We start from the raw sequence: 532,600 nt of genomic DNA on the forward strand, positions 1-532,600 counted from the left end.
ATTGTAAATAGTTGAGACCCCAGTACTGAACCCCATGGCACTGCTCCAGTTAGTTCGCCAGTCTGAAAATGACCCATTTGTCCTGGCTCTGTTTCCTGTTATTTAGCCAATCCTCTATTCGTGCTAATCTATCACCCCAACGCCATGAGCTCTCACCTTGTTGAATGCCTTTTAGAAATACAAATACATGGGATTTATTAACTTTCAGTCCATTAACAACTTTGTGACTTGTCCAGTTGCCAATTCAATAAGGAGACCCTACCTCCCTGAGTTGTTGATGCATTACAAACCGACAGAAAATCCAAATTAACATCCACTTGATTCTGAATTGTCTGGGTTGCTTATCTCCATGTGTTGTTCCCATGTCTCTGCTGCCCTTCTAGTTGGTAAAGGCTGTGAATTTGGAAGGTACTGTCTTGGTAAACTGCCACTGGTGGAGGGGATGAATTTTGTGGAAGGGGTACCAGTCAAGTGGGCTGCTTGGTCCTCGATGCTGTGAAGCTTCTTCGCTTTTGTTGAAGCTGTACTCATCCAGACAAGCGCAGAGTATTCCATCACATTCCTGAGTGTTCCCTGTGGATGCTGGACAGGCTTTGGGCAGTCAGAAGGTGAATTAGTCAGAGGAATTACCAGAGAAATCCTCACCTCTGACCTGCTCTTGTAGTCATGGTATTTATAAAAGCAGAAATTAGAAGCAGGCGTAGTCTATTTGACCCCTCAAGCCTGCTCTGCCATTCAGTGTCGTCATGGCTGATCCTCTATCTCCACGCCACGCTCCTGCTCTTTCCCCGTATCTCTTGACACCTTTTAGTGTTTAGAAATCTGTCCATTCTTTCTTCAAAACATTCAGTGTCTTCTCTACCATAGCTTTCTGTAGTAGAGAATTCCACAGGTTCACCACCCTCTGAGTGAAGAAATTTCTCCTCGTCTCAATCCTAAATGGCTGCCCTGTATCCTGAGACTGTGACCCTTATTATTTTTGAGCACCCCCCCCCCCCCCCCCCCCCCCCACACACACACACACACACACACACACACACACACAAAGGGAAACATCATCCCTGTATCCAGTCTGTCCAGCCTTGTCAGAATTTTATACATTTCCATGAGATCCCTTATTCTTCCAAACTCCAGAAAATGCATCACAAGCCAGCCCAATCTCTTAAAATACAATCCTGCCATCACAGGAATCAGTCTGGTTCCTGCACACAATAGTCCACTTCAGTTTCTGGTCAGCGGTAACCCCCAGAATTTTGATAGTGGGGAAGTCAGTGATGATAAAGCCACTGAATGTCACGGAGAGGTGGTTTGATCCTATCTTGCTGGGCATGATCATTGCCTGGCATTTGTGTGGCACGAATGTCACTGGTTATTGTCAGCCCAAGCTTGGATATTGCCCAGGTCTTGCTGCATTTGAACGTGGACTGCTTCAGTATCTGAGGAATGGTATTGAACATCTGCAAACATCCCCACTTCTGACCTTATGATGGACGGAAGGTCATTGATGAAGCAGTTGAAAATGGTTGGGCCGAGGACACTACCCTGAGGGACTCCTGCAGTGATGTCCCGGAGCTGAGATGACTGACCTCCAACCACCACAGCCATCTTCCATTGTGCCAAGCGTGACTCTGACCAGCGGAGGATCTTCCCCCGATTCCCATTGACAGTTTTCTTAGGGCTCCTTGATGCCGCACTTCTAGATCCGAAACATTAACTTTGCTTCTCTTTCCACAGATGCTGCTAGACCTGCTGAGTTTATCCAACGTTTTCTGTTTTTATTTTGGTCAAATGCTACCTTGATATCGAGGGCAGTCACTTGCACTGCACTGGAATTCCACTCTTTTGTCCCTGCTTGAAACAAGGCTCTAATGGGATCTGAAACTGAGTAATCCCAATGTCCAAATCCCTCAACAATTCTGACATGTTAACTATGTTTTCTCTGCCTGACCCGGGTTTTGTGTTCTGTTATTTCTATATACACAGTGCAGTATGTTTGCTTGTATAGCATCAAAACTGCCTTGTGGCACTTGCTTAGTCTTGTAATTCCTGTGTTATATATTTTTGTTTTCCTTGGGTGTATAGGAGGCAAGAAGAAACCATTGAAACAGCCTAAAAAAATGAACAAGGAAACGGATGAGGTCTGTGTATATTTCTACATCATAATGTCTGGTCTCTGGGTCTAAATTTGCAAGAAATTTAAAAAGTACCATTGTAATTTTTAATGCTTTACACAGCCTTGCTGTGCACTGCACAGTCCGTTTCCAACAGTTAACCACTTACCGCTGATTGCATTCCAGTTAGAGAGAATAATTTGATGCGAGTGAGGGCGTATCGTTACTGGGCAAGAATAACCATTGCAGCATCAATTTAATCAAGGAAAGAGCATGCTGGGAAATTCAGCAGATCTGGCAGCATCTGTGCAGAGAGAAAATGGAGTTAGCATTTTTCATCCCATTATTTAAGAAAGGTTGTAGAGACAAGCCAGGAAACTACAGACCAGTGAGTCTCTCGTCTGTGATTGGGGAAACTTCTGGAGAAGATTCTGAAGGAGAGAATCTATCTCCATTTGGAGAGGCAAGGTTTGATCAGGGATAGTCAGCGTGGTTTTGTCAGAGGGAGGTCATGCCTAACAAATTTGATTTAATTTTTTGAGCATGTGACCAAGTGTGTGGATGAGGGTAGTGCGGTTGGTGTAATTTACATGGATTTCAGCAAAGCCTTTGACAAAGTCCCACATGGGAGACTTATTAAGAAGGCTAATGCACATGGGGTATAGGGTTATCTGACCAGGTGGATTTATAATTGGCTTAGCGGTAGGAGACGGAGGGTGGTGACAGATGGCTGCTTTAGTGACTGGAGGCCAGTGACCAGTGGTGTGCCACAGGGATCCGTGCTGGGCCCCCTATTGTTTGTCATTTATATAAATGACACATGACTATGTGGGGGGTAGGATCAGTAAGTTTGTCGATGACACAAAGATTGGCCGGGTGGTTAATAGTGAGGTTGAATATCTTGGGTTACAGGAAGATATAGACGAGATGGTCAAATGGGCGGATAAGTGGCAGGTGGAATTTAACCCTGAAAAGTGAGGTGATGCACTTTGGAAGGAGTAATTTGACGAGGAAGTATACTATGAAAGGTCTAACACGGGGAAGTTCCAAAGAACAAAGGGACCATGGCATGTTTGTCCATGGATCTATGAAGGCGGAAAGGCAGGTAAAAAGGGTGGTGAAAAAGGCATGGTGCACTTGCCTTTATCAATCGGGGTACAGATTACAAAAGCAGAGAGGTCATGAAGGAGTTGTATAGAACTTTGGTGAGGCCACTGCTGGAGCACTGTGTGCAGTTCTGGTCACCACATTATAGGAAGGATGTGAACGCACTGGAGGGGGTGTGGAGGAGATTTACCAGGATGCTGCCTGGGATGGAACATTTAAGTTATGAAGAGGTTGGATTGGCTTGGGTTGTTTTCTCCGAAGCAGAGAAGACTGAGGGGCGATTTGATTTAGGTGTTCAAGATTAAGGGGCATGGACAAGGTGGATGGGGAGCAGCTGTTCCCCTTAGTTGGAGAGCCAGTTACGAGGGGACACGAGTTAAAAGTGAGGGGTGAGAGATTTGGGGGGAAAACCTTTTTATCCAGAGGGTGGTGACGGTCTGGAATGCGCTGCCTGGGAGGGTGGTGGAGGTGGGATATGTCTCATCCTTTAAAAAGTACCTGGATGAGTACTTGACCCATAGCCTTGAATGTTATGGCATGCCAAGTGCTGGAAAATGGGATTAGGTGGGCAGGTCAGGGCATTTCATGCATTAGTGCAGATTCAATGGGCCGAAGGGCCTCTTCTGCATTGCAGTAATCTGTGATTGAGTCCATAATGACTCTTCAGAGTTAGAGAAAGAGACGTGGATTATATATTGTATAAGAGGGGGTGGGACAGGAGTAAAATAGAAGGTCAGTAATCGGTGGGAGCTCGGAGAGATTGTAACAAAGATGTATAGGTCATGAGTCAAAGGAAGCTTTAGAAAGAGAAAGTGCTAATAGTTGCATGAAAGTAAGATGTCAGAATGTGTAATAGATGAATAAAGGTCAGTGCTTAGGGAAAGCAGAACTTAAGAACAAGTGACAGGTGGCCTGGTTGGGGGGCGGGGGTAGGGAGTTTTGTCTTAGGACAGAAAGTGTTTTGGGTATGTTTTTTGAGAAGGGTTACAGTCTAAAGTTGCTAAACTCAATGTCGGGTCCAGAAGGCTGTAACGGTAATCGGAAGATGTGATGCTTCTCCTCCAGTTTGCATTGGGCTTCACTGGAACATTGCCAAGGATGGACATGTGGACATAAGAGCAAGGTGCTGAGTTGAAATCGCAAGCGACAGGAAGGTTGGGATCAAAGGCTCCTTAATGTACAATAGGCCATTGTCAAACGGGACAGTTGGCAGGGGGGTTTTAATAAAGATTGCTGAGACAGGTTAGAGCAAGGTCATGGATTTATAGAGGAAGTCGAGGATTGTAAATGTGGGTGCACTGGAAGAGCAGGAGACGTTGTGCAGGTCACTGAGGCTGAGTGGAGAGAATATGTGGTTAGCGTCATGGGAAAGTCAGTTTATAGAGAATGGGTTACCAACAAGGTGATCATTTTAAAGTCTGGAGCTGAAAGTATGAATAAGCATTTGCACAAATAACTAGCTGCCAATTTGGCTGAAATCCATTGTTTCGCCAGCATGTCCTGTGTTTGGTAAAGAAATGAGTAACTTGAGTGACTACCTCTATCCTTGCAGGATGATCTTGCTTTCAAACAGAAAAAGAAGGAAGAGCAGAAAAAGCTTGACGAGTTGAAAGCAAAAGCTGCAGGCAAAGGGCCACTCAGTGAGTAACGTGATTGCTATGAGTTTGTGAAAACTTCACAGTAAATGAAAGCAGATATCTAGTACATCATCTTTAGCCTCAACAACAGCTCGAAGGGCCAAATGGCCTCCTCCTGTTCCTGTCTTCTATGTAACACATGACTCCGATTGAGAGTGCAAGGCAGTGACCTCCGAGTGCCTGAACACTGCCATGTGTAAAGAATTGGAGTCTTTTGGACAGAGATGTGTTTAATTCAGAGTTGTCATTCTTTGTGCTAGCAGCACAGGATTTAGCCATAAATATTTTATTCTGCTTTGTGGTAATTAAAATCTTTTAAAGCAATAGGTTTGTTCCTCAGGCCTCCCTGTTCTTGTTTGCGTTTGTCTTCCATTTCCCCCTCTCAATTGGGAGTCTTTCCCTGTGTAGAATATCTAAATTTTTGCTGGACTTTCATCTGACCATTCCTAAGAGGGTTTGTAAGTTACTAACTGCAAGCTACCAGCTGATAATGTGCTTCCTAGGCTTAGCTGAGACCAGTCATTTGTCTCATGAATTCTTTTCTCTGTTCTTGGAGTGCATGGCAGAACCAGCATTTATTACCCAGCCTTCATCGCCCTTGAGAAGATAGAGGTGAGCTGGCATCTTGGACTGCTACAGTTCATCTGGCGTAGATATATCTACAGTGTTGTTAGGGAGAAATCTCCAGAGTTTTGACCCAGTGATAATGAGGACAGCCTTACAGTTCCAAGGCGGGTGGCTGAGTTCCCCATGCATCTGCTGTCTTTGATCTTCTAAATGGTAGAGGTCACAGGCATGGAAGGTGCTGTGAAGGAGCCTTGGCAAGTGGCATCTTGTGGTGGGAGGATTTAATGTTTAAAATTGTGTACGAGGTGCTGATCAAACAGGATGCTTTTTCCTGGGTGGTGTCAAGCTTCTTGTTGGTGCTGCACTCATCCAAGCAAGTTTGAGACAATTCCATCACTCTCCTGACTTGTGCCCTGTAGATGGCGAACAGGCTTTGGGGAGATAGAAGGTGGGTTACTTTAGGCAGAATTCATAACCTCTGACCTACTCTTGCAACCACAGTACTTGTATAGTTTGTCCAGTTAAGTTTCTGACCAATGGTGTCCCCCACACCCACCGGTGCTGGTAATACTGTTGAATGTCAGGGAGAGATGGTAAATTTCTCTTGCTGGAGGTGGTCATTGCCTGTGTAGTGTGAATGTTACTGCAGCAAGTGCCCATTGCCTTGTATCCAGTGCCTTCAGCCATTTCTTGGTAGCAAATGGAATCAGTTGAATTGGCTGATGACTGGCATCTGTGACCCTGGGGACCTTGGGAGGAGGTGGAGGCAGCAGATCATGCACTGGGCACCTCCAACTGAAGGTGGATGCAGATGCTTCAGCCTCGCCCTTTGTGCTGATGTGCTGGGTCATTGGGAGTGGTGCTGCTCTTGATGCTGCCTTTCCTGTTGTTTAATTGTCGACCGCCATTCATAATGCATGTGGCAAGACTGTGGAGCTTGGATCTGACCTGTTTGTGGAATCACTTGGCTGTATCTCCTATGCATTTGTTGTAGCTTCAGGTTGGCATCTCATTTCTAGATTTACCTTGTGTTATTTTGCAAAACTCTCCTGCACTCCTCATTGAACCAGGGTTGGGCCTGTGGCGTGACGGTAATGGTAGAGTGAGGACTATCCCGGGCCATGAGATTACAGACTGTGGTTGAATACATTTCTGTTGCCGATAGTGCCTCATGGATATGCAGTTTTGAGCTTCTAGATCAGTTCTGAATCTATCCCATTTAGCATGCTGATAGTGCCACACAACACGATGGAGGGATGTCATCAGTCTGAAGTGGGACTTGGTCTCCACAAACTGTGCAGTGATTACTACTCCCTATACTGTCATGAGCAGATGCACCTCTGATGGATAGATTTGTGAGGGTGAGGTCAAGCAGGGTGCCCCTCTTGGTTCTCATACCACTTTCTGTAGGCCTGGTTTAGCAGATATGTCCCTCAGGACTCTATCAGTAGTGGTGTTATTGAGACGTACCTGATGGGCATTAAACTCCTCCGTCTAGGGCATGTTCTGTGCTCTTGCGACCCTCGGTGCTTCCACATGGAGGAGCACTCGTTCAGGGAGGAGTAGTTGGGAATCAACAGGAGGTTTCCTTGCACATGTTTTACCTGATGCCATGAGCTTTCACTGTGTCCAGAGTTAGTTTTAAATCTGTGTCAATCTCTCCCAACTCCATACCTCTCCAACCTCTGGTCTACCCTGTTGGCAGGACAGGACATAACCAGGAATGGTTTTGGAGGTCTCTGAGGCAAAGGTTCAAGTTGACTGGTCTGTGGGATAGCTGTCCCAATTTTGACACCGATATTAAGTGAGGAGGATTCTGCAAAGTTGACTCAACAGGGTATATTATTCCTTTGTCCTTTCCTGTGCCTAGGTCGATGACGAGTGGTTCGTCCCGTTTTATTCTTTAGATTTTCCTATAGTGGTTTTGATATAGTTGAGTAGCTTATGAGGCCATTTCAGCAAGCAGTTAAGAGTCAGCCACAAAGCTGTTGGCCTGGAATCATAGTCCAGCCCTTTTGGGAAAGAGTGGAGAAGTGTTGGAAGGATTAGTAAGGTGATTATCTGCCTGTTGAAATATCAGGTACGCTCCTTCTGTAACCAACCAGTCCTGCAGTGGGACTTCTTTCTCAGGGAGGGGCACTACCCGCGGGGCCACAGATGTCGCCTGGTAGCTGTTCACACCTGGAGGGTGGTGTTTGCAATTCTACAATTGACCTCCGTTGGATGTGTGGGAAAGATTGGGTTCACTTGCAATGCTCCAATGGTCAAACAGCTTCCAACATTGAAATCTGTGCTCGACATGTGAAGAATAGTCCTGGTGAGCTATTAGTGGACAATTAATTGCTTTGGCGAGTACTCCAGCAAGGAGTGAGTGCGTTCAGAGAAGCGCAAGCAAAGGAAATGTTCAAAAAGGAGGATGAACTGCACCAATTCTTGAGTTTATACAGATGGTGGTCTTTCTCTGCAGGTACTGGAGGCATCAAAAAATCAGGCAAGAAGTAACGAGCACGGGAATGTCCAAAATGAACTATGTCGACACGTCACATTTGTCTATCTTCAGAGGGCAAAGGACTACATTTGCAACCTGCTTTTGCTATTTTCTGTTTAAGCTTTCTATCTTTTCCCTGTAAATTGTATATTTGTTTAAAACATCAATAAAGTTTTTTTTTCCTGTTTTTAAGTGTCAGTCAAATTTCAATCAAATGTAATTTTGTTTTTGTGTTTTCAGTTGCACTATTTAAGAAACAAAGTGGCCAGCAATACAGATACAAATTTGCACTCAAATCTGGGTTAAGTCCAGAGCATATTTTGAGCTGTTAAACATTAGGGAGCAATGTGATTACTTCAAGGTAACTAGCATATGTGAAAGCTTTTTTGCAGTGTTATACTTTAGTGATATCATCAGTCTCTTTGTCAAATGTTTCTTTACCTCTCAAGAGATTTGTGCAACTGATTGGAATTACATCCAGTCCAGTTTATAGGGTTATACAAATCAAACCGGGCGGCACGGTAGCACAGTGGTTAGCACTGCTGCTTCACAGCTCCAGGGTCCCGGGTTCGATTCCCGGCTCGGGTCACTGTCTGTGTGGAGTTTGCACATTCTCCTCGTGTCTGCGTGGGTTTCCTCCGGGTGCTCCGGTTTCCTCCCACAGTCCAAAGATGTGCGGGTTAGGTTGATTGGCCAGGTTAAAAAATTGCCCCTTAGAGTCCTGGGATGTGTAGGTTAGAGGGATTAGCGGGTAAATATGTGGGGGTAGGGCCTGGGTGGGATTGTGGTCGGTGCAGACTCGATGGGCCGAATGGCCTCCTTCTGCACTGTAGGGTTTCTATGATTTCTATGATTGTTTCTTTCATGCCATTTGGAAAGGAGTTGATGGTGTTTAATATGCATCAGTGCCAGTTATCCATTTCAGGAGGGACCAGCAGGTGACGTGGGAAAAAAGTAAAGAGTGGGACAAAAAATAGGAATACTGAATGCTTAAGTCAAATTATGCTTTTGTTAATTAGGATTCTTGGATTTCAGTTGGTATATTTTATTGGAAATAAAGAACAGGTCAGTGTACGCACAGTGGTACAGTGTTGAGCACTGCTATTTCACAGTACCAGGGACCCGTGTTCGATTCCCAGCTTGGCTCACTGTCTGTGCAGAGCCCACGTCTGCGTGGGTTTTATCCAGTAAGAAGTTTAACAACACCAGGTTAAAGCCCAACAGGTTTATTTGGTAGCAAAAGCCACACAAGCTTTCGGAGCCCCAAGCCCCTTCACCTGAAGAAGGGGCTTGGGGCTCCGAAAGCTTGTGTGGCTTTTGCTACCAAATAAACCTGTCGGGCTTTAACCTGGTGTTGTTAAACTTCTTACTGTGTTTACCCCAGTCCAACGCTGGCATCTCCACATCATGGGTTTTATCCTACAGTCCGAAAGATGTGCTCAGTGCATTGGCAGTGCTAAATTCTCCCTCGGTGTACCCGAGTAGGTGCCAAAGTGCGGCGACCATGGGATTTTCACAGTAACTTCGTTGTGGTGTTAATGTAAGCCTACTTGTGACGCTAATAAACTTAAACCTTTTACTTCCTGATATTTGCACAACCTGCATTAAGGGTTAGTGCATTTTTCAGCTTCCAATATGTGAAAGGGGGTTAGAAATATGTCTCCAAATTCAGTAAGAAACCGAGCAGAAACCTAAATGGTTAGACTGCAGAGCCTGACCACACGTGGTGTAGTTCAGCATAGATGCCTTCAAGCGGAAGGTATATGAATATAAAGGGGAAAAAGTAACAGACTATAATGCAAATGGGGTTGGATGATGTCGGGTGGGAGGACTTTCCTGTGGAGCAAAACACCAGGGGCTGAATGATCTATTTTTGTGATGTAAATTCTATGCATGTGAATCAGATTTACACTTCCCCATATAATCAATTGTACTACTGTCTGTCCTCCAGTAGGTGGTAATGTTTCACCATCTGAAAGTCGATGTGTCAGGCAGTAGCATATCCTGGTGGATAATTGCACTCTTTTTGCCAGATAACATTAAGACTTATAACTAAAGAGCACTTTTGCTGTCCTCAATATCTCAAGTGCTTCAGGGGTAATGAATAACTGAAGTACAGTGACTCATTCTAATGGTCTTGCAGCTTTTACTAAGTAAATTTAGCATTCATTTGATACAAACGCCATTAAAATTACTTATACGGAGGCTGCTTTCTTAAAGCATACTTATAAGAAAAGTTAAATGATTTACATAATTAGAACATCTGATAGTCGGTATCATAGTACTTTATATATTGGAATATGGGTAACACTGGCATATCCAACATTTATTGCCACATTGCACTTGTGAAAGTGGTGGAGGACACATTTGAACTATTACAACTGTGGTGAAAATACTCCTACCTATCAGCATTATATTCTTAAATGAATACCCAGAGGCAACTGAAGTATAGCAATATGTGTCTGGGGTGTGTGACTTGGCGATGCTTCTTCGGTTGTGGCTTTGTGAGATGCTGCCAAAGAGGCCCTGGTGACTTGCACCAGTGTATCTTTTAAATAGAGCACATCAAAGCCTTAGTTACTGGCAGTGGCGCTTAGTTTTTTTCCTTTCATGTTTTGTGGGTATTGCTGGCTAGGCCAGCATTTCTTGTCCGCCTCTAATTGCCTTCTAGAAGGTGGTGAGCCATCTTGATCCCCGACAGTCCATGTGGTTGGTGTAGGTACACCCACAGTGCTGTTAGGCACTGTTAAGTCATGAAGAGAGGTTGCATAAGCTTGGGTTATTTTCGTTGGAGCAGAGAAGACTGAGGGACGACCTGGTCGAGGTGTACAAGATTGAGAGATATGGACAGAGCGGATAAGGAGCAGCTGTTCCCCTTAGTTGAAGGGTCAGTCATATTGGACATACCTGGGCAATTTTCAACACTGGATAGATGTCAATGTTGTAGCTGTACTGGAACAGCTTGGCTCGGTAAGTGGCTAGTTCGGGAGGACAAATCTTCTGTACTATCGCTGGAATGTTGTCAGAACCCATAACCGTTGTAGTATACAATGCCTTCAGTTCGTTTTTGATATCACATGGGATAAATTGATATCGCACAGATTGAATCAGCTGAAGACTTGCATTTGTGACGCTGGAGACTTCAGGAGGAGTTCACATTGGTATTAGTGTGCTGATCTAATGGACCTCTTTACTCTGACCTTTATCAAGCTTCTTGAATGTTGTAGGTGCACCAGTATGGTCAAGTGGGGAGAGTAGCCCATTACACTCGTGACCAGTGCCTTGAGGTGGTTGGGGGATTCAGCAATGAGGATGTTGTTTAAATGCCAATGAAGGGGTTAAGATTTCTTGTTGGAAACTGGTGCTGTGTTCTCACTTTAGTTGCATGTGGGCATGGGGACATCTCAGCAGCTGAGGAATTGTGAATGGAATTGAACATTGCCATTGTGATAGAAAACAGCTTGTGCTCATGCTGAGGGTGGCCATTGATGAAGCAGCTGAAATTGTTGGGGCTAAAATCATCCAGTGGAATTCCTACATTCATACCAATGTTGGAATGAAGGAACAAAAAACATCTGTAGATGCCTTCTAGTCCAAACCTGCACATTCTTCCTGTCAAGATATATGAAAATAATCTCTTGCCTTGATTGGTTTGTCTTGGCCCAAGTTCATTTTCCTTTGTAGAATTTTTTGTTTACTTAATTTTGTGCACAAACTTAAAAATGTAACTGATATTAGAAAGACTAGTTTTATTGTGCATTACTTGTTGCCTTGAGGGCAATGGCATATCTTCGTCTCCAAGTACTGCAGCTCTTAAAGTGATGATGAAACCAGGATATTGACTCAAAGATATAGTAATATATCTCAAGTGTGGATGATGTTGACTTTGAGATGATTTTCCCCACGTCATTGTCCTTATCAATCTCGTTGATACAAGTCGCAAGGGCTGGAGTTGCTGTTGATGGAATGTAATGGGATTCACTCAGGTATGTCTGCGTGATAATCTGGAACAGTTGCGGGCAACCTGGGGCCTGGAGGCCACATGCCTGGTCTAATGGGGACCCAAAAGACATTTTGTTGACTGTTGGCCACAACTCGGGGTTGCCACATTCCACTGATTTCCATTCACGTAGTTTATTTCCCACCAGTATGACTGAAGTGATACACTCATAAAACAAGGGCAAATGAGGTGTGTGCTTATTGCTCACAACATTGACTGAGAGCTGTGCGCTCCTCTGTGTCCAAAGTGTAAATATTTCTTTTGTTTTTCCCATTTGAAGTTGATAGAACTATTAATATGATTCTATAACACAATGAAATAGCGTGTATTAAATGTATTTAATCTTATTCATGGAGTCATGATTAGTGATTTTTGATTTTGATTTATTATTGTCACAGGTATTGGTATACAGTGGAAATATTGTTTCTTGCATGCTGAAAAGACAAAGCATACTGTACATAGAGAAGGAAAGGAGAGCGTGCAGAATGTAGTGTTATAGTCATAGCCCGGGTGTAGAGAAAGATCAACTTAATGCGAAGTAGGTCCATTCAAGAGTCTGATGGCAGCAGAGAAGAAGCTGTTCTTGAGTCGATTGGTACGTGTCCTCAGACTTTTGTACCTTTTCTCGACAGAGGAAGGTGGAAGAGAGTATGTCTGGAGTGCATGTGTTCTTGATTATGGTGGCTGCTTTTCCGAGGCAGCGGGAAGGGTCAATGGGTGGGAGACTGGTTTGCGTGATGGACTGGGCTTTGTTCATGACTCTTTGCGGTCTTGGACAGAGCAGGAGCCATACCAAGCTGATACATCTGGAAAGGATGTTTTCTATGGTACATCTGTAAACGTTGGTGAGAGTTGTGGATATGCCAAATTTCCTTTGTCTTCTGAGAAAGTAGAGGCATTGGTGGGCTTAACTATTGTGGTGATAGTGTACCTCTAAGAAATGTTTTTTCAAATCATGTTCTCTGCAACTCTCCCAGCCTCAGCTTATGCCATTGTTGCTGAGTTAGAACATAGAACATAGAAAGCCACAGCACAAACAGGCCCTTCGGCCCACAAGTTGCGCCGATCACATCCCCACCTCTAGGCCTATCTATAGCCCTCAATCCCATTAAATCCCATGTACTCATCCAGAAGTCTCTTAAAAGACCCCAATGAGTTTGCCTCCACCACCACCGACGTCAGCCGATTCCACTCACCCACCACCCTCTGAGTGAAAAACTTACCCCTGACATCTCCTCTGTACCTACCCCCCAGCACCTTAAACCTGTGTCCTCTCGTAGCAACCATTTCAGCCCTTGGAAATAGCCTCTGAGAGTCTACCCTATCCAGACCTCTCAACATCTTGTAAACCTCTATCAGGTCACCTCTCATCCTTCGTCTCTCCAGGGAGAAGAGACCAAGCTCCCTCAACCTATCCTCATAAGGCATGCCCCCCAATCCAGGCAACATCCTTGTAAATCTCCTCTGCACCCTTTCAATGGCTTCAACATCTTTCCTGTAATGAGGTGACCAGAACTGCGCGCAGTACTCCAAGTGGGGTCTAACCAGGGTCCTATAAAGCTGCAGCATTATCTCCCGACTCCTAAACTCAATCCCTCGATTAATGAAGGCCAGTACGCCGTACGCCTTCTTGACCGCATCCTCCACCTGCGAGGCCGATTTAAGAGTCCTATGGACCCGGACCCCAAGGTCCTTCTGATCCTCTACACTGCTAAGAATGGTACCCTTCATATTATACTGCTGCTTCATCCCATTGGATCTGCCAAAATGGATCACCACACACTTATCCGGGTTGAAGTCCATCTGCCACTTCTCCGCCCAGTCTTGCATTCTATCTATGTCTCGCTGCAACTTCTGACATCCCTCCAAACTATCCACAACACCACCTACCTTGGTGTCGTCAGCAAACTTACCAACCCATCCCTCCACTTCCTCATCCAGGTCATTTATGAAAATGACAAACAGCAAGGGTCCCAGAACAGATCCCTGGGGCACTCCACTGGTCACTGACCTCCATGCAGAGAAAGACCCCTCCACAGCCACTCTCTGCCTTCTGCAGGCAAGCCAGTTCTGGATCCACAAGGCAACAGCCCCTTGGATCCCATGCCCTCTCACTTTCTCAAGAAGTCTTGCATGGGGGACCATGAGTTGTCTGTGTATGTCCTTCTATTGTTCCATCAGTCGTTTAAATGGTGGTTGTTTGTTTTTATTTTGGGATGTTTTATGACCCTGCATTGTTAGGACGAAGGTCATGTGTTTTGGACAGTTTTTTTTCCTTCCTAATGAATTTAAGGTTTTATTTTCTGTTTTGGCTGGCAGCAGTTTAAGTTTTAGAAGGGACGTCAAGCTGAAAAGAAGTGCTTCCCCCTCTCCCTGATTTTGTAAATTCTGTTGGCTAGCTGAAAGCAAAGCTTCTTGCCTTCTTGGAGTAGAACATCTGCTGTTGGTGGCTTGACCAGAGTCTTCCTGGGAAGCTGTTCTGATTTCAAAGTGTGTCCAGAGGGCTGCTAGAAGTTACAAGGCTGGGAAGTCAGGATTTTCAATGCTCCAACCAAAGGACTGAATTCCAGTATCAGTTGAGCATTAGTCTTTGCTGTGTTTAAACCCGTGGAAAGGGTTCTTTTTAATCTAAAGGAAGTTTTATTTGATTGAAACATTTTAGATATATTTGTTAAAGGTTATGCATTATCATGGTTGTTTTGTTTTTTTGTTTGTAATTGGTAAAAGTTAATGCTAATTTACATACTATACATGTTAACCATATTCTTAATTAAACTTTGTTTGATAAAAGCTCCCAAGTGGGTCATTTGAATCATACCTGAAGTGAAACATCTCATGCTTACCCTATCCAATTCAAAGTGCAAAACTTATGATCCATGCGGGCTTCATAAAACACTTTGGAATTTCTGACCTGAATTGTAATACTGTACTGTCAGCATAGAGGGACCAGGATAGGTTGTTGGTGATCTGGACACCTAAAAACCTGAAGCTGTCGACCATTTCTACATCATCATCCCTATTGATGTAGACGGGCATATCTTCCACTACGCTTCCTGAAGTCGAGAACTATCTCCTTCCATTTAAGATTTAGAATCCTACAGCGCAGAAGGAGGCCATTCGGCCCATCGAATCTGCACCTACCACAATCCCACCCAGGCCCTTTCCCCACAACCCAATGCATTTACCCATGCCAGTCCTCCTGACATTAAGGGGCAATTAAATTCACCAGCCAGTTCACCAGATTCCTTATCTTTTTTCTGCACTCCGTCTCGTTTGAGATCTGACCCACTTTGGTGGTGTCATCAGCAAACTTGAAAATTGAGTTGGAGGGGAAATTGGCCACACGGTCATAGTTGCATAAGGAATATAGTAGGGGGCTAAGAACATAACCTTGTGGGGCATCGGTGTTGAGGATGATTGTGACGGAGGTGTTGTTGCCTATCCTTACTGATTGCAGTCTGGTTAGGAAGTTCAGGATCCAGTTGCAGAGGGAGGAGCCGAGCCCCAGGTCACGAAGCTTGGGGATGCGTTTCGTAGGAATAATGGTGTTGAAGGCTGAGCTGTAGTCTATGAATAGGAGTCTGACATAAGTGTCTTTGTTATCTAGGTGTTCCAGGATTGAGTGTAGGCCTAGGGAGATGGCGTCTGCTGTGGACTTGTTGCATCGATAGGCGAACTGTAACGATCCAGGCAGTCTGGGAGGCTGGAATTGATTTGTGCCATGACTAACCTTTCGAAGCACTTCATAATGATGGATGTCAGAGCCACTGGGCGATAATCATTAAGGCACGCTGCTTGGTTTTTCTTTGGTACGGGACGATGGTCATCTTCTTGAAGCAGGTAGGGACCTCAGATTGGTGTAACGAGAGGTTGAGGATGTCTGCGAATACCCCCGCCAGCTGATCCACACAGGATCTGAGTGCTTGTCCGGGTACCCCATCCGGGCCAGTCGCTTTCCATGGGTTGATCTTCGAGAAGGTTGCTCTGACATTGACAATGGTGACCTCGGATACTGGTTTGAACAAGCCTGATTTCAATCTTGTGGCCCACTGAGATGAAAGAGGGCCATTCATACAGCTCACTCACTAGCCTAGGTTGCCTATCACTGTTTGGAATATGTTAGTTTGGTTATTTGTATTTATGGTAAGACAATGAACAAAGAGACCAAAGAAAAGTACAGCACAGGAACAGGCCCTTCGACCCTCCAAGCCTGTGCCGATCATGATGCCCTAACTAAACTACAAAAAAACCTTTTTTGTCCTCACTCAGTCCGTATCCCTCCATTCCCTTCCTTTTCACGAACCCATCCAGATGCCTCTTAAATTTTGCTAATGTGCCTGCTTCCACCACCACCTCTGGCAGTGCATTCCAGGCACCCACCACTCTCTGCGTGAAACACTTTCCCCCGCACATCTCCCATAACCTTTCCCCCTCTCACCTTCAACCTGTGCCCCCTTGTAATTGACACTTCCACCCTGGGAAAAAACCTCTGACTATCCACCCTGTCTATGCCTCTCATAATTTTGTAGACCTCTATCAGGTCTCCCCTCAGCCTCCGTCTTTCCAGTGGAAACAATCCTAGTTTATTCAATCTCTCCTCACAACCAACACCCTCGAGACTAGGCAACATCCTGGTGAACCTTCTTTGCACTCTCCACGTCCTTCTGGTAGTGCAGCAACCCAAAATGCACGCAATACTCCAAATGCAGCCTAACTAATGATCAGGACTAAGATCATAAAATGATTACAAGAGGCTGCAAGTGCATTTTTAGTGGGTTTATGTTAACCTGTTGTGATTTTGTATGTATTTTAATGCAATAATTTATTGGCACTTTGCATGAATGTACAGATCAAAGGTAAAAATGGTATAAGAATGAACCATTATATCAGAACACTCATAATGAAATTGTGAAGCAGGTGTCTCAATAAAGACCCGATCATTCGTTGCTACAACTGGGTGTGTGTACAATTGTATTTAAGTTAGTGAGACAAAGATGAACAAGAAATCCAACAACTTCCTACTCTGTATCAAAATGAATGAAGGTTTCTTCTATACACTGTATTGACTTCATAAATGTGTTGTTAAAGAATGTCATTGATTTCACTACATATGATCCACAAAGGAAAATTCTCCCATTATAGTTTCTAACCAAAGTCATGAAAGACGTTCTACTTGATTGACCATGATAAATTACCCCTCCTCGTCCCTTTGACCTGTCCACAAGCCTTTTATCCAGTTGATAACACCATCCTCCCCCAAATCCTGTCCACTACTTTCCAGCTGAGTGGAGCTGCATCGGCTTCTGGTTAAGCAACATCTTGATTTAAAAAATTCTCACCCTTGTTTTCAGATCACTTATCCCTCTCCACTTCTGATTTCAACCCGACAGCCCTCAGTTATCTGCGGTCCCTTCATTTTGGCCTCTTCAGCAGTCATATTAATACTAATAATATCAGCGATAATCTTACTGAATAGCAGAGCAGGCTAGAAGGCTGAATGGCCGACTGCTGCTTCAAACTCCATAGAACCTACAGTGCAGAATGAGGAGATTCGGCCTATCGGGTCTGTATCGACTCTCGGAAAGAGCATCTTACTCAGGCTCACCGCTCTCCCCCGTCCCCCCCAAATCTCTGAAATCCCACACATTTACCATGCTTAATCTACACACATTGTATTCCTATAAACAATGCATCCTTGGCTTTCTTCCGCCTTAAGTTCTGAAATTCCCTCCCTGAACCTTTCTTCTTTGAAGGTGCTCCCCAAAACCTACCTTTTGGCCAGATGTTAGGTCACCTACCCTAATATTAAAGGTTTAAAGTTTATTTTATTGGTCACAAGTAAGGCTTACATTAACACTGCAATGAAGTTGCTGTGAAATTCCCCTAGTTGCCATATTCTGATGCCTGTTTGGGTCAATGCACCTAACCAGCACGTCTTTCAGTCTTTCAGTATTTCCGTGTGTGGCATGGCGTCAGATTTTGTTTGATAATTTGTTCTAGTAAAGTTCTCCTAGGATTTTTTACCATGTTTTTTTTAAGACAGGCAAGTTGTTGTTTAACCCAATCACATTGGACAAGTCTTGCATACTGAAAAGTACTCCCCACCGACTAAGTGGAATTTTAACTCCATGTCAGCTATGACCTCACGGAATTGTAAATTGGTAATTTGGAGTTATTGGGTCATGTGTGCTGGAGAATAGGTTGACATTTCTCTAAGTAATCTCAGACGTAGCCCTTAGAAATACGTTTGATTTCACTCATTGGGCTGGGTTTGAACTCATTCTGAGAGGTGAACTGATAGTGCCCATTTCCCCAGAAGTATAAAGTAGTTACTCATTCAATACACGTGTCCAAGGCCATTGAGAACAGATTTAGTTCACGGTGCTTGTCTTTTTAGCTCAGTAACGTATTATCTCAAACCATTATTTTTTTTAAAAAAACGATTTCCAATATCTGTCTTTCCTTATGGGTGAATAAACCAGACGCACTGCTCAAAAATGGTTTCAGCAATCTCGTACAGACCCAGCACAAACCCCTTCTGCGCAGTAATTGTACATGGTTCTACCTTTGAATCTGATTCTCTGATAATAGTGTGGGGGCAATGAACTTTACCCTTTTAGATCTTTTACAAGGCTGATAATACCTTATTTCTTTAGCCATCACGGTCAGTCTCTGAGAACAATTCTCGTACGTCAATCACTACCCGCTTTCTTGTGCTATATTAACTAATATATTCAGTTAATGGCTAGCTATTTTATGATGTTACAAATTTCATTTAATAAATATAATTTTCCCTTAGTCTGTTCAGCTGTTATGTTATTGATCCGGTATATATTTCCTCAGGATAGTAATTTTGCCTTCACAAAAAAACTATTACCGGCAGCTTTCCACATGGATAAAAATGCTGCCAATTCTATAACGCTACTCTCCCTCGCTCAGTACTGTACTGTTATTCGTATTGTGACGATACTGTGCCTTTAAGAAATGTATTTGGGTCATGTTTCTTGTGCAGGATTTGTTTTAGCAGTTTATTATTGGTGCCACTTTGTCTGTATCCAGAATTCCATATTGTTACTGCAGCAGCATAATTTATCTTGATTGCTGGAATGTTTGTTTTAATCTGGACTAAGGCAGGGTTGCTATTTAGTGTTTCCCCTTGGGGTTTTTCAGAGTGGGCCTTGATTTAAGTTGATCGACAAGTAAGGTCACTTGACTGGGCAGGGCGGGGCGAGGCTCACAGATAGAAACCCAGTTCAGATGCTGTTTGGGAGCTGTAGAGAGAAGAAATAGCTCTGAGTCTCTGGAGATTAGTGACTGGGATCTGCCAGACGCTAGGTCTTTTTCTCTGAAATTCTGCTGCTTGAAGGTAGATCTTTTCTGGTAACTGTTGTTTGGGAGTCAGAAGGCATCTTTCTGGTGTCAGAAGTCGTCTTTCAGGTGTCTTTCTGTATCTGTCCAGAAGGATTAAAAGGCTGGAAATCTAGCATCCAAGTGAGCCTATCTGTTTTTTGGTGCTAATTCGTTCTGAAAAAGGATGTATGTCTATGGGGATATTGCTTAAATTGGAACTATAGAGATAGATAGCTGTTCAGAATTACACTTTGTCATGTTTAAGTATTTTAATTAGTAAAAGTTATGCTAATTTATATTGTTCTTTCTAACTGTGTTCTTAAACAAAGTTTGTTTTAATACAAGTTATTTAGTGGGTCAATAGACTCACACCTGGAGTGAAACACCTTATGCTCGCACTAGTGCCAAATTCAAATAAAGTTGGGGTCTAGGCTAACTTCATAAAATACCTTGGGGTTTCTGAATCTGGTCCCTAACAGGATGTTGAATGGTCACCTAAACTCTGGAACTGATGGTGCACTGATCTCCATTAAGAATTTTCTGTGCATTCCTCTCTGTCATTGAAAGAAGGACAGAAAACCACCCGACTTCCCAAAGCCCATGACAACAGTCAAAGCGCAGTCACGGTTATAATGCAGGAAATGTGGCACCCAACCTGCACACTGCGAACCCCCATGTACAGCAATGTGATAGTGGCCAGATTATTTTCTGCATGCTGTTGAATGAGGGGTAAACATTGGCCAGGACACCGGGGAGAATTTAAAAGCCAAAGCAGAATATGGCAGATGCTGGAAATCTGAAACCAAACCAGAAAATGCTGGAAAGGTTCAGCAGGTCAAGTAGCAAACTGAGTTAATGTTTCCAGTCGATGGCCTGCACTGCTGCCTCACAGCACTTGGGAGCCGGGTTCGATTCCGGCCTTGGGTCACTGTCTGTGTGGAGTTTGCACATTCTCCCTGTGTCCGCTTGGGTTTCCTCCGGATGATCCGGTTTCCTCCCACGCACCAAAGTTGTGCAGTTTAGGTGGAATGGCCGTGCTAAATTGATCCTCAGTGTCCAAAGATGTGTAAGTTTGGGGAATTAACCATGGTAAATGTGCAGGATTACGAGGATTGGGCAGGTGGGGGGGGGGTCTGGGTAGGATGCTGAATCGGTGCAGACTCGGTGGCCCCCTTCTGCATCGTAGATATTCTATAATCTTTCATTTTTTAACTTTAGAACCCAAGCATTGTTAAATATGTGTAAAAATGACAAACATATCATCCCAACACAGCAGCAACAAGGTATAGGAATTCTTGCTAGGACTCATTGGACAGTCGCCAGCCTCTGCATTTGCTAAGTGGCCCCTAGGGCAACGGTGCTCAAGTAATTTTCGTATTTCTCCCGCACGGTGGCGCTGTGGTTAGCACTGCTGCTTTACAGCACCAGGGATCCAGGTTCGATTCCCTGCTGGGGTCACTGTCTGTGCAGAGTCTGCACATTCTCCCCGTGTCTGTGGGTTTCCTCTAAGTGCTCTGGTTTCTTCCCACAGCCCGAAAGATGTGCAGGTTAGGTGGATTGGCCATGCTAAATTCTCCCTCAGTGTACCCGAACAGGTGCCGGAGTGTGGCGACTGGGGGATTTTCACAGTGACTTCATTGCAGTGTTAATGTAAGCCTACTTGTAACACTAATAAATAAACTTTGAAACCAATTGTACTTGCTGTCATAGTTTCCTACCAACAAGTCGAGACCCAAGATTTTCATTACTAAAAGTGAAGACATCTGTCTCTGTGCTTTTATTCCCAATGACTAGAAACAGAGGGTTTTTGTGATTAAAAATAAACAAGGCATTAATATTTAACACTGTAGCTGATGGCAAAAGTATGGATTTTTAATCTGCTAAAATATAACAGGCATATTATTAAAATGACATCAAATTTATTCAACATTGGTGCTGTTTGCAAGTGTTGTCCAGTTTCCGTTCAGTGGTTTGGTGGTCACTGATTCTATCCAGGTTGGATTTATTTGTCTCCTGCACAATTACTTTCAGTTGTATCCGTCTCCTGCTCAATTAATTTGAGTTCCACTTCAATGGGATAATGGTCACTCACGTCCAAAGCCTGCAAAGGAAAGCTTTTTTTCATTATTAGGGTACTTCATGGATTATTGTTTTAAAATAAAAATATCAGAATGTGGGTTACTGTCTGACCTACCTGCTCCTCAGTCAGCCCCAGTGCTTCCTGGAAGTTGAAGGGCTTTGCGGAATTTGGAACAATCCCCTGATAAAACGTATCTCCATAAACAACAATCCTGTCAACAACAGCAGTAGTCATAAATCTGCCACAGCGCTAGCAACAGTGTAAACAGAGAAGTCACTGTAGACTTGCATGCATCAAGAGAATTATACTGCATTGTAACAAGACACTTCATACAGGGAAACAAAAAAAATAATGTGAATGGATGCAATCTTATCCAAGCCTGACACATTTAGAGCGAGAAGCAGTCATTTAGATTTAAAACTGACACTGTATCTCATCCTTCAAACCAAACACCACAACTTCTTTTAAATGGATTTGTGAGCCGTGTTATTCGTTGTCATCTCCTTTCTTACGTTTCGACAGTTTCAGGAATAAAATAGTTCATGTTAATATTTTGGAAGTAATGTTTTGAGTTTTTGGGATTGCAGTGTAGCCGAAGAATGTGGGATAAATGCAATTAAAGGAAGCTTGGAGTATGTTACGCTTAAAAGGTGGGGAACAAGTTGCCGTAAGAGGTTAACAGCTATAGAGGTAGAGCTATGAAACAGGAAGCGGGCTTAATTAGCTAAAGAACTGGATACGTAGGCTGCGATTCTGCCTCTGCATTGCACCCGGCGCAGATTGTGTTGGGACGGTGCAAGGTTGGAGATTTGCGGGCAAGGGGTCTAATGTGTATAACCCTGGCGCGAACCCCATTAAGAGTCTCCCAGCCACTGAGCCCTGATGTAATCTGGTTCCCACCCAGTGACAGCAGGGAACAGATTAGCATATTTAAATAGGCTGAGTCTGTTTGAGGCCGGATTCTCCCAGCTCCCAGGATTCTCCGACCCTCGGGCACAGCTGGAACCTGGCGGGAATCACTACCGAGCTCCACAAACTGAGACAAAGCGTGATAGCCATTGGGGGGGGGGGGCTCGAAGGCCATTGAAGCCCCCGGGGGCATGGCTCGGCAGTGCAACTGGCCAGGCGGCCAGGTTGGCAGTGTGAAGGGGATGAGGTCTGAGGGGGGGCATGAAGTGGGTATTGAAGGGGGTGAGGCGTGATGGGGATCATGAAAGGGGGCATGAAGGAGGATCCACTGAGAGGGCCCCAATGCCAGCAATCTATGTCGGGAGGGGAGGGGTGTGAGAAAAAGCCTTCAACGAGGGGGCAGGGTCTCGATGTATGTGGGTGAGGTGGGGGGAGGTAGGGGGCCTTCAATTTCATTTTAAGTTTGGGTTGCCCTTTAAAAACAGTGCCCGATCTCTGTGAGGCTGGTCTTGCCAGCGTGTTTAGGAGCCACCCTTTCAGGGGCGGTAAATGGCACAGTGGTTAGCACAGCTGCCTCACAGCGTCAGGGACCCGGGTTCGATTCCCGGCTTGGGTCACTGTCTGTGTGGAGTTTGCACATTCTCCCCATGTCTGCGTGGGTTCCCTCCGGGTGCTCCGGTTTCCTCCCACAGTCCACAGGTGTGTGAGTTTGGTGGATTGGCCATGCTAAATTGCCCTTTAGAGTCAGGGGGACTAGCCAGGGTAAATGTATGGGGATAGGGCCTGGGTGGGCCAGTGCAGACTTGATGTGGCCTCCTTCTGCACTGCAGAGATTCTGTGGCAGAACCAGTGCAAAACTCACCCTTCTCCCAAAAAATGACTAAGGGCAGGACTTTCTATGCCTTTTAGCTTTGACAAAGCTTTGTCTGGACTTGAAACGTCAGCTCTTTTCTCTCCTTACAGATGCTGCCCGACCTGCTGAGATTTTCCAGCATTTTTCTCTTTTGGTGGCAGAATTTTCTGGGTGTGTTCACCCCAAAACTGAAAAACGGATCTTTGCATGGTCCATGTCCCGCCCACTACGATTCCCGTGACAGGCAAGATGGGAAAATCCCCCCCCAAGTGTGGAAAAATTGTGATCTGATTCAAACTGGTTCATTTTATTGGAAAATTCTGCCCGTGATGTCTGCGATCCTTGCAGTAATGGCATTCCGGAGAGAGAGTTTTTTCCTCAGGCTTTTGAACTGACTGAGTTTATAAGCATTCAGAAAATGCTGAAAGGTTGTCAAACTTGTTTACTTCATCAGATCAAAGAAGGAATTGTATATGAGAGATAATTAATCTAAAGGTCGGTTTGCGAACATTCCAGAGCAAGCTCCATTGTTAAACAGATGGGTGGAGCTTCGCAAGATTCTCTGGTTCCAATTTACCTGAGTGCTTTGTGCTGAGGTTTTAGTTGCAGTTTGGACTTTGTGTGGTTTGCAGCTCACTAAGAGACAATAATCTAAGTCAATGATTGTGAAATAAATCTGCACTGTAAACAGAGTAAAAATTCTCATTCCTATATTTCCACAGTGTCATCTCTTGTGTCCTCTGTCATTCTCTTTCCTGTATTTCCTCTGTCAATCTCTTGTGTAGTAAGAAGTTTAACAACACCAGGTTAAAGCCCAACAGGTTTATTTGGTAGCAAAAGCCACACAAGCTTTCGGAGCTCCAAGCCCCACAATCTCTTGTGTCCCAGGGCAAATTCAAAGTTTTCCCACTTGAGGATGCCTTTGGAAATCTTTTCCCTCTGAGTGGATTGGTGACCAGCTCCTCTGGTTTGCACCCTCTCCCCTTGTATAATGGAGGCAGTCAGGACTTTTGTCATACCATTTGACTTAGGTGATATCTTGGTGCAAAGATCTTGGCAGGGTGAGCATTGCTGTCCGAGTGGAAGGAGGATTCACAGGAGCGAGAGAAATTTAGTGAGCTGCTCTTGCACATCTAGCAACTGGTTGAAGAATGGAAATGTCACATGTCTAGGGAAGGTGAATGGGGAGAGATGTCGACTGCATTGTACAATGTAAGCTTGCCTTCTCACCTTAGTGAGAAGATTGAAGCTTCAAGTCCATTTCGGGCATAAACACTAGGCTTTAAATGAAACTTCAGTGCGGTACTGAGAGAGTGTTGCACCATTGGAGATTCTGTCTTTTAGACAAGAAGGTTAAACTCTCTCCGGGTGGATGTAACAAGAAATCTCATGGCACAGTTCAGAGAACAGGGAGCCGTAGGTGACTGTGTGGCGTTTGCACATTCTCTCTATTCTACATGAGTTTCCTCCGGCTGCTCCGGTTTTCTCCTACAGTCCAAAGATGTGCGGGTTAGCTGGATTGACCATGCTAAATTGCTCCCGAGTGTCCAAAGATATGTATGTTAGGGGGGGATTAGTGGGGTAAATATGTGGCATGATGGGGATAGGGCCTGGGTGGGATGCTCTGTCGGAGAGTCAGTGCAGACTCGATGGGTCGAATAGCCTCCTTCTGCACTGTAGGGATTCTATGATTCTCCCAGTATCTCTTAGCAGAAACAGTAGTGGAAGAAAAATACACAGTAGCTCATAGCACAGAAGTGGAAGAACAGAAGGTGGAATCTGATTCTGCAACAGAAGTGGAATCTGAAAGACGAGAAATGTAATGGCTTTGGCTAAAAATGGGGAGACGGGACTAAGTAGAAAGCGCCTTCTGGTCCAAAGGGGTTACATGGTTTCCTGCTGTATGTACAAAATGTTATGATTCAGTGAGTTACTTTAATTAAGGATTAATATTGCATACAGCATAACAGATGGCCAGCAGTGAGTTAGGTAAAGAATATCGCATGCTGGCAGTAGGTTTTATTAAAGGTGCCTTTGGGAACGGGAGTCTGAATGAAGGTAATAATATTGCAGTGTTCTTGCCCTGGAATTCTTTTTTAAAACAATCCATGGAGAAAAGGTGGCATCAATAATTCATCAACTTGTTGCTGGCAGTAACCCTTCAATCATCTTTTAATCAGATGGTGATATTCAAGCATACAAAGCGACTGGGAAACAGGGTGAAGGAGTGACTGAAGGTGTGTCCATTCACTCCTGCTTCAGGCAGGTTCTCAGAAAGAGGTAGTGAATGAAATCCAGGCCATTTTGGGTGGGTCACTGGGATGTAGGTGGAGCACGAGTCACCCAGAGCCACTTTCGCACCTCTCGATGGGCAGCCCGAAATCCCACTTACCTTCTCTGCTGAAAAGGAATGTGTTGTGAAGGGGAGGAGTCCCTTTAAAGAAAGGGGGTTTGGGGGGGGGGGGGGGGGGTGCGAGCAAGTTGGCAGGGGAGAAAAGTATTATTAATGTCACAACTCGGCTTACATTAACACTGCAATGAAGTTACTGTGAAAATCCCTTAGTCGCCACACTCTGGCGCCAGTTTGGGTACACTAAGGGAGAATTTAGCCCCTAACCAGCACATCTTTCAGACTGTGGGAGGAAACCGGAGCACCCAGAGGAAACCCATGCTGACACGGGGAGTACGTGCAGATTCTGCACAGACAGGGATCGAAGCTGGGAATCGAACTTGGGTCCCTGGCATTGTGAGGCAGCAGTGCTAACCACCGTGCCACCATGCTGCCGTGGCATGGAAGGTTAGGGGTGAGAAGGGAACCAAGCAATTCAGCAAAGATTTTGAACTGACTCTATTCCGTTCCCAGGCTGGTGATGCCAGGCTTTACCTGTCATAGGCCTGGTCTGTCTTCATCCTTGCGGTAGTGTCCTCGTCATCCCCAATAAGCCAGTGGAATTTTTTATCCTTTCTGAGTTGGATCGTTTCCATCTTCTTCTTTGAGACGTACCTTCCATCTGCGTTAAAGTCCCCAAGTATCATGATGTTCTGTGGAAAGGGCAATCTGTCAGGCGAGGTGTGACATAATCAAGATAAACGCAAAATACTGCAGGTGCTGGAATCTGAAACAAAAACAGAAAATGCTGGAAAATCTCAGCAGGTCTAACGGCATCTGTGGAGACAGAATAGAGCCAATGTTTCAAGTCTGGATGACCCTTCATCAGAGCTCTGACGAAGGGTCATTTAGACTCAAAATGTTGGCTCTACTCTCTTTCCACAGATGCTTATCGCTTCTCGGCCTTTTGGCTAAGATCAAGTGTAGTACCTGTTCTTATCTACTCTTTTGTTCTATGCTGTCAGACCTACTGAGAATTTCCAGCACTTTTCTTTTTTGTGACCTGATTTAACCCACTCCTGTGTGGCATCTGATTGAATTAAGCCAGCTGAACCTCGAAATAACTTGCAGGTGATATTAACGGATGTGCCACCTATAACATACCTCTGTTCACTATTTAATATGATGTGGAGATACCGGCGTTGGACTGGGGTAAGCACAGTAAGACGTCTCACAACACCAGGTTAAAGTCCAACAGGTTTATTTGGTAGCACAAGCTTTCGGAGTGTCGCTCCTTCTTCAGGTGAGTAGGAGTTGTGTTCACAAATAAGGCATATATAGACACAAACTCAATTTACAAGATAATGGCTGGAATGCGAGTCTTTACAGGTAATCAAGCCTTAAAGGTACAGACAATGTGAGTAGAGAGAGGGTTAAGCACAGGTTAAAGAGGTGTGTATTGTCTCCAGCCAGGACAGTTAGTGAGATTTTGCAAGCCCAGGCAAGTCATGGGGGTTACAGATAGTGTGACATGAACCCAAGATCCCAGTTGAAGCCGTCCTCATGTGTGCGGAACTTGGCTATCAGTTTCTGCTCAGCGATTCTGCATTGTCGTGTGTCATGAAGAATCGCCAACAATGCCAACAGCACGGGTTCAATTCCCGTACCGGCTGAGGTTATTCATGAAGGCCCCGCCTTCTCAATCTTGCCCCTTGCCGGAGGTGTGGTGAGTGAGGTGGTTAAATCACCACCAGTCAGCCCTCCCCCTCAAAGGGCAGAGCACCCTATGGTCCTCTGGGACTATGGTGACTTTACCTTTATGTCCTGCCACCTTAAAAATCTATGCACATTCATTCCCAGGTCCGGCTGCCCCGTACACTCTTTAGAACCATTATGTTTATATTGTCTTTCCCTATCCTTTCTGCTGAAATGCATCATCTCACATCTCTCTGTGTTAGATTCCATCGGCCACCTGTCTGCCCGTTCAGCTAACCTCTCTATGTCCTGTTGCAAGCCATTGGTATCATCCTCCAAGTTTAGCATCATTGGCAAATTTTGACATTTTTCTCTGTACTCTGATATCCAAGAGATTTATTGATGTCAAAAAAGTGCATTGATCCTGGCACTGATCCTTGGGAACACTATTGCCTACTATCCTCCAGCCTGAAAAATATCATAGAATCCCTACAATGCAGAAGGAGACCATTCGGCCCATCGATCCAGCACTGACCACAATTCCACCCAGTCCCTATCCCCGTAGCCCCACATATTTACTCTGCTAATCCCCTGTTGCTAAGTGGCAATTTAGCATGGCCAATCAACCTAACCTGCACATCTTTGGACTGCAGGAGGAAACCCACGCTGACACGAGGAGAATGTGCAAACTCCACACAGTCAGTGACCCGAGGCCAGAATCGAACCCGGGTCCTGGCGAAATGAACAGCAGTGCTAACCACGTGCCACTCATGAGTTTGTCATTCTCAGCTTGAGGAAGTATTTGAGCTTCGCTGCCTCTGATTTCGGCAGGGGCTATTCAAGCCAGGGTTCGTTTCATCTGATCGTCAACCCATGATGTCTCTTGGGAAATGCACATTTATAGCTCTCATCACTGATGGCCCCTTCAAACCTTCGTGGAACCCTGTTGGCTTTTATTCCTTGCACTCATACGTGAAGACTAGTATTGGATGAGATCCTGGAAGGTATCCGTTGCAGGCATGACTCCATTTGGAAAAGAGTTGGAACATATGAATGGAGGTGGGATCATCTTTCGTGGTGACCCTTTAGGATATCAAGTGAATTACTCTTGAGATTCACTTAATTGGTTTACTAATTGTATGATTGCTCTAATTTTATTGCTAGCAGTGCCAATTCGGGGATTAAACGTATTCTATAGAATTTTCACCTGCCATTAATATAAGGTAGCCACCAGTTTTTACGTTTAAGCTTAAAGTTTATTTATTAGTGCCACAAGTAGGCTTACATTGACACTGCAATGAAGTTAATGTGAAAATCTCCTAATCGCCACATTCCGGTGCCTGTTCGGGTACACTGAGGGAGAATTTAGCATAGCCAATGCACCCTAACCAGCACGTCTTTCAAATTGTGGGAGGAAACCGGAGCACCCGGAGGAAACCCAGGCAGACACGAGGAGAACGTGCAGACTCCACACAGACAGTGACCCAAGCCGGGAATTGAACCTTGGTCCCTGTTGCTGTGAGGCAGCAGTGCTAACCACCATGCCACAATCAAATCGGGAATTCAGAAGAAACTTCTGAAAGAGTGGTGAGAATATGGAACTTGCTACTACAGAGTTGAAGCATTGTCACTGTTCCACAGTAGTTTGATTTGATTTGATTTATTATTGTCACATGTATTAGTATACAGTGAAAAGTATTGTTTCTTGCGTGCTACACAGACAAAACATACCGTTCATAGAGAAGGGAAGGAGAGGGTGCAGAATGTAGTGTTACAACCATAGCTAGGGTGCAGAGAAAGATCAACTTAATGCAAGGTAAGTCTATTCAAAGGTCTGACAGTAGTTGTAGCAAATATTATAGATGCATTGAAGGAGAAGTTAGAAAAGCCTATGACAGGGAAGGTAATAGAGGGGTATGTTGATACAGTTAGACGAGGAACAATGGAAGTACTCTTGAATGGACGGGCTCAGTGGAATGGCTGTTTCTGTGCTATATATTCCACACAATTTTATGTAAAAGGAGATGAGAGTAGATATAAGATTTTGGGTCCCTATTTTCAAATAAAACCACCTTCACTTGTGAATTCTCAATCAACAGCGATATCAGCGAGTGCTGCCTCAGGTGTAATTCTCACATTAGGAACAATTCTGATGGGTATAGAGAGATATGAGTGAAACACGGACAATTGGGACTAGCACAAGTTGGGCTGAAGGGACTCTTTCCATGCTGTAAACCTCTATGACCCTAGGACTCTACGTGAATTTCATCACCCACCTGACACCAAAACTTTTGGTTACCCCCTCCCATTCCCAGATTTCCATGCCAATCTGCAGTCTCCACCCTTCCTATCTTTCATATTCTCTTACTGATTTCCCTGATCTTAGCCTGCACCTTCTGCCACCATCCATCATTTCTACTCCAGTCTCATTTTCCCTTCCACTAACTTTCCCCTTGCCATTTTCCTCGTTCCACCTTCTCATTATTCCCAATCTGCCCCTGGCTGTGTCCACTCGTGCATTTTGTGTGATCGGATTGGTGAATCAACCCAAATTTTCTTCCACCTCCTGGGCCTGATTTATTTCTTTGACAGAACTGTTGATCAGTGAATGGGGGTCAGAAGAGAGCTGGGGCCCTTCACAACAATATCTGATGATCATCCGTAAGTACGTCTCTATCCTGTAGGTGCTTATTCTAAGTAGGATAGTCTGGGGATTGAAAGCCATGTTCTGATCAGCCCAGCCCTTGAGTATTGTGTCCACCGCTGAGGACCCAGGTGCTAATGGTTGAATGTGAGACGTACCAGGCCATGAGGTTGCTGATTGGGGTTGGATATAAGGGAAACACTCAAGCACTGAAGGCAGAGAACACCAAAGCTCTTTTCCCTAGTATCAAAGAGCTCAACTGTGAAGAAACACTTGAACGAGTTTTCAGCTCAGAAGGAAGGCATCCGAGAGGTTTATAGGATAGTTAATGATATGGAAAGGCTAAATCTGGAAATTAAACTAATAAAGGGTAACTTCCAGGCTAATCAGGAATGTTTTCTTGGCTCCAACAGGGAACAGTGGTAATGTGCTTTGGGATGCATGAACCAATAAAAGCTCACTGGGTTCCTGAATCATGTCTGCCTTGTGGTCTCCTAATTGGAACCAGATTTCACAACTTGCTAATTAACAGAGAGTTTGAAAAGAGACAACATTAACAAGACCGGGGCAAAGGAGCGAAAGCTCAGAGGAAGGCACTTCCATAAGGGGGAGTTATTGAGAGATTGGGAAAGTGAGTAGGATGTTTACACATCATATCTAAATGAAGAAAATGTGCAGATACTGGAATTTGAAACAAGAACAATTTTGGTAAGGTGTTTCTTTCTTAAATTTCTATGACCTGTACAAGGGATGATTGTAGTTTTTAGTCTATCATTAGATGGTATCCTAATTTTCTATCTTCATTCTAAGGACATTCTACTGTTACCATGTTATTGTCCTGAACTTCTCCACTTTACAGAGAGGTGACCTCCACCCTTCAGAGTGGGCTAGATTCAAACTCAGGATCTGAAAATCAAAAGACCATCTAGGTTCTGGTCCACTTTGCCAAATACTACACAGAAACGTGAACAGCAGGGGTGGCACAGTGGTTACTACTGCTGCTTCACAGCGCCAGGGACCCGGGTTCAATTCCGGGCTCGGGTCACTGTCTGTGGGGAGTTTGCACATTCTCTCTGTGTCGGCATGGGTTTCCTCCGGGTGCTCCAGTTTCCTCCCATAGTCCAAAGATGAGTGGGTTAGTTTGACTGGCCATGTTAAATTGACCCTAGTGTCAGGGGCATTAGTAGGGTAAATGTGTGGGGTTACGGGCAAAGGACCTGGATGGGATTGTGATCAGTACAGACTCCCTGGGCCAAATGGCCTCCGTCTGTACTGTACTTCTGTGATGATGATTTAGTTCCAGAGGCAAAATGTCATTCTGACATAGGGGCTAAATTGGACACTAGGTTAAATTGAGTTTATTTTTCAGAATACCTGTTAGTAAAATAAAGGTTAACATATTCACCATATTAAATAAAGTGAACATGTGACTACTGTGTAAGTGCTGCTGACTTTTGGAGTGGCTGTTTCTAGGTTTATAAGAACAGGGCAGGGTAAAGTTACAGATTTGTGGCAAGTGATTTCATGCAATCCCACAGCGCAGAAGGAGGCCATTTGGCCCATCGAGTCTGCACTGACCACAATCCCACCCAGGCCCTATCCCCATAACCTCATGCATTTCCCCTAGCTAGTCCCCCTGATACCTAAGGGGACAATTTAGCATGGCCAATCCACCTAACCTGCACATCTTTGGACTGTGGGAGGAAACCGGAGCACCCGGAGGAAACCCACGCAGACACGGGGAGAACGTGCAGACTACACACCCAAGCTGGGAATCGAACTCGGATTTGATCCTATGACCTACGCTGTAAAATGTGGCATCATCCTGCATAGTTTTGCTTTCACAAAATATCAATATGAATAAATGTAAAAACACACCTCAGTGTTCCAGTCCTTCTTGATTTTCAGGAAGACATCATAAAGTTCATCAATTTCCTTGACTGAATCCTCAGGGCATGTGTGCTGAGGGATGAGCACAAAGTCCTGTACAACTAGAGTATGCAAAAGCCCAAACTAAAGTCAGTCATGTAGCTGTTATCCAGTGCTTAATACAACTCTCAGCTTCAGCTGCAGATCCCATAGACCTTAAGATACAACTGCCCATTCCCTTTTCCATCACCCTTTCACCTGCTTTACACTATACCCAATATGCCCAGCACATTCTCTCAGACAATGGCACGCAAGCTGTTTAAATACGGGACGGAGGTGAGGAGACATTTCTTCACCCAAAGAGTGGTGAGCCTGTGGATTTCATCACCACAGGAGGTAGTTGATGCCAAAACGTTGAATGTATTCAAGAGGTGGCTGGATACAGCACTTGGGGCAAACGGGATCAAAGGTGATGGGGAGAAAGCAGGATTAGGCTATTGAGTTGGACGATCAGCCATGATCATGATGAATGGCGGAGCAGGCTCGAAGGGCCGAATGGCCTCCTCCTGCTCCTATCGTCTATGGCTCTTCTATCGTTTTATACTACACACAGCAATCCAGGGAAATGTGCTACTGAATTCCAATCTCCAGTGTGAAGAATAATCTAACTTTACAGCCATTGTTTATGTTTAGTTTTTCTGCTGAGTAGCAAACACAGAAACGTTTAATATGGAGACCCGATTGTCAAGCCTGCATAACTGGGCAGTAATGCTTTGGGCCTAGCTACAACACTGCCAATTTACTGCAAGTAGGGCCATTTTTATATGGATGTGTATATATAATCAATGGTGAGAAGGCTGCGAATTTGTTGTCAGCTGTACTCGTATAAAAATGCTTTGGCACCTGAAACACTGAATTTATAGTGTATAATTTGACACACAAATGACACCTCAGACGGTAATGATATAAATGTGAATTATACATTTTAAAGGTCTCACTGCACTGAGTCCATTGTTGGGCATAAGAACATAAATAGGAGCAGGAGTAAGCCATCTAGCCCCTCAAGCCTGCCCCACCATTCAATAAGATCATGGCTGATCTGATAGTGGTTTAGTTCCAATTACCCGCCCGCTCCCCATAACCCTTAATTCCCTTATTGATCAGAAATCTATCTACCTGCGACTTAAACATATTTAACGAGGTAGCCTCCACTGCTTCAATGGGCAGAGAATTCCAGAGATTCACTACCCTCTGAGAGAAGAAGTTCCTCCTCAACTCTGTCCTAAACTGACTCCCCCTTATTTTGAGGCTGTGTCCTCTAGTTCTTGTTTCCTTTCTAACGTACCAGAGAGTATTCCAGTGGCTGTCTCTCATAATAGGAAGGGCTCAGCGACAGGTGTGAGAGAGGAGGGGAGTGAGCAATTAGTGGTGGGGTCACCTGTGGTTGTCCCCCTCCAAAACAAGTATATTGTTTTGGATAGTGTGGAGGAGGATGACTCTCCAGGGGTAAGCCACAGTGACCAGTTCACTGGCACAGAGTCAGGCTCTGTGGCCCGGAAAGGAAAGAGAGGGGTTAGGAGAGCAATAGTGGTGGGGGTTGTGTCGGTTAGAGGCACAGATAGGCGATTCTGTGGGTGCGAACAGGACTCCAGGATGGTAGTCTGCCTACCTGGTGCTGGGGTACTGGATGTCTCCGAGCAGATAGGAGGCATGTTAAAAGGGGAGGATAAAGAAACGGATGTCATTGTACACATTGGTGCAAATGACGTACATAGGAAGAGCAGGGGGATCCTACGAGATAAATTCAGGGAGTTGGGAAATAGGCTAAAAAGTAGGGCCTCCAGGGTGGCAATCTCTGGGCTACTCCCAACGCGTAGGGCCAGTAAGGCTAGGAATAGGGAGATAGTACAATTGAACACTTGGCTAAAGGACTGGTCCAGGAGGGAGGGCTTCATATTCCTGGATCCTGGGAAGTTTTCAAGAGAGGAGGGCACCTGTACAAGAAGGACGGGTTACAACTAAATTGGAAGGGCACGAATATCCTGGCTGGGAGTTTTGCTAGTGCAGTTCGGGTGGGTTTGAACTAATATGGCAGGGGGGTGGGGATCAAAAAGTTATGTCTACAAGTGTAGAGGCTGGGGACGAGCTTGGGGCCAGGACAAGGCTAGCAAAGAAGAGCACTCTGGGGGAGGATGACCTCACTGGGCCTGGAGGTCTGGAGTCCATCTACTTCAATGCAAGGAGCGTAGTAGGTAAGACAGACGAACTTAGGGTCTTAATGCTTACGAGGAATTTGGATGTGGTTGCGGTGACAGAGACTTGGTTGAAAGAGGGACAGGACTGGCAGCTGAATATCCCGGGGTACAAGTGTTTTAGGCGAGACAGAGGAGGGGCCAAAAGAGGTGGGGGAGTAGCAGTATTAGTTAGAGAGCATATTACAGCCATGCAGAGGGAGGACAATTCAGAGGGGTCGTGTAACGAGTCACTGTGGGTGGAGAGGGATGTGTTGACTGGGAGTGTCTCGGAGGGGAGTGTTGACCCGTTAGAGAAAACCTCCATTACAAGGGAGGAAGTGTTAGGTTTTTTAGGGAATATAAAGACTGACAAATCCCCAGGACCTGATGGAATCTATCCAAGGCTGCTCAGGGAGACAAGAGATGAAATTGCTGGGCCTCTGACGCAAATCTTTGTCTCGTCACTGGACACAGGTGAGGTCATGATGTGGAGATGCTGGCATTGGACTGGGGTGAACACAGTAAGAGTTTTAACAACACCAGGTTAAAGTCCAACAGGTTTATTTGGTAGCAAATACCATTAGCTTTCGGAGCGCTGCTCCTTTGTCAGATGGAGTGGATATGTGCTCTCAAACAGGGCACAGAGACATAAAATCAAGTTACAGAATACTGATTAGAATGCGAATCCCTACAGCCAACCAGATCTTAAAGATACAGACAATGTGGGTGGAGGGAGCATTAAGCACAGGTTAAAGAGATGTGTATTGTCTCCAGACAGGATAGCCCGCAAGTCCAGGAGGCAAGCTGTGGGGGTTACTGATAGTGTGACATAAATCTAACATCCTGGTTTAGGTCGTCCTCATGTGTGCGGAACTTCGCTATCAGTTTCTGCTCAGCGACTCTGCACTGTCGTGTGTCATGAACCTACTCTTGCAACTCGGCCAACGTTGTCTACCTGATACGCTGCAGGAAAGGATGTCCCGAGGCATGGTACATTGGGGAAACCATGCAGACGCTACGACAACGGATGAATGAACACCGCTCGACAATCACCAGGCAAAACTGTTCTCTTCCTGTGGGGGAGCACTTCAGCAGTCACGGGCATTCAGCCTCTGATCTTCAGGTAAGCGTTCTCCGAGGCGGCCTTCACGACACATGACAGCGCAGAGTCGCTGAGCAGAAACTGATAGCCAAGTTCCGCACACATGAGGACGGCCTAAACCGAGATGTTGGATTTATGTCACATTATCAGTAACCCCCACAGCTTGCCTCCTGGACTTGCGGGCTATCCTGTCTGGAGACAATACACATCTCTTTAACCTGTGCTTAATGCTCCCTCCACCCACATTGTCTGTATCTTTAAGATCTGGTTGGCTGTAGGGATTCGCATTCTAATCAGTATTCTGTAACTTGATTTTGTGTCTCTGTGCCCTGTTTGAGAGCACATTTCCACTCCATCTGACGAAGGAGCAGCACTCCGAAAGCTAATGGTATTTGCTACCAAATAAACCTGTTGGACTTTAACCTGGTGTTGTTAAAACTCTTACAGGTGAGGTCCCAGAGGATTGGAGGATAGCTAATGTGGTCCCGTTATTTAAGAAGGGTAGGAAGGATAACCCAGGAAATTATAGGCCGGTGAGCTTGACATCCGTGGTAGGGAAGTTGTTGGAGAGGATTCTTAGAGATAGGATGTATGCGCATTTAGAAAGGAATAAACTCATTAACGATAGTCAGCATGGTTTTGTGAGAGGGAGGTCATGCCTTACTAACCTGGTGGAATTTTTTGAAGAAGTGACTAGAATGGTTGACGAAGGAAGGGCCGTGGATGTCGTCCATATGGACTTTAGTAAAGCATTTGACAAAGTCCCTCATGGTAGGTTGGTGCAAAAGGTTGGATCTCATGGGATAAAGGGGGATGTGGCTAGATGGGTGGAGAACTGGCTTGGTCACAGAAGATAGAGGGTGGTAGTGGAAGGGTCTTTTTCCGGCTGGATGCCTGTGACTAGTGGTGTTCCGCAGGGCTCTGTATTGGGACCTCTGCTGTTTGTGATTTATATAAACGATCTGGAAGAAGGTGTAACGGGTGATCAGCAAGTTTGCGGACGACACGAAAATGGCTGGACTTGCAGAGAGTGAGGAGCACTGTCAGAAGCTACAGAAGGATATAGATAGGTTGGAAATTTGGGCAAAGAAATGGCAGATGGAGTTCAATCCAGATAAATGCGAAGTGATGCATTTTGGTAGAACTAACGTAGGGGGGAGCTATACGATAAATGGCAGAATCATAAAGGGTGTAGATACGCAGAGGGGCCTGGGTGTGCAAGTCCACAGATCCTTGAAGGTGACGTCACAGGTGGAGAAGGTAGTGAAGAAGGCATATGGCATGCTTGCCTTTATAGGACAGGCATAGAGTATAAAAGTTGGGGTCTGATGTTGCAGTTGTATAGAACGTTGGTTCGGCCACATTTGGAATACTGCGCCCAGTTCTGGTCGCCACACTAACAGAAGGACGTGGAGGCTTTAGAGAGAGTGCAGAGGAGGTTTACCAGGATGTTGCCTGGTATGGAAGGGCTTAGTTATGAGGAGAGATTGGGTAAACTGGGGTTGATCTCACTGGAAAGACGGAGGATGAGGGGTGACCTAATAGAGGTGTATAAAATTATGAAAGGCATAGATAGGGTGAACGGTGGGAAGCTTTTTCCCAGGTCGGTGGTGATGTTCACGAGGGGTCATAGGTTCAAGGTGAGGTGGGGGGGGAGGTTTAACATGGATATCAGAAGTTCGTATTTTACACAGAGGGTGGTGGGGGCCTGGAATGTGCTGCCGGGCAAGGTGGTGGAGGCGGACACACTGGGAACGTTTAAGACTTATCTAGATAGCCACATGAACGGAGTGGGAATGGAGGGATACAAAAGAATGGTCTAGTTTGGACCAGGGAGCGGCGCGGGCTTGGAGGGCCGAAGGGCCTGTTCCTGTGCTGTATTCTTCGTTCTTGTTCTTGTTCTAAGTGGAAAGAATCTCTCTGCCTCTACCCTGTCGAGCCCCTTCATTATCTTATATGTCCCTGTAAGATCTCCCCTCAGCCTTCTAAACTCCAACGAGTACAGGCCCAATCTACTCAATCTCTCCTCATAAGCTAACCCCCTCATCTCCGGTATCAACCTGGTGAACTTTCTCTGCACTCCCTCCAAGGTCAATACATCCTTCCGCAAATAAGGGGACCAAAATTGCACACAGTACTCCAGTTGCGGCCTCACCAGTACCTTGTACAATTGCAGCAAGAGCTCCCTGCTTTTATACTCCATCCCCTTCGCGATGAAGGCCAAAATTCCATTTGCCTTCTTGATCACCTGCTGCATCTGAAAACTGAGTTTTTGCGATTCATGCACAAGGACCCCCAGGTCCCTCTGCACAGTAGCATGATGTAATTTTTCACCATTTAAATAATAGTCCATTTTACTATTATTCCTTCCAAAGTGGATAACCTCACACTTGTCAACGTTATACTCCATCTGCCAGATCCTCGCCCACTCACTTAGCCTATCCAAATCTCTCTGCAGACTTTCCGCATCCTCCACGCAATTCGCTTTCCCATTCATCTTTGTTTCATCCGCAAACTTTGTTACCCTACACTCGGTCCCCTCCTCCAGATCGTCTATGTATATGGTAAACAATTGAGGCCCCAACACCGATCCCTGCGGCACGCCACTAGTCACCAACTGCCAACCAGAAAAGCACCCATTTATTCCAACTCTCTGCTTCCTGTTAGATAACCAATCCTCAATCCACGCTAACACTTTACCCCCAACTCCGTGTACCCTAATCTTCTGCAGCAACCTTTTGTGAGGCACCTTATCGAACGCCTTCTGGAAATCCAAAAACACCACATCCACCGGTTCCCCTCTGTCAACCGCACTCGTTACATCTTCATAAAAATCCAGTAAATTCGTCAAAAACGACTTTCCCTTCATGAATCCATGCTGCGTCTGCTTGATCGAACCATTTTTTTCCAGGTGTCCTGCTATTTCTTCTTTAATGATGGATTCCAGCAATTTCCCAACTACAGAAGTTAAGCTAACCGGCCTGTAGTTACCCGCCTTTTGTCTACCTCCTTTTTTAAACAGTGGCGTCACATTAACTGTTTTCCAATCAGCCGGCACTTCCCCAGAGTCCAGCGAATTTTGATAAATTACAACCAATGCATCCGCTATTACTTCTGCCATTTCTTTCAGTACCCTGGGATGCATTCCATCCGGGCCCGGGGACTTGTCTCTTAGTCTCATTAGCCGACCAAGCACTACCTCTTTAGTCATAGTAATCATTTTAAGGACCTCACCCCCTACAGTCCCACGACCATCAATTTTCGGTAAGCTATTTGTGTCCTCTACCGTGAAGACCGACACAAAAAACTTGTTTAAGGCCTCGGCCATTTCCTCGTTTCCCATTATTAAATCCCCCTTCTCGTCTTCTAAGGGTCCAACATTTACTTTAGCTACTCTTTTCCTTTTTATATATTTGTAAAAACTTTTACTATCAGTTTTTATATTTTGTGCTAGTTTAGTTTCATAATCTATCTTTCCTTTCTTTATCGCTTTCTTAGTAGTTCTTTGTTGTTTTTTTAAAGCTTTCCCAATCTTCTAATTCCCCACTAGTTTTGGCCACTCTGTACGCATCGGTTTTTAATTTAATACTCTCCTTTATTTCCTTAGTTATCCACGGCTGGTTATCCCTTTCCTTGCATTTCTTTCTTACATTCCTTGGGCATGTAGCAGTGTAGATGGCTACATAGACTGCTGTTCCTCCCCCACCCATCTCTCCAATGTGATAACATCTGAAAGTTTAGCTTATCAATCAAGCAGAAGATCCAGACCCTCAGCACAAAGATAACTGTGGATAATATTGCTCAGTGTAATTCTCAGCAGTTGAAAATTAACTAGGATTTCAGATCAGAATGTCAAGCTCATCTCTCTCTCTCTCGGCACCCCTATCTTGGTATCCACTTGTCCATTCAACATTCCCAGTGTTTGTGTGGGCACAGCCCTGTACATAGATTTTGTATGGAAAGGAATTTGAGAGACTATAAAACCTCATTGTCTGGATGTTCACAGTGGTATGCCTTGCCTATATAATTCAGAGAATCATAGAATCCCTACAGTGCAGAAGGAGGCCATTCAGCCTATCAAGCCTGCATCGTCAACAATCCTACCCAGGACTTATCCCTATATCCCCAAGTATTTACCCTGCTAATCTTCCTGACACTAAGAGGCAATTTAGCATGGCCAACCCCACTTACCCGTACATCTTTGGAGTGTGGGAGGAAACCGGAGCACCCAGAGGAAACCCATGCAGAAACGGGGCGAATGTGCAAACTCCACACTGACAGTAACCTGAGGTTGGGACCAAACCCAGGTCCCTGGCGCTAACCACTGCTAACCACTGTGCCATTGTGCCGCCCTAAGAGAAATGTCAGTTAAGAGCCACAGGTGAACATTGTTTTCTGTGCACAATGGGACTTGTGCAGTGGAACATTGGGCTGGATCACCTAACATTTTAAAAGAGAAACATTTTCTGAACTCTCTGTTTTTGGAGGCAGTGACGCAGGTTTTTATGTTCTTGGATACGATCGAGGAGCAAGTTGATGTCACCATCTACACCTTCCCTCACTATTCAACCCAATCCACCAACCTGGTTGGGTTCTGATTGACTCACCCACTGTTTTGAGACAGCTCTGGTCCATAAGACCATAAGATATAAGAGCAGAATTAGGCCATTCGGCCCATCGAGTCTGCTCCGCCATTCAATCATGGCTGATGTGATTCTCATCCCCATTCTCCTGCCTTCTCCCTGAAGAGGAAGCACTTTGCAACACCTGATCTGTTTGAGAAAATCTTGGGCAAATTTATTAATTTCAAATAAATCACTCAAACTTTCAGGTCGCTCTTACAGCTTGTTCTCTCTCCCATTCCCCCTGGAGTGTGACTTTCATTTCACTCCCAATACTGCTGTTAATATAAATGCAAGAAGAAATTGGAAGATACTGAAGGGCAGACAACCTTCTTTATTAATTTGCTTTCTCCACATTTCATTTTAGTGAACCTCTCGGATTATAACGCTGAGATCACTTACTTACACGTGGAGAGTCACAGGAGTGGTTTAACTGTGACTGTCTCCCATCTCTGGCTGTGGGACAAATGAAGAACTGTACCTGTGGTTTGAGATTTGAACTGAATCACGAATGGTTCCCTGGCGAAAGCATCCTCATCACCAGGCTGCTCGTCTTTATACTGAAGGAACCTTTGCATTTGCACGATATCGTCGCTAAATGGGGAATATATAAGTTGGTTAGGTGCACTGCAAAGTGAGGTGGTTGAGGCAGACACATTAGCAACATTTAAGACTTACCTGAATAGACACATGAACAGACGGGGAATAGAGGGATACAAGCGATTTGTCTAGACAGGACAACGTGATTGGCGCAGACTTGGAGGGCCAAAGGGCCTGTTCCTGTGCTGTACTATTCTTTGTTCTTTGGATCAAGGAGCACAGAACCAAGCCAGACAGACTGGGAAGATCCCAGTTTTGATCACTGTGTTAGGGGCTCTCGGCTGATGCAGTGGTCGGTGTGCTACAACCCCTTGTTAGGGATGTGTCTTTACAAACACTGATGTATCCACTTGTAGGAATAGTCCTTGGTTGTTACAGTGATACAATTACCAGATTACAGCTTCCAGTTTCCCCACCTGTGCCTGGAAGTCAGGTCATTTGTTTTGAAACAAATAACTGGATTTCTAGCACACACCATACAAGTTTTTTAAAGAGCATATCAGAGCGGGGAGGCATCCTCCTTCTGCTGCAGGGGACATATCCGAACTGCATAATCCTGAATTGCTACATCATCTTGTTTATATCCACCGACATCAAGATTGTAGTTGGTGTCAGAAATGTATTTGCGCAGTTACACTGAGTCTCTGAAACTCAATTCAGACGAGTGGCTTGAATTAAGGTATGAGTTTTCCCTGCTCATTTATTTTACTCTGGGATGTGCCCATCGACATTGATTTTATTAGGATTGGGCTCGACATTTGCAATTGGCATGCTCCTTTATGGCTGCCTTAGCATTCTTGTCTTCCTTCACAATTCTGATTATTCTGTTTGACGGTGATAATGCAGGGCACTGCGACGGAATAAATGAGCATTGCTTCACCCACCCGCACTGGTGCGATGCGTCAAAGAGCAGCGATCGTCACTGTTCTTGTTGTCGAAATAACCCAAACACTGCTGCCTCACAGCGCCAGGGACCCGGGTTCGATTCCCGGCTTGGGTCACTGTCTGTGTGCAGTTTGCACATTCTCCCCGTGTCTGCGTGGGTTTCCTCCGGGTGCTCAGGTTTCCTCTCACTGTGTCTGAAAGACTTGCTGGTTAGGGTGCATTGACCTTGAACAGGCGCCGGAGTGTGGCGACTTGGGAAATTTCACAGTAACTTCATTGCAGTGTTAATGTAAGTCTTACTTGTGACTAATAAATAAACTTTAACTTAACTTTAACAATGAGCAGAGGCTTTTCAGTCTCAGAATTTGTGCTTGGCCATTTTGAACTTGGGAATTGACTGATCTTATCATAGAATCTATATAGTGCAGAAAGAGGCCATTCGGCCCATCGAGCCTGCACCGACCCTCCGAACACTGCCCCCATGCTTACCCAGTCGCACTCACTATGCCTGTAATCCCGCGCATTTACCATGACTAATCCACTTAACTGCATATCTTTGGACACTAAGGGGCAATTTAGCACGGCCAATCCACCTAACATCTTTGTCCTGTGGGAGGAAACTGGAGCACCTGGAGGAAACCCATGCAGACATGGGGAGAACGTGCAAACTCCGCACAGACAGTGACCCGAGGCTGGATGTCCGATTATACCATTTTGATTCTAAATGCTGGGTGGACTTGAATCTGGGAGTGTTTCAGATCTGACTTTTAGACCCGTTCTCCGGCGCCCCCATACTCACTCTGCCTGAAAAAATATCAGTGATTCCGAATCGCACTGCAGAAACCTGTGGGTGGGGCTTATCGTGCCAGAAACCCTGCAGCTCCGATCGGAGCCTTCAACTGCGCCTGCACAGTTTAAAAAAAATAGAAAAACGCTCCCCTGCCACATCACTCCCGGGCTGGATAAAACCTCCCCCCGGCTCCCATAGACATTGCCCACCCCCACAACATAACTGACCCCCTTATCCCACCCCCCCCCCGCGACCCATTCCGGTTGCATGCAGAGTGGCAGCAGACCATCCCCCCACCGATTGCACGCAAAGTGGCAGCGGACCCCCCACCAGAGAGCGATCTGACCTGCCTACCTCTCCTCTGACCAGAGAGCCATTTGACCCGCCTCCCTCCCCTCCCCCCACCTCCTCTCCCCCCCCCCCCACCAGAGAGCGATTTGACCCAGCCCTTCTCCTTCCCCCCCTCCCCCACTCCCTCGGCGTCCCACCACCAGAGAGCCATCTGACCCACCTCCCCCCGCCCCCCACCAGAGAGCGATTTGACCCAGCCCTTCTCCTTCCCCTCCTCCCCCCTCCCCCACTCCCTCGGCGTCCCACCACCAGAGAGCCATCTGACCCACTATGCCACCATTCCGTCTAAGAAATGTCATGTACTTCAAAAATCACGACGAGGTGTGAAATAGTGACTGTAGACTTGGTTAAGGGAACTACAAAAAATTGGTAGAAATGATCGGCTAAGGGGCAATATGGCATGGGGATAATTTTTGGATTTGGCACCACAGGAGCACGAGTGTGAGCAGATCAACTGAACAATTTATACCTTGTCTGGATTTATTTTCTCTTAGTCAATGCAAAGGAAAACCAAAGGTTTCTAGCAGAGGATGTGCAGTCCAGGTTTAGTGCCATTGCTGAATCTCAAACCCCCCCCAAAAAAAACTCCTGAGGCTGCATTAAAATCAATGGCTGGGATTCTCCCAGAAATATTCTCAGTCCCCAATTCGTGTGAAAACAGAGTAACTCTCATCGATTTTTAAGCATGATTTTCAGAATGAATCTCTGACACTCTGAGCTCTGCAGAAGGCCCTTGTATGATTCACTCTGAAAATCGGGGAAGCGGGGGGCAAAGTCTATTCCCACTGGAGAGGCCGGCAGCATAGCGCCGAGCAGGCCACTGTGCATGCGCTGATCTGTCAGCACCGAGATCAGCACATGCACAGTGGCCCTGTATTGCCGGCCTCCAGATCACTGGCCTCCCTGAGCCAGCCCCTATGTCTCTGCCCCACTCCCCCCACCCAGATGACCAGCCCTAATTGCTGTCCACGCCGTCTCTGCCTGCAATGCAGAATGGCAGTGGGACCCCTTGCCCCCACTGGCCCCCAATAAGCCCTACCTACCCAATAGGCCCTGCCCCTCTGGCCCCACCCCTTGGCACTGCCCAATGCCCAGTGGGCAGTGCCAAGGTGCCCCTTGAGCATTGCCATTTTACACCTTAGAGCCAGGGTGTCAGGCTGGCACTGCCCATGGGGCACCCCCCTTACCCCTTTATGGTGCTTTATATTCCAGAAGTCATAATTCCTGTCAATATTAGTGAGCTCTCAAATTTCACTTTCCTTCTGCCAATGCTTTTGGCAAAGTATTTGTAAAGGGGCGGCACAGCAGCAAGTAGCATTGCTGCTTCACAGCATCAGGGACCCGGGTTCGATTCCTGGCTTGGGTTACTGTGTGGAGTTTGCATGTCCTCTCCATGTCTGCGTGGGTTTTCTCCGGGTGCTCCAGTTTCCTCCCACAGTTCAAAGACATGTAGGTTAGATGGATTAGGGTGGTAAATGCACAGGGTAACGGGGAGGGGAGGGTTTGGGTAAGATGCTCTTTCGGAGAGTTGGTGCAGACTTGATGGGCCGAATGGCCTCTTTCTGCACTGTAGGGATTCAAAAGTAAAATATGTGCCTGTTATAGGATTTGACAGTGAGCAATTGCAAGGTAATTTTGGGAACAAGTCTTTATTTTCTAAGTATCGTTCTGTCTCAGGGCTACAGAGGGGATTGAGTTCGTCATTTCATTTTCAGCTGCTGATGGTATAAAAACAAACCCAAAAAACTGGAAATGATTTTCGGGGGTAAACCTCAATGTATAGTGAATAGTGCAGAAATATGCAGTGAGGGTGTGATTGGACTACATTAGAGACTGTGGACGGGGTTTTCCAGCCATGCTCTCCCTGCACTGGAAAATTCCACCCGAGGTCAATGGACCTCTCCATGCTCCGCCCCTCGCCCGCTCCGATCCCCGTGGCAGGCGGGATGGTAAGATTCACCCCTGTGTTTTGCACACAAGGAAAGGGAAATCTTAACTATTTCTGAACGGAGAAGTGGGTGTGAGGAAGTGTTAGGAAATTATAGAATAGAATCACTATAGTACAGAAGGAAGCCATTTGGCCCATCCAGCCTGCACTGACAACAATCCCACCCAGGCCCTATCCCCCTAACCCCACGCATTTACCCTGATAACCCCCAAGGCCCCCCCCCCCAAGGGTCATTTAGCATGGCCGATCCACCTAACCCGCACATCTTTGGACTGTGGGAGGAAACCGGAGCACCCAAAGGAAACCCACGCAGACACGTGGAGAATGTGCAAACTCCACATAGACATCGCCCGAGGCCGGAATTGAACCCCGGTCCTTGGAGCTCCGAGGCAGCAGCGCTAACAACTGTGCTCCCCTAACATAAACATTTTTAAAAGGAAGGTTAAAGGGAGGACAAGGTATCAAAGTTGATCTTTCTCTACACCCTAGTTATGACTGTAACACTACATTCTGCACTTCCTTGTTTCCTTCTCTATGAACGGTATGCTTTGTCTGTATAGCGCGCAAGAAACAATACTTTTCACTGTATACTAATACATGTGACAATAATAAATCAAAAGCTTTCTAAATTTTGACTATATTAAATATTCTGCATTTGTATGCATTCTCTAATCAAAGTGTTCTAATATAAATTCTTAACCTCCCTTTTATAATGGAAATGGCCAATGTTAAATGTGTTATACTGTAATTACACACTACTTACCAGTGGAAGTGCCACATAAATTAAGAATGGAAATTAAAGAATAATGACAATCTACAAGTTTAAATTAGGAGCCAATTAGCTTTCCCTCCCCACTCCGCTTCACCTGAAGACGACATAGAGTTTGATTTCCCCATGTGTACTGCTACGAGAGTTCAACTGATATAATTTTTAAAAGGCAGTAATTAATGTTTCATGTACAATTACCACTATCGGTGTACTGTACATAAAAAAAACCATTAATCACATTTCAAGCTTTCTCAACAATGTCTCCAGTTGTGGCTAGTAAGACTGTGCGATGAATAAATTAAGATTTCCAGATAGGACAAGTCACTCAGGAAACGCCTCCTTGCCTTTTGAAGGCAGTGGGAACACCAGCTTTCTAATGATGTTTACAGCATGTATTCACAAAGACTTGCCACAGGAGAAGGTAACTGATCCTTTCAGCTGTATTTTGCAAGCAAAGTTCCCAAGAACAGCAGGCACACCTGCGACAAGTAAGCTGGAATGAGATTAGAGCCTTAAGTAGGTAAGTCTGCAAAGAGATGGAATGATAACGTTTGTCTGATTTGTTTCCGGACACATCTTTTATGATCCTGTTTTAATTAATTTAGTGACGTGGTTATTGATGCGTGCAATTGGCGGGGTTCACTTTTTGTGGGCGTAGAGGGGTTCGGAGGGGCGAGGGCACAGGACACATGCATGCTCGGAAGTAGTTCGAACAGTTTCGTGAAATCCGTAAACACATTGTTACAACTACTACGCACGGCAGAAATCAGGTGTCCAACCCGCTGCCCCAGGGCTACATGAGACTCTTGGCAATTTGGCCCTTAAAGGAAAGAACTTGCATTATATATATACATTCACAATGTCTCAAAACCCTTTACAACCAATTCATTATTTTTTTGAACTGTTGTGATGCAGGGACTGTGGCAGCCAGTCCGCTCACAAGATCTGGCAAACAGCAATCATCTGTTTTAGTGATGTCGATTAAGGGAACCAGAGAGAACTCCCCTGCTTCTCTTTGGAATACTGCTGTGTATCTTTTACATCCATCTGAACCAGCAAATGGGGCCTCTGTTTAACAGGTCACCTGAAAGGTGCCGCCTCCAACAGTGTAGTGTTTCCACAATGCTACATTGGTGTGCCAACTAGGTTATGTGCTCAAGTCTCTGGATTGGGACTTGAACCTATAATGTTCCATCTTGGAGATTCAAGTGATACCAACTGAGCCATGCCCAAGTAACCTATTCCAATTTGTGCCTTTATCTTTTATTCAGTAGTTTTCCTGTATTTTGTGGGCCGGCAGCTTTGGCAACAACAATGTTGGTTATATCGAGATCATAGCACCAATATCTGTCACAAAGGCACTTGGTAGTACAGAACTGGAGTATTGCTGAAAAAAGAGACACGCTGTTGAAATTTTCCACCTTGCACTCAGCAGGACAGATGCAAGAATACCAGATCTCAAAGGGAACAATTTAGACTGCATGAGAAGAGGGTGTTGATTGGTTGGCAGTGGACTCTGGTAGAGGCATTGCCATGGAGAATGCGCCCGGTAATAGTGATTAACACAAATCAGATTGGACAACACTTACTGAATGATCCTGATTGTGTTAAGAATTACATTAATAACCAATTTAAGATGATCAGTCACAGTGTGGCTAATTTAAGCATGCTGCGAACTACACATATTCACTTACAGTGCAAACAAAAATAACATGTCCAAGCATTGTGCCTTTTTCAATTAAATAAAAGCTTGGGTAACAGCCATTCCCTGGTTCATTCCCTACGGCAATGCCTTGACAAATCAGAGTCTGGCTTGTCCAGTTTGAATTTAAGCATATGCTTGGCAGTTAACTGTTTCATGGTGTATACTCCATGACAACACCTTCTACCAATCAGAATTCACTTGCCAAACAATCAGCACCCTCTTACATTGCAGTATAAATTGTTGTTCCCTTTGAGAGTTGGTATTCTTATGTCAGTCCTGATGAGTGCAAGACGAAAAGCTTTGACAGCACGTCTCTTTTGTAAGCAACACCAAATATCTGTTGAAGATAAGAATTTGAGTTATATGCAGATTAGTGGCAATGTAAATTTAGACTGTTATTACTGAAAAGGTCCATGCACAGCCAAAAACAAAACCCTGGGCTAAACCATGAGTATACATTCCACTGTTAGCATTGAGGTCAGCATAATGTTACATCTACACCAATTCTAATTCTTCATGAGTCCACGTAGTATTGTAATGCAGGCAATTGAACCCAATTGGGATATCTTGATGATGTATTCTCAATAAAATCCCATCCATCTGTCTGTGAGTCATAACCTTGGTGATTACATGTAAATTTCTCTGCTGAGTCTGGTAACTATTCTCATCCGTTTGGAACCTGCTCCAAGTGATTGATTTTCAACTGGCAATGTGAATCATTGAGTTCTAAATGAAGTAGCTGAAGAGATTGAATTCTTGATAATATAGCATCTTCAGCGTGCAGAGATCATCTGCTCCAGCAGTGGGGGCTATGATAGGGGGTTCCTGTTTGAAAAGTTCCTCTGGCTCCACCAAAGATGCAGTCTTTGTCAGAGAAACCCCAGTGGTTCCAACAGTTGAGTGTTTTGAGTTCCTTCACAAGCAATAAAGAGACGTAATCCTGGACAGGAGCAGTTCCAGCAGGAAAGAAACACATTCCTGATAAGAATTTGGACTAGGATTCCAGGATTTGCACATCTCCTTTTATAATACACTGGAACCTCTTCATCTTGGGATTTCTAAATTTTCAAGATTATAAGTGATGTTCGAATGCCTAACCACAAGGAAATGAGCTGGAAAACACTGTAGATATAATTACTGAGCTCAAACATCTAGCATTTCAATGCTGTACTTGATAATTGCTCTGTTTGGTCCTCCAAAAATATTGTGCCCCGCAGTAAGAAGTTAAAACTTCATTATCCATACTTAGCCCGTGCCTTCTCGATTAGTTGGAACACCTAAACGGTCGCGCAGCAAATCCATGAGTTCCTTGGGTCTGGAGAACTGGTGTTTTCTGAACAATAGATTTCTGGGCTGAAGGGCTTCCAGTAAAATCATAGAATCCCTACAGTGCAGAAGAGGCCATTCGGCCCATCAAATCTACACCAATTCTCTGACAAAGTATCTTACCCAGGCCTTCACCCCGCCCTATCCCTGTAACCCTACACATTTACTATGGCCCAATCCTCCTAACTTACGCATCTTTGGACTGTGGGAGGAAACTGGAGCACCTGGAGGAAACCCACGCAGCCAAGGGGAGAACGTGCAAACGCCACAGAGACAGTCACCCGAGGCCGGAATTGAACCTGGTTCAATCAGTTATCTTTTTCTGAGCTACCATGAGAATATAGGACTTTAGTTTCTTCTGACATTGCAACCCAGGCTCAAAAGAACAAACTTATTGAGATGCTACCAGGAACAGAGAGCAGCTGGTGTTCCTGTGGGGTCCAGTGTTCCATGTACAGAGCTGGCCAGTGCATTTCCAACCAGCTTATCAGCACAGATTAATGATGTCAGTGCTGTCATGTTGCGACGGAGATGACAGAAAATTATGTATGTGATGATATTAGAACACAACTTTTGTGGCATCGCCAATGAAATGCATTCGCAGCACCCCGAATGTGTTTACCTGTCCTCATAACCCCAGTGACAGCCAGGAAGGTTAACTTAATAATGTGTCTTGTACATTGACCTGGTTGCAACAAGACCCATGCAATGAGCAAGCGTCCGAGGAGCAACGTGGAAGCAGTTGCTGATGGGCTTTCTAAACTCCGACAAAATATCTCACCCATTCCATCCTATTGGGACAGGACATGTTGCATTCCAAAATAAAATGCCTGTGAAGCACGATAACTTCCTCATATTTCCAGGCCACTTGCCTCGATTCAGTCTCCAGCAAACATAGAAGATAGGAGCAGGAGGAGGCCATTCGGCCCTTCAAGCCTGCTCCGCCATTCATCACGATCATGGCTGATCGTCCAACTCAATAGCCTAATCCTGCTTTCTCCCCATAACCTTTGATCCCATTCACCCCAAGTGCTATATCCATCCCCCTCTTTAATATATTCAATGTTTTGGCATCAACTACTTCCTGTGGTAATGAATTCCACAGCTCACCACTCTTTGGGTGAAGAAATGTTCTCCTCATCTCCGTCCTAAATGGTCTACCCCAAATCCTCAGACTGTGACCCCTGGTTCTGGACTCCCCCACAATCGGGAACATCCTCCCAGTCTAGTCCTGTTAGAATTTTATAAGTTCCGATGCAATTTCCTCCTTCATTCGTCTGAACTCCAGCGAAAACAATCCTAACCTAGTCAAACTCTCCTCCTACATCAGTCCCGCCATCCCTGGAATCAGCCTGGTAAATCTTCGCTGCACTCCCTCGAGAGCAAGAACAACCTTCCTCAGAAAAGGAGACCAAAACTGCACACAATATTCAAGGTGTGCAAAAGGTGCCATTTGAAGGCAGTTCGCCTTAGTCCTCCAAAAAGAACTCCATATTCTGCTTTTCAATTAATGTCCTTTCTTTCTTTGTGTTATTGCAAGCAGGAGGGAATCAAGGCAATGGCCTTGATTACAGAATCTCAGCCCCAGGGCTGTGACCTCTTTAGACTTCTCAACCTAATAAATATTTTACAAGCTCAAGACCTGGGTCATGTTAAGGAAACTCTCTAAGAATACAAAGGTTTCTTTAGACCTCAGGAGTTTTGTCAGTCACTTGATTTATCTATTTGAAACATAATTTGATTTATTATTGTCACATGTATTGGTATAGTGAAAAGGATTGTTTTTTTGTGCACTATACAGACAAGGCATACCGTTCATAAAGAAGGAAAGGAGAGAGTGGAGAATGTAGTGTTTGTTACAGTCATAGCTAGGGTGTAGAGAAAGATCAACCTACTGCGAGGTAGATCCATTCAAGAGTCTGATGGAGCAGGGAAGAAGCTGCTCTTGAGTCGGTTGGTACGTGACCTCAGACATTTGTATCTTTTTCCCGACGGAAGAAGGTGGAAGAGAGTACATCCGGGCTGCTTAATTATGTTGGCTGCTTTTCCGAGGCAGTGGGCAGTTAAGCACAATACCTAAAGTTAACTTTGTAAATTGTGAAATACTGATAACTGGTCAGAATTTGGGGTGTGTTACCTTATTCAATAGACACCATGGTAGGGAAAGGATAGTTGAGGATGCAGGCAAGATTTTCTTTCTTACTCAACATGTTGGGAAGTAATGGGTTTAATCAGTAGCAGGATTCCTGAGATGATATCAGGTTTCCATGTGAGAACCTTAGAAATTCACAGCACAGAAGGAAGCTACTTGGCCCATCATTGTAACCGAACAACTCTCAGAAAGACCTATCAATGTCATCCTATTTCCCCTACTTCTCTATTTTTTTAAATTTTAGGTATAACATGTTTGCTGGATTCCATTCCTGCCACTGTTTCTGATGGGAACATTTCTGTATCCCAACAACAATAGTCATTGTATCATATTTCATTGGTTGATAAAACTATTGCCGCAGACAACTTGCTGTACCTGCTCTGAGAATGGGTTCAATTTTCAGGTATAAAGGAAGGTTTCAAAAATGATATTGGGATCTGCTGGTTGACGGAAGTAAGTTATAGAGAAGAAAAATAAAGTTATTTACATAAATAGTCAGAAAATAACCTCAAATATTTCACAAATATGAAACTTTGGCAAGATGGCACAGTGAGGAATCAGATACAGCTGAAGGTAACTAAAACCGCAATTGAATGCCAAAATGCATTATTTTTTAATGATCAGATGGCTTTACCATGGTAAAGCTTTATAAGTTCTGTTAGTAGCCAGAAAGGTCACATATCTCCTTTTGAAAGATTTAGCATGGTTAGGATTGAGGAGTATGATACAGCTGAAATGTAAATATATATGTTCTGTACTCATTTTCACAATTGAAGATTACACAGCAGTAGATCCGAATGCTTTGGTTATTGACCCCTTGAATGTAAATGCATGAATGGCCTTAGCTTGGTTTGGGGCACTGAAGATTGATCAGGTTGCTGGACCTGATAACCTTTAACCTTGAATGTTGGAGCAAATCAGAGAGGGACTCTGTGAGCCACTGATTTAGCTGACTAACAGTTTTTTGAAATCTGGACCAGTTTGAATTGATGGAGAAAGGATTTGATGCATGAATGCTTTCACACATGTGCCATGGCCCATTCATTGATATCTAGATAGGTACAACAGTAGGCTATTCAGCCCCTTGAGCTTGTTCTGCTATCATAGCTGATCTGTTTCTTAACTCTATTTACTTGGTTTTGTTCTATATATTTTCAGTAAAGCTCTGTAATTCATGTTTTAAGAGGCTTGAATTACATAATTAAATTGATGCATAATTTTCTAGTTATGCCAAAGACAAATAATTTAATGATTGATGGTTCAAAATAAAATGCCAACTGGCACTCATATCTTTAATTTAAAAAGCATAATTTTACTGATGTTTGGGGACTCAAATGATGCTACATAGGAAAACAATGTCATAGAAAGGGAAGCTCTGATGAAGGCTCATTCTGACTTGAAACAGTTCCTCTATTCTCTCTCCACAGATGCTGTCAGACCTACTGAGATTTTCCAGCATTTTCTGTTTTTGGATAGGCTTGGATTGTTTCCTCTAGAGCAGAGAAGGCTAAGGAGACACATGATTGAGGTGTGTAAGATTGTGAGGGGTATGGGCAGGGTGAATAGGAAGCAATCATGAGGGGGCATATTTTTAGGGTAAGGGGCAGGAGATTCAGAGTGGATTTGAGATTTTTTTCACTCAGAGGGTGGTGGGAATCTGGAATGCACTACCTGTGAAAGTAGTGGAGGCAGGAAACTTTACAACCTTTGAGACATATTTGGACGGGCACTTAAAACATACCATTCAAGGATATGGGACAAGTGCTGGAAAATGGGATTAGCGTGCCTTTAGTAGTAGTGCAGACTCAATGGGCTGAAGGGCTTTTTCAGCATTGCATGACTCTTTGACTCCATTTACAGACAGATAGCAAGGAAATAAGGGAGTTCAGTTTTGCCTCCTTTGGCTGTCCATAACACTTGGCTTGCTGGTGGGAGTGAATCAGTATAAAAGAAGTCATGACTTGAGTTTGGCCTCACTAACCTAATTGTTCTGATGTGAAGATGCCGGCATTGGACTGGGGTGGGCACAGTAAGAAGTCTCACAACACCAGGTTAAAGTCCAACAGGTTTATTTGGAATCATGAGCTTTCGGAGCGCTGCTCCTTCATCAGGTGAGTGACTCTGAAAGCTCGTGATTCCAAATAAACTTATTGGACTTTAACCTGGTGTTGTGAGACCTCTTACTAATTGTTCTGGACACATCTGACCATGATGGGCATGCAATTTGATCAAAAAGGTTAATTAATTTGGCCAATTAACACCAATCGAGCACCTCGCACTTACCAATAAAGTCACTGAAGGAGTCATTGATAGTTCCATCAAATGAAAACTACTCACCAACAACCCACTCACCAATGCACACTTACAGTTTCACCAGAAAAACTTGGCCAAGACTTGTCTCAACCTTGATGCAGACTTGGCAGCCTTTCCCACACCCTAAGAGCAAATCTATAAAAAGCAATGGCTTTGTTTCTTTTTAACTGTTCTACATTACGAAATGTATTGTGGCAATGGTGAAACTGCCAACAAAACAGATCAGTTTACTGTACCTGAAGATGCAAGATTAGCAAACTTGTTATAACAAGCAAACTGAAAATGTGAGAACTAAATAGGTAATTATTTTAACACGACACTTTCAAATGCCAGTGAAGCAAACCAAACTCAGCTCTTCACCTGAGGTTGTCTAACCCTGCCTTTGACAATCTTAATATTCCCTCATCTTTGCTTTTCCTTATCCTGACTGAATATCGAAAGGATTTGTATTTTTAGAACATTACAGCGCAGTACAGGCCCTTCGGCCCTCGATGTTGCACCGACCTGTGAAACCAATCTAAAGCCCATCTAACCTACACTATTCCAATATCATCCATATGTTTATCCAATGACCATTTAAATGCCCTTAACGTTGGCGAGTCCACTACTGTTGCAGGCAGGGCATTCCATGCCCTTACTACTCTCTGAGTAAAGAACCTACCTCTGACATCTGTCCTATATCTATCACCCCTCAATTTAAAGCTATGTCCCCTCGTGCTAGCCATCACCATCCGAGGAAAAAGGCTCTCACTGTCCACCCTATCTAATCCTCTGATCATCTTGTATGCCTCTATTAAGTCACCTCTTAACCTTCTTCTCTCTAACGAAAACAGCCTCAAGTCCCTCAGCCTTTCCTCATAAGACCTTCCCACCATACCAACCAACATCCTGGTAAATCTCCTCTGCACCCTTTCCAATGCTTCCACATCCTTCCTATAATGCGGCGACCAGAACTGTACACAATACTCCAAGTGTGGCCGCACCAGAGTTTTGTACAGCTGCAACATGACCTCATGGCTCCGAAACTCAATCCCTCGACCAATAAAAACACCGTATGCCTTCTTAACAACCCTATCAACCTGGGTGCCAACTTTCAGGGATCTATGCACATGGACACCGAGATCTCTCTGTTCATCCACACTACCAAGTATCTTACCATTAGCCCAGTACTCTGTATTCCTGTTACTCCTTCCGCATTAAACTCCATTTGCCACCTCTCAGCCCAGCTCTGCAGCTTATCTATGTCCTTCTGTAACCTGTAACATCCTTCCGCACTGTCCACAACTCCACCGACTTTAGTGTCATCTGCAAATTTACTAACCCATCCTTCTACGCCCTCATCCAGGTCATTTATGAAAATGACAAACAGCAGTGGCCCCAAAACAGATCCTTGCGGTACACCACTAGTAACTGAACTCCAGGATGAACATTTCCCATCAACCACCACCCTCTGTCTTCTTACAGCTAGACAATTTCTGATCCAAACCATTAAATCACCCTCAATCCCATGCCTCCGTATCTTATGCAATAGCTTACCATGGGGAACCTTATCAAACGCTTTACTGAAATCCATATACACCACATCAACTGCTTTACCCTTATCCACCTCTTTGGTCACCTTCTCAAAGAACTCAATAAGGTTTGTGAGGCACGACCTACTCTTCACAAAACCAATCCAGTAGAGCAAGACAGGACTCAGCAAGTCATAGGAGCAACATTTCAACCTAACTCACTGAACCCCTCCCCCTCACTCTCTTCCCTTACGATGCTCTGTAAAATCCACCTCTTTGTACAAACATTTGGTCCTCGTCCTATCTCCTTTTGTGGCTAAATGTCAAAAATGGGATTATTTTAGATTGTTCTTGTTAAGTGTCTCAAAATGTATTGTTACATTAAAGTAAGTAAAGTTTATTTATTTGTCACAAGTAGGCTTACATTAACACTGCAATGAAGTTACTGTGAAAATCCCCTAGTCGCCACACTCCGGTGACTGTTCGGGTACACTGAGGGAGAACTTAGCGTGGCCAATGCACCTACCCAGCACGTCTTTGGACTGTGGGAGGAAACCGGAGCACCCGGAGGAAACCCACGCAGACACGGGGAGAACGTGCAGACTCTGCACGGACAGTGACTCAAGCCGGGAATCGAACCCGGGTCCCTGGCGCTGTGAGGCAGCAGTGCTAACCACTGTGCAACCGCCCAAAACAGAATAAAAATGCAAGTTGTGGTTGAGCGTGAAACCCAAGGCATCAAGTACAAAATTGGTTTCAAACGCCTTTGATTTTATTCTCCATTGAAGTTCCACCAGATCCCAGGGGTTTCCTGTTTGTCAGATACGGTTCAAATCCCCCACTGCATATGATCTATTTATAAGCAATATTTGCAAGCATTTCAATTAGTTTTAGTGTATCAGACATTTGGGTGCTTTCTTTTTCAGTGTTACTTCACTCACCGGTAAATAAAGAGGTACCGTTCTTTATAAGTCCTTCGTCCCAGGGGATCGCTTAGTTTATATGCGTAGTGGCTTTCAGCTTGTCTGCAGGTGTAGAAAAATAGAAAATTAATTGCAGATGTATCAGGAAATAACAGTCAGATCCCTCCCAATCTATACATTCAAACCCTTGAGTTGGTAACAATACTGTCTGCACATCATAATCAATAAATCATTCTGTAACAATTAGATATATTATTCTCACTCAGTCTACAGTAGGAATTGCAGCATTCCCACATTTCAAAAGTACTTAAATGGCTGTAAAGTACTTTGGAATGTTTAAAAGATGTAAAAAATCTCCATATAGACACACTTTTTTACAGGTGGTGGTGTAACTCCTCTCAGCCTGTTGCAAGAACACAGCTAAATTACTTGATTTGATTTATTGTTGTCACATGTACTGGAATACTGTGAAAAGTATTATTTCTTGCGCGCTATACAGACAAAGCAGACCGTTCATAGAGTACATAGGGGAGAAGGAAAGGAGAGGGTGGAGAATATAGTGTTGCAGTTACAGATAGGGTGCAGGGAAAAATTAGCTTAATAGGCACAATGGTTAGCACTGCTGTCTCACAGTGCCTGGGACCCGGGTTTGATTCCCAGCTTGTGTCACTGATTGTGCGGAGTCTGCACGTTCTCCCCGTGTCTGCGTGGGTTTCATCCCGGGTGCTCCGGTTTCCTCCCACAGGCTGAAAGACATGCTGGTTGGATGCATTAGCCATGCTAAATTCTCCATCAGTGTACCCGAACGGGTGCCAGAGTGTGGCGACTTGGGGATTTTCACAGTAACTTCATTGCAGTGTTAATGTAAGCCTACTTGTGACACTAATAAACTTAAACTGCAGCTCTCACAAAGATGCTCACCCCATACAATGCCACCAAACTTTAAGCGGGAGATAAAAGATGTCATTGTACAATCGCTGGAGTAATACAGCATCTGCAACATGCTTGTAAACTTTAAAATAAGGTAGAACCATTTAAAAGTCTGATGGCAGCAGGGAAGAAGCTATTCTTGAGTCGGTTAGTACGTGATATCAGACTTTTGTATCTTTTTCCTGATGGAAGAAGGTGAAAGAGAGATTGTCTGGGGCGCGTGATTATGCTGGCTGCTTTGCCGAGGCAGCGGGAAATGTCGACGGAGTCAATGGATGGGAGGTTGGTTTGCGTGATGGACTCTCTATGATTCTGTCTATGATCGTGCTCAAAATTGGCGCAAGATCGCAGAGAAGAATGACAGAAAATTCCTGCGGTGAAGCCAACTTCTGCCTGACTGCACCAACCCGAATTTTACTCCCAGTATGCTACAGATTTACTGGACATTTCTCTGTGCGAACAACGGCAAATTTAGGGCAGGGTTTTGGTGAATTTTCCTTATTTCCATCTGTGTTAACATACCTCCCCCCGTGAATGCTCTGATAAGTGCTGGGAATCTGGTAGTTGGCCTCAAATATCCTCACAAAGATAGAATATCTTGTACAGGCTTCCTTCCATCTCCCATCAATCCCAATGTCCTATCATCGGTCAGCTTCGGTTTCAGCCAAGCCCTACGAGTTCCTGCCACCTTTGGGGCATTCCCAGCACTTTAATGCCACCTCCCCCAGGTGGAAGGACAGGAGATATTCAGTAGTTTGTATCATTTAAAAATAAACACGTTGAAACAGGCTGGATGAGACACGTGACAGAACATTGTCCTTTATCCTCACACCTGAACATGAATAAAACACAGTGAGGGAATGGTAAGAACCCGCATTTCTACATCTCAGGATGTTGCAAAGCACTTCATGGCCAATAATTTATATTTGAAGTATAGTTGTTGCTGCGATATATGCAAATTATACAGCTGATTTTTATATAGCTAAGTCCCACAAGCAGCAATTAAGTAACTGAGCAGATAACCTATTTTGGGGGTGATGGTTGAGTCTTAGATATTGGCCACGACATTGAAAGAATGTTGCTGTTTTTTCTTCAAATAGTGCCACACTATCTCACAAATTGGTAGCTTGGGAAGTAACCAGGAAAGATACACAGCATGAGGAGGTTTAGAGAATGGAAAGAGATAGAGGTAAAGATGAAAGCCTTTTAAAAAAAGAAATGACCTACTATTTTGTTGTAAGATTATTGCTGTTGGAATCACCATCAACACTTAGAACTTTGCCTAGCCTGGTGTTTGTCCACCTTTTGGTTTTGCTTGCCATAGTAGACAACACTCTTCCCTGTCAGTGGGTTTAAGCCTCCTTCCAAGACTTAAATACGTTATCTAGATGTTACACTGATGTCCAATACCGAGGGGGTATTGCACTGTTGAATTTCCTTTTATGAGGCACTAAACTAAAGCCCTACCTGCAAGTCGGGTGAACATTACAAATCCTATGAGACGATCAAGACATTCTCCTGGTAACCAGGTTTTGGTATCGAGGGTTAATAATCTTTATGCTAATCGCTGATGTACACATGACCCTAAAACTCAAATGCCTCTGGAAGGATCCTCATGTTTATCTATTCCTGCACGTGGTTATGTATAGTTAATAAATCTTTGGAAATTCCTGGATGTCCAGTATTTATTCTCTGTTAAATACACCCGGGGCCCACTTCTGATTTTCCTTTGCAAGCCAACATTCCTGCAACAAGCAACATCACTGAAAGCAAGTTAATGGGCTCTTTATCTCATTGATGATTGTGGGTCTAAGTATGCAGAAGAATGGCTGCTACATTTGCCCAAATGATAACAATGGTTGCAGAACTTTAAGGTATTTCTGAGACATTATAAGTGCTATACCAATGCAGGCATTTAGTTGGTGCACTTTCTTTTACATAAGAACATAAGAAATAGGAGCAGGAGTAGGCCATCCAGCCCCTCGAGCCTGCCCCGCCATTCAATAAGATCATGGCTGATCTGACGAGGATCAGTACCACTTACCCGCCTGATCCCCATAACCCTTAATTCCCTTACCGATCAGGGATCCATCCATCCGCGCTTTAAACATATTCAGCGAGGTAGCCTCCACCGCCTCAGTGGGCAGAGAAATCCAGAGATTCACCACCCTCTGGGAGAAGAAGTTCCTCCTCAATTCTGTCTTAAACCGACCCCCCTTTATTTTGAGGCTGTGTCCTCTAGTTTTAACTTCCTTACTAAGTGGAAAGAATCTCTCCGCCTCCACCCTATCCAGCCCCCGCATTATCTTATAAGTCTCCATAAGATCCCCCCTCATCCTTCTAAACTCCAACGAGTACAAACCCAATCTCCTCAGCCTCTCCTCATAATCCAAATCCCTCATCTCCGGTATCAACCTTCTTTTGCTCTGAGGATGTGAATAATGTCAGGAAGGATGTGGTTATTACTTATCACTAGTTGCACTTGAAGACTAACTAGCTTGCCAGACCACTTCAGCGGACAATTAAAACAGATAACCTAAACTAGGGATCAATGTGAACTGGACTTGTTGGAGGTGACGGACTTTCTTCACTGAAGGACATAGGAACCAATTGTGCTTTTAGTTTCACCATCTGTCATAATGATCTCTGTACCACCACACCATCATGTTACTCTGCTAATCACCCTGACACTGAGGGGCAATTTACCATGGCCTATCAACCTGACCCGCCCGCCCACCTTTGGACCGTGGGAGGAAACCGGTGCATCCAGAGGACACGCATGCAAACACGGGGAGAAGGTGCAAACTCCACACAGACAGTGACCCGATGCCGGAATTGAACCCGGGTCCCTGGCGCTGTGAGGCAGCAGTGCTAACCACTGTGCCACCGTGCTGCCCAATGTGTTGTAAGAGTTTTGGTAAGCAACTGTACTTACTTATTCAGCTCCTCCAGCAGCGTTTCAGTGGCTTTGCCTGTCTTGTCAGTGACTTCCATTATCAGGGTGATGTCATAACGCAACAGAACCTAAGCAAATGTAACAATTACACGATATTTTCATGTAGCACAACCTAACACATTAAAATAAATCTTCAGATCTATTCTTTTTCAAAACGGTTTGGCCAAAAGGAACATCCCAGGATAGGGAATTTCAATGGGGGCTCTCGGAGTTTCCGATCAAATATATTCCAAATCTAAAAATCTTTCCATTTCTTGCCTGTAATCAAGCTCTATCTCTCTATCACTTTGTGTTGTAAGCTGCCTCGTCTCTCAATACATGCAAATGATTTTTTTGTCTACGTGAAGATATTTTGATGTTTGCTCATGAGAATACAAGGAGACATAACTTCCACAAATAGATAGGCACACTTGTAAATACCTGCACAAGAGAGACAATAGTGTTAAGAACCCCACTGATATTGCATGCGAGGATGCCCCAAAACCCAGAAAGGTAACTTGGAACACTGGTTCTTGGTGATGTATGGGTTTTTTTTTGGTATAATGTGAGGAACAATGTACAACTCGGTGAGGAACAGTCCAGTTCTTGTGTAAGCAATTAATAAAGAATATTTATTAACTTAAAAGAAAAACAAAAAAAACACACATGACAAGGAGGACAAAATACATAGCAACCCTTAGGTACACTGACCATATGCACATAATTTACATGAAATTAACCTGTGATCCCCGAACTACCTATGTTACCGGAACTCAGAGGCACTCCTGATTCTAAACAACATCCAATATCAAGGAACTCAGCTAAATCCAGCAAAATAATTACCACAACCAGGTTAAGGTGGCCATGTCTAGGAAACCGTGAAGGTGGAAAGTGGTTGCTTCTCTCAGGAGATTATATCTACAACAGCTGCAGTCCTGGTGTTAGCTGTTTCTCCCCTTTCCCCCTGAGTTAGTGTTTTACAGTTATACTATCTCTTTCCCTTTGATGTTTCCACCTTGTGGAGTCGGCTTTTGGCAGGTACATGTCAATTTCCTTATCTCTCCACTTCAAAGCTCCATAGCCCCATTGTTTCTCTAGTCACATATGTAAACACAATTCACATATCGTGATTTCTCCAGATCTGCCTCTAATCAACTCCTTGGTCTATTATCTTGTATTCTTTGTTTAATTTTATTTTTAATCCTAGTTTTCTCCAATTCTTAACAATAGCACATCAGCGTACAAATGGTGCAAAAGTCATATGCGCAAATTTAAAAACACTGATATATGTACATCTAGCTCCTGTATATATTATCTGACATGGAGAGAAGGAAAAGGAAAGAACAGATGTGCGCAGACATGGACATGGACCTAGACACATGCACAGAACAAGATTCAGGGAGAAACAAGGAGATAAAAAGGGTGGCACTTAATACCCTCCACAATGGCGGGTTTGGTGGCGGGTAGGAGGGTGGCAGGTGGGGACAATGCTATCTTCCCACCTCTGCCCCAGTCCACGGTGGTAAGACTCATGCATGGTCTCACGCCCAGCACAGATTGAGGTCCTTAAGTAGGAAATGCCCGCTTTAGGGCCTCATTCCACCACTGATGGTATTGACTCAACTGCAGGCAATGCACTCATTACCAAGTGAAGCCTAGAAAACAAACCTTGTTGGGTTGCTTGTAGGATTCCAGGGGGTCCCTTGTCCAAAGGCATGCCTGATTGAGGGACCTGGCACTGGGAAAGGGTGAGCCAGCTCATAGCCATTTCCCTGTCTTTGGTGCTAACTCCCTTCTACCTTCCGCTGTTATTTCTGTCCAGCTATCACTCGCCCGGGCCTGGATAGGTGCAATAAGACTGGCCAACATAAAGGGCAATCCCAAAGTTTTCTATAGGCATATAAATAGAAAGAGAGTGATAAAAGGAGGAGTATGGCTGATTAGGGACAATAAAGGGAATTTACACATGGAGACGGGGGCATGACTGAGGTATTAAATGAATACTCAAGGAGATAGATGCTACCCTGGACATGGTGACAGATGGGGAAATTCTGTCCCTAGAAGGGTTCAAAATTGATAAAGGGCGAGTGTTAAATAGACTGTTGGTACTGAAGGCTAACAAGGCACTGGGACCAGATGCAATGCATTCAAAGATATTGAAGGAAGTAAGAGTAGAAATTTCAGGGCACTGGCCACAATCTTCCAGCCTGCTCTAGATTCAGAAGAAGTGCCAAAGGACTGCAGAATTGCAAATCATAGAATCCTACAGTGCAGAAGGCTGTAGAACTTCAAAAGGACATTGACAAGTGAGTGGAGTGAGCAGATAGGTGGCAGATGATAGGGCGGCACGGTAGCACAGTGGTTAGCACTGCTGCTTCACAGCTCCAGGGTCCTGGGTTCGATTCCCAGCTTGGGTCACTGTCTGTGTGGAGTTTGCACATTCTCCTCGTGTCTGCGTGGGTTTCCTCCGGGTGCGCCGGTTTCCTCCCACAGTCCAAAGATGTGCGGGTTAGGTTGATTGGCCATGCTAAAAATTGCCATTAGTGTCCTGAGATGCATAGGTTAGAGGAATTAGTCGGTAAATATGTAGGGATATGGGAGTAGGCCCTGGGTGGGATTGTGGTCGGTGCAGACTCGATGGGCCGAATGGCCTCTTTCTGTACTGTAGGGTTTCTATGACTTCTATGATGAAGTTCAATGCAGAGAAGTGTGAGGTGATGCATTTTGGTAGGAAGAACATGGAGAGACAATATAAAATAAGGGATAAGGAGAGGGACCTGGGTGAATATGTACATGGGTCATTGAAGGTGGCAAGACAGATGGAGAGAGCAGTTAAGAAAGCATCTAGTATCCTGGGCTTTATTATTAGGGCACAGAGTATAGGAGCAAGGAGGTTGTGCTGGAATTGCCCACATCTGCCATTGCCCATGAGACTGGCTTCATTACCAGCTGTGGAAGAGGTCGTGATGACCCTCAATTTTTTGAACACCTTGCCGGTGACTGCAAGGTGAATCAAGGCCTGGACACAAAAAGATGCAGAAAATAATAATTAAAGGAAGAAAGTCTTCTCAATACCAAAATAAAGGAAAATTATTGTGGATGCTGGAATCTGAAATAGAAACAGAAAATGTTGTAGAAATTCAGCAGATCTGACAGCATCTGTGGAGAGAGAATAGAACCAACGTATTGAGTCTGGATGACCCTTCCTCAGAGCTCAGTGCCATCCCTGCTCAATGAACATTCTCTGCTGTGTTCATTTTTTAAAAAGATTAGTTTGTTGGGATTTGGTCATAGTATTTTGAAGCGTGTGGCGGGGTTAGGGTTCTTTTGAATTGTTAGCTTATCTGTGTTATTAGATGGCTTGAAATCTTGAGTGTAGATTAATGCACAATTTACACCATTAAAATGACGATGATACCCACCTTGACAATTGTTGCGAGAACTTCAGGCTTGGAGATTTTAGTTATCCCAAACCGCTGAATGTTAAACGCAGCAATCTTCATTTTCGCTCACAAGTCTTTGATTCAGGATCCTAGTGAAAGGAAAAATTATACAAGCCATATTAACAGACGGAACTCTCATTGACATAAAATGAAATTCACTGTCTGATTCTAACAGGAACTTAGTTTTCACACACTAATTCCATGTGTTCTGTCCCTCCCTCAGCTTTGCAAACCGTATCACCTGGTTTTTGTGAAGCCCAAGAATATTGGTGGTCATAATGCATAACAACTTAAACAAAGACATAACCGTTATTCTTCATTTCACTGTTAAACAGAGCTCAGATACATCCTCAGCGGTACTTTTCCATGGAAAGGGGACACCTAGCTAATTCTGGGTTGGTAATGTGTTATTTAAGCTTTCTGGTGTTATGAGACCATATGATGCAGGAACAGAAGTAGGCCATTCAGCCCATTGTGCCTGCTCCGCCATTCAATGAGATCATGACTGATTTGATTTGATAATCCTCAACTCCACTGCAATGGCAGATTTAGGCAAGTTCAGCATAAACTCCTTGCTCCTGAGGATTTGATAATCCTCAACTCCACTTTCCCACCTTATTTCCATAATCCTTGATTCTGATTAAGGATCTGTCTATCTTAGCCTTGAATGACCCAACCTCTACAACCCTCTGCGGTATAGAATTCCAGATTCACTACCCTCTGAGACAATAAATTCCTCCCCATCTGTCTTAAATGGGTGACCCCTTACCTGAGATTATGTCCTCTGGTCCTAGACTCTCCAACAAGGGGAAACAATCTCTCAGCATCTACCCTGTCCAGCCCCTGAGAATCCTAATGTCTCAATTGTTGCAGTGAGTACAGAGCTTCATAGACCAAGCAAGTCTTAGATTCGAACTGTTAACCTAAGCAGACATAGTTTCAGCGAGGGTGATAGTTGGGACATTATAGCTGTCTCTAGGATGATGCAAGAGAAAGATCAGCCATGATTCTTGTTTCTGTTCAATGTCCAGTCATCAATCTGGAACATTTTTAATTTTTACTCTCTTTTTCAAGTTACAAAGCCAATGTGCAGAGTGGACGGAGCAAGCCCTTAATCCATCTCCTTGCTTGCTCCAAAAACCAATTCATATTGAATCCAATTCATGGTCCCCACAAGAGAGGCAAACAAGATCCAAGCCTATAAGATAAGGCATTGCACCCCATCTTGGACTCGATCTGATGCTTGATCTTAGCCAAAAGGCCAAGAAGCTTCTGGAAACTTCACATTTGTGAACACCAGTCTGAAGTGAGGAGCATCCTGATGCTGTGAGGCTCTTCCCTCAGGTGAGGTCCTTTTTAAATAAATGGCACTGGAGGCCAGCTTGGCAGGATACAACTTTGACAGAAGGAATTTGATGAGTGAGAGAATTCAGTGCGGTGAGGGAACAAGTGTTGTTCCGGACTATTACAAGACAAAGAGTGGTCCGAGAGATGCAGAGAGAGACATTAAGAGCTGAGGTCCAGATGCATTCGTTAGGTGAGTAGTTGATGATTGAGTTTTATGCTTTTGCCCCTTTTTCTCTCTAAAGTAGGGCTGTAGTTTAAACCAGTACTGGGGAGGTATGGGTACTGTATTAAATCTGTAGGTTAACTAGTTCAACTACTTAATACAGCTAAAATTAATTGTCGAGCAATATTTAAAAATTTAAACTTGAATTAGTTAGATTAAATGCAACAAAGATGCCAGGGCAGCTGTCGCATGTGGGTGCTGGTGAACACCAATGTCTTCAGCTCAAAGAATTTTGGCTCAGAGTTAATGAGTCCAAGTTTTGAATGCTGCGATGCATCAGGGAGCGAGAAAGGTACCAGAGCACTGGTTCCTGGGGGCAGTCACACCCCACTAGTTTAAGAACTTCAAGGCTGAAATCGACAGCTTTTTGATCTACAAGAATGTCAAGACTTATGGGGTAGAGTGGAAAATGAGGTTGAGATTACGATCAGGTCAGTCACCGCGTTACTGAATGGTGGAGTGGCTCGAGAGATCCAATGGCCTAAACTCATTCCTATTTCTTAGTTCTTCAGAATGTCATTGCCTTCAAAAGTAGATGGGAGAAAATAAGGCCTCTCCTTCCCTGGTCTCCAGAATCTCTTTTTATTCATTCAAGGGACGTGGCGATTTATTGCCGATCTCTAATTGTCCTTGAGAAGGTGGTGGTGAGCTGCCTTTTGATCTGCTGCAGTCCATGTGGTGTCGATACACTCTCAGTGCTGTTAGGGTGGGGATTTCATGGGTCTGACCCAGCGATAATGATGGAACAGCAATATATTTCCAAGTCAGGTGATGAGTGACTTGGAGAGGAACATGCTAGTGGTGATGTTCCCAGGTATCTGCTGCCCTTGTTCTTCTGGATAGTAGTGGTTGTGGGTTTGGAAGGTGTTGCCTAAGGAGTTTTGGTGAGTTCCTGCAGTGCATCTTGTAGGTGGTACACACTGCTGCCATTGTCCGTTGGTGGTGGATGGGAGAATCACCCTTGACATATTTACTACAATATAAAATTACCATGGCATAAAACAAGAAAAAATTGGCTGAAGATGTGAAATAACAAACAGAAAATGCCGGAAATAGTTAGCAGTGGAGTAAGGAAGACAGAGTTAACATGTCAAGTTGATATTTTGTCAAGAATTTAATTCCCTCACTCCAGAGATGCTGAATGTTTACAGAATTTTCTGTTCCTACAGTGTAAATTGCATTATATCCAGCCATCAACATGACGTCTGATAGACAAGGTGTTGGAGAATGAGTTATTTTGCAGGGTTGATTGTGTAAGGCGCAGGGAGTGGGATGAGGAACAAATTATTGCTTGCATGAAATATTTTGTACTATTTTTCCCATAAGAGTCGAAGACCTGAATTGACTCCAGACCAGTTTGTTTAATGATCCTTGTTTACCTCCTTGGGGAGGCGGTGGCATAGTGGTATTGTCACTAGACTAGTAATCCAAAGACCCAGGGCAAGAACTGGGGACCCATGGTTCAAATCCCACCATGGCAGATGGTGAAATTTGAATTTGGGTTAAAAAGAAACCTGGAATTATAAGTCTAATGATGACCATGAATCGATTGTCATAAAACCCCATTTCGTTCACTAATGTCCTTTACATCTTTACTTGGTCTGGCCTACATGTGACTCAAGATCCACAGCAATATGGTTGCCCTCTGAAAATGGAGAGCAGTTAGGGACGGGCAATAAATGTTGGCCCAGCCAACAACACCCAAATCCTGTAAATGAACTAAAAAAAACCTTTGTTCTTACTACAATGTAAGAATATCGTCATGATGTGGAGATGCCGGCGTTGGACTGGGGTAAGCACAGTAAGAAGTCTCACAACACCAGGTAAAGTCCAACAGGTTTATTTGGTAGCAAATACCCAATATCCCCAGGCCCAGTAGACATAGAATCGTAGAATCCCTACAGTGCAGAAAGATGATATTTGGCCCATAAAGCCTGCACCAACAACAATTTAATGAGCTAATAAGATTCATAGGCAGCATGCAATCTTTCAGAGAACAAGGAATCAATAAAAAGTTAAATGATTATTGGGCAAGTTAACACAAACAGCTTACACATATGTGGATGCAGTAAATGGGTCAAAACAAATAGTTATGATTTTAAACATATATGCTGATATTTTAAATGTATTTCAATGTATTGTACACTTTGGCCAAGCTAAAGTTACCAAAAGGCATGATGGTAACAGTCATTAGTTTAAAACCAAAGGTCTGGGAACAGGTCAGTCAGCAAGTCTTATCGGGTGGCATTCCGAAGCAGGAACACATTATGCAACATTATGAATAAATGTATTCAATGCCCAGACACAAAATAGATATGAACCTGGACACAGGAACACATGTCTATTCAACTTGGCAGTGAGCCGATGGGAATGTTCATTTGAGCTCACGGTAGCGTCTGCCATTACCTAGCGACAAGGAGTTAGTAAGTGCCAATAGGGGAGAATATGTCCAGAATTAGTTGGACAAAGATATCACCATGCTATTAAGTATCTTATGATTGGCCAAGGTATTTGACAGAGATTTGTATTGATGTATAGCTATTAAATGGAATTGATTCTAAGCTAATGGAAGGCGGAATTATTGATTATGAAAAAGTATAATTGATCTGTATTTGACTCAATAACTCAGTTCTTCCGGAAAGGTTCTGTAGCTCTGTCCGTGGAGCTCTTTAACCCTTCATGAGACTCCGGTCGGCTGTACATTTGTATTGTATTGTGTTTTCATGTTAAATAAATTGGTTATGTCTTTACACAGAAATATTTGCCTTGTGAGTTTTGAATTGTCTTCGTTTAAGACTCAATTGGCCACCTCTTGAAATTTCCCCAATCCATAACCCCACGTATTTACCCTGCCAATTCCCCTGACACTAAGGAACAATTTAGCATGGCCAATCGACCTAACTCGCACATCTTTGGAGTGTGGGAGGAAACCAGAGCACCCGGAGGAAACCCACGCAGACACGGGGAGAATGTGCAAACTCCACATAGACAGTGACCCAAGGCTGGAATTGAACCCAGGTCCCTGGCACTGTGAGGCAGCAGTGCTAACCACCTGTGCCACCGTGCCGCCCTGTTTTCCTTCATCCTCTGTATAGGAGAGTGAGATAAGAGCAGGTTGGGTATTTAATTGTCACATTCCATTTCCGACCACGCAACATGTAGTAATTAAATATACCAGCAAAGGCGAGGAGACTTTAATTTAAGTCCAATATGATTTTCTAAAGGAAGATTAAAGGAAAATTATTTATTTGAAATGCCTTATAATTTTTTTAATGTAGAGATATAGAAATATTTACTTGGAATGAGGAAAAAAAACCCATCTGGCTCACTAACACTTGCTTCTTGTATCATGAATATATTCCTCCAAATAAGGTGGGGTAAGAATTCATCTGGATCCTTTCCTGGATCTGCCTGAGAAACTAATTAAACTTACACCCACCCATCCCCGTGTCCCAATAAGGTCGAGATCTATCACCTGCTCCTTTGGACAAATTTGACCTTTTGTCAGTGTGAAAGTCAGCAACCTGCAACATTAACTCTTGTTCACAGATGCTGCTCGACCTGCTGAGTATCTTCAGCGCTTTAGTCTGAATATGTCAGCATTCCAAAATGTGAATCTGGGGTCCTTAATTTCTCCTAAGTAGCATTGTTGGACTTTTTCCTGGTGTGGATAGGGGAAAGGAAGCATAATGATAATGGTATCGTTGCTGGACTAGCAATCCAATAGCTTGAGCTAATGCTCTGGAGATATGTGTTCAAATCTCACCTTCGCATTTGGTGGAATTTAAATTCAATTAATTAATAAATCCAGAATAAAATTCTAGTTTGTGGACAGTATGGTGGCACAGTGGTTAACACTGCTGCCTCACAATGCCACAGACTGGGGTTCGATTCTGGCTTTAGGTCACTGTCTGTGTGGAGTTTGCACGTTCTCCCGGTGTGGAGTTTGCACGTGTCTACATGGGGTTTCCTCTGGTCCAAAGATGTGCAGGTTAGTTGAATTGGCCATGCTAAATTGCCTCTTAGTGTCCAAAGATTTGTCGCTTAGGTGGATTAGCATGGTAATTGCATAGGGAGAGCATGGAGAGAAGGGCCTCTGTTGTTCTTTTGGAGAGTTGGTGCAGACTTGTTGGGCTGAATGGCCTCTTTCTGCACTGTAGGAATTCTATGGCTCTGTGGATCTAAAATGGCAGAAGACATCAAAACAACCATTGTAGTCAACTGCACTGAATTGGGGATGGCCGAAAGGTCCACCAGTGCTGATGATCTGGACTGGGACTTCAATTTGGAACTGTCCTCACTCTTTGTAGTTATTCCAGCTGCATAACAGACAGCAGAAAATAGACTCCACCCATCAGACCGGCTAAACCTCCAGATGAGCACCAACATACATAAAACAGAAGATATAGAGGAGAAGGAGCAGCAGTTTGAGTCTGAATTTCTAACAGTCACAGAATCAGGAAAAGCTACAGCAGCAAAGCTGGTTCTGGCTTCGGAGGGCAGGGCCTTATCAATTGGCCTTTTGTCCTTGAAAGTAATCTAATCAGAAACTTTAATAGCCATGTCTTTACATGGCTATCGCTTTTTTGTTCTTGAAAGTAATCTAATCAAAATGTAACAATACAGCTATGCCCTTATTGGCTAACAGAAGTATGTGGATGTATCTCTGTTGGGTATAACTGAAAACTGTTTTGTAAGCCAGACAGAGACTCACGAACCCATGCTGGATGTGCATGGTCTTGCGATCTCTCCTCCGATGCAATAAAGAAGGCTTTCGGAGAAACCTGTGTCTCTTCAGTTTTTGATCTGACTTCCGAAAAATGAACTCTACAAATCCTTGAGCAGGAGAGAAGCGACCACCAACTCACCCAGACAAAACTCCAGCGAGGGACAAGTACCCATGAAGAAACAGACAGCAGCATTAGAAACCACACAACAGGGTAAGCTCAAGGATGAGGAACATACAGACATAAGGGAGGTAAACCTTCAGCTTCCAGGAAGAACGTGGCGGAGGCCGAGAAAGAATCCCGGGTCTGCTCCATGACTGAATGGAGTGAACATTCCATCCGGAAGGTGATGGAAAAGCCCATGGTATTTGACCAAGGAAGACAGATAGGCACGGTGGCACAGTGGTTAGCACTGCTGCCTCACAGCACCAGGGACCCAGGTTCGATTCCTGGCTTGGGTCACCGTCTGTGTGGAGTTTGCACGTTCTCCCCGTGTCTGCGTGGGTTTCCTCCGGGTGCTCCGGTTTCTTCCCAGAGTCTGAAAGACGTGCTGATTAGGTGCATTGGCCATGCTAAATTCTCCCTCAGTGTACCCAAACAGGCACCAGAGTACGGCAACTGGGGGATTTTTACAGTAACTTCATTGCAGTGTTAATGCAAGTATACTTGCAACATTAAAAATAAACTTAATCTTAAACAAGTCTTACAACTTCAACTCCAGACCAACAATGTCAGCCGAAAGCAATGGACACTGCCCCTCCTCCAAACCTCAAAAGGACGATTGTAAACCCTCCAGAATGCCTGAATCTGTAAAGTCAGAGATTTGAGGGAGAATGAATAGCATGTGGATATTTTTTAAAATACACATGAATGAGTAAAGACTTGGGGGGGGGGGGGTGCATTGTTACGGTATTTGGAACTGTAAGGGTTAATGTGGGGGAACAGTATTACCCACATTATAACAGAGTCTCTTGGCAATAGCAGAGGTAGTGGTAAGTCTGATATAAGTCAGCATGAAGATTGTACCTAGTCAGGACTGTATGCTGTATATATGTATACGGTGATGTGTTATTAATAAATAGATATTGTTCAACCATAGAAGCTGCTAGACCTCTTCGAGACAATATAAAACCGTACTAAATAAAAGCAAATTGCTGCGGATGCTGGAATCTGAAACCAAAAGAGAAAATGCTGGAAAATCTCAGCGGGTCTGGCAGCATCTGTAAGGAGTGAAAAGAGCTGATGTTTCAAGTCCAGATGACCCTTTGTCAAAGCTTTGACAAAGGGTCATCTGGACTCGAAACGTCAGCTCTTTCCTCTCCTTACAGATGCTGCCAGACCTGCTGAGATTTTCCAGCAGCTTCTCTTTTGGATACAATCTTGCATTGCAACCTTTACATTGCAATGTAAAGAACTCAGCAAATAACCCCCCCTCCCCCCTCCCCCCCACTAACAGCAGTGTGATAATGAGTGTGATTTTTGCTTCACTTTTTCATGGGATGTGGTCACATTCCACCGCGGTTAAGTATTTATGTGTGCTTCCCTCTTCCTGGCCCCATCGCACACTGCAAGCTTAGCTTTACTTCTGTCAGTGTTAACATTGCTTTGTTTTTAACCTCACAAAGGTTTTTTTTAAATAAGTCGCAAGTCACGGAATACAGTCCGGAGTATTTTTGCTTACCGCACTTTGAACAAGTGCGCGTTTAGCAGAATGAGGACAAAGATCACCAGGCGAAGCAAAGTCCCCTCAGCGAGACTTTGTACGTTCCTTAAACTCTGGAGAATCCAACTGACTGAGATTTTACCAAGAAATCGTGCCTTAATTATCACCAACCCGTGGGCACAAGCTGATCCCTCCTTATTAAAACTTTCCACAGTTCTGTAAATTACCAGCCAAACCGGCTTTTTGAAAGGTTGTTTATTTTCTACCAGTTCCCAAATCTAGCGTTAAGAAACTCAGGCTTTTGTCATACCGGCTCATAAATTCCCCCCACCGTCTTTTGACTGAAACGTCCACAAAAATCGGAGATCCATATCTTTCAAAAGGGGAAGTGGCTTCAAGCTGAACCCACTTTTTAATAGCTTAGCGTTGTTGCTTTTCTCTATGACACTGTTAACCGATGTTTCACATTCTTTCAGTAGACTCATTTCCAGCTGATTTACAAATAGCAACAAAATTGTAGCGTTAACAAGAACTATGAGAGTGACTTGTCAACATATCGCTGCAAAGGTTGTACCCTCAGCAATTCTCTGCACCCTCAAAAATAGCTAGCCCTGGAGAGAAAATGGGCAATGCCCCATTTTCCAGTTAAAGATCATGTTTGAACCTCCCTTCTCGTACTGATGCGAATAAATGAATGAAACAGTTCCTTACCTTTCACCAGCTGGCTCTGCTCTGTGTATCTTTGGATATGCCGGCGTTGGACTGGGGTAAACACAGTAAAAAGTTTAACAACACCAGGTTAAAGTCCAACAGGTTTATTTGGTAGCAAAAGCCACGCTTGGCTTTTGCTACCAAATAAACATGTTGGACTTTAACCTGGTGTTGTTAAACTTCTTACTGTATCTTTGGATAAGCAATTTTACCCTGTGGTGGTTTTGAACGCAGTTGGAAAGTGGTAGAACCTGATGGATGAGCCGTGAAAGTGAAAGAAAGCAGCCTAGCTTTACAACAGGTTCCGAGTCAAAGTTCCCAGTTTGCCTATTACTCACAAGTAGGCTTACATTAACACTGTAATGAAGTTACTGTGAACATCCCCAGCCTGTGTTTGAATTAAATATGATTTATGCCTCAGAAATTTGCGTGCGTCCCAATTTATTTTCTGCACTAACCATTTCCTCTCGACCTAAGACAAGAAGCCCAGCCACACATTGTTCAAAGAATCTTCTGTATGCTCTTAATGGAGGCAAAGAACATCTTTGCCTGTGTTTGTAGACGGAGATATCCACTCACTCATTCATTGTGATTTAAATCGACTGTGCCGCAGGCTAAAGCGTCCTGGAATTGTATGAATCTCCAAGATAAGAAGTGAGATTTCAGATGCAACATGCGTAAAGTTTTATGGGTACACTCCTTCTTCTGTTAGGTAGGATTGATTCAGAAAGAATGTTCCCAACGGTGGGGGAGTCCAGAACTAGGGGTCATAGTCTGAGAATAAGGGGTAAACATTTTAGAACTGAGGTGAGGAGAAATTTCTTCACCTTCTCTGTTTTAAATGGGCAACCCTTTTATTTTAAAAAAATGATCCCGGGATTCTCCCACAAGTGGAAGTATCCTCTTCACATGCACCGCTCAGGATTTTAAAACTTTCAATTAATTCACCCCTTGTTTTTGAGCATACTATCTGTAAAATTATAGAATCTCAAATACACCGTTTTTTAAAGTTTATTTATTAGTGTCACAAGTAGGCTTACATTAACACTGCAATGAAGTTATTGTGAAAATCTCCTGGTCCCACACTCCAGCGCCTGTTTAGATGCACTGAGGGAGAATTTAACATGGCCAATACGTCTTTAGGACTGTGGGAGGAAACCGGAGCACCCAGAGGAAGTAAAGTTGCTCTCATGCAATTCCAAAAAAAAAGGAAAGTCTAAATTTTGGAAAGTGTGTTTGAGAACAGAAGTAAATCCAATTTGAGAAAGTGACCAAGGAGGTGGATGGGGGCAAGGCAGTGGACGTGGTATATATGGATTTTAGTAAGGCGTTTGATAAGGTTCACCATGGTAGGCTTCTGCAGAAAATGCAGATGTATGGGATTGGGGGTGATCTAGGAAATTGGATCAGGAATTGGCTAGCGGATAGGAAACAGAGGGTGGTGGTTGATAGTAAATATTCATCATGGAGTGCGGTTACAAGTGGTGTACCTCAGGGATCTGTTTTGGGGCCACTGCTGTTTGTAATATTTATTAATGATCTGGATGAGGGTATAGTTGGGTGGATTAGCAAATTTGCTGATGACACCAAAGTCGGTGGTGTGGTAGACAGTGAGGAAGGGTGTCGTAGTTTGCAGGAAGACTTAGACAGGTTGCAAAGTTGGGCCGAGAGGTGGCGGATGGAGTTTAATGCGGAGAAGTGTGAGGTAATTCACTTTGGTAGGAATAACAGATGTGTTGAGTATAGGGCTAACGGGAGGACTTTGAATAGTGTGGAGGAGCAGAGGGATCTAGGTGTATGTGTGCATAGATCCCTGAAAGTTGGGAATCAAGTAGATAAGGTTGTTAAGAAGGCATATGGTGTCTTGGCGTTTATTGGTAGGGGGATTGAATTTAGGAGTCGTAGCGTTATGTTGCAACTGTACACAACTCTGGTGCGGCCGCACTTGGAGTACTGTGTGCAGTTCTGGTCCCCACATTACAGGAAGGATGTGGAGGCTTTGGAGAGGGTGCAGAGGAGGTTTACCAGGATGTTGCCTGGTATGGAGGGGAGATCCTATGAGGAGAGGCTGAGGGATTTGGGATTGTTTTCGCTGGAAAGGCGGCGGCTAAGAGGGGATCTTATTGAAACATATAAGATGATTAGAGGTTTAGATAGGGTGGATAGTGATAGCCTTTTTCCTCTGATGGAGAAATCCAGCACGAGGGGGCATGGCTTTAAATTGAGGGGGGGTAGTTATAGAACCGATGTCAGGGGTAGGTTCTTTACCCAGAGGGTGGTGAGGGATTGGAATGCCCTGCCAGCATCAGTAGTAAATGCGCCTAGTTTGGGGGCGTTTAAGAGATCCGTAGATAGGTTCATGGACGAAAAGAAATTGGTTTAGGTTGGAGGGTCACAGTTTTTTTTTTAACTGGTCGGTGCAACATCGTGGGCCGAAGGGCCTGTTCTGCGCTGTAATGTTCTATGTTCTATGTTCTAATTCAATGTAATCTTAATAAATTACAATTATGGACATCTGTCTAATCTCCCCGAGTGGTTCAGTTGTGCAATACTGAACATAACCACAGTGGTTAGCACTGCTGCTTCACAGCTCCAGGGACCTGGGTTCGATTCCCAGCTTGGGTCACTGTCTGTGTGGAGTTTGCACATTCTCCTCGTGTTTGCGTGGGTTTCCTCCGGGTGCTCCGGTTTCCTCCCACAGTCCAAAAATGTGTGGGTTAGGTTGATTGGCCATGCTAAAAATTGCCCTTAGTGTCCTGAAATGCGTAGGTTAGAGGGGTTAGTGGGTAAATATGTAGGGATATGGGGGTAGGGTCTGGGTGGGATTGTGGTTGGTGCAGACTCGATGGGCCAAATGGCCTCTTTCTGTATTGTAGGGTTTCTATGTTTCTAAATGTGTGATTTCTGTGTCTGCCCTGTTTGAGAACAGAGACCACTCCATCTGACGAAGGAGCATTGCTCCGAAAGCTTATGGTATTTGCTACCAAATAAACCTGTTGGACTTTAACCTGGTGTTGTGAGACTTCTTTCTATGTTTCTATACATGTTTAATTTCCTAATCTTTCCTGAGACAAGACTGGTTTGAGTATCAGTGTTGATGGCAAGCCCATCATTTATTGTTGAACAGATTAGAGCGAGTTTATCAGCCCAAGCTTGAATGTTGTCCGGGTCTTGCTGCATCCAGGCATGGACTGCTTCAGTGAGGAACTGAGAATGAAGCTGAATGTTGTGCAATCATCAGTGAACATCCCCACTTCTGATCTTATGATGGAGGGATCGTCATTGATGAAGCAGCTGAAGATGGTTGGGCCTAGGACACTGCCCTGAAAAATATCCTGCAGTGATGTCCCAGGCGCTGATGTCTCCAACAAACACAACTCTTTTCCTGATAACTGCATCCAGAGGAGAACTGTTCTATTGTCGGTTCAATAACTGGTCTTGTTTGGACTTGGTTTAAGAAGTGTTTGTGTTAACACATGATTGTGCATTCAACCCTAACTAGTTTGTTCTTAGTTATGCTTCTGATGTAAATCCAGAACTACACCTTAATTAATCTTATGCGTCATATATCACATATAGCATGTTACCTCAGTATCAAAACAATAATTATCTTCACCCCGAGGGCATCATAATTAAGCTGTTGAATTTAACCAAATGTTCTAAGAAGTGAAAATTCATTCCTACTTTTCCAAACTCTGAAGATGGCAGATAATCGGGGAGGCAGAGCAGCTCTGACGAAGGGTCATCCAGGTTCAAAACGTTGGCTCTATTCTCTCTCCACAGATGCTGTCAGACCTGCTGAGTTTCTCCAGCATTTTCTGTTCTCAATACCAAGCTGGTTTCTGTGTGACTGCGCCAAGTCATCTGACTAAATGTGTGGTCTGCAGAGGAACGGAACTCATTTTCTGTGGTATTTTGGAGACATCAGCTGCTAACAGTGAAAATTCCGTGGTATTAATTTCATTGCTGCATTTTGAATGTCAACTCGCTGGAAGCTATTTGTCCCTGTACTCCAGTAGGTGCAACTCAGTGTAGTCCATAGCAGCTCCTAAAAGTCATGGTTAGGCCATTGTCTTCCTACTACACTACATCTTAGTCTTTTTCAGTCCGAATGCTCCATCTGTAACACACAATACATATAAATGAGGAAATAACATTCAGCCCCTCTGGCTCACTCTAATTGATTACACTCTGTATGTGTGCATCAGGCAGTGTAATAACAGGATGCTTTGAGAAACAATGGTTAAAGGACAGAGATCTAATAGAATTGACTGCAGTCATTACACTATTCCATTTCCATTCTCTTTCAGTTTTGTTCTGTCGCAGGCACAAGTTTTCTTCTTATTCCTCTCTGAATCACCTTTCTCAAACCAGTGCATCATCCTTCGAATATCTTTCCCTGACATCTGTCCCCCACCAACGCCCGCCATTCATGCCTAACTCCTACCCAGCTATACCCCGATAAGCTGAGTGCTGCTATTTCTAATGGGGTTAGCGACTGAGCCATTAAGCTGGTGGAAGCTTGCTGTTGAACTTTGGGACTTAGATTTTCAGGGTATCAATTCCTATGGGTGGAATTCTCCCAAAGTGTCGTAACAGCGAGAGGACAGGAGCGCTCCGTGCCAATCTCTCAGGCGTGCTCCACACCGCCCTCCTCCCACGCTCAGTCACTTTTTTGGGAGAGTTGAGAGTTGTGCGCTGGTACTGGGTGGGCAGGGTCTAAACGGCTGGCGAGCGCGGTTTCAGAGCGCTCGGGCACCATTTTACAAGGGTGCCCCGATCTCACAATGCACTGGGAGATCCCTTCCCTCCCTCCATGGGCATCAGGACACCCCTCACTCCCCCCTGCCCCTTTCGGCAGCATATTCCACCACCCCCTCCCTGACACAGGCTGGTGGCATTGGGGCATCGGTGCCCTCCCAATGGGTCCTCGGGCCTGACCCCTGATAAGCACCCCCCCATCATGCCTCCTGACATGACCCCTCATCATGACCACCTTCATGATCCAAAGAGCTGACACAGCTCGCAAGCCACAGGGACAATCAGGCTTATTGATGATCAGTACTCCTCGCACTCCAGCCCTCAGCTGCCTGTAGGGGCGGATTCCCAGGCGGGTCACCCCTCGCTCTGGGTGACCTGACCCATCCTCTTAAAGGGCCTATGCCCTACATACATAACAGAGATCAGTAGTGACCTCCTGCCAGAGAGGTGGGAACATTCTGGGAGTGGGGAGGATTGAGTGCCAAACTCGCTAATGAGATTGAAATCCTGTCAATCTCATGCTAATCTGCCTCGTGCCCTTTCTGAGCGCGGTCCAGTCCATGCCATTAGAAGGGGGCTGGGAGAATCACCCACAGTTTGACCCTGGGTGTGAACCCAATTTTTAAGCCCAAATCCAGGACCTGTAGCTAAGAACTGGAGCGTGTCTTACATAACCACAATTTTGAAAACAGCAATCAGATACTAATCAACAAATTAAAAACCAATTGAACCATCATCATCAGAAGTGAATGTTCATCAGACAATAGATGATCTCTCTCAAGAAACTTGCTTCTGTCTCACAGGTAATTGATATTCTTTGAGGAGGTCACTAGTGATAGCTCCAGAATTCTTGTGATAAAAAGCATATCTGATGAAGAAGGAGTTCTTACTTAAATTGTTTTAGCCCTGTGCAATATGCTTCAAATTGACTGATTTTTGATTGATTTGATTTATTATTGTCACATGTATGAGTATACAGTGAAAAGTATTGTTTCTTGCGTGCTATACAGACAAAGCATATCATTCATAGAGAAGGAAAGGAGAGAATGCAGAATATAGTGTTACAGTCATAGCTACGGTGTAGAGAAAGATCAACTAAAGTCTATTCAAAAGTCAGATGGCAGCAGGGAAGAAGCTGTTCTTGAGTCAGTTGGTACATGTTCTCAGACTCTTCTATCTTTTTCATGATGGAAGAAGGTGGAAGAGAAAATGTCTGGGGTGCGTGGGGTCCTTGATTATGCTGGCTGCTTTTCCGAGGCAGCGGGAAGTGTAGACAGAGTCAATGGATGGGAGGCTGGTTTGCGTGATGGACTGGGCTACGTTGACATCCTTTGTAGTTCCTTGAGATCTTGAGCAGAGCAAGAGCAATACCAAGCTGTGATACAACCAGAAAGAATGCTTTCTATGGTGCATCTGTAAAAGTTGGTGAGAGTCTAACCGGACATGCCAAATTTCCTTAGTCTTCTGAGAAAGTAGAGGCGTTGATAAAGTCAATTTCTGGAACCTGGCTCCCTTGGGAGCAAAATTAGTAAAGGACCATCCTGGTCAAATGTTTCTCGGTGGCCTTTGCATGACCTGATACAAACACTTCCGCACAGGACATTTGGAACCTACATTGATATTTTCCTTCCATTGGGCACCATGTCTCAATGGGCCCGATTTGTGGTGGTTGTTGCCTCTTGTATGCTCAGCATAAGATAGACTACCTGTCACTTGCATTCATTTTGCTCCTATGCCTTGTGCTTCATTGAATCTTATTTGCAGATTACCTGTGCAGCAGACAGTCCCTTTTACTTCAGGACTCATGCTATCTACGTTTTGCCTTGGGAACGCCACATGAATATCAGCCGACAAATAAAAACAAGCATGTAAGAGCAATCAATTATTTTCATTCACATGCTCCCTGTCAAATTTTTCTGGCATGTATCATTGATAGGATTTTTAAAAAAATCATTCATGGGATGTGAACGTCACTCGCAAGGCCAGAATTTACTGCCTGTCCCTAATTGTCCCTGAAAAAGTGGTGGAAGGCCAGATTCTTTAACCCCTGCAGTCCTGGTGATGAAAGTTTCCTCTCACAGTTAAAAGTAAAATTTATTTATTAGTCACAAGTAAGGCTTGGATTAAGACTGCAATGAAATCCCCCTAGTCACCACACTCCGACACTTGTTTGGGTAAATGCACCTAACCAGCACATCTTTCAGACTGTGGGAGGAAACCAGAGCACCCGGAGGAAACCCACGCAGACACGGGGAGAACGTGCAAACTCCATTTAGACAGTGAGCCAAGCTGGAAATTGAACCCGGGGCCCTGGTGCTGTGAGGCAGCAGTGCTAACCACTGTGCCACCGTGCCACCGGTAGTTACAGGAATTTGAACCAATGTTGTGATAACCCTCAGGACCTACATGGCCAATCCCTAATTGACCTCCCGGTGGGACTCATGGAATACAAGTTCTTGTGGTAATAGGCAATTGCCGAACCCGGTTGAACTCATATCCCAAGTCCTTGATCAGTAGACACCAGAGCGGGTCGGGTATTCCATCGTCCTGGATGGGTCTTGTGTACAATAACCACAGGATTGTGGTTTAACTATTGCTTTGACAAATAAAACATCATTCCTTTCCAGTTAGTTCCTGAGTTGTTACAAACACCAATGAAGAAATGGTGATTATAGAGCCAAGTCAGCGACTTGGAGGGAATATTGCACATGATGGCAACCTGATTTTGTGATTCTTGGTCGATTAGTAGGTGAATAGTGTCCATAAATAAAGCAATTACTTGAGGGAAGCTTCTGGAATTAGTTTTACACCTTCAATTTTGGCTGTAACATTGCTTCGCTTGCAATCCACCTTATCACTGCTCCCTCTCATCCTTTTCCTCCTTCTGTGCCGTAGATTAATTGTGATGAATAAATTATGTTCCCCTCAACTTCCAATTTAATAAATTGGTAACAACTAATAATTAAGTTCCTCTGAGCCCCCGACTAAATAGATTAATAGCAACCTGCAAATTAAGTTCCACAATAAATTATTTCTTAAGCACTGATAATTAATAAGGACTGTTAGTTAAGGCTACATCCCAAATTAATCTGCCTGATACCCTATCTGTAATGGCTTAGTGAGCTTGCAAATGCATCATGCATGAAAAATGAAATATTTCAGAAATATTAAACTTGCAGAATGTTCAGATTCACTCCTTAGTGAAAGGATTGTGCAACGCTTTCCTCGAAAAGATTGACTGTATGTCTCCACACCCGTTTTGTAAGAATTCATTCTTGGGACGTGGGCTTTGCTGGGCCAGCATTTACTGCCCATCCCTAATTACCTGGATTGCTAGGCCATTTTTAAGTGTCAATCACATAGAATCATAGGTGCAGAAAGAGGCCATTTGGCCCATCGAGTCTGCACCGACCACAATCCCACCCAGGCCCTACCCCCATATCCCTACATATTTACCCGCTAACCCCTCTAACCTACGCATCTCAGGACACTAAGGGGCAATTTTAGCATGGCCAATCAACCTAACCCGTACATCTTTGGACTGTGGGAGGAAACCGGAGCACCCAGAGGAAACCCACGCAGACACGAGGAGAATGTGCAAACTCCACACAGACAGTGACCCAAGCCGGGAATCGAACACAGGTCCCTGGAGCTGTGAAGCAGCAGTGCTAACCACTGTGCTACCGTGCCGCCCTAACATTGCTGTGGCTCTGGAGTCACATGTCGGTCAGACCGGGTAAGGATGGCAGATTTCCTTCCCTAAAGGACATTAGTGAACCAGATGGGTTTTTAATGACAATCAACGAGGGTTTCATGGTCTTCGCTAGATTTCTAATTCCAGATTTTTATTGAATTCAAATTTTACCATCTGCTGTGGGGAGTGGGGGGAGGGGGGTGGTGGGTTCGAACCCAGGTCCCCAGAGCAGTACCCCGGTTCACTGGATTATTAGCTACTACTAGTGACAATGCTACTACGTCACCACACCACCTCCCTCCAATTAATCAAAGGAGAAAACCAGAGCCTGAAACAGGTGGTCAAGGAAGTCATTGAGTCCTCTTGCACAGAATTGTGTTTGTTCTTGGTTGTTTCTTAGTGCATCAGGAATCCAGCCATATTAATAAAGAAATCGCACAGAGGCCCCAAGTTATGGACATTGTGCCTTTTACTATATATTCTGCACTGGCTTTCCCTTGTCTGGTCTGGTTGTGTACTTAAGCCAAGCTTGTGCATTATTTTTTCTTGCATTTATGTAGCAACTGTCACAATCACAGAACCTCCCAAAGTGGTTCACGGCCAATGAAGTACCATTGAAGTGTTGGAATGTAGGAAACACATCAGCCATTTTGTACATAGCAAGCTGCACAAACAACAAGGTGGCAAAGGCCACGTAATCTGCTTGAATGGTGTTGATTGAGAGATAAATAATGGCCAGGGCACTCAGGATAATTCCACTGCTCTTCTTTGAATAATCCACAGGATCTTTTGTATCCACAGTAAGAAGTCTAACAACACCAGGTTAAAGTCCAACAGGTTTATTTGGTAGCAAACACCACTAGCTTTTGGAGCATGCTGCTCCTTCATCAGGTGGAGTGGGAGATCTGTCCTATCTGGAGACAATACACATCTCTTTAACCTGTGCTTAATGCTCTCTCCACTCACATTGTCTGTACCTTTAAGACTTGATTAGCTGTAAAGAATCGCATTCCAATCATTATTCTGTAAATTGAGTTTGTGCCTCTGTACGCCCTGTTTGTGAGCAGATCTCCCATTCCACCTGATGAAGGAGCAGCACCCTCCAAAAGCTAGTGGTGTTTGCTACCAAATGAACCTGTTGAACTTTAACCTGGTGTTGTTAGACTTCTTACTGTGTTTACCCCAGTCCAACGTCGGCATCTCCACATCTTTTGTATCCAGCAGAGAGAGCAGACAGGGCTTTGATTAAATCAAAGGTTAGATAGGAGGGAAATATTCCCAAACATTTTTAAAGCGAGAAATGTCAATATATTAGACATTAGACTGATCCTGGGAAGGACTCATCATCAACCTCATTTGTGGGACTCATTAACTATGAAAAGTAAGGTCCACTCTGCTTCCAGAAACCCAAGTGTTGTTGAAGTTAAAATTTCCTTCCTACTTTCTCCTGCTGAACTTGGATACTCGGTTTAGGGTATGCAGCAGCTTATTGAAGTGGTTGTTCTTTATTTATGTTGCTGAACAGAGTTAATCAAAGGGAGCAATATAATCATTGCTTTATCTACCATTCATAGATTGTGACCACGCTGTGCCTTTAAGAAATGTGTTTGTGTCACGTTTCTTGTGCAGGATTATTTTTAGCAGTCAGTTCTATTATCGCTGCCACTTTGTCTATAACTGGCAGCCTACATGCTGATACTGCAGAAGCATGGTTGATCTTAATTGCTGGAATGTTTGTTTAAATATAGGCTAATGCAGTGTTGTTGTTTCAGTGTTTTCCCTGGGGTTTTCCAGAGTGGGGCTTGATGAGGTTGATTGACAGGAAATGTCCTGTGACTGGGAGGGGCTAGGCTTACAGAGAGAAAGCATGCTTGGGAGCTGAAGAGAGAAGTTGCTTTTTCTCTTTCTGAAGATTGGAGACTGGGATCTACCAAAAAATAGGTCCCTTTCTCTGAAGTTCTGCTGCTTGAAGTTATATATTTATCTGGAGACTGCTGTATGGGAGTCAGAAGACAGGTGTCTTTATGTATCTCTGTCCAAGGTTGTTAAAAGGTTGGAAATCTAGCATCTCCGTGAGCATATCTGTTGTTGGTGCTAACTGGTTCTGAAGAAGGATGCATGTCCATGGGAATATTGCTTAAATTGTATCTATAGAGGTAGCTGGCTGTTAAGAATTATACCTTGTAATTTTTAGTATTTCAATTGGTAAATTCTTTTTGTTATATTTTCACTATGTTGTTAAATAAAGTTAGTTTTAATAAAAGCTTCCTAGTGGGTCAATAGAATCATACCTGAAGCGAAACACCTTATTCTCGCACTAGTGCCAAAATCAAAAACAGTTGGGTTCTAGGCTAACTTCATACTATACCTTGGAGTTTCTGATTTGGTCGCTAACAGGATGTACCCTTCCATCAAGGGGTTATTGGATAGCAACTGGGAGAGAGGACTCTGGCCAATCTTTCTGCTCTCTGACCAAAGTGTACTGCTGAGAGTTGCAGAGCCGTCATTACTCTCCTGACCAACGGCACAGCACAGTAGCACAGTGGCACAGTGGTTAGCACTTCTGCCTCACAGCGCCAGGGACCCGAGTTTGATTCCCAGCTTGGGTCACTGTCTGTGTGGAGTTTGCACATTCTCCCTGTATCTGCGTGGGTTTCCTCCGGGTGCTCCGGTTTCCTCCCACAGTCTGAAAGACGTGCTGGTTAGGGTGCATTGACCCGAACAGGCACCAGAGTGTGGTGACTAGGGGAATTTCACAGTAACTTCATTGCAGTGTTAATGTAAGCCTTACTTATGACTAATAAATAAACTTTACTTTACTTTAACTAAGCACAAACTGGAGACCAACCGGGAGACTCAGCAATATAACTGCCACAAAACCATTGAGCGAATCTGAGGGTACAGTTTCAGCAGCCCACCAAGCTAAAGCTGGGATGGTGAATAAGAATTGCTGTAAATAAGGAAACAGATGATTATCATCCTAGTCTTTGTGGTATGTGTATGGATCCCAATCTGACAGCAATGGAAATTGCTTTGTGTTGGTAAGACTGTTGTTATTATGATGGCTGGAATTCTCCAATGTCCTACCGCTGCCAGCGAGAATGGAGAATCTGGCACTCAACCAAATCTCATTCACAGCAGCAGGAGTGGAAAATCCCAGCCGGGGGCGAGATTGGAGAATCTGGCTTATGTCTCTGGCTTTGCACATTAAGTGAGTGATCAGTTCCTTCCATGAGCCAAGATAGAAGAGTATGAACAAATATAAATTTGATTTGATTTATTATTGTCACATATATTAGCAGACAGTGAAAAGTATTGTTTCTTGCGCACTATACAGACAGAGCATATCGTTCATAGAGAAGGAAACGAGAGATTGCAGAATGTAGTGTTCTGGTCATAGCTAGGGTGTAGAGAAAAATCAACTTACTGCGAGGTAAGTCCATTCAAAAGTCTGACAGCAGCAGGGAAGAAGCTGTTCTTGAGTTGGTTGGTACGTGACCTCAGACTTTTGTATCTTTTTCCAGGCAGAAGAAGGTGGAAGAGTGAATGTCCGGGGTGCGTGGGGTCCTTAATTATGCTGGCTACTGGAAGCCTATGATGAAAATACAGAGGGTGCATTCCCGAACTGGGAATTATCCACAGTTTAATTCTTAAAAGCGCATTCACTAAAATGCAGTCAAACTTTGAAGAGTATGATCGAGGTGATGTGCACCATGTGGGTATGGTATCACAATGCTGACCAGCGTCTCATACCACACAACCCACATATTTACCTTGGTGTCTTATTGATTCGATTTGTATTCAGTTAAGTTCAGCACTCCATCTGAACTTCTCACCAAGAAGGGACTGAGCCGTTGCTGGCTTGAGCTGTACGGGGGTGGGGGGAGGGGGGGGGGTAGTGTAGACTGACTGCAAATAGATTATGATGTGGAGATGCTGGCATTGGACTGGGGTAAGCACAGTAAGAAGTTTAACAAAACCAGGTTAAAGTCCAACAGGTTTATTTGGTAGCTTTTGGTAGCTTGGTGGCTTTTGCTACCAAATAAACCTGTTGGGCTTTAACCTGGTGTTGTTAAACTTCTTACTGCAAATAGATTAAACAGACTTAGGCTGCAGAATTCAGATCTACACTATCACTGAAGGCTACGGAAGGCCTGAACTCATACGAACTTTGGCCAGAATGCTTCAGGCCTACTAGTGTCCTGGAGGGAAGGAAATCTGCCGTCATTACCTGGTCTGGCCTACATGTGACTCCAGACCCACAGCAATGTGGTTGACTCTGAACTGCCCTCGGGCAACTAGGGATGGGCAATAAATGATGGCCAGCCAGCGACACCCATGTCCCACGAATGAATATAAAAAAAGCCTGCCGTCCTGTTGTGTGTGCTATAGCATGCAAGGAGGGTAGATTGTGATATCCATTTGAAACTCGATTTGCTCCTTTGGACTGTTCACCCCTACTTAATGCACTCTGAAATTCAGAGTTTAAAATGCATTCAGCTCCACGAGGCCACCCACCGCGTTCTCTAAAGGTTCAACCATCCAACTTCAGAATGAGGTGTTTTTGACTTCCTGCTGGTACAAGTACCTATGGTGAAAGTGGAAGTACTGTGTCTGTGTTACTGGAAGAGTTGTCAAGGGAAAGTACTTGTCAAGGGAAAGTAATGGGTGCTATATTTGCGCTCTCAGGCTGCAGCAAGTTTTGGAATTGTAGCCCAGGCGACAGAGAGGGGAAGCAATGTACAGAGAGGGCGAGACGAGGGTCTCAACAGAAGGCTACCCAACAGGGCTCTTAAGGGATCATTTCAACCCCACCTCAGCCAGGAGTCATGTCCGAGTTGTCTGTAATTCACCAAGGGGTTGCTCACTGAACTATGCCACCTTTTTCAATCTTCATAAGCAAATTTGGCATGTCAGCCAAGACTCTCACCAACTTTTACAGATGCACCATTGAAAGCATTCTTTCTGGTGTATCACAGCTTGGTTTGGCTCCTGCTCTGCCCAAGACTGCAAGGAACTACAAAAGGTCGTGAATGTAGCCCAATCCATCACACAAACCAGCCTCCCATCCATTGACTCTGTCTATACTTCCCGCTGTCTCGGCAACGCAGCCAACATAATTAAGGACCCCACGCACCTCAGACATTCTCTCTTCCACCTTCTTCCTTTGGGAAAAAGATACAAAAGTCTGAGGTCACGTACCAACTGACTCAAGAACGGCTTCTTCACTGCTGTTGTCAGACTTTTGAATGGACTCACCTTGCATTAAGTTGATCTTTCTCTATATCCTGGCTATGACTGTAACACTACATTCTGCACTCTCTCTTTTCCTTCTCTATGAACGGTATGTTTTGTCTGTATAGTGCGCAAGAAACAACACTTTTCACTGTATGTTAATACATGTGACAATAATAAATCAAATCAAATCAAATCGGAGCAAAATTAGGCCATTCGGCCCATCAAGTCTGCTCCGGCATTCGATCATAGCTGATCTGCTCCTCATCGCCATTTTCCTGCCTCTCTGCATAACCTTTCAACCCATTACCAATTAAAAATCTGTCTAACTCCCCCTTAAATCTACTCACTGTCCCAGCATCCACCGCACTTTGGGGTAGCGAGTTCCACAGATTCACAACCCTTTGGGAGAAGTAGTTTCTCCTCAGCTCTGTTTTAAATTTGCTACCCCTTATCCTAAGACTGTGACCTCTCATCCTAGAATGCCCCACAAGAGGAAGCATCCGCTCCATGTTAGTCTGACTTCGGTGGTTGGTAAATTGATGGAAAAGGTCCTTAGGGATGGGATTTACGACCATTTAGAAAGATGCGGATTAATCCGGGATAGTCAGCACGGATTTGTGAAGGGCAAATCGTGCCTCACAAATTTGATAGAATTTTTTGAGGAGGTAACTAGGTGTGTTGATGAAGGTAGGGCGGTTGATGTCATATACATGGATTTTAGTAAGGCGTTTGATAAGGTCCCCCATGGTCGGCTTATGATGAAAGTAAGGAGGTGTGGGATAGAGGGAAAGTTGGCCGATTGGATAGGTAACTGGCTATCTGATCGAAGACAGAGGGTGGTGGTGGATGGAAAATTTTCGGACTGGAGGCAGGTTGCTAGCGGAGTGCCGCAGGGATCGGTGCTTGGTCCTCTGCTCTTTGTGATTTTTATTAATGACTTAGAGGAGGGGGCTGAAGGGTGGATCAATAAATTTGCTGATGACACCAAGATTGGTGGAGTAGTGGATGAGGTGGAGGGCTGTTGTAGGCTGCAAAGAGACATAGATAGGATGCAAAGCTGGGCTGAAAAATGGCAAATGGAGTTTAACCCCGATAAATGTGAGGTGATTCATTTTGGTAGGACAAATTTAAATGTGGATTACAGGGTCAAAGGTAGGGTTCTGAAGACTGTGGAGGAACAGAGAGATCTTGGGGTCCATATCCACAGATCTCTAAAGGTTGCCACTCAAGTGGATAGAGCTGTGAAGAAGGCATATAGTGTGTTAGCTTTTATTAACAGGGGGTTGGAGTTTAAGAGCCGTGGGGTTATGCTGCAACTGTACAGGACCTTGGTGAGACCGCATTTGGAATATTGCGTGCAGTTCTGGTCACCTCACTATAAGAAGGATGTGGAAGCGCTGGAAAGAGTGCAGAGGAGATTTACCAGGATGCTGCCTGGTTTGGAGTGTCGGTCTTATGAGGAAAGGTTGAGGGAGCTGGGGCTGTTCTCTCTGGAGCGGAGGAGATTGAGGGGAGACTTAATAGAGGTTTATAAAATGATGAAGGGGATAGATCGAGTGAACGTTCAAAGACTATTTCCTCGGGTGGATGGAGCTATTACAAGGGGGCATAACTATAGGGTTCATGGTGGGAGATATAGGAAGGATATCAGAGGTAGGTTCTTCACGCAGAGAGTGGTTGGGGTGTGGAATGGACTGCCTGCAGTGATAGTGGAGTCAGACACTTTAGGAACATTTAAGCGGTTATTGGATAGGCACATGGAGCACACCAGGATGGTAGGGAGTGGGATAGCTTGATCTTGGTTTCAGATGAAGGTCGGCACAACATCGTGGGCCGAAGGGCCTGTTCTGTGCTGTACTGTTCTATGTTCTATGTCTTTATCCACACCTTTTATCATCTTGTATACCTCAATTTGATCTCCCCTCATTCTTCTAAATTCCAGAGAGTATCGGCCTAGACTGTTCAATCTCTCTTCATACGACAAACTCCTCATCTCTGGAATCAATCTAGTGAACCTCCTCTGAACTGCCTCCAATGCCACTACAACTTTCCTCAAATAAGGGGACCAAAGCTGTGAACAGTACTTCAGGAACCTGGCCCACACAATGAATGTGGTGTTGCCTTTGGCTGTCAAGGTGGGCATTGCCCTTTGTGCCAGGCAGAAGCAAGCAGCATTGGTAACATCCCACAGTTTGTTGCCTATTACTGCATCAGAAAGATCACAGAGACCCTGTATAAAGGTGAAGGAACACCATTGTCTTCTCCCTGACTGGAGAGAAGCGGGATGTGAATTCACAAAGGGTTTGCCGGACTGCTGGGATTCTCGATGGCCCAGAATGCAATTGTCTTGGAAGACTACTTTGAGCAAAGCCTGAGTCTGGTGGGTCTAGCTTCGCACTGCATCACCTCACCACAGGCATTTGCAATCTTGGCAAGCTGGCTGAGAGGCAACAGCAAAGGCACTAGCAGAGTGGCAATGATGAGAGTGCGAATGCTGTCACCCTGAGTGGGGATGACAGGCTGGTGCTCCTTCCATTGGGTGGTGCCTCAGCAATCCCAATGATCTCCCAGAACGGATTGCTGGAATTCTGAGAGAGGCTGTACCAGTACCTGCCACTTGATGGCAGCAGTCCCAGCCTGCACAGCAATGAGCCGACTGCTCTTCAGAAGTACTGCACCCAACGGCCGGAATTTTACCGGCACGCCAATCCCGCCTTGGGCGGGATTTTACGAGCCTCGCCCGAGCGATGTTGTAAAATACCAGCCAACAACTTCACCAAGGGCACCCTGCTTGGGAAGTAACCAGATACAGAGCCATGGAAAGGAAAATCTCCAGATGTGCACTGTGCAATGCACTCCAGCCGCATTGAGCAAAACAACCGCTGCATTTACATGAAGTCCCAAACCTCCCATGCTCAATCACAGCAACTGATGGATAGGAAACTGGTTGGCAGAGAGGAAACAAAGAGTGGGAATTAATGGGTGCTTTTCAAATTGGCAGGCAGTAACTAGTGGGGTGCCACAGGGGTCGGTGCTGGGACCCCAGCCATTCATGATATATATTAATGATTTGGATGAAGGAACAAAATGTAACATCTCAAAGTTTGCAGATGCTGTTGGATGGGAGGGTGAACTGTGACGAGGATGCAGAAATCCTTCAGAATGATCTGGACAGGTTGGGTGAGTGGGCAAATCAATGGCAGATGCAGTATAATTTGGATAAATGTGAGGTTATTCACTTTGGAAGCAAAAACAAGAAGGCAGATTACTACCTGAATGGCTGTAAATTGGGAGAGGGGAGTGTGCAGCTGGACCTGGGTGTCCTTATGCACCAGTCACTGAAGGTAAGCATGCAGGTGTTAAAGAAAGCAAATGGTATGTTGGCCTTCATTGCGAGAGGTTTCGAGTACAGGAGCAGGGATGTGTTGCTGCAATTATACAGGGCCTTGGTGAGGCCACACCTAGAGTATTGTGTACAGTTTTGGTCTCCTTTTCTGAGGAAGGATGTTCTTGCTCTCAAGGGAGTGCAGCAAAGGTTTATCAGGCTGAAACATAGAAGATTCAGGTTTACCAGGCTGATTCCGGGGATGGCGGGACTGATGTATGAGGAGAGATTGACTAGGTTAGGATTGTTTTCGCTTGAGTTCAGACGAATGAGGGGGGATCTCATAGAGGCTCATAAAATTCTAACAGGACTAGACAGGGTAGATGCAGAGAGGAGTCCAGAACCAGTCTGAGGATTCAGGGTAGACCATTTAAGATGGAAGTGAGGAGACATTTTTTCACCCAAAGAGTGGTGAACCTGTGGAATTCATTACCACAGGAAGTAGTTGATGCCAAAACATTGAATGTATTCAAGAGGCAGCTGGATATAGCACTTGGGTCGAACAGAATCAAAGGTTATGGGGAGAAAGCAGGATTAGGCTATTAAGTTGGACGATCAACCATGATCGTAATGAATGGAAGAGCAGACTCGAAGGGCCAAATGGCCTCTTCCTGCTCCTATCTTCTATGTTTCTATAACAGCAGCTGGTAAACACCAGGATCCAGACCACATGTGGCCGTGACCTGTTGGTGATGGTACACAGTTATACCCTGCAACCAGTTACATGGCAGCCTCAGACATTGCCCACTATGTACAAACCGCCAGCACCTTCTACAGGTATCAGAACCAGCTCCAACAAGATGACACAGCACCTTGGCCATCAGGTCTATGGCACAGGCCCCCTACACTAGTGTATGTGCAGACTACTCCAGAGGCCAACACTGTGAGCCCTGTACCCACAGAACACACTGACAGAACATCCCACATCACCCACACTAAGGGCACTGGCTAGAGTAAGATTACAAAACCACCAAACGGCATAAACCACTCGTTTGGGGCACCTGAGAAACTGAACACCGGGTTCCTGGACTTTATTACCACTTAGTCTAAAAATGACTCGAATTTCAGCTGTCTACTGTAAAAGAAGAGAGGGGGAATAAGGGAACATTGGAGACATGATGGGCTATGCACCAGCTCGATCCGTGTCTCAATGTATATAGTGATGCATTGTTTGCCCGTTTAACTTGTATGTTACACAGCGGACTGTACATAGTTTCCTATCGCACAAAATGTCACAGTTCATGCCACCGGGTTTCCAACTAAACAGGGAAAATGTCAACCAAGTGGTCACGTGAGAACGTGATGATGCAGCTACATTGGAGGCTATGTGGCAGGAGTGTGGGAGTCATCCCTGGGAGCACAGGTGTTGACGTAGCTGTTAAGCTAAGCGAATAAACTGTTCTCTGTCAAGTTCTTGCTGTCAGTTATTCAGGTGTCTACAACATCTCCGAAGATGTGCGGGTAAGATTAATTGGACATGTTAAATTGCCCCTTAGTGTTAGGGGGACTAGCAGGGTAAACATGTGGGCTAACTGGGATAGGGCCTGGGTGGGATTATTGTCGGTGCAGACTCAATGGACCTAATGGCCTCCTTCTGCACTGTAGGGATTCTATGAGGATCTCCACAAGCCATCGTTTCCCATTACCTTCTCAGGTGGTGCTTTGAGGACCTAATGGCTGAGTGGTTTGTTGGGCCAATTCAGAGAGCATTCTAAGAGTCAACCACATTGCTGTGGGTCTGGAATCACATGTAGGCCTGACAGGGTAAGGATGGCAGATTTTCTTCCCTGAGGATATCAGTAAACTGGATGGGATTTTTATGACAATTGCTGATGGTTACATTACTGAGGCTAGTTTTAAATTTTAGGTTTATTAATTAATTGAATTTAAATTCCATCAGTTACCCTGGTGGGATTGGAACTCCTCTCCCCAGAGCGTTTTGCCTGGGACTCTGGGTTGCTAGTCCCGTGACATTGCCACTTTGCCACAGTCTCCCGGCTCACTCACTGTTTCCTTTTGCGTCCTCCTGCACCTTATCTTGCTTTCACGCTGTGTTTTTCCCTATGCGGCTTTAAGGTTTTTCAATCTTCTGCCCAATGGCAGCACGGTGGCACAGTGGTTAGCACTGCTGCCTCACAGCGCCAGGGACCCGGGTTCGATTCCCGGCTTGGGCCACTGTCTGTATGGAGTCTGCACGTTCTCCCCGTGTCTACATGGGTTTCCTCCGGGTGCTCCGGTTTCCTCCCACAGTCCAAAGATGTGCGTATTAGGTGGATTGGCCATGCTAAATTGCCCCTTAGTGTCAGGGGGACGAGCTAGGGTAAATGCATGGGGTTAGGGGGGTAGGGCCTGGGTGGAATTGTGGTTGGTGCAGACTCGATGGGCTGAATGGCCTCCTTCTGCACTGTGGGATTCTATGATTCTATGATTTAAAGCAATTCTTAGCCTCAACCCTAATTACAACCCACCCACCTCCACCCCGCACTTTACCACATAATTACTAGTGTAAGGATATTACTCATGAGGCATGTTGAATAAGTTTTATGACTGAGTTCCTGCTGTAAATAATGTTCCTTGCCAAAGCACTTACCCCATGGCTTCACTCTGTGTGTTGTAAATACAGCAACAGCTTTAACTCCTGTTCTGTCTTTAACTAACTGCCTTGCATTAATCAATAATTTCCAGACGCAATGTTTCACCATTCAGCCATCAGCTGGTGGGATTAGCAAACACAGCGGATCTTGTCGCAATTTATAAGTTTGATTAATGGATTCTTTAATTGCATGAGAAAAAAATACTATTTTTTTATCCCTTTAGTAATACGCATTCTGTTTTCAGACATAACTAGATTTTTTGTTTCCTTTCCTGTAAATTAATTAAACCTCCCTTGGTGATATCCCTGGCCATTCAGCCCATCGAGTCTGCACCAACCACAATTCCACCCAGGTACAGGTTGCACTGAGGGAGCTTGATCTCTCATTGTCGTGTTGAGCCCTGCGAGGGGAAGGTGTAGCCTCGTATTCTGCAGTGCTCAATTAAAGAAAATCAATCTCACGCAGGCAGACCCTGATGTTAGTGGCTGAGAATGAACAGATCCCCTCTTCCACTGAACCCCGGAAAGAGAAAGTAGTCTTGGAGTGGTGGGGTGGTTCAGGTGTTTGATCAAGTTCGGGAGTCCAGGAATGGAGTGGACAGTTTTTGAAAAGAAATGACAGCAGGAGATAAGCCCAACGAGATGAAGTAAAAGCCCCAGAAGCAAAGAAATCATGGAAGGAGATAGAAAACACTGGAAATACTCAACAGGTCAGTCAGTGCCTGTGGAGAGAACAGATTAATTAAAGTTTCAGTTGTGCTCCCTTTGTCACAACTGGAAGATATTCATAGAATCCCTGCAGCGCAGAAGGAGGCCATTCAGCATCGACCACAATCCCACCCAGGTCCTATCCCCATAACCCCATGTATTTACCCTAGCTGGTCGCCCTGACACTAAGGGGCAATTTAGCACGGTCAATCCACCTAACCCGCACATTTTTGGACTGTGGGTGGAAACCGGAGCACCCAGAGCAAACCCACGCAGACACGGGGAGAATGTGCAGACTCATAGAATCCTAGAAAACAGAAGGAGGCCATTCGGCCCATTGAGTCTACACCGACCACAATCCCATCCAGGCCCTACCCCCATAACCCCATGCATTTTACCCTAGATAGTCCCCCTGACACTAAGGGGCAATTTAGCACAGACTCAGACACAGACTAGATTCCGCACAGTGACCCAAACTGGGAATTGAACCCGGGTCCCTGGCACCATGAGGCAGCAGTGCTAACCACTGTGCCACTGTGCTACCTATCAAAACTGGGCCCAAAATTGCTCATGATGGTCCAAGTACAGTACCAACAGATATCATGTCGGTACGATCAGGGTTCAGAGTCGGAGAAATTGGTGAGAGCTTGTAGGGTTTTACATGGCAAGAGCTTAATGGAAGCAATTAGCTGAACATAGTTGAGTCAGATTACAGTCTGAACGATTCACGCTGTCTCAGCACTTCATTTGCTATGGTCAATTGCTGAAGTATTTGCGTGAATTAATTAATTCAATTATTTCATTCAGATTTTATGGTGATTTTAAATTGGATATTGATAATGATTGCCGTAGTTCAGTTAGCATTTCATTATTCCTTGTGTTGGGTCAAACAACTCAAATCGATTAAGCTGTCTACTGTAATTTATTGGCAACTAGTCAGTATGTATTAATTACACCCTACACTGACTTACAAACAATTGGATGGTGTTAATTACTTTATATATTTGTCTATTAGCTAGTTGGATATTGATTCACTCAGCAACATGCATCAGTTAATAATCCATCCATAGCAACTCTATTGATTAAATTGTGATCAGAAACCTTCCCTTCTCCCACCCCCATAGCCCCCACTTGATGAATCTGTTAGTAAATGTATGTCAGGGTGATGTGCTGAGCCACACAAGACTAGGAAACCCTTGGGTTCTGATCTGTGTTAGTTTGTCACTCTTAGCGATAGGAGCTGCAGTTAGCTTCGATACCACTGGAACAAGGAGGGATGAAAAGCTGCTGGGTTCTATTTCTGGGGAAGTGTCTGTGTGGCTGGATGGCTGGTAACCAGGGCGATGGTGATGGTTAAACTCACTTGTATTCCCGTATGTGTCGGCGGTGGAAGAAACTAAGAAAGGGAACAGGAACGGTATCAATACAGTTGCACTGTTAAACTTTAGATTGGAACCACAGCTTCAATAGTACTGGAGTTGAGTTAAGGTGTGACCAGGACAAATACTCGAGAGATTTGTAAGAACCCAAATAGTAACTGAAAAATTGAATTAGATGTTGTTAATGAAGAAGCCCGTGCTGACTTTGGTTAGGGAGCTGGTATCAAGGATGCTGTCTTCACAGAGACTGGGAAAGGAAGATTCATTATTGAGACCACTGGCTGATTTGGGACTGAGACAGAGGGTGGCATTTAATGCTGATCCTTCCCCGAGGTGAGTTCGGAGGCAGGGGGGGTGGGGGGGGGGGGGGGGGGGGGGGAAGTGGAAGGTGTGGGGTGGGTCTCTGTTGCCTTCCCAACTCCCCCTGATCAAACACTGAGCGGGGAAGGGTGGAGGATGGCCTTTTTGATTTGCTTTAATTTATTATTGTCACATGTATTAGTATACAGTGAAAAGTATTTTTTCTTGCACACTATACAGACAAAGCATACTGTTCATAGAGAAGGAAAGGAGGGAGCAGAATGTACTATTACAGTCATAGCTTGGGTGCAGAGCAAGATCAACTTATTACAAGGTCAGTCCATTCAAAAGTCTGATGTTAACAGGGAAGAAGCTGTTCTTGAGTCGGTTGGTACGTGTCCTCAGACTTTTGTATCTTTTTCCCAACGGAAGAAGATGGAGAGAGTATGTCCGGGGTACGTGGGGTCCTTAATTCTGCTGGCTGCTTTTCCGAGGCAGCGGGAAGTATAGACAGAGTCAATGGATGGGAGGCTGATTTGAGTGATGGACTGGGCTTCGTTCACGACCCTTTGTAGTTTCCTGCTGTCTTGGACAAAGCAGGAGCCATACCAAACTGTGATTCAACCAGAAAGAATGCTTTCTATGGTGCATCTCACCAGTTGGTGAGAGCCTTCTTGCCAGTGGCCACTTAAGGACTTTAATCTTGTAGCCATTGGTTTTCAGTTGATGGCAGATGAGTTTAATTTTTTAAAAGTTTATTTATTAGTGTCACAAGTAAGCTTACATGAACACTGCAATGAAGTTACTGTGAAAATCCCCGAGTCGCCACACTCCAGCGCCTGTTCGGGTACACTGAGGGAGAATTTAGCATGGCCAATGCACCTAATCAGCGCGTCTTTCAGACTCTGGGAGGAAACTGGAGCATCCGGAGGAAACCCATGCAGACACAGGGAATGTCCACTCAGACAGTGACCCAAGTTGGGATCAAACCCGGGTCCCTGGCGCTGTGAGGCAGCAGTGCTAACCATTGTGCCACCGTGCTGCTCATCACTGAGCTGCTCATCATCTTCCACGCATTGGAGGGCAAATCATGATGAGGTTTTGTGATGGAGGTTTCTACTTGGCATATACTTGCTGAAGCAGAAATATTACTTCACAATATGGAGTTGGATTGGAAAAGAAGATACAACCAAAGTGGGAAAACCAAAACAACATGCACGCTGGTATACCGGATGCAGGTTACAAAGATCACTAAAAGAAACTGGGAACGGCAGACCACAAAATTGGCTTTGGACAGTTGCGATAGTGCCCAACTCACAGTGACAGTGAAATGTACTCAGAGAAATCGTTCTCTTTCTGCATTTATCGGGCCAGAATTAGCTGGAAAAAGTCAGATAGGTGTGTGAACAGCACACCAACCAGATTATTAAAGTGTAAATCGACTAGATTTTTGCAGTGAGGACTACTTAGTGTCTACTTAGGTTTGATCCCAACTTGGGTCACAGTCTGAGATGCTTCCTGAATTGCAGATGTTGTAGGATGATTTGCACCAATCTGTAGTCATGACCTTTCCCTCCATCTCCCCATGAGTTTTAAAAGGTAGATGTATTTACACATGAATTGCCTAGTAACCTCACCACAGAAAGCCAAGTCTGGTAATTAATCATGTAAGTACCCTATTAAAGATGTGATAAATGTTAATGACTCTCTGGCCCAGAAAATGTACAATTTAAACTGAATTCTCACCCCAGGAAGTTAACTTAAACTGGGAAGTCTTATTCCTTAAGAAAATGCTATTAGGCAGGAAATTAGAGGCATAAGTTGGAAGGAGGTTTTCTCAGGGAAATGTACGGAAGAAATGTGGCAAATTTTCAAGGAAAATTTGTCTGGAGCTCTGCACGGCAATGTTCCGGTGCAACAGGGGAGTTATGGTAGGTGACAGGAACCGTGGTGCACGAAAGCTGTAACGGATTTAGTCAAGAAGAAAAGAAAAGCCTACAAAAGGTTCAGGGAGCTAGGTAATGTTAGAAATCTAGAAGAGTATACGACTAGTAGGAAGGAACTAAAGAGGGAAATTAGAAGAGCCAGGAGGGGACATGAGAAGGCCTTGGCAGACAGGGTAAAGGAAAACCCCAAGGCATTCTACAAGTATGTGAAGAGCAAGAGGATAAGATGTGAAGGAGTAGGACCTATCAAATGTGACGGTGGGAAAGTCTGTATTGAACCGGTTGAAATAGCAGAGGTACTCAATGAATACTTTGCTTCAGTATTCACAGTGGAAAAGGATCTTGGTAGTTGCAGTGCAGACTTGCAGTGGACTGAGAAAATTGAACATGTGGGCATTAGGAAAGAGGATGTGTTGGGGCTGTTGAAAAGCATCAAGTTAGATAAATCGCCGGGACCGGATGGGATGTACCCCAGGTTACTGTGGGAGGCGAGGGAAGAGATTGCTGATCCTCTGGCGATGATCTTTGCGTCGTCAATGGAGATGGGAGAGGTTCCAGAGGATTGGAGGATGGCGGATGTGGTTCCGTTATTCAAGAAAGGGAGAAGAGATAGCCCAGGAAATTATAGACCGGTGAGTCTAACCTCAGTGGTAGGTAAGTTGATGGAGAAGATCCTGAGAGGCAGGATTTATGAACATTTGGAAAGGAATAGTATGATCAGAAGTAGCCAGCATGGCTTTGTCCGAGGCAGATCATGCCTTATGAGTCTGATTGAGTTTTTTGAAGATGTGACTAGACACTTAGACGGGGGAAGAGCGGTAGATGTGGTTCATATGGATTTCAGTAAGGCGTTTGATAAGGTGCCCCATGCAAGGCTTATGGAGAAAGTGAAGGGGCATGGGATACAAGGGGACGTTGCTTTGTGGATTCAGAACTGGCTTGCCCACAGAAGGCAAAGAGTGGTTGTAGATGGGTCTTTTTCAGAGTGGAGGTCAGTCACCAGTGGAGTGCCCCAGGGATCTGTTCTGGGACCCTTGCTCTTTGTGATTTTTATAAATGACCTGGATGAAGAAGTGGAAGGATGGGTTGGCAAGTTTGCTGATGACACAAAGGTTGGAGGTGTTGTGGATAGTGTAGAGGGATGTCAGCAGTTGCAACGAGACATAGATAAGATGCAAGACTGGGCGGAGAAGTGGCAGAAGGACTTCAACCCAGTTAAGTGTGTGGTGTTTCATTTTGGCAGGTCGAATAGGATGGAAGAATATAATATTAAGGGTAAGATGCTTGGCAGTGTGGAAGAACAGAGGGATCTTGGGGTCCGGGTTCATAGGACGCTCAAAGCGGCGTCGCAGGTAGAGGCTGTGGTTAAGAAGGCATATGGAATACTGGCCTTCATCAATAGAGGAATTGAGTTTAGAAATCGGGAGATAATGCTGCAGCTGTATAGGACCCTGGTCAGACCCCACCTGGAGTACTGTGCCCAGTTCTGGTTGCCTCATTACAGAAAGGATGTGGAAGCCATAGAACGGGTGCAGAGGAGATTTACGAGGATGTTACCGGGATTAAGTGGTATGCCTTATGAGGATAGGTTGAGAGAGCTAGGTCTATTCTCCTTGGAGAGGCGAAGGATGAGAGGTGACTTGATAGAGATGTATAAGATGTTGAGAGGTATTGATAGAGTGGATTCTCAGAGGCTTTTACCCAGTGCTGAAATGGTTGTCACGAGAGGCCACAGGTTTAGGGTGCTGGGGAGTAGGTATAGAGGTATAGAGGTAAGTTTTTCACTCAGAGGGTGGTGGGTGCGTGGAATCGGCCGCCGGTAGTGGTGGTGGAAGCGGATTCGATTGAGTCTTTTAAGAGACTTTTGGATAGGTTCATGGAGATTAGTAAGATAGAGGGTTATAGATGAGCCGAGAAGGTAAGGAAATTGTTCGGCGCAACTTGTGGGCCGAAGGGCCTGTTTGTGCTGTAGCTTTTCTATGTTCTATGTTGGAGATTTTGAAAATATCGAATTTAAAATTTTACATTTTTTTCTTCCTTTTCCATTTTTTTTTCTCTCTCGTAAATCACTCTTTCCATTCCTTTATTTATACCATTTCTCTTTCTGTAGATAACTTGTCATTGAATTACCTATTCTCATTCAACTTCCTGTTCTCCCTCTCTTTCTCTATTTATTTCTCAATCCTTAAATCTCAATCATTAAGGAGAGATACACTTGAGAGATACACTATACCGTGGGCAACATGGTAGCATAGTGGTTAGCACTGCTGCTTCACAGCTCCGGGGACCTGAGTTCAATTCCCGGCTCGGGTCACTGTCTGTGCGGAGTTTGCACATTCTCCCCGTGTCTGCGTGGGTTTCCTCCGGGTGCTCCGGTTTCCTCCCACTGTCCAAAGATGTGTGGGTTAGGTTGATTGGCCAAGCTAAATTGCCACTTAGTGTCCCGGGATGCATGGATTAGCGGGTAAATATGTAGGGATATGGGGATAGGGCCTGGGTGGGATTGTTGTCGGTGCAGACTCGATGGGCCAAGTGGCCTCGTTCTGCACTGTAGGGTTCTATGATTCTATGATGATTTTATGACTTTTCTCCTGCCAGGTAAAGTAATGTTTATTTATTAGTCACAAGTAAGGCTTGCATTAACACTGCAATGAGGTTACTGTGAAATTCCCCTAGTCGCCATACTCCAGCGCCTGTTTGGGTCAATGCACCCAACCAGCACGTCTTTCAGACTGCGGGAGGAAACCGGAGCACCCGGAGGAAACCCACGCAGACAACGTGCAAACTCCACGCAGTGACCCAAGCCGGGAATCGAACCTAGGTCCCTGGCGCTGTGAGGCAGCAGTGCTAACCACTGTGCCACTGTGCTGCCCAGATGCCCAGGTCCCAGATGCCTTGTTGCCTCGCCACTCCAGATTCCACTCACATTTCCAACAACTTACAGGGTTTGGCCTGAAAGATCCAGGAAAACATCTAACAAATTCTGGCCAATTATTTGGCAGCTTTTTGATAACATTTGCAGGAGATAGTTGTAAGTCGTGAACATTGAGCACTCAATTTTCTTTATTGAGGTCATAAAAACATAGAAACTAGAAGCAGGAATAGGCCATTCGGCCCTTCGAGCCTGCTCCCCCATTCATTTTGTTAATGGCCGATCATCAAATTCTGATCACACTTTCCCCTCCATATCCTTTGATCCCTTCAGCCCCAAGAGCTATATCTAATTTCTTCTTGAAATCACACAATGTTTTGGCCTCAACTACTTTCTGTGATAGCGAATTCCACAAATTCACCACCTTCTGCGTGAAGAAATTTCTCCTCACCTCTGTCCTAAAAGCTTTATCCTCAAACTACGACCCCTAGTTCTGGATTCCCCCACCATCACAGTCTTTCTGAATTCACCCTGTTTAATCCTGTTAGAATTTTATAAGTTTCTATGAGATCCCCTCTCACCCCATAAAGGTCCATAAAGCAATACATTTTCTCAAGAGATAAGTCATCGTTGTGTAGCAAAGGTCGTAGAAGTAATCAAGAACAGAATGTGCAAATAAATAAAGTTGTTCATCTATCAAGTTAAAGGAGCTTGGCTAATATTGATCTTGCTTGGAGAATGGGCAAATCAATCTGTTTTGTAATTTGGTTATGATTTGAAGAGTAAAAGTGGAAGCAAGTAATGGCATGGTTAATTAAGCTTGGCAATGCCAACAGAGGTTCTGATATCGTAAATTCTGCCCAACTGATATTTGAAGGAAGTTAGAGAGAGGTTTTCTGTCCATTCCCACCAGCGGGATCTACTGGTCCCACCAAAGTTGTGCCACGGGGCGGGGGAGGTGGGGGGCGGTGGGGGGGGGGGGGGGGTGGAATTGAAGGTTGGGGTAGGGACTAAAATATTCCAGCAGATTTGTTAATGTGTTCGCAATAGTAACTGCACTTCTAAAAGTATTTTACTTCTGTGAAGTGTGAAAGGTGCTATATAAATGCAAGTTCTCATGTCCCCATTCATTTTCTCTCCATGGTTTGATCCATTCCACAGTTACCCAAAATTCAAATTGGTAGGTTTTTCAACAGTCCCTTTCAGTCCTTTTCAAAGGCTTGCTGCTCCCTAATCTACCTACTTTCCATTGATCCAGCGAATGTGATTTACATTGTTTAAAGTGTTTTTTTAGTTTATTTATTAGTGTCACAAGTAGGCTTGCATTAACACTGCAATGAAGTTACTGTGAAAATCCCCTAGTCGCCACACTCCGGCACCTGTTCGGGTACACGGAGGGAGAATTCAGCACGGCCAATGCACCAAACCAGCACGTCTTTCAGACTCTGGGCGGAAACCGGAGCACCCGGAGGAAACCCACGCAGACACGGGGAGAGCATGCAGACTCCGCACAGACAGTGACCAGGAATTGAACCCGGGTCCCTGGCACTGAGGCAGCAGTGCTAACCATTGCCCTTAAGTGATTACATCTTCAAAGGCCACTCAGTTAAAAAAAACTGACTCATGAATTTATTCCCTAATGAGTGAATACATTCTGCCCGATATGTAAAACGTCAGTATAATAAATTGCTTCCTTTAAGTGCTTCTTTACAATTGACCAATAAATAACTTTCTGATCCATGTAGTATTAATATGAACTGATTGTGAGCATTCTCTCTATCCATCCTCCTTTCAATTCTCTCAGATACTGTGTTTCTGTTTATAGAACATAGAACAGTACAGCACAGAACAGGCCCCTACGGCCCACGATGTTGTGCCTTGAACATTACACACCTCTCTGTCGCCTATCTACGGACAGCACGGTGGCGGCACTGCTGCCTCACAGTGCCAGTATCCGGGTTCAATTCCGGCCTTGGGTGACTGTCTGTGCAGAGTCTGCACGTTCTCCTCGTGTCTGCGTGGGTTTCCTCTGGGTACTTCAGTTTCCTCCCACAGTCCAAAAGATGTGCGGGTTAGGTTGATTGGCCGTGCTAAATTGACCCTTAGTAGGGGGACGAGCAGGGTAAATACATGAGGTCATGGGAATAGGGCCTGGGTGGGATTGTTGTCGGTGCAGACCCGATGGGCTGAATGGCCTCCTTCTCCAATGTAGGCATGATGTCTTGTTATTTTGCCACTTTTCTCTGAATCACTTTCTCTGAGCTCAACAACTCATCCCTCCTTAATTCCATTGAATATCTTGTGTGTTTTTAAGATCTTTCCACCTTCTTCTGTTCATTCAATGTGCTTAGTTACCTCTGCCTTTTCTCCAGGCTCATTTTAAAGTTTGAAGTTTATTTGTTAGTCACAAGTAGGCTTATATTAACACTGCAATGAAGTTACTGTGAAGATCCCCATGTCGCTCCAGCCTGTTCGGGTACACTGAGGGAGAATTTATCATGGCCAATCCACCTAACCAGCATGTCTTTTGGATTGTGGGAGGAAACCGGAGCACCCGGAGGAAACCCACGCAGACACGGGGAGAATGTGCAAACTCCACACAGACAGTGACCCAAGCTGGGAGTTGAACCTGGGTCCCTGGCGCTGTGAGGCAGCAGTGCTAACCACTGTGCCACCGTGCTGCCTGCTTCCTTGCATCATTGAGACTGTCGATCACAACTGGATGGTGGCAAAACCAATTCTTCTACTCTTCCTGTTCCAAGTTATGCATCCCCTATCAATCAAAATTATCTCACTCTACATTTTCACTCTTATCACGCCAGACTCCACAGTTTTGTACAGTTTGGCTACTGACTGGCTTGATGCAGCTCAACTGTTTGCTGAGTTCCTGCAGACCCCTCCCTGAAGATGTTCATTTAACCCATCTCTTTGTAACGCTCGTATAGCCTAGCTCTTCAGCACAGTCCTGCAGCCCAGCCCCAAAAAAGAGACTGCATATGTGCAGGAAATCTGCTCAGGGTCCGAGAACTGCCATTTTGGGGAGAGGGGTCAGTTTCAGGCCTTATCTTCCCTTCCCTTCCTTTACCAAACCCCTTGCTTTAAAGAGGTTGTGAGGACTGGTTTGCAGGCAGCGCTTCCCATGTCCTCCTTCCTGGGTTCCTGGCCATATCACAGCTGAGGGAATGCCCTTCCTTATTGGGGGCTGGCCAGAGGTGGGAGGGCTTGAAAACAAGAGGTTAAACACTGGGGGCGATCCAGGTGGGATCCCACAAGAGGCCGGGCTGACAGGGCAGAGTGGGGGGATTCAGGAATGGGCTGCGTCTCCCATAGAACCATAGAACATTACAGCACAGAAACAGGCCCTTTGGCCCTTCTTGTCTGTGCCGAACCATTTTTCTGCCTAGTCCCACTGACCTGCACTTGGACCATATCCCTCCACACCCCTCTCATCCATGTACCTGTCCAAGTTTTTCTTAAATGTTAAAAGTGAGCCCGCATTCACCACTTCATCTGGCAGCTCATTCCACACTCCCACCACTCTCTGTGTGAAGAAGCCCCCCCTAATATTCCCTTTAAACTTTTCCCCCTTCACCCTTAACCCATGTCCTCTAGTTTTTTTCTCCCCTAGCCTCAGTGGAAAAAGCCTGCTTGCATTCACTCTATCTATATCCATCATAATTTTATACACCTCTATCAAATCTCCCCTCATTCTTCTACGCTCCAGGGAATAAAGTCCTAACCTAATCAACCTTTCTCTGTAACTCAGTTTCTCAAGTCCCGGCAACATCCTTGTAAACCTTCTCTGCACTCTTTCAACCTTATTAATATCCTTCCTGTAATTAGGTGACCAAAACTGCACACAATACTCTAAATTCGGCCTCACCAATGTCTTATACAATCTCATCATAACATTCCAACTCTTATACTCAATACTTTGATTTATAAAGGCCAATGTACCAAAAGCACTCTTTACGACCCTATCTACCTGTGACACCACTTTTAGGGAATTATGTATCTGTATTCCCAGATCCCTCTGTTCTACTGCACTCTTCAGTGTCCTACTATTTACTTTGTATGTTCTACCTTGGTTTGTCCTTCCAAAGTGCAATACCTCACACTTGTCTGCATTAAACTCCATCTGCCATTTTTCAGCCCATTTTTCTAGCTGGTCCAAATCCCTCTGCAAGCTTTGAAAACCTTCCTCACTGTCTACTACACCTCCAATCTTTGTATCATCAGCAAATTTGCTGATCCAATTTACCACATTATCATCCAGATCATTGATATAGATGACAAACAACAATGGACCCAGCACTGATCCCTGTGGCACACCACTAGTCACAGGCCTCCACTCAGAGAAGCAATCTTCCACTACCACTCTCTGGCTTCTTCCATCGAAAAGATCTTCTTGATCAGATTCTTCCATTGAGCCAATGTCTAATCCAATTTACTACCTCTCCATGTATACCTAGCGACTGAACCTTCCTAACTAACCTCCCATGCGGGACCTTGTCAAAGGCCTTACTGAAGTCCATGTAGACAACATCCACTGCCTTCCCTTCATCCACTTTTCTGGTAATCTCCTCGAAAAACTCTAATAGATTGGTTAAATATGACCTACCACGCACAAAGCCATGTTGACTCTCCCTAATAAGTCCCTGTCTATCCAAGTATTTGTAGATCCTATCTCTTAGTACTCCTCCAATAATTTACCTACTACTGACGTCAAACTTACCGGCCTATAATTTCCCGCATTACTTTATGAGCCTTTTTTAAACTACGGAACAACATGAGCTATCCTCCAATCATCCGGCACCTCACCCGTGGATACCGACATTTTAAATATATCTGCCAGGGCCCCTGCAATTTCAACACTAGTCTCCTTCAAGGTCCGAGGGAATACCCTGTCCGGTCCTGGGGATTTATCTACTCTGATTTGCCTCAAGACAGCAAGCACCTCCTTCCCTTTAATCTGTATAGGTTCCATGATCTCCCTACTTGTTTGCCTTATTTCCATAGACTTCCATAGCCAGTTTTCTTAGTAAATACGGATGCAAAAAACCCATTTAATATCTCCCCCATTTCTTTTGGTTCCATACATAGCCGACCACTCTGATCTTCAAGAGGACCAATTTTATCCCTTACTATCCTTTTGCTCTTAATATACCTGTAGAAGCTCTTAGGATTATCCTTCACCTTGTCTGCCAAAGCAACCTCATGACTTCTTTTAGCCCTCCTGATTTCTTTCTTCAGTAGTTTCTTGCACTTTTTATACTCCTCAAGCATCTTATTTGCTCCCTGTTGCCTATAATGTCATACATCTCTTCTCTCTTCTTCTTTATCAGAGTTCCAATATCCCTCGAGAACCAATGTTCCTTATTCTTATTCACTTTGCCTTTAATCCTGACAGGAACATACAAACTCTGCATTCTCAAAATTTCTCCTTTGAAGGCCTCCCACTTACCAATCACATCCTTGCCAGAGAACAGCCTGTCCCAATCCACGCTTTTTCGATCCTTTCTCATTTCTTCAAATTTGGCCTTTTTCCAGTTTAGAACCTCAACCCGAGGACCAGGTCTATCTTTATCCATGATCAAGTTGAAACTAAGGGCGTTATGATCACTGGAACCAAAGTTCCGTCACTTGCCCTAACTCATTTCCTAATAGGAGATCTAATATTGCATCCTCTCTTGGTTGGTACCTCTATATATTGTACCCCGCACCCTGAAGGGCCTCGCACTCGGGGGAGGATGACTGCAGTGTGATTGGAACCCACACTCCGGCAGCAATGTGAGGGCAAAGGAGAGGAGCTACCCAGCAGTCCAACACCAATTGTCAGGGGCCGTCTCCTGGATCGAGGATACAGTGTGTCTCACCTGCTCCACTCCATCCAGCAGTCTGCTCAGAGACTGCTCAGAAAAGAGAGATGCGAGTTTCTTGGCTGTCATCCCCTGCAATCTTTGTGGAACAAGTGGTGGGGAGCCATTTCTATGGGTCTCCCCAGTGCTTGCAGTGATTAAATTGTTCCGGTGCGGGAGAATCAGAGGGAACATGCCAGTGGAGCAGTGTGATACTCATGCACATAAAACATTTCACTAATGTGGCAAAAGGTTTGGTCTGAAATCACACCAGCGCCATCGGCGAGAATCACTCCGTTTCTCGCGCCGGAACCAACAATCTTAAATTTTTTTTGTTAAAATTTTGGAGACTGTCTATCGAGTTATGCTTTTGCTGATATTAATAAGTGTTTTGGAGTGCAGGAGGATGGGCACTGTAACGTCTCATGTCCCGCTAACAGTGATGGTTAGATTTTGCAATCATATTTAAAGATCTTTATTTGGATTATTTATTATTTGTGATGATGAAGGACATGGCAACAGCAAGAAAACTCAAGCTTGCAACAAGGAGAGAAGTCATTCAATCCACTTTTCTGTGTGCCTCAGAAAATTGGACAATTAGTAAAGATTTGTGGAAGAAAATGGAGGCTTTTGAAAATGCAGAAAATTCCACGTACAGATGACACGGTGGCGCAGTGGTTAGTACCGCTGCCTCACTGCACCAGAGACCCGGGTTTGATTCCCGGCTTGGGTCACTGTCTGGGTGGAGTTTGCACATTCTCCCTGTGTTTCCTTCAGGTGCTCCGGTTTCCTCCCACAGCCCAAAGATGTGCGGGTTAGGTTGATTGGCCGTGCTCAATTGCCCCTTAGTGTCCCAGGATGTGTGAGGTAAATATGTGGGATAGGGCCTGGGTGGGATTATTGTTGGCGCAGACTCAATGGGCCGAATGGCCTCCCTCGGATTCTGACAATAAGACAAATGCAGAGATGCTGTACATTGTCAGAGCCAACAGAACTCTTGAAAAGTGACACCCAGAAAAGAAAATGTCCATATTTCGGGCATTTGGTCAGAGCTGAAAGGCTGCAGAGATCTCTCCGAGAGGTCAAAGTGGAGGGAAACAGAAATAGGGTCAACCTCGGCTTAGTTGGATGATAGATGTCCCTGGGTGGTTACAGATGGGTTACAGTGGATGTGTGTTGATGGCACAAGACAAATAAGTGTGATATTCCAAGACAGTGGATCTCCTGGCAGCAGCTGTAAGAATATATGGGATAAAACAGGCAACAAATCTTCAAATTAAAAAGTCGCTGCAAACTCTGGAATCCATAGTAAGTCCATTAACATTTACAGGAGAAAATGTTGATCAATATTTTGTGTCTTGGCCCATCGCTGAGAATTGGTGTTCTGAGATTGAGTCTGCACCCAACTATTGACTTTTACTTTCCCAGATGATGAACGCTGATATTAACAAGTGCGGTTTGAAAAATATATATAATTATATGTGTGTCTGTTTTAACATGCTCAGAAACAGCCTTGGAGGATAAAAAGAGATTTAGAAAGGAAAAAAAAAATCAATTGCTGTGAATCTAACCAGAAGTACTCAGCACTAACCAACTGACTCAAGAACAGCTTCTTCCCTGCTGCTGTCAGACTGTTGAATGGACCTACCTCGTATTAAGTTGATCTTTCTCTACACCCTAGCTATGACTGTAACTCTATGGGCGGAATTATCCCAAAAACATTTGAAGCGTTGAATTCGCGGGAAAACTGGAGTAATTCGCGTTGGTTTTTTCAGTGGGAGTTCAGACTAGAATATTCCAAACTCTAACACCCGCTAATCACAAGGAAAGACATTAAAATAAGATGTAAAGTATTTACCTCTCTTTCCGCCGGTTTCCAGCGTAAATCAGATGGTGCCGGAAATCCGGCGCTGGGAGATGCGCACGCGGCAGGGACACATGCGCAAATCCCGCACATGCCCAGACGTGAGATTCCCCTACTCAGCTGCGCTAGAAAATTAGTACTGCAGGGTGGGAGAATCACCCCCTACATTCTGTACTATCTTCTTCTCTATGAACGGTATGCTTTGTCTGTATAGTGTGCAAGAAATAATACTTTTCACTATATACTAATACATGTGACAATAATAAATCAAATCAAATCAGATGCATCTCTCCATGACAGTATCAGGAGGAGTAACCAGTGCACAGTCCTTGTGGAGACAATGTCCCATCTTCACATTGACGATACCCTCCATCATGTTATAAAGAACAAAGAACAAAGAACAGTACAGCACAGGAAACAGGCCCTTCAGCCCTCCAAGCCTGTGTCGCTCCTTGGTCCAACTAGACCAATCGTTTGTATCCCTCCATTCCCAGGCTGCTCATGTGACTATCCAGGTAAGTCTTAAACGATGTCAGCGTGCCTGCCTCCACCACCCTACTTGGCAGCGCATTCCAGGTCCCCACCACCCTCTGTGTAAAAAACGTCCCTCTGATATCTGAGTTATACTTCGCCCCTCTCAGCTTGAGCCCGTGACCCCTCGTGATCGTCACCTCCGACCTGGGAAAAAGCTTCCCACTGTTCACCCTATCTATCCCCTTCATGTAGCAATACCACCGTGTTATATGGGACAGACTTCGTACAGATTTAGCAACTCAAAACTGGGCACCCATGAGACACTGTGGGCCATCAGCAGCACAATTATACTCAACCACAATTTGTAATCTCATAGCCTGGCATATCCACCACTCTATATTATCACCAAGCCAGGGCATCAACCCTGCTTTAATGAAGAGTGCAGGAAGACATACAAAGGAGCAGCACCAAGCATACCTAAAAATGAGGGGAGCAATCTTATGAAAAAAGTTTGAAGTCCAGGAGCGTGAGAACAGGAGAGTTTCTGATCCATTTTTGGGCGAGGTCAAATCTTATCCACTTAGACAAAAAAAACTCAGAAACAGTTTCTTGCCTGTTGGGAGTAGGGTTTAAACCACCTGGACGCTGGCTGAGAGCAGCAGAGGGTGCAATTGCACATGTGCAGGTCTCTAGTAGCAGAGGCCAGTTGCTCAGCCTCTGCCGCTGTCAGCCAGCCTCACCACAGCAATCCCCCCACCCGCCCAGATTAATCTACCCCCGCAACCCACACCGCCACCCCTTCTGATCGCCAGCCTGACCCGCCCTGAGCACTGGCTCGACCCTCCTCTCCCCTCCATGGTCTTCCCGATTGTCACCCCATGGCCAGCCCCGATTGTCCCCCTCCCTCCCCCCACTGATCCCTAATGCAGAGTGGCAGTCTACTGGGGGGGGGGGGGGGGGGGGGGTGGTGGGGGGCCCCCACCACCACCCCCCCACCACCCCCCCCCCCCTCGTCTGCACCCCCCCCAGTAGACTCTGGCCCTCCCCCTTGCCACTGCCCAGTGTCTGGGGGTGCCCAGTGGGCAGTACCAGGGCACCTGAATAAAATGCTGCTTTTCTATCCATCCTACTAAAGTGGACAACCTCACATTTTCCCACATTTTTCTCCAACTGTCACATTATTGCCCACTCACTTAACTTATCTGTATCCCCTTCCCAGTCTTTGTATCCTCCTCACAACGTGCTTTCCTACCTATCTTTGCATCACCATCAAATTTGGCTACAATACACTCAGTCTCTTCATCCAAGTCATTCATATAGATCATAAATTATTGAGGAGTGTGTCTTTGTGACTCATTAAAGAGGATGATGGGTGTTAGAATATCATAAAGATATCACAGAAATAAATTTACAGACCGTGCATGTACTTTGCCATGATGACCCACAACACCGATGGTCTTGAGACTGTCACACAGGCTGCTCCAACATCTATTACCTCTTCCTTCTTGTTATCTCTGATAAATGTTCTCCTTTCAATCAAACTAGTAAATTTTGCCACAACTTCTTGAATTAGCTGCAAAATGAATTATAAATGACTGTAGAAAGCAAATACCAGTTCTCACTTACAGTACTGTGTTGCCTTTGTATATTGGCACAGTTTAATTGGTCTGCTACTGTGGCAGTTTGTAATGGACTGTTTAGTACATGAATAGACTTGAATTACTCCTGTGTTACCGGAGAGAGAGAGAGAGGTGGGGCTGACAAGAGTTGTGCAAATTACTTGACGAAAGACTGAACATTTCCACTCAGTGAGGTGTATTGTGTTTGTTGTGCTGACTGAGAGATCTGCCAGAATGCCACCCTGTGGAAAATGGGCTGATCTATAACAGAGAAATGGCCTAGTGGCATTATCATTAGACTATTAGTCCAGAAATTCAGCTAATATTCTGGGTTCAAATCCCGTCACAGCAGTTGGTGGAATTTAAATTCAATTTAAAAAAATCTGGAATTAAGAATCTACTGATGACCATGAAACCATTGTTGATTGTCGGAAAAAACCCATCTGATTCACCGGGTCCTTGAGGGAAGGAAATCTGCCATCCTTACCCGATCTGGCCTACATGTGACTTCAGAGCCACAGCGATGTGGTTGACTCTCAACTGACCTGGGGCAACTAGGGATGGGCAATAAATGCTGGCCAGTCAGCGACGCCCATGTCCCACGAATGAATAAAAATAAATGCTGGGTTCGAGTGTGTTTGGTGTCTTGGACACTGACTGAAAATAGCAAGGTGCTTGTTCATCTGAATGACAGTGAGAATGAAGAAGTATGCTTAGCCAGCCGCATGGAGGTGAAATGTGGCTCATCATTAAGAGGGGAGACGTCAGCTTCATTTGAACATTTATGGTCCAATAGAGAAATCAGATAAGGGTGAAATAATGTTTTAAAGCAGCATGGAAAATGACTTTAAATGAAGAATGGAATTAAGGTAAATACTGAGTACCAGACACTGATTTGGTTTCATTCCATTACTGTGAGCAGATCGAAGATTAACCAGGGCCAGAATTTTCCGGCTGTTCACACGAGTGGAATTCTCTGGTCCCGCTGCAGTGAGCGGGGATTTGGCTGAGCGCCGAATTCTCCATCCTCGCTGGAGGGGGGCATGAACGGCCAGAAAATTCCAGCCCAGATTTTCTGCCTCACTTTCATTTCAGCATCAGCTGTGATTCAGAGAGACAAGTTGTTCAAAGAACAAAGAAAATTACAGCACAGGAACAGGCCCTTCGGCCCTCCAAACCTGCACCGACCATGCTGCTGACTGAACTAAAACCCCCTACCCTTCTGTTAACCATATCCCTCCATTCCCATCCTATTCACGTATTTGTCAAGACGCCCCTAAAAAGTCACTATCGTATCTGCTTCCACTACCTCCCCCAGCAGCGAGTTCCAGGCACCCACCACTGTCTGTGTAAAAAAAACTTACCTCGTACATCTCCTTTAAACCTTGCCCCTCGCATCTTAAACCTATGACTCTTCCACCCTGGGAAAATGCTTCTGACTATCCACTCTGTCCATGCCCCTCATAATCTTGTAGACTTCTATCAGGACTTTGTTGTTGCCTCTGAGTCAGAAGGCTGTCCATCCAAGTCCCACTCCAGGACCCCAGCATAATAACAATCAAGGCTGACACTCCAAAGCAGTGTTTGGGTGAGTGCTGCACTGTTGGAGATGCCACCTTTCGGATGAGACATTAAACCCCAAATGGACAAAAGAAATGCCCTGACACTATTTTGAAGAATAGGGGGTGTTATCCTTGGCATTCTGACTAATAGTCACCTTTCAAACAACATCACTGCAAACAGATTTATCTGGTCATTATTACGTTGCTGTTTGTGGGAGCTTGCTGTGAATAAATTGGTTGTTGCTTTCCGACGTTACAACAGTGAGTGCGTTTCAAAGGTATTTTGTTAGCTTGAAAGTTCTTTGGGATGTCCTGAGATCATAAAAGTTGCTTTATAAATGCAAGCAGATATAAAAGCAAAATGATACGGATGCTAGAAATCGGAACTAAAAACAGAAAGTGCTGGAAAAACTCAGCAGGTCTGGCAGCATCTGTGGGAAGAGAAACAAGAGTTAAAGTTTTGAGTCTGTATGACTCTAACTCTGTAGAAGAGTCACACGGCCTCAAAATGTTAACTGTGATTCTCTCTCCACAGATGCTGCCAGATCTGTTGAATTTAACCAGCATTCTCTGTTTTAATTTTACATTACATACTATATAAATGCAAGTATTTTTCATTTGCATAATTATTCACCAATATAGGTGTAGACATGGGTACATAATTGGAGCGTGTATGATGTGGGTAGATAATTGTGGGTCAGTGGAACAGGCGACAGTTAATAGGACATGCCATAATATGTCTGAAAAGCTTCAGAAAGACTCATGAGGTGAATCAGTTGATTAGCAGTTTCCAACAAGGTTGACAAAGCAGGGAACGGAGAAGTCTCAGACAAAAATTAGGTCTGGAGGCAAGTGACATCACTGATGCCTCCCTGACAGTGACTGATGAGCACCGTGAGATGGCGGCAAAGAGAGTCACCCTCTTGTGCCACACCAAAGCATCATTGCCATTAGTATGCATTGCAGCATGTCTGAAAACAGGCAGCTTGACAGTTAACCAGTGCTGTCATTATAGCTCTGTCAGGGTGATGTTAGCCGAAGATGCCATTACACAACCCGGTGCCTATTCCTTTTCAGACAATGATCCTGTAACGCCTGTTTGCCCCAATAATGATGAGGGGCAACACGGTGGCACAGTGGTTAGCGCTGCTGCCTCACAGCACCAGGGACCTGGGTTCGATTCCTGGCTTGGGTCACTGTCTGTGCGGAGGCGGCACATTCTCCCCGTGTCTGCGTGGGTTTCCTCCGCGTGCTCCGGTTTCCTCCCACAGTCCGAGAGACGTGCTGGGTAGGTGCATTAGCCATGCCAAATTCTTCCTCAGTGTACCCGAACAGGCGCCGGAGTGTGGCGACTGGGGGATTTTTACAGTAACTTCATTGCAGTGTTAATGTAAGCCTACTTGTGACTAATCAATAAACTTCTGCAAGTCAAATGGTTAGCACCCTGACAGTTGTTGCCAATTCAGCTCCGGGTGTTCAGGTTTCCTCCCACAGTCCAAAGATGTGCGGATTAGGTTGTTTGGCCGTGCTAAATTGTCCCTTAGTGTCAGGGGGACTTGCTGGGGTAAATGTATGGGGTTGTGGGGATAGGGCCTGGGTGGGATTGTGGTCGGTGCAGACTCGATAGGCCGAATGGCCTTCTTCTGCACTGTAGGATTCTATTATTCTGGGCTGCCCTCTTTCAAACGGGTGCCACTGAAAGCATTTCATATTTCTGACGGACTTTCTGGCATTCATGCTGCTGGATGTTCTCATAAAACCAATGTTTAAAGTTGCAACACCTTGTCGACATGAGGTCTGGCCACCTCTGTCCGCAAATGTGATTGTATAGATGGGTGTAGTGCATCCCTCAGCTCAACCTGCCCAGGATCAATCTGATGCTGAGATTCTTCTCCCAAACATCTCACACAAGGGAATTTTCACTGGGCGATCTAATATGCCAATTATTGTGCTTTGGGAAGTTTTTTGAAAGAAAAAACATTAATACAAAGTTTTGAGTGTGAGTTAAAACCAGAATAGGAAAAACTAGTTTAAGTTTATTTATTGATTCGTGTCACAAGTAAGCTTACATTAACACTGCAATGAAGTTACTGTGAAAATCCCCTAGTCACCACATCCCGGCGCCTGTTCGGGTACACTGGGGGAGAATTTAGCATAGCCAATGCACCTAACCAGCACATCTTTCAGACTAGCCTCAAAACTGCCGAATGGATCTTTTCCTGGGAGCTTTAAACGCGCTTCTGGATGGAGCTGTGTGCCTGCCGATCCTCTTGTCTTTTGATGTGGTATAGTTTCCAGTGTAACACATGCAGAAGCCATCATAATAGCTCTCCTACCCTTCCTTTGTGAAGGGTAGGTCGTGCCTCACAAACCTTATTGAATTCTTTGAGAAGGTGACCAAAGAGGTGGATAAGGGTAAAGCAGTTGATGTGGTGTATATGGATTTCAGTAAAGCATTTGATAAGGTTCCCCACGGTAAGCTATTGCAGAAGATACGGAGGCATGGGATTGAGGGTGATTTAGCGGTTTGGATCAGAAATTGGCTAGCTGTAAGAAGACAGAGGGTGGTGGTTGATGGGAAATGTTCATCCTGGAGTTCAGTTACTAGTGGTGTACCGCAAGGATCTGTTTTGGGGCCACTGCTGTTTGTCATTTTTATAAATGACCTGGATGAGGGCGTAGAAGGATGGGTTAGTAAATTTGCGGATGACACTAAAGTCGGTGGAGTTGTGGACAGTGCGGAAGGATGTTGCAGGTTACAGAGGGACATAGATAAGTTGCAGAGCTGGGCTGAGAGGTGGCAAATGGAGTTTAATGCGGAAAAGTGTGAGGTGATTCACTTTGGAAGGAGTAACAGGAATACAGAGTACTGGGCTAATGGTAAGATACTTGATAGCGTGGATGAACAGAGAGATCTCGGTGTCCATGTGCATAGATCCCTGAAAGTTGACACCCAGGTTGATGAGGGTTGTTAAGAAGGCGTACGGTGTGTTAGCTTTTATTGGTTGAGGGATTGAGTTTCGGAGCCATGAGGTCATGGTGCAGCTGTACAAAACTCTGGTGTGGTCGCACTTGGAGTGTTGCGTACAGTTCTGGTCGCCGCATTATAGGAAGGATGTGGAAGCATTGGAAATGGTGCAGAGGAGATTTACCAGGATGTTGCCTGGTATGGTGGGAAGGTCTTATGAGGAAAGGCTGAGGGACCTGAGACTGTTTTCATTAGAGAGAAGAAGGTTAAGAGGTGACTTAATAGAGGCATATACGGTAGCACAGTGGTTAGCACTGCTGCTTCACAGCTCCAGGGTCCTGGGTTCGATTCCCTGCTCGGGTCACTGTCTGTGTGGAGTTTGCACATTCTCCTCGTGTCTGCGTGGGTTTCCTCCGGGTGCTCCGGTTTCCTCCCACAGTCCAAAGATGTGCGGGTTAGGTTGATTGGCCAGGTTAAAAAGAAATTGCCCCTTAGAGTCCTGAGATGCATAGGTTAGAGGGATTAGTGGGTAAATATGTGGGGTAGGGCCTGGGTGGGATTGTGGTCGGTGCAGACTCGATGGGCCGAATGGCCTCCTTCTGCACTGTAGGGTTTCTATGATTTCTATGATCAGAGGATTAGATAGGGTGGACAGTGAGGGCCTTTTTACTCGGATGGGGATGGCTAGCATGAGGGGACATAGCTTTAAATTGAGGGGTGATAGATATAGGACAGATGTCAGAGGTAGGTTCTTTACTCAGAGAGTAGTAGGGGCCCTGCCTGCAACAGTAATGGACTCGCCAACATTAAGGGCATTTAAATGGTCATTGGATAAACATATGGATGATATTGGAATAGTGTAGGTTAGATGGACTTTAGATTGGTTTCACAGGTCGGCGCAACATCGAGGGCCGAAGGGCCTGTACTGCGCTGTAATGTTCTATGTTCTATGTTCCTCTGTTGGTTACATATTACAAATATGTTATTACAAATGCTAATGAGCTTCCAGAGGAGATGGGCAAATTTAATTGGAAAAAGTGGGCTGACAAGTGGCAAGTAACATTCGCGCCACACAAGTGCCAGGCAGTGACCATCTCCAACAAGAGAGGATCAAACCATCACCCCTTGATATTCAGTGGCATTACCATCACTGAATCCCCCACTAACAACATCCTGGGGATTACCATTGACCAGAAACTGAACTGGACCAGCCATATAAACACTGTAGCTACCAGAGCAGATCAGCGGCTGGGAATTCTGTGGTGTGTAACTCACTTCCTGACTAAGCAAAGCTGATCTATCATCGACAAGGCACAAGTCAGGAGTGTAATGGAATACTCTCCATTTGCCTGGATGAGTGCAGCTCCAACAACAGTAAAGAAGCTTGACACCAGCACAAAACAGCCCGCTTGATTGGCACCACATCCACAAACATTCACTCCCTCCACCATTGACGCACAGGGGCAACCGTGTTTACCATTTACAAGATGCACTGGAAGAACTCACCAAGGCTCCTTAGGCAGCACCTTCCAAAACCATGACCACTTCCATCTAGAAGGACAAGGGCAGCAGATACATGGGAAGACCACCTCCAAGTTCCCCTCCAAGCCACTCACCATCCTGACTTGGAAATATATAATCAATTCTTCATTGTCACTGAGTCAAAATCCTGGCGCTCCCTCCCTAACAGCACTGTGGGTGTATCTACACCTCAGGGCCTGCAGCGGTTCAAGAAGGCAGCTGACATTCACCTTTTCAAGGGCAACTTGGGGTGGGCAATAAACGCAGGCCAGCCAGCGATGGTAGAATCCTGTAAATGATTTTTTTTTAAAAGCAGGCCTGTTGGGGCATGTGGTCTATTCCTGTTCTGATTTCTTATGTACACAATATACGGGTACTGTTGTGTAATGCCCAATATGAAGGGACATTGTACACTGAATGAAGTAAACACAGGGAGTCATTGCATGCCTAGAAAAATACAATCCAGATAGTTATAGTGTTGTGAAAGGAGCAGAAATAGTGAGATCCTATGTGCTGTAAAAGGCAAGAGAGAGAGTCACTTATACTGAATAAACAGCAACACTGTACAATAAGAAAAGCACAATACCAAATGATTGGAAATTGAAAAATCTTTTGTGTTTTTAATGCAATTTTCATGATGCTGAGATTATTGGGGAAATCGGACTGAGTGTTACGAGCAGGAAGATCAAATCACGCCACAAAGACATTTAAACATACTTAATAAGCTTATCAAATTATCTTTTTAAATTATCTTTTCGCAAATTAGGTGATATTTTCTATCAAAAAACTGCACATACTTCATGACAGAAATTGAGAGATTTTTGATGACAATATATCGTATATTTTAATTTCTAAAAAGGAAATGAATTCTGCAGTATATTCAGAGGTAGTTGATATGTTTTATGACAACATTTGAGTTCCTCTTTGGAAAATAACTTCAAAAAGAGGGGAATCTCATTCAGCATCTGTGTGTAAAGCCATTACATTTTGAGGAGATGGAGTTTGAAAACAACTTTGATTTCTGTCGTGCTTCTTGTGGACAAAGGAACGTTCAGATGGATCTTTAAGTCTTATGTTTATTTATTAGTGCCACAAGTCGGCTTACATTAACACTGCAATGAAGTTACTGTGAAAATCCCCTAGTCTCCACACTCCAGTGCCTGTTCGGGTACACGGAGGGAGAATTTAGCACAGCCAATGCACCTAACTAGCACGTCTTTCAGACTGTGAGAGGAAACTGGAGCACCCGGAGGAAACCCATGCAGACACGGGGAGAACATGCAGACTCCGCACAGACAGTGACGCAAGCCAGGAATCGAACCCGGGTCCCTGACGCTGTGAGGCAGCAGTGCTAACCACTGTGCCACCGTGGCAAAGGTGGAGGGAGGCTGAAGGTCAAAGAGAGAAATATTTAGCATGTTAGAAAGACACAATCAAAGGAGATTTCCTTTAGATGAGGAAGGAATAGACATGGTGATACCTAGCTTGTGTTATATTCAACTGTATTTTCCCTTGCCTTGTCACTTTAACTAGTGGGTGTGGATTCAATCTGAGGGAAAGGTTAAGGACTATCAAAGAAGGAACTTTCACACTTCACAATCTCAGGATGTTCCCAGATGTTTTACAAACACTCTTGAAGTGTTACAATCTAAGAAACATGGCAACCAATTTCTGCAGAGCAATTTCCCACAAAGAGCAGACCGATCGATGACCAGATGAATTGTTTTGTGATGTTGATTGAAGGATAAATATTGTCCAGAACACCAGGGAGAAGTAATACGATGGGATCTTTTATGTCTACCTCAGAGGGCAAACAGAGCCTCGGGTTAACATCATGTGAAATAGGGCACGACTGACAGTACACTCATTCAGCACTGTAACGGCCTATTGCATTGTAATGGCCTTGAATTCTGTGCTAGTCTGTGCAGCAGGACTTGAACCCACAACCTTCTGGGTTAGAGGCAAGAGCGCTATCACCGAGCCAAGACTAGCAGTCAGATGATTTGTCACTACTGTAGTGACAAAGTCATGCATAAATGACATAAAGCTTTTTGTTACCTGGTCGGAATCATTTCAACTGCATACACCTGCTATTCACAATGCTGGTTCCTATTGTAATCCTTGCTGTATTAACCAAGGCTTCAATGAATGCCTTCTGTTGTCTCACTCGACAAATTTCCCAGAGCACTGAATGTATGTGTCGCAGCTGTTTTTTTTCTCTTTTATGTGCTTGAATTGCATAGTAAATGACAGATATGATTTACAGACACAAAGTAAGACCAGAGAAATGGAGCCAAAAGGGGCTTTCATGCAGCCAAGGCATTTTATATAGGGGCTGTAAGAAAAACCAGGACCTGGACAATTTGGGTGATCAATAACAGGTAAACATCTGTATCACATTGTGCCAGACCGATGACTATTTTCAGAAGGAAAAGACCCAATTACTACTTCTCACCTTCAATGGCTCCACTATTGCTGTATCCCCCATTATCGACATCCTGACTAGAAGCTGAACTGAATCAGCCACTACATTGCTGACAAGAGCAAGGCGGCAGCTCATTACTTTATAATGAGTGGCTCATATCACCTCACCTTCAAGGCCTCTCCATCATCTGACTTCCAGATGGCACACATGTGGCACAGATGTTGTGTGCTATTCGTCACCCATGTTGTCCAGGTCCTGCTGTGGGTTATTACAGATGACTTCCATAATAAAGGAGCAGTGAATTGAGTTGAATATTATCTTTGCCAGCAACTGGCCTCCATTCCTGACCTTATGAAAGAGGAAAGGACACTGATGAGCTCCTGCAGTGATGGACTGGGACTGAGGTGAATACAAACTATGATCATATCCTCTGCCCATCAGCTGCTAAAGGACTTTCCTGTTGACCATCTGAGATGTCAGTTTTGCTGGCGGCCATAGTTGGTCAAATGCTCCTTGATGTCAGGGACAATTTCTCTCATTTCTTCTCCTACTGTTTCTTCATGTTTCGTGCCTGGATTTTTACCATATTTTGCAACAAAAATCTCATGGAATTGCATCATCAGAATCTTTACATGAAAAATTAACTGCTCCCCATAAAACAAAATTTAAAAACTCCCACTAGTGGGTAGTTCACTGCATACTCGATCTTAAGTCCAAAGATGTGCGGGTTGGGTTGATTGGCCATGTTAAAATTAACCTTAATGTCAGAGGGATTAGCAGGGTAAATATGTGGGGTTACGGGAACAGGGCCTGGGTGGGATTGTGGTCGGTGCAGACTCAATGGGCCGAATGGCACTGTAGGGATTCTATTCTAAGTGGGAGATAAGTCAACAGGGATTAGGAGGAAAAGAGATGGCTACAACATTGTAGCCTCCAATTCTATAATCAGTGTATATATGTGTGTGTGTGTGTGTGTGTTCGTATGTGTGCGGTCCCCACTGGAGTCAAGGGATTGTGGAATTATCCCATTTTGCCCAACAGTATTCTCAGTAGGAAGAGGCTTTAGTTGTTTCTGGAGCTCTGACAGAAAAGTAATTAATCACTGGAAAATATCCCAGTGATTGGAAGGGATTCCGTTTTGTGATGGTTTGTAAGCATCACTAAAGGCTCACCTGTTAGATAGAATCATAGAATCCCTACAGTGCAGAAGGAAGCCATTCGGCCCATCGAGTCTGCACCGACCACAATCCCACCCAGGCCCTATCCCCATATATTCACCCTTGCTCGTCCCCCTGACACTAAGGGTCAATTGAGCACGGCCAATCCACCTAACTCGCACATCTTTGTACTGTGGGAGGAAACCGGAGCACCCGGAGGAAAGCCACGCAGACACAGGGAGAATGTGCAAACTCCACACAAGCCAGGAATCGAAACTGTGTCCCTGATGCTGTGAGGCAGCAGTCCTAACCACTGTGCCACCGTGCCGCCCCTGGAGTAATGCACAATTATCTCCCACTCCACCCTCAACATGTTGAACTCACCAACTTGCCGAGAGAAATGTCTCATCTAAAATTACCCTGTCATTTTCTCGAGGCTTGGGCACCTCACATATTGAGGAAGCAGCTGAATCTGTAATGGGAAGGCAATTCAGTCGACCATTCTGACAGGGTTTTTTTATTCGTTCATGGAATGTGGCTGTTGCTGGCTGGTCAACATTTATTGCCCATTACTGAGGGTATTTTAGAGTCAACCACATTGCTGTGGCTCTGGAGTCACATGTAGGCCAGACCAGGTAAGGATGGCAGATTTCCTTCCCTAAAGGACACTAGTGAACTAGATGGGTTTTTATGACAATCGACAATGATTTAATGGGCATTTTAAATTATTTTAATTAGTTTTAATGCCAGATTTTTATAGAGTTAAAATTTCGCTATCTGCCATGGTGGGATTCAAACCCAGGTCTCTAGAGCATTTCCCAGGGTCTCTGTGTTACGGGTCCAGCGACAATACCACTACACTACTTCCTCCCCAAATGACCAGAAAGGCCGCGTATCCTTGGAGTTGGTCTCGAGTCAAGCAGAAGCAAACAGCCCTTTCCCTCTATTACTGTGGCAAAATGCTTCTCGTATAGGAATGATTTTGATGAGAGTTTGAGGGCAGCAGATACATGGGAACACCACCACCTGCAAGTTCCCCTCCAAGCCATTCACAGTCCTGACTTAGAAATATATCGCTGTTCCTTCGCAGTCGCTGGATCAAAACCCTGAAATTCCCTCCCTAATGGCATTGTGGGTCAACCCACAGAACATGGACTGCAGCGATTCAAGAAGGCAGCTCACCACCACCTTCTCAAGGGGCAACTAGGGATGGGCAATAAATGCCAGCCAGCGATGCCCATGTCCCACGAATGAATTAAAAAAAAGTAATCCAGCATGCAGTAAATTCTGAGCACCAGACAGCTACTTTCAGCATTTTTGTTGTGTGCTTTTAGGTCAATTTGATGTTGTTCATCCAGCTAGTTTCCCCAGCAACGAAGGGGTAAAACTCCACCTCCAGCTTCTGGCCGCCTCTAAGAATACCCTTCATTGTAATCAGAGCAACACTGACATCTCATATTGTTCTCTCACTCCACCACAGTAATTAATCTGGTCATTGTTCGAGTCTTGACGCTGATGCTCCTGGGCACAAGCCTGTGGTGCTTGTTTGCATATTTATTTTCCAAGAGAGAGGGAAATAATTTGTCCAGACCTAGACACCACCACAGCCGTTGCTGGGGTAGAAGCTATCCCACACAAGTGGGAGGCTTTAATCTCCAGGCAACCTCAGCAGCCTGAGGCTAGACTTGGCTGTGGCACATGCCCAGTACAGGGTTTTAGAGGCCGTCAATAATTTTCATCCTTTTAGCTACAGGACCAGCAATGTTCCCTCGGCTTCCTTTCTCCCAGGGAGGATTTGCTGCAAGTGATCAGACATGGTAATTGTTCTCTCTGTTTAAAAAAAACACTTAAAATAGCAAATCATTCACACCAAAGTAGTTTGCACTGTAACAAAAACTGAGAATTACGGATGGTCTCTTAACTTTAATTGCTGAATATGTGAGGTATGTTTGTGGTAATATTATTAAGTTGTTGCTTGGATTTAATGCGACTTAATGAACTACAGGCAGGTAGAATTCACATTTGATTTAATTGTTGACTGATGCTTGTTATTTGTGCATATGTTTCCAGACTTAAATTTCTGTTCTATCACAACTTTATTTATTTATATATTTTTTAAAAATCAAGAATGCAAAGCTTCTAGACTGGATAACAAGTGTGGAAGAAATCTTTTCCTATTTGCAGCAAAAATTTGATTTGATTTATTGTTGTCACATATATTGGGATACAATGAAAAGCATTGCTTCTTGCGCTCTATACAGTCAAAGCATACCATTCATAGAGTACATCGCGGAGAAGGAAAGGAGAGGGTGAAGAATGTAGTGTTACAGTCATAACTAGGGTATAGAGAAAGATCAGCTTAATGTATGGTAAGTCCATTCAAAAGTCTGACAGCAGCAGAGAAGAAGCTGTTCTTTAGTCGGCTGGTACGTGACCTCAGACTTTTGTATCTTTTTCCTGATGGAAGAAGGTGGAAGAGAGAATGTCCGGGGTGCGTGGGGTCCTTAATTATGCTGGCTGCTTTGCTGAGGCAGCGGGAAGTGTAGACAGAGTCAATGGATGGGAGGCTGGTTTGCGTGATGGATTGGGCTACATTCACGACCTTTTGTAGTTCCTTGTGGTCTTGGGCAGAGCAGGATATGTGGTCTAACTATTTCTTGAATGAAATGTAGGAATAACTCTATGAATCCTTCTCCACTGAAATGTGTCTGGCCTGAGTAAAGGAGCTAGGAACACCCAGAAAATCATTGACTGGTACAAAGAAAGGATTGTAGGATGGATCCTTGTGTCCAGAACAAAGCCAAGGAGAAGCAGAAGTAATTGTGGATGCTGCGATTCAGGAAGTTGGGAATGAGAAGGAAGAAATTCCTGTGTTAGGGATAGAGCAGTGTATGGACAGCACCAGGAAAGGCAAAAGGAGAGTTGGAGGGAAATATAGGCATTATGGCTTAGAAATTTGATTGGTCAGTTATGAGCATTAAATGCAGCAATAATAATGGTAAATTAAATGTCCTTGGACTGTTTGGGCACAAAGTGCATACTTTATCTACACAATCCACAATATTCATAGAATGATAGAATCCCTACAGCGCAGAAGGAGACCACTCAGCCTCCAACAACAATCCCACCCAGGCCCTATCCCAAAATCCCATATATTTGCCCCCTAAGGGTCAACTTAGCATGTCCAATCAACCTTACCCTCATATTTCATCTTCTCCCCCCTTATTTCTTTTTTAGTTGTCCACTGATGGTTTTTAAAGGCTTCCCAATCCCCTGGTTTCCCTCTAATCTTGGCCACATTGTATGCTTTTTCTTTTGCTTTTGTGCTGTGTCTGACTTCCCTCGTCAGCCATAGTTGCCTCGTCCTCCCCGATCTTTCTCCGCACCCTATCTGTAACTGCAACATGACATTCTGCACCCACTCCTTTCCTTCTCCCCAATGTACTCTATGAACGGTATGCTTTGTCTGTATAGCACACAAGAAACAATACTTTTCACTGGATCCCAACACATGTGACAAATAATAAATCAAATCAAATTACCAAGGAAGGTGTCACTACAAGCAAGCAATCATGCTCAAGTAATACTTCCCCCAGCTGGACCCATTCTGGGTGAGCTCCGCGGCACAGCTCTGAGCGGGTATGCAGGTTTCTGGTCAGCTACTGGGTGCCTCCTCTGCCACCCTCTTCACCCAGTTGGCAATAAGGAGGGGAGGAGGAGTGTAGGCTTTAATGCCCAGCTGGCAGAACTCCATTATCGCTGCCATTTCACAATCCTTACCACCACCCTCAATGTCCACCATCCCATTGCTTTCCTGCAGCTGAACCTTATGGGTCTTGGCCCGACTTCAGCACAGAGATTACCAGCCACAAATCCAGAATTCTATCGGTAAGTAAGAGCAGAAATGATTATGAATCACCCTTAAGTGAGCCCTTTGTGCAAGGCTTGCAGTTCCTTTCCCTACCCTAGTGTTTATAAAATGTTCTTCCGCAGGAGTTATATATCCTTCCATTGAGGATGCTTCAGGTGCCTGTTGGTGGGGGGATGCTGTGTCGTCGAGTAGCTGTGGGTCTAGAGGGTTGGACTGTAAACTCCAACATCTTGGCGTGAGTGGGGTCAGCCAGCTGGCTGTGACACTAACACAGGGCACTGGAAGGAATATTGGCAGAGGAGCAGGCATAATGTCAACCTGAGAGAAGATGGCCTCTCCCTCCCTTGGGGCCAAGACACTGTACACTGTCCTGGCACACCGACGGGCCTGACAGCACAGAGTGCAAGACTCTTGTGACACTTCCTGAAGGCTGCTTGCCCCTTGTAACATTGCTTCCCCCAACCCCCAGGGCCTAGATGACAGAAGTGTGAGCTGTCAAACCTGTCCATCATGTTGAGACCCACGCTGATGGAGGTGACCGTTGTTGGAGCAGAATGATCTCCCTGCTTTGCTGATACGGGGGGGGTATCTGGACTCCACCATGCTATATGACATTGTACACACAACCTCTTTTTTTGACCTTCTGCCTGAACTAAATGATGTTCCCATCCTTTAGTGAGCCGCCATTGTGGCCTCCGACTGGATTTTGAAGTTTATTTATTCGTCACAAGTAGGCTTACATTAACCCCGCAATGAAGTTATTGTGAAAATCCCCCAGTCGCCACACTCCGGCGCCTGTTCGGGTACACTGAGGGAGAATTTAGCATGGCCAATGCACCTAACCAGCATGTCTTTCGGACTGTGGGAGGAAACCGGAGCACCCGGAGGAAACCCACGCAGGCACGGAGAGAACGTGCAGACTCCGCACAGACAGTGGCCCAAGCCTGAAATCGAACCCGGGTCGCTGGCGCTGTGAAGCAGCAGTGCTAACCACTGGGCCACCTATTTATACCCCTTCTTCTCAGTTATTACTTTTCCCATTCTGGCTGTCTGATACCACTGATGCCGTCCTTGGCTGCTTCCATCTTATGCTTTGTGACCTGTTTTTTTTTCCATGTGGAATTCCTTATGCTGCTTATATCAATAATTGATATATTTTCAGCACATTTGTGATGAACTCACTGTGAAGTTTAACCTGGGGCAATCAGCCAGGCAGTAAGTGAGATTACACATTCCCAATATGCTTTTCAAAAACTGTAAAGAGAAACAAACAGCATTTTGTTCATGAACTCCTCCCATTGCGACAGAAAGCTGCTGCCACACTCTCATTTCACTGCTACTATTTCATTGCTCTCTGGTCTATCCAACCATACTTTCTTGTTCCCTTAACAGTATTCCCACCAAATTGCTAACCACTCAATTTCCCTTCCTGGCCCTCATATTAGCTGATATTGTTCACTGTTCCCTCTCATCAGTATCTGCCCCACTATCTCACCTCCTTCATACCTGCCATCATTACCCTATCCTCAAAAAATACACATCTTTGACCCCTTTGTCCTTGCAAGCTACTGCCCCACCTCAAGCATCCCTTTCATTCCTTGAATTTGTGGTTGCCTCTCAAATTGGTGCTGACTTTTCACACGGCTCAGGTACGAGCCCTTTCAATTCTGTTTCTTCCCCTGCAACAGCACTCAAACGGCCTTCAACAGAGTTATAAATAACATCCATTGTGAATGTGATGGTGGTAAATGATCCCTCCTCATCCTTCTCAACCTGTCTGCAACTTTTGACTATACCATCTTTCTCCAATGTCAAACAGCTGGGTGGGACTGCACTGACTTGGCTCCATTCCTATCTATCCAGCCTGAGAATCACTTGCAATGGTTTCACTTCTCCCTTCAGACCTTTGGAGTCTCCCAAGGACAGCGGGCAGCACAGTGGCACAATGGTTAGCATTGCGCCAGGGACCTGGGTTCAATTCCAGCCTTGGGTGACTGTCTGAGTGAAGTTTGCACATTCTCCTCGTGCCTGCGTGGGTTTCCTCTGGGTGCTCCGGGTTCCTCCCACATTCCAAAGATGTGCAGGTTAGGTGAATTGGCCATGCTAAATTGCCCCTTAGTGTCAGGGGGATTTGCAGGGTAAATACATGGGGTTACAGGGATAGAGCCTGGGTGGGATTGTCTTCGATGCAGGCTCGATGGGCCGAATGGCCTCCTTCTGCAATGTAGCGATTCTACGATGACCTATCCACGGCAGCCTCCTGTTTCTCATCAATATACTTCCTCTTTGCCACATCATCCAAAAACATGTCGCATTCCATATGATCACTGACAGAACCCAGCTCTACATCATCATCCCCTCTCTCAACCTCGCCGCTACATCTGATTCATTGGGCTGCTTAACTAATATTCCTCATTGGATGAGCAGTAATTCCCTTTAGCTAGATATTGGGAAGACCAAAGCCATTGTCTTCTATCTTCACCACAGACTCTGTCCACTAACTACCAACTGGATGCCTGTCCCTGGTCACTATCTGAAGTTGAACCAGACCATTTGCAACTTTGATGTCCCATTTGACTCTGAGATGAGCTTCTGACCTTATATCCCTTCCATCATTAAGAATGCCAACTTCCATAACATCACCAATTTCCTCCCTTGCTTCAGCTCACCTGCTGCTGCAGCCCTCATCTAGTCCTTGCTCCCTCTAGACTTGACTATTCCATTGCTCTCCTAGCTGGTCTCCAAATCTTGCACCCTCTGTAACACTGAGCTAACACAAAATTCTGCTGCCTAACATAACTCATAATAAGTCTCAGTCAACCATCACCTGGGATCTTATTGACCTTAAGAAGTCTCACAACACCAGGTTAAAGTCCAACAGGTTTATTTGGTAGCAAAAGCCACTAGCTTTCGGAGCGCTGCTCCTTTGTCAGGTTGACTTACCTGATGAAGGAGCAGCGCTCCGAAAGCTAGTGGCTTTTGCTACCAAATAAACCTGTTGGACTTTAACCTGGTGTTGTGAGACTTCTTACTGTGTTTACCCCAGTCCAATGCCGGCATCTCCACATCATCTTATTGACCGATAGTGGCTCTTGGTCCAGCAATGTCTTCATTTTAAAATCTCAATCTTGTTCTCAAATCCATCCATGACCTTGCCCTGAGTTTAGTGCTGCCTCGCAGCGCCAGAGACTTGGGTTCGATTCCCGGCTTGGGTCACTGCCTGTGCGGAGTCTGCATGTTCTCCCCGTGTCTGCGTGGGTTTCCTCCGGGTGCTTCGGTTTCCTTCCCACACTCCGAGAGACGTGCTGGTTAGGTGCATTGACCATGTTAAATTCTCCCTCCGTGTACCAGTGTGTCAGAACAGGGTGCCAGAGAGTGGCGACTGGGGGATTTTCACAGTAACTTCATTGCAGTGTTAATGTAAGCCTAATAAATAAACTAAAATAATGACGTGCTGTCACTTGCTCCATTGGCCCATTAACATTGGATCAGACCATGCAGATCATCAGCCACGTTGTCAATGATATATGCAATGGCTATCTTAATGTGGTTAATCAGCAATAGACATCCAAAGTACTTAAAACTTTTTTATTTGGCATTTGTTCATTTTTTCTGCTCAATTTAGAGGGTGGTTTGCATTGGACATACCAGAGCAGTCCTTTAGTTCCTTAACCCTGATATCAAAACTGGCTGTGATTGAGAATTCCCTCCAGTCTTTTTTTCTCTATCTATCTCCTTTTTATCCATTTGTATGTCTCATTTTGTCTGTGTTCTTGGCTTTGAAATCATTCTCGACTTATCTCTCTTCTGCCTTGTGTGCATGAATGTCTCTCTCTCTGAATTCACTCATGTTCCTTGCTCCTGGGTTAAACAAAAAAATACGTAAAGATCCATTGCATTCGACAATGCACGCAGCTATTTGCCTTTGTGTGAATAATTAAGTTTCTTTATGGCACGGTGACTTTATTTGAATTGAATTCACTTATTTCTGGAAGGATGTGGATTGGTGGAGATTGTTGCAGCTGCCTGTCACTGGCATGTTTGCACAGGCTCTCTTTCGCAGGAAAATCTGGTTTGGCAGCGGTGCTGTTAACAGAGGATTCCATTTACACATGGAAAGAAAGGATTGTACCTGCGACAAGAAGAGCTACTATTCCAAACTCGCGTAGTCGGATGGAAGACAGTTCAAGAGAGAGAGGTGTGCAAAGATAAGAACAGAAAGAGATAAAGACCGAGAGGCAGACACTCACATGCACTGCAAAACCGAAAAAGGAAGGCAGACACAGACAAAAAGGGATACACGCACACACGCATGTGCACACACACATGCACACACACATGCAACAAACAGGCAGCACGGTGGCACAACGGTTAGCACTACGGCCTCATAGCATCAGGGACCTGGATTCAATTCCCGGCTTGGGTCACTGTCTGTGCGGAGTCTGCACGTTCTCCCCGTGTTTGCGTGGGATTCCTAGACGTGCTGGTTAGGTGCATTGGCCGTGCTAAATTCTCCCTCAGTGTACCCAGACAGGCGCCAGAGTGTGGTGACTAGGGGATTTTACAGTAACTTCATTGCAGTGTTAATGTAAGCCTACTTGCGATTAATAAATTTTTAGAAATAAACTTTAACACACACACGCACACACAGACAGGAAAGTACATAGCTGTCTTGAAAAGACAAATGAAGCAAAATGGCCAGAACAAGACAGAGACAAGGCAAGAGTGATAGACACAGGTGAACAAACAGATTGGAAATCAAGAACAAAGAGCCATGGCAACATGAGGTTAGAAAAGCTGGAGGGTTTTGGAGAGATACATGTATATGTAACGATTGAAGTGAGGAAGTCGAGGGAGAGGTATTAAAGTTTATTTATTAGTCACAAGTAAGGCTTACATTAACACTGCAATGAAGTTACTGTGAAATTCCCCAAATCGCCACAGTCTGGCGCCTGTTCGGGTCAATGCACCCTAACCAATATTGTTATTATTAACCAATCTAACCTAATATTAGCTCAAAGAGACAAAGGCTGAAAGTGTTCTGACCAGGTAGGGAGGAATGAGCTGGCTCCTCTTTATTCCTCAGTTGGTTGTAATAAAGGTTTGTTTACAATTCTTTCCCCATGGATACCGTTTCCCAATCCAAATGTATTTGCTTTTTATAAGGAGTCAGTTTATCCAGGCTTTCTCGGGTCAAACAGCACGTTTATGGGTGGAATTTTCCAGCTGTTCACACTGGTGGGATTTTCTTGTCCCGCTGCAGTGATGATGTGGAGATGCCGGCGTTGGACTGGGGTAAACACAGTAAGAAGTCTCACAACACCAGGTTAAAGTCCAACAGGTTTATTTGATAGCATAAGCTTTCGGAGTGTCGCTCACCTGAAGAAGGAGCAGTGCTCCGAAAGCTCATGCTACCTATTAGTTACTAAAATCTGAGGAAAAATAATAGATGGCACACACGTGCACATACACACACTTGAACACAGAATATACAAGTCATCCATGGCTTGTCCGTGAGGCATTAATGGTGGTACATTGTGGCCATTAAGTTTGATGACTCTGTTGGAACTTTGGAGCCGTTCTTGTCAGTTTTGCAATGTGTTGGGGACACTTGCAACTTGTCTCCAGATGACTTGGTCATCTCTGCAGGCCTAACTGAACCGGTTGCCCTGTTTCTTCCTGCTTGCTGCCTGCCTCTGCTAAAACACAGCTGCATCCAGCAAGAGAGAGGGATGTCCTTTTTGCTTCTTTGTTCTTCTGCTCTTTCCAAAATACTGGTCTCCAGCCATTTTTAACACATTTTCCCTGTGTATTCCCAGATGGGCGGCATGGTGGCACAGTGGTTAGCACTGCTGCCTCACAGCATCAGGGACCTGAGTTTGATTCCCAGCTTGGGTCACTGTCTGTGTGGAGTCTGCACGTTCTCCCTGCGTCTGTGTGGGTTTCCTCCGGGTGCTCCGGTTTCCTCCTACAGTCTGAACGATGTGCTGGTTAGGGGTATTGGCCGTGCTAAATTCTCCCTCAGTGTACCCGAACAGGCGCCGGAGTGTGGCAACTGGGGGATTTTCACAGTAACGTCATTGCAGTGTTAATGTAAGCCTACTTGTGACTCTAATAAATAAGCTTTCCTTTAAGCCAGGGGGCTGGGAGTGAAATCGATATGTCTTGCATCCACAATCCTTTTGGATTTTATCTCAGAACGTTTTATGACACATTCTGAGCTATAAATCAATGGGAGATTTATTTTTGGATTTCTGATGAGATGTAGGAAACAGTCCATTGTCTCCACAAAGACAGGAGATTAAAATCCAGCCTTTTCCATTTTCCATTCCTGTCTTTCAAATGTCTCTGTTTGACGTGGGCTGTGATGTCTCTTCAGCTGTGAGATTCCATGATCTCAGGACAGATCTGTCAGTGTAATCCACAAAGGAAATTTCCAGAAAGTGGTCCCTTTACAGTATCAGCCATCTTTTGATCAGTGACTTCAATTCATTAAAAACACAGGACTTCCTTAAAAAGTTCGATATGCCCATAGGTAGTTGGTGAAGCTGGAGTCCACTTTCGTGACAAAAGTAAATGTGGGAGACAGAGGAAAGTGGAAATTATTGGGCACTAACTGTTGAACGAGGACTAGGGACAAAAAAATTATCGTTGGATCCTTTGCAGTAAACTGTGTCACAATGAGCGTTGTTTGCAGTTTTGGACCAGGCTTTGGTATTTGTTATTATATATTTAAAAAATGGATTATTCACCCACAGGAGTCAAATTAGATTTGAAAATTTACAGAGAGTGGTAAATGCATACATGTAGTCCCGTGTTGCAGCTTCACCAAGTAGGCACCTCATTTTAGGTATGCATGATGCTGCTCCTGACATGTTTTAGCAGAGTACTCATTGTTACATATGTTGGGGCATGCCCCTTTAAGAGAACGGGTCAGGTAACTCAAGACTCAAGCTCCCACCCTGGGTGGAGCTTACCTAGTCAGTCTTGTGCTGACTGTGCCAGGATAAAGACATGTTAATAAACAGTTCCTGTAGTTTACTACCACTGACCTCGTGGTCTTTTATTAGTCTCAATATCAGACCTCACACATAATACTTATATAACCATGGTTGGTCCTCTGGGTTGGTGGTACTGGCAGAGTAAGGAATATGCGAGGTCATGAGGTTGCTGGTGGTTTGCAGCTTTTCATGGGTGCCTAGTTAGAGCTGCAGGATCTGTTCTGAATCTATCCCATTTAGAATGTTGGAGGTGTCACTCCACACAATGCAGTGTGTCCTCATTGTGGAGTGGAGGCTTTGTCTCTCCCAGGGCTGTGCAGTTGTCACTCCTGCCAATATGGACATGGACAGTTATGAATATTGGTAAGGACGAGATCAAGCAGGTCATTCCCTCTTGGTTATTTCACCATCCGCTGCAGCATCAGTCTGGCAACTATGTCCTCTATGGCCAGATCGGTGGGTGTCGGTGCTACTGAGCTTTTCTTGCTGATGGTCATTTAAGACCCCATCCAGAATACACTCCATGTCCTTTCTACTCTCAGTACTTTATCCAATCAGTGGTCAGCACAGAGAAGCACTTTTGTCATCAGCTGAGCGAGGGTGGTAGGACCGAGAGAAGAAACTTTCCTTGTCCACATCTGACCTGATGCTATGGGGAAATGGGGATGTACAGGTAATGTCACAGGATGAATATTCCAGAGACCCAAGCTAATGCCCTTGGGGCATGGGTTCAAATCCCATCATGGCAGCGAGTGGAATTTAAATTCAATTAATAATTCTTGAATATGAAGCTAGTCTCAATAATGATGACCACAACTGTTATTGTTTGGTGTAATGGAATTCATTAATGTCCTTCAGGGAGGGAAATCTGCCACACTTACCTGGTCTGGTCTACATTTGACTCCTGACCCTCAGCACTGTTAAGAGCTCTTAACTGCCCACTGAAGTGACCTCACAAGCCACTCAGTTCAAAGGCAATTAGGGGCAGGCGTCAAATGCTGGACTTGTCAGTGATCCCATGGAAGAATTTTTAAAAACCCGATGCAATGGGACATCATGGCATCCAGAGAATTCCCAGAGCCACTCCTAACTCATTGTATAACACTGTGCTGCCGTCTCTGCTGGGTCTGTCCTGCTGGTGGGATAAATTCCAGCCGGTGGAATAGGACATATTCCTGCCGTGGGATAGGACATATTCAAGGATGGTGATGGGGGATTCTGGGAAGTTGCATGTAAGGTTTGATTTGGTGACAGTGGCCGGGATTTTTCGCTCCTGTTTGCACTGGGCAGGTTCAGCGATGGGAGTGGAAAATATCGCCAGGAGGTCAAAGTTGTGTTTCACGTTGACATAAAGGCGGGAAGCGATTGCCCCTCCCCCGGTCAGTGGTGGGGGGGCATTTCCTGATGTTCAGCGTCAGGAACCTCACTGTAATAAATTAACATATCATTATCAGGCCAGAACACTGGAATCGTACTCTCATGTCAAACAGTGCGCACGACAATGTAATGTCAGAACGGTGTGAAGCACAACACCTGGTGAGCAATACTCACAGGGGAGCTCAGAGGTGAGCACAGCGCTCAGGGGGAAGAGGGTTCTGCCAGGGGTGTCAACTTGATGCCAGGGGCTGCACCCTGGTGAAGATTGTTTCCTGGTTTGCTGGCCGAGCTCTGGGGTGGCCTTTAGAAATGGCACCTGGATCATCGTGTGGCATGACGGACAAATCAGAGTCCGCCCTGCCAGCGACACATCGTGAAACTCCTGCCTCCAATTTGCTTTCCTCTAAGTGCTGCACTATATGTGGAAAAAAGCCATCATTGCCAGCGGCGGGCTCAATGCCACTTTCCCCGCCCGACGTCAGCCTTTGCCGAAACTGGGGACAATCTCGCCCTGTCACTCTGTTAAGCTCTTGCTTGACTATTCTGTGGGACAACTCTGCCAAACGTTGCACAAGTCTCCAGATTTTAGTGAGGAGGACATCACAGGGTCGACTGTGCCTTTACTGTTTCTGGTACCCAGGTCAATGCCGGATGACTTGTTAGTTTTATTATTCTTCAACCTCTCTGTAACACCTTTTTACAACTGAGTGGCTTGATAGCCCATTTCAGCAGGTGGTTAAAAGGCGACCATTTTGCTCTGGGCCTGAAGTCACATGTAGGCCATTCTGGCTAAGGACGGCAGATTTCCTTCCCTAAAGGGTATTAGTGAACCAGATGGGTTGTTGTGACATCCCAGGAGTTTCATAATCACCATTATTGAAACTAAATTTTTACTGGTGCATTTGTAGACTCCTTTTGAACTGAGTAGATTATATATTTTAGATGAAAATATCACAATGGGCATATGATGTGCCAGTATCCAGCTATCGGTATAATACACAAATTGAAAAATCTATCTTGGATAGTAAGGGTCCTGGGATTTTACAAGACCAATTACATTGGTTTTGTGCTCCTGAATTGGGACTGGGACTTTGACAATTCTCTACAATACTGGTCCCATCAGAATTTCAATCACAGTGGTCTCTAGAGCAGATCTTGTGTAAAATACAAATACTGTTCTGGGGACGCTTGGAGTTAGAATACATCATTTCAGTGAGGCTGGCTTCCAAACCCACCTGGGTGAGACTGGGCAAAGGAAAGAGAGTGTGCTAGCTCGCCATTGCAGAGAAACTTGAAGAAGGTATGTTGTGCCTGTTATACAGAGAGGGAGTGATGCCACAACTACAGAAAGGAGTTGTGAGTGGTTCAATAATCTGACAAAAACAGTCAAGGTAACGCATGAGCCAATCTTCCCTTTCTCCGACACACTCCGCAGAGTCTAAAATGAATGGCTCAACAAATAACTCACACTATAGGAGAGAACTAATGGGATCTTGGCAAATGTGTCGTTATCTCTGCCATGTGTAATTATTTACACACACAACATTTCACCCTCTTGCTTTACTTTAACAGGGTGAAGCAAGCAGATCACTTATATCCACTATCCATGCTATTTGCGGGACATTTCTTAATTGCTTAACTTCACCTGCTTTGTTTAGTCTTGTCGCAGAAGAAACTTATTGTGTACCAGGGAAAGCCCTGAGATTCAAGAGCTTGCCCTCTGAGGAGCCAACCATGGAGTTGCTGAGATAACACTCTGCTCCAACCACGAGAGGTGGCAAGGCTGATGACGCAGTACTGTGGTGCCAGGCAAATGAACCCGTGCTGTCGGTGTCACCTTGCATCGAGAACCAGCCAACTGAGCTAACCGACTCCATACCGGACGTTCCTGTATCAGCTGAGGTTACTCATGAAGACTTCACCTTCTCAACCTTGTCCCTCGCTTGAGGTGTGGTGCCCCTCAGGTTAAATCACCACTAGTCAGCTCTCCCCCCCCTTAAAGGGGAGAGCAGCCTATGGTCATCAGGGACTAGGGCGACTTTACCTTTACCTGTCAGGCAAATGGGACATAAAATGAGCAAAAGTGGCTTTCACCCCATGTGTCAAGCCACAAGAAATAAAGTGAACACAGTTTAGCCCCAGAAACGAGGTGAATAACTTCGAATTTCAGGGCGGAGGTATCTAACTCTGGGTAGCCCTATTCTTTTCCAATCCTGATGATCATTCTTATCTTCCTCTGATTTCACCTCTTGCCCACTCAAGACACTCACTGGTCCTGATCTCTAGAGGCTGACTTCAGTATGCCAAAAACAGAGAGGGGGAAAAGCATCAAAGTGGGCCAGTCCATTGATGCTGATACCCTGGCAACTTGCACATTGAGTCTGTAAAGTCTGAGCCTGAGTGGTCTGAGTCTGCTGACCACTTGGGCAATGGCCACGACATTTTTAAACACTTGTATCTTTCCCAATCCTCCATGTTACACAAAAATATTACTAGTGTCTGCCAGCCCAGGCGTGCACCCACCCTCCTCAGCCTTGCACTACCCACCCCCATCCGAAAGCCCTATCTGCAGCTACGGCCACCATCCTGTCTGGCTGGACACCCCTGTGGGCAAAATACTGACCCCACAAAAGTTAATATCTAAACAGTAATTTCTTTGCACGACGGGTCTCTGTGGTTTCCCGGCTGTACGTGGCCATTCTCAGTCTTGTGGCGCAGTGGGCAGCATCCCTGCCTCTGAGCCAGAAGCTCAGGGTTCAAGTCCCACCCCAGGACTTGATGGCCAAGGAAGGTGCATTCATAATGTGGCCAAAACAGTTGAAAGTCCACCTGCAAATCCTTCTCAATGTACCCGTAGCTGGCGGTGAAAGCAAGAGGGATTCCTGGTCAGCCACGCTTGACGTGGAGTGGTGCGCCTCAAGCTATAAGTCCTTGGCAACAGACTAGCAACCTGTTCCAGGAATAACTAGCTGTGGAAACAGACAAAAGTCTGCTTTAATGCACCACTAGGTGCAGGAAGAGAATTGGGATTGGAATGATTGAGCTTAGACAGTGAATATCAGGGTGCCACAGTGGTTAGCACTGCTGCCTCACAGCGCCAGGGACCCAGGTTCGATTCCCGGCTTGGGTCACTGTCTGTGTGGAGTCTGCACGTTTTCCCCGTGTCTGCGTGGGTTTCCTCCGGGTGCTCCGATTTCCTCTCACAGTCCGAAAGACGTGCTGGTTAGGTGCTATGCTAAATTCTCCCTCAGTGACCCCGAACAGGGGCCGGAGTGTGGTGACGAGGAGATTTTCACAGTAACTTATCATAGAATCTCTACAATGCAGGAGGAGGCCATTCGGCCCATCGAGTCCGCACCGACAACAATCCCACCCAGGCCCTATCCCCGTAACCCCACATATTTACCCTGCTCATCCCCCTCACACTGAGGGGCAATTTAGCATGGCAAGTCCACCTAACCTGCACATCTTTGGACTGTGGGAGGAAACCCACGCAGACGCGGGGAGAATGTGCAAACTCCACACAGACAGTGCCCCAAGCTGGGAATCAAACCAGGGTCCCTGGCGCTGTGAGGCAACAGTGCTAACCACAGTGCCACCGTGCCTTCACCGTAACTTCTTTGCATGTTAATGTAAACCTACTTGTGACACTAATAAACTTACTTGTGGGCTATTTGACTGATAAGTAGCACAAATATCCTTTATTCTCCTCTCTCCCTTTCATCTCTAACCTTCCCCTCTCCATATGCCTGATTCCAGTGGGAAAATCCTACTTGATTTTGTTTTTCCCTCAGATAAAGTAATTGGGCTAAATTTATATAAAAAAATAACAGATTAGCGGCCTGGTGGCCAAAGCCAGGACTTTGCCCATGTGTTTGGGCTGAGAGTGGAATGGATAGAGTGGGTTAATATTTATTCCCCTGGGATTACAGAGTGTGTGAGTTACTGGGAACATTCCCCACTCTGAGAGGCTGCGAACAGTGTGAACTCGGCGCTGAGCCAAAGTACACATTATTTGTCCAGCTACTCCAGAGGCTCTGCCTCCCTAAACCCTGCCCATCCCTCTCCCAATTGTCCCCCTCTGAACACCTTCGCCTAAGATTGCGGATCAGTCTGCTTCTCTGAATGACCTGACCTGTCACGGGAGCGAAGTTCAAAAGTTAAAAGGCGAGTGCTGATTTGCATAAACTAACCTGTTCTTGGGAGTGTTCTCCCACCCCACCAAATGCGCAACCGGTTTTGAATGTGGACTGAGTGTGGGAAAGTTTCCCCCCTCCCAAAAAGAGAGCCTCTCCCTCTTTGTGTTCTGATGTTCGGTATTTGGTCATTCCGACTTTAAGGACCGCGCAGCAGCCACAGAACATTTCTGCTGGGGATTAGTTTGCAGAACCGATCCACATCCAGAACTGTACTGAGCAACAAAACAGGTATGGACTCGTCCAGGAGGCTGGGTGAAGACAATGCCCCCATTCCGGTTTCTTTACACACAGAGTCTTTAAAGGGAATTCGGGCCACCGTCGACAATATTGGCCAGTGTATAGTAGTTGTTCTGAAGAAGGATCGTTCAGACTCCAAACGTTAACTCTGTTTTTTCACAGACGTTGCCGGAGTTGATCCAGCATTTTCTGTTTATTTTTTTGAATTTCGGATTCCCACAGTATGTTGCTTGGTGCACACTTGTATCCACTGGCTTGTGAAAGGGAGATTCATTATAATCTGTAAAATCACCAGTGGCTATCTATCTCCCTCTTTCACCGTGTATTTTGTTTATTATCTTGTATTCAACAAGATAATAAGAAAGGAGGGTATTAGCTATGCCATGATGTAGAGATGCCGGCGTTGGACTGGGGTGGGCACAGTAAGAAGTCTCACAACACCCGGTTAAAGTCCAACAGGTTTATTTGGAATCATGAGCTTTTGGAGCACATTTTTGGACTGTGGGAGAAAACCCACGCAGACATGGGGAGAAAGTGCAAACTCCACACAGACAGTGACCTGAGGCCAGAATTGAACCTGGGTCCCTGGCACTATGAGGCAGTAGTGCTAAGCACTGTGCCACCCAGAGATCAGGGGAAGCTTGGATAAGGTCACAAATGTGCAGTATTGGCTCTCGGGTATGCTCTCTTAGTTTCCTTGTATATTGCCATGGTTACTGTGGGAAGGTTAGAGGCACTGACATTACAGGTAGATAGTAGCCACACACCTGCATTTATGACTTGTAAACCTGTATCGATGGTAGTGCAGATCTGAACAAGAACACACAATAGGGGGTAAGTGATGGTATGGTGGCATTGTCACTGGACTCGTAATCCAGAGACCCAAGGAAATCTAGGGACCCAAGTTCGAATCCCACCATGGCAGATGGTGAAATTTGAATTCAATAAAAATCTGGAATTAAAATTAATGATGTATATTGTTGTAAAAACCCTCCATGTGATTCCAGATCCACAGAAATATGGTTGACACTTAAATGCCTAGAAAGCCACTCAAGTGTTTGATTCCTGGATTGGGTCACTGTCTGTGTGGAGTCTGCATGTTCTCCCCATGTCTGCATGGGTTTCCTCCGGGTGCTCCAGTTTCCTCCCACAGTCTGAAAGACATGCTGGTTAGGTACATTGGCCATACTAAATTCTCCCTCAGTGTACCCGAACAGGCGCCTGAGTGTAGCGACAAGGGGATTTTCACAATAACTTCATTGCAGTGTTAATGTAAACCTACTTGTGACACTAATAATAAATAAACAAACAGTTCAAGGGCAATTAGGGATGAGCAACGTGGTCTAGCCGGCCATGTCCACATCCCATTGTAAAATGTATCGTGATTGTGGGCCACCTTAAAGCTCGGTGGGTTTTTTGGTAAGGAAATTTTAGACTTGTATCTACTGATTCAGTTCTCTATAACAGTCTGCGTTATTCTAGGCGGGTTGTAAGGCACATTGTCAATGTTGTTTAATTGTGCGGTTTGACACATGATTTGGGTAAACAGCTTGGGCTTAATATTTTAATTTTGCATCTCCTTCCCTATTCCCTGTTAAAAGAACTTGTCACATTTTCTTCTGATCCATTTAACTAAGGCAACGTTTTTAAATATCTCAACAAATGTAAAGATGGCACAAACAATTTCTACTTTCTTTTCTCTATTTTTAGAGTCCCATTGTGCAGAAATATAACAATCTTTCCTTTAACCCCATCCCTACCACCAAGTTTACAAATCATCCCCAAAATAATTGAAGTATTATACCTTATTTGATACATCCCATCAGCATTTGGAGAGTCAATTAACAATTGATTTGATTTATTATTGTCACATGCATTGGGATACAGTATAGTATTGTATTGGGATGCAGTATTGTTTCTTGCATGCTATGCAGATAAAACATACCGTTCATCGAGAAGGAAAGGAGAGAGTGCTGAATGTAAAAGTTAAAGTTTATTTATTAGTTACAAGTAGGCTTATATTCACAGTCACTGTGAAAATCCTCTAGTCACCACACTCTGGCGCCTGTTCAGGTACACTGGGGGAGAATTTAGCATGGCCAATTTACTTAACCTGCATATCTTTGGAGTGTGGGAGGAAACCGGAGCATCCAGAGGAAACCCACGCAGACACAGGGAGAATGTGCAAAGTCCACACAGACAATGACCCTGGGAAGCGAACCCAGGTCCCTGGCACTGTGAGGCAACAGTGCTAACCACTGTGCCACCTGCAAATGTTACAGTCATAGCTAGGGTGTAGAGAATTATCAACTTAATACGAGGTAACAGCCATTGTGTACAGTTTAGCAACATGTTAATTGTAACTGTTCAGGTATCTGACAGTGAGACTGAAGTGGAACGCAATCCAGATTCTCAAAACCTTCCTTTTCCACAAGAAGGTAGACTGATAATGGAATATTTAATCCATCCAACTTGAATTGTCACTTGGGTCTGGCGGCTGGGATCCTACTGAACCAGTACAATTCTCTCTGTTTTGACACTGTACCGCTCCATTCCCTATTGCATGATGAATCTGTAGTTTCCATTATAAATCAAATCCATAGTCCTGGGTGGTAGTCTATTCCATGAATTAATAGCCGTCTAATCCTATGGCTCAGTGGTAGGGGGAATTGGAGTTGTGATTACAATCAGATCAGCCATGATCTTATTGAATGGCAGAGAAGGCTTGAGGGGCCGAGAGGCTTACTCTTGTTCCTAATTAGTATGTATGTGTGTGTATGTTTATATGTACAGTATAGTGTACAGTTCTGGTCATCACATTACAGGAAGGACATAATTGCTCTGGAGAGAGTGCAGAGGATATTTACAAGAATGTTGCCAGGGCTTCAAAATTGCAGCTGTGAGGAGAGATTGGACAGGCTCGGGCTGTTTTCATTGGAACACAAGAGGGTGAGGGATGACCTAATTGAGGTGTACGAAATTATGAGCGGTCTAGATAGAGTAGGCAGGAAAGACTTGTTTCCCCCAGGTTGAGGGATCAATTACCAAAAAGCATAGATCAAAGGTGATGGGTAGAAGGATTCTGCTTGGAGAGAAGGAGGCTAAGAGGAGATGTTCAAGATCATGAGGGGGCTGGTCAGGGTCGATAGGGAGAAACTGCTCCCTCTCGTTAAAGGATCAAGAACAAAAGGGCACAGATTTAAAGTGATTTGCAAAAGAAGCAAATGTGATGTGAGAAAAAAACACTTTTTCAACAGTGAGTGTCTGGAATGCACTGCCTGGAAGTGTGGTGGAGGCAGGTTCAATTGAGACATTCAAGAGTGCGTTAGATGATTATTTGAATAGAAACAATGTGCAAGGGTGCGGGGAAAAGGCAGGGGAATGACACTAAGTCATGATGCTGATTTGGAGAGCCGGCACAGACACAATGGGCCAAATGGCCTCCTTCTGCACCGTAACGATTTTGTGATTGGAGGGTACATGAGGAAAAACCGTTTCACCCAGAGGATAGTAGGAATCTGGAATTCATTGCCCAAGTTAGTTATTGAGGCTGAAATTCTCAACTCGTTTAAAAGGTACCTGGATCTGCACGACGGTGCTGTAAATTGCAAGGCTATGGACCGGATGCTGGAAAGTGGGATTAAAATGAGCGGCGAGTTTCTTTTTTGGCCACTGCATGGCCTCTTTCTGCACCGTAACATTTATGGTTCTATTGCTTGTAGGTGGGGAGTGAGGAGGAATGTCTTTCCAGAGAGATTGGTTGAAGTTTTGCTACATGGCTGATGCTAAGGCCATTGCAACTGTAATGTCCTCTGGCGCGACAAACAAGCCTCTGTGATCTCTGCACTCCTTCAATTCTGGCCTCTAAATTTTAACTGGTCGGGACGGCACGGTAGCACAGTGGTTAGCACTGCTGCTTCACAGCTCCAGGGACCTGGGTTCGATTCCCGGCTCGGGTCACTGTCTGTGTGGAGTTTGCACATTCTCCTCGTGTCTGCGTGGGTTTCCTCCGGGTGCTCCGGTTTCCTCCCACAGTCCAAAGATGTGCGGGTTAGGTTGATTGGCCATGCTAAAAATTGCCCTTAGTGTCCTGAGATGCCTAGGTTGGAGTGATTCGTGGGTGGATATGGGGGTAGGGCCTGGGTGGGATTGTGGTCGGTGCAGACTCGATGGGCCAAATGGCCTCTTTCTGTACTGTAGGGTTTCTATGATTTCTATGATTTCTATGGTCCACCATTGACAGCCATGCCTTCAGCAGTATAGGTAGTAAGCACTGGAAAGTTTTCCTTAAACCAGCTACCACTCTCTCTCTCTTTATTCCTTCAAGAGAGATCTAAAAACCTACCTCTTTGACCATGTTTTTAATCATCTGTTCTCATATTTCCTTGGGTGACTCAGTGTGAAACTTTGATAGCACTCTTGCACAGTGCCTTGGAATAATTTATTTAAATAAAGGCACAATATAAATGTAACTGTTTTTGTTGAGGAAAAAGTTGGCTAAATATTTGAAACATAAGAATGTTCAGAACCATGGATAATGCAAGGCAGTGTGTTTTAGTTTATGATTGTTCCAGCAAAGATCTGGTACTAATGAAATACAGTAAGAAGTCTCACAACACCAGGTTAAAGTCCAACAGGTTTATTTGGTAGCACAAGCCACAAGCTTTCGGAGCACTGCCCCTTCATCAGGGAGTTGTGTTCACAAACAGGGCATATAAAGACACAAACTCAATTTACAAGATAATAGTTGGAATGCGAGTCTTTGGCATACCAACCATTATCTTCTAAATTGAGTCTGTATGTGCCATGTTTGTGAACACAACTCCCACTCACCTGATGAAGGGGCAGTGTTCCAAAAGCTTGTGGTTTGTGCTACCAAATAAACCTGTTGGACTTTAACCTGGTGTTGTGAGACTTCTTACTGTGTTTACCCCAGTCCAACGTCGGCATCTCCACATCATGACTAATAAAATGGTCAGAACAGCCTTGACTTGGCTGAAAATCTCTGATTTAAACTTTAGAACCATAGAATCCCTACAGTGCAGAAAGAATCTGCACCAACTATCTGGAAGAGCATCCCACCCAGACCCTCATCTCAGAACAAAGAACAAAGAAAATTACAGCACAGGAACAGGCCCTTCAGCCCTCCAAGCCTGCACCGACCATGCTGCCCGACTTAACTAAAACCGCCTACTCTTCCGGGGACCATATCCCTCTATTCCCATCTCATTCATGTACTTGTCAAGACACCCCTTAAAAGTCACTACCATATCCGCTTCCACTACCTCCCCCGGCAACGAGTTCCAGGCACCCGCCACTCTCTGTGTAAAAAATCTGCCTTGTACATCTCTTTACAATCTTGCCCCTCACACCTCAAGCCTATGCCTCCTAGTAATTGACTCTTGCACCCTGGGAAAAAGCTTCTGACTATCCACTCTGTCCATACCTCTCATAATCTTGTAGACTTCTATCAGGTCTCCCCTCAACCTCCGTCGCTCCAGTGAGAACAAACCAAGTTTCTCCAACCTCTCCTCATAGCTAATGCCCTCCATAACAGGCAACATCCTGGTAAATCTTTTCTGTACCCTCTCCAAAGCCTCCACATCCTTCTGGTAGTGTGGTGACCAGAATTGAACACTATATTCCAAGTGCGGCCTAACTAAGGTTCTATAAAGCTGCAACATGACTTACAATTTTTAAACTCAATACCCCGGCCAATGAAAGTAAGCATGCTGTATGCCTTCTTGACTACCTTCTCCACCTGCATTGCCACTTTCAGTGACCTGTGTACCTGTACACCCAGATCCCTTTGCCTATCAATACTCTTAAGGTTTCTGCCTCCTCCCTATTCCCGTAACCCCATGCATTTACCATGGCTAATCCACCTAATCTACACATCTTTGGACACTAAGGGGAAATTTAGCATGGCCAATCCGCCTAACCTGCTCATCTTTGAACTGTGTGAGGAAACCAGAGCACCCGGAGAAAACCCATGCAGGCACGGGGAGAGTGTGCAGATTCCACACAGTCACCCAAGAGGCAACAGTGCTAACCAATGTGCCACAGTGGTTCAGTGCAGTGGGGGTACTCCTCTAAGTAAGTTGACAAATGCCAAATATAAGGAACCTTATCTTCTATTTGACACATTGGCGAGAATTCTCTCATCCTATCCGCCACAGGAATTGTAGCGGGCGGGTGGCGGACCATATAAAGGTCCATTGACCTTGGGTGGGATTCTCTGGTTTTGCGGTCGGAGAATCCTACTCATTATATCTGATTGGAATTGCTTGATGTTGAACTGGACCCTGATGGTGGAAGTATATTTATTTGAGAACCAAAAACTATTTTTGTGAACTTGTGTGTTTCTTGTTCTAAGGTTCGGAAGAAAAATTCCTCTGAAAAGCATTCAGTGGTGTTGGCGTTTACAGAATAAGCCAGCGCTTATCGAAGAAGGATATATCCATGGACCCACAAGTTAACTTAGCTCAGGAAGGTGGAAGATTTAACACTGAAGGAGAGGCAGCTACATTGAGCAAGGTAAATCAAAGGATCTGTTATTTGGGAAGATTTTGCCTGTCTTTGCTTGGTTACACTTGAACAAACTCAGCACAATCAAACCCAAACTGAGCTGGATGCGAGATGTTTATTTCAGAACAGCTCAAAAAAGTACTTTGTCACTTTGGAAGAAAAATCAAATGATATCTAGGTGCACATGAATCTTCAGATAAATCTAATATATGTTTCACCAAGTTCAATGAGCTGTATAATCTTTACACTTGGCTTGTATTTGATGAATTTCTGAATGTACAAGTTTGTGTTTTGGGATTGGTCATTCTGCCCCCATGTAACAATTTGAACAGTTCCTTTTAATCCTATGGTTCCAGCTACAATAGACATAATTGCAAAGTTTTCTTCTGATCTGGAGTGAGCCGGGCCAGAAATGATTTTATAAACCTTCTCTATCACATTGCTGGCTTCTGCAGTTTCCTTTCCTGCTTTCATGTCCCAAGTTACAAAAGAATACCTGATGTTTACGCATAGGGCCAAGCCTTCTAGGTCCTTGCTCATGTTTAGGGGGTGCAGAGGAGATTCACTAAGTGAATTTCACTAAGAGGAGATTCCGGAGTTGAGAGGGTTGGCTTATGAGGAGAGACTGAGTAGACTGGGACTATGCTCATTGGAATTCAGAAGAATGAGGAGAGATCTTATAGAAACATATAAGATTATGAAGGGAATAGATAAGATAGAAGCAGAGAAGTTGTTTCCAATGGCGGGTGAAATTAGAACTAGAGAGCGTGGCCTCAAAATAAGGAGGAGCAGATTTAGGACTGAGTTGAGGAGGAACTTCTTCACACAAAGGGTTGTGAATCTGTGGAATTCCCTGCCCAGTGAAGCAGTTGAGGCTACCTCATTGAATGTTTTTAAGGCAAGGATGGATACATTTTTGAACAGTAAAGGAATTAAGGGTTATGGTGAGTGGGGCAGGTAAGTGGAGCTGAGTCCACAAAACGATCAGCCATGATCTTATTGAATGGCGGAGCAGGCTCAAGGGGCCAGATGTTTTTATGTTTATACGAACCCCCTTTCACTCCTCTTTGGCTAACCCCATCAACATATCCTTGGGGGCAGCACGGTGGCATAGTGGTTAGCACTGCTCCTTCACAGCAAGAAGTCTCACAGCGCCAGGGACGCAGGTTCGATTCCCAACTTGGGTCACTGGCAGTGTGGAGTTTGCACATTCTCCCCGTGTCTGTGTGGGTTTCCTTCGGGTGCTCCGGTTTCTCCCACAGTCCAAAAGAAGCACTGGTTGGCTATGCTAAATTCTCCTCAGTGTACCCAAATGGGTGCTGGAGTGTGGCGACTAGGGAATTTTCACAGTAACTTCATTGCAGTGTTAATGTGAGCCTACTTGTGACACTAATAAATAAACTTAAACTTCTATTCCTTTTCCCTTATGTGCTTATTTCAATTTCCTTGTGAATGCAGCTGTGCTATTTGTCTCCCCCTCTTTTCTAGAGAAAAGAGCTTCACGTCGTTCAATCTTTCCCGATGTGTATGAATTTTCAGTTCTGGTATCATTCTGTTAAATCTTTTTTTTCCAATTCTTGAGTGCCTCTATATCCATATGGAAATGTACAGGCTAGAACTGTTCACAGGGATTCCAAACAAGGCAACATTAACATTGCCTTTGAAATGTGATGTGAGAAAAAACTTTTTCACACAGCGAGTGGTTGGGGTCTGGAATGCACTGCCTGGAAATGTGGTGGAGACAGGTTCAATTGAGGCATTCAAGAGGGCAATGGGTGAGTCCTTGAAACAATGTGCAGAGGTACGTGGAAAAGGCAGGGGGATGGCACTAAGTCATGGTATTCGATTGGAGAGCCTGTGCAGACCCAGTGGGCCAAATGGCCTCCTCGACTGTAACAATTCTGTGATTCTCTGCTCTTTAATTCTAACCCTCCAGAAATGGACCCAATGCTTTGTTTGTTTTTTCACATTACTTTGTGATCTGTGTATCTGTACCCCAGACCTCCATATTCTTCTACCCTATTGAGTCACTTATTTTCCATATGGCGTGTGGCCTCCTTGTCCTTCCTCCCAAAGTATACAACCTCACACTCAGCTATATGCAGTTTATTTGCTAATTATATACCGATTTTACAAGTTATTTAATGTCTTTCTGTATTCTGTTGTAGTCCGCCCCCCCACCCATTTGTTATAATTTGCAATTGTGCTGTCGATTCCATATTCCAGAGTCCAAACATTTATGTTGTGAACAGTTCCTGCACCAATCCTTGTGAAACCCTACTTTCCACCATTTGCCCATCTGAGGAGTTACCTTTAATCTCTAATCTCTCTTTCCTGTTTTACAGCCAACGTTCTATCCATTCTGCTACTTGTCTTCTGACTCTACATGTTCTGACCTTTCTTCTAAGTCTACTTATCGAAGGTACCTTATCGAAGGCGTTTTGGAAATCCAATTATATGTCTGCTGCATTATCTTTATCTTCCCATCTGTCATTTCTTCAAAGAATTCAATAAGGTTGGTCAGGCATGGCCTTTCCTTTTGAAATCTATGCTGACTACTCTTTTATTATCATTTCAGTTTCTAGGTGATTTTCTGTCATGTCTTTGAGTCAGGATTCTGATACCTTTCCTACCACCAGCTATAGTTCCCTTGTTTGATCTCCTCCTTTTATTTATAGGAATCACGTTAGCTGTCTCCCAGTCCTCTGGCGATGTTCGCTTTCCGAATGAGTTTTATATATATGTAAAAGTGCACACACTGCCTCTACCCTAACTCTTAACATGCACAGATGTAATCCATCCAGATGAGATTTGTTTTTCTATTTAAATTTGATTAGTTTATCAATTATCTTCCCCTTTCTATCGTAAACAATGTTTAATCCTTTTTTGAGCTCTTCCAATATAGGGTGAAATTTTTCAGCCTTGCTTGCCCAAGACCGGAAAATCCAGCCCGAGGTTGCCAATGCAAATCTTTACATTGTCCGTATCCTGCCCGCTACAATTCCCATGGTGGGCAGGATGGTAAAATTCCACCCTTAATACCCCTAATTCCACCCCTGGGCGGCACGGTGGTCAGCGCTGCTGTCTCACAGCTCCAGGAACCTGGGTTCGATTCCCGGCTTGGGGTCACTGTGTGGAGTCTGCGCATTCTCCCCGTGTCTGTGTGGGTTTCGTCCAGGTGTTCCAGTTGCCTCCCACAATCCAAAGATGTGCGGGTTAGGTTGATTGGCCATGCTAAATCGCCCCTTAATGTCTCGGGATGTGTAGGTTAGAGGGGTGAGTGGGGTAAATGTGTGGGGTTGTGGGGAAAGGGCCTGGGGTGGGATTGTTGTCTGAGTCAATGGGTTGAATGGCCTACTTCTGACTGTACGGTTTCTATGATTTTTATGATTAATGTCCACCTTGTTAGTTTGTCTGGTAAATATTGAGGCGAAGTCTTTATTCAATATTACTGATACTTTGCTGTCATTACCTATGAATTTATTTTATGTATCCTTCCGTGGTCATAACGCTACCCTGATTGTCGTTATTTATGGGTCTGTAGAATGCTTTAATATTTTTTTTTATATTCCTGCTAATTTAATTATGTAGTTTTGTTTTGTATACTAATTTTTGTTTACTTTTGTCATCTCCTCCTTTGAAGAATGAACACATATTGAGATAAATTAATACATTTCCAGCACGAGTCACTGGAGTAAGTGGCTGATTACCCTCCCTCAACCCCACATCTCAACATTCCTAGCATGGAATACCAAGGAATGTGGGGCGGGATTTTCCGGCCGCGCTCACCCCGAAACCGGAAAATCCCACCCACGGTCAACGGACCTTTCCATGGTCTGCCCCTCGCCCGCTACGATTCCCATGGTGGGCAGCAGGGGAAAATTTGCCCTGTGATGTCCAATGTGTAGCCCTGATCAAAATTAGATGATACAACACAGACCAAAGAATATCCATCGCAGCATCACGCATTAATCATTGGACAATCGGCGAGCAGTGTAAGCATGCAAATATATGCTCTTCCCATTTTGGTCCCTGCGGGAATGTTTAGCATACGCTGCATTTAACTGCATTCCATTCTTATAACGGTGAGCTGAATTGAGAAATGTTAATGATGAATGCGCAGACACCACAGTCTGAATGTATAGTTAACAGTCATTTCTAGTAAAGGAAAATGCATCCTTTGTAAATAGGTTATCTCCCCAAAGGTTTGGTTGGGGAATGTATTGTAGGGGAGGTAAAAACAAAGGAGGACAGAGTAAGGGAGCTGAAATCAAGAGATTAAAATAAAAATAGAACAACTCTGCTGTATACAATTACAAACACAGTGTGAACATACAAACATTAAAAATCAAACAGGCAAAGACCAGCTGACCCGGCAGGGTGGCACAGTGGTTAGCACTGCTGCCTCACAGCGCCAGGGACCCGGGTTTGATTCCCAACTTGGGTCTCTGTCTGTGCGGAGTTTGCAGGTTCTTCCTGTGTCTGTGTGAGTTTCTTCCAGATGCTCCAGTTTCCTCCCACAGTCTGAAAGACGTCCTGATTAGGTGCATTGACCTGAACAGGTGCCGGAGTGTGGCGACTAGGGGAATTTCACAGTAACTTCATTGCAGTGTTAATGTAAGCCTTACTTGTGACTAATAAATAAACTTTACTTTACTTTACCCATCTAGCCTGTGTCAGACATGTTTTGTATGTTGTGCCAAGACTCTCTCTACTCCTCACATGCCATGTGATCTCCGCGGAGAAACGAGAAAGCAGATTTGTGGGAGGGAAGAAAATCTGGAAAATTCCTTGCCGATCCCTCTATGTAATCAAAACTAGTCTAGGAGACTAAAATGAAACAAGTGAGTTGGATTCTCCCATCCGAGGCTAAATCCCGTGGCGGGGGTAGGAACATGGAGTGTTTCCCATTGTGAAGGCAAGGGGGAAAATATGCAAGATTTTCCAGCCCCGACCACATTAATCCTGCATCCAGATGTTTTGCCCCATATTCCGGCAGTGGTGAGACAGGCCTGATGGAGCATAGTTTGTCATCCTATCCGGGCGCCATATTGAAAAGGTGCCGAACGTCACTGACCTGCTACTGAGGAAAGAAGGGGGACCTCCTGAGAATGATGATGAATCTCTGGGAGCATTCTGAGGCTGGGAGATGGTTACCTTCAGAACACTGAATCTGGAAGGTCCACCTGTAGATGCTCCCCCCCCCCCATGTACTGCTGTGGTGTTCCGGGGACCAGGGTTGCCAACGACCTCCATCCTGCACTCTGCGGGCAGCCCCAGGCATCACTCAGGTAAGTCCTGCCATCTGCACATCACGTTGTTCCAAACATGTTTCACATTAGCATGTTTTCCCGCTGGCCCTGCGGAGAGTCGGGCGTGGGTGGTTGCACCTTCATTTGCATTACATTAGCGGGAAGCAAATGAGTTCTCTTCCCCCCCCACCGCAACCCTGCGCGCGCCCCCCCCCCCCGCCCCCAGGGGCTATTGCTCCTGCTAGTGGGAACTTGGGAGAATTTTGCCCCATGACCTCCAGTAATTGGTATCTTTTATAGGATGCAGTCTCTGCCACAGACAACAACATGCTTCAGCCGTTTTGAGGTGACATAATGACGCAGTACCCGCTGCACAAGCTAGCGGCCTATTCCATAGGTCTGTTATTCTCTGGGAAAAGAAGAATTGGCTAACATCAAATCTGCATTTTTCCTTGTATTACTTACATGCAACACCCCATGTACTCATCAACACATTGAGTTGAAGTAATAGCCTGGATTTTTGCAGTCAATGATGAAGCGATGGTGCTCAGAGCTGACCTCTAAGGTAGCTGCCCACAAAGATCGAGCATTATTTGTGGCATAGATGTCCTCTTTCCTGACATCAGTTTGACTCAGTTGCCAAGTCAACAAGATCACCCAGCATCCAGCAACAGTGATGTTGTCAGGCAGAGTGAGTGACCAATGACATTCAACTATTCTCACAGACAGCAAACCAGGAAATTAACTGCACTGATTATTTTTCACTTAAATTCTACAGAGAGCAAATAAATGACTTGGATATTCCCAGGGAAGCTGAAAATAATTAAGAAAAATTATTTCAAAAATACGTAGAAATCCTTATCGTGAGAGAAATTTGAAATTCTATAAATAAAGTAGGGGGGAGCCTGTGGATGTGGTTTATTTGGACTTTTGTGTTAGGGTCCTGAACCAGAACTGTAAGGTATATCATGAAGCCAGACTACACCCTAACAATTTTTCTATTTTTGGCATAAAACTCTAACGAAACAACGTAACTATTAACAGTTGAACAGTATTTAAAAATGAAAGGAGACGACTTTAATTTCTAACTATCGCTGTTTCGGTTCCAAATAAGCAACATTCCTCTTACGGACTTAAATGCCACTTTAAATATATTATGTTTAGAGAGTTGTGAACTATGATTGCACAGTATCTAGTTCTATTCCTTCTAAAGTGTAAGTGCGCTTAGCATTGGTCCTGCCCACACACATAAAACTGAACCTCTATTAGTCTAACACCATTTGTGAAAGGGTGTCCATTCTCTCAGCACTTTCCAGCTCTGTTTGGAATTGTTTTAGTGTCTTCCACAGTCCTATTACCTGCACAAATCTGGGGTGGCACGATGGCACAATGGTTAGCACTGCTGTCTCACAGCGCCAGGGACCTGGGTTCGATTCCTGGCTTGGATCACTGTCTGTGCAGAGTCTGCATGTTCTCCCCATGAATGCATATGGGTTTCCTCCAGGTGTCCCGGTTTCCTTTCACAGTCTGAAAGACAAGCTGGCTAGGTGCATTGGCCATGCTAAATTCTCCCTCAGTGTACCCGAACAGGTGTTGGAGTGTGGTGACTAGGGGATTTTCACAGTAACTTCATTGTAGTGTTAATATAAGCCTACTTGTGACACTAATAAATAAACATTATCATCTGCCGGAAACTGCCGGAGCAGTCCCCCAACATCTTCATCTGGGTCATTGAGACAGAGAATATAGAGCAATGGTCCAAATTTTGATCCCTACAGGACACCACAGAGAATCAGGCTCCACAACCATTGATAACAACTTCCTGTTTACGGGCACGCAGCCAATTGTTAATCCACTGCAGCAGTTTTCCATTAACCTTGCGGAGTGGTCTATTGTAAGATGTGGAAATTTCTTCATTTTCTAATTATGCCTGATGACAGAGAGGAACATGGAAAATTATTTGAAGACAAAATTTAATTTAAAACACTGGCTTTAACCTAGTGATGGTTCAGGTTGCACACCTGTCTGCTGTACATCTTGTGTCACTGTTACACTGAGAGTGTCTCATTTTCCACGGCTGGGAATACAGATCACCTGCAGACTGACCTACATACATTTCATTTGGGCTTTCAGTTCAACTAATAAATAATCCTGCTCTCATCTGTTTGTGCCAGCAATGTCACTCTGTATCTGCGGTTAGACTTTCTGGCCTCATTCATTTGTTAGAGTCAAGAGTGTTACAGCACAGCAAGAGGCCCTTCGGCCCATCATGTCTCTTTGTTTGTTTTCCATGTTCCCGACGCCTATAATGTAGATCCAACACCTCAGTAATCTCTGCAAAGGTTCAGTTTCTTTGATATCAACAGTTTCTTTGATGTCGTTCTTGTGGGTTTCCTCTGGGAGCTCCCACAGTCCAAAGATGTGCGGGTTAGGTGCATTGGCCATGTTAAATTGCCCCATAGCGTCCTGGGATGCGTAGGTTAAAGGGATTTGTGGGGTAAATATGTGTGATTACGGGGATAGGGCCTGGGTGGGATTGTTGTCGGCACAGGTTCAATGGGCAGAATGGCCTCCTTCTGCACTGTAGGGATCCTATGAAACATGCCCGTGGTTTTGACAAAAGTGGTCCTGGCTTTCTTAATTCTCCTTCAGATCTCACTATCAGATTTCTTATTGTCAGTAATAACCTGCCCAAGGTATGTCCTTGTTTCACGTGTTCCAGGACTTGTTCATGTGTTCAGTTTTCATCTTCAGAATTATCACCATTGTCTTGGTCTCCCCCCCCCCAGTTATTCCTAATCCATGTTCCACCATGCTCTCATTCATGTTATTTGTAATTTCCTGTAATGCCTCCTCTGACTCTGCAAGCAGTGCTGCATCATCTGCCATTCTCAGGTTGTGGACATTCAACTCCCCAAAATTACAACCTGGTAGATTTTCTATGTCTCTAAAGGTAGACCAATGCTTGGTAGTATTCTCATCATCACACATGGACCTGTGTCTGCGTTGGTTTCCTACAGGTGCTCAGGTTACCTCCCACAGTCCAAAGATGTGCAGGTTAGGTGGATTGGCCATGTAAAATTGCCCTTTAGTGTCCCAAGGTGTGTAGATTAGTGGGTTAAATACGTGGGGTTACGGGATAGGACCTGGGTTGGAGGGTGCAGATTTGATGAACCAAGTGGCCTCCTGCACTGTAGGGATTCCATGTATCAAGTTCGAAGAGACATACTGTATCCGGTCTTGGAGATTTGGGTCAGTTTTATACCCTGATTGCTGGTCTTGCGTTGTCTTAACCTCAGTGGTTGTTGAGAAGGGCTGGAGGTGGCAGGATGCAGTGGGTCCTCGCCACCTGCTCGGGCCTGGCTCTTTCTCTCTCTGCCGGGGCTTCTGAGTGACGGCACAATGGAGGTGCGGAGACCTTGGTGAAATTATGGATGGATTCTTAATGTTCCTCAACAATCCTGCAAATGCTTTGACCTTCACAAACTCTGTGGATGGCTACATTATCCTGTAGTTCATCATTAATACTGAACTACTCCCCTTGTGACTATAATCGTGATTTTGTTATTTGGTCTTTTATCCTGACAAGGGTGTTTGATATATGAACACTGGGATGTATGCTGCCTGTTATCCTGTTATTCACTGAAAGCCAGGGATATCCATTTATTTTTCACGGAATTCATCTACCAGTATGGTGGAATGAGGTAGATCTTAGTTTAATGTGTATTACTGTTTACACTCAATCTAGGTCATTCAATGTGGTATCAGGGTGCGTAAAGGAGGGGAGGGGGGGGTTGTGTCAGATTCAAACTCCTGGGGTCCAGTGTTTGTAATATGGAGATATTTCCTTTGCTTGTGAACTATAATGGGTCTCCATCATTCTAGTGGGGAGCATGCTAGGATGCTTATCTGGATTGTGCGATATTTATCTGTTTTTTTAATTGTAGTCCTGGCATTTATAATTGAGGATCGCATGATATCCTTTACTTTAATTATGGATAATATATGTAATGCCATAGCAGGATGGTGGGCAAGCAGTTTTATATAGAGGTGGTGGGTATGGCCTTGTAAGTCTTCATAGTGGGTGAGGAAACCCCCCCTTTAGAACTAATGGTGTCGTGTTTTATTTTGTATTTTAGTTATTTTGGGGTTAAAGAATCCTTGTTGATCTCCTGTGAAGATACAGACAGATTCTGTATCCTGGAAAAGACTGGGGGCGGGATTTTCCAACCACGTTTGCCCAAAACCTGAAAATCACACCCGAGGTCAACAGACCTCTGCATTGTCCACCCCATGCCCACTACGATTCCCATAGCAGGAAAATCCCCCCCTGGGTATTATTGTCATTGGCGCCTCTGGTGTAACTGGAGTTGGGGAAAATATTTACTGGTGCATAACCGAGCGTGGTCAGGGAATCCTCAGTTGTCTAGCCTTTCTTGGGTTGGTTTCCAATATTTCCCTTGGCTGCACGGGTTGTGCTTGGTAGTTTGGCTTCTGGAATGTATGGTGAGTGCATCATCCTATTGGGAGGAGGAGGTTCTTGTCTTTCCCTGAGGTACCAACCGACTCAAGAACATAGAACATAGAACATTACAGCGCAGTACAGGCCCTTCGGCCCTCGATGTTGCGCCGACCAGTGGTACCAATCTAAAGCCCCTCTAATCTACACTATTCCAATAACATCCATATGTTTATCCAATAACCACTTGAACGCTCTCAACGTTGACGAGTCCACCACTGCTGCAGGCAGGGCATTCCACGCCCTTACTATTCTCTGAGTAAAGAACCTACCTCTGACATCTGTCCTATATCTATCACCCCTCAATTTAAAGCTATGTCCCCTCGTGCTAGCCATCACCATCCGAGGAAAATGATTCTCACTGTCCACCCTATCTAATCCTCTGATCATCTTGTATGCCTCTATTAAGTCACCTCTTAACCTTCTTCTCTCTAACGAAAACAACCTCAAGCCCCTCAGCCTTTCCTCATACGATTTTCCCACCATACCAGGCAACATCCTGGTAAATCTCCTCTGCACCGTTTCCAACACTTCCACATCTTTCCTATAATACGGCGACCAGAACTGTACGCAAAACTCCAAATGCGGCCGCACCAGAGTTTTGTACAGTTGCAGCATGACCTCCTGGCTCCGAAACTCAATCCCTCTACCAATAAAAGCTAACACACCGTACGCCTTCTTAACAACCCTATCAACCTGGGTGCCAACTTTCAGGGATCTATGCACATGGACACCCAGATCCCTCTGTTCATCCACACTACCAAGTATCTTACCATTAGCCCAGTACTCTGTATTCCTGTTACTCCTTCCAAAGAACAGCTTCTTCCCTGCTGCTATCAGACTTCTGAGTGGACCTACCTCGCACTTAGCTGATCTTTCTCTACACCCCTAGGTATGACTGTAACACTACATTCTGCACTCTCTCCTTTCCTTCTCCATGAACAGTATCCTTTGTCTGTATAGCCCACAAAAAGTAATACTTTTCACTGTATACCAGTACATGTGACAGTAATAAATAAAATCAAAATATCTCAACACTGGATGTCTAGATGACTACTCCTCCTGTTGCTAGAGTTTCCTTGATTGGGGGAGGGGGGGGGGGGAGAGAGAGGGGAAGAGGGGGGAAATAAGTGGAATCCTGTTGATGGTGGGGGGGAATGGGTGGAATCCTGTTGGTGGCGGAGCCTCAGTGGCACATCAGGTGTGACTGGAGATGGGAGAAGTTTGCTTTGTTTGAAGCCCAAGGATGGCATGAGTAATCCTGGCCTGTTGGCCTGTCTTCTAACTGTGTTGTTGTTCTATGCTTCTCTTGTCTGGGTAGGCTAGGGCAGTTCCCGGATCCTGTAGAGAATATATTATACGAGGGAGTAGGTTGTCCTCCTTCGAGACATCCCCTTTTGGGGACTTCTGAACAACTCTTCTTCATGAACAGGAGGTAAGAGAGGAGGGGGAGTTGCACTTTTGATTAGGGAAAGCATCATGGCTGTACTGAGAGGAGATATATCCAAGGGTTCGGCCACTGAGTTTATATGGGTAGAACTGAGAAATAAGAAGGGGGAAATCACTTTGATAGGGTTATACTATAGGCCCCAAATAGTCGGCGGGAAATAGAGGAGCAAATATGTAAGGGGATTACTGATAGCTCCAAGAAAAATAGAGTGGTAATAGTCAGAGATTTTAACTTTCCCAACATTGACTGGGACAGCTATAGTATTAGAGGGTTGGATGAGAAATTTGTTGAGTGTATTCAGGAGGAATTTCTCATTCAGTATGTGGATGGCCCGACTAGAGAGGGGGCAAAACTTGACCTCCTCTTGGGAAATAAGGAAGGACAGGTGACAGAAGTGTTAGTGAGGAATCACTTTGGGACCAGTGACCATAATTCTATTGGTTTTAAGATAGCTATGGAGAATGATGGGTCTGGCCCAAAAGTTAAAATTTTAAATTGGGGCAAGGCCAATTTTGATGGTATCAGGCAGGAACTTTCAAAAGTTAATTGGGGGAGTCTGTGGAAAGGAAAAGGGACGTCTGGTAAGTGGGAGGCTTTCAAAAATGTGTTAACCAGGGTTCAGGGTAAACACATTCCTCTTAGAGTGAAGGGCAAGGCTGGCAGAAGTAGGGAACCCTGGATGACTTGGGATATTGAGGCCCTGGTCAAGAAAACAAAAGAGGCACATGACATGCATAGGCAGCTGGGATCAAGTGAATCCCTTGAAGAGTATAGGGGGTGTAGGAGTAGAGTTAAGAGAGAAATCAGGAGGGCAAAAAGAGGACACGAGATTGTTTTGGCAGATAAGGCAAAGAAGAATCCAAAGAGCTTCTACAAATACATAAAGGGCAAAAGAGTAACAAGGGAGAGAGTAGATCTTAAGGATCAACAAGGTCATCTATGTGCGGATCCACAAGAAATGGGTGAGATCCTAAATGAATATTTCTCATCAGTATTTACTGTTGAGAAAAACATGGATGTTAGGGAACTTGGGAAATAAATAGTGATGTCTTGAGGAGTGTACATATTACAGAGAAGGAGGTGCTGGAAGTCTTAAAGTGCATCAAGGTAGATAAATCCCCGGGACCTGATGAAGTATATCCCAGGACATTGTGGGAGGCTAGGGAGGAAATTGCGTGTCCCCTAGCCGAGATATTTGAACCATCGATAGTCACGGGTGAGGTGCCTGAAGATTGGAGAGTGGCAAATGTTGTGCCTTTGTTTAAAAAGGGCTGCAGGGAAAAGCCTGGGAACTACAGGCCAGTGAGCCTCACATCTGTGGTGGGTAAATTGTTGGAAGGTATTTTGAGAGACAGGATGTACAGGCATTTAGAGACGCAAGGACTGATTAGGAACAGTCAGCATGGCTTTGTGAGTGGAAAATCATGTCTCACAAATTTGATTGAGTTTTTTGAAGGGGTAACCAAGAAGGTAGATGAGGATAGTGCAGTTGATGTTGTCCACATGGACTTTAGCAAGGCCTTAGACGAGGTACTGCATGGTAGGTTGTTGTATAAGGTTAAATCTCACGGGATCCAGGGTGAGGTATCTAAATGGATGCAAAATTGGCTTCTTGACAGAAGCCAGAGGGTGGTTGTTGGGAATTGTTTTTCAAACTGGAGTCCTGTGACCAGCGGTGTGCCTCAGGGATCAGTGCTGGGTCCACTGTTATTTCTAATTTATATTAATGATTTGGATGAGAATATAGGAGGCATGCTTAGTAAGTTTGCAGATGACACTAAGATTGGTGGCATAGTGGAAAGTGAAGAAAGTTATCTCCAAGTGCAACGGGATCTTGATCAATTGGGCCAATGGGCTTCTTTTGTTGAGGTTAGGATTTCCCTAGTGGAAGGTATTCTGTTATCTGCGGGTCCTGGGGGTACGTTTAGATACCTGGACTCTGTCTTATCCACACTTATCTTATCCCTTATCACTGAATCTTATCTCGTGAGGCTGTGTAGCTGTGCTCCTGTTATCCTGTATGTGAGAGAGTACATTGTTATGCCACGCCTTGGGTTTGGGATTGTATCCTGATGTTCCCCCTCTTTCTGGGGTATCCTTTCATTCTTTGGAGGTTTTGGGGTGCTGTTTTAGGCACTGATTGGTTGTATTTCATGGCACTGAGGCTCCTTTATGCTGTGTAGTTTAGTCTTTGTTATCCTGTGTGGGAGGGTGTGTGCCTTTGTGCATGTCTTTATCCTGTTATTCCCCACTGATTGTGATTTCCTTTCATTATCCATGCGAAAGAGGCACCGATTACAATGAATTATAATTGATAAAGCGAAGCAGCTGTAATGATATTTGTGGGTCATTTTTGTATGTATATTTGGAGTGATGATTATTCTGTGCTGTACTCGATTTTGGGGGGTTCTTGCGTTATTTGGTCAAATGGAAAATCTTCAATAAAAACCCTTCTTAAAGCTTGGTTTTTAAGGTGTAGGTTGCTGGGTTTCAAGAATGTTTTGTGGGAATTGGATAATATCACAACACCTAAACCGTATTGCGTATGATGCTGTCTCCAACAGCGCACAGGAGAAATCTGCTGTAACTCATTGTGACATTTACTCCCTGCCTGTCTGAGCAACTTTTCTGATCACAAGAAAATACCGCTTACATCTCCCTCCGTAGCTGTGCATCTGTGTAATTGAACACAACAGGGGTCTTTCTCACTGTCAAGCTCAGTAAGTCATCCCAACCATTTCTTCCCATAACGCGTTATAACTACTCATGTTTAAACAAATATTCACAGAATTTGTCAGAGGAAGGAGAAAAAAGGAAAAGGCTATAACTTCATTAAAACAGTTGGATTCCAAGAATGATAAAATGTCTAAACCTGTCATATATCTGCATGATCTCTAAGGTCAACTATTTCCACCTCTGTAATATTGCATGACTCTGCTCCTTTCGCAACTCCATCTACCGCTGAAATCCCCTCCAAGGCTCTGTTACCTCCTACAATTGATTATTCCGCTTATTCCTGGCTAGCCTTCCATGCTCTACCAACCATTAGATTAAGGTCATCCCAGATTCTGCTGCCTGTATCCCTATTCGCACCAATTTCTGTTAATCTATCGCCCCCAGCGCTCACTGACTTACATTAGTTTAAAGTTTATTTATTAGTGTCACAAGTAAGCTTACATTAACACTGCAATGAAGTTACTGTGAAAATCCCCTAGTCACTACACTCCAGCGTCTGTTTGGGTACACTGAGGGAGAATTTAGCTTGGCCAATGCACTTAACCAGCACGTCTTTCGGACTGTGGGATGAGACCCATGCAGACACGGAGAGAACGTGCAAACTCTGCACAGACAGTGACCCGAGCCGGGAATCGAACTCGGGTCCCTGGCGCTGTGAGACAGCAGTGCTAACCACTGTGCCACCATGCCACCCTGATTAAACAAATTTGTGATTTAAAAATTTTCACCCTTGCCTTCAAATTTCTCCATGGCCTCCTCCCTTTCCCTATCTCTCTGAGTCTCACAACACTCCAATTATCTGTGCTGTTCTACATCTGTCTTCTTTAGCCTGCCTGATTTTAATCTCTTCACCATTGTTGGGAGAACCTTTAGCTGCCTAAACCCCACTGCCTATCTCCGTCACTTTCCCCCTTGATGTGCTCTTTTAAAGCCTACCTCTTTGGCCATCTTGTCCTGATGGCTGAAATTTCCTGGGCCATTTGGCAACGGGTTGGGAGGCAGAAACACTGGAAAAATGGTGTGGGAAGGTGTTTGGAGTGGTGCCCAATGTCTTCCTGCCACCATGCCATTTCCCAGCAAGGGCAGCTTGATTACCAACTGGGAATTGAGCCACTTAAGTGGCCAATTAAGGGCCATTTTCTACCTCCGTGGGTATATTGCCCAAGTCTGAAGTGCCTGCCACCACATGGCAAATCTACCAGGTGAAACCTGGTGGCCTGTCATCAGGTTCCAGGGCAGGGACTGGATCCTTCTTATGGTTACTTCACGGCCCATGAAGAACAAGGTGGCAATATCTGGCCTCACAGCAAGGTGCCATTAATTCCCCCGAACCCTGGAAATTCCATTGTCTTGCCTGGCTGGCCTTGGCATGTCAATCCCATTGACTTGTATTTGAGGGCATCTAGCCACTGAGGCACCTTTTCCCTTCAGCTGCCACCTCAGCAGTGGCCACCGCTAGTGGTGGCGCTGTTGACCCTCTGATTGGACTGGCAGCCGCTGAGGGTGGGCCACCATCCTGAATTGGATGGCTGTGTACTGTCGGCAGCGGCCTTTTAATTGGCTGTCGCCAGGAACATGCCACTCCGGGTCCCACTGCCAATGGGGTCACCTTCAGTTTTTGGCCCCAATGATGGGACTTCCCCAAAACAAACAGAACCCAGGCCAGTGTTTCCCTATGTGGCTCCGTGCCAAAAATTTTGCTTTACAACAACCCTGTGAAGCCGCTTGGGATAATTTCTCACAGTAAAGGCTGTTGTTGTTCCAGCAAATGGAGGATAATGTTGAGTCACACCAAGGTTCAAGTGTCAAAAAAAATACCAGAACACAATCCCGGCAGGATCATGCCCACCAAGGCTGATCGGCCAGAGTTTGCCAGCTCTGTGGGAAGGCATCTCGCTTACCTGCACTCATACGGGCACATCATTTACCACACCTCACCCTGCAAGAAGCTCTCAACTCTCCACGAGCTCTTGCGGTGCCAATATAAGGGGTTCCCTCAAAGCTGTGTGTACACACAGTCACTCAGTGACCCCAAGGCACCACACATGCCACTTACAGGTATTGTGCATTTAAATGTATAGGCTGTATGCAACGAAACAGATTTAGAAGGGACATTACCTTGGGTCCCAGCAGCTGGCAATTTTAAAAACTTTCATATTTGGGCTTGCTTACACAGCTGTCAAAGGGGGAATAGAGTCTCTGGGAGAAGAATATTTAATACTATTTAGATGGTTCCCATTGTGGCCATTTTGCTGGCAGCAGCTTACTGCACCGACTGATGTAATAAGTACTGTACATTTGAAATGCTGTGGGAATTGATGATAAAGTATTACAAAGAGAAAGATGTGAGGTTTTTAAGGCACTTTAAAAATAGAAAGGAAAATTCTGCTGGGGGTTGTAGGGGAGAAAAAGCAAATTGTTTTGAAGTCGGACTGGTACAAGGGGGAATTAAGCTTTTGGATTTGTTAGAGAGAGTAAGAGTGAGTGAGTAGTACGGCTGCTTTGTCTGAATAATAGAAGAGCAACATTTTTAAAAACGCATAATTTTTAAATGGTGGTGTTCAAAGAGACTTGGGTTTGCTGTACGCATACATGGAACACAGAAAGTTGGCATGCAGGAAGAGCAAGCAAGGGAAATGGCATGTTGGCCTTTATTACAATGTGATTGCAGTACAATATCACGGAAATCTTGCTACAGTTTACTGGGCTTAGGTGTGACCACACCGGGAATACTGTGTGCAATTTTGGTCTTCATCTCAGGAAGGATGTATCTGGCTAGTGCATCAAAGGTTCGTTGTGTTTATTCCTTGGATGAGAGTTGTCCAATGATGAGGGGCTGATTAAGCTGGGCCTGGACTCTCTGGAGTTTAGAAGAGTTTAGAAGATGCTCCTTAAAATGTATAAGATTTTGAAGAGAGTTTCAAGGGTGGACACTGAGCACTGAGAGGTTGTTCCCATTGGCTGGAGAGTGTAGAACGTGGGGACACAGTCTCATGATAAGGGGTTGATAATTTAGGATTGTGATGAGGAGAAATTTCTTCACTGAGGGTTGTGAATCTTCTGAATTGTTTGCCCAGAGAGTTGTGGATGCCCCATTGCTAAGTATATGCAAGACTGAGATTGATAGATTTTTGATTTCTCAATGAATCAAGGGATATGGGGAAAGTTGAGTTCAGGTAGAAGATCAGCCATGATCACAGTAAACGACAGAGCAGGTCTGAGGAGCCCTATGGTCTACTCCCACATGTTTTCATCTTTATGTTCTTAAATGGAATATAACAGCACCACCTAATGTTGGGAGGACTGAAAAGTAAGCATAATGCTATGAATGGGTAATACTGAAACAGGTGTAAGAAAATGTGAGATGAGTGTGACAAAAGTTGTCATCCAGAAAGCAAGCATAACAACAGAGGGTAAGTGTTGTCTTTGGAAGTGTATGTTGTATGCAGTACCTTGTAATATACATTCATTTAAGAGGCATAACCTTATTAAATATACAAGCTGTGTATAGATACAGCCTTTGAAAAGTGCCCCCAATACACCATGGCTGTAGTGTGTCCTATTTAAAACTCATTGAAGCTTCTGCCAAAACATCTTCCAAACATATGTCCTGCTGCACTGTATGTATTACACTGAGGAAAACTCACCATGTGGATTCACAGCAAGCAGCCATTATTGAACTATCTTTACTTACACCTTCCCAGCAGGGAGAGCAATATAACAAATTGCTTAGATCTTGCAATATACCTCAAAGATCAAGAACAGTGGGTGCTTAGGAACATCGTCACTTTCTGAGATCCCCCTCCAGGTCACATGCATTTCCTGACATGGAAATGTTTCACTGTTCCTTCATCATGATGATGTCAAAATTCTGAAATTCCCTCCCTAACATTATTAGTGCAGAACCTTCACTGGCTGCAGTGGTTGAAGAAGACCCAATACCATTTTCTCAGGGCTTCCAAGGATGGGCAGGAACACTGCCACGAATGAATAGATTAACAAGTCCTCTGTCTATTAATAACTAAGATGTCTCTGCATTTAGCCCTTGACTACTGGAAGAGGCTATATGTGCTTTGTTTTCCAGAGGGTTATCAATAGATTGGAAACTGAAGATTGTGCAACTTTTTCTGCTCCTTCTGCAGGAAGATGAGTTCTTACGCCATTTGTCTCAAGAGGAGAAGGAATGCCTTAGTTTTTTGATTGAAACCATTGACTCGTTAGAGGTGGAATTGGAGGAAGATGACGAAGAGGGGGTGACAAAGGGAGAAAGCACTATTAGCGATGGCTTCTACGAGTTTCTCGGAATGGTATGCAGCACTCGACAAACAGAAGATACAGCAGACACAGGCGAGTTTTCATTGTGGAGTGGATCCATGGGCATCAATGTGATTTTGATAATGTTTTGGTCAAAATGCTCAGCTTGTTCCAAGAAAAGGTGGATGTAAAACCTATCGCTCTTATGGTGCTTTCATTCTCCTAATGTCTGTTGTTGGGTAGCACATCCATTCATCTGGGTTTCTTTAAAAGAGGAATTGTCTTTACAGAAGGATCTTGTTCCTGGATAGACTTTGGAAAGGAGGTCTCATTATTAGGGTGTCCAAAACCTGATCAGGTGTTGCGTTTGGGAAAGAGAAAGATTAAAAACGATTGTGAATTATGTTTACCTTCCAGCTGCCAATGAAACATTTAACTTATTAGGTTGCCTACATTAAGACAAATTTGATCAGTGACGTAAGATTGATGCATGAAAAATGTTTCCATGAATGAATGAATTCATTCGCCATGCTTCCTGTTGCTATTTAGAAGGAATTAAAGAAATTGATTGTGGCGGGGGATTATTTACATCTTGTATATAATTTACTGAGGGCTCCCTTCTGTTGGTACAGACACTATCTTAATGCAGGAAGTTGGACCAAACTGTGTGAGTGTGAGTACATGTGTGCTAGAAATTAGCAGTCTTTCTGGGAGAGGTACCTCGAGCAATGGCTGGTACATTTCCATTTTCTTGTGCCTCCTCTCAGATTATTGCTGTCATGTGCTTACTAATGCTCCTGCGTTGGTTGAATGCGTGCTGACAGGCAGGATAGATGCTGCAGCGTGATCAGCCTGACCATAGATGCACACATGCGTACACAAAGAAACAAAACTTTCACTGGCTAGCCTATGTTTTTTTGAAACCATCTATTTTTTTTGAAACTAACTATTTAGCTGCAAACAGGAAAGCCCACAAACCCATACTCCCCACCACCCAAGGAAATTGAAATAACCCCTCCGAGGCCGGTGCCCCTTCACCAGATTCCCTTTATTGATAAACTTGTCTCCACTCCTAAGTGTGTTTCAGGTACAAAGTCAGAATCTGGAATGTCAATAGACCTGACACTCCTCACTATATTCACAGGCAAGCAGGTATTACCTCAATCAGGGAGCTCACACTCTATGGGCCTCATTGAAGTCGTTACAGAAATTATGGCCAAAATTTGCATGGCAACAGAAATTGAATGATCTCGTCGAAAAGATTTACTAGGATGCTACCGGGACTTGATCGATTGAGTTATAAGGAGAGACTGAATAGACTGGGACTTTTTTCTCTGGAGCGTAGGAGGCTGAGGGGTGATCTTATAGAGGTCTATAAAATAATGAGGGGCATAGACAAGGTAGATAGTCAACATCTTTTCCCAAAGGTAGGGGAGTCTAAAACTAGAGGGCATAGGTTTAAGGTGAGAGGGGAGAGATACAAAAGTGTCCAGAGGGGCAATTTTTTCACATAGAGGGTGGTGAGTGTCTGGAACAAGCTGCCAGAGGTAGTAGTAGAGGCGGGTACAATTTTATCTTTTAAAAAGCATTTAGATCGTTATATGGGTATAGAGGGATATGGGCCAAATGCAGGCAATTGGGATTAGCTTAGGGTTTAAAAAAAAGGGCGGCATGGACAAGTTGGGCCGAAGGGCCTGTTTCCATGCTGTAAACCTCTATGACTCTATGAATGACAGTGCAACTGGAAGGGCTGAATGGCCTACTCCTGCTCCTAAGTTCTATGTTCTCATAAATTGAATCTACATCCGCAGCAAATCAAAAGCAATTGACATCCACACAAACTTGGAGTTGATGTTTAAAGATGTTTTTTTTTAATTTGGCTCTCACTTTTAGTAATTCCTTTTAGACTTGTTCATGTCGTCCTTCACCAGGTATTGTTCCGCAGCTGAGACTACTGTAAAGCCAGGTGACTTGATCCTACAAGGCCCATCAAATTTTCTCTTGAAAAAAAGTCACTAGAACTATGTAATGAAAAGGTTGAGGACAGGTAATGTTTCCCTGGCTGGAAGTATCTTCTGTGAAAGTGGGTGGCAGTGAAAGTGTTGAGAGGCTGGCTGCAGAGAGGTAGAGTTGGACAACATGTGGCCCAATACAGGTCAACAGCTGGGCATGCTTGGGATTCCACGGGGCAAAGCTTGAAGAGACTCCCAAGGAAACTCCGATTTACTGAAAGTAAGTTCTTGGCAAACATGAGACCCATGTCGCTTAGAAAAACAGACAAAAACTAGGCCAAATATTCAAAGAGACATTGCCTGCTATTTAATAATGCAAACAATTAAATTTAAAAATTTGATTTTATTATTGTCACATGTATTAGTATCCAATGAAAAGTATAGTTTCTTGCCCACTATACAGACAAAGCATACCATTCATAGAGAAGGAAACGGGAGAGTGCAGAATGTAGTGAAGTTTTAGAAGCATAGAATGAAAGTAAAAGATAGAATTAGAAGGTACACTGGGCACAGCTAGCAAGAATTCGCCACGCTCTGGCACCATCTTGACTATCTTCAATCAAAAAATTGAAGAGTTCGCATTTGCAATGAGAACCCCTTTTTAAACAATTATAGACAATAAAATGTTGGCCATGAATTTGAGAAAGTTTGTTCCCGGAATTTTACCACCTCACCCGCCCGAGGCTCGCAAGATCCCGCCCAAGGCCAACGGAGAATGCCATCCTGTGAGCCTCGTCCACCCCAATTCCAGGGAGGGCATGCCAGTAAAATTCCAGCCTGTATTTTGTTGCTAGAAATTCAACAAAGGTATACTTGTGTTTATCTATCTTATACATGAATATCCAGAACTCATTGCAATCCTGACCACTGAGTGAAGAACAAGTTGCCATTGGCTGCTTGTGAACACTCCTAGGAATGGATTGAAGAACAATGTAGTGAGGAATGTTGAACTTTCCTTCTTTTCATCTCAGCCGAGGAAGGATGTGTGATGTGAGGAATTTTAAACTGATTTTAAAAAGTGAGGGTTCAAGTGGGAGAGAAATCGTTATGTACATATCTGCTGAAAAGGATTGTCAATGAGCAAGCTTTGAGAATTGAACTGATGTATAAATCCGGAGGTAATTCCGTAAGGATTACTGATTGATAAATTTGCTCTGATTGCCCCTTACCAGGACTTGACATGTTAAAAGCAAGTCCTGCCTTCAATGGCCTGCTTGCAAGCTTCTACCATTGCCAGTCTGTAACTTGTCACTCGTAGCTGCCAGGCTCCTTTTAAATTTTACATTCTGCAGGCCCGTCAATATGAAGACAAATTGCTTTTCTCTGCCATTGCAATTAGAAACCCACGCCATGTTTTACCACACAAAAAAATGCACATTAATGCCATTTTCTTCCAATCTTATTTCCTCCTCGTGTACAGGAAACACACTACCTTTCCCTGGCGTGTTTGCAAGTGAGAAAGATTAAACTTTATTGGAGAAATGCCAAGTTTCAGAAAACATTTAGTTTGAAAATGAACCATCAAGTGGGAAAAGATGACGTGGTCAGATATTTAGGCTTAAATTTAGTTCTAAATCTTGGAAGTAATTCTGTACTTTCAAAACCTGTGATATCAAAATAAGTCTTATTCTATTGACCAAACGTGGACAATATGTTGCATACTTAATGTTCTCTGTATATTTAACCAAGTGTTGATTGTTTGTATTTTTAATATTCCTAGATGATGTAGGTAGCTGTGACAGTGGTGGGATTATTGGAAATGTGGATGTCGTAACCAGTAGCCCATCTGCTCAATGGATCAATAACCAAGGTACGGAATTAGTTCCTGTGGTTGATACAACACCAGATCAAACAGCGGCATTTGAAGAGGGCAAAAAGGAGGAGTCAGCAAAACATCAAGGATCTGAAACTATGATCGCATTAGAATCCAATGCCTCAAACCAGTACAAAGAAATCGCATCTGATGAACATAGTTCATCCAGAACACTCACTTTGCTTCCTGCTCATGCTAAGAAGTTTGACACCATCTTGAGGTCAGGGGTTAGTGTACAGGAGCTCCGAGCCCAGGTTCTAGCCCGCCTCGGGGGGTCTGGCCAGAAGAAGCCAAGCAGTCAGGTGGAGGGTTTGGCTGCCCAGTCCAACTCACTTCGATTGCTTGGAAGGCCTGAGCAGAAAGCAGCAAGGCAAGATGCTCTTCAAAGACTAGGACTGTTGAAATTCACTGGAGGCTTGTCTAACAGCAACAACTCCTCCTCTTCCTCCTCTCAACCTCTTGGGACAGAGGGGACTCAACAGTTAAAATCTCCACCAGCAGAAAAGGATCATAAAGAAGCTTTGAAAAAGCTGGGCCTCTTAAACTTGGAATCTTGAAAAATTGTTACAGAAATCTACATAATGAGGACCATAAATAACTGTTATTTTTCTTAACATTCTGTGGTTGGGTGGCCACTGGTTGTCCAGAGCTAGTTGCCAGTTGGCCTTCTCAGTGAGGTTCCCCTGCCCCCAACAAGGCCAATAAGATGTGTCAAGCGTGCAGCCTTTCAGTATACCCAGCAGGGCTTGCTAATGAAACCGCACTCTATAAATACACGTTTCCCTCTTTCTGCTGTTGGGCATTAATAATTCATTGAGTTATTCCTAAAATACTTTATGACGGTAAACAAGAACATTTGATCAGCGAAGCATGTTTAGCAAGGATGCAGGATTGAACCCATAGCTTCTGAGTGGAAGCAGGGAGTCTGAACCTCAGTCTCGAGATTTAAGGAAGAAGCTGCTCGTTGACTCCTTGGAGCTTTTAATCAAGACTGGAAACACACCGAATACAGAACTGTGGGTTTAAGCCCAATACGCTGGCACTGCATTGCGCAGGTCGTGGTGGCTGCTGTACACTGCAGCATTATGTTTCTTCCCTCTGGCAAATTGAAATTACACAGAGCTCGTGTGTCAAATGATCAAATATTTGTTACATTTCCATTAATCATTGTGCCTTTAGAATCTTGTATCTACTTACTGCTTTATAGAGCATTCCATTGTTTATCTAACACGCTCTTTTATATCACGTATTGTATATACTATATAATAGTACAGATGTGTGCATGTATGTAATAATAAATAGCACTTTGAAGCAATAAACAGTTCTTTCAAATTGCAATTCTTCTTCTGTCCGATGTGCTTTTGCCAGGGCATGAAGGAGTAAGAAAGAAAAACTGATATTCATATTTTCCTATCTTGGCTTCAATGAAAGAAAATTGGGCACATTGGAACACGACTGCCTATTCGCTGCTGCTCATGACCAATTTCAGACTGAAGTTCTTTGTGCCTCCTAAATTAGAAATTCCAGAAACAACGTCCGATTCCTATTTTCTGCTCATGCATTCTGCATGCTTTTATATTTGTTTTTTTATATTTATTCATCCATTCGTGTCACATTCCTAAATCAGAGAAAATACTGGGTTGTGATGAACATAGAACATTACAGCGCAGTACAGGCCCTTCGGCCCTCGATGTTGCACCGACCAGTGAAACCAATCTAAAGCCCATCTAACCTACGCTATTCCAATATCATCCAATGAAGGATTTATACACCAAAACATGTCATAGAATCTCTATAGCACAGAAGGAGGCCATTCGGCTCATCGGGTCTGCACCGACCACAATCCGACCCAGGCCCTATTCCTGTAACCCCACACATTTACCCTGCTAATCCCCCCGACACTAAGGGTCAATTTAGCATGGCCAATCAACCTAACCCGCACATCTTTGGATGTCGCCTAGCTTTCTCTCTCTCTTTCTGATGCTGACTGACCTCCTGTACTTCACAGAATCCCTATCGTGTAGAAGAAGGCCCATCGAGCCTGCACTGACAACAATCCCACCCATACCCTATCCTCATAACACTCGTAACCCCATGTATTTACCCTGCTGAGGCAACTAAGGGGCAATTTAGCACGGCCAATCAACCCAGCCTGCACATCTTTGGACTGTGGGAGAAAACTGGAGCACCCGGAGGGAAACCAACGCAGACACAGGGAGAATGTGCAGACTCTGCACAATCACCCAAGGCCGGAATTGAACCTGGGTCCCTGATGCTGCGAGGCAGCAGTGCTAACCACTGTGCCACCGCACCACTCATTACCTTCTCAAGCATTTTCCATTTTTTTCTCACATTTCCAGAATTTGCAGTTTTCCTGAAAGAAAAAAATGTTGTACTTTTATCAAATCCATAAGAATGATCATTTCTGACTGGAAAGTGATGTGCATGCTCCCGATTCATCTTCCCTTCCATCAGTTCTGATCAATGGGGAACATCGGCCTTGGTTTCATCCTCAAGGCAGATGGTGGGAGTTGGGAAAATTCCCGGCCTGGCTTTCCCACCAATGGGAGGAGGAATTGCATTGTAAGAGGCAGGTGCAGGCTGGGGTTGGGCTAGCTGACCCGGGAAAAAGGCCAGAGGTACCAACAATGGCTGCCGGGTGCCGAGGCAGACTGTTTTAAGAAGTCCTGCCTCAGTGCTGTAGGTCTGTGTCCCAATCAAAATAGAAACAGGCCCTCCAGCCCTCAAACCCCACACACATCCCATTCATGCCCCCAATGCCAAGGTATGTTCACCCCCCTCTCCTGCCAAACACCTTCTATGGCCCTCTACCCAGCCCCCCTGGCCACTCATGCCCCCTATGTCAAGCTGTAGTACTTCATGTCCGTTGGCCCACTCTACACAGTATAGACTCAATGAACCCTATAATAACAATGAGATGTGATTTAAAAGAACATTCATTCATAACTTTCCACAATATTAAAAAGTGTAAATAGCTGAAGCAGCAACAACTTGAAACCTCTTGACCTTATGTTAATGAACATTGGTGCAATTGACAGTAGAGATGAGAGACCAGAGCTGTCGAGAAATATTATGGTGCATAGTGAGTGAGTCAATGGGCATAGAAGTGCCACTGCTTGGCAAAGGGAGCATGAGAGGTGATCAGAGATGGATGGAGGGGCATAGCTTGGCATTGGGGACATTGATCCATGGGATTGGTGGAGGGGCATACCTTGGCATGGAGAACATGAGGAGAACCTTTGGAACTTGCATTTTAAAAGGTTCCCTCATACCAACAATGTTCATGACATCTCTGCGGTGCTATGAACCACGACTCATTGAAAACCTGGCCTGAGTCCATCAAAGCTGCGGAGGACTGGGACATACTTATCTCCGTAATGGAGACAGCCAGTTTGGGAATGCCGGGTGCGGGCATCTGACCCAAAGCAGCTCACTCCCATAAAAATAAAAGATTGGAAACCCCAAATCATGAAGGGGGATAGATAAGGTGAATAGTCAAGGTCTTTTCTCCAGGGTAGGGGAGTCCAAAACTAGAGGGCATAGGTTTAATGTGAAAGGGGAAAGATTTAAAAGGGATCTGAGGGGCAACTTCTTCACACAGAGGGTTGTGCGTATATGGAATGAGCTGCCAGAGGAGGTGGCAGAGGCGGGTACAATTACAACATTTAAAAGACATTTGAACAGGTACATGGATGGGAAAAGATTTAGAGGGATATGGACCAAACACAGGGAATTGGGACTAGTTCAGTTTAGGAAATCTGGTCGGCATAGCCGAGTTAGGCCGAAGGGCCTGTTTTCGTGCTGTATATCTGTATGACTATGATTCTCATAATCTGGTCCTGTGTGCCATTTGGTGAAAATCTGGCGCATTAACTCTGTTTCTCTCTCTCTCTCCACAGATGCTGCCTGACTACTGAGTATTTCCAGCATTTTACATCTTTAATTTATGTTGCATTAAGAACTGTGGTAACGGAGCAGACAGAGAGAGTAGAAGAGACTCTTTTGAGGAACCCAGAAAATGTGAAGTCGCGAGTACAAATTATGGCTATTAATTAGACTTTAGCAAAAAAAACACTGAATATCAAAGGTATTTTATTCTGAATGATTCACAAAAATTGCAAGCTCATCTTGCGTCATCTTTTAGCTTTTCTCTTCCTCTTTTGTCTGCGATTACCGTCTTCTTTCTTCTGGTTTCTATTCTTATCTTTGTTGATCTTTCATTTTCAATTCTCTTGCCTCTCTGTATTTCTTTTCTTTTTCTTTTAAACAGAAACATGCACCTCCCCCCAGCATTCTTCTCCAATTCCTTGTTGTTGTTGTCGCCGTGTTATTGTATTTCTCCTGTTTCGAAATGAAAAGACAGCAAAGGAGTTGAGGAAGCAGACTGCTCTTTAGCTTGCCGGTGGGAGGTGGCTCCTGTGTATTCTGCTAGCGGTGACAATAACACTGACTGTAATTCTTTTACTGGCACATTTCCTATTTAATCACTGAATCATTCTGCTATTTCCCAGCTAGGGCTGGTCCTTACCATCTGCCGGGGAGGGCAAGATGGGTTGGTGGGGGCGGGGAGGGGTGGGGGCGGGGAGGGGTGGGGGGGAGGGAGCAGGGTGGAAATTGCAGATACAGGGAAGGCTGCTGCCATGATTGAAACTGGCACGGATAATAAAAGGAGCTGAAGGTTAACTCTTGCTATGCTGGATGCAAGGGAGATGTCTCTTTATTTAAAGAGGCTGTGCAGTCAGACGCAGATGAACTCCTAACTCGTTCAGGTCAGGGTTTTCTTGAAACTGCGGCAATTTGTAAGTCTTTGTTCAAGCTCCGATTTTTGGACATGAAGTTGGCCATCAAATAGGTATAACGCCAAACACTGCAAAGTTATAAACTTTATGCAGCAAAAATTGGAATCCAAGTATCTGTTGCTGTTTTTCAGTAATGTGGGCATAGATTTTAGGGCCCTCGGGTGTTGGTGGGGGCAGTGGCTAAACAGAGATGGATGGGATCCAAAAATACTAGTGCCAGCCGTTTAATGGAAGTGCGATTGGGACTGGGAGGATAACCTGCTCCCACACGTGGGGTAGCCTTTTAGGCTTGTTAAAGTCCTTGTCAAGTGCAACTGATGATCTAAATGTCTCTGGCTCAATCCCAGGTTCTGGCACGAGCCCACTTGCTGGCTTTCTTTGCCATCTGATAATTGGCACTGCATTTGGGTAGCATGGTGGCACAGTGGTTAGCACTGCTGCGTCACAGCGCCAGGGACCCGGGTTCAATTCCTGGTTTGGGTCACTGTCTGTGCAGAGTTTGCACATTCTCCCCATGTCTGCGTGGGTTTCCTCCGAGCGTTCCGGTTTTCCCCCACACTCCAAAGGTGTGTAGGTTAGGTGCATTGGTCATGCTAAATTGCCCCTTAGTGTCCTGGGATATGTAGGTTAGAGTGAATAGTGGGGTAAGTATGTGGGTTACGGCCTAGGTGGGATTGTTGTCGGTGCAGACTCAATGGGCTGAATGGCCTCCTTCCGCACTGTAGGGATCCTATGTTAAAGGCGGCTGAAAAGAATTTTGCAGGCAGCCTCCAGTTTTCCACACCCGTGTAGGCCAGTTCAGGTGTCTGATCGCAGGCCGGGAGTCACTGCTCCAGGCAGGTCTGGAGGCCTACTCTGCCTGCCTGGGTGTGAGAGTATTTACGTGCTGTCCCATGAAGGGAATTTCCCCCACCCACCCTACGCCCCCCCTGCTCCCTGCACACCCACCACGCTGACCCCCACGGCAGTGTGGTCAGATGACCCAGGACCTCCAGGATTGTTACAGAAATATTAATATTTATTCAAGAGCATGGAGAAAAACGCAATGTGGAAGCCAAGTTTAAACACAGCCAGACTCCGTAATTTGCAAACTGCAGAGCTGGAACAGACAGTTTTCATGCAGCAGGGCCTTGGACAATCAACTTCCTGCTGAACCCAGACAGTCCTAGAACTACCTAGCCAGGTGTTAATGGCCACATTGATTCAGAATGAACCGTTGTTTAAACCTCCAATGTTCAACGAATGCTATGATGTGGAGATGCCGGCGTTGGACTGGGGTAAACACAGTAAGAAGTTTAACAACACCAGGTTAAAGTCCAACAGGTTTATTTGGTAGCAAAAGCCACAAGCTTTCAGAGCCTTAAGCTCCTTCTTCAGGTGAAAGGGGCACACAACAGCACTCACCTGAAGAGGGAGCTTAAGGCTCCGAAAGCTTGTGGCTTTTGCTACCAAATAAACCTGTTGGACTTTAACCTGGTGTTGTTAAACTTCTTACAAAGAATGCTACGCAGACTTGATGGCACCCAGCTCAGTGGAAGGTCAGAGGCATAGCACAACAAGGACTGCACTTGGCAGTTAAAGGTTCAAAACCATGTTCTGCGACTTCCAAATATGGAAAGCAGTCACCTCATTGGATCGCCCTACCGTCACCCAATGCTAATATTGGACACAGGCCACAAAAGGGCGCAAAGAGGGGATCAAAGGAACAACCTGGAGTCCCAGCTCTCTCTGCTTTTTCGCACCTTCTTCAATGGCGTCTCCAGAGAGCATCTTCAACTGGCAGCCGAGCAGCACCTTGTACTTCGTGGTGAGAATCATCAGACTGACCAGATGCGGTAGCCCACCCTGGTGAGACGACCTGAAGACTAGAACCAGCCCTGGATGAGGGGGAAGCCCAAATCGACAACTGCAGATCCTGAAGCACCAGCCAATCTCAAAGACTGAGGAACAGTCTGTCCCAACCTTATGGAAGAGGAATTACCAGTCTTCAGATATTACCAGTTTCAGATAAAGAGGTCAAATACAGCGAAGAGGAAATGTGGATAGGGTGTAGCGAATCCTCGGGAGCATGTGTCAGGAGTAGAAACCTAGTGTAGATTTGAGACTGTTTACTTAGAGATTTAATACTGTCCACTGAAGAGTCCTGTGAAGAGATTGAATATTGTTTTTCCATGAGAAAGTGTTCAATAAAGTTGTGTTGGACCTTCACCTGACTTTTGTCCCCTTTGTCTATCTCACTGCGTATTATTTCCAGCTTAAAATGACAGTTAAGGTTATGGAACTCCAGCTATAATTAGTGAAATGGAGCTACCACTGGAAACGGATGTTTTGGACACCCTGTTGTGTGCCCCTTTCAAACAGAGCTACACGTGGTATTTTCTTACATTTTCTCATTGAAATCTCTCCACACTTCACACCAGTCCCCAGTTGAGAGTACCTGGGCATCTCCATTATCCACCTCTGGGAGACTTGCACGAGTGACTGTAGACCACATTTCCACCGCTCATTATGCAGAAGCCATTGGGGCCTTGCTCAGTGTCTCATTATATGGGGATGTGTGAGTCTCTGAAAACTCTGTACAAGAGCAAAATGCTGCAGATCCTGGAAATCCGAAATAAAACTCGTACAGTATCGGCAAAGGCAGAAAGAAAATTAATGGCTGAAAATCTCCGTCCTCGATCGCGTCTGGGATTCTCCGGTGCCGTTGAAAGTGAATGGGGTTTTGGCTGAAACGACAAATTCTCTGTTCCCACTTGCAGTGGGTTGGCCACGGACAAGAGCGGAGAATCCCACTCAATGTTTCAGGGTGATGATCTGATATTGGTCCGAAACTTTGGACTGAATTTGTCGATAAAGCAGCCATCCTGCAGGCACCCAAAATGGGAGGCGAACCTGCTTTGGCGGGTGGCAGGACACAGTGTGGCCGATTAAGCATGAGCCACCAGTGCCACCATCCAATTAAGGACAATGGCCTGCCCCCCCCAAGAGATCCTGGTCCAATCAGAGGCTTTGCGGCCTTAGCAGTGCCACCACCAATGGCGGTGATTGCTGATGCTGCAAGTGCAGGGAGATGCCCACTCAGTGACTGGCACCCTCAGAGAGAGTTTGGGAGAAGCTGGAGCCAGGCTGGCGGGGTCTCTGTGATCAAGGATGGGGTGGCTGCGGAGCATTTGGCGGTGGATATCATTGCCACAGGGGACAGGCATTGCTGCTGAGGGGACCACCCCTCCCTCCATGTATGGGCCATGGAGTATGCATAAAATCCTAGTGGAAGGCTTTACCAGGTTTCATTGTGCGGTCTCCCCACTCAGCAGCTGGCCCTCTCGCCAAAGAGAAAATGTCCGCTGAGCTGGGTGGTGGGCGGCCTGTAATTGGCTACGTAAATAACTCGGTTGGCCACCCAGCACCCCAGCTGATCCAACAGATCTTCTGGATTCTTTCCCTCACCGCTTTTCCAACCCTCCTGCCTTTCTTTTAGGTGTCCTCATCACCAACAACCTGTCCTGGTACCCCCAAGCCGACACTGTAGTTAGGAAAGCCCATCAACACCTCTACTTTCTCAGAAGACTCAGGAAATTTGGCATGTCCGCTACGACTCTCACCAACTTTTACAGATGCACCATAGAAAGCATTCTTTCTGGTGTATCACAGCTTGGTATGGCTCCTGCTCTGCCCAAGACCGCAAGGAACTACAAAAGGTTGTAAATGTAGCCCAATCCATCATGCAAACCAGCCTCCCATCCATTGACTCTGTCTACACTTCCCGCTGCCTCGGCAAAACAGCCAGCATAATTAAGGACCCCATGCACCCCAAATATTCTCTCTTCCACCTTCTTCCATCAGGAAAAAGGTACAAAAGTCTGAGGTCACGTACTGATCGACTCAAGAACAGCTTCTTCCCTGCTGCTGTCAGACTTTTGAATGGACTTATCTTGCATTAAGTTGATCTTTCTCTATACCCTAGCTATGATTGTAACACTACATTCTGCAATCTCTTGTTTCCTTCTCTATGAACGGTATGCTTTGTCTGTATAGCATGCAAGAAACAATACTTTTCACTGCCGATACATGTGACAATAATAAATCAAATCAAATCAAATCAAAATCAAAATCCCAGCCCTTCGACAAAGGCCACAGACAATTCCGGCTGTTTACTCTGTTTTTCTCTCTCTACAGCCGCTGCCTGATCTGCCGAGCATTTCTGTTCATAGAACATAGAACATTACAGCACAGTACAAGCCCTTCAGCCCTTGATGTTGCGCCGACCAGTGAAACCAATCTAAAGCCCATCTAACCTACACTATTCCAATATCATCCATATGTTTAGCCAATAACCATTTGAATGCTCTTAATGTTGACGAGTCCACTACTGCTGCAGGCAGGGCATTCCACGCCCTTACTACTCTCTGAGTAAAGAACCTACCTCTAACATCTGTCCTATATCTCTCACCCCTCAATTTAAAGCTATGTCCCCTCGCATAATTCTGAGAATTCCGCTGCGTGGAAGCACCAACATTTTATCTTTCATCATTTTTACTGATGACTGGTGTTGTGACATTCATGTAGACAGGGGAGGCCCCAAGTGGTGATTCAGGGATTTGCACAGGAGTAGATTGCAGAGAGGTCATCCCGAGCTACCATCACATATGTTACTAATCACAAAGCAGTAGGTTTCTTGCAAGTACTTTTAATCAGAAATTGTGTGGTGTAAGGAACAAAACCTTGTGTGTGCGCTGGGCACCACAGGGGAGCAGAACAACAACATGAATGGACAGCTGTGTGTGTTTCTTAAAAATAAGATACAAATTTGTTCTTATATCACAGCTCATCCCCTCCAACCAATATTGGCAAAATGTTTTTAAGGTTATGGGGCATTTAGAAACATAGAAACTAGAAGCAGGAGTAGGCCATTCGGCCCTTTGAGCTTGCTCTGCCATTCATTTTAATCAAAGTTGATCATCGAATTCAATATTCTGATTCCCCCCTCCCCCCCATATCCCTTGATCCCTTTAAGCCCCAAGAGCTATATCTAATTTCTTCTTGAAATCAAACAACGTGTGTCTGCGTGGGTTTTCCTCTAGGTGCGCTGGTTTCCTCCCATTGTTCGGGGATGTGCGGGTTGGGTTGGTTGGCCATGCTAGATTGCCCCTTAGTGTCAGGGGGGCCAGCGGGGTGGATGCGTGGGGCTGCGGGGATGGGGGCTGGGTGGAGTTGTGGTCGGTGCAGACTCGGTGGGCCGGATGGCCTCCTTCTGCGATGTGGGGATTCTATGATTCTATGAAAGGGATGCTTATTGATTCTGGAGTGATCCTTATTGTTGTGGAAGCATTGTCCAGGAAGTACAAACCCTAAATCAACAGGTCAGAAGTTACATCTGGGAGAAAATAATGAGACAGTAATAATAACCGTTTCCTCCCACAGTCCAAAGATTAGATGAGTTGGATTAGCCATGGAAAATGTGTGGGGTTATAGGGATAGGGCTGAAAGAGGGCCTGGGTAAGATACTCTGTCAGAGAGTTGGTGCAGACTCTATTGGCTAAATGGCCTGCTTCTGCACTGTAGGGATTCTATGATTCTATAATGAGACAGTTGAACATCATCTGTGAGCACCAGTAGAGTTGACAAAAATTCAAAGTTTTAATGATGTCAAGAAGACAAATTAAAAAATAAAACTTACCTTGAACCCACCAGGGAAACTATCAGGAAACGACCACAGCAATTAAGAGTGCTCCAAGAGAGACAGAATACCTGTTCACCCCGGTTCAGACACTATTAGAAATGGCAAACCAGTATCCACAGCACCTAAAGGAGATTGTAAAGTGAAAAAAAAAGCCCTGAAAATAAGATATTAAAATCTGCCGCTCACAGCTCCCCACCACCACAAATAAACATTGAGAAACTTTAAAAGGATATTGTTGTTCTGCTGGACATTTTGTAACTGTTTGATTTTTACGGCGGCTTTTTTCTTAAATAGCATCTGCTTTACTCATTCATCACTCACAGCATGTCACAAAGATGATAGATTTTATTAGGTTTCACTGGACAACAGTGAAAGTGTCAAAGGAAACATTAGGAAGGTAGTATGGCATCCTGGGGGCATTTGTCCAACATATTTATAGATTTCTGTTGTTGAATTTATTTCAGTCTCTTAAGACAGAATGAAGCTTAATTGTAGATCCAACTATCTTTCTTCCCTCCTTTTTTCTTTCCCTTTTCTCTTCTCTTTCCCTGAAAGACGGCAAGTGGTCTTCCTTCTGGAATAAGTTGAGGGTGGATGTTGACAGGTTATTTTACCTCGGGGAGTCAGAACAGCTGAGACTGCTCCTTGTTTAACATCCATACACATGAACTTTCGAGCTAGAGGGGCGGCACGGTAGCACAGTGGTTAGCACTGCTGCTTCACAGCTCCAGGGTCCTGGGTTCGATTCCCGGCTCGGGTCACTGTCTGTGTGGAGTTTGCACATTCTCCTCGTGTCTGCGTGGGTTTCCTCCGGGTGCTCCGGTTTCCTCCCACAGTCCAAAGATGTGCAGGTTAGGTTGATTGGCCAGGTTAAAAATTGCCCCTTAGAGTCCTGTGATGCGTAGGTTAGAGGGATTAGCGGGTAAATATGTGGGTGTAGGGCCTGGGTGGGATTGTGATCGGTGCAGACTCGATGGGCCGAATGGCCTCCTTCTGCACTGTAGGGTTTCTATGATTCTATGAATAACAATAAGGAAAAGAACTTTGGCTGATTTCCTCCTTCCTAGTCAAGGGCACAGTGAGCTTATTGTACCATCCACACCAGTCTGTCTGATATCACGCAATTCAGTACAGAGGAGAGAACAGATTTGAGGTTATCTTTGTCTGTATGGCACAGTGACTGTGCACCAAAGCACTGGAGCATCAGAATTTTCTTTTAAAATGTGTCCTGTTATTTTAAAAATAAATAAGGGCAATTTGTGAGGGAATGAAAGCAGAGCTAGCTGAAGTGAACTGGCAAATGAACTTAAGGCATAGGTCAATGGAGGTTCAGTGGAAGGAGGCAGTGGCATAGTGATGTTGTCACTGGACTAATCCAGAGACCCAGGATAATGCTCAGGAAGAAATCCCACCGTGGCAAATGAAATTGGTCCTGCAGAAAGTGAGTCTGGGGAATTAATAATGGAAAATAAAGAGTTGGCATTGGTTTTCACTATAGCAGATACAAGTAACATCCCAGAAATAGCTGTAAATCAGGGAGGAACGCAGGAAAATTACAATCACTAGTGGTACTTAGCAAATTGTTGAAGCTGCAGGTCGACAAATCCCCAGGTCATGATGGACTTCATCCCTAGGGTCTTAAAATAAGTTGCCAGTGAGAGATTAATGCATTGGTTTTAATTTTCCAAAATTCCCTCGATTCAGGGGAGGTGCCATTGGATTGGAAAATAGTAAACTCCTTTATTGAAAAAAGGAAGGAACATCTGTCACAGGGTAAATGTTGGGAGTTATTATTAAAGATGTTATGGCAGGGCTCTTAGGAAAAAATCATGGTAATCAGGCAGAGTCAACATGGTTTTGTGAAAGGGAAATCATGTTTAACCAATTTATCGTAGTTCTTTGAAGGGGTCACACGTGCTGTGGATCAAAAGGGAACTGTTGGAGGTATTGTACTTAGATTTTCAAAATGCATTTAATGAAATTTAATAATTGAGTGGCATGCCTTATGAGGATAGGCTGAGGGAGCTCGGTCTTTTCTCCTTGGAGAGACGTAGGATGAGAGGAGACCTAATAGAGGTATATAAGATGTTGAGAGGCATAGATCAGGTGGACTCTCAGAGGCTTTTTCCCAGGGTGGAAATGGCTGCTACGAGAGGACACAGGTTTAAGGTGCTGGGGGGTAGTTACAGGGGAAATGTTAGGGGGAAGTTTTTCACACAGAGGGTGGTGGGCGAGTGGAATCGGCTGCCGTCAGTGGTGGTGGAGGCAAACTCAATAGGAATTTTAAGAGATTCCTGGATGAGTACATGGGACTTAATAGGATGGAGGGTTATAGGTAGGCCTAGAAGGTAGGGATATGTTCGGCACAACTTGTGGGGCCGAAGGGCCTGTTTTGTGCTGTAGTTTTTCTATGTTTCTATGTTTCTAACGTTTTGGCCTCAACTGCTTTCTGTATTAGTGAATTCCATACATTCTCCACCCTCTGGGCGAAGAAATTTCTCCTCACCTCAGTTCTAAAAGGTTTACCCCTAATCCTCAAACTATGACGCCTAGTTCTGGATTCCTCTACCATTGGGAACATTCTTTCTGAATCTATCCTGTCTAACCCTATTAGAATTTTATAAGTTTCTATGAGATTCCCTCTCACTCTTCTAAACTGCAGTGAATATAATCCTAACCGACTTAGTCTCTCCTCATATGACAGACCTGCCATCCCAGGAATCAGCCTGGTAAATCTTTGCTGTACTCCGTCTATAGCAAGGACATCCTTCCTCAGATAAGGACACCAAAACCGCACACAATACTCCAGGTATGGCCTCACTAACGCCCTATGCAATTGCAGCAAAATATCCCTATTCCTGTACTCAAATCCTCTTGCTATGAAGGCCAACATACCATTTGCCTGCTGTACCTGAGTGCTTACTTTCAGCGACTGATACACGAAAACTCCCAGGTCCCGCTGAGTGTCCACTCTCCCAATTTACACCCATTCAAGTAATAATCTGTCTTCCTATTATTGCTACCAAAGTGGATAACCTCAAATTTATCCACATGCAGATGCCCACACACTCAGCCTGGCCAAATCACTCTGAAGCATCTCTGCATCCTCCTCACAGCTCACCCTCCCACCCAACTTTGTATCATCTGCAAATTTGGAGATAATACATTCAGTTCCCTCTTCCAAATCATTAATATATAATGTGAACATTATAATGTGAACCCCACTAGTCACGGACTGCCAATCAGAAAAAGATCCATTTATGCCAATACTTTGCTTCCTATCTGCTAACCCGCTTTCTATTCATCTCAAGACATTACCTACAATCCCATGTGCTTTACCTTTACATAGTAGTCTATTGCATGAAACCTTGTCGAAAGCCTTCTGAAAGTCTAAATAAACCACATCCACTAGTTCTCCTTGGTCAACTCTACTAGTTACATCCTCAAAAAATTCCAATAGATTCGTCAAGCATGGTTTGTAAATCTATGCTGGCTTTATTTGATTATGGCGCTGCCTTCCAAATGCCGAGTTATGAAATCCTTGATAATAGACTCCAGCAACTTCCTCAGTACCGATGTTAGGCTCACTGGTCTATAGTTCCCTGTTTTCTCGCTACTTCCTTTTTTGAATAGCTACCCTCCAATCTGTAGGAACCATTCCAGAGTCCAAAGAATTTTGGAGAATAACCACCAATGGATTTACTATTTCCAGGGCCAGTTCCTTAAGTTCTCAAGGATGAAGATTATCAGGACCTAGAGATTTATCCATCTTCAATCCCATCAATTTCCCCAAAACCATTTCTCTACTGATGCTGATTTCCTTCAGCTCCTCATTAAAACACGTTTCTCCCAGTACATCTGGTACATTATTCATGGTAAGCAGGGTTTAATTAATATTAATTACATTTATATTTTGCTTGATAAATTTCACAGTTAAGAATGGTAATCTTAAAAAAAAATCCACCACAGGGAAGAAGGAGGGGACAATGAGTGAGGTGGAGAACAGCAACAGGCAATGAAGTGTCGGGAAGGGTAAAGAAATCGGAAAAGATAAGGAAATAGTGGAAGCAACGAGGTTGTATCAGAAATAGGGTCAAAATATGTTAATATCACAGGAAAAACCCTCTCCATTGCCTTTTGTCCAACCCAAACCAGAAAAGATCTTCCCCTACCAGAAAAATTGGATTTCCCCCATTTCCTGCTGATATCTTAAAATCCAATGCGGATATTATTGGAACTCTTTGAAGTGCAGCAAGTGCATAAATATGTGATGAACATGTTGAGGAGAAATGTTTTTTATCAGTTCACTTCATATTCAGTGTAGCTAATAGATATCTAGGAGTGGTTACAAGGCAGTAATATAATCACAAACTTATGATCATTTACATGTAAAATCAGAGGAGACCAGTTGATATTAATTGGTCCAGACAGTTGCATATTCCTCCACATCTTCATCTTGCCTGTCTTTTTCACTAGACACTCTCAGGTTCATTAGCTTTGCTTCACAAATACATTTTTTGTGTTTCTTTTTTTATTTTTCTTAGCATAACCTGGCACTTAGGAGTAATCTATCATTTTTCACAATTTTAAAACTGATTTGAATTCACAAGGAGTTTCCCCCTCACTTGCCTTCCAATTCAATTCCCTTCATTATTCCATCCATCTGCTTGTAAGATATTCCTCCTGCAATCTATTTCCTGTACCTCGGAGAACCTTTCTCACACATTTAAGATCGTCCTATTTCACATGTTGGCAAGGTCTCTCCGTCATTTACATGTCTGTGGTGCATTTGGAGAATGACACTCAGGAACACACTTGATAAACAAAAGTAACTTTATTGTGGTGGGTCCTCTCTCATACTTGCTGCTTCCGTGTTTCCTGCTCTACATAGCATTGCATCACTTCCTTGCATACATTACAATGGCAGGGCTCTACAGTGAGCTCTAGGGGGGGGCACGGTGGCACAGTGGTTAGCACTGCTGTCTCACAGCAATTGGGATCTAGGTTCAATTCCGGCCTCGGGTCACTGTGTGGAATTTGCATTTTCTCCCCATGTCTGAGTGGGTTTCCTCTGGATGCTCCCGTTTCCTCCCACAGTCCAAAGATGGGCGAGTTAGATTGATTGGCCATGCTAAATTGACCCTAGTGTCAGGGGAATTCACAGAGTAAATATGTGGGGTAGAGGAATAGGGCCTGGGTGGGATTGTGGTCGGTGCAGACTCGATGAGCTGAATGGCCTCCTTCTGCACTGTAGGGATTCTATGAACCAAAAGGGACAAATATATAACATTTCCTCCTCCCTTAATTTGAATGTTCCCAAGACAAGTTCACCATCAACAATAGTCAACGGGTTAGTTACTACTATAAATTCAGGCATCCTGGAGGTTGGCGCTCTCGGAACCACTGGCGTTTTTATCTTCACACTGACATCAGTGGTGGTTGTCCCTGCACCTGAGCAGAGGGTGAGGTGTTGACTTCCTCATTTGGTGGTGTAGGGCTTACAGGAAAGTCCTGACTTGGTAAAGCTGAACCCAAATTCTCAACAGGCTCCAATCTTAGCAGATCTGTTTTTCCAGCCAATAACCTGTCTGCATGCCTGCGCCAGATGATGTCATCTGAGGCCTGGATAGTGTAAGAGACAGGCCCAGTCTGCACAAGGACTGTGGCAGGAGCCCATTCTCCCCTGGGGAGTAATTCTGAGCCAAGACTCATCGTCCCTGGTTAAAAACTCTGTGCTTTGCATTTCTTTCATTCTGTTCCACTTGTGCTTGTTGTTGTTGTTGTCACACAATCCCCTTGGTTTTTGGAAGTTTTAGAAGATAGAATACAGAATGCAGTCATTATGAGTAATGTAGGAGAGGTCTTGGTTGTGGCATGCATGGTCTTCTGATAGATCAGTAAGAATTTGTTGAGGCATTGGATAAGTGAATCTTGTTCTTTGGTTGTTTTCAAAGCATGATTCATGGTTTGGATGAAGCGCTCTGCTAATCCATTAGTGGCAGGGTGATATGGCACAGATGTAGTGTGTTGAATGCATTTTCTTTGTCGGAAGTTCTCAAATTCCTGCAAGACAAATTGAGGTCCATTGTCGCTCACCAGCACTTCTGGAAATTCAAACTTCTTCCAGCTTCTCAATGATCTTCTCAGATGAGGTAGATGTCATCACAGCGACCTCTGGTAATTTGGTGTGAGTGTCAACAGTTACTAAGTACATGTGTTCTCTGAAAGGTCCTGCAAAATCCATATGTATATGTTGCTGAGCCTCTTCAGGTCACGCCCATGGATGCAGGGATGCTAAGGGTGGCAGGTTCCTCGCCTTTGCACAGGAAGAACATGTTCCAGCTTTTTCTTTGATCTCAGCATCAAGTTCATGCCACCAGAAATAATGTCTTGCAATTTCCTTCATGCGTACAACTCTGCAATGGTCCCCATGTAGCTTCTCTAACACCCGTTTCCTCAATGGTGGCAGAATAATCACTCGGAACCCCAATAGAAGACATGCTGACTGTACTGACAGCTCCATTCTCCTGAAGTAGTAAAGTGTCAGGCTATGTGTCAGTCCTGAAGTCTTTCCTTGTAAAACCATGTCCATCAGTTCTGAGAGTTCAGGGTCATTCCAGATGTGCTTTCTCACTTGCATAGAAGTGACTGGTTTGTTGTCAATGTGTTTAAAGTAGAAAATATTCCCCTTCGAGCAGTCTGAAGAACTGATGGGTATTGGCAACTTTGAACGTCCATCTGCATTACACATTAAGTAGACTGGTGGTATTTAATTATGTAGGTATGTGCAGACAGGAGCAATGTCCATCCTACTTTCAGCGAGTGACGAAATTCCTGTGTGTGGTCCAAAATTGATAGTGAGTGGACAATGGTCTACTGTCAGCGATACAAACTTTCTCCCATATAGGAACTGATGGAATTTCTTGATAAAAGCAAATTACTGCAGATGCTGGAATCTGACAAATGGTCATCTGGACTTGAAACGTCAGCTCTTTTTTCTCTCCTTATAGATGCTACCTGCTGAGATTTTCTAGCATTTTCTCTTTTGATGGAATTTCTTGATGCCGGAGATGATCCCCAGTGCATCCCATTCAATCTGGATAGAATTGCACTCAGCTTTGCTTAAGGTTTGAGAAGTAAAAGCAATGGGTCTTTCTTCACCCGCTGGCACGATAGGGGAGACCACCGCTCCTACACCATAAGCAGATGCATCACAGGCTAACTGTATGGGTAATGTAGGATCAAAGTGCTGAGAGCTTCAGATTTAAGTGCCTCTTCTTTGGCTTGCATGAAGGGTTAATTGCATTGATTTGGCAACTTTCACATCTTGTTCTGGCACAAGAGGTTGTGTAATGGTTTCAGAATTGTTGCCAAGTTTGGGTCAAATCTTCCATAATAATTCAACAATTCCAGGAAGGAACGTAACTGGCTAATATTCTGAGGTGCAGGCGCCTCTGTAGTGGCCTTAACCTTAGAAGGAGATTTGTGAAAGCCGGGGATGTCAAACACATGTCCCGTTACTCAACAGAGGACTGGAACAACTCACACTTGTCCTTATAGACCCTCAGACCAAGGTCTTCCAATCTTTGGAGAGTGGCATCCAAGTTTCAAAGGTCTTTCTCTTCATCTCTTCCAGTGACTAGGATGTTGTCCAAATGGCACTGGACTCCGCTCAGTCTGCTCAGGATCTGATCCATTGCCATTTGAAACAATGCAGGAGCATTGGCAAATGGCAATCTTCAGTACCGGAACAAGCCTTTGTGTGTCACAATTGTCAGGAGTTCCTGTGACTTCAGTACGCCTGGCTCAGGTCAATTCTGCAGAAATTCTGGCCTCCTGCCAACCCTGCAAACAGGTCCCAGGTGTACGGTAATGGGTAATGTTCAGCGCATAACACTGGAATTATGGTGATCTTGAAGTCCCCACGAATCCTCACAGAGCCATCTTTTGTAATGATTGGAACAATAGACATGGCCCATTCGCTGATACTGACAGGTTCCAAAACTCAAGTCTTCAAAGCCACTCCAAGTCAGCCTCCACCTTCAATCTAATATCATATGGTACAAGCCATACCTTCAAACATCTTGCTTGGCTTCTGTATTTTATTTTTAATTTGACTGTAATGTCCTTCTTGCTCCAAAATTCTCCGTTGAAAACAACTGTGTGCTTTTTAAAAATTTTCATGAGGCCTGATTCTCCATTAGCCATCATGTGGACTTCAGCCCAATTCAGTCAAGTCTTTTCCAGCCCTGTCATGATGCATCAATGCGGGGTAGTTTCCCTTCACTTCGTGTAGAGGCAAATCTGCTGTTTGTTCATTAAGCGGCACAGCCACTTCAATGCGGCCCTTCAGGGGAACCATTTCTCCTGCATACAACTATCCTTGATGGCTTTAAGAGAATGTGCTGGAATTTCTCATTGTAGATAGTCTCTGGCACCAGGGAGATTGCTGCCCCAGTGTCAGATTCCATCCTTACTTACTGCCCTTCCCGCAGTGGAGTGACCTGGTATCAAATCCCACTCACCTGATGAAGGAGCAGCGCTTCGAAAGCTAGTGGCTTTTGCTACCAAATAAACCTGTTGGACTTCTTTCAGTGTGTAGTGCCAGCAAAGGCTAACACATGTAGTGATAGCTTCTCCTCTAACTGTGAGACACATTTTCCCGTCCCACCCGCCATGGGAATTGTAGCGGGCAAGGTGCAGACCATGGAAAGATCCGTTGACTTCAGGTGGAATTTTACAGTTTCAGGACAAGCGCAGCCATAAAATCCCACCCATGAGTCACTTCGCACTTCTCGATCCTGTTGTATAGCTTTTTATTTTTATTTATTGTTTGCTTGTCCTGAAAATGGAAAATCCCACTCGAGGTCAACGGGCCTTTCCATAGCCCATCCCTTACCTGCTCCGATTCCCATGGTGGGCGGGCTGAGAAAATTCGCCCCCATCTGTCCTTTTCTTCCCACAGTGCGACATTCCACGTCTTTACGTCAGCATTCAGCAGATTTGGCTGAGCGCTGAATTCTCCCTTCTCGCTGGCAACGGCGGTGAGGTGTGAACATCCGGAGAATTAGAAACATAGAAACCCTACAGTGCAAAAGGAGGCCATTCGGCCCATCGAGTCTACACCGACCACAATCCCACCTAGGCCCTACCCCCACATATTTACCCGCTAATCCCTCTAATCTACGCATCTCAGGACTCTAAGAGGCAATTTTTAACCTGGCCAATCAACCTAACCTGCACATCTTTGGACTGTGGGAAGAAACCGGAGCACCCGGAGGAAACCCACGCAGACGCGAGGAGAATGTGCAAACTCCACACAGACAGTGACCCGAGCCGGGAATCGAACCCAGGACCCTGGAGCTGTAAAGCAGCAGTGCTAACCACTGTGCTACCGTGCCGGCACAGATCTTTAAAAAGCTCCTCTCTCAATGTTATCATGTTTGCAGTTATCTGCTAAGAGATTGTGGTAGCGTGGCCCCTTTAAGGAGGCATTCCCTGAGGGCCACGTGATTGGGCTGGACAATATGGAGTGTTGAGCCGGGAAGCTAAGCCAATCAAGTGAAAGGGCGCGTATCCCGGGTCAGGGAGAATCCTCAGTTGGAGCCAGGGGGGCAGGTTGTACAGGGTGGCATGGTGGCACAACGGTTAGCACTGCTGCCTCACAGTGCCAGGGACCCGGGTTCGATTCTGGCCTCGGGTCCCTGTCTGTGTGGAGTTTGCACGTTCTTCCCATGTCTGCGTGGGTTTCCTCCGGTTTCCTCCCACAGTCCAAAGATGTGCGGGTTAGGTTAATTGGCTATGCTAAATTGACCCTGGTGTCAGGGAGAATAGCAGGGTAAATATGTGCGGTTGTGGAAATAGGTCATAGAGTCATAGCGGTTTACAGCACGGAAACAGGCCCTTCGGCCCAACTTGTCCATGCCTTTTTTAAAAAACCCTTAAGCTAAGGCCCTGGGTCAGATTGTGGTCAGTGCAGACCTGATGGGCCGAATGGCCTCCTTCTGCACTGTGGGGATTCTATGGATTCTATGTCCAGTTGCAGAATTATTCTGTTTCACCCTATTAATGTAAATGCTTATTTATTTGTTGGCAATAAAGTCTTTTGTTATTTAAGTGTTATCAAGTCACGCTCAATTTATTGGCGATACAGGTCATTTATTTAAAAAAACAATATTCTCCACAAGTTCTTGGCTGTGCCTGTTGAACTCTGCCAGTCTGTTAAAGTATTGTGCCATAGGCTAAAGTAGGAATTAAAGATCTTAATGACCACTTTGTATTTGGCAGTTTCTTCATCAGCCTCTGTTTTATTAAAATGTTTGCCAATTGCATAAAGGCGAACAATGACTTGATACTTATTTGGTTTCTGTGCGAGTCCGGAGGCATTGGCTGGATCGGCGACACCAGTTTCTGCAGTGCTCAGCTAGGTTGAGGTCCTCCACGAGGCCCAGGGGCTTGGGCAGAGTTCAGACATTCTCCATAACTCCGTGCACTTTTAGTCGACCGTCGGAGGACTCCAGTGTCAATTAATTGCTCTGATTTTTGCTCGGGCTGTTTCTCGTGTGTGCTCTGCTGGGCCAACAGCCTGGCCTCTCACACCTTTATCAACGTCAACTGGGATCCTTAGTAAATGGTTCTCGGACCCGCTGCCACTCTGTATTATTGTTAATGACTATTTACAGAGATGGACTTTGGCAGGACTCCATTAGAACCTTCTTCCCTTAGGTTCCAGTTACATGTGATCTGACACCATCTGACATCACTGATAATGCACTGTTAGGATACTAGCTATTAACCCCTTCTACGACAAAACTTTACTTAAAATACTTCCACTTAGTAATCAACCAGGTTGTCTCCTAACTTAGTAGCTTTATCATTCTAAATTTCAATGTTGGAAGTAATAAGAGAAAATGGGATTTTTCAAGTATTTAAAAACATTTGAACAACATGAGTAATCACATTTGAACAAACCAGGAGTCAGAAAATGTGCAGATTAGGTGGATTGTCCATGCTAAACTGCCCCTTAGTGTCCAAAGAGGTATAGGTTAGGTGGATTAGTCATCATAAATGCACAGGGTTACAGGGATAAGGACTGGGTTGAAGCTTTTTCGGAGAGTCAGTGCAGATTTGATGGACCGAATGGCCTCCTTCTGCACTATCGGGACTCTATGGTTCTATGGCTAAGCCTATTCTGTACATCGAATCATACAATCCCTACTGTGCTGAAGGAGGCCATTCGGCCCATCGAGTCTGTACCGACCACAATCCCATCCAGGCCCCTGACACTAAGGGGCAATTTAGCTTGGCCAATCCACCTAACCTGTACATCTTTGGACTGTGGGAGGAAACCGGAGCACCCGGAGGAAATCCACTCACATGTAGTGAGGAAAATGTATGTCTTTTGTCTAAGACAACATCTGTCCTACATTTTATAAATTATTGGGCTTTCATTATAAAATGATTCAGAAATTCAATATTTGAAAGAATGGTAGCAAGGATTTACAGTAAGTACTATAGAGCATGCAGGAAGGGCGGCACGGTAGCACAGTGGTTAGCACTGCTACTTCACAGCTCCAGGGACCTGGGTTCAATTCCCGGCTTGGGTCACTGTCTGTGTGGAGTTTGCACATTCTCCTCGTGTCTGCGTGGGTTTCCTCCGGGTGCTCCGGTTTCCTCCCACAGTCCAAAGATGTGCGGGTTAGGTTGATTGGCCATGCTAAAAAATTGCCCTTCGTGTCCTGGGATGCGTAGGTTAGAGGGATTAGTGGGTAAATATGTAGGGATATGGGGGTAGGGCCTGGGTGGGATTGTGGTCGGTACAGACTCGATGGGCCGAATGGCCTCTTTCTGTGCTGTAGGGTTTCTAAGATTTCTAAGAATAGTTGTAAGTATTACAAGGGAAACATATTGCATATAGTTTACTGTCGTAAATTTGGATAATTTAACTCTTAAAGAGGTTTCTGCTTTGTTTGATGCAGCTCCCGAACACCCCTCCTTCCTGATGTTATTTCATATTTGTCACTACACTTTGTGCTATGGTTTTTCTGTGCCCAACAGGATACTTCTAAAGAAAAATACATCAAGAAAAATGGTCTGACGTGGTCCATTTCCATTTTGATTTTTCTATTCAAAGGAATGTAATAACCTTTATAGTGCTTGCGACACGATTGTTTCATTATGTTATTTTATTACGGGTATACTTCAATTTTAACAAGTTTTGTTAAACTATCATTTCATTTTAACGTTTTATTATACATTGTTTTCAGTAAAAGGGGGCTTTCTTTATATGATATTTTAAAGAGAGTTTCATTATAGTGTTTCATTATAAGTTTTCATTCTAACAGGGCTTTATTCAGAATGAATTTTGATTTTAAAAAATGGTTTATTGTAAACATTTTCATTATGAGAGCAGTTTTTTTCACAACAGCATGCCGTGATAATTATCTGTGCTATGTTCCACTGCATGCCATTTTAGTTTGGCTTGGTTCAAGAAAATTCCCTTTAGAATTAAGTCAGGCATTTGCCAACTGTCAGAGGTTGGTTCAGGTGTAAAGGCAATGACTCCGATGGAAATGAGTTTATATGCAGAAATTTGACCACAATAACTACCACAATAAATTCACCGAAAATATGAAGGAAAGTTAATTCTGCAAAATTCATATGGGAGCAAGTAAAAACCATTGTTGGAAATGTGATTAATTGGTGAAAACAAAAATCTAAATGCAGATATAGCATGGGGCACAGTGGTTAACACTGCTCTCTCACAGTGCTAGGGATCCTGGTTCAATTCCCGCCTTGAGTCTGTGCAGAGTCTGCACGTTCTCCCCGTGTCTGCGTGGGTTTCCTCTAGGTGCTCCAGTTTCCTCCCACAGTCCAAAAGACGTGCTGTTTAGGTGCATTGGCCATGCTAAATTCTCCCTCAGTGTACCCAAACAGGTGCCAGAGTGTGGCGACCAGGGGATTTTCACAGTAACTTCATTGCAGTGTTAATGTAAGCCTACTTCTGACACTAACAAATAAACTTTCAGCTTTAAAACATATACCCAGCTCATTAAAGGCTTCTTAATCTAAAGCATAAGCTACATTTGCACACAAAACTGATCCATGCTTACAAATGCGATCCTGTTGTAAAAAATGATTCTGAGAACAGGTGCCAGAACTGAACTGAAATTAATGCATTTATAACATTGCAAGTAAATGATATTTAAACCTATATGTAGACAGAATTAGGAAACTATTTTGGAAATACATATTCTACAGTTATGGAACAAACAATTGAACAATTGGTTATTGGTAGGGTTTTCAGTGTAAAAAAAAGTAATAATTTAATTATTGTGCAAGGAGAAGTGTTATTTAATTACAACATGTTGCAATGCCTGAGTCATGCATTTGGAGGTAGAATTCTATCAAAATTCATCATCGGCAATGTTCATTATAGTGAGTTCAGTGCAAGATGACTTCACTCTGACTCATAAGAACATAGAATCTTACAGCATTGAAAGAGGTTGTTTGGCCCATCATGCCTGTGCCGAGCTATCCAATTAGTCCCACTCCCATGCTTTCTCCCCATTGCCCTGCAATTTTCTTCCCCTCAAGTATTTATCTAATTATCTACTGAAAGTTTCCATTGAACCTGCTTCAATCAATCTCTCAGACAGTGCATTACAGATCATAACAACAGTTTCTCAACAATTACTCTATCAAAACCCGTCCTGATCTTAAATACCTATTTCAATACCTTTAGGCTTGGATTTCATGGTCAGCAGTGAAGTGTAGGTGTTTGCCACTGGCCTCAAATGAAGTTGGCCACAAAGCTCTAGCGATCTCTGTGGCATGGATTTCCCCTTTCCCCAAGACATTTTGAATCTGCCTCAAGATCCAGAAACAGTTAAGCAGAGTAAACAGGCAAATACGTTGACGTATTCTCACAGACAGCAAAGCAGGGAGTGATATTCTCTGATTGTCTTTCACTTCTAATTAAATTCTACAGACTGTGAGATAAATGATTAGGACATCATCATGTCCAAAGATGTGCGGATTAGGTGGATTGGCCTTGCTAAATTGCTCCTTAGTCCCCCTGACACTAAGGGGCAATTTAGCAAGGCCTGCAGTTATGGGGATAGGGCTGGGTGGGATTGTGGTCGGTGCAGACTCGATGGCCTCCTTCTGCACTGTAGGATTCTATGATTCTAAGGGCCTGAGGTTTTCCCGATGGGCCTTCGAAGGGCCTGGAAGTGGGTACAAAACATGCTTTTGGCCCCAGAACGCAACTTCACACTGAATAGCCTTCGTGAAATGTGCGCTTGGAAAGGCTCAGCCCCTGCCAGGGGGGGGGTGTGAAGAGAACGGGCGCTGAGAACAGCAAAGGTGCAGGCTGGTGCTTCTAATGAGCACCATCAGAGGGGGCAGAGCTGTCTCAGGGACTGCAGATCTGTAAATAATAAATTGCAATGGAAAAATCATACAAGGAGTGTCTAGGCAGCACATTCAAACACAAACTTCAGTCCCCAGATACTTTTAAAAAACTTTTATTTCTGCCCGGACAGATAATCTTGCCCTGAATAGAGAATGAAGCTAAAATGTAAAGGCCTCCTGGCTGTTTGGTCCACCCACCAACCATAAACCATCGATAGGCCATGCAGAATTGTGTTCAATTGGTCTCGTGATGGGATAAATTGCCTGCTTGATTGTCAGCGACTGCATTTCCAATTCTTCTGCATGCGCATGCCAACCAAGTGCGTAATGGCATTTCTTTGCACAATTTCACATGCTTGTGGATCGGGCACACACCCAGCCGGGCAACATAAAAACCTGGCCACGAAATTAAAGTAGAAGCTGAAATATCATAAAACAAACTTTTCAACAAAATGCTTTTTAAAAATTATAATTGAAGAATTCGACATTTTACAAACGTATAATTAATTTTCAAGGGCCAGAAAAGTTTCTCAGCAATAATTATCACATAGTGCACTGTTAGGAACCCTGGGCAAAAAGGCGAGGGCATTTAAATTTGACGTGATGGGAAACGTCAGTTTCCTGCTGGTGAGAAATTAGTTTGTTCTCCTGACTCTGTTGGTGGGTTAAAAGCGGGTCAAGTTTCCCACTGATCTATGTAGGGCACCACACTTGCATTCCTTGCAGGCTTACGAGGAAAGGGTGGGGGGAGTGTCCAGGGATGGGGGGGTGGGGGAGAGTGTTTTAGAGTTCAGAGTCAGTGATGTTGACAGTGGATTCCTGGGGGGAGAACTTTGGGTGCCGGTGATGGAGGGGAACCGTCACAGTCAGATGGGAAAGTAGGAAGTGGTGGTGAGTTCAGCGTGGGGGTCTGCTAGGTGAAGGGCTTATTGGGTAGGTCAGGAGAGGGAAATGATAGATGGCTTACATAACAGGAGGGGGGGGGGAGCAGTGTCAGGGTGGGCAGAGAATCATAGAATCTCACAATCCATACAGGGCCATTCGGCCCATCAAGCCTTCACTGACAACAATCCCACCCAGGCCCTATCCCCATAGCCCCAAGTATTTACCCTGCTAGTCCCCTGGGCAATTCTGAATGGGCAATCAGCCTAATCCGCACCTCTGGTGCTTTCTCCATGGCAATGCCTTGGCCAATCAAAGTCGACTTGTCAACCAACCAGCATCCTTTTACCTTGCAGTATAAATTGTTGTGATTGTTTGAAAATTGACACTCTCATCCTGAAGTGCGCAAGATGAAAAGCTTTGGCAAGATGTTTCTCTTTTTCCAGCAACATTCAATATCACGTTTGGACATCTGGTTGAATATCCTTTTAGTCATTGCTCTTTCACATCACCACATTAAGATTTGAACCCCCAGATGCCCAAACCGTCCTCAGAATATGGAGGTTATTACAACGTTATTAAAAAGCACTTGCTGCTGTATTGTTTCTTAGTTGGCAAGGATCAATCATTATTGGGTCAATATGCAGCAACATCTTAAATGCAACCCAAGAGACAGCCTGATTACAGTATTACCACAAGCTGTGACATTTTCCTTCAAGCGAATAGAAATGTGAATGCCTTACAATGAAGTAAGTAATATTTAACCTTTCCTAGGTAGTTTTTTATTGTTTTTCCCTGTATCCTCAGCAAAACCGATACAGTCCAGCATCAAAACATAAATGAAGGTTAAATGTGCAGTGTGCTTTTTTTAAAAGTGTGTTTAAAAGAAAATGTACAGAGGAGGAAATCCTGTACTTGCAATTGGAAGTCATTGGGGTACATAGCTAGAGAGAACTATTTTTCCAAATAGTCATTGGTTTCTGATGTTGGTTTTGCAGAAGGGATTTTCTTTAATTCACACGCAAAAAAAAAAATACCACAATATATGATTAACTGTCACACTTAATTAAATTGTTCTAGTATATAATATGACCATAGCTAGAATTTCAACTATTGCCTCACTATGGCCACTTAATTCATGGTGTTTCATTGTTTCATTGGATTTCCTGAACACTATAGTAGCAAATTCCTATATAAAAAGGGCCATCTACCTATCCCACTGCATTAAGATTCACGAGCCAGTGCTGAAAGTGGCATTTCCATAAGACCATAAGACATAGGAGCAGAACTAGGCCACTCGGCCCATCGAGTCTGCTCCGCCATTCAATCATGGCTGATAAAGTGCAAGACCTTGTAAATAGGGAGGCTCGGGAGTGAAGTGAATAGGTAGTTAAACCTGTAGCTAATGGGTACAGTATTCTGTGCCATTAATTAATGTAAGTTGCAAAGTAAGCTAATTATCAGACACAATTCAAAGAAAGCATTTTCACGTCAATCCATTCTGAGCATTTTCAAAGCTCCGGCAGGAATCAGCAGCCTGTATGTTCATGCTGCAGTCCCCTACCAGCCCACCACATAGTCAGAGTTCAGAGGGATGGGAGTAGGGCGGTTATAAAAGAAGAGGTCAGTGATACGTGCGTACAGAAAATGAATATTTGGCCTACTACAAAGAGAAGTGCTGAAGGAAAGGTTGTCGTTGCAATAAATGTTGAATCCATTACATCACATCAACAATCACAGGAACTTTCATGGTCCTCACTGCTCCAAGAACAAAGACAAACTGGTCCGGCACCCCAGCATGTTATCAATGTTTTCTTCATTGAGGAGTATTCTAATTTATCAATATGAAAATTGTACTAGTCTGCACACAAATAAATTCATCAGCCGAGCTACTGGACCGTGTCCTGCACTGTTGAGGAGAAACCTTATATTAGCATCTCGTATTTCTTAATGATAATTATATGTGGGAAATCTTTGATTATCTGTTTGAAGGATAGCTCTGGTCGCTATATGAAACATCATTTCAAACATATCCACGGAGATTCCTTTTTTGTTCAAACAGAATGTGTTTATAATTTTGCTAAAAGTAACGAGCAGAGCAATTAATCCCCCTCCTCATTCCAGGATAGTATCAGTGTCTTTAAACATTGTTAAACCTAACATGGATATTCTCATGTATTGGGGAGTTTGCCGTATCACATCCTTTTTTCTCCTCATCCACTGCTTCTCAGCTCTCCCTGTATCATACTTATAATTTCTCCCTTCACATCAAAGCACCAGTTCTTCACTGACTTTGAATTCTCTACAACCTGGGAGCCTCAGCACAAAATATTTGCTATCTGCAATGTATTCTGGTAAGATAATACCATTGTAATCAGCTTCATAGAAAGAATCATAGAAACCCTACAGTGCAGAAGGAGGCCATTCGGCCCATCGAGTCTGCACCGACCACAATCCCACCCAGGCCCCACCCCCACATATTTTACCCACTAACCCCTCTAACCTACGCATCCCAGGACTCTAAGGGGCAATTTTTTTTTTTTTAACCTGGCCAATCAACCTAACCCACACATCTTTGGACTGTGGGAGGAAACCGGAGCACCCGGAGGAAACCCACGCAGACACGAGGAGAATGTGCAAACTCCACACAGACAGTGACCCGAGCCGGGAATCGAACCCGGGACCCTGGAGCTGTGAAGCAGCAGTGCTAACCACTGTGCTACCATGCCGCTGGGATACAGAATATTTCCAGATAACATGGGCTCTTGCAAATGTGTGGAAAATGTTATGATGAAGATGTAAAATCATGTAGTACAACTATAGTGTATGTCAACCACAGTGAGATTAATGTTCCAGAAAGCCAGGTGTGAGAAATAGGACTCTTCATAATTTAGTCGCAGGCGATATGCAGTTAAAATAATCTCATGATTTCCAGAATATACTATAGCAAGGAGAAAAATAGCACCCTTAAAATGCAATGTTCCAGACTAGTTTTCTCCACCATAAGGTAACTAGCAGTTCAAAACAATGTAATAAAGATTTCTTTTTCGTCATATCCTCCTTGTCAAATTTATTTCCTGCCCTCCTCTCCCGAAGGGATTGATGGCTTGCTGGGATACAGTTTCATAGGTACAACTTACCCCCAGCACTGTACCCAAGTGTCCATTAAGCATGTGTGGGTCATAACAGTGAGTGTCAGAGGGCGGGATTCTCTGATTTTGTTCACCCTGCCAGCGAGAACGGAGAATTTGATGCTCAGCCAAAACTCCATTCACTGCAGCGGGACTGGAGAATCCCAGCCGTGGGCGAGGTCAGAGAATTCCGGCCAAAATGTTATTCAATAGCTGAGAGAACAAACATGTCTCATCAACCAACACTCATACATGTCAAGTGGGGGTTGTTAGTGGTCAGAAGGAGAAACACTGTCCAATTTCTTTCTACCTAAAACAGGGAAGTTAAAGCTAATTGTGCCATCTCTCAGGTTGCCATCACCACAGATCATAGAATCATAGAATCATACAGCGCAGAAGAGGCCCTTTGGCCCATTGACTTTGCATCGACACGTGAGAAACACCTGGGGGACGGGACTTTACGGCCTCGCTCATCCCAAAACCCGTAAAATCCCACCCGAGGTCAACGGACCTTCCCATTGTCCACCCTTGCCCACTCCGATTCCCGTGACGGGTGAGGCAGTACAATTCCAGTGCTGAACTCCCACCTAATCCCATCTACCAACACTTGGTCCACCACCTTGAATGTTATTATGTGCCAGTGCTCATCCAGGTGCTTTTTAAAGAATGTGAGGCAAACCACCTCGACCACTGTCCCAGGCAGCGCATTCCAGACCGTCACCACCCTCTAGGTAATAAAGGTTTATCCTCACATCCTTCCTAAACCTCCTGTCCCTCACCTTGAACCTATGTCCCCTCATGACTGACCCTTCAACTAAGGGCAACAGCTGCTCCCTATCCACTCTGTCCATGTCCCTCATCTGGGAACAAACTTGGGATCTTCCTGGTCGGGGGGTGGGAGGGCTTGCTTAAGCTACACAATAGGTAAAGCTTGCAAAGCCATATTGGGGTTGAGGGGGTGCATAAGGAAGAGAGAGAAGAAATTGAAAGGGTTCATGAATTAATTATTTGATTTTACATTAGATCTAACCGGTTTCAAAATCTGAAATAAATAATGGGTAAAAGCAGCAGACTGTGGTGTATTGGATTGACAAGCTATCTGAGAGAAGTGCTGAGTAGAGTGTCAAACTCTCCCCCACAGAGGAAAGGAAAGAGGTAGAATCAGCAGGACAACCCCTGTGAGTAGCTCTCGCATATTTCCCAGTGACCCAATACACTGGTGTGTCTAGCACACTGCATCACCGAGCGGGAAGATACAGGTTTATTGTGCCAATCTGCACTTAATGTATTCATGACCTTAGCTGGGAAATTTAAAAGATGATTTCATGCTGAGGTGAGGCAATTTCTCAGAAGGGGGAGAGAATAATTGAAGGAAGAGTAGTTCTAGTTTGCTTCCCAGTTCCACAGCACTGCTGACAGTGGTCTGGGAGTAGGTTGTTTGCCGTCCTATTTATTATGGGATGCTATATGAGACAAGAAGACGTACACAGGAGAAAAGCATAAATGAAAGAAAAAATGGAAAATAATTATTTTTGCCGACTGGAATATTTTACAGTATCTTATGATGTATTGTACAGTACATCATTCTACAGTAAATATTTGGTCTCTCTTTCTCTGGAATGACAGCTTGATGGTTAAGTTGCCTTTCCCTTGCAGCAGTTGGGAGATAGATTGTGATAAAATAAAATAATGGTATTCAGTATAAAAGCCTGGGGCAAAACCGTACAAGCTGTTTTGCCCATGGACACGTGATTGATCCAGCTCTTATTATCTAATTCATTTAGACAATAATGCATGAGAAAGTGTGCATGTTGAAGATTTTAAATCATACCTAAATTTGTTTAGGCATGAGGCAAACACAAGTAGACTCTTGTTGTACGCCCACCTTGAGTTCACTAATGCCATAAAATAATGGTGGTGTATTTCTCTTTAATAGCATGTTTGAATGTACTTTTCATCACTAGCAGTGATTCTCTTGATTCCAAGCAGTGAGAAGCTCTCGAGTGAGCACAAGTGCATTCGAAACCATACAAAAATCCCCTCACCCAGTAAAATCACCCTTTTATCTTCGCCTATAATCTAATTAAGCATTAATCTATGAATGCTTATTCTGTACCAGGGAATTGAGGTACAGGTCAGCTGATTGAAGAATAAGGACATAGATCAAGCCCTTCAATCGACTGGCCTATTTTCAATTCCTCGCTATAATATGTACTCTTGAACATTATCCCTGTTCAACCATGCTTTTAAAGTGTGGAAGGAAATGATTTATGTTACAGAGAAGTTGATCATGATTGCACATTTAATAGCAACGCCTGTGTCAAAACAGCCTGGTAGCAGCAGTGTTGAAGGTGCGACGGTAAGCTGCCTTAAAAATGTTTTGTTAATCAAGCTTGACAGGAGGGGGGTGGTGGGGTGAGGGGTGGGTGCGGGCATGGGTGATGCTTGGGGTCAGAATGGGGCTTGTCATTGATGTGGTTGAATGCTTTGTAATACTTATTCCTAAATTATAAAATTACAGATTTCTTTTTGTCTGAAGTGCATGGAAAACAAAATTACCCCGAGTACTCAAAAAGGCAAAAATAAAACATTATTCCATGGTCTGATTTACTGAGACACCCATCGGTTTACTTGTTTAATTGGTATTTCATTGATGTCATAATTTTTCGATGCAGTGACATTTTATCTTCCGAATTGTTTAATATTTTATGCAGAGCTTAGGTAAAGTTCAGAAGATGTGCAATTGCAAACCGCTGTTAGTAAAGACAAAATAATCGGTGTTGTTAGTTGAGAGAAAGGCAACCTCTGAGAATCAATGATTTGAAGCAATTAGAAGCCCTCTCAATAATCACATTTCCAATTTGCCTGTGCCTCAGATTCCCATGTTCTTCTGCATCGTTGCTGCTGTAGTGAAGACCAAATAATAAAAATGAGCAGCTGTAAAAACTAATTGAATATATGTTAACACTTGTGCTCATCTAGGTTTGATTTAAATGTCAGAGCTGGTTTAATGAAACAAATGCACTTTGTTTTATGCAGAAGCAGTCTCTCATCAGATAAAATTAACAAAAATGCACAAAAATATACATCTTACTTGTGAACGCTAATTCCACATCAACACACTCTGCTCCAACAAGAAATCAGGAAAAGTAGTTTGTAGAGTCCATTATGAATAGACTGATGTGTATGCTGTGTCCTCCAAATAAAGCAATATACTGCCTTTCATCAACTCAGGGTATTCTACAGCCAGTGAAGTTCTTTTGAAGCATAGTCACCATTATAATGTAGGAAACACAACAGTCAATTTGCACACAGCAAACCCTTACAGACAGCAATAGAGTCTGGCACGGTGGCATAGTGGTTAGCCAGGTTCAATTTCGGCCTTGGGTCACTGTCTGTGTGGAATTTGCACATTCTCCCCATGTCTGCATGGGTTTCCTCTGCGTGCTCCGGTTTCCTCCCACAGTCCAAAAATGTGCAGGTTAGGTTGATTCGCTTATCTGAATTTTCTGATTGCATGAAATCCAAAACAAGGATCAAATTTTTTTCCACTGACTTCCTGTTTCATTTTATGATCTTCATCCTGCCTTGCCCTACCTAAGCAATCTCTTCTCCCGATGCATACCCTATACTTCTTCATCACCACCTTATCACTTGTTTCTCATTGGTGACTACATATTCACCATGATGTCCTTGCCCTCTGGCACGGTAGCACAGTGGGTAGCATCACAGCACCAGGCATCCAGGTTCGATTTCTGGCTTGGGTCACTGTCTGTGTGGAGTTTGCACGTTCTCCCCGTATCTGCATGGGTTTCCTCTGGGTGCCCTGGTTTCCTCCCACAGTCCAAAGATGTGCAAGTTAGATGGATTGGCTATGCTACATTGCCCCTTAGTGTCAGGGAGAATAGCTAGGGTAATGCATGGGGTTATGGGGACAAGGCCTGGGTGAGATTGTGGTTGGTGCAGACTTGATGGGCCAAATGGCCTCCTTCTGCACTGTAGGATTCTATGATTCTATTACGTTCTCCCTCCTAATATCTGTCTTGTTCCCTTTCTCTCCATCTTGAAAAACCTCCTTACAATATTTTTGAACAATTTCCAAGGAGTTAGAATATGCTTCAGAAACTTTTCATTTGTCACTTTTTATTTGGTACACTTTTCCAGTCATTTGGGGTAGGCTATTATATATGTTAATTCATGATATGCAAAAAACACATCATTTAAAACATGCAAATATTTTTGGGAAGTGAGTATGTCCTGTCTAATTCATGATGTGGAGATGCCGGCGTTGGACTGGGGTAAACACAGTAAGAAGTTTAACAACACCAGGTTAAAGTCCAACAGGTTTATTTGGTAGCAAAAGCCACACAAGCTTTCGAGGCTCTGAGCCCCTTCTTCAGGTGAGTGGGAATTCTGTTCACAAACAGAACTTATAAGACACAGACTCAATTTACATGAATAATGGTTGGAATGCGAATACTTACAACTAATCCAGTCTTTAAGAAACAAAACAATGGGAGTGGAGAGAGCATCAAGACAGGCTAAAAAGATGTGTATTGTCTCCAGACAAGACAGCCAGTGAAACTCTGCAGAAAGGATGTCCCGAGGCATGGTACATTGGGGAAACTATGCAGACGCTGCGACAACGGATGAATGAACACCGCTCGACAATCACCAGGCAAGACTGTTCTCTTCCTGTTGGGGAGCACTTCAGCGGTCACGGGCATTCGGCCTCTGATATTCGGGTAAGCGTTCTCCAAGGCGGACTTCGCGACACACGACAGCGCAGAGTCGCGGAGCAGAAACTGATAGCCAGGTTCCGCACACACAAGGACGGCCTCAACCGGGATATTGGGTTTATGTCACACTATTTCACATAAATATTTCTGCTTTTTTCCTCCTGAGTCTTTATCATGCGATCCTAGAATCAGAATTTATGTCACACTATTTGTAACTCCCACAGTTGCGTGGACCTGCAGAGTTTCACTGGCTGTCTTGTCTGGAGACAATACACATCTTTTTAGCCTGTCTTGATGCTCTCTCCACTCCCATTGTTTTGTTTCTTAAAGACTGGATTAGTTGTAAGTATTCGCATTCCAACCATTATTCATGTAAATTGAGTCTGTGTCTTATAAGTTCTGTTTGTGAACAGAATTCCCACTCACCTGAAGAAGGGGCTCAGAGCCTCGAAAGCTTGTGTGGCTTTTGCTACCAAATAAACCGGTTGGACTTTAACCTGGTGTTGTTAAACTTCTTACTCTGTCTAATTCAGACAGCCCAGCAATGTCAGTCAAGTTACCTAGATGTAGCAAGCCATGCATGACCAGGGGAGACAAGTAGATCACAGGAGCGAGAGAAGGGGAGTTGCAGGAAGAGGAATGGGAACAGCAGAAACAAGAACATTAAAGTCACCAGAAGCCTGAGAAAAAATTGGCAGTACAACAACCAGCAGGAGTGAGAAGGCTAACAGAAGGAGGGGAAGGAGCATTAGAATCTGCAGTTAACAGCCAGAAGGAGCAACAGATGCTGTGGCAGAATCCACAACCTGGAGCCAGCAAGTGCCGGTCAGCTCATACAAGTGGAGCAAGAGACTCAAAAGGTCATAAGTTTGAGAACAGTGCAGTTGAGATGCAGACTCCCACATAAACTAAGAACGTTATACCACAACCAGAGCAAAATAATGCAGATGCTGGAAATCTGAAATAAAAATACAAAGTGCAGAAGGTATTTGATAAGGTGCCACATGTGGAAAATAAAAGTTTATGGATTAACGAGTAACATATTGGTATGGATTGGAGACGGGCTAGCTAACAAGGAACAGAGAGTTGGCATCTTTTTCTGGTGGGTAGGATGTGATGGGTGGTGTACCACAAGGATAAATTCTGGAGCCTCGACCTTTTACAATTTATATCAATTATTTGAATGAAGGGACTGAATGTATAGTTGCTAAATTTGCTGATGACACAAAGATAGATAGGAAAATAAATTGTGAAGAAGACATACAGAGGCTACAAAGGAATACAGGTTAGTTAAGTAAGTGGGTGAAAACCTGGCAAATGGAATACAATGTGGGTAAATGTGAAATTGTGCATTTTGGCAAGAAAAATAAAAAAATAAGCTTATTATCGAAACGGTGACAGATTGCAGAGGGATCTGGTTGTCCTTGTGCATGCATTACAAAATGCTAGAATACGAGTACAGCAAGTCATTAGGAAAACGAATAGAATGTTCTTGTTTATTGAGAGGGGAATTGATTACAAAAGTGGGGAGGTTATGCCTTAGTTGTACAGTGCATTGGTGACACCACATCTGGAGTATTGTGTACAGTATTGGTCTCCTTATTTTAGGAAAGATGTAAATGCATTGGAAGCAGTTCAGAGAATGTCCACTACACTAATACCAGAAATGGGTGGGTTGTCTTATGAGGAAATGTTAGACAGGTTAGTTTTGGATCCACTGGAGTTTAGAAGAGTAAGATGCAACTAGATTGAAACCTTTAAGATCCTGAGTGGTCTTGACAGTGTGTTTTGGAGAGGCTGTTTCCTCATGTGGGGTCACTGTTTAAAGATAAAGGGTTGCTCACTTAAGATAGAGATGAGGATTTTTTTCTTTTAAAGCATTGCGAGTCTCTGGGACTCTCTTCCTCAAAAGGTGGTGGAAGCAGAATCTTTGAATATTTTTAAGGCAGAACTGGATAGATTCTTAATTGACAAGTGGGTGCAAGTTTATCAGGGGTAGGCAGGAATCTGGGGTTGAGGTTACAGTCAGATCAGCCATGATTTTATTGACTGGAGCTGGCTCGAGGGGGTCATAGAAATCATAGAATCCTTACAGTACAGAAAGAGGCCATTCGGCCCATCGAGTCTGCACCGACCACAAACCCACCCAGGTCCTACCCCCATATCCCTACATATTTACCCACTAATCCCTCTAACCTACGCATCTCAGAACACTAACGGCAATTTTTTTTTCAGCATGGCCAATCAACCTAACCCGCACATCTTTGGACTGTGGGAGGAAACCGGAGCACCCGGAGGAAACCCACGCAGACACAAGGAGAATGTGCAAACTCCACACAGACAGTGACCCAAGCCGGGAATCGAACCCAGGTCCCTGGAGCTGTGAAGCAGCAGTGCTAACCACTGTGCTACCGTGCCGCCTCGTGTCGTGTGGCTTACTTCTGCTTTTAATTTATATATTCATATGTTCGTATGAAACATGCATTGCCATTGACCATCAGGTCATTAGACTGAAATGTCAACTTGGTTTCTTGGATACTGCCTGGCCTGCTAAGTATTTACAGTGTTACAGTAAAAAACTGACAGCACTGCATCTTTTGCTTGCACTCTGAATATTTGAGTGTCTGTTGTTGTTGCTGATGCTCTAGCTGCGATGCTCTACCTCACCTGCAGTAGAGGAAAAAAGTCAACTGGAAACTGAGGCTAACAAATGTTGTCATTTACATCAAACATAAAACATTTTGATGAAAAGATGTTCATTGTAGAAATTGTTTTCACACAGTGTGGCTTGCCTTGGTCATGATATCTTACTGTCATCCATAATTTATCTTTCCTTTTGTCCTCCTAGCCCTCCTTTCCTCCCCCACTATTCTGGGATGTCTCTGAGAGATGTTAGATGGAAAGGCAAGTTGTTATTTGTTGTGGAGATTACTGTGAACTGAAGCACACAGCATTGTAACATGTTAACTGCTAAATACTTAGAAAGTAACTTTTCCTGTAAAAGGACCTTCAAGTGAAAGCATCCTCAGAGGGGGTTAAAATGTGCCAGTCTCATGGGTTGCAGAGGGGGGAGGGGGGTGTGGGGGCGAGGGGGGGAGGTGGTGGTACAGAGAGGTGCAAATCTAAAGTAATTGGGAAAAGAAGCAAAACCTGTAAGAAAAAAATCACTTTTCAGGTTGCCGGTGGTTAGAGTGTATCTAAGAGTGTTGTGGAGGAAGTTCAATCGAGGCATTGAAAAGGGACAAAGGCAAAATACTGCAGATGCTGCAATCTGAAACAAAAACAGAAAATGCAGGAAATTCTCAGCATGTCTGATGGCATCTGTGGGGAGAGAGTCTGGATGACCCTTGTCACTCTGACGAAGAGTTCGTAACGTTGGCTCTATTCTCTCTCCACAGTTGCTGTCAGACCTGCTGAGATTTTCCAGCATTTTCTGTTTTTGAAAAAGGAGTGTTATTTGAAAAGGAAGAATGTGCAAGGGTGGGGTAGGGGTGGGGGTGGGGGAGAGAATGCCATGAGGTGGATGGCTCATCCGGAGAGTCAGTGAGTCAGTGCAGACACGTTGGACCGAATGGCCTCCTGCTGCACTGTGACATGGGGCGACACGGTGCCACAGCGGTTGGCACTGCTGCCTCACAGCGCAGGGACCCGGGTTCGATTCCCGGCTTGGGTCACTGTCTCTATAGAGTCTGCGTGTTCTCCCCATGTCTGCGTGGGTTTTCTCCGGGTGCTCCGCTTTTCTCCCACAAGTCTGAAAGACATCTTGGTTAGGTGCAGTGGCCATGATAAATTCTCCCTCAGTGTACCCAAACAGACACAAGGCAGAATGTGGCAACTAGGGGATTTTCACAGTAACTTCATTGCAGTCTTAATATAAGCCTACTCGTGACACTAGTAAAATTAGCTTGAAACTCAATTCTGAAGTTCCCAGCACATTTGCCAGTATCAATGATGCCTGCTGCACTGTGACAATTCTGAAGCTGCCAGCACATCTTGCCAGTATCATAGAAATATAGAAACATAGAAGATAGGAGCCAGAGGAGGCCATTTAGCCCTTTGAGCCTGCTCCGCCATTCATTATGATCATGGCTGATCGTCCAACTCAGTAGCCTAATCCTGCTTTCTCCTCATAACCTTTGATCCCGTTCGCACCAAGTGCTATATCCAGCCACCTCTTGAATACATTCAATGTTTTGGCATCAACTACTTCCTGTGGTAATGAATTCCACAGGTTCACCACTCTTTGGGTGAAGAGTGGTAGCAATGATGCCTTCTGCGCAATGGTAACTCTGAAGCGCAGTAAGAAGTCTCACAACACCAGGTTAAAGTCCAACAGGTTTATGTGGTAGCACAAGCTTTCGGAATATTGCTCCTCCTTCAGGTGAGTGAGGAGTTGTGTTCACAAACAGGGCATATATAGACACAAACTCAATGTACAAGATAATGGTTGGAATGCGAGTCTTTACAGGTAATCAAGTCTTAAAGGTACAGACAATGTGAGTGGAGAGAGGGTTAAGCACAGGTTAAAGAGGTGTGTATTGTCTCCAGTCTCAACCGGGATCTTGGGTTCATGTCACACTATCTGTAACCCCCATGATTTGCCTGGGCTTGCAAAATCTCACTAACTGTCCTGGCTGGAGACAATACACATCTCTTTAACCTGTGCTTAACCCTCTCTCCACTCACGCTGTCTGTGCCTTTAAGACTTGATTACCTGTAAAGACTCGCATTCCAACCATTATCTTGTAAATTGAGTTTGTGTCTATATATGCCCTCTTTGCGAACACTACTCCTACTCACGACATAAAGGGGCAGTGTTCGGAAAGTTTGTGGCTTGTGCTACCAAATAAACCTGTTGGACTTTAATCTGGTGTTGTGAGACTTCTTACTGTGTTTACCCCCACATCTCCACATCGCATATTGTCTCCAGCCAGGAGACTCTGAACTCTGACTCCAACTCACTGGCTGTCCTGGCTGGAGACAATACACATCTCTTTAACCTGTGCTTAATGCTCTCTCCACTCACATTGTTTGTACCTTTAAGACTTGATTATCTGTAAATACTGCATTCCAATCATTATTCTGTAAATTGAGTTTGTGTCTCTGTATGCTCTGTTTGTGAGCAGATCTCCCACTCCACCTGACGAAGGGGCAGCGCTCCGAAAGCTAGTGGCATTTGCTCCCAAATAAACCTGTTGGACTTTAACCTGGTGTTGTTAAACTTCTTACTGGTGTCCAACTCCAACTCTGAAGCAGCCAGCGCATCTTGCCAGTATCAATGATGGAGGCGTCTCTAATAGTCACAGCGGCCGGCTGGCGGGAGTTGGGATGTACGATTGAGGATGGGGGGGGGGGGGGGGGGGGTGTGGGGGGGGGGGGGCGGGGGGTGGGAGGGGGAGGTGCGGAGGTGGAGCAGACCAGTGGCGGGCGCCGGCTGCCATGTTGGGAGCGAGCGGAGTGAGGATGAGGAGATGCGTCCCGGAGCGGGGAGGAAAGCCTGAGAGAGAGGAAGGGGGACGGCGCTGAGGGCGAAGCGGGGAGGGAGGGAGAAGGAGCTGGGGGAGACTGGGGTGGATGTTGAGTGGGGACTGCGGGAGGGCGGTGTCGGGCCCCGGGGCGGCTGAGGGTGCGAGGGCCGCCGAGCAGCGGAGAGCGGCGGCGGGGAAGACGGGGCTGACTGATGGCGGCGCTGCTGATGGGCCGCCTCCACCAACACCACCTCCTCCTGCTGCTGCTGCTGCCCGTCCTCCTGCTCCCCCTCCCCGGCCCTTTGTTCGCGTTCAGGGCGGGGAGGCCGGTGCCTGAGGCCGGGCCGGAGCTGCTGGGGCCCCGGCCGCCTCTCCTCCTGCTCCTGCTGCCCCGGGCCAGCGGCCGAGCACCTTGCCCCGGGGATGCCCGGCCGCCGGGCGGCAGGGGAGGAGGAGGAGGCGGGGGGCACGGCGGCTGGGCAGCGGCGCTCGGCCAGCGAGGCTGCAGCGGCGGGCAGACCGAGAGGGACGGCGGCCACAAGACAACTGAAAGAAAGCGAGGAGCACCGGGCGGCGCACAATGGGACGCCGGAGAGGATTCAGCCCGCCCGTTTGGCAGCGAAGCCCCTCGGAACTGGGCAGCCGGGGGCTTCAGAAGCCTCCCAGCCAGGAAACTCCTGCACAGCCTGCGCCGGTGGGGTTGGAGCTGTGCCTGCTCCCGGAGCCGGGGTCGGCGCGTTGCATTGTCCTGTGCCGCCAGCAGCCCCGGGGGCTGCGAAGCTCGCCTCCCCGTCCACCAGCCTCTCCTCATCCCCTCGCTGCTGTGCCCGGGGCCGGACAATAGGAAACGGTGTGGGGGCCAGCGTCCAAGCCATCAGAGCCGGCCGGCGGGCCACGGGAGATTGTGGCGGGACTGTGCCCCAGCTCAGCTTGCCTTAAAGAGCCGCGATGTTCAGGGAGGCTGCCAGCACCTGCTGAGAGATGGAGAAGTGGAATTGGAAGTCTGTCTGAAACACCGTGTGTCTCATCTCTGTGAGTGCCACGCTTTAAGCACCAATAAAACATGGTCTGAATGTTGCACAAAGCAGGAGAAGAATCTGAGCCTGAACCACACTTCGCTACACCGACACACGAATCAATGTGCTAACCCATGTTTGAGTCGATGCACGATCTACGCTTCGTTTAGAAACAGGACAGGCTGCTGTGAAGCGCGTCTCAGTGAAAGTAGACTCAGTTACCGTTTGCTAAGTCCACCGGACTGCGATCTGTGTCTAAAAGCCTGCCTGCTCCCTGTGTGTGGGAAGCCGGGACCGCATTGTTTGCAGGAGGAGCTTTCAGCACCACCCGCGGTGTGGACAGCTCCCGCTTCTCCGAGGCAAGCAGCTTCCGTCCACAGACTCTGCAATCCGGACAACAGAACAAAGAGCTCCGGGCCACCCGCACCAACCCTCTGCCCCTCTCCCGGCTGCCAAGTCTGTCTCAGGCTGCGATTTTTAACAACCACCAAAGGTTGTTTTAAAACTCTGCTCTCTGGACCCCGGCCAAGCAGCCGGTCAAAAAGCGACCTGCGTATCCTCTTCCAATTAAACTCCAGCAAAGCTATGCAATTTGATACCTTCAATCCCCGATTTGGCAGACGGGGGAAGAGAGCCCTCTTTCCTCTGGCATTAGCCAGGGCTGGTAGATCGGTCAATCGTCGCCCTCATTTCCCGCAGTATAATTACCAGGTTCAGGTGGCGGAGAACCAGCCTCCAGGGACCCCTGTAATCTCCATCACTGCAGTGGACCCAGACTCTGGAGAGGCTGGGAGGCTGTTTTACTCCATGGCTTCATTAATGGACAGCAGGTCCATGGATTATTTCACAATTGACATGGAAAGGGGAGTGCTTTCAACCAGTAAAGTCCTGGACAGGGAAAACATGGACCTGCACTATTTCCGAGTCACGGCTGTAGACCATGGCAACCCCCGCCTCTCTGCTACCACCATGATTTCGGTTACGGTGAGCGACACCAATGACCACGACCCAGTGTTCGAACAAACCGAATACCGGGAAACCATCCGGGAGAACGTCGAGGAAGGTTATCCCATCTTGCAGCTCCGAGCCACAGATATTGACTCTCCTTCCAATGCCAATATCAGGTATCGATTCATGAATCAGCAGGCAGCACGCACCGTTTTCGATATCGACCCCAGGTCGGGGTTAATTACCACCCGTGGATCAGTAGATCGAGAGACCATGGAGAAATATTCCCTAATTGTAGAAGCTAATGACCAAGGTAAAGACCCTGGTCCCAAAAGTGCCACAGTAAAAGTTTACATAACCGTCCTGGATGAAAATGACAACGTGCCACAGTTTAGTGAGAAACGCTACATTGTTCAGGTGAGGGAAGATATTAGGCCGCACACACAGATCCTGCGCGTTACTGCCACAGACCTGGACAAAGACAATAATGCATTGGTCCATTATAATATAATTAGTGGGAACAGTAGGGGGCAGTTCTCCATTGATAGCATCACTGGTGCCATTGAAGTGGTGACACCTTTAGATTATGAGGTGGAGCGTGAATATGCCTTGCGTGTTCGTGCTCAAGATGCAGGACGTCCACCCCTGTCCAACAATACAGGAATGGTCAGTATTCAGTTGGTGGATGTCAATGACCATGTTCCTATTTTTGTGAGTACCCCATTTCAGGTATCGGTTCTTGAAAATGCCCCTCTTGGACACTCTGTGATCCATATCCAAGCTGTGGATGCCGATTATGGTGAAAATGCCCGGCTGGAGTACAGGCTGACAGACACAGCCCAAGACACACCTTTTGTGATCAACAGTGGAACTGGCTGGATCACTGTGAGTGCACAACTGGACCGTGAATCTGTTGAATATTATTCCTTTGGAGTAGAAGCTAGGGATCATGGCTCTCCATCTCTGTCTGCTTCAGCGAGTGTCACTATTACAGTGTTGGATGTTAACGATAATCGACCAGAATTTACCCAGGAAGAGTACTTTATCCGCTTAAATGAAGATGCTGCAGTGGGTACTAGTGTACTGACAGTAACTGCAGTGGATCGAGATGTGAATGGAGTGGTCACATATCAGATTACAGGTGGGAATACAAGGAACCGTTTCAGTATCAGCACCCAGGGTGGCATGGGCCTCATTACACTGGCATTGCCCTTGGATTACAAGCAAGAGCGACGTTATGTCCTAACAATCACAGCCTCTGATCGCACACTTCATGATACATGCCATGTACATGTCAATATCACAGATGCAAACACACACCGGCCAGTGTTTCAAAGTGCACATTATTCAGTAAATGTCAATGAAGATCGTCCAGTGGGGAGCACTGTAGTGGTAATTAGTGCTACAGATGATGATGTTGGGGAGAATGCTAGGATTACGTACTACTTGGAGGATAACATTCCTCAGTTTCGAATTGATCCTGATTCAGGTGCTATCACCCTACAGACAGAACTTGACTATGAAGATCAAATGACATACACCCTAGCTATCACTGCCAAAGACAATGGGATTCCACAGAAATCTGACACTACCTATGTTGAAATCATGGTTAAGGATGTCAATGACAATTCACCAGTGTTTGTAAATGTTCAATACCAGGGCTCAGTCTCTGAAGATGCACCGCCTTTTACCAGTGTCTTGCAGATATCGGCTACCGATCGCGATGCCCATGCTAATGGAAGGGTTCAGTACACTTTCCAGAATGGAGAGGATGGGGATGGGGATTTCACCATTGAACCAACATCCGGGATTGTCCGAACTGTCCGAAGGCTTGATCGTGAGAGTGTTCCAATATATGACCTCACTGCCTATGCAGTAGATCGGGGGATCCCTGTGCGTAGGACTCCAGTTCACATTCACGTCAATATTTTGGATGTTAATGATAATGCACCCGTGTTTCCTGCTGATGAATTTGAGGTATTTGTGAAAGAAAACAGCATTGTTGGTTCGGTGGTGGGGCAGATCACAGCAACTGATCCAGATGAGGGGACAAATGCTCAGATCATGTACCAAATTGTGGAAGGCAACATTCCTGAGATCTTCCAGATGGATATCTTTTCTGGAGAACTCACAGCCCTTACTGACCTGGACTATGAAGTAAAATCTGAGTATGTAATTGTAGTGCAAGCGACCTCTGCACCTCTTGTCAGCCGAGCTACTGCGCACATTCGTCTGATTGATCAGAACGACAATAGTCCTGTCCTAAAGAATTTCCAAATAATCTTTAATAACTACATATCCAACAAGTCAAATACCTTCCCTTCAGGGATCATTGGCAAGATCCCAGCCTATGATCCTGATGTTTCAGATCGACTGTTCTACACATTTGAGCGAGGGAATGAGCTGAGTTTAATGAACCTCAACCAGACAAGTGGTGAACTGCGGCTGAGTCGAAAGCTCGACAATAATCGTCCCTTAGTAGCATCCATGTTGGTGACAGTCACAGGTAAGTTTGTGAAGTGTTTAATGTGATGTTTACTTGTAGGAGGATTGTCAGGTTGCTTTGTCTTGTTACCAATGACTGTGTCTGGTTGTATGATGGTTATAATATTGGATTAGAAGCCTAAAATGTCACGTTCAAATTCCATTGTGGCACATAAGTCTGTGAGAAAGTTCAGAACAAAATTGTCATAAAAGATGCTGGATTAGCATAAAAACGCAACAGAGAAAGTAACCTGCCACCTCTTACCTGGTCTTGCCTAATGCGATTCTAATCCACATTGCATGGACTAATTTCTGCTTTCTGAAGTGAACTGGCAAGTCACTCCGTTGTTCACTCACTACGACTCAAGAGGGCCCACCACCTATTGAGGATAACTAGTGTTGTACAAATTCTGGGAAATTATGAAGAAGTATCATCACCATTGAAGCAGTTGACTTGTTTTCTTGTAATAAAATATATTCCTGATTTTTAAGAGAGCCGCATTAGAACTTGTAACATTGCTTGCTAACGAGGTTGTAACGACTAATTTTAAGTTTAGGAAAAATGTACAAAGTTCTTCTTAGTTATTATCAAATATAAAAGCAGAAAGCGCTGGAAATATTCAGCAAGGTTTGGCAACAGAGTTAACGTTTCAGGTCGATGACCATTGTCGCTACAGATGCTGCCACACCTGCTGAGTATTTACAACGTTTTCTGTTTTTATTTCAGGTTTGAAGCATCCGTGATATTTTGCTTTCAATTGTCACAATTGTCATCTAAGTTAAAAAGTTCTGCTCTGGTTGAGATTGAAAATTTATTTTGTCTAATAGCTGATCTGGCTTTATGTACTCCTAAAATGCAGATCATTAGTTATCAGTGTTTTAAATCTTAATGCAAGTGTTTCAGGGGAGTGCGATTCAAAGCTAGTAACAAGCAGCACTTTGTAAAAAGTGTTTAAATGATGAAAGATATATTGAATAAACTGCGTTCATGTGCATTGTGTTTGCTTCCTTTAACTAATGGTTGCATTACACACGGAACAACTTATGTATATTTGCTGAACGTTTAGTCTACAGTACATTAAGAGAAATTTTACAGCAGTGCTTATTTTGCATGTAGACATTGAATTTGCATTTAATTCCTAGCAAGCGTCTCTTATAGTCTGCATTGAAACAGAGATTTTCATTATAGTGAGAAGTTACAGACAGTTTGAAAAAAGTCAAACCTGACTTGTGATGTGAGTTTCTAATCTTTGTGTCCCACCTAGATTCAATATTCACTTCAGCTCAGGCCTTCTGCTAATGTCATCAACTGTTATTGACAGTAAACATAGGGTTTATGTAGTTGCTTCCATGAGTAGCTTGTGCTCTTGTTTTGGCCACACTGGTTGTCAGTTTTATTGAGAAACATAGATCAAGCACCAAGGGCCAAATTGCAAACACCACAAAGGTTTAAGAATAGGGATGAAGATTTTTTAAAAAATATTCGCGGTACATGGGCGTCACTGGCTGGCTAGCATTTATTACCTATGTGTAGTTGCCCTTGAAAAGGTGGTTGTGAGCTGTCTCCTTGAAACAGTGCAGTCCACATGCTGTGGGTTGACCCACAATGCAGTTAGGGAGGGAATTACAGAATTTTGACCCAGCAACTGCGAAGGAACGGCGATATATTTCCAAATCAGGATGGTGAGTGCCTTGGAGGGAAACTTCCAGGTGGTGCTTTTCCCATGTATCTGCTGCCCTTGCACCTTCCAGATGAGGAAAATCAAGATGCACTGATAAATAACAACAAGCTTGGATTTTTAGTGCCTACATTGCAGGTGGGGTGAAGATTTGAGGAAATAGATGGAAATGTTTTGATTCGACATCCTTGGGAAAATGTTGGAAGAAAGTGACTGTATGATAAATCTTTAAGCATAGGAAAGCTGTAAGGAAAAGGAATTTGTTGGATGGTACATTTGGAGTTTTTATGTGAGTAAGAAAATTCAGTCACCTCAGTAAAATAGTGAAAGCCAAAGACGGCTGCGGCAGAAGTAGTGAAGTTGGAGCCCAGAATGATTCAAAAATTGACCATTAAACAAGTTCTTTCTTGAATCCTGTCCAGAAATGAGTTTTGAAATTTTAGAACCTGAAACTGTATTCCACCAAACATATATGATTTGACAAAATGTCATGTATGAATACAAAACCCAGACAAAAATGCCTTCTGAAACAGATAAAATGTTAAACCTATATTTAGAATCCCTATACATGTTCTCCCAGTGTCCATGTGAGTTTCCTCCCACAGTCCAAAATGTACAGGTTAGGTGAATTGGCCATGTTAAATTGCCAAAGATGTGAAGGTTCAGTGGATTAGTCATGTAAATGTGCAGAGTTACGGGGGTGGGCCTGGGTAAGATGCTTTCAGAGAGTTGGCACAGACTTGATGGGCCAAACGGCCTCTTTTTGCACTGCAGGGATTCTATGATTCTATATCTAGGTATGCTAACTCGATAAAAGGAAAAACAAATTGAATTCTGTCTGGAAAAGATATGAGGTAATGCACTGGGGAGGGCAAGCAAAACAAAGGAATACTCAATAATGGGAGGATATTGAGAAGGATTAAGGAAGTGAGAGTGCAAATCCAAAGGTTCTTAAAGGTGGCAGGACAGATGGGCAAGGTAGTCGAGAAAGCGTATGGTATGCTTTCCTTTATTGGATGAGGTATTGAATATGTAATGATGGAACTGTATGAAATGCTGGTTAGGATAGAGCTGGAATTTTATGTACAATTTTGCCCACCACATTATAGGAAGGACATAATTGCTCCAGAGAGAGTGTAGAGGAGATTTACAAGAATGCTGCCAGGGTTTGAAAATTGCAGCTATGAGGAGAGATTGAACAGGCCACGGTTGTTTTCCTTAGAACAGAGGAGGCTGAGGGTGATATAATTGATGTGTACAAAACTGAGGGTCTAGGTAGAGCAGACAGGAAAGACTTGTTTCACTTAGACTTGTTAGCACTCCTGCCTCACGACACCAGGGACCTGGATTCGATTTCCAGCTTGGGTCACTGTCTCTGTGGAGTTTGCACGTTCTCCCCATGTTTCCTCCGGGTGCTCTGGTTTCCTCCCACAGTCCAAAGATGTGAAGGTTAGCCTGATTGGCCATGCTAAATTGCCCTTAGTGTCAGGGAAATTAGCAGGATAAATACATGGGGTTATGGGGATAGGGCCTGGGCGGCATTGTGGTCGGTGCAGACTCGATGGGCCGAATTGTCTCTTTCTGCACTGTAGGGATTCTATGATTAGCTGAGGGGCAAATTACCAGGGCTCATAGATTTAAGAAGGTGATTGGTAGAAGGATTAGAGGGGACATGAGGAAAATCATTTTCACCCAGTGGATGGTGGGCACCTGCAATTCACTGCATAAATTGGTGGTTGAGGCTGAAATATTCAACTCATTGAAAAGGTACCTGGGTCTGCCTCTGAACTCCTGCAACCTGCAAGTCAATGGATCAGGTGCTGAAAGTGAGATTAAAATAAGCAGCCAGTTTCATCTTTCTCTTTTCCTTGGCTGGGCACAGACATGATGGGCTGATTGGCCTCCCTCTGCACTTATTCTTTCTGCACTGTAACTTTCCTCTGGCTCTATGGAAAGGAATATTTTAAACCTTCCTGTGTGCCAGCCCTCATCCAAGGCTGTGTACACAAGTAGGTGATCTAATTCACCTGTTAACCAATACTGTACAAGGGAATGCACAGCTTAACTTACTGCCTTGTTCATTTTTGGTCCTTTTACTCGATTTTGTCGATTTGACTCTCGTGGCGTGTGTACAGAATCACAGGTGACGGCTCAATTGGAAACTTTTTTCCTGTTTGTTCTCCAAATCCCAAACTTCTATCCTAAATCCTATAGTTTTTTAATACCTTGTGCTATTCTCTCTTCTTCCAATAGGCGGTATGTAATTGTCTGGTTTTCCACTAGCTTTTGATATTTTGAAGTAAAATTGATCATTCTTAATAGCTGCCAGTGCACATGAGAGATGGTGACCTTGCTGCAGACAAAACATGGGTGTAACCATTGAGAATATTACTGAGGGCTGAGCTCATTGAAGTGAAAGGGGTTAATGCTAGACTGGAGCATTTTCTGATTTTTTAAAATCCAGTGCCAATATTATTGGCTACTTGGTCAGCATGGTCAGATCCAAAGCAACAGTTTCCCTGCTTTGTGTTGGCAATATGCCTTAATCATAAAATCAAAGAACAAAGGACAATACAGCACAGGAACAGGCCCTTTGGCCCTCCAAGCTTGCGCCGCTCATGTGCCCACTAGACCATTCTTTTGTATCCCTCTATTCCCAGTCTGTTCATGTGGTTATCTAGATAAGTCTTAAACGATCCCAGCGTGTCCGCCTCAACCACCTTGCCCGGCAGTGCATTCCAGGTCCCCACCACCCTCTGTGTAAAATACATCCCCCTGACATCTGTGTTGAACCTTGCCCCCCTCACCTTGAACCCATGACCCCTTGTGTTCGTCACCTCCGACCTGGGAAAAAGCTTCCCACTGTTCACCCTATCTATGCCCCTCACAATTTTATACACCTCCATCAGGTCGCCCCTCATCCTCCGTCTTTCCAGGGAGAACATCCCCAGTTTACCCAATCTCTCCTCACAGCTAAGACCCTCCATAACAGGCAACATCCTGGTAAACCTTCTCTGTACTCTGTCCAAAGCCTCCACGTCCTTCTGGTAGTGTGGCGACCAGAAGTGGGCGCAGTATTCCAAATGTGGCCTAACCATCGTTCTATACAGCTGCAACATCATATGCCAACTTTTATATTCTATGCCCCGTCCAATAAAGGCAAACATGCCATATCAAAAGAGTTGACTGGGCAAGCTTAACATTTTTCATTTCACCCCAACCATTCTCAGTAATAATGTTAGCTTTGCGCTGGGGGCTCATAAGTGCTAAGAATTAGGTTGAAATTACCCAAGCTCGTTTCACAAACGAAACAAGTTGGGAGGCAGTTATTTGCTATTCTGGACTGAATATAAAACTGCATTGTAGAGGTGAGAGGCTAGTGCCCAGTAAATCATACTAGGGTACTAACTCCAGTAGAAGAGAGAGCAGGTGTTAAGTTCATCAAACCCCCCATTCCCCTCTGGTAAATTATACTAGGGTACTAGCCCCTCTGAAGTGAGTTTCTGAGGTATGTGTTTTTAGTTCTGAGGTGCACATTGAAGGCCTCATAGCCTGCAATGGCTTACTGACCCCAAATCCTTGGAGCTTTAAAGCACATAATATTGAGCTGGGATTGTGGCCAAGCAAGTCTGTCTTTCAATCAGTAAGCTTGCTAAGGTTGATATCAATTCCAAGCAGGTGGAGCAGATAAACACTTTGCAATGCTGGTAAATAACTGCCAGTGCAGTAAAACTGTATAGAGTCATAGAAGCACAATGAAGTATACATATAGAAGATAATTGCACTCAATCACTTCTATCCGCTATCAGGATTTTATGATCAAATGTTTACTTTGGTACATTTTCCACTGATTTGCAAATAATACGGTTAGTATTGTTTAAAAAAAATGATTTTAAAAGTGTTTTTATTTATTTTAAATGGCTGTCCCCTTTTTGTGAGTTGTCTTCTGTGAAGAGAGAAATTAAGCAGTCTTTTGAAATGGGAGTCAGGCGAATACATGATTCAAAGCGTGTGAAATAGCGTAACGTGCTAATCTGAATCTTTGCATGTATTGTAACGGTTGAAAATATTTTATACAAAAATATTCAAGAGCGACCAGGTATTGTACTTAGTGGGTGCAAAAACATTTCAGTCAGTAGAATATGATTAGGCAGCCATCTTGCGTGTGATCACACTGAGATATTTGACAACCAAGATGACAACCTCAAAAATTTCCACTTGGAATTAAAACAGCATTTGGAGACCTGAAGGACTGCTATAAATATTTTAATTCAGTTACCTAGAATATTATATATATTTTTAAAAATGTTTAAAATTATAAATGCAATTCGCATTAGCTCTTAAAAGGTCCAATTTCTTATCCCAGGAGAGGGAGATGATTTATTCTAGGGATTCATTACTATTTAGTTTCAGGAGAAGATTTATTCCAAGGATTCATTACTATTTAGTTTACTTGTGAATGGGCTGAGTCTGAAGGTTATTAGAGTGTCGATTCTATACATGCATCACTGCATTGATAGCATCTTGTTGGCTGTGGAGCCTTGCTCCTGTTTGGTCAACTTAATACGATTAGAATACATTTTCAGATTTTGAATTGGTGTCTGCTTAATTGGAATCACTGAACTCATTTGAATTTTCTGTTGGATTTATTTACATTTGTAAAGACCCTGGAGCCCAGCTGCTAGCTGGCTGACCTGATCTGCTCCTAAAAGATAACTCAGAGCACTAACACTGGTTCCATAGACTGCTGCAGGCTTGCGAATGTTTAGTGTTCCTAAAACCTTGCTTACGCTTTAGGGACTGGCCTGCTTTTGTTACACTTCTTAGCTCTGCCTGATGGCTATGGATCCATGCCCCTGTACAGCCCGCTACAAAGAATATACACAATCTTAATGTAAATTGACAGCATTATAATTCAAAGGTCAGAATTTATCAAACCTTTTTAAGTTGCAATTTGTTTTGAACTCTTTTCCAAATTACGGCCACTTTTATCAGGTTCTCATGATGACCATTCTGTTGTGATGTGCTCTATAATTACAGGTTCACGATAAGGCCTGTGCTTTCACAAGGATGTTGCATACTCATACAAGTGCAGTTATAGAGGAAGTTAGTTCCCGCTTATGATATTTGCCTCATTTTAGGATTTCTTCAGCCAGACATGCATGCCAAAGGACAGACGGGTAAACTTCAGCAAGGCCTTTGCTTGCATCTGATATTTTATGATGGACAGGAGAATTGTGAGAGGATGTTTGGTGTGACTCAACATCTCAGTCATTGTTTTTGTCATTTTTTTGTGCAATGTGTACAGATTTTGCTAGACACCTTTCCCAAATAAGCTTAGTATGGGGAAGAATAGTGGGGCAAATTAATATTATACTGATCCATGACATAGTACCGTTTAGCCCATCTGCTTGCTTATAGACAGGTGGGAGAGGCGGAGACACAGGCTTTACTGTGACTTACATCATTACTAGTGTGTGGTTGATCAACTGGAAATGGTCATTTTTTTGACACCTAAGATTCTTTCCTTTTTGTTCTAGTGCTTTGTGCTAACTTCTAAAAGCCCTTCTAAAAGGAGCTGATGGTCAGTGACATTTACCCTTGTAAGGACAGGTAAATGCAAATGCTTGGTTTTGAGCTCTTGGCCGCCTAGTTCAGGATTGCCTGCTATGCTGCGAGAGCTTCTTGGCTTGCAGGTAGAAACACTATCATCTGAATCAAAGGATTTATTTATGCTCATTCCGAATTAGCTCTTGCTAGAAAGGGGATCTTGTCACTTAATGGTTTGAGCTCAAGTTTCCAGATGCTTAATGCTTCCTCATTGATGTTTATCATTAAAACTGTATGAATTCCAGCTGCAGTCTTCTTGCGTGAAAGAGTAAAGAGAATGTATTGTTAGGTTTTCTTTTCGATAAACCATAACAGCCTATCACTTGACGTTGACCTACACTGATGACAGTGATTAAAAATTTTTCAGCACAGGTGAGACTGGATATATTACAATATCTGAACAGTAGTTTACAACCTATAATCAAGCGTTATATTACCCTATTTATGTCTTGGGTAAGAGGACTAACAAGTACATCCCATGCCTGAAACTCTGGCTCATCCTCCCAAGTGTCTTGGCAGCTATCCCTATCTTCAATCTCCAGCTCAATCTCTGAGCGTTTCTTGAACTCTTCTACGTCTTCTGTCTGTTTGGACTTTTTAAAAAAAAAACAATTTCTATTATACAAAATCCAGGAAACTAATGCAATTCTTTACAAATACACATGTTTACAAATAATTAAAATATATCTTTCTTATGGAACTGGCTGACAAGCGTTTTTGAACATTTTTTTGTTGTTGAGATTGCAACAACCATCTCCACTAAAACTACATGATCTCCTGAGCTGCAGTTTTGTTCTGCAGGCTCCCTCCCTATCTGTAGGTGGAAATTATTATAAGAAGCCTGTAGTTAAAAATTGCAAAACTTTTCAGAAACCTGTTTTCCCAGTTTCCTCGCCTCAAAACAGCAGCCATTATCCCCTGCGCAGAAATCACAATCGTACCAAGATCTGAACCTTGGATTCTAGTTGGTAATGAATGAAAATAGGTAGGTTGTTCTGTCAGCTTTGGTTAGGTCAGATAATTTATAGGAGTAGAATCCCTCCTGGAAATCATAATGTGATTGATACGGATCCTGTATGTTTACACCGTCCTTTGTGTCCTTTGCGTTATTGGCAACACTCCTTTCAAGACCCGCTATGCATTCACGTTGCTACACTAAGCCCCCAGGAGTAGCTTAGTAAAACAAAAGAAAAGCTTTCTAATACATCAATTCAAAGAAATAATGGAAAATGGAAAGGCGGCGAATTCCTGACATTGAAGAGTTGTTATGTGTCATAACAGTATTTTTAACAGCGCCATGACTGACGAGATTAAGGGTACACTTATCAACAACAAATCTAAAGAAAATACAGATTTCAGTTTACGTTTTCAGAAGCAGCTTGTGTCTTTTATATTTTCTCAAACAACTAAAAATACCTTTGAGATGTTCAGAACCTGCTTGTTGGCTCCTTTGAAATTGGCATCGAACCAACTAATTAGCTCTTCAGTTTTATTTTCACGTTTACTGATTGCCTCTACCATGCTGCAGTCCCAGAGCCCAATGTGCTCAGCGTTCTACCAAGTTCTATGTGTTTCCCCCTCTCTCCAGATTTTTTTCATTTTATTTTTTTACTCCATTCTTAAAGTTATAAAGCCAAAGCTCAAGAATAGACTGGGCAAACCCAAAATCCATTCCTTGTTCCAAAACCAAATTCCAAATGCAGTTGAATCCAACTCATGGTCCTTGTGAGAGAGAGAGAGACAAACAAGATCCGAGCTGACAAGATGAAGCATTGCATCCCATCTTGTGCTTGATCTGAAGATTATGAGGGGCATGGACAAAGTGGATAGTCAGAAGCTTTTTCCCAGGGTGGAAGAGTCAATTATTTGGGGACATAGGTTTAAGATGCAAGGGGCAAGGTTCAAAGAAGACGTACAAGGCAAGTTGTTTACACAGAGGGTGGTGGGTGCCTGGAACTCTTTGCCGGGGGAGGCAGTGGAAGCAGATACGATAGTGACTTGTAAGGGGCCTCTTGGCACATAGACATAGAAGATAGGAGCAGGAGGAGGCCATTTGACCCTTCGAGCCTGCTCCGCCATTTATTATGATCATGGCTGATCATCCAACTCAAAAGCCTAATCCTGCTTTGCGCCCCATAGCCTTTGATCCCGTTTGCCCCAAGTGCTATATCCAGCCGCCTCTTGAATACATTCAACGTTTTGGCATCAACTACTTCCTGTGGTAATGAATTCCACAGACTCACCACTCTTTGGGTGAAGAAATGTCTCCTCACCTCCGTCCTAAATGGCCTACCCTGAATCCTCAGACTGTGACCCCTGGTTCTGGACTCCCCCACCATCGGGAACATCCTCCCTGCATCAAGCCATGGATAGGATGACAATAGAGGGATATGGTTCCTGGAAGGGTAGGAGGTTTGAGTTCAGATGGGCAGCATGGTCGGTGCAGGCTTGGAGGACCAAAGGCCCTGTTCCTGTGCTGTAATTTTCTTTGTTCTTTACTTGATCTTGGCCAAAAGGCCGAAAAGCCCATTTTGCACTTACCAATGTTATCCAGGAGGGTAACTAAGCTAGGTCCACATTCCCTTCCAGTTTTTCCACATCACTTCACTGTGGAGAGTGGTGCCAGACTCAATGCAGAAGATTATTGCCAAAGAAATTCCTCCTCACTCATTGGAACATTTTGTGAGGCATTAATGAACTATCCTTTAATTCAGCTGCATGCACTTTGGTGCTTAGCAGCTTCTTAACCTCAACTCTTCAAAGCAACAGTATTTAAAAACTCTACGACATGTCTCTTCCAAAGCAGTAAAAGCAGTGGGGTGCATTTCCTCATCTTCTAGTTAATGGCTGTGCCTGCAGTCAGTTGGGATTTTAGAATGTAAATCAGCTCCCTAATAATGGATAATCTGAAAGCAGAAGGAAAAGGCAATCACAGTTGTGTATATGGAATGGGTTATTTGACTCCATCTCATCTCCATATTTCTTACTAGAGTTGGCTGGTATTGCTGTGCTAATGTCAGCACTACTCAAAATCTGGTCAGTATTTGTTCTAATCTCTTTCTTTACGCATCCCATCAAATTTCTTGCATTACCCTTTAACTGGTTGGCTGTGATGTAAAATCTTTCACTTTGGCCAATTATCTAATTTATATTACGGAGATACTTCATGTAGACTCTTGGCGCTTATTATTACTGCAGGAGAACTAAGAGGGAACTATGTGAAAAGGAGTAACATTAAGGCAGGGAAATTTTGAAAGTTGAAAAGTTGACATGGCAGCATGACGGACTAAAACATATTTTAAATAGCAGCTTTGATAGCTCTATGAATTGATTCATTATGTGATAAATTTGCTTTGTTTAAGGGTGAGACAAATTCAGGGATAGGCAGTAGAGGTGGAATGACTATGCATGCCCATGATTTGCTGAGAAGATAAGAATGTATCTTTTGCACTGGTAGCATTTTGCAAAGGCTAAATTTGCATCTATAAGTTCACTATTCTGGCAGTGTGCCTTCTCCAGTGCCCCAGCAAGACCCAGGCTTGCAGTGTGTTTTCATGAGCTTATCCTAATCCCAGCTGCACAATTAAAAAAACAAATGACCCTCACAGCAGCTATTAACCTTTGCAAAGCTAGTACTTCACCCTCCGAGGCATGTACAGTGTCCCATTTAGATGGCAATATTGTAGTAATGACAATGGTGTATAACTTGTGGCTGCTGTGAAGTGATCGTGTTCAAAGTTTTTCTTCCTGTTAATCACTAATGATATTGTAGTACATTTTTGCTCAGGCTTTAGTTGTATTTCACCCCTATAACCATTGAGTTTCATCTGACTGAAATGTTTAAACCAGAAAAATAGTAGTGCAAACATGAAATCTAGCTTAATAGCATCTTTAGCGCAGTTTCTTCAAACATAACTATAGGTTTGTGTCAGTGAGAAGGACTGCACCCTCTAATTAAATTCACTCAGCCTTAAGTCATTTGACATTCAGGGTCTGGTTGAACAATCTGTGTCAAAATATATTTAGCAGTTCTTTTTGAAGGAAATTGTTATTGTTCTGATCAGATCCTGCCCTAACATTGTCAGAACCACCCCCCTTTTTGGAAGTAGCTCTCTGAACAGTGAGGAACATCATAAATTTGTTATAGCTTCTCAAGTCATCGTGCTTTGGTTTTATTGTTCACTTGTTAAATGCTTAGTTTTTGGAAATCTTAAAATTTGATTTGATTATTAGGTTATTGTGCTAGAATTTTTGCAGCAACCATCAAAAGGCAGTGATTTCTCCCAATTAACACCTTTGATTTAGTTTTGAATGTGCTTACCGGACTGGTGTTTTATGTTAATCACTAGTGACATACTTGTGGGAGTTGAGTTTTGTGTTGGTTAAAATCTTAAGAAATTATTCATAAGTGTATTAATAAAGTGCAGGGAATGGTATTTGACATTTAATCTTCTGCAATTTTAGTCAGTTTAGCTCAGTTGGCTGGACAGCTGGTTAGTGATGCAGAGCAACGCCAACAGCGCGGGTTCAATTCCCGTACCCGCTGAGGTTACTCATGAAGGCTCCGCCTTCTCAATCTTGCCCCTCACCTGAGGGGGAGTGACCCGCGGGTTAAACCACCACCAGATAGCTCTCCCCTCAAAGGAGAAAATGGCCTGTGGTCATCTGGGACAATGGATATTTTACCTAGTAGACAGAGTACAGCAGAGTACAATCAAATACTTGAAATAAATTTGACGCTTTACTGCAGAGCATTTTAGGCTCAATGGATACTGCATGAAAGTATTCATTTAATTCTTCAAGATAGGTATGGAAATTGGTCTTGATGGATTTGTATTGAGCAAATGGAGGTGAAGCACTTCCTTCACAGAGGGAAAGAAACAATTGGGTGGTCATTCTATAGTGTGTCGCTATATACCACCTTAAAGTTTTATTAGTGTCACAATTAGGCTTACATTAGAGTCATAGAGGTTTACAGCATGGAAACAAACCCTTCGGCCCAACTTGTCCATGCTGCCCTTTTTCTTTTAAACCCCTGGGCTAATCGCAATTCCCCACATTTATCACTGCAATGAAGTTACTGTGAAAATCCCCTGGATGCGAACTCCGCCGCTTGTTCGGGTGCATTGAGGGAGAATTTAGCACGGCTAATGCACCTAACCAGCACGTCTTTCAGACTGGGAGGAAATCGGAGCACCCAGAGGAAACCCAGGCAGACATATTATAGAAGGGATATTATTAAGCTAGAAAGAGTGTAGAAAAGATTTATTAGGATGCTACAGGACTTAATGGTTTGAGTTATAAGGAGGGGCTGGATAGATTGGGACTTTTTTCTCTGGAGCATAGAAAGCTGAGGGGTGATCTTATAGACGTCTATAAAATAATGAGGGGCATAGATCAGCTCGATGGTCAATATTTTTCCCCAAAGGTAGGGGAGTCTAAAACTAGAGGACATAGGTTTAAGGGGAGAGATACGAAAGTGTCCAGAGGGGCAATTTTTTCACACAGAGGGTGATGAGTGTCTGGAACAAGTTGCCAGAGGTAGTAGTAGAGGTGGATACAATTTTGTCTTTTAAAAAGCATTTAGACAGTTACGTGGGTAAGAGGTATAGAGGGATATGGGCCAAATGCGGGCAATTGGGACTAGTTTAGGGGTTTTTTAAAAAGGGTGGCATGGACAAGTTGGGCAAGGGCCTGTTTCCATGCTGTAAACCTCTATAATTGCTGCTTCACAGCTCCAGGGTCCCGGGTTCGATTCCCGGCTCGGGTCACTGTCTGTGTGGAGTTTGCACATTCTCCTCGTGTTTGCGTGGGTTTCCTCCGGGTGCTCCGGTTTCCTCCCACAGTCCAAAGATGTGCGGGTTAGGTTGATTGGCCAGGTTAAAATTGCCCCTGAGATGCGTAGGTTAGAGGGATTAGCGGGTAAATATGTGGGGGTAGGGCCTGGGTGGGATTGTGGTCGGTGCAGACTCGATGGGCTGAATGGCCTCCTTCTGCGCTGTAGGGTTTCTATGATAACTCTATGACAGTGGTTCCCAAACTTTTTTCACTGGGCTGCACTTTCGGAATAAAAATTTGCTCACGCCACACCGAATTTTTTATTGATAAGAAATACATTCAAAAACAAAAAAAAACAACTCCTAGCAGTGCTTGATTCATAACATAGAACACAACTACTTTATAATATGATCATGGGACATCCAGAAAGTATAAAACAATGCTTGTTTAAACCATGTTTAAATGTTTGATTGTCCTTGAATCTTCCCGCCACACTTGCCATCCTCTCTCGCCGCACCAGTGTGGCGCACCGCACGCTTTGGGAACCACTGCTCTATGACACGGGGAGAACATGCAGACTCCACACAGACAGTGACCCAAGCCAGGAATCAAACCCGGATCCCTGGCGCTGAGAGGCAGAAATGCTAACCACTGTCCACCCTAGCTTTAGCCTAGACTGGAGAGAAAGATGCCAGCCAATTATCAGTTATGATGATGAGTCTTGTGGCAGGTGGTGTGTGTCATATATTTAAGTGTCGCAGGTTACTTTAAGAACTGATCACATGATATGACGGTGATGTCATTAGGGTGTTGCCACAGGTTGCTGTTTTGCTTTCAGTTTGTATTCTGTGTAGTGTAGAGAATATCTCTTTCAATAAACCTTGTTACTTTGAATTCACGTGTGCAAACCACAATCTTTTCTTTCTGTTAAAACCCACAACCCCTAATGTAGGACATTACAAATAGAAAATTGGAGGTGAGGATGGGATCTTGTTTCATCGAGCACATTGAGAAAAGATCCTAAAGTAGAAGAGGAAATCCTTGTGGGTCCTCACATTTTGAATATTAGAAGGCTAGGGAGAATCATCACAGGATTAAAGATTGGAGTGCCAGTGCAAGGAGGCCTAATAAGAAAACAGCTCTGTGTGATTCCAGGCAGTATCAGGCATATTTGAAAAGAATGAATGCGTTGCTGTACAGCTGAGGTCATTTGAGAAACAAAATATATCAAGTCAATGGTCTCCAGGGTAAAAAGGGGAGTACTGGGAAGACAAAAAATTATTACTGAGCAGTCTTGAGTTGCTTGTGCCTGCAAGAGAAATGGCGGATCAATTAGGATCCATGGGGACTTTGAATAAAGAAAATGAATCATGGTGTTCCGATGGAGATGGTTTTCAGTACTTTGTGCAAGTGAATAAAATTGCAAACGAGTTGCTCGTACCAGTATTTCGCAGTGCAATAGGATGTAAAACCTTTAATTTGCTCCAGAACTTGGTTAATCCAGTAAAGCCAGGAGCCAAAGCTTATGATGACTTAACAACGAAGAGCATTACACCAATGATCATTGCAGAACGGTTCCGGTTCCACCAAAGGAATCAAGTGGAAGGCGAAAGCATTGCTCAGTTTGTGGCAACCTTTAAAAGACATGAGTGACTGCTGGAGCAAAGATAGTCAATGCAAGAAGTGTGGCAAAATGGGTCATGTTGCAAAAGCTTGTTGAGCTTTCCGTGAGGAGAATATTCAGAAGAAGAATCTGGGTGCCTTCAAGAAGAAGAACAAGTTGCATTGTACAAAAATAATTTTACAACATGGAAGAAAAGAATTGCAACTGCGAAGAAGAGAGTGTGACGCAATAGAAATGTCCTTTCTAGGATTAGTAAATTATTATGGCAAATTTGTTCCTAACCTAGCTACATTATTGAGGCCATTGTATAATTTACTGTGTGTGAAACAGTCCCGGGACTGGACAACAGATGTTTTGGCTCATTATAATCCGAAAATGCCATTAGTGTTTGCATGCGATGCTTCCCCTTATAGAGCAAGGGCAGTAGTTTCACATATTAGGCCTTCGGGAGAAGAACAACCAAAATAGCGTTTGCTTTATATACTTTGACTAGTGCTGAATCTAACTATGCTCAGCTAGCAAAAGAAGAATTGAGTATAATAATTGGCATACAAAGGTTTAATCATTATTTATAAGGTTGTCATTTCACATTATTGACCATTTGGGCCATATAAAGATATACTGTCGTTAGCTGCGAGCTGATTACAAAAGTGGTCTTATCTGCTACAATATAAACTGTGGTCAATTTAGAGTGCCATGCTAATGTTGATGCGTTATCACACTTGCATCTACCTATTGAGCAGACACCATCAACTAGCTTTGTTAATATTCTTTATTTTTCGCGAGTACATCATTTGCCTGTGACAGCTTCTCAAGTTCAGAGACATACCAGAAATGATCCAGAGATGGGGAAGATGATGGTTATGGTAGTGAAAGGAATGACAGCTGAAACAAATCGTCCGCATCCTAATTTGAAACATTGTGTCAAGAAAGCTTGAGTTGACCGTCCAAGGTGGGGAATCTGAGTGATCATTTCTCCAAGTCTGCATGGAAGAGTTCTTGAACAACTATACTAAGGATATTCTGGTATAATTCAGCTAAAGGAATGAGCACGTAGTTATTTTTGGTGACTGGGTCTGGATACTCAGATTGAAGACAAAGAGAAAGTATCAATCCTGTGCACGAATAAGACATACACCACAATTGTCTCCTTTATACCCTTGAGAGTAGGCTAAACATTTGCATGTAAATTTTGCTGATCTGTTTGAGTGTTACATATTCCTAATCATAATTGATGCACACTCAAAGTGGCCAGCAGTTGTTACATGAGATTTATTAAATTTGAACAAACCATTGAAAAACATGACAAAATATTTGCAAGATTTGGTAAATAGTTCACAGTTTACTTCACAAGAGTTTTTGAGGATTTTCTCAAAGTAAATGGTATTCAGCATATGAAATCTGCACCTTATCATTCATCAGCCAATAGATTAGCTAAAAGATTTGTACAATTTTTGAAACATTCTTCAAAAGTTTCAAGAAAGCAAGGTTTGTTTATCATTTCGTGTAAATAAATTTTTGGCATCTTATAGAAACGCTACTCATACAACTGCCCAAAGTTCATTCTCATTCGTACTCTTAAAGAGAAAGTTGAGAACTATGATTGATTTATTATCTCCAGAAACTGCAGAGATAGTAGAACATAAACAATCTCAAGTTGCTGGATGAAAAATGAGGGCAAAACAACTTTCATTTCAACAAGGAGATCGAGTGTTAGTGTGTAATTATTTCATGAGTGAGAAATGGGCACCAGCCATTATTTTAGCAAAAACAGGTCCAATTTCTCAGATGAACTAGTTTGGCAACACTATACTGACCAATTGTTATCATCTTGAAAGGATTTCTCGGAATCTTCTCTGAAAATACCAACTTCTTTATTTGCTTGTATTGTGAATACAACTAGGCCCTCCATAGTAGAATCCGAGTTGCCTGATTGTGTCTTCGCTACTATACCATGTGAGAATGATTCAGAATTAGTTCCAAGAGAAGAAGTTCCAAATTATACTTTGAGGATCAAGGACACCAATTCCAGAATGTTGTATACACCCAAAGAGAAAAAGGTGTCAGTTCTGATGAAGGGTCATCCAGACTTGAAACATTGGCTCTATTCGCTCTCCACAGATACTGTGAGACCTGCTGAGATTTTCCCGCATTTTTGTTGTGAGGAAAAGGTGTCCTCCTGATCGACTTTCTTATTGACAATACTATGCACCATTAATCATTATATGGTGTCCAGAGTATTATTTATTCCATGTATAACATTGTAGTCATTTGTCATGATCACAGAAGTAAAGGGGAAAGGGATGTTATATTTTTAAGATAATTGTGCATTTCCTTGAGAGCTGATCGCATGATTTAAGGGTGATGTCATTAGCATGTTGCCACAGGCTGCTGTTTTACTTTGTTTGTACTCTGTGTAGTGCAGAGAACATCTCTTTCAATAAACCTTGTTGTTACTTTGAATCCACGTGTGCAAACCACGTTTTGTTTTCTTTCTGTTCAAACCCCAGAACCCCTAACATGGGACATTACAGTATGGAAGGAAATTAAGAATGTAACTTTGGTAGCAGGAAATACGTGATACATTAATTAGAACACAATCCTTTTACCTTTTGGGAATTTGTTTTTAAGTATAACCCAACCCGGTGAAAGTCTGAATCAAATTCTGAATCGGCATGTGCCAAATTATGACCATATTTATTCATGTAGGTTGTTGCACAAGGTTAAATCTCACGGGATCTTGAGTGAGGTATCTACATGGATACAAAATTGGCTTCTTGACAGAAGCCAGAGGGTGCTTGTAGAGGGTTTTTCAAACTGGAGGCCTGTGACCAGCGGTGTGCCTCAGGGATCAGTGCTGGGTCCACTGTTGTTTGTCATTTATATTAATGATTTGGATGAGAATATAAGAGGCATGGTTAGTAAGTTTGCAGATGACACCAAGATTGATGGCGTAGTGGATAGTGAAGAAAGTTATCTCTGATTGCAACAGGATCTTGATCAATTGGGCCAGTGGGCTGACGAATGGCAGATAGAGTTTAATTTAGATAAATGCGGGGTGATGCATTTTGGTAGATTGAACCAAGGCAGGACTTACTCAGTTAATGGTAGGGCATTGGGTAGAGTTACAGTACAAAGAGATCTCTGGGTACATGTTCATAGCTCCTTGAAAGTGGAGTCACAGGTGGACAGAGTGGTGAGGAAGGCATTCAGCATGCTTGGTTTCATTGGTCAGAACATTGAATACAGGAGTTGGGACATCTTGTTGAAGTTGTACAAGACATTAGTAAGGCCACACTTGCAATACTGTGTGCAGTTCTGGTCACCTTATTATAGAAAGGATATTATTAAACTAGAAAGAGTGCAGAAAAGATTTACTAGGATGCTACTGTGACTTGATGGTTTGAGTTATAAGGAGAGGCTGGATAGACTGGGACTTTTTTTCTCTGGAGCGTAGGAGGCTGAGGGGTGATCTTATAGAGGTCTATAAAATAATGAGGGGCATAGATCAGCTAGATAGTCAATATCTTTTCCCAAAGGTAGGGGAGTCTAAAACTAGAGGGCATAGGTTTAAGGTGAGACATACAAAAGTGTCCAGAGGGGCAATTTATTCATGCAGAGGGTGGTGAGTGTCTGGAGCAAGCTGCCAGAGGTGGTAATAGAGGCGGGTACAATTTTGTCTTTTAAAAAGCATTTAGACAGTTACATGGGTAAGATTGGTATAGAGGGATATGGGCCAAATGTGGGCAATTGGGATTAGCTTAGGGATTTTAAAACAACGGCGGCATGGACAAGTTGGGCCAAAGGGCCTGTTTCCATGCTGTAAACCTCTATGACTCTATGTGCTCATGCCTTTGAAGTACTGAAGTGAAACTCGTCAAATTAATTTAGAGTCAAATTCTTGCAGCTAGCATAAAGATTTTAGGAGGTTCAGAAGTGTGACGGCATCTGGTCACTTTTGCTCCTTTGTAGTCTGTGTTGTAAACCACTTGGCTCAATTTTCAAAATATTCTACTTTAATTCAGTTTTAATTTGGATGAAAAACTGAACAGATCCTACGATGTGTCTTAACTTTTACATTTAAAGATACAAGTCTTAAAATCATGTACAAGAACTGTGAATATGTAAATAAAGAATTTTTCACTATGTAATTCTGGAGAATTGCGTGCTTCATGATTTTCACTCAAATACTTTAATAGAATTTTGATCTGGTTGTGTAGAGAGTAATTTGATTAGTTTGGATTTTATTGGAAAGAATTGAGACTTTTCTGCATCCTGATGGTGCACACTTTCAGGATTAAATCTTACAAAGTGCAATCAAAATATAACACGATTAATCCCGTTGAGTGGGAAGTGTAAAATCCAAATGGAAGCATTCGGGGTTGCCTTATTCTCCAATTCGCCTGGCTCTTGGCACAGAAGTCTTGGCTTGCAAGACAAATTCCAATTTGGGGATATTGCTCAGAAATTTCAGATCAGGTTGAAACTCATGTGCAAAATGGAATCAAATAAAGTATGAATTTTAGATGACTTTCAATCACAATTTCACCCTGTTGCAGCGATGTGCTCATAACCTGCAGCTGGAAACGAGCAGAACAGAATAAGTACCAGGTGTGCTGGTAGTGCTATAGTGAGCTATTATGATCGTTAGTAAAGGGTACAGATGGACACTCCCCTGTTGACTGACTGAATTTATATAATGGCTATTTGAATAATTAAAACCAGCAAGGTTCCCAATTTGATCCACAGTCTGTGCTGAGTTAGCTGATCTCAACTGGGCTGCAGTTGGCCTGGCTCAGGTTGAGAGAATTTGCCAGAGTTCCCGCTCTTGATTGCTAGCCAGTGATATCTGCTGTAATTGTGCGTGTGTTTATTTAAATAATCAGCGGGGACAGAATCTGGTTCAACTGGGAAGCCACCAATGATGAAGTGGATGGCTGATCTTTGCAGTTGAGGCTCAGTTGTGAATAACGTACCTTGGGAAGAGTAGCCAAGAGCTCCTAACAGGCAAGAGACTGCAGCCTAACAAGGAGCACAAGTGGAGAAACTCTTTGTGACAATTTTTTATTTCAGCAGAATAGCATGAATGTCATAGTGAGGAATGGAGCCTAAAATGTGATAAGGAATAAAAGCAATTAAAAAGCCTATTCTCTGCGGGAATTACAATTGCAAATAGATTGAAGGAACCTTATGAAAATGTAGCAAGAAGAATCCCACATAATCCATTTAAGGATGCTATGTTGGACCTTGTCAGAACTAAAATAATTTAATATGACATCAGCTCCTAGTCACCAGTACAATTGCAGTAAGGTGAAATCTTTGTTGTTATGCTTTCCTGGCAAGTTGATGAGAAAGGACTGCATAATTTTGCACTGATAGTTTACAGTGAAGGAATAATTTGAGGTCCACGCAGGCAGGCACAGAAGAAAATAACAAGTGTGTTTCAGGTTACAATTAATTCTTAATTATGTTATAACTAGGCTTTACTGCCTTTGGGAGTCTCGAGAAGGAGAATCTGAGTGTAACTATGATTGTAGCTGGGAATTTGCTCCAATGCTGTGTGATGCGCTGGAAGCTCCTTTTTAGATGTGCAAATGGGGTTTCCCCGGCGCTTCGGATAAAGCCATGGTGGCAAAATAAGAGCAGGTCCCAGGCATTTTCCCAGGCCGTGGGCTGGATTGTCACCGAATCATGAGCTCTCCATGGTCTTTTAAAAGTAGCGAGAAGGGCCCAATTTCTGACATCCCATTTTCATTGGTAAGGGAAAGAGGAGAGGGCGTGATTCACATGAATGGTGGCACTGTGGTTAGCACTACTGCCTCACAGCTCCAGGGACCCAGGTTCGATTCCTGGCTTGGGTCACTGGCTGTGTTGAGTTTGCACGTTCTCCCCGTGTCTGCATGGGTTTCCTCTGGGTGCTCCGTTTCCTCCCACAGTCCAAAGATGTGCAGGTTAGGTACATTGGACATGCTAAATTATCCCTTAATGTCCTGGAATCTGTATGTTATATTAGCACGGTACATCTGTGGGGTTACGGGGATAGAGCCTAGGTGGGAGATTGTTGTCAGTGCAGACTTGATAGGCCAAATGGCCTCAAAGAACAAAAAACAATACAGCACAGGAACAGGCCCTTCGGCCCTCCAAGCCCGCGCCGCTCCCCGGTCCAGGATTGAATCCTGAATCCAGGATCCCCGCCCAATTTTCCAGCCTATCTACATACTAATATCCTATCCCCGAGCTGTCCCTCACAGCTATGATGCTTTGTTCATCACAACCTATTGACTCACCCCTACCCCCCCCATTCCAGACCATGTGATCTCCAGGGAGAGGCGAAAACCCAGAGTGAAAAACCCCAGGGCCAATATGGGGAAAAAAAAATCTGGGAAATTCCTCTCCGACCCCCTGAGGCGATCGAAACGAGTCCAGGAGATCACACTGGCCCTGATCGGAAAATGCTTCCCAACCCTATTCATTTCCACTCCACGAACACCATATGAATTCCCTGCCCCCGAGACAGGTTCCCAACTATCCGCAGTCTCGCTCTGTACTGGCACCAGCAAGATGATCATAGAATGAAGCCTTGAAACGAGAAACAAAGAACAATTAGCCTGCGCCGCTCCCTGGTCCAAACTAGACCACTCTTTTGTATCCCTCCATTCCCACTCCGTTCATATAGCTGTCTAGATAAGTCTTAAATGTTCCCAGTGTGTCCGCCTCCACCACCTTGCCCGGCAACCCATTCCAGGCCCCCACGACCCTCTGTGTAAAATATGTCCTTCTGATATCTGTGTTAAACCTCCCCCCCTTCACCTTGAACCTATGACCCCTCGTGAACGTCACCACCGACCCGGGGAAAAGCTTCCCACCGTTCACCCTATCTATGCCTTTCATAATTTTATACACCTCTATTAAGTCTCCCCTCATCCTCCGTCTTTCCAAGGAGAACAACCCCAGTTTCCCCAATCTCTCCTCATAACCAAGCCCCTCCATACCAGGCAACATCCTGGTAAACCTCCTCTGTACTCTCTCCAAAGCCTCCACGTCCTTCTGGTAGTGTGGCGACCAGAACTGGACGCAGTATTCCAAATGCGGCCGAACCAACGTTCTATACATCTGCAACATCAGACCCCAACTTTTATACTCTATGCCCCGTCCTATAAAGGCAAGCATGCCATATGCCTTCTTCACCACCTTCTCCACCTGTGACGTCACCTTCAAAGATCTGTGGACTTGCACCCCCAGGTCCCTCTGCGTCTCTACACCCTTATGGGTGCCTCCTTCTGCACTGTAGGGTTTCTATGATTCGATGAACTCAGCAGGGCCATTTGAACTTAGTGCTGAGTTCAAACAGAACCCATTTTTGCTGTAGCAAGGGTATTAACCCTCAGTATGGGAGTCACAGATTTTTAGAGTGGATGTAAATGCTTGTGATGGGTGGTTAAGGAGCATAAAACTGTCAAGCTGTGAAGTTATTTAAACCCCCAGCCCTTTTTAAAAAAAAAATGGCTGCCTGTGTCAGTGGAAGTTAAGATGGTCTGTTCTGGGAGTTATAATAGCTGTTTGTTGACATTTCCCTAAGGATTCACTGTCATTATTAATGCTTGGCTGCTTTCCACAACCTACAATTATCTCAGCAGAGAATCTTAAATTGACAGTTCAAAATGGTTATGAAAGGATTAGCTGCTTTGGTCTGATGTTATGAATAGAAGTCTGTTTTTATGGGGCATGAAGTACTTAGAGGATTTAAAAGTTTTGAGTTTTCATGAATGGGAGTTTTTTTTAATGTAGTGAAGTTTGTAATAGATATTTGGACTTTTATTTCATCTCAACATGGCTCCCAAGGTCTGCCCATGGCAGTTACAGGGTGAGTTGGCATGGACTGTGTAAGGACAATGGGTGTTGGCTGGGTTGGCATGAGTTGATACCTTCTCCTCTTTGGCAATCCCTCGTGTCAAGGATGATTGTTCCTTGTGGATGGTTGGCTGGAAGTGAGATATCGATGTTGGCTTTGGGTGGCCTCTGAGCCCTATCTTAATCTTGTAATATACAAATGCAAATTGGTATATTTAGACTCATGTTTTCATTTTTATCCCTGCTTTCCTCATCTGAACTCTCTTGATTTTTTTGGCACTTTCAGTGTGATTATATGCTCAGTTGATACCATTGATAGGTTTGCAGTTCAGACCACTTATGTTGTAATACACCCCAGCTGATGTTACTCCTCGTTGCCATATTGAGAATGAATATTAAAGCTGTGGTAAAGCCCCGATCATGCAGGGACCCTCTGTTGTAAATATGACTATAAGTAAGATTAATAATAATATATAAGCATAAAGATTTTATTCTGTTGAAGTATAAAATGCAAACAACAGTTTTGGGTTGGTTGAAGCAGTTCCTTTGAGGTCTTGCAGAGAATTTGTATAAGTGTAGAATATGTCTCATGACTGATGCCTTGTGAATTATCAAGACATTAAGACAAAAGCTTTATTTTTAATGGGCTAGACTGAGAGGCACTTTTCACTGTGTAGTAGCTCTGCTGTCAAATCATCATTGGAAATTAATAGTCTATTTCTGCTGGTTGGTGACTGAAAGATCGTCACTTCCCACTGACGAAGGATTATTCAAGGAGGGGAGTGCTGACATTCTCCTGCAAAGCCTGTGTCTTAATGGAAGAAGTCATTCATGTTGTTTTCCACAAGTATGCGGTATCATACGTATAGTTATCCAATGAGAGCGGGTTTCTGCAGCATATGTTCTTTCATTCGATCAGTTTTGTAGTCTTATAGTCTCCATACAACTGTCTCTTGGCACAAAAGGTAACTGCTTTGGCCCTTGTTTTCTGTACAATTTCTGGTTCTATGGATATTGCTTTCAGAATGATCCAACACTCTGCAGATACAGTTAATGAATGCTGGAAGGAGCACAGCAAAAATCTCTGGGAATCTAACTGTCAAGAAATAGGTTTTCAGTGTTCTAAATGAGAGTGAACTGCAAACCTATCTTTGTGATTATGCGTCCTTCCAGCTCTCTTTGGACTGTTCCAGTAATCAATAACTGCATTGCTAGATTTGCCAAGCCTTCTTAATAGAGTTTGAATTCTCCCATTGTTACACCTTCCACATAGTTTAATTGGCAGCCCAATGCTCGCCTACAAGTTGCTCTTGACTGTTCTAGTGCTTTGCTGATTGAGTTTTGTGGCCCTCTAAATAGAATAAGAAGTCTCACAACACCAGGCTAAAGTCCAACAGGTTTATTTGGTAGCAAAAGCCACTCGCTTTCGGAGCACTGCTCCTCTGTCAGGTAAGTGGGAGTTCTGTTCACAAACAGGGCATATAAAGACACAAACTCAATTTACAAAATAATGGTAGGAATGCAGGTCTTTACAGGTAATCAAGTCTTAAAGGTACAGACAATGTGAGTGGAGAGAGCATTAATCACAGGTTAAAGAGATGTGTATTGTCTCCAGACAGGACAGCCAGTGAGATTTTGCAAGCCCAGGCAAGTCTTGGGGCTTACAGATAGTTGACATGAACCCAAGATCCCGGTTGAGGCCGTCCTCATGTGTGCGGAACTTGGCTATCAGTCTCTGCTCAGCGACTCTGCGTTGTCGTGTGTCATGAAGGCCGCCTTGGAGAACGCTTACCCGAAGATCAGAGGCCGAATGCCCGTGACCGCTGAAGTGTTCCCCAACAGGAAGAGAACAGTCTTGCCTGGTGATTGTCGAGCGGTGTTCATTCATCCGTTGTCGTAGCGTCTGCATGGTCTCCCAATGTACCATGCCTTGGGACATCCTTTCCTGCAGCGTATCAGGTAGACAACGTTGGCCGAGTTGCAAGAGTATGTACTGTGACATGGTACATACTCTTGCAACTCGGCCAATGTTGTCTACCTGATACGCTGCAGGAAAGGATATCCCGAGGCATGGTACATTGGGAGACCATGCAGACGCTACGACAATGGATGAATGAACACCACTCGACAATCACCAGGCAAGAGTGTTCTCTTCCTGTTGGGGAACACTTCAGCGGTCACGGGCATTCGGCCTCTGATCTTCGGGTAAGCGTTCTCCAAGGCGGCCTTCACGACACACGAGAACGCAGAGTTGCTGAGCAGAGACTCATAGCCAAGTTCCGCACACATGAGGACGGCCTCAACCAGGATCTTAGGTTCATGTCACACTATCTGTAACACCCACGACTTGCCTGGGCTTGCAAAATCTCACTAACTGTCCTGTCTGGAGACAATCTCTTTAACCTGTGCTTAATGCTCTCTCCACTCACATTGTCTGTACCTTTAAGACTTGATTACCTGTAAAGACTCTCATTCCAACTATTATTTTGTAAATAGAGTTTGTGTCTTTATATGCCCTGTTTGTGAACAGAACTCCCACTTACCTGACGAAGGAGCAGCGCTCCGAAAGCTAGTGGCTTTTGCTACCAAATAAACCTGTTGGACTTTAACCTGGTGTTGTGAGACTTATTACTGTGTTTACCCCAGTCCAACGCCGGCATCTCCACATCACCTCTAAATAGAGACATGGTACTGTACTATTGGAACAGCAAAGATCTGGACTTTAGCTGAGCATTGGTTTAGGTGTACATGAGTGAACTCTGCTTTATAAATAATGAATACTTATCCTCCCCAACCTGCCAGACGCAGATTCATCCGTCCATGACAGTATCGGTTGGAGTGACCATCTCATAGTCCTTGTGGAGAGAAAGACTAGTCTTCACGTTCAGGACACCATTTATCATGTGTGGCACTACAACTGTGCCTAATAAGATAGATTGCGAACAGATTTTGCAACTCAAGACTGGGCACCCACGAGGCGCTGTGAGCCATCAGCTGCAGCAGAATTGTACTTGACCAAAATCTGCAACCTCATGGCCTGACATATCCCCCACGCTACCATTACCACCAAGCCAGGGGATCTCCCCTGAACAAAGAACAAAGAAAATTACAGCACAAGAACAGGCCCTTCAGCCCTCCAAGCCTGCACCGACCATGCTGTCCGACTGAACTAAAACCCTCTATCCCTCTATTCCATCCTATTCATGTATTTGTCAAGACACCCCTTAAAAGTCACTACCGTATCCGCTTCCACTATCGCCCCCGGCAACGAGTTCCAGGCACCCACTACTCTCTGTGTAAAAAATCTGTCTCGTACATGGGCGGCACGGTAGCACAATGGTTAGCACTGCTGCTTCACAGCTCCAGGGTCCCAGGTTCGATTCCCGGCTCGGGTCACTGTCTGTGTGGAGTTTGCACATTCTCCTCGTGTTTGCGTGGGTTTCCTCCGGGTGCTCCGGTTTCCTCCCACAGTCCAAAGATGTGCGGGTTAGGTTGATTGGCCAGGTTAAAATTGCCCCTGAGATGCGTAGGTTAGAGGGATTAGCGGGTAAATATGTGGGGGGTAGGGCCTGGGTGGGATTGTGGTCGGTGCAGACTCGATGGGCCGAATGGCCTCCTTCTGCACTGTAGGGTTTCTATGATATGATTCTATGATTCTATGATCTCCTTTAAACCTTGCCCCGCGCACCTTAAACCTGTGCCCCCTAGTAATTGACTCTTCCACCCTGGAAAAAAGCTTCTGACTATCCACTCTGTCCATACCTCTCATAATCTTGTAGACTTCTATCAGGTTGCCCCTCAACCTCCGTTGTTCCAGTGAGAACAAACCAAGTTTTTCCCAACCTCTCCTCATAGCTAATGCCCTCCGTACCAGGCAACATCCTGGTAAATCTTTTCTGTAGCCTCTCCAAAGCCTCCACATCCTTCTGGTAGTGTGGCGACCAGAATTGAACACTATATTCCAAGTGCGGCCTAACTAAGGTTCTATAAAGCTGCAACATTACTTGCCAATTTATAAACTCAATGTCCCGGCCGATGAAGGCAAGCATGCCGTATGCCTTCTTGACTACCTTCTCCACCTGCTTTGCCACTTGCAGTGACCTGTGTACCTGTACACCCAGATCCCTTTGCCTATCAATACTCTTAAGGGTTCTGCCATTTACTGTATATTTCCTATCTGTATTAGACCTTCCAAAATGCATTACCTCACATTTATCCGGATTAAACTCCATCTGCCATCTCTCCGCCCAAGTCTCCAACCGATCTATATCCTGCTGTATCCTCTGATGGTCCTCACCGCTGTCTGCAAATCCACCAACCTTTGTGTTGTCCGCAAACTTATGAATCAAACCAGTTACAGTTTCTTCCAAATCATTTATATATATCACAAATGCCTGGTTCAGTGCAGGAGGGCATGCCAGCAGCAACACCAGGCAGACCTAAAAATGAGGTGTCAATTGGTGAAGCTACAACACAGGACTACTTGTGTGCCAAACAGCAAGTAGTATACAGAGTTAAGCAACCACACACCCAACGGATCAGATTTGAGCTCTGGCGTGAATGGTGCTGGGTAATTAAATAACTCACTGGAGGAGGAGGCTCCACAAGTATTCTCATCATCAATGATGGAGTGGCCAAGCACATAGAACATAGAACATTACAGCGCAGTACAGGCCCTTCGGCCCTCGATGTTGTGCCGACCAGTGAAACCAATCTAAAGCCCATCTAACCTATACTATTCCAAATCATCTATATGTTTATCCAGTAACCATTTGAATGCCCTTAATGTTGACGAGTCCACTACCGCTGCAGGCAGGGCATTCCACGCCCTTACTACTCTTTGAGTAAAGAACCTACCACTAACATCTGTCCTATATCTCTCATCCCTCAATTTAAAGCTATGTCCCCTCGTGTTAGTCATCACCATCCGAGGAAACAGGCTCTCACTATCCACCCTATCTAATCCTCTGATCATCTTCTATGCCTCTATTAAGTCACCTCTTAACCTTCTTCTCTCTAACGAAAACAATCTGTGCAAAAGAAAAGGCTGAAGCATTTGCAACAATCTTCAGCTAGAAGTGCCGAGTGGATGATCTACCTTAGCCTGCTTCAGAGGTCCTCAGCATCACAAATGTCAGTCTTCAGCCAATTCGATTCACTTCTCGTGGCAGCATGGTGGCACAGTGGTCAGCACTGCTGCCTTACAGCACCAGGGTCCCGGTTTGGGTCACTGTCTGTGTGGAGTCTGCACGTTCTCCCCATGTCTGCCTGGGTTTCCTCCGGGTGCTCCGGTTTCCTCCCACAATCCGAAAGACCTGCTGATTAGGTGCATTGGCCATGCTAAATTCTCCCTCAATGTACCCGAACAGGCGCCAGAGTGTGGCGACTAGGGGATTTTCACAACTTTATTGCAGTGTTAATATAAGCCTACTTATGACACCAATAAATAAACTTTAAAAAAATCAAGAAACAGCTGAAGGCACTGGGCTCTGACAATATTCCAACAATAGAATTCAAGACTTGTGCTCCAGCACTGGCTGTCCCCCCAGCTAAACTGTTCCACTCCAGCTACAACACTGGCATCTACCCAGCAATGTGGAAAATTGTCCAGGTATATCCTGTGCCTAAGAAACTCTTGATCATTAGTAAAGTGATGGAAGGGGTCATCAACAGCGTTATCAAGTGGCACTTTCTTAGCAATAACCTGCTCACGGACACTCAGTTTGGGTTCCGCAAGGTCTCTAAGCTCCTGACCTCATTACAGTCTTGGTTTAAGCATGAACAAAAGAGCTAAACGCCAAAGGTGAGGTGTGAGTGATTGCCCTTGACATCAAAGCAGCATTTGACCGTGTATGGCATCAAGGGGCCCTAATAAAACTTGAGTCAATGGGAATCGGGAAAAACCTTCTGGTTGGAATCTTACCTGGTACAAAGGAAGATTTTTATGGTTGGAGGTCAATCATATCAGCTTCAGGACATCACTGCAAGAGTTCCTCGGTATTGTACTCGGTCCAATCACCTTCAAGTGCTTCATCAATGACCTTCCTCCCATCATAAAGGCAGAAGTGGGATGTTCACTAATGACTGCACTGCACAATGTTCAGTAGCCTTCAACTCCTCATACTGAAGCAGTCCATGTCCAAATGCAGCAAGACCTGGACAACATTCAGGCTTGGGTTGACAAGTGGCAAGTAACATTCGTGCCACACAAATGCCAGGCAATGACCATCTCCAACTAGAGATAATCTAACCAATTCTAACATTGCATGTTAATTGATATTCAATGGCCTTAACATCGCAGAATCCCCACTATCAAACTCCTGGGGGTTAAAATTGACCAGAAACTGAATTGGATTAGCCATATAAATACCATGGCTACCAGAGCAGGTCAAAGTTTAGGAATTCTGCAGCGAGTAATTCACCACCTGACTCTCCAAAGCCTGTCCACCATCTACAAGACACAAGTCAGGAGTGTAATAGAATACTCTCCACTTTCCTGGATAAGTGCAACTCCAACAACACTCAAGAAGCTCAACACCACCCAGGACAAAGCTTGATTGCTACCCCTTCCACAAAAGATTCACTCTCTCCACCACCAATGAACAGTGGCAACCGCGTGTATCACCTGCATTTTGATTTGATTTGATTTATTATTGTTACATGTATTAGTATACCGTGAAAAGTGTTGTTTGTTACAAGATGTAGTGCAGGCACTCACCAAGGTTACTTAGGCAGCACCTTTCAATCCCAAAACCGCTACAATCTAGAATGACGAGAGTAGCAGATACCTTGGAACATCATCACATGAAAGCTTCCCCCCCCCAAGCGACTCACCATCCTGACTTGGAAATATATCGCCATTCTTTCACTGTTTCTGGGTCATGTTTTGGAACTTCCTCCCTGTCAGCACTGTGTATGCACCTACAGCGGTTCAAGAAGGCAGCTCATCACCACCTTCTCAAGGTCAACAAGGGATGGGCAATAAAAATGCTGGCCAGCCAGCAATGTCCACAACCCATAAAATTAATTTTAAAAATCCATATTTTATGCACACTCACATTGTAAAATTTCCATTAACATATCTTATGTTTCACTCTTTTTGGAATTTTTTGTTAAAACTGAAATTGTTCAAGACATCTATCAGAGAAACTGGCAGGAATGAATTACCTAAGACAGAGAGGATGCTTTATTTTTAACAGTGGTGCATCTGTCACATTCTATTGAATGTAGTAGCTTAGCCAAGTGTTCATTATTCATGTGTGAGACTTAACAATGAATGCCAACCAGCTGTTCAATCACAGGGGCATCATGTCTAAACCCAGTCAGTCCTGCCTTGACTGAACATCCACTGGTCCTCAATCCATAACACGCAGTAGTAGACTCATGATTATCACTACAAGAATGAAAACAGAAGATGGAAATTGTTTTCTTTTCAATCCTACAATTATTAGAAAATTGGATACTTGACCACAAATGGTTACTTCGGTAGAGACTGTATCATTTAAAAGTAAACTCAGTAGTTGAAAAGGAAAATGTACAAGATTAAAGGAAAAGGGGACTAGAGAATATTGCACCAGTTGAAGAAGAGGACTGTTACAATAGAATGTCTGCCTCTAATGTTGTGAATTCCACAATTTCTGCTATTTGACACTGCATGATATGTAGTTCCAGTATAATGCCACACCTAACGAGTAATGAGGCTATCTGTAAGCTGAACTCGGGTTATTCTATTCTTTTGGCCCTTTTTGCATTTGTATGAAAGCTGAGGCAGAGGAATATATAGATGAGTGATTCCTGTCTACAACCGATGCTGCAGCTTAACCCTGTACCTGCAGTATTAATGCATGCTCAGTTTTTATAGGTTTCTTTCATATTTGATTGTGGAGGTTCTTGACTGTCTCCTCCGCCCTTTCTTGTGTCCTGCTCTGTAGCATCTTATTAGCTGAAATTTGATGTTTTCACTGCATTTGCTCCTGATTTGGTTGTGTAAGAATATAAGAAATAGGAACAAGCGTAGGCCATTCAGTCCTTAACACCATTAACAAAGATCATAGGCGATCTTCTACCTATACTGCACCATCCTGCACTATCCCTGAATCCCTTTTGTTTTGGAGGTGGTGGTGGCGGGTGCAGGGGCATGGGTTGCTGGGTGAATCGGAGGCAGCCCTGCCAGCAATATGTTGTGGGACTCGTCCCTTGATGCTTTATTTCCAAGTTCTGCATTATACAGTGGATAAAATCACTGTTGCTGTCGGCAGCTTCAATGCTGCTTTTCCCGCTGGTTATCAGCCTTTGCCGATTTCCAGGAATATCTCACCCACTGTTACATCTTAATACACATTGCTATCTCATCACCATAACTATTAACCCGTTATGCTGCGTTAAGTTTTCAGGTCAAGAACCACCCCCCCCATTGCCCCCAAGGTCCAGTGGCTTCCCAATCTCTGCCCCCTCCGAAGACTCCGATTGTCCCCTTTGCGTCTCACCCAGGCCTTCCCTACCCTGTGACCCTGTGAACTTAATTTTGCCTCTGGTGATTGGACTTAGTCTCGGGTGCCCTCATGCAATTCTTCTTCTATACACTGCAGCTCTTCACACTGTGGGTGCTGGAGAGCTGCCGTCCAAAGTGCAACTCCGCATGACGGGTGGAAGTCCAGCCTACAGTCACCTAATGCTCATTCGAGCGTAAGGTTGTTGTGGGAGCACTAGGGGTCGACTCTTCGGGTGGCAGGGAGCGAGACTCCACCATCTGACGAATGGCAAATGGAGTTTCATTTTGGCAAATGCAAGGTGATGCATTTTGGTACATTGAACCAGGGCAGGACTTACTCAGTTAATGGTAGGGCGTTGGGGAGACTTACAGAACAAAGAGATCTTGGGGTACATGTTCATAGCTTCCTGCAAGTGGAGTCACAGGTGGACAGAGTGGTGAATAAGGCATTCGGCATGCTTGGTTTCATCGGTCAGAACATTGAACACAGGAGTTGGGACGTCTTGTTGAAGTTGTACAAGACATTGGTAAGGCCACACTTGGAATACTGTGTGCAGTTCTGGTCACCCTATTATAGAAAGGATATTATTAAACTAGAAAGAGTGCAGAAAAGATTTACTAGGATACTACTGGGACTTGATGGATTGAGTTATAAGGAGAGGCTAGATAGACTGGGGCTTTTTTCTCTGGAACGTAGGAGGCTGAGGGGTGACCTTATAGAGATCTATAAAATAATGAGGGGCACAGATCAGCTAGATAGTCAATATCTTTTCCCAAAGATAGGGGAGTCTAAAACTAGAGAGCATAGGTATAAGGTGAGAGGGGAGAGATACAAAAGTGTCCAGAGGGGCAATTTTTTCACACAAAGGGTAGTGAGTGTCTGAAACAAGGTGCCAGAGGTGGTAGTAGAGGCGGGTACAATTTTGTCTTTTAAAAAGCATTTAGATAGTTACATGGGTAGGATGGATATAGAGGGATATGGGCCTAATGCGGGCAATTAGGATTAGTTTAGGGGCTTAAAAAAAGGGCAGCATGGACAAGTTGGGCCGAAGGGCCTGTTTCCATGCTGTAAACCTTTATGACTCTATCTGCAAAATTGAGGCCCCTAGCTCTATTTCTCTCTCCACAGGTGCTGCCAGATCTGCTGAGTATTTCCAGAATTTTCTCTTTTTATTCCTGTGAGGTGGTGGCACCAGATGTTCTGTCCTCCTTGAACCCACTACTTATCTGCATGACTTACTTTCTGTTTTTTTCAGGTGAATCCAGGAGAAATAGTCCCGTGCAATATACATGGGCAACTGATTTGTCACACTGTGACAACCTGTGACAAATCCTGTTGCTTTTAAGCAGGAATTGAAAAATTTCCCCACGCGTAGTGTGAAATCAGCAAGACCAGTGATAATTGGCTGACTTTTGTCAGAAGTGGAGATTGGCTGACTCTTTCTAAGCAGCTTTTGCTTTCTTTTTCTTAATTGAGGAAAATCAGTCTTGCATGGTATGATTGCATTGTAAACACAAAGGGGCAGATTCTGGATGATTCTATCATGTGTAACAGCACAGTAGACAGGGGTACAGTTGATTCACTGCTGAAACTTGACCAGTACAGGCCTATTACTGGTCCAGTTATAGTGGATGAAATGCAATGGTACAGAGTCAGGATAATGTGAGGCTGATCCTGTTTATAGTCCGTACCTTTCATAGAGTTGTTGCAGACATCTTTCTATTTCCTTAATTCTCTGCACTTGTCCATAATTTTCCCCTCAACTGCTCAGTGACTCTTGTCACAGCAATGGCTTTCTTTCGTTAAACCACAATGTTTAGGTGGAATGGAAATGAATAATGAATTTTTAAATATTTAAAAATAAATGGAGACTCCAAGTGCTTGTGAATGTATGAGGATATTTCTGTGTCAGCTGTTGTAATATTCTGCTTGGTGAGCTGAGTATAGCCCGCCATCATAAATCAACAGATATATTTTCTGACATATTTTAAGTTACTTTTTATTGTCTTTCTTGGAGGCAGCATACATCAAGTAGACCTTCCACGTGAATCAAAAATAAATTATCAGAACATTTTGGGGCAGATCTTTCTTGCCTGCCAGTTGCTCCCTAGCCACATGAGTGTTGTGTCCTTTGGACGCTTTGATGTGATTCCCTACCTGGCTGCTGCTCTGGGTTGGGCAAATTAGCACATTATAGGCATGTGCCAGATGGGATTTCCGTCTTTGATTCACTGCTTCTCCAAAACTGCGGGCAGGAAATTCTGTAAATTGTTGGGAGTATAATGGAACCCGTTTTTGGCAGCTATTTCTGAGCAGCTGAAACCATCTTCATTCACAAACTTCAGCCCCGGTTCCCTTAATTTCATTAAAAGAAAACCTGTTCAAGCTAAGTAGAATTTGCAGATCTGCCAATTGGAAGGCACGGATTCCGCAATTGCCTAGTGCCAAGTTTAAATTTCTCCACAGACATCTGTCCGGTATTATCTCTGCAAAATGTTGTGGAAGGCTTTGCAACATCGTTCTGTCTTATTTAAATGTCTTTGCTTTGTTTCACCAGAAACTTCCCATCCACAATCTGTTGCCCCCTCAGGAATTCATTTATTGTAAAAGCAGTGGAATCCTAATGTGCCATCCTTTCCCTTTGAGGGGGGGGTGGGGAGCTGACAGGTGGTGATTTTAACCTGGGGATCACCACACCTCAGGCGAGGGGCAAGGTTGAGAAGGCAGGGCCTTCATGAATAACTTCATCTGTTACAGGAATTGAACCCACGCTGTTGGCATCATGTCTGCATCGTGAAACAGCCGTCCAGCTAACTGAGCTAACCGACGCTTGAAAAATACAGCTGAATTGTCAAAAACAGTAGAAAAGAAACCATGTGAAGTCATGCTCAATCTATGTAGTGCTCTGTCTCCATCTTGAGTACCACATTCCGTTTTGGTCCCCAAGACATTTAAATCCTTTCGGTGTGGGTGTTGTATTTCTCCTTCATTTTGCAACATGTAGTTATTTTACGATCGAGCAGTTAATATTTGGGAAACCTGAAACTTGAGTCCAATCGTAATGCATCATAAGTTGAGTGACATAGTTGCAGTTTTATTCCATTTGATCTGATTGTAGGTAGCACCATCTGTTTTCAGTAATCGGTTTGGACAGTGATGAAATTTGAGAACTATGTTTATTCAAAAATGTCAATCTGTGTGTTCTTTTGTCAGATTTAGATTGAACACAAGAATACAGGGTTTCCAACATATAATGGCATAGCGTGAACATTTATCGACAGTCCCTTAATAATCAACATCGGTATCAATTAAGCAGAGCCAACAAGAGCATGACTGCAGTTTGTTAGATATAGTTTGTAGGTAGAGATTTAGAGGTGTTAATCTGTTTTAAATCATCAACTCTTTTCATTCAGGATTGGGTTTTAATGAAATGTAAAACAAGCCATGAACATGATAGATAGATAGTAAATATCAACTCCATCAAGCCTGTCACATACCGTCATGGTGAAACTCAACACCATGAATCACATTAGGCCCTCACTAGCCAGGGAATCTCTTGCGAGAGTCAAAGAAAGAAAAACTCTAGGCCAATTCAGAATCTGGGAAACACTGAAGGTGATCAAAAAGGTTTCAGGAGGTCACAATGCCACTAGCACACATTGCTAAATACCCCACCTACATTTTGTGCACTGTGATGTCAGCCGCATAGGAATTTGCTTTGAACATTTGCAGTAAATCTTCCTTCACTGCAGAAACCAGCAACTTGTTTAAAATTTTGATGAGCAACCCTATGAAGAAAATGAACCTCCTGATGCCTAACCTAGTTCAGTGCTTACTGGTTGCCCCTGGTCTTCAGTGATCTATATAACTGAGAGCTAAATCTAAACCTTTCATAAGGGCTATCCATAATGGTTATCTTTGCTATCCATAGTTTGATGAAAGATTTCACTTTCAGCTCACTACATGGTGTCAATTACTGGGCTAAATTTGTGTGCCAAGATCTGGTTCTCTGAATAAAAGAACTTGTATTTGCAGTGGTGCCTTATGTACCTGGGATTACCTTTGAGGTGCTATCAGACAATTGATTGACAGCAGAGAGTAACATCATGAAACGAACAAATGATCATGGCATTGATCATTTGTTAGATCAATACACTGGGCTTCCCAAATCCAGAAACCTTTTCATTCATCTCTCCCTCTCATACGTCTCAAGGGGAGATGATGGTGTGGTGGTAATATCATTGGATGAGTAGTAATCGAGAGGTCCAGGCTAATGTTCAAGTCCCACCATGACAGCCAGTGGAATTCAAATTCAATTAATAAATCTGGAACTGAAAGCTAGCCTAGATAATGGTGACCATAATCTACCATAAATTGTTGTAAAAACCAATCTGGTTCTTGAGGGAAGGAAAGCTGCCATCCTTTACCAGTCTAACCTACAGGTGACTCCAGATCCACAGCAATATGGTTGACTCTGAAATGGCTTAGCAAGCCACTCAGTTCAAGGATGATAAGGGATGGGCAACAAATGCTGACCGCACCTGCGATGATCACATTCCATGAAAGAATAAAGAAGAATCTTTAGGATTCAATAACACAGGCTTGTGGTGGCAGCCAAAATGCAGAAGTTCAAAGTATTGTATGTTTTAAATGGGCAAATACATGAGGTGGCCATTATTGTAATGGAAACAGCTCTGCCCTTCGTATTGCATAGAATTTAGAGCTTAGAAACCGGTTACTTGACCCAACTGGTCCAGTCTTGTGCTCCTCCCTTGCCTTTTTATTTATCCTCATTAGCAGAGGTTTCTATTCCATTCTATATTGTGTGTATCTAGCATCCCCGTTTAAGCTGTCCTGAGTTCATGATTCAGCAAATCTAGACCAACATTCCAGTGCAGTACTGAGGGAGTTCTGTACTGTCTGTCATACTGTTGTTCAGATGTGATGTTAAACTGAGGCCACCCCATCTGGATATGGGCATTTCTTTTGCCCATCTCAAATTGTCCTTGAGAAGGTGTTGGAGATCTACCACCTTGAACCCCCACAGTCTATATGGTGTAGGTACACCTGCAGTGCTGTAAGGAAGGGAGTCTCTCAATTTTGACCCAATGGCAGAACCATATTGCCATTCCGTCAGGAAGGTGACTGGCAGGGAACTTGCTGATGGTGGTGTTCCCATGCATCTGCTGCCCTGGTCCTTCTAGGTGGCAGAGGTTGTGGGTTTGGTAGGTGCTTTCGAAGGAGCCTTGGTAAGTTGCTGCAGTTCATCCTGTAGATGGTGTAAGCTGCTACCACCCTGCGTCAATGTGGAGGCTGTGAATGTTTAAGGTAGTGGATGAGGTGCCATTCAAGCAGGCTGCTTTGTCTTGGATGGTGTTGAGATTATTGATTGTCGTTGGAGTGGCACTAATCCAGGCAAGAGCAGATTGTTCCATCACACTCCTGATTTATGCCTTGTAGATGGTGGACAGACTTTGGGGAGACAGCAAATGAGATGCTCTAACCTCTGACCTGCTCTTGCAGCCATGGTATTTATATATGGCTGACTCAGTTCAATTTCTGATCAAAGGAAACCCCAGGATTTTGATTGGGATTCAGCGATGGCAATGCCACTGAATGTCAAGGGAGATGGTTGCATTCTGTTGTTGGAGATGGTTAGTACCTGACACTTGTATGGCACAAATGTTATTTGTTATTTATTAGCCCAAGCCTGAATGTTGTCCACGTTTTACTGCATATGGACATGGACTTCAGTATCTGAGGAGTCCCAATGCTGAGCATTACACAATCACCAGCGAATATCCCCACTTTTGACCTCATGATGGAAGGAAGGTCATTGATAAAGCAGCTGAAGATGATTGGTCCTGGACACTCCCCTGAGGAAATCCTGCAATGATTTCCTGGGACTGAGATGATTGGTCTCCAACAACCACAACCATCTTCCATTGTGCTAAGTTTGAATCCAACCTGGTTGATGAAAAAGATCCTATGGCCCCAGTTGAAGAACAACTGAATTCAATAAGCGTCCAGACCAATATTTATCCCTGAACCAAACCACCATAAAACATATCATTATCTGATTGCTGTTTGTGGAATCCTGCTATGCACATTGGCTGCTGTGTTGCCCTACATTTTCAAGAACGACTGCATTATACTGTGCTTGGGATGTCTTGAAGTTGCGAAAGGCATTATGTAAAAACAAAATCTTGACTTTATTTTTCAATTTCAGGATGTTGTTTGAAGTAAAACCCTTTTCTGTAGTGCTCCCTCCTTGTTGAATAATAACTGAAAAGGAATTGGTGCACATTATGCACGATGTGCAAATAGTTTGGTTGAGAAAAATGTATTAAATTATCTATTTAATTTACTCTTCTAATTAGCACAATACGTTTGCTGTACAAACCTTTCTGTTCTGAAAGTAGATGTTATACGTGACCAATGGAAGCTGAAACAATAATCCCACTTGTTCATTCCATGTTTTTGATTGAGTTATTTTGATCTTTTTCCTTTTTTCAGATGGGATTCACAGCGTGACAGCACAGTGTGTGCTGAGAGTAATTGTCATTACAGAGGAGATGCTGTCCAACAGTATCACGGTGCGTCTGGAGAACATGTCACAGGAACGTTTCCTGTCTCCTTTGCTGAATCGCTTTGTGGAGGGTCTGGCGGAAGTCTTGTCTGCCTCCAAGGAGGACATCTTCGTTTTCAACATACAGAATGACACTGATGTCAGCGGCAGCATTCTGAACGTGAGTTTTTCTGCTCTGGTTCCAGGTGGGAGCCAGAGCCAGTTCTTCTCCTCCAAGGAGCTCCAGGAACAGCTGTATATGAGCCGGATGCTGCTAACCTCAGTTTCCATGCTAGAGGTCCTCCCATTTGATGATAACGTCTGCCTGCGGGAGCCTTGTGAAAACTACATGAAATGTATCTCGGTGTTGAAGTTTGACAGCTCTTCCGCATTCATCGCTTCAGAGTCCATGCTCTTCCGGCCCATCCATCCCATCACAGGCCTCCGCTGCCGCTGCCCACCAGGGTTCACTGGAGATTACTGTGAAACGGAGATCAACCTTTGCTATTCAAATCCCTGCCAGAATTCTGGAGTGTGCAGTCGCAGAGAGGGCGGGTACACGTGTGTGTGCCGTGAGGAGTTCACAGGTTTGTAAAATTAGATTTTTTTTGCCTATAGTGAAGGAGTTTAATTTTTTATTTGGCATCTAACCAGATGGAGGCTTGTGTTGCTTTTAAAATCGATTTATTAACAACACTACAAAAACAGAACATGCTGGAAAATTCCGGCAGGTCTGACAGCACCTGTGGAAAGAGAACAGAGCCAATGTTTTGAGTCTGGATGACTCCTCATCAGAGCGTCTCTGACGAAGGGTCATTCAGACTTGAAATGTTAGCTCTGTTCTCTCTCCACAGGTGCTGTCAGAACTGCTGAGATTTTCCAGCATTTTCTGTTTTATGTTTCCGATTCCAGCATCCGCAGTAACTTGCTTTTATTAACAACGCACTGTGCGCAAGTTTTAATTTCTTTGGAAAGTTCCAGAACATATTCCTTTTTAAGTCACCAGGCCTTTAAAGAGGAATTGGCAGTCCTACAAAATGACAGTAGCTTCTCAGCACACAGAAAATAGATCTATAAATTGGCTGTTTCACCACTCTTTGCATTGCCATTAACGCTGCTTTATCTTGGCTGCAAGAATTGTGTTCTGTTCTTGGTCAATGCATCACAATTCTGATTCTTATGGTTTGTTGTCATTGAATCACGTGAGCAAATGCAACTTCTTAACATCAGAGTGCCCTCCCACCTCTGTCTTAGTTTCTATTGCTGGTGTGTAGTTGGTACTAAATTGAAGGAGTGACTGGCTATCTTGACTGCCCCTTGAGGACCATGTGCCCCCTAGCTGTTCCTTGTATTTATATCCAGAATCATCCACTGGCTTGAGAAGTATGTTGTCTACCCAGGTGAATAATGCTTGACCCATATCAATAGATGCACAATTAAGGTTTTTATCTGTTGGTATTTGGGTGTCTGTTACGTTTGAGGGCTGTAGTGGACCAGAATGATCTTAAAATAAGCATTCTCATATATCAAACATTGATGTTCCGTTGTATGTGACATTTCACCAGCATTCATTGGTCTTCGCCAGTTTTCGTTTCACTTTAACCATTCTTACGTCAAGATGGCTTGTGTAACTTATGTATTAGTTTGATTTTAGCTCCTTAAAGGGAGAAAAAAGGACAAATTCCCCATTGCATCCTTTTCTATTGTTCTAATTTTATTTGTATGCAAATGTCCCTGTTCCACACCTTATATCCTTGGATTTTAATTTATTTTTGAACTAGGTGTTTTGAGATTCTAATGTTCCAGGCATTTGTTTTTCTGGAGCTGAAATAACTGCAATAGTATTTGCAATTTGTGTGTTTATTGAATGGCTGAATTGCCAATTCCTGCAGCATTCTTGAGATTAAATTCTTTGCTTAATTTGTATGTGTGCAAAGGAAACAAAACACCTCGGGGTCACCTCGATCTTTACCATTGCTGCCTCCTTCCTTTTGTTTGGCTGGAAAGGTCTATTATAGATTGGTTCCGGATTACCTGTATTTCATAATGAGGCCTCGAGAGAAATCAACAATTCCACCTCCATCTTAGGCATTTCTTAATTAAATTCTTGGTCTGGCATAATACAGAATTTCTCTGTTGGAAGTAAGAATTGGAGCTTAGGGCAGTTACCAAAGGAAGCAAATGACGGAGCTGCAGGAACCATAATTAGGCATTGCCTCAGTTTAGGTACAAGCTAAAGAAGCCTAGGTGCTAGAAAACTAGAGTTAGTGTCGCTTCTTTTTTAAAAATAATTAATTTCATTATCTGCCCTTTGGATCCCCTCTGTGCTAGAACTCACTCACAAGCCAGGAGGATGGATATGCCATCTGTTCCCAAATGCCTATTAGGATTTATGAGAGACATTCACTATCGCTGTTTGAGCAGAGTGACATTTGGAGTTATATAAGGTCTATTCTGGGACCCTTGCTCTTCACTAATCATAAGTGGTGTAGATGGATGGTAAATCTTGTAACACTTTTTAATGATACCAAATCATGTGGGAACTTGACAAATAGGGAATTACGCAGCATTTAAAGGTATCTAGTTCAACTAAGAAAATGGGCTATTGAATGGCACGTGGATCTTGGCACAGTGGTTAGCACTGCTGCCTCACAGCACCAGGGACCCGGGTTCAATTCCGGCTTGGGTCACTGTCTGTGACGAGTTGGCACAATCTTTCCATGTCTGCGTGGGTTTCCTCCAAGTGCTCCGGTTTCCTCCCACAGTCCAAAGACATGCTGGTTAGGTGCATTGGCCATGCTAAATTCTCCCTCAGTGTACTCAAACAGGCGCCGAAATGTGGCAACTAGGGGATTTTCACAGTAACTTCATTGCAGTGTTAATGTAAGCCTACTTGTGACACTCATAAACTTTAAACTTTAACGGAGGTAGAGGTGACGTAATGTATATGATGGGGATTAGCAGCCATGTGTGCATGTTAACGTGGCTTTATTTTCAAATGGTGTTAGTTAGACAAACCCAGTCACCTAGGGATGCATCATCAGATGTTTCTCTTCACAGGGAGGGAGACTGCTACACATTGTGGATCTGACATCAGCAAAGCTATAAACTAACTACAACTGTAAACTTTGGAGAAATCAAAGCAAAGGTTACAGGTGATGCTCGCTGCTCTGAGGAGACATCAGAAGGGTCACCAGATGTTAAGTACCGTATAGATGTCGTGATGAATTTTGTGGTGGGGTTTGGTAATGGGATAAAACCAACACACTAGGCTATATTAAGTGCCTCTCCTCAAACTGGTTTTAAACAAAACTTAGGAAAGTAACGAGTTAAAACAAAATGATAAAAAAGCTGTTGAAGCCAAGGTAAAAATTCTGTGTGGTGTTGAGTGGTCAAGCAAGACCTTCAGTGATCACAAAGAATCCTGTTTTGTTGTAGATCAGTAGCACTAGGGATGAATTAGTGTTTTCAAGACCCAATCAAACTGATAGTAAGAAACAAGCAGACCAAGTAATTGACTGGCACAACTTTCTAAACCCATTAGGTGGCTGGCAAAATGGAAGTGCTGCAGATTGAGGCATTAGCAAGGAATTGTCCCAGTTGTCTTCAGACACCATCCACACCCATAGTAAGGCATGGCTGACAGGAGGTGAAGGGACTGGCCAAAATGTTTCAGTTGACCATCAGTCAGCTGCAAGCATACTTTTAACAGATGGCACAGCTATGTACTTTGTTCAATGTTAACCCGGAGGCTGTGTAGTCAATTGTGCGCGACCATTGCCAGGACAATGTACCTTTTGCTGTAAGTATGGGTGGGTAGATCCGCAAGACTGAGCAAAGTTTGCCTTTGGTGTCATCTCACTTCCCCTTTATTGCTTGTCATCTTTCTCACACTGAAAATGGGAACTCTAAGTTTGATAGACCCGTAGTTTCTGTGCAGAAGCAGACCGGGAGTAGGCTGCGCATGCACAGTTCTGCATTTTTTAAGTTCTTTGGGCGGATGACTAGCATAGCACACCAGTGCATGAAGGAAAACAGAGCAAAAAAACGGGGATAGGGAGAGGCCCCAAAACATTCCCAGACTAAGGACAGGAACAGGAAAAATACACAGTTAATTTAAAAGCAGGAAAAGGGCTGAGGATAGCAGTGAAGAGGGCTCAGGAGAAGACCTGGTGATCAAAACTGTCTCAGGAGAAAATCCGAGGAGGCAGCAGAAGGTTGGCAACTGTGCTGTGGGCTGTTGGGCAAAGGTATCCTTTTGGAGCAGTACTGTTCTGCTCAGTGTGGCCAAAGAGCTGAAGTTCTGCTTGTGAGTTGGTGCTCGAGTTCATCCAGAGGAACGGAATCCTGGGAGACAGGATTGAAACCCTGAAAGATGGGCTGTGGTTGATGTCAACTCAGCTGGAGTGATATTTGGAGAGAATATCAAGGCAAGGGAAGATGAAGACTAGAATCCCTCATGAGAGCGACAAGAGTTTCAGTGAGATTGGTTGACCCACACTCTGCTAATGTTTGAGTAGGTTGTTTAGAAGTCCATGGACTTGATCTTTGTCGCATCTACCATTCGTTGTGCATTGAGGTGTGTTTCACCACAATTTTGCCTATTAAATCAGATGTACCTCACATTTACCCTGAATGTTGGAGCATAAGATAGATATTATAAATTCTTTTATCTTTCTGACCTTGTATAATGTAGTAAGTCTTTGGAGGCTGAAGTTCCTTCAACAAAATCCCTTTATTTACAATTCCAACAACAGTACACTGAGAGCTAGCAGTCTACCTTTGGGAGTGCCAGAGGAACTGACATTCCCAGTTAAATACAAGGAAAAGACTCCCTGATTGGCCCATCAATTGACTCCTTAATCAGGGAATTCATATTCCTATAGACTAACCTCAATAGCCTGATTGAAGTCATTGCATATAGTAAAGCTTATTTTTGTTTGTCCAAAACCCGCAGAATCTTGTGGCTTTGTTCACTGTGCAAGTCTGTTGAATCTCACACTTTGTCTACTGAAAACAAAATGTTAATGGGTCCCTAACTAAACCTTACCAAAAACTTGGGGGTCTGATCAAAGATCAGAACAACTGTGATAACAATCTACCAATCATATAGAATAATTGAGTGTTGAGGGTTGCTCGATAATGACTGTTCAAGGACATCAATTCAAAAAGCCCTATAGTAACAATGGAATACACTTGTATAAAAAGATTCTCAGAAGATCTTTGTTCTCTGAGTTCATCTGAGGTGCATTTTATATGTGTATGCTATTGCTACAACAGAACTTTTAAAATGCACTTATGTAGACAGCATTCCTGGACAACCAAATGCGTAGATGGATAGAAGACTAATGTTACATCAGCGTAATTGAGAAATTACATGGGTGGCTGAATGAAGCCATTGGGACCTAAATCTGGTTTAATTCATTGCAGACTGAAGGGAGATTGTAATACCAGAATAAGATTTGATTGAAAAAAGGATAGAAATCTGCTGTATTTGATTTCTCAGACCAAACAGTTTGGAAAATCTACCATTGCATTTTATTACCAAAGGCCGATACTTGAAAGTGATCCAAATTAGAGTAATTGGATTTGTGAAAGGAGCAAATCTGGGGAGCAAAATGGCCTCTTCTCATTCTATGGTTCTTTATGTTTCTTGGTTTAAAAAAAATAGTGTCAAAGTAACCAGGTCACTTTTTATAATTGTCTGTTGGAGGAAAGGCTAATCAAAACAGTGTCCTGGAATGCACGCTGGTCATGGAAAGTATCCAGTGGCTGGTAGAAGCCATGGTCCGAATTTCCCCCAGGCCTGGGGAGACAGGTTAAGAGATGGTGCCAGGAGCAAAGTTGCAAAATAACACATTGGGGTCGCCACCTCCCAATGATCTTCCAGGAAGTAGGGTCAACATTGTAAAAGCTGCCCTCCAGACAGTGGCAGATTGCCATTTAGGTCCTTTTTGAGCCAATTGAGGAGATGTTGGGATCTTCTGAATGGCGGACAGACTCGTCACTGAGCCCAGAGTGTGGCAGGTAGCTGCAGGTGGCCTCCTATTGACAGGCAGAAGTTGGGGGGGGGGAGGCACCATTGACAACTCTCAATCCTCCTGAGCACATATATAGTAGGATGCAAGAAGGCCACATCCACAGCTATTGTGGAGGCGTTCGCCCTCTGAACTGATGGCCTGGTGTGTGACCGTGCATGATTTTTAATTGTTCCTTATGTTGAGGTACAGCTGTATCCCTGCGACAGAGGCAGCTGCTCAGGATGGGGGAATGGTTGGTGAATAAATAAAACAAGCCTTACTGGTCCCTTGGCCTGCTGCCTCCAGTGCCCTTCAGGGCTTCAATGCGCAGTGTGGGGCCAATCAACCACTGGTAAGATCCCAATGGCATCCCCAATTTCCCCCCTAGTGGCCAGTTACTTGCCTCTAATTGACTGTTGAGTGGGTAGCTACTTCTGTTGCTTACCCACTCAGCAAGATTGCCTGGAGAGGCAGGAATGTATCAGGTGGCTGAACCGACGCACTAATCTCCAAAGTTCCCCGCCTCCCCGCCTGCCTCAGAGCCGCCTCTCTCAACAATTAAAAAATGCAGCAAGGCAAACGTGATGTTTATGTAAGCAGGTAATTCGATTAACCTGTGAAGATGAATTTTAAAATTAACAAGCCTCAAGCAAGATTAGGGATTGAAAGACTTTTATTTCCCTCTTGCAGAAAAGTGATTATTTGGACCAGACTCTCTCAGCGGTTGTCAATTAATGTTTTAGAAAGGTGCTTGGTAGATAATCTGGTTGGGGACAGGTCGAGATTGATGATCAAAAAAAGCCACAATGGTTTCACTGGTGCATAAGGCAGACTCGCTGTTCAGGTCAATCAGCCAGTCCTGAGTAATAGGATATTAGGGGTGGTGTCTATGTTGGAGCTTTCCTCGATTGTAGGAAACATTTGTAGTCAATTTCCAGAGGCATATTTAGGATCATGATTTCTTCCCTTTGACGGAGCAGATCATAAAGCTGTCCTTTATTCACAGGTTTTGACTTGGTCGACTCTTATTGACCATTTAGGCATCAAGTGGACTTATGTAAAATGTTATTTGTTGTCCAGTTATTTTCAAGTAACAATTTCCATTAGAATGGCAGCTTTTTTTGAGTGTGCCCTTACATCACTGGTCTTCACAGAGAGCAGAAATCAGTGGCAAGGGATAGAGGCTAGCCTTGTAAATACACAAAATGCTAATCCCCGCTGGATAAAAAATAATTCCTTTACAAAACAAATCCTTTGAAGTGCGCTCTGTGAATTTTGACTGCAGCTGTGTTCTTTATGAAAATGTATTTCTGAACTTGCAGCCCAGAGACCGTCCCCCTCCTACTCTCTTTTACTGGAGTCCCATGGGGAAGCCAATCCATTTAATTCCCCACCAAAACCACAACAAATGTTTCCTTAAAACCCGGCAACTTTAACAAATGCAGCACCTTTAATCATACCAAAAAATTGGAAACTCATTTGATTTTTATGACAATGTTATTTCAGTGCATCTTATTCAAGCTGTGGGTCGGAGACCAAGTAAAGCTCCGAAGTGTAGGCAAAACATGATAATTTAGTTAAATGCAGGTTCACTTCAAATGAATAATCATGTTCATTAGCAGTGATTCACTTTAAAATGAATACTGTCAACTGAATTTGTCTGGAGCTGGACCTTTAATATGCCTGAATGTATTGAAAAGAGATTGGTGGGGAGTCTGGCTGTTGATAGGCATCTGTCTGTCTGTCACAAAATGCTGGCAGGTAATTTCACATTTTGGCTTTGGTTTTTAAGTCTGTGTGTTATTGTGGTATCTGACAAATTGCCATTTAATATAGGTCTGTTTTTGGGGTCATTTATGATTATCTTTTCAGTATGTGGTGTGTGTTGCAGTATTTTCTGCCTTATTCATTTTTCTTTGACTTCATGCCTTCTATTTGTATTGTGCTCACTCCTTGGAGTGAATAATCAGGTTGGAGTTATGCTACAGACAGTGAGGCTTATCCATTCTCCTCAGCATCATAGAATCATAAAATCATACAGTGCAGAGAGGCCAATCGGGCCGTCGAGCCTACACCGACAATAGCATGACCAGTCCACCTAATCTGCACATCTTTGGAGTGAGAGAGGAAACCCACGCAGACACGGGGAGAACGTGCAAATTCCAAACAGACAGTCACCCAAGGCCAGAATTGAATTCGGGTCTCTGGCGCTGTGAGTGAGGCTGCAGTGCTAACTGCTGTGCTACCATGCCGCCCTTATTGCAGTTGCAATTGCTGTATCTATTTAGCAAGCTGTGCAGAGGACTCTAAAAAATTGAATGTGTTGTTTTACTGTTTTAGACATATATGTGTACATATTCAAACTTAATGTGTTAGTGTTTAAGCTTTCAGTATCACAATAAAAGTGTGGTATAAATATACATTGCTCCTGTATCAGTGGTTACAAATTGTTAAGATCATTGAGTTTGTGACTTATGTTCTACAGAGCCCCCAGTCACACTAGCCATATGCATTTGGGTTAGAAATTGGAAATTTATCACTAATACTAAGGAAGACTGCAGCAAAATACAATTAAGTATTGTTAAACTTAAAGAATTAGTGTGTTAATGCCAAATGCATATCAATATAGGTAAATGTGCTGCATTTTGGTTAGGAGGTCACACATCCTTTGGAAAATATGAGCTTGAATAGTGTGGAGGAACGAAGGAATCTAGGGGGACAAAATCAGAAATCGTTGAAAGTAGCAATGCAAGACATAAAAATGAAAATAAAACACTGGGGTTCATTTCAAAAGGAATAGAGTTGAAAAGAGATATGTTAAACTTGTGTGGAACCTTGGTTAGAAAATATTTTGGAGTACTGTGTACACTTCTGGTCTCCATGTCACAGGAAAGATATAGGACACAAAAAGAGAAGCAAAAATAATTTGCAGGGATGATACCAGAACTAATATAACTATAAAGCTCTTTTTCTAGAAAAGAGAAGAGGTGACCAGAAAGAGCTGTGATGAAATAGACATAAAGATGATGTTTCCATTAGTGGTGGGGAACAAATGTAGAGGCTGTAAATATCAGGTAGTTGTGAATTAACACATTAAAACATTCAGGAGTTTTTTTTTACGCAGAGAATGGTTATATTGTGGAAATTTGTTGTGGAAATTTGTGGAACAAATTAGCCAAACTTTGTGTCTTTATATCCCCCCCAAGTTCGATTTTAATTATATAAATCATGTTGTGACAAAAGTGATGAATAGCATCTCTCATTCCAAAATAGATGTTTTTCATGGTGTTAATGCCATTTGTAGATTTGGTGAATTGTTTTGCTCATCACAGAATAGACCATTTTATCAAAATTGTGTAACGCTTCAATATAGAGCACAGCTCCGAGGGTTGCCCTAAATCGTGCAAATTTCAGCAATTACTCCTTATTTCACAAGCAGCAACCTTATAGTTTTTCAATTAAAATGGCTGGCGAATGGACCCACAGCTATTGGGGACTGTGCATTAAGACTGCACAAACTAATTCACATCAAACTTTTACAGTGTACCTCATTTGCCTGGACTGGATTGAGATTTCGATCCAAAAGTAAAAGGAATACATTCTGATTTACTGCACCACTCGGTGTCTCAGCTTCTCTGCAGAGTATATTTCTTTGTTCCTCATCGCAGTGCTTGCTTTCTCAAATGATCTCATTTCTAAAATTGATAATGCAGGGTATTAGTGAGATAAAGTTGTATTTGAGAATGCATTGAATGCTACTCAGCAACAGCAGACTCTAAAATCTGGAAAAGGCACTCTTGCTGCTGGTCACCAGCTTGGCAGATCAATACTGGTGAATACAGCTAACGTTAGTGCCTCCTCAGCTGCATGCTTGCCACATGACTCTTTGTATTGTCATTGTTAGAGATACCGTACCTCTAGGTTTTGCAAGGACCAATAACAGTACAGGCTACTGTTTTTAAGGATTGGACAGCTAGTGTGGTCGAATTGCTCATTGAGTTTTACATGGATCAGTTTAGTTCAATAGGAATTCAACTGGAGAACAGTTTTAATCTCCCGTAAGCACATTTATAAGAGAGTTCAAGTCTGTGTTTCTAAGTTGGGACTTCACAGTGTTTATAATTTCAAGCCTGTTTATATGGGCATCCTTTTAATGAAATTGTTTCTTTAAAGAAATCTCCCATAGTTAGATAAAGGGAATGATTTCCTTGCCTCAGGCAGTTCCCCTTTAAGGAGCTATGGGTTTCAGAAAAGGAAAGTATGGCAGATGCTGAAGGGCTGAAATAAAAATGGAAAATGTTGGATAGTTTCAACTCACAGTAAATATTGAGAACTGCTCAAGGAAATACATGGCAGCACCGGGCTCTTCTGGTGGCTCGGTGTTTAAATGAACACTTTGTTGTAAGGCTGAATCATGCCAACTGATCCATGTTATCTAATCTTGGTCTGGCTGACTGTAGAATTAGGCTGATCTGTAAAGGCTTCAATTTTCCTTTCTTGTCAGTTAGCCAAGTGCCCTTGGAGCAAGGAATTGGCTCCTGCTTTCTGATCTCTTTTGGAAAATGTGAATTGTCTGGGTGTGAATATTACAGACAAATTTATACTTGGTGCTGTTGCGTCCGCAAACCAATAACCTGGCAAAACATTTATGTTTTATAAGTTTATGCTCACACAGGAAGATTGACTTGACAAAGTAACAGAGGCTTCTAAAAAACATAATCTGTTCCTTTCAGAAGACCAGGAGAAAAAAAATGTCTTTGGCAAAATGTATATTTTATGCTTAATCACTTCCAGATATTTAAATGTGTTTCACCCTTGGATTATGGATAACTGGGAATGGTTACACAATGAGTGGATTTTCACTGCCCGAAGTGGACAGTTTGAGTTAGGAAATTTCTTAACTTGACAGTCTGCTTTATTTTAAAGGACCTCGTTAGATGTAATTTTCATTCTGGGGCAGCACTGCTGGGATAGAGTTGGGCCTACTCCGACCCTGGAAGCAGGTACTAGTGGCCATGGGGGTGGGCGAGTGTCATGGCTGGCTGGTTAGAAAGCCCACCAAGCTTCTCTGGGACTTCATCCAAGTTGTTTTAAACAACGTTACTCCTCACAACCCTCACCCTTCGCATCCCAACCCACTTATTAACCTCGCACATTGTGGTTAGCCCTTTTAACATTAAAAATGGGATCTGTTTGAAGTAGCACTAAGTTCAAATGGCCTCGCTAAGTTCAGCTTTCTGCCTTTCCTCATCTGCTGCTGGCAAAAATTGGATATGTCAGAAGCAGGGGAGGGGAGGGGTGGGGGACACTTACATATCCGGATCCCACCCACTATTTTTCAAGAATCATCGTGACTCTCCAGAAACCTGATCCTAGGTGTCAGTTTATTCATTCAGTAACACTATCATCTGTGTGTCTTAAGCACATGATCTAGGGTAGGCTGATATGTGAGTGCAGTACTGGGGGAGTGCTACATTGTTGTTGGTCATTTTGAATGAAATGTTAAATCTGCTGTTCAGGGGATGGCCCAAGATCCCATTGAATATTTTAAAGACGAGCAGGGAATTCTTCTGGGCATCAGGTCGGCATGCTACTCTCAACCAGGGCAGATTAACTGGCTGTTTAATGTTATGGAAACTTGCTGTGTGCAACTTGGCTGCAACTTAAGCAACAACTGTGATTACATGTCAAAAGATAACTAATTATCCACGAACTGCTCTGGAACATCCTGTGGATTTGATATGATTTCAAGTAATTTTTTGTCATTGCCATGTGACAATGTGATTTCATGTTGCATTGAAGCTTTACGGCATAACTCTGAATTTGGTAACTTCTATTGCCAGTTCATTTCTAATGGCTGTGATTGTGAAATAGATAAGAACTGGAAACAAATTTGGGAGTGCACTCTGCCTCCTCCACCCTGAATATCAACACCATATTGCTGCTGTGCTAAATGTCATTCATTAACTTTCAAAAAACAGCTCTTAGCATGATGGATTGTATTTGCATGTGACAGCACGGCTTCCAAGACAGCTGCGACAGACTGACAGCCTTATCAAATCGTCGACAGACCTCCATCCTTCATTCAGGATGAAGGGTCCTGGTTCTAAAGGGTTAAGGGTTTAACAGAAGAAATCTGACTATTTCAAAGGTAGAGCTTTGTTTGAAACCCTAAACATCTTTAAACTCTATAATTGTATGTTAGAGATGAGCTTGACAGGCATTAACCTGCAGCATTTGGGGTGCAGAGCATCTCTGGAATTGTATGGAAAATGCGTGTCGAACATTGTGTTTTTCGATGAATAAAACATACATAGCCAGTTCATCCCCTGCAGTGATGGCTTCAGAGAATAAATTAATAACTGTATCAAAGAGAAGCCAACTCAGATGTTAATGAAGAGGAAACCCCCAGATTCCTTGGGGAGGAACTGAAGAAAAAGGAAAACTCTGAACAAAGCACATGGCTCTCAGCTAAAGATTAAAGAGTTTTTGGGAGGTTATAAGGGAGCTTTAAGCCCCGCCTGTGGCGATACAATATTCTGTCTGTGTCATTACAGTAGGGAACTCATCTTTGAACAGGTTGGGAGACAGATTGTATTTGCTTCTGTTATCAGATTTTATTAATGAACTGGAGAAAAATTAATCCAAGGAGATTGGTCTGAAGAATTTAAATATTCAGTATTGATTTTAAATTCTTCCATAATAAAAATATATTTTATCAGCATTTTCTGAGCCATATGCTGCCCTTCAGCTAGGAGGCCGATAACAGTCTTGGATATTATTGCCACCCACCGCTCCATAATGAGTACACTAAGCAAGCTCGGATGGTCATCCCTATAGATATGTCTTCTCTTGAACTGAATTTTTCCAACATGGTGTACTGATCCATCCATGCACCTCATTCTCCTCCCACAAGGGAAATCAAATGTTAAGGGTAAGTATACAGTTAATGGCAGGACCCTGAACAGCACTGATGTACAGAGGGATCTTGAGGTTCAAGTCCGTAACTCCCTGAAAGTGGCCATGCAAGTAAATAGGGTGGTAAAGAAGGCGTATGGCATGTTTGCCTTTATTGGTCGGGGCATTGAGTACAAGAGTCAGGATGTCATGTTGCAGCTTTGTAAAACTTTGATTAGGCTGTACATGCAGTTGCGCTCAATTCTGGTTGCCACATTATAGGGAAGGATGTAGAGGCTTTGGAGAGGGTGCAGAAGTGGTTCACCAGAATGGCTGTCTGGATTAGAGGTTATGAGCTATAAGGAGAGGCAAACTAGGGTCGTTTTCTCTGGAGCGGCTGAGGGGAGACCTGATAGAAGTCTCTAAAATTATGAGAGACATCGATAGGATTGACAGTGAGAATCTTTTTCCCAGAGTTCAAATATTTAATACAGTGGGCTTCACTTAAGGAGAGAGGGGAAAAGTTCAGAGGAGATGTGAGAGACAAGATTTTTTCACAATGTGGTAGGTGTCTGGAACGTATTTGCCAGGGGTGGTGGTGGAGGCAGATAGGGGCATTTAAGGGGCTTTTAGATAAGTACATGAATATGCAAGGAATAGAAGGACCTGGACCAAGGGCAGGCAAAAGGGATTAGTTTAATTTTGTGTCATGTTCGGCACAACATTGTGGGCTGAAGGGCCTATTCCTTTGCTGTGCTGTTCTATCGTCTAAGTGTACAGACAGAATAACATAGTATTGACAGTTAGGAATGAGACTGTAATTTATTTTTTATGTTTAGGCAAGGTCCCCTCATGAATCACAAAAGAAAAGTTTGTGCAGTGTACCGGATATTTTGAACCCTGACATTACATCAGAACTTCTTAGTCTTCCTCCCTGCTGGCTATTATTTTCATAATACACACTTTAATCTCAATAACGTGAAAACTGTGCTAATAACTGTTTAAAGTAGCGGAAATAATTGTATGAAGATTGCAAGAGGTACGAGTGTTGTCATCGCAACAGAATAATAATCGTCCAAATCACAGGAGCGTGTAATGTAGAGAAAAATAGATGGTCAAAAACAAATAACAAGGTTTTAATTTAATTTATAAATCATTCCACCTTTCCTGAACATTAGGAACAGCATCTCAGCCTCAGAAAACAGTCTTGTTGCACAGAGCAATTCCTGAATTGTACATGTTCAGTCAGAGAATGTCTGTTTCCATGCCAACATCCACCGGCAAGCATTTAGGATTGGATTCGAGAGCTGATTTTTTTTCTCTTTTACGTATATTAATTTTGCATGTGGGTTTTTCATTTTGTTTAAAGTAATGGAGCTATTTGTGCTCCCCACTGGCTTGATGAGGTAAAGATTTGATTCCAGATTTGTGGCGAGGTAACAGGGCACATTTATTTGGGGCGTAGCAATTAGACTCAGCACTCTGGGCTAACTATGATTTTAAAAATAAGTCTATTTCAAATTGCGTGCTGTGGAGTTGCAGCGTTGGACTGGGGTAGGCACTGTAAGTAGCCTCACAACACCAAGTTAAAGTCCAGCAGGTTTAATTGGTAGCATGAGCTTTCAGATCGGTGCTTCTTCATCAGGTGAGCGCCTAGGCATTTTGACTGAGGCGAACAAATAAATTAGAAATATACTTAATATGTTAAAATGTATTAATATGCAAATATGTAGATACTCAACATCAAAAATAAAACCTCATTTATTTAATTCTGTTATCGCATCCACATATGAGCAAACTGTTAACATTATCTTGTTAGGTAATGATGCGCGACAATCAAGCACGTGGAACAAGGCTTCAGTTATTGAAGGCTTTTATTATCAAACAATGGAACTAACTAACACGAGTACACCAGTTCAGACTGGAGGGGTCCTGCCGGAGCAGAGGGTCTTATACCTCTCCTCCGGAGGCGGGGCCCCACCGGGATGTGCCATAATAACATTTACCACAGGTAAACACCCTAACCCAACAACATTATACAACCCCCACAGTGACAACACCCTAACCCAACAGTAACATAAGAACAACCCCCAGTGGTAACCAACGATGGTTCACCACAGGTAAAAATCATCTTAACCCTTTCCCTCCAAGCTATTACTAAAAACTAAAAATCTGCCTGTGGATCTGCTAGCTAACTCAAAACCCCCTTCCACAGAGCCAGAAGGCAGAACCATACTTGGCATCTTTGGGGTGGGATACAAGGATGCACAAACTGGCAAATTCGATATTATGCATGATTTGAAACCTCTTTATAACTATATGAGAACAATAGGGATAACTGAAGTATTGTCAGGGACTTATCTCCAGATTATCACATCAGAATCCCTGAGCCACTTCTTTGCAATTTAGAGAGTGTCTTGATGCGCCACCCAGCAGCTGTTTGAGCTGGTTAAGTAACTGCATCGTTCCAATATGCACCTGATACCAAAACGTCTGCAGAATTTGTGGAACGAGTAAAAGGGCATTACTACCCTAAGCCCTCAGTAATATTGCAAAGGTACAAATTTAACTCAACCCAGGAGAAACCATTGCAACCTTTGTAGTAAGGCTGCCTTTTTCAGCGGGACTTTCAAAATGAATCTCCCGAATTCTGTGCATCACAGAATGCCCTAGCATGAATCACACTAAAAATCAGTGGACGGGGCCTATTCCTGCTGGAGAGGCCGGCAGCATAGCGGTGAGTGGGCCACTACATGTGCTGATCTGTTAGCATGAGATCGGCGCATGCACAGTACCACACACTGCCGGCCTCCTGATCGGTGGCCAGCCCCGCAACCTCGTATCGCTGCCCCTCTGACCCTCCCGGATCTCTCTGGACCAGCCCCCTCCCCCAGCAGTCCTGATCTCCTGAACCCCCCACCCCCTTGCCCAGCCCCGATCGCTGGCCTCACTCTCTCTGTCACTGATCCCAGTGCAGAGTGGCAGCGGGACTCCCCCAAGATGTCCTGCCCCCTCGGCACTGTCTGCAGCCTGGCGGGCAGTGCCAAGGTGCTCCCTGGGCATTGCCATCCCCTTACCCCCGGTCCCCTGGGAAGCCTCCAAGGCCCGCCCCCCCGCCCCCAATCTCTCCAGCAGGGTCGGGCTGCCAGCTCTTTGCTACTGGGGAGCTGTTGTAAACCTTGGAAGGGTGGGTGGGGAGGGAGACGCTAGTCGGCCTGGAAACTTCAGTCCCGGGCCCACTAATGATATTTAAATGAAGATTAACATAATTTATTCAGCTGCACGCCGATTTCTGGCACGGAGCTGACGCCGCCGGAAATCCAGCAGCCGGAGACACGTGGAGGTCGTGGCGCCCAGCAGGGAGGCCTACTAAATGGCCTCTGCTTAAGTCTTCTGGCCCGCTGTGCTGCTAGAGCAGTGCAGTGGGCTGGAAGAATCACCCTGTTGGTCTTTGAAGATCTGAAGACCAGAAGATCTGGGCCAGCATTACTTTGAGGAATGGTGACTATAAGAGTGATTTATTTTGGATGCTGAAACAGAAAAAGATTAGTGTAACAAACTCTTCATTCACATGAGCTTTATTATCTGTGACTGCTTTATTAATAGCAAAGCCATTGGAAGAAAAGGGGCCTAAATAATTAAACCTCTCAGCATACTGTTCTATTATACCAGATCCCACCTTATTATAATACTTCTTGACTTATCTCAAGGGGAGGCAGTGGCGCAGTCGTATTCTTGTTAGACTAGTAATCCAGAGACCCAGAATAATGCTTTGGGTACTCTGGTTCAAATCCCACCATTCAGTGAAAGTCTAATGATGACCATGAAATTATTGTTCACTAATGTGCTTTAGGGAAGGAAATCGGTCATCTTTACCTGGTCTGGTCTGTGTCTTACTGTGTTGACCCCAGATCCACAGCAATGTGGTTGACTCTTGCTGAGATATCACTTGAAATTAATGTCTCCGATATGAATGTAGAAACCAGGAGAGCGGCTACTAACAAGTTTTTTGCCTCTCCCTTGGTTGGTTTTAGATGCTTCCAAGCAGACACAGTCTACTGACTGAGTTAACCATGTTAGTGAGATTTCAGCTGTACTGTTCCCTGAAGGCAGTGTATTCGGAAATCATTCAATCCCAACTCAAGATTTTGTGCCCACAAATGCAAAATTGCAGGCTGGGAATGTGCAAATGTTGATGATTGTTCTTTCAGCATATTCCAGGAATGGTGCAGTGGAACTTTTATTCTTTGGTGATATCCAAGTAGTTTTAACACTGGTTTATTCTGTAGGTTTGTACCTATTCACAAATGGGTTTAATCCACTCTATTATTTTACCTCGAGCTCGCGAGACCTCCATCCCACTAATGTGAATATGATTTGAGACCAGATTCAAAGTTAACCTCATTGTTCCACTGCCCTTTCCCAATAAAGCTACCTGATATAATGCACTGTTTCTGATTTCATTAAATATTAATAAGCCTCATTGCGCTTCCACTAATACAATCTATTATAGAATAATATTAGTTAATGCCCCCTTGCTAATAGAAGAAACCAAGTAAAAGTTCCACTGTCTATAACAGTCACTGATGTACTATAATCTGAGGTATCATACATTATTTACAGCTTACATAGTGCAAGAGAACATGCTTTCTGAACAATAAGATGTTATTGTGCTCAGCCTCCAACTTAACGCTTCATTTATAGCGCTCTCTGTTAAAACACTCTGTATAAGATGGATCTCACAAGAAAAATCTTAATTGACTCCCAAAGACCATGGACGAAATTTAATTCCCTGACCAGGAGATGGTGGGTGACTGTAGAATTGGGAGACAAGATCACGGATGGAATGCTTGTCACCTTCCTGACTCCTGATTAAATCGGGAATTGCGGCCAATTGAGACCCTTTAGTGGCTACTTAATGACAGCCCAGGTCCTCATCCAGTTGCTGCTCGGGTCATTGCACCTAACCAGCACGTCTGTGGGGCAGCCCTCCTGATCAGCTACCCAGTGGCCCCACTGAGAACCCGCTGGCGGTCTACTCTCCACAACAATGCCCTCGCTGCCTACCAGAAGGTGCCTGACTACCCTGACAGGCCCAACCAGCCTATGTGTACTTTGAAGCCAGTTAAATCCAAACTCTTTTCTTTCCTTGATACAATTTGCTCATAGGGAATAAACTCACTAATTAATATGTTAGTACAATATTCATATTTGATGTGTTCCATTCATGTGTTTGCTGTGCTGCTTCATTTTTTTTCATTCTAGTTTTAAGTATCCCAAAGTTGATTATTTTGAAAACTTGGCGCTATTATTTGAGGAAGATTCTTCACTTCTTCAGAAGAGTTAAAAAGTTAGTTACATTTAAATATGACAGTTTAACTCAGTTAGCAGTGCTGTAATCCATAGGCCAAAAGGCTTTGAATTTTGAGGCCCATGCTGTGGATTCATAGGATCCTGGAATCCCTCTTTCTCTCTGATGGTAGACGTAGAACAATATTACGTTAGATGGTTAAAGCAGATAATAGGGGGTCAACATCGGGACAAGTGGAGTCTAGTGCTGCGATGCCTCCTTCACATTTGCAAAGCGGACATTGAATTGTTACATGTCCCCTGGTCCCTGGTCTGTTCTGGCTGACCAAGTCTCACACTGGAAAGTTATTAATTTTCCATCTGGTTATTAGCATCTTCCATGGTTGGATGTTTGCAGTTTCATGAAAGATCAAAGTCAGTGATTTTCTGCATCAGCTCTCAGGAGGTGGTCGTTTGTTACTTCTTACCAACTTCATTTAGCTTCCCAAGCTTTGCCAGATTGGAAGTTGCATTGTTGGAGGCGACACATGTAGGCTAGCACAACTTCAAGCTGTATTGAGTCACGCTGCTGAGTTCCTCATTGATGGGGAGGTGTTCACTAAGCTTGATCCGTTGGACTGATTGGAGGGCAGTATTCAGTTGGACTTCAGCCTATTGAGTATGACTATTTTTGGTCCATACCAGCGCACACTCCCTGGCTACAGAGTACATAGGAGTCATTGCTGATGCCCAATGTTCCGATGCTCCCAGTTTGTGCTTGCCAGTTTCTGCAACAGTTTAATCCTTGTTGTCATCTTGGCAGCTACCTCCAAGTGGAAGATTAACTTGGGGTCCGGCTTAACTCCAAGATAGCTCAGATGGGGCCATGCTGCACAGTGTTGTCATAGAAGATCATTTTCAGGAGGTGTACTTAGCATTTGTTACCAAGATGGGATTGTGTTGTTTTAGTGGGTGTTTTGTTTGGCCTTCTATTTCCAAAAATATTCCGTTCTGATGTTTGGGTCTCCATTCGGGATGGACTTGATGTAGTTGGTGTCACGTCACTCCTGTAGACATCAGTGCGAGTATTGAGCCATGTGGCAATCCGTTGATGAGAAACCAGGGTGAACTAACTTTTCCCAAGTGGATGTGTAGCCACCTATTGCTGATCATCATCCGTAGCCGGTTCTGGGACAGGGATGATCCTTGTGATACGTGGAGAAACAATCTGATTTGGAGTCAATCTGAGAAGAAGGGATCTTACAGGTTCGGTGTGAGGAGAAATTTTACTGGGCGTTGATGCGTGGGGAAGGAATCTTTCTTGAGATGGTGTATTGGGATGGTGTGTGGGGACCATCAAGAGCAGAGCAGGAGAAGAACTGAAATCCCTGTTTTAAAGGAAAACTTAAAATATGCTGGTATGTTTACTGGTATCACAATGTATATTTACTGACAGCATATAAATTAGGAATTAACCGTCCTATACAGGGCATGTTTCTGTTAAATTTAAATTATCTAAGATTAAAATGTTATTTAGAGGCAATTATTTTTTGTTGCTAATGATTATTCCTGTATTTCATCCATGGGAATAAATTGATTTTTAAATTACACATTTTTTTAAGTGGAGAAACAAAAAAATGCTAACACTGTAAATTAGGTTACTATCAGCCATTGCTTGTCTCGCTCTGGATTTTTCTTCTAAATCTTCAGCAACAATTTGCATACAAGATTAACAGTTCACTTGGTTTTAGAATTTATTCTGATTTTAATTGAATCGAGTAAAGGGAAACTTCATTGAGAAAAGCCACTCAAAAGTGAGCTTCCATCAGATTTGACCTTGTTGGAATTGGAAACTGCTGGGGTCAGTGACTAATGATGGTTAATGTAATGTACTTAGCCTCAAATGTGATCCATGCATTCCACTCCTTTCCAAAAAAAATCTATTAGTGTTGCATACACCATGCCCCTTTTTAAAATTTGGAAAAGTTCCAGGGACTTGAGGTCATATTTGTTTACGGTGTTCATTCCATTCAGTTCATTTTTAATACAGTGAGGACTGATACCAAGAGTGCTTAATGGTTATTGGCATTCCCAGGTAAGAGAGCTAAATTAATCGCCAGTCAACGCTGAATCATTTCTGAATTTGTTCTATTGGTTAATGATAATTCAGCCCCTTCACAATTAACCTTTTCTTGGAGTTGTAAGGACTCAGGAGCCATTTAAAAATGACGGGTAGAACCTGATTTCCATATTCCTATGCCCTAAGTGACATGGGACAAGGGTACGTGTGGCAAGCTCGATCCCTGCACTCCCGACCTGGCTGCCTCCACTATGGGGGAAGGAATAGTGTAGATTAGAGGGGCTTTAGATTTGTACCACTGGTCAGCGCAACATCGAGGGCCGAAGTGCCTGTACTGCGCTGTTATGTTCTATGTTCTACCCCAATGCAATTTTTGTGCAGTCGGGCCAGCCTCTTCATGACTCATGGTTCACTGCCCTTAAGTGTCATTTACCATAGTCTAGATTCGGAAAACGTTTGGAAAATGTGATCAAAAGGCCTCACTTTTGCCTGACATGGCCCTTCCATCCTAATTCGTGCCCCCCACCCACTCCATGGCCCTTCATACTAACTCATGGTACTTCCATGCCCATTCACCCAGTACACACTCTTTATAGAACCAAGGAACCACATAGTAACAATAACATGTGGAATGGCTTAAAAATCACCCATCATAATTTTCTTTTAAAAAATGCTGTTGCTACAACCCTATAAAAGTGTCAATCATCCAAACCTTTAAAGCAGCAATAATAGTAGCTATAAGCAATTGCTACTACTTTATCTTGTTCACATAAAAATTGAGCAACTGCAGAAGAAATGGCCGCAATTTTCCCATCTCGCTGCGCTAATATTTTAGTACAGTTGGCCGGGAGATTGTCACGTCGGTCGATTCGCAGGGTTCAAGTTCGCGTCCAGCGCTGGATATCCGTTGGCGTTTGCTCTGCACTGGAAATCAGCGAGGAGATGCAAAAAGACCATTTAAATGGTCATTTCAATTTAATTTCAATGTGATTAGCGGGCCCGGGACTGAGGTCTCCGGGCTTGCTAGCATCTCTGCCCACCCCCCACCCCCCTCGCCGGAGTGATTCACTTCAGTGGAGTTTAGAGTAGCTCCCCACCAACAGGGAACTAGTGGCCCGACCCCGCTGGAGTGAAGGGGGTGCAGTTGGGGTCACGCAGAGGGTCGGGCATTGGGGAGTGTCCCGTGGGCATTGGCAGCCTGGCAGTGCCAGCCTGTGTCCCTGGCACTGCCCAAGGGGCACCTTGGCACTGCCCACCAGGCATGGGTTGGGGCCTGATGGGGGTGTGGCCTGATGGGGGTATGGCCTGGTGAGGGTGGGGCCTGGTGGGGGTGGGGCCTAGAGGACGATCCTTGGAAATGGGGGGATTCCAGCTGCCACTCTGCATAGGGATCGGTGAGGGAAGAAGGGAGGCCAGCAATCAGGGCATGCTGGGGGAGGGCGGGGGCTGGTAAGTCGGGGAAGGGGTTGGCACTGTCGGGGGGGGGGGTGGTGGGGGGTGGCCGGAGGGGGCGGAGTTGGAGATTGGGGCAGGCCGGGAGTGGGGGCTTGGAGTTCAGGGCAGGCCGGGGGTGGGGGGGGTGGGGGGCGGTGGTGGGGGGTGGCTGGAGGGGGGGAGGGGGCGGAGTTGGAGATTGGGGCAGGCCGGGAGTGGGGGCTTGGAGTTCAGGGCAGGCCGGGGGTGGGGGTGTTGGAGCTGGGCTCGGGAATGGTCAGGGGGCCAGCGATCAGGCTGTGGGGAGATGGAGAGCCGGCATTGCGGGAGTCGCGGGGCAGGCCAGCGATTGAGCTGACCAGCAATCAGCAGGCCATCAGTGCGGGGCCACTGCGCATGCGCCAATCTCGGTGCATGCACAGTGGCTCACTCAGCCCACTGATTTTGGCCTCCCCAGCGGGGATAGGCCCTGCCCCCGCCCCCACCCCTGCTCCCTAGTTTTTAATGATATTCATGCTGGTGGTCTCTGCAGTGCACAGAGTGGGAGATTCTTCTCAGCACTCCCACTGAAAAAACCAACATGAATTCCTCCAGTTTTCACGTGAATTTGACACTCAGAATTTTTTGGGGAGAATCGAGCCAATAACTTCCTGTAACAACACAAAGCTGTCAGTCAGGTAAAGTTTTCTCTTCTCCCCAACTGTGTCGATGAAGTAAAACCTTTTATTGGGAGTCTGGACTCTCAGTCAAGCATACATTATGAGGCTTGATTGAGAGCCCAGACTCTCAGCCAAGCATTTCCTCTATTAACACATCTGAGGAGATTGACAGCTTTATGATTTTTTAATAAACTATTTTTATTTTGTGATCTCGTTTTGACAATGGCTCAACATTTACTTGCCTAAGATAAAGAGATGTCAAGTGCTTAATGATGCTTAAAAGTCTGGTTGATCGACACTTTTATATGGTTGTAACAACAGCATTTTGTATAAAGAAAATATTCAAGCAGTTCCACAAGTGCCACTGTTGCTATAGAATCCATTGGGTTCTGTACAAAGTGTATACTAAGTGAATGGGCATGGTAGTACCAAGTTGGCATAGAGTGTGTGAGGAGCCATGGGCATGCATGGAAGCATGAGTTAGCATAGAGATAGTATGGGGAGTGGATGGATATTACAGGGTGTATATATAAGTAAACAATTGGGACAACGTTTCAGAGAGCCAGGGCGGACATTTCAAACAGCTGGCCTCAGCACTCAGCTGCCTGTGCCCACCTTCAATCTGCTTCCAGGTGTGGCGGGCCGCAACTCTACCCTGCCACCACCCCTACCCTTGGAGTGAAAATTAGATCTGATGGTACACTTTCTACTGAGGAGGATCTGCCGAATCAGGAAATCTCCTGACTTAAGGTATTTGCCTCGAAAATATGGTTCAGAATGTCATCAATAGCCACTCCATTGACTAAGTAATTGAAGGGGGAAAGAGCAGGAGAGCGGGACTAATGGCATAGCTCTTTCAAAGAGTTAATACAATGACAATATTATGCTGCAGTGTTCAATAATGCATATAATGAAGTGTAAAGAAATAACAAGAAATTAACAGAAATAGATGTTAATTTAATCATGATCATAGAATCCCTACAGTGCAGAAGGAGGCCATTTGGCCCATCGAGTCTGCACCGACCACAATCCCACCCAGGCCCTATCCCCATAACCCCACCTTTTACCCTGTTGATGCCCCTTGACCCTAAGTGGCACTTTAACATGGCCAATCAACCTAACCCGCACATCTTTGAACCATCTTTGTTTGGAGATCCTTTGGAGATCCTCTCCACTTGGAGACGGTGTTGTGAGACTTCTTGCCATCTTTGTTTGCCAGATCTTGATGTTCAGATTCCCTCTTTAAAGATCTGTTAGATCTCCCTTTGTTGGGTGAAACAGCCAATCAGAATCCTCTACAGATGCACTCACCTTTTGGGTATCGATATGGTTTTCTCAGGCTCGTATGCAGGTTTTTTTGTTAATTAGTCTCAGCAGTGTTTCGTTCCCTGTTACTGTGAGAATTTTGCAATACGTTCCAATTTTGTAACAATCTTCTTCACGCAGCTGGCATATCATTCTCAAACCGCGTTGTGCCACCTTTAATTGGTAATTCTTGTTTTTTTAGCAAGAGACACTCATCACTAAACACAGTAATGTTCCAATTTCCCCCCCTCCTTTTAAGAGCAGGAAGCTGGCTCTGATTTAGTGGAAGAAATGGTATGTATGATATGTTTTCATTGACCTTTGTCTTTTAATCCTGGTTAGGTGATCACTGCGAAGTGGACAGTCAGTCTGGGCACTGCTCTCCTGGTGTGTGTAGAAATGGCGGAACCTGCACGAACCTCCCAGCAGGTGGATTCAAGTGTAATTGCCCCTTGGGAGGATATGAGAAGCCATACTGTGAGGTGACAGCCCGATCCTTTCCACCAAAGTCGTTTGTGATGTTTCATGGCCTGAGACAAAGATTTCACATGACAATATCGCTGTCGTGAGTATTATACGCTTCTTCATGCTTTTCTGGTGAGAGATTGCATTTCATTTCCGCAAAACCAAGTAATCTAAAATGCTCGAGGTGGTTTGGGGAACATTCCATTTATTAACCATTCCAGTATAATTTGTGTGCTTTAACAGACACGGTTGGTTTTCCAGACACCCCATGGGGCCAATTCACCTCAAAGTGAGGGTGGAGTTTGCCAGAGGGGAATAATTTGGAAGTCGCAGTACGGTGCTACTTACGGAGCTTGTGTATTGTGGGAACCTGGCAGGCTTTTGCTACGTAGTTAGCAATCACGTTTAAAATAGCCACCTGTAGGTTTAATTGAAGTGCTTATCCGTATAGGAGTCTCATCAGGACAATTGGATTGTCTCGACGTTTGCTAGTGTCAAATGAATAGACAGAAAAGGGAAAATTCACAAAAGTTGCACTTTCATAATTACTCTGCCAGAGCCTCTGACTCCATGAGTCATTCCTGAATACAAATATCATAGGGGTGGTTCTGTAGTCACCCAGCCTTATTATTTACTTTGGTCTGATGGCAGGAATAGGTGAGGATTGGGCTTAACTAATGACTGTTAGGAGTGGACACATTTTGCTGTTAAAGGAATAACTGAAGGAGACGAGAGTGCTGATGGGAGCAGAAGTTGGGGTTTACTGACTGAAGCATGGGCAGTGAGATTTGTAGGTTGGAATGGGCTGGAGTTGCTAACTGTAATGGAGGGGGGTTGGGGAACCATGGAACTTTTTATGGATTTGGTACAGACAAATTTATACAAAGCTCATAGAGGAGAACAAAACCCAGAGTATTTGTGCATGGATCTTGTACATGAGATGCATGGGTTGACTGCAGTTCTAGAAAATGTGTACTAAAATGAATTCACCAGCAAAAGGATCTCTCAGGAGGTGGGGGGGGGGGGGGGGGGGGAATCCTATATGCCTATTCTGTATGGTCAGTAAAATTATCTTCTGTGCTGCAATAGATAAAAAAAAGTGATGGCCTTTAATTTGCTGTTGTTTGTGATAGAGTCCTATTGGAAACTACAGAACAGAAATAGATTTAACTCACATAAATGAATTGAAAGTAGATTAATATTCCTGCAAGCCTATTGGAGTATCATTGTTAAAATGGATAAACTGGGGAAATTGCGGCATTGCATTGCCACCCAACAGACAAGCCAAGCTCTTTTCACAGCGCCAAGAAGTGCTTTTTGTCCTGCATCTGGCTCTTCAGTTCATTGGCTTGAGAATTGATTTAACAGTGTTTGGGAATAGTGATCCGTTAAACTTGTATTTAAATGAAATTAAATAAAGCACACTATTTATTTTTATGTCATTATATTTGCCTGCTGCTTTATTATGCAAAGGTTGAGGGAGGTCTTATTAGGTGCCATTCAAATATTTTATCAGCACTTAGCACAAAAGAAATAAAATGGGAAAGGGTTTACAAAATCAAATAAATTAAAGGTCACATCTGAATTCTGCCAGAAATGCTAAGTTAACTGATCTTCAGCGAAGAAAGAAACAGACTTCCTTTAATATTTATAAATTATAACCTCATTCCCTCTCCGTCACTTTGTTGTAATCCAACTTAATGTTTAAGTGTTTCAAGTTTTATGGATAGGGAAAATTGCATTTTTCTTCTTTTGGCATGTGTGATAAGTTGGAGAGCATAACACAAAGTATAAGTCTTGTTATTGCAACATGCATCGAATGTGACATTTTGTCCCAAAGGATCCAAAATGCCATTACTGCCATGTAGGAGCTAGCTGCTACTGGAATAAAACAAATGAGATATTTTACAAATTGACCCAGAGCAGCCACGTATTTTTGGTGTGAATATACAGTGCAAAAAAAGAGTGATCTGAAGATAGATTTATGCCTCTGGTTTCCTAATACATTGAATTCCTAATAGTTGCCCAGCCAAATTCCCGGGAAGGAGGCTGAAATGATTATTAACAGAAAGAAAAGCAAAGTATTACCTAGCAGTGCTAATGTAGCGCCATGTTCCCAGAGTGACATTGTGTGAGATGGTTAGGAACAGGTAAACAATTCAACATATTTGTTTAGGAATGGCATGGAAGACTGAAGGGGTGGATGCCGAAAAATAAATGACAAGAGCAGCAGAAAATTGAATGTGGAAGGGGGACAGTGGTGTAGTTGTATTGTCACTGGGCTGGTAATGCTCTGGGGACCCGGGTTCAAATCCCACCGTGGCAGATGGTGAAATTTGAATCCAGTAAAAATCTGCAATTTAAAAAGTCCAACGATGACACAAAACCCATCTGTTTGTTCTTTTAGGGAAGGAAATCTGCTGTCTATTTGTGACTCCAGATTTGTAGCAATGCCCTCTGAAATGGCGGAACAAGTCATTCAGTTCAAGGGTAATTAAGGGTGGGCAACAAATGCTGGCCCAGCCAATGACGTCCTCATTGCATGAATGAATTAGAAAACTAGGTAGAAGCTGGATTTTCACCTCTGGAACTGCTCTTCTGTGAAAGGCAGTTTCAACCTGACTTCTGATTGGCCTGGATCCCAAATTGCAGAACTGTTTCCAACTTGCACTCCTCAGCAATTTCACTCAGTGACACCATTAGGTGACTGAAATAGAAAATAAGTAATGTCTTTCAGGGATCCGTACTGGAGTGTCAACTTTTCACTGTAGATTTTAACGGTTCGAACAAAGGAATAGTGAGGTGTATATCAAGTTTGCAGGTAACACTGATTTAGGAGGTGGTTAATCGTACAGATAGTAGTAAGAAGTTATGAGAGACATAGATGAAGTGAATAGGAGAAAACTGTGGCAAATAAAGCTAAATGTGGGGACATGGGAGCTCATCCGCTTTCCATTTAAGAAAGTCAAATCAGACTATTTTCTTAACTGTGTGAAACTAGAAATTGTGGAGTAGCAAAGGGAGTTGGGTAAACACACATCACAGTCAAAAAGTGATCAAAAAGGCTAATGTAATGTTGGTCTTTATCGCAATGGGCTGGAATAGAAAGGGAAGGAGTTGTTTTTTTTGGTTGCATAAAGCCCTGACTCAGATCCCATTTGGATCGTGTGTTCTGTATCCTGCTTTTCATTAGGGATACATTGACCTTGGAAGTGGGTTTAGTGCAGTTTCACCAGGTTGATGCCAGGGATTTAACAAAAAGTTCAGTTTTGAGCGCAGGTTTCATAATCTGTCGTGAAAATCTGGAACTTTCTCCCCCTAACAGGTTATGGTTGCTGAGACAATTGAAATTCTCAAGACCGAGATGGACAAATGTTTGTGAGATAAGGATAAACATTAGTTAAGATTAGCTGAGATGCCTTGTACCATCACCTTATTCTCACCAGCCTCCGCTGTATTGAATACAAAATCCATGTTCATTTGCAACACCTCCATGTCCTTACCCCATCTTACCTTCCACAGCTAATGTCATTTGAAGCTGGACCCATGTGCCGGCTCCCTTTCGTCTGTTTCACCGCTTATTTGTCACGTTGCTCTCCTCTCTGGAACTCTCTAAATCCATCTATCATGTTACACCTCTCTGTGCCTCCTCAATAGCTAAAAAAGTTAAAGTTTATTTATTAGTCACAAGTAAGGCTTACATTAGCACTGCAATGAAGTTACTGTGAAATTTCCCTAGTCGCCACACTCTGGCGCCTGTTCGGGTCAATGCACCTAACCAGCATGTCTTCCAGAGTGTGGGAGGAAACCGGAGGAAACCCACGCAGGCATGGGGAACATGCAAACTCCACACGGACAGTGACCCAAGCCAGGAATCGAACCCGGGTCCCTGGCGCTGTGAGGCACAGCTGCTAACCACTGTGCCACCATGCCGTCCTATTTCATTAACGTGCCTTCTGCTGTGTCTCCAGAGTCCTTTATTGTTCAATGCCTGTTTCTTCACTGAAGTGCTTTGAGGGACACTTATTATGCGAAAGACATTATATCCATACAAGTTGTTATCTTTAGTCAAGTCACTCATTCCATTTATTAATTAAATATTAATAATTCTTCTCTTTTGCTGAAACATTATTTCTAATCCACTGTTGTGAATAAGTCCCATTGAGGTTCTGAACTACTAATATGTTGGTGTTGGCCTTTATTACATTTATCATAGATCCCTACAGTGCAGAAGGAGAACATTTGGTGGGTCAAGTCTACATTGACTCTCCCATGGAGCATCTTACCCAGGCCCACTCCCCTATCCATGTAACCCCACATATATTTGGGGCAGCATGGTGGCAGAGTGGTTAGCATTGCTGCCTCACAGTGCCAGGACCCAGGTTCAATTCCTGGCTTGGGTCAGTGATGCACCTCAATGAGCACCCGGAAACAAGGCTTTAGAACTGAAGGCTTTAATACATTAACAATGAAACTACTAACACAAATTCACCCGTTCAGACTGAAGGGGTCCTGCCGGAGCAGGGGGTCTTATACCCTGCCACCGGAGGCGGGACCCCACTGGAGTGTGCCATGATAACACTTAGGACAGGTAAACACCCTATCCCAACAACATAGTACAACCCCCATAACAACAACACCCTAGCCCAACAGTAACACAATAACAACCCCAGTGGTGAACCAACGATGGTTCACCACATTCACCCCTCCTTTAGGAACCAAAGGTGGCGGGGTGGATGAAAACAGACAATGACAAAAAAAATAACAGGATTCACAAGTCCAGACGGTCTGGAGGACCACACCGACGCTGCGATCTTCTCAACACCGGTTGCGAAACCGGAGCAGGTGCTTGCGGTGGCTCTCTCAAAACAACATCTGGCTGTCCCCTCAAAGACTCCCGGGCCGGCCGGCCCTGATGAGGTGATGGTGCAGGGGATCCTGGAACGTTTGGTGTTGGTGGTGGTGGTGGTGGTGATGATGGTGGCGCCGATCTCCGAGTCTCAGGCAAGCTGTACCTGGGAGTAAAAGTGTTATGCACTGGTCCCGGTGCTGACCGCGCCACGTCTGGGGAAGTAATGAGGAGTAGTGGATCTGTGACTGGGGGAATAGGAGCGACAGGAGTTGCTACGTCCCCTGCGGGCGCCAGGTCTCTAATGGAGACAGTGTCCTCTCGCCCGTCAGGATATGCCACATAGGCATACTGAGGGTTGGCGTGGAGGAGTTGGACCGGTTCGACCAAGGGGTCGGACTTGCGAGCCCTCACATGGCGCCGCAGAAGGACGGGTCCTGGGTACGTCAACCAGGCTGGCAATGAGGTCCCCGAGGACGACTTCCGAGGGAATGAGAACATCCTCTCGTGGGGAGTAGCATTGGTTGCCGTACACAGGAGGGAGCGGATAGAATGGAGCGCAGTTGGAAGGACCTCCTGCCACCGGGAGACTGGAAGGCCCTTGGATTTCAGTGCCAGTAGGACAGCCTTCCAGACTGTAGCATTCTCCCTTTCCACCTGTCCGTTACCCCTAGGGTTGTAGCTCGTGGTTCTACTAGAGGCAATCCCGAATGAGAGCAGGAATTGCCTCAAGTTGTTGCTCATGAACGACGAGCCCCTGTCGCTATGAATATAGCAGGGGTACCCGAACAGGGTAAAAAGCTCACTGAATGCCTTGATGACGGTGGCAGTCGACGTGTCCGCACAGGGGAAAACAAACGGAAACCGGGAAAATTCGTCTATTATGTTAAGAAAATAGACATTCCGATCCGTTGAGGGAAGGGGGCCCTTAAAATCTACACTCAGCCTCTCAAAAGGGCGAGTGGCCTTGACCAAATGTGCCCGGTCTGGTCGATAAAAGTGTGGTTTGCATTCTGCGCAAATCCGACAACTTCTAGTAACTGACCTGACCTCCTCCACCGAGTAGGGTAGGTTGCGGGCTTTTATGAAGTGGTAGAGTCTGGTGACTCCAGGATGACACAGATCATTGTGGAGAGCCTTCAAGCGGTCCTCCTGCATGATGGCGCATGTTCCGCGCGAGAGGGCATCCGAGGGCTCATTGAGCTTCCCTGGACGATACATAATATCGTAATTATAGGTGGAGAGCTCAATTCTCCACCGCAAGATCTTATCGTTCTTGATCTTGCCCCTCTGCGTGTTACTGAACATAAACGCCACGGATCGTTGATCCGTGATCAGGGTGAACCGCTTACCTGCCAGGTAATGGCGCCAGTGTCTGACTGCCTCCACAATGGCCTGAGCCTCCTTTTCCACCGCTGAGTGCCGAATCTCTGGGCCTTGAAGGGTGCGGGAAAAAAACGCGACGGGCCTGCCTGCCTGGTTTAGTGTGGCGGCTAGGGCGAAGTCCGATGCATCACTCTCCACCTGGAAAGGGATGGATTCATCCACCGCGTGCATCGTGGCTTTCGAGATGTCGCTTTTCAAAACCTTGAAGGCCAATTGGGCCTCCGGCGTAAGTGGGAAGGTCGTGGACTTAATGAGCGGACGAGCTTTGTCCGCGTAGTTGGGGACCCACTGTGCATAATACGAAAAGAACCCGAGGCATCTCCTCAGTGCTTTCGTGCTAGCGGGCAAGGGAAGTTCAGTGAGTGGGCGCATACGGTCTGGATCAGGGCCAATGACCCCGTTTTCCACCACGTATCCGAGGATGGCTAACCTATGCGTACGGAATACGCACTTCTCCCTGTTATAGATCAGATTCAGGCGAGATGCAGTGCGTAGAAAGTGTTGGAGATTCGTGTCGTGGTCCTGCTGGTCATGGCCGCAGATGGTGACGTTATCCAGGTACGGGAAGGTAGCCCGCAACCCGTTCTGGTCCACCATTCGGTCCATAGCACGCTGGAAGACCGAGACCCCATTGGTGACACCAAATGGAACCCTGAGGAATTGGTATAGACGACCATCCGCCTCAAAAGCCGTATATTGTCGGTCCTCTGGGCGGATGGGGAGTTGATGGTAGGCGGACTTAAGGTCTATGGTAGAAAACACTCGGTACTGCGCAATCTGATTGACCATATCAGAAATGCGCGGGAGAGGATACGCATCCAGCTGCGTGTATCTATTAATGGTCTGACTATAGTCGATGACCATCCGCGGTTTGTTCCCGCTTTTGACTACCACGACCTGCGCTCTCCACGGACTAGCACTGGCCTGTATGATCCCTTCCTTGAGGAGCCGCTGAACCTCAGATCTAATAAAGATCCGGTCCTCAGCGCTGTAACGCCTACTTTTAGTAGCGATGGGCTTGCAGCCAGGTACCAGATTTTTAAAAAGGGATGGTGTCGTGATCTTCAGGGTGGATAGATTGCACGCGGGGCGCTTTGGGCAATTTGGAGGCTGCGGCTGGTTCCCTACTGCCAGTGAAGGGAGTGGCCCACCGTACTGTAGGATCACACTCCTCATGTGGGCCATAAAGTTTAGTCCGAGGAGAATTGGCGCGCAAAGGTGAGGTAGCACAAGGAGCCTGTATTGCTCGTAAACTGTGCCCTGTACCTCAAGAGTTACCATACATCGTCCTTGGATCGGTACAGACCGGGACTGTGATGCCATGGAAATTGTCTGTTTGGCAGGGAGAACCCGGAGTCCACACCTTTTAGCAGTTTCAGGGTGTATGAAACTTTCGGTGCTCCCACTGTCAAACAGACAATTCACAGTTCTGCCACTAACCTTTACCTCCATCATAGAATGTTCCAGTCTGTAATGCCTGGTCTGATCCAGAGAGATCGACGCCACCGTTGGCCCCTGGGCGTCACTGCATGCTGCCGATGTGGATGCTGAGGACCCCTGCTGGTCGCTGCTGCATGCTGCCGATGTGGATGCTGAGGACCCCTGCTGGTCGCTGCTGCATGCTGCCGATGTGGATGCTGAGGACCCCTGCTGGTCGCTCCTAGTCGTCGTGGACCATGATGGCCGCCCCCATGAATCGCATGTGGCCGAGGGCTCCAAGCGCAGCGACTCCTGGTGGTCTTCCTCCTCCTCTGTCTGCCACGATGGCGCCGTCCTGAGATCGCACGTGGTCGGACCTCGTGGGTACTGCAGCGCCGAAAGAGATGGTCTCCGTTCTGGAGGGTTACAAGCTGCACTGCCGTTTTTAGGTTTGGACCTGCAGACTTTGCTGTAGTGGCCTTTTTTACCGCACTGGCTGCAGATTGCCGTTCTTGCCGGACACTGTTGCCGTGGATGCTTGGCCCCACCGCAAAAATAGCATCGCTGGCCACCTGGAGCTGCCGCCGTCGTCGAATCGATCTGGGAGCGCGGGTTCGCGGGGCGAGGAGGGAGCAGAGCTTGCTCCAACCACGTTGACTGCACGTGGTCCTCGGGGTACAGCGCCAAGCTCTTCGACGCCGCCTCCAACCTCACGGCCATCCCCATTGCCTGGGTCAAGTTGAGTTTCCCCTTTTCTAATAATTTAAGTCTGATGTACGAGGACCCTACCCCTGCTACGAACGCGTCTCGGGCGAGGTCTTGCATGTACTGCTCGGCGGAGACATCCTTACAGTCACAACCCCTGGCAAGCTGCAGGAGTTCATTGGCGTAGTCTTCTATGGTCTCGCCCGACTGCCGACGTCGTGTAGCGAGGAGATAACGAGCGTGAATCTCGTTGGGTGGCGTAATGTACCTATTCTTTAGGAGCTCGACGGCACCCTGGTAAGTGGAAGCTGCACGAATGGCTAGGTAAATCGTGTCGCTTACCCTTGCGTGGAGGACCTGGAGTCTATCACTGTCTGTAGTGATAGCTACCGAGGCTGCCAGGTAGTCCTCGAAGCACTTCCACCAATGTTCGAACGTGTTAGCTGCACCGACCGCACGTGGGTCCAGTGTCAGACGATCCGGTTTTAGGATCTGTTCCATATTCTCAGTTAATGTATTAAATTGATGCACCTCAATGAGCACCCGGAAACAAGGCTTTAGAACTGAAGGCTTTAATACATTAACAATGAAACTACTAACACAAATTCACCCGTTCAGACTGAAGGGGTCCTGCCGGAGCAGGGGGTCTTATACCCTGCCACCGGAGGCGGGACCCCACTGGAGTGTGCCATGATAACACTTAGGACAGGTAAACACCCTATCCCAACAACATAGTACAACCCCCATAACAACAACACCCTAGTCCAACAGTAACACAATAACAACCCCAGTGGTGAACCAACGATGGTTCACCACAGTCAGTGCGTGGAGTGTGCACGTTCTTCCCGTGTCTGCATGGGTTTCCTCCGGGTGCTCCAGTTTCCTCCCACAGTCCAAAGATGTGCTGGTTAGGTGCATTGACCATGCTAAATTCACCTTCAGTGTGCCCGAACAGGCGCTGGAGTGTGGCGACTAGGGGATTTTCACAGTAACTTCATTGCAGTGTTAATGTAAGCCTACTTGTGACTGATAAATAAACTTTACTTTTATTTACTCCACTGACCATTAAGATTTATTTACACGTTCAGAGAAATGCACTGATCATAAATCTAATATACAAAGAGGTTGCGCCTTCATCAGGGTTTTTATAATCTGCTAAGATTTACTCCACTAACCTACAAATCTTGGGACAATAAGGGACAATTTAACATGGCCAATCAACTTGACCCGTGCATTTTTGGACTATGGGAGGAAACCGGAGTACCTGGAGGAAACCCATGCAAACACTTGGGGAGAACTTGCAGACTCTGCACAGACAGTCACCCAAGGCTGAAATCGAACCCGGGTCCCTGGTGCTGTGAGGCCATGATGTAGAGATGCCGGTGTTGGACTGGGGTAAGCACAGTAAGAATGTCGATATGCGCGATCTTCTTGGAGAGAAGATTCTTCTTGCTGTGAGGCAGCAGTGCTAACCACTGTGCGTGCTGTCCCATTGAGTGATGGCTGAATCTAGTTTTACTGGCTGTTTTGCTGGTTAGGTGCATTTGAAGCTTTTGAAGCTGTTTTGTTTCTGATTTTTAAAAAATAGGTAACATATTTTACATGCTTTACCAGTCAGCATATTCATGCTCTTCCTGCATTTCCCCAATGTTACCACAGTTGACCCAAATTAAATGAGTTAGTCATCAATCTGTTGGGTTTCCTGAAGCAGGGATAGTGAATGGTACTGCCAACTGCTTTCCCATTTGATGTAATAGTTTACCTTTTCAACATTCATTACTGCTCTCTGGTATTTTGCAGTCTTATTGATATCACCCATGGCTTTTTAAAAAATTTGTGATAGTGTTACAGTAGCTTGACAGCTATAGAAAAGACTGAATATCTCACGACTTGGACCTTCATGGTTGGTAATGCCACATGCATTGTAGAAATTATATTGATATGTTAATGGGAAAGTTTGAGATTTCCAAAACATGCGCCAACAACCTAGATTTAGCAAGTGATGGGATAAACCTTTGATATGCAACTAATGTTTTATGCCAGCATTGAGAGACAGATCTCCTGTGCCACTTTATTGCAGATAATGTTAGCTAACAATTCCTGTCATGCTAGGTACCCTCGAACAAACACCTTCAGTGTTGAAGTAAAATCCAAAAAGCTATTATAAAATGAATGAATGATTCTCAAGTGCAGATGCGTTGCTGCTTTGTTGTGTTTCATTGTCCGGGCATCTTTCCGCTTGTTTGACATGCTTTAGGTCTTGAATGGCTGCTTCTTTTTTGGTTAAGTGAGTTACAATGACTTATATAATGCTAATGTTTACTACTAGAGTAATGAGAAAGGGGAAAAGAAATTTAAATGTAAATAAATCTTGTGTCATTCTGGTTTGATAATTTGCTAGAAATGTACTGTACAAATTGCACCATTGTAATCTCCACAAATTTTTGCCCAGTAAATCTTAGCAGATTATAAAAACCCTGATGAATGCACAACCTCTTTATATATCAGATTTAAGATCAGTGCATTTCTCTGAATGTGTAAATAAATCCTAATATAAACCTTGGAAATGTTGAATGGAGCAATATCCCCTCAAGTGATATGGAATGCTATTCTGTGAGTGGGCAACACAAAGTGAATAGCATTGCCTTGACTGATCCTTGCTAATTAAAAGAAAAAACTTTCCTCTCCCCTATAAAATGGACATTCTGAGAAAAGATCATCGACCTGAAATGGAAGCTCTGTTTCCCCTTCTACAGATGCTGCCTGACCTGCTGCATATTTCCCAGATTTTCGAGTTTTATTTTCCACATTCTCTTTAGGGCAGGAGGTGGGCAGCCATGAATTATCTTTGGTGCAACGATCACAGCATAGGGTGGAGTTCTCCTTGGAGCAAAGGAAATTGAAGGGAGACCTGATAGAGTGTACAAAATTATGACAGGTTTAGGTAAGGTAGACGAAGAAGAACTTGTTCCCATTAGCCAACGGTACAAAAACTGGGGGACACAGATTTAAGGTTTTGGGCAAGAGATGGGGGGATGAGAAGAATTTTTTACACAGCAAATGGTAATGACCTGGAACATGCTTCCCACAGATGGTGGAAGTGGAATCGATCAATGATTTTAAACAGGAAATTGGGATGGGCACTTGAGGGAAATTGTGGCCTTACAGGGATGGAGCAAGAGAATTGAACCAACTGGATTGCTCCACAGAGAGCCAGCATGGATTTAATGGGCGAAATGGCTGTGCCAAATTACTCAATTTACCAAAGGTACATTACAATGTTGCCTTGTCGGCAAAATGTGAGATTTGCAAAATATCAGATTTTCTAAAATCAAAGAACAGGTGTTGAATTTTACTAACCTTTCCAAATGTGGGGGAGGGCGCTGTGCAGTTTCTTTATCTCCCTTTGTCCTGGTGGAAGAAGAACTGATCAGTGATTTCAAAAGAAAGTTGAAAAGGCACACAGGAAATCCACTAGTTTGGCCGCGGGAGTGGAGCAGAGGCGCTGGCATGGCCTTGATGGGCCAAATTACTTTCTTCTGTCTGGCCTTTAAATCCGTTTTGCTCGAAATGCGGTTTGCCACAGGTATAGCTGCCAGCAATCTACTTCAACCTTTGAAATGAAACACTAATACAAAAGAAAAATGCTGCAGTTGGTGAAATGATAATGCTCAGAATTGATGAAGGATTATCGACCTGAAACATTAACTCTGTTTCTCTCCAGATGTTGCCTGACCTGCTGAGTAATTCCGACATTTTCCGTTCTTATTTTATTTTTTATATTGCATAAAAGAAACATGCTTGAAATCCTGTATTTACATTATGGCGATGATAAAAGAAAGTCTGTGTTTCTGCAAATTTTAAAAACCGTGAACGAAAGCAGGGAAAATTGCGTGCAACACAATTACAGAACATCTCCTGGTAAAACAATAGATAATGTCATTATCTTTTGAAACACTCAAAGACCAGTGTAAACCATTTATGTGTAAAATTGAAGTGCCAGGTTATACTGTAAAAAAAAAGAAAGCAATTTGTAAAACAAACCTTGTAATTTGATAACCATAATGAGGTTCGCTTCATACAATACTCTTCTCTTTTTGTAAGAAAATAAATGCTTAAAACATATTTTCTTTTTGATTCAGACCTCCATATACACATTGTCAAATTAAGTGACAGCTCAAATAGTGCAGATATAGGGAGGCATTGTCCACTTTGCCATGTTTGGTTGGAAAAGTGCACATTCTAATTATGTGTTACAATTACAGCAAAATCTTTCTTGATGCAATCTGGCAGGTGAAGGAAAAGGACTGCTGGTAAGCAGAATTCTGTGTGCAGAGGGTACCGTCGTGAGGGGTGGCTGTAACCTTGAAGCACTTGCATCAGTCATATGTTGAACGTTTTTTGCCACGGAATGTGAACACAAAGGGGAGCGGATGATGTTCTACAACATCTGGCTCCCGCTATCTCCCCACAGGCCGAGAGGTTCGGAGGTCTGAGTCAGCATTGGCTCTCCCCCACTTGTATTCTGTTTAGGATGCTAACACTGCTTTGAAGCAGCTCATTTGAAAACCCTTTGGTTGCAGTTGCTTGGGTGGGCTGGTAAGATCAGGAAAATACATTTAAAATTTAAAAGGGAAGTGTGAAAAGTGGCCGGTTGTAATAAGTCTTCAATCTGGCTTCCTGTGAAAGATTTGCCTGGAAATATTTTTGCTTTCCTCTGAAAAGTTGGACATTTTTACGTTTAGAAAATAGTTGGTTCCATGGCAGCTAATTGTTCGAATGCGGTGACTATGATCCAGCCTTTACAGCATGATGTGGTAGATTGAAACAAAATACAGGTTGAAACGACCTATTGAGCAATAAACCATGACACTTTGTTAGTTCATGTCCCAATCTCGTTGCTCATTCAACTCACTAACTGGAAAGATTACTTATTCTTGATGGGGGGGTGGGGCATAACTAACCATTATTCATCAGACGGACTCTCCTTCCTGAGTAACAATTGTTGAACAATTCGTTGCACCATGTCTGAATGGAATCTTTGGCAATAGTCCCAAAGCCTTTCTATCACCTACAAGGCACACAGTGGGTGTGCGATGGAATACTTTCCATGCCTGAAAGGATGCTGCTTATCAAACTGAAGGAGTTCAACACCATTCAGGGCAAAGTAGTTTGTTTTATCTGCACTTTATCCAATAGCCTAAATGTCTAGTGCTGGTGCACCATGGTACAGTAGGAACTACATGCAGGATGCACGACTGCAAATTACTTGGGCTTTTTCAGCAGCACTTCCCAAACATGTCAACTTCACCGTCAAGTGCAAGGACAGCAGATGGATGGACACGCCATCACCTCCATGTTCTCTTTCTTCAAAAACCACCCTGACTTGAATGTAAATAGCCAATTCCTTTATTATGGCTTGGTTAAAATCCTGAAACTTAGTCCGCTACAGCATTATCTGTCTCAGCTTTATCTCTCAAACTGGAGAAGTTCACATAGAAAGTTCACCATTTCCTTCTGAAGGGCATCTAGGAGTGGACAATAATTACCAGTGATACCCACATCCCAAAAATAAATAATCAGAAAGAAAATGTCTGCAGTTCTCCAACTGTTACTTGTTTGCACTCTAATGAGCAAATATGTAATTACTTAACATGACTGTTGCAACCTTGAGGAAAGAAAGATAGTAATTGCAGGTTGAGCATATTAATATGACATAATTGAAGCAGAACTTTAAGGTGCCACAACATAGATCTATGACTCGCACCAGCTCTCTGAATGAACACCTAGTTACATTCCCCCACCGTCTCCCTGTTTCCCTGCACATTCTTCCTTTCTGATTTCCTTTTGAATGCTTCAATTGAACCTGTCTCCACCACACTCAGGCAGCGCGTTCCAAACCCTTAACAATTCACTGCACAAAGTAAGTTTCTCCTCATATTACTTTTGCTAATTACTTTAAATCTGTGCACTCTCATTCTCAATCCATTCATGAGTGGGAGCAGTTCCCCTCCAACCAACTCTGTCCAGATTTTGAATATCTCTTATCAAATCTCCTCTCAGTCTGTTTTTCTTGAAGGGAAATGGTCCTAACTTCTACACTCTATCATCATAATAGAATTTCCTCATCCCTGAAATCATTCTTGTGAAACTCATCTGCACCCTCTCTAATGCCTTCACATCCTTCCTGAAGTGAGGCATCCAGAACTAGAGACACAACTCCAGCTGAGGCCAAACTAGTGACTTGTACAAATTCAACATAACTTCCTTGCTCTTGTTCTCTTATGTTCATGTTAATAAAGCCCAGGATACTGTATGTTTTATTAGCTGTTTTCGCAACCTGTCTTACCACCTTCAATGATTTATACACATATGCACCCAGGTCCCTCTGCTTCTCCACCCCCTTTAGAGCTGAACCATTTATTTTAAATGTTTCCTCCATATTCTGCCTACCAAAACGAATCACCTCACCCTTCTCTGCATTGAACTTCATCTGCCACCTGTCTGCCCATTCCACCAACTTGTCTATGTCCCTTTGAAATCCTGCACTATCCTCGTCACAATTCACAATTCTTTTAGCTTTTGTATCATCCACAAACTTTGAAATTGTGTCCTGTACACCAGGTTGTTAACATATATCAGGAAAAGCAAGGGTCCCAACACAACCACATTCGAAAATTCCACTACAAACCTTCCTCCAGCAGGAGAAAACATCCGTTAGCCATTACCTTCTGTCTTCTGTGGTTCTTTGTATCCATGTTGCCACTTTTTGGGTAATTGCTTTGCAACTTTGTTCTGCTACATCCTTCACACTAATTGGTGGCCTGTAAGTTACGCTAAGCAATGTAACTGCACCTTTTTTATTCCTGAATTCTGGGAGACACTTTTTCTCCAGCACTACAATCCTTTATCAGCACTCCTTTAAAGCACTCTTTTATCAAGAATGCTACCCCTCCCTATTTTCGTCTCTTTCTAAACACCTTCTATCCAGGGATATTTAACACCCAGTTCTGTCCTCCTTTGAGCCAGGTCTCTGTTATAGCCTGCAACAACATATTTCCATTTGACTATCTACAGTTGTAACTCACTCGTCTTGATTGCTATACTCCGTGCATTCATGTACATGCACAGTAACTGATTTAGAATGTATTACTGTCTCCTTTACTCTGACCACACCCATTAATCTATTATTCCTTATTCTAGTGCTATCTATCTCGTCATGTATTCTGTGCTCCTTATTACTTCTCTTTATTATCTTCTAGTTCCTACACCCCTGCTGAGTTAGACTAGGGCGGCAACACATCATCCTGGATTCGCATCTGCAACCACAGAAACACCTATCTATCAAGTCACTCATCACTTTTGCTCTTTCAGATTTCTTTTTGCCACCTTGTACAGCTAAGCCACCCATGATGCCATGAACTTGGCTCTGGCTGCACTCCTCAGATGAACCATTAAAGCCATCAGTATTCAGAACTGGATGCTGCTTGGAGAATGGAATGCACTTAGGGGACCCCTACTCTACTTGCCTGTTCTTTTTTGACTGTCTGGTGGTCACCCCTTCACTCCCTCCCTGCATATTCTTAAGCTACAGGGTGACCACATCTATAAACATGTTATCCACGAAACTCAACTTCATGGATGCTCTGCAGTGACACCAGTTACTGCTCAAATTCCACAACCAGGAGCTCAAGCTGTTGCAACAGATGATGCTTCCTGGCTGAATGGTTACCCAGGACATGGGAGACATCTCGGAGTCCCCACATAGCACAGGATGTCAATTAAGTTTTACCAATACCAATAAAATTATTATAGTTAATAGACATTAGCAATGATGATAAACCCTTCCAATACTTAGTACACCTTACTAGCTAGTGGTAATGAACTGTCTAAACTTATAAACTGTATGAAACAGTACAATAAAACGTATGAAACAGTACAATTATAATAAATTATCTGAGTTTTGAAAGAAAAATGAAAAAAATAATCATCAGCTTCCTTGTTTCCCTGTGATGTCAGATGTTGATGTTTATCAGAACCCAGTCGTTCATCAGAGGGGCTAACTGTCACATCCTTTTTCAACTGAAGGCTCCGTCGCTCTGCACACTATTTTGAACTGAAATTTCCATCGCTCTCCACATCCTTTATAAACTGAAGTCTACATCGCTCTCCATACCCTTTTTAAACTCCATGAAGAAAATGCTACATAATCCACTCCTGGTGGGAACTCGTTGTACATAATCCTCTGAGGAGAATGGTACTTTTCTCAGATGGATCTGTCTCCATCCAAGATTGGAGTAAGAGCTTTAACACAATAGAGAATGTTTTGTACCCTTGTCAAGAAATACAGTGTTGACAATTGAACTTCCGTGCTCATTGCTAGAAAAGAGAGTCTTTTAAATTTGAGAAATTTCATAACCTGAAAGAGGAGCTTGTATATTGGTATATAAATTGTACACCAACATAAACCTCCCAGCCAGAGATGGAAGTTGCTGCAGGTATCTGAACTTCATCTCTAAAGAGGAGACTAGTGACTAATGATTCTTACCTTTGGAAGGGTTATCTTTACCTGTGTGGAATGCAGGATACACTAGACTGGCCCTCACACTAAAATGAATCCCGTGATTGTGGATGATGGATTAAGCTTTATTCATGCAGTCTTAGTTTGTCTGTTTCAGTCAATCGCTATCATTTGTGTTTAGCTGAAAGATCTTGGATTCAGTTTGCTTTATAGGTCATTGATAAACTGCCCGAATGTGAAGCCTCTGGACCTGTCTGAGTGAGACCATTAGTTCAATGTTGTGATTGTCTGTCAGTAAGTATTACAGATCAGGGAGAGCTCCTGGCAGAATTTTAGTGATGGACCACAGTCACATGTTCACTGCCTAAGACGCTGTGAAAGAATGTTTCAGATATAGAAATATATTTCCTTACTGAGTCTAATGTCTGTACTTTCAGGTTTGCTACACAGGAAAATAATGGCCTCCTGTTCTACAATGGGCGATTTAATGAAAAACATGATTTTATTGCAGTGGAAATCATTGATGGACAGGTCCGGTTAAAGTACTCAACAGGTTTGTACAAAGCATATTTATGCATTAAAGGTTCAATTCAATTGCATCGGCACTTGATCTGGAAATAAATTCCCATTTGTTTATTGAGTCATGTCCAATTGATTCTATGGGATCTCATAAAATGCCATATCCCATGTGGAATTTCAGGTTAAAACTACTATTACAGTTCTTAGGAGATATCTGTTTGAATTTGTAAATCATCAAATTATACCATAGCAAAGCTAGTTACCCCTAGCACATACCTGATCAATGAATGTATTTTCAGTGATGCAATCCTTCCTTTTCTCCCCATTACAAAGATGTCAAATGGATGAAACTAGTTTTCACTCGGTCCAGTTGTGTAGCATTCGAATGGGATACGTCAATTCCCAGTCTTTACAATTCCAGCGAACCAATTCACTCCCCCATTATATTCAATTCTAATGGATTTATCCATTTCCCAATATATACAGCTCTTGACTCGAGCATAAAATTTAAATACAGTTGGAATCTTAATTTTAATGTACAGCTAACCTATTGTCAACCTTCATCAGATGTTTGCGACATCTTACTAGCACAGCATTATATGCCCATTTGGAGAGTTCTTTTCTGTGCTGTTTTAATAGGCACACATGATGCAAGTTACAGTGATGTGACACACATTTCGACACTCAAATTTGTTTTTCTGCTGAGTTGTAAGAGAAGTTCAACTAGTTTTCTGATCTTGTGCAAATAGTCCAAACAGGTTCAATTTATTATTTTTGTTTACTTCCCGCACTTTGGAGAATGGGAAAATAGGATGTGCCAATATCCCTCACACACTGCTGATATTTTTATGACTATTGCTCCACATCAAAATAAATGTAGCAGCTGAAGAGTGAAAGACTGAAACTATTTAATTAAAAACAATCTTTGGTCTGCTTTATTGGGATATTCTTTTTTTTTGCAGGGGAGTCAATGACGGTGGTAACACCTCATATTCCTGGAGGTGTCAGTGATGGGCAGTGGCACACGGTGCAGGTCCAATATTACAACAAGGTAGTAAGTTAATACCCATTCTGTATTACTGTGGGTTCTTTTTGAATTTGAAATTGTATACACTATTTTCTAAGCAGCTAATCTGTGGACAGAACAATGACTGCGTGTAAACCTATGTTAGGAAGTTTATAAAGACCAGCTTGGGCTGATTCACTGCCTAGAATTCCTCCCCTGCCTTTCTTTGAGAAGTGCTTTGACAGCAGCCTGTTCTAGGTAGTGTGGCTAAGATTGGAATTCTTGTCAGTACGTTATTGCATCTTACAGCTTTGCATTATAATATGGAGAAATAAATGCAACAGAGAAAATAAAGAAAATGAAGGAAAATGTAATGTGAAGGTGCAGTATTATCAATGAACCCAGTAAGGGTGCCAGTTAGAAGTAATGTTCTCAACCCATTTAAATTGTTCATTGAATGTTCTCCTTTTTAACTCCAGTCTATTAGAATATTCTATTTTTGAATTATCTCCAGGATAAACACAGCAATTCTATCATTGTAAATGGTGGCGAGTCAGAGTTATATATGAACATGTGAATTAGGACCCTTGTGCCTGTGCCACTATTCAGTAAGATCATGGCTGATCTGATTGTCATCTCTCACATTCCATCTACCCCGATCACTTGTAATTCTCATGTTAGTCAAGAGTCTTATCTACTGCTACCTTTAAAATATCCATTCACCCTGCCTCCACCAATCTCTGGGGAAGAGAGTTCCAAAGATTCACGATCCTCTGAGAGAAAATATTTCTTTTCTTTTCTGTCTTAAATGGGCAACCTGATTTTTGATCTTCGCCCCCTAGTTCTGGTCTCTCCCAATAGGGGAAAGATCATTTTGCATCCACCCTGTCGAGTCCCCTCAGGGTCTTATATGTTTCAATAAGATAATATCCCAATCTTCTAAACTCCGATGGATACAGGCCCAACTTGTCCGACCTTTCCTCATAAGGTTACCCCCTCCTCTCATCCCAGGTATCAGTTGAGTGAACCTTCTCTGAACTGCTTCTATCATATTTATTTTCCTTTCTTAAATAAGGAGACCAAAACTGTACGCAGTACTCTGGATGTGGTCTCACCAGCATCTGTACAAGTGTGGCAAAACATTCCTACTTTTATGTTCCATTCTCCTTGCAATAAGCAACAACATTCCATTTGCCTTCCTAATCACTTGCTGAATTGTATTTCAATCGGGTTCCACCTTGAAAATTCTCCCCTCATCCCTAGTCTTTCTTCCTCGGCTTTGTGACTAGTACATTTTGGCGAGTACATTAGGTCAGAATCTCCTGCTGATTGAAATTGGAAATATTATTAGTTTGTTCCTTGAGAAGGCATTTCATGTCAAAGGTGCTGTGAATGTTCCACTCTTGTACCATTTTTTGTCCTTTAATTGTTGCAGAATGGTTTTAAACACTTGGCAGTGACTGAATTAGGACAATAATGGCCTTACTATGAACTGGCAGGGTGAGGATGCTCATACTCCATTCTGAGTCCTTGTTACCTAAATGGTGCTGCTGAATGGCTCAGTTCTTCCTGTTCCATTGAGTTGCAGGTTCCAGCTTTGTGGTTCTGCGAATGTACCGAGAAGGAGACTGTGTCCGGAATTTTACCTGCCCCACCTGCCACGGGAATCTGAGCGGGTGAGGGGCGGACAATGGAAAGGTCCGTTGACCTTGGACGGGATTTTACGGTTTCTGGATGAGTGAGGCCGTAAAATCCCGCCCCATGTCCTTACGCACCAAACGGATAGAAAAATCAGGGAACGAGGGATGTGCCGCATTACCTTGTGTATCTTTTGCAGCTAGCTCAGAATGGCACTGCTACAAGCTTAAGGGCAAATCCCCCCCCCCACCCCCCTTTTTTTAAGCTGTAATTTGTCCGTGGCCCAGATGATAAGGACAATTGGAAGCAAAATTGAGAAATTTTATAATCTTGAGGAAAATCATGACAATCCTGGAGGCCTACTGCAATGAATCTGTTTAATGGGTTATTATTTTTCAGATCTCTTATCACTGTCGTCCTCAATCCCTGCTTTCAGTATTGTTGGTTTGCAGCTCAGTAGAACAGATCAATTATGAGCAAGTTCGATTTTGTAAACCATAATGCAGCTTTAATAACACCCACACATGCATACGCATACGCATGCACACGCACTGCTGTGGTAAGCTCTGATTTTGTTTTTAATGAGTTGATTTGAGCCAACAATTTGTGAAACATGCTGTTTCACCTACCTGTAAATAAGCAGCTCACTTGAATGAAGTGACTGTCAAAACAAAGACACTTGTTTTCCCACGATACAGTTGGCACTGGTCACTTGCTAATCTGAGAAACCTCTTTCTGATGTAAGACATTTCATATATTCATGACTCTTTATTAATTACCTTGATCTCAGTGATCTGATTATATCTTGAGGGTGTTAGGCCTAGATTCTTGTAAAGTCTCAGAGACTCTGGAGACATTGGCCTTTATCGCGAGAGGGATGGAGTATAGGAGCAGGGAGGTCATGCTGCAACTGTACAAGGTGCTGGTGAGGCCGCACCTAGAGTACCGTGTACAGTTTTGGTCCCCTTATTTAAGAAAGGATGTATTGGCTTTGGAAGGGGTGCAGAGAAGGTTCACTAGGTTGATTCCGGAGATGGGGGGTTGGCTTATGAGGAGAGATTGAGCAGACTGGGCCTGTACTCCTTGGAGTTTAGAAGGTTGAGGGGAGATCTTATAGAGACATATAAGATGATGAAGGGGTTAGACAGGATAGAAACATTGAGATTGTTTCCACTTACAATGGAAACAAGAACTAGGGGGCATAGCCTCAAAATACGGGGGAGTCAATTTAGAACAGAGTTGAGGAGGAACTTCTTCTCCCAGAGGGTAGTGAATCTTTGGAATTCTCTGCCCAATGAAGCGGTAGAGGCTACCTCATTAAATGTGTTTAAGTCGCAGATAGATAGGTTTTTAGCCAATAAGGGAATTAAGGGTTATGGGGAGCGGGCGGGTAAGTGGAACTGAACCCACTATCAGAGCAGCCATGATCTTATTGAATGGCGGAGAAGGCTTGAGGGGCCAGATGGCCTACTCCTGCTTCTATTTCTTATGTTCTTATTCCATAATGACGAGCATGTCCCAGTGTTTAAGGAAATAATGACTGGGACAAAGTCCCGATGAACTGAGGCAGGCCTTTTTAACCAGCCTGCCTTGGCACTCAGCAGCACTGTGACCACCTCTGATTTGTGTCTGGGGGTGATGGACGGCCTGACTCTATTCTGCACCCATTCCCCTCAGAAGAAAGATCCTACCATTCGGGGCACTATTTTCTGAGCTGAATGTGGCGACCCTGGAAATTTCCTGTCTCGTGCTATTCGCCTAGGGAGAGAAAATCCAGGCCTTAGAGTCTGCTCTGTCAAGCGATCGTCAGTGCTCCCACTGGTGATCCAGCACCACTTTGTGATCTATACAAGATCTCTCTCGTATACATTAATGATGTAATTGCTTGTTATATATTAAAGACTTGAATACATTTTCAGGTTTGGAAATGACACTAAGTTAGGAGGCATAGAGCATTGTGTAGATGGAGGCAGGAAGTTAAAAAGGGGCATATTTGAGTTGGCAAAGTTGGCAGATTCTGAGGTCAAATGTGGTGCTGCCCTAAAGCACAAATGGGGGACATTTTCCTCATGATGGAGGAGCAAAGAGTTTTATATGTCCTTGTGACCAAATCATTAAAAAGTAGCGCATTAGAATAAAAAGTAATCAAAAAAGCTGATGGAATGTTGGGCCTTTATCTCAATGGATTTAGAACTTAAAAGTGAGGAAATTATGCTTCAGTTGCATAGAGCTTGGTCAGATCCCATCTGGACTAGTGTCTACTGCTTTGATTATTAAACCACAGGCAAGAGATATTAGCCTTGGAGAGGATTTGGCACAGGTTCACAAGAATTATATCAGGGTTTAAAAAGTTAAACTTATGAGGACTGGTTGCCAAAATGTTGGTTTTATTCTTTTGAGTTTAGAAAGTTGAGGAATAATCATATAACATTATAATGGAATTTAAAAGGACAGGTACAGAGAACGTGTTTGCTCTGTTGGGAGAATCTAGGGCAAGGAGATGTTTTCTTGGGATTAGACATCGAATGTTTAGGCGTGAAATCTGGAAGCACTTTTCCTCGCACATCGCCAGCTTCCCATCGCCAGCCATCGCCAGCTTCCTGACCGCCAGCCTTTCGATTGCTTTCCAGGCCCCCAGCTGATCACCGGCCTCCCTGACCCCCAATGAGCAGACCCGATCACCCTCTTCCCTCCCTCTCCCACCAATCCCTAATGCAGAGTGCACAGCGAGTCCCCACTGGCCCTGCCAGCCAAGGGGAACCCCCCCCCCCCCCATTTGTGGGTGCTCAGTGGCCTTTGTCCCCACCAGCAGGGTGATCACGCCTGGTCTCTGTTGATGGAGACTAGCTTTAATCCCCGCTGGTGGGAACTTTTCCCAGCCTGGGAGACCCGCAATCGGCCGCACGCCAGTCATGAATCCCACTACAGGGTGATGTCTCCCAGCCCGCTGCCCTTGAGCAGCATGGCAGGCTGGGCGAATCGTGCCCGACACCTCTGACAGTGCTGCTGTACCTCAGTATTGCACTGGAGTGTCAGCCATGATTATTATGTTCAGGCCATGGATTGGGACTAAAATCCAGAATCTTATGATTCACTGGCGAGTGCGATACCAACTGAGTGACAACTGGTGAAGGAAAGATATCGTGCTCACGGTTCTCCTCACCTGCTTCAGTTGGACATTCTGGCAGCTTTTACCTTTGTCTTGAATAGCTGATGAACGTGAGGCATTTATTCCTGGGGAGGGGGAAATCTAGAATTGTCAAACATAACTTGCTTGAGTTACAGCTTCTACCACCTCATTTGCAGATTGTTAGAAAGAAGAAAGAAAGAAACCCTACAGCGCAGAAGGAGGCCATTCGGCCCATCGATTCTGCACCGACCACAATCCCACCCAGGCCCTACCCTCACATATTTACCCGCTAATCCCACTAACCTACGCATCTCAGGACTCTAAGGGGCAATTTCTAACCTGGCCAATCAACCTAACCCGAACATTTTTGGACTGTGGGAGGAAACCGGAGCACCCCGGAGGAAACCCACGCAGACACGGGGAGAATGTGCAAACTCCACACAGACAGTGACCCGAGCCGGGAATCGAACCCGGGACCCTGGAGCTGTGAAGCAGCAGTGTTAACCACTGTGCTACCGTGCCGCCCACGGTTATTGTTGTCTTAGATGGCCAGGGCACTAAATAAACTCCTGCTCTTTTTCAAATAGTACCTCTTGCATCCACTGGAACAAGTCAGTGGGGCTTTCTAAATACATAGGGTTTCATTTTAAAAGCTTGGGAATTAAGCATTTTCTATGTATTGTGTTAAGCTCAGGGTGCACAGCATGTGGTACAATCTGATTTCACTCCTGCAAATGGATCATAGAATCGTCGAATGGTTACAACACAGGAGGAGCCATTCAGAACCTGTTGTGTCTGTGCTGGCCCTCTGCAAGAGTAGCTCAGCTAGTCCCATTTTGGATCAAATCAAAGCAAATTCAAATTAGATTGCTATCCAGTTTTGTACAACATGATATAGATTGCAGTTTTTTTCAGATTGGGCCAGAGGCGCACATGTATTTCTTTGCAAGAGAGTACACTCAGCAACATAATCGTGTGATAGGGCCATTGCTGTACAGAATGATTGAGCATCTACATTAAATATCCGGGTGACTATATTAATATGAGAGATTGTTCCCTAGAGTACTGTCAAGGTCAGAACCATTATTATGCAATAAAAACAAAGTAAACATTTGCGTCAATAGATTGAAATAAAAGCAGAAAGTGTCAGAAGTGCACAGCAGTTGAAACAGAGTGAATGAGAAAGATGTGTTAATATTTTGGGTGTAAACTTGAGTTCCAAATATTAATCTGCTTGTCTCTCAAACTAACCAACATGTTATTTATTTTTATTAAATCATAACATTTTACAGTGCAGGTCATTTGACCCATCCACCGAAAATCTACCGCCCCGCCCGCCACGGGAATCGGAGCGGGCGAGAGGCGGACAATGGGAAGGTCCGTTGACCTCTGGCGGAATTTTCCGGTTTCGGGTCGAGTGAGGCCATAGTGCCTGTGCCAATCTTGTGAAAGAGCCTATCCAATTAGTTCCACTCCCCTGCTGCAATGCTCTTCCCTTCAAATATTCATCCAATGTCCGATTGAAAGTTATTCTTTGAGTCTGTTTTCACTAGTCTTTCAGACAATGCATTCCGCATCATCAAAACTTGCTGCATTAAAACAAAATCTCCTTATCTCACCTCTGGCTGTTTTGCCAGTTACCTTAAATAAGCATCCTCCAATTGCAGAACATTCTGCCAGTGGGAACAGTTTCCCATTAATTACTCTATGAAAATCCTTTGTGATTTTGAAAACCTCTTTAAATATTCCCTTAACCTTTTTTGCTGTAAGGAGATCAATCCCAGCTTTCCTAGCCTCCCATGTAATTGAAACTTCTCACCCCGGTACCATTTTAGTAAATCCCACGTGCATCTTCTCACTAACACCTTGATATCCTTCTTAACGTGTAGTACCCAGATATGGATACAGTACTCCAGCTGAGACCTAACCAGTGATTTATCAAGGTTTTTGTCTCAAATTTCCTCTGTTATTTTTTCTCTTTATTTCTTCGGGTTGATGGTTTGACAATCATTGCACTGAAATTCACTGCGAGGCCCCTTTCTCTGCAGAGTTAGGAGCTAACTCTACGCATTTATAGATGGAACAAAATTAACTTGAGCAGTCCTGGAGACTGTTCAGCTATACAGTATTCTCAGCATTACAGTTTTTGATACCCACACTTGCAGCTTGAGCACAGCCTTTGTTTGGGGATTTGTCTAGGGAAGTGTGCAGATAGTGTGAAAGCTGTGCCAATATAACATTATACCAACACGAATCCCTCACCAGCAACTCAAGTCATGAGCTGGGCTAATGATTGCACCCTAGAGCAATGTTTCCATTTCCTGATGTGGGAGGTTTATTAACAAGTAAGTTGCAGCAGTTTTAGCAGGCTAATGTTTTCAGGCAATGACAGTCCCATCTGGCTGCAATCATTTTGTCTTTCTCGAGTTCTGAAATCAACTTATAGCTTTGTACAAGAATTTGCAGATGATTAGACAATCCATTCGATAATTTAATTTTCACATATCTAAAAACATGTCTCTGGTGAGGAAGGAGTTCTGTTTTGCATTCTCAGTCTGTGTTGAGGTTAGACAAAGAGCAGAGCAAGGGAAAGATAAAACATGGATGAAAGATGCCTACATTAAAATACAGACACATACGTAGGAACAGACGGAGATTAAAGGGACTGATCTCTGTGGGTTACCTGGTTTCCACGGGTAAAACTATTTGCTTGAAAGTTCATTTTTACATGTTTGTACAATTTGCAGAAAATTGGAATAAGTGACCAGCTTTAACAAAAAAGTACAGAAAATGGAAAAAAAAATGATACTTTGAGGGAAATTGGTAAACATTCATAACCAACATTAATTTAAACTCTTTAATGTACTGTGCTGTATAAGTCTTGGTGGGAGGTGAGGTAATGTTCCTATTAATGTTTTATGAGTTGTTCAAAAGTGTTTCTTTGTAACGCTACCTCTTAACATGAGAAATTGCTGTTGCTTAATTGTAATTGATTTACTACTTCTCTCAATAGAATTGAGCCGTACCCTAGTGTTTTCTGTTAATTTCTATGTATGAAGTCATCTGGTAATATTTTATGAATGGTTGCCAAGTAGCGAATTAATACAGCAGCTATTCTTTTGCAACCTAATGCCTAGCCTTTATTTGATTATCTTATGTGCATTTTTTTAGCCAAAAATTGGGTCATTAGGAGTTGCGCAAGGTCCCTCAGAGCAGAAGGTGGCGATCTTAACAGTTGATGACTGTGACACCTCCATTGCCGTCCGTTTTGGGGATGATATTGGAAACTATTCATGTGCTGCAGAGGGTGTACAGTCCAGCTCCAAGAAGTAAGTGTGTAAAATATGCCAGCGCACATAGTTGATGTTATATATTGTCTCGTTGGTCTAAATTAGTAATTTATAGTTGTGATTTATGCCGCCATTGAATGTTCTCAGCAAGATAATTGGTCAAATGTTTTTAAACCACCAACTTCTCCATTATGTCCTCTTTGAATCTGATTATATTGCTTATTTCTTGCTATGTGGCATCAAACTGTATGTGTCACTACTCCATGTCCCTCAAAGAATCTGTACAGAGAACTCGCAGAAATCAACAACAAAAAAATGAAATTCACAATAAGGTTCATTTTGTGCTAAAGATGTATTTCCTTTTGAAGTGGTCCAAGTGATTAATATAATGCTAACACTATTCTGGATCTCTCACAATGGTTGCTCATGATAAGTTTGGGGATAGACTGTTCTGAAATGGTGTCCTCTGGAATTCCAATGACAACCGTGACTCCAGTTTGTAGCAAAGCTGTGCAAGACCGAATGCTATTAATGGAAAAAATTGTCCCTTCCAGAAAGCTTAGCTGATCTTTCACTGGGGAAGAAAACAAATATCTCTCTGAAGAATCCATGATATTGCAAGTTCACTAAAATCTCTTGCATTTAAATGTATCATTCTGCAATCTAACGCCTGTTTCAGGTTGCTTGGAATTTTTCAGCACTGGGGCAGTCGAATTCCAAGGAACAAGCTTTACTCATTATTTTTCCAGAAACTTTTCCAAAGAGGATTTTCAAATTTTGCTCTAATCTACATCAAAAGAATTGCGTAATCTGCAGCATCTTTCAGGTTCCCTCAGCGAACCAAGGGCAGATTGGAGCATGTGACCTCCTGCCCTTCAATCTCGCAACTTCTAAACGGCACCCAGGCATTTTTACCTGTCGACCAGAAAATTAAGTTTCTCACATAACGGGCTGAGGGATTTCATCCGAGCCAGCTTTTGGATGGTTTTCATATCAACAAATGAATCCTTCAAGATAGATTAAGCTGCTTAATCCTTTTTCCAAGATAGAATTTCCATTGCAAGAGAAATTGGGTGCATTGTCTAGTGAGCCAAAAACTCTAGGCAGTGCACAGTTTTCATTTGACTTGGAGTGGCAGTCAGCAAATCCTAATGAAGTAACAGTGTTGATTGCAGGATGAGGTTTGATAAATGTTCAACTTGTGAAATTTTCTTCCATCCCTATCATGCTTCATTTCTGTCTGATTTTCTGGAGCAGGACGAGCTGGTGTCCACACCCTCAACTTGCTGTACTAACAACTCCTAGAATCTAGAAAAAGCAAACATCTATCATGAATAATAATGAATGCATTGAATCAATTACAAAGAGTTGTGGGGAGTCATGTAATAGTCTTTTGCTACAGTTTCCCGCAAAAGACTGGTGGTAGGGGTGAAAGATGGATTCTGGAATTTTTATTGCAACACCATTTATACGTAAAATTTAAGGCTCTTTTTAATGTCTGAGCTCTCAATTGAAATTCATTGTGAGCAATATCACAGCTTATTTCACAATCAGCTGGGCACCATCCGCAAGGCACAAGTCAGGAGTGTAATGGAATATTCTCCACTTGCCCAGACGAGTGCATCTCCAATAGCACTAAAGAAGCTTGACACCATCCTGAACAAAGCAGCCCGCTTGATTGGCACCCTATCCGCCACCTTCAACATTCACTACCTCCACCACTGACACACAGTGGCAATAGTGCGGACCATCTACAAGATGCACTGCTGGAACTCACCAAGCCTGTTAAGACAGCACCTTCCACACCCATGACCACTACCACCAAGAAGGACAAGGGCAGCAGACACATGAGAACACCACAACTTGGGAGTTCCTCTCCAAGCTACCAACTATTCTGACTTGGAAATAGCACTGTGGGTGTACCTACACAACAGGCACTGTAGTGGTTCAAGAAGGCAGCTCACAACAACTTTCTCAAGGATAATGGGCTAAATGCTAGCCTAGCCAGCTACGCCTGCAATCTCTGGGTGAATGAATAAAAATGTAAACTAATAAGGCTAAAGGCTGATTAGTCCCCTGGATCTGATGGGTTGCAACCTAGGATATTTTCAGAAGTAGCTACAGAGATAATGAATGCACTGGTAGTAATCTCTTAAATTCTGGAAAAATCCCAGAGAATTGGAAAACTGCCAATGTAACACCCTTATTGAAAAAAAGGAGGGAGACAAAGAAAAATGGGTAATTAAAGGCCAGTTAACTTGACAGCTGTCATTGGGAAAATGTTCATTATAAAGGATGTAGTAGTAGAGCATTTAGAAATACATAATATAACCAAACTGAGTCAGCATAGCTTCATGAAGGAGAAATCATGCCTGACAAATTTATTAGAATTCTTTGAATTGACAATGAGCTGGATAGATAAAGGGGCATCAGTGAATGTAATATACTTGGTTTTCTAAAAAGGACTCAATAAGGTACTGCACAAAAGGCTACTTATTAAGTTAAGAGCCAGTGATGTTGGGGGTCGTATATTAGCATGGATAGAGGACTGGTTATTGAATAGAAGTCAGTTGGGATAAGAGGAGCATTTTCAGGATGGCAACCTGTAACTAGTGGAGTGCCACAGGGATCAGTGCTGGGGCTACAATTATTTACAATATGTTTTAGTGACATGGTCTAGGAAAGTGAATGTACTATTGCAAAGTTTGTAGATGACACCAAAATAGGTGGGAAGGCAAGTGGTGAGGATGACACTAAGAGTCTACAGAATGATATAGGCAGGTTAAGTGAGAGGGCAAAAACTTGGCAGATGGAATATAGTGCAGGAAAGTATGAAATTAGGCACTTTGGTAGGAAGAATAAATGAACTGCATATTATTTAAATGAAGAAAGACTGCAGAAAGCTCCAACACAGGGATTTGAGAATTTTCATACATAAATCACAAAAAGCTAGCATACAAGTTATGCAGGTAATAGGGAAGGCAAATGGAATGACAGCCTTTATTTCAAAGCGGGTGGAGCATAAAAATAGGGAATCCTTGTTAAAACTTCAGACCACACCTGGAATACTGTGAATGGTTTTCGTTCTCTTATCTGTGGAAGGATATACTGGCATTGGAGGCAGAGCAGAGAAAGTTCACTAGATTAATCCTGGGTATGGAGGGAATTTTTTTATGAGGAGTAGTGAAGTGGGTAGTGAATCTGTGAAGTTCTTTACTGCAGAGGGTTCTAAAGTCTGGGTCATTAAGATTGTCCAAGGCTGAGATATACAGATTTTTAATTGGTAAGGAAATCAAGGGTTGTGGGGATAAGGCTGGAAAGTGGAGTTGAAGATTATCAGATAAGTCATGATCACATTGAATGGTGGTGGAGAGTCGATGGCTGAATGGCCTACTTCTTCTTCATCTTATGGTCTTATGGATACATGGGAAGTCCTCACTGATGACTGGAATGCCCAGGGACAAGTAGCCAGAAAGAGTGTGGAAAAAGCAGAGGCCAAAGAGATGATCAGTTGATGGAAATGAGAGCCTGCAGAGGAGAAAAATATCAGTCGGTCTTGGCCAATGCCACTCATGAATTGGCCTCTATAGCCACAACAGACGATGTTCAATACAGAAGTGACATACACCCTGGGTGCAGTCCATTGTCCCCTGAGATGGGCTGATGCCTTGTTATAGAGACTAATAAAACAGTTCTTATTGCAAGTTGTAAATTAGTACCGAATTAGGGGATAGGCGTCTGATGTGGGCCCTTTCTCACTGGGAACTAGATGGACACTGCCTTTACTCATTTCCGTTACACTCAGGACTCATCCCCTCAGCCTAGGTGAGATTTAAACCATGTCCTGGTGGTGAAGAACCAGTGCTTAACTCATTGTACGAGCCAGTTCCCAATTATCATTTACTTGACTTAATTTTGTATTATTTAATATTGATTACTTGGAAAAAAAAGTCATCTTTAAGCACTCTGAGGAGTAAGAAAAGAACTTGATGGGTCTTTCAACTGACGGTACACAGTAGATATATTCCAGCACAGACACTTGGGAAAGATCTGAGACTAAAGATGGATAGTTTTGATTCTTTTTTCACTTACTGTTAGACATAATGAAGGGAATGTTCCACATCAGTTTTTGGGGGGCATGAATGGCAGAGGGGATGGAGAATTGAACGGGTGACCCAAAATGGCTTTTACGCAAGTGAGATTTCCCTGCTTGATTGCCTCTGTCCTGCCAACGATGTAATGGAGATCTCTACTTTTAGTTTGCAGCACGGTGACACAGTGGTTAGCACTGCTGCCTCACAACGCCAGGGACTCAGGTTTGATTCCTGGCTTGGGTCATTGTCTGTGCGGAGTCTGCACATTCTCCTCATGTCTGTGTGGGTTTCCTCCCACAGTCTGAAAGATGTGCTGGTTAGATGCATTGACCATGCTAAATTCTCCCTCAGTGTACCCAAACAGGTGCCAGAGTGTGGCAACTTATGCGATTTTCACAGTAACTTCATTGCAGTGTTGATGTAAGCCTACTTGTGACACTAATAAATAAACTTTAAACTTTATATGCATATTAGGTGCTAACACCTGATTGTGTCCCATCTCTCCCCCCCCTCCCCCATTGGACTGTCCATTCATGCCATTGTGAATCATGACAGGTCCTGCACAACATGCACCTGGTGAACAAAACCTGCTGGAGGCACACAGGTAAGTACAGCCCCAGGGGAAGAGGATACCCTGGGATTGCTCTGGCATTTAAAAATGGCAGCCCAATCTTTTAGTTGCCTAAGTTGCTGCTGGGCCGGCTCTGACCCTTCCCTTACATTTTTTTAAGCAAGTGTCAAAAAATATGCAGGAAACAACCAAGCAATGCAGCCGGCAGGCCACACTCTGCTTTTCCTACTCGAGTTGACACTTGGCCAAAAAATAGCAGAATTCTGCCCAAGGTCTCCTCAATACTGATGTCTCTCAGACCAACAGTACTGAACCTTCAAGCAAAATTACCCCCACTACATACAGAAATAGACCAAGTGGTCTTCGAAGATCAGAATTCTCGATTAACTTTTATACAAATTACTAGTCGTAACATTTACCCATCAAAAAATTTGAAAGCTGCTGTGCCTGGAATAAATTTATCTTTCCAGAACAACTTGTGTGTTGATAATGGAGCTAACAAGTTTTATTTGTGTAGCACCTAAGATGCTTGGTGACTCTTATGACATGTGGCATTCCATCAATTTTGTGATTACCTTTTATTCTGTAACTTTTAATAGCATTGATTTCCAGGAAGTGAAATCAGGGCAATTACAGAAATTGAGATCTTATTGAGTCCAATTTAAAGTAAACTGTCAAATGAGAGGTTGCTAAAATCCCCAGGCTTCATAAATGCCTGGTAACTTAGTCTTGCAGCCAGTTGTCAGTGTATAATCCATACGTGAATTATTTCTCAAGTAATGTATCCGATAACATTATACTTTTGCCATTTGCTAATAGGTCCCTGGATCTCACCGGTCCTTTACTACTTGGGGGTGTCCCAAACCTACCTGAGAACTTCCCAGTGGTTAACACTGAGTTTGTGGGATGTATGAAAGAACTTCACATTGACAACAAACGTGTTGACATGGCAGCCTACATTGCCAATAATGGTACCTTTCCAGGTATGGAGTTATGTACTTCTAATCTGGTTGTCAATACATTGCACATATATACTGTGTATCTCTCTCTCCTTCTCTCTCTATCTGAACTGTGTGCAAAGTCAGTATAAAAAATATGTACTTTCCTCTAAAAAATGCTGAGCATTGCATGGCGTGACATATGAAACTCATGTTCATGGATGACAGACATCCATCCATCTGTACTGATGATAAAACAGTAAGATATACAAAATCATGGATCAGATGATATGGACCTGATGTTGGCACATATTTCTGAGATTCTTGTAGCAGTTAAACACTGACAATTTTTATGGCTTCCAGAACAGCTCTCCCCCTATTATCATACTTACTTATTTCAGATATGAATATTATACTTAATACCTGAAAGAAATGGGCCTTAATTGATATTGTTCTTTTGGCATCTAAAATGAGAGATGGAAGCTTAAGTAGTTTTACATAGCATTCAACCACACCCCCGTCCTCCCCTAGAATAATGCCCGTCTTTAATCCCTTTCAAGTATCTATTATTCTTTCATACATAGTGTAATGAATAAAACCCATTGAATTAAAGCAATTGAGATCAAGTACATGGAGCCAATATCAGTTTATATAATAGAGCTGGGAGGGGTTCTATGAAACATTAAAAAATTCTACAATGAAACTGAAAGTTTAGATGTGTTGTTAGAATAATTAATATTTAATGTCATTTGTTGTACTGGTGGTAGATTAATAATGCAGAATGTTCAATTGTGAAGTAAAAGCAGAAAATGCTGGAAATTTTCAGCAGGTCAGGCAGCACCTGTGGCAATAAAAACCGAGTTAATGTTTCAGGTCAATGACCATTCATCAGAACTGGGAAAGTTAGAGTTGTGATTGGTTTTGAGCAAGGGGCGGATAGGAACAGAGCAAATGGAAGGTCATGATACGGTGGAAACCAGGAGCGATTGAATGACAAAAGACCACAGTAGAAGCTTGAAGGATAGCACTTCATCTTTAGATTGAGCATTTTACACCCTCCTGAACTCAATATTGAACTGTGTATGCCCCATTTTGTTGGTTTCTCTCTTATTTTTGTTTTCAGGCAGTAGCCCACCTGCTGAAGGCACATCCTTTGTTCTTTTTTTGCCCCATCACCGTTCCATTTGGCTCTCTAAGGATGGAGTGTGATTTAGAGGGGAATTTGCAGGTGGTGATATTCCCATGTGACTGCTGCTCGTGCCCTTCTAAGCGGTAAAGATCATAGGTTTGGAAGCTGGCGATGAAGGAAGCTTGGCGAATTGCTGCAGTGTATCTGGTGTATGGTATACACTACTGCCACTGGGAGGGAGTAACTGTTTAGGGTGGTTGATGGGGTGATGTTCAGGTGGGTTGCTTGGTTCTGATTGGTGCTGAACTACTTGAGTGTGGATCTGCACTCATCCAGGCAAGTGGAAAGTTTCACGCTCAGCCCTGACTTATAACTTGTAAATGATGGACTGAAACACACCTTATCGACAGGCATTGGGGCTTTGAAGGGTGTCATGATTTTGTATTCACATTTGCCCTGGGCGCAAAATCTCATGTGACTCGAGACGGGATTCTCATTGGCAAGATTACTTTTTCTGATTCTCCCCGCCCCTCACTGGTGACGTGACAGGTTCCCGTCCAGTAAGGTCGGTAACCTCATTTCAGTAAATTTGAATATAATTAGCAGACTTCCCCACCACATCATTCCCCCACATTTGAAATGCCCCCCCCCTCCCCCAGCCGATGAGGTTTATAACTGTTTTTCAAAAATGGGAACCAGGTCAAGAGAACCCAATCTACCCCCAGCATCCTCCCAATGCATAGGTAAATATACACTCCGGGTCATGTCTGGACTGTACCCTTGGCACTGTTCCCCGGTATTGCCCAATGACAACATGGCACGGGCACAGTATGGGGGGGGGGGGGGGGGGGGGGGGGGGGGGGGTGGACCTTCTGGGGAGCTCCATTGGGAGGGGTCCCCATATTGTTTGGGGTTAGGATTCCCCGTGTGCATGTGGGGTGTGCCCCGTGTCCTTTGAGGGGGAGAAAGGGGGCCATCAGGATTCTTCGTGTGATGGTGATTTGATTTGATTTATTATTGTCACATGTATTAACATGCAGTGAAAAGTATTGTTTCTTGCACGCTATACAGACAAAGCATACCGTCCATAGAGATGGAAAGGAGAGAGTGCAGAATGTAGTGTTACAGTCATAGCTAGGGTGTAGAGAAAGATCAACTTAATGCAAGGTAAGTCCATTCAAAAGTCTGACAGCAGCAAGGAAGAAGCTGTTCTTGAGTCGTTGGTCTGTGGCCTCAGACTTTTGTATCTTTTTCCAGACGGAAGAAGGTGGAAGAGAGAATGTCCGGGGTGCGTGGGGTCCTTAATTATGCTGGCTGCTTTGTCGAGGCAGCGGGAAGTGTAGACAGAGTGAATGGATGGGAGGCTGGTTTGTGTGATGGATTGGGCTACATTCACGACCCTTTGTAGTTTCTTGCGGTCTTGGGCAGAGCAAGAGCCATACCAAGCTGTGATACAACCAGAAAGAATGCTTTCTATGGTGCACCTGTAAAAGTTGGTGAGAGTCGTAGCTTGGTGAGGGGTTCCTGTGTTATATATTGGAGATTGGGGTGCCCTTTAAAAGGGATTTCTGACTGCTGGTTTTTTTCTGGCCCGGCAATGCTTCCAGATGTTTTCTGCACAGAATGCTAGATTATCTGGAGAGAAAACCCAGCTGTGCAGCCTGAGAGCTGCACACCAGTTTTCTCGTCTCAGCCAGCACTCGGTGCAGAGAATGGAAAATTCCGGCCAGGAAGTGTTATTCGCAATTCCCAGCCTCTGAACTGCTTGTCAAATCTTTCATAAAGTCAAGGATTCCTTCAGCCTTTAGTTGTCTTTTCAACTTGCCCTAAAAATACATGAAGAGGGGGCACTTAAAGGTTGGCAGTGTTCGAAGTAGAAAAATCACCAGCAGAGACTTGTGCCTGTACTTTCTCAACCTCTTTATTCTTGTACCTGCTTTAAAATGATACCATTTAGCTTATATTACCTCTTCTCATTCTTCCTATCAGAATGAATCATTTCACACTTCTATGCATTGAATTTCATCTGCCAAGTGCCTGCTTTATCCCATATAAAACACAAGAACATACCCTCCCCTCACAAGGAGACCCCGATGGATCCCCTCCCCCTTAATTGGTATGGGGGACTCCCCCACCAGCACAAGGGGAACCCTAACCCCAAACGCTATGGGCAACCCCTCCCAATGGACTTCCCTCAGTGTTGGGAGCACTGAGCTTTTTGATGTATCTCAAAATGTTCAGTGGTCCCAACACTGACCCTTTGGGGACACCACTGCACACTTTCCATCAGTCTGAAAAACAACAACTCTTTGCTTCTAATCTCTTAGTCAACTTTCTGTCCACACAACCACTGTCCCTTTGATCCCATGCGTTTCAGTTTTGTTTGCAACTCTGTTATATAGTACTTCATCAATCTCCTTTCGAAGTCCATGTATGCAACATCAACTGCACTATCCCCATCCACCCCTCCTGTTGCTTCACCATAGAACCCAATCAAAAATAATTTAATTTGACTCGAAAAGGAATTGCTTTTGACAAATCTCAGCTAGCTTTCTTTTATTATCCAAGGTGTTAATTACATTTACCTCATGTCAGTATCTCTAAAAGCTTCTACACCACCCAGCATTAGACCAACTGGCTTATAATTACCAAGTTAATACCTCTCTCCTTTTTAGACCAAGGATAATTTGCAATTCTTCAGTCCTCTGACCCATATTGAAGCAGGACTGTGAGTGTTTGGTCTGAGTCACTAAAATTTCCACCCTTACTTCCCTTAGCAACCTATAATACAATCCCCTTTGGGCTGTTTACCTTTCTACTTTGAACACTGCCAGCTCTGAACAATATTATCACTGATTCCCAAGTACTTTCCAATTGAAACGTGATCCACTTGCCTCACTACATTCCCAGTAGAGCATTGCAAGTCTGTATCCTTCCTTTTTAGGCAGAAATGTACTGATCAATAAATTTCTCACGTACACATTTAAGACATTTCTGCCCTTTTACATTGTTATTTTATTAATCTATACTAGGATCATTGAAACCCTTCATTGTCACTCACTCTAAAATTCTTGATTCTTTTGGAATTTGCTCACAAGTTTGCTTCTCTATCTCCTTCCCACTATTTGGTAGCCTGTAGTATTTGGCCAGCAGCTTCACTGAACCGAACCAAATAGATTCTGTCTTTGAAGCCTCAAGTATATCATCCCTTTCTAATGTTGTGACAGTATATTTGATCAATACTTCCAACTTACCCCAACCCCACCAATTTCCCTTCCCTAGCTGTACTAGATGCATTGCAGCCAGGGATATTAAATGCCCATTCCTCTTATTTAAGCCAAGGTGCCACTATTGTACTGTACCATAATCCCATGTGGCTACTTGTACTTGTAGTTCACCAACCTTTTGTTTAACCATGCTCCAGGCATTTTCACAGACACACTCTAAGCCTACTTTAGTCTAACTTGCATTTCCCCTGTCTGATCCCTCTTTTTTTCTGAACAACTCTTTAACCTAACGTTACTTGTGTCTCCCAGTTCCCTCTATGTTGTGTATCTCACCTAACGTTACTTGTGTCTCCCAGTTCCCTCTATGTTGTGTATCTCCCCCCTAACACTTCACTCTTCTGCCCCTAAGAGCTTTATTTAATTCTTCGACCACCTCAGAATAACAGAAAACAGCAAAAGCTATTTTTTCAATAGCAAGTTTCACAAAAACATGCATAGTAACACAAATTCTGCATTATGTAACATTCATCACTTGATGTCCTGCAGTGACCTTCCAAGCATAAAACATTTTCAAAAATTCCTCTCAGCTTATATGATGTTCCTTGGAACAGTAACATGAATTATATAGTCAAACTGTGTAAAGTGAGCATCTAACAAAGGACATTGCGACACATGTAACTCCAGTGTTGGAGGCATCAAGTGTTTGGCTGTTTTGTGGTAATTAGTTGGGGAATAATAATGCTTCACCTTTCAAACAGCTTTCTTTTTCTCAGATTTTATAAAGATCAGCGTCACCATCACCAAATTCAAAAGTCAGCTTGTAGATGTAACATCCATCACAGAAACGCTTGTGACATTCAGAATGCTGTGCAAAAATAAATGAAATGAAATAAACTTTAATCTTTTCCAATTTGAATTATCTGAATGGAAATGCTATCATAGGGATAACCAACCATTATTATCTGTATTAACATTCAACCACACACACTACTTCAAAAAGGCGATAAGCAGCACAGTTGGGAATTCACTTTCATTTCTAGCTGATCCTGATAATGGCCGTTACGCTCTAATGCCTGCCCTTTGTGACATTTCCATTTCCTTTTTCAGAGTTATAGGCTATACATATATATATATATATATATATTCTGACCACATTGTTTTCCAATAGTTTGTTTGTTTCAACTGCCTTCTAATTAATTTTCTAAATTGAAGTTAATTTTTAAATGTCACATATTGGTGTCTGTCTTTGATGAGTGAGTACTAGAGTGTAATTGAATTATTATAAAGAGAATATTGCTTCGTTAAGCACCATGTTTTCTCAGTTATATGTATCATATATGTACTATCGAATGATAAAACAAAGCTCATGTCCTTTTCCCTGACATTCATTAAAGTTAAAGGTTTATTTATTAGTCACAAGTAAGGCTTACATTAACACTGCAATGAAGTTACAGTGAAATTTCCCTAGTCGCCACACTCCAGCTTCTTTTTGGGTCAATGCACCTAATCAGCACGTCCTTCAGAATGTGGGAGGAAGCCGGAGCACCCGGAGGAAACCCACGCAGACACGGGGAGAACGTTCAAACTCCACACAGACAGTGACACCAGCGGAAATTGAACCCGGGTCACTGGCGCTGTGAAGCAGCAATGCTAACCACTGTGCCACCGTGCCGCCCATATCAGGTCAATTTTAAATTCCACCACTAAAATATTTTGTACCCAGGCAAAAATAAATGATAGACAACTTAAAGTAGGCCGCTTTATAATAGAGAGGATAAACAGGAACCCCAGCCTGAGACAGTGGCCAGAATGGAGTCAATGGTGAGCAAGTGGTGGTTGTGGTGCCTCAGGTGTCCCAGTGTTTAACTGGTAGAAGTCTTTCAAAAATGGCTGTCAGACAAGCAGCCTGACAACAGAGGCAGTATGGAATCAAGAGAATTGATTGAGGGGTAGAAGTGGGTGGCACAGTGGCACAATGATTAGCACTGCTGCCTCACAGCGCCAGGCACCTGGGTTCAATTCCCGGCTTGGGTCACTGTCCGTGTGGAGTTTACACATTCTCCCCGTGTCTGCGTGGGTTTCCTCCGGGCGCTCTGGTTTCCTCCCATAGTCCAAAGATGTGCTGGTTAGGTGAATTGACCGTGCTAACTGACCCCTTAGTGTCAGGGGGACTAGCTAGGGTATTTACATGGGGTTATGGGGATAGGGCCTGGGTGGGATTGTGATGGGCCAAATGGCCTCCTTCTGCACTGTAGGATTCTATGATTCTAAGTGTCATCAGGATACATTTGGAAGTTGTACTATCTCGGTTGTTGCTAAAAGTCAGCAAGCAGATAAACAAGAGGGTGGGTGGGTGGTAGTGAGCAAGGAGCCTGGTCAGAGATGGTAATGAGAGAGTGTCCGGCAATTGCATTCCACATCTTTTCAGTGCTTTGATTTATATTCTATGCGGGATACTTTGGTAGAACTAACGTAGTGGGGAGCTATACGATAAATGGCAGAACCATAAAGGGTGTAGATACGCAGAGGGACCTGGGTGTGCAAGTCCACAGATCCTTGAAGGTGACGTCACAGGTGGAGAAGGTGGCGAAGAAGGCATATGGCATGCTTGCCTTTATAGGACGGGGCATAGAGTGTAAAAGTTGGGGTCTGATGTTACAGTTGTATAGAACATTGGTTCGGCTGCATTTGGAATACTGTGCCCAGTTCTGGTCGCCACACTACCAGAAGGACGTGGAGGCTTTAGAGAGAGTGCAGAGGAGGTTTACCAGGATGTTGCCTGGTATGGAAGGACTTAGTTATGAGGAGAGATTGGGTAAACTGGGGTTGTTCTCACTGGAAAGACGGGGGATGAGGGGTGACCTAATAGAGGTGTATAAAATTATGAAAGGCATAGATAGGGTGAACGGTGGGAAGCTTTTTCCCAGGTTGGTGGTGACGTTCACAAGGGGTCATAGGTTCAAGGTGAGGGGCGGGGGAGGTTTAACACGGATATCAGAAGGACGTATTTTACACAGAGGGTGGTGGGGGCCTGGAATGTGCTGCCGGGCAAGGTGGTGGAGGCGGACACACTGGGAACGTTTAAGACTTATCTAGATAGCCACATGAACGGAGTGGGAATGGAGGGATACAAAAGAATGGTCTAGTTTGGACCAGGGAGCGGCGCGGGCGTGGAGGGCCGAACGGGCCTGTTCCTGTGCTGTATTGTTCTTTGTTTGTTGATACACAAAAAATCAGAAAATGTTGGAAACGTTTTGCAGGTATCAGCATCTGAGGGAAAAGACAGGCTGAAATGTGCCATGTTGACTTCATCTGAGCTGAATGATGAAATGATAAAAGTTGGAAATCATTCTTATCTTTAAATAATAAATAAATTGATGTGCAGATTGTATAATGGCTCTTGCATTGATCCAGTGAAACATTGCATTCCTCGCCATGCTGTGATAGAATTTTCAGTGTATGTGAAGAATACTTCAGAAATCGTAAAGATGAGAGGATGCGATGCAGTTCCATCATCTCTGGATCACACCCCAGATGTTAGAATTTGAATGCTTTGTATTTTGACATAACTTTCATGTAGTCCTGAGTTATCTCTGTAATATTGTGTCACGTTGATTTTTAAACTCTTGTCTTTCTGATCTGTCCCACAATCTTCCTCAGGTTGCAATATGAAACAGCCGTTCTGCGATTCGAACCCATGTAAGAACGGAGGCACCTGCATGGTTATCTGGGAGACCTTTCTCTGCGAATGCCCTCTGGGCTTTGGAAGCAAGGACTGTGGACAAGGTAAGTCACGGCTGAAAGATTGTGATATTGTATAGATAAGAAAGGCATAGTCAAATAATCAGCATTGTGATTTTTTAATTTAAACTTTTATTTTCTCACAACGAGTCTATTTTCAGGAACCCTAGCCTGTCACACTTGCACTGTGGGTTCTCATGTTTCAAACCAATAACATGCTGCAGACTAAAGTAATCATGTTCTTAGGAGCGACTGTTAGAGTTTAGATATATCCCTGGTGGCACAGTTCATTGAGGCATTAATGCACCGTGGAATAGAGCTGTGAGATGTGACTCATACAAACTGTAATTCCCTAACCTATTGCTGTTGCACATTTCCTGGCAGTCAGTCAGATTAGTATTGACAGGGTGCTGAAAATAGGTCATGCAGCTATCCTGCTATAGTGACATGGAGAAGGGGTATTGAGGATCAATAGAATTTAAAGAGTTGACACCATTTAATTGGATACAGGTTGAGACTGTAGATTTTGAAATACTCTAGGTGCAAAGTTTCTTTTATTGCAAACAAAGGTTGATGCATGTTTGTCAAAGGACTTGTGTAATAACATGCTTAATTCTTGCATTTATTCACTTTGGGGATTGTATTTACCTGCATATCCCAATACCCCTCATACACAAAATGGTTTAGCAGTGGGATGGGGGGAGCTGTAGTTCAGCGTTTCTCTTTGGATGTCTTTATCATAAACATACAGCTTACTATTTCCATTCCATTGTGGTTATTCTTTGCAAGCACAAATATTGGAATATTTCTCGTGACTTCCAGCTCAAAAATGTATGCATCATCGTTGAAGTATTTTCTCGAAGAAAATGTAGTCTGTAAAGGCAATCTTCTCAACCTTATTTCTCTTTCCTGTGCATTTTTCTTTTGCAGTGATGCACCATCCCTACCACTTCCTTGGAAATAGCTTGCTCTCCTGGGATTTTAAGAATGAGGTGAAGATCTCTATTCCATGGTTCCTTGGGCTTATGTTTCGAACACGTCACACCGAGGCTGTACTGGTGCAGGCTCATGCTGGACAGTACACCACCATTGTCTGTCAGGTATTATAATCATTATGTGCTTCTATCATTCAACCCTCAGCTCTTTGACTTCATTTACAGTCAGCTTTGGAGAAATTGCCTACTGTGCCAATTTCTAATGACTCCATAGGTGCTGGGGCAGGTAGTTTACCAAAGTTCCTGTTGGCCAAATATTCTTATCTATGTTTACGTTCAACCATAGCCAACATTATTAGTTCTCTCTGTCACACACATGCAATCATATCCACACATATACATGTATCTCTATCTATAAAACTGACACTGACCTTTATAAGGTTAAAAGTTTAGTTTGAGGATATCACCCCATCTAAATTTTCCATCTTAAATGCCGACTTTTTCAGAATTATAGAAAGACAAAATAGATACAAATTAAATAAACCGGGAATGGTAAATCAGTTGGCATGTTTTTTTCTGCTTGCAGATGTACACTTCCTCTCCATGGAGAAACGTTATTAAAATGTGGGAAGCCTGCCTGTCCTCCTTTCAGGGAACTGTACATGACTTTGATACCCCTGACATGCCATGCAAGCAGAATAGTCCCTCAGATACCTGCCTGCATGCAGGGAGGATGGTTTCAAAGGGTAGGGGTCTTTGTGTGAAGGCCAATAATTGAGGATTAGCTGGCCTGAGTGACATTGCTAATTAGGGTAATTTTTGAGCAGATTGCTAAACTCTTTCCACTTAGAACCTTGACAGCTGTTATTGAGAGGAAACATTCTTCTCGATAATTTGGATTTGATTCAAACCCACGTGCCTCAGATAAATAGAAGTGTGTTCAAGCAATTGATTCTGTAAGTTTCCTGCAGATAAATGGTTTTATATTTTATTCATGCCTGAGGCATTCCCCCTTTTCTGCTTATTGTCCTTGATGACTTTAAATGTAAGCTTTACCTTAAAATGAGAACATATGGGTCAGACTTTCAAGAGCCAGGGAAAAATTAAAAAGTAGGACCTCTAAGATACTAACCTCTGGATTGATCCAAGTGCATTGTGCCTGGAGAGTAGAAATAGGAAGATAGGAGGATCAGTGCATATGCATAAGGCATAGTGCAGTCGGGAGTGCATTAGATTCTTAGGGCTTTGGGACCAGTTCAGGGCCAGAACGCCCATTCAAAAGGAACAGGTTGCATCACAGAGGACTGGGAGCAATGTTCTCTCAGGGAGGTTTACTAGCGTGATTGGGAAGGGTTTAAACTAAATTGGGGATTGAGCACCAGCTCATAGATGTAGAAAAGAGGAATAAAGTGCATAAAGTACAGAGTGTTGGCCAGTACTAGAGAAGGTAGTAGTGCCATATTGGGTAGGAACAGTCTATGAAGGACCAAGTGGAATACAAAGACAGGTGTCGAATATGTGTACATTAATGCACAAAATATGGAGTATATGTTTGGTAAGCTGCAAGTGGAACTTGGCGTTCGGGAAAACTATGTAGTCGCAATATCAAAAAATGTGGATAAGAAATGGTGAGATCTGGGCACTTAATGCTCAAAGATATGAAATATCAAAAACATGATGAAGGAAGAAAGAGCATTGGGGCGGCTATACCTGATTAGGGGGGGGAAAAATGTGTTGGGAAGTGAGGAATCCATTTGGTTAAAGGTGAGGAGCATACTACTGGGGGTAGTCTATAGACTTGCAAATGTGAGCGAGACATAGAGGAGCAAATCCTCAAGGAAATCACATATGTGAAGTAACAACAGAGTGGGGGATGTATTGTATTACCCAAATGTTGATCAGGATTATATTACAGAAAAGGAAAGGGAGTTAGAGAAATTTCTGTAAAGTGTTTTTCTTGACCAGCATCATCTTGATCTGATGCTGGGGAATGAGGTAAGCTGAATCTCCATTGGGGGATTGGGCTTCAGTATGGGATCAAAAGAAATTTCAGAGAAGGACGTGTCAGATAAGGGAGCCGACACATTCCCATTTTCCTGGTGATGTGCCTGGAGACAAATCATCACTCAAAGACTACTTGCCCACCAATGGTGGGTAGTCTTCTGCGTAAGTAACTACCCAATTATAGGCTGAGTGGGCATGCTGTTGGGATCTTCCTGATGGTGGACAGCCCCCAAGCCCCCATTGAAGGCCAAGTCCAGCAGGTGCCTGGAGGTGACTTGACATTGGTTGGCTTAGATGGGGTCCCATGGGGCCTCCTACAATTGCTTGTACTGGAGTTAGAGCCCGTAAGCAGGCCATGGCTGCTACCATTAGTTATCCTGTCCCCCTTCACAGGGGTGGTCCATCAGTTCTGGTTGGAGTTATTTTTTCGAACAGGAGTTATTTGTAATTATTTTTTCGAACAGATCCAAATCTCCTCAGAGGATGCCTCAAGGTGGAGGCACCCTTTCATTTGTCCTCTTGACAGTTGCAGTGCTCACGTTTGGCGGTGGGGCTGTCATCTGATTGGCCCTGCAGCCTCAGACCCACCTTGGGGTGATCCTCCAGTGGGTGCTGACAGGATGGGGGGCAGGATTTGGAAATGGTCCAACTCTCCCTTGTGTTCTAAGCACAGAAGATCCTGCCCCAAGTGCCTGTGGGAGAACACTTGGGTAGGAGCAATCATAACAGTATGTAGTTTAGATTAGTAATGGAGAAGGATAATTGGAGGAAGGCTAATTGCAATGGCTGAGAGGGGATCTAGCCAGAGTAAAATGAAGCCAAGTTTTACAAGAAAAACTGCAACTGAATAATGGATGATCTTTAACGAAGAGACATCCAGATACAGGCTAGGTACATGCCAATATGAGAGAAAGGCAAGGGAACCAATGCTAGGGCTCTGGATGATGAGGGAGAGAGAGAATATGATGAAACAAATGCATGTCAGGTGAATTCTTCAGGTGAGAACAAGGCCAAATACCACAAATTGAGGGGGTTGGAAGAGGAAAATGAGACTTGCAAAGGGAGAGTATGAGAATAGAGGAGCAGTAACATAAAGGTAAGCTAAAAATCTTCTATTGGCATGTTGATAGAAAGTGGATAATAAGAGATGAGGGGGACGATTCTCCCAAAAACATTCTAAGTGTCGAATTTGTGAAAAAACTGGATTAAACATCGCTGGTTTTTCAGCGGGAGTTTCAAAATGAATCTCCCACTTTCTGTGCACTGCAGAGTGCCACAGCGTGAATCATGCTGAAAATCAGTGGGCGGGGCCCTTCTTGCTGGAGAGGCCGGCAGCATAGCGCTGAACGGACCACTGCGCATGCGCCGATCTGTCAGCACCGAGATCAGCGCATGCGCAGTGGCCCCACACTGCCGGCCTCCCAGCCAGCTGGCCAGCACAGCAACCCCCCCCTATCGCTGGCCCCCTGACCCCACCACGGCCGATCCCACCACTGCCGATCCCCCCCCACCCCCACTGAACTCCCCCCAGAGGCCCCACCCCTTTGCACTGCCCGATGACCAGTGAGCAGTGCCAAGATGTCCCCTGGGCATTGGCATTTTGCTCATTGGGCAGTGCCGGGGGCCCAGGCTGGCACTGCCAAGGTGGCACTGCCCAGGGAGTATCCCCCCGCCCAGTGCTCGACCCTCTGGGGGGGGCCTCGGTTGCCCTCTTTCACTCCAGTGGGGTCTGGCTGCAAATGGGGAGATATAGTAACCTGCACTGGAGTGAACCGCTCCTGGCGGGGATGGAGACACTAGCAGGCCCGGAGATTTCAGGCCCGGACCCATTAATAAGATTTAAATTGTAGGGAATTGAATTATGCAACTCCGCACCGATTTCTGGCGTGGAGATGACGGCACTGGGAATCCAGCTGCCAGAGACTCACGGAGGCCGTGGCACCCAGCAGGGAGCCCGTGAAACGGTCTCCGCTCGAGTCTCCCAGCCCAATGCGCTACAAGAGCAGCACAGAGGGCTGGGAGAATTACCCCCAAGGTAGTGGCTGTTTGAGACAAATAAGTTCATGAACATGGAGATTTAGGGCAAAGCTAGAATGCTTAATGGTTACTTTGTACTGGTGCTACTATGGAAAAGGATATTGACAAAATACCGTTGGAAGCGGAAATGGTAGAGGTCATAGGGTGAAAATTGATCGGCAGGATGTACACTACTGGAAAGGCTAGCCAAGGTTAGAGTGGATAACTTGCCTGGTCCACATGGCTGGCTTTTCAGGTTACTAAGAGAACTGGGGTTGGAGACAGAGGAAGAGCTTGCCATAAGCTTCTAATCTTCCCTTGATACAGTGGAGATACCAGAGGATTGGAAAGTGGCAAATGTGACACCCATACTCAAGAAAGGATGTAAGGACAATCCTTAAAACTGCAGGTCAGTCAGTGTAAGTGATGGATAATATTTGAGAGACACTGATCAGGGAAAAATGAACAGGCACTTGGAGAAGTGTGAATTAAACAATGCCAGCACAAGATTTGTGAGAGGCAGAGCATGTTTGACGAATCTAAGTCTTTGCTGAAGTGCCAGAGAAGATTGATGATGGGAAATTAGTAGTTGTTGTCTGTGTGGATTTTACGAAAATCTTTGATAAAGTACCGTATGAAAGACTGGTTAACAGAATTGAGGCTCATGGAATAGGTAGTTCAGTGTCAGGTTGGGTGTAAAAAATTGGCTTAAGGACAACAGTTGTGTGTTAAATGGTTATTTTTAAGACTGAAGGATGGTATAGAGTGGTGCTCCTCAAGGGTCAGTGCTAGGGCCACGGCTTTTTTTTGATATGTAAATAGCTGACTTGGATATTGGAATACAGAGGAAAATGTTGAAATTTACTGATGATACCAAACTTGGAGTTGTGACAAACAGTGAAGGCGTTACAAATTGACTATAACGGAACATAGATGGACAAGTAGAATGGGCATACACGTTGTAGATGAAATTTAATACAGAAGTTTGAAGTAAAGCATTTTGACATGAGGGATGAGGACAGGCATAGTTATAAAATCTAAAGAGTATGCAGGGACCATGAATCTTTAAAGATGGCACGGCAGATTGAGAGAGTTGTTAGCAAAGCACATGGACTTTGGCCTTCATAAGAAGAGGTTCAAAAGCAGCAAACCTGTGCTGAATCTTCGTAAAGCTTTGGTTAGGCCACAACTGCAGTATTGCATTCAGTTCTGGTCACCACAGTTTGCAGCGGATCCAAAGGTTCTTGAGAGTGTGCAGAGGAGATTTACGAGAATGGTTGCAAGGATAAAAGAATTTAACTACAACATGGACTGGAGAATGTGGGGTTGTTCTCCTTGGAGCCGAGGAGGTTGAAGAGACATTGATAGAGGTGCACAAGACTACCAGGTTTAGATAAGGTAAACAAGGAAAAGTTGTTCCCATTAGCAAATGGTAGAAGGATTTGGAATCACAGATTTGAGGTTTTGGGCAAGAGTTGGGGGGAGGGGGTTTGGGTGGGGTTGTGGAGAAGGGGGGGGCGGGGTGGGTGTGGTGGGGAATACATGCAAGAACTTTTTTACACAGTGAATGGTAGTGACCTGGAACTTGTTTACAAGGGTGGCGAAAGCTGAGACGATGAATGTTTTCAAAAATAAATTGAATAGACAGCTCAAGGAACTTCTCTGCATAACTGAGATTCTGAGATCTCTCTTCTGCAGCCCCTGAGGGATTGACATGCTTGAAAAGGTGTGGTGCCCAAAATTAAATGTAGTACTACTGCGCAGGCTTTACCACTGTTTTATAAAGGTTTAGCAAACTCCCATGCTACATGTATACTGTACATCCAAAAAGCCAAGGATCCTATGTGCTTTTTTCAGACTTTAAATTGTGTCCTGTGTCCTACATCACTAATATACACCTCACAGTGGGGGAAGATTTTCTTTGTTACTATTTCTAATGAAATTGTAAACACAACCTTTTATAATGCACTGATGAGTTTATTAAAAATAACAAACACAAGTACTCAGCAGAGGTATGGTGAATTTTTTCTAAAAATCGAGTTATTAAGATCTGGAATGCAATGTTTGAAAGAGTAGTCGAAGAATAACCGGTAGCAACTTACGAAAGATAAATACTAGAGTGGGTGAAAACTGCAAGTCTGGAGAAAATGTGGGAGGCGGACTAATTGGATAACTGTTTTAAAGGGCTGACACAAGAACGGTGGGGTAAACAGACTCCTTTTATAAAGTAAGATCCTGTAATTCTAGGTCCCTTCTTTATTTTTCTTTGCTAGCATGCATCCCCATGGTGTACAGTTTCGTGGTTATGAACAGCCAGAATGGGTTTCTAGATACTCTTTCAGGGCTGGATGCTGTGCTGAGATGTGGGTAGTATATGTTCTCCGGAAGGATCAGATCATTCAGCTGGGCTGAATCGATCTTGCGATTTGTTTCAGTTAGAGCTAACAAATGAAAATTTGTGAAGATGTCTTTACTGTATTGACCAAATAATGCTCTTTTGTTCAGCTGCTTTTCAACTGGAAGCTAAAAAATAATTTACTTGTTCGAAGAGAATCAGAGCTTCCGATATCCCACAGCTTTCCTCAGAGTCTCCCAGAAGCAGTAGCAGCCACCAGCTCAGTGAATTAAGCAAAAGGAAGATAATTAGGCAGTAACATGCTTACATGAAGAGAACTTTTAAACCTTTCATTTCAGAAGACAGCGTCATTATGGTTATTAGGATGCCTTTGGAATGTTAATCAGCTGTTGCCTCCATTTGTCACTGTTATTATTGGAAATTACATCTGCAGTCAATGACACAGATCAAACGGCTTTCCACATTTCTACACATTAACCCGTGATTCTGATTGCCACAGTAGGGTTCTTTCTATCCCCAGCAGCTTCAATTCCAAAGGTGATGTGATCAGCAGAAAGAGCACTGCCACTTTTTGCCAGAACGAGGTGTGCGTGTTGTTGTCATGCTTCCACCTATCATTTTCTCAGCTCCGTCCCTATGACTACAGCCATTAATCCTTGTCGCCAACAACAATTTGTATTTATATATTGACTTTAATGTAGTAACATGTCCCGAGGTGTTTGATCAGAGTGTTGTCAAATAAAATTTGACATGAGCCACAAAAGGAGATGTTAGGACAAATGACCAGAAACTTGGCCAATGAGAGAATGCTTAATGAGAGCCTTGAAGGAAGAGAGAAACTGAGGGGTTCAGGGCGAGGATATCAGATCTTGGGGACTTGGCAGCTGAAGGCATGTCCACCAATGGCGTAGTAATTAAAATCTGGGCTGCTCAAGAGGCTTGAGTTGGAGGATCTTGGATATTTCAGAGAGTTGTACAGTTGGAGGAGATTATAGAAATAGAGAGGGACAAGGTCATTGACGGATTTGAAAACAGGGGTGTGAATTTTAAAATGTTGCTGAATTTCCAGCTCTATACTTGAATGCGAACCATGTTATTTAATCACTAGTTAGACCCTGTGTTCGTGATCAGGTAAGTGACTTTGAAATTATATTTCTCAGGTGCTGCACAAACTCACAAGGTCCCAAAATTGCAGGCTGGAAGTGCACAGTCCATCATATTAGGTAACAATAACTAAATGAAGTCTTTTACCCTTGCCTGAAGTGAATGTCAGGGCCTTTATTTTTATATCCACCTATCTGAGTTCCCTCATCAAGATTAATTTGCCCTGCGGCAGCCAACGCTATGGTGTGTTGTGCTAGGTTACTAGCCTTTGGGATGGTCTGCATCAATGAAAAGGTAAGTAACTTCCCCAAATGTGAAGCCAGGATCACTTCCACCCCCACCCCACATTTAAATACCCTCCCAATTGCCACCACACCTGACAATCGTTATTTGCGATTTTGGGCCCCCAACCCTAACCTAACTCCGTTACCTGAGGACTGCTGCAACACGCTTTCCCATCAACAACAATGTTTCCCATTTGCAACAAAGTAAAAAGCGCAGTATCTGGGCATTTCGAAGCTGAACGTGTTGTCACTTGACCAATTTCTGGGCCTCTAAGTATTCCATTCACTTTAATGGCCTAAATTTGCTTAAAGGAATAAGTGCACTTCCTGGAATTGGGAGAATTTACCGTGGTCATAAAGAAGTTGTTAGAGCACAGCATCTTTCCGGACGAGTTAATGACTTGAATCTTTTTATCACGGAAGATAATGCACCAATTGTCGAGCCAATTCTGTTGATGTCTTACAGCAGTAATTCAATTATGGTTTCATTGAGAGAGTTATGGTTCTGTAAAGGGTGATGTGATCAACAAATAGAAGTAACACTTTTGATGACATAACTGGTCTTCAATGAAATCCGGTATCAGTCAAATACGTACTTCTGTCAAGGGTTTATTTTTGTAAGCGTTGTAATAACCAGACACATTTATCGTCTGCTAGTGTTTGAAGCCTTTGGAGAAGTTATATATTGAGTTATAGCAGTTCAGATGAAGGCTGACGTCTCAAGGTGGAGATGATGTATAAAACTGAAGGCTGTAGAAATATTGAGGGCTTTTGGTGTTTCCAGTGTTAGATATCAATAGAACCATTTAATTTCTGAACAATTTAGGCTGAAGTCAAATTGGCAGCTGCTTTTGAGTGGATCAAATCATTTTTAGTCACTTCCTGTTTTGGAAATTTCTTTTTATTTTGTATTCTACATTTGTAAATGCCCACCTCTCTGACCTTTTAAGCCACAAATAAATATTTCCCTGTTCACTTGATCTTTGGCTTGTGTAACCTGATTGCACCATCAGTAAATGCTCTTACCTGGTTGCCATTTAAAGACACCCATGCATTTGCACATTTGAATGTGTCACAGTTGGTGTAGTTGTATAAATACACTATCCCAAAGAGTAATTAAATAGATGCTGATGATTACCTGAAAGTGATTTTTTGTGTGTGATGTGATAGAACAAATTCTACTTGATTAGCAGAACGCAATAATTATCCCCTTTTGGAATTATCTTACTTTGATTGTTCCACATATCGTGGAACTTGCCATTATTCTGGCAATACTTTTCCCAATCTCAATTAGGTGTAACAAACTGTTAAAGTTTAAATTTGAAGTTTATTTATTAGTCACAAGTAAGGCTTACATTAACACTGCAATGAAGTTCCTATGAAATTCCCCTAATCGCCACACTCTGGCCCCTGTTTGGGTCAATGCATCTAACCAGCACGTCGTTCAGACTGTTGGAGGAAACCCACGTAGACATGGGGAGAACGTGCAAACTCAACACAGACAGTGACCCAAGCCGGGAATTGAACCCAGGTCTCTGACGCTGTGAGGCAGCAGTGCTAACCACTGTGCCACTGTGCTGCCCACTTGCAGACAAGAGCACTAATGATACCCACCCCCCAACCCAACCCAACTGCAATTCTTAACAATGAAAATGGCAGGGTCTGAATTCAATGCATCGTTTACTATGGTCTTTGATTTTTTAAAATATTGTCACATGTATTAGTATACAGTGAAAAGTATTGTTTCTTGCACACTACACAGACAAAGCATACCGTTCATAGAGAAGAAAAGGAGAGAGTGCAGAACGTAGTGTTATAGTCATAGCTAGGGTGTAGAGAAAGATCAACTTGATACGAGGTAGGTCTATTCAAAAGTCTGATGGCAGCAGGGAAGAAGCTGTTCTTGAGTCAGTTGGTACGTGTCCTCGGACTTTAGTATCTTTTTCCCGATGGAAGAAGTTGGAAGAGAGTATGTCTGGGGTGCATGGGGTCCTTGATTACATTGGCTGCTTTTCCGAAGCAGTGGGAAGTGTAGACAGAGTCAATGGATGGGAGGCTCGTTTGTGTGATGGCTTCGTTCACAACCCTTTGTAGTTTTTTGGTGTCTTGGACAGAGCAGGAGCCATACCAAGCTGTGATACAGCCGGAAGGAATGCTTTCTATGGTGCATCTGTAAAAGTTGATGAGAGTCGTAGTGGACACGCCAAATTTCATTAGTTTCCTGAGAAAGTAGAGGCGGTGGGCTTTCTTAACTATGGCGTTAACATGGAGGATCCAGGACAGGTTGTTGGTGATCTGGACACCTAGAAACTTGAAGCTCTTGATCATTTCTACTTCGTCCTCATTGATGTAGACAGGGACATGTCCTCCACTGCACTCCTGAAGTCAATGACTATCTCCTTTGTTTTGTTGACATTGAGGGAGAGATTATTGTCGTTGCACCAGTTAATCAGATTCTCTATCTCTTTCCTGTGCTCCATCTCATCATTGTTTGAGATCGGACTCACTATGGTGGTGTCATCAGCAAACTTGAAAATCGAGTTGGAGGGGAATTTGGCCACGCAGTCATAGGTGTATAAGGAGTATAGTAGGGAGCTGAGGACATATCCTTGTGGGGCACCGGTGTTGAGGATGATCATGGAGGAGGTGTTGTTGCCTATCCTTACTGATTGTGGTCTGTGAGTTAGGAAGTCTAGGATCCAATCACAGAGGGAGGAGCCAAACCCCAGGCCACGGAGTTTGGAGATGAATTTTGTAGGAATAATGGTGTTGAAGGCTGAGCTGCAGTCAATAAATAGGAGCCTGACACAGATGTCTTTGTTGTCTAGGTGTTCCAAGGTTGAGTGTAGGGCCAGGGAGATGGCGTCTGCTGTGGACCTGTTGCGGCAATCTAGAAAAGGCCTTTCAACCTGTTTGCTGCAAGGCTTATCAAGCTGTTGTGTAACTAAATAAATATTTCTCATCAGTATTTACTTTTGAGAAAGGCATGGATGTTAGGGAACTTGGGGAAATAAATAGTGATTTCTTGAGGAGTGGACATATAACAGAGAAGGAGGTGCTGGAAGTCTTAAAGCGCATCAAGTTAGATAAATCCCCGGGACCTGATGAAGTGTATCCGAGGACGTTGTGGGAGGCTAGCGAGGAAATTGCGGGTCCCCTAGCAGGGATATTTGAATCATCGACAGTCACAAGTGAGGCCCCTGAAGATTGGAGGGTGGCAAATGTTGTGCCTTTGTTTAAAAAGGGCTGCAGGGAAAAGCCTGGGAACTACAGGCCAGTGAGCCTCACATCTGTCGTGGGTAAGTTGTTAGAAGGTATTCTAAGAGACAGGATCTACAGGCATTTAGAGAGGCAAGGACTGATTAGGGACAGTCAGCATGGCTTTAAGAGTGGAAAATCATGTCTTACAAATTTGATTGAGTTTCTTGAAGGGTTAACAAGAAGGTCGATGAGGGCAATGCAGTTGATGTTGTCTACATGGACTTTGGCAAGGCCTTTGACAAGGTACTGCATAGTAGGTTGTTGCATAAGGTTAAATCTCATGGGATCCAGGGTGAGGTAGCCAAATGGGTACAAAATTGGCTTGATGACGGAAGACGGTGGTTGTAGAGCGTTGTTTTTCAAACTGGAGGCCTATGACCAAAAGTGTGCCTCGGGGATCGGTGTTGGGTCCACTGTTATTTGTCATTCATATTAATGATTTGGATGAGAATTTAGTAGGCATGGTTCGTAAGTTTGCAGATGACACCAAGATTGTTGGCATAGTGTACAGTGAAGAAGGTTATCTCCGATTGCAACGGGATCTTGATCAATTGGGCCAGAGGGCTGATGAATGGCAGATGGAGTTTAATTTAGATAAATGCGAGGTGATGCATTTTGGTAGATCGAACCAAGGCAGGAGTTACTCAGTTAATGGTAGGACGTTGGGGAGAGTTATAGAATAAAGAGATCTAGGGGTACATTTTCATAGCTCAATGAAAGTGGAGTCACAGGTGGACAGGGTGGTGAAGAAGGCATTTAGCATGCTTGGTTTCATTGGTCAGAACATTGAGTACAGGAGTTGGGACGTCTTGTTGAAGTTGTACAAGACATTGGTAAGGCCACACTTGGAATACTGTGCACAGTTCTGGTCATCCTATTATAGAAAGGATATTATTAAACTAGAAAGAGTGCAGAAAAGATTTACTAGGATGCTACTAGGACTTGATGGTTTGAGTTATAAGTAGGAGGCTTAGGGGTGATTTTATAGAAATCTATAAAATAATGAGGGGCATAGATCAGCTCGATAGTCAATATCTTTTCCCAAAGGTAGGGGAGTCTAAAACCAGAGGGCATAGGTTTAAGGTGAGAGGGGAGAGATACAAAAGGGTCCAGAGGGGCAATCTTTTCCACACACAGGATGGTGAGTGTCTGGAATAAGCTGCCAGAAGTAGTAATAGAGGCGGGTACAATTTTGTATTTTAAAAAGCATTTAGGTAGTTATATGGGTACGATGGGTATAGAGGGATATGGGCCAAACACGGGCACTTGGGACCAACTTAGTCGTTTAAAAAAAAAGGGCACCATGGATAAGTTGGGCTGAAGGGCCTGTTTCCATGCTGTAAACCTCTATGACTCTATGACCTCAATAACAGTAAAGGATCTGCAGTAGCTGTTGAAACAACTCGACCTGTAATATGTGGTGTTAGAAAGATCTTCAGTGCAATATGAACAGAATTGTGGCAGCTGTTATTCACAGTGTTACCTTCATCACCAATTTGTGCTACACCGAAACTTTCATTATGATAATTTTGTAAGCTGCATCAATGGGACCACATCTGGGCTCTCAACATTCGCAATTCCCTTTTGCTGGAAAATGGTAGTGTCCATTGGGAGATCAATATCACCTTGGAACTGAAACTTGCAAATTAATGTGTGACTTGAATGGGATGACTTTTTGAACAAATGATTTGGGAGAACTGATTTTACACAGCATCTTTAATAATATCAAAGTAAGTATTCACGCCGTGTCTGACATTCAACCATAAATATCCAGCACTGAGACCACTCAGTGTAGTTAAATTGCCTCACGGAGTCAAATTCATTAAAAAAGATGTATTACCATTAAACCATGCCACTTTAACTGGAGGGGGATGGGGGTGCCGGGGCCGGGGAACATAGCAGGGTGAAAACGTCAGTATAAATTGCAGTGGAAGAATGTTGATGCGGATTGTGGGGAGAGTTGAGTTTCAACTTTTGACTGAGTCGGAGAGGAGCAGCAGAATGGCTCGATGATTGGGCAAGGCAGGGAATTAATCATTTTAAAAGCACCTTCAATAAAACCAGTCAACAATTGGATCTTGCAACAGCATGTACCTATACAATTCCACAGCAGCCTGTAATTCCCATGTGAAAGCTGAGAGCAAATGTTAAGAATTTGATACCAGCAGCATACTGTGACAACAGTTTGACCCTAGTGCCCATTAATCCCACATTGCTGTTGAATACACACTATAAAATCCTGCTGTTTAACTTTCTCATTTGTCTTCTGCTTATGATGATCCTTATTTTGCATTGTTTTTTGTTATGTATCAACCTTATTTAATTTTCTTTTTCTTTTTCAGCCCATTTGACATGAGTGTCTTTGTACTGCCATCCATTTTAACATCACTCCGCTGTACGTAATCCTGTTGCTGTTCTTTATGATGCTGATATTGTTTTATGTTTCATAATTAAGTGTTAGCGAGTGAGATGCATGTTTTATGCTTTTGGTTCTTGGAGAGTAACTGTCCCTGATTTTTGCATTTATTAATGTTGAACACTATGAAGTAACCTGTGTTTCCCTTTGGAAGCGATTTGTGACTACCTTTGCGTTACTATGGAAAGTGGAAATTTGGCTTGTACAGTAGCCACTTACAAATGTAACATCTGCTGATGAGTTGCAATTATTGGGCAACCATGTCTTGGCCACATGACATAGGCTCTCTCGAAGAAATAAATTGTGGATGTAACATTCAAATGGAGAAAAGTTGTTTCCAAGCTGGAGTGAACTCCAGGGCCGAGCATCCACGCGTCTGGCAGGAAATTGCAACAGGGTGAAAGTTGTACTCCAGCCCCATGCCCTGGACTGTGGAGGACAACTTGAAACTTAACAAGATGCACAAAAGCATGAAGGTAAGCTAAATCTATTATATAAATGAAAGGTCATCCATCCAAGATTATTGTAACATAAACATACTGTGATAGTTTAGTTTAAAGTACTACTGGACAACTGGTTAGTGATGCAGAGCAACAGAGCCAAGAGCGGGATTCAGTTCCTGTACCGGCTGAGGTTATTCATTAAGACCCCGCCTTCTCAACTTTGCCTCTCACCTGAGCTGTGGTGATCCTCAGGTTAAATCACCATAGTCAGCTCTCCCCACTCAAAGCCTATGGTCATCTGGGACTAAAGTGACTTTACTGTTACCTTTACGAATTGATTGCAGTCAGTGTTTACGTTCATACTTGCAGAATAATTTAGATTCCAATCTTTTTAAAAAGAAAAAGATAGGTGATTCTCCATTTCTAGAGAGCAAAGGTTAATATAGGAGGTGAGATATTCTCAGGTGAGACCTATTCTCATTCACATAGTGTTAATCTCACAGATATGCCTCATTAATGATTTGCATAGCAGGGCATAAACTGGCATTCATATGTGCAAAGTCCAGGCAGTAAAGACAAATATTCAAGCAGTATCCACTGACATCGATGTGCAATTATAGTAATTATTATTATTGTCTAATGCCCCATTTATTCTCTTCACAGATGAAGACTCTAGCACTCCTGCTACTAGAATCTCTCCAGAACAAGAATACAAGAACAAGAAGGAGCATTGCCCTCCCACTTTTAGCAGCATTGTGTCACTTCCCTCACAGAATAGGGAGATGAAGCCAATACAACTGATCATGAAAGGCTGTTACCATGGTAGTCTTCATGTGTGCTTGTAGTGCTTTTTGGAGGTCCAAGCACTCTGGACTTTCCCTAATCATATCTCCAAAACTTGGCTTTTCTCAAGAGCCCTTTGAGCAAAGGATGGTGAACCACGTGTTTGATACAACCATTTCACTTTGCAATGCAGGAAGCACTGCACTGCAAAATTGGGATGTTCTGAAGAGATTTTTAACAATATGAGCAGGACTGTTGAGGATGCTTTCTCCCACCTGAGGTCCGAGCTGCGGCAAGTGAAGGTCATTGTGGTGTAGGTCATAGCCTCTTTCAGCTATACCTTAACCACAACCTGTGTATCGCGTGACAGATAAATTGCAACTATCAATTAAATGGTGCTTGAGCACCATGAGGGCTCATCCTCCTGTTATGTGAAGGAAAATCACGCAAGAAGTTTGTTAATTGGGTCTGATGCAGACCCTCATGGACACAAATCCAAGCATGAGTGTCAGTAGAACACATCTCTGACCCCGTTGATGTTGGCACAACAACATCTCAAGAAGCTTTTGCTACTGATGATAGTGGTTTGGATTGGGCCAGACCACCTGCCTGGCTAGAAAGAAATAAAGGTATTCACTGAATGTGGAAATAGATGAAGACTCTCAGCTTTGAGGAGAAGCAGGAGGCCCTCGGTAAATCCATCTTGTCCATTCATTTGCAGGCATCCTTTTCCTTTGCATCTAAATCTTTGCACACAAATGCAGCTTTTCCCACTTGATATTCTCCACGTACATCCGATTAAAGGCACACAGGGAGACTCAGGCAGCGATTTGTACAGTAACATTTCTTAGTTAAATAAATGTTGCCATTAATTAAAGCCTCATGCTGCCTATGTCTGTTTCGTAAGCATCAGGAGATAGCAGCAGGTGCTCTCCCAGTTATTGTTAAGTGCAGGATAGTAATACGCAAGTAGCACATGCAAAATGTCCCAGTGCTGCAGCTCAAGGGAAGATGCCATCCGTTAACTGCCATCAGTATTCTTAGGCTTCCAGCTGTTCTCGTTTCTCAGGGTGAATGTTTCTTGTCCTTGGTCTGCTCTTGCATTGATGCCTATGATCATTCAAAGCTGCCTTATGTTTATGCCTTACTTTCTTTGAATGTTGCGTTTACATAATTGCCAATTTGGTGACCTTTACAAGGCATGCAGGAGATAACTGCCATAAAATTCCGGGCAGCTGAAGTGCACTTTCAGCATGCCAAAAGCCTACTTGATTATCCACCAAATCTGGCCATAAAATTCAGTGTGCCACCACTCAGCTATACTGTGGGCTTATCCAGAGGGATAATAGGGTGTACGTGCTGCAGATCACCCAGCACCCAGTCTTTGAACTCTTGAAGTTGAAAGCTCTATTTTTGAACTGGTAGAGGTTGTAGTTATCGTGGCTAATCTTGGGAAAGTACACTTAACCTGCATTATTGTGAACTGATGGTCACATACCACTACATACTGAGGGAGCAAAAGATTTTTGCGTACATCATGCCTTATCCAATGATGCCCAGTTAGCTACACGGTAAAATCATCTTTACCTTAAAGTCTAAAGATGCATACAAGCTGTAGAAGCCTATTATCTTTGGAATTGCAAGAGCTGCTCTGTGCGAAAGTTGATCCATGGTGAAGTAGCACATCAGTTATTTATTTTATAGCTCAATGGATTTGATAGCAACTCTCCCTTTGATGTTCTCTGTGAACTTCTACAAGCCACCAGTCACATGGGAACTGAGGGTTCTCATTACCGCATTGACTGCAGGGAGGTCACTGTTGACTAAAGCCTGTTCGTTCAACTTTTCCAGGAATTTGATCAAGCATGTAATTACATCCCTAGACAGTATTCATCTTTAAACATACTGCTTCTCTGTTAGGGACAAGTAGCACATTCTTATCCTGATGCAGGTCGGTTTTGTATGTAGCCTTCACTGCTGTTCAGCCTTTCATCTGTGCAGCAGTCAAAGCCCATGTAGATTGCAGCTATATGTTCATTAGTGTATTTCCCCCATCACCGGCATCCGCTGTTCCTCTGTCCACTCCCAGCCCACAACCAAATCTGAATGAATCCTCCCCCACCAACCGCACACCCCCATGAGGCTCCCACTGGGGTCTGCCCCTTGGCACAGATTGGCACTGCCAGGGGACATTGCCAGGCCACTGCTTGACCATGTCCCTCTCACCCGAGAGCTATACTTCCTTTTGCCTCGGGGGGAGACCCCTCCCAAAGGTTTGGGTCACATTGGAGCGGTTTGGAGATATGGCGGGGGGGGGGGGGGGGGGGTCGATATCTGATGAGGGGGCGGGTTAATATTAAAATGAATGGAAAATATACAAATAGGCGTGAACTTGGTGACGTCTCTGGCGAGGGGTGAGGAACATCCGCAATGACGTTCTCGCCAGTGAGAACTGCGACCTCCGGATCTCAAGGCCTCATTGGCAACCTTGCAGATGGTGAACGCAAGCTCAAGATACTGCCCCTGGTTTATTTCCATCACGTTTTTTCCGAGCGTTTGTTCATACAATGATTTCTCGGTTTAATCATTTTGCTGTTTGTATTGAGCCTTTGCTCTTATTTGCTATGAATGAAATGGGTTTTTCATTCAAATATCTTCCACCCTCCAGTGCATTTACTGCGATTGGACATCGGGAGAATATTTTGAATTAATTGCTCCTGTCGCAGAGCTTCATATGCTGGGAACACATGTCAGAGATTTGGCCATAATACCTGAATTTCTGATGCAAACTTCCATTGTGTGAAATCGTGTCACCTCAGGTGCTAGCATTGGAAATGAAATTGTGTCTTGTATTCCAACTGCAGAAAGATTACTAGGGATAACATCCCTTTACAATACTATTGGCGACTAGGTGTTGCCCAGTTCACCTCATGTCTGCACCATCCATTATAAAATGGTCTGCCTTTACATTGAGGCTTTCTTTATGGCATTAGGTGTATGTTTACTTCAGCTTAATAATAAAGTTTTTAAAAAGGACTATAAGGACTATTTGCAAACAATTGTGTTTGTCCGCTCACGGAAATCTTTTCAGCATTTCTTGAACTTTTAATTAGTTGCTGTCGATGGAGACTCAAAATACTTCAAGCAGATCAGCTTTAAACACTGTTTTACTCTATATAAAAAAACGCTCTTGGGCATTCACCACCACTGTCAGATCTCAGGAAAGGCTTTGTTGCCATTCTTCCAACCATGACCTGGTGAACTGTTTAGTTTATCTGGATTTATCAGGCTGCACCAAAGATAACTGTTTCAAAGATCAGCAGCTATTCTGTAGAATACATTTAAAGGAAGAAGATGGTATTTTTGCTTCGATATTTTAAAGAAGCAAAACATTCCAGACAGCATAAATCTAAAATAAAACAGAAAATGTCAAAAATAGGCAGGACATTCGCCAAGATCAGTGGAGTGAATGTAATGTTTCGTTTAATGTCAATGGAATTAATGCTTCAAGTTCACAGCCTTTCGTCAGACTATAAAAAAGTTACAGAAGAATTATTTGTAAAGAAACAGAGTAAAAGGGAGGAGGGCATGGATGTCTACAGAGAGGAGAAGTAGAATAGCCAAATGCTTATGTGGAAAATGGGAGATGGTTAAATAATTGAAGAAGTATTAACAAAAAGCAAACAAAAATACATTTGAGAGCTTGAGAGTATGTGAATAAACGAGGCAGTTGAGAGTAAAGTTGATCTGAAATAGAAACAAAAGCTGAGCAAAGTGGAAGCTGTGGTTAACATATGTCATTCATTATTAAATCAGTAAGTTCAGAGTGCTGCAAATTTCCCGATAGGAAGATAAGGGCCAGGAGGCAGCAGCGGGATCGCGAGTCTCCCAAGCGCTTTTGTTTAAGCACAATCAGCTCCTTGCTGGAAATGAGCGCGGAGCTGATTATCATATGGGAATATCATTGAAATTGACATTTCCATATGATTAGAGGGCCCGGGACGGTATTCTCTGGGCCCACTAGCGACCCCACCGGGCAGTGCGGAGGTGGGGCCAGAAGAAATATACTGGGGCGGGGCCTATTGGGAGGGGCGATTGGTGGGGGGGGGGGGGGGGGACCCACTGCCACTCTGCAAGTGGGATCGGTGGGAGAGGGAGGGAGGAGGGCATTCAGCACTGGCCATTGGGGTGGGGGAGAGTGGTCGGGGCTGGCCCATGGGGCCAGCGATCTGGGTGATCAGGATACGAGCCATAGGAGGCCACTGCGCATGCGCCTATCTCCGCTCTGACAGATCACCACATGCGCAGAGGCCCACTCAGCACTAAGCTGCCGGCCTCTTGGGTGAAAATAAGCCCTGCCCTTGCTTTTCAGAGTGAATCATTGAGGCACTCTGCATTGCACAGAATGTCAGAGATTCGTTCAGGTCAGTACGCCCAAATAATGGGCTGGAAATACTCCCGTTTTCCCACCTGTTGACCACTTAGTTTTGTTTTGGGAGAATCCTGGCCAAGGTGTTCATTCTCAAACGTGTGTTGAGCTTCATTGGAACAGTTTAGAAGGTCAAAGATGGAAAGCTCATATGGGGAAGGGAAGTTAAAGTAGCAAGCAAAGCAACATGGGAGTGTGGTTGCAGACAGGATCAAAGATGCTTAAAAATACATTTGGCCTTTGAAACATTAGGAGACTGTGCCATGACCAGCACATGTTCTATAGCAGGTTGGTGCATATGCACATAAACCGCTGTCCCACATGGAAAGAGTATTTGGGACATGAAAGGAAGTGAACTGGTCCTGTACTTGTTTGAGACAATATCATGGAGGAGAAAAAAGGCATATGATAGAAGTGGTGCATAAGTGAAGTAGAGCGGCACAGTGGCACAATGGTTAGCACTGCTGTCTCACAGTGCCAGGGAGCCGGGTTCAATTCCGGCCTCGGATCACTGTCTGTGTGGAGTTTGCACATTATCCCTAGATCTGTGTGGACTTCCTCCCAGTGCTCCGGTTTCCTCCCCCACTCCAAAGATGTGCGGATTAGGTGGATTGGCCATGCTAAATTGCCCCCTAGTGTCAGGGGGATTAGCAGGGTAAATGTGTGGTGTTACGGGGATGGGCCTGGGTGGGATTGTTGTCAGTGCAGGCTCGATGGGCCAAATGGCCTCCTCCTGCGCCGTAGGGATTCTATGATTCTATGTAATGGTCCTTTTGAAACACCGGAAGGGGAAGATGTGTTTCAAGGTGGGATTGGAGGTCATAGCAGAAGTAAAATATGGTGAATGTAGAGACTTTGAGTGGAAGGCGAAGAAAAGAGCTTTATCCAGGTTATTGGGGGATGATGTGAGGGGAGAAGTATGGGAAATGATATGGACCCAGTGCAGGTTCTTTCACAACAGAATGAATTCTGCAATGAGAACATTTCAGTGGTTTTGTGTGGAAAATGGCCTAATTTAAGCGTAGAGACTGGGAGAAAGGAATGAAGTGCTTTCAGGAAGTGATTGGAAGAAGACCAACTTGGTTACTATTAGAGTGAATGGGCTTGTAATAGGCCTTTGCTGCCACAAGTACAGTTATTTGGGATTGACTTGGACCAGACCCGTACCACCTCTTCACCTCCAGTGCTATGAAGAGAGCCATCTTGAACATGAATTAGTAGGCATTACATTGAAGGTGCCAATTGGCATCGTCTGAGCTCCAGTGCCACCATCTGTTGCACGTCAGTAGAGTATTAATTGATCGTCTGTTGTCTCAACATTGACTGGCACTGAGCCATAACTAAAGAACAAGAGCCATTCTTTGGCACTGACCGAGGAGTGGTCCTACATGCAAATCAGCATCATATACTTTCTCTCACAATGTATTCTGATTGCTGAGTGTTACAAAAAGCATGGGATGGCAATCTCACTTGAACACTTAACTGGGATTGGCACCACAACAGCTGGTAGTCAGAGTAAGCCCACAGAAGTGGAAAATCCACTGAACATTCTTCAGGATACCTAACATCTCCAGTTGTTGCACTCATTGGACAATTGGGCAATCACTAACTCCTTGTTGACTTGAGGATTGCAGGTGTACATGTTCTAACTGTTTGCCTGATTCCTATTCTCCCCAACATATTTAAGAAGCACAGGGAACCCCAATTCTTTGACACTCATTGAGCATGGTGTGCTGATGTTGCTGCTCTAATGAGAAGGACCTTCTGTTTCAATTGTCATGTGAGATCTTCCTTGTGAGGATGAATTCTAATAATCCTGATTCTTAAATGGTTTCCTCCAGGATTATATTTATAACTGTAAAACTACTTGGACAAAATGTTTTCAATAGTATTACACTAGGAGTTCAAATTCAAACTATTATCTTCTCTAATTTTGGTGGATCCTCAAGCATCTGTGATCTCTTCATCCAAATTAGCACGGTAGATGTATTCAGATAGGAGTAATGAAGGCCTTTGTTAAACTTCTTTCTTCTGGTTTTCTTGGGATAATTTCCTCATGCTTTGCTTCATTGAAATAAAAATAGAAATAATGTTTCAGGGTGAGGTTAGGGCCGGTCAAGGACAGTGGTGGGAACTTGTGTATGGAATCAGTAGAGATAGGCGAGGTGATGAATGAATACTTTTCTTCAGTGTTCACCAAGGAGAGGGGCCATGTTTTTCAGGAAGAGAAGGTGTTACAGGCTAATAGGCTGGAGGAAATAGATGTTCGGAGGGAGGATGTATTGGCAGTTTTGAATAAACTGAAGGTCGATAAGTCCCCTGGGCCTGATGAAATGTATCCTAGGATTCTTTGGGAGGCGAGGGATGAGATTGCAGAGCCTTTGGCTTTGATCTTTGGGTCCTCGCTGTCCACGGGGATGGTGCCAGAGGACTGGAGAGTGGCGAATGTTGTTCCTCTGTTTAAGAAAGGGAATAGAAATGACCCTGGTAATTATAGACCAGTTAGTCTGACTTCGGTGGTTGGTAAATTGATGGAAAAGGTCCTTAGGGATGGGATTTACGACCATTTAGAAAGATGCGGATTAATCCGGGATAGTCAGCACGGATTTGTGAAGGGCAAATCGTGCCTCACAAATTTGATAGAATTTTTTGAGGAGGTAACTAGGTGTGTTGATGAAGGTAGGGCGGTTGATGTCATATACATGGATTTTAGTAAGGCGTTTGATAAGGTCCCCCATGGTCGGCTTATGATGAAAGTAAGGAGGTGTGGGATAGAGGGAAAGTTGGCCGATTGGATAGGTAACTGGCTATCTGATCGAAGACAGAGGGTGGTGGTGGATGGAAAATTTTCGGACTGGAGGCAGGTTGCTAGCGGAGTGCCGCAGGGATCGGTGCTTGGTCCTCTGCTCTTTGTGATTTTTATTAATGACTTAGAGGAGGGGGCTGAAGGGTGGATCAGTAAATTTGCTGATGACACCAAGATTGGTGGAGTAGTGGATGAGGTGGAGGGCTGTTGTAGGCTGCAAAGAGACATAGATAGGATGCAAAGCTGGGCTGAAAAATGGCAAATGGAGTTTAACCCTGATAAATGTGAGGTGATTCATTTTGGTAGGACTAATTTAAATGTGGATTACAGGGTCAAAGGTAGGGTTCTGAAGACTGTGGAGGAACAGAGATCTTGGGGTCCATATCCACAGATCTCTAAAGGTTGCCACTCAAGTGGATAGAGCTGTGAAGAAGGCATATAGTGTGTTAGCTTTTATTAACAGGGGGTTGGAGTTTAAGAGCCGTGTGGTTATGCTGCAACTGTACAGGACCTTGGTGAGACCGCATTTGGAATATTGCGTGCAGTTCTGGTCACCTCACTATAAGAAGGATGTGGAAGCGCTGGAAAGAGTGCAGAGGAGATTTACCAGGATGCTGCCTGGTTTGGAGTGTCGGTCTTATGAGGAAAGGTTGAGGGAGCTGGGGCTATTCTCTCTGGAGCGGAGGAGATTGAGGGGAGACTTAATAGAGGTTTATAAAATGATGAAGGGGATAGATCGAGTGAACGTTCAAAGACTATTTCCTCGGGTGGATGGAGCTATTACAAGGGGGCATAACTATAGGGTTCATGGTGGGAGATATAGGAAGGATATCAGAGGTAGGTTCTTCACGCAGAGAGTGGTTGGGGTGTGGAATGGACTGCCTGCAGTGATAGTGGAGTCAGACACTTTAGGAACATTTAAGCGGTTATTGGATAGGCACATGGAGCACACCAGGATGGTAGGGAGTGGGATAGCTTGATCTTGGTTTCAGATGAAGGTCGGCACAACATCGTGGGCCGAAGGGCCTGTTCTGTGCTGTAATGTTCTATGTTCTATTCCGTCCTTTAATTCCTCTTTAGAACTCAGGCCCAGCACTCCTTGCATTTATTGATTCAGCAGGTTTCTGTCACAGGTTGCCAATCAACTATTTTCAGTGCAAGACACTGGTGGAGTCCTTGGTCCTCTTCAAAGGTTTCTGTCCAAAATGGTTTCTCATTTCCATCTCTAGCAACAATAATTATTTCATTCTTGAATCTCCTCAGCTGGTTAGGAATGGTCGGAAGCATCAAGAACTGTGACATTCTGATAATCTGTAATCCTAAAATTCTGGCTAAGCCAATTTAAAGCAAAAACTATCCAAGTAAGTGGCTTGGTTAACTAGCCAAAAATCAGACCTGGAGCTCAGTAAAGGAGTATTTCATTCATTTGGAGCAAACTTGTGACCTAATCTCAAATTTAGTAGGCAGAGAGGGCCCTCATTTTAGCAAGTCTGTCAAACAGTGATGCAACAAATGAACAAAGAAAGATTAACTGTCTTGTCGTTGAGACATCCTGAAGAATTGAATTCCTATTTTGATTCCACTTAATATCTTGCAGACAACTTATTTGAGTTGGATCAAAACAGATTGACATTTCTCAAGCAGACCGTGGTTATACACACTTTTGTCATGGGAGAATCCCAGGGGGGATATCTACCGTCAATACTAATCTGAAGAATATCTTAAACCAAAAATAAGCCTTCATGTTTTTGTCCAGAATGCAATATGCTTATCCCATTAAATCCATCAGCGGGCAGACGATGTCTGTATTTTGGAAATAAAAAATAACTGAGCAAGTAGGTAATCATTCTCCTCTTGTTGTAATCCGAGATGCGACTCACGTCCAATACACACATAGGGGAATAATATTCTTGCTTGTTCTTGGACTCTTCCTTTGTATATTGTGTCTCTCTGTTGCAGTTAGGAACAACCTATCTCTTTTGGTTTTGCTTTGTCTCTTTCCCCCTCCCCCTCCATCCACTCCCCATGGGCTACATTTGTTTCTCTGTTTGCCTATCTTCTTAGACTGTCTCTGTTTGACTGCCTCCATCTGTCTTTCTTCTCGGGCAGCCAATTTCATCAAAAGGAGCCAGAATAAATAATCTCTGTATATCTTTCTAATGCTTTTTCATTTCATTTATTTTTCTGTCTTTGGCTTTCTGTATCGTGAGGCTTGTGATATACAGCTGCAATGCTAGATGCAATAACCTGACTCAGATTTGGCCTTGACAGATGGCAAAGGAGGTTTCAGTCTGACTGTTTATTTTTTCCCCTTGTCGCTACCTCTTCAAATGTATAATTCTTCTTCTAATTCCACCTTTTTCTTGCTGTTAACTATTCACAGCTTTACTGACAGAAACGCTTGATAATTATATTAACTAAGAATCATGTTTATTCTTCAGTTATAATTATTTTTTGTGCACTCAGTAAAATTCTGCAATCATCTGTTACTTAAGCAAAATTGTAGTATATTGCCGTGTATCGGGGGATTTCTTCCAGTTTGGATTCAGATGTAAATTAAGTTTGTGTTGCATTGCGATTTGATAGCTCTTCAAGGTATAAATGTGTTTACTTTCATTGAATCTCTGCAAGAAAATTCACAATTTTAATATATGCTTGAAATTAAAGATAATGTTTTTTAATATTGCACAATCTTAGTATAATCTTGCTATAAATATTGATATATGAATCTCCTAACATCTTATTCATTATTTTCCATCAAAATATCCTTTCTCTGCCATATCGTGGCCTTATCAACAGTATTACCCCTTAAAGTATGTCATTTTGATCTAAATAATCTTATGATTAATTGCCTTTCCATTACTATAAGTACTTTATTACTTAATTGTGGAAATTGAAGGGTGAGCAGAGATAGTTATGACAGGCCCAGTGCAATTTCATAGGATTAGTCAATGTTATATGTTACAGGTAGGTGTCGGAGTGACACGGATACCTTCTCAATTTCAATATCATCTTGTTTCCTTTGGAACATTACTACAGAGCTTCAAATTTACAATTCAGGTTAAAAATGATTCAATTTGTGTGACCTCCAGATTAGTGAATGAGTTCAGTATTGTGTAACCATGTCAGCCTTTACATTTGTGGCAATCGACAGACTGAGGGGACAGTTTTTTGGGACGTTTATATTGATCAGATTAACTTATATTTGCAAGCTTATCACACTTTCAAAAAATAGACAGAGAGTCAGGAGAAAGAAAGAAAGTATTTTTGGAACAGTGTTAGAATAGAAAAATCAAGTCTTATTGGATAGGAAAATGTGTCCGTGATAGGAACATCAAAATAGGAGAGAATGCAGAAAAAGCAATAATGTAAATAAAGCTAAAAGTTCTTACAATTATTTTGATTTGCAATTCTACTTTAGTTTTATAGTCAACAATTAATTTACAATAAATTCACTTGAGATATTTGAATGGCTTTATTAAAGAATGTGGTTATTTTCACATTTGAATTTGGGCTGAAGCATTACGAAGTTTGATCCTAAGCCGATTCTCATTCCTAAAAATCTTACAGCAGGTTTTTGTATGATGCAAAACACAAGAGGGGACAGTGGCGCGGCCTAAAATACTCTCAAGATTCAAAGGACTCAGGTCCCTATTGCTCACGATATCATTGGAATCCAGAAGTACATTACGGAATCACTGGAGCCTTTTACCCTCATTCATGACTTGGGTATATTTCATAAATTGCTTAAAGGTTTAATGAGGTTAAATCTTTGCCTATGTAGCACTTGTCATTCCTTGGCCAGGTTGATATCAGTTCTGGTTGCTAAGAGATGGCTCTGTGTCAAGCTTTCACTTTTTGCCTCAACTGATTTTAAGTGGGTTAATAGAGGAATCTGGCCATTTTCCATAAAAATCTGCTTTTTTTCTGTGTTGTCACATTATTATTGATAAACTAATCCATAATTTCTAATTGTTCTAAACTTTCTGCTCTTGAATTGTTTTCAGTTGGACTCGGGTCACCTATCATTTGCTGTCAATCGAGGGACCAGTCGGACTGTGAGGTTGCTGCTGAATAGAATGCCACTGAATGATGGGAGGTGGCATGATCTTCAACTGGAGCTACGCGATGTGAGGAATGGGCGTGATATACGATACATAGCAACCATCACTATTGATTTTGGACTTTATCAGGTCAGACTGATTCATTTGTTGCTATTGTGGAGAGTTCTATCATGTAGGGGAAATTGTTTAGAAAGTGAAAGCTCAGGAGGAGCCCATTCGACTCATCATACCCATGCTGGCTCTTGGAAAGAGCAGTCATGCTTGGTCCCACATCCTAAAGTTTATTTCTTAGTCACAAGTAGGCTTACGTTAACACTGCAATGAAGTTACTGTGAAAATCCCTTAGTCACCATTCTGGCGCTTGTTTGGATAATGTTATGGTTCAGGTCAGAAACTCCAAAGTGTTTTATGGAACCCACCTGGCTCATAAGTTTTGCACCTTGAATTTGGCTAGGATAAGCATAATATGTTTCACTTCAGGTATGATTCAAATAACCCACTAAGGAGCTTTTATCAAACAAAGTTTAATTAAGAATATAGTTAACATGTATGGAAAGAAAATTAGCAATAACTTTTATCAATTACAAACAAAAGCAAACAACCACAATAATTTATAACCCTTAACAAATATCTCTAAGATGTTTCAATCAAACAAAAAAACCCTTGCCATGGACAAAACCCTTCCCATAGGTTTAACACAGCAAAGACGTGACATGTGAAACTGGAACCGAGCCCTTTTGGGTTGGAGAATTGAAAACTCTGAGTCTTGTATATTCTAGCAGTCCTCTTGATACACCCGGGACAGTTTGAAGTCACAACAGCTTCCCAGAACACCAGGGAGACACTAGGCAAGCAACCAATAGCAGATTCTTTCCTTCAGGAAGGCAAGATGCGTTGCTTTCAGCTAACTAACACAATTTCCAAAACCAGAGAGAGAAAGAGACACTTCTTTTCAGCTTGATGCCCCTTCTAAAACTAAAGCTTGCAGCTCAAAACTGATGATGAAAGAGTTCCTGTCAACTGACCTGCCAATCATTCTTCCTCCTAACAATGCAGGGTCATAAAAGATCCCAAAGTAAAAATTAACAGCCCCCATTCAAGTCACTTAAGGAGCAATAAAGGGACTCCTCATAGACAGTTTGGCAACAATGACATCATCTAAGGCTGTGAACTGCAGAGAGCATTGTTTTAAAAAATCTCTTAAAGGTACACTAATGTCACAATACACTGAGGGAGAATTTAGCATGGCCAATGCACCTAATCAGCACGTCTTTTGGACCGTGGGAGGAAACCAGAGCGCCTGGAAGAAACCCACGCAGGCACAGGGAGAACGTTCAGACTCTGCACAGACAGTGACCCAAGCCGGGAATCGAACCCGGGTCCCTGACGCTGAGTGGCAGCAGTGCTAAATACTGTGCCACCGTGCCATCCCTTGCTTTCTGTTTGCAACTTTAATTTCTTCATTTCTCAAGCGCTCGTTCAACTCTCTCAAATTATTGTTGGAATCAGCTGTGCCACCTTATCAGGTAGAGAGAGCATTCCAGATCCCAACAACTTTGAGTGAAAACTTCTCTCCCCTGTAAATCTATTGCCAATGACTTTGAATCTAGTTAATGACCGTTATATTTCTGACAGCCAGTTGGTGAAGGATGAATCCAGAGCCAATCTTTACTCATTTTAGATTTATTCACAAACATACCCCTCACTCAACCACAGCATGGTGTCAGTAAGTGTCCCTTTATATGCTCAAGTGACAACCCAATCAATGCATTCCACCTGCGAATAGTTAACCACAATTGATACACTATTAACATTGCCAGAGGAAATAGTTTTTCTCTATTTTATCTAAGCTTCTCTTAGGTTACCTCTTAACCTTCTCTGTTTGAAGGAGAACAATCCTAACTTTCCCAATCCTACCTTAACTGAACTCCCACGTTGCAGGTAACATCCAGGTAACCCTCTTTTATATCATTTCTGAGGCCTTTTGATTTTTCCTTACTTCCTGAGCAAAATTGTCCATGATACTCCAGCTAAGGCCTAACTCGTGATTTATTACACCCCAGCATTATCTGCTTACTATCACGTTCCATTCCTCCACTTAAATATCCAAGTAACCCTCAACTTGGCCTGCCATTGTGAAGGATGTGTGTGCGTGGTCATCAAGGTTTCTGTACACACTAAAAATTTCAAAATTGTCTCATTGCTCATGAATTGTTTTTCCTTATTAGTCCTCCAAAAATGCACATTTAACACAACAATGAATTTCATCTGCCAAGCTCTGTCCATTCCACTATCCTATGTAATCCATCCTGAACTCTCTAACAATCCTTATCACGCCCTTATTCTTTCATGGGATACTGGCAAGTCAACATTTATTGCCCATACCTAATTGCCCTTGAACTGAATGGCTTGCTACGCCAATTCAGAATCAGCCACATTGCATTGGATCCAAAGTCACATGTAGGCCATGATGTGGAGTTGCCGGTGTTGGACTGGGGTAAACACAGTAAGTAGTCTCACAACACCAGGTTAAAGTCCAACAGGTTTATTTGGTAGCACGAGCTTTCGGAACGCCGCTCCTTCATCAGGTGACACTCACCTGATGAAGGAGCGACACTCCGAAAGCTCGTGCAACCAAATAAACATGTTGGACTTTAACCTGGTGTTGTGAGACTACTTACATGTAGGCCAGACGGGTAAGGATGGCAGATTTCCTTCCCTAAAGGACATTAGTGAACCAACTGAGTTTTTACAACAACGCGCAACAGTTACATGGTCATCATTAAACTTTTAATTTCAGATTTTTATAGAATGCAGATTCCACCATCTGGTGGAATTTGAATCCAGGTCCCCAGAGTATTTTGCTGAGTCTCTGGGTTACTAGTCCAGTGACATCACCATACTATCGCCTCCCCTTGAAAGTGCATTGTTCTGTCTCATTTGCAAATTCAATTTTGCTGCTTCCTCCACTTGAGTCAAGGCCATTTATAAAAATTGCAGAGTAATGGGCCCAAATCTGACCTCTGGGGAACACTACTGCTAAACAGCTCCCAGTCTGGAAATAAAACATTCACAACAACCCTTTGTTTTTTTGTCACATTTTTGTATTTATACTGTCACTTTCCCCTTAATTGCATGGGATTTCATCATCTTAATTAACTCTCTGTGCATGGTGTCGAATACCTTTCGAAATCTTTATATATGAAATCTACTACACAACTTTGATTAACCTTCTCTGTTACTTCATTAATGAATTTGATGAAGTTAGTCATAAAAAATGAAAGAAAGTCTCCAATTTGCCTTTAACAAATTCATGCTTGTCCTTCCATGCCTTTCCAAGTGAAATTTTGTTTTATCCTTAATTATGGTTTCCAGTAACCTCCCCTGTTCACTGATGTTAGCTGACTGGCTTGTTGCTTCCTGGTTTATTCCTCTTCCCTTTAACATTAGCAACCTTCCAATCCTCAACTCTACTCCTGTATCAAGTGAAGATTGTAACAAGTGCCTTTGCTATTCCCACCGTTGTTTATTTTAGCAACCTGGGATGCGTTCCATCTGGATCAGGTGATTTACCAACTTTCAGTAATGTTAATGTTTCTATTGCATCATCTTTATTTATTACTATCCTACCCATAATTTCCCTCTTAGTGTAATCTTCACATCATCTGTTTCTACTAAATGAGTAGATACAATCGACTCATTTAATACTTCAACCATTCAATCAGTAAAGGATATGTAATAACAACAAAGTTCCAAGGCAAACCACCTAGTTTCTTTAATGCTAAAACCAGGTTGAATTCTGACTATGTCCAAATTCAAGTCATATGCAAATCAACCCACCTCCGGCCCCGAGCATAAACAAGTTATTAGCATGCAATTTTATTGTATACACATCCACAGTGCATTTAAACAATATATCATGAGATTAAAATAATCATCTACAATAACATTTTTGACCCTTCATCTGCCATTCAGCCCTTGGGAAACAGAATGTATCCTATAAGCTTTTTAACATCTCATTAGCAGAGCAGTTCCCAGGTTACAGCTCAGCCTTAATCATGTAACCTTAACTTTGAAAAGAAGTACAGCATAAAGAAACACTAAAATACACAAGTTGTACAGACCTCCTCACAAACCTTCAATTTTTGTTCCTTAATTCTGGATATTTAAACAGTCTTTATTTTCCAAAATTACTCTGCAAGGAACCCAATGCAATGATTGACCCAGCCATATCAAACCCGCTCACATGGCTTTGTAAAAAGGTTGTCTCTGAGTGACTGTTTTAACCCCATCGTGAAACTCTCTGTGGTTTTGATTATTTTCTTTCTTGTTGCTAGGATACAGTTGTTGTTGGCAATGAGTTACACGGGCTGAAGTTGAAGCATCTTCAAGTTGGTGGGATTCTCCGAGCTGGTGAAGTGCAGAATGGATTGGATGGCTGTATCCAGGTATAGGAATTACTGTTTGTTACAGGCTGTTCAGTCTGTAAATTGTAACCACCAGAGATTTTAATCTAGTTGTGACAGACTGATGGATGCAGTAGGTGCTTTTGTCCAAAATGTATGCTCTGTTACTGTCCATATAGAGAGGGTCTGCATTATATTGATTTCGGAGTTAATTCCATTTGCTGTTCTTTGGAGAGTTGATTTCTTCAGTCAATAATGATCTGTCCCTTGGTCAAAAAAATGACTCTTAGAATCACAGAAGGCAGAAAGATGTCTTGACTGATGGAGATTGCCAAATGTGAAAGGACACTTTCTGATATATCTGAAAATCAGACCAAAGAATCTACCTTCAATCCCTGACTGACATTAATTAGGTAATCTCATTCAGGGCAGCTACAATTGGATTTAGTTTCCCTGAGCAAAGGAATGAGAAAAAAATCCAACCAATTTTTGTTCTTCTTAATTATGATCAGTAATTTCTATTTGAAAATGTATGCTTGTGGAAGCTTTCAAACAGGGTTTTACAACCTGCAGAGTTCAGCAAGTTCCTGTGCGTTGGTCAGAGCAGTCTTCCTGCTATTCACACTCTTTGTGCTATGTGTGTTTATGAATTTCTCTGTGTTACAATGATTTTGATTTATGCCTTATTCCTACTTTGGAAAAAAAAAATCGCTATTTCTTTCTCTGCTGAAGACAGTGATACACAGGAGGTATGAGTGGGATTTTCCTGTCCCGCCGAAATGGAAAATCCCACCAAAAGTCAATGGACTTTTGTTGTCCAATAAATCTTCCATCCCACCTGTGACAACTCCCTGGGTGGGCAAGATTGGAAATTTTAGGCTTTTATTTTCAAAGGTGCTCGCACCTCTTTTATACCTATCTCAGGTGGCATTCTTTATTTGTGATTCCATGACCCACAAGCGTGGTTAGGCTGTTTGTGGCCAATGTTGCTAAGTCCAGTCCTCCTCAGACTTCCCTGCATTCAAGTAGAAACCACAAATGGTGATCATAAGAACAGCTGCTTGACTTATCTTATCCCCCTCTGCTTACCCCACGCCACTTCTGCAATTCCTAGCCCAGGGAACCCATTCCTTCCGAATTAGGTTATCTAATTCAGCATTGAAACCAGCATGTGGGACCTTGTGGATTCATTTGATTCTGTTTTATACCTGTCTTCAGTAGTCTATAAGATATAGTCCAGAAAATTTAGACTCTAAGTGTGTATAAATGTGTGTTCTCCTATGCTTGTCCTGTTTCTCGTTGGGTGCATTAATCTAACTTAACATGACGTGAAAATAAATGGTATAGGTGAGTATAGATTTATATTTTTGTTTAGTCTGTATGAGGGAGATTTTGGAGCAAATGTAGATACTGGAGGGTTCCATCTATTGATTACAGTTTTTTTTCCTACCCTCAGGGTGTGCGTCTTGGTGACACCTCTATCGGAATTGCAATGCCAAAGCCAAGTCACACTATGAACGTGGAACTCGGCTGCACCATCCCTGATCCATGTGACTCCTCTTCATGCCCACCTAACAGCTACTGCAGCGACGAGTGGCAGAATTACTCTTGTACCTGTGAGCCAGGTACTGTTGGCAAAAATGGCAGTAGTTCCATGTCTTTTACCGGGAGGGGAATAATCTTATTTGCCTCATTGTCATTGCATTAGCTTATCTATGCCCAAAACCTTTTTTTAAAGAAGGATTAGTTGACAGGTTGCACAGTTCCACCGACTACAAGATCACTGCAGATGAGATTCATTTTAGTTCATTCATCCAGAAAAACCCTCATGTCTGCCCATTGCAGCACCTAAGCTTGTGTTAAATGATTCCAGGGTTTCCCCTCCACTACTCTATCCAAACCTCATTCCATGTATTGTTCACTGTGAACTTCCAGATGTCAGTCCTGAACTTACCTTTTGTTAATTTGAACCTGCTATGTCCATGTCTTTGTTACTCTGGACTTGACTATTTCAATCCACTTGGGGCAGTCTCTCTTGCTCTACCTCTGCAAACTTGAAGTCGTTCAAAACTCTGCTGCCTGTGTCCTAATTCACACCTAGTCCAATCTTCGCTGTGCTCGCTGATCTACATCGATTTCAAAATTATAATCTTTGTTTTAAAATTATTCCATAACCTCCCTATCTCTGTGATTTCCACCAGCCTTACAACTCCCGCAACATCTCCGCTTCCACCAGTTCCAGTGCCTGGAGCATTCCCAATTTTAATCCCACCACCATTGGAGGCTGTGCCTTCAGCTGCCGAGGCCCTATGCTCTGGAATTTCTTCCCTAAATTTCTCTACGTCTCTTTCATCCTTTAAGTTGTTCCTTAAAACCTACGTCTTTGAGCAAACATTTTGTCACCTGGTCTAATATTTCCGTGTCAGATTTTGTTTGTTAACACCTATAAAGTGCCTTAGGATATTTTGTTATGTTAAAGGTGCTTTACATATGCAAGTAGTTGTTATTGAACCTCTGTCCCCTAGTTCTAAGTGGTGATTTAATTTAAAGCAATATCCTGGATGTACCTTTTTTGAGTACCTTTATTATTTTGTACATATTTTTTACGATCATTGCACAAATATCTCCAGCGTGAAAACCTTAAATCTTTCTCCTGTTTTTTCCTCATATCTCAGACTAGGATAGGAGGGAACATTTTCATGGCTGTTCTCCATACTGCCTCCAGCTTTTGAATATCTCTTTGTGCCTGAACAACTGAAGCAGTGCTCAACGTGCAGTCTGGCTAGAGCACTATGCAGTTTGATCACAGTTCCCTTTGCATTATGTTCTGCTAAGCTTGACACAGAAGGGCTTTGTTCACCTTGCTGCCGCCCCTCAGCTGGGTCTCCAGATTAGGAGAGAGAGAGACTTGGGGAGGTGGGGGTCGGACGGTTGCGTGTAGTTGCAGCTTTCCCAGGTCTCCTCTCCATTCCGGAGGATGCTGCGGCCTGAAAGTGCTACTGAGTTTTTATATAAACGTGCCCTGGTCCCTTTAAACAGGCGTCCTTCCTCTGGCAAAATGACCATGTCAACCTGTTCGCCCACCCTCCCTAATTGGTCAGGGAGCCTGAAGGCAGGCTCTTAATTGGTGACGAAGAGCAACTGGAAGGCTGCTATTTGGGAGGTTGGGTTTGCGACCTTAAAATGGTCCCACCATTGCACCGTACACTAAGGCAGTAAGATTCTGCCCCACCTTTCTATCTCAAAGACACGGAGTGAATTTCAGTACCTCTGCCTAATTAGCTAACTGAGAACTGATTGAGGATAGTTGCTGAAATTTCCTTTTTTCTTAAGGATCTGTGCTATGTAGAGCCGTGCACTTTGAAACTGAACAGGAGAATTCAGCACAGAATTCTTCCAACAATTTTAGGTTTTGATAATGTGAAAAGGAGCATTATCTCTCACATTCAGGGGGTGGAGAGGTTGATGAGTTTAAAAGTTTTAATGTCATTGCATAGGTCGCTCTAGAAAATGGAAACAGCCGGGGCTCAAATTTACACCTGCCATGTACAATTTGTTCTGGTTGCATCTCCATGGTCACTCGTACTTGTAGGCTAATCAAAACTGCTGGACGAGAATAGACCTGCTGGGAGATATTTTTTGAACATCACTGCACTCCATGCCAGAATAATCAGGTGCTAGGAAGCAGTTGGAGTTTGATCTTACTGAAAAACATTTTTAGACCATAGCAACTCCAAAGAGCAGGCATAAATCAAATATGAATTGACCTGAGATATCTATTAAATATTGAACCTTATTAAGACTATTTTAGAATAACTTATTAAGATCCCCCAACGGATCTTTCATGTTACATTGTGCTGCAATGATCGTTTTGCATTCAAACCTCTAAGGATCTTATGATGCAAATGTTATTCACATTCTTCCATTCACGCCAACCAACATCAAGCAGTGTTGTACTGGTATGTGAGGTGTTAAGTGTAATTATGTTGGTTGCATTAACAAAACAGATTCACACATCAGCATGGCTGTGCAGACATTGAGGTAGTTCGTGACACATGGTGTCAGTGTTGGAATATCTCACAGCTTTTTAGAATGGGACTTACTTAACCTTGTCCAACAGGTATTGCTGACTAGCCACAATGCCACTTTAAGCCAAAAGCACTCATTTTACTAGAAAATGCCTTGTATACATTAGCACAATATCGGTAAAAATACTTACGTATATTTGCCTAAACACCTACTGTTATTCAGTAATCAAAGAAGTAGAACACTCAGTGATCAAAACACACTTGCACACTCTGCTTTTCACCTTGCAAATTTGTCAACAGAGGCACAGAAAGATTAAAGTACACCTTGTGAATATGAGTGCTGAGGTTGCATGTCCAATGTCGATGTCAATTTAAAAATCAAATCTAATTAGTCACATTTGGATTTTGAATTGGACACATGACAAATAGCAAATTATTAGTCAAAAGTGACGGACTGCATCAATTTTGATTGGAAATACTAAGTCCAATCCTAAAAAGAGTTTGTTAGATAAAAAGCCCAGAGTTACCTTGAAGGTTAATGTATTTAAGAATGTTTCATATTTAGGTTACTATGGTGAGTCTTGTGTTGATGCCTGTCAGCTGAATCCATGTGAAAATGAATCTGTCTGCCGCCGCAAACCCAGTTCCTCGCATGGATATACATGTGATTGTGGGGAGAACCATTTCGGCCAATACTGTGAACACAGGTAAAACAAAAATGCCTCTGGATGAAGGAATGTGATATATTTCTGTTAGAGTGTGAAGTTAGAGAGGACAAAGTGTTGCTGTTATGAGACTAATTTGGCTGGAAAATATGAAGAATTGCTTAAACATATGTAGGTTCCAGTAAAAGAGCATTGTAATCTCAATGGACTGTGCCAGGTGACATTAGGTCTCCATTCCTCTGCTCACCCATGAAGAAGTTCTGTAGCATCTGTGGGTGGGTGCATGATATGTATTTTGTATTCATTCATGGGATGTGAAAGTCACTGGCAAGGCCAGTGTTTGTTGCCCATCTTCAGAAAGTGCATGTTAACTGCATGTTAGTTGTATGTGGTTGGTGGAAATTAACTGGGGATTTGTATGTGCACAATAAATAGGCAGACTGAAACTATAGTTGTCAGGTTAGGAGGTGCTTGCTTGTAATGTGTAACTTGAAAATAAATACTGTATGAACATGTGCAAAGCTTGGTTCCAGTTCTATCCTTTGCTAACTGGCTTTTTTCAATATAACAGTACAGCCAGCCCGCTTAAGACAATGGTTTAAAAAAAAAACTGTACCAATCATTCACCCTCATTCTGCCGGCCACCCCCAACCCAAATAGCACTTGCACCTGCCCAAAGTATATATTGTTTTAAGATGCCCCAAACTCTGGAAGGTGATTATGGAATTGATAATGTGCAGGTAAAGCTGTACAGCATCAAAAAGGAAATTCAGCATCATGCATTTTAAATAGTCAAAATGCTGCACTCAAAATAACGATATATCCTTCCGTGCATGTGCATGAATCCTTGGTCTCTTGTGTTTGCCCTCTTTCTCCCTTCCCCTCCACATCTCACTCTCTGTATATTTACATCTATTCCTATGGTCAGGTAATAGATTTTTTAAATTGTAGAAATGATTTACATTTCATCATTCACAATAGAATAGAAACAATTTTTGACTCCCATTTCAGTTTGACTTTTATTTGTAAACATAAAGATCCTGAGGGGGTTTGACAGACAGGATGCTGAAAGGATGTTTCCCCATGTGGGAGAGACCAGAACCAGGGGACATGGTTTAAAAATACAGACTCCCCTGTTTAAGACAGGAGAATTTTCTTTCTGAGTGTCGTGTGGAAGGCTGGGTCATTGAAGATTTTTAAGGCTATGGTAGATTCTTGGCTAACGATAGAACCAATGTGTAGGCAGGATAGTGGCATTGAGCACACAACCAAGGGACCAAAAGATCGATGCCTGTTCCTAATTTGTATGTTTGTATAACATACACGATATCCTTCAGTGATTCTGTGCTGAGCAGTAATTTATCCCCAATGATCCGAAGATGTTGTCACTGAATCATGCCCAGTTCTATTTCTATCTCAATGGTACACTGAAGACTGGATTCGGAATTTATCGCGAATCATGGGGGTGAATTGACATGTTGCCTCGCTCACTGGCATGGTTCTGCATCAGCAAGCAGAAAAATGTTAAATGAAAATGAAGAGAAATGTCACCATGTTCTTTGCACAACAGATAGTAAATGCTGTCATTTTTTCCCTCTCTTTGTATTCGATCTAGAATTGACCAGCAGTGTCCCAAAGGATGGTGGGGGAATCCAACATGCGGACCCTGCAACTGTGACATCAATAAGGGATTTGACCCCGATTGCAACAAGACTAATGGCCAGTGCCACTGTAAGGTGGGTATATTCCTCTCCTCAGAGACAATGATTTTTACTTTTTTTTTCCCTTTTGTTTTGTTGTCTTCCTTGAATCTGCATATTCACCTTTAGGCTTGAATGTTTCCTGTTACGGATTGCAACTGTTTTTTATTTTGAACCTACAATCAAAAATAGTAAGAAAACAGCTCTTGCTTTTCGTGAGATTCCATAATGAGTTGTAAATTTAATATAGTGGATATAGCTGCATCATTATTCTTATAATAGAAGCGCTTAGTAATCCACCATATACTGTACCTTAAAGAATCTGCTTTGACACTAGCCTGGCACACATAGCAGTTTTCCCAGAGCCTTCCATGTTTTGAGATTTAGCTTGTGCAATCTATTGTTCATTATAAATGCTTTAATGACTTTGTCTCAGCAATATCTTTCAAACCCATTTACAAAATCACCCACTTGTAAGGTGCATATTGCTCCATCATAGTGAGCAACGGTATCCTCCACAGAGGATTTTCTGTAATTTTTAAAATACTTAATCATTCATGGGCATTGAATATCACTGACATGATGAGCATTTATGCCCATCCCTAACTGACCTTGAGAAGGTGGTGGTGAGAATTTTTCTTGAACTGCCGCAGTCCTTGTGGTGTCGATACACCACAGTGCTGTTTGGAAGGGATCGCCAGGATTTGGACCCAGCAACAGTGAAGGAACAGTAACATCGTTCCAAGTCAAGATGGTGTGTGTGACTTGGAAGGGAACTGCCAGGCAATGGTACTACAGGTTTAATGGGTGCTTTGGACTGATCGGTGATGGGGGAGTACATGTTTAAGATAGTGGGTGGGGTGCCAATCAAGTGGTCTAGTTTGTCCTGAATGGTGATGAACTTGAATGTTTTTGGAGCTTCACTCACCCAGGCAAGTGGAGAAAATTCACTTAAACTCCTAACTTGTGCCTTGTAGATGATAGCCAGGCTTTCTGGAGTCGGGAGTTACTCAACACGGCATTCCGAGCCCCTGATCTGCTCTTAAAGCCACTGTGTTTCATATGGATGGTCAATGAAAAACACTCCGAATGCTGATGGTTGGGAATTTGGTGATGGTAAAGCTGTTGAAAGCCATGGGGAGATGGTTAGATTTTTCTCTTGTTGGAGATGCTCATTACCTGGCACTTGTTTAGAATGAATGCCATTTGCCATGTATCAGCCCAATTCTGAATGCTATCCAGAATTTGATGCATGCAGGCTCAGACCGTGACAGTATCGGAGGGGTTGTTGATGGTATTGAACACTGTGAAATCATCAGCAAACATCTCCATTTTTGACCTTACAGAGGGAGGTCATTGTTGAAGCAGCTGAAGATGATTAGACCTAGAACATACCTTGGCAAACCCCTGCAGAATGTCCTGTGGCTGAAAAACCACAATCATCTTCCTTTGTGATAAGTGAGAGTCCAGCAAGTGAAGAGTTTTTCTCCTGATTCCCATTAACTTCAGTTTTGCTAGGGTTCCTGGATGCCATACTGGTCAAATGCTGCTTTGATGTCAAGGGCAGTCACCTTTGCGTCCAGAATTCAGCACTTTTGTCCATAGTTTGGCCAAGGCTGGATTGAATTCTGGATGTGGAGATGCTGGCGTTGGACTGGGGTAAAAACAGTAAGAAGTTTAACAACACCAGATTAGAGTCCAACAGGTTTATTTGGCTTTTGCTACCAAACAAACCTGTTGGACTTTAACCTGGTGTTGTTAAACTTCTTATTGAATTCTGGAGTCAGGTGGTTCTGACTACCTAAACTAAGCATAGTGAGCGGGCCATTGCCCAGTTTGTGTTGATCAATAGCACTGTCAAGGACATCTTCCATCTCTTTGCTGATGATTGAGAGTAAACTAATGGGGCAATAATTGGCTGAATTGGATTTGTCTGGCTTTTTGAGGACAGGACATACCTGAGTAATGTTCCACATTGTTGGGCAGATGCTAGTGCTGTAGCTGTACTAGAGTAGCGTGGCTATAGGTGAGGCTAGTTCTGGAGCATGAGTCTTCAGTACTGTAGCTAGGATTTTGTCAGGGCCCATACCTTTGTTATATCCAATGCCTTCAGCTATTTCTTGCTGAAGGCATTGGAATGGATTGTCACGTGGAGTGGATTGAATTGACTGACCACTGGTCTCTATGATGCTGGGAACCTCATAAATAGGCTAAGATGGATTATCCACTCGGCACTTGTGGCTGGAGATGGTTGCAAAAGCATCAGCCTTTTTTTTTGCACTAACGTGGTTTAGTTCCCCCATCACTGAGGATGGGGATATTTGTGGAGCTGCTTCCTCCAGTTAATTGCTTAATTGTCCACCACCATCCACAAGTGGATGGAAGGACAGCAGAGCTTAGATATGGGATCGCTTAACTTTATCTGTCACATGCTGCTTCCACTGCATGTAAATCTTGCATTGGAGCTTCAATATGCTGGCATCAATTTTTTAGATGTACCTGATGCAGCTCCTGGCATGCTCTTCTACACTGCTCATTGAACCAGGGTTGGTCCCCAGCTTGAGAATAATAATAGAATGGGGGATACGCTGGGCTGTTAGGTTACAGATTGTGTTTGAATGCAATTCTGCTGCTGCTGATGAACCACAGTGCCTCGTGGAAGCTCAGTTTTGGCAGCCTCTGTTCACTTATTTAGCATGGCACTAACACCACACAACAGGTGGTGTCCTCAATGTGAAGACAGGACTTTGCCTCCACAGAATTGTGCTGTTGTCTCTTCTACCAATACTGTCATGGGAGTCTGTGACAGTTAGATTGGCAAAGCTAAGGTCCAGTTGGGTTTTTCCTCTCGGGTGGTCTGTAACCACCTGCTGCAGATCCAGTCTAGCAGATATGTCCCCAAGGACTTGGTCAATAATAGCATAAAAACAGAAAATGCTGGAAATACTCATCAGGTCTGGCAGCCTCTGTGAAAATAGAAACAGCATTAATATTTCAGGTTGCTGGCCCTTCATCAGAACTTTGGAGAGAGGTGGTAATGAGCTGGAAGTTTTCTTGTCCACCTGATGCCGTGAGACTTTATGGGATTCAGAGTCAGTGTTGAGGACTCCCAGTGTCGCTCCCTCCTGACTGCACAGTGTGTTATGCTGCTGCCTCTGGTGAGTCTGTCCTGACATCGGAATGATGGAGGAGTCCTGGACATCGGCTGTAAGTTAGAATTCTGGGTCAGCTCTGCCAATTTTGGTACAAGTCCCCAGATGTTAGGGAGGACTGGGTATGCCTTCGTTATTTCCGATGCCTAGGTCAAGGACATTAGTGAACGAGATGTGTTTTTTTACAGCAATTAACTAGATTCATATTCATCATTTCTGAGACTAACTTTTTATTCCAGATATTAACGAGTTGCATTTAAATTCTCCAGCTGCCATGATGGGATTTGAACTCAGAATCTGGAGCATTAATTTAAGCCTCTGGATTACTGATCCGCTAAAGTTGCTACTATGCTACTGTGAAAGTGTCATGTGTAGCTTTCTGTATATTTTCTGCATCTGAGCTGATTTCGCATGGTGTCTGGTTCCAGTACTGTATCATTTTGAAATAAATATTCTGTGTTGTCCACTGCTATTCGCAGAATTCATGAAGGAAAGATCTGTAAAATATTCTTTTGTTTGAATTGTAAAAGGAGAGATTTGAAATTGGTTGGACGATGAAAACCCTAAAGTTGGCCATCAACAAAATATTCATATCGTAATAGAATTCCCAATTTCTTACTTATGATTTATGGATTGATTAGGTTCGTAATTTTCATAAGCAATGAGTCCCACTAGTATTTTAGTCACACTAAAGGTTGTCAACTCGATTTAACATGAGTTTATTTTTGTTCTTCCAGGAGTTTCACTATCGTCCTGTTGGAAGCGATGCATGCCTACCTTGTGACTGCTATCCCATTGGCTCGTTTTCCAGGTCATGTGATCAAGAAACCGGCCAATGCCACTGTAGACCAGGAGTGATTGGACGTCAGTGCAACCATTGTGATAATCCCTTTGCGGAGGTCACGCACAGCGGGTGTGAAGGTGAGAAATGTTCCCGAGGTTTTTTTTTTGCTGCTTACCTGCTCTTGGAAACAAATTTAGAATTGAGTTTTACTCTTAGACAGTTGGGAAGCTTAAATAACTTTGCGTCATAAGTGAAATTCTAAAACGGCACTGATTTGATTTTCACAGCGCTAACAGTATGTTAAAAAAAAACAATCTTTAAAAAGATGTTTTATTGGCCTGGTCTCTCCCTAACATTGCCAGGGTTTCATTTTGAAATTGACATTTCAAACAATGGTGCTCTTCCATTGTGTATTTTTAGTGTGAACATATAAAAGAGTGGAAGTTACTGTGAACAATGTAGTAGACTCTGAACATGCTCATACCGAGTCCCAATGTCTGCTATTTTAGTAGTGGCATTAACTTGTTTAGAATGAACAGCTTAATGCTTCATTTAAAATGGCAAAGGGAAAGGATTGGGAGTAGAATTATGTTTTACTAAGCTGCTGAAGCAATTGATCTTGATGCTGGAAAGCACAGCTATTTGTGTCTCAGTAATTCCCTCAATTGACCTCCATTTATTTTTTTAAGAGTATAGCATGTTAATATATTGATCTGACCTGTAAGCCTAAAGGATAGTAAAATGTATTTGATGGAGAAGCCAAAGGAAGATCTTAAAATGGAATACATTATCAGCTGCTGCAAGCTAATTGTAGAGATAATTCTCATAAAGGACAAGAACACAGTTGGGTAAAGAACAGTGTGTATAAGGTCAGGGTAAATGCTCTGTTAGATTTGATTTGATTTGATTTATTATTGTCACATGTATTAGTATACACTGAAAAGTATTGTTTCCTGCGTGCTAAACAGACAAAGCATACCGTACATAGGGAAGGAAAGGAGAGAGCGCAGAATGTAGTGTCACAATCATAGCTAGGGTGTGGGGAAAGATCAACTTAATGCGAGGTAGGTCCATTCAAAAGTCTGATGGCAGCAGGGAAGTGTTACTGTGGATGCTTTGTGATCAATAGAACAAAAACAGAAAACTGTAGATGCTGGAAAATGTAAAATAAACACAGCAAATGCCAGAAACGCTCTGTGTTGGGCAGCATCTAGGGAGAGAGAAACAGAGTTAACATTTCAGTTTGACAACCTTCCATCAGAGCTGGAAGAAGTGAGAGATTTAGCAGTTCATGAGTGAAGTAGAGCCATTGGAAGGAAAGAATAAAAAGGAAGGTCCATGATAAGGCAGGAGTGATTAAATGACAAAAGAAGATGGTAGTACAAGACAAAAGTGGATGGTGATGGGACAATAAAGAAACAAGAGTGGAGATGTAAGCTGGAGCACCACTGGCAGCCCTGGCTGTGTGAGAAAATGTCAGAGAAAAGCCGAGTTTATGATCTCAAGTTGTGAAACTCCGTGTTAAGGTTGGGAGGCACTAAAGTGCCTTGTTGGAAAAATTAGACGCTGTTCCTCAAACTTTCAAGGATCGAAGAATCCCGTGATATAAAGGGCCCAAAGAAAAGTAAAATACTATTCCATGACTGCCAATAATATGACATCCCAGAAAAGAAAAGCGTACAGGTTAGGTCATGAAATATGCAGGAAATCTTTATAATTTAACCTTGCTTTCAAAATGCTGAGTCTTAACTTGTAGGAATCATGTCAAATGTAAGCCTTTTGTATTCCACTCCAGCAGGGAGTTCAAAACATATCAACCAATATTCACGATAAGGCCACTGACCTCCACAGTTCCCCCACTCAGACCCTCATTCTTGTAAAGACTCTATTCCATTCTCCTGCTTTATCTGTTGCTTCCATTCTGGCAATGCAACCTTCCATACAAAAACTTCTTAATATGACTTACTTTTCCCTAAACTGAGAACTCTTCTCCCCATCCCTCAACATGATAGTCACAGTCCTCAACCATGTCTGTTCCCAAACTTCTGTTCTCATCCATTCATCCCCCCCGTTGAGAGTCCCCCCATTGAGAATTTCCCTTTTCTTTGCCTTTCACCCTGGAACTTCACATTCAATGGAATATTTTCCACCACTTGCAGCATGATGCTATCACCAAATGCATCTTCCCCCGACTCACTCCCTGACAGTGCTCACCCCCGACAATGCTCACCACCCCCGCTCACTCCCTGACGATGGGCACCCCCCCCCCACTCACTCCCAGACCGTGCTCACTCCCCCACTCACTCTCTGACTGTGTTTACCCTCCCCGCTCACCCCTTGATAATGCTCACCCACCACCCCCCCACTCACCCCTTGACAATGCTCCCCCCCCACTCACTCCTTGGCAATGCTCACCCCTGCCACTGACATCTTGATGATGGTTTCCCCCCCCCACTCACTCCCTGACAATACTCAGCAGCCCTCACTCCTTGACAATGCTACCCCCTACCCCTTGACAAGACTCACTCCTTCCTCCATCCCCAACAGTGGTCAACACCCTCATCACACAGCAGTGCTTCCCCTCTCATCCCCCAACATTGTACACCCCACCTCTTTCCCTGACAATGCAACATTCATCCCTCCCCCATCCCCCAGCAGTGCTCGCTGCCTCACTGCTGGGGTGTTGTGGGGTGGTTGACCACTATCGGGGTGGGTCAACACTTGAGTTTGCAGGGGTGGAGTGAGTACTGTCAACAGGCATGGGGGTGGTGAGCACGATCGGAGGCCGAACATTGTCAGGAGAGGGAGGGTGTGAACAAGTTTGGGCATTGTTGGAGGTGTTGAGTTGAATTGGGGTTGAGCGATGTTGGAGTTCCCAGTTGCTGCCATGCTTTACGCTGTTCAGCAGGCTTCACACTTGCTCTGAAAAGCTCGAAGTAAAACCAGAGCAAATATAGAGCAAACATCCCAAGTCACCACCTCCCTTTGTTGTAGGGAAGTGTGCAGCAACCGACATTTGGAAGTTTAAACTTCCTGTATAAGTATGGTGCATGTGCACTCATTGGGACTTTCTCAGAGTCCAAAGGTGCATCAGCAATTTGAGTTGCTTGTCACTCCCCCACCGGATGCTTTGTACCAATGTACATTACATTCTTACAATAAATCCTCATCATAACTGTGAAACTCACATTGCGTGTGTGGTCCATTATCTTTAATAGGTCCACTATGTGCAGTCATTATGTGCTATATTTGACGAGCTACTGCTGCAACAAATCCCCATTATATCTGAAGATCAATGATTGGATCAATTAAAGAGATTCTTACAGTTTCACTGCAGCTATTAGTGGTTTAGATGGTGCATTTACATTTGTGCAGCATATTTCACAACAGCCGTGCTAATTACACTGGATACTTGAACCCAATCGAGTCTTAAAATGCTGTGTAGCAAAATAAAAGGTGAAATCTAAGATTAACTGCTGTAATGTGATTATAATTTGTTCCACAATGATTGAATTGTAAATACATTATGCGGCAATAAATATTATTCTAAATTGTCACTAAGCTGCAATAAAACTTAAGGGTTGTAAAAAAAAAATGGAAGCTGAGCCGAATCGCGAGTCCCAATAGCGTGAAGGCAGCCTGGGCATTGAACATTAAGCAGCCAGAGCTGGGCTGAGACCTCTGCTTCTATGAATGAGATACTGGGAGGCTTGTGAAATTTCTCTTCTCGCTTTGTGGAACGATGAACCCTGCATCAACAGAAGTCCTGAAAATTAGCAATAGATGTTGCACAGAATAGTGGACCAGTCATCCTATCACACTATGTGGTGTTAAGTTAACATTCCACTTAACGAGCTGAGAAATAACAACTTTCATTTGTACAGTGCCTTTAATGTCCTCCAGCATTTTGTGCGAGTGAAGCACCTTTAATGTGTGATGTGCAGCATAGATCAGCTAGATAGTCAATATCTTTTCCCAAAGGTAGGGGAGTCTAAAACTAGAGTGGAAATCCATTCCATCTGACGAAGGAGCAGCGCTCTGAAAGCTAATGGTATTTGCGACCAAATAAACCTGTTGGACTTTAACCTGGTGTTGTTAAAACTCTTACTGTGTTTACCCCAGTCCAACGCCGGCATCTCCACATTAATGGCAGGATGTCAGAGGGAGATGCCTTGGGGCTTGGTGTATTGATAACTTCCCTGTAACCCCATGCTAATCCCCTGCTAATTCCTCTGACACTAAGTGGCAATTTACCATGGCCAATTCACCTAACCTACACATCTTTGGAGTGTGAGAGGAAACCAGAGTATCCGGAGGAAACCCACGCAGGGAGAACGTGCAAACTCCACACAGTCACCCAAGGTCGGGATTGAACCCAGGTCAGTGGTGCTGTGAGGCAGCAGTACTAACTACTGTGCCACCTTGCCGCCCTTCCAAAATCCAAATTACAGTGGAGCCCCGTTGTAACGCGCCCCGATTTAAGGTGAAATCGGATATTACGCAATTAATCATTGGACCCTTTTTTTTTGCTCTTTCCGGTTTAGTGATTTAGCACGACCCCGATTTAGCGCGACCCCGATAACATTCGCGATAACATTTTATGGACCCCAACCATCGCGTTACAATGGGGCTCCACTGTATTTGGATTTAAAAGCTCAATGCAAATAAACCCATTTACTCGGAGAAACCGTCGAATCAGATGGAATAGTTTCGGAATTCCAGATTGAGCTTAGTAAAATATGTAGGTGGGTGAGCAATAGCAGATGAAATTTACTGCTCCATGAATTATATTGAAATGTCTATGGATGAAAGGAATTGGGAGTCTTGGTAGACTTAATGCTCAATACCTCCAACCAATAAGCAGCAATCAAAAATCAGTAGAATGATGAACCATAGAACAATAACAGTAGTATAGAGGTTGGAGGAAGAATTGGTCAAACTGTACAATGCTCTGGTCTAACTACACCATGTGTCCATTTACTGTGTCTTGTTTCCTGATCTTTAGTATAAAAGCTGAGGGTTGGAGGAAGAAATGTGAGTTTTTCAGCTTGAAAATGAGGCATTTGGGAGGTGATCTTTTAAAAGTCTTTGATAGTTAAGAGAATATAAAATGTGTAAATCTACATCAATAACTTTAAATTAAATTGAGAGAAGACAGGGGGAGATGGGCTCAAATTAGGGCTGATGTTAGAAAGTACCTCACACAAAGGGCCCGATTTTACCATTGCGTCACGCCCGTTTTCAGGTGCGAAAATGTGGTAAAGTCGGGTGAGAGGCCATTAACGCGATCTGCGCCCGAGTCCGCGCAGATTGCCACTTTACCGAAACCCGGGAATGGCGGCAATTCGATTCATGCCCAAAATGGGCGCAACGGCGATTTAATTGTATTTGCATGTATTTAAATTGAATTAATGAACTGCCCGCCCAACTCTATCAGCATTTCCCCCTTTACCACCGCGTTTGCCAATCCGGAACCGCGCCGTAATGCACCTGCAAAATAAAAGTCTGAATCGGGCGCTCCAGCTGCTGAAGAGGCGCGTTCCGAACTTCCAACGGCTCTCTGACTCAGATCAGTGGTGGGAGGAGGAGGAGGGAGCTGGGCCTGATCATTCTCTGGTTTGGGGGGGGGGGGGAGGAGGAGAAGGCGTCCCTGCCCGCCCCATGGACATTGGGACCCCCCCCCCCCCCCCCAACCGATTGCCCCCTGTGCTGGTTTACACCTCCATCCGTCTGCCCCCCCCCCCCCCCCTCCTGAGATAAGTCTTACCTGTCTCCCCCCGCCCCCCCCCCCCCCCTCCCCACCCGCCATCACCCCCCACCCCCCCCCCCGGCCATTGCTCCACTCCCATTCAGGCTATGTCCCATTCAGGCCCCACCCCCTTGGCACTGCCACAGTTATGGTATTATTCTGTATCAAAATTTAGCATGGATCTGTAATTCAATCTCTTCCAAAGTATAATTGTTATTAACGTAATGATCACTTACAAATATACTTAAACTCCATTCTTGAATATAGTAAACAGGAACACTGGGTTGTCCTATAATGGGGCTTGATGAGTTTAGATAGAAGAGCGTGGGAATGTGGTGGGGAATCTTATTAAGGGCAGAAGAAAACAACTGTGAAATGAGAAAAAAATGCAACAGCCCTGAAGAATAACAGCGGATGATTCACCGTTCACCCTATCCTACAACTACAACGAATGGCATCCATATACAATCTATTCCATCATAGACTCTTGCTCATCTATTTCATCTTCTAATCAACAATGCCACACAAGTATATTAATCTCAAAGAGTTCTCAGACTGGGTTAAAAAATACTGCAAATGCTAGAAATAACTGCCAGTCAAACAGAGCCTGAAGAATAAAAATAGATTTGCATTTCAGCTAACACCCTTCCTCACAACGCAGTTAACTGGGCTGTTAACTGAATGTTCACATTCACATTCTGATTAAGCTGCTGAATCCCCAGAATAGCTATCTATACTCCAGTCTCCCCAGTGAAATAAAGTCTCTGTAGCAACAGAATGATTTTGTCCCTGTGGGGTATAAACTTCAATCCTTTTCTCAATCGGCTATTTGTACTTCAATATTTTTACAAAATTAATCAACACATTATCTGATGCTTTTCATGGCAGTCAGTTTCTTGAATCCACTATACTTTTAATCTCCCAACTCATTTGAGACTCTCTCAATTTGACCCTGTGCTGTCTTGTTTTCTATTGAATATCAAAGCTAAAAAAACTGTTTACAGCTGCATTTTGTATGCATCGTAGCATTTTATAAAGTCCCTTTCAACTTTCTTTCTTACAGAAACCCAGTGAATCTGCCTTATAAATCCAGAGCTATATGCTGAGAATTATCCTTGCAGTTCTTCTCTGAACGCTTCCAATGCATCAAAGGGGGTAAAATTTCCTGGTGGTCCCACCATAACACCAGTAGTGTTGGACTGTTGTAAACATTGCTGGGCATTGAATGTGCCTACTTTCAGCAAGGGACACTGCTTCCAGGATGGCTTTGTGAGGATGTAACCTCCACTCACCCTGAGAAGATCCTAGGTGTAGAAGGAACCTGGATTGCCCACAGCTCTACAAGAGCTCAATAGAAGTTTGGAGGTCCGCACATTGAGGGTAAAAAGATGTGCCAGCCTTGTAATGAAAGGATAGGTCTCTGGAGCAGGGAGGGGGAAGGGTGGTTCACGACAGAGAAACAGTCTGGATTCCCAAAGGTCATAAGTTGTTTTATCTTTTAACTTTTTTGTGACTGCAACCTCCTTAAAAGGGAGGGCTGACAGCTAATTTCTGTGTCGATGTGGAAGAGTGCAGACCAACCCATCCATATGCCCGTCTGCCCCATTCAAATTTGGTGCCTTTATTTAACTCATAATCCAGCAGGGTCAAAAGGGCACAGGTGAATGCATACCTGAACTTTGACCCCCATTTATCTTTACAGTTTGGATGCACAGAATTATATACAGCACATATGGGGCCTCCCCAGGTTCCAAGAATGACATAATCAGTGGTCCTTGAGATGAATTCTTGTGTTTCATTATCTGTATTGCTAATAGCTGACATTAACTGGAAACTATTAGTGAGTGATGATCATTGCACTCAAATTATTTTCCTTTTCATCTTTGCTGATGCATATTCCTATATTTTTTACACATTTGCTGTTTTCTACTCCTATGTGCATTACCCTGCATCTATCTACATTAAAATCCACCTCCGCTTCTTAGCTAATCTACAAAATTGGCATACGTTTCTTCTAACTGCTGCTTCCTCCAGACCCGAGAGATCCAGGATCAGGCTGTGAAATAGATTAATTGCAAATAGGGAAATGGGATAAGGGATTGTGGCCTGCACAATCCTGTCACAGAATACCTCTTTGCCAAGCCTCTTCATGTGAGGGCCTAAGATATGGGCTTCAAAATTGCAAGAGGTGCGCATTGATCTATGAAGAGATACGTTCTCTGAACCCGCTGCCATAGGGAATTCCCTTTCTTGACCCCTCCTCCATCAATGTTTTTTTCGCACTGCGTGGCATCTCTCATCCAAACAAGAAACTTCTGTTGCAGACCAGGAGCTAAAATAACTGATTTTAAAAATGTGTGGCGCTCCTGCTGTAGTTAGTTTCAGGACATGGAAGGCATTTTGGCTTTGTTGCGAGGTATGCTGTAGTCAGGAAATTGACTGCGTTTCTGTGCTACGGGCACCCACCTGAGCAGTGCTGCTCACATTGCTTTGTAGAAGCTTCTGATACTTGCTATATATCTAGCAAAGACTCAATTTCCCAGTTGTCTAATGACCAGCTTGTTGACTGTGCTTCTGGATGAGAAGCTAATTGTTACTGAGACGATGACGCATCATGAAGTAACATATTCAGTAATAAGTCCACAGTACTCTAGGTCACTTGATTAGCCAGCTAGTCTGGTTCCATAATGGGATCTGGAGGGAAGGGTGTCTCTGGAGCTTGCATTCTTCTCAGTTGGTTCTAAACAACTTTGCAAACCAATGGTTTAATGAGTACAATGGTGCTTGTTCGGCAAGTGGCAGGAAATGTACAAATGCTTTCTGTGGGTAGGGTCCTCATTCTATTAGTTAAACTCTACTAGTATTGTAGACCACTGATAAGTAATCGTAATAGTTAACAAGTATAGAATGTTAGTTTGATCCATGAGGTCATCTGAGGAAGTCTGTAGCTTATTATCTACTTGTATATGGTTTTAAGTAAAACTATTTTTATGCTTACATTTTGTGAAATTTGCTCTGAAAAGAGCAGTTGTTACTTTAAAAGATTCCTTAGAAAAACTGTTTGGCCTCGATGTTTCGGGCAGTGTACTCTGCACGTCATCTGAAGGAATGAGTGGCGCAGGTGACAGAGCTAACAAAAACAGAGCTAACGAAGGGTCATCCAGACTCAAAACGTTGGCTCTGTGTTCTCTCCACAGATGTTGTAAAGACCTGCTGAGATTTTCCGGCATTTTCTGTTTTTGTTTCAGATTTCAACATCCGCAGTATTTTGCCTTTATCTTAGGTGACAGGGGTAGTTTGTAGAATGGTACATGTCAACATATGTGCTGCTCATAGCATACTATGCGATTGAAGACTCATCTACATTGGGGAAACAGCCGCAACCGGAACATCGGACTTACAGACCATCAAATCTGCTTCAAACACAGTGGATGGGACAAGTCAATTATCGTCTAACACGCTCAACTTAAGAACTACCACATCCAATGGTCCAACTCTAGATTTGTCACGTCCATCTCGCACTGCCTTACAAGACATGTCAGAGAGGCCATGGAGATCTGCCAACAGCACACAGTGCCCCAAGACAGTGGCCTTTGCATCAGTGACATCTGGCAACCCTTACTGTGTAGAATGGATGTCAATCAGCAGCAAGATTGTTAACATATACTAACCTGTTTCAAATACAATAGCTTGACCAATCAGCAATGACATCCCACTCACATTCCCATCTTCCACTATATATCACTACCTATTGCAGTCATTCCTTCAGGTGACAGGCAGAGTACACTGCCTAAAACCTCCAAGGCCTACCAGTTCTTCCAAGGAACTCTTTTAAAGTAACAACTGCTCTTTTCAGAGCAAATTTCATGTGGTTTAGCTGTAAAAATCATAATACTCAATGTGACTGCTCTCAACATGAAAACTTTCCAGCACCTTTTATATGATTTTGCTTTTAAGCTGTACTAAATGGGGGCCCGTAACGCATGCTGCAGAGACATGCTCAAACAACATTAAATATTGATTATCCAAGTGAACTGTAGAATAATTCTAACATCATCATGGACAGCAGCCCTCAGGGAGAGGACAAAACCGAGGAAATGTATTTCAGGAGCTTTTACGAATGTGAGCTAGTGATCTTGATAATGTGACAAACATAGCAATCCTAGTTTCTCCATTACTTATTGATTAAAGATGTACTGGGAAAGCGGAATTTGGGGAGATGGAATGCAAGGGCATGATCGACTTTGAAAGATTTTCTCTGAAGAAAGAGCTGCAAACCTCACTTGGTCTCAAATCTACGGAGAATCTAGAAGCAGGATTAGGCCATTCAGCCCCTTGAGCCATTCAGTTAGATCATGGCTGATCTGTATGTGAACACCTTGGTTCTGTCTAACCCACGTCTAACAAAAAAATCTATCAATCTTGGGTTTGAAATTTTCAATTGACCTCACCTCTAGAGCCTTTTAGTAGGAGAGCTTGCGATTTCCACTGCTGTTGTGTAAAGAAGTACTTCCTTTCATTACCCCCGGGTGATATAATTTTAATGTTAAGGTCATGCATCTTTGTTCTAGACTCTCCCACCAGAGGAGATAGGATAATTAGATGGAAGCTATGAAATCCTTCCGTCATCTTGAACACCTCAATCACCTGAATCAAATATCATGGGATATTTTTTAAAGAGGGGAGGAGAAAGGCTAAAAATCTAAAGTTGCCGAACTCAACGTTGAGTCCTGAGGACTGCAACATGCTCAACCGTCTTAAATCCCAGGTGCACAATTCACAGGCCTCTGGTTTCTCTGGCCCTTGTTCTTAGCTGCTTGAGCTTCTTGTCTTTGCTCCTGTATCCTTCCACGCAGTCAGCCTGCAGAGGCCATGTTCATCAGCAATTGTCTCCCAGTTGTCAGTGTCAGCATCTGCCAGCTTCATATTTTACCTTGTATTAGAGGTATGGACACCCAGAAGGATGTGACCCAGTGTTAGGGTCCCAGACCAGAACCCTAACATATATTATGAAGCCAGACTGGACCCCAACAATTTTTCTATTTTGGCATTAATGTGAGGAAAGGATACTTTGCACCAGGTGTAATTTCACCAACAAATTAGGGATATTTGATCAAAACAAGCCTTTTTCACAACACAGTTTAAGCATAACTCTAACAAAAGGAAGCAGTTTAACACTTAACAATTGAACAATCTTTGAACATGAAATGAAACAACTCCAATTTCTAACTTAAATACTATTTCAGTTCCAAATAAGCAAAATTCTTCCTATAGACTCAAAACCCACTTGAAATAGAGTTAGCAATCACAGATATACTTGCTGCAACTTGGGTTAACAGTCCTGGAGCTTCCAGAGAGGTTTTGTGGCGAGAGAGGGAGCAGATGTCTGTCTTTAAACAGCTCCCGTCAGCAACTGAAACACAAACCTGTTTTTCTCTGCTACAAACCTAGCTCCTCCTCTTAGCCACTTGAATGGAGTGGGAATGGAGGGATACAAAAGAATGGTCTAGTTTGGACCAGGGAGCGGCGTGGGCTTGGAGGGCCGAAGGGCCTGTTCCTGTGCTGTATTGTTCTTTGTTCATATGACCCTTTATACTTAAACTCACCTTCCATTCCTTTAATCAAAAAAAAACCCAGGAGGCCCTGCCCATTATTGAACAAAAGCCCATTAGTCTTCTGCTAAATAAATACTACATGGCTAAAATGAATAATTATCCTGCTTTCCAGCATCTGAGCTATATGTTTTCCAGACACACCAACTCCCTGCAAAAAAAACTTTAAAACATTCTGCAGATACATAAAATATATAAATAGCACAATATCATCACACCCTGTTGCAGGTCACTGTACAGAAAGTCTTTGGATATGCAGCCATCATCATCTGATGAATGTGGCCAAGAGAGTACACACATTGTTAACTTAATAAGGAGTGTATGCTAATGTAAATTCACACCTCTGTGTTGGTGACCTTGTCTTGTGAAGGAATGCCGACAATCAGACTGAGAAGGTGGAAACTTTTCACCTTTTTTCCTGCCTAGCATATATTGCCCAGACCTTACCGCTGTGGAGGAGTGCACTGAGGACACAGGTTTTGTAAGCTCGCAGCTTGGTGTTCTCAGCCAGGTTGAAGTTGCTCCACACTCTCTTACTCAGCTTGGCCATAACAGCTACACCTTTTGCGAAGGGTGTGTTGATTTCAGCACCAAGTGACAGATTGCTGGTGATTGTCAAGCTTAGATATGTGAAACTCCCAACAACCTCCTCCACAATAATATAAAAGCAAAATACTGCACCACATTGCTCATGCCGATAGATGGTATTATGGCAACATCCTATACCATGATATTTGCTTTCCTGAGGCCAATGGTCAAACTTTACAGATATAGTCTGTCCAATTTCTACTGAAGGTGTTCCTCTGTATGGAATTTAGTGCAGCGTCATCAGCATAAACCTCCGATGGAGACTTGACACACCTTTATCTTGAATCTCAAGCAGGCAAGGCTGAACAGCTATCAATCAGTTCTGATATGTAAATAGACACCCTCTATAAATGATACCTGAAGGCATATGACAAAAGCAAAGCGACAAAAATGCCAGAGCACAACCCTGTTTGACTCCAGCAGATCTCAAAGCCTTCCAATGTTGTCCCATCATAGCTGACCTTTCTCACCATGTTGTATTGGAAAGAGGAGATCACTTTGAACAGCTTCGGCAGGCAGCCAATTTTCTGCAGCAGAAATTGAACACCTGTGCTTATGTGCCTTGGTGAGATCAATAACGGCAATATTTGTTCACAGCAGTTCCCTGCTCACACAGCTGCTGGACTGAGCAAATCATGCCAGTAGTAGATCTTCTAGGGCAACTACTTTTCCCATGATGCTCTGCAGAGACGCCTTGATAGTTGTACAGTTGCCCGTCATAGAAATCATAGAAACCCTACAGTGCAGAAGGAGGCCATTTGGCCCATCGTGTCTGCACCGACAACAATCCCACCCAGGCCCTATCCCCTTAATCCCACCTATTAGCCCCACTAATCTCTCTAATCAACGCATCCCGGGACAATAAGGGGCAATTTAGCATGACCAGTCTAGCTAACCCGCACATCTTTGGACTGTGGGAGAAAACCAGAGCACCCGGAGGAAACCCACGCAGACACGGGGAGAATGTGCAAACTCCACACAGAGACTAACTCAAGCCGGGAATCAAATCCAGCTCCCTGGAGCTGTGAGACAGCAGTGCTAACCACTGTGCCATCCTTGTTCTTGTACTGTGTTGCAATCTTTGCAATGTTCAAGGTGTATCTTGATAGACACGTGAGCGGGAGGCGAACAGAGGGATAGAAACCTTGTATCGGTGCAGGCTTGGTAGGCTGAAGGACCTGTTCTGTGCTGTATTGGTCTTTGTATGTATCCTGGGGCACTGACCCCTCCTTCCAGCAGAGCCGGAGGCGCTACCTATATGGGCTTCCTGTGTTTGATGAATTTGGGCAGTATAGCATCAGCACCAGGAGTTTTGCTGATGACAAGCGAGTCACTAGCTTTGCTAAGCTCCTCCACTGTGTTTGAAATTCAGCTGTGCTATGACAGGCAGTCCTCGATGTCAGGAACTTCCTCTATGACAGTGAACACGAGGTACTGTTCCGCCCATGTCTTCAACTGCTGAATGCAGTCCGTAATGACCTCCCTTGCCTTTGCTTTCAAAGGAACTGATTGCTGATGGACCTGTTGCCTTTTTGATCTCTTCATACATGCCCTTAGCGTTCCCTGTGTTGAAGGGCATATGGACATCCTGGCAAAGTTGTAAATGGTAACAGTGCGGCAAAGGATTCTGTTATTTCTTGCATCCAGTGTTGCAAAAGATGGCTAGAGGATATTTAAAAGATGGTTTTCAGCCATTTGCCTTGGCTGCAGCCGGACTACGGAGGTCTGGTCCCTTAGAGTCCTCAGTGAAGGTCAGGAATTCTTCCAGTGAAATGCGAAAGACTCCAAGGCTGGGTTTCTGGATGCATCTCTTTAACAGCTACCATTTAAAAATCCAGCCCAGTTCTGTTAAATCACAATATCTAGGTTGTTGTTTGATCTCAATTTAAAATACCATTTTAATATTTTTGTATTGAAAATTAATATTATGATTAAAACAAAAGGAAATTATCAGTGCCAAATTCAGCTTTTTTGCCTTTAGCACTTTCTGTAATTCAGAAACAATAAAATACTTCCAAGTTACATCTTAGTTTTCCACTAGTGGTAACACGGTGGTTAACACTGCTGCCTCACAGTGCCAGGGACCCGGGTTCAATTCCCAGCTTGTGTCACTGTTTGTATGTTCTCCCCGTGTCTGTGTGGGTTTCCTCCGAGTGCTTCGGTTTTCTCCCACAGTCTGAAAGACATGCTGGTTAGATGCGTTGACTCGAACAGGCGCCAGAGAGTGGCGACTAGGGGATTTTCACAGCACCTTCATTGCAGTGTTAATGTAAGCCTTTCTTGTGACTAATAAATAAACTTTAAACAAACGAATAAACAAACTCCTGGTCGATTGTACAATGACTGACTTCTAACATAAAACAGATGCTGTTTTGCAAATCCCCTGAAATGGCTCAGGAAACCGCTCAGTTGAAGGGCAATTAGGGATGGGCAACAAACGCTTGCCTTGCCAGTGACACCCACATCCCATGAAAGAATGAATAAAACTAGTGGGCAGAAACCGAAGCAAGAAATCAAACGTGGGAGTATTTGGCCTCACCAAGAGACCAAGACATCTTGCTGTAAATTCTGCTGTTTGTGCATGAGGAAAATATTTTTCATCATTATTTTTCACAGGGCTACTGAAAATTACATACTTCTCCTCACATCCCTGTAGATCTATTTAATCTGCCTGGATGCATTTTAATGAGACCATTTCAGTGAAATCTAAGTTTGCCACTGAAGAGGAGTACCGCTCGTCTCTAAGGCAGTGAAAAATTTCCACTCCCATTCGTAGACTAATGCTTAAGAGTTCTGAGAGATCTTTGCATCTTCCAAAAACTATTAATGCGTACAATTTTTATTCTATTAAAATGCTATTTTGCTAATCATTCGAAGGCTTCGGTGGCAATATAGGGATTGTAGGCTGTAACAAAGGATATCATGGACTGATTTTTGGTCATTATCTGATACCTCATTACCTTACTCATTGTGAACGATACCCATTTATAATCATTCTGGTTGACATGACTGATTCCAGGAAAACCCTGCATAAATTCAATTATTCCTGCTCTTGGAGATAATTGTGGGCTATATGAAGTGATTTTAACTGCAGCAGCATGTAACAAATGAATTGATTTAAAGAAAGAAACAGCGACTGTATTATTTTGCTAATTTAACATCTTTTGTTGCCTTATTCTTCCGTAGTGATATATGACGGGTGTCCCAAATCGCTCAAGGCTGGTGTTTGGTGGCCACGAACAAAGTTTGGACTCCCAGCAGCCGTCCTGTGTCCAAAAGGTTCCCTTGGTGAGCAACTAATCTATTTTGCTGTATTCTCATAATAGATTTCTCTTTGTGCTTACAAGTTGGTGCTGTGATCTGTTCAATCATACACTGCAAGAAAATGATCTGATTGGCTGAACAATGTGCATGCATACTTAATGGCGGATGGGCAACTTGTTATCCTCTTCAATGGAAGTGAGAGTGGAAACTTCCATCACGGTTGAGCCCAAGGGCAACAATTTTTGAAAGAGAAATGAATGGAAATGTAGATCATGCCTCTGACAACTGCAACAGGATCTGACTGGAAAGCAACAGTACACCCGTGCTTCAATAAAGAATTGAATGCTTCTGGATAAATTTAAGATCTTCTCTCTTAGTAACATCCCTCAGATTGTTTTGCCCATTCTGTATTAAGTCACCACACTATAATAGTTAAGAACAAAGAACAATACAGCACAGGAACAGGCCCTTCGGCCTGTGTGCTAACTCCACACAGACAGTGACCCAAGCCGGGAATCGAACCCGGGTCCCTGGCACTGTGAGGCAGCAGTACTCACCACGGTGCCATTGTGCCGCAAATATAGTCTCTGGCTGAGCTTTCCTGTCCCAATAATGTGTAGGTTAACAACATGTACAGCACCATTAAACATTTCAAGGCATATCATAGAAATATTATAAAACAAAATGTGACACTGATATACATACGGAGATGTTAGACCAGGTGACCAAAAAGCTTGGTAAAGAGGTTGGTCTTAATAGTGCCGTAAAGGAGGAAACCGAGTTGGAAAGGGAGAGAAATCCAGAGCTTGGGGCCTAAGCAGCTGAAGATAAAAATAATGATATTTTGGCCCCAATGGCTGAATTCGAGGTGTGGTTATCCGCAACTTCTACTGCTCATGCTCAAGGGAAGGTACAGGAGATAAATCACACGATCTCTACTGTTGGGAAAAGGTTTTTAGTAATTTGGGAAGAGCTAAAGTCTAACATTCACCAGTGGTGGGGTGATTGAGCAGGAATACTGAAGAAGGAAGAATTAGATTACTGTAGCCTTCTTGGAGGATTGTGGGGATGGAGGAGATTACAGAGATGGGGAGGAATGAGGCCACGGAACAATTTGAAAATGGGGACGAAAATGTTAAAATCGACACGTCGCTGGACCGGAGGCCAGCATGAACAGGGATTACAGGGGAACAGATCTATGTATGAGTTAAGACTTCAGCAGGAGAATTTTGGATCATTTCAAGTTTACAGAAGATAGAATGTGGGACATGCTGGAATAGTCAAATCTAGAATTATCAGTAGCTGGGCTGAGGGTTTCAGGTGAAACTGAACTGAGAAGGAGTGAAGTTGAAGGATGTTAGGGTGGTACGATGTACAAATTAGTGAATATCTGGCAACATTTATTTCTCCGCCTCATTGTCTTTTCCTGCATTCACACTGAAGATTCTTGAGAGCTACAGGGACCTTGATCTAATGTAAACCAAACCGCAGCCTTTGAGGTGAAAATTGAATCCAAACAGCAAAATGAAAGATTGAACCAGTCAACCCAGCTGCAAAGAAAAATGGGTATTTATTTTTTAAGATCAGTGGCTAGCCTAGAATGTGTACAACCCAGACACAGAGAATTTCACACAGCCACACAAGGTCCCCTGTCGCAGTTATTTTAGGATATGCTTGTGGGTATACATTCAAAAGCAATACAAGTTTTTCAAAATCAGGAAGGGAGAGTTACTGCAAACTGTTCCCAGTGGCGGAATGATTGAGAACCAGAAGACATTGATTTAAGGTGGTTGGCAAAATAATTAATGGCGACAGGAGGAAAAATGCAGCGAGTGGTTAGGATCTGGAAAGCACTGTCTGAGTGCGCTGGAGGTGGATACAATTGGGGCTTTTAAAAGAGAATTGAATAAGCACCTGCAAAAAAAGGTAGGTGAGTGGGACAAGCTGAATTGATCTTGCAAACAGCCGGCACAATCGCAATGGGCCAAATGTTCTCCTCCTGTGCTGTAACCATTCTATGATTCAATGGTATGATCTTGGGAAATTGGCAGCCTAATTTCCGCTATTTTCAATTTACATCGAGGCGCTGCTGCCCAAGATGAACTTTATACCCCTTAGAATTCTCATAAAATCCTATTTCCCTGTTAATGAGTACAGTGTCTTACAGGTAGTGGTGAGCAAAAAGCAATCTTAGTTCACTCTGGAAGACTACCACAACTGACCTCTTGCAAGTTAATTATTTTGGAGCTTTAATTTGTACTGAAGATGTTATCATTTGCTTCAACAGTTCAGACTTCAGATTTAGGCTATTGATAGGTCAAAAGGATATAGATGGGTTAAGTGAGTGGACAAGAACATTGGTAGATGGAACATAATGTGGGAATATGTGTGGTTGCTCAATTCCAGAATGGCAGAGTTCTCAGGGCTGGAAGTGGCTTTGGCTGGAGGTTTGACCCAGGGCCATATTTTTCAGCCAACTATTGGCTGCACAGAATAGCGACCTGCCCCACGAACTGCAGGCACAATCAGAGACTCAGGTGCTCGTTAGTTAGGCAGGCAGGAGACCTGGGGCCTACAACAGGTTGGCAGAAGATATCTATGAACGAGTTACAGTGCTGCTCTGGAGGGGAAACCCCACAAAGAAAATCATTGGAACTCTGGGAACTGCCTCTCCTTCCCATCCCATGGCACCATCTTTTTCACAAAAGCTTCTCCCCTCAGCTGTTGCTGGGACAGGGGGTGCCTCCATTTTGCTGGTTGCTTCATCATGTGGTGGAGCAAGGGTCAACCGTTATCGGCAAACTGTCGATGGTACCATTTAAGCGGCCTGTAATTCTGCCTTCAATGATTGAAATTGGCTGCCTGCCGCCTTGACCTATATCGCATACCGAATTGCTGTCAGTAAAATCTCCCGATGGTGGTACCTCGCTGGGATGTCGAACCGACCCGACTCCCTGCGGTTTTACCAGTTTTCCCTTCAAAGTCAGCTCCTGGGGGCCTGTAAAACTCCAGCCAACAAGCAAGATGGTCCTTCTGTAAGGCAGTAAATTTATGGCCAGTCTGCAGTAATTAAAATGCTTTTGTGTACATATGGAGACAATTAACAGTAAAATCTTGTGTAAAAATTAGGACTTCATCCAGCACAACTTGGCCTGTTTAATTTGCATCAGTACTAGTTTCAAATTCAGTTTGGAAAGACCTTTGCTTCGTATGACTCATTTTTATTTCCTACACACACTGACTTATTCCCCCCTCATTCCCTTTTTCACCATCTATCTCTTAACAATGCTTTGCCTCTCTCTTCCTCCCACTTGCTTTTTGCATGTGTCCTGACGTACTTGCCCGCTGTTCTTCCTCTCTGAAAATGGAAGCCTCAGTATTGGGTGGTCTTATCACTGTCTTTTACATCTTTAATTCATTTCCTCTGATTCTGTGGCACATAAACACTTTGGTCAGAGCAAGGCCAGTCCCGCCCAGTGCTAACACATCCTTGAGCTCAGTATTTTGCACTTGTGTAAACAAAGAAAATTTCAAGAACAAAATGATGTTTAAAAGACGTACCAATGGCAATTCCTTCTTGAACCTCTCTCAGCGCACAGTTCTGATGTGCAGCTTCCTTTCACACTTTCCTTTTGTCACCTTGACTCTTGTATTTTTTTCCCTCTTCTCCCTTGCTTTGCAGAGATGCGGGCTGATGGTAAGTTGTTCCGCTCACAGCTGGATTGTGTCATGCTCTGCTTTGCTCGATGTGGAAGTTATTTTTGTAAAATAATAGCTGGGTCTGGCGGCATCGGTGGTGAGAGAAACCAAGTTAACAGGCGGGAGCTTTCTCCCTCTCTGCGCCTTGCTTCATGGCGGCGGGAGGCAGCGTGCCGCTCACTGGTGGCGGGATCTTATGATCCTGCCATTGTCAACAGGGTTTCCCATTGAACGCACCCCTCACCGCTGGGAAAACTGTGGCGGGGGCTCGCTGTCAGGATGGTAAGATTCCGCTGGCATGAACGCCAGCAAGATTTCACCGAATGTTTCGAGTCCACATGACTCTTCTTCAGAACTCTGTGGACTCTCTCTCTCTCTCTGCAAATGCTGCCAGACACACCTGCTAACTATTTCCAGCGTTTTCTGTTTTTATTTCTTATTCTGGTAGCCCTCTCTCAGATAGCCCTCTTATACTGTAACCACCTATTTCAGGCACTGTCATTCGACACTGTGGGGAGGAACTTGGCTGGTTGGAACCTGATCTCTTCAACTGCACATCTCCACCATTCACACAACTGGCAGACACTGTAAGTACTGATTTGGAAAAACCTACGGCGGCTTTCAGATCTTAATGTGCTTTGAACCAGAGATAATCAATTATAAATAACTTCCCGGGAAAATTTCAGCTGCAGTGCTACACAACCTCATACTGCAAAATGTGGGCATTGTGGTAGTTAATAAGATATTAACGGTAGGATTTTTAACCAATCCCTATCAGAATGTAGCAGGGATATTTTGAGGAGCTGCTGTCCACTGTCCTGTGCCACTTCCCGATTTTCTGCTGAAAGATTGTTGCTTGGGAATTAATTGTCCCCAAATATGTTGGTATCCCCTCAAATAAGTTGCTAAATAATACCACTTATCTATCTGTGAATAGATGGTACATAAGAACATAAGAAATAGGAGCAGGAGTAGGCCATCTAGCCCCTCGAGCCTGCCCCGCCATTCAATAAGATCATGGCTGATCTGAAGTGGATCAGTTCCACTTACCCGCCTGATCCCTATAACCCCTAATTCCCTTACCGATCAGGAATCCATCTATCCGTGATTTAAACATATTCAACGAGGTAGCCTCCACCACTTCAGTGGGCAGAGAATTCCAGAGATTCACCACCCTCTGAGAAAAGAAGTTCCTCCTCAACTCTGTCCTAAACTGACCCCCCTTTATTTTGAGGCTGTGCCCTCTAGTTCTAGCTTCTTTTCTAAGTGGGAAGAATCTCTCCACCTCTACCCTATCCAGCCCCTTCATTATCTTATAGGTCTCTATAAGATCCCCCCTCAGCCTCCCACAAAAGTGGGAGAGAGCTGGCTAGATGGCTAGTCGATGGATCAGCACAGGATTCAGTCACTGTTCCAACTGAGGCAGACTCGAGGGTCTGCATGTACACATTACGCCGTAGTAAAAATTAAAGCACTTTTCCCTGGTTTGGCAAATAACGATGTGGAGATGCCGGCGTTGGACTGGGGTAAACACAGTAAGAAGTTTAACAACACCAGGTTAAAGTCCAACAGGTTTATTTGGTAGCAAAAGCCACACAAGCTTTCGGAGCTCCAAGCCCCGCACACACGAGGACGGCCTCAACCGGGATATTGGGTTCATGTCACACTATCTGTAACCCCCACAGTTGCGTGGACCTGCAGAGTTTCACTGGCTGTCTTGTCTGGAGACAATACACATCTTTTTAGCCTATCTTGATGCTCTCTCCACTCACGTTGTTTTGTTTCTTAAAGACTTGATTAGTTGTAAGTATTCGCATTCCAACCATTATTCATGTAAATTGAGTTTGTGTCTTTATATGCCCTGTTTGTGAACAGAATTCCCACTCGCCTGAAGAAGGGGCTTGGAGCTCCGAAAGCTTGTGTGGCTTTTGCTACCAAATAAACCTGTTGGACTTTAACCTGGTGTTGTTAAACTTCTTACTGTGGCAAATAACCACCAGGTGACCTGCCTTCGGACAAAGAAGTAGATGGTATTTTTTGGCTTAGATATCAAAGTTCACTAGTGACCTCTGTTGACAGACACAGGTTGTGCTCCTTCCTAACTGAGGTGCATTTTTAAAAAGCACTTTTTAAATCTTAAAAACTAGGATTCGCTGTGAGAAAAAAATAAACAAATCTGAGACGAGAATATGAAGAGATTTCTTTTCAGGCAGAGGCTTGTTAGAAAATGGAATGATTTACCACAAGAAGTGATTGAGTCGAATATACCATCTTATCAGACAACCCTGAATAGTCAGTTGAAGCAAAGGAAAATAACAGCCTCTGGAAAGTGGGTGGAGTGTATGATTAGTTTTGGTTCACTGTAATAAAGAGCCAACACACAGATGATTGACTGGTTTACCTTCTTTTCTGTATTGAAAGCTTCCATGATTTAATCTTTTATATGTGATTTTTAGTGCAGCTACATAATACTTGCAATGATGTACAAACAATGACAAATAGCAAAAAACCCTCTCATCTAAGTGGCCCACATCACGCTACGTGACACATTGTGTCTGGCACAATATGTTAACCTCCACCCACCCAAAAAACTGTGATCTTCTGGGAAAGGCAAAAAAAAAATCCATAAAAATCTAGGCAGCTTGAGGGCAGGAATTTGGAAATTCTAACCCTTCATGTGATGGAATCTAGTCCAAGAAATCACTGACCCTGAATTCCTTGTAGTACCTATCCTTTGTAAGCAGTGTATTCCACCCCAATCAGAAACAGTTCCAGCTCTCACTTGATTTATATTTGTTGTACCTTTCTGGTGATTTATAATCTGCTACATCCTTTCTCTTCTGAGAGATATTATTGGTTGACATGAATCATCCAAGAGCTCTGGAGGGTCGATGAGTTTAAACAATAGATGAGTTTGGCATTTGACCCAACTTTGAGTGGTTTTCATATAGTTTACTCCACACGTACCATTGTGACTTTCTGTGACGTAAGCTTACCTTTGTCCCTTTGTCTCTGGTGAAAGCTGGAAAGGCTGGAGAGGAATGAAACTGAACTAAATACCATTGAGGCAAAGAAACTGGCTCGACGTATGCGTACTGTCACCGAGGAGATGGACCAATACTTCGGAAATGATATCCACATCACATATCGCCTTCTCTTGAAGATGCTGGAATTTGAGTGCAGACAACGTGGATTTAACCTTACAGCAACACAGGATGTACATTTTACAGAGGTAAAAAAAAGCTGTTAGAAACTTGATAATATAGTGGACACAAAGCAACAATTCATTTAAGCCTCAGTGCCAACTCCTGTTCAGGTGTAGTAAACACGAGGTAAAGGGAACAATTTACTCCCATCTGGTGCTACACAACTTTTGTGTGGCTCAGTGTCAAGTCCTATATATGCGCGCAGCATGCAAGAGGAACAGTTTACTACCATCTGGTGTTGTGCAGATCTGACAGCAGAAGGGAATTGCCAGTAATATTTTGCTCATTGAACTGAAGACAAGATGGTGAAACAGTAAAATAGGGAAGGCAAACTTTATGGACAAGTACCAACGTTACTCAATCAGGAGCAGGATTGATACTGTTCATATAGTTAAGACAAACATTTCGACCTTCTAGACTGAGAATGTATATGGATTCAATGAACATAATTGGTGGGAAAATTAATTTCCAACATAAATGATAATTGCCACGTGAATACAACTGACTACCTTGGCAGTGGAGTCATTGCCAGATTCATTTTTCTTTCTTCCTTTGCCTCCTGGTAAATAACATTCAGAAGGAGCACGGAGAATAACCCTTTCTGGATTTGTCCGTCCTGGCACAAGTGTCACTTTTGTTCATGGAAGTCGCAAGAAGATCAACGTGATTTCCTGTGTTTGTTCCAAAGATACAGAGAGAGAATGTAAAAGCAGATTTCACTGTGGGCTCACAATGGCTCAGCCGGCTGCCAGTCATAAATGAGGCTCGGGTCCAGCTTGTTAGACTCAGAGAATTTAAAAATGGGACCCACAAAGAACATTTTCATCTTGGATTGGCTTTCTTCTTAGATTGTCTGAACATAATAGGAGCAGTATAGACAAGCCTCACTTAAACTGGTTGCCGTTGTATAGCACTATCAAATTAACTTGCTTCTAGTGGAAATATATATTTTGAAACCTTAAAAAACACAATGTGCAGCAACAGTGCACATTCCCAATCAACTATAAGTCTTCAACGTCTTGCACACCCAGTATACAAAGCTGTTGTGGTGATTTGTGCGAAAACCGTGTGATGGCGGATGAAGTGTGAACAGACATGCAGGGCTGTTGTCATTATGCCTTCAGTGATATTGGGGAAAGCCCATCGAATGGCCTGATTGAGGTTAGCTCCGTGAAAAGAGCAGGGTGTCACACAGAGAAGCAGAATAGCGCAGTGGCTACCCACGAAGATAATTGTTGAATTCATCAAATCTGTAAGCAGAACCCTTTGCTCCTGTTACACTTCATAACGAGAGACTTGGAATTATGAAGCATCAATTACTTATTTATGAAGAGATATTTATTCCCCGTGCATCCTATTAAAACAAAGCTTGTTTACAGAGAAATCCATCGTAAAAGGTCATAAGTAGAGATTATACTAACCATGTCACATATGCTTCAGGATTATTTAAATTTTATTAAATGCTGGAGATTTGTTTTTCAAATATTTGCAATTTTAATTATTAATCTGAAACAAGCATACTAAGTTTGTAATGTTTCATTGATCTGTGGAATCAAATTTGTAGTAGGCCATTAATCTGGAGTTGTGGAGGTAACAAGCAAGATAAATCAAATAGGCCTTAATTTGGATTACATTAGTTTAAATAAGATTTCAGACCAATTATAATTAATATTTTAATAATGAGTCAAAGGCGCACACAGGCCCTAGATTTGAATTAATGTTCGTTCTTTTTTTACAGATCTGTGCCAAAGTAAAGAAAATAAATCAAATGACTTTTTTTATACTCTTGAATTGATAGAATATATTTTACTCCCGAGTTAAGCATGTGCAGTAGTGCAGTGCCTCACTGCGACAGACTGTGGAGCAAGATTTTCACAGTGCGCTAGCTATGGTAAAGCATTTTTTGTTCTCTCTCACTTAATCCAATCTATCATTCTCTCTCTTCTTGAGCCTGAGTTGATGTCGAAAGAAAGCGAATGGTATGTTGGCCTTCATTGCAAGAGGTTTCGAGTACAGGAGCAGGGATGTGTTGCTGCAATTATACAGGGCCTTGGTGAGGCCACACGTAGAGTGTTGTGTGCAATTTTGGCCTCCTTTTCTGAGGAAGGATGTTCGTGCTTGAGAGAGAGTGCAGCGAAGGTTTACCAGGCTGATTCCGGGGATGGCGGGACAGATGTACGAAGAGAGATTGACTAGGTTAGGATTGTTTTCACTGGAGTTCAGATGAATGAGGGGGGATCTCATAGAGACTTATAAAATTCTAACAGGACTGGACAGGGTAGATGCAGGAAGGATGTTCCTGATGGTGGAGGTGTCCAGAACCAGAAGTCACAATCTGAGGGTATTGTTGGACCATTTCAGGCGGAGATGAGGAGTAATTTCTTCACCCAAGGACTGGTGAGCCTATGGAATTCATTACCACAGGAAGTAGTTGATGCCAAAACATTGAATGTATTCAAGAGGCAGCTGGATATAGCACTTGGGGCGAATGGGATCAAAGGTTATGGGGAGAAAGCAGGATTAGGCTATTGAGTTGGACGATCAGCCATGATCGTGATGAATGGCGGAGCAGGCTCGATGAGCCAAATGGCTGCCTCCTACTCCTATCTTCCATGTTTCTATGAATTCACTCACTCAAAATCACCCTCCTCTTCAGCTCTTCCTCTGTTTTTCAATCCAATGGGGTTTCCTGTTTGTCCATTTGTTCACTCAGATCCCAAATATTCTGTTGCCCTCACTGCTGTTACCAGTGTATGGTGCTAACCATTCTCTGGGCAAAACGCTTTCAAATCTATCAGACATCCCGCTCTAGTAAAATCTGGCCCAAAGTAATTTGATTGGAAGTGTTTTAGAAAACACTTCTATTGTCCTAATTCTCTAGAAGCTTGTTTTGTTATCACCTTAATATAACTGTGGTCTTGCAGACAGTGATTAGGATAAGTGTGCAACACTCTACTTAAATTTTTGTTTTAAGAAGTGCTGATTGCATTGTAAATATTGGGGTTCATATTGTGAAATTAAATCTCGTCCGATTTGTTTTGTTTTAAAGTTAACACACATGAATGCAAGGTTCAAGTAAACAACAAAACAGCGAGCTGTTATAAGTTGCTATAAGATATGCCAGGTTACAGCGCTGATGTACCAGCTCTTGTATACAATTTTTAGAACCTCCTCAGAACAGGAAGTGCGGCTCTGGATCGAGAAAATACAGAACACTGGAATACACTTCAGCAGACAGAGCGAGGAGCAGCACACTTGATGGGACAACTTGAGGAATACATGAGGACACTGGCACAAAACATGAAGCTTACCTACCTCAATCCAGTTGCTATTGTAACCCCCAATATAAGTGAGTACCTCTTTTCAAAATGTCTGGGAGTATAGTAGGGGGTTCATGTTGTTTACTTCAATTTCCATGCAAATTAGCCTATGGCTGCAGCATGTTGTGTGCTAACATGTTTTGTCACAAAGTAGTAGCTTATTGTAGTGTCCTACCTATGTTAGGGGTTGTAGGTTTTAACAAATAAAACGTGATTTGCACACGTAAATTCAAACTAACACAACAGATTTAATTGAGAGATGTTTTCTGTACATACAAAGTGCAAATTGAAAGTAAAACAGCAGCCTCTGCAAACGCCCTAATGACATCATCATCAAATCATGTGATCATTTCTTAAAGAAACCTGCAACCCTTTTAAATATATAAGTTATGTTTTCCTTCCTTCAGTTGCTGAACATGAAAAAAATAGCTAGTGTAAAATAAAATAAAACTTTGTCCTAAGCTAATAGTGATTATTTAGTTTTATGGACGTACAGGAAGAAACAAAATGTTGATGTATCTTTGTTAATACTGAAAACTCAAAGGCTAAGGCATTGTTCTGTTTTTGCATATTTTTCACCGCTGAGAAATCCTGACTCTGCGCTCCATTAATTCTCATTTGTGATTTTCTGTTTCAGTCCTAACTATTGATCATGTAGAGAACAGCACTAAAACAAAGAAACGTTTCCCCCGCTATCACAGTGGACTCTTCCGTGGCCAGTCTACGTGGGATGCACAGACGCACATCGTACTGCCAACATCTGTTTTATTTCCATCAAAAGTTAAAGGTAAGCAGAAAACAGCTGCGGGTGTCACAGCTAGTGTGATTCCAATGAAGACGCATATCAATGATTGTGGGTGAATTTTCAGATAATATGCATCAGTCAACATTGATAGAATTGCATAAATGGGAGATAATAATAAATGGATGGGATTTCATAAACAATGCTTGCCATTGAGACCATGGATTTTGATGAAAGAAGTATCTGTGTTGTTGAACCCATGAGGACTTAACGTTTTCTGCCTTTGCAACCTTTAGTAATGTTGAATATGCCTCTCATTTCATCCTATGCCTGTGCAGCTGTACCCACCTCCAAAACAGAGAACTCTATCCAAGTGCGGAATGAAACGAGTAAAGTTTTACATCAACGGATTTTACCAGAGCCCGAGCCCACCATGACCATCCTGATCCTCCTCATTTATCGGACACTAGGTAGTTTATTACCCGCGCGATTCAACACAGATCGCCGTAACCTAAGGTATGGGTTCAGCATTGAAGTGTGGCATGCGGTTTTCACAGTGCTGAGGGTGTTCAAGCATCATTAGTAAACAAACTATTTAATATGCTAATTTGCAGATTTCTAATGAATTCAATGAAATATAGTTGCCTAATGTTTATGATACATTCTACAGAATCTCCACTGGCATTGCTCATGCAAAATACTGTTGTCTCTTGTCTTCGACCTTCCAGTTCCTTTCTGACTTATGGGGCGAAATTTTCCCATTCAGACCGCCAGGGGAATCGTAACGGGCGGACCATGCAAAGGTCCGTTGACCTCGGACGGGATTTTCCGGTTTTGGGGCGAGGGCAGCCGGAACATCCTGCCCTTGGTCTGATTTGTGCTCACTACTTTTTTTGCGTTCTGCTTTCTTTCCTCCCTTTTTTCTTTCTCTTGCTTTCTCAAGCTTTATAATTTGCGTTTATGTTCAACTCTTTCCTTATTTTCTGTTTGCGTGTCACCTGCTGTCCCCTGTCTGTCTATGCTTCGCCCAGTTTCTCTTTTTCTTTCTTTTTTTTTTCTCTCTTTCCACATTTCAGGTACTTTATATACCTTTTAACTTGATCTTGTCCACCTGCCTCTTCATTCGTGCGATGTATCAATGGCAAGACTGCATTTATTGCCCATCCCTAGTTATCCTAAAATATTTTTGAAATGTACTAAAAGTAAAGAACAGAAATTTCCCGAATATCAGCAAAGGCCAATAGCAGGCGGGAAACGCGGCATTGAAGCCACTGGCACCAATGGCGGCTTTCTCTGCCGTATTGTCTTAGACTTGGTAAAGAAAAATGGCAAGGGGAGGGTTCAGCACACCCTGCCAGCAACGAAGTATTTTGAAGATTGGGGCACCGTTTTTAAAGGCCACTCCAGTGCACAAAGGTTAAATTAGGAACCATCTCCCCCCTCAACCTGCTGCCCGGATACTGCTTCCTGGAACTTCCCAGGCACTGCCCCCCCCCACACTGCCTGGGGCAGTGCTTGGACGTGACCCTCTTTGTCCCCTGAGCGACGTCCTCACTGAGCTCCTCTGGGAGGTCCACTCTGCAGGTGAATGCTTTGGGAAACCAGCCATCATTCACGCCAGTCTGCCCTCACGCCGACGTGAATGAACTTTATTACAAAGGTGGCGGGGGAATGATTCAGGCATAGAGGCCTGATAATTAGATGCTAATGTATGGAAATTATGTTCCCAACACAACATTGGGAATCCTGTTACGTCAATGGTGGGAGTGGGGACAATCGTGTCATGCTATTCCTTCGGCGTGAAACATGATTTGGAGATTTTCTGCTCCTGCCAAACCAGCCTGAAAAAAAATGGGAGCAGAAAATCTCAGCCAAAATAAATAAAAAGCAAAATCCTGAGGGGATTTGACAGATTAGATACCAGAACAATATTTCACCTGTTGGAGAGGCCAAAACCAGGGAACACTGTTTAAGAATAAGAGGTAAGAGGTTTAAGAAGGAGATGAAGAGTAATTTTTCCTCTCCAAGGGTCATTGCTATGTGGAATCACCTTTCTCAGAAAGCAGTGGAAGCTGGGTGATTGAATTTATTCAAGGCAGAGTTAGATTGATATTTGATAGACACAGGAAGTTCAGGGTTATGGGGACAGACAACAAAGTGGAGTTGAGACCACAACTAGATGAGCCAACATCTTATTGAGGGGGCAGGCTCGAAAGTCTAAATGACCCACTAAGTCCTGAGAATGGTGATAGGCCTTCTTGAACTGCTGCAGTCCATGTGGTGAAGGTGCTCCACTGCCGGGTTGGGCGTTTAGCCAGTGACGATATGGATGCAGCTGTACATCCAATTCTGAATGTGTGTGACTTGGAGAGAAACTTAGAGGTGTTGGGATTCCCATGCACCTGCTGCCTTTGATCGTCTAGGTCGTGGAAACTGCGGGTTTGGTAAATGCGGCCGAAGAAACCTTGGCAAGTTGATACAAGACACCTTGTAGATAGAATGTATGGCGGCAGTGGTGATGGCATAGATGTCTAAACTAGTGACTGAGATTCCAAGCAAATGGATTACTTTGCCCTCGATTGGGGCTTCCTGCATATTGCACCAACATGTATATGGGCAAGTTCAAAGTATTCCATCATAATCCTGCCTTGTGCCTTGAAGGCAATAGAGAGGCTTTGGCAGGCTAACAGCTGAGACCGTTTTCACCGAATGCCCAATTTCTGACGAGCTGTAATAACCATGACATCTCTATGGCTAGATCAGTTTCTAATTAATGGTGACCACTTCCAGCATCTCGCCCCATCCCCACTACACCTCACGTATAGTGGGGACTCTGCATTACAAATGAAATTGAATACTCTGCAATTATCAGCAAAGTAAGTCCCCATTTGACTTCATGATAGAGGGAAATTCATTGCTGTGTAGCTGAACGTTGATGGATCTGGGACACTGCTCTGAGGAACTCCTGTAGTTTTCCTGGGGTTGAAATAATTGGATTCCAACCACCACGGCCATCATCATTAATGCTAGTTATGATTCTTGCCACTGGAGAATTTCCCCTGATGCCCATTGGCACCGCTTTTTATCAGGCACCTTGATGGCGCTTAGATTCACACTCGCCTCATATCTACAATTCAGCGCTCGTATCTGCTTTTGGTCTATGTGTTTTGAAGCTAAGTGGTCTTGATGGAACTCTAAATGAGCATTGGTGAGAACGTTATTGCGAGTAAGTGCTGCTTGTTACTGCTATTGACCACTCTTTCCATCGCTTTACTGATGGTTGTGGGTAGGCTGATAGAATGGTAATTGGCACTGATATGAATGAGTTGTTACCTATTTGTTAAAAGTGGTTGGGGTGTAAATATTGGTCAGAATACTCAGCAAATTACCCGAGCTTTCTTCAAATAATGCCTCGGAATCTTTGACATCTGCTTTAATTGACAGATGAAACCTTTGCTTAACATCTGATCTGAAAGCTGACTCCTCCAGCAATGCAGCACTTGCTCAGTTCTGAACTGAAATGTCAGGCTGGATTGTGTGCTCAAGTGGCTGATTCAGTACTGAAATGTTCCATGTCTTTGCTGGGAAGGTTTGGCCACACCATTGGTTTCCCTTTAATGATATGGCTGAGGTTGTAAACCTGTTTTAAGGGATTATAATCTTCCAGTGCACCATATTTTCTTACTTATTTTAGAACCAGAATTTGTGCAATAATCTGAAATTTGGTTGAAGCAACCTTCCGATCTCTCCCGCTCCTTTCTGTCTCAGGATTATTGAACGCCTTCATTTTTTTAAAAATAATTGCAGACTTCCGAAGCATCCTGTAATGAACTCTCCAATCGTGACCATCTCTATCTTCAACAATAACACCTTTGTCCACGGAACTTTGAACACACCACTGACACTGGAGTTCCGCCTACTAGAGACCGCCAATCGCAGCAAGCCTGTATGTGTCCAATGGAATCATTCCAGTCTGTAAGTACATTGAGCTATCCATGTCAGGTTGGTTTTGGGGAGCCCAAAAAGCAAGTAACCATGGGTGTGTTACTCAGTACGTTCCCTTCTGTACTGGAGTGTCTGAGCTTCAGAAACTGACCTTTATCACATATTTGCCACAAGTTCAGAGCCACATGGGAGGGGTGGCAAATTGTCAATGAAGACGTCTAGAATACAGACTGTTGTTGCTCTTTAGACTCTAGAGCAGTTGCAACATAGTGTACCTGATGTCAGACACATGATTGAAAATGCAGTGAAGTGCCAAGCGTGTGTGATAGCAGAAACCCAAAAGGCGGGGTTGATCACTCCCACTTTTATTTGTTGATCTCGCAGTATTTCCAGGGTCATGGCTCTTCCTCATAATCCAAAGGGAGGTAAATAAACTGGAGAAGCTCTGAAAATTGCTCCTGACCACCAAGGTTTATGGGGCAAAGCTTTCAGCATATCAATTCAACATTATATTTTCATCTCGCAATACAACGTAGGCTGTTCAGCTTGACTGGCTGCCTGTGACAGATGAGAATTCCATTAGTTGCACAGGTGAAGATTCAATTTTCCCCCAGGGGTTGAGCTGTCTTTTTTTATTTCTGTCTTTTTTATTTCTGGTAAGAAAATATCTTGCCGTTAAACCGTACCTGCTGAATGCAAAGCCAAAATAAACTATTTTTATCTCTCTTGCTGCTGCCAACATTTCAACCGTCTAGTGTTTTCTTGCCTTGTCTAATTCATCAATTTATGAGTGTGTTTGGAGTTGAAGGAGTGTACTGTGCAGAATACTGTAGTGTTTCCTTCTCCATTGAGCCTCGCTTCTGAATTGTAATGCGGCCAGCCTGCCAAAGTATAGTTAGTATATTTTGCTTTAACACTGTTTTATTGAGATTTGCTTTTGTGTAAGAGAGAGGAATCTGTACTGAGTAATTCACTGGATGTTTACAGTTTAGTTACAGGGTGTAAAGTATTGCCGGCGAGGAGCAACCTCGCCTATTTTGGGGACAGGGAAATATTGCCACTCCATCCCCCCTCATGGCACATTCTAGATTGGGTGATATTTTTGTGGCTGGATTCAGTTTGGTGAGGCTGCCTTCAAAATGTGGGCACAACTGAAATAAAATATTTTTTGTCAAATATAAAAGATATCTGTATAAGTTACTGTCAGTGATAGCAATATGAAACTATTGCTTCTAATCTTGGTCCTTCATTATTCTTGCTGCATGGGCTGTGAACAATGTAGGACAAGGAAATACATTTTCTGGTTTTGATTTGTTTTGGATGTAAAATGGAAATCTTCCAATTGGTTGGAATTTGGGCAGTGCTCATATCCAAGTATGAAATTTTATCATTAACTTTTGATTGCTATGTTAATTTCATATTGTATATTGGAGTATAATGTTAACAAATGCGAGGTTATTCACTTTGGAAGAAATAATAGCAAATTGGATTATTATCTAAATGGAAAGAAATTACAACATGCTGCTGTGCAGAGGGACCTGGGGGGCATGAGACGCAAAAACCCAGTCTGCAGGTGCAACAGGTGATCAAGAAGGCAAATGGGATGTTGGCCTATATCGCAAGGGGGATAGAATATAAAAGCAGGGATGTCTTGCTGCATCTGTACAGGGCATTGGTGAGGCCGCAGCTGGAATACTGTGTGCAATATTGGTCCCCTTATTTGCGGAAGGATATATTGGCCTTAGAGGGAGTGCAGAGAAGGTTCACCAGGTTGATACCAGAGATGAGGGGTGTTGACTATGAGGAGAGACTGAGCAGATTGGGTTTGTATTCGTTGGAATTTAGAAGGCTGAGGGGGGATCTTATAGAGACCTATAAGATAATGAAGGGGCTGGATAGGGTAGAGATGGAGAGATTCTTTCCACTTAGGAAGGAAACTAGAACTAGAGGGCACAGCCTCAAAATAAAGGGGGGTCAGTTTAGGACAGAGTTGAGGAGGAACTTCTTCTCTCAGAGGGTGGTGAATCTCTGGAATTCTCTGCCCACTGAAGTGGTGGAGGCTACCTCGTTGAATATGTTTAAATCACGGATAGATGGATTCCTGATCGGTAAGGGAATTAGGGGTTATGGGGACCAGGCGGGTAAGTGGAACTGATCCACTTTAGATCAGCCATGATCTTATTGAATGGCGGGGCAGGCTCGAGGGGCTAGATGGCCTACTCCTGCTCCTATTTTTTATGTTCTTATTATGTATCAATTGTGTTTGGAATCAAATAAGGATTTCAATCTACTGTTCTTTAATATCTACCCTTTGTATGCTCTGTGAATGGGGAGGATGTGTGTACTTTTATACTGCTTTGCCTATTAAAGGTAATTTAAATCAAAATTAACCATGGCAACGCATTTGCCTGCAATGGCAGCAAGCCGTTCTGGAATTTGTACCCAGGCATATGAGCATTTTTATTCTAACTCTAACCATGTCCCATTGGTATGAAAGTCCATACGTCCTGTATCTGCATCTGTTGGATCTGACACTCCCACAATCAATCTAAATGTCATAAGGCTTTGGAGGAACGTATTGCGGCTCATAAAATCTGGCTCATTTTGGGGGAAAACTGAGTGAATGCTTATGATGTACAAAGGCTTTTTATGTTTGGACTACTGCTATGGAACGCTGACAAACTTTCTGTGGCCTGTTGAACTTATTGTGTTCCTTGGCAGCAGCTAATGAATTAATGAGCAACAGAAAAGTGCAGACTACAGCTATAAATGACCCATGTCGGGAACATCAACACTCCTGTCTCCTCACAGATGTGGTTCAGCACCTGTTGGGTCCCCGAGGTGACTCCAGGAGGAAAATCTCCCCACTGGTTTTCTCAGCAATGTTAATAGATAACCTACTCAATTTATTGGCCCCTGTCATTTGTTTGGGGTTAAAGAAATATTCCAGCAGTAACTTCCCCACTGTTCCTAGGAGAAGAAGTTATAGGAGAATGGGGATGAGAAAAATTTCAGCCATGATTGAATGGCGGAGCAGATTCGATGGGCCGAGTGGCCTAATTCTGCTCCTATGTCTTATGGTTCCTGCAACAAACTGTAAATGTATATATTCGAAAGAAGTCTAGTAATCCAATACCAATAATTCCACACATTAAAACAGTCCTCCTCTTATACCTGCCCTCCTCCCCACTCCCTCCAGAACTAATGCATGAATATGCATGGAATTTAAGTCAATCTTAAATTTACTGAATAAATGATGCAGATCAGATCCATTTCCAGTCATTTGTTTAATGGCATGTGGCCTGGTATCATTTGGAGGCTTAAGCCTGACAGGGCTGCAAAATGTAATTATTTTCTGTTTAATAGCTCATAGATGCTCAATGTAAAATCGATGACTGTCGAGTAGGATGGGTGGTAAATGTTTTGACATCAATTGGAGAAGAGGAAGGATTCGTGTTGGCAAACTCTATTTGACCCTGGTCCAACTGTAATCAGACTCTGTAGTTTTATGATCTCTTGACCTCCAGCAGTCTATAGCTATTAAATGCAGATGGCTGCAAGTGAGGTGCAAGGCAGTAATTGAGTCAAGGGAATGTGGCAATGCCTTAAAATGCAAGGGCAAAGCAGAGCTGATCCCTGTGATATGCAATTACTATCTCCTATCTCTTACAGTTGTACCTTGTTCTTTAGAATACATACGAGGTAATGTTTGATTTATTTTCAGAGCACATTTCATTTGTTGCCCGTGTGTTATTTTTGTTGTGGTAAAGCAACACTCAATTGTTACGATTCATGTCATATTTTGTCTTTGAAAGTAAGTGAAAAATGGTTTGCAGAATACTTTTGCCTCTTTAGATTTTTTTAGAAACGGGATATTCAAATCAAGGGGTGGATCGTGCCCCCAATCCCCAGCAAAACATCCCAAGCCCACACAACTCGGTCCTAAATCTATTTCCTACTTGCTGGCATATTAGAATTCTGTTTGGTCTTGATTTTTGCAAGAGGTTGTTTCAGTATCATTACTTTGTGTGTGTGCATGTGCGTCTGTGTGTGTGCGTGTGTGTGCGTGTCTGTGTGTGTGTGCGTGTCTGTGTGTGTATGTGTGTGCGTGTGCGCACAAAATGGTATTTGTTGTGCCTTGCATGCACATTTCTGGTACAGACCATGCTGGATGATGGTTTGGTGGGTACTTTGATGCAGTTGTTAGGAGTGCGTGCTGCAAGTGTACAGAGAAGGGGATGCCAGTCAGTGTGTCATTCTGATTTGACTGTAGCAATGCCATTTGCAAATTCAAATCTCCAACACATGACCGATCATGACCTCACATAGCTGATTGAACATGCATCCAGCAGGAAGGATACCCTCCCAGTGCCAGGTAAGGGAATCATCAAATACATTCAGTTTAGTTGCTGATTGATTTTGACTATCTGCTGTGTGGTTTGTAGCTATGTTGTGAGTTTTCTATTGTTATTTAAAAGTTGGTGAAATCTACAGGATGTAGTACAGCATGAGGGCCTTGGTTCTCACTCTAAGGGTTTTGTTCAGACTACTTGTTTCCAGTCATAAGTGCTGTAATTTCTTTCCCCATTGATCTGCAGCATGTCAGGGAGAATGAGGTGAGGCCACTCAGAGGCCGACAAGCTGTGCAAGGAGGGGGAGAAAGGTTCTGAGCATTAATCCAGTGCCCTTAGGGAACAATTTTTTTCACCCCAACCACAGTGAGGCACACTGTATGTGAGTTCTCTGTTTTATTAAGGCAGGGCTAATCAAAGGTACTACCTGTTGAGGCAGACCTGCAGCCCATGAGCAGGGAGGAACAGCAGTGCCAGTCACTGGTGATCGTGGCCATGAACTGCACACTAGACTTCTTCCAGGCTGGAGCAGGTGCTGTCCTAATGTTTCATAGTTCAGTGTCCACTGCTGCTTGAAGTAGGACGTTGACGCACTGTAAGCCATGAAGGAGGATACCAGCATTCTATCTTTTCAGAGAAAAGTAGACAGAATGAGCTTGCAGCTTCACCAGACTAGCGGGCTTCCCGGTAGTATAGGATGCCTTGATTGCGCACGCATTGATTCGCAGACAATGCATCTCAATGCAAAGACATACTGCAACCACAAAAGGTTCCACTCCCTGAATGAACAGTTGGTATTATCCATGCTCAGTACACCCTGCAGGTCAATGCCCAGCATCCTGGCAACAGTCATGGAGCCTTCATTCTGCATCAGTACAATCTACCATTAATATTTTAGCCGCAATATCAACTGAGGACTCCCAAAGGGTGATAAAGGCTTTCAACTGACCATCTGGCACATGACTCTAGCGTAAAACCCAAGTACATGTGAGCAGCCTCCACGTAGTGAGAGCCATACTATCAGATGAAATGCAATCAGGCAGACCACCGGCCAGTTTAAGAAATGCTTCAGCTGCCTGGTCCACTAGCTGGTGTGTCTGTTAGGTTTTGCCTTGTTCTGCTGCATCCTGCAGAATCTCACCATCATGTGGGCATGTCACTTGCCACCTGGTACATGTGAGCAGCAGGGGAGGAGGAGAAGGAAGGGAGGAGGCAGCCCCTTTCTAGCTGTGCTATCTGCGGTCGACTCATCTGACTGCAATACCGGTGACCTCAACCCCAATTCCACATAAAGCAACAGTGCCTCACATTGCCTTTCTTTTCTTACTGACTATTACCGTGTCCTCTTGGCTACAATGCTGACGTAAAACCCACCATTAACGAAACATTCCAAAGCAATTTTATTAAACAAGCCACATATTGCATATAAAAGCCAACATCCCAGCCTTGTACATACTTTTAATACCTATCTTCTGTGTATGTTTGCTGTCCTAATGCCCCTATGCAGTTCTACCCTAGAAGCTACAGCATGCTGGTAGAAGGGATCTGACCTGCCCCAGGCAACACTGCAGATGACCATGTAGACCCGCCTTTGCACTGCCCAACTTTGACACAGGCAGCAGCAGTCTGCATTGGTTGGCTGGCTTGCAGGCAACAGCAAGGGTACTAACAGAGTGACTAGCGATGGGAGTAATCAGTTTGCTGAATTGCTGGGACCCTGCATGTCTCTTTATGCATTGGTAAGCCATGATGTCAACATTCTGAGCCTGCATTGGCAGTAAGTTGCACCAGCACGACTTCAGTCATTATGTGGCTTCTGCTTGTGCTGCAATGGAAGCTGAGACATCAGCCGTCGGTTGGGTCCACAAGAGTTCTCATGGAGTTGGTCACCATATCCATGTTGCTATGGATGGGCTCCAATGTCAAGTTGGTGTTGGAATCCTCCAGTCTCCTCAACAATGACTGCAGACTTTCTGGTAAGCCTGTCAATGCACCAAACATGTACAGGCTCTTTTCCCCTTGCTGTCCATTGGCTTCCTTAACTGAGGTCTCCGCAGCAAACCTTATGTGCAATCTTACCGTTTGACAAGTTGACACCTGCTGACCGTTTCCCCCCTGCTCACCCCCCACCCCCAAACCAGTCTGCCCAGTGTCTCAGCACATGCAGATGCTACCTCTAAGCCATTCTCTAAAATACAGTGTCCATATCTGAGCTGCGACTGTCAGATTATGGTGCTGCATTATCATCAGTCTCTTTAGCCTCTTGCACGTCACACTCTTATTCCACTGCCTGAGCAGCTTGCATTTCTTGGGTATCTGAAAGGAGAAAGGCACTGGGGTAGAGTTATGGTGAGGGGAAACTGGAGAAGCAAGAGACGCGTGCAAGGTGTGCAATGAAGCCAAGTGGAATGTGAGAAGAAGGATTAGGCAGGAGCATACTGTGATCCTCAATGGTTTCTGCCTCACTGCTAGCGATGGCCTTAGTCACAGCCACACTGATGATTACAAACACGGTCTCCTTCATTGTGGGGAGGAAATCCCTTGCCGTTAGCTGCTGCTACCTTTGGTTGTGTTCTGCAAGGGAGAAGGAAGTGAGTGTGGTGCAATTGTTGCTGTCAGGAGTGTGAAGTGTGGGTGTGAGACTTGATAGAGAACGTTTGGTAAATGAGAGATGGGAGATTGGTGCAGTGTGTAAGGCTACTGGTGCAGTTGATAGAATGTGACATTTGACAGTGCATTCACTGTGCAAGGTCAGTGAACTTCTTCTGGTACTACACCTAGGTTGTGGGACTATCATGAGGTTGCTATGGGATCCTCCTAATCCATGCTGCGCACTGTTACCAAACAAAGACCAAAATGCTCGGATATCTGAGCATAGAATTCCCACTGCGTTCCCCGATCTCCTATCACATGATTGGTGCAAGCCCCAGGGAAATGGCATAACGGACCAGTTACATTTTCTCCAGCAGTTTCACTGATTTGCCAAAGTACCGGGGGGATCAGATGAGCAGCAGATGTTCCAAGTGTGCTTAACTAATGAAAGTCACAAGATCCAGTTAGAAAGTTCACACTTAATGGAAACCAGGAAGAGAAAAGGAAGCTCGTGTCAGTATGCTGTCTGCGCTGCCGACTCAAGCAGTGGGATAATTTTGCGCCCACAGAACCTTGTGCTTGATCTCAGTTATGCTGTCAGCTGTATAGTGAAGGTCAGGAACTCATTCATGGGAAATGAGGGCAAGGACAGCCAGTCACTCAGGCTGCTGTCCGTCCCACCAGTTGGTTAAGGACTCACGTTGACAAAAATCTGGACTGACAACAATCTCACCACCTGGTTTTGATGTGTTATGGGATGACTTTAAAGGCAAAGGTCTAAATTTGCACAAATTTAAAACAAAATCTTTTTCTGTGAGTAAATGGCTTCATTTTCAATTTTCCAGCCCTTCATTTTGCATTACCAGATGGAAGAGAAACAAAAAAGACTATTGCGCTCTCTCTCTCTCTCTACTTAGTTCAATCTTTTAAATACCAATGTTGACAACAGCCATCAAAGACTTGCCTAAATAATAGTCACATTGTCTTGCAGATCTGAACCAGCCGGCACCTGGACAGCAAAGGACTGTGACCTTGTTCACCGAAACACCACACACGTCCGATGTCAGTGTTCACAGCTTGGTATCTTTGGGGTTCTAATGGATATTTCACATCGCGAAGTAAGCATTATCAAAATGTCGAATATTAATTCAAGCCACTTTGCTCCAGCGATGTAGCATGTTCTGTCAATGTACTGATCCTCCAAGTTCTTCATCAATGGGGCAGTAATTGTAAGAACACAAACTTCCAGCTACAGATGTTGAGTGTTTTCTACCTCTCTCCCCGGGATTTCAAAAAAAAACTGGTCTCTGACTTGGATTTTAGGTTTTAGAAATCTATAAGGTAAATGAGAAAGCTCAGAGCAAGGAAGACATTATTAAAGATTTGCAAGTATAAATATTTTCTAAAGCTGCTGAGCCCCAGGATAAGACTTTGTAATGTTATTATCCATGATGTGGAGTTCATGTTTTAAAGATAGTGCATTTTAGATTCAGCGAGCTTGAAAGAATGATTAATGCTGCTTACTTTGCTATCAGCAGCCAGAGACTTTGATAGCATTGCTGTTTTTAAACAGCATAAACACTTACCTTCAGACGCAGTTGTTATAACGGTCAAGGAATCGGAATATCTGAACCATTTGTTCATTGTAAATCGAAAGGCAATTTCACTTATTCTGCCTCATACCTTGGTTTGTCTGGCCACCCACAAACAGTGATAAAGGTGTATATGTACTCTGCATTATAGTTTGTTTATTGGTGTCACAAGTAGGCTTACATTAATACTGCAATGAAGTTACTGTGAAAATTCCCTTAGTTGCCGCACTCCGGCGCCTGCTCGGGTACACTGAGGGAGAATTTAGCATGGCCAATGCACCTAACCAGCACGTCTTTTGGACTATGGGAGGAAACTGGAGCACCCGGAGGAAACCCACGCAGACACAGGGAGAACATGCAGATTCCGCACAGACAGTGTCCCAAGCTGGGTATCGAACCCGGGTCCCAGGCACTGTGAGGCAGGTACTAACCACTGTGCCATTCTGCCGTGCATTATCTGGAATGGTCTGAGATCAAATGGAGGAAAATAATCAGTGCCCAATCAACCGTACACTTGGGTGAAAAATAACTTTTGCTCTCCAAGTGGTGTACCCCAGTCTTAAATGCATTCAACAATGGGCAGACAATTCCAAAGATCCAGAATTCTGAGTTAAGTAATTTCTCCTTATCCCACTTGTAAATTATCAGCCCCTTATCCCGAGACTGTTCTCCTGTGTTTTAGATTCCCTGACCAGCGGGAACAATCAGCATATTAAGCCCCTTTAGAATCGTGTATGTTTTAGTGAGATCACCTCTCATCCTCTAAACTCCAGAGAATAGAGTTCTAATTTACTAATGCCTTCATATTGTTCCTAGTGAGCAAATGGACAGGGTGATGTGGCCTTCGTGCACACAAACAAGATAAGTCCCAAGATTTTCTAAGTGAGCCAATTTCAGTTAAGGTGTGAGCACTCTTCTATCTCATTCTAGAGATTGAATAAATTAGGAAGACTGAGTGCGAAATGTGTGAGCTTCTTTGGAAAGAACAATCAAGATAACAACAAAAGATATTTTTATAAACTGTACTTCCTTATGTTCTTGCATTGGGTAAGCATCCTTTTTGTAAATGTTCCCCTGTAGCAGCTGGAAGGAGACCTAGAGACCTTGGCAATTGTTACCTACTCTACTATCAGTGTGTCTCTTGTGGCCCTGCTTCTCACTTTCTTCATCCTGACCTGTCTAAATGGACTGAAATCTAACACTCGTGGCATCCATTGCAACATTGTCGCAGCCATCTTCTGCGCCGAGCTTGTCTTTCTTTTGGGAATTAATCAAACAGAAAATCAGGTAAGGAAGGAAGGAAGCCTTTAATACTAATTATTTCCCACAGCCACTGCACTTCACCTGGCAAACAGAGATATTGATGCTTTGGAGTTGTGTAGAAGTATATGTCTCAACCCTGTGTAAAACTACTTAGTTTCCTGTGACATTACTTGTGGACAATTTTTAAAATTGTTTTTCTTTCTGTAATTGTCAATCTGCTTTGTCTCTGATTCCCATTCTTTCTCTTTCATCCTGACATTGTCTATGTTCCATTCTTTTTCTCTTTTTTCTTTCCTCTCGTACGTTCTCTTGGCTACAGCCTTTTATCTCACATTCGACCCCTTTTCAAAATCTCACCATCTCCTCTGTTCTTTCCATATTCCCCAATTGCCTCCTAGACCATTTTTGTCTTTCTGAATATGTCCTTTCCTTTGTCTTTCTCTCTTTACCTTTATCACTCTCCACCAGATTTCAAAGGGAACAGTTGAAGTGAAGCATGGTACTTGGATTGAGAGGAGCAGGTCAACCAGGATGTGCCTAGGAGGTAGAGGGGAGCCTAGTGGGAGGCTACATCAGCAGGAGAGTTGCATTAGTTCCTGAGAACTGCATGAAAAATATTACACGAACCCCCAGATCTGTGGCCACACTGGACAATTATGAACATCCTTTTCTGCATGAAAAAATTAACCAGAGTAACCAAACACGTTGCTAACATCTGGAGAATTAAACAATGCTGCTATTTTACTAGCATTTAATTAGTGCCCAAATGTCATTTTTTTTAACTTATCATCAGAATTTGGCAGGAACAGGAAGGCCAGTTGCGCTGAATGTTGCATTGAATTGGATTAGGCATGAGTCAGTCAGGAAATTGTTGTTCTTGTGGTTCGGCTGTTTAGGTTACTGTCTGTTGCTCCTCTCAGACTATACAGCGAGCTACCTGCTAAAATTGTGGGGTGACATTTAATCTTGTCAACCTGAGGGGACTGGGAGGGTAAGGGGACATCATTAGAATTGGGTGGGAATACAGCGGGGGTGATATCCTTAGAATTGGGTATGAAAACGGGGGGGGGGGGGGGGGGAGTGGTCCTTAGGATTGGGTGGGAAGGCAAGGGGATGGAGTTCCCCATGACCTTCCCAACTCCTTGTGATTCAGTCAGCGAAGGGAAGGTCAAGGACAGGCTTCTGTCCAGAGGCCAATTGGAACCCAGATGTAGATTGTGTAGTGAATCTGTAGAAGGATCTGGCCATTTTGCAGCTGATCCTGAACTCAAGCAGCTTCTCACTTTCCTGATCTTTAGCATGCTCCAGCTCAGCTACTCTAATCAGAAGCATCAATGTGCAAGTGAGAGTATGAGCTGTGTCCATGCTGCTGTTACAGCCAATGCAGTCAGTTACCTTCACCCCATTTATCTCACATTCGGCCCCTTTTCGAAATCTCACCATCTCCTCTGTTCTTTGCCTTTGTGAACTTGAGTTGCTTCGAGCATTCACATTTAATTTTCTGTTGTGTTAGCTGTGCTTTGAGAGACAAATTGGACAGCTGCTTATAATGCTAAAAATAGCCCATGATTCATCTATTATAGTGTTTACCTTGTATACGGAAATTCTGATTATTCAACAGAATCAGGCTTACGTTGTTCTTGTATGAAGCTCTGTTCATTCAACAATGCAAAACCACTTACTCACACAGGGCCCTCCCAATGTTTATTTTAGTTCAGATATCTGCCGTAATTAATTGATTCATTCCATTCAATTGCACGCTCATTGTTGCGGCACTGGTGTATTATGGCTGTTAGCACAAATCACAGTAATGCCGTGTTGCAAACTTCACATAATCAGGTTGGCGCAGCACTGTCAGGAGTTGTCTTTCAATTGAGCCAGTACACCGAGACTCCAGCTGTGTAGATAGATGTAAAATCGTAAAGAAAAGCATTGAATTCTGCCAATGTCTAGTCATTCCTCAACCAACACCAGCACAAAGCCTTTCTGGTCACTTATTGATCTGCTCTTTGTGAGAGCTGACAATACGTCAGTTGTCTTCAGCATTTACCTGCATAACAGCATTTTAAAAGTAAACTCTTGTTTGTAAAGCGTATCAAGGTGTCCAGCAGGGATGACGTAGCCCACATCCCACAAATGAATTTTTTTGAGAATCACTGGGTTACAGAGCAGCAACTCAGCTGAGCAATGATGGTATCACTTGCTCTCCTGAGCAATATTTGAGTAAGACGTTAAACAACACCAGGTTAAAGTCCAACAGGTTTATTTGGTAGCAAAAGCCACACAAGCTTTCGGAGCTGCAAGCCCCTTCTTCAAGTGAGTGGGAATTCTGTTCACAAACAGAGCATATAAAGACACAACCTCAATTTACATGAATAATGGTTGGAATGCGAATACTTACAACTAATCAAGTCTTTAAGAAACAAAACAATGTGAGTGGAGAGAGCATCAAGACAGGCTAAAAAGATGTGTATTGTCTCCAGACAAGACAGCCAGTGAAACTCTGTGGGGGTTACAAATAGTGTGCCATGAACCCAATATCCCGGTTGAGGCCGTCCTCGTGTGTGCGGAACTTGGCTATCAGTTTCTGCTCAGCGACTCTGCGCCGTCGTGTGTCGCGAAGGCCGCCTTGGAGAATATTTGAGTGTCAGCAGAGCCTCACAAGATTGAATCACTGCCTTCAACCAACTGCCAGGCATTTGCTCCATGTAATTGAAACTTTTATTATTAGAAGGGACGTTATTTTTTAGTGGAAGTTTTCCCACTGTTAAGCAGTAGGAGTCTTGGGCACATAGGAAGAAACATGATAGAAATACAACAAGAACAGGTTTGTAGTGTGCATTTATAGGTTGCTCCTACAACTTTTACATCGATCCATTGAGTGTTTCTAAAAAAAAGCACTGCAGCATGATTTATGTCCCACCTTTGTGAGTAATAGAAATCCATAAAAAAGGTGGCACATCTTTATTGATTCGTATAGTGCAAAGTTATCATTTTTTTTGACCAAAATTTGACACTCTAATGGAGGATTTGTACCAACTATCCGAGTTTCTTTCCAACAGTTTCTCTGCACAGTGATTGCCATCTTGCTGCACTACTTTTTCATGGCAACCTTTGCTTGGATCTTTGTGGAGGGACTTCACATCTACCGGATGCAAACTGAAGCGAGGAACATCAACTATGGTGCCATGAGGTTCTACTATGCCATTGGTTGGGGAGTGCCCGCTATCATCACAGGTTTGCATTAGTAGTACAAACATTGGTAGGCTGGTATAAGTGTACACACAAACGGCTGAAAGTAGGCAGTCCAAACCAGGATAATACTATGCATGATTTTTGTGTCTATTCCTGTAAATGTATAATGCACAACCGGCAAAAGGGAGAAATTCACTCACTTCACAAGTATTGTTTCCTTGAGTAGACAACTCCAGTGCTACATGTTTTGACATGATGTACCCCCTAATAGGTTTTTAGATAGCCTTGCTTTATATTTATAAAACACACCGTTGTGACAGATTGTTTTTGTAAAATGGCACAAGGACCCACTGGGAATTCATAAATTGAGAACTCATTCCCTGCCTTGACTGTATACCATCTGCCAGGGTTCATGATGGAGGTTCCCGAAGTGCAGCTATCCCACGGATTGAAATCCAGGAGACGTCTGGTCAATCTAGTGAGCTAATTCAATGAGCTAACTCACTGAAAGCTAAACAATGCAACGCTGTGTCAATAAGGTTGCATTTGGTTCATTAGAGAGTACAGGCTCATAGATACCAAGATCTTTAATGGTGGATGTTCTGGTAGAAAAAGCAAATGCAGTTGGGACGTCTTGTTGAAGTTGTACAAGACATTGGTAAGGCCACACTTGGAATACTGTGTGCAGTTCTGGTCACCCTATTATAGAAAGGATATTATTCAATTAAAAAGAGTGCAGAAAAGATTTACTAGGAAGCTACCGGGACTTGTTATAAGGGGAGGCTGGATAGACTGGGAAATTTTTCTCTGGAGCGTAGGAGACTTAGGGGTGATCTTATAGAGGTCTGTAAAATAATGAGGGGCATAGATCAGCTAGATAGTCAATATCTTTTCCCAAAGGAAGGGGAGTCTAAAACTAGAGGGCATAGGTTTAAGGTGAGAGGGGAGAGATACAAAAGTGCCCAGAGGAGCAGTTTTTTCACACAGAGGGTGGTGAGCATCTGGAACAAGCTGCCAGAGGTAGTAGTAGTGGAGGCAGTTACAATTTTGTCTTTTAAAAAGCATTCAGACAGTTACATGGGTAAGATGGGTATAGAGGGATATGGGCCAAATGCGGGCAATTGGGTCTAGCTTAGGGGTTTAAAAAAAAGGGGCGGCAGGGACAAGTTGGGCCGAAGGGCTTGTTTCCATGCTGTAAACCTCTATGACTCTATAATTGTGGGAGTTATACATCGAAATATTGAATACAAAATGAGGTAGTGATGCAAAATGTGTACAATACATTGGTTAGCCCCACAGTTGGGAGTATTGTGTGCAATTTCAGCACCTCATTATAAAGATATTTGAGCTGTACTGCTATGATTTTCTTGAATTGCACCAGGAATGAGAGGTTATGATTATGAAGGAAGGATTAAAACATTGGAGCTTCTTTTGCTAACAGAGAATAAAGGGAGGTTTGAATGGTTTCAAAATTGTGAAAAGCTTCAGGAGGATCATTTTCTTCTTAAATTCTTTGTACTGGATTGTGAAATTGATCAAAGGGAGCATAGACCAAGGATTATCACCAGAAGACAGGATGGGATTTAAGAACCCCTTTCACAAAGATGGTTGGGAGAGCATACGATGCTTTATTTGAGACAAATGCACTAACGTCATTTTTCAAAGGGATTGGATAAATATTTGAAAACGATTATTTGGAAAGACAGGAGGAAAGAAGTTTAGAATGTACACCTGTCGTTGAGATAGGAGCAGCACAAACATGGTGGACTGAATGACCTTGTTCGGTGCTGTAATTTCTGTGACTTTTATCCCCCAACTTTGCGACTGAATTTGCATCCGTCAGGGCCAAGACTTAGGCTAGTTACATTCATTTTAGTTTGTATTTCACAATGAGAAAATTAAATCTTGTGCACAAGATTCAAGTAAATGTGCATTGTGTTCTCACACTTCGATTCAGTTGTTTATTTCTTGCCACCAACCTCTAAATTTCTTCTCGCAACTAATGGTTGTTAACTCGACAGTCATCATCTTTGCTCAGTGACACCCCAGTCAGTTTTATATATGCCTGTCTTTTCCCCTGCCTCCTTCCTTGGAGTACAAATAGGAAGCAATGTTTCTATGTAGTAATGCATCTCGAGGCATTGTGGAAAGCTGACAAAACTCATCAACTGGCGCAAGCAAGTTTAAGTCTTTTGGGACTTGCTCTGCGGCTTTATGTTTGAGTCGAGTAGTTATGTGCTACACAGCTGCCACAATATTCTGCTTCATTGTTCTTCTCATGAAATTAAGATTGAACCAAGCACCTGAATTCTCCCACCTCATAACTGCTTGTTTTTCCAAATCATTAATGATTCATCTCTTCAATCCCCAGAGGGCAAACTGTCAAAATATTGAACTCTTTCATTACTAAAGGTAGTTTTGCCATTTTGAGTATCATTTTCCACCCTGTAATATCTTCACAGCTTGCATTGCCTTTGAACAGTCGCAGAGCTCAAGCTCAGAGTTCAAGGCCTTTCTATAAACCAGGTTTCCCTAAATTCGGGAATCATAGACTTATTCTTTGTGAATTTTTATTTTCCCATGGCAGGTTTTAGAATACCTGAATTATCTTGCTCTATTGTGAGCACCTCTAGTTTTCGAGAATCCCAGATATGGTTTGATTTGTATTTCAAATTTTAATTACAAAGAGGAAACACTTTTCTCCTTAGTTTCTCCATTTTGCAGTAATTTCTGCTCCCAAATCATCCCATTTCCCAATTGAAAGGCAGACAAATTACTCTTAAATATCTATCTATGTATCTAATCATGAGGAGGCACGTAAGAATAACCTAGTTTGACCTTGTTTTCATTTCTCTCCCACCTTTCCATGAGGGGATCTTATGGACTTCTGCCTGTGAAGATTTGATGCTCAGTAATTTTCATTTTAAAAAATCTATTGTTCCTATGTTTTCCAGGTCTTGCAGTTGGCCTGGACCCAGAGGGTTATGGAAATCCTGATTTCTGCTGGATCTCGGTACACGATAAGTTGATCTGGAGCTTTGCTGGACCAATTGCTGTTGTTATTTTGGTAAGTATTACTCCTTATTTATTGAAATGAGTACGCGGAGTTATGTGCCTTCCTCGCCTGAGCTGGTCAAGTGTTAAAGGACACAACTGCTAGGCTGAGCCGTTGATAGGTGGTGAGGGAACAAGAGGGAAAAAAACTATTTGATTCCGCTCTCACCAGTTTACCAGTGTGCCCGAGAACGATAGTAATGGTCGGAGTAACTACTGCACAGTCCTTGTGGAGACAGAGGCTGGAATTTTACTGGCATGCCTGCCCCGATTCCGGGGGCGGGCGAGGCTCGGAGAGCGGCATTCTCCGATGGCCTTGAGCGGGATCGTACGAACCTTGGGCGGACGCGCCGGTAAAATTCCACCCAGAATCTCCGCTTCGTGCTGAGGATTCCGTCCAGTTTGTTGTGTGACCCCATTACCTTGCTAAATTGGATAGATTCAAACCAAATGTGGCAACTCAAAACTGTGTGTCCATGGGATGCCGTGGGTCATCAGCAGCATCAGAATTCTATTCAGCAATAACCTGCAAGCTAATGACCCTGCATATCCCTCACTCTACCATTAACAATAACCAGGGGATCCGTTCGGTTAGGCATGGCAGAGAGCAATAGGTGTACCTAAAAATGAGATGTCTCACAACACCAGGTTAAAGTCCAACAGGTTTATTTGGTTTCACGAGCTTTTGGAGCACTGCTCCTTCATCAGGTGAGTGTTATGTGCCTTTCGGAGCAGGGCTCCGAAAGCTCGTAATACCAGATAAACCTGTTGGACTTTAACCTGGTGTTGTGAGGCTTCTTACTGTGCCCACCCCAGTCCAACACCGGCATCTCCACATCATAAAAATGAGATGTTAATCTTGTGAAGCTACAACACAGGATCTCATGCATGCTAAACAGCAGAAGCAGCATGTGATACGCAGATCTAAGCGATCTTTGTGGCCCTGAATGGTGGTGGACAAGTAATCACTAACCACAGGAGGAGACTTCGCAACTATCACATCTTCAGCCGAAAGTGTCGAGTGGATGATTCATCTCAGATGCCTCTTTTAGCCCCTAACGTCACAGATGCCAGTCTTCAACCGATTCGATTCACTCCACATGATATCAGGAAGTAGCTACGGGAAAGGCTATGGGCCTTGACAACATCCTAACATTGCCGCTGAAAATTTGTGCTCTAGACTTAGCGATACCCCTAGCCAAGCTTTTCCAGTACAGCTACAGCAATGGCATCTATCCAAAAGCAGGTCAGTTATTATCCAGCAAATTACTGCCCATCATTCTATCCTCTATCATCAGCAAAGTGATGGAAGGTGTCGTCAACATTGCTATCAACTGGGAGTTGCACGGCGATACCCGGCTCACTGATGCTCAGCTTAGGTTCTGCCAGGACCACTCAACTTCTGACCTTATTACAGCCTTGGTCCAAACATGGACAAAACTATTGAATTTAACAGTTGAGAGTGACTGCTCTTGACATCAAGGGCATTTGACCCGAGTATGTTGTCAAGGGGCATTAGAAAAATGAAAGCCAGTGGGAATTGGGGGCAAACCCACTCCTGGTTGGTATCATACCTCACAAAGAGGAAGAAGCCTGCAATCTCAGCCTCGGCACTGCAAAAGTCCCTCAGGGCAGTGTCCTTGGCCCATCTATTTTTAGCTGCTTCATTAATGACCTTCTTTCCATTATAAGGTCGGAGGTCAGGATGTCCACTGATGATTGCACAGCATTCATTCACTAATTCACCTTCCCTTCACTGTCGCTAGGTCAAAATCCTGGAACTTCCTTCCTGGCAGCTCCGTGGGTGTACTTACACCAGATGGACTGTGGTGGTCCAAGAAGGCGGTTTAGCAGCTTTTCAAAGGCAGCTAGAAATGGGCAAAAATTGCTGGTCTTGCCAAGAGTGCTCACATTCCACGAACGAGTGAAAATGAGCTTCTGAGGGCTGCCACATTCTATAAGGCTATGACGTGGAGATGCCGGCGTTGGACTGGGGTGGGCACAGTAAGAAGTCTCACAACACCAGGTGAAAGTCCAACAGGTTTATTTGGAATCACGAGCTTTCGGAGTGCTGCCCCTTCATCAGGTGAGTGGCCACTCACCTGATGAAGGAGCAGCGCTCCGGAAACTCATGCTTCCAAATATACCTGTTGGACTTTAACCTGGTGTTGTGAGACTTCTTACTGTGCACATTCTATAAGATGCTGATCCAAACACTAGGAAAAGAGTTACCACAACAGTCTCTCGATAACTGAGGAACTGAAAATGGCTTTCAAGATTCTCTGTGAATAATATTTTTTGAAAAATCTCTGCTTTTGTACATTATTTCAGAGTCTGAATGCAAGGAAATTCTAACTCCCTCACTCCCACCCCACATTTTTGCTCCTGTTAATTTTTTGCCCTAACTCCAATGCTTTCCCCGTTGAGGTCATCATTGCTATTTTCTATATCTCACTGAATGGATGTATGGACTCCTTTTTGACACTTGAACTTTGTTGAAAGTTTCACTTCAGGTATTTATTGCTTTTAGATGAACATTGTCATCTCCTTGTTGGTAGCAAGAATGTCCTGTGCCCCAACACAGAAGGAAGCCAAGAAAAGATCAATCCTGTGAGTAGTAAATTAAACGCGGTAAACTAAAACAACGAACACTTGGGCATTTTAGTAGTGCTTTAAGATTTACCGTAGATGTTCCCCATTGGGCGGCATCAGGGTGGCACAGTGGTTAGCACTGCTGCCTCACAGCGCCAGGGACCCGGGTTCGATTCCCGGCTTGGGTCACTGTCTGTGTGGAGTTTGCACATTCTCCCCATGTCTGCGTGGGTTTCCTCTGGATGCTCCGGTTTCCTCCCACAGTTGGAAAGACGTGCTGGTTAGGTGCATTGGCTTTGCTAAATTCTCCCTCAGTGTACCCGAACAGGCGCCGGAGTGTGGTCACTGGGGGATTTTCACAATAACTTAATTGCAGTGTTAATATAAGCCGACTTGTGACTAATTAAACTTTAACTTTATTTTCTCAAAATGGCTTTTATTCATTTGCCTCGAATTTTCTTATATGCTGAAGCAAGTGGGCTGTTCAAACAGGTCTTCCACCCTGAGTATTTATAGATGTGCATATTACTAGTAAATCCAAAAAAGGATTTAGAAATTGCAAACTTCACCAGTGATGTACCTTCCAGCACCAGATAATGGTGTTACTGAAAATGATGATTTTTGCTGTCATTCGAAACAAAAGCATGTGGATAGCTTTGTAATAGTCCCATCCTGCAGTCACTTTCAAATTCCTTGAGCTATGTAAAGGCTTTCAATTGAGCTGAAAGGATATAACAGCAAGAAAGGGTGATGAGATAATAGTTGTTAAGGGGCACACTTCTGTTTTGTGAATTTCATCCCAAGGTTTAGGGAGTAAGTTTGAGTGTTTAGAACAGTGATAAATATATCAGTGCTTATATTTTACTGCACACTCACTCACTCAGCACTCTGAGTAAAGCCTTCTTACCTGGGAAAGATTATTTCAAAGAGGATGAGAGACAATTCGACAAGTTTTGATTTCAATTTATTGAAATATAAGGAGAAGTTATGACGAAGAACAACTGGAAGACGAAAGGTCAGGAGAACAATGACAATATTGATGAAATTGAAAGAAATTAGAAGTTGTAGTGTAGGGAAAGACTGTGAACCAAAAATGAGAGACGATGAGAACCCTCAGGCAGGCTACTTCCCTTTGTGATATCACAAAGAGACAAGATAAAGTACCAGATATAAGGATGTTCATCTACCTGTCCTATCTAGGAGAGAAACATTAAACAAATTACCCAAGATATGAGAATACCTTTTAGTCTGGCAGACTTGAGCTTTGACTGATTCCACTCTTGCAATTTCAATCACAGAGAACTTCCTACAATGTCTTGTCTTCCAGCCCTGCTTGTTATCTCTCAAGTCTTCCAAAAATCCAACTCTGGCCCCGTACTGTTTCATGCTGCCCATGGCAAAATCATCTGAAGACATGGTGTCAGGTTTCCCATGAAAGCCTCACCTCCAACTCCTTCAACCTCTGCACTTTCTCTGTGTTGCCAACTTCCTTGTCTGGTTTTGAGTTTGGGACATGCTGCAGTTTTCTCCAATTGACCGTCAAGTAGACCATTGCATTTGGCATCCACCACGATTTCCATCCCTTCTCCACCTCTCTGACCACTGCATCAAACTTCCTGTTTCCACTCTAACATTTGCCATATCTACCCTTGCCTCAGTTCACCTGCTGCTGAAGTCATCATGCATGCTTTTGTTAGCTCCAGACTTAAGGCGGCACGGTGGCACAGTGGTTAGCACTGCTGCCTCACAGCTCCAGGGACAATTCCGGCCTTGGGTTACTGTCTGTCTGGAGTTCGCACATTCTCCCTGTGTCTGTGTGGGTTTCCTCCAGGTGCTCTGATTTCCTCCCAAAGTCCAAATGGGTATTGAGCAGGGGAGAGTGCCTGGGTAGGATGCTCTGTCAGAGAGTCGGTGTAGATCTGGTGGATCGAGTGGCCTCTCCTGCACTGTAGGGATTTTATGATTTTTTTCTATGAATTATTCCAGTGCTGTCCTGGCTGACCTCTCATCTTCCGCCCTTTGTAAACTCAGCAGAAACTCTGTCGTTAAAATCCTAACTCACACCAAAACCCGCTCATCCATTACTGCTGTGTTTGCTGACCCAATCTAGCTCCCAGTCCAGCAAAGCTGAGAGGCGACAGCTGTCAAGTTAGACTTGAGAGGCTTCAAGAAAACTATACGAGCAATTTTCTACTCCCAACACAGAAATTACCTACTTAAAGTGTACATTGAAAAGAAGATTATAGAGGATAGTGTACCTACTATGCAACCCATTGAGCTTTCCATCTGTTCATTTTAATGGACAGAAAATTGGGTGAATTATATATTGGGTGTGCTGTTCTCCATGGTATTCTGATATATGCCATACTCTGCACTGGGATCACACGATCAACAAATGACCTCCTTTTTCTTGAGAATCAAAAGAAAACTAGCTTTCAGAGTCAGCCTCTGTCGCAAGTTCTGTTCCTTTGCTCCTCTCCTAACCACTGTTGCATATTTATTTTTCGTTTAAAAATTAAATTATGTTTGACACGCTACAAATAGAATACACAGATGTCAGAAACAGCTCATCGGGGATTCCGACCAAGTCATTAAATAAATTATCAGGAAGGAAAATACATTTTCAGCTTTCATTTCCCAATAGCTGTGACTTGAGCCTTCAACGTTGTAGCTCACAGAAGGAGTAAAAGCTGGCAGCATTCTTCAGCATTGAGGCATTGGTTAGATTGTGAGTGATGGGGGGTAGAACAATATTTCAAACCCATGGGCTGCCAAATCACTTCTTGTTCAAACCAAGTTATCTGTGTCATTTAGAGCAATAGAAGGAAGAAAATACAAAAGATTATTCAATCGTATGATCATTCACTCAAAGTACAAATTTTCAGCTGTCTTCCTCCATTCATGTCATATGGGTTTTGTATTGATTTGATTATTTCTTTCATTGAGTTTAGTTCAGTGTGATTGTGTTTGTCTGCTATTCTTCCTGTATTAACTCATAGCTTATAATCCCGTCCTTCATTATTATTTTGTTCATTTTCTTACGTTTCTAACAACCCTTGCTCTCCTGCCCTTCTAATTTGCTAATCGATTTGTTGTGGAAGTGATGGCTTATTGGTAGAGATGGGCGAACCGAGGACTAAAAATCTCAGTAACTCACAAACGGTTTTGCTGACCTTTATGTATAATTTATTATGGCCAATATCTTTCGCTGGTCTCACTGCAGTTGGAGAGTTTGAGGATGTGGGCTAAAGATCTTTGTTTCAGTAGTGCCTTGTATGTGATTTGTCTCCTTGGCCACACCTAGCTACCACACGCTGCATTGTGTCCAGAAGGGCTTCTGAATACACTATGTTGACAATCCAACCAGGGAAGGGGCCATACTGGACTTGGTATTGGGGAATGAGTCAGACCAGGTGATCGATATTTCAGTGGGGGAGCATTTTGGGCTTAGTGACCATAATTCCATAAGATTTCCGGTCATCATGGATAAGGAAAAGAATGGCCCTCGGGTGAGGGTGCTTAATTGGGCGAAGGCCAATTACATCCAAATTAGACAGGAACTGGGGAATGTGGATTGGGAGCGGCTACTTGAGGGCAACTCCATGTCTGACATGTGGGAGGCTTTAAAGGCCAGTTGATTAAAATGCAGGATAATGAAGGATAGAATTGACAAGGAAAATTGTAAGCTTAGTCAAAAGGAAAAAGGAAGCATACAATAGGTCTAGGCATCTAAAAACTGAAAACTCTTGAGGACTACAGTGAAAGTAGGAAGGAACTTAAACATGGAATTAGGAGGGCTTAAAGGGACCATGAAATATCTTTGGCAAACAGAGTCAAGGAGAATCCCAAGACTTTTTATGCATATATTAGGAGCAAGAGGATAGCTAGAGAAAGAGTAGGCCCACTCGAGGTCAATGGAGGGAAGTTATGCATGGAACCACAGGAAGTGGGTGAAATCCTTAATGAGTACTTTGTATTGGTATTTACCAAGGAGAAGGACATGATGGATGTTGAGGTCAGGGATAGGTATGTGAACGCTCTTGAGAACGTCAATATAAAAGGAGGAAATGTTGAGTATCCTAAATTGCATTAAGGTAGACAAGTCCCCACGGCCGGATGGGACTTTTCCCAGGTTACTGCGAGGCATAAGGGGAAAAATAGCTGGGGCCTTAACAGATATCTTCACGTCCTCTTTGACCACAGGTGAGGTTCCAGAGGACTGGAGAATAGCCAATATTGTTCCCTTGTTTAAGAAAGGAAGCAGGGATAATCCAGCAAATTATAGGTCGGTGAGCCTAACATCAGTGGTGGGGAAGCTTTTGGAGAAAACACTGAGGGACAGGATATATACACATTTGGAAGAAAATGGACCAGTTAGTGACAGGCAGCATGCTTTTGTACGGGGAAGGTCATGTCTCACCAACTTGGTTGAGTTTTTTGAAGAGGTGACAAAGATAATTAGTGAAGGACGGGCTGATAATGTACTTTATAAGGACTTTAGTAAGGCAGGGTCTCATGGCAGACTGGTACAAAAACTAAAATCACATGGGATTCAGGGTGGACCGGCTAGATGGATACAGAACTGGCTTGGTTATAGAAGACAGAGAGTAGCGGTGGAAGGGTGTTTTTCAGAATGGAGATCTGCAGCTAGTGTTCCGCAGGGATCAGTGCTGGGACCTCTGTTGTTTGTAGTATATATAAATGATCTGGAGGAAAATGTGGGTGGTCTGATTAGTAAGTTTGCGGATGACATGAAGATTGGTGGAGCTGCTGATAGTGCTGAGGATTGTCAGAGGATACAACAGGATATAGATAGATTGGAGACTTGGGCACAGAAATGGCAAATGGTATTTAATCCGGACAAATGCGAGGTGATGCATTTTGGAGGATCAATTTAGGTGTGAATTATACTGTAAATGGCAGAACCCTTAGAAACATTAACATATAGAGTGATCTGGGTGTGCAGATCCACAGTTCCCTAAAAGTGGCAACACAGGTGACCAAGGTGATTAAGAAGGCACATGGCATGCTTGCCTTCATCAGCCGGGGCATTGAGTACAAGAGTTGGCAAATCGTGTCGCAGTTATATAAAACCTTGGTTAGGCCGCATTTGGAGTTTTGCGTGCAATTCTGGTCACTACATTATCAGAAGGACGTGGATGCTTTACAGAGAGTGCGTTGAAGGTTCACCAGGATGTTGCCTGGTCTCGAGGGTGTTGGCTATGAGGAGAGTCATAGAGGTTTACAGCATGGAAACAGGCCCTTTGGCCCAACTTGTCCATGCCGCCCTTTTTTTTAAAAACCCCCTAAGCTATTCCCAATTGCCCGCATTTGGCCCATATTCCTCTATACCCATCGTACCCATGTAACTATCTAAATGCTTTTTAAAAGATAAAATTGTACCCGCCTCTACTAGTACCTCTGGCAGCTTGTTCCAGACACTCACCACCCTCTGTGTGAAAACATTGCCCCTCTCGACACTTTTGTATCTCTCCCCTCTCACCTTAAACCTATGCCCTCTAGTTTTAGACTCCCCAACCTTTGGGAAAAGAGGTTGACTACCTTGTCTATGCCGCTCATTATTTTATAGACCTCTATAAGGTCACCCCTCAGCCTCCTACGCCCCAGAGAGAAAAGTCCCAGTCTATTCAGCCTCTCCTTATAACTCAATCCATCAAGTCCCGGTAGCATCCTAGTAAATCTTTTCTGCACTCTTTCTAGTTTAATAATATCCTTTCTATAATAGGGTGACCAGAATTGCACACAGTATTCCAAGTGTGGCCTTACCAATGTCTTGTACAACTTCAACAAGACGTCCCAACTCCTGTATTCAATGTTCTGACCAATGAAACCAAGCATGCTGAATGCCTTCTTCACCACTCTGTCCATCTGTGACTCCACTTTCAAGGAGCTATGAACATGCACCCCTAGATCTCTTTGTTCTGAAACTCTCTCCAACGCCCTACCGTTAACTGAGTAAGTCCTGCCCTGGTTCAATCTACCAAAATGCATCACCTCACATTTGTCTAAATTAAACTCCATCTGCCATTCGTCAGCCCACTGGTCCAATTGATCAAGATCCCGTTGCAATTGGAGATAACTTTCCAAGGTTGAATAAACTTGGATTTTTTTCACTGGAAAGGCGGAGGCTGAGGGGAGACCCGATAGAGGTCTACAAAATTATGCGAGGCATTGACAGGGTGGATAGTCAAGAGGCTTTTTCCCAGGGCGGAATTACAAGGGGGCAAAGGTTCAAGGTGAAAGGGGGAAAGTTTATGGGAGATGTGTGGGAGAAGTTTTTCACGCAGAAAGTGGTGGGTGCCTGGAACGCGCTGCCAGAGGTGGTGGTGGAAGCAGGCACATTAGCAACATTTAACAGGCATCTGGATGGGTCATGAATAGGGAGGAAATAGAGGGAAACGGGCCGGGTTAGGGTGGAAGGTTTTTCTTTTAGTTAGGGCATCATGATCAGCACAGGCTTGGAGGGCCGAAGGGCCTGTTCCTGTGCTGTACTTTTCTTTGTTCCTGTATATTTACGGTGTGCACTCAAATCTTGCTCAACCTGAGTCCATGAGAGACTGATAATCACCTGGACCTTGAACGTGTGCTGCAGCTTCACACTCTGAGCTTTCCGGCTGCCACCTTAGAATCTGTGTTTTCCTTGCTGCCCTGGACTGGGCAATAGAAACATATAAAATAGAAGCAGGAGGAGGCCATTCGGCCCTTTGAGCCTGCACAGTCATTCATTTTGATCATGGCTGAACATCAAATTCAATATCTTGATCCCCCCCCCCATATCCCTTGATCCCTTCAGCCCCAAGAGCTATATCTAATCTCTTCTTGAAATCACACAAAGTTTTGGCCTCAACTACTTTCTGTGGTAGTGAATTCCGCACATTCACCACTCTCTGGGTGAAGAAAGTTCTCCTCACCTCAGTCCTAAAAGATTTACTCCTTATCCTCAAACTATGACCCCTAGTTCTGGGTTCCCCCACCATCAGGAACATTCTTTCTGAATCAATCCTGTTTAGTCCTATTAGAATTTTATAAGTTTCTTTCCCTGTTGACCATCCAGAATTTTACAATACATTCCTGATTATTTTAACTTGCTCATCGCAGAAACATCTTCTGAGTTCATTGTTCCCTGTTTTCGGAATGTCCAAACTATCGCTCCCTGACATTTCAAACCTCAAGGCCCACATAACTCAATCTTATCTACCTTTATCTTTCTTGTGTTCTGATTTGTTCTGTTTTAATTTTGTGGGTCTGTGAAGTTATTTTTAACACTTACCTCAATAGTAGATAAATCAAGACCTGTTAGTATCAGCAATTATAAGCTGTTTGCAAATTAATGGTAAATGGATTTATATTTTGATCTGGCCCATGAAGCCAAAAGGCCTGCTCTCCAAGACATCTACCGATTCATACAGTGAAGTAGGAGGCCATTCGGCCCATCGAGTCTGCACCGACAACACACCCAACCAGGCCCTACCCCGGTAACCCCACATATTTGTCCCACTAACCCCTCTAACCTACGCATCTCGGCTCACTAAAGGGAAATTTAGCATGGCCAATCAACCTAATCCGCACATCTTTGGACTGTGAAGACTCTGTTGTCACAGACTCATTGTATTAAGGAACAGAGAGAGAGAAATGGAGATGGGGGTCTGAGGAATAATCAGTTGAGAAATGCAGTGCCACTTTCATGATGGAAGATCATGAATGCTGTAGCTTGGCTTTGTACGGTATAATAGCGCCACCTGGTACAAAAAAGCAGCACTACAGGAACAGAAAATACTCTGTTTTGCAGTTTGCCATTACCACCTTGTCCAAAAACCAGAGATTCTTTCAATCCTTTATTCTGTTCCCAGAACACATCAACACAGATTGATTTCAGGAAATTGTGGGCTTGGGGCTATCAATTCTGCTAAAATAGTAGACAAAAGAATTTCAGGTGAACACGCAAATATTTGTCAACTATTATGCAACGGCATAATTACATTATCTGTTAGTATTAATTGTCTAGTTGCTCTGGAGGTTACTGACTGATTTTTCACAGGACCAATTGAGGTCTTCTGTTGATATCCCATTTTCCGCAATGAGGCTGCATGATCAGTGAAAGTAGACTATTGTGTTTATGGAGCTCATTCCTAATTTTCCAATTTTAAAGTAGTATTGTAATTTATATTATATAGGCCTTTTAGTTTCTTTTCTATCTCTCAAGATAGCTGGAGTAATAGAGCCACGACAGTACAGAGGCAGGTCATTCTGCCCAGCATATCCATGCTGGCTTTCTGTAGTCCAGTCAGTCCCATCTCCCTGCTATCTGCCTGTAACCCTGCAAGCTTATTTCTCTCAAGTGCCCATCCAATTTCTTTTTGCAGTCATTCATCATCTCTCCCCCCCCTGCTCCTAGGCAGCAGGTTCAAGATCATCACCACTTGCTGCGTTAAAACTTTCTTTCTCACATCAGCCCTACATTCCTTGCCCAAAACCTAAAATCTGTCCTTATTCTATCAGCTAATGAGAACAACTTTGTGTACTTTACCTCAAACCTCCATCAGACCTCCCCTCATCCTCCTTTGCTCTGTGGAGTCATTTCTCCAGGGAAGCAATCAGCAAATGAACCTGTTTCTTTCTTTTTAAATGCACCCAGACCCTGTTGAGATGTTATTCAACAGTTTTTGTGCCTGAATATTGTTAGCAGCAATTTAACACGTTCAAACCACTTGGCCACCAATACCAGAAGTAAGGAGTGACGGAGAAGTCACTATTCCCAAGAGATTTTAAAACATCAGCCCGAATCCTCTGATTTCTGAATCATCCCTGACTTGCATGGAAATTGCCCGGGAGGTTTCAGCTTCTCATGGATAATTCCCCCACTGCCCAGAATCCTCCATGAATGACTCTGACTCGGTGACTTCGTTCCAATGAAAATTATGTGGGTAGTTGCTCAGGAAAAGATTAAAACCTAACTTCAGGTAACTTCCCAACTACTACCCAGGGACAGAGTCCTGTTTTCCACCTGACTCCACTCTGCTACAACAGAGCTCTCCGAGGGTCGCTGTGCTCTATATTTCTGGGGGGGAAAAACGGGCTCAGTAAGTCCGAAAGAAATGCAGAGCACCGTTAAGTGGGGGAAATGTCCGAACGGAGCAGCAATCTGACAGTTACCGCTCATCAGAAGATCTGGGCCATTGTAACTAACCACGTACTCGAACCTTTTTAGCCTTGGTTGTTTTTACTGGACCTTCACTCTAGTTTGACTGGATTGTTGACTGATCATGCCATGATTGGCCCTCTGCCATGCCCTGCATCTTGCCCGCAGCAACAATCAATAGAACAAATTGGGTGAAAAGAGCAACGCTGTGTAATCTACAGCTAAAACTTGGGGTTTAATCAAAGCCCGCAACAACTATGTTCTGGATTTTGATAAGAGGCTTGTTGGGCAAAGCGAAATTGCGTTTTAGGAATTGATGCTGCTTTGCTATGTCTTATTTGTTTATCTTAAATCATATTTCATTAACTACTGCATTACAAGCAGCCTTCCTTTGATTTTATTTTCCTTCCGAGGTCTGGCCTTGTAGACTGGAGGACAAAGCAGAAAGATAAAAATTAAAAGAAATGCAAAGCCAGTGCAATCAGTGTTAATTTCTTGCAGTAAATTGTTATTACCATAAATATAGTTACTGGGAGAAGAAAAGTAGGAATACAGTAAAGGAAACAAACAGTAGTAGTTTGAAGAGTAACTGAATATTAAGACTGCATTTTGCATCTAGAGTTTCCAAGTTAAAAACAATTTTGTAAAACATATTTTTCATTCACCATAATTTGTAATGTGCTGGAATTGAGCATATTTGAACTCGTAAGTTTGAATTCTATGACAGTTCACCCCTTTCCAGCCACAATGTGTGATTTATCTTGTGTCAACTTGAGCAGTGCTCCCCCTACAAAAGTTCCTGGAAAGCTGAGTGTTCTCTGATGTCTGTCCAGGCCTTATTTTTGTTTACGTGCTTAGGGCTGCCAAGAGACGTGTGAGGAACTGGGACACCGGGATTAAGCCTGGGCCCTACACAAACTTCAATCTTATCAGTTCTCTGTGAGTAGATGCTGTTCCCCCCCCCCCCCCCCCCCCCCCAGGGTCCCCCCCTCCCCAACCTTCCGTACCCTTTTTCTTCCCCCCCCCAAAAAAATAACCTCTCTGTATCTTCTTCCTGTTTGTCTCCCCATGTTGTCTCCTCACCAGCAGACAACGTCTTCCAGCCAGGAGGATGAGTCAATTTGCCATATGTAATTTTCCACATCTATGCACCATTCCTATCAAGAAGCACAATTCAGATGATGTAATTCAGTCCCATATATGGAAGGTAGAATGTACCGATACCTTGTGGAATTCCATCCAGTGATAATTCCACTTCTCACCATGTAAGACCTGGAGGAGCCCCTTGACTGAGCTGAGATGCATCATTAAGTGTCAGGCAAGCTCAGAACCTGAACCTATGAATTCCTGGTCAGGAGACGTACAGCCTTTAACCAAACTGCATCATTCCTTTTCATTTATAACATATAATTTTTTTTTAACAACTGCTTAAGTTCCCTTACATGCCCCCAACAATTGCATTCTTCCAAAGGGCTTACATTTGTCCAGTTCCCTTGTCCATTATTGAAACAGTTGGTACCTTTTCTCCTGTACTGAGCCCTTCTGTTCACCCCTCACCAGCACCATTCTTTGTTTTAAACTTTGACAGGTATGCCGTTTCTGCCAATGTGCTGTGTTGTTCCCCTGCTCTGTCTCATACGTAGGTTATTCTCCTGTCTCTCTAGTACCACAATTCGAAGCGCCTTTATTCTGCTACTAATCGTTAGTGCCACCTGGCTTTTTGGGCTGATGGCCGTCAACAACAGCATCCTTGCTTTTCACTACCTCTACACTGTTCTCTGCTGCTTTCAGGTAACCGCTTACTCTTGCTAACAGTCTGCATGGGAGCATGTACTAAGATGTCCTGTCAACCCATTGTTTCCCACTGGATTATTTATTGAAAACTGTTATAACATTTGCAGCTAGCGTGTAGCTTTGGCTCATCTCAAATTCCATGACTTCTTTGAAACCCTCATTAACATTTGTATGTCTGTGTCAGTGTCTTCTATTACAGAATCAGCATTATCCACGCAGGTTTCCATAATAGGCAAATGTTGAGAAATGTGTCGTGCTAACATGTAAAGTATAAATTTTGTAACGTTATATTTACTGACAGTCCTGAATGATTTGCGTCTCAAAGCCATACCTGTGCTGTATATGGTAAGTCTAATGTCACCTGTAATAGAAAGGAGTTGACATCCAAAAGCTGAGTTGGAATCTAGTGTTATTTGCCTTGCATCAGATGAATACAACTATATAAATGCATATCTGTTTTTACAAATCATGTACTGTTCTAATATAATGTACACATAATCCATATGGGAGCACGGCTTTACACACACTGCGCTGTACCTGTGTCATTTGAGGTACCACTGGGTACCCACTATATAAGAACATAAGAAATAGGAGCAGGAGTAGGCCATCTAGCCCCTCGAGCCTGCCCCGCCATTCAATAAGATCATGGCTGATCTGACGTGGATCAGTACCACTTACCCGCCTGATCCCCATAACCCTTAATTCCCTTACCGATCAGGAATCCATCCATCCGCGCTTTAAACATATTCAGCGAGGTAGCCTCCACCACCTCAGTGGGCAGAGAATTCCAGAGATTCACCACCCTCTGGGAGAAGAAGTTCCTCCTCAACTCTGTCTTAAACCGACCCCCCTTTATTTTGAGGCTGTGTCCTCTAGTTTTAACTTCCTTACTAAGTGGAAAGAATCTCTCCGCCTCCACCCTATCCAGCCCCCGCATTATCTTATAAGTCTCCATAAGATCCCCCCTCATCCTTCTAAACTCCAACGAGTACAAACCCAATCTCCTCAGCCTCTCCTCATAATCCAAACCCCTCATCTCCGGTATCAACCTGGTGAACCTTCTCTGCACTCCCTCCAATGCCAATATATCCTTCCTCATATAAGGGGACCAATACTGCACACAGTATTCCAGCTGCGGCCTCACCAATGCCCTGTACAGGTGCATCAAGACATCCCTGCTTTTATATTCTATCCCCCTCGCAATATAGGCCAACATCCCATTTGCCTTCTTGATCACCTGTTGTACCTGCAGACTGGGCTTTTGCGTCTCATGCACAAGGACCCCCAGGTCCCTTTGCACGGTAGCATGTTTTAATTTGTTTCCATTGAGATAGTAATCCCATTTGTTATTATTTCCTCCAAAGTGTATAACCTCGCATTTCTCAACGTTATACTCCATTTGCCATATCCTCGCCCACTCACTCAGCCTGTCCAAATCTCTCTGCAGATCTTCTCCGTCCACCACACGATTCACTTTTCCACTTATCTTTGTGTCGTCTGCAAACTTCGTTACCCTACACTCCGTCCCCTCCTCCAGATCATCTATATAAATGGTAAATAGTTGCGGCCCGAGTACCGATCCCTGCGGCACGCCACTAGTTACCTTCCTCCAACCGGAAAAACACCCATTTATTCCGACTCTTTGCTTCCTGTCGGATAGCCAGTCCCCAATCCACTTTAACACACTACCCCCAACTCCGTGTGCCCTAATCTTCTTCAGTAGCCTTTTATGGGGCACCTTATCAAACGCCTTTTGGAAATCCAAAAACACCGCATCCACCGGTTCTCCTCCATCAACCGCCCTAGTCACATCTTCATAAAAATCCAACATGTTCGTCAAGCACGACTTTCCCCTCATGAATCCATGCTGCGTCTGATTGATCGAACCATTTCTATCCAGATGCCCTGCTATCTCCTCTTTAATAATGGATTCCAGCATTTTCCCTACTACAGACGTTAAGCTGACCGGCCTATAGTTACCCGCCTTTTGTCTCCTTCCTTTTTTAAACAGCGGCGTAACATTAGCCGTTTTCCAATCAACCGGCACTACCCCAGAATGCAACGAGTTTTGATAAATAATCACTAACGCATCCACTATTACCTCTGACATTTCTTTCAATACCCTGGGATGCATTCCATCCGGACCCGGGGACTTATCCACCTTCAGTCCCATTAGTCTACCCAGCACTGCCTCTCTGGTAACATTAATTGTATTAAGTATTTCTCCTGCTGCCAACCCTCTATCGTTAATATTTGGCAAACTATTTGTGTCCTCCACCGTGGAGACCGACACAAAAAACTTATTTAAAGACTCAGCCATATCCTCATTTCCCACTATTAACTCCCCCCTCTCGTCCTCCAAGGGTCCAACATTCACTCTAGCCACTCTATTCCTTTTTATATATTTATAAAAACTTTTACTATCATTTTTTATATTAATTGCTAGCCGAGCTTCATAGTCTATCCTTCCTTTCTTTATCGCTTTCTTAGTCTCTCTTTGTTGTTTCTTAAATTTTTCCCAATCACTTGTTTCTCCACTATTTTTGGCCACTCTGTACGCAGCTGTTTTTATTTTAATACTCTCCTTTATTTCCTTCGTTATCCACGGCTGGTTCTCCCTTTTCTTACAATCCTTGTTTTTTGCTGGAATATATTTTTGCTGAGAACTGAAAAGGATCTCCTTAAAAATCCTCCACTGTTCCTCAGCTATCCTACCTGCCAGCCTGCTCTCCCAGTCTACCTTAGCCAATTCATCCCTCATCCTATCATATTTCCCTCTGTTCAAACAGAGGACACTGGTTTGGGACCAAACTTTCTCCTCTTCCATCTGAATCAGAAATTCGACCATATTGTGGTCACTAGACCCAAGAGGGTCCTTCACAATAAGATCCTTAATTCTACCTACCTCGTTACACAATACCAGATCCAAAATAGCTCGTTCCCTCGTCGGTTCCGTAACATGCTGTTCAAGGAAACTATCCCGACAGCATTCTAAGAACTCTTCCTCCATTCCACCCTTACCGACTTGAGTCTGCCAGTCAATGTGCATGTTGAAGTCCCCCATGATTATTGCCGTTCCGTTTTTACACGCATCCCTTATCTGCTTGTTTATAGCCCTCCCTACCTCAACATTATTATTTGGGGGCCTATATACCACACCTACTAGTGTCTTTCTCCCTCTACTATTCCTCATCTCTACCCATAATGATTCCACGTTTTGTTCCTCAGAGCCTATGTCATCCCTCAGTACTACCCTGATATTATCTCTTATTAATAGCGCGACCCCACCACCTTTTCCTTCCTGTCTATTCTTCCTAAACGCCTGATACCCCTGGATATTCATCTCCCAGTCCTGGTCACCTTTCAGCCACGTTTCTGTAATGGTCACTAGATCGTACCCACTCGTGCTGATTTGCACCATCAACTCATTTACCTTGTTCCGAATGCTTCGTGCATTCAGGCAAAGTGTCCTTATTCCAGCTTTTATCTGGACCCGCTTTGATGAGTCGCGAACACCCTCTCCCTCTACTCCCTTATCTAAATTACCGCCTTCATTCACTTGCACCCTCTCCTCTACCATTAATTTTGTAATTCCCCTTACCCCTGCATCCTCCACCCCATCAATTAGTTCCTTGATCCTAGTCAACTCTTCTAGCTCCCCTCCCCCCAACCTATCTAGTTTAAATTCTCCCCAGTAACCTTAGCCAACCTACCGGCCAGGATATTGGTCCCCGTGTGATTCAAGTTCCACCCGTTTTTTGTATACAGATCACCCCTGCCCCTAAAGAGGTCCCAATGGTCCAGGAACCTGAATCCCTGCCCCCTGCACCAGTCCCTCAGCCACACATTCATCTTCCACCTCACTCCATTCCTGCCCTCACCTTCCCGTGGCACAGGCAGTAATCCTGAGATTACTACCTTTGCCTTCCTCTTTCTCAGCTGTCTCCCTAATTCCCTGTACTCCCTTTTCATGACCCCTTCTCCCTTCCTACCCACATCAGCGGTACCAATATGTACCGCTACCTCAGGCTCCTCTCCCTCCCACCTCAGGATTTCCGGGACGCGACTAGCGACATCCTGGATCCTGGCCCCAGGGAGGCAGACCACCATGCGAGAATCCCGCCTATCTTAGTGGGTACCCAGTGGTACCTCAGGTGACCCACTAGGGTAGAATATCTATCTTTCACTTGGTTTTAGTATTTAATTCTCCTGCAATTTGTTATTAATATTTCGGCAATCTTTATATTTTATCTCTAAGAAATATAATTTCTCTGTCTCCTCCGTAGTCTACATCAAATTAATTTTGCTAATAATTTCTCTTCTAACCCCTTTTCACTTTTAGCAATCCTATACTTGTTTCTTACCATTGGATGGATTTTAGAATCATGTTAACTCAGGCCTCGTTAAGATTTATCACAAATTGAACATTTGAAATTCAACTCTCCCATATCTAATATCTCTGTTGTTTTCCCACCACCACACTTAGGGTAGTGGCATTCTAGAGAGTGAAACTCACCTTCTTTGTTGCATTTAGGACAAATAACCACTACCCTGTCTTGTTTACGGGCTAATCTATTGTGTTTCCTAAGCTGCATAATTGAATTATAAACTGATTCACATGAGGAACAGTTATATAAGTTGCTTGGATAGACAACTTTTAAAGATAACCTACTTCCCCTAAAGTTATTTTCCTGATTATTACTCTCATTATTTAAATTACTAAAATCTTCAACATTCGACGGTTTGGACGTCACTTCAATTGTCGCACTATCCTCCTTTACTAAAAACCATTATAAGGGCCGAATCAAATCAATGCTACGATTAAAAATGGTTAATCCTGTAGGATTATTGTTAAAACCAGTAGAAAAAAACCCTGTTAGATCTCAGTTCCGTTTGTAGCCGAAACAAAGGTAGGTATTGGTTTCACATCAATTTTAGATCTATCTCCAGACTCAAAAGTTGTATTACGGCTCCAAAACCGTCTAAATTTTGATTAAACTGGGACAAATCCAATATCTCATCAACCACTCTTACTTTCCTCAATGGACTAATGGTATCTCCCTCACGGGTCTGAATAGAAGCTGTTTTAAATGTCAGAGGGTCTTCAGGTTTTAGCCTCCTGTCCTTGCAAGCGACTGCATTTTTCGTTATTAGCCAGCACAGACCAATTGACTAAAACTTCATGGATCCGTAGACATTCACTCCAAGGTCCCTCGCTTCCTCTGCACCTCTCAGCATTCCCCCATCAATTGTATATTCCTTTGATTTATTTGATCTCCTCATTAAATAGCAAAAGTAATTACACTTCAAAACGACTTAATTGATCCTGACGTGCTTTGGTGAGGCCATGAAAAGCACAATACAAATGCAAGTTCTTTATCTAGCAAGATAGTCATTGGTGAAGTAATAAAAGGCTGCCATCCCACTCCTGGCACATGCTGGAAACGCATGTCTGGGAATTGAACCATTCCCAGCACATGATTTTTTTCTTCATTAACTTTAACGATTGGAAGATTGAAGCCTTGTCCCAATATTCCTGTCAGGTACGCACTAGGTGCGGAGTATTGGAATCTTTATTTCCTACCTGGCTCCCATGTCTTCAAAGAACTGATCAGACCATAAGAAATAGGAACAAGTGCAGGTCATATGGCCCCTGAAGGCTGATCCACCATTTAATAGGATCATGACTGATTTTCTACAACAGCTCCAGTTTCCTGACCTATCCCCATATCCCTCAATTCCCTTATTTACCTCATCCTGAAATTTTATTCTAGGTTCTCCATTTAGGGCGAATGGGCTCTTAGCATCTACCCTGTCAGGCCCTCTAAGAATTTTAAACATTTCAATGAGATCATCACATTCTTCTAACTCCAGAGTATGCTGGCCCATTCTACTGAACAATAGAATCCCTATGGTGCAGAAAGAGGCCATTCGGCCTATTGAGCCAACACCGACAACAATCCCACCCAGGGCCCTATCCCTGTAACCCCACATATTTACCCTACTAATCCCCTGAAACTAAGGGGCAATTTAGCATGGCCAGTCAACCAAACTCTCACATCTTTGAACTTGGGAGGAAACCGGAGCACCCAGAGGAAACCCACGCAGATACGGGGAGAAAGTGCAAATTCCGCACAGACAGTTACCCAAGGCCGAAATGGAACCCTGGTCCCTGGCGCAGTGAGGCAGCTGTGCTGACTACAGTGCCACCGTGCCACCCACAATAATGTCACATGCAAACATTTGGACATGATTCTGAGTTCTTTGCAGAACATGACACTACCAAAAGAAAGCAGGTGATGCCTCTTTAACACTGGACTTCAATAAAGGAGCAATTCCTTGAAAATAAAAGTGCAGTTAGCTTAAATTCCGAAGATTGTTTCATTTATCTACCAATCAGCTCAGATTTGTTGTTAGTTGAGTGAGGCTGTACGCCATCAAATTTCTCCATTCTTCTTTCAAACCTGTTCGTTCTCTATTTAAAAATGTGTCTGATCATTCCGGTTTGCTCTTTCCTTCCTGGCGTATTTGACTTCTGTACCTTCTCTCTCCGTCTCCCAAGATGTGCTTTTGTGGCTAACAATTGAGCTACATATTCCTGACAAAGGCATGTAGTAAATTTGAAGCATGTATGAAATGGTTTGAAAGGACAGCTTGCAATGCCAGATTTATTCTGAGCTGACTCCAGAATGAACCTGAGTAGGAATAAATAAAAATCCTGCTGACCTTATAATTTCATAATGCATCGCATTCATCACCAAGACCCTGTTGTACATATTCCGTGCACTTAGGATTTCAGTTTAAGCTTTAAAGGTAGTTCCGATATCAGACTGGCTCCTGAATAAATGGAATTTTGTGTTTACAGTGCCTATTGCTTTCTAATCTCCTGCAGGGATTGGCTGTTCTGGTGCTGTTCTGTATACTGAGTGAAGAAGTGCAAGAAGCTTGGAAATTGGCTTGCCTTGGAAAAAGAAACCAGGGTGACGATGCAACGCGAGCACCTCAACTCTCGGTAAAAAAAAACTTAACTGTTACATAATGAGTCCATTCCAGTAAATGGAAAGAGTGTTAAACCTCTGAAGTACTTTTAATTTTCTATTGGTGCAGGTTGGGTGTGTCACATTTGCTTTCAGTTTGGCAGTAATCATTCCTGGGACCACATACCCCCTTCCCTATTTTCTCCTTTCACATGTATCAGCATCTAATAAGGTGAATGCAATAAGCTGTAACGAAACCCTTCTCAGTCTCACTGTTAACCCACGTCTAGAAGACACATGGCAGTGGCCCAGATTTCCCCCCCTCCTCCACTTGCTGTTTCCATATACAATATTGCTGGGGCAAGGATACCACATGAGCGAGGCTTTAAACCTAAAATTAGTTCTTATTATTTCCTGTATTTGTTATACTCAAATGAAACATGATTAGCCAGAGTGGTTGCACAAATGAATAAGCAATTTTCTCGTGCAAGCTAATAATGTCAGTGGGTAAATAACACTCAATTAAGATGTTACAAGGTCTGCACTAAAAGGACGTATGTTGTCATTCCTTCATTATTATATTTCACATCTCCACCTTTGCTGCTTCTTCTCGTCAATTGGGAAATATAAGGACATCATATAAATCTGACATGATGTCTCTGGGGAAACAACTCGACTGGAAGCCGACTGCAATAATAATAAAATCCATATTCTGTGGTGCCATTGCCTTGTGTATAAGAATACAAACACACCAGGCTTGTAGATAAGAATAGCCCTAGCATTGTTGTCAAATTGCCTGTCCAACATCCAGTCCTGGATCAGTCACAGTGCTTCCAGCACAAATTTGAAAAGTTCAAGGTCATTTTGACTTCCGTCTTCACCCCAAGCTCCAATTTTTCTCCCCAGACCCCAACTTCCTCAGGGGTTCCGGCTGAATCAGATAGTCACTGGTTTTGATTGCCGTGTCACTCGTTTCACTGAGTTGACAAAAAAAAAATCATTTTGGGATGTGGTCAGCATTTATTGCCCATCCCTAATTGCCCTTGAGATGGTGGTGGTGAGCTGCCACCTTGAACTGCGCAGTCCATTTGGTGTAGGTATCCTCTCCCTCAGAAGGACTGCCTGCTTCCAGCTTTGTAACATCATCTGCCACCAACTGTACTTTAACCCATCCACTGCCGAAACCATCAGATACACCTCTGTCACCTCTGGAGTCAATTACTCCAATGCTGTTCTTCCTGGCCTCCTTCCATCACCCTCCATGAACTAATGCTTGGCCAGAATCTTGTATTTCATAAAGCCCGTTGACTGACATTGACTCCCATCTCTTTGGGTCTGAGTCCTTATCCGTGTTGTTAATTCCTTCGATGGCCACAACCCTTTTTATTTCTGTAACCTGCTTCCCTTTGCTCTCCCAAACCCAGCCCAAAACTCCGTCCTACCTCTTGTACATCATCACTTTCTCCACCCTGCCATAACCTTCAGCTGCCTGGGTCAAACTTTCTGGATTTCCCTTCCAAAACCCCGCCACCTCTTTCTATGTTAAAGGCGCAAGTGCTTATTCTATTAAGAAATGAGTAATGGATGAGGTAGAATATAATTTGAAGTATAGTACTCATGTGATATAGCCTGGATATGTTATATATTAAGAAGTCTAACAACGCCAGGTTAAAGTCCAACAGGTTTATTTAGTAGCAAACGTCACTAGCTTTCGGAGCGCTGCTCCTTCGTCAGATGGAGTGGAAATCTGAGATTTCCTTACTGTGTTTACCCCAGTCCAATGCCGGCATTTCCACATTATGTTGTATATGTCAGGGATTTATTCTCTCTCCTTGGCAACATATACCAATATCTTGTTGATTGGACAATTGAAATGACATTGCAAGTCACCCCCTTCCCCAGTAACCTGTTCCAATTCAGCCGCAGGTTATTTGCGACATTGATGCAGCTGGAAGGTACAAGCAAAAAGTTGCAAATTATAAGTTGCTCTGAATTCCAGAGATAGGCATTATAAGTGGCTGAAACTTTTAGGGAATTTTTTTGTCTCAAATATATATCTGGAAGTCATGAAGTAAGGAAGATAAGTATTCGTATTAAAAAGAGCCAGCTTCCTTGATTTCAGTTCTATGGGTGTAGTGGATTGTGTAAGCATTGGCAAATATTGCAAGGGCAGTAATGGAAATCAGCATTACACTGAAAATGTGATTGATCTTTATGTTTGTTTAACACTTCTGGGTGACAAGCATTTTGTTCATAAAAACTAAGGGATGCCTATCCCTTAACACAGTACACAGTGTATAAAAGAGAGTGGGATTATTAGACTGAAGTTTAATAATGCAGGTGGATTGTATAACAGACTTAAATTGGCATTTTACCTGAGTTCGTCACAACATTCAAAGGATTCTGGGTGCTTCATTTGTGTTCCCCTGTTTACCTGTGATTTCAATTTTTTTTCTTCATTCGTGGGACATGGGCATTGCTGGCTGGCCAGCATTTATTGCCCATCCCTTGTTGCCCAAGGACAGTTGAGAGATGCTGTGGGTCTGGAGTCACATGTAGGCCTGACCAGGTAAGGATGGTAGATTTCCTTCCCTAAAGGACATTAGTGAACCAGATAGGTTTTCCCGACAATCAACAATGGTTTCATAGTCATCAGTAGATTCTTAATTTCATATTTTTTATTGAATTCAAATTCCACCATCTGCATGGCAGGATTCGAACCCGGGTCCCCAGAACATTAGCTGAGTTTATGGGTTAATAGTCCAGCGATAATACCACCAGGCCATCGCCTCCTCTTAGGTACATTAAATTTCTGCCTATGAGGCATTAATATGTGGACGATATTTTTCATATGTTCCTAGGGCTCCCACCCATACAATAACACATCACTGTTTGAGGAGAGTGGGCTGCATCGGATAACACTTGGAACATCAACGATATCATCAGTAAGCACTGCTCGATCTGCACGGACCCACTCCAGCCAGCCTGGATATCTCAGGTATTCTACCAAGAATTGGCCATTAGGAAAAGCTGCGCCATGCTTTTACACTAGGATATAAAGAAGCCTTTAAGTAGAGTTCTATCATGGAAAGAATTAAGTGAGTAGAAATATAAATTGCACTTGTCTGACAATTTCAAAATGAAAACAATTGCCTCCATATTCAGATTGGCGATGCTGTGACCATCAAGTGGAAATTGCATTTTGGGCATTAGGGTACTTCTAGCTGCCACTCCTTATTTTAATAATGCCCTGGCAGAAGAGACACAAGCAAAGGCAGCCATGTGATTGAGATTCCCTCACTTCCTTTATCCAGTACAAGAAGGGAGCCCAGAAGAAGCAAATTTTACGCCCTGCATTTAGTCCCCCTCCAATTCCTACAGAGAGAAGCAAGCAGTAGAGTTTCAGAGGCATGGCAGGTTAGAGATGAAGGCATCTGGCCACTGTTTTTGGACCACAGTAAGAAGATCTAAATTTGAGGGCCGTAACCATTTCCAGGAGCAGTGTCTAAGTGGGGAGTGTCATCCAAATCCTTCTTTGTTATTTTGCAACGCATTCCACCTGGTTTGGGCAGCATGGTGGCGCAATGGTTAGCACTGCTGCCTCACAGCGCCAGGGACTCGGGTTCGATTCTGGCTTCGGGTCACTGTCTGTGTGGAGTTTGCATGTTCTCCCTGTGTCTGCGTGGGTTTCCTCCGAGTGTACCGGTTTCCTCCCACACTCCAAGAATGTGCAGGTTAGGTTGATTGGCCATGATAAATTGCCACTTAGTGTCAGGGGGACTAGGAGAGTAAATATATGGGGTTACGGAGATAGGACCTTGGTGGGATTGTTGTCGGTGCAGGCACGATGGGCCAAATGGCCTCCTTTTGCACTGTAGATTCCATGATTCTATAAGTGCTTGTTTTCTCCATAACATTTTCCTCCTAAAGGCGTTAACACCTTTTTCCAAGTACAATTTTGCAGGTACCCTGTGTTAGTTTGACAAGTTGCTTCACCATGGTGTCCAATCCTGTCCTCATCCAATGATCATGCGCTCACTTCTAGCACTAGGAAATGGATTACTTTCCCATTTTGAACCAGTGATCAAATTGTGAGACAGAGGCACTACGTAATTTCGAGCTCCCAAAAAATACACAAATGCTAAGCTTAAGGAAAATTGCCTTTCACGGTGCCATTTTTGATCCGAATTTCAATTTTAGGTTCCAGATGTGAAAGTTCAGTTCGCCTACCAGCCATTTGCTATGTTTCAAAAAGATACGCTAAAACTTATTTTCATTGTGCTTTCCTCAGAGAAAATCTGTTGGCACGACAGGGTTCAGCCTTGGATCAAACCTTATTGGGTCACACTGGACCCACTGACATAGACGTTGCGATGTTTCATCGACCACAAGATGCAGCTGGAGGAGGAGGTGAGGTTATTACCAAATGCCACTTGCACGTCGATGGAAACGTTCAATTTATTCCCCACAGTGACACTAGTTTGATTCATTGCGTTCATGCCAGCTGTAAAGGGACTATCCTATCTAATTCCACCTCCCAGTTGTTGGTCCAAAGTCTCCTGAGTTATGGGACTTCAGCTGCATATCCAGCACTTTTTAAATGTAAAATGGCTATTAGTGAATGAGCAGCTGACTCCTTCACATCATTGCGGACGGCACGGTGGCACAGTGGTTAGCACTGCTGCCTCACAGCGTCAGGGACCCGGGTTCAATTCCCAGCTTGGGTCAGTGTCTGTATGGAGTTTGCACGTTCTCCCCGTGTCTGCGTGGGTTTCCTCTGGGAGCTTCGGTTTCCTCCCACAGTCCAAAAGATGTGTGGGTTAGGTGGATTGGCCGTGCTAAATTGCTCCTTAGTGTCAGGGGAACTAGCTAGGGTAAATGCATGAGGTTATGGAGATAGGGCCTGCGTGGGATTGTGGTCGGTGCAGACTTGATGGGTCAAATGGCCTCCTTCTGCACTGTAGGATTCTATGAATCTATTAGTATGATGGCAAAGTAAATGATTCCTGTTAGTATTAAAATAGCAGTCAAGAAATGGCACATGAATGTATCTGTTCACAATTCATTCCCTTATATTGCCAGCAATAATTTCTAGGTTATGGGGCTAAGGAACCTGAAGGTAATCTTGCCATTGGTAACACTTGGAATAGCCCACAACAGCATACCGCTTGGCTTACTGGTGAGCTAAAAGGAACTGTCCTGTCTAGTCTTTAATCTTAAATGAATTTTATCATTCCTGTGCACAGACCATGATTCCGACACTGATAGTGATCTGTCACTGGATGAGGAGCGTAGTCTTTCTTTAGCATCATCAGAGAGCGAGGAGAATGAACGATATCGAGGGCGGTTTCCACGGCGATTTAAGCGAGCAGCAAACAGTGAACGGCTGCTTACTGACCCCCTGCATACAACCCCTAAAGGTGAGTAGAAAATGGCAAATGGAAGCACAATGCTTGGTTGGATTTAACGCGAATGTTGTGGGTTTTAGCTGAAAAAGTGGATTAAAAGCAAAACATTCCCTTTTGATAGAAGAGATAATAGAGGACAGTTCTCCTGTCTGTCCTGGGCATTTTTATCACCGCACTGTCCTTTAACCTCTGGGGTTTGCGTTCAGATTCAACCCTGACAGATGCTGACTATATGCTGTTTCTGTGTAAAATTGGGTTAGGAAACAACCTTTTTAACTTTGACACTAATGTTTGAATCAATGCAACTTTTACACAAGAACATTTTACTCTGTGTGTTGATGTCCATAAAAGTGACTTTAGTCTTGCACCGAAACTGAACTAGAAAAGCCAGGGCCCAAGCTGATTCTGAATGAAATTGGAGCGACACGTCCTTGAGTATGTTGATTCACATCACTTTGGTTTGACATACTGTCAAGTGTGAATCCAATGCAGCGTCAAATCTGCATTACTTCCTTTGGACTTTGGACCCTTGCAAACTGACCAACCCTCAATGCAGAGCACGAGGCTGTTCTCCTCCCGACGTCCTAAATATTTAAGTGTTTAACTGTTGTGATCAAACTGTATCCAGGCAGGCACACATTCTAAAACCAGGCTTGCCGTTCCATCTGGGCAGCCACTGTAAATTCAGGTCTCCCGGACTGAATCTCAACTGCTGCCTGTTGTCAAGGTCGAGATCTATAGTTTATTATTAATTGTATAGTTTCACAGCAAAGTCACAAGGAAGTTTGGTTTCAGGAATAGATATGTCACAATGGGATTTATGGAGGATATGAATGGTTCTGCATTGACAAGAATGGAAAGGAATTTGGACAAAAGATACCTACTCCAAGTATAGTTATTGAAAACTTGATTCATCCAGTGCTAGATAGATTATAAAAATCAGACCCAGCCCTCTTCACCTCCCCAATTGAAATCATAACATTTTATCTCAGTTATGTCATGAATAGCCCCAATTAAAGTTAGCAGTGCAAGTCTGGGACAGCATTAAATTCTCCTTAAAGCATCTGCTAGGCTGCCTCTGACTAGCAGTTCTAAACCATGGAACATAGGCAGTAGCAATTGAGAAACATCAGTAATAGTACAGATACTGCAATTCATGTGACCTGTGGTTATTGTGTTGCCTGGGTGTAATACAAAGAGGGAAACTGCAGAAGGAGAAACATAACCCACCCCCTTAATGGAGCCTCTTTAATTCTCCATTGGCTAAATGAATTAGTGCAGAATTGGGCGGTTTCTCCCTTACTGTATGTTCCTATCCACCCAGTTGCCTTGCTTTCAGCGCGCCCGTATGGGCAGCATGGTGGCACAGTGGTTAGCACTGCTGCCTCACAGCACCACGGACCGGGATTTGACCCCCGGCTTGGGTCACTGTCTGTGTGGAGTTTGCACGTCCTCCCTGTGTCTGCGTGGGTTTCCTCCCACAATCCAAAAGATGTGCTGGTTAGGTGGATTGGCAATGCTAAATTCTCCTTCAGTGTACCCGAACAGGCACCGGAGTGTGGCGACGAGGGGATTTTCATAGTAACTTCATTGCAGTGTTAATGTAAGCCTACTTGTGACACTAATAAATAAACTACTTCACTGAGGTTAAAATTAGAATTGTCGCTAACTGATAAAATGTGTAGAGCAACAGTTTGCTGCTCCCTGCTTCTGGAGGAACTAATTGCTTATTGTCATTTCTTTCTTTTCAGTATTAGCTCAATACATTAGGTGTATAATAAAGAATATAACTTTCTAAATACACATGAGCAGCTGATTAATCACTCATATCCCTCCTTTGTAAATGCTATAATCTGTTAATTGTTTATCTGAGCAGATGCATTTAGCACCTCATTATTCACTCACTAGTGTACATAGTGTTTTGAATATTTCGACACCCTCATAAACACTCCTCTTACCAGAATGTAAAACAGCTCTTGTAAATAAATTATGGTAAACTGTATGAGGCCTCTTGAGACCAGAAATTACACCCTGCGAGTGTTATTGTACAAACATTTAATATGTTTGGATCAAATTCATATGTGGACATTAGTCCAGTGCAGGATTGGGTTCCATGGCCTAATAGCTACTGAGATGAACTGAGCTTTTTTTTATACTTTTCCAATTCAATCAAATCAAGTCCAAATCATAGTCTCAACAAGTTGAGACATTTCCGATCCAGGCTGACAAGACAGGGCATGCAAGCCTCTACCCTGTCTTGGGCCTGATCTACATGAGCCAAGCTAATTGGAGGAGGCGCAGGTCTTCCTCCTCCAAGGCTTGATCTCATTTGCATCTCAGCCAAAAGGCCGAGGAGTTTATGCATGAAGAATAGCTACTTGGACTAACTACTGAAGGCGACTGGAACTGGTGCCCCAGATGGAGCATTTGGTAGAGTTGGATAAATCAAAAGCAACAAAAAAAATATAGGCTGCCAGATTACAGCCAGTTTGGCAGCATGGAATAGCCCATTGGCTGGTGGATTCAGGCTACTCAAATCTATTTCACTTTGTTACCATGCAGCCAACAGGGAACTAACAATTCAATTGTCTGTGCTGGCTTCAAATCTTGGCTAAAGCAAGATAGAGCAGGAACTTCTATACAAAGAGCTATACAAAGAGAATTTTAAGTATAGTTATATTAAGCATAGCTCATAATATCGCAATCTGAAATTATTCGTAGTTTGATATAAATTATGCATTTGTGCAAGTTCCGGATCTAGTTCTGGGCAATTAAGTAGAGCAGGTGCAGTGATTTCCACTAGGAGAATGTCAGGGGAATAGTGATTCATGAAATAGTTAGGTTAAAAGTAGCAATGAAAGGAGACAAAAAAAAAATCAAAGGTGTAAATATGAGTGAGAGGTTGTTTCTCCTGGCTAGAGAATCTAGAACATGGCACAGTCTCAGTTCAAAGTGTTAAAAGTGGGATGGGAGGAATGCGCAGCTTCTCTAGCCCCACTAACTCCACAGGTCACACCACAGATGTAAATGTTTTATTCATTCACCAAAATGGCCAAATGTTTACTTTCATAATTATTAGAACCAGGATAAAAGAGGCTTTAACCAGGCTTCTTACAATAAACTCAGACTGAATATTAATATGAAACAAAACCTATTTTTGAAAGCAAGTTACAAAAACTGATTAACACTCCATTTGTAATCCAGAAATGTAAAGTGGTGGGAAACCATAACAGATTAATAGAACATAGAACATTACAGCGCAGTACAGGCCCTTCGGCCCTCGATGTTGCGCCGACCTGTGAAACCAATCTAAAGCCCATCTAACCTACACTATTCCAATATCATCCATATGTTTATCCAATAACCATTTGAATGCTCTTAATGTTGACGAGTCCACTACTGCTGCAGGCAGGGCATTCCACGCCCTTACTACTCTCTGAGTAAAGAACCTACCTCTAACATCTGTCCTATATCTATCACCCCTCAATTTAAAGCTATGTCCCCTCGTGCTAGCCATCACCATCCGAGGAAAAAGGCTCTCACTATCCACCCTATCTAATCCTCTGATCATCTTGTATGCCTCTATTAAGTCACCTCTTAACCTTCTTCTCTCTAACAAAAACAACCTCAAGCCCCTCAGCCTTTCCTCATACGATTTTCCCACCATACCAGGCAACATCCTGGTAAATCTTCTCTGCACCCTTTCCAACACTTCCACATCCTTCCTATAATGCGGCGACCAGAACTGTACGCAATAGTCCAATTGCGGCCGCACCAGAGTTTGCAGTTGCAACATGACCTCCTGGCTCCGAAACTCAATCCCTCTACCAATAAAAGCTAACACACCGTATGCCTTCTTAACCCTATCAACCTGGGTGCCAACTTTCAGGGATCTATGCACATGGACACCCAGATCCCTCTGTTCATCCACACTACCAAGTATCTTACCATTAGCCCAGTACTCTGTATTCCTGTTACTCCTTCCAAAGTGAATCACTTCGTACTTTTCCGCATTAAACTCCATTTGCCACCTCTCAGCCCAGCTCTGCAGCTTATCTATGTCCCTCTGTAACCTGCCACTTCCCTTCGCACTGTCTAATGTTGAGGACATTCATTTTGAGAAGCATGGGTTAACGAGCATAGCCAGCACAGATTGCGAAAAGCAAATCGCATCTGGCTAACCTAATTCACTTACCTGATGACGTAGAGGTAGTGCAATAGATTCCACACAGACTTAGGAGAGATTGGAAAAACTGGGATTGTTCAGCTTCGAAGAGGTAAGGTTAAGTAGAGGTATCCAAAATAATGAGGGGTTTTGAGACAGCCAGAAGGAGGTGTGGTTGAGTAACCAGAGGTCATAGATTTAAAAATAGTGGATTGCGAAAAGCATGATGGAATCAGATTCTGTAAGAACTTTTAATAATTGGACTCAAAAAGAACTAATTTGTAGAGAATGGCAAAAATTTGAGGTGTGAGACTAAATTGGAAATTTCCTCGAAAAAGTAGGCACTGGCATAATGGGCTGAATGGCATCCTTCTGAACTCTCAAACTCTGATTGTAAGTTCATAACATTCATTATCCTCATTTCCTTTACTCCTCCTCCCCTATTTTAATAACATTTCTTCCTTTTTTAGGTTTTCTATCACACAGTCTCTGAGATTGTTAGAAAACATGGACAAGCTAATGAAGTTTCTTGGTCTCAGATTTCTGGCTTTCGACTTGTGGAGAAATCCTTTGTGTTTGCTCATGTTTCCGTCGATTCCCCTCAAAACAGATTCTTTTCTATATAGGTACCTTATATAGGGTGCTCATTTTGAGCAGCTGTGGGGACTAAAGGGTCATTTTGCAAATTGGAACAGCACAATGTTTATTCGTTCATGGAGTGGAGGCATGGCAGGCAAGGCCTGATGTTGCTCATCTCTAATTGCTCTCAAAAAGGTGGTTCCCAATTGTCGTCTTTAGTCCCCTGTGGTGAAAATACTCCCACAGTACTGATAGGCGGCAGTTCATAGAACATAGAACATTACAGCGCAGTACAGGCCCTTCGGTCCTCGATGTTGCGCCGACCAGTGAAACCCATCTAAAGCCCATCTAACCTACACTATTCCAATATCATCAATATGTTTATCCAATCACCATTTAAATGCCCTTAATGTTGGCGAGTCCACTACTGTTGCAGGCAGGGCATTCCACACCCTTACTACTCTGAGCAAAGAACCTACCTCTGACATCTGTCTATTATCTATCACCCCTCAATTTAGAGCTATGTCCCCTCGTGCTAGCCATCCCCATCCGAGGAAAAAGGCTCTCACTGTCCACCCTATCTAATCCTCTGATCATCTTGTATGCCTCTATTAAGTCACCTCTTAACCTTCTTCTCTCTAATGAAAACAGCCTCAAGTCCCTCAGCCTTTCCTCATAAGACCTTCCCACCATACCAGGCAACATCCTGGTAAATCTCCTCTGCACCTTTTCCAATGCTTCCACATCCTTCCTATAATGCGGCAACCAGAACTGTACGCAATACTCCAGGTGCGGCGCACCAGAGTTGTGTACAGCTGCAACATGACATCATGGTTCCGAAACTCAATCCCTCTACCAATAAAAGCTAACACACCGTAAGCCTTCTTAACAACCCTATCAACCTGGGTGCCAACTTTCAGGGATCTATGCAGTTGGACACCGAGATATCTCTGCTCATCCACACTCCCAAGTATCTTACCATTAGCCCAGTACTCTGTATTCCTGTTACTCCTTCCAAAGTGAATCACCTCACACTTTCCACATTAAACTCCATTTGCCACCTCTCAGCCCAGCTCTGCAGCTTATCTATGTCCCTCTGTAACCTGCAACATCCTTCCGCACTGTCCACAACTCCACCGACTTTAGTGTCATCCGCAAATTTACTAACCCATCCTTCTACGCCCTCATCCAGGTCATTTATGAAAATGACAAACAGCAGTGGCCCCAAAACAGATCCTTGCAGTACACCACTAGTAACTGAACTCCAGGATGAACATTTCACATCAACCACCACCCTTACAGCTAGCCAATTTCTGATCCAAACTGCTAAATCACCCTCAATCCCATGCCTCCGTATCTTTTGCAATAGTTTATCGTGGGGAACCTTATCAAACGCTTTACTGAAATCCATATACACCACATCAACTGCTTTACCCTTATCCACCTCTTTGGTCACTTTCTCAAAGAACTCAATAAGGTTTGTGAGGCATGACCTACCCTTCACAAAACCGTGTTGACTATCCCTAATAAAATTATTCCTTTCTAGATGATTATAAATCCTATCTCTTATAATCCTTTCCAAAACTTTGCCCACAACTGAAGTAAGGCTCACTGGTCTATAATTACCAGGGTTGTCTCTACTCCCCTTCTTGAACAAGGGGACAACATTTGCTATCCTCCAGTCTTCTGGCACTATTCCTGTAAGAGGTTTAACAACACCAGGTTAAAGTCCAACAGGTTTATTTGGTAGCAAAAGCCACACAAGCTTTCGGAGCTCTTAGCCCCTTCTTCAGGTGAGTGGGAATTCTGTTCACAAACAGAGCTTATAAAGACACAGACTCAATTTACATGAATAATGGTTGGAATGCGAATACTTACAACTAATCAAGTCTTTAAGAAACGAAACAATGTGAGTGGAGAGAGCATCAAGACAGGCTAAAAAGATGTGTATTGGCTCCAGACAAGACAGCCAGTGAAACTCTGCAGGTCCACGCAACTGTGGGAGTTACAAATAGTGTGACATGAACCCAATATCCCGGTTGAGGCCGTCCTCGTGTGTGCGGAACTTGGCTATCAGTTTCTGCTCAGCGACTCTGCGCTGTCGTGTGTCGCGAAGGCCGCCTTGGAGAACGCTTACCCGAATATCAGAGGCCGAATGCCCGTGACCGCTGAAGTGCTCCCCAACAGGAAGAGAACAGTCTTGCCTGGTGATTGTCGAGCGGTGTTCATTCATCCGTTGTCGCAGCGTCTGCATAGTTTCCCCAATGTACCATGCCTCGGGACATCCTTTCTTGCAGCGTATCAGGTAGACAACGTTGGCCGAATTGCAAGAGTATGTACCGTGTACCTGGTGGATGGTGTTCTCACGTGAGATGATGGCATCTGTGTCGATGATCCGGCACGTCTTGCAGAGGTTGCTGTGGCAGGGTTGTGTGGTGTCATGGTCACTGTTCTCCTGAAGGCTGGGTAGTTTGCTGCGGACAATGGTCTGTTTGAGGTTGTGCGGTTGTTTGAAGGCAAGAAGTGGGGGTGTGGGGATGGCCTTGGCGAGATGTTCGTCTTCATCAATGACATGTTGAAGGCTCCGGAGGAGATGCCGTAGCTTCTCCGCTCTGGGGAAGTACTGGACAACGAAGGGTACTCTGTCCACTGTGTCCCGTGTTTGTCTTCTGAGGAGGTCGGTGCGGTTTTTCGCTGTGGCGCGTTGGAACTGTTGATCAATGAGTCTAGCGCCATATCCTGTTCTTATGAGGGCATCTTTCAGCGTCTGGAGGTGTCTGTTGCGATCCTCCTCATCCGAGCAGATCCTGTGTATACGGAGGGCTTGTCCGTAGGGGATGGCTTCTTTAACGTGTTTAGGGTGGAAGCTGGAGAAGTGGAGCATCGTGAGGTTATCCGTGGGCTTGCGGTACAGTGAGGTGCTGAGGTGACCGTCCTTAATGGAGATGCGTGTGTCCAAGAATGCAACCGATTCCGGAGAGTAGTCTATGGTGAGCCTGATGGTGGGATGGAACTTGTTGATGTCATCATAGAGTTGTTTCAGTGATTGTTCACCATGAGTCCAAAGGAAGAAAATGTCATCGATGTATCTAGTGTATAGCATCGGTTGAAGGTCCCATGCGGTGAAGAAGTCTTGTTCGAACCTGTGCATGAAGATGTTGGCATATTGAGGTGCGAATTTGGTCCCCGTGGCTGTTCCGTGTGTCTGGATACACTGTTTGTGAACAGAATTCCCACTCACCTGAAGGAGGGGCTAAGAGCTCCGAAAGCTTGTGTGGCTTTTGCTACCAAATAAACCTGTTGGACTTTAACCTGGTGTTGTTAAACTTCTTACTGTGTTTGCCCCAGTCCAACGCCGGCATCTCCACATCATGACTATTCCTGTAGACAGTGACGACATAAAGATCAAAGCCAAAGGCTCTGCCATCTCCTCCCTAGCCTCCCAGAGAATCCTAGGATAAATCCCATCCGGCCCAGGGGACTTTTCTATTTTCACACTTTCCAGAATTGCTAACATCTCCTTATGAACCTCAATCCCATCTAGTCTAATAGCCTGTATCTCAGTATTCTCCTCGACAACATTGTCTTTTTCCTGTGTGAATACTGATGAAAAATATTCATTTAGCGCCTCTCCTATCTCTTCGGACTCCACGCACAACTTCCCACTCCTGTCCTTGACTGGCCCTAATCTTACCCTAGTCATCCTTTTATTCCTGACATACCTATAGAAAGCTTTAGGGTTTTCCTTGATCCTACCTGCCAAAGACTTCTCATGTCCCCTCCTGGCTCTTCTTAGCTCTCTCTTTAGGTCCTTCCTGGCTACCTTGTAACCCTCAAGCGCCCTAACTGAGCCTTCACGTCTCATCTTTACATAAGTCTCCTTCTTCCTCTTCACAAGAGATTCAACTTCTTTCGTAAACAACGGTTCCCTCGCTCGACCACTTCCTCCCTGCCTGACAGGTACATACTTATCAAGGACACGCAGTAGCTGTTCCTTGAACAAGCTCCACATTTCAATTGTGCCCATCCCCTGCAGTTTCCTTCCATATCCTATGCATCCTAAATCACGCCTAATCGCATCATAATTTCCTTTCCCCCAGCTATAACTCTTGCCCTGCAGTATATACCTATCCCTTTCCATCGCTAAAGTAAACGTAACCAAATTGTGGTCACTATCGCCAAAGTGTTCACCTACCTCCAATCTAACACCTGGCCTGGTTCATTACCCAGTACCAAATCCAATGTGGCCTCGCCTCTCGTTGGCCTATCTACATACTGTGTCAGGAAACCCTCCTTTCAGGTATATTGATCTAGTAGCCCTGGAGGAACAGCAATATGTTACCAAGCCGGGGAAACTTGGAAGTGATGTTGTTCCCATGTACCCATGGCTGTTATCCTTCCTAGTAGTAAATGTCGCAACTTTGGGAGGTGCTATCGAAGAAACCTTGGTAAGTTGCTGCAGCATAATCTTGTAAAAAGTACACATAGTAGGCACTTTGCTGATGACTGTTTAATTGGTGGATGAGGCAGCAATCAAATGTACTTCTTCATCCAGGATAGTGTTGGTTTGAGTATTGCTAAAGCGGCACTTACCCAGGTAAGTGGAGATTATTCCATCACACTCCCACCTTGTACCTTGTAGATGGTGGGAAAAGTTTGGAAAATCAAAAGGTAAGTCACTTACCACAGAATACTTGGGCTCAGACCCACTTCCCTAACTACATTATTTATGTGGCTGGCGCAATTACGTTTCTGGTCAGTGGTGACTCCAGGATATTAATGGTGGAGGCTTTGGAAAATCCACTGCAGTTGAATAACATGGGGTAGTGGTTAGACTCTCTCTTGTTATAGATGGTAATTGTTATGCACTTTTGTGATGTGAATGTCTTATCAGCTAAGTCTCAGTGTTGTCCAGGTTTTGCTGCATGCGAACACAGATTGCTTGAGTATCTGAGAAGTTGTGAATGGAGCTGAGCACTGTGCAATCAAAGAGTAAGGTGATGGTAAAGGTGGTTGGTCCTAGGATACGCCCCTGAGTAACTTCTGCAAGAACATCTTGGGGGCTACAATGATTGGCCTCCAACAACACAACCATCTTCCTTTGAGCTACATGCGACTCCAGCCAGTGCAGAATTCTCCCGCGATTCCCATTGACTTCCGTTTTGCTCAGGCTCCTTGATGCTATACTCAGTCAAATGATGGTTTTGGTAAAATCAGGCCCATAGTGTGACATGAACCCAAGATCCCGGTTGAGGCTGTCCTCGTGTGCGGAACTTGGCTATCAGTCTCTGCTCAGCGACTCTGCGCTGTCGTGTGTCGTGAAGGCCGCCTTGTGGAGAAGAGCGTTCTCTTCCTGTTGGGGAACACTTCATCGGTCACAGGCATTCGGTCTCTGATCTTCGGGTAAGCATTCTCCAAGGGAGAACTACTGGGACTTGATGGTTTGAGTTATAAGGAGAGTCTGGATAGACTGGGACTTTTTTCTCTGGAGAGTAGAAGGCTGAGGGGTGATCTTATAGAGGTCTATAAAATAATGAGGGGCGTAGATCAGCTAGTCAATATCTTTTCCCAAAGGTAAGGGAGTCAAAACATAGAGGATATAGGTTTAACGTGAGAGGGGAGAGATACAAAAGATCCAGAGGGGCAATTTTTCCACACAGGGTGGTGAGTGTCTGGAACAAGCTGCCAGAGGTAGCAGTAGAGGCGGTTACAATTTTGTCTTTTAAAAGGCATTTAGGCAGTTATATGGGTAAGATGGTTATAGAGGGATATGGGTCAAATGCGGGCAATTGGGACTAGCTTAGGGGTTTAAAAAAAAGGACGGCATGGACAAGTTGGGCCAAAGGGCCTGTTTCCATGCTGTAAACCTCTATGACTCTATGACCAGAGGGACTCAGAGTAAGGGATCACCCATTTAAGAGATGAGGAGGAATTTCTTCTCTCTAAGGGTAGTGAATCTGTGGAATTCTTTACCGCAGAGGGCTGTAGAGGCTGGGTCGTTAAGTATGTTCAAGGCTGAGATAGACGGATTTTTAATCAGTAAAGGTCTCAAGGGTTATGGGGATGAGGCGGGAAAGTGGAGTTGAGGATTATCATATCAGATCAGTCATGATATTGAATGGGAAAACAGACTCAATGAGCTGAATGGCCTACTTCTGCTCTTACGCCTTATGGTCTTATGGAGGTTCTCCAACTAGAGAGCATTTTGTGTCCTTGTTTTTTCCATCTGGTGTTCAACATGGCGTACTGATTCATAAACTGAGGGACAGCACTGGTTAAGTAATCAGGGAGTTTCCTTGTCCGTATTTGGCCTAATGTCATGAGACTTTCTAGTGTTTGGAGTCAGAGTTGAGGACGCCCATGTTAACTCCCTCCCCACTGTGCCACTGCCTTTGGGGGAAGCAGGAAGGGGATTTGTATTGCTAATGGGACAGGACAAACCCAGGGATGCTGATGGAAACTAATGTGCATTGTAACTCGTTCACCTATTGAATGGCATCTTATGTTTGCTTTGGTGTTTTGTACTCTTCAGCCTCTTACCTTTTACCTTTTAAAATATGTGGGGCAAGAAAATTCTGTAATACTGTAAAATGTCCAAGTAAAAGTAATTATTCAAGTTATTGGCCTGGGATCAGTCATTTCACTGAGCACTGTTCCATTTGATAACTCGTTAACAAACTTGTGAATTCTTAATTGGCTTCTCAAGTGAAGCTTTCTGTAGTTTGTGTCACTGGTAGAAGATTAATTACATTTATTTATCAGATAAGTGTGTGTATGAAGAAGGTTAAGGAACCCCCTTTGGTGAATTGAAGAGTAGGAAGGATTAGGTTGAAAAATATATCAACAATTTAAAGGTATGCTTTATGTCTTTATGCTGTCTTTGTCAAACTTGCAGTTTTTCAGATTTTCTGTTTAACCCATTATTAGACGTAAGTCGTGCTCTGAGAATACTGCAGCTAACTACCACAAACAATAGGAAAAATTATTTGCTCTGAATATAAATGGTACAAATTATCATCAGTAGTGATTGGGAAATTCCTGTCGCATTACCAAATGATCGATTAAAGAGCAGAGTTTAAAGGACACAATTTATCCCTTATTTTGCAAAGTCTGGTAAAACCTGATAGAGTTAATCAACAGCACATTGGGGTGACAGCACACTTATGATTAGTTAGTGTAACGTGTCAACACAGCTCTGACATTGAACCAGCTAACCCCAGGGACCATATCCCATACACAGATTTGACCAGAACCCCAAAGGTGAAAAGATGTGCACACAAAAGACTGCAAAAATTGTTTATCTTTACTGTGCTTCCGGATGTATCTGAAATATTTGTGAGCCCTTGCCAAGCTGCAGGTTGTGCATGGGGGAGAAAATATATCAGACAGAAATGGATTGAACAGAAATCCCATGTGGAGGCAACGGGGTGGCACCGTGGTTAGCATTGCTGCCTCACAGCGCCAGCAACCCAGGTTTGATTCCTGGCTTGGGTTACTGTCTGTGTAGAGTTTGTACGTTCTCCCTGTGTCTGCATGAGTTTTCTCTGGGTGCTCCGGTTTCCTCCCGCAATCCAAAGATATGTAAATTAGGTGGACTGGCCATGTTAAATTGCCCCTTAGTGTCCCAAGATGTGTAGATGAAAACAGAATCTGGGCAAGTTTCAGAGTGGTTCAAAGTTTGGCCCCTGGTGGATGGCAGAGTACATATGTTGCTGTTCCCTAATGGGATGGATGCAAGGCAAGCCTTATTTGAGACTGAAGGGTAGTCCTTCCACAAGACAGCATTGCCTCTTACTGTCAGAGCTGGCAGCATAGTTCAGTAATCTGCACAATTCTTGGCTGCTACTTTTTGCACCCTGCACATGCAGAGACATTGACATCCAGCAATGTTGTGCTGGTTGAGTTGATGGATGTCTCAAAGTGAAAATGAACGTTGTTGCCTCTGCCAAACACAACCACTCACTTGTTCTTTCAGTGGAAAGGTGAATCACTGATTTGCAACAGTCACCAATGGTGGATCCAGAGGTATAAATATCTACATCGCCATTTGAAGAGTGTTCCTCTGGGACAGGCAATCTGCATGATATCATGGTCTGTAAATGTGGGTGTGCACCTACATTTATTGCCCTGGCAAACTCACCTTTCACATCCAAATGGCATCACAAGGCCCCAAACGAATTCCCATCTGCACTATTGTGCCTACTGCTGTTTCAGTGTGGAATAAGAAAACTGTGGGAAAATTATTCCCAAAACAAGCATCAGAAAATGCAACACTATTGCACTCAACAACAAACGATAGTGTAGGGACCAAAGCACAAATAAATATCAATGCTAAATGAGAAAAAAGAATCTTGCTGCGGGCATCGGCTTCAGCTAAATAGGTCACAGGGATTGTTGAGAGTCCATTTTACATGGACCAGCCTCCATAGAGCTGGAAAAGGCCAAAAGCCAGGAAGGAATTTCATCTGCATGATGTTTGAGGATTAAACTCACCCACAGCACGTAGCCTTTCCCAAAACCTGAAATTCCTTTTCCATACAAAATGTGGCATTTAGTGCCATGGACAAATAGGTCCACCGGTTCAATTTTACATTCTCCTCTCCACCGAACAGAGGCTCTGTATTCAGAGCAGATACTCCGAAAATTAGCCTGTGTGAGAGCTAATTCTTTGCTGTGATAAAATTTTCACAGAACTTGCACTTTGCTTTGTTTGACGCAGGCAGAGCCTGTAAAATGCTTCATTTTATTTTACAGATTGTGATGGCAATGATTTAATATCCTATTGGCCAGCACTGGGTGAGTGTGAAGTTCATGCCTGCTCACTGCAGAAGTGGGGCTCAGAAAGGAAGCTGGGCCTTGATTTCAATAAGGATGCCACCAACAACAACCAACCTGACGTGTCCATTACGAGCGGTGATGAGAATGCGTCAACCCATCTGTTCAAGCAAGAGCGACAGAGGAAAGGTAAAGAGTCACAAAGAAAAGCTTGCGAAAAGAGTCCTCAGCATTCGTGGAGGATTAGTCCAATGATATTGTAAATGCGGGATCCATTAAAGGGACCAGTAGAGAAGATCCGCAGGATAGCTGACTGAGAGCTCTGGGATCTATAATGAGGAATGACTGTTAAAAATCAAGATGCAAAGTACAAAGCAGTAGGAAATGCCAGAAATAGAAAAAGCTTGCCCCTATATAGCGCCTTTTGTGTACTTAGGACATCCCAAAGCATATCATAGAAGCACTTTGAAGTATAGTCAATGTTATAACATAAGGAAATGTAGCAATTCATTTGTACACAGTAAGATTCCACAAACGCCAAAATGATAACCAAATAATATGTTTTACTGATATTGCTGAATAAATATTGGACCATGACGTGCACAGTAAGCAGTGGCATACATTAAGGATAACATAAGGGCTCAAAAGTGTGCTTTGGATTTGTGTTAATCGCTACTATAAATGCAAGTGTATGAACTGGGGAAGTTTATTGCATTTCTGTTTTGCTTATGCCAGTAGACAGGCTCACATTGAATCCCATGGCTTGAACAGACAAACATTTTACAGATTTATTGGACTCCTGCATATGTGAGGCTGTGATGCAGTGCAAGTTTGAATAACGTCATCCACACCCCTGGAACCGTGATAGTCTTGTAACAAAGCTTTTCTTTGGTGAAGTGTTCAGGGTAAATCTAAACGTGAAAGCGCTAAGCTTTACAATAATGGTAAATGATAATATAACGGACCAGGATGTTATGGTTGCTATATTCCATCATACCAAATAACACTTTCTGATATGTAATTGTCATACTGCAAAGCAATGCTCTGATATGAAAGTGTCATAATGAACCCAGTTAATTTTTAATTAAAATATATCAAAGCAACTCAGCACCACCTTCTCAAGGGCAATTAGAGATTGGGAATGAATGCTGCCCGAGCCAGCGACGCCCACATTCCATGAATGAATATTACATGTACATCAACATTAGCAATGTTAAAAGTGTTACCTCCATGCTCAATTCTTTGATCTTCACCCTTTGAGTGAGAGATTGCTGTGTAAGGGATAGAGTGCCTCTTATTTGGGCCTAATTTTTTAGCACTGAACGTTCTGATATATCTGGGTGGCATCAGCCGTCTGTCTGGTGAAGAATTGCAAGTGTGATTCCAGAGAGAATTACTGGCAGACGATTTGTCTTTGAGAACAAAATGCGATCCTGTTGTATTGAATACTCTCACACTGTATGGTCCAGATTTTGTTGTCAACAATGAAGTAACGGTGCTGACTGCTGACCACAAAGAAAGCTACCCAAAAAGGATGTAGTGAGTTCTGTGACATGGATTTCACCTTTCTGACATTCATTTCATTCTGGCCCCAGCTTCAGGGATCTTTGAGATCCAGCAAGTAGGTACAGTAGCCAATTCTCTCAGACGGCAAACAACAAGCAGGTTTTGATTCACTTTTTACAACTATACAGAAAGTGAAATAAAGGTTGGGACATACCCAGGGGATTAAGGCAGATTCTGTAATATCATAAATGTTAACCTTTTTACTATTTAAGAAAATCAATGGAATTTTTATCATGGCATGGCAAAATGTGACATTCCATAAATATAAAATCAGTTTTTCAGTGCCAGAAAGGTTGTTCATCAATAACTATGACATAATACAGTGAAAATCCCAGTTACATCTTATTCAGCAAGACGTAACTTTTTAAAAAGGTTTTTATATTGCAAATAATGGCATAAAGTGTGGACGCTCACATCAGTTCAGTGATTCCTAATTGATTTCCCTCTGCAAGTACTTAAACAGTGCTCCCTGTGGAAGAACAGGGAATTGCATGTGCAGACACCATTGCTGGAATTTTACCACCTCGCCCACCCGAGGCTCGTAAGATCCCGCCCGAGGCCAACGGGGAATGTCTTTCTGCGAGCCTCGCCCGCCCCAGAATCAGGGCGGACGGGGTGGTAAAATTCCAGCACATAAACTGCTGTCAGTTTCACTGGTTAATAATGGTAACCCTGATAGTTTCCTGTCATTACAACCGCAAAATCCGGGCTATGCTCTTTGGATTAGAGGTGATCAGATAGCAGTCACTAGTGGGTATCCTGGGACACTGAATTCAATTATTGTCACTCTGCAGTTGCCTGACTTGCAGTTGAGGCAGTTGCAAAATGGGATTAATTTAATTAGGCTGCATTATCAACTCCCACCTTGAGCGTATAAAATCATGAAACAGTGTTCACTATGTTTGCATGTTTTGCCTAGGTATCCTGAAAAACAGGATGCAGTACCCATCAGCAACACTGAAGAACGAAAGCTCAACTTCCATCAACAGAATGCAGATGGAATTGCCATGGTACAATACTTCAACGCTAGGTCCCAGGGTCGTTCCGGCAGCCTCCTATGGCCGTATGTACTCAGGCGCTGGAAGTCTGTCTCAACCGGCCAGCCGATATTCATCCCGTGAACAGTTGGACATGCTAGTTAGGAGGCAAATGTCCAAGGAACAGCTGGACGCACTCTCCAGCAGGCATGCATCTCGTGAACGACTAGAAACTGTTCCCAGCCGACACGGATCCAGAGAACAGCTAGACACAATCCCAAGTAGGCATGCTTCCAGAGAACATCAGGACAGATTACCCAGTCGACATGGGTCCAGAGAACAGCTAGACACAATACCAAGGAAGCATGGTTCCAGGGAACATCTAGATGCATTACCTGTGAGACAAATGTCCAGGGAATGGCTAAACACAGTACCCAATAGACAAATGTCTCGAGAGCAGATGGACACTGTTCCCAGTCGGCATGCATCCAGGGAACATTTGGAGGCACTGTCAAATAGACAACCCTCCAGAGAACATCTAGATTCACTATCTAGAAGACAACTATCTAGGGAGCAACTAGGTCTAACATCAAGTCGGCAGTCTTCACGAGAGCAACTCGACTCAATGTCTCGCAGGTACTTGTCCAGAGAGCATTTGGAGGCAGTGCCTAGCAGGCATCCCTCCAGAGAACAACTAAACACTCTTCCCAGAAGACAGCCTTCCAGAGAGCAATTAGGGTCCTTGCCTAGCCGACAGCCTTCTACAGAGCAGTTGGATATTCTGTCCTCCATTCTTGCTTCTTTTAATTCTTCTGCCCTTTCTTCTGCTCCCTCTACCACCACTCCTTCTGCCCCACAGACTACTTTTACCCCTTCTGGGGCACAGACTTCCTCAATGACATCTGCCCCATGCCCTTCAACCCCACACTCTGCAACATCACATAGCATCTCGGAGATTTCGCCAGATTCAGAGTAAGTACAGACTTGGAATGCAAATTGTTATGACTAATGGACCAGTATAGCAATATATATGTAATCTGAGTTGTAGGTTCAAATGCTTTTAATTGTGAACAACAGTATCAATATACTAATGGTCTGCAATAAGGGCAGTAACAACACCTCAAAATTATGGAACCTCTCAACATTTCTTTTTCAAGACTTTTAAAATCCAGGTTTGGTGTTGATTGATTATTTCTTCCTAATTTACTTCTTGCCATTTAACATCAGACATTCCCTTTACTCTGGCATTCACCTTAATGTGAAACAGAAAGGTAAAGGGCCAAGGCCCATGGTAAAACACACTGACAAGACTGAAGACAGTAAAAGACAAGACACGGAAATTAAGACGTAGCCATTAGCCATGCTTGAATTTTAAAAGCCTGTTGATTGCAGAAGGAAGAGGAAGACTGAAGGATGTGAGGTTTGATTTGATTTATTATTCTCACATGTATTAGCATACAGTGAAAAGTATTGTTTCTGCACGCTATATAGACAAAGCATATCATTCATAGAGAAGGAAAGGAGAGGGTGCAGAATGTAGTGTTACAGTCATAGCTAGGGTGTAGGGAAAGATCAACTTAATGCGAGGTAGATCCATTCAAAAGTCTGATGGCAGCAGGGAAGAAGCTGTTCTTGTCGGTTGGTACGTGATCTCAGACTTTTATATCTTTTTCCCGACGGAAGAAGGTGGAAGAGAGAATGTCCGGGGTGCGTGGGGTCCTTAATTATGCTGGCTGCTTTGCCAAGGCAGTGGAAAGTGTAGACAGAGTCAATGGATGGGAAGCTGGTTTGCGTGATGGATTGGGCTACATTCACAACCTTTTGTAGGTGTTCCACAATTTTGAGGGTCTGGGAAATAAGTGGAGTGGGAGACAGTACAATATGTCTTTCTTCTTCTTTCTGTGGAATTTAAATTTCATGTCGTGATCTTGGATCAAATCCCACTCATGCAGAAACATAGGTAACAAGTTTACAGTTCCAAGATCAAGAAGCTTGGTTGAGAAGGTAAGCGATTATTGAGGACAGTCAAACACTTTGAGGCATCTGAAAAGTAAGCTTTTAGTTACTTTAGATGAAGGGAGGTGGAAGGAGACTTGTGTGGAGCATAAAGAGCAGCATGGACCAGCTGAGACAAATGGCCGCTTTCTTTCTTGTTAATTCTATGTAATACATGTAACCAATAATACAACACAAGGGGCGATGCACGAACTGGTCTGTGTCAAAGTATAAAGATGTGGTTCCCACGTAGAGAGTTTTTGGTTTTACCTGAGGTATTATACATCTATCAAATGTAAAAGGCCTGATTAAAATTAGATCCGGCATTTTAACCCCATTTAACTGAATGAGTTACTTATAAATATGTTAACTATTCTGTTACTAATTCTGAAAACACTACTTTTGATTACAGAAAAAAAAATCCTTGGACTTCAAGGAAATGATTCCTTAAAGTCATAAGATGGCATTTGGCATATATGAAGAGAAAAAGATGTGCAAGGAAACAGAAAGTATGGCCAGAATTCTCCAGCTGTTCATGCCCCACTGCCAGCGAGAACAGAGAATTTGGCGCTCCAGTCAAATCTCCGTTCACTGCTGCAGGACTGGAGAATCCCAGCAGCGGGCGAGGTCGGAGAATCCGGCCTACATTGGGTTGGAGTTTGAAAGAATGAATCACTGGATTGAATGCTGCCCTTTCATCTCTGGAATGTGCATTGGATCAGTCTTTGGTTAAATTAAGTTGTATACCTCCCAAGTATAATGAGCTTTGGTATCTCGAACTTGGTTCCCACTGTGAACAAAAAGTGTGCCCATTTTTAATAGTCTCGCTTAAAAAGCTAAGTATCATATTTAAGCAGTATCTTTCTGCAGTTGCTATGCATTTGGCCCCCATTATGCCTAAAAAAGGAATCTTTGATGTGAATACTAAAACATTCATTTTTAACATTACTATTGCTCAAATAACTATGATTCACAACAAATCTCAAGATTGTTATGGTTCAGCTTAGAAACACTAAAGTACTTTACAGAGACCGCCCGAACCATAAATTTTACATCTTGAATTTGGCTAGGATGAGCATGAGATGCGGCATGGTAGCACAGTGGTTAGCACTGCTGCTTCACATTCCCGGCTCGGATCACTGTCTGTGTGGAGTTTGCACATTCTCCTTGTGTCTATGTGGGTTTCCTCCGGGTGCTCCGGTTTCCTCCCACAGTCTAAAGATGTGCAGGTTAGGTTGATTGGCCATGCTAAAATTGCCCCTTAGTGTCCTGAGATGCGTAGGTTAGAGGGATTAGCAGGTAAAATATGTAGGGATATGGGGGTAGGGCCTGGTTGGGATCGTGGTTGGTGCAGACTCGATGGGCCGAATGGCCTCTTTCTGCACTGTAGGGTATCTATGTTTCACTTCAGGTATGATTCAACAACCCACTCGGGAGCTTTTATCAAACAAAGTTTATTTAATAATATAGTTAACATTTACGGAACGGAAATTAGCAATAAATTTGATCAATTACAAGCGAAAGTGAAACAACCACAATAATGTATAACCCTTAACCAATATTGTTACAATCAAAACCAATATCCAAAAAACAAAACCCTTTAAACAGATTTATCACTGCACAGGCTAAAGCTCATATAACACTGGAATTCAGTTCCCTGGGTTGAATGCTGATTTCAAATGATCTTGAAAACTCAGAGCAGTTTGTAGTGAGATTAGTTCCCCAAAACACCAAAGCACAGATTCTTTACTGCAGCATGGCAACAAGCATTTCTTTCAGCTAACTGGTAAAATTTTCAGAGAAAGAGACTTCTTTTCCAGCTTGCTTCTAAGACTGCCTCTAACACTGCAGCCCAAAACAAAACTGAAAGCTGGAAAATTTCTGTCACCTGGCTTGCCCACAGTTTTTCTCTCCTCCCAAAATGACATCACCTAAGGCTGTGATGATGATTTTTAAAAACTTAAAGGTACACTAATGTCACAAGATGCTATGATAAAACATGTTTCCTTGGAATGAAGGTTTTTCAGTTTGGTTGTGAACCTGTTTTGGGCATGAGATCAATAACTATAGCAGCCTGTTCCAAGTAATGTTATAGTGAAGTTTGAACTTTGTAGTCTTTTTTGGACTTTTCATCTGGGATTAAACTCTGTGCACTGTTATGGATTGTGTCTAATTTCGTTATGATGAGAGTTGACTTTCAGTTTGCACTCCCAAAGTTGCATTGTTTAATGGTTGTGAAAATGAAATCAATGTATATTGTTAATTAGGGGTGTGCGATAGTTCAAAGTGAGGTCTTGTGATGCAGTGGGTAGTGTTCCTGCCTCTGAGCCAGAAGGTCCAGGTTCTACCTCCATTCCAGGACCTGATGGCCAAGAAAGGTGAGTTCATAACATGGCCAAACAGATTGTGTATCAACTTATAAATCCTTTCAACACACGCTGGTGGCAGGTGGTAAGAGCGGGAGACATTCCTGGACAATCACGTGATGGAAAGAATGTTGGAGCCTCTACCCGTCACTATCCATAGCTCCAGGGTACGACATGCATGGAAAAGTGTACGTCGCCATAGCAACTCCAATTCTTTGGTGGGGGCTGGTTGGCTTAACGGCCAACATGAATCAAATTGGCGCCAGCAGCATAGGGTTTGATCCCCGGACTAGCTCAGGTGGATTTGGGATCTGTCTCCTTGCCTTTCTCATCATGGAGATCATGGCGTGCTGGGTCAGACCTGCCTTCTGGCAGAAAACTCACGAAGAAAAGGAAGAATAATTCAATGATACCCATCAAATTGGAATCTTGCTACCTTCAGTAGGATCAAACACCTCTCATTCACTTTCAGTGCCTATAATTTTGATCCATCCTATTTGGTCTGATTGATGTAGAATCCTAATAGGTAAATCTTGCAGTTGCAGAGTATTGCTGAGCATCTACACACAGAAACCAGCCATTTGCCTCAGCTGGCCCATTCTGATATTTATGATCCACGCAGAGCTTCCTCTTAGCCTTCACATCCAATCCTACTGCTTTACAGCTATATAAACCTCTGTTGGATCGTATTCCCTCCAATTAAATGGGATTCAAATGAATGAAATTATATTCACTCTATCACATGGAATTCAATGTATGAATCTCATTATTGAATATTGAAATATAGGGTAGCTATTGCACAGGTTCTTACATTATTGGCCCTTTTTTTTCATAGTCCTATTATATTGCATTTCAATAAACCAATTCATTTGGATTATAAGTGTAATTCCAAAATATCAAGCTCAATTTGAACAGATCATGTTACTTTCCTATCTTAGATATTTATAATAGACCACATTCCCTCGCATTCATCCTCATTCTATATAATTCTAATGGATTAATTAACTCCTATTTTCTGTAGTACTAATCCATTCTTTTATGCAGTACTAGTGTAATTCTCTAACTTTCTGTAGACTGGTAGTTCAGTCTGGGAGATGCATAGAGCAAGGCCCAGTGATCACTTCTCCATGTTTCTTCTTTTGAGGAAAGCACCTGGCCTTCACTCCTCACAGTGCCATGACTGAGAAAACTAAAACTAACTTCAAGTTTGACTTTCTGTACTGACTTTCAGGAGGCTTCACCCAGGTCCATTCTCCTAACTAGTGTTTTGCAATAACACATTTGTTATAATGAGCTTCAAATTTGCAAGTTGGATTTTTATTTCTCATTTCTGATTCTTGAGCAAAAATGTACAGCCTGGTTCTCCAACCAAATGTCTAACTTCACTTATGATTGCAAACCCACTATTGCTGTTCAGTCCCACTTTATTATTGTAGGAATTAGGAGCGAGAGTAGGCAATTCAGCCCTTTGAGCCCATTCCACCATTCTATATGATCATGGCTGATCTCCATCTCATCCGGACTCCACTTCCCTGCCTTTTCCCCATAGCCCTTTATCCCACTTCTGATCAAATATTTATTTATCTCTTTCTTGAATCCATTGATTCATTCTGCATCCACTGCACTCTGGGGTAGTGAGTTCCATAGATTCACAACCCTCTGTGAGAAGTGGCATTCTCCATATCTCTGTCTTGAACCTCCCCCCTCTTACTCTACAATTATGACCTCTTCAAAACTGTTCTAAAAGGGGGCACATTTGATTAACATTTACTTTATCAATCCTATTGAGTATTTTATATACCTCAATAAAATCTCCCCTCATTCTTCTGTACTCCAGCGAGTACAAGCCCAAGCCATTCAATCGCTCCTCATACTACAGCCCCTTCAAACCTGGAATCAATCTAGTGAACCTCTTCTGAACCGCTTCCAGTGCCACCACGTCCTTCCTCAGCGAAGGTGACCAAAACTGAACACAATACTCCCAAGTGTGGTCTCACTAATGCCTTATACAACAATAACACCACTTCTCTACTTTTATACTCTAGACCCTTTGCAATAAATGCCTAGATTCCATTTGCCTTCCTTATAACATTCTGCATCTGCATACCCACTTTCTGAGACTCATGCTCAAGGACACCCAGATCCCTCTGCACAGACACCTTTTGAAACTGTTTCCCATTTAAATAGCAATTTGTCCTTTTCTTTTTTCGGCCAAAATGGATAACCTCGCATTTATCCACATTAAACTCCATCTGCCAGATTCTGGCCCATTCCCCTAGCCTGTCAATATCCATTTGTAAATTCTTTATCTCCTCATCACAGCTTGCTTTCCAACGTATTTTCGCATCATCAGCAAATTTCGCTGTGTTACACTCTGTCCCTGCTTGTAGATCATTGATATAGATTGTGGTCCGAGAAGTGAACCCTGTGGGACCCCACTAGTTACAGATGGCCAACTGGAGAAGGACCCATTTTATCTCATGCTTTCTATAGTCCTAGGATATTGATTCTACATGTTAACCTTCACTCACCCACAACTTCTGGAGTTGAATTCAATATGGTTCTATTGTAACTTTATGCATAGGGTAGCTCAATGGTTAGCACTGCTGCCTCATAGCACCAGCGACCCAGGTTTGATTCTGGCCTTGGGTGACTGTGTGCAGTTTGCATGTTCTCCCTGTGGGTTTCCTCCGGGAGCCCTGGTTTTCTCCCACAGTCCAAAGTGCACGTTAGGTGGATTTTGCCATGCTTAGTTGCCCCTTAGTGTCCAAAAATATGTAGGTTAGGTGAATTAGCCATGGTAAATGCATAGAGTTACAGGGATAAGGTGAGGTTTGGGCATTGGTAAGATGCTCTTTTGGAGAATCAGTGCAGACTCAATGGGCCGAATGGCCTCCTTCTGCGCTGTAGGGATTCTATGGTTCTATGATACCCTCAATTTAACCGCTGTCCTTCAATTAAAAATGAAAAGCTGAAAAAGAAAATATTTGTTCACAAATGAGGTGTAATGAAATTAAGTCATGGTCTGTTAAGTACTCTGGAATTATGTCTGAATCTGCATTGAGTTCATTTAGCTTGGTTCAGTTTCCTGATGCAATGAAGCGTATGTTATTGTTGAACATTGCTGAATTCTGACATGTACTGTTGCCCGCTCTTGGGATTAAAGTGAAAATAAGTTTGTTCTGAATTTTCTTTTATTTAAACAGAATGGCAAGAGTTGACGCACAGTCTTGAGGCAATATCCCTTTGCTGTGTCTGAGGTTTGTCTCTGGATACTTAAAGGCCAAAGTGGCACGAAGACTGACTGTGACTGAGAAATGGGAGCCTAAAATCGAGGGATCAAAGAGGACAAAGTCAGCCACAGCCTACAGAGTCATCGGGTCAAGAGTTAAAAGGTCACAACCGCTACGGAAAATGGATACGACACAATTCTCAAAATCGTTCCTACCAGAGGGCAAATCAACTCTGAAATCGCACTGATTTGGGCACCATTGCAAGTGCCAAAAAACAAAGAATACTGAGCATTCCAGACTAAGAGAGTATTTAATTTTCACACCCACTTGAGAGAGATATGATCTCCTCCATAATCAGAAACTTCCATTTTACTCTGTAGAGTTTTAAGAACAGGGTAGACAGGTTAGATAAGGAAGAAAACTACTGCCATCCTCTAGTGTTCAAGCTCAAGTCTTGCAACAGCCTGTGTTTTTTTTTCAAATCCTCACTAATCATTCTGGTGGATTAATTACTCGTGTTATCAAATGGAAGGGGTAAATTTTAATAAGGTGATAATTGCATTCAGGACTAATTGAGAGTTTTCTTTACTCCAGTTGTATGATAAGCAACAACATGCAGTTAGCTCCTTCAATGTAGCCAGGAGGGGAACTGGCAAACTGATTTGTTGAGCCTTGCAATCTCATTGTTCAGGAGCAGATGATGCAATGGGTGGGTTTGGAGTTGCCCAGTTTATGCCAATCTGCATCATATAAATCATGCTGCTGAATATCCTGCAGTTGTGAGTGAAATCCCTCCTCCCAGTTGCACAAATAAGCACTGTACTGCCATGCTAATGTGTGTACTCATAGATGACTGGTAAATCTGAAGTGCGTTGAGAAGGCGGCACAGTTTTCCAATCATAAGATCTCCTTGAAGAAAACATACAAAATCACTCCGGTTATCAAACTTTAAAAAAAAAATGGAACTATTATTTTTATAAGGTGTGTTTCTAATTCAAGGTACTTTGACATGTCTGCACTATTACGGCACATATATCAATTATGCATGCTCCACTATGACAGATAATGGGCCTAGAACTTGGCTCAGAAATAAGTTAGAGGGGCCTCGCAGCAGAAGTCATCATTACATAGTATCAGGAGACTTTATCTACTAAATCCTTGGCAGGATTTTTTTTCCATATGCACAATACGTACTAGCTAAATTTATTCATGTAAGGTGTTTCAAGGCTTATGTATGTCTCTGTGCATTCCCGCTCATACGTATTAACAAAATAAGCCAACACACACCACAGCAAAGGAAGACTACTTGTGCTGAGAATCTCAGATGACTATCATCCACAAAATCCATATTTTGGTATGCAATTCCCGTGATTCCACTGAGATGATTGCTTACTGCTACTTGCCATTTGCACTGTGCGCGCTGTTTCCATTTTCAATATCAACTGGAGCTCTGATCTGAAAGTATTCTTTCCTTTGCAGTCCAGTTTTAAGTACAGTTTTCCCAATTATTCCTTGAAATACCCTCTTGTAAACCTCTGATTCATGTTATCCTTGACTTTATACCCACAGTAAACATTTTTTTCACCAAGGCCTTTGATACCATAATGTGTTCTAACGGTTTGTAATGAATTGTATGTTTTAGCTGGCCAAAAATTAGGTCAAATATGCAAAATTCAACTCATGCTGCAACATATATAAAGATCAAACCTACCCTGGTGGCCAATATTGTGGTATTTCAATTGACCGTTCTTAGTTAAGCACCTATGGAAACTCCCCAAAGTAAGAAGACTGTCCATCTAAAGTTAAATACGCTCCACATTAACTTTCTGACGTGTCATACATGTAAGTTAATATTATAAATACATTAACCATTCAGCAGACATGACACACTTGAGAACCTGTTGGTGTGACTAAATAGAAGCAGATCCTAAACTCATTTAAACTCATGAAATTGTTATCTGCCCCATTTGCCTCTCGTCCACTGATGATAAATACCTTCTTGCACTACATTCCTCCAGGGGCAAAGACAAATAGCCATTGGGTGAGATAAATGAAGAAGTCTGCTTTCTGTGCTTTGAATGTCTTGATTCAAATTTATATTTGTTTTGTTTTTAAAATAATTATTTCCACGGTCAGTTGTAATTGTTAGGATTAGGAGAATTAAATCTTGTATCTTACCATATCACCTTTCCACATAGGCATTGTAAGGCAGTTTGCAAAGCTACTTACAATGGGGATATTGATCCTATAAAAGCACGGCATTGCTATGTCCAGAATTGCCCTTTCGAGCAGGGCAAACGCAGTATTCACCATCTTTGATTTACTATATGGAACTCTAATCCAATCGGCAGATATTAGCCGGAATTCTACGGCCATTCACGCCCTGCTCCAGTTACCAGAGGGGATGGAGAAGTTGGTGCTTGTCCAAGTCGCCGTTTACTGCTGCGGGACAGGAGAATCCCAAGAGCGTGAATGGCCAGAGAATCTTGCCTAATTATGGAATGGGTGACCAGTTGGACGTAGGTCAAGATATTGCACATCATCCGCCCACAGCATAGGAAAACTGACCTCAGCAACTTCTTCAAGAATTAGTTATGTATTTAACGCGACTCTGCTCCCAAAATGAACAACCCTTGCTTAATAACAGAGGAAACAGCCCTATAAAATAAAAAATCAATGTTCCTTCATTTTAATTGTGACATTTGAAGAATGTGTCGTATGGTTTCACGCATGCCCTACTGACTCCGAATGATCTGTGAACAGAAATTCGCCAGGCAGCCCAGATGCAGCTGTGGGAGCTTCCCTAACGTTGAGTTTTTGGCTGCCTGGAAATCATTCATTTTACAGAAGAACTTTGGTTATAAACTGAGAAACTCCCCTCCTCACTGTCTCTTCATTGTTTCCTGTTGGAGAAGGAAGCAGTAGAAAGTCTTGGGCATTGTGACGCTTTAGCTTTTATTTTCTTTCAGAACACCAGTGGCCGGTGAGTGATGGTTTTCTTCCTTGCTTTTAAAAACAAATAAATGAAAGCTTCCCTTCAAACATATCCAACATCTTTGGGGTGGGGTGGTGGTGAATCAGAGAAGAAGAAAAGCAACTTTTTTATACATTTTTGTATCTTTGTAATTCAGAGATGAAATTTTTATCTTATTATTTTTTACTGATTTATGTTGTTGTGATAAAGAGCTTTTTTTCCTTAATTTATTAATGCAACAAAAATACTTGAATCTGTCTTGTGTTGCTGAAGCTTGAAAATTTGATGTGTATATTGAGTACAGCAAGGTAGAACCTGAGAAAGTTCCAGATTTTTTAATATCCATTTACAGTTCATTAAGATCAAGCATCGTTTGGTCGCGTCTGGGTGAAGGCAGCGCATTGTTCCTTCATTGCTCCAAGGACTGTGGTGACCTTTTTTCACCAAATAAAGGTAGCCCACCTTTGATTGTACAATAAGTACTTATCGATCAGGGAAGGGGGTGACACTGTTAATGAGAGCACAATCATCTTTCTCGTTGTCAAGTGATACAACCCAGCCCAGGCTGAAGAAAGGTGGGGAAAGGTTCGGGGTGGTCCTTTGTGCAGGAACACTCTTGTTTCCACACTGAGACCTGGGTTCAAATCCAATCGAGGGTTGAGATGATGCAAGTGTCTTCTCTGACAGTTCTAATTTAATGCATTTGAATAATTTTGAACCCCACAGCGCGGCGGTGCTCAGAATTGAAATCCAATTGTGCAATCTGTTGCAGATTACTAACAAGATGGATGGTGTATGAAATTGAAAGCACTGTGTGGGATGTTTGTAAAAATGTGGTTAAAGCCTACCTATTGGGAGAGCATTGATGCTGACATTGGATGTAAGAAGTGGGGGAAAAGAAGTCAATAAATGGATAAACACAAAGAAATGTGGTTCCTTACATGCAGTCATTTATTTCATAATTTTCAAAAAATGTGATACACTCAGAACATTGCAGATCTAAATGATTAGATCTAATGTCACTTGCTGCCTTTACCAACCCTTCTGCACAGCTGTGATAATGCAACCATCTGATGTCTTCCCAGGAGCAGAAAATTGCAGGTGATGCCATCCATCCAGTGGCTCACGGTTTTGTGTATAGTGTATCGTAAGCTACTGGAAGTGCCAATTTTCCTAATCTCTTGCTTGAGAAAAAGGTCCACAGGCTTCGTCCTGACTGGTGCCATCGTGTTACAGCAGGAGGAGGAAAATATGACATTACCCATCTACTGCTAGAGTCACAATCCTGATCCCCCCCCCCCCCCCTGCTTTCCCCCGACCTCAGAATCAATTGTCATTTTCCCATCCCTGCAATTCACAGAATACTTGCAAATTAACTGGATAAAATTGGGAAGAACTATTTTCAAGGCCAACAATAAACTTCACTTAATGTGGAAGTGAGAGTTGTTTGAACATTGGAATTCAAAGCAGAAGTAAGCAATTCAGCCCTTCGAGCCTGCTCCGCCATTCAATCAGATCATGGCTGATCGCTCCCTGGTCTTAAATCCATCTCCCTCCCTACCTGTTCCCTATATCCCTTTAATACATTTTTAATCAGAAATATACCTATCCTTCTTGAAACCACTTAACAATTCAGACTCCACCGCTCTATGTGGCAGCGAGTTCCACAAATTCAACACCCTCTGCGAGAAGTAGTTCCTCATCTCAACCTATACCTGTGACCCCTTGTTCTAGATTGCCCCACAGGGAGAATCATTTGGTCCACATTTACTTTATCAATCCCTTTTAGTATTTTATAAACCTCGATCAGATCCCCCCTCATCCTTCTAAACTCCAGCGAGTACAAGCCCAAACTGTTTAATCTCTCCTCATACGTCAACCCTTTCATCCCCGGAATCAATCGGTGAACCTCCTCGGAATTGCCTCCAGTGCCACCACATCCTTCCTCAAATAAGGAGACCAAAATCAAGCACAATACTCCAGACCTTTACAGATTCACATTAGTGAGATGGGTGTTGTCAGTTTTCCCTCTCCGTTCCTTTCCCACCCCCTCCTACTTCCAAGATGGAGCATTTTACTATCTGGACAACATTCCAGCCGTCAGCTTGACTGATTGTCTGAAAATGGAGTAGTTATATGATTGCCAACCTATTTCCATTGGAGTCTTAAAAACTGTGTAATGTCTTTATCATTGTATTAAGTTATAGTAATATTATCATTTGAAATGTACAAGAACCATATTTCTGAATTTATAAGACTAAATAAACAAAATAAAAATGTGGTTTGGTTTTAACTTTTTATTTTGATTTTTAAATTGTTCCTGTGAGCCTCGCAGTCATTGTCAGTGCAATTGTTTCTAACTGATACGATTGTGTTCTGGGAAAGCTTTAACCATGCCAGATATTTCCTTTCAAGCATTGCGGGTTTTAGCATACATGGTCACATTCGGACCATTCAGATAGGAAAGCAAACTCAAAGGATGCTAACCTAAATTCGGCTGTATTTTGTATCTTCAGTGGAATGTAGGCCATCAGAGCATTGATCTCTCAGCATTCCAGTACAGGTTTGGAGTGAAAGTATGGCAGTAAATTAATCAATCCCTTAAACACCTTGCTGCTGTCAACTCACTGCTTCCATTTTGTTGAGCACTTGTTGTCTTCAACTCCTATCCAGCAGGAAATCGATTACTTACCCAGTTGATGACCACTTTGACAAGTGAGGCAAACACAATGCCAGGAGAAGCTAGCTTCTGATTATGTCAAAGGTCCCTTCACAAATGTGTCTATACCCTATACATTTGAGGAAACAACCCAATAATCTGCCTCCAACTCATAGAATGGTTACAGAACTGAAGCAGACCATTGGGTCCTTGTTGGCTGTCTCCAAGAGCAAATAACCGAGTGGTGACCCTGCAATTTGTTTCTCTCCAGGCAAATTATCCAATTTTCATTTGAAAGCTGTGATTAAATGTCATTATATGTCATATACATGGATTTTAGTAAGGCAGTTTGATAAGGTCCCCCATGGTCGGCTTATGATGAAAGTAAGGAGGTCTGGGATAGAGGGAATGTTGGCCGATTGGATAGGTAACTGGCTACCTGATCGAAGACAGAGGGTGGTGGTGGATGAAAAATTTTCGGACTGGAGGCAGGTTGCTAGCGGAATGCCACAGGGATCAGTGCTTGGTCCTCTGCTCTTTGTGATTTTTATTAATGACTTAGAGGAGGGGGCTGAAGGGTGGATCAGTAAATTTGCTGATGACACCAAGATTGGTGGAGTAGTGGATGGGGTGGAGGGCTTTTGTAGGCTGCAAAGAGACATAGATAGGATGCAAAGCTGGGCTGAAAAATGGCAAATGGAGTTTAACCCTGATAAATGTGAGGTGATTCATTTTGGTAGGACTAATTTAAATGTGGATTACAGGGTCAAAGGTAGGGCTCTGAAGACTGTGGAGGAACAGAGAGATCTTGGGGTCCATATCCACAGATTTCTAAAGGTTGCCACTCAAGTGGATAGAGCTGTGAAGAAGGCTTATAGTGTGTTAGCTTTTATTAACAGGGGGTTGGAGTTTAAGAGCCGTGGGGTTATGCTGCAACTGTACAGGACCTTGGTGAGACCACATTTGGAATATTGTGTGCAGTTCTGGTCACCTCACTATAAGAAGGATGTGGAAGCGCTGGAAAGAGTGCAGAGGAGATTTACCAGGATGCTGCCTGGTTTGGAGGGTAGGTCTTATGAGGAAAGGTTGAGGGAGCTAGGGCTGTTCTCTCTGGAGCGGAGGAGGCTGAGGGGAGACTTAATAGAGGTTTATAAAATGATGAAGGGGATAGATAGAGTGAATGTTCAAAGACTGTTCCCTCGGGTGGATGGAGCTATTACAAGGGGGCATAACTATAGGGTTCATGGTGGGAGATATAGGAAGGATATCAGAGGTAGGTTCTTTACGCAGAGAGTGGTTGGGGTGTGGAATGGACTGCCTGCAGTGATAGTGGAGTCAGACACTTTAGGAACATTTAAGCGGTTATTGGATAGGCACATGGAGCACACCAGGATGATAGGGAGTGGGATAGCTTGAATTTGGTTTTAGATAAAGCTCGGCACAACATCATGGGCCGAAGGGCCTGTTCTGTGCTGTACTATTCTATGTTCTATAAAGCTGCCATCCCCAAACTCCCAGAAAGGTCTTCCTGATACAAACCATTCAAGCTATTCCCTCTGGTTGTTTCGTCAGTTACCTGAAATGAGTGTCCTCTGGTTCACTCCCCTTCAGCCAACAAGAACAGCTATTTCCCCATATTTACTGTGTCCAGACCTGTCATGATTTTGAAGACTTCTATCAAATTTCCCCAGCCCCAGTTAAATCAATCTGTCCATGTAACTGAAGCCTCTTATCCACAAAACCCATTTTCGTAAATCTTTTCTAGTCCCCTCTCCACATCCTTCCTAAAGTGTGGTTCCCAGAACAGGATACAATTCTCCAGTTGAAGTCCAGGTTCACCATAACTTCCTTGTCTCTATGCCTCAATAGAGGGCCAGGATTCAGTATGCCTTATTAATGGTTTTCTCAACCTGCCCTGACACTTTCGACAATTTGTACATATTTCCCTGCTCCTGCATCCCGTTTAGAATTGTATACTTTATGTTGTCTCTCCTTGTTCTTACACAATTTTGGGTTAGCAAAAAAAAAAACTGCATCAAAAGCTACCTTACCATCAAAAGACAGAGAAGTCAATTGCTCTGAGCTGGAAGCACAACCCCAACATCTGTTGTAGAAACTTGTGATGACACAAGGTATGACAGTGCCTCATTTGTCTTACCTAGTTGTGCAGGATGTAGCAAACCGCAATGAATTTTGAGATATGCTGTAGTGAGTACTGCAGCACTCCTTCAGAATGGCCCAGTGGCCATAGAGCATTGCATATTCATCCCAAGGATCTGCTCAGTGACATTTTGTATGGCTCTTGTTATATGCATGCTGTATGGGTTTCATACCAAAGCTTTGAGCCAGGTGGATAGCCCTCGTAGCTCAATAACAAGCCTTTATTTTCTCATGTTTAAAATGTGGACTGCTGCATAATGAAGGCAGCATGACTGCTGCAGGATACCAGGCAAGGGCAGCACAGTGGTTAGCACTGCTGACTCTCAGCGCGAGGGACACTGATTCGATTCCTGGCTTGGGTCACTGTCGGTGTGGAGTCTGCACGTTCTCCCCGTGTCTGCGTGGATTTCTTCTGGGTGCTCTGGTTTCCTCCCACAGTCCGAAAGGCGTACTGGTTAGGTGGCTTGGCCATGATAAATTCTCCCTCAGCGTACCCGAACAGGTGCCGGAGTGTGGCGACTAGGGGATTTTCACAGCAACTTCATTGCGATGTTAATGTCAGCCTACTTGTTACACTGTTGAATTAAGGCTCTGTTGTACAAGATGTAGTAAGAGTTTTAACAACACCAGGTTAAAGTCCAACAGGTTTATGTGGTAGCAAATCCATTAGCTTTTGGAGCGCTGCTCCTTCGTCAGATGGAGTGGATATCTGCTCTCAAACAGTTTCCACATCATGAGTACAAGATGTAATCAGGTAACACGTCAACGTAGGTGTTTTTATAGCTTGAACGTCTCTGTGAGTAGGGTTTGGAGATGCATTAGCAAAGCAGAAGGTTTCTCAATGTGTTGGACATATGGCTTTGCAAAAACAAAAACTGAGCATTCCCTGCGAAAGCAGGTTCCTTGGCTGTTCAGATTTTGGCACGGTGTAAACGTAACAGGGTTGTTGTGGTGGGAGATTTTAACTTCCCCTATATTGACCGGGACTCACTTAATGCTAGGGGCATGGATGGGTCAGAATTTGTAAGGAGCATCCAGAAGGGCTTCTTGAAACAGTATGTAGATAGTCCACTAGGGAAGGGGCCATATTGGACCCAGTATTGGGGAATGAGCCCGGCCAGGTGGTCAAGGTTTCAGTAGGGGAGCAGTTCGGGAACAGTGACCACAATTCGGTAAGCTTTAAGGTACTGATGGATAAAGATACGTGTAGTCCTCAAGTTAAGGTGGTAAATTGGGGGAAGGCAAATTATAACAATATTAGGCAGGAACTGAAGAATGTAGAGTGGGAGCAGATGTTTGAGGGCAAATCAACATCTGGCATGTGAGAGGCTTTTAAATGTAAGTTGATAAGGATTCAGGGCTGGCACATTCCTGTAAGGATGAAGGATAAGTATGGCAAGTTTTAGGAACCTTGGATAATGAGAGATATTGTAAGCCTAGTCAAAGAGAAAAAGGAAGCATTTGTCAAAACTAGGAAGCTGGGAACACATGAAGCAAGTGTGGAATACAAGGAAAGTAGAAAGAAACTTAAGGAGTAAGGAGGGCTAAAAGAGCTCACGAAAAAGCCTTGGCCAGCAGGATTATGGAAAATCCCAAGGTGTTTTATACATATATAAAGAGCAAGAGGGTAGCCAGGAAGAGGGTTGGCCCACTCAAGGACAAGGGAGGGAATCTATGCGTGAAGCCAGAGGAAATGGGCGAGGTATTAAATGAGTACTTTGCGTCAGTATTCACCAAAGAGAAGGACTTGGTGGATGATGAGTCTGGGAAAGGATGTGTAGATAGTTTGAGTCATGTTGAGATCAAAAAGGTGGTGGTATTGGGGTTCTTGAGAAACATTAAGATAGACAAGTCCCCAGGACCTGATGGGATATACCCCAGAATACTGAGAGAGGCAAGGGAGGAAATTACTGGGGCCTTGAGAGAAATCTTTGTATCCTCACTGGCTACAGGGGAGGTCCCAGAGGATTGGAGAATAGCCACTGTTGTTCCTTTGTTTAAGAAGGGTAGCAAGAATAATCCAGGTAATTACAGGCTGGTGAGCCTTACATCAGTGGTAGGGAAATTATTGGAGAGGATTCTCTGAGACAGGATTTATTCCCACGTGGAAATCAGTGGACATATTAGTGAGAGGCAACATGGTTTTGTGAAGGGGAGGTCATGTCTCACTAACTTGATCGAGTTTTTTGAGGAAGTGATGAAGATGATTGATGAGGGTAGGGCAGTGGATGTTGTCTACATGGACTTCAGTAAGGCCTTTGACAAGGCCCCTCCTGGTCTGGAGGGCATCAGCTATGAGGAGAGGTTGGAGAAACTTGGTTTGTTCTCACTGGAACGACGGAGGTTGAGGGGTGACCTGATAGAAGTCTATAAGATTATGAGAGGCATGGACAGAGTGGATAGTCAGAAGCCTTTTCCCAGGGTGTAAGAGTCAATTACTAGGGGGCATAGGTTTAAGGTGCGAGGGGCAAGGTTTAAAGGAGATGTACGAGGCAGATTTTTTACACAAAGAGTGGTGGGTGCCTGGAACTCGTTGCCGGGGGAGGTAGTGGAAGCGGACACAGTAGTGACTTTTAAGGGATGTCTTGACAAGTACATGAATAGGATGGGAACAGAGGGATATGGTCCCCGGAAGGGTAGGGGGTTTTAGCTAAGTCGGGTAGCATGGTCAGTGCAGGCTTGAAGGGCCAAAGGGCCTGTTCCTGTGCTGTAATTTTCTTTGTTCTTCTTTGTTTTTGGTTTGTGTTAAGAGGTAGCAAAAATGCATTGTTTAATGATTACCAACTTTCACTTGTCTTTCTACCCTGCCAGCAGCAGAGAAAGGTACAAAGGGTATGTAAAAACAGGGCACAGTGATACTCTAATGACTCGACTAGTTAATGTATGTGAGTCAACTGAAGTAAACACTGGATAAAAGCAAATTACTGCGGATGCCGGAATCTTTTGATTTGATTTATTGTCACATGTATTAACATACAGTGAAAAATATTGTTTCTTGCGCGCTATACAAAGCATACCGTTCATCGAGAAGGAAACAAGAGAGTGCAGAATGTTGTGTCACAGTCACAGCTAGGGTGTAGTGAAAGATCAACTAAATACAAAGTAAGTCCATTCAAAAGTCTGACAGCAGCAGGGAAGAAGCTGTCAAAGCTTTGACAAAGGGTCATCTGGACTCGAAACGTCAGCTCTTTTCTCTCCTTACAGATGCTGCCAGACCCGCTGAGATTTTCCAGCGTTTTCTCTTTTGGACTGAAGTAAACAGTTGACTCAATGCTTCATTCCTCGGCAGCTGAGAGTCTGGTACAGTCAAGAATATGGCGCTGTGTTTCCCTTCCAAGGTAGATGTTGTCATGCTCAATTACCCTTCAGTTGAGACATGGGTCTGAATTTTCAAAAAGTTCAGGGTCTGGTTCAGAGGCGGGCAGACATGCAGTTGAGTGCCGCTGCCTTCCATGCTGGCTTCCCACCACAACCCCAACCCTGCGACATTTTCAAAGAAGGTGGCTCGGGGTCAGATTGCCTGCCTGTCAGCAAGTAACATGATGTTAAGTGAGGCTTTGATAGCCTATTAAAGCCCCGATCTCACACCCAATGAGGTTTCCCGTCAGCAATGTGGCAGCCGTTGTTGGTGGGGACCAAGTCCAAGTCAATGTGATGAATTCAGGATGTGAGGGGGAAACTGAAACAGTTCAGGTATGGGATTACCAACCCCCCCCAACCCCCCCCCACCCCGCAACCCCCAACCTACAATGGCAGCCGGGCTGCAGCCACTGGCCGTCCTCTCGAAGAGTTGGCCCTCCAGAATCATCGCCAGGCAATATCATATCTTACTGACATATGTCCCTCGTTGTCTGCATCCTCACACCCGCAGCTCCTACCTTGCCGTATTGGGACGGTGAATCACAGAGTGCTGGAGCCTTTCCATAGAACCATGGAACCATAGAAAATTACAGCTCAGAAACAGGCCTTTTGGCCCTTCTTGTCTGTGCCGAACCATTTTATGCCTAGTCCCACTGACCTGCACTTGAACCATATCCCTCCACACCCCTCTCATCCATGAACCCGTCCAAGTTTTTCTTAAATGTTACCACTTTATCCGGCAGCTCATTCCACACTCCCACCACTCTCTGCGTGAAGAAGTCCCCCCTAATATTCCCTTTAAACTTTTCTCCTTTCACCCTTAACCCATGCCCTCTGGTTTTTTTCTCCCCTAGCCTCAGCGGAAAAAGCCTGCTTGCATTCACTCTATCTATACCCATCAAAATCTTATACACCTCTATCAAATCTCCCCTCAATCTTCTACGCTCCAGGGAATAAAGTCCCAACCTATTCAATCTCTCTCTGTAACTCAGCTTCTCAAGTCCTGGCAACATCCTTGTGAACCTTCTCTGCACTCTTTCAATCTTATTTACATCCTTCCTGTAACTAGGTGACCAAAACTGTACACAATACTCCAAATTCGGCCTCACCAATGCCTTATATAACCTTACCATAACACTCCAACTTTTATACTCGATACTCCGATTTATAAAGGCCAATGTACCAAAGGCACTCTTTACGACCCTATCCACCTGTGACGTCACTTTTAGGGAATTCTGTACCTGTATTCCCAGATCCCTCTGTTCAACTGCACTCTTCAGAGTCCTACCATTTACCCTGTACGTTCTTCTTTGGTTTGTCCTTCCAAAGTGCAATATCTCACACTTGTCTGTGTTAAATTCCATTTGCCATTTTTCAGCCCATTTTTCTAGTTGGTCCAAATCCCTCTGCAAGCTTTGAAAACCTTCCTCACTGTCCACTACACCTCCAATCTTTGTATCATCAGCAAACTTGCTGATCCAATTGACCACATTATCATCCAGATCATTGATATAGATGACAAACAACAATGGACCCAACACCGATCCCTGCGGCACACCACTAGTCACAGGCCTCCACTCAGAGAAGCAATCCTCCACAACCACTCTCTGGCTTCTTCCATTGAGCCAGTGTCTAATCCAATTTACTACCTCCCCATGTATACCCAGCGACTGAACCTTCCTAACTAACCTCCCATGAGGGACCTTGTCATTGGCCCTTCAGCTTTGGAAGGCTGCCTGCAATTCCTGATTGGTCAGTGAGCCTGTTCCCTGGCTTTTAATTGGCTGGAGAATTGAAAATTGCAGTGGGCATGTTTACAACAGCCCCCCTGTTAGTTTTCCAATCCCTAATTAAAAATCCAGCCCACAACAGTGACCATTCTATCACAATCACAGTGTTCCACAATTTTTGTTTTTGAAGCATTAATTTACTCAATGTCACTATCCACTCTTCTTTCCTGGGACTTTTAGGGTTAAATTACGTTGTTATAGAAACATATCTCTCATTCTTGCATATAGTAAACTGAGGGATGTTTAAAATGTTGAAAGTATTTGATAAAGTAGATACGCAGAAATTAGTTCTGCTGGTGAAGGAACAAAGAGTGGACATAATTTTAAATTTAGAGCTCGATCAGTCCAGAGGAAACATGTTTAAACATAAAGGGTAGAAGAAGTCTGGAATAGCCTCGACAGAAAGGTAGCAGATTCTGGGGCAATTGGAGGCTGGGATTTTCTGGGTGAAGATATCAAGGAGTATGGGACTCAGGCAAAGAAATGGAATGGCGATATAAGTCAAACTATAGTTCGATTCATAGAATCTCTGCAGTGCAGAAGAGGCCATTCAGCCATTCGAGCCTGCACCGACTCTCTGACAGCATATCTTACCCAAGCCCTCTCCCCCACCCTATTCCTGTATCCCCTCACATTTACTTGTGGGAGAACATGTTGATGGTGGGAGGGAGGGGGTATCTGCTGCTGGCAGAGGCCAAAGTGATTGAGTGTGACAAGGGGTTTGGGGTGCGAGAGGGTCCACTGGGAGACTCGGGGTGGTTCACTTACCCTGGCTGAGTGAAGAAGATCATTCAACTTTTTCCAACACTGCTGCTCCATCCTTTTCTGCAGTGCACTTATACTGACCAGGGCTGCCACTGCATCCCAGGCAGAGGCGATCACCTCACTGGGTGGAGTATGGGTAGAGGGTTCCCGCCTCTGCGCCACTCTGTCTGATCAGTGCCCCTAGGTGAAGTGCAATGCTGCCTTCTTGCCTGCCATCCCCTGCAGTCGTTGTGGAACAAGCGCTGGGGAGTCGTTTATATGGAGCTCCCCAGTGCGTGCAGCAGTTAAGCCGTTACCCGGTGGGTGAATCAGAGAGAACACGCCACTGGAGCGGTGTGAAACTCATGGGAATAAAAATTAACACTAATGAACCGTAAGATTCGGACCAAAAACACACTGGCGAGGAAGGTGCGAAACACTGGGCATGATTTCCCCAGCCTGCTGGGTCATTGTCCATGTAGTTTGCACATTGTCCCTGTGTCTGTGTTGGTTTCCTCCGGGTGCTCCGGTTTCCTCCCACACTCCAAAGACGTATAGGTTAGGTGGACTGGCCATGCTAAATTGCCCCTTAGTGCCCAAAGATGTGGAGGTTAGAAGGATGGCAAATGGGTGAGGTTACGGGGATAGGGTGGGGGAACAGGCCTGGGTAAAATACTCTTGTAAATACTCAGTGTTGTAAATACTCTTTTACCTGTTGGACTTTAACCTGGTGTTGTGAGACTTCTTACTGTGCTTACCCCACTCCAACGCCGGCATCTCCACATCATAAAATACTCTCGTCAGATAGTAGTGCAAACACGGTGCAGAGTTGATGAGCCAAATGGCCTCTTCTGCACTGTAGGGGTTCTAAGTTGCTCCAAATTGGATGTGTTCAATAATGGCCCACCTCACAGGGTTTCAATCTGATCTTCCGAGATTCTGTTCCTCTGGATTCTCAGATACACACTGAAGCACCAACTCACAAACGCAATTTCAGATCTTCGGCCGTGCCGAGCAGACGGGGATGGGATGTGTTCAATGGGGAACCCAGCTGACATCTGCAGCACCAGAAGATCCCACCCCCGGCCAATGGCGGACCACCTCTACCAGAGGCACAGAAAATCCCACCCGATGTCTGCTCCCCAAGTCTAACCTTTTCTCGAACTAGAGCCTGTTTCTCTGCTCCTTCATCTTAACTTAAGAGAATCATCTCCTTTCCTTGTCTCTGTCCATTACCTGGGACTCTTCCTGAGATCTATTTATTTATTAGTGTCACAAGTATCCTTACATTAACACTGCAATGAAGTTACTGTGAAAATCCCCTAGTTGCCACACTCCAGTGCCTGTTTGGATACACCTTAGGGAGAATTTAACATGGCCAATGCATCTAACCAGCACGTCTTTCGGACTGTGGGAGGAAACGGGAGCACCCGGAGGAAACCCACGCAGGAGAGAATGTGCAGACTCCGCACAGACAGTGATTCAAGCCGGGAATTGAACCTGGGTTGCTGGCCCTATGAGACAAGAGTGCTAACCACTGTGCCACCGTCTCCCTGTCCCCTGTCTGATACACTTGCTGGCTACGGCACGCTACGCCCGGTCACCTGACCCAAGCTTCCACGCCATTTTTCTTCTGCACAAGTGCACTGACCAGTCCTCGGTTCAAAGAACAAAGTGGTTATATGATAAGAGATTCAACTCTGGGGGGGGGGGGCGAGGGTGGGGGTGGGGAGTGGGTGGTGGGGGAGGTGGCATGATTTGGTCAAGGACTATTGCTTTAATTGGAGGAAATTGCAGGTTATCTAGGTTGCAAGTCAGGCAAAAGTCAGCAAAGTGGTTGAGAGAGGACATGGTAAAGTAGAATTGGTTGTTGTCAGTGTAAATAGGGAACATAATGTCCTGTCTTTGGATGGTATCACCAGGGGCAGTTTAACAATGAGCAATAGACAGAAAAACACACAAAAGTATTGCTTCTAGTCATTGCAACTTGCAGTTAACGCTTAAATTTGCCTTGTTAATAATAACCAAAACTTTTATTTCATTTGGAATGACTTCCGGTAATCATTACTTTATTCACAGAATTTCGTGGTGATTTTTCATAATGCCACAGGAAAGATGTACCATTCTGCAGTTAAAAGATATCTGCCTTGCATTTATTTTTCACCTTACGTGCACGAAAAAGCTTAAAAATGTAACTTGTGTATTCACCGCCTTGGCTGAACCTTTCTTTTCAAGTTCAGTCGAACTCTTCCTTGGACGAAGGAGAGGTAAAATTGGCTGGAATTCTGATTATTATCTAATAATTGTGCTCACATCAGAGGGAGGTTCTGCTAAAGTGCTGCATAAAAAACTATAGTCCACAGATCAAGCGCTGCTTAAAGCTCTGGGCATCACATTACAGGAAGGGAGTGACCACACCAAGAAAGAGTGCAGAGTACGAATCCCGGAATGGGGAGTTTTAGCGATGAGGAAAGACTGGATAGGCTGGCCTTAGTTTCTTTGGAACAGAGGGGGCTGAGGGGAGATTTAACTGAGGTGTGGAAAATAATGAGGGGCCTAGCTAGAGTGGATAGGAGGGTTCTGGTTTCCTTAGATGTGAAGTAATTGGCAGAAGGATTGAAAGGGGAATTAAGAAGGATTTGTTTTTCACTCAGAAGGTGGTGAGTGGCTCATTTCCTGAAAAGGTGATAGAGGTAGAAACTTTTATCCCATTAAAAAAAAATACATAGATAGGTACTTGAGCTGTTGTAAGCTACATGGTTACAGACAGGGGTGGTGGTGTAGGCAGATACAATAGGGTGCTTAAGGGGCTTTTAGATAAGCACATGAATATGCAAGGAATAGAGGGATATGGACCAAGGGCAGGCAGAAGGGATTAGTTTAATTTGGCATCATGTTCGGCACAACATCGTGGGCTGAAGGGCCTGTTCCTGTGCTGCACTGTTCTATGTTCTAACAGCTGGAAAGTGGGATTAGGCCAGATATCTCTTCTTCAACCTGCAAAGGCACAATGAGCCTAGTGGCCTCCAATTGTACAATAAATGGACATAAAATTCATGAAGAGACGCAGCAACATTCGAACGGTGACTACTCGGGTAACATGATGTCAGTGTCAGAGGGATTAGCAGAGTAATGGTGTGGGGTTACAGGAATAGGGTGGGATTGTGGTGGGTACAGACTCGGGCATTTTGGAAGGTGGCCATGAACGTCATCCCGGTCGAAGTAGACATAAGATGCAGCCAGCTCCTGGTTGATCTGCTGGGACTGTACTGCAGGGATTCTATGATTCTGTGATGGAGTTCAGATGGCGCCTCTGGGGTAGATCAAGGCTTTCGGAAGGAAAAAGGGAGAAACACATTGGGGGAATTTTCCCGTCCCGCCTGCCACGGGAATCGTAGCAGGTGGGGGACCATGCAAAGGTCCATTGATCTCGGGCAGGATTTTCCAGTTTTGGGGCCCAGAAAATCCTGCTCATAGAAATGATGTTGTTAGCACCAATCAGCCTATTGATCACCTCAGAACACCTTTCTCCTTTTAGAGAATGCTTGACTATCTCCCTGTCCAGTGGAATAACACTGAGTCCAAACATCGTAACATCATAGTGACCACTGGCCTGCAGATATCAAGTGGATAGGCCACTTTTTTAAGTAGTATGAATGCTACTGTATGCAAACATTGTGCATTTATTTACCTTGCACTTTGAAAGCACCATCAATCAATAGATTTATCAATACAAATACGCCACACTATTACAGTGCTAGCCAGATATATTGCCCCGGTACAGTTATGGTACCTGGTGAGCAGTGCCAGGGTACCCGGTGGGCAGTGCCAGGCCATGCCCCTGACCACCTAAGGGCTTCAATGGCTTCCGATCCCCCCGGGGATTTAACATCATTAATATTTAAATCAGTTTTGCGCCCTCCTGAAGCCAATCACGCTGGCAAAACACCACCGGGTAGATGGCTTTTGGTGCAAGACCGGTTCGCACGCAGCACAAAAGCCTCATGTGCTGTCTAAGATCACGCCCACCTTCCAAAAAGCAGCAAACCTCATCACCACATCAAAAATCTGAGCCCCCACCATTGGTCATGAAGAAGCCAGACAAATCATTGATTGCAGAAGTTACTTTGTTTTGTTCTCAATCTTTGTTGTCATTTTTATCTTTATTTGATTTAAGAATGTGATTTCCAGCAAAATACTAGGCTTCGGCTCGTAATATCCACTTATAATGTTCAGAACGGTTTTTGGGAGCTGTTTTAAGAAACCACCACCTGCAAGTTCCTCTCCAAGCTCCTTGCCATCCTGGCTTGGAAATGTATCACCATTCTTTCAGTCACTGGGTCAACATCGTGGAACTCTCTCCCTAACAGCACTGTGGGTATATCTAGAACCATAGAATCCCTCATACAGAAGGAGGCCATTCAGCCAATCAAGTCTGCACTTACTCTCCAAAAGAACATCTTACCTAGGCCCACTCCAACCCCTGTCCAATCCCTGTAACCTTGTGCATTTACCATGGCTAATCCACCTAACCTACACATCCTCGGACACTAAGGGGCAATTTAGCTTGGCCAATTCAGCTAACCTGTACATCTTTGAACTGTGGGAGGAAGTTAGAGCACTCAGAGGAGACCCACACAGACACTGGTACAAATTCCACACAGACAGTCACCCAAGGCTGGAATTGAACCTGGGTCCCTGGAGCTGTGAGACAGCAGTGCTAACCACTGTGCCACCGTACCACCGCTGTACCCCATGGACTGCAGCGGTTCAAGAAGGCAGCTCACCACCACCTTCCCAAGGGCAGTTAGGGATGGGCAACAAATGCTGGCCTAGCCAGCGAGGATAACGTTCCTCAAATGAATGAAAAATAAACAAGGGCACTATTTTCTAAAACTGCACACCTCTCAAAAGCTCCTAAAGCAGCAAGTGACATCAGGCTAAATTATGGACTCACCTCCGTGACTTTTCATCAACTGAAATCAATAGATGGAAAAACACAGACTGGACTCCCACAAGCTAGTGCAAAATTACACAGTGCATTGCAAAGCAGTGACACAGCATATCTGAAATGTTCTCCCAGCGTTAAAAGTGACTCAACCACTCAAGCAAGCCTGTGTCATCCTCAATGAGTTCTTTTGAGAGCACACTTTACAATTTGTTCCACATTTAGAGATATATGAAGTAGACTTGCATCTTTTTCCATGTCTTGTTTCTCCCAGAACAAGTTGCTTGCCTGAAACTGTAGCTTGGGGGGGGCACCACTCCACATGAAGTATGGCTGACCAGGAGACATAGGTGGATGAAAAGGACTTTCAGGTTGATAGTTGACCTGTTTGGGCTGTGGTCTGAACATACTTTGCGTTGCCCTCAAGTTGTGGGTGGGATTCGAACCCAGAGCTTCTGACCCAGAGGCTGGGATGTTACCTACAAGACCACCTCTTCACCTCTTCCTACCAATGGTTTTGATTGCTTTACTAGCACCAATAATCTATCTAAAATAAGCCTTTTAGCACCACTATCAAAAACAGAGGACAGAGAAATTTGGTCCAAATGCACTGAGCATTCATAACATAACCCAGTGATTGGCCTTATTTCCGGTGACAATGAATTAACTCAGACTTTGTAACTGCTCCTAATCTAACAGTCCAGTTGACTAATGCACTTGGGCTCCCATTAATAATTAGCTAAAATGGATTGGTGATAATTGGGATTGGGATCACATGAAGGACCTATGTATTTACTGCTATCCTTTCATCCTGTAATTACAGTCGAGTCAGTGCATTATCTATATTGTAGAAAAGGCTGATTATGTAGACAAGATCTCAATGTCTAAAGGATATAAGAATGATTTACTGAGCTGCTGTCCATGCTCTTGAGCTGTATATTTATAATCTACTGTGCACACATTAAAAGATTCTAAAATTATCCAGTTCATTAATGTTCTGGGGACCCGGGTTCAAATCCCGCCACGGCAGATGGTGGAATTTGAATTCAATAAAAAAAATCTGGAATTAAGAATCTACTGATGACCATGAAACCATTGTTGATTGTTGGAAAAACCTATCTGGTTCACTAATGTCCTTTAGGGAAGGAAATCTGCCGTCCTTACCTGGTCTGGCTCCAGAGCCACAGCAATGTGGTTGAATCTCAAATGCCTTTGGGCAACTAGGGATGGGCAATAAATGCTGGCCAGCCAGTGACGCCCATGTCCCATGAATGAATAAAAAAAATTATAGCTATGATACAAAGGAATGAACTAAGATGTTGACAGTTGGGGAGTGGGTTGTTTGCGGGGTGGGGGGGGGGGGGGGGGGGGGGAGGTGGGGGGGGCGGTTGGGGGGGGGGCATGTGTTCGGTTTCAAGATCAAGTTTCAGTTGGTTTCCTCTAATGTATTTGCTTCGCTGGCCTCGGAATGAGAAGTGAATGGCAAACAAACGGCAATACCTTGAAATGTGAGATGGATCATTGTGGTGGGAAGAATAAGGAGGCCAGATATTGCTCAGAAAGTAAGAAACTGAATGAGGAAGAACAGCGGAGATGCTTGCGATTTAGATATATAAAGATCATCAAAGGTAAAAACATGAATTGATAAGGTCATGAAGAGTTAATCTTTGAAAGATTCAAAAATTGAAGTAGGAAAATTAAATTAAATTTACATAACACTTTGTTAGGCCACAGTCGCAATAATGTGTGCACTTCTGGCATCCATAATCCGAAAGGATAGTGAGGTGTGGAGGAGAATGCCAAAAAAGGATCGACAAAATTTTCTTTACTGGAAAAATTCTGGTGCGAAGACTAACAGGAATTGAGGTCTTTAAAATTATAAAGCGGTTTGGCACTGTGGACATGAAGAAAATGTTTCTACTCAGGAGTGGATCCAAGACAAGGTGGGTGCATAAATGTAAGATAAACACGAACAGATCAAATGCAGAATTTGGGATTGTATTTTTCACACACAGGACTGGGTTTTCCCACTTGGGTCACTATCCTGCTGTCAGACCCAATTCTGGGCTGAGAACCTAGAAGTGGTTCCGCTGGGATGTTGCTGGCGATCTTCCTGAAAGCAGCTAAATAAGAAGCTGCCTCAAGGAATCCATGATGTGGAGATGCCGGCGTTGGACTGGGGTGAACACAGCAAGAAGTCTCACAACACCAGGTTAAAGTCCAACAGGTTTATTTGGTAGCACAAGCCACAAGCTTTTGGAGTACTGCCCCTGAACCTGGTGTTGTGAGACTTCTTACTGTCCAGGAATCCACCCAGGTGAGGATGGGAGATGGAGCAGGAAAGCCGGGGAAGCCCAGTCCAAGGGGCCGCAGCAATGTCCAACCGGCAGCCCCACCAGGAGAGGCAGGTAGGAGACAACAAGGGCACCTCAGGATGGCCTCTTTGCAGCATTGTGGAAAAGAAAAGATAATTTATGACCATGGTTATCAGGTCATCATTGTGCAAATCTCATTGCAGTGGGTCTTTACGGGGGTGGAGGGGTGATGGAAAAAAGGTGTTGATGCCCATTCCTACCTCCAGTTCAATTCTGGGCTCCCGCCCAGCAAGTGGCTAGCCCCTGTCATCTTGACCCTGTCTCCAGCAACACTGCTTGGTGATGGGATTCCATTAATCGACCAGACCAGCTATATTCCAACTTTGCCCCCAGTTCTGCCTCCATCCATGTGGAAATATGGGAACCAAAAGGAGAATGGGGAGAGGGGGAGGGGGTGGGGTGAGGTCATTAAGAATGGGAAGAAATTCCTGCAAATATAAACACCACATTGTCCAGATGGATCGAATTGCGTTCTGCAGCAGTTATATACAACTTAGTTGTTGAAGAAAATGATCATCGCACATTTCCTGAACTGGCTGTGGTGTGATTTTACGAAGTGGTCTTCGTAGATGGGGTGGGGTCTTGGGATTTGTGGGGCGGGGGATGGGGTGAGTGGGGAGTAGAGAGGAGATGGGGTGGCATTTGTAAAATGTGCACAAAGTAATTACAATGGTTTAAAGCCAGCATTCTCGTACAATGTGCATTAATAATCAGAGCAAAGCTGCCAGACAATATTCTGATACGCTGAGTGATACAAAGTGCTTCCATTACCAGGAAGGAAGGGAATGGCACACAGCCCCCAAGGAGCTTGCTAGGCCCATGTGTTACAGAGCAGAAGAAAGCAGCATTCAAAAAGACCTGAGACGGGTTTCGTAAATAAAGAGAAGGGAAATAAGGCAAGTCCATTGGACATCTAAGTAATCATAACCAGGATTTAGCAAGGAGCATTCCCCAGTTACTTAATAAACCGGCTTATTTACACATTTCAATGTTCCAGGTTTACTCCAAGGATGTGCGGGTTAGGTTGATTGGCCATGGTAAATTGACTCTTAGTGTCAGGGGATTAGCAGGGTAAATATGTGGGGTTATGGGAATAGGGCCTGGGTGGGACTGTGGTCAGTGCAGCCTTGATAGGCTGAATGGCCCTCCTTCTGCACTGTCAGGATTCTATGATTCTATGATTGTGTGCATGTATAGGCTGTGGTACAATGATGTTAAGTTCCTGAGGCTGGAACAGGCTAACATTATAAAACACTGTATCTTTTATACATTTTGTTCAGGAAATAGTCAAGGGTAGGTTTGTTATTGATCTAATCCTGATGTTCTATCCTGACAGTCAGAATGTTCTCTCATATCAACATGACGGGGGCAGAAGAAGCACGAGGAAGGTAATTTGCCTATTACCTGGGAACAACGACTTATTGACCACCATTTGTTAATGGTAAACAGATGACTATTCACTCACTCTCTATTTCCATAGAGAGTATTAATTGGGGCTGCCTAACTGTGTGCAGATGGTAATTTAGGATAATTAATGACCCTGATATCCCTTTGGAATCCTGCACTATTCCTTGGAGATAAATATGCACATGTGGCTGTGTTTTCCTGCCTTCCGTTTGAGTCCAAAGTTAGTTAGAATTAGCAATGTGGCACAGCTGATGCACAGGCCTGTTGATAGTGCCATGTTTTGCTTCATTGCAATGGTTTGTTCCATTGCTTGGGGACGAGTGCCACAGAGAATAACTCCGGAAAGCTTCAATCTGTCAAACCCGGCACGAATGCAGTTTCAAAGCACACTGATGTTCACATCACCAGAGTGTGATTTCCGACAGCCTAACAATGTGTTTCTCTCTATTCTGAATTTAAATTCACTGCTGGACCATGTTAGAATGAAAGGTATTGTGCATTAGCAGTAGAGACATCCAATTGGTCAGATCTATTCCCTGTATCCAACAATTATACAAACGGTCACAACTCAGGATTGGCCACTTTGTTCTATTCCTTGGAGCCCATTCCCACCTCTTAGCTGCTCATCCATCTCCATGCGGATTTTTCCAACAATTATTCCAATCACTTCACCAATAACGGCCTTACTGAATCTGATTTAAATTGATTTGGATTTGATTTTTTACATTCATTTGTGGGACATGGGCGTCGCTGGCTGGCCAGCATTTATTGCCCATCCCTAGTTGCCCAAGGGCAGTTGAGAGTCAACCACATTGCTGTGGCTCTGGAGTCACATGTAGGCCAGACCAGGTAAGGACGGCAGATTTCCTTCCCTAAAGGACATTAGTGAACCAGATGGGTTTTTCCAACAATCGACAATGATTTCATGGTCATCAGTAGATTCTTAGTTCCAGATTTTAAAAATTGAATTCAAATTCCACCATCTGCCGTGGCAGGATTCGAATCCAGGCCCCCAGAACATTAGCTAAATTTCTGGATATAAATAGTCTAGCGATATTACCACTAGGCCATCACCTCTCCTGTCATTGCATATCCATTAGTTGTAAAGATAAGAAGATTCAACTCCAATGTGTGGTGAGGTTCTCTTTTTAATAAGATAGGACTTCTACTCTTTTACTGGCAGAACTTGAATTTAGACAGTTTTGTGTCTTGTTACTTTTCTCAGAATATCTTGAAGAAAAAGTTTACTTTTAAAGAGTGCCTTTTTACAACACCAGCACATCTTTTAGATGGTACACACAGTTGCCACTGTTTGTTGGTGGTGGAGGGAGTGACTGTTTCGGGATGTGGTGTCAATCAAGCGGGGCTGCTTTGTCCTGGATGGTGTTGAGCTTCTTGAGTGTTGTTGGAGCTGCACCCATCCAGGCAAGTGCAGAGTATTCCATTACACTCCTGACTTTTACCTTACAGATGGTGGACAGGCTTCTCGGAGTCAGGTGATATTTTGCCACAGTAGTGGAGGTGATGGCTTAGTGATATTATCACTAGACTATTAATCCAAAAACTCACTCACTCGCTCATTCACTCACTCACGCACCCACTCATTCACTCACTCACTCACTCACTCATTCACTCACTCATTCACTCACTCACTCACTCACTCACTCATGCACTCACTCATTCACTCACTCACTCACTCACTCATTCACTCAACCACTCACTTGCTCGCTCACTCACTCACTCACTCATTCACTCGCTCACTCTCTCACTTATTCATTCACTCGCTCATTCACTCAATCATTCACTTTCTCACTCACTCACTCACTCACTCACTCACTCACTCACTCACTCACTTATTCACTTGCTCATTCACTCACACGCTCACTCACTCATTCACTCACTCATTCACTCACTCACTCATTCACTCACTCACTCATTCACTCACTCACTCATTCACTCACTCACTCACTCACTCACTCACACATTCACTCGCTGATTCATTCAATCACTCACTCGTTCATTCACTCACTCACTTATTCACTTGCTCATTCACTCACTCGCTCACTCACGCGCTCACTCACTCATTCACTCACCCGCGCACTCACTCATTCACTCACTCACTCACTCATTCACTCACCCACTCACTTGCTCACTCACCCACTCATTCATTCACTCGCTCACTCACTCACTCACTTACTCATTCATTCACTCAATCATTCACTTTGTCACTCACTCGCTCACTCACTCACTCATTTATTCACTTGCTCATTCACTCACATGCTCACTCATGTACTCACTCACTCACTCACTCACTCATTCACTCACTTGCTCACTCAATCACTCGCTCACTCACTTGCTCGCTCACTCACTTGCTCACTCGCTCACTCACTCACTCGCTCACTCACTCACTCGCTCATTCACTGACCCATTCACTCGCCCACTCACTCACTCATTCACTCAGTCACTCATTCACTCGCTCACTCACTCACTCATTCACTCACTCATTCACTCACTCACTCATTCACTCACTCACTCATTCACTCACTCACTCATTCACTCGCTGATTCATTCAATCACTCACTCGTTCATTCACTCACTCACTTATTCACTTGCTCATTCACTCACTCGCTCACTCACGCCCTCACTCACTCATTCACTCACTCGCGCACTCACTCATTCACTCACTCACTCACTCACTCATTCACTCACCCACTCACTTGCTCACTCACCCACTCATTCATTCACTCGCTCACTCACTCACTCACTTACTCATTCATTCACTCGCTCATTCACTCAATCATTCACTTTCTCACTCACTCACTCACTCACTCACTCATTTATTCACTTGCTCATTCACTCACATGCTCACTCATGTACTCACTCACTCACTCATTCACTCACTTGCTCACTCAATCACTCGCTCACTCACTTGCTCGCTCACTCACTCGCTCATTCACTCACTCGCTCATTCACTGACCCACTCACTCGCCCACTCACTCACTCATTCACTCAGTCACTCATTCACTCGCTCACTCACTCATTCACTCACTCACTCATTCACTCACTCACTCACTCACTCATTCACTCACTCACTCACTCACTCGCTCATTAACTCACACACTCATTCACTCACTCACTCATTCACTCACTCACTCACTCGCTCATTAACTCACTCGCTCATTAACTCACTCACTCATTCACTCACTCACTCATTCACTCGCTGATTCATTCAATCACTCACTCATTCATTCACTCACTCACTTATTCACTTGCTTATTCACTCACTCGTTCACTCATGCGCTCACTCACTCATTCACTCACTCACTCGCTCACTCACTCTCTCGCTCACTCACTCACTCATTAACTCACTCGCTCATTAACTCACTCACTCATTCACTCACTCGCTCAATCACTCTCTTGCTCACTCACCCACTCATTCACTCACTCACTCACTCGTCAACTCGCTCATTAACTTACTTATTCACTCACTCACTCGCTGATTCATTCAATCACACACTCATTCATTCACTCACTCACTCACTTACTCACTCACTCGCTCACTCACGCACTCATTCACTCATTCACTCATTCATTCACTCATTCACTCACTCACTCCTTCACTCACTCACTCGCTCACTCACTCATTCACTCACTCATTCACACTCACTCACTTGCGCACTCACTCACTTGCTCGCTCACTCATTCACTCACTCGTGTGCTCACTCACTCGCTCACTCACTTGCTCACTCACTCACTCGCTCACTCATTCATTCACTCACTTGATCATTCACTCACTCTTTCACTCACTCGCGCACTCACTCTTTCACTCACTCGCTCACTCACTCATTCACTCATTCATTCACTCATTCATTCACTCACTCATTCACTCACACATTCACTCATTCACTCACGCACTCACTCGTGCACTCACTCGCTTGCTTACTCATTCACACAGTCACTTACTCATTCACTCACTCGCCCATTCGCTCGCTCGCTCACTCAATCTCTCACTCGCTCACTCACTCGTGCACTCATTCACTCACTCACTCGCCACTCACTCACTCAGTCACTCGCTCATTCACTCACTCACCCGTTCACTCACTCGCTCACTCACTCACCCACTCGCTCGCGCACTCACTCACTCACTCATTCACTCACTCGCTCGCTCACTCACTCACTCGCTCACTCACACGCTCACTCACTCATTCCCTTTTTTTCAAGGAGCAGCTACTGCGAGTCTGTGATAGGTATGTCCCTGTCAGGCAAGGAGGAATTGGTAGGGCTAGGGAACCGTGGTGCACCAAAAAAGTTTCTTTGTTGGTTAAAAAGAAAAAGGAGGCTTATGTTCGGATGAGACGTGAGCACTCGGGTAGTGCACTAGAAAGCTTTAGATTGGCTAAGAGGGAGTTGAAGAGCGAGCTTAGAAGGGCTAAAAGGGGACATGAGAAGACTTTGGCGGATAGGGTTAAAGAGAATCCTAAGGCGTTCTATAGGTATGTCAAGAACAGAAGGTTGGTTAGGGCAAGTTTAGGGCCAGTTATAGATGGCAGAGGGAAGTTATGTGTGGAACCGGAGGAGATTGGTGAAGCATTGAACCAATATTTCTCTTCGGTGTTCACGCAAGGGGACATGAATATAGCTGAGGAGGACACTGGGTTGCAAGGGAGTAGAATAGACAGTATTACAGTTGATAAGGAGGATGTGCAGGATATTCTGGAGGGTCTGAAAATAGATAAATCCCCTGGTCCGGATGGGATTTATCCAAGGATTCTCTGGGAGGCAAGAGAAGTGATTGCAGAGCCTCTGGCTCTGATCTTCAGGTCGTCGTTGGCCTCTGGTATAGTACCAGAAGATTGGAGGTTAGCGAATGTTGTCCCATTGTTTAAGAAGGGGAACAGAGACTTCCCCGGGAATTATAGACCGGTGAGTCTCACTTCTGTTGTCGGCAAGATGTTGGAAAAAATTATAAGGGATAGGATTTATAGTTATTTGGAGAGTAATGAATTGATAGGTGATAGTCAGCATGGTTTTGTGGCAGGTAGGTCGTGCCTTACTAACCTTATTGAGTTTTTTGAGAAAGTGACCAAGGAGGTGGATGGGGGCAAGGCAGTGGACGTGGTATATATGGATTTTAGTAAGGCGTTTGATAAGGTTCACCATGGTAGGCTTCTGCAGAAAATGCAGATGTATGGGATTGGGGGTGATCTAGGAAATTGGATCAGGAATTGGCTAGCGGATAGGAAACAGAGGGTGGTGGTTGATAGTAAATATTCATCATGGAGTGCGGTTACAAGTGGTGTACCTCAGGGATCTGTTTTGGGGCCACTGCTGTTTGTAATATTTATTAATGATCTGGATGAGGGTATAGTTGGGTGGATTAGCAAATTTGCTGATGACACCAAAGTCGGTGGTGTGGTAGACAGTGAGGAAGGGTGTCGTAGTTTGCAGGAAGACTTAGACAGGTTGCAAAGTTGGGCCGAGAGGTGGCGGATGGAGTTTAATGCGGAGAAGTGTGAGGTAATTCACTTTGGTAGGAATAACAGATGTGTTGAGTATAGGGCTAACGGGAGGACTTTGAATAGTGTGGAGGAGCAGAGGGATCTAGGTGTATGTGTGCATAGATCCCTGAAAGTTGGGAATCAAGTAGATAAGGTTGTTAAGAAGGCATATGGTGTCTTGGCGTTTATTGGTAGGGGGATTGAATTTAGGAGTCGTAGCGTTATGTTGCAACTGTACACAACTCTGGTGCGGCCGCACTTGGAGTACTGTGTGCAGTTCTGGTCCCCACATTACAGGAAGGATGTGGAGGCTTTGGAGAGGGTGCAGAGGAGGTTTACCAGGATGTTGCCTGGTATGGAGGGGAGATCCTATGAGGAGAGGCTGAGGGATTTGGGATTGTTTTCGCTGGAAAGGCGGCGGCTAAGAGGGGATCTTATTGAAACATATAAGATGATTAGAGGTTTAGTTAGGGTGGATAGTGATAGCCTTTTTCCTCTGATGGAGAAATCCAGCACGAGGGGGCATGGCTTTAAATTGAGGGGGGGTAGTTATAGAACCGATGTCAGGGGTAGGTTCTTTACCCAGAGGGTGGTGAGGGATTGGAATGCCCTGCCAGCATCAGTAGTAAATGCGCCTAGTTTGGGGGCGTTTAAGAGATCCGTAGATAGGTTCATGGACGAAAAGAAATTGGTTTAGGTTGGAGGGTCACAGTTTTTTTTTAACTGGTCGGTGCAACATCGTGGGCCGAAGGGCCTGTTCTGCGCTGTAATGTTCTATGTTCTATGTTCTATGTTCTTACTCATTCACTTGCTCATTCACTCACTCACTCATTCACTCGCTCATTCACTCACTCACTTGTTCACTCACTCGCTCACTCACTCATTCACTCATTCACTTATTCACTCACTTGCTCATTCACTCACTCACACATTCACTCACTCATTCACTCTTTCACTCACTTGCTCACTCACTCATTCACTTGCTCGTTCATTCACTCATTCACTCACTCCCTCACTCCCTCACTCACTCACTCACTCACTCACTCACTCATGCACTCACTCGCTCACTCGCTCACTCACTCACTCACTCATTCACTCGCTCCCTCGCTCACTCACTCGCTCGCTCACTCACTCACTCGCTCGCTCGCTCGCTCACTCACCCGCTCTCTCACTCACTCACTCACTCACTTGCTCGTTCTCTCATTCACTCACTTGCTCACTCACTCACTCACTCACTCACTCATGCACTCACTCGCTCACTCACTCACTCACTCGCTCACTCGCTCACACTCACTCACTCGCTCACTCACTCACTCCTCGCTCATCCACTCACTCGCTTGCTCACTCACCCGCTCTCTCACTCACTCCCTCACTCACTCACTCACTCGCTCGTTCGCTCATTCACTCACTCGCTCACTCACTCACCCGCTCACTCACTCACTCACTCACTTGCTCACTCACTCAGTCATGCACTCAATCATTCACTCACTCGCTCACTCACTCGCTCATTCACTCGCTCACTCACTCACTTACTTGCTCACTCACCCGCTCTCTCACTCACTCCCTCACTCACTCACTCGTTCTCTCATTCACTCGCTCGCTCACTCACTTTCTTGCTCACTCACCCGCGCACTCACTCACTCGCTCACTCACTCGCTCACTCACTCACTCACTTGCTCACTCACTCAGTCATGCACTCAATCATTCACTCACTCGCTCACTCACTCGCTCGTTCACTCGCTCACTCACTCACCTACTTGCTCACTCACCCGCTGTCTCACTCACTCCCTCACTCACTCACTCACTCGCTCGTTCTCTCATTCACTCGCTCGCTCACTCACTTGCTCGCTCGCTCACTCACTTGCTCGCTCACTCACTCACTCGTGCACTCACTCACTCGCTCACTCACTTGCTCACTCACTCGCTCACTCACTCACTCACTCTGCACTCACTCACTCGCTCACTCACTCACTCACTCGCTCACTCACTCACCTACTTGCTCACTCACCCGCTCTCTCACTCACTCCCTCACTCACTCACTCACTCACTCGCTCGTTCTCTCATTCACTCACTTGCTCGCTCACTCACTCACTCGTGCACTCACTCACTCCCTCACTCACTCGCTCACTCACTCACTCACTCACTTGCTCACTCACTCAGTCATGCACTCAATCATTCACTCACTCGCTCACTCACTCGCTCATTCACTCGCTCACTCACTCACTTGCTCACTCACCCGCTCTCTCACTCACTCCCTCACTCACTCACTCACTCGCTCGTTCTCTCATTCACTTGCTCGCTCACTCACTTGCTCGCTCACTCACTCACTCGTGCACTCACTCACTCGCTCACTCACTCACTCACTCAGTCATGCACTCAATCATTCACTCACTCGCTCATTCACTCACTCACTCGCTCGTTCTCTCATTCACTCGCTCGCTCACTCACTTGCTCGCTCACTCCCTCACTCATGCACTCACTCACTCGCTCACTCACTCACTCACTCACTCAGTCAGTCATGCACTCAATCATTCACTCACTCGCTAACTCACTTGCTCATTCACTCGCTCACTCAGTCACTTACTTGCTCACTCACTCACTCACTCGCTCGCTCACTCACTCGTTCTCTCATTCACTCGCTCGCTCACTCACTTGCTCACTCACTCACTCACTCGCTCACTCACTCACCTACTTGCTCACTCACCCGCTCTCTCACTCACTCCCTCACTCACTCACTCACTCGCTCGTTCTCTCATTCACTCGCTTGCTCACTCACTTGCTCGCTCACTCCCTCACTCGTGCACTCACTCACTCACTCACTCACTCAGTCAGTCATGCACTCAATCATTCACTCACTCGCTCACTCACTCGCTCATTCACTCGCTCACTCACTCACTTACTTGCTCACTCACTCACTCGCTCGCTCACTCACTCGTTCTCTCATTCACTCGCTCGCTCACTCACTTGCTCGCTGACTCACTCACTCGTGCACTCACTCACTCGTTCACTCACTCACTCACTCAGTCATGCACTCAATCATTCACTCACTCGCTCACTCACTCGCTCATTCACTCACTCACTCACTCACTCACTCACTCACCATTAAAGGGCGTACACAGCCCCAGTCAAGAACGTTTAATGATGCTTGAGATCGAAGTATTCTCTGAGGAAAATCATGAGGTCCTTCTCCACCAGCCCATGCTTACTGCACCAAGAATTGCAAGCAACTGATCTGAATTGTAAAATGCTTGGCTGAGTTTATTGATGAAGCAATATTTTGGCAACTGCAACCATTTGGTCGGTCAAAATGTCTGGTTTTCAGCAAAGGGTTGATGAATATTGGCTGTGCAGTGCATGGAGCTATGGCTTTTTCTGCTTTTTTCATTAATTTAGGGAACCTGGGAAGACAGAATTGCATGATCTTTGCTCTCTGGTTAGCTTGATTCATGAAAAGATCGATTACTCTTTTCCTGTCCATGGCTTGGCCACTGGAGCTGCCAGTTAAACTGGCTGCCATCCATCTGCCCGCCCTCCTTATTCCCAGCACTAGATGAAGGTTCCAGTCAGGCAACTTCTGCAAAGTACACAAGTCCAGTTCTCAATGGTTGAAATGTGAGTGTCTATGGGAATTATCTATAAATGAACCATCTATTTGTGCAAGGTGATGGAGGATAAATATATCAATGGAATTGTCTTACCAAACCAAAGGTAATAGCAATCAGCAAGCCAAGGGGGTGACACGGTAGCACAGTGGTTAGCACTGCTGCCTCACAGCGCCAGGGACCCAGGTTCAATCCCAGCCTCAGGCCGCTGTCTGTGTGGAGTTTGCTCTTTCTCCCCGTGTCTGAACAAAGAACAAAGAACAATACAGCACAGGAACAGGCCCTTCGGTCCTCCAAGCCCGCGCCACTCTCTGGTCCAAACTAGACTGCGTGGGTTTCCTCTGGATGCTCCAGTTTCCTCCCACAGTCCAAGGATATGCGGGTTAGGTTGATTGGCCATGGTAAATTGACCCTAGTGTCGGGGGATTAGCAGGGTAAATGTATGACATTACAGGAATAGGGCCTGGGTGGGATTGTGGTTGATACAGATTTGATGGGCCGAATGGCCTCCTTCATTTCTGTAGGGATTCTATGAAAGTAATGATGGTAATTCATTCCCTTTCGCTGAGTCAGTGACACCATTTTTTAACATTATCATTTGAAATTGACACCAAGCCTCAAAAAGAGATATTAGGGCAGGCTACCAAAAGTTTTACCAAAGAAATAGGTTTAAAATAGTATCTTAAAAGATAAGGGAGAAGCAGAGATGTTTAACAAGTGTTTCTGTGACTATAGAAACCTATAGTCAGATTTCATGCTGGACAAAGGTGTTTGTATGTGTGGACGTTGGTTTCAAATCCAACTGGGATTTCATTGTGCCTAAAGAGAAATATGGCATGTAGAATAAATGTTGCAGATGTTGCTTAGCAACTAGAGGCCCTTGTAAAAAAAAATAGCTTTTCCTTTGTTCTCAATTTAACTGGAAATTAGGCAGTTGCAGATAGACAGCCAGATAGGGACCATCTCCTTCAACTTTGCTAAAGGCAGTTGGTGACAGGCAGCTAGAAAGGGAACATCTGTCTCGGCTTTGCTAGAAGAAAAGCCATACAAATGGGGTAATGGTTAAGAAAGCCAGTGCAGGAAATCTAAAGGACAGTTACTTAAGGAAACTAGAGAAATGAAGAACAGTTTGCAGGTGGTCTGAAGTTACAGAAACAAAGAGGAACTGGGAGCAGAACAAGGCATCATTCATTTCAAATCACAGGACTGAAAAGGAACTGGCCAATGAGAAGTCAGAAAGATATCTGAAGTGGTTCTAAGGTTTATGAGATCTTACTACAGTTTGTGAGAGGTTAATTGATATAATTGTGAAGCAACTGGTGGCTGGATATCGGAGTTTGTATGTAAAAGCAGTCAGGGCAAAGAAATCCTGAAGGGGTTGGTATAAAATCCTGGACTGGATTCGTTGGTAGTAGTGGAGTGTAAACTCTGTTTCGAAAGAGTCCTTTGAAGAATGTGAACTGGAATTCGGAATGCAACACCTGCTAATGGAAAGGCATATTACAAGAGAAGGTTTTAAAGCGTGTCTTTGGGGGTGGAGTTTGGAAACTCTCATGTCCCACTCACCTGGGGGATTCTGAGGAGAAATCCACAGACACTAACTTGGGTTCAGAGAGGTGTGTATTTGACCACAGCCATCTTGTGTGCTTAAAAGGAACGTTGTGTGTTAATGAGACTATTTTAGCTTCAAAAGGACTTTGTCATTTGTGTGAATCTTGAAACCTGTGTGTATTTGTTAAGCTAAGGGGGGCGGGGCGGGGGGGGAGGGGAGTAAAAGGAATATTGAATTTGAATCCACCTTTTACATGTTTAATAATTATTTTCTTGTTGTTAAAACTAATTAGCCATTCTGTGAATCTGTTCCTCCACATTTCATTCAAAAAAAGGAAAGGTTGTGGTCTTTTGAGGCAGTGTTCTATTCTGGGATCTTTCTGTGCAGTTATAACAATAACTGTGATTGGAACAGAAGGGAATTCCAGGATGTAGGCAGGCCTAAGCAGCCAAAGCACAGCTAATAATGTGGAGTGTATAAATTGGAGATACAAAAGTAAGCCAGAATTAGAGGAGCACAGATATCTGAGGGTTGTGGAGTTGAAGGAGATTACACAGATAGGGAGGGCTGGTGCCATGAGACGATTTAAAAACAAGGATGACAATTTTAAAATCAAAATGTTTGACTTGGGAGGCTTTGAACATTGATTCGTGTTAGGATAGGCGCATCAAAGGGTTCCAGATAGATCCATAGGATGCCCTCAGTACAGAAGGAGGCCATTCGGCCCATCGAGTCTGCACTGACTTTCCAAAAGAACATCTTGAAGTAGTAAGCAAGCCCACCACCCCACCCACCCACCCACCCACCCACCCCCTTGCCCCCCGCGCCACCCCCCCCTGTCCTATCCTCATAATCCTACCCATTTACTATGGCCAATCCTAACCAACACATCTTTCAGACTGTGGAGGAAACCGGAGCACCCGGAGGAAACCCACGCAGACATGGGGAGAATGTGCAAACTCCATACAGACAGTGACCCAAGGCCGGAATCGAACCCGGGCCCCTGGCACTGTGAGGCAGCAGTGCTAACCACTGTGCCACCGTGCCAATGATCAGCCATTTCAAAAATACATTCGCGGCTTTGTAATTGAAATGTTTAAAATAATTAAAGGATTTGATAGGGTAAAGACAAACTATTTCCAATGCTGGGGAATCCAGAGGAACTCCTCAATTCGGAACTAGGCTGTTCAGGGGAGATGTCAGGAAGCACTTCCTCCCACGAAAGCTGTAAAATCCAGAACTCTCAGCCTAAAACAACATGTTGAGTCTCGGGGGTTAATTGGAAATTCCCAATCTGGCATCGATAGATGTTTGTTATGCGAGGATGTTGAGGAATTTGGAGCCAAGTTGATTAAATGGTAAAATGCACAACAGCTACGATCTAATTGAATCGAGGGACTAAATGCTCTTCCGAGTCCATCAGATCAAAAATTAAAGGAGTCAATATATTCTAATATACATGAAAAAAATACTTCAACGATTGTGCATTTTAATATATTGTGGTGCACTGCCAAGTTGATAAGTTTAGGCAGCACGGTGGCACAGTGGTTAGCACTGCTGCCTCACAGTGCCAGGGACCTAAGTTCGATTCCAGGGTGGAGTCACAGTTTGTGCGGAGTTTTCACGTTCTCTCCGTGTCTGCACGGGTTTCCTCCGGGTGCTCCAGTTTCCTCACACAGTCTGAACGAAATTCTCCCTCAATCTACCCAAACAGGTGCCGGGGTGTGGCAGACGAGGGGATTTTCACAGTAACTTCACTGCAGTGTCAATGTAAGCCTACTTGTGACAATAAAAATAAGCTTAAAAATAAGTTTAAAACTTTAAACCATGGGCTGTCTGCATTGAACGCATGTTGAATATAGAATTCCTGGTTTAGTCCCAAAACTGGCCTTTGACACCATTTCTCCCAGGCTTGCATGAGTTACTTGAAACACCAACTACGCATTCTTATAAACTGACAGCTCAAAGGTTAGTACTTATCTTTAATACAGGGGAGCAAATTAACCTGAAGTGCAATCCAATGTGTGTGGGAGAGAACATAAACGTTAGCACAAGAGCAAATCTCTTCCAAGACAGCAAGAGGAAAGAGGCTGGTCCTAACAACTTAATTGAAGACCCCTAACCCAAGGTAGATTTCTTAATTTAATCATTTTTTTTCACCTTAATCTTAGCGGAATTCATTACCTTCAGCTCCCACCTGGATTAACTGACATCTCGGAACATCGCAGACAGGACTGGAGTAAAATTGTGAAGTAATTGGCTGTGGCATTATCACATTTGTGCTTTGCAAAGGTCAGGGAATTGTAAATTATCGAGCAGGTGAAAGAAAGGTGGAAGATGGTTTCGTGGATCTGCATTTGCTGTAGCTCAAGATTCTTCGGACAACCTCCTCAATATCTCGAAGGAGTGCACTCTACGATTCGAACCTGTAATTCACATTTCCTTCAGTGCGTCTCAGACTGAATTTCACTGTACTTTTACACTGAGGAACAATAGGGGGGGGCGGTACGGTGCTTAGCACTGCTGCCTCACAGTGCCAGGGAGCCGGGTTCAATTCCCGGCCTGGGTCACTGTCTGTGTGGAGTCTGCACGTTCTTCCCGTGTCTGCATGGGTTTCCTCTGGGTGCTCCAGTTTCCTCCCACAGTACGAAAGACATGCTGGTTATGTGCAATGGCCGTGCTAAATTCTCCCTCAGTGTACCCGAACAGGCACCAGAGCGTGGCGACAAGGGGATTTTCACAGTAACTTCATTGCAGTGTTAATGTAAGCCTACTGGTGACACTAATAAATAAACTTTTTTTTAATGAAGACAAAAGTAGGACAAATAAATTAGTGTCTAAAACTACCAAATTTTCTTTGGTACTCGAAATAATTCTGGGGTAAACTAGTTAAGCCACTAGTTATTTTAACTGTGTACAATCCTGTCACTGTTTAACAGGAAAGGTGTGAACGGGCTACAGAAGGTACTAAAGGGATTGATGAGTATGCTAGCAGGAATGTAGATTTTAGCAATGAGGAAGTATTGGATAAGCCAAAGTTGTTTTCATTAGAACAGAGGAGACGTAAATTGAACTGTGTAAGATTAAGGGGGACCAAGATATAGTGGACAGAAAATCCCTTAACAGTGAGACCAATAACCAGGAGGAAGAAACTTAAAGGAATTGGCAGAAAGATTAAAGGGGCATTCAGAAAAGATTATGGCCAGAATTCTCTGAGCGTTCACGCCAGTGGGATTTTCCAGTCCTGCCGGTAATGCCACCCCCGTCCCCGGGTTTCCCGCCAGCATGGGGTGACGTCAATGGGAATTCCCATTGACAGCAGCAGGACCAGAGAATCCCACTGCTAGCAATCAACACGTCACCTCCCGCCAGCGGGAAACACGCTATTGGGAAGCCGGAGAATCCTGCCCAATTTTTCCCTCAAAGGATGGAGCGGGTCTGGAACTCACTGCCTGAAATAAGGCAGAAACCATCAATGCTCTTAAAAAGTATGTGTACTTACACTGAACTGCTCATCCCTAAAGGGCGACAGACTAAGAACTTCGAATCCAGCCATGGCAGATGGTGGAATTTGATTTGATTTGATTTATTATTGTCACATGTATTAACATACAGTGAAAAGTATTGTCTCTTGCGTGCTAAACAGACAAAGCATACCGTTCATAGAGAAGGAAACGAGAGAGTGCAGAATGTAGTGTTACAGTCATAGTAGGGTGAAGAGAAAGATCAACTTAATGCAAGGTAAGTCCATTCAAAAGTCTGACAGCAGCAGGGAAGAAGTTGTTCTTGAGTCGGTTGATACATGACTTCAGACTTTTGCATCTTTTTCCCGATGGAAGAAGGTGGAAGAGAGAATGTCCGGTGTGCGTGGGGTCCTTAATTATGCTGGCTACTTTGCCAAGGCAGCGGGAAGTGTAGACAGAGTCAATGGATGGGAAGTTGGTTTGCGTGATGAATTGGGCTACATTCACGACCTTTTGTAGTTCCTTGCTTGCCGCCATACCTGGTATGGCAGATATGGCTCCTGCCATACCAGAGCAGATATGGCAGCATACCTGCTCTGCCCAGGTATGGCTCCTGGGCAGAGCAGGAGCCATACCAAGCTGTGATACAATCAGAAAGAATGCTTTCTATGGTGCATCTGTAACAGTTGGTGAGAGTCGTAACTGACATGCCAAATTTGATTCAACAAAAAATATCTGGGAATTAAGAATCTACTGATGACCATGAAACCATTGTCGATTGTCGGAAAAACCCATCTGGTTCACGAATGTCCTTTAGGGAAGGAAATCTGCCGTCCTTACCCAGTCTGGCCTACATGTGACTCCAGAGCCACAGTAATGTGGTTGACTCTCAACCGCCTTCTGAAATGGCCCAGCAAGTCACTCAGTACAAGGGCAACCAGTGATGGACAATAAATGCTGGCCAGCCAGTGATGCCCATGTCCCTCGAATGAATAAAAATAATTTTTGGCCCCTCCCACCCAGCGGGATATTATGGTCTGTATGAACTGAATGGAGATTTAGGTCGCCGCATCTGCCTTGGGTAGTGGGGGGGGAGGTTGGCGGGGGGCGGGGGGTGGTGGTGGGGTGGTGGAATACACACCACGGCAAAGCCGTAAAATCTTGGCCCTATGTTTTGAACATTGATACAGAGATGGCTGCGTAGTTATTTTCTGATGAATGCACCCATTCATCAGAATTTCAAATTGGACACGTTGGATGGCCTGGACCCCAGGACGAGTGATGGGGGAACATAGAACATAGAACAGTACAGCACAGAACAGGCCCTTCAGCCCACGATGTTGTGCCAAGCTTTATCTGAAACCAAGATCAAGCTATCCCACACCCTGTCATCCTGGTGTGCTCCATGTGCCTATCCAATAACCGCTTAAATGTTCCTAAAGTGTCTGACTCCACTATCACTGCAGGCAGTCCATTCCACACCCCAACGACTCTCTGCGTAAAGAACCTACCTCTGATATCCTTCCTGTATCTCCCACCACGAACCCTATAGTTATGCCCCCTTGTAATAGCTCCATCCACCCGAGGAAATAGTCTTTGAACGTTCACTCTATCTATCCCCTTCATCATTTTATAAACCTCTATTAAGTCTTCCCTCAGCCTCCTCCGCTCCAAAGAGAACAGCCCTAGCTCCCTCAACCTTTCCTCATAAGACCTACCCTCCAAACCAGGCAGCATCCTGGTAAATCTCCTCTGCACTCTTTCCAGCGCTTCCACATCCTTCTTATAGTGAGGTGACCAGAACTGCACACAATATTCCAAATGTGGTCTCACCAAGGTCCTGTACAGTTGCAGGGAGAAAGGACTTGATGCATTACGGGATAAGGACAGTGGACATTTGGATAAGTTGAAGCACATAGTCAGTGGAGGATGAAAGGCCAGACAGGACAGCACTGAAATAGTTGAGTATGAAGGTAAAAATGGACAAAATTTTCAGCAGCAGAAGTAACTTTCTGGTGATGGATGTAGCTGGCTTTTTGATAGAAAAGATATTGAACAATATTTTCTGGACTACCTGCCTGCCAATCTTGATGAAGTTGACCCACCGCTGCAGGTTCCCCAGCGACAGGATGGGCGAGCCAGGCAAAAACACTGCAGACAGGGGACTGGAAGATTCCACCAGCAGCCAATGGTGAACCACCTCTGTCACCTGGAAACATAGTAAGAAGTTTAACAACACCAGGTTAAAGTCCAACAGGTTTATTTGGTAGCAAAAGCCACACAAGCTTTCGGAGCTGCAAGCCGCTTCTTCAGGTGAGTGGGAATTCTGTTCACAAACAGAGCATATAAAGACACAAACTCAATTTACATGAATAATGGTTGGAATGCGAATACTTACAACTAATCAAGTCTTTAAGAAACAAAACAATGTGAGTGGAGAGAGCATCAAGACCGGCTAAAAAGATGTGTATTGTCTCCAGACAAGACAGCCAGTGAAACTCTGTGGGGGTTACAAATAGTGTGACATGAACCCAATATCCCGGTTGAGGCCGTCCTCGTGTGTGCGGAACTTGGCTATCAGTTTCTGCTCAGCGACTGTGCGCCGTCGTGTGTCGCGAAGGCCGCCTTGGAGAACGCTTACCCGAATATCAGAGGCCGAATGCCCGTGACCGCTGAAGTGCTCCCCAACAGGAAGAGAACAGTCTTGCCTGGTGATTGTCGAGCGGTGTTCATTCATCTGTTGTCGCAGCGTCTGCATAGTTTCCCCAATGTACCATGCCTCGGGACATCTTACTGTGTTTACCCCAGTCCAACGCCGGCATCTCCACATCATGACCTGGTAACATGCCAGGGGAGGTGGAGGGATGGAAAATCCCTCTCATTGAGTCTAAAAAATAAGTTTGGTGTCAAATAGGACTTGGAAATTTTGAACAGTTTGGTTCAACTTGAGACAATGGCCTAAATTCTCCAGTCTTCTAAGCCCCGCTACTTCTGCCAGCGAGAATGAAGAATTTGGCCAAATCTGCATCGACTGCAATGGGGCCGGGGAATCCCAACTGTGGGTGAGGTCGGAGAGTTCCAGCCAATAGCTGAAGGGCAGAATGTCATCACCATTCACGCCGGAGGGATCTTTGCATCCCGCTGCAGTGAAGAAATTTAGTTGGGCGCCACAGAGGGCGGCACGGTGGCACAGTGGTTAGCACTGCTGCCTCACAGCTCCGGGACCCAGGTTCGATTCCCAGCTTGGGTCACTGTCTGTGTGGAGTCTGCACGTTCTCTCCGTGCCTGCATGGGTTTCCTCCGGGTGCTCTGGTTTCCTCCCACACTCCAAAGATGTGCTGGTTAGGTGCATTGGCCATGCTAAATTCTCCCTCAGTGTACCCAAACAGGCGCCGGAGTGTCGCGACTTGGGGATTTTCACAGTAACTTCATTGCAATGTTAATGTAAGTCTACTTGTGAGTAATAAATAATAAATAAACTTTAAATTCTCCGACCTCGTGTGAACGGCTGGTAAGATGGCGCCTAAAGAGTGGGACGAAACGAGAAGCAAGGCGACAGAGTTTGTGACAGTGAATCAAGGGGTTAAGTGAAGTGATGGTGCTGGGAAGCTGTTCAACAATGTGGCATCAGTTTGCAGCAGGGAAGTGTCATTCCTCTGCTAGATCACCTGAACTGGTCTAATCAGCCACTGGGTTATGCAAAAGTTCGAAGGTGGCTCAGAGCATCAAGGCTTAAATAACAGATGCAACCATTTCAGCATGCTACTTCCTAGGAAAAATAAGTTGTTAAAAATCTAAATATTAATCATTTTTCATTAATTAAACTGCACGCAGTTGATTCTTATCCAATTACTATTTTAATTAATATTGTTTGGACTAAATCTAATTTATAAAATCTCTCAGAGGGTGAAATTGCTTTTTTTGGCAGTTGCAACTGAAAACTGGCAGCTTTACACCTCTGTCCGAGTCATCAAAGGCCAGTTTCACCTCACTCATGTAATTTCTAATTATCAGGTCACTACATGCAGCGAGATTTGTGTGTGTGAAGATTTCCTTACTTGATATTTCCACTATTACTTCTATAACATATTGGAAATCTTGACAGGAATAAAACAGACAATTTTAACTAATACATTCACTGCTGTTATGCACGGTGAACAGAGAAATCTGCACCCCCTCCCAGCCCTCCCCACCTAGGGACATAGGAGCAGGAGTAGGCCATTTAGTCAATTAGATTATGGTTAATGTGCGACTTAAGTCCATTGGGTCACCTTTGCCCTCCCATCTCTTAATATGTTTGGATGACAAAAATCGATCAATCTTAATTTTAAAAATTATTATTGATCTAGCATTAATTGCTGCTTGTGGAAGAGAATTCCAAACTTCGACCACCCTTTGTGTGTAAGGTGTGCCACTGAAAAGTCCGCCCCTACTTTTTAGACTTTGTCCCCAAGTGTTAGATACCCATTCAACAGCAATATTTTGCCTCTATTTAATCTAGCAATGTGTTTTCCTTAATATCATAAAATACCAATTACATCACCCCTTAGCCTTCTAAACTCCAGGCATTATAAACCTAGCTTGTGTAGCTCTCGAGGGAGTGCAGCAAAGGTTTACCAGACTGATTCCGGGGATGGCGGGACTGATGTATGAGGAGAGATTGATTAGGTTAGGATTGTTTTAGCTGGAGTTCAGATGAAAGAGGGAGATCTCATAGGGACTTACAAAATCCTAACAGGACTAGACAGGATAGATGCAGGGAGAATGTTCCCGATGGTGGGGGAGTCCAGAACTAGGGGTCACAGTCTGAGATTCAGGGTAGACCATTTGGGACGGAGGTGAGGAGATATTTCTTCACCCAAAGAGTGGTGAGCCTGTGGAATTCATTACCACAGGAAATAGAATCATAGAAACCCTACAGTGCAGAAGGAGGCCATTTGGCCCATCGAGTCTGCACCGACCACAATCCCACCCAGGCCCTACCCCCACATATTTACCCGCTAATCCCGCTAACCTACGGGGGACCCTCTGTGTGAAAGAATTGCCCCTCTGGACACTTTTGTATCTCTCCCCTCTCACCTTAAACCTATGCCCTCTAGTTTTAGACTCCCTTACCTTTGGGAAAAGATATTGACTATCTACCTTGTCTATGCCCCTCATTATTTTATAGACCTCTATAAGGTCACCCCTCAGCCTCCTACGCTCCAGAGAAAAAAGTCCCAGTCTATTCAGCCTCTAAGGGGCAATTTTTAACCTGGCCAATCAACCTAACCCACACATCTTTGGACTGTGGGAGGAAACCGGAGCACCCGGAGGAAACCCATGCAGACATGAGGAGAATGTGCAAACTCCACACAGACAGTGACCTGAGCCAGGAATCGAACCCGGGACCCTGGAGCTGTGAAGCAGCAGTGCTAACCACTGTGCTACCGTGCTGTCCCCTGTTGATGCCAAAATATTGAATGTATTCAAGAGACAGCTAGATGTATAGGCGAATGGGATCAAAAGTTATGGGGAGAAAGCAGGATTAGGCTAGTGAGTTGGATGATCAGCCATGATCGTGATGAATGGCGGAGCAGGCTCGAAGGACCAAATGGCCTCCTCCTGCTCCGACCTTCTATGTTTCATGTTTCTATAAAGTAATCCTTGGAGTCCAGATATTATTCTGGCAACCCCAAGCTATATTCCCTCCAAGGCCAATAAATCCTTCCTAAGGTATGGTGCCCAGAACTGCTCACAGTACAACAGTTGTGGCCTAATCAGGGCTTTGAATTGCTGAGGTATGACATCTAACGCTTTGCATTTTAATCTTATAGATATATAGAGCTGCATTCCATCAGCCTTTTTGAATAGTTTCAATACCTGTTCATGAAATGTTAATTATTCATGTTCCTGGACTCTGAAATCTCTGTGGACCTCTGCTTTTTCTAGCTTTTCACCAATTAGAATATATCCTGCTTTATCCTTTATAGAATCAAAGTGTATAATCTCATGTTTGCCTACATAGAAATCCATTTTCCATACTTTTGCTCATTCATTTAATGTATTGAAATTGCTTTGTAATTTCATATTGCTACTTGCGTGGCTTACAATGCCACCAATGTTTGTGTCATTGGAAAATGTGGATATGTGGCATTCTATCCAATCATCCATGTCCTTATTTGATTTGATTTATTATTGTCACATAAAGTCATAGAGTCATAGAGGTTTACAGCATGGAAACAGGCCCTTCGGCCCAACATGTCCATGCCACCCTTTTTTTTTAAAACCCCTAGGCTAATCCCAATTGCCCTCATTTGGCCCATATCCCTCTATACCCATTGTACCCATGTAACTATCTAAATGCTTTTTAAAAGATAAAATTGTACCCGCCTCTACTACTGCCTCTGGCAGCTTGTTCCAGACACTCACCACCCTCTGTGTGAAAAAATTACACCTCTGGACACTTTTGTATCTCTCCCCTCTCACCTTAAACCTATGCCCTCTAGTTTTAGACCCCCTTACCTTTGGAAAAAGATATTGACTATCTACCTTGTCTATGCCCCTCATTATTTTATAGACCTCTATAAGGTCACCCCTCAGCCTCCTACGCTCCAGAGAAAAAAGTCCCAGTCTATTCAGCCTCTCCTTATAACTCAATCCATCAAGTCCCGGTAGCATCCTGGTAAATCTTTTCTGCACTCTTTCTAGTTTAATAATATCCTTTCTATAATAGGGTGATCAGAATTGCACACAGTATTCCAGGTGTGGCCTTATCAATGTCTTGTACAACTTGAACAAGAGGTCCCAACTCCTGTATTCAATGTTCTGACCGATGAAACCAAGCATTAGGTTGGTACATGTATTAGTATACACTGAAAAGTATTGTTTCTTGCGCACTATATAGACAAGAATATACTGTTCATAGAGAAGGGAAGGAGAGAGTGCAGAATGTAGTGTTACAGTCATAGCTAGGGTTAGAGAAAGATCAACTTAATACAAGGTAGGTCCATTCAAAAGTCTGATGGTAGCAGGGAAGAAGCTGTTCTTGAGTCAGTTGGTATGTAACCTCAGACTTTTGTATCTTTTTCCCGACGGAAGAAGGTGGAAGAGGTACGTGGGGTCCTTAATTATGCTGGCTGCTTTGCCGAGGCAGCGGGAAGTGTAGACAGAGTCAATGGATGGGAGGCTGGTTTGCGTGATGGATTGGGCTACACTCATGACCTTTTGTAGATCCTTGCGGTCTTGGGCAGAGCAGGAGCCATACCAAGCTGTGATACAACTGGAAAGAATGCTCTCTATGACCTCAACACAGATCCTTGCAGGAAAGCATTAGTCATATCCTGCCATAGTACTTACCCATTATCCGCACTCTTTGGCTCCTGCCACTCAACCAATTTCCCGACCAGTTCAATAATTTGCCTTCAAATCCATCAGTCTCAAATATAGCTAAATGTCCCTTTTGAGGGTCTTTATCAAGTGCCTCCTGGAAGTCCCGATAAAAAACATCCCTCGGCGTGCCCTGGTCCACTACATCAGTCACCTTTTCAAAAAGTTTAATTAGGTTTGTCAGGATGGCTTCTCCTTTATAAATCCACGCTAGCTCTCTTTAATCAACTCAAAACTCAATGACCCGATCCACAATTATTGACTCTGGTAATTTACAGATAACTGAAATTAAACTGTTAGCTGGCTTAAATTGTTAAACCGTTTTTCCGGACTTCTTTCTCATTGCTAAATCGAATGTAGCCTGCCTCCTTCCCGATTCTAGCACATGTTGTTGCAGAAATCTGTCCGAGACACACTCAAGAAATTTACCACCTTCCTGCAATGTGCTACTCTGCTGGTCCCACTCTGTATGAAAGTCTGCCTTTACGACACGCTTGTCAGATTACTGCATTTATGAAATCTACTACTTTATGTCTCCACCAAGGGGGCTCTTTACAGAACTCCTATTACAGTCTTAAATCTATTCCTTAATTCTCCCCGTAAAGTTTCTGCTGACTGTTTACTTCTCATTATATCCCCTCTTATAATGGAAGCAATTTCATCCTTCAGCTGGCTGGAGACTGGAATTGTAGGCTTCACTTTTCACTTGGGACTGGTGTTGCAAGATGGCATGCAGAGATTGAGTCAATTCTGTAAGCGATGGTACAAAATCTTCCAGCAAAGTCAAGTTAATGGGTAGGTTGGCCTGCCTGTCTTACAACACCAGGTTAAAGTCCAACAGGTTCATTTGGTAGCAAAAGCCACTAGCTTTCGGAGCGCTCGCTGCTCCTTCGTCAGGTGAGTGGGATTTCAGTTCACAAACAGGGCATATAAACACACAAACTCAATTTACAAAATAATGGTTGGAATGCGAGTCTTTACAGGTAATCAAGTCTTAAAGGTACAGACAATGTGACCGGAGAGAGGGTTAAGCACAGGTTAAAGAGATGTGTATTGTCTCCAGCTGGGACAGTTAGTGAGATTTTGCAAGCCCAGGCAAGTCGTGGGGGTTACAGACAGTGTGACATGAACCCAAGATCCCGGTTGAGGCCGTCCTCATGTGTGCGGAACTTGGCTATCAGTCTCTGCTCAGCGACTCTGCGCTGTCGTGTGTCGTGAAGGCCGCCTTGGAGAACGCTTACCCGAAGATCAGAGGCCGAATGCCCGTGACCGCTGAAGTGTTCCCCAACAGGAAGAGAACACTCTTGCTTGGTGATTGTCGAGCGGTGTTCATTCATCCGTTGTCGTAGCATCTGCATGGTCTCCCCAATGTACCATGCCTTGGAACATCCTTTCCTGCAGCGTATCAGGTAGACAATGTTGGCCGAGTTGCAAGTGTATGTACCGTGTACTTGAATGTATGTACCGAAAGCTAGTGGCTTTTGCTACCAAATAAACCTGTTGGACTTTAACCTGGTGTTGTGAGACTTCTTACTGTGTTCACCCCAGTCCAACGCCGGCATCCCCACATCTTTGTGTCTTACCAGTGGGATATTAAGCAGCAGATTGGCTGTGAAGACCAGAGATGACTGTTCAGAAGCTTGGGTTATCTGACTTTCCTTCTCCACAATGACTTCAAAAGGGATGTTCACCCAGAGTTGGAAATTGCCTTTGGTTTCAGGACTGATAATGTCTAAGTCATTAGTGGTTGAAAGGGGTGCCATCTATGTTTGGGGTCTGGCAATGGGAAGCCATTGTCTCAGCGGATCCACAGACTCTGCTAGCAAGGTTAGCTTATCAAATGTAAATTATCTCCCTGCAGTTTCCTTTGTAATTGGTCTGAACAGTCCCAGGTGTGACGGGAGTCTGTTAATAGCTTTCTATGGTTAACAAGGTGCGCCATTCCAAAAACTGAGAAAATAATTACTTTGTCCTTGAAACTCTTTGGGAATAGCCCCCAGACAGAAGGCCAACCCAGTGATCAGGTGACTTACAGCAACCATCTTAATCTTCTATGTTCAGCAGAAAAAGACCGGTTTTAAAAAGAAATAAGGATAACATTTTTAATCTCTCCATGTCACAAGAACCCAACAATCACTAAAGGTACTCCTCACCTTCTATGATTATCCCTATTATTTTGTAGACCTTATAACCTGTATTGTTTGGTTCCAAGTTCTGACAATTTTCCTACCCCAGTGCTTGATGGCCAAACAAAGTACATTCATAATGTGGCCAAAAAGGTTGATTATCAAGCAGCAAATCCTTCCAATGCATGCCAATGGCAGGCTTCAGGTGATGAAGGAGCAGCGCTCCGAAAGCTTGTGCTGCTAAATAAACCTGTTGGACTTGAACCTGGTGTTGTGAGACTACTTACTGTGCCTACCCCAGTCTAATGCTGGCAACTCCACATAATGGCAGGCAGTAAGGGCGGGGGGGGGGGGGAAGAGATTCCTGATCATCCATATCACAAAAGGAACATTGAAGTCCCTACCATAATTATCTAAAGCTCCAGACTACAACACGCATGTAAAAGTGTCCGTGCGGGATTTTCCAGCTGCGCTCACCCCAAGGCTGGAAGTTCCCACCTGAAGACCACAGATCTTTGCATGGTCCGCCCTGGCCCGTTATGATTCCCCTGACAGGTGGGATGGGAAAATTCTGCCCTACGTTTCCACAGCAACACAGATTTCCTGAGTGAACTATAACACAATTTTTTAAAACTTTTCTTTTTATCTGCTGAAATCTCTTCCCTTTCATTTGTTTTTGAACTATTATTAATACTGTCTTTTCCACCTGAACTTTCCACCCTATAGTTTAAAATTGTTAGTAACTGTTGTATGTATCCTTTCTACTAGGACTCTGGTCCCAGCTTGCTTCAGGTGAAGCTCATTCCAAAGATTTTCTTCCTACCTGTCCCAATCCTGTGCTGGTGTCCCATGAACTAGATCCCAATTTCACAAAGCACTCCTGCAGACAGGTGTTTGCCGAGTTAACCTGCGTATCCAGGAGCCAATTTCCATGTGAAATGATCCAGAGATTCTAAGCCTTGAGGTTCTGTTCTTTAATTTAGCTTCTAGTTCTTGTTACTCTCCAGACAGGATCTTTATCAATCCCACGTTGTTGTTCTCAACATGGGTCACAAGTGGATCCTCCCCCCTGCCGCTCCCATATCTTTTCAAACAGTTTTGGAACCAGACAGACAATACATCATGTAGAAATTTCGAGTCAGCTTAAAAGATGCTGAATGTCCCTCTGAGGACCGAATCCCCTACAACGACCCCACATTACCCTCCCTCTCCTCCTCCCTGCTTTGAACAGCTTCCTGCTCTGTGGCGCATTGGCCACATTCAGGCTGTCATAGAAATGTAGAAAATAGAAACAAGAGTAGGCCATTCGGCCCTTCGAGCCTGCTCCGCCATTCATTTTGATCATGGCTGATCATCAAATTCAATATCCTGATCCCAGCTTCCCCCCCATATAAAGTTTATTTATTAGTCACAAGTAGACTTACATTAACACTGCAGTGAAGTTACTGTGAAAATCCCCTAGTGCCACAGCCTGGCACTTGTTCAGGTACACTGAGGGAGAACTTAGCATAGCCAGTGCACCTAACCCATTCATCTTTGGAGTGTGGGATGAAACTAGAGCACCCGGAGGAAACCCACACAGACACGAGGAGAACATGCAAACTCCACACAGACAGTGACCCAAGCTGGGAATCGAACCCAGGTCCCTGGAGCTGTGAGGCAGTAGTGCTAACCACTATGTCACCATGCTGCCTCTTGATATCCTTTGATCCCTTTAGCCCCAAGGCCTACAGCTAATTTAATAGTCTTTTGCTTTGTCCTCACAGATAGCAAGTACATTGTACCACTGTACCTGTTAAAAAGGATCAATTTTTGCAGATCCCTAGTCCTCATCTAATTGCATTCCCCTTATTCTGCATAATGTCTGTCACATCAACCTGAATCTGCACCTTTCTATGACATCTGATCACAGTCTGGAGCAAACGGTATAGATACTGCTACCCCTGTTTTTGTGATGGAGTCTCTCCAACTCCAGCTCAATGATTCTGAGCTAGAGAGATTTGGGATGGAGGCAGGTCGTGTTCACTTTGGACAGTCTCACTGCCCACAAGTTCCCACAAGCTAGAGTCCAGACACACAAACTGCTCTAACATAAAAGCAAAATACTGCAGATGCTGGAATCTGAAACAAAAACAGAAAATGCTGGAAAATCTCAGCAGGTCCGACAGCCCCTGTGGGGAGAGTGTAGAGCCAACGTTTCAAGTCTGGATGACCCTTCCTCAGGGCAGCTCTGATGAAGGGTCATCCAGACACAAAATGTTAACGCTGTTTTCTCTCCACAGAAGCTGTCAGACACACTCGCTGCTCTGTCAGTTTGCAGGCTGTATCATTTACATCTACTTCTTAGTTTCTGAAGTCTCTGTTTCTTTTTTCTGCACATTAACTTGCACTGAAAACTAAAGCACCGGACAAAGACTTTAAGGACTCACTGCCTCAAGCTATCAAGAACACTTACAATTGTTAGAGGCAAACACATTCTTCCCCCTCTGCACTGGATTCCGAATTGCACTAAATTTACACTATGTTTGTGACGCGCTGTGTTCTGCGATCACTTTGCTCACTACTCCAATCACCTACAGTGAACAGGGGAAGAAGATTTTTCTGGAAATTGCAAACACTGGAAAACTTCCTACTGGGTTCATGAGGTCACTCGTGTCTGACCAGACACACTGACCGGTGTTTTACGATCTCGCTCGGATGAGGCTCGTAAAATCCCGCTCGAAGGCCAACGGAGAATTCCATTCTGCGAGCTTGGCCCACCCTGATTCCGGGGCAGGCGAGGCGGTAAAACTCCGGCCACTGTGTGTGACACTTTGTGGTGATGTAGGGCAGTATATAATGGAGGCGACAAGCATCCCAAGGCCAGTCCCTCGATCATGCACTGACTGCCTTTGAATAAGGGACGCCCCCCCTTTCTCTGCCACCCTCCCAACCCAGAAGCCCACAAGCAATTCCGGGCTTCTCACATGACGAGTGTCCTGGGTGAATACCACCAGCGATGGGATGGGGCAGTTTAAGTGGACATCAGTTTGCCCACTTAAGGGCCTCAGTTGGTGGTGGGGCATACACGAGCCTTCTGAGGGCAGAGGAGGCCGGATGATGAGGAACTCACTCGCTACCCTCCTGTCCAATTCATTGTCCGCCCACCATCAGGACCCACTTCGGGAGAAGACACTAAAACCTACAACCACCAACAATCAATCCAAACTAGAAATGGCTGTTCTTGGCATCATAGAAAGTCACTTAGAATAATTTTCTTTGCACCACGGTGGATGATTTAACAAGAATGAATTTGTGCCAGAAAATAAACAATTGAAGGAATGTTTGTGTGAGATAAGAGGTAAACATTGCCATTTTCATTACAGCATTTGGTTTGCTGTGTGTGTTTTTGCTGTTTACTTTATCTTTTGGGTTTTATTTGCCCCCAATTTTTATTCTGCTCTTTCATATTTTCTTGGTTAAGGTCAGACCAGGAAACTCCAATGATTACCAATCTGGAAGATGAAGCAGATTCCAAACCCCGACTGCGGAAACCTGACTATCATGTGGACCGGCCGATTATGGATGAGGACTGTTTGGAGGCGGTGGCAGGAAGGATTGAAAGAACCGAGGTTTCATTAAAAGATAAAGTGAAGGAAAATCTGAGGTAAGCAGTTGGATTTTTACTGTTAAGAGCACGTCCAATTGTAGTTGGTTGAGAAAACTGAGCTGAACAATCCTTTCTGAATTAAAAGTTCCACAGAGCAGACAACTCACTGATGAGTTGTCACTTTTTAGACATTCCCACGTGTCCAGGCAACAGTGGCACAGTGGTTAGCACTGCTGCCTCACAGCGCCAGAGACCCAGGTTCAATTCCAGCCTCAGGTCCCTGCCTGTGTGCTGTTTGCACATTCTCCCCGTGTCTGCGTGGGTTTCCACCAGATGCTCCGGTTTTCTCCCACAGTCCTAACATGTGCAGGTTAGGTTGATTGGCCATGTTAAATTGCCCCTTAGTGTTAGGGAGAATAGCAGGGCAAATATGAGGGATAGGACCTGGGTTAGGATTGCTGTTGGTGCAAGCTCGATGGGCCAAATGGTCTCCTTTTGCACTGTAGGGATTCTTCTATGATTTCTTTGGCAGGGCTTTGTTTTCAAAGAAAAAGTGAATTTCACCTGAATGAAATGTAGTTGAAAGAATTTCATTCTATGACATGAACATTCCTAAGCCTCATTGAGCACAATTAAAAAGGATGAAAGACCTGCATTAAACTAGAGTCTTTCATGACCCCGAGAGTTCTTAAAGCACTTTCTAACCAATGAAATACTCTTTGAGGTGCAGTTACTGTTGTAATGTAGGAAATGCAGCACTCAATTTACACACAGCAAACTCCCACAAATGCAATGTGATCATGACGGGGTCATCGATCTCAGTGATATTGGTTGAGGAATATTGTCCCAAGAGGGTCGGTTACCATCCCTAATTGGATGGTAACCCCGGCAGCCACCTCTTGATTGGCTGCCACCAGCAATATGTTGCCTTGGATCCTGTTGGCAACCAAAGCATGGTTAGCTTATAGAATCATAGAATCCCTACAGTGCAGAAGACACCATTCGGCCCATCAAATCTGCACTGACCACAATCCCACCCAGGCCCTATCCCTATAACCCCATGCATTTACTTTAGCCAATCCCCCTGACACTAAGGGGCAATTTAGCATGGCCAATCCATCTAACCCGCACATCTTTGGACTGTGGGAGGAAACCGGAGCACCCGGAGGAAACACACGCAGACACAGGGAGAACGTGCAAACCCCACACAGACAGTGACCCAAGTCAGGAATCGAACCCGGGTCCCTGGCGCTGTGAGGCAGCAGTGCTAACCACTGTGCCATCGTGCCGCCCCCGTTCCACGTTCAGCTTCAGCGGCAGGACTTTAATATTAGCAGTAAAGTTTAGTCCTGAATGTCCACCTACGCCTGACAGAAATCTCAAAGCCACGGGGTAAATACATCACCCAGTTTTGTGCTGAGCCGGACAAACCCTGGAAGGTCTATCTTGATTAAATTGCTGTCACCTACGGTAGTTTTGGTGTCAGCTGATCAGTATCCAGAGGGAAAACATACTCATGCTTCTACTGATGATCATTGTCCAGTGAAAAGTGCATGAAAGTGTACATGTGGCACATCAGTTGTGTGGAAGAGTCTTGGGTTCAGCCACCGACAGCTGAAAGGCCTGTCACCATTTCATTTGCCTTATAGTTGAGCACTGGCTGCATTGGGGATGTACTGGGGAGTAGCGTGGCGGGGTGGCAGGGAGTGGCGGGGCTGGTGGTGGGATAATTTGGTGAGGGATGGAGGTATAATCTGAAAATGTATCTCCGTAGGAGAGGTCACTTTTGGCAGAAAATAGAGAAAACATTACGATGGTTATCCCAAGGGTGGTAGATTGAATCCCTACAGTGCCAAAGGAGACCATTTGGCCCATCAAGCCTGCACCTACACTCTGACAGAGACACAGGTCATTTCCCCCACCCTATCCCCGTAACCCCACACATTTCCCATGGCTAATCCATCTAACCTACACATTTTGGGATACGAAGGGGCAATTTAGCATGGCCAATCCACCTCACCTGCACACCTTTGGACTGTGGGAGGAAACCAGAGCACTGGAGGAAACCCACGCAGACACGGGGAGAATGTACAAACCCCACGCAGTCGCCCAATGCTGGAATTGAACTCGGGTCTCTGGCACTGTGAGGCAGTGGTACTAACCATTGTGCCATCGTGCCATGCATAATGAGGGAGCACTGCATTGTCAGACGCATTGCCATTTAGAAAAGACACTCAACCAAGGATTGTTCAGGTAAAGATCTCATTGCACTATTATGAGAGGATGGAATGTTCCCAGTGTTCCACTCAGATTTCATCCTCATTAGCACCACAAAAACAGATTAATCAGTTATTTATCTTATTGCTCTTTGTGAAGTCTTGGGTGTGCGTGAACTGCCTGTGACGTATGTCTATAAAACAACAGTGATTACACTTTAAAAAACTGTCATTAGTTGGCGGCGGAGTGCTCCAGGACTTCTTGAGCAAGTGAACAGTGCTTTATAATTGGGTGTGCTTTCTTTTCTTTGAGATGGTAAAAGACAAATGCTGGAAAACTGTCTTTCGTGGAAATACACAGGAGATTGACTGATTAACTCCCTCTGCATCTCAAGCATTTCTGCTTTAATTGCAGAGAAATCCACTTCAGTTTGAGTGAATACAGTGGAGGAATTAGTCTGCACAGTATCTGAATCTGTACCTGCACAAGATCTGTGTTAGGTATTACATGAAACCAATGAAAACAGGTTACTCTTTAAAATAAATATCTCGCTGCTAAGTAATTATCAGAGTTACAAGTCCAAAGTGACTGAGAAGAATGTAAAAACAATAAGCAATAGGTTAGGTTCCTGGCTCCAGACTCAAGAATATTTCAAGTATTAAAGCTCTTTTGTGAACCAGTGATTCTTTCTTGTGATTTATGGATCAGTTTCTGAATGCAACCCTGCTGCCTTTTCAATAGGGAATGTTTGACGGAACGGGGCACTAACAAATAAATTATTTCCTTTTCAAAGGTTAGTTTCATTGAGGCAAACTGAGCACCGTGTGAAAATATTTTGCATTCCAAAGGGTTCATGTGCCCATAATTCATCATTTGGGGAGACGGTGGCACAGTGGGAATGTCACTGCACGAGTAATTCAGAGGTGCAGGCCAATGCTTGGGAGATACGGGTTCAAATCCCATCATGGCAATTTAACTTCAATTTTAAAAATCTGAAATTGGAAGTTAGTATCAGTAATGGAGACTGTGAAACTGTCAGTGGTTGCTGTAAGGATTCATTTAGTTCACTAAAGTCCTTTGGGGAAGGGAATCCACAATGCTGACCTGGTCTGAATGTTCATGTTGGTTAATCTTGCATTATAATTTTCACTCGGTTCTATGGAATTGTGAAAAAGGATATAGTAACATTGTATTCCTTGGAGTTTAGAAGAGTGAGGGGTGACCTTATTCAAACATATAAATATGTTTAGATAGAAACATATTTAGATAAATGCGAGGTGATGCATTTTGGTAGATTGAACCAGGGCAGGACTTACTCAGTTAATGGTAGGGCGTTGGGGAGAGTTACAGAACAAAGAGATCTAGGGGTACATGTTCATAGCTCCTTGAAAGTGGAGTCACAGATGAACAGAGTGGTGAAGAAGGCATTCGGCATTCTTGGTTTCATTGGTCAGAACAATGAATACAGGGATTGGGACGCCTTGTTGAAGTTGTACAAGACATTGGTAAGGCCACACTTGGAATACTGTGTACCGTTCTGGTCATCCTATTATAGAAAGGATATTATGAAACTAGAAAGAGTGCAGAAGAGATTTACTGGGATGCTACCAGGACTTGATGGTTTGACTTATAAGGAGAGGTTGGATGGACTGGGACTTTTTTCTCTGGAGCATAGAAGGCTGAGGGGTGATCTAATAGAGGTCTATAAAATAATGAGGGGCATAGATCAGCTAGTCAATAACTTTTCCCAAAAGTAGGGGAGTCTAAAACTAGAGGGCATAGGTTTAAGGTGAGAGGGGAGAGATACAAAAGGGTCTAGAGAAGCAATTTCTTCACACAGAGGGCGTGAGTGTCTGGAACAAGTTGCCAGAGGCAGTAGTAGAGGCGGATACAATTTTGTCTTTTAAAAAGCGTTTAGACAGTTATATGGGTAAGATGGGTATAGAGGGATATGGGCCAAATGCGGGCAATTGGGACTAGCTTAGGGGTTTAAAAGAAAGGGCAGCATGGACAAGTTGGGCCAAAGGGCCTATTTCCATGCTATAAACCTCTATGACTCTATATAGATCCTGAGGGGGTTTGACAGGTTAGGTGATGAGATGTTTTCACTAGTGAGAGAGTCTCAAACAAGCAGACATAGCTACAAGATAAAGGACCAGACATCCGAAACTGACGCGTGTAGAAATTTCTTCTTGCAGAGGGTGGTGAATCTCTGGAATTCTCTGCCCCAAAGGATGGATCATTAGAAGTATTCGAAGTGCAGGTGGATAAATATTTGATAGATCAAGGGATAGAGGGCTATGGAGAAATGGCACAGAAAAGGAGTTGAGGCCGGTAGAGACCAGCCATGATTGTACTGAATGATAGGATTGGCTTCCAGGGTCTGGTGGCCGACTCTTGCTTCTGTTTCTTGTGTTCTTGTTTGAATCTGGAAATTAGGCATAAGTCCTGCTGGGAGAATAATGGGGTTGTGATGCATTGAACAGTGTCAGAGGTTGGTATTGTGGTGAGCAGGAGATTTCACGACAACTTGTACCATCTGACCTTCACAACCTGCTTGAGGTCATTACACTTCTTATGACACTGCTGCCAGGTCCTCGGAAACACTGGGGATGGACCTCCCTGGTCACCTATCCAACTGCCTTCTGAGGGTGGTCCCTGAGGGCCCCCATGGAACCACAGCATCTCTCCTCATGCCCACCTTCAGTGTTGCATCTGCCACTGTGGTACCCTCCATTTCCCAGGCTTAAATTGCAGCAAAATTATCCAGTGCAGCTTTCCTTTAAGAAGGACAGACTCCCTTTAAGAAGAGCAGGCTGGCAGCACCATGGTGATTGGTTTTCAGCGGAGTCTATAGGTAGTCAGGAGCACGACAGGTGCTCAGCCCCACATTTGAATCATAGCAGGGGCCGGTTTAGCTCAATTGGCTGGACAGCTGGTTAGTGACGCAGAGCAACGCCAACAACACGGGTTCAATTCCCGTATTGGCTGAGGTTATTCATGAAGGCCCTGCCTTCTCAACATTGCCCCTGCCTGAGGTGTGGTGATCCTCAGGTTAAATCACCACCAGTCAGCTCTCCCCCCCCCCCCCCCCCCCTCCCCCCGCCGCTCAAAGGAGTAAGCACCCTTTGGTCATCTGGCCCCCCCGCCGCTCAAAGGAGTAAGCACCCTTTGGTCATCTGGGACAATGGCGACTTTACCTTTACCTTTGCAATCATGGTAATGAGGTGGGAGTCCCAAATTTACAAGCTGCCCACTATTGTAGGGTGTTGAGTATGGTCCAGAAGGTCTGATGAAGTCTCCATAGTCATACATAAGTTAATTATAAGTCTTTATTGACTCTTACAACTATTTACAATGACACAGTGAAGCTTAGAAGCTACGAGCTATCTCTGACCACTGCTTTGCCCAACGCTCAACTGACGCTGGGAATGGTGATGTGCTCTCTGTTTAGATGGTACCATACTCAGTCCCACATTAACCCTTTATGTGCCAGACCCTTATACTACACCTATTTCCAATACAAGCAGTGTGAGCAGGTTACAAATGGCAACACACATGCCTGTAAAAAAAGGGGTGAGATTGTTTTTAGCTCTGAACAAATTAAAAGGTGAAGGATATGATGGCTAAGTTTAAAACAGAGGGTGCAAAGGTACTGCCTGCTATCTCCAATGGAAAATATAGGTGTAATTAAATAAGTGGCTATCAAAAGGTTGCCATACAAACTGATTTTTAGTGTTATAAACTTGAATGAGTAATCAAATGTACTTCTCATTTAGCAGCAAAGAAGTAAAAACAAATTAATAATTGATTACACAGATCTTTATGTCTTTTCTTCCCCATTTTTGGCATTGCAGCCTTTCATTCAATCAGATTTATCCTTGTCATATTGAAATAAACCAGCACTAACCTTTAACATCAAAGAACAAAGAACAAAGAAAGGTACAGCTCAGGAAGAGGCCGATCATGATGCCCTAACTAAACTACAAATAAAGCCTTCTGCCCTCACTCAGTCCGTATCCCTCCATTCCCTCCCTATTCATGCACCCATCCAGATGCCTCTTAAATGTTAATGAGGCTGCCTCCACCACCCCCTTTGGCAGCGCGTTCCAAGAACCCTCCACTCTCTGTGTGAAAAACCTCCCGCGCACATCTCCCTTAAACTTTCCCCCCTCTCACCTTTAACCTGTGCCCCCTTCTCACAGTTAAATTTTCAACACATGTGCCTGAGATCATCTGGAAAATGATCCAGTCGAGTGAAAGGTCAATTGAAAAAAAACAAAGGCGTCGCTTATCTCATTGTCATTTGTTGGGGATTCCTTGGCCGGTATAGATGTCATATTTGTCCACATAACAATAATTACTGTGCTTCACAAAGTATTTTTTAATATATAGTTAAGTGGGAATAAGAAGAAACAAATAGTGTAAGTATGGAATTGTGAATTATATCAAATAGAAAAGGATAATTTGGGGAATCCAGTTACCAAAGCACAAGACAAGGATCGCTGTTCTCAGCTTAAAAGCTAAACCTAAATGCTAGAATTTTTCCAATGGGTTAAGTTGGTCTTTTACATAAGAATGTGAGAACTAGGAGCAGGAGTAGGCAATTTAGTCCCTCGAGCTTGTTCCGCCATATAACATGATCATGGCTGTTCTCATAATAATGTCTGGCTGCGTTTCCATGTCAACATTTAACATTGCAAATATTCACATAAGCATTTCAGAAATCCTGCTTGTCTGTCACAATCTTTGGCCAGTATTTGGTGTCTCAAAGCGGAATTTTAAAGTGTCCTCCCAATTCTGTCACCATTTTATGTTTTAGAATCGTAGAATCCCTACAGTGCAGAAGGAGGCCGTTCAGCTCATTGAGCCTGCACTGATAACAATCCCACCCAAGTCCTATCCCCGTAATCCCACGTATTTACACTGCCAGTCCCCTTGACAGTAAGGGGCAATTTAGCATGGCCAATCAACCTAACCCGTACATCTTTGAACTGTGGGAGGAAACCGGAGCGCCCGGAGGAAACCCATGCAGACACAGGGAGAACGTGCAGACTCCACACAGACAGTGACCCAAGCCAGGAATTGAACCCAGGTCCCTGTGAGGCAGCAGTGCTAACCACTGTGCCACCGTGCCACCCCACTTAATTTCATTAACAGATTGGGGACAACGATAGGGCACATTTTTAAAAATCTTCTGTTGTTACGTTTTCTTAATGATTCCTTCGAATGGGTACTAAAATATTCATTTTTTCCCCCTCACCTCATTGCACGCAATTGAAGATATCCCAGAGGGACAGAATGTAAATTGTAGAAATCCTTGCCAGGAACATAGACTGAACATTTTCACTCGGTCTCAGACAATACCACTTTCTAACTGACTGTTTGAACCTCCACCACAAGAGCAAGGAGTAACTTTCCCTTCATCCTTTGTTAATGATTACTGATTCAATCCTCCTCACAGAATTCCCTAAGTGATTAATGGAGGCCTCAATGTTCTGTACGTCATTCTGTATTGAGAAAGCTGCCATGCATGTGTCCTTACCAGACATCAGAATTCACCATGCGGAGAATCACCATGGAGAATTCTAACTGGTAGGTAAGGGCTTACTGTCCTATACCTGCTAAGAATTCAACAAAGATGTTAAGGAGGAAGAACACGGCTTTGAATATGCTGCCATCATTGAGATCTCAAACATATATCAAAGATAGAACTTCTCAAGTTACTGCTCCAACAACAAATAATCAGTAACAATGCAATGCCAACAATTCATGTTATCCTGAGGCAGGAATTTGTTTCAGTTGGTTTGACATTCTACACTGGTCACTCAGTCAGGTGTAGGATGGACGTATTGGATCAAATGCCACTGACCGAGACATATTCTACCTCTGTTCTTAACTCTTTAGGGGCTAAATCATCTATCTGGATACCCCACTAACTTAGAACACTGCACAAGCACCCAGGGATAAATGGATCATTTTGTCACATATATTAGTATACAGTGAAAAGTATTGTTTCTTGTGCACTAAGACAAGGTATACCGTTCATAGAGAAGGAAAGGAGAGAGTGCAGAATGTAGTGTTACAGTCATAGCTAGGGTGTAGAGAAAGACCAACTTAATGTGACGTAGGTCCATTTAAAAGTCTGATGGCAGCAGGGAAGAAGCTGTTCTTGAGTTAGTTGGTATGTGACGTGATTTTCAGGTTGGACAACTGTAACTAATAGGCTGCCACAGGGATCACTGTGGGGCCTCAAATATTTAAATCTATATTAATGATTTGAGTGAAGAGATAGAGCTAAACTTTTTTTCGACAACAAAAGTAGACAGGAACTCAAATTGTGAGGAGGACACCAAGGGCTGGATTTTCATGTTAAACTCAGGAAACGCAGAACTCAGGTTGGGCTATTTACAATATTTCCTTCATTTATAGGAACAGAGGAATTAGGAGCAGAAGTAGGCAAATTCAGCACTTCGAGCCTGCTCCGCCATTCAATCTGATTTGATTTGATTTGATTTATTATTGTCACAGGTATTAGTATATAGTGAAAAGTATTGTTTCTTACGTGCTATACAGATAAAGCATACTGTACATAGAGAAGGAAAGGAGAGAGTGCAGAATGTAGTGTTACAGCCATAGCTAGGGTGTATAGAAAGATCAACTTAGTGCAATGTATGTCCGTTCAAAAGTCTGATGACAGCAGGAAGAAGCTGTACTTGAGTTGGTTGGTACCTGACCTCAGACTTTTGTATCTTTTTCCCAACGGAAGAAGGTGGAAGAGAGAATGTCCGGGGTACGTGGGGTCCTTAATTACGCTGGCTGCTTTTCCGGGAAGTTTAGACAAAGTCAATGGATGGGAGGCTGGTTTGCATGATGGATTGGGCTACATTCACGACCTTTTATAATTTCTTGATCATGGCTAATCTCTCCCTGGTCTCAAATCCACCTCCCCACCTGTTCTCCATATCCCTTATCCCTTTCTTTATTAGAAACATATCTATCTCCTTCTTGAAACCATTCAATGATTCAGACTCCACCGCGCTATGGGGCAGCGAGTTCCACAAATTCACCGCCCTCTGCAAGAAGTAGTTCCTCCTCATCTCAGTTTTAAATCTACCGTCTCTCAACCGATACCTTCGACCTCTTGTTCTAGATTTCCTGATGTTGTGTGGCTAAGTTCTGAATGAACTCGCACGCATGCATTATTTTCCCCCCAGAGAGTCAAGGGTGGGTTGGATTGGGGTCACTACCTCCTAAAGCAGGCCCAAGGTGGGAGTGAAGGCAAGCCATGCTGGGGCAAGTATGTTAGGAGGCATGGCTCCATTCAGTTGTGCATTAGCACATTTTTGGGATGACTATTAGGCCCATTAACCCTCAGCTTTCACTCACCATCCCCCTCCTCCCCACCCACCTGTCATGCACCCTTCATGGCCTCACATATTTCCCATGTCCTTTCCATGCTCCCATGCCCCCTATATCCTTTCCTAATGCTCCTTATCCCTCTCCATGCTTCTAGGCACCCCCCACACCCATTCACCCAGTAACCATTCTGGACAGAACCCAAGTCCTATAAAAACACTGGGAAATCTTTGAAATACTCTGAAATAAATAAATCATCCATTTAAACTTCACTTGAAAAAATTTTCCTTTTTTGAAGCTCATAAAACCTGTCAAACAAACACAGCCTACTCATGAAAACCTCATTCCTTCCAAGTGCTCATTAATTTGCCAACATAAAGAGCCTTTCAAATACTTGTCCAAAATGCTTTAATCCTAATAACTGATCATAAAAATGTGAATCAAACACAGTGCACAGTCCCCTTCATTGCTGTGGAAGGGAATCCTGAAGAGCAATTAGTGGGGCTTGGAGCACAGCCAAACATTCATTTTTTTGAGTCAGTTGCACAACTGAATAAACAAACCCTCCAAAGGTCGAGGCAATGGTGCTTTTAAAGTAGTCATGATTGGAGATGCCGGCGTTGGACTGGGGTGAACACAGTAAGAAGTCTCACAACGCCAGGTCAAAGTCCAACAGGTTTATTTGGTAGCAAATACCATAAGCTTTCAGAGCGCTGCTCCTTCGTCAGATGGAGCACATTTCCACTCCATCTGATGAAGGAGCAGCGCTCCGAAAGCTTATGGTATTTGCTACCAAATAAACCTGTTGGACTTTGACCTGGCGTTGTGAGACTTCTTACTGCTTTTAAAGTATACAGAACAGATGGGCATCTGTTCATATCTGTTCAATTTTTCAAAGGCTTTCAATCAAATAAGTCAGATATCTGTTTATTGCTAAATTTCAACTGATGTTTTCACTTTAAATCAATGTAAAAATCAAAGCATGGGGTCCTGATGACACATTCATACTGGATTCTCAGGACTGCTCCATGCAGAAGAGCATTTTTTCGACCAGAGAAAGTATTCATACACACCTGAATGCTGACACAATGCTGGTCAATTTAATGACCACTAAACTTTTAAGGACAGTGCCCTTTGATCATAGAATCCTACAGTGCAGAAAGAGGCCATTCGGCCCATCGAGTCTGCACCAACCACAATCCCACCCAGGCCCTATCCACATATCCCTACATATTTACCCACTAACCCCTCTAACCTATGCATCCCGGGACACTGAGGGGCAATTCAGAATGGCCAATCAACCCAGCCCGCACATCTTTGGACTGTGGGAGGAATCCGGAGCACCCAGAGAAAACCCACGCAGACACAGGGAGAACGTGCAAACTTCACACAGACAGCTGGGCCAGGATTCGAACCCAGGTACCTGGAGCTGTGAAGCAGCAGTGCCAACCACTGTGCTACCGTGCAGATGAATCACTGCATTAACTTATCATACTTAATCTAACAATGACATCCTGGAGTTGGCAAGAACATTTAAACTTACACATCAAATGATTTTGAACTCCACAGTGTGCTTTCTTCAAGATTCGTAAATTGACAGATCAAAAATGTTTCACACTGCCTTCAGGAACCTACTTGGCTCACCGAACAGATTCTTCATGGAATTGGGAAGTCCCACCACATTTTTGACAGAGATTAATTTATTTATGTATGTGTGTATACCTTGAGCTTGGTACTCCTTCTCAAACCAGTTGGTTCCAATTTACCATCCTTTTGATCTATCTGAACTGGGAACCATGAAACACTCATGAACTTCTGAGGAATCAGAACATCCTCTTTCTCTAGCCACGAGCAACTCTGAAGTATCAACACCAGACCCAGGAGCCTCTCAAGATAGTGGGCTGGATTTCCATCTTAGAGGCAGGTAGCGAGGTGCAACCACCTCAGGAACAAGTGCCCTGTGTCTGCGTGGGTTTCCTTTGGGTGTTCCAGTTTCTTCCCACAGTCCAAAGATGTACAGGTTAGGTTGATTGGCCATGCTAAATTGCCCCTTAGTGTCAGGGGGATTAGCAGGATAAATATGTGGGGTTACGGGGATGGGGCCCTTGAGTGGGCTTGTTGTCAATGCAGGCTCAATGGGCCGAATGACCTCTTTCTGCACTGTAGGGATCCTATGATTCTATGAACCAAGTGATTACAAGGGACAGCCTTCAACCTGAGAGTCAAGAGGCATAACAACACAAGAGGTTATAGAGCAGTTCAGCTGCGTGCTTTGCAATGCATGATATGTTCTTCCAATGTCTTAATATTCGCTCCCAATGGGTGAAACCTCATACTGACAGAGGGACTTTGTAAAATGATTTCTATGGTTGTATTCAGCTATGATGTGGAGATGCCGGCATTGGACTGGGGTAAACACAGTAAGAAGTTTAACAACACCAGGTTAAAGTCCTATTCCCAAAGAGTTTCAAGGACAAAGTAATTATTTTCTCAGTTTTTGGAATGGCGCACCTTGTTAACCATAGAAAGCTATTAACAGACTCCCGTCACACCTGGGACTGTTCAGACCAATTACAAAGGAAACTGCAGGGAGAAAATTTACATTTGATAAGCTAACCTTGCTAGCAGAGTCTGTGGATCCGCTGAGACAATGGCTTCCCATTGCCAGACCCCAAACATAGATGGCACCCCTTTCAACCACTAATGACTTAGACATTATCAGTCCTGAAACCAAAGGCAATTTCCAACTCTGGGTGAACATCCCTTTTGAAGTCATTGTGGAGAAGGAAAGTCAGATAACCCAAGCTTCTGAACAGTCATCTCTGGTCTTCACAGCCAATCTGCTGCTTAATATCCCACTGGTAAGACACAAAGATGTGGGGATGCCGGCGTTGGACTGGGGTAAACACAGTAAGAAGTCTCACAACACCAGGTTAAAGTCCAACAGGTTTATTTGGTAGCAAAAGCCACACAAGCTTTCGGAGCTGCAAGCCCCTTCTTCAGGTGAGTGGGAATTCTGTTCACAAACAGAGCATATAAAGACACAAACTCAATTTACATGAATAATGGTTGGAATGCGAATACTTACAACTCTTTCGCATTCCAACCATTATTCATGTAAATTGAGTTTGTGTCTTTATATGCTCTGTTTGTGAACAGAATTCCCACTCACCTGAAGAAGTGGCTTGCAGCTCCGAAAGCTTGTGTGGCTTTTGCTACCAAATAAACCTGTTGGACTTTAACCTGGTGTTGTTAAACTTCTTACTGTGTATTCAGCTAGGCAGAGGCCGAAAAGTCTATTGTCATGGCAACATAGTTAGACATCATCAGCTGTGCCTTACCTGTCGGTACAGAGACCAGACACGACTGATACTTGGCGTACTTCAGATCTCAAGCTAGGGCATCTTCCAGAGATGACCTTGAACATGTCATTCAGGCTGCTCAAGTTACTGGACACATTAAAGCTTCCAAAACATCCAGGCCCTTGTTGAATAAAGCTTTCCATGGAGCCAAATGAAGCAAACTCACTATGTATATATTGTTTTTATCCAAAACGGTCTGTTAGACCTTTCTTCAACAGCTCCTAACCTCTCTGAGGACTGATTCAGTAACAACACCTCAGGAATGACGATAATTCTTCAGGAACAGTGATATTACCTCAGAAACAGTGATAATACCTCAGGAACGGTGATAATACCTCAGGAATGGTGATACCTCAGGAACAGTGATAATACCTCAGGAACAGTGATAATACCCCAGGAATGGTGATAATGCCTCAGGAATGGTGATACCTTAGGAACAGTGATAATACCTCAAGAACGGTGATTATACCTCAGGAATGGTGATAATACCTCAGGAATGGTGAAAATATCTCAGGAATGGTGATACCTTAGGAACAGTGATAATACCTCAGGAATGGTGATAATACCTCAGGAATGGTGATAATGCCTCAGGAATGGTGATAATACCTCAGGAACAGTGATAATACCTCAGGAATGGTGATAATACCTCAGGAATGGTGATAATGCCTCAGGAATGGTGATAATACCTCAGGAACAGTGATAATACCTCAGGAATGGTGATAATACCTCAGGAACAGTGATAATACCTCAGGAATGGTGATAATACCTCAGGAATGGTGATAATGCCTCAGGAATGGTGATGATACCTCAGGAAAGGTGACAATACCTCAGGAAAGGTGATGACACTGTCACTGAATGGCCCCCTATAGTTTATCTTTTCAGAATTACATGATTCCTTGCACTAAACTATATGCAAAGGGAACTCTCCTCCTGCTGCTTCTTCTGTTGCGTGATATTGAAGTGAACAGATGAAATGATGAAGAGTGTATTGAATTTACAATGCAGTCACAATAAAGCAGCTATGTGTTCTCTCTTTGCTGCTTGGATTGCTGCAAACCACACACGGCAAACAGCACAAACCTAGTCAACCTTCCCAGGAGTGTCGGTCCCCATCTCTTCAAGAAAGGCTGAAGAATGGGGCCTTCCAGGGCAGAGGCTGTCTTCTCCTCGAACTGTTTTCCTTTGGTGCAGCTTCTGGCTCTGCTATTGTAAATCAGCATTGCCCAGAAGGAGTAAAACATTTTGCTTTAATGTACAGTGTTGACCATTTAGGATCCTTCGACATAGCAGATTAGTTGGGTGAGTGAGTCAGGTGTATCATTTGATTTGATTTGATTTATTATTGTCACATGTATTAACATACACTGAAAAGCATTGTTTCTTGCGTGCTATACAGACAAAACATACCGTTCATAGAGAAGGAAACAAGAGAGTGCAGAATGTAGTGTTACAGTCATAGCTAAGGTGTAGAGAAAGATCAACTTAATGCAAGGTAAGTCCATTCAAATGTCTGACAGCAGCAGGGAAGAAGCTGTTCTTGAATCGGTTGGTACGTGACCTCAGACTTCTGTATCTTTTTCCCGATGGAAGAAGGTGGAAGAGAGAATGTCCGGGGTGCATGGGGTCCTTGATTATGCTGGCTGCTTTGCCAAGACAGCGGGAAGTGTCGACAGAGTCAATGGATGGGAGGCTGGTTTGTGTGATGGATTGGGCTACATTCATGATCTTTTGTAGTTTCTTGCGGTCTTGGGCAGAGCAGGAGCCATACCAAGCTCTGATACAACCAGAGAGAACATTTTCTATGGTGCATCTGTAAAAGTTGATGAGAGTCGTAGCTGACGTGCCAAATTTCTTTAGTCTTCTGAGAATCTGGAGGCATTGGTGGGCTTTCTTAACTATAGTGTCAGCATGGGGGGACCAGGACAGGTTGTTGGTGATCTGGATACCTAAAAACTTGAAGCTCTCCACCCTTTCTACTTCATCTCCATTGATGTAGACAGGGGCATGTTCTCCTTTACGCTTCCTGAAGTCAATGACAATCTCCTTCGTTTTGTTGACATTGAGGGAGAGATTATTGTTGCCGCACCAGTTCACCAGATTCTCTATCTCATTCCTGTACTCTGTCTCATCATTGTTTGAGATCCGACCCACTACGGTGATGTCATCAGCAAACTTGAAAATCGAATTGGAGGGGAATTTGGCCACACAGTCATAGGTGTATAAGGAGTATAGTAGGGGGCTGAGAACACAGCCTTGTTGGACACTGGTGTTGAGGATCATTTTCAAGAATAATGAGTGGAACTCTGTATCGGAGGAGTTACCGATTCATTCACACTGCTTGAAACAGTTTGGGAATGAGTGTGAGAAACATAATCCACTCTGCATTTGCAGGAAGCACCTGCCTTTGGTAAGAAATATATACTTTTCCTACAAATAAAAACTCCAAATGACAGTTAATAAATTCTGGAGGCCCAGATTTTTTGAGGGTCTAAATTTATACGTTGATTTTAAACATATTAGCAACAGGATACTTGCACAACAATAGCACACCATGGCTGACTTTACAATCCATGCCTGTGTTTTGACTGTTCCTTTAAAAACTGTGGATCATGGTGTATAAGTCAACCTTTGAGGCTTCAAAAATCCTCCTGCAAATGTGGGCCGTCTTATACACCAAATAAGTTTAAAGTTTATTTATTAGTGTCAAAAGTAGGCTTACATTAACACTGCAATGAAGTTACGGTGAAAGGCCCCTAGTCGCCACACTCTGGTGCCTGTTCGGGTATACTGAGGGAGAATTTAGCGTGGCCAATGCACCTAACCAGCACATCTTTCCAACTGTGGGAGGAAACCAGAGCACCCGGAGGAAACCCACGCAGACACGGGGAGAACACGCAGACTTCGCACAGTGAGTGACCCAAGCTGGGAATCGAACCCAGGTCCCTGGTGCTATGTGGCAGCAGTGCTAACCACTGTGCCACCATGCCGCCCCGTATAAGATGTGTTCATTCAAGCAGCGAGAAGGAATGTAGATACTCTTGAGTTCTCTCCATTGGGAAGCACTGGAAAAATGTACACTGCTCGTGTGGGAAGATGGCAAAGACAAACACCTCTCTTTTTGGAAGGGAGAATACTTTCAGTAATTAACTTGTTAAATCCAGTTTGCTGCCATAGACATTTGTGCCAAAAGAAAAGAAAATGGTCTGAATACTTCGAATGGCAAGGTCTTCCTTCCCGCCATCTGAAGAGTCAATGGGGAAATACATCGCAGCTGATTCTGAGTGCCCCGCAGCCTTTACACACTCAAATTAGCGTTCAACGGCTGAAGGCGGGACTTCTGCCCTGCACCCGGGAGTGAGTCATAGAATCCTACAGTGCAAAATGAGGCATTCAGCCCATCGAGTCCGCACCGACAGCAATCCCACCCAGGCCCTAACCCCATCACCCTACATACATATGCCACTAATCCTCTAACCTATGCATCTTGGGACACTAAGGGGCAATTTAGCATGCCCAATGCACCTAACCCGCACATCTTTGAGTGTGGGAGGAAACCGGAGCACCTGGAGGAAACCCACGCAGACATGGGGAGAACATGCAAACTCCATGCAGACAGTGACCCAAACCGGGAATCGAACCCAGGTCCCTGGTACTGTGAGGCAGCAGTGCTAACCATTGTGCCACCCTGCCGCCTGTGCCAAGTCCTGCCTTAGAGAGCTGCCAGCCAGATTGGCCATGCTGCAGTGGACTGAAGAGCAAGTGCTTGAGCCTATGTCCTGGGATCAGAGGATAAGGGGCTCCAGAGCAAAGGGAGGAGGGAAGGCCCAGGAGAGGCACAACAAGAATGACTGGGGTATTGGGAGAAAGGCCAGAGGGGGACAGCGGTCCAGCAGCCTCTGGGCCTTAAGGGGGTGGCACCCACAGTCAGAAAGTGGCTTCTGATGGAGGCACCCCCATCCCCCAACCCCATTTCCATCTGAGGTCTAACCCCGTTCCTTTTCAGGCTTCCTCCGCACCAGTAAAATCCTCCTGCCAGCCTCAGAATTGAGGGAAATGGCCTTTAAGTCGTCAATAATTGGTCACTTAAGGGCCTGAGTTGGGGCAAGGGCAGGGTTCTGTGTGAGGCCATGCCCATCCCAGTGTAAAATGACTGGGTGGGAACGGGTGGAAACGTGGAAGAAATCCTGTTCCTTTAATTTCACATTCCCGATCCGCCTAAAAACCCACCGGCCAGGGGGCATGGAATTCTGGCCAGTAACTCACTTTCTGCTCATCTAACTGCACCCAGCAAAGCAAACGAGAAATGTACTGAACGTATATTCAATTCTGTGGCAGAATTCACGCTTTTCCCTCACTCGCCATTATAATCTGGAAAACAACGTGGGGACCTCAATCTGTATTTGATTAATTTGGGGCGGCACGGTGGCACAGTGGTTATCACTGCTGCCTTACAGCGCCAGGCACCTGAGTTCGATTCTGGCCTCGGATCACTGTCTGTGTGGAGTCTGCACATCCTCCCCGTGTCTGTGTGGGTTTCCTGCGGGTGCTCTGGTTTCCTCCCACAGTCCAAAGGTGTGTGGGTTAGGTTGATTAGCCATGATAATTTGGCTGTAGTGTCAGGGGGATTAGCAGGGTAAATATGTGGGGTTATGCGGATAGGGCCTGGATGGGATTGTTGTTAAAGAGTCATAGAGGTTTACAGCATGGAAACAGGCCCTTCGGCCCAACTTGTCCATGCCGCCCTTTTTTTAAAAAAAACCCTAAACTAATCCCAATTGTCTGCATTTGGCCCATATCCCTCTATAGCCATTGTACCCATGTAACTATCTAAATGCTTTTTAAAAGATAAAATTGTACCCGCCTCTACTACTACTACCTCTGGCAGCTTGTTCCAGACACTCACCACCCTCTGTGTGAAAAAATTGCCCCTCTGGACACTTTTGTATCTCTCCCCTCTCACCTTAAACCTATGCCCTCTAGTTTTAGACTCCCCTATCTTTCGGAAATGATATTGACTATCTAGCTGATCTATGCCCCTCATTATTTTATAGCCCTCTGTAAGGTCACCCCTCAGCCTCCTACGCTCCAGAGAAAAAAGTCCCAGTCTATTCAGCCTCTCCTTATAACTCAATCCATCAAGTCCCGGTGGCATCCTAGTAAATCTTTTCTGCACTCTTTCTAGTTTCATAATATCCTTTCTATAATAGGGTGACCAGAATTGCACACAGTATTCCAAATGTGGCCTTACCAATGTCTTGTACAACTTCAACAAGACGTCCCAACTTCTGTATTCAATGTTCTGACCGAAACCAAGCATGCCGAATGCCTTCTTCACCACTCTGTCCACCTGTGACTCCACTTTCAAGGAGCTATGAACATGTACCCCTAGATCTCTTTGTTCTGTAACTGATGCGCGACAATTAAGCACGTGGAACCAAGGCTTCGATATTGAAGGCTTTTATTGTGTAACAATGGAACTACTAACTTGAATACACCAGTTCAGACTGAAGGGGTCCTGCCGGAGCAGAGGGTCTTATACCTCGCCACCGGAGGCGGGACCCCACTGGAATGTGCCATGATAACACTTATAACAGGTAAACACCCTAACCCAACAACATTGTACAACCCCCATAGTAACAACACCCTAGCCCAACAGTAACATAATAACAACCCCCAGTGGTGAACCAACGATGGTTCACCACAGTAACTCTCCCCAATGCCCTACCATTAACAGAGTAAGTCCTGCCCTGGTTCAATCTACCAAAATGCATTACCTTGCATTTGTCTAAATTAAACTCCATCTGCCATTCGTCAGCCGACTGGCCCAATTGATCAAGATCCCGCTGCAATTGGAGATAACCTTCCTCACTGTCCACCATGCCACCAATCTTGGTGTCATCTGCAAACTTACTAACCATGCCCCCTATATTCTTATCGAAATCATTAATATAAATGACAAATAACAGTGGGCCCAGTCTGTTGGTGCAGACTCGATGGACCAAATGGCCTCCTTCTGCACTGTAGGGTTTCTATGATAATTGATGCTCACGTAACTCCATTAAAATTAATGCTCCTGCTTTGAAACAATCGAAACCATGCAATTAATGTAAGAACTATTCATTTATTGATACGACGCAAAGACTCTTTTCAGGCATACACCCAACTCCAATCACCTTTAAAACATTGCACTGTTGGCCAGTGTCCCTGTCTCGAGTTTCAGCCAACGGCGGAACTACTGCCAGTTACGGTGACCTAATAAAATGTACACAAACCACCCATAGAGTTTAGCCCACTGGGTGGCTTTACGGTTCATAAAGATGATAAGAAAAATGCTCATACATTTTATTGTAAATTCTCAACATGGTTTCAGTAACTGACTCCTATTAAACATTTTAAATCATCTTTTTTCTTGTAACTATAAAGTTCAGTGATGTTTCCCGGTGGTACAATTGGCTTTGTACAACCATCCTGCAATTCAGCAAAACTTCTATTAAGCTGAGGTAATTTATTAGCCGAAAAAGGTAGGGACGCACGCTGGGTTGACTTATATGCCGTGACATATGGTATTTGTGTCAGTTTAGTTTTAGACCATTATTCAAGTTGAATTCCTACTTGACATTTGCTATAGAGGCTCAGGAACATGTTGTTCTTTGTTCTCCTGTCTTGCCTACCTTGTGCCAGACATGCCTTCACAGAACGATAGCATCTACATAAACCTGTCAGTGAGGCATCAGCTTCTTCTTGTGAAGTCTCAGAAATGCACGGTCCACATCTGATTTAATGCCATTGTACATAAATACTCATTTAGTGGCAATTAAATCTTTTCTGATGTTTGAAGCAGGCATGGTGGAGGACCAACGAAGATCCATCGCATTATTAACACAGACGTCAATATAGAGAAGGAATGTTCCCAGTAGAAAATAGGGAGGAATGTTAGTGTTAGTGAACCCAAAATATAGGAATAATAATCCATATTTCTGACATTCTGACATTCTCTATTCTTTTCTAACCATTGGTACAGAGCGAGCAACATCCAGAGTTTGTTGGTTCAAATCCCACCATAACAAGTTGTTCAAATGAATTCAATAAATCTGGTAAATTGCTGCCAGATTGTTGTAAGTATACAACTGGGTCACTAATATCTCACAGAAAACATGCCAGAGCCCTCTGTGACTGATCGGCAGTCAGAGTCAGCAATTTTAATGGCCTCTCTAGTAGATACTAACATGATAAATAGATATACTAACAACCATTATCAAGCAGATGCCAGTTAGAATCACTTGTAATTGTTTCTCTTCCCATACTTACACCACTTCCTTTGATGTCCCTCAAGGATCTATCCTTGGCCCCGTTCCTATTTCTTATCCACATCCTGCCTCGTGGTGACATCAACCTGAAACATGGCATTTGTTTTCACACTGGTTTTGATGACAGCCAGCACTACCTCACTCCTACTTCTCTGGACTCCTCCACCATCAGCACGGCACGGTGGCACAGTGGTTAGCTCTGCTGCCTCACAGCACCAGGGACCTGGGTTCGATTCCCGGCTTGGGTCACTGTGTAGAGTCTGCACGTTCTCCCCGTGTCTGCGTGGGTTTCCTCTGGGTTTTCCGGTTTCCTCCCACAGTCCGAAAGACGTGCTGGTTAGGTGCATTGGCCATGCTAAATTCTCCCTCAGTGTACCCGAACAGGCACCGGAGTGTGGCAACTAGAGGACTTTCACAGTAACTTCATTGCAGTGTTAATGTAAGCCTACGTATGACTAATAAATAAACTTTACTTTATCTCTAAATTGTCACACTGTTTCTCCGACATCCAGTTCTAGATCAGCTGAAATGAACTCCAATCAAATAACGGGAAGGCTAAAGACATTAGGTCTCTGCTACTCCCTTGCTCTACTTCATCTCCCTCCTTGCCAATTGTCCAAGGCTGAAGCAGGCTATTCACAACTTGATGTCGGTTTCTGGCCACATTCCCCCCTCCATCACTAAGATCACCCATTTCCACCTCCATAACATTGCCCAACTCTGCCTCTGCCTCGGTTCATTTCTGCTGAAGGCCTCACTCATGCCTTTATTACCTCCAAGCTTGAATGTCCCAATGCATTCGATGGAGATGGGAGAGGTGCCGGAGGATTGGAGGATTGCGGATGTGGTTCCTATTTTCAAGAAGGGGAATAGGGATAGCCCAGGAAATTACCGACCGGTGAGTCGAACCTCAGTGGTTGGTAAGCCGATGGAGAAGATCCTGAGGGACAAGATTTATGAGCATTTAGAGAGGTTTAGTATGGTCAAGAATACTCAGCATGGCTTTGTCAAAGGCAGATCGTGCCTTATGAGCCTGGTGGAGTTCTTCGAAAATATGACTAAACACATTGACGAAGGGAAAGCGGTAGATGTGGGCCTAGGACACCACCCGGAGGAACTCCTGCAGCCATGTCCTGGGACTGAGATGATTGGCTGACATCTGAATATCTCTGGAATTGACTGCCATTTGCAATACCGAATATTGGCCCAGAGTGGTAACTATTCTCTCTGTTGACAGAGATAGTTATCACTGGACGTAGTTATCACTGCTGGGTATATCTGGTGGGATTCTCTGGGTTGCCACGTGGGTGGAAAAATTACCCACTGCCCTCAGTCAGAATTTGATGCTGCTGACCTGAAGGGTCAAATATCCAATAAATCCCAAGTTCTTCCCGGAATTCCGGTTGCTCCATTCAGCTGCATCAGAACTGTACCCTGAGAAGATGTGGAATTTCTGGGCAGAACATGCTAGACCTGCTGAAATGACCCAGAGGAACAGCATGAAGTTGGGACTTCACTGCCAGGTCAGTACAACAAGTTTCCTTTCAAATACGAGTTCGTACAATTGATATTAAAGAATACTGAGAGGCCAGGCGCTTACAGAATACTGAGAGGCCTGGATACTTACAGAATACGGAGAGGCCTGGATACTTACAGAATACTGAGAGGCCTGGATACTTACAGAATACGGAGAGGCCTGGATACTTACAGAATACTGAGAGACCTGGATACTTACAGAATACTGAGAGGCCTGGATACTTACAGAATACTGGGAGGGCTGGATACTTACAGAATACGGAGAGGCCTGGATACTTACAGAATACTGGGAGGGCTGGATACTTACAGAATACTGAGAGGCCTGGATACTTACAGAATACTGGGAGGGCTGGATACTTACAGAATACTGGGAGGCCTGGATACTTACAGAATACTGAGAAGCCTGAATACTTACAGAACCACTGAGAGGCCTAGATAGAGTGGATGTGGGGAGGATGTTTCCACTAGTTGGAGAGTCTAGAACTTGAGGGCACAACATCAGAGTGAAGGGACACTCCTTTAAAACTGAGATAAGAAGGAATTTCTTCAGCCAGAGGGTGGTGATTCTGTGGAACTCATTGCCACAGAGGGCTGTGGAGGCCAGGTCATTGAGTGTCTTTAAGACAGAGATAGATAGGTTCTTGATAAATAAGGGGATCAAGGATTACGGGAAGAAGGCAGGAGAATGGGGATGAGAATCATATCAACCATGATCAAATGGCGGAGCAGACTCAATGGGCCGAATGGCCTAATTCTGCTCCTATATCTGATGATCTTATATGAGTCAATCAGCTTAAATACTAACTAAGAGAAAATGATTTATGATTAGAGGCAAGAGGTGAATTCACAAAGTTATGTCTGTATTTTACTTCCAAAACTGCAAAGAAGAAAATAACTGATTTGGAAGCAAGAACAGTTGACTGTTGACATTTACTTTTAATACTGCATTGTTCAAGTTCAAGTTTTAAGTGCCGTGCTGAGGTTACAATCAATACACTCTGTATAGTCATTTAGATTATTATCAACAGTATACTCCTTGACTATAGTGCAATAGTTCATTGTACCACTGCGTATAGCATAAGGGATTATTAATTAACCTTCAGTCTATTCATAGGCAACGCTATAACAAAATTAACGTGGTTCAACTTTAAAGACTTTCCTCGTAGGGTCACAAAGATCTCTATGTTCAAACAGATTCGTACTTAGGTCTTCAAGAGTATTTTTCAAAACTGTTTTATTTTTAACTTTATCCTTCATTTCTATTTTTCCTTCCTGTACATCATTCCTCAAGGTAAAAGAACATCAATCTTCTTGTTGCAAAGTTCCTCTCAATGCCACTCTCAAGACTCTTAAAAGGAGAGCATGACAACAATGCAAGCTGCGGTTTTTTTTCTGTTTTCTTTTCCTTCCTATGAAAGCCAACTAATTTCATTTGGCATCTTCATCGATGGTTCAGGTAAGATTTAGGGCTGATTCTGAGAAGAATGATGGATTAAGAAGGACTTACATTTATGTATCACATTTCACAGCCTCAATATATCCCAAAATTCTTTACAGTCAACAAAACACTTTATGGAGTGGAATCACCATTGCAATGTTGCATCTAATGTAATGTCTATTACAGGCAGCACGGTGGCACAGTGGCACAATGGTTAGCACTGCTGCCTCACAGCGCCAGGAACCCAGGTTCAATTCCCGGCTTGGGTCACTGTCTGTGTGGAGTCTGCACGTTCTCCCCGTGTCTGCGTGGGTTTCCTCCGGGTGCTCCGGTTTCCTCCCACAATCCGAAAGACGTGTTGGTTAGGTGCATTGGCCATGCTAAATTCTCTCTTGGTGTACCTGAACAGGCACCGGAGTGTGGCGGCTAGGGGATTTTCACAGCAACTTCATTGCAGTGTTAATGTAAGCCTACTTGTGACACTATTAAAGAAACTTTAAACTTAAACTGCGTACAAACTTGCTCTGTCATACTTCCATTGCCCATAAGAACTTAATATAAATTGTCAAGACTACTTTAAGTACATTATGGCAGTAATTCATTGAGTAAATAAGCAATTATTGAAGTTACTGTTAATATCCTGAATTTATGCTCCGATGATTTTATGATTAAAATTTACAGAGGTGGTGCACAAATTGCCCTTTGCATTATTCATTCATCTTGCAATTACACTTCACATGTAGCCAATGTAATAATGGCAATGTTGCAACTTCTAACAGCTTAATTGAAACAGCAAACAATACATAAAGATCAGCACCTAAGGCAACTATGGACATCTATCAGTCACTGGGAACGCAAAACCTAAATAACAATTTGATATGAATCAATGCAAGCAGAGCTTAACTGCAACAATAGAGGAATATATTTCCATTGAAATCCCATTCACTCATACAACCTCTTTCATTCGCACTGTTGACTTGACGATAATATGTCCAACATTTCAATGGACTTTGAATTTTGAAATATGCTGATTTTGACACATGCTAATTACCAGTAATCACAAAGTCACATTATATTTACTTTATCATTTGCGAATGAGTGATATACTCCAGTCACATAATATTTACCGGTATGACACACAGCCTGCAATCTGCTACTAGAAATAATAGCACATTAACACAGTAATTCATCACACCTTTAAGATGTGTTAACGCCTTGGGATACACTGCACAGTGTGTAGTTCACCAAAAACACAAGAACAATCTTCCTCTGTTGAAAATTTGATGTTTTGTTTTGCTATAGTGAAAAGGTGACTTGGATGGCAATTAATGATAGCTGTCTCTTTTTTTAATTCAGTAATTTGAACAGAAATCATGTTGTTCCATGCCCTTTCAACAAAAAGGGACAATTATGTTCTATATTGTGCACAACAGTGATATGGGGAATTATTTCATTACGTGTCATGTCATGTATCGAACTACAGTAACACTGGATGTATATTGTATGGAATGTACAGCGAGCCTTTCACTCTCCAAAGCCCTTGATAATGTTGTTGCTTCCAAACCTATTGTAAAGGTTTGTCCATGTCTAAGAGGTCTGAAAGTATGTGGTTGAACTGCAGTGTATATTGGTAAGACATAACTATATACATCTCCAAACTTGGCCTTGAGTAGATATTACCTCCATGTTGGCTTTGGATAGACTCCCACTGTACTCAGTCTCCTATCAAGTGACTCTCTACATAATACTGCAAGTGGTACTGTTTCCCAGCCCCACATTAACCCTTGCTATTCCGAACACCCTTATACTATGTAATCCATGCCATCTTTCCCAGAACTCCAAATCTACGTCCCTCTAATTAGATTTCAGCCCCTGCCACAATATCCAAGTGTCTCTTATCAAAGTCATAACTAAACATCCCTGGTGAGATTTTCCAGCCGCGCTTGCCGCAAAACCAGAAAATGCCGCCTGAAGTCGACGGACCTTTGCATGGTCTGCCCACGCCCGCTACGATTCCCGCGATGGGCGGGATGGGAAAATTCCACCCCACCCTCCCCAGTTGACTGTGACATAGGTAAATTATTCCAACTTGTCCTTCTCAGCTTGGCTGTAGCCTTTGTCACACTCTTCCTCCAAAACCTCTCCACTATTGTCCAGCTAGCTGAGTCTGCACCTGCCTTTTTCCATTCTTATCTATTGAATCAGAGTCAGGGAATCACCTGCAATGATTTCTCCTCCCATTCTCACACCATTAATCTTGGTTATTCCACCAAGAATCTATCCTTGGCCCTCTCTTATTTCCCATCTACATGCTGCCTCTTGGCAACATCATCAGAAAGCCCAGCATCAGTTCCAATGTGTAGATTGGTTACACCCACCAACTCTCTCGATCCCTCCACTATCCATTATCTGCCAGTTTGTTTGTCCGATATCCAGTACCGGGTGAACAGAAATTTCCTGCAACAAAATATGAGGAAGACTTGTCTTTCTTCCCTAGCCTCCGAATCCATCCCTCTCCTTGGCAACTCTCTGAGGCTGAACAAGACTCTTTCCAGTTTGTTGACTGTTTACAGTTTACAGCCCGGACTGATCCCTGTGCGGATTAGCTGGCGGGGGTATTCGCAGACATCTTCAACCTCTCTTTACAACAATCTGAAGTCCCCATCTGCTTCAAGAAGATGACCAGCATCCCAGGACCAAAGAAAAGCCAAGAAGCATGCCTTAATCACTATTGTCTGGTGACTCTGACATCCATCATTATGAAGTGCTTTGAAAGGCTAGTCATGGCACAAATCAATTCCAACCTCCCGGACTGCCTTGATCCACTACAGTTTGCCTACCGCCGCAACAGGTCCACAGCAGACGCCATCTCCCTGGCCCTGCACTCAATCCTGGAACACCTAGATAACAAAGACACCTATGTCAGACTCCTATTTATTGACTACAGCTCAGCCTTCAACATCATTATTCCTACGAAACTCATCTCCAAACTCCGTGGCCTGGGGCTCGGCTCCTCCCTCTGCGACCGGATTCTGAACTTCCTAACCCACAAACCACAATCAGTAAGGACAGGCAGCAACACACCTCCTCCACGATCGCCCTCAACACTGGTGCCCCACAAGGCTGTGTTCTCAGCCCCCTACTATATTCCTGATACACCTATGATTGATTTTCAAGTTTGCTGATGACACCACCGTAGTGGGTCGGATCTCAAACAATGACGAGACAGAGCACAGGAATGAGATAGAGAATCTGGTGAACTGGTGTGGTGACAATAATCTCTCTCTCAATGTCAACAAAATGAAGGAGATTGTCATCGACAGCTTCAAGTTTTTAGGTGTCCAGATCACCAACAACCTGTCCTGGTCCCCCCATGCTGACACTATAGTTAAGAAAGCCCACCAACGCGTCTACTTTCTCAGAAGACTAAGGAAATTTGGCACGTCAGCTACGACTTTCACCAACTTTTACAGATGCACCATAGAAAGCATTCTTTCTGGTTGTATCACAGCTTGGTATGGCTCCTGCTCTGCCCAAGACCGCAAGAAACTACAAAAGGTCGTGAATGTAGCCCAATCCATCACGCAAATCAGCCTCCCATCCATTGACTCTGTCTACACTTCCCAATGCCTTGGCAAAGCAGCCAGCATAATTAAGGATCTCAAGCACCCCGAACATTCTCTCTTCCACCTTCTTCCTTCGAGAAAAAGATACAAAAGTCTGAGGTCACGTACCAACCGACTCAAGGACAGCTTCTTCCCTGCTGCTGTCAGACTTTTGAATGGAAGCATTAAGTTGATCTTTCTCTACATCCTAGCTATGACTGTAACACTACATTCTGCACTCTCTCGTTTCCTTCTCTATGAACAGTATGCTTTGGCTGTATAGCGCACAAGAAACAATACTTTTCATTGTATGTTAATACATCTGACAATAATAAATCAAATCAAATCAAATCAAAATCTGGTGTCAAATTTCACCCCAAGCAGAGCTTCCAACTACATATCCATGCCATTGCTATGATTGCCTATTTCCATCTCTGGCAATCACCCGACTGTGGCTCTGCCTCAGTTCAACTGCTGATGAAACCCTCATTAGTGCATTTGTCACTGACTATTCCTTTGCATTCCTGGCCAGTCTTCCATGTTCTACCCTCTGTGAACTTCACTCTCCTGCCCACATAGCTGACACCAAGTTTTGTTCACCCATCACCCCTGTGCTCGCTGGCCTACATTGGCGCCCAGTTAGGCAATGTCACAATTCTGATCATTCTTTTCTTGGCCTTTCTCCTGCCTATGACCTCCTTCAGCCCCATAACTTTCCAGGTTATCCTTGCTGCTCCAATTCCCAATGATAATCACTCTGCCATTAGTGCATTTTGAAAAGGCCTTAGACTCTGGAGTTTCCTCGCTACACCTGTTTGCCTTTCTACTTCTCTTTGATCCATTCAGAACCTAAGAGGTAAGTTTTCCAGTCCCGCCCATTGCGAGAATCAGGTAGGATGGAAAATATACCGATTATCTAAAGTTCGGGTGCGGACGTGACCGGAAAAGTCCCGCCGTAAGGGTGGGATTTTCCTATCCCACTCACTGCAGTCAATGGACCTTTTATTGCTGTATCGAATTTTTTGTCCCACCTGTGACAATTCACGCAGCAGGCGAGACCTGAAAATCAAGGTCTTTGGTCACCTGCTGTAATATCTCATGATGTGACTCCTGTGAAACACTTTGTGATGTTTTATTGTGTCAAAGATACGAGATAATTATAAGTTGTTGCAATGAAGAGGGCATTGTCCCGTAATAAAGTGGATCTTTGTCTAACATGGAGCAGTGTAGATTAATTTAAAATGAACTTGCAGTTCTGTCGTATATTTATAAACTAAAAGGCAAAGTTTTTCCATTCTCTGCACAGAGAACTGGCTGAGATGAGCAAACCAGCGTGCAGCTCTCTGGCTACACGGCCCACTCTCCTCTCCAAATAGCCCAGCACTCTGGGCCGAACAATGTCAAGAGGCGTGGCCCACATCGTCATGCTGGCAGGAGAGGGCAGAGGGAAACAGCTGCCGGAAATCCCGGGGAAGGGAGCCCCGATCTCTGATATGGCAACACAGTAAAACCAGCACCCCCCCCCACCCCCTCCAACCCCCCCCACCCCCCCCACCCCCTCCAACCCCCCCCCCCCCCCCCCCACCCCCCACCCCCCCTGCCCCCGCCCGCCCCACCAACCACACGAACATGGAGCCCCATCTGCGGACATGAGGACCCCCGATGGACACAGAGACCCCCCCTCTTCATAGACACAGAGAACACTCCCCACAGACACAGGGGACTCCCACCATGGACATGGAAACCACCCCCCATGGACACAGAGACCACCCCTATCCCCACAGACACGCAGAACCCCCCCTCTCCCCACAGACACAGGGGATCCCCATCATGAACATTGAGACCTCTCCATGGACACAGAAACATCCCCCCCTCCCCCCGCCAGCCACAGACAGAGATAACTGTGAACCCCCACCATGGACATGGAGATCCCCCTCCCCCATGGACACAGAGACCTCCCACCCCACCTACAGACATAGGGGACCCCCACCATGGACATGGGGAACCCCCATGGACCTGGGGAACCCCCCAAACAATAAAGGGAAACTCCCCAATGGAGCTACCCAGAGGGGATACACGGCACTGCCCCTGGCACTGCCGCAATGCCAAGGGGCAATGCCAGGGTACTTCCTGAGCATGTCAACTCTCTCTCTATCTCTCTCCCCATCCCCCCACCCCGGCGAGTTCCCTTCACCTGGTTCCCATTTTTAAAAAACTGTTGAAAACCTCACCCACATCATGTCGGAGAGGGGGGGAATTCCAAATGTGGAGGGACAATGTGGTGGGGAAGCCCTCTAATTATATTAACATTTATTGAAATGAAGTTCTCAACTTTCCTGGGTGAGAACCTCATCACATCATTGACGGGAGATGGGGTAAAGCGGAAAATCGGATCTCACCGGCGAGATTCTCGTTTTCCGAGTCTCAACTTGCCCCAACTTCACTTTTTGTGTCTGTGGCAAATGCAGGCACGGAATCACAGCAACCGTACACCATCTTTCAATAAATATTCTTCCCCTTGTCAGATCCGGCCCAGTATCTTCTAGCCTCACACCCAAGTCACACTTGCCCACCAACCTGTGCCCGCTGACCTACATCAGCTCCTGGTTCAGGAATGCCTCATATTTAATCTTCTTGTCTTAGTGTTCAAGTCTCTCCATGGTCTCACTGCTCTCTATCTCTGTAAACTTCTCCAGCTCTTACAATGCTCTGAGATCTCTGTGAACTTCACACTTTGACTCTCTCTCTCTATTTTCTGTTGCCCCAATATTCGTGGCTATGACTTCAGTGGCCCAAGCCTGAATCGCTGGAATCCGCTCCCTAAACCCCTCTGGGTCTCTCTCTCTCTCTCTCTCTCTACCCCGCTTTCCTCCTTTAAGACACACCTTAAAACTTACCCATTTGACTTGCTTTTGGTCAACTGCTCCTTATGTGGCTCTGTGTCAGGTTTAGTTTGATGGTGTTTTTGTAAAGCACCTTGGGAGGTTTTCTCTGTTAAAGCTGCGATACAAATGCAAGTTGTTGTTGCTGGAGTGACATTCCCTCTTCCTGTCCTATAATGTGAAAAAATGGGCTAAAATTCAACCGTTAAGACTCAAACTGGGAAGTTCACGACGCATCACAACACTGAAAACTATCGGTCAGCAAAAACAAAAGAGTCTGTTTGAGATCTGACTGGAGATGTTTGCAGTTTGGATGACATTAAAATCTACCCACGTTACGCTCTTATTTTCTAAGATAACTCCTAACCTCAGGTTTGCTACAGTTTTGCAATAAAGCTCATCTCTGCTGCTTGCAATTACAAAGCTACAATCAGCAAATTCACCAAAGTACATTTTTAAAGAGATGATTAATGACCCAGCAAACAGAATAGATTACCATCACTCTTTCTGCATTGTGGTTGTTATTATCTTTGATTTGATATACAAACTAACTTCAATAGGGGCAACTTAAATTCATGTACAATTCAATAGATCTCTTACAGACTCACAGAATTGTTACGGTGCAGCAGTAGGCAATTCAGCCCATCGTATCGACACAGGCTCTCTAAACGAGCATCATGACTTAGTGCCATTCCCCTGCCTTTTCCTCGCACCCCTGCACATTGTTTCTATTCAAATAATTATCTAACGGCCTCTTGAATGCCTCGATTGAACCCGCCTCCACCACACTTCCAGGCAGCGCATTCCAGACCCCAACCACTCGCTGCGTGGAAAAAAATTTTCTCACATCACATTTGCTTCTTTTGCAAATAACTTTAAATCTGTGTGCCCTCTCGTTCTTGATCCTTTTCAAGCGGGAATAATGTCTCTACTCTGTCCAGCCTGTCTCATGATTTTGAACAGCTTTATCGAATCTCCTCTCAACCTTTTTCCTCTCCAAGAAAACAGTTCCAACTTCTCCAATCTATTATCATAACTGAAGTTTCTCATCCCTGGGACCATTCTTGTGAACCTCTTCTGCACTCTCTCCAATGCATTCATATCCTTCTGGTAGTGATGCTCAGAAGTGTACATAATATTCCAGCTGAGGTATAACTAGTGTCTTATACAAATTCAGAATAACCTCTTTGCTTTTGTAGTTTATGCCCCTATTCATAAAGCCTGGAGACTTATACTTTATTAACTGCTCTCTCCAACTATCCTGTCACCTTCAGTGATCTATGCACATATACACCCAGATCCCTCTGCTCCTGCACCCTATAAAGAATTTTATTCCTTATTTTATATTGTCCCTCCATGTTCTCCCTGCCAAAACGCATCACCTCACAATTCTCTGCATTGAACTTCATCTGCCACCTATCTACCCACTCCACCAACTTGCCTATGTCCTTTTAAAGTTCTGCCACACTTCATAAGGCTTCCAAGTTTTGTATTACCTGCAAAATTTAAAATTGTCCCCTGTACAGGTGGCACGGTGGCACAGTGATTAGTACTGCTGCCTCACAGCTCCAGGGACCTGAGTTCGATTCTCGACTTGGGTCACTGTCTGTGCGGAGTTTGCACGTTCTCGCCATGTCAGTGTGGATTTCCTCCGGGTGCTCCAGTTCCCTCCCACAGTCCAAAGATGTGCTGGCTAGGTTGATTGGCTATGTTAAATTGACCCTTAGTGTCAGGGGGACTAGCAAGGTAAATAGGCCCTGGATGGGATTGTGGTTGGTGCAGCATCGATGGGCTGAATGGCCTCCTTCTGCACTGCAGGATTCTATGATTCTATGTACATCCAGGTCTAAATTATGATATTCCAGGAAAGGAAAGGATGCCAATACTGACTTCTGGGAAATTCCACAAAACTTCCTCCAGCCTAAAATATTACAGATGAATTTATTATGTTTGACCATTTTCTTGAAGCTTAGAAGTGTCGTTAACAGAGGCCCCAATGGATTTTAAACAAATCTTTAGCTTGGCAGCAAATGATTCAATGATGTCCACTTGAAGTGATCTACACTAGGTTAATATTGACTGATTGGTTTTTTTTTAGATGTTCGGGCCCTAAAGCCAAGTCCCTCCTATTCAAGTTAATCCCGATCCTCCAATGGTTGCCCAAGTATCCCTTCCGAGAATGGCTGCTGGGAGACATCTGCTCCGGATTAAGCGTTGGAGTCGTCCAGTTACCACAGAGTGAGCACTTTCTCTTTCACAAATACTATATGATGGCAATAATGTTTCTAAAAGTTTATTAGTGTCACAAGTAGGCTTACATTAACACTGCAACGGAGTTACTGTGAAAATTCCCTCATTGCCACACTCTGCCACCTGTTTGGCCAATGCATCAAACCAGCACGTCTTTCAGACTGTGGGGGGAGCAATCGGAGGAAACCCACACAGACACGAGGAGAATGTTTAGACTCCACACAGTCAGTGACCCAAGCCGGGAATCAAATCCGGGTCTCTGGCGCTGTGAGGCAGCAGTGCGAACCACTGTGCCACCATGCCACCCAAGCTACTACTGCATGAGCACCACTAACAGTTTAATCAAGAAGTTTTAGGACAATAAGATGGGGTGGATTCTCACTGCAGTGTAAGCAGAACGCGAAACAGGCAATATCGCAATGGCCGACCATTACACAGTTGGCCACATATTCAGGTTCATTGAAATTGATGGACCTGAATATAGAAATGTAGTGTACAACCAGAATGACACCAACTATAACTGTGGAAAGCAAGTAGCCTGTTGTGTGGAGTCCATAGGGAAAGAGGGATGGATACAATAAGTCATTGCATCACATAATACAGGGGACCTGATAAATGGCTCACACCATAGTCTGGCGCTCCTACTGGTAAGAGGCTCTAGGGTGGAGATACATTACAGACTATAAAATGGGCAGTGATCAGTTATTTTAGATCACGAGTGATGTAATACTTTCTAAGCATCTTAATTTACGTAAGGAAATAAATGATCTGGTGTAAGAATGTTCATTGAATTTTGTTTTGCAGGTATGGCATATGCCCTTTTGGCAGCTGTTCCTCCTGTGTTTGGACTCTACACATCCTTCTTCCCTGTTCTCATATACTTCATATTTGGAACATCCAGGCATGTTTCAGTGGGTAAGCTCTGCAACATTCTTCTTTGAAGAATATCTCCCCGCAATCTCCTCTAATTTTCCCGACACGGGCTACCCACGCTTTCTTCATTAGGGAGAGTGGTCTGTGGGAGAATACCTTGTCTCAGTCTATCCCACTTCTTAGAGTAATTCTCCTAATGGTACATTGCCTTATGGAATCCACTTTTATGTTTGCTACATATTGGCTAATATTTGTAACTGGAGCGATATGTAACTGTTAAATATGTAACTGAGGGGCGGCAATGGCCTAGTGGTATTATTGCTAAACTATTCACCCAGAAACTCAACTAATGTTCTGAGGACCCGGGTTCGAATACTGCCATGGCAGATGGTGGAATTTGAGTTCAATTTTTTTTTAAATCTGGAATTAAGAATCTACTGATGACCATGAAACTATTGTCGATTGTCGGAAAAAAATCCATCAGATTCACTAATGTCCTTTAGGGAAGGAAATCTGCCATCCTTACCTGGTCTGGCCTACATGTGACTCAAGAGCCACAGTAATGTGATTGACTCCATGGGCAACTAGGGATGGGCAATAAATGCCAGCGACGCCCATGTCCCACGAATGAATTTTAAAAATGTAATCGTTGGAAACATTTAGTGGTTCAAAAGAACTCACCATTTTTTGAGTTTTTTTGAGAGGCTCAGTTTAATGTTGTTTGCACATTTCCCAAACCCACTCCAGGTGGGCCACCTGCTGCTGCTTCTTAGGGTCACAGAGACATAAAGCGGGGTTTTCCGCACAACCTGCCAAGCATTTTGTGGCAGCAGAGGGCACTCACCATTGGCCAGCAGCAGGAGCTTCCAGTTCCACCATTGTCAATGGGGTTTCCCATTGAAAGCATCCCTCGCTGCTGTTAAACCGACGGTGGGGGTGTGCCGTTGACAGGACCAATAGATCCTGCTCGCACGAATGGCCAGAAAATCCCTCCCATTGTGTTTTACAGCACAAAAAAAGGCCCTTCAGCCCATCATGTCTGTGCTGGCCATCGAGCACCTATCTATTCCAATCCCATTTTCCAGCACTTGGTCTGTAGCCTTGTATGCTATGGCATTTCAAGTGCTCATCTAAATGCCTTTTAAATGTTGTGAAGGTTCCCACTCCTAGCACCCTTTCAGACAGAGCTCCAGATTCCCACCACCCTTTGGGTGAAAAAGATTTTCCTCAAAACAACTTCTAAATCTCCTGCCCCTGACTGTAAATCTATGCTCTTTTAAACCTATTGACCCTTCTACTAAGGGGAAATGTTTCTTCCTATATATATCTCTCATAGCTTCGTACACCTCAATCAGGTCCCCACTCAGCCTTTTCTGCTCTGAAGAATACAACCCCAGCTTAACCAGCCTCTCTTCTTAACTGAAATGCTCCCTCCCAGGCAACATCCTGGTGAATCTCCTCTGCACCTTTCTGGTGGAATCACTTCTCCATGGCTAACCTATGCTTTTTATTCAGATCAACATTTTCTTTGCACCATTTCAGGTCAGGATCTAATCATGCCACTCATCTTATACAGCTGTTTAAGTTGTTCCAAGCACTCCTTGCAAGGCTGCTGGCTCGTATTTTCCACAGGGAATTGGTTGTATTTCTCTCGCAACTTGACCTCCAGTCTGTTCCAGAGGGCAGACTGTTCAAACACATTCTCTTTACACATAGCAACATGGGAGCAGGAGTAGGCAATTCAGCCTTTCGAGCCTGTTCCACTGTTCACTATGATCATGGCTGATCTTTCACTGCAATGCCTTTTTCCCACACTATCCCCATATCCCTTTCAATCATGGGTACGGATAAATCTGTCAGTCTCTACTTTAAACATGCTCAGTGATTATGCTGCCAAAGCCCACTGAGGTAGCGAATTCCAAAGATTCACAACCCTCTGAATAAAATAAATTTTCCCCAGTTCTGTCCTAAGTGGCTTATTTTGAAATTGTGCCCACTGGTTCTAGACTCCCCAACCATGGAAAACATCTCCCTGCTTCTACCCTGTCTACCCCTTCAAGTATTTTGTAGGTTTCATTGAGATCATTGGACAGTATGGTGGCACAATGGTTAGTACTGCTGCCTCACAGCTCCAGGAACCTTGGTTCGATTCCCAGCTTGGGTCACTGTCTGTGTGGAGTTTGCACAATCTCCCCGTGTCTGCGTGGGTCTCTTCGGGGTGCTCCGGTTTCCTCCCACAGTCCAAAGATGTGCGAGTTAGGTTGATTCGCCATGCTAAATTGCCCCTTAGTGTCCCGGGATGTGTAGGTTTGATGGATTAGTGGGGTAAATGTGTGGGGTTATGGGGATAGGGTTTGGGGTGGGATTGTGGTAGGTGCTGACTCAATGGGCCGAATGGCCTCCTTCTGCACTGTAGGGATTCTATGGATCCTACCTCTCATTCTTTGAAACTTTGGAGAATATAGGCCCAATTTATCCTAAATGGAAAGTAAAAATATTGTATTAGCCTCTCTAATTGCTTGCTGAACCTGCATACTACCCTTCAGTGACAAGGTCCCTTTGTACATTCACACTTTCTAATCTCTCAGAAATACTCTGCATATCTGCACCTCCTGCCAAAGTGAATAGCTACACATTTTTCCACCTTATATTTCATCTGCCATTCTAAGTCTGTCCAAATCCTCGTGAAACTGCTTTGTGTCTTCCTCGCAAATTGCATTCCCACCTAGATTTGTGTCATCCATGGAAACTTGGAAACATTACATTTGGTCCCCAATTCATTCATACTATGCTGTAGAGGGAACATCCAATATTGCTTCCCACACGACACGTATCACATCACTGAGTACAGGACGCTGCTTTCTGAAAGACCAAACTCATGCAACTGCATATACAATCTTCCTCAGATGCACTGCATGAAGGTTGGTTCTTTATCATTGTACACAGGGCGATGCCCCAATGCACAGTGAAGGATAATGCCCTGGGCAAGGTCATGCTACATTATGGTGATGTTTCTGGTGCTTTTGATGGACAAAAGTAAAAAGGAAATTCATGACCTATAATCTAATTTAAGATATTTTCCATAGACCAGTATTTAGATTTTGCACCATCGTTGTCCGATTCTGTTTTTCTGCAGGTTCCTTCGCCGTACTGAGTGTTATGGTGGGGACCATAACTGAGAGGATGGCCCCAGATGAGAACTTTTTGATCAATCCTCAGAATAGTACAAATGGAACAGCCACAATTGACATTGAGGCACGGGATTTGATGAGGGTGAAAGCGGCAACCATGGTTACCTTCATCTGTGGGATCTTTCAAGTGAGTTAACTTTTTGGGGTCCATAACAGGCGGAGTCCATAACAGGCGGAGTCCATAACAGGCAGAATCCATAACAGGCAGAGTCCATAACAGGCGGAGTCCATAACAGGCAGGGTCCATAACAGGCAGAGTCCATAACAGAGAGGATTCATAACAGGCGGAGTCCATAACAGGCAGGGTCCATAACAGAGAGGATCCATAACAGGTGGAGTCCATAACAGGCAGGGTCCATAACAGGCAGAGTCCATAACAGAGAGGATTCATAACAGGCAGAGTCCATAACAGGCGGAGTCCATAACAGAGAGGATCCATAACAGGTGGAGTCCATAACAGGCAGGGTCCATAACAGGCAGAGTCCATAACAGGCAGAGTCCATAACAGGCAGATCCATAACAAGCAGAGTCCATAACAAGTGGAGTCCATAACACACTGGGTCCATAACAGGTGGAGTCTATAACAGGCAGAGTCCATAACAGGCAAAATCCATAACAGGCAGGGTCCATAACAGGTGAAATCCATAACAGATAGGATCCATAACAGGCAGGGTCTATAACAGGTGGAGACCATAACAGGTGGAGTCCATAACAGGCAAGGTCTACAACAGGTGGAGACCATAACAGGTGGAGTCCATAACAGGCAAGATCCATAACAGTCGGAGTCCATTACAGGCAGCATCCATAACAGGGAGAGACAATAACAGACGGAGTCTATAACAGGCAGAGTCCAAAACAGGTGGTGTCCTTAACAGGTGGAATCCATAACAGATAGGACCCATAACAGGTAGGGTCTATCACCGGCTAGGTCCATTATGGGTGACCAATCTGCAATTTTGCTGATTTCCTTTCCTGTTAAAAGTCAAAGTAAGTTGTATTTGTCTTAACATGGACTTTAATATCATAATTTCAATATCATAAGGGATTTGGGACCATAGGTAAGATCTTCAGGAATATAAAGATATGTTAAATACTTGAGCTCTCTCAGTTGCCTGTACTCACAATGGACCTGCCACACAGCTCAGAGTTATAATACTGAAAACTGCTCATCCAGACAAGTTCACCAGTACAGATACACCCAGCTCTGTCCAAGTCCGCAGGTTAAGTGGAGACGAGCCACAAAATGGGTTCTGGGTTGCATCATGATCATCATCTGGATGGGAACAAGGTTATTGTATCAGTAGCTTGTTTTTTCTTCAATCCATGCAGATCCTGTTGGGAATGATAAAATTTGGATTTGTTGTCACATATCTATCTGACCCCTTGGTCCGAGGTTACACAACTGGAGCAGCAGTCCATGTGCTGATATCACAGCTGAAGTATGTGTTTGGCATCGCTGTTCCCAGAAAGAATGGACCCCTTTCTCTAATCTATGTGAGTAGCAGGTGGCTTTGTGCTGTGTGAGATTCAAATTTATGCATCCAATTATTGTCAGATGTTACTTTACATTCTAATCTCCAATGTTGGGGGAAAATAACAGCACATTGCATTTATAACATTGTAAAGAGTCCCAAAGTAATTCGCAGGAT

General features: G+C 43.9%; 5 protein-coding genes and 1 pseudogene across 10 annotated transcripts in view; 5 read left to right on the forward strand and 1 right to left on the reverse strand.

Moving 5' to 3' along the window:
• The window catches only part of tma7 (translation machinery associated 7 homolog), an 11,037-nt gene extending 2,940 nt beyond the window's left edge, over positions 1-8,097 (forward strand). Inside the window, exons 2-4 of the mRNA XM_078209853.1 lie at positions 2,083-2,138; positions 4,771-4,858; positions 7,890-8,097. Of these exons, the coding sequence (XP_078065979.1) occupies positions 2,083-2,138; positions 4,771-4,858; positions 7,890-7,924 (179 nt within the window). The 3' untranslated portion in view covers positions 7,925-8,097. The remainder of the gene's footprint in view (positions 1-2,082; positions 2,139-4,770; positions 4,859-7,889) is intronic.
• A 12,912-nt stretch (positions 8,098-21,009) lies between these two features.
• Positions 21,010-74,675, reverse strand: dnase1l4.1 (deoxyribonuclease 1 like 4, tandem duplicate 1). Of its 6 annotated transcripts, none has more exons than XM_078209863.1 (10): positions 70,850-71,123; positions 69,183-69,282; positions 62,158-62,267; positions 58,736-58,824; positions 54,889-54,972; positions 40,079-40,191; positions 31,649-31,761; positions 25,987-26,144; positions 21,455-21,551; positions 21,010-21,361 (listed from the first exon to the last, which is right to left on the reverse strand). In XM_078209863.1, the coding sequence occupies exons 3-10, from the start codon at positions 62,236-62,238 to the stop codon at positions 21,263-21,265; spliced, it is 834 nt and encodes a 277-aa protein (XP_078065989.1). In that variant the 5' UTR covers positions 62,239-62,267; positions 69,183-69,282; positions 70,850-71,123; the 3' UTR covers positions 21,010-21,262. The 6 variants fall into 6 exon arrangements, with proteins under 6 accessions (XP_078065989.1, XP_078065991.1, XP_078065992.1 ...); XM_078209865.1 differs by lacking the exon at positions 70,850-71,123 and adding an exon at positions 70,157-70,227 and having other exon boundaries at positions 21,101-21,361; XM_078209867.1 differs by having other exon boundaries at positions 21,110-21,374; positions 70,850-71,160.
• Positions 26,383-26,557, forward strand: LOC144491988 (U2 spliceosomal RNA; annotated as a pseudogene).
• A 58,807-nt stretch (positions 74,676-133,482) lies between the features above and the next one.
• Positions 133,483-163,758, forward strand: LOC144485134 (uncharacterized). Its single transcript, XM_078203381.1, has 4 exons — positions 133,483-133,849; positions 140,235-140,395; positions 158,486-158,690; positions 162,330-163,758. The coding sequence occupies exons 2-4, from the start codon at positions 140,321-140,323 to the stop codon at positions 162,977-162,979; spliced, it is 930 nt and encodes a 309-aa protein (XP_078059507.1). The 5' UTR covers positions 133,483-133,849; positions 140,235-140,320; the 3' UTR covers positions 162,980-163,758.
• A 5,095-nt stretch (positions 163,759-168,853) lies between these two features.
• celsr3 (cadherin, EGF LAG seven-pass G-type receptor 3) lies at positions 168,854-438,697 on the forward strand. Its single transcript, XM_078210174.1, has 35 exons — positions 168,854-169,077; positions 201,874-206,027; positions 243,556-244,194; positions 267,634-267,856; positions 285,074-285,189; positions 286,118-286,206; positions 294,101-294,258; positions 299,704-299,867; positions 307,839-307,964; positions 308,850-309,019; positions 334,764-334,949; positions 339,158-339,268; positions 340,683-340,851; positions 343,820-343,961; positions 345,535-345,655; positions 349,509-349,692; positions 364,691-364,792; positions 368,960-369,054; positions 371,490-371,699; positions 374,839-375,022; positions 375,631-375,780; positions 376,074-376,251; positions 379,543-379,710; positions 387,616-387,742; positions 389,297-389,503; positions 392,542-392,716; positions 395,629-395,741; positions 398,259-398,338; positions 409,145-409,271; positions 416,167-416,286; positions 419,113-419,249; positions 420,543-420,661; positions 421,498-421,671; positions 435,158-435,367; positions 437,664-438,697. The coding sequence occupies exons 1-35, from the start codon at positions 168,854-168,856 to the stop codon at positions 438,695-438,697; spliced, it is 10,686 nt and encodes a 3,561-aa protein (XP_078066300.1).
• Positions 438,698-480,410: 41,713 nt separating this feature from the next.
• The window catches only part of slc26a6.2 (solute carrier family 26 member 6, tandem duplicate 2), a 98,769-nt gene continuing 46,579 nt past the window's right edge, over positions 480,411-532,600 (forward strand). Inside the window, exons 1-6 of the mRNA XM_078209854.1 lie at positions 480,411-480,512; positions 494,806-494,988; positions 526,736-526,875; positions 527,692-527,802; positions 530,897-531,078; positions 532,281-532,445. Coding sequence (XP_078065980.1) covers positions 494,825-494,988; positions 526,736-526,875; positions 527,692-527,802; positions 530,897-531,078; positions 532,281-532,445 — 762 coding nt within the window. The 5' untranslated portion in view covers positions 480,411-480,512; positions 494,806-494,824. The remainder of the gene's footprint in view (positions 480,513-494,805; positions 494,989-526,735; positions 526,876-527,691; positions 527,803-530,896; positions 531,079-532,280; positions 532,446-532,600) is intronic.

This window comes from Mustelus asterias, chromosome 3 (genome assembly GCF_964213995.1).
Source record: "Mustelus asterias chromosome 3, sMusAst1.hap1.1, whole genome shotgun sequence".
NCBI classification, from domain to species: Eukaryota; Metazoa; Chordata; class Chondrichthyes; order Carcharhiniformes; family Triakidae; genus Mustelus; species Mustelus asterias.

Coding starts and splice junctions, on each gene's coding strand:
- dnase1l4.1 (XM_078209863.1), bottom strand. CDS start 62,238: ATGAAGATTGCTGCGTTTAACATTCAGCGGTTTGGGATAACTAAAATC. Junction 31,762..40,078: donor GTTCAAATCTCAAACCACAG/GTACAGTTCTTC, acceptor TGCATACTCTAG/TTGTACAGGACTTTGTGCTC. Junction 21,552..25,986: donor ACAGACCAGGCCTATGACAG/GTAAAGCCTGGC, acceptor TGTTGTTGACAG/GATTGTTGTTTATGGAGATA.
- LOC144485134 (XM_078203381.1), top strand. CDS start 140,321: ATGGACCCACAAGTTAACTTAGCTCAGGAAGGTGGAAGATTTAACACT. Junction 140,396..158,485: donor AGGCAGCTACATTGAGCAAG/GTAAATCAAAGG, acceptor CTCCTTCTGCAG/GAAGATGAGTTCTTACGCCA. Junction 158,691..162,329: donor AGAAGATACAGCAGACACAG/GCGAGTTTTCAT, acceptor TAATATTCCTAG/ATGATGTAGGTAGCTGTGAC.
- celsr3 (XM_078210174.1), top strand. CDS start 168,854: ATGGAAAGCAGTCACCTCATTGGATCGCCCTACCGTCACCCAATGCTA. Junction 340,852..343,819: donor CTCTTGTACCTGTGAGCCAG/GTACTGTTGGCA, acceptor TTTCATATTTAG/GTTACTATGGTGAGTCTTGT. Junction 416,287..419,112: donor CGCGAGCACCTCAACTCTCG/GTAAAAAAAAAC, acceptor ATATGTTCCTAG/GGCTCCCACCCATACAATAA.